At 46.2% G+C, this 479302-nt stretch overlaps 4 protein-coding genes and 1 non-coding gene across 11 annotated transcripts; 1 reads left to right on the forward strand and 4 right to left on the reverse strand.

Annotated features, from left to right (window-relative positions):
* Window positions 1-1966: 1966 nt before the first annotated feature.
* On the reverse strand, window positions 1967-395131 carry KSR2 (kinase suppressor of ras 2). 2 transcript variants are annotated; one of them, XM_064481173.1, is made up of 24 exons: window positions 394799-395131; window positions 377421-377598; window positions 374493-374606; window positions 371244-371435; window positions 367715-368590; window positions 288022-288162; window positions 283771-283921; window positions 220858-221371; window positions 149429-149613; window positions 92457-92526; window positions 89294-89377; window positions 74430-74497; window positions 71424-71542; window positions 61626-61794; window positions 55020-55061; window positions 54320-54392; window positions 51068-51116; window positions 48886-49253; window positions 18484-18580; window positions 17341-17474; window positions 15662-15793; window positions 10409-10538; window positions 9072-9205; window positions 1967-5483 (listed from the first exon to the last, which is right to left on the reverse strand). In XM_064481173.1, exons 5-24 carry the CDS (start codon window positions 367892-367894, stop codon window positions 5477-5479), a joined length of 2847 nt encoding a protein of 948 aa, XP_064337243.1. In that variant the 5' UTR covers window positions 367895-368590; window positions 371244-371435; window positions 374493-374606; window positions 377421-377598; window positions 394799-395131; the 3' UTR covers window positions 1967-5476. The 2 variants fall into 2 exon arrangements, with proteins under 2 accessions (XP_064337243.1, XP_064337244.1); XM_064481174.1 differs by lacking the exons at window positions 371244-371435; window positions 374493-374606; window positions 377421-377598; window positions 394799-395131 and having other exon boundaries at window positions 367715-368764.
* A 61-nt stretch (window positions 395132-395192) lies between these two features.
* On the forward strand, window positions 395193-404889 carry RFC5 (replication factor C subunit 5). 2 transcript variants are annotated; one of them, XM_010998663.3, is made up of 11 exons: window positions 395193-395383; window positions 395855-395919; window positions 396187-396323; window positions 397442-397521; window positions 398206-398279; window positions 399491-399650; window positions 400391-400472; window positions 401604-401733; window positions 402324-402401; window positions 403444-403498; window positions 404562-404889. In XM_010998663.3, exons 1-11 carry the CDS (start codon window positions 395319-395321, stop codon window positions 404656-404658), a joined length of 1023 nt encoding a protein of 340 aa, XP_010996965.1. In that variant the 5' UTR covers window positions 395193-395318; the 3' UTR covers window positions 404659-404889. The 2 variants fall into 2 exon arrangements, with proteins under 2 accessions (XP_010996965.1, XP_031298690.1); XM_031442830.2 differs by lacking the exon at window positions 395193-395383 and adding an exon at window positions 395525-395743.
* Window positions 397382-424084, reverse strand: WSB2 (WD repeat and SOCS box containing 2). 2 transcript variants are annotated; one of them, XM_064481175.1, is made up of 10 exons: window positions 423980-424084; window positions 417782-417950; window positions 412991-413235; window positions 412720-412851; window positions 410284-410384; window positions 408947-409119; window positions 408096-408206; window positions 407880-407987; window positions 407123-407281; window positions 397382-397610 (listed from the first exon to the last, which is right to left on the reverse strand). In XM_064481175.1, exons 1-10 carry the CDS (start codon window positions 423990-423992, stop codon window positions 397589-397591), a joined length of 1233 nt encoding a protein of 410 aa, XP_064337245.1. In that variant the 5' UTR covers window positions 423993-424084; the 3' UTR covers window positions 397382-397588. The 2 variants fall into 2 exon arrangements, with proteins under 2 accessions (XP_064337245.1, XP_031298687.1); XM_031442827.2 differs by lacking the exon at window positions 423980-424084 and having other exon boundaries at window positions 417782-418332.
* Window positions 424085-426080: 1996 nt separating this feature from the next.
* On the reverse strand, window positions 426081-460846 carry VSIG10 (V-set and immunoglobulin domain containing 10). Of its 4 annotated transcripts, XM_031442822.2 has the most exons (10): window positions 460356-460834; window positions 459913-460017; window positions 453958-454239; window positions 443611-443913; window positions 441617-441877; window positions 433845-434138; window positions 431613-431723; window positions 431297-431312; window positions 429641-429852; window positions 426081-428886 (listed from the first exon to the last, which is right to left on the reverse strand). In XM_031442822.2, the coding sequence occupies exons 1-10, from the start codon at window positions 460498-460500 to the stop codon at window positions 428831-428833; spliced, it is 1785 nt and encodes a 594-aa protein (XP_031298682.2). In that variant the 5' UTR covers window positions 460501-460834; the 3' UTR covers window positions 426081-428830. The 4 variants fall into 4 exon arrangements, 3 of the variants coding, with proteins under 3 accessions (XP_031298682.2, XP_031298685.2, XP_064337246.1); XR_010378580.1 differs by lacking the exon at window positions 431297-431312 and having other exon boundaries at window positions 460356-460838; XM_031442825.2 differs by lacking the exon at window positions 429641-429852 and having other exon boundaries at window positions 426081-426642; window positions 460356-460846.
* Window positions 460847-466430: 5584 nt separating this feature from the next.
* TRNAL-AAG (transfer RNA leucine (anticodon AAG)) lies at window positions 466431-466503 on the reverse strand. The gene has a single exon. It is a non-coding gene; the product is annotated as a tRNA-Leu (tRNA).
* Between the last annotated feature and the right edge of the window lie 12799 nt (window positions 466504-479302).

The following is a 479302-nucleotide window of genomic DNA, read 5'->3' on the forward strand; positions in this document are numbered from 1 at the left end:
GCCGTGACATGCCGTCGGGAGATCCAGGAAGAACACAAACTCTCAGGACCCTAGGTTCCCACATTCCAGGTCCAGGCTGACACCTGCTGCCTTTTGTACCCCTCAGAGGTCAGGATTATTCCCTTACAGGGGTGTGCAGGGGAGGGCTGGGATGGCGGGCTAAGGTGAGGCTGGGGGCCAGTGAGCGTGTCCACATGGGCCTGCTCATGGCTCCCTCACTCCACAGCAAACGCACAGCTCACCAAGATCTGTTCCTTTGCCACTGACGGAGAATAAAAATAAAAGCAAGCATCATGCCACGAGCCCCTTCAGACGGGGCTGAAGCACATTCCACACCACAGGTGGGCTGTCCACCCTCACCCAGGGAGATGAAATCTGAGACTGCTGGACCCCAGTGATGGAGGTGCCGGTCAGGGGGCAGGTCTGAGTAAAGTGACCCTCGTGGCCCAGACGTGCTGGGGAATCTACCTCTCAGGGGGTCTGCCATGGAGGAACCAAGGTGACCAGCCAAGGGACGAGACAAAGCTCCTCAGGATTTTAGGGGTTGAATTGTGCCCCCTACTTCCAAAGACATGTTGAAGTCCTAACCTCCAGTGCCTCAGAATGTGACCTTATTTGGAAACAGGGTCACTGCAGAGGTAACTGGTTAAGATACAGTTGAACTTGAGCAGAAGGGACACCTAATTCCACGGAACTGGTGTCTTTATAAGCAAATGGCCATATGAAGACAGAGCCAAGGAGAAGGCTGAGTGATGATGGAGGCAGAGATTGGACAGAGGTGGCCACAAGCCAAGAAAGGCCAAGGATGGCCAGAAAACCACCGGAAGTTCAGAGGTGGCCAGGAAGAACTCCGTCATGGGTTTCAGCGGGACGGTGGCCCTGCTGACATCTCGATTCTAGACTTCAGAACTGTGAGAGCATCGACCCCTATTGTTTGTGGCACTTTGTGACGGCCGCCCTAGAGGACTTGTACAGACAGGGATGGGGGCCTTGAGCTGACTGCTGGCATATCTGATATAAGCCCTCAGGGGATGGGTCAGCGAAGCAAAGGCTGACAAGCGACGAGGACAGGAAGAGCAGGTCTAGGGACTCAAGGCTGATAACAAGCATGGGAAAGAAAGCCAGGGATGGGACTCTTGCCCTGAAAGCCCCTAAAATCAGGGCCCTAGAATTCTCAACAGTCCTTGCTATGGGGCTGAACTGTGCTGCCCACTGCCCGCCCACACAGTTCATATGTGGAAGCCTTAACCTCCAATGTGCCAGTATTTGGAGACAGGGCCTTTAAAGAGCTAATTAAGGTTAAATTAGGTTATAAGAACAGGGCCCTAATGCAACATAACTAGTGTGCTTGTAAGAGAGACACACACCAGGGATGTGGGGGCCCAGAGTCAAGGTCATGTGAAGACATGGTAAGAAGTTGGCTGCCTACAAGCCCAGGAGAGGGGGCCTCAGAAGGAACCAACCTTGCCGACACCTTGGTCTTGGACTTCCAGGCTCCAGAGCTGTGAGAAAACACATTTCTGTGGCTGAAGTCCCCTGCACTGTGGTATTTCGCTGAGGCAGCCCGAGCAGACGAGACGGAAGCAGGGAGCCCTCCCAACCTCCGCAGCGCGCACGCCAAGTGGTCCTGATGTCTGCCCACACCGCTCCCAGGACGGGGGGCTCCCTACCTCACGAGGCAGCCCACTGCAGCTCAGGGTGAGCTCTTAGAAAGCTCTTCCCCTCCTGGAACACGTTCCTGGCCCCTGTACCTCCCACCCCTGGTTCCTGCCTCCTCTGGGAGCCATGTGTAAACTGGTTTTTCCTTCCTTCGACGGTCCCCTAGATCAGAGGTTGGCAAGCTTTCTGTCAAAGCCAGACTGTAAACACCTTCGTGTTTCAGGGTCATCCTGTCTCTGTTACAGGCAGTCATCTCTGTCACAGTACAAATGTGTGGTCCATATGTAAAGGAGTGGGGGCGGCTGAGTCCCAATAAAATTTGTTTATTGACATTGATATTTGAATTTCATAGAGTTTTCATGTATCATGAAATCTTCTGCTTTTTTCCCCAGTGAAAGACTAAAAAACCATTTGGTGGGCTGGATACAGCCCACGGAGGCATAATTTGCCAACTGTAAAGTCTAGATTTTTAAACATAGAAGGGGCCTAAGTGTTTACCACTTCCTGTTCCTCAGATGATCAGTCACAGGCAGGGACAAGAACCGTAGGAAGGGAGGAGTGGGGGTGGGATGTGTGTATGCGGGGTGGGTGGTGGACGGGGGACAGAACAGGGCTTCCCAGATACTGGAGTCTAGTCTCCAGAGACCAATCCAGAATTTCTATTGACAAAGAACCCAAGGTAGAAATAAACGAGGAGGAAGAGGGCTTCACAGCAAGACAAGAGGTTTCTCTCTGACCAGCAAAAGGAAAATCAGGACAAAACAGGATTAAGTGGTGACTCTGAGTTTCCAGCTTCGCTCTGGGGACGGTGACATGTAGGAATGCTCCCTTACAAGGCCAAGGGAGGGGGTCCTCCTGCCAGGAGACCCCTGTTTTATGAAAGACCTGTAGGCAGGGAGAATTGGGTGGAATTCAGTGTGCAAATCCACATGCCCTTCAAAGAAGACAAGGTCAAGGCTTCCTGGTGGAATCTCCACCCTGCGGACTGGTCCACTTGGGAAGCCTAGGTATGGGAGGGTTTGCCGAAAGCAAGGCAGAGACACAAAGGACTCGCTGTTGGATGCCGGGCGCCCGCATGCAGCTGCGATCAGGCACATGTGCACACACGATCTGTGCTGTGTGGATTCTACAGAACGAGTCCCAGGTGGGCCTGGCGATTCCCATGCAAATACACACACCACCTTTTTTTCCCCACTTGCAACAAGTTAATGAACATGACCTCATTCCCAGACTTCAGTGAACAGGATGGAGGTCAGCAGTGGAAAGCGAGGGTTTGGCTCTTCCTGGATTGAAACGTCTGCAAATGAAAGCTGGCTTCTAAACAGTTCTGGGGGGTGGAGCCGGAGGAGGGTGCGAGGGAGGGGCTGGGCTGGTGAGCGCGGAGACGGAGGAAGGCAAGGAAGGCCGGAGCAAAGTGACCACGTGGGCGGAGGGAGAAGGCAAGCGCAAGGGATGTGGGACCCAGGGATGGACCCAAGGAGCCCCGTTCTGAAAAGCAGAGAAACTCCAAGGGCGCAGGCAAAGCGGAGGTTTCTCCCTGGCTCCCTCAGGCCCCGTTCTTAACCTCAAGTTGGTGCTTGTGAACAAATGGAAAAATCAGCCTGTGGAGACGCGGCTGGGCTTTGCCAAAGGCTCTGAGTGGCCATGTTAGTTAATTCTGGAAACGACAGAAGCCCGGGGTAGTAGGCTGCAGTCCTGGGTGGCATTTCAGCTTCAGGGAGCTGCCCTTGGCTGCTCCTTCCCCCGCACTGAGGTCCATGACAGACTGGGGTCCGTGGACCCGAGAAGTCCGTTGGACTCCAGAGAGGCAAGACCCTCCAGAGGCCCAAGCCTGGGCCTGGGGCTGGTCTGCTGGGTGACCTGCCTGGATAGGGAGCCAGCCGCGGACAAGAGCTGCCTGCAGCAACATCAGAGCAGCTGGGGCTCCCGCCAACCTGTGCAAATGCCTCCAGGATGCACAACGATGGGCTGAGAGCCACAGTTACAGGCACCAAGGGAAGAGGAATGTTTAGGAAAGGCCTATGCGAGGGCCTGGAGTCCCTGGTCCCCAGCAGGTGGGAGCATGGGGAAGGTATTCAGGGAGGCCCTCTGGGGGACACAGGGATCCCCCGTGGCCAGGGTCTTGGGAAGCATGCCCGGTCTCATCATTTTTCCCAATCCGGAAGCAGGCTTGGCCCCCAGAGTGTGACCCAGTCTGGGGCCCACGTAAAGCAGGGGAGATCCCCGTATCTCGGGTTGGATGGTGAGTCTGAGCCCAGGTAGGGTTTTTAAAGTCTAAGGTCCCCTCTCTGGGAGCAAGATATTGAGATAAGATAGTGGCCGGAAGAAACCGAGCTGGGCAGTGCCCAGGAAGTGCAGCAGGACTGGGGGCTGGCCCTGGGCATCCTGCCCGAAGCCCAGCTATCCTGCTTGTGCCCTGCTGGGGGACAGATTTCCCTCTGATGCTAGGTCAGGTGAAGGGGGTCCAGGGTCTTGGAGATGTAAGACATTCTCTTAAACAGTAAGGAACATAAAGACTGAGGCTCCCGCCATCACTCTGCACCGACTTGCTCCCAGAGACCTTGACGTGGAACACTTGACCCCAGTGTGGTCAGAAAAAGCAGCTGGCCCCGGTGGGGAGGGATGGAAGGCAGGGGCACTGAGCGTGTTCAGACGTCAAAGGGGGAAGCCACTCTGGGACTCAGCACTGGCTGGAGCCGAGAATGCAGAACCCCAACAAACGGCCTCCCACCTCGCCTACCCAGTAGGACTTTTTAAGGATGCAGCAGCGGGGGCAGGGGATCATTTGCAAACAGGATGCTGTGCACACGCCATGTAACCCAACACACACAGAACCTAATGACCCGTATCTGTCACTGTGGTGGACAAACTTAGCTGGTGTAAGTGCCAGAGCAGAGGGAGGGAAAAAGAATGTCCTAGAACTTCCCCCTCCCAGAGCCCCAGTTCTCAAGGCTCAGACTTCGGGGGGTGTCATGGACGAAGGTGAGCTGCAAGGAGCCCCCAGAAGTCATCTTGGCCATCACTGTGCTTTCCAAATGGCTGGGGGGAGGCTGGGCAGCAAAGCAGGTAGGGACGAGGCTGTCACAGAACAGGAGAAGCGGCGGAGACGGCAAAGCGTACCCTGGAGAGACCCAGGATGCAAGAGACATGCACTTTGGAGCAACACACAAAGTGCCCAGACCTTGATAGGCATGGGCTGGGGCCTCTGAGATCAGATGTTTACAAAGGGACAGCTGAGTGCCCCGCCCAGATCCCGGGCCCATAACCTCCACCATGTGGGCGCCTGGCTCTGTATCCCTGTCCCATCTTCCCAGAGAGCGTAGCTGGAACCCACCACACAGACACCGAAACAGCTGAGGGCACTCAGCTCCAGGGCTGGGGCAGCCTGACTCCTACTTGTCAAGGGGAATTGAGAGCAGATGGTGTCGCGCACGTAGACACACACGGACACACAGACCGTTCCGGCGAGCCCGCCCGCGTGGGCCTCCTGCCCTGGTCTCGCAGCCCAGGGGCTCCGCATCCAGCCCGTGTTCTCTTCTCTGCACCGTCCCCCTGGGCCTCACTGATCAATGCCGCATCTCCCTGGCCGGTCCTGTGAAGTCCTAGCTCGGGGATCCCCCACCCTGCCCGAGCAAACGGGCACGGGCCTGGGCTGCGGGGAAGCCGCCGGGCTCAGTCGTGCAGTGCTCCCAGGCCGGCCGGGGTCGGTACCCGCTGATGGTGAGCCTCTGGCCTCCTGAGCTGGCAGAGGGCAGAGCAGGGGAGGAGAGGTGGCGTGGGAGCTGAGGCAGCTAAGTGCTGTCCCCTTGTCCAGCGGTCACAGCCTGGAGTGGGGAAAGAAGGGAGAGAGTGGCAAGAGGTCACATGGATGAGACAGTGCCATCTTTGTGAATCAGCGCCCTCTCGGAAGGCAGGAGGCTTGAGATGAACTGCTCCTGTCCTCCGCAAGAAAAGGCAGAGGTCCTACTACGTGTCAGACTCCGTGCCAAGTGACGCACATACCTGATCTCATTATACCCTTTATACAGATGAGAAAACTGAGGCTCAGAGAGGGTAAGTGCTTTGCCCAGTGGTGCACAGCCAGGAAGCAGCAGGCTCTTCTCACTGGCGTATGTAGCCTCTGGACTAGGGGTGGTCACCAGGTGTGGCTGGGTTGAGGCCATGTGTTGCTGGAACACCAGCCCACATACCATGTGGAGTTGCTGAGAATGTTTGGTGAGGGATGGAGATTCAGGAAAAGGAGGTGAGACCAGACCCACACCAGACACTCCAGTTATGAGTAGAGGCTTTGCTGACTACCGTTGAGCCAGCGGTCAGGGGCAGAAGTTTGTGTCCACTCTCCCAGGACGATTTTGGATACAGACCCAGAAGGTGCACAGGTAATCTGTGCCTAGAAGGTGGCAGAGTGGAAGGGTCAGGATCATGGATTTAGGGTCCAGACCAACCTGGGTTCCAATACTGCTTCTTACTAGCTGTGTGACCTGTGAATAGGCACCTAACCTCTCTGTGCCTTGGTTTTCTCATAAGTAAAACAGAGACAGTACCTCCTTGAGGGGCACCAGACTACCTCCTAGGAGGCTCTGAGGATTCAGTGAGATAATTCAGACAGAATGCTTGATATAACACCTATCACACATGCGTTTAATAAGTGGTACCCAGATGATGGCGATCTTGGTGGTGGTTGCCATGGTGATCTCGACCAGCGCTGTGCAACACATATACAATGCAACACAACAGAATTGGAAGCAGGGACTCAAACGGACGCTTACGCACCAATGTTCACAACAGCATTATTCACAATAGCCAAAAGGTACAAACAGACCAAATGACGTTCTAATATACGCCACAATGTGGATGAACCTTGAAAACACCATGCTGAGTAAAAGAAACCAGACAAAAGGACAATATTGTATTCCACTTGTACGCAATATCCAGAGCAGGCAAATTCATGGAGAATGTAAATGAGAGTTTAGGGGTTAGGGGGAGGCAGGATGAGGGAATGATTGTTTAAGGGTTAGAGTTTCTGTTCGGAGCGAAATAGTGGTGATGGGTGTACAACACTGCAAATGAAACTGATACCGCTGAACTGTACACCTAAAATGGCAAATTTTGTTTCATATATATATATATATATATATACACACACACATATATATATATTTTCTACCACAATTTAAAAAATAATATAATATACCCAAACCCACTGGGTTGAATATTTTAACTGGGAGAAATACATGCTATGTGAACCATATCGCAACAAAACTGTTTTTTTTTTTTTAAGAAATAACTGTGCAGGTCACATAATTGTAAATTTTCTAGTCTTATTTTAAAAAGTAAAAAAAGGGTGAAATTAATCTTAATAGCATATTTTACTTAACCCATTATATCTCAAACATTACAATTTCAACACGTGACCAATTCTGCGTATGTCATGTAACAAACTACATTCTTTACTTTCTCCTACGTCTTCAAAATTTGGGGTCGGTTTTACCCTCAGAGCACACTCCATCAAAACTCACCCCATTCTGAGTGTTCAATAGCCACATGTAGTGAGTGGCTGTTATTGGACAGCACAGGTCCAAAGGGTGGTCCGCGGACCAGTAGCTTCAACATCACCTTGGAGTTTGTTGGAAATGCAAGATCTTGGGCCCCACCCCGGACATACAGAATGAGAATCTGCATTTTAACAAAGTCCCAGGTGATACGAGTGCAAACTAAATTTTGAGATGCCCTGCTCTGGAACACAGGCTTGCCCTGGTCATGCCTCCAGCTCACCATGTACTAAACTATGCTGGGTTTCTAGAAACACCAGCTCCTCTGATGTGAGCCACTGGGGACACAACCTGGAGACCCCAGAGGTGAGTTCTGAGTTAGCTGCTCATCTCCTTGGAACACGCCAGCTGCAGCTGAGACCTCTTGGTCGATACCCTCTGCAGATTACAAAGCCCTAGACAGGACCCAGATCCTGGGCCCACTTTAACCAAGCCCTCCCCTAATCCACTGCTAACCCCGGTGGTTTCTGGAAGAACCACACCATGAGAGTGACCATCTCAAAGCTGGATAAGCATGACCGAGAAATCTACAGGGGCTGATGTTGTGGGGAAAGCTAACTCTGAACTAGGGAATTCGAGCCTGACCTGTGTTCTTGGCTTTGTTACCAACACCCTGTGTGGATATCGGTGAGTTGCAGAATGTCCCTGGGCCACAGTTTCTCCATGTGTAAAAGGAGGTTGGATAAATCTGGAATGGCCAGGGAAGGCCACAGTGATTCTAAATAGCTGCTATTGAGGACTGAGTAATGGCAAATGTGCAGAATAGATTAGTCATGCCTGCCACGGGTACAGGAATAGGGCACAGACACCACACACATTCATCATCCATGAAATAGGTACTTCCTAGGACTTTTCTACTTGGACGATGACTTCTGCTTCTTCAAGGCTTTAATTTGTTATGTTCTTTCATACTTCTTTTCCCCGAAGTAGGGGTCATAATGTGGAAGAGAAAGCTTCCAGCTCCAGGCAATAAACTGAGGGTCCAAAGTGACAAAGTGGGAAGAGAGGGAGTTGGGAGTTGCCTTTGATCTCTGGAGCCCAAACCCAGCCCAGCTGCTCCACAAAGGAAAAGCCCTCCAGTGTGTGTGGGAATGTGTGTGCTTCACTGAATGTTCCTATGTATGCATGCACGTGTGTGTGCACGCCTGGCTGTGTCTGTGTGAGTGTGCACAACTATGTGTGTTTGGATCAACTGTCAGTGCAGCAGGGAGCGGGGACCCCTCAAGGAGCCTCACCTGGGCCTCTCCTGCTCTCGTCGTCTGGAGAGACCAGCCACCGAGGCTGCGACCCAGAGAGACACCACATGTATCATCTCAGACTAAGCTACTGATCCCAGCCAGAAACAAGGGGAAGCGGCCTCCTAATGAGGAAGCCAGAGAGACACTATAGGCAAGAAGAAGCTGAGAACCTTCCCTCCCCTTGTCTTCACACAACAGAGAATGCTGGAAGCCAAGAGCGGCCGTGATGGGGATAGGCTGCTGGTACAAGGGGGCGATTTTCTGAAAGCCAGGCCTCATGGAGGGGAATGTTGAATAGCTGACACATGGAGCTCAGTGGGTTCAGGGTAGTGCCTTGTCATGTGATGCTCAGACTCACTGGGGCATCAACCTTCATCGGGAAGAGATAGGCAATGAGGTAGCCATGGCATCCACAGGGACCAAGGCCTTGCATGGCAGCTTCTAGAACCCAAATCCCAGAGGACAATGCCCTGAACAGAAACCCAGTGGGGAAGGGTGGGGGCTGGGGGAGGGAGGTGGGTACATGGAAAGTAGATGGTTGGTGGAGGAGGCGGGGAGTAAAAAGGTGACAAAGGCCAGCGGGCAACGGCAGTGGGGAGAGATGCTAAGGGGGGACACCTACTCTGCAGATTTCCAGAAATGTCCAGGGTGAGACAGGCGGCGGTTTCGCTTTGGCAGTTTCTCCAGCATGTCCATGAGCTTGGTGAAGGTCGGTCTCTCTTCTTGTTCAAAAGCCCAGCAGAAGAGAAGAATGTCCTAAAAGAAAGCAATATGTGGTGATTTAACAGAAATAGTAACTGCTTGACTACTCCTTGGCACCTCGTTGGATCTGTCTGTTTGTCTACCTATTTGTTCCACTTTCAGATGCCTCCATCATCCATCCATCCACCCATCCATCTATCCATTTACCCCTCTATCCATCCACCTATCCATCTAGCTATCCATCCATCACTCAGGCATCCATTTATCCATCTCAGTTCATGTGTTCATCCTTCATCTGTCATCCATCCATGCATCAGCCACTTATCCATCCACCCTTTCCCTTTCTACTTTCTGAACCTATGTAGCAAACTAGGTAAGTCCTATTCTAGAAGGTCTGGGATACACTGAAATCAATTATGCTCCCCAAGGAGTTTCTTGGCATTCTCCTCAAAAGAGAGGGAGAAAAGGGAATCCTGAGGCCACTATCCACATCCCAATACTATAAGCACCCCTCCAGAGTGGAAAATTACTCGTAATGGTCTCACCTGAGAGAGGAAGCGGAAAGACAGGTAATCCTAAAAAACACACCAGGCAATTATTCCTTCCCTGATTCTTCTCTCTTCTGATCAAAAGAGGATGCTTCCTGATGTGTTTTAGAGGATGAGTATTAATTTATACTAGGGTTTCTCTGTTTCTGTATATCTTGTTCTGAGTTGGAGAATGCCTTAATTTTATTTGAATCTACATAAAAATTTTAAGGCGTTAATTCTGGTGGTATTTTAAAGTATGTCTTTAAAAAATAGCAGAGAAAGAGGGATTCACTGGTACTATTAGACTCAGCAATTCATTGCTAGGAAAAACCTAGCCAAGTGTTACTGCAACCTGGTGGTAGGAAGCCGAATTGCGGGGCATAGTTCAAAAGCTTTGTCTTCTAAGCTCTAAACCGTTATTTGACAAGGCGGTGGGGATGCTTTCTCATCACCCTCTGGGAAAGGGCTTATAATTTTTTTTGTTTGTTTGGGGGCAGTAATTAGGTTTGCTTGTTTACTTATTTATAATTTACTTTAATTTTTTAAACAGAAGTACTGGGGATTAAATCCAGGAACTCAGGCATGCTAATAAGCATGGCACTCTACCCCTGAGCTATACCCTCCCCCCCAGGGTTTGCAAGCTTACAAAACAGGAAGAAGAAGGCCCAGAACTGCATCTGCTTCTCCCCTTGTCCCCTAGACCTGCCACTATTAGCCTGGGACTTACCGAGATTTCTTTTCCCATGCCGATCTGGCTGAGGTTGGGTTTCATGCCTGTGCCCATTTGCCAGATTATTGCCTCTGCTGGTTGGGTCTTGAAAGGCCACTCCCTGGCATGGAGCTCATACCAGATTGTCCTGTTGGCAGACATTGTTACAGGGGTGTTGGTGTGATATGTCACTTGGAACTCTGCATCCCCTCACCAACACAGGGGAGCCTAACCACTCTGGCTCCCTAGTTTTTTCCTTATAAGGCTGGTGTTTTGCTACCTAAGATGTACTTAAAGCTTTCTTGATGTCTTAGAAGCCGTGCTTATCCCAGGATATCTTCTCCAGGGCCTGAATTAAAATGAATCAAAAGCTAGAACCTGACCCATTTAATATAATGTGGCTAGGATCTCTGAGCCCATGTTTGTCATTTTAGGAGACTACTTAAGGGGAAAATTAGAGATACAAACAAAAATGTATTTACAAGCACCTCCTGCACACCGTTATATAGAACACTGGAAAAAAAGTAGCAGTCACAAGTTTCGTAACCAGAATTCATCACATAGATTATGGTAAATCCATAAAATGAAATGCAACACTGTATTGTTATTAAAACATTGCAAAGAAATTATGCTGACATAAAAGTGCTCAATATATAATTTTAAGTGGAAAAAGTAGATCACAAACCGTGTATGAGATATGCTACACTTTTAAAAACCATTACGGAGGTACAGACAAGAGACTAAGGAGCAAACAGCAAAATGTTAACAACAGCTAGCTCTCGGTGATAGGCTAGGATAGAATTGTTTCTATTATGTTTGTGTGTAAATACGAACCTTCCTGTGAAACAGTGGAAAGCGGGGGAAAAAAAAGATCTAAGAGTCAGACTGCCTTGGGTTCAAGTCCCGATTCTATTCTATGCTAGTACTATGTCACTGGGTAGGCTGCTTCCCTTCCGAGTCCAGATTTCTTACCTGCCAAATGAGAATGATGATAAAATCGCAGGGGAAGAATGTTTATCTGGGAGGCTGAATGCCAGCATCACTCGATGCCGGAATTATTCCAGAGGGACTGACTGTGTTATCGTCTGTTTCATAAATCACGACATTGTCATGACTGAAGAAAGGATCGCTGTGGTGAACAATGCGCAGGGACGGACGGGGAGATGGGCCGGGCAGTGCTCAAGTGCTGTGGGAGGTGTGGGCAGCAGTGGGGACCGTGGCCAGTGCCATGGGGGTGTTCACAGGGTGCTGGGGTGTCACTGAGCTGTACCTAGGGGATAGGTCTCAGCTCACTGAGAAGATGCCCCAATTCAGGGAATATCTGAAACAATCCTAGGAAACAATCTTTCCTCCAATTCAATTTATGTAAATTTGCCTTAAAGAACACAAAACACTCAGTTATCCTTTTTACTGATAGGAGAACTGTATCGAATCAGTTATTTCTGGGGTTCCACCTCTCACTTAGCATCTTCTCTCCTCTGCCAACCTCATCCCTCTGGGAAGAGGAGGGCTGGTGATGCTCAGGTGCTGGGATGATTGCAGTTCTCATCATAAACAGTAACACCTCTCGAGTTTTTAGTCTGTGCCCAACACTAGGCTAAGCCCTTAGCATTTATTATGATTATGGGTGTGTGTGTGTGTGTGTGTGTGTGTGTGTGTGTGTGTGTGTGTGTGTGTGTTTGTGTGTTTGTGTGTGTGTGTAGTATGCCTTTTTATTCTGATGCTTTATTCTGGGGCCTTGCTGACCCTGGAGGGACTAGCCAATTCCTAGAGATAGTAAAGGACTGACCTGTAAGTGTGCTTTTCATAGGCAAACGAACCAATCCAAAGTACTCCACATCCCCTGCCCCTCATCAGGCTCTCACACTCAGGGCCAACATTCCCCTGCCCTACTCAGAATGGCGTCAATGCCCCAGACCCCACTGAAATTAGTTAAACTAACCAATCCCAATCCAGCTTCTCCTGCCTCGCCCATTCCTTCCTGAGGAAACCACAATAAAGGCTCTTGCCCACCATTTCTTCCTGCACCCCCTGTCTCCTGATGGACCCTGCCTCTTCCCTGTGTTGGCCCGCATGGTATGATGTGTCTCTTCCTTTTGGGAACTGTGAATGACAAACCATCTTTCCAGTGGCAGTTGTCTCCTGATCTAGTGGCCTCGTCACACCTGAATAATAATAACACCTACATTTTAAAGCAAGGCGTGCTATTATCATCCCCACTTTACAGATGAGGAAACTGAGGCTCGGGAAGGTTACGTATCTTATCCAGGGTAACGCGGCAAAATAAGAAGTTCAGCCAGAGTTGAATTCATTTGACAGCAGAACCACAGCACTGGCCATTACGCTGTATTTGGAAACTTACACTCCATCCTATTTAAGAGTCCTCTGTCATTGGGACACTGAACTATTTGGGAAGGCAACCCTCTGGTTGATGGTTGGGGCCTGGTGAAGGAGGCACAGACAGAGTCCAGGTACCGCTCATGTGGAAAGGGGAAGGGAGCCTATCAGGAGCTTGGCTCTGTGCTGGGTGCCTTATGGCATTTTCTCATTTAATCCTTAGAACACCTTAGGATAAAGGGACTTTATTATCTTGGCCTTATGGCTGAGGGAAGTAGGGTTTGGAGTGGTGAAATGACTCTCAAGCCCCTGGGGGCTCTGTCAACATGAAAATCTCCAACACTGGAGTCAGGATGTCCTAAGTCTGACTCCCAGCTCCACCTCTAATTACCAGAAGGCAAGACACGGAGCCACTCGGAACCTCAGTTTCCTCATCTGTCAACTGGGAACAATGGTACGTGCTTCAAAGGGTGCACCTGAAGATTCCACGAGACAGCACCCAGAACAAGCTTAACTCGGTGCTCAATACACTTTTAAAGTCCCTGTCTGTTCTAAGTCCTGCCCGAGCATGATGTTCCCAAGCAACAAGATGCATCTAATTGGCAGGAAACCAAGAGCACCAGGTCCCTCGGAATTCAGCAGTGTCAGGAATAAAAACCTCATTAAAACTTCCTTTGAAACCTAACTTTTAAGAGAAATTCGCTTGAAGGGAAAAAAAAATTGCCAAAGATTAAAACTCCGGTGGAAAATCAATTACTCACTTTGGTACATTTTGTTAATTACGCTCTTTTTTCTCTTGCTAAATTGATACTAAAATATACCAACTTAATTATTGCAATTTGGTTTCAGATAACAATGTCTAACTAGATAAAGATTTGGGCATAAACCCATTGGGGCAAGTGACAGCCTCTAGAGGGGTCCAAGTGACAGATGGCAGAATCCTGATGTGCCAGCAAACACCGCCCCCCACCTCCCATCCCAGATTTATAGAGAGGACGCAGTGGGGGTACTTTTCCATGGAAGACGGTCTCCGTAACATCTCTTGGCGGTGCTAAATCTAATTGCACACATCTGCCGACCTCCAACTTTCCCAATGGGCTTTCCCAGTGTTATCTCTGCCGGTCCTTGCAACCACGCCACGGAAAGGTAAGGCGAGGATTAGCATGGCCATGTCAGGGACAAGAGCACAGAAGCCTTTGTAATGCACCTTCTCAGAGCACCCTGATGTGCATCGTAGGGTCTCTCCCTCCTCTGCACTTTCAAAGACATCTCATTCTTTCCCATGGCTTCAGTTACTACCTCTTTGCTGACAAGTCCCAAACTCTTCTTTCTCATATTTAAGATGGCTAGATTCAGCTGTCTTCTGGTTGCTTCTGTGGGCTATCTCCACGGTACCGCCAACTCACTGTGCCCAAGTCTGCTCTCTTTGCCTTCCTGGTGTGCCCCAAACCCTGCCCTGCCTCCAGGGTCTCTATTTTGGTGAATGATACCACTCTCCACCCAGTTGCTTAAGGGCAGTGCTGGCACCACCCACACTGAAACCAATCAATCAAGCCCTATCATGTCTACCCCCAAAACGCTTCTTTGTATGTCCAGTCCCAGCTTTCACACCCACTGGCACTGATTCAATGGAGAACCTCAGCATCTCCCTCTGGTCTGGTCACCCAGCCTCAATCTCGTCTTCCTTTCTGTTTTTGACATGGTAGAGTGATTGACTGACAAAAATGTGATTATGTCACTCTCCTGCTTAATAACCATCAATGGCTCCCTAGTGCCCTGAAGATGAAGACTTCTTAACTTAGCCTCTAAGTCCCTGCAGAGTGCCTGCTTTGCTCTCTAGTCTCTCATCTCACCACCCCAGCCTCATTTTGTCCTGATTCTCCATCCAACAGCTCCTTTCCTCCTCACTCCTCACCTGTTCCTTCACTGTGGGCAACTTGGCACTCCTCACACATTCCTCCGCTGTGGGCACCTTGTTCTCTTTCACCCTTGTTCCCTTTCATGTGTTCCTTCTATCTGGAATACTTCACCTTACCCTCACCCGGACTACTTATATTCAATCTTTAATGTAGGCTTAGGAGTCACCTCCTCCAGGAAGCCCTCTCTGATCTCCCAGGCTGGATTTAGTTCTTCCTTTCTTCCCAGAGTCCTGTGTTTATCCTCAGCAAAGCATTTATCACAGTACTTTGTAAAAACTGTTTCCTTGTCTGTCTTCCACTAGACAAGATACAATAGGGACCTATGGGAGTTTTAAACAGTATGTCCACAAATTCTTTGATATTCTTTCTGGTTAAAAGTAGAGCTTAATTCCCCTCCCCTTGATTTAGTGACTTGCTTCTAATAAATAGAATACAGTGGTAGCGATGCTATATAATTTCTGGGAGTAGGTCACAAAGGCAACGCGGCTTCTGGCCGCCAGGTTGTGAGGTCACTCAAGCAGCCTGTGGAAAGACCTGTGTGCTGAGGATCTCAGGCCCCCTGCCAACAGCCATGTGGGTGGCCCATCTTGGAAATGGATCCTCAGCCTGTCAAACCTTCAGATGAGACTGCAGCCCAGGCCAACACCTTGACTATAACCTCCTGTGAGACCCTGAGCCAGCTCAGAACCACTCAGCTAGGCCACTCCCAAATTCCTGGCCACAGAAACTTGAGATAATAAATGTCATTTTAAGCCACTAAGTTTTTGGATAATTTGTTAAGAGCAGGCACCCAGTAAATGGCTACTGCTTGCAAGAATGAATGAATGAATGAATGGGTAGGTAACTTATCAGGGTCTTTCTACTACAACTCACTCAGATCCCCTCAGTCTCACCCAGAAATCGAGCTACCTTTGCCCCTACAGACCACCTGTCTCTTCCAAAAGCACTGAAGAGACCCTAGGGAAGCACCCCTCTTCCTGGTGGGGGCTCTCGAAGGCCATGGTGGGTTACATACCCAAGTGCAAAGACGTCTGAGTGTTTGGAGAAGGGGAGCTTGTCCTCCTCCGTGTCGGGAGACAACTGGCGGATGATCTCTGGGGCCAGGTGGCACAGCCAGCCGTTCTGGATACGCAGCTTGTCATCGCGCCTGGAGAAGCAGAGCACAGGGTGAGCCCCGTTTCACAGCCCAGGGAGGACCAGTCCCCAGCGCTGACCCCAAGTCCCTGGACCATCTCTGCTGGCTTTCTTGTGTTCCTCCATCTGGCACTGCCTGATCTTGTACTTGAGGCCAAAACCCAGTGGGCGGTGCAGGAAAGGGTGGTCTGGAGAGAGACACTCAACATCCAGACCGTCATCAGGTCCCTTCGCCTCTGAAGTGGCCACGTTCTCCACCTTTATTCAACAAATACAGTGGATTCTCATCACCCGCGGTGCTCATGTTCTATAAAGCCTCCACAAACACTGACTTAGTGACTACTGAGTTATTGCTCTTGGGGGAAATATTTACACACACATGCATGCATGTATGTATCTCGCATAAAATATAATCTTGAATCCTAAAAACAACTTATCCTATTCTATTTTATTTTACATAAGAGAAACCAAGGCTCAGAAGTATGAAGTGACTTGCTCCGAGACTGCCCCACTACCAGGGGGCAGAATTGTAAAACCCATCCAACTGGCCCCAGAGCTGGAGCTTCTGGCCCTGCACTCCCCTGGACCACCCCCTCCCATCCCCATCCGCATCCCTATCCCCATCCCCTTGTCCTCGCTGAGTGAGATCGGAAACTGAAGTAAGATGAGAGAAACCGGGTCAGGCAGGGGCTGCCTTTCTGGAGAGGTACCCCATTCGTTATAAGAGGCATGATTAGAGAAAACAGGCTAGTTTATGGTGTGTGTGTGTGTGTGTGTGTGTGTGTGTATGCGTGCACACACTCCAAATTAAAAGTCACAAAGGGGAGACCGTCTGAATCCTGGGTTGTTTATCTGGGATCAAGCTGTTTTTCACATGGTCAACTGGAGGCACCTTGCTCTAGGGTGAGCAGTGGCCGAGAAGTAATTAGTTAACAGTGGTTAATGGCCCTCCTGGGTGACACTGCGGAGGCGTATGCAAATTAATCCTAATTACAACAACTCCACGGCCTTCGTGGTCTTTGATGTGCTCCAGGCGCTGTGCCTGGATGCTCAGTGGGTGTTGTTCTATTGTCTCCTAGCAAGGACTCTCCGGGAAAGGCACCATCAGGCCCGTTGTCTTTCTGGCAGGAAACTGAAGGCACAGTTAATAAGGGGCAGAGCCAAGTTGGGGCCCCGGGTGTGTCTGACTTTAAATCCCTTGCTTTGAACTATAATCCTGCTGTACTAAAATGAATGAACTCATAAGAAAGCTCTGAGGAAGGGCCCTTGGGTGATCCTGACTTCCAGGTGAGTGCTTGGAGTAAGGAGAGAGCCCTCCAGCGAAAGTCAAGGGCCAGGTGTTACAGGGTTTAAGGATGCTCTGTGCCCACGCCAAGGCGCCATTTCCAAGACAGGCCCCACGGGCATCAGCAATGCATCACGGGCAGAGCAGCCTGGCTGCTCAGCTAAGCGACCTCAGACCCAACACAGAGTCTAGGTCACTAAAGCCATTTGGGTGACTTCCCATCCCCTGATCACCATCTGTCAGGAACCCCTCTGGGCCCCTCCACCGCCTCTCACCTGCCAGCCTGCAGCACCCCAGAAATGCTGAAGAGCCCGAAGTCCGTGATCACTACCTTGCCGTTGTCATAGAAGACGTTTTTCGACTTGAGGTCCTTGTGCAGGATTCCCTTGGCGTGGAGGTAGCCCATGCCCTGCAAGAAGCAAGGACACGGCGACTTGTCAGAGAAAACCCGCGTGCTAGCTGCCGCCCTGGCCATGGGTCCACGGGGCCATGCCTTGCCTTTCCACTGAGACCACACGGAACAGCTGCAGAGCCGGGACCCGCACGCATGCGGGTGGGGTGGAGAAGGCATGGAGAGTGGGAACAGGCAGAGTCCCCAAGACACAAATCTGCCCCAACCCTCAGACCTCAGCAAAGCCATCTCCACCTAAGCTCTTCTGCTTCCTGAGGAAGAAACCAGGAAGACCTCCCCAGAGGGAAAAGCGTGGGGACAAACCGAAAAGAGGTCCCCAGGGAAAGGAATCCCATCAACCATCTTCCCTGACTTCCTCTTTGCAAAGTAACTCCTCTGCAGAAAACTTGTTCCCTAGTTTGACCTAACCCACGGCACTGCCGAAAATCACCATGTTCCTCAAGAGAAGTATCATGATGTGATAACCAAGAACATGGACAAGGGCTATTGCAGGTCAAGCTCGAGGGTGAATGCCTGGATTGCTTTTTTCCTGCCTGAACGAGCAGTCACATTTTTCTTTCTTTTTGCAGCTGTCTTGACACGTCCAACGGGAAGTAAAAACCTGAATACGACTGACAAATGAGGCACACACCAGAAAACCCAGGATGCTCCCGTTTGTTTTAACCCCAAACAACACCCAACAATTTGATGTATCCCCAGCGGCTGTGGAGACAGGTGCCTTATACTCAGGGAATTCAAGCATTTGTGGGGTGAGGGGTTCTCACAATGAGAAGTTCCCCTGGTCCCTGCACACGCCTGCTTATCATGACGATGGGGCACCAGACGGGAACCAGACACACTGGAAGACCATCCCTGATGGTTTCATCTTGGCAAAATTCTTACATACACACGGCCTGGTATTTTTCAGGTCGAGTCTAATTTGTCTGAAGCCCAGACTGCTGGTTTGAAGTCAGACCCTGAGGCTTGGGAGGGGGCTGGGTCTTTCGGAGGTTCAGGGGGGAGGTACCTTCACAATTTCTTGGGCAATCTGCCTCGTTTTGTTGACATCCAAGACGATCTTGGCATCCCTCACCACGGAATAGAGTGTCCGTCCCTTACAGAGGCTGGAAAGCAAAGGGACAAAGTGAGTTGTTGGCAGTTGTTGAGACGAGGGCCACCCACAACAGCTATTAAAAGTGACACACAAAAGAGCGGACATGTGTGGATATGCCTGAGAGATAATAAACCTGGCTCTGGACCTCAGCTCTGGTTCTGGGATGCAGGTTCGGGAGCAAGTTCTCTGGGGTTCTTCAGGATCTTTTACCCACTCCCCCGGCATCCAAGGACACCTGCAGGGTCCAGCCAAGTCCAGAAGCAGGGGTGCCTCGTTCCATCTATCCTAGGGTCTCACAGACAGAAATCTGCACGTAAGGCCAGCAACTTCTGGGGTCCTCAGACACCACTCAGACAGCACTCCGCCGGTGCCTCTGCCCAGCTGCTCCCCCTCGCCGGGAGACACGGGTGTGTGGGGACAGTGATGGAAGACCAGCAAGGCGTAGCTGATGTGTGCTAAGGACCACCAGTGAATGATGCAGTCACACCTTCAGACAGGGATGTGTAAACACCAACAGTACCTCCCCACACCAGATGCCTGTCTAGATAGAGGGTTTTGCAAACTATTTCCAGCCTCACTGAGTTCATTTCAAGGACCAGTGTTTCAAGATGAATGACAAGATGAGAAAGGACATGATACAGTGACAGTAACACCTTCTCACTTAATTGCCGGCATGTTCATCCGTCCTTTTCTTCCCCAGTGAGCCCGATCCCCGGCACACACAGACCAGACCCTCAATGAACAGTCACCGAATGGACGAATGAATGAGCGTGCCCAGCCCTTAGCACCATGCCTGGCTCACGGCGCCTAATGTTGGCTGGAAGACGAAGGAATGACATCAGGAAAGTTTGTTTTCCATCTATGTCAAAATAATTGGTTGAATGTTTCTTTTAATCTGTAACTTGATTGCTAAAATGGTCTAAGCGTTGCATTCAGTCCTATGGTAGTTACTGAACCCTTGTTGTGGGCTGGAATTAGCTGAGATCGTGTGGTTGTAGCCAGAACTCGGGTATCAGAGGGACCTGATGGAATCCCAGCTCCGCTCTCTACTTACTGTGTGTCTTTGGGTGGGTTACTTAACCTCTCTGGGCCTCATCTATCAAAGGGAACTAATGACACCTACCCAACAGAGTTAGTATGAGGACTGAGTGGGAGAAGGAGCTGGTGGGGAGTGTAGCTCAGTGGTTAAAAGAACAGGGGGCTAGAGTCAGACTCTAGACTGGTTGTCAGTCAGTGGCTGTGTGGCCCTGGGCAGGGGAGTTTACCTCTCAGAGCCTCAGTTTCATTATCTGTAAACCTTCCAAGGTTTTGCAGGAGAATCACAGGAAATCAGGTGTGTAAAGGTGGAGGCAAATCTCTGTGTAAGTAGTCATGAAATTCTGGCTGTTATGAGAGGGGGTAAACGACCAATCAAACGGTGAACACACCTGTGTGCAAACATATATAAACTATATATTTACACCCACATCACATCTGTCTGTCCATCTATTATCTATCCATCAATCCACCCACCATGCTACCTATAATCACCCATGAACTTGGACTAAGATTCATTTCTTCACCTGCTCAGGGAGGCTGAGTCACCTGTCCCAGGTTGCCCAGTAAGTCAGCGGCGGGGGTGGGGGGCAGCCATGGTGACTCAAGGCTGTCCCGCCTTGCTGTCTCGGGCAGTGCCAGTGCGTTTGCTGTGGCTGCTGGAGGCGAGATGGGGGGCTGGGGAGCGGGCTGTGCAGCCAATTAGACCATAGTGACATTCAAATATTCAGGATGAAGGAGACCGTGGGTGGATTCCCTCCCACGGCTACTCTGTGCTTGAACAGCCACCTACACTCATTACGGGCCAGAGCCCAGAAGATCCTTCCCCACTGCAGACGGCAGAGCAGGCTCCAAGCCTCCCAGACTCTCAGGGTAACTGCATAGAAGTCACAGCCCCCAAAAGTCCATCCCTGTCTCCTTTCCGCGCTCACCTCCTCCTTTTCATCAGCAGCTGCTAAATCTGGAGCCGGTGGATAAACACACACTGACTAGTGGGCTATCAATTGGCACGACCACTACTTGGCCCCTCTATTAGAGTGAAATACACAAATAACCCATGACCAGCAATTCCTCCCCTAAGTTCATATCCAGTGGGCATGCATATGCATATTCACCTACAGACATGTACCAGAATGTACCAGAATATTCTAGAATGTTAACAGCAACTTATTCTTAATAGCCCCAAACCTGGAACCAACCCAAATGTTCATCAACAGAAAACTGCATAAATTATGATATAACTGTATAACAGGATACATTCATACCAGATTGTTAATAAGCAAACTATTGCTAACCTCAAGAAACATGAAATTCATAAACAACATGTTGAGCAAAAGAAGCCACACAGGCACTGAATGACTCCATTTGCATCAAGTGCAAAAGCAGACAAAACTGGTCCATGTGCGAGAAGTCAGCGCAGTAGTGACCCTTGGGTGGCGGTCGGGAGGCTGGAGAGGTCCCGAGGGGAGCTGGGGGCAGGTGATGTTCTGTGCTTTGATTTACGTGCTGGTTATACGGATGTGCGTTTAGTGGAAATTCATCAGGCTGTGCTCTTAGGATCTGAACACTTTGGCAGGCGTGTTATCCTTCCAAAAATTTAGGAAAAAAACGACGAGGAAAGGATGAACAATTAACATATGGAGTTGAAATTTAAAATCTAAACCAATACTTTTACCACAGGTCTCCATTTCTAAATGGTTCTCACAGTCCTGAGGGGCAGTGTCTGCAGGGGAGTGAGGGACTCCAGGCCTGGCTGTGCCCACCCAGGTGTTTATTGGAGCCTGAGTTCAAGGGCAGGTACAGGGCACGGGCTGAGCGAGCTCTGAGCAGGAGCAGGCATTAGGCAGGTGTCCAGGGTGGCCGAGGCTCGGAGAGTCCAGGCAAGTCAGTCCACGTATCCACGGCAACTGGCCTGAGCTTGGGATTTCTGTGGCTAACACCTGTGCCCTAGAGGCTGCTTGTGGCTGGGCGGGGGGGGGGGGGGGGGGGCAGGGAAGGGAGGAGCGGATGGAGGCTTACTGAGCATGCGCGGGACCTGCCTCCCCTCCAGGCATCCTCCCAGCATCCCCACAGGGTCCATGTTCTCACCCACCTCTAGCAGGTGAAGATACGGAGACCCAGAGGGGCAGAGGCCTGCTTGTGGACGCGTGGCCACAGGGCAGCCTGCTCCTGATCTTTCCCATCTTCCCGTCCACGGTGTGGAGGCCCAGTTATTGGACATGACGTTCAGGCCATGAAAGAGACATGCAGCCGAGTAAACCCAAATCCCGACTCTCCCATTTACTGCTTGTTGGGCGACCTCGGGAAGTGACTTCAACCCCAATTTCCTCATCTGTAAAATGCGGACAGTCGTAACAATACCAGCAAACACGCACGAAGCCCCTTCTACTTGCTGGGCACCACCCTACGCACCAGAGCCCTGTGAGGTGGGTACCCTCGCAGTATTTCATTGATTCCAAGATGTGCATTTCCTCGGATTGTAACATCTCTGCAATTAGAACGTGTTTTGCTTTCGTTGACAGGTCAGTTACTGCATTTCTTTGTAGTACAGGAAAGAAAGGGTGCCTATTCCAACCAATGGCATCTTAGATTTAATGGAATACAGGATCATTTTATAGATGAGGAAACTGAGGCTCAGAGAAGTTAAGCAGATTTGAATCCAGGCAGGCTAGCTCCAGAGTTTATACCCTCATCTTTTGTTTCTTAACTTTCTCAGACTCCAGCATGTCACAGGTCCTCAGTAGATGGGAGCTGTAATATCACTGCTAACATCACTTGTGGCAATGAAGATTAATGAGGGCCGCTGGCCTCAGTAGCAGAGTCAGTCTGGAGTCAAGAGAAGGTGTTTTAGTGGCTTAAGGATATATTTAAGGCACTAGGTAGGTGTCCAAGGTAGCTTCTGGGGCAGTAGGCACACGTGCTTGAGTTCACACACACACACATGCCTCTCGGTATTTCTCTCTGCAACAAAGATCATGTTTTTCCAAAAAGAGGAGCAAGGACTGAGGATTTCCCATCTTCTCTGCAGGCCACCTCCTCTCCCACCCTGGCCCCAGGCAGCTCATATAAGGCTGTTTTGGACCCCACATCCCAGGTGATACAGATGGCACTGTGCCCTGGGCCAAGATGGCAGGGCAACTGGGAGACTTCTGTTGTAAGCCGGCCTAAAAGAGGCTTATCAGAAACAATCATACAAAATCATCTAGGTTTCTCTCCAAGGACCTCCATCCGAAGTGGCTCATTCTGTCAAAACAGTGGCTGGGAAAGAAATCTGGATGCCCATGGGAGCCGCTTCCTTCCTCTCCTCCAAACTCCTCACCATCAAGACCAGGGGCGCGGGCAGGTGTCAACGGTGGGGAGTGGGGGCTGGGGGCGACCTCCTCCAAAGACCGACAAACCGGCTCCCAGCCCAGCTCTGCCCTCTCTGAGCCCCACACGGCCTCGGGGACTCCCTCTGCTTCATTTCTGTCTGCATCTGTAACTCTGCTGTGGTCAGTTCACTAACGGTCCCCCGAGACGTCCACACCCGAAGCCTCAGACACAGCGGCTGTTTACACGGCAAAGAGGACTCTGCAGCTGCGATGAAATTAAGGCTCTTGAGGTGGGGAGGTTATTCCGGATTATCTGGCTGGGCCCCACGTGTTATCACGGGCACTCCCTCAGAAAAGGGAGGCAAGAGTCCCAGGAAGGAGGCAAGTGACCAGGGAGGCAGACGAGAGGCAGACAGAAGAGGAGGCTGCGTGACGGGGTGTGAGGTGAGGACTGGACCAGCCTCCGCTGGCCTTGAAGACAGAGGGAGGGGCCGCGAGCCAAGGAGTGCAGGCAGCTCCCAGAAGCTGGAAAAGGCAAGGGACGGATTCTCCCCTAGAGGCCCCAGAGTGGAAGGCAGCTCTGCCTTTGCCTTGACTGTAGCCCTGTGAGGCCATTTTGGACTTCTGACCTCCAGAGCTATAAGACAAATTTTTGTTGTTCCAAGCCACTGAGTTTGTGGTAATTTGTTACAACACCAATCCGAAACTAATCCAGCCGGGTGGTAAGTACTGTCACAGAGCGGGGCCTGAGGGTGAGACGGGACCACAGAAGGACAGTGCCTGGCCCAGCGTCTGGCCAGAATGCGGACTCCTTGAACAGTGGCTCATATCATGGCTAATAACATGATTGCTAATGCATTGCCAATAATAATGCTCTCCTGTGTAGATGACCACACCGCCCCTCACGGCCGCTCCAGCTTCCCCAACTCACTCTCAATAGCACTCAGAGTGGCTGCTTCAAAATCACTCCCCAGCTACCCTTCAAGGTCACTCCCCAGTGCTATGGTTCCCCACTGCCCTCTGGTTGGAGACCCAAAGGCCCTGTACAGTCTGGTCCCCCTAGACTGCTCCACTCCTTCGCCCATGGAGCTCCAGCCTCACCAACTGACCTCAGGGCCTTTGCTCATGCTGTTTTCTCAGGCTGCAACACTCTCCCTATCTGTCTCAAAAGCCTCCCCAGCTCAGGCCGTTCTCCCCGTCAGTCCCTGCAGCACTGTGCCCTCCATCTGTGCAGCCCTTGCTGCGGCTGTACGTGTGTCAGCTGGAGTCTGATTACGGGCTGTCTCTCCCTCCAGACTGTACTCACCAGGAGGGCAGGGTCTAATCTAGGGGGCCACTACTGTACTCCCCATGCACAGAAGGTTCTGAAGGCATGAACGGATGCAATGCTATGGCGGCCTCACATGGCCAGGGCTCCTCTGCCAGGAGTCCAGGGAGCAAGGCTCCTACCAGAGCATCACATCCAATAAAGCAGAAAAACTCCTCAGGGGTCCGTGTCTTCACCTTCCTTGGCTTATTTGCTCGCGGGCTCTTTCGGGTGCTCTACCGGGCTCTTTCGGGCGCTCTTCCAGGCTCTAGTGGAGGGTAACCACTGGCCCATTTGGGAAGGAGCGGGTGTTGGGCCCTCGGGCAGGCGTGGTTTCACGTATGAATGTCCCTAGACAGGAAACATGTGGTCCCCTCTGCCACACCTGCTCTGCTTCCTGCTTTAGCACCAACTGCCTGGACCACACAGGTGTGTAAGCTCCTGGGCAGTGGTGGACAAACTCGAGTGTGCATCAGAATCCCCAGCAAGGGCTTGTTAAAACCAAGACGGCTGGCCCCACCCCAAGGGACTCCAATTCTGGGAACCTGGGGTGAGGGCCTGATACTGCTTCTCTGCCAAGTTCCTAGGTGATGCTGACTCTGGTGGTCTGGGGACCCCATTTTGAAGAGCCACTGTTCAAGCCGATCTTATTTGACTGAGACCCAGAGATCATTAAGTTCACAATCACAGTCCATTTAGTGAGCGCCACGGGGCCTGGTAGTGTCCTAGGTGTGGGAGATACAGTATGCAAGACAGACCCGGTCCTTACCCTCATGGGGCGCACTGGCTAGGGGAGAAGTCAGGTGATACACAAGGAAGCGAGCAAACTGATGAGACATGCAGAGGGGCCCAAGTGCTATGAAGAGAGCAAACAGATTTGTTGGACAAAGCATGTTGGGCCTGGGGGTCTCCTTAGCTAGGATGCTCAGGGCAAGTCCCTCTGGGGAGGTGGTGTTCGTGCTTAGAGAAAATGAAGAAAGAAGCCAACCTTGTGAAAATCTGAGGGAAGAGAGTTCCAGGCTGAGGGACCAGCCAGTGCAAAGGCCCTGAGGCAGGACCCACGCGGCATGCTTGAGTAACACAGGCAAGGCCATGAGGCTGGGCTCTAGGAAGCATCTCCCAGTGCCCGCCCTCCTCAATGGCTGATCCTTCAAATAAAAGAAACAGCCGGGTGGAAACAGTCCTCAGCTCTGCCTGATGTGAGCTCCCAAAGCAGCTGGTTTCCAAGTCAGCTGTTATTTTAAAAACCTTTAATTCTGTCAGAAGGAATTTACGACCCCTCGGCTGTTCCTCCTCCTCCTCGCTTATGCTTACTTCTCAGCATTCCCAACCTGGCAAAACTCAAAACCCACTTAACTGCCCTCTGCTTTTTCCCCCTCCCTTGAGCAAATAAATCACACGCCAAGTGACAAGTTGCTCGCTCCATCAAATTCCAGCCGCAGGCAATCTCTAACTTCCGACTCATTCGTGAATCTAACACCGAGGATATTAAACCATGGGGCTCTGGGGTTTTATAATAAGAAATGCCAGGTTAGCTTCCTATAAAAATGGGAAATGCCAGAAAACAAGTGAGAAATGCCAGCTGTTTGCCACCTGCTTAACCCGATGTGAGCCCGGGAAATGAAGAGTTATAGAGTTCCATTAAATAAGGGGTTGGCTGGGGAAGGCTTGCGTCCTGGCCAGACAAGAAAGATGACAGTGGCCCTCCAGGCACCGGAACATGCAAAGCAGGAGCTAGCTGCACTCGCTGGAAAGCAGGGCTTCGGGGTTTTAGGTTGTTTTGTTAGTGTGTGTGTGTGTGTGTGTGTGTGTGTGTGTGTGTATGTGTGTGTGAATGCACCACCCCTTCCAGCCTTTGCTGTCCTCCAAAGCTGGGAGAAGTGGGAGGAAGGGAAAAGGGAGCTCACACTCTGGGTCTCACTGGATTCTTCTGTCCGATTTTGCTAAGTCCAGAGGCCAAGGGTTGGCTCTGGGCCCTTCAAGGACTGAGATGGGGGTTTTGCCCCTTTTAGAGGGTGCTCCCATCCCTGACTGTGATCCTCTGCTTCTGGGTGTCTGGTGACATTCTGCCCTCCTTGCTCTGTGCTTTGTAAGGAAGGGAGGGCTCCCAGGGCACAGACAGCCAGCCCGGTTCCTCGGCCTCTCATCACGTGGTGTGGTCCAGCCACCAACAAGACCTGCTCTTCCTAGCCTGTCCAAAAACATCCCGGGACATGCTTGTCCCTAACTCTACAGCATCTTTTCTCAGGACCTCCCAAGGGTCAGCCTGCAACTCACCGAATCTCCCACACACTGCCCATCCTTCCAGAACCACCTTAAGTTTTTTGCCAGATCAGCCAATCATCTTCTTTATCACTTGCTAATAGTTTTCCTTATATGCCCTGCCTTTGAAAAATAGGTGTATTTTCAAAAGAAACTTTTATCATTACTTTCTGTCGTTACCAGAGGGAACGCCAGAATCTCTAGCCCCAAATAAATGTAAAAATACATACGATGAAATAAATCCACTAAAAACCAAAATGAAATTCTTGCTTGGCATGGTGGCCTGCCAAATCATCTGAGCCTAAGGCCTTCTCTCTCTCTCTCTCTTTTTTAAAATTCAGCAAGTAAGGGTTAGGAGGGTGTTAAATCCAGCACTGAAAAAAGACCTTCTCCTTAATGTCACAGAAGGATGGAGACAGAACTAAGAGGAAAATCATGATCCCACGATGTGATTCAGCATTATCTGGGGCTAGTGGTACCTCTCCCACCTTCTGGGAAATCTGGACTCATTTAATCTCCTGGCCTGCACACCCTCCGCTTCTACTAACCATGTGTGAACAGAGACTTTAGGCCAGGTGTGTGCAGTGACAAGACAAAAAGGGCCACTTCCCCAGTAATGGAGCTGACATTCTCGCGGGGGAGACAATAAGCAAACAGAATAATTGCAGGTTATGATGAGGGCAGTGGAGAAATGCTCATGGGGTCAGATGGACAGGAAGAGGATGGAGGTCAGCAACTGAGGGGTGCCGACAGGGACCCCCTTCCCAACACATCATGCTGTTTCAGGGCAAAGACTCTGTATTGATTTCTGGCACCATCTACCCAAATGTCCCTTATTTAATCTCTCCAAGAAGGGCAGGCATCACCTTGTTTGGATGGACGATGACCATCTCCTAAAGGCCTCTCAGGAGCCCAGGACAGAGTCAGAGGTTTCCAGGCATCATCTCATTCCATGCTTCTAATAACTCTCTAAAGTGGGTGTGGTTATACTCATTGTGCAGATGAGGAAACCGAGGCAATGAGTCAGCCTGGATAGAAGCATGCCCTTCAGAATCAGTCACCTGGGGGAAAGTTCTGTCCCTTCCTAGCTGTGTGGTCTTGGACAAGTTGCCTGGAATCTTTGGAACTTGCTGTGCTTGGTGAACTGCGAGGTGGGGCGATTCGGGGAAGGGGGTTGGTTATACGTGTAAGTATGTGAGTGATCTCTGTGTGCGGGTCAGTACCTCCTACTCAGGGCTGCCTGGAGTTGATGGAGTTTACGGAGTTCTCCCAAGGTGCCGAACTGAGAATCTGTGGTGCCAGCCTTCCCAGGAGGGGAGGGTCTATGTTACAGATGCAGAAATTCACGTGCAGAAAGGTTAAGTAACCCACCCAGGGTCCCACAGTCAGTAGCCAACAGGGTCAGGATTTGAGACCAGTTCTTGAATCTTCTTCCCAGGATTTCCTAAGATCCCTTGGGAAAGGATGGTTTAGCAAAGCAGGAACTGGCCGAGCCCAACTCAGAGGGCCTGGCTTATGGAAACCCTTGTTTGTCCACTGAGCTCAGTAGGGACCACCCCCCTTCCCTCCCCAGCCCTAGGTTTCTCCTTCTATTCTGTCAGTTCAGGGCCAGCCCATGTCTGGCCTCACTGTCCAGTTCCTGCTGGTTTGGGAATTCCCGGCTGCCACTCAGAGACAGGCAGGGTGAAGAGGGCTGGACCATCAGAGAGGGTTCATAGAACTCCTTGGTGAGGAGGCCCAGTGGGCAGCACAGAGTGGCCCAGGGCGGGTACTCGAGAGATGCTTCTAGAAGGCGTGAATGTATGGACGAAGGAAGGCGCTTCCTCCCACCTTCCTTCTCCCCATCGTTCTGGGGAGCTGGGAGAGCTGTGCTCAGGGTAAGGCAGGTCTTCCCCTACTGGCTCAGCGCACGGAACAGGCCATGAGCCAAACCAGACTGACCGCGCAGTGACCCTTCCACCCTCCTCCCTGCACCAGGTTCCAGGAGCACAAAAAGCCCCGACTGACCCCAGGTCCTTTCATCCGGGGCTGGGCATCAAAACACATCAGTTCTTACTGCTCCCTGACCAGAACCACATTTTTTTTTTTTTAAAGCTGAACAGTCAACTGAATTACCGTTTTTTAAATGTATACATACGCCTCCTAATTTATATGCATTAAAATCCACAGAGAGGATGTGAGCCCGGCTAGTTCCAGGTCGCGGGATTAGAAGCAGCTTTGCAAAAATGTTTTCCTCGCTGCTTATCTCTCTTTCCTAATTTTTCTCCAGTAAACACGTATTACTTCTGTCAAATGAGAAAGAAAGGGCAAAACGGCACCTTCGAGTCAGACTGAAATGAAACCAGACATATGCTTATTCTATAGACAGTTTGGAAAATATTGAAAGGGAGACAAACTGAAATGAGAAAGTGGAGTCGGAACCGAATTCATCCTCTGAGTAGCCCCAGGAAGCACTTAAACTTTTTTTTTTTCTTGCTCCTTCTGTCTTTGGCGCAGGGTTTAGCCTGTTCAGGGCGCACAGCCAGAGGCGGGTCCTTACCAGAAAGTCCTAATGGAAAGCTCCCCACCTGAAAAAACTCAGTACCTAATGAGGAAGACAGGGATGATGATTTGATATTTTAAAAGGACTAGGGGGCTAGTAAGAGAAAGGCAGAGACATGAGTGGTGTGTGTACCTCTGGAAACGGTGCTGTCCCTTCTGCCTACGGGGACTGGGGCCTCAGCGGGTGAAGGGAGAAGGCAGGTGGGGTGGGGAGGGGGGTGGGGAGAGGAGGGGAAGGGGAGCTGGGGGAAGGGGAGATGGAAGAGGGAAGGAGGGGGAGAAGGCGGGGTGGGGAAGGGGAAGAGAGGGTGGAGGGGAGGCAGGATTCTACCTTCCTAGTGGATGCTGGGAACATACCCGAGCCTAGAACCGACCTGTCCATGGTGTAAGAGGACATGCATAGACATTTCTAGAATTTAGGTTGCAGACTAGTGTCAGAGCTCACTGGAAGAGATGGGGAAATCAAACCACAGAAGAGGGATAGAATTTCCCAAGGTCATGCTTCAACTGGCCCAGCCTGGCTCGAACCCAGACCTGTCTGAGGTTAAATTTTGTGTTCACAGCCACAGAGGCACGCTGCCTCCTAAGAATAAAGAGAGCCATTCACGGAAGCTTCCATGAGCATTCTGCTAAAGGTTTTGCGCAAGTGATCTTCTTTAGTTGTACTCAACCTCAATCTGTTCGGGGGCGGGGGGTCGGTCCCATTTTGCAGATGGGGAAACTGAGACTCAGACAGGCAGGGTCATCTGCTATGCTCATGCAGCCAAGGTCCACGAAGCAGAACTGGCTTTCTACCCTCGGCAGATCTAACACCAGCGTGCTGTTCTCAACCACTAGGCTACACGGCCTCTTTGGGACATGGAAACAACAGAGGCTGAGGGACGAGGAAACCAGTGTTTTCCCGGCTCCCAAAACAAGCCTTATACCCGTCTCCCCCTCACCAGATCCCCAAGGGGGAACTTTTCATCTTCCCACTTTTCTGATAAGAAAGCAAGAGCTTGAGGGAATGGATGACTTTCCCAGAATCCTTCTCGGCCAGGACGTGGAGGCAGATCTGGGTCCCGTTTGCCCAAAGCTCCTGGCCTTTCCACTGCCCCTCCCTTCCTGGAGAAGGCCTCTGGCGCTGGGCCACCCCAGCACACATACCCAACTAGCCCACTGTCTACACTGCTCTAGGTCAGGGGTGTGCAGGGAATTTGGAAGAGTGTAGACACGCAGGCCTACCAGAGCCAGGCTCTTAAGACAGGGGTTGCACATGATGGCTTGTAGCTCAAACCCAGCACACTGCCGGTTTTCATATAGCCCGCGGGCTAAGACTTGTTTTAACACCTTCAAACAGAAGTTTAAAAAAATTTAGAAGAGGAATATTTTGTGACCTGTGAAAATTACATGAAATTCAAATTTCTGTGAAAATGTCTTACTGGCACAGAGCCACACCCTTTGTTTCCATACTTTCATGCCAAAGGGAAGAGGTGAGTGTTTGGGATAGAAATCCAATGAGACAGCCGAAAACATTTCCTGTCGGCTTGGAAAACGTTGGCTTTTGTTCTAAGAAACTAGGATGGGTCAATAGAAATTGGGCTGTGAGAACCAGGCATCTGACCAATCTGAACCATTCTCCTCTGCACTGAGAACCAGATGTGGTCAAGGCCAAGTGGATTTTCCATTCATTCACCCCCTTATTTATTCATTCATTCATTCATTCAACCATTCATCCATCCATGCCTTGAGCCAACACTCCCAGCTAGGTGCGGGGCTCTCGAGTCTGCTAGGCCAGGCAGACACACAGGAGTGGGTGTCTGTGAGTGTCACAGGTACGGGACATGGCTCTCTGCTTGGGATTCAGCTGGGCTGATGAAGGAGCAGGAAAGAACTGGGGCCAGTGAAAATGCAGGCCAGGAACTTATCTACGAGCCTAAGTTAAACAGAGATGGGATGGCTGCCCGCTGTTACCCCAGACAGAACGGAGGCTCCAGTCAAGGACCCGCCCAAGTCCTCCCCGCCGTGACTCCAACACAGAAGCAAGTGCCAAGTCCATGTCATACAATTTACGTGTTTCTAAGTCCCCTGCCTCTTTCTCTCTGCCACTCCCTGCTTGAGTCCCCATAACCACACCCTACCAGAGTCTTCACAGGCAGCCCCTGGGCACGAAATTAGCTGGACAAATGTTCATCCAAGTGAGGCAAATCCCAAATTGCTTTAGAATGCCTTCCTTACAGACCACTGGCTTGGACAGGGCCACCAGGGGGACATTATCTGATCTTCTGCCACCACACAAAGGGTCACTGTAGCTAAGGACATGCCTGTGCATTTACACGCCTGTGCATACACATGCCTGTGCACATACACACGCCTGTGCACATACATGTCTGTGCATGTACACATGCATTCTTGTTTCTAAGAGTTCAAGTGTCGCTCTCTGTATGCATGTGATTATGTGCACATGAACACGTGTATATACACGTGAGTGAATTTGTGTGCGTGTACTAGTACGTGTGTGCATACCTATGTATGTGCACACATGCGTATGTGTGTGCGGGCATCACTGCATTTATGGGCGCATCTCTGTCTACCTATGGGTATGTTTTGTGTGGCTGGAGTCAGGGAGAGTCATGCCAACTGCAGAACTGGCCACAGCCTCTCTCACCCCTCAAAAAGCACCCATGTCTTCATTTTCCCTGGCCTTTGAAATGTTCCAATGGAAACACTGATTCTTTGTCTAACAATGGGAGATCGCCAGCGGGTGAGGATGGACAGGGAGTGCGGTAGGTAGTGACTGTTAATGGGTACAGAGTTTCTTTTTGCGGGGATAAGATGTTCTAAAATGATGTAGTAACTTTCAATGGACTATAATCTATAAAAGTATTGAATCACCATGTTGTACACCTGAAACTAATATAATAAGGCAAATCAGCTCTATTTCAATAAAAAATTAGATTTGGTGATAGCTGCACAGTTTTGTAAATATACTAAAAACCATTGAACTGTATGGATACTTTGAGTCAATTTTGTGATATTATATATATACATATATATAATACATAGATGCATATATGCATATATCTCAAAACAGTTGTTTAAAAAAGCTAAAAACTGAAAGTTCACAAAAACCCCCACTCATTTCTTCCCATTGCATTTACAGAGGAGCCTTGGTCTGGGAAACATGGGGATAAAAATCCTGATTTCTCAGCCTGGTCCACTAGGTAAGGAATTTCCCAGTTTCTATAACCCATGCCTCTGCTGGGCTGACAGCAAGGAACACTGCATCCTTTGCACTTGAAGCTTTGAGATAAAGTTAGAACCCTGGGGGGGTTTAAGGCAGGCTGGATGGGCAGAGTTCCTGGGGTGAACACTGGGAGGCAAATGAACTTGAACTACGATTTCATTACCCCAAGCAAAATGTACAAGAATCTGGAGATAGGGCAGTGTGCGGGGGGAGGTGGGGGAATCGCTCCTTTTCAGAAGTAGGAAAAGAGAGTGGTGAGGAGAGAACTCACTGGGGAGGCAGTAGCTCCCAGCAGTTAAGAGCTCAGAGTTTGGAGCTGGACAGCACTGGGTTTCGATCCAGTCCCTGTACTCTTACATGATGAGCCTCTGGGCAAGTTGCTGAAAACGAATGCAGGCGGACAAGCCAGAATCCACCCCACAGCTCTGCGGGGACTGAGGTAGAACACTCTTGCGTGGAAGAGACACCACGTGTTCACCACGTTCTGTTTCCTATTGCTCCCTCCCGGGCCCACGGAGACCACGCATCCCAGTCTCTTTGCAGCCATGCGGCACTGTGTGACTGGGTCTGGCCAACGGCAAGAGAGCCCTGGCACTTCCTGGTGTGGGTACTGAGAAGCCCACTGCTGAACCCACAGCCTCTTTTCTTCTCTGCCATGGTGATGACAGGGTAGAGCCACAAGACTGGAGTATCCTGGGTCCCCGAGTAACTAACTGCCCCACCTGTAGCAAACTCAAGTGAGTGAGAAACTCTGAGTAAGCCGAAGAGATTTTAGGGCTGTTTGTTGCTATGGCAGAAGCATGTCCCATCCTGACTACAGTACCTGGTTAATACGTAATTGGCAGGAGGGACAGGTTTGGGGGTACGGGGTTTTCCCAGAAGGTAGGACAGGTGCCACTAGCTCCAAGTACCACTGCATCACTTAGCGATGTGAGTGAAGGCATGAGAAAATGGAGAGAGACACAATAGCAAAATAAAAATAAGATACTCTGGCTAGGACCAGGCTACTACAGCAACCATCACCAGGGAGACCGGTCTCTGGTCTTCCTCGGCACCGAAGAAGCATGGCTCTTTTCTGCGTGGCCCATAAGACACCTCCATTTATTCGTAACCGGGCAGCACCGTGGTTTTAAAGAAGCGGCGGCAAATGGGAATCTATGCTTGGTGAGATTCAATTTCATGTTTTTGTTAATAGCTTCCTCCTGCTTCCTACAGATAGAAAGTAAGTCATCCCCAGGGATGTGACCTCCCCTCTCAATCATTCAAAAAAAACAGAAAACAAATGTCCAGAGAGATTAAAAACACAAGTTCCGTGCCCCAGAAGGTTGTCACGTGACGATGCTGCATCTTCATGGGGAAAGACGAACACTCCAGGTAATCCTATTACGACTATTTCCATTAGTCACCAAGCCTCACCTTGGTAATCTGTTTCAATTCAAAGTCCTGTCATTCCCCAAAACCCAATTTAGAAGGTGGAGGAACAAAATGTAAGTTTGTGCCAGCTTCTCGGAGATGGGCGAAAATCATCACCCAAGTTCATTTGGGGTTCTTTTTTGCTCTTAAGCTCTTGACTCCAGGGCACCAAGTGTTAACCCAGGTAATCTTGCCCTCCCAGGCCTCCTTAACTCCCGTAGGCACTCTAGTTTCTATGCACAAAGCTTCAAGAGAGAGATTATTTTGAGATTAAGTGGAGATTTCTGGAGCTGCAAGGCAGGAGCCATTAAAGCCAGTGGTTCGTCGGTTGCCAGCAGCTCCTTCTGCCTTCAGACACTGCATGTGCCGAGGCCCTTACTCTGGTCGGGTTTCTTGAGTGGGTTAAATCTACCCCCCCTGTGCTCTTGTTTGAACTGCTGATTTGCTTAGCAAACACTTTCTCTATAAATAATGAATAAGTAAACTCTAGCCTGCCACTGATAAATGATTCTGAGTTGGGAGTTAATGGGGTGTAACACAGGCAGCGAACAGCCCCACGGCTTTTGGTCTGCGGGCCCCTTCTCCACCACCAACCTTTGGAAAACATGCTAAGCTACCTCGGAGCCTACAAAACGGATGCCTTTCTTCCCCATCCCCCACGGCCCAAGTCTGCCCTCTGACCACCCTCTCCTCCTCCATTTCCCAGCAAGGTCTCAGCTTCCATGCCCATCAGCACAGAGTTCCACAAAAATCAGAACCAAAGGGAAGGAAGCATAGAGGCAAAGATGACTCTGAGTCTTTTAGTCTTGCTGCCTGGCTTTTCATTTTGGGTGCTTTGTTTTCTTTTCATACCTGGGAATATGGCCCACTGTTCATTTCCACAGATGTGCAGTCTGCTGAAATCCCCACCCATGGATGCTTCTGCAGACTTGTATGCCCAGTGCTACCAGCATGATGCTGACCACAGCCTCCGCACTCTACCCTGCCACCTTGCACTGCTTCAAGAACTGGCTTTAAGTATGACACACTGATTCCATCACATCATTGAAGCCCCAAATACTCATTCCTAAGCAAACCGCAGTGCCTCATGGAGAACTGGCTCTCAACACCTATTTGCTGAACGGCCTGATGGCTAGATCCTTGGATGAGTGGGTGAATGGGTGCATGAATGGATGAGGGGAGGGTGGATGGATGGGTGGGTAGTTGAGAAGGCAGATGTTGGATGGATGAATGTATGGGAAAGGCAGGTGGGTGGGTGGACGTGGGATGGGTGGAAGGATGGGTGGACAAGTCTATGAAGGGGGAGGGGGTACAAGACGGATGGACAAATTGATGAGAAGTTGGATAGATGGATGGATGAGTGGTCATCCACTTTTAAGGGTTCAGCTGAGGCCAACCAGGCCCAGACAAGGAAATAAATGATCCAACGAAGGATGAAGTAGGTAACGTTACAAACATTTCACCAACAAGGAAACTGATTGCTAGAAAAGTTAAAAGCCTGTCTAAGGTCACAGCAGAAGAACTTCTTCAATTCTTGGCCCCTTCCTCCTTCCAGGCTCTTCCCTGGTCATATTCAGCCCCTGATGGAAAGCCCATTGCTCTGCATGCCATGTCAACAGCCCCGGTTTGTCGTCTCCAAGCGCTGCATCTGCGAGGGAAGATCAACCCCAGGGATGTGAAGGCAGGAAAGGAAGACAGAGAGCAGGGAGGCCAGAGGGTGCAGAGTTCCTGCGGACGGAAGGGCTACAAGGCCAGCTGAGCCTGAGGCACAGGGGCTCGTTGACAAGATGCTGCAGTGCGGCATATCCAGTGTTGAGAAACTGTCAAAGGCAGCTCTCGTGGCTCAGAAAGAGATCCGATTCCAGGGACCGAGATGCTATGACAGTCCTCAACGGTCTACAACCGCTTCCAAAAGTCCGCTGAGAATCCTTGATCTGCGCCTCCAAGTCCCGACGGGCTGTCCTAATAACCGCCTTGGAGGGACCGGCCTCAGCTGGGGAATCGCTGAAGACGTCTGTGACCCCTTCCCTGCATTTGAAGATACTCGATCTGTTCTCTGCTAGGCACCCCCTCGGGGTCTTTTGAACACCTAGAAGAAATGGAATCCTCTTTTGAAGAGGAATCAGAGACAAACCTTTTGATTACAGGCAAGAGCAACTTCTCAGCCACAAGGCTCCGTTTCCATCAAAGACAGAAGATGACAAGAGGGCTCAGGAGAGGCGACCCTGCGGCTCGTCAGTCAGCCACAGCCCGAGGATGGTCACTGCCCCCGAGACCCAGGGGCTGGAGCCCCAAGAAGCAGGGACTGAGGTGGCCCTGCAATCTCTTTCTCAGTGGGTGTCCCCTCTCCTGCCCTCCCCACCCTACCAGGTCTTCCCTCCTCTTTCCTGCCAGTGACACTTGAAGGCCAGACGGGAACAGAACAATGCAGCCCTGGGGCAGAGGGGACTTCTGGGCACTCAGACGTACAAGAGAATGGAAAAAGTCCACACGAAGTACAGTTTCTCTTTAAAGCAACCCCCTCCTTGGATTTCTGAAGTTCACCCCAAATCCACAGGCACCTATGGTGTATGCGGGACCCTGCTTGGGGACAGGGCTGCCGATGGTCAGTCTCTGCCTGTCCTCCCTGCCTCTCTTGCTCTCCCCTTCTGCCAGAACGAACTCTTATTTCACATTTGAAGATGTATGCTCCCAATGCATATATTAATATACCTATTGATTTCCCTCTTGCCAGTCATTATCAAGATTTATTTATCCCTCCGGCTCCCCATTGATTGGGGACAGCAGTATTCCCAGCGGTCAATCCATTCTGATATACTCCATGACAAAGAGTCAATATCTATTTATTATTTGATTTATGGGCTTAATTATCTTAAACATGATGAGGCAGGGACAAAGCAGACGTTGAGCAGTGCCCAAGCAACTGCAGTTGGGTTGGAAAGGCATCAAACCCAAGCCCAAGGCTGGCAGGTTCCCAGAGCAGCAAAAATCCACTGACCTGACACTTCCTACTCCCCACCCCCACCCACTGGTGCTACCCTGGAGTCTGCCACTTGGAGAGGGAGGGCAAGGGACACATACCAGGGCCAACTCAACAAGTCACAAGCCGGGCAAGTCTGGTGGCTTGGACAATGAATCTGATCAGGAGGCAGGTCAACGTCTCCCCTCTGCAGGGGAGAGGACCCTGCAGGGGAGGGTTCAAAGAGGTCCACAGGGCATCAAGAAGGGGGATGGACGTAGGCATATCTGGGAGGGGAAAGAGGACAAGAAGATGGTTTAAGACAAATCTAGGTCTGAATCAGACAGCCTTGGGTTCAAGTCCTGCCTCTTCCTAGCCTTTATAACCTTGGGCACATTGCTTCAGCTGTAAACAGGAGAGTTTTGAATGGTGCTGACTTTGGAGGGTTGTTCAGATGATTCGAAGACAGAAAAACCAGAACATGCAGGCAGGTCGATCAGACTGTGTGAAAACCAGCATTTTAAGTACATTTCACCCCCTTCCACGAAGCTACCCCGAGCTCCTGAATGTCTGTTTAACCACCGCCGGCCGGCAACGCAGAAGAAACAGTCCCTCTGGTTCTGGGAACACATGCTAAGGAGCTAATGTTGCTGTTGCCACATTCGCCTTCAAAACATGGGAGTGCGGCTGGCTATTTTTAACTTGGGTAAATAGAAAAAGCTGTTGAAGATGCCTTCGCTTCCAAAGGACTGCCAGCTCCCAGTTGGTCCCTTAGGGAGTCCAGCCAAATATCTTTTAGGACCCAGGGCATTAAAACCTGCAGAGGTGCCCACTGACTTCAGAGTAGGACCAACACTAACTGCCCACACCATTCTTAAAGCGGGGAATGTATCAGCAATCCTGTGGCACGCTCTCCTCAGAAAAGAGATTGCCCTAAAGCACTCTTTCTAAAGGCCAACTGGACAATGTCACTTCTTTGGTTACGACTCTGGGTGGCTTCCCCAGCCTTTAGGAGAAAAGGTCAAACCCCTTAGTGTTGCTCTCAAGGTCATTTAAGATGGTCTCCAGCTTAGCATCGCTTGTTATTCTGCATGCATATGGATCCTGTATTCCAGCTCGTGACTCTTGTACCCCACCCCAACCCTGGTCTTGCTGCCTCCTGCCCTTTGCACGTGCCAGTCCCTCTATTGGCAATATCAATACCTTCTTGTCCATCTAGCCAATTGGTTGGCTAAGGGATGGCTCTGGGTCCCCACAGCCTGCCCCCCATGATTCTATGGCAGGGATTATGACATTGTTTGAGGGGCAGAGGCCATGCCCTCCTTCCTGCATTCCCAGCATCAGGGCCAGGACCTTACACATGCCGCATGTATGAGGCAAACACCCCCAAACCCTTTAGCCTCCTTGTTGTATTTTTATAACCTACATTACCCCATTGGTATCTTTCTTTTCATCACCGCTAATTCTCCCACATCCTATAGCCACCCCCGACTGGTTTGTACTATATTTTACTTCTGTCCCACTCATTCCTCGGTGATTCTAAGTAAATAGTACCATTCACTGTTGGCTGCTACACTTGCCTAGAGGAGCAGGCTGTGATCATGCGTGTGAAAGTATTTTTAGAACCTGTTATTCGTTCATGCAACAAGTATTTAAGAAGGACCTAATATTTTAGGGGCTGGGGATACAGAGGTGAGTCATATAGCTGAGGTCCTGCGTTCCTGGGGCTTATGTCCTAAGGCGGGGGATGGGCTGTAAGGAAAAGAGGCAAGGAGCTAGCAAACCAAAATATTATCTTAAGGTGACAAGTACCCTAGGAGAATAAAGCACAATGATGTAATAGGAGGGACCAGGGTGGGGGGAAGCGGGGCCGCGGGAGATGCTTTGAATTGGCTTCATGACTCCACTCACTTCTGATTGCTTCTGCCCTGCCTGCTCCCTCTCGGTCCCCTGTGCGGGGTGACCCTTCCTGACCAGTGCTGGAGGTGCTCTGGGCTCTGCCCTCGGCCGACCCTCCTCTCTCCCCTGGATGACCTCAGTTTCCATGCAAGCCCCTGGCATCAATCACCACTTCTCTGTGGGTGACTCCAGCCCCAACCTTTCATCTGAGCTTGAGACTCAGTATATCCAGCCCCTCCCTACTCGACATCTCCTCTTGGGTGGCTCGAAACTTACAGAGGTTAAGCCGCTTGGCCAACGTACCATCCTGAAGCAGAGCCAGGTCACAAGCGCAAGCAGTCAAATCCCAGCCACCACCTCATAGTGCTTGATACTGTAATAAACACAAAACACCTTTTCTTTGTAGTGCTGAGGCTTTGGCACCTGCGAGAAAATATACTCCTCCTCCCAATTGCTGGTATCACTTTCATTGCTGAAATGATGATAATAATATCATCATTATTACTATAGCAACCAGGGGATACAAGGTATCGAGCACCTCCAGTTACAGGAGACGTGAACCTTTTCATGCAAGATCTCTAATCCTTATCCCTACTTTGCAAGAGAGAGCAATGTTACCCTCACTTTACAGATGAGGAGACTGAGGCAAACAGGAGTGAAGATATTTGCAATAGACTCAAGTCCAAAACAGGTGTTGTTCATGCATATACTGTGCAGTGAAAACAGCCAGCCATGAACAGAGTCTACCGTCAAAAGCAGCCAGAGATCTCCCCACAAATGTGGGGCTGCTCATTCTTCATCAAAACTCACGTCATTTTCTTTCTGGGGATACAGTTAGCCATTTCTCAGCCTCCCGTGCAGTCAGGTGTAGCTAAGGGACTGTGTCAGTCCACAGCACAGGAGAGGAATGATGTGTCATTTCTAGACATGGCTCACGGAAACCTCCCCTGTGACCCTCCAGGTGCTTCCTCTACCCCAGCTGGAAGCAGAGGACTCCGAGCCCTAGGGACAGCTCCAAAAGATGGGTTTGGGTGAGGATCCCTTCACACATGGAGAACAGCCACCTACCATCCAGAAACACCCATCTTGGTCGATTACATGAGCAAGAAATAGACTTCTCCTGTGTTAAGCCAGTAAATGTTTTTTTTTAGGCTTATTTGTTACAGCAGCTACCATTACACTGACAAATACAAACTGTGAGTTTGCATGTATACTCAGAAAACTGCCTGGAAGGATATACAACAAAATGTTAACGTGACTCTCTCCGGCTGGAGACATTCTGGATGAATTTCATTTTCTTCTTTTTGCTGATCTGTGTTTTCAGCAACAAACGAGTTATCACTTGCATAAAAGGACACAAAAGTTATTTAAGTGATGCCAGATTCGAGGTAAGTGGGGGCCAGTGGCATCCTCTTCACTCATGCCAGTCCCTCAGCTGATCATATGATCGCTTACCAACAGGCATGTGTGATGTACATGAGATGATGCTAATAATAATAATAATATATAATAATGATGATGCGGTACATTTATAGCGCTTCCTTCACAAAAGTCCCGGGGCGTTTTACATTCCAGCACAATTAAAGACAGCCACAGACAAAAAACCTTTTCAGCTGTGCTTTATAAAGGGAAAGCAATTCAGCTTTTTGAACATAAAAGGAAGCCAATTCCACTAGATGACGAGGGGGGGTGGAATCTTCATGTGCTCAGGCCCCTCAACTCTTGTATGTTATATTTAGGACAATCAAACTGGCCTGAAGAAAAAACAAAAATCAGAAAGCCCAGAAGTACAGAGTTACAGAAAAAGTAAGTCCAGATCTCATCCAGGCACTGAGTTACTGTCTTAGCAGAAGGCAGGGCCCTCCGTTTGTCAAACAGCAGCTTAGCGCTATTGCATTTGAAAGCATGAAAAACAGGAACTGATGTGGGGTTGGAAATAAATAACCTATTAAATAGCTCCCATATTTACCAGATTTAAAATGCTGTGCAAATGAGGCCCCGTGGGATTTCATTACGCTCTCATCCCTGGGAGATGGACGAGGGCTGGATGCCGTGTGCACGCGGGCAATACAGTCAAGATGACACGGCTGCAGCATTGCAGCTGGACTCCAGGCACCCAGCGAGGGGACTGATGACACACGTTAAATGAGAAATTTAAAAATCTTCCCAAGAGCAGCAGGGAAATCCTGCCCTTCTTTCTTTTTCCTGGGGCGCACAAGGCCCTCTCTCACGACCAGATGTCTATGTAATGCCTTTAATGTCCCGCTCCCTCCTATTCCCGTCCCTGAGAAAGCATCTTGGTGAAGTTCACCGTGTTCCCAAGTGCAGAGGAAGCACTCAGCATCCTTCCTGAAGCTCCACGCAGGGAGCAATGCCAGGCTGACAGCTGGGCGGACCCCTCAGCGGTCCGATCTCCTATGCTTGGTTGATGCCACCACTGCTCTCAACACTGGACACAGCTGAGTGTCAAAGGAGGAAGCAAGTTTCCAGGCCACCAGGAAACTTTCAGAGTGGTGGGAGCAGCTCCTGTTTAAAAGTCTCTCACTGGTTCCCCACTGCAGTAGGAGAAACTCTGTACTTTTGAGACCCTGCGGCTCCTTCCCCACCACCTGCCATCACTCACACCGGCTTCCTTCTGGTCCTCATATGCGCCCACCTCATTCCCGCCTTGAAAGTGTGTCCCCCTAAAACCGGGCTCCTCTGCTGAGTTGATGATGACCCTCTCCATCCCAAAGTCCATTCCTTGTCCTGCACCTGCTCCCCCCTCAAGGAGTATCAAAGAACAGGGGGCACTGTAACCGAGCAGAGCCCTACGGGACCTTCCTGGGACAGATTCCCCCCACCTCCCCTGCCTGCCTCGTTTATAGAAAAACTTTGGCCTCGGAGGCCAAGTTCCAAAGAAGAAATTTAATCAGAGAAGTCAGAAAATGCAGAAACAAAGGGGAACAGTCAAGCAAGACCAAATAACAGTTTAGCCATTAAACAAAGTCAAGGACCTTTAGTTCCTCCTCAAGGGCTGTAGATAATATTCTGAGCCATATCCTTGAGCTATTTCAAGATACTGACACTCCCACCAGGTGGAAGAAGTTAACTGTAGGCCGCGCACAAGCACACAGACCCCAGACTGGTTTGGAACCAGAGGGTTGATGAGGTTGACTCCGGATTACCTCACCACCAACCAATCAGAAGAATGTCCATGAGTTGTTATGTACCCCGCAACCCCCCTCCCTCACCATGTCTTTAAAACCTTTTCCTAAAAGCCATCAGGGAGTCTGGCCCATAGCTCTTGCTTGGTATCCTGCAATAAATGCTGCACTTTCCTTTACTACAACCCGGTGTCAGTACATTGGCTTTGCTGGGCCTGGGAGAGCGAACTCAAGTTTGGCTTGGTAACAACCTCAGGGCCTTTGCACCTGTTGTGCCCTGGTCTAGACTGCTTTTTCTCTGCCTCTTTGTATGGCTGTCTCCTCATCATTAGATCTTAGCTCAAACGTCAAATCCCTTAAGACACATCTTGTGAGCCCCTCCTCGAAGTAGCACTCCTGTCGCTCTGACCTGTCCCAACTCCCCCGTTTGTGGCCTTCACAGCACTTAACGCAATGCTTTAATTATCTTAATTGTCTGTTTAACTTGTTATTGTCTGTCTCTTCTGTTGGCACGTAAAGTCCTTATATAAAACTGTAGGAACTGTGTTCTGAGCACCTAGCCGGGTCCAACAAATGACCGTGGCAAGCACGTTAGTGAACTCATGTTACCACTGAAGCTAAGAGATGGCTCTTGGGCCCCTGCTCGTTCTCACACTGGAACATTCCAGGCCCTCGCTCATTTTGGACTCAGCCGCTCACCTCTCAGTGCTGCCGGGCAGAATCGCTGGGCAAGGTGGCAAAGAGGTTTCCAAGGAGTGCAGGAAGCTTTGGGCAGAAGAAAAGCCCCCGTGCTCAGCACAGGAAGCAGAAAGAGGTTTCTTTAAAGCAGTGGGTCTGAACTTAAACGCGCGTCAGAATCTCCTGCAGGGGCTTTTTCAGACAGAGAGATGGGCCCACCCCCAAGCCTCTGAGTGGCGGGGAGGGGAGAAGAATTTGAATTTCTAACATGCTCCCAGGTGATCCTAGTCAGGGGTCCACACTAGGAAGCATGGATCTAAGAAACTTGGGGATTCTAGAAAGATATTTAGGGGGGAAGGGCTTCTAGGCTATCCAAACTTTGTAAGTTGCTAATATTAATGAAATGGGTCTTCTGCAGTGTGTGTGTGTGTGTGTGTGTGTGTGTGTGTGTGTGTGTGACCCCCCCCCCAGGAACTTACAGGGTATTTCAGAAATACAAAAACAGAATCAAAGCTACAAAAAAATGAAACTCAGTTTAACAAGAAAGTGGTTCTCAAACTGTGGATGCACCAAATCCTCTGGAACTTAATTTTAAAAAGTCAGAGGCCTTGGCTGTTTGGAGTGACACAGGGTCTGGGCCCTGTAGTGTTACCAAGCGGAGCCCCAGCTGATTCAGATATGATCAAAGGTGGAGACCTTCTCTGAGAGGCCATTGCTCACGAGCTCAGCCCATCCCCGTCGACCTGGCCGAGGCAGCCGTACGTGGCAAAGAAGGAACATGCTGGACTGATATTCAGATGTACATTTGCTCAGTTCCAGGTTCTGCGAGTTATTTGTTCTGTGACCTGGGCAAGGGTTGCCCTGGCCTCTCCAACCTCACTTTCCCCACCTATAAAATGGGCACCGTGATTAACAGGAGACCATCACTGCGCCCGGCCTGAAGCAAAGCACTTGCTGAGATTGGTGGAATTTGTTGCTTTTTTTTTTTTGGTTTATTTTGGGGGCTCTGCATTTATCAACATTAAGGGATTTATCCCTTTCAACCAGCCTCCTTCAGCTGCAGGAAAAGGAAGCATGTGACGGAACCACAGTCGCTGCCCGCCCAGAGCTAAGGAGGGCATCGGAAGGTTGTGATAAACGTTTCTGGGAAGCATGAGGCAGCTTCCCCCTCCCTAGGTTCACCCTTGGCAGCAAGAAGGGTGGAGCTGCGCTTCCTCTCTGCTGGTGCAGACCCTCCTCTGCTGTCAAAACAGCCAGCGCGGTAGGGCAGCGGTCTTCACAACACAGCGTTTCCTGGTCCCTCCCGGGGGGCAGTGGGATGGGCTGGAGGAGAGGATGCCGGTGCCCGCGGAAATCATCGGCTCTTTGATCACACTGGGACGTTAGGACAGATAAACAGACATTTCCTCGAACTGCTGCTGCCTCCAAATACTCTCCCTGGACCCCACTCTTCATTTTGGAAGTTCCCCAATTTTTGCCCTCAAAGCGCTGCCCTGCCTGCTACGCTGACCATAAAATCCTTACCTCTCACAGGCTTTAAGGTCCTATAATAACCTAGGGTTTCAGAGCGCCAAGCCGCCACCCCCAATGGCTGCCTGACAGAATCACTTGGGGAGGTTTTGCACCGAGGTATGAGCCCCGCCTAGATGAATTAAATTAGAGACTGGAGGGCAATGGTTCTCAACTGGGGTGGCTTTGCACCCACGGGACATTGGCAATATCTGAGGACTTACTGGTTATCACAACTACAAACTTGGTACTTCTGCTATCCAGCGGGTAGGGGGCAGGGATGCTGCCCAGAACGGCCCCTGTAAATGAATTATCCAGCCCCAAATGTCATGGTGCCGAGGCTGAGAGACCAGGGTAGGCATCGGTATTGTTTTAAAAGCCGCCCCCTCCCCAGTCTCCTCTTTACTGTTTAAAGAGCCCCTTCCCTCCCCAGTCCGGCTCCTGCCAGCTTCTTTATCCTCATCTTCTTCCCTCTTGCCCTCACCCACCATGCTCTGTTACCACAGTCTTCTTTCTGGTCCTCAAACACTCCCTGCTCATTCCTATCCCCCGGCCTTTGCATTTGCCGTTCCTGCTGCTGGGTGTGCCCTGCCCCCCATGTCTGCACAGCTGGCTCCCAGCATTCAGGTAGGTCCTGCCCAAATGGACTGCTTCAGAGAGGCTGCCTGGGCCCCTGAAATCACCCCAACACCCAGGTTCCTCTGTAGCACATCTCTCCAGTTTGTTCCTGTCAGTTCACTGGGACCTACTCAAATTTCTGCCTTATTGCTAGTTTGTCTCCCCCAGTAAAATGACAGCACTCTGTGAACAGGGTCCCTGTCTGTCTTGCTCACCGTCATCCCCAAACATCCAGCAAAATGCCTGGTGCTTGATAAGTGTTTACTAAACATCTGTTGGATGGATGGATGGATGTATGGATGAATGGACGGATGGATGGACGGATGGACAAGCACTGAAGGAGGATAGGGTTTTCAAGCTGTCAGAGGATGAGGTGTATTGATGATGGAGACGTGTGCTCCCGTCCTGGCCCCGCTTTCCTCTCCTGGTCTCAGCTTCCACATCTGTAGTATGGCCAGGATGGGTGAAATGGGTTCACACTTCCCTAATGAAGACCTCTGGGAGTCATCAATTTCAGGGCTTTGCTTTGTCTTTGTCTCCATGGCACCAAGCTCAGGCAGGCTGCCCCACACTCCTGTCACCAGATAAACAACACATTCTGTCCCACTGGGGTCCCAATACTGTGTAATTCTGTCTGGTCTGTTTTCCTTGGAAAACTTCCCTGTTTCCGTTTCCCCTCGCACTGGCTGGACACATCTGGCACCAATGCTGGGCACGACACCGTACGCCCTGGTGACATTCTCCAGGGCAAGGTTCCCACATATTAGTTGGATTCAAATGGGCTGGGAAGCTTGGTTAAAAAGGCTTCATCTACAAACAGACTGGACTCGCCAGATCGAAGATGATGCAGTAGGCTTAAAATGGCCCCTAAAGATACCCAGCTCTGAACTGCTGGAAACTGTGACTGTTGTTTTATACAGTAAAAGGGACTCTGCAGATGGGATTAAACATTTTGAAATGGGAGATTATCTTGGGTTAGTGAGGTGGGTCCCACATGCCATCACAAGAGTCTATAAGAGAGAGATGTGACCAGTGATGAGGGAAGTAAGATGCCACACTGCTGGCTTTTGAAGATTGGAGGAAGGCGCCACGAGCCAAGGAGTGCAAGGAAGGCAACTCAAGAAGCTGGGAAAGCAAGGACACATCCTCCTCTAAAGCCTCCAGAAAGGAAAGCAGCCCTCACTTGATTTTAGCCTGGTGAGACCCACTCCGGACTTCTGACCTCCAGAACCATAAGAGAATGAACATGTGGCGTTTTATGTCACCAAGTTTGTGGCAATTTGTCACGACAACCCTAGGAAATGAACACAGGTAGCACCCGGGAACCTGCATTTTCACGACCCTCCTCCCTTTGGTGGCTCTGATGCAGGAGGTCCTGGTGGACCATATTCTGGGAAGCACTGCTCCAGAGCTGTTCCATGCTGCTTCCCAAATGGCCCATTCTCAGAGAACCAAAGAATTTTGTTAGACTTAGAAGGACTCTGCAACCAACACTTGCTTCCACCTACTCATTTTACAGATGGGGAAGATGAGGGATAAGAAACTTGGCGGCAAGGTCAAGAGATGCTTTCATTCAACTCTATCTGTAATTGGCTTTCAAATTCCATCTGGAGTTTTAAAAATGAGCAATTGTGTGGACTGTTGATAGCTCTGCAATAATCTCATAATGACCCAATCGTGAAACGATTTAGCAATCCTGCTGCTAATTGCATTTGTGGATCTAGCAATTGGGTAACTAGTTGGTTATTACTCATTTCCCAAGAGCCATACACATCGCATTACAAGCAAGCTAATCTTAGAACTACTTGTTAACTTTGATGATAATTACTAAGTAATTGGCTAGAACACGCCATTGTGAATTTAACCAGAATATGCCAGGTAATTATCTGGTCTTATGTTCCCTGTAAAATAAATCCAGGGTCCAGAAACTGTTCCAGTTGGTTGGCGATCATCCAACCATCAACCTCTGCCAGACAATTGCACGAATGCGAGTGATTAATCAAATTACTCAAATATTTGGTTTCAAACTGAATGTTCAGATAAGAAACCTGGGTGGCCGACAAGTGGACGGTGCTGAACGGAAGAGAGGAGGGCACTGAGCCCTTCCCTAAGATAAATATATAATGACACAATAATATGGAATAAATGCCACCTCTTTGGGGCCTCATCTGGCTTCTTCACACAAAATACCAAAACACTTCAGAGACCAATTACACGTCCCAAAGCTGCAGTCTTTATCACGGTGCCAGGAAAAGGCTGCGCTATTTGTGAAATCTGCAGGCAGTCACGGTGTTTGGGGAGGGGGACTCAGAATTCTGTATATAACAGAAAAGGGGGCCGCCAACGCAGCTGGCTTGCAGGAGGAGTGACACATTTTCATAATGACCACTCTTTTTTCAAGGATGGCTGCTAACAGAATCCATCCATTTCCAATTAGCCAGCCCTTGGGAAAGAGGGGAGGGAGGCTTGGGTAAGTGGGTTCCACGGATACCCCTGAAAAAGTCAGAAGGCCGGGGGCAGAGGTCCTTAGAAGAGCCAGGCAAAGGACAGGAGATGATGATTTTCAAGTGCCAAACTTGAGGATTTGAAAAAGAGGGCTTAGCAGGCCAGAAGATGAGGAGCTGACCAGAGAGAAAGTTGCGGTAACAGACTGGTGAGGGCAGCAGGGAGAAAGCCAGTGGTGGGGCAAAAAGCATATTCCAACCAGATGTGTGCACCCCAAGTAAAGGGCTGTTGACAGCCTGCTAATATAGATGATACATACTAGAAAGGGGGGAGAAAAGGGAGCCGAGGGTCTTGCTCACAGTGGCAAAAACGGTCACAGACTGTCCCTCTTCCTGCACCCATGTCCTTGCAACATGGCATTGAGAATCCTCCCATCCAGAGGTAGTCTGTTCTCCACACCTTGGATGGAGGTTGGCCACATGACTTGCTTTGGACATCAGCCAATGCAACACAGAGATGGGAAAGCCACATGTCCATCAGGGCTTGACCTCTTGCTGTCTGGCTGCATTTGGAACCTCGAGACCACCATGGGGAGGATCCCAAGCTAGCCTGCTGAGGGATGAGAGGTCACGTGGAGAAGAACTGAGGCACCCCCGCTGACAGTCTGCCAACCAGCAGACATGTAAATGAGGGCATTCAAGACTGACCAGCCCTCAGTATGCCCTTCCAGTGGGCCACTGACACATCCAAGAGCCCAGCTACTGAGCCTGGCTCAGCCCAGAAGAACTGTTTGCAGACTAGAGAGAAACTGAAGTTTTGGCGGTAGTTTGTTACTCAGCAAAAGCTTACTGATACAATCACCAAATCGGAACAGCTCAGTCCTTGATTATGATCTGGGTTGATGATTTGAGATCCATTTCTGGTCCTGTGTAGAATTGAGAACCACCATTTTTACCCTCATTTAAGGAGGACTGAAGGGCCATCCCTAGATCTCCAGTCCTTTGCAAGCACTTACCATTTGACACATGGGTTCCAGTCAACCCCCCAACTGCATAAGCAATGGTGACGGACAGTAACACACCTTCTACCAATCACCAAGGTCTTCTAAATGGACTCAAGGAGGCTTTGTATGGATCTCGAGGGAACAGATCAAAGACACATCAGCTCTTCCTTAAACCCTCAGCCCCCACTACAGCCCTTGGCAAGATACGAGGCTTATATATTTGGAAGCTTACTGCTTGAGTTGAGAATAGGAATAAGAAGGCTCTTAACTGATCCTTGGCATCACAGGCCACACAAGAACGCTGCTGCTGTGGCCAGTCCCAGCACAACAGGGGAGCAGAGGCCAGAGTTTAAAAACACACCAAAGGATTGTTCCAGAACTGTTCAGCTGAAACCAAAGCTGTTTTTTTTTTCTTCTTCAATGTCCAGATCACTGGGCGAGGTCAGAGAGAGCCAATCCAAGAAAGTTCCTACCATCTGACATTTTCTTAATATCAGTTCTCTATTAACCACCCCTTTTGTGGGGCTATAGACCATGGATCCTGGAGATTTAAAACAACAATGGTAGAGCTCTGCAAACACGCCCTTCTGTTTTCACGAAAGCCAGAATAACTTAATAGAATGTTAGACCAGGGGTCAACAAAGTAGAGTCTGGAGGCCAAACCCAGCCTACCGCCTCACTGAGTTAATAAAGTTTTAGTGGCAAACAGCCACACACGTACAACCTGTTTGAGGCTGCTTTCAGGCAGACCTGAGCAGCTGCTACAGAAATTGTACAACCTGCCAAGCTGAAAATACCACTGGGCCCTTTACAGAAAGTTTCCTGACCCCCTGATTTAGTCTAATCCATTCAATTCACATTTGGGGAAAGTGAGTCTTGGAGACACTGCTCCGCAAATATGGGGCACGGGGGAAGCGGAGCTCTGGGAACGAGTCTGCGGGCGGGGAGCGCAGGAGGCACTGACCTGGTGATGATGGCCAGGTGGGGCGGGCTCATGCAGGCGCCCATGAAGAGCACCACGTTCTCGTGGCGCGTCTGCCGGTAGGCCATCACCTCCCGCTTGAAGGCCTTGAGCTGGTCCTCGTTGTCCCGCTCGATGTCGATCAGCCGGATGGCCACCTCGCCGTGCCAGCGGCCGTGGTACACCTGCCCGAAGCGGCCCTTCCCAATGAGCTCGCCGATCTCCAGCTGCTCGAAGGGGATGTCCCACTCCTGAAGGAAGATGCTGGTCTGGCTGGCCTTGCGCGGGAAGCTCCGGGCCGAGAGGAGGGACAGGTTCATCTCCTCAAAGTCATCCTCCGACTCCTCGGCCTCATCGTGGCCCTCTTCATTCTGTGGCCGGAGGGGGAGAGTGGTCAGTTCCGGCCACCGCCCCAGCTTCCCACCAGGCCCCACTGGGGCCCCCTGTGCGTGCGTAGGTCCGGGCACCGCTCTGTGTGCGTTCTCGCCTGGCGCACACGTGTCTCTGTTTGCCCAGGCAGCTCTTGTCTTGTGCCACCACGAAGGCGCTGAAACGGAGATGGTGATAACCCACCTCTCCTGTGCTAGGGCGGAAACAGGCTCAGCGAGGTGAAATGCTTCGGGGACCACCTGTTTCCGTTTCCTGGGACTTTGCAGGCTCGGGCACTGAAACTCCCACGGCAAATGGGGATGCTTGGTCAGCCTGGGAAAGGCCGAGCTCTGGGTCAGGCAGCCAGGCTGAGCTAGGACTGAGATTCAGGTCTCTGACTCCTGACAGCCGAGGCCCCCCATTCTACCACGACATTTTGATCTGCCTGATTACGTACGCGGGAGGAAGAAAGACGGCAGGCTGCAACGCGGGTACGTCGTACACCTGCATATAGCATGCGACAACCCTCAGCCTGGAAGGCCTTTGTTTTCCTGAGGAATTTGGAATTGATGAGACAGAAACTGGGAGATGGCAGAGCTACTTCGTGCAGGCCAGAGGCCTGGGATTCCTGTGCAGCTGGGAGGGCAGGAGATACACGAGTGAGAGGTGGACAGAGTGGGCTTCACAGTCAGAACAGATAAGCTGGAATCTGGCCGCTGTGTGACCTTGGGCAAGTCACTTCACTTCTCTGAGCCTTCCTTTCCTCATTGTAAAGGGGAGCTAATGACATCGGCCCCTGGGGGCCGTGGGAGGTTTTCAATGAGGTGAAGATCAGTTGACCACTGTGATAGCTGAGAAAATGCAGATTCCTAGGCCCCACCCAGATTTTCTGAATCAGAATATCAGCCAGCCAGGGCCAGGGCCAGGGCCAGGGCCAGGAGTCTGCATTTTTGTCCCACATGCCACATGACTTGGATACACTTATACATGACCACCACAATAGTTAGACACTTTAGGTCTAACTGCCTTCCCAGCATGGTGTCTGGGGGTCCCTGTAACCATGGGTTCTTTTGCTGGAATGGGGGAGTAGCAGGTACCTGAGCCGGGGCATTTTCAGGGCCTGACAGGACAGCCCGAGAAAGGGGCCCCTTGGCTGGGGGCAGGTCTCTCTGACCCCCAAACCTGAGCAAGCAAGCAGTCCCCAGTGGCACACTCAGGAGAAATGCCGCTGGAAACATGGCTTCTTTTGGGATCGTTTTCCAACTACCGCCATAGTTCCAGAGAAGGCCATGATATTCTGTGGAAACCCTGACTCCATCCCTTTCAGTTAAGGACATCCCAGCAGAGCCGAGGCGTCAGGGCTCTGGTTCTCACCCCGAACACCTCGTTACTTCATTTATTCCCCCAGAGGCTCTGGCAGGTGGGAAGAAGCCACAGAACTTTCTTGACACCCCGCCATGCCCAGTGTCCCTCAGTCCCCCCGTCTCTGCCTCCCACGCATTATTTGAAAGGCAGCGGGGCACATCCCCCTTGGTACTCACACCGCCCTGAGCTGAATTTTCAACTAAGAATGCAAATCACTGGCCAGCTTCCGCACAACCAGCTTTTCCGTGATGCACACCGCGTAATGGTCCATTAGGCTCGGTGCTGGGAGGGGCCCCCCGCTCGTTAGTTGCCCTGAAGTTACAACATCCATCAAACGGGGCCCCTGCTCCCCCAGCCTGCCCCAAGCCCTCTGCGTCATCAGGCATCCATTGGCTTTGCCAGGTGGGCAGCCCCCCTGGAACAAGTTGCTTCATTGCTCTCCAGTTCTCACCTCTGAGGTTGGCTCCACTTCAATTTGAAGTAATGGATTTCCTTCCAAGCTTTAAAGAAAGAAAAACAGAGGTGACCCTCAGGGGAAAAGAGGGGTCTGTGTACTGAGTGGATCTCTGTCTGAAATGTCTTAAATGAGAAGTTCTCACCATCAAGCTTTCCCTCCACCCCAGTTTCACTTCAACGCTTGTGTCTAAAATAATCCACAACCTCGCCACCCAGGAGCAGTGTACAAGGACATTGTTTTAAGTAGATTTTCTGGTCTGTTCAGGGCTCATTTTTCTTTGTTGCTTTGGTTTCCACTAATCTAGCAGCTTCCTTATAAATTGGCCTACATTCCATGGGTGGCAGGATCCGCAAAGTTCTAGGTGTTCCCTAGGACAGAATGAGTCAGTTCTCTACTGTTCTGACTCTTTTCAAAGGATCCTAGTGTTCGTGTGTTTGCTTGCTCATTCATTCATTCATTCATTCACTCATTTGATTAGAATTAGGTGCCGGGGGCAGTGCCAGGCCCTTAGAGGGATACAGAGTTGAAATTGATGGGGCTCCTGACTTTAAGGAATATTTATACCACTGCTGTTGTGCAGAGAGGCTACAAGTGACAAGGGTGGAAGGTTAGACACGAACTGAACAAGTGGAGGGTGATGGAAATTCCCAGGAGAGAGGGTACTAGACGTCTTTGAATGTTCACAGTGTTTCAAGTTGAACTTTGCCAATCACATTCGATGGAGATGTGTGGGATGAGAATGAGGAGGGGAAAGCGAGGCTGTATTGGGCTGGAAGACACAGGGGTGTGTATGTGTGTATCTCGTGCATTCATGAGCTCATGAGGTGCAGTTGTGTTCTGAGTATGAGAAAGGTCTGGGTCTGGGAGCTGCGGGCACAGTGGGAGTGCTGAGTATCTATCGAGCCCTGTGTGGGTCTTACAGGATGCACCCTGTGCAGGGGTTGTGTGCATGTGAGTTGGGTGTACATGTTAGGGATGTTGGGGCATGCCACAGTTGACAGTGTCATTGGGTTTTGTACTGGGGATGTCTGAGAGTGCTGGAGCACATGGTATATGATGGAAATGTGTGGCACGATGTGTGTTAAAGGATTTTGTGGGGAGTGGGTTTTTAGAGTAGAGGACGTGCATGTGTTTACAGAGCGAACTAGAACTGGTGGGAGGAAGGGATCTCAGTGGTTACCATGTCCCCTTTCTAGTTCCCCAGGGGAATCTTAGCAGATTCTCCCACCCACCTCCTCACTTGGAGAGGAAGGGGCACGGTTCCCCTACCCTGACCCTCAGACCTCACCCAGGAAGCTGCTGACCCTGCAGACAGAGGCAATCCAATTGCTGGAGGGACTCCTGGTGAGAGGGAGTCTGAAAGACTGTAAGAACTCAAAGAAGGAGAAAGAAGGAGCATTTGCCATCATATTAAGCAATAATTCATAGCACAGCTTGGGAAGGCAGACGCCACACCATCACAGCTGATCCGCCGGGAACTGGATGCCCTGGGGGAGATTCGGGTGGAATAATGCAGCTGGAATCCCTTCTCATGCCCAACAAAATGGACTGCCCTCCTCCGCTCACATCAAGGCGCGATTACAGCAGCCGGGGCTATTAAATTATTTCCCTTCTGCAAAGAGTCAGTTCCCATCACTCCACGCACATTTAAGCAGATCGTGGGCATTTATTGACTCCGTTTTTCGCGGGCACTCCCTGACTCTCAGTTAATAACCTGGAGTTCATCTTGCACAAATTGTGGAATTGGTTTATGTGCAGCAGAGAAACGATCTGGAGCCAGATGTCAGCACAATGTCCCCCCGGCAAATTGCTACTCCTTTGATTTCAGAGATGTACCATTTGGGTCTTTAACAAAGTCTATGACACATGGGTCAGAAAGGACGGAGCAGCTAGGGGAGCCAGAAGAAAAACCACGTAGGCAAAAATGTGAGTTAGGAAACCTGTGAAATCACAATTCGGTCGCTAGCATGCCCCAGACTTGGGTCACAACCAAAGAGGTTACGTTACGGAAGGTGATCTCACTTTGGCTGGACAAGCAATAGACCACCTAGAAAGAGGGTCTGTGTCCTAAGGATGCTAAAGACGCCATACACACAAAGATGTTCGTGGCAGCACTGTTTACAGCAGTGAAATATGGGAAGAGAGATTACCCAGCAGTAGGGAAATGGTTAAGGAAATTATTCCACATTGACATGATATTTTACAGCCATAAAAGATAATATGTATGGGGGGAGGGTATAGCTTTGTGGTACAGTGTGTGTTTAGCATGCACGAGGTCCTGGGTTCAACCCCTAGCACCTCCATTAAATAGATAAATACATACATATACCTAATTAACCGCCCCCCAAAAAAAGAATTCTAAAGAAACCAGAACAAAATAGAACCATTAAAAAAAATAATGCGTATGAAGAATAACACGAAAAATCTGATGTTATAGCATTAAAGAATAACGAAGCAGGGTGGAAACTGCAAAGATCGTGGATCACAAATATATACCATATGAATAGAAAGAACACACATCTAAGAGTGGTGTGATTATAAGAGATGATTTTTCCTTCCTTTTTAATTTTTTTAATTCTTTACAGAATAGCCCAAATTTCCCCAGATCAGCTTATTGTATATTTATAATGGTATAAACCAGGGGCCGGCAAACTTGCTCTGGAAAGGGCCAGATAGCAGCTACTTTAGACTTTGCGGGCCAGTCTCTGCTGTAACTACTCATCTCTGCTGTTGTAATTTGAAAGCCGCCGTAGACGGCATGTTGGGAACATGGGCACTGCTGTGTTCCAATAAACTTTATTTATAAAAACACGCAGCAGGTAGGATTTGTCCCATAGACTGTAAGGTGCTGATTCCTGGCATAAACCCAAATTATACTTTTTAAAGGGGGGAGAATGATACAGAATAAATGCCTTTTCATTAACCTCTAGCTCTTGTCTGGGAAAAGCTGTCTTTCTCATCACAGGAGGGTCTGGTGGTCTCAGGGAAATGGTCCAGCGCCTGGAAATCACACTTGACCGGCCGGGCCAGGGACACAAGGCAGAACTGACTGGTGGGGGCCGGCCCTGCCCCTCTCTCGGCCTGGGCTGTCACCCTCTCCCTCTCTTTGCCTGAGTTATTCCCTGTGTCTCTATGGCCCCCTCATACTTCTCCCACCCCATCAATTCCAGGAAGAGGAAGACGGAAGACCGGGATTCTGAGCAAACTGGAGGGCCAGGGCAGGGGAAAGGGCTCTGTTCCACTCACACTGGATTCGAGGTCACTGGATGCAGGATGACCTGGGGTGCCCGGGTCGGTGTCTCTGGCACTGGAACCACATCTGAGAGCCAAAGATCAGACAGTCAGAACGTGGGGTGCACAACCATCCTCCAAAGCCCAGCTCCTGGGAGACGCTGGCAGCTAGTAACTTCTCCCCAGATCGTGCGTCCCTGGGGCTGCTCAGTGCCCTCTCCCTTCCACAACCACTTGAACTTCACCTGCGTAGAGGCACCAGTGGGGTAGAGGACATCCTGAACAAGATTCCCCACTGTCACAAGGGGGCAGCCGGAACCCCCAAGCCCCTGGCCTGAAGCATCCACTGAGCATCATCTCTGGATCATCCTCACTCCTGGGTTCCCTTTGGGATGACGAGGCCACTGGGCTTCACGTCTCCTACTGCCCGACTCAAGCCCCTTGGACCATCTCTCTCCTGCTGTGTGGCTGTGGACCGTTCCTCCCCTATGTCCATCCTTCCACTGCAGACCACCCACTCGGGCCTTTCCACTGTGCTTTGGGGCCTTGTTGGTGTCACCGTGCCCTTGGACCGCCCCCCTTTCTTTCTCCTTTTCCACAGCCAGTCACTAGCCTGTGGCCTGGTGATTCCATCCCAGCCCATTTGAGCCTGTCCACCCCAACAACAGTCGCCTCCATCCACTCCAGCAGCCCCTGCACCGCACACGGAACTCACCTGGAAAAATGAACTGCTGCCTGTATTTGTAGTAGTGGGACGCTTGCGAGAGAAAGAAAAGACCACAGTGAGTGCCGCCCCGGAGCTGGCCCTTCAGCCACCCTGTGGGTCCTCTGCCCACCCGTGACAGTTTCCAGGTTCTGCAGACACCCTGAATCCCAAGAGACTGAGAACATGTCTAAAGAAACCAGGACTCTAAGCATCCAAGCCAACCCTCCCATCGACACCCCTGAAAACAGAGCTCCCCAACTTAGAGAGTCATGCTGAGCACAAGCTCATCTTTGTTAATTGCATAAGGACACACATGTAGAGAAAAAGTCTCTAAAGCCATAATCTAACACACTAATCTTCTCTCTTCTGGCAGTGATCACAGTGGCTTTAAAATAAATCCTTTATGACCACAATGAGATCTCACCTCACACCTGCTAGGATGATGATTAACAAAAAGACAAGAAATAACGAGTGTTGGTAAAGATGTAAAGAAAAGGGAACCTAGCACACTGTTGGTGGGAAGATAAACTGGTGCCGCCACTGTGGAAAACAGTATGGCGGTTTCTCAAAAAATTAAAATTAGAACGACCATGTGATCCAGCATTTCCACGTCTGGGAATATATCTGAAGGAAATGAAATCACTATCCCAAAGAGATATCTGCTCCCCTGTGTTCACTGCAGCATTATTCACAATAGCCAAGACATGGAAACAACTTAAGTGCCCGTCAACAGCTAAATGGATAAAGAAGATGTTACACACACACACACACACATGGAATACTATTCAGTCATAATAAAGGATGAAATCTTGCCATCTGTGACAACATGGATGAACCCAGAGGAAGCTAAGTGAAATAAGTCAGAGAGAGAAAGACAAATGATATGATCTCACTTTTATGCAGAATCTAAAAATAAATCAAACTCATAGAAATAGAGATCAGATTTGTGAGTGCCAGGAGTAGGGGATGGGGATAGGAGAATTGGGCGAGGGTGGTCAAAAGGTACAAACTTCTACTTGTAAGACAAAGAAGTCCTGGGGACGTCATGGGCAGTACGGTGACTCTAGTTAACAATATTGTATTGTAAATTTGAAAGTTGCTGAAGACAGTAGATCTTAAAAGTTCTCATGACGAAGAAAAAAGTTTCTAACTATGTGAGGTGATGGGTGTGAACTAAACTTACTGTGGTGATCATTTTGCAGTGTACACACATTTAAAATCATTACATCGTACACAAGGGTATACGTACGTCAACTCTATCTCAATAAAAGTGAAAAGAGTCCTCTATGTGTTTCCTGTGGTTTTCAAATTTTCTGCATCAAGCATTGTTTTTGTTTTCTTGTTGCTGCTGTGAACAAATTACCGTTAACTGGCTGGCTTCAAACAATACCAAGGCATCCTCTTAGCATGCTGGACTCAGAGTTCTGTCTGAAAACAGCAGAAGGGTCTCAGGCAGGGCTGAGCTCTTTCGGAGGCTCCGAAGGACAAACTGTCCTTTGTCTTTTGCAGCGGTAGCACCTGCCTGCTTCTTGGCTCCCAGCCCCACCACCCCAATCTCTGCTCCAGTCCTGACACAGCCTTCTACTGTCTTTGACCTTCTTGCCTCCCCTTTAGAAGGAGCCTCGTGACTCCACTCAGAGTCCACCCAGATCATCCAGGGCGATCTTTCCACCTTAAGAGCCTTAATTTAGGAACAGCTGCAACGTTCCTTTTGCCACATAAAGTAACATCTTCACAGAACCCGGGATTAGAACGGGATTAGATCCTCTTTAGGGGACCACTATTCTGCCTACCACAAGCATGAATTCATTTCAATATTTAGGGGGAAAATTATATACAAGAAATCTCCTTAACTTCACTGCTGCTTCTCCTACAATTCATTTTATTTCCAGTCTGCTCACTGGAGGCCTGTTGTTCTGGGCATCTGCTTAGGTTTCCAACTCCAGCAGAATGGGGGGCCCTGGAGCAGGGGGTCCAAGGGGTGTCAGGGGTGGGGAGCCGGTCACACAATGCGTTATATCCTCAAATAAAGGCAGTGAGCAGGGATGGGGTCAGACGTGAGTCTGAGTTGGGGAATACACTTCCGGAAACAATTTTATTTGTTTGGGGACGAGCGACAGCTGGGCGCTGGCTCAACAGGAATTAGCACAGGGGTTCCAAGCCCGGAGTCTAGAAGCTGGGCCCGTCGGGGTGAATCCCTGCTCTTCCTTTGATTGCCTGTAAAAGCTTGGGCAACTCTCCCAGTTTCCAGATGTGTAGAATGGGGCTAACGATCATCTCCCCTTCAGAGGGCTGAGCTCATCAGTACATGAGATAAGAGCGCACAATAGGCGCGGCACCAGGATTAGCTGCGATCAATAGGCCAGTATCTCTCTAAACGCCCTTAACTAACAGACAAGAATGCTTTCTAATTAAGAGACAATCGGATAGTTTCAGAGAGCGAAGTCAATAGCTGCTTCCGAGGTTGGAACTGATTTATAAACTGATTTATAAACAGGATCCCAAGCACCTGGCTTGGTGCCTTGCACCCAGCGGAGGAGCCGCCTGTGTTTTTTGAATTACTCAACTCTCTTTTAGCACAGCAACCCCCAGTATCTTGGATCGCTGGAATCCAAATGGGTGCATTTTTGATTCTGGTAAACGAGGTGCCGGGGATGGGAAGCAACTCATTCAAGGTTACAGAGCAAAGCTTGAAGAGAAATCCACCCTCCACGAGGTCAGGGACCTTTCTTCCATTCGATAACATAGGTTTTTTTCATTGCATGCAGACATTTTGTTTGTCAACAAGGGGCTACAATTAAAAAAGAAAAACTCCCAGGGATTCTCAAGAGGCTTAGCTGATCTCTTCCCTCCCAGACTGGGACTGGGGATTCAGTGTCTGCAGAAGAGGTTAGCTGGCAGTTAAATGTTCTTTTAAGGAGCAGGGGCTGGGTGATGGAGAGTCAGCGTTGCTCTGAGGAGGGACAGGTGTCAGGCAATGGGACACCCAGCAAACGCCTCCACACGCAGAGCCAGTCCTCGCCTGGACCCCTCCGTGTGCCTGAGAACAGCTCGTTCCTGACGGCTGAAAAGGGGAGAGTCTCTGCCAGAGGAGGAGGGAAAGTATGCTGTGAGCCCTGCCTGTTCTTCTGGCTGATAACGGACACCAGTGAGAAGCAGGTCCAAGGAGCAGCGAATGAACCCAAGTATCCACTCTGAAGCCCCCATTCCCTCCCTGTGGGCTCCCCAGACAGCAGCCTGAGTGGTCATCTGCAAGGAAGGATCTAGAAGGAAGGAAGAAAGATCAAATCATCCCCTGCCTAAATCCTTCAATTGCCTCCCACTGTGTCTTAAATAAAATCTAAATTCCTGCCACGCCTTGCAAGGCCCGGCTAGGCCTCCCCAGTACGGGCTTGAGTCTTGCTTGGTGCCTTGTTTATAGACACTTGAGCCATTGGGGCATTTTTCTCTCCAGCTCTTTCCCGTAGCAGGGCCTTTGCACATGCCCTCCTCTCTGTGTCCGGACAACTCTCCCCTGTCTTCAGAACTCAGCTGCCTTCGACCCTTCAGAATAATCTTGTTCTCTTCTTGAATTTGTTCCCAGCACTGTTCTGTCTCTTCATCGCCCTTATCACAGCTTCTAATTCTGTTTTCTTCTGTGTTTCCTTGGTTAACTTGAGAACAGAGACTGTGACAGGCAGAATAATGCCTTTCCCTCCCACTCCCATCCCCACGATGTCCACCTCCTGATCCCTGGAATCTGCGATTATTCTAGATTCTCTGGGTGAGCCTTAAATATAATCACAAGCGTCCTCATGAGAGGGGGCAGGAGGCTCAGTGTCACAGAGAGAATCAGAGAAGGAGATGTGACAACAGAAGCAGGAGTTGGAGTGACCTGGGGCCACGAGCAGAGGAATGCAGGTGGCCACCAGAAGCTGGGAAAAGGCAAGGAGGTGGAGTCTTCCCGAGGGCCTCCGGAAGAAACCAGCTCTGCAGACACTTTGATTCTGAGCTCAGCGAAACTGGTTTTGGACACCTGACCTCCATAACTGTAAGATAATAGATTTAAGACACTGAGCTTGTGGCAATTTGTTACAGCAGCAACAGCAAACTTATACAGGCCATGCCTGGCTTGTGCACTGCCCCACACCTCAGGCCTCGTACAGGACCTGGCATGTAGCAGATGCTCAGTGAATATCCATTATGGAAATGAAGGGATGAATGTAGTCTGAGGGCCAGAAGACAGTGTAAAGAGAAAAAAAAAAAAAAACCTCATACAGCTCTGGGCACAGCATGAGCCTCAAGTTGCTCATTCACTCACTCGTTCATTCATTCATTCAACAAACATTTCATTAGTGCCTTCAGCAGTAGGCACTGTGCTGGGCTTTGGGTGGAGACGGGTGAATGAAACAGACATGTTGCCAAGTTTCATGGAGCTGACACTCTGGTGGAAGAGATGGACACAAAACATGGCACTAGGGGGCTCCAAAGAAAGAAGGAGTTTGAACACTAGTCCTTCACAGAGCCCCTTTATGTATCTTGCCACAGCAAATGTCACACAAGCTTGGATGTTAGACCCATTTTACAGGTGAGAAACTGAGACCCAAACCGAGTCAGTGCCACACTCAAGGCTTCAGAGGTAGGAAGGGGCAAATCTGGGTTCCAAACCCAGGTCTGTCTGTCCATGTAGCCCTCTTGACTCCACCCTACACTGTGCCATGGCCAACATGGTGCCAGGATTCAGAGGGGAATGGTGGGGAAGAAAGAGGTCCACCCAGCCGGCAGAGCACAATCACAAATCCCACCATGCCTGTGCCGGCCACACGTGGGCTTCTAACAGAAAACTCTCCCTTCGCGTGTCCTGAGGATAATGAGTGAGCCAAGGGACTGTTAACCCCACAGCTTCTTTTGCAAAATAATGTTCTAGATCAAAATGCTGCAAACAATTTCAGGAGAACAGCCTGGAAGTGGGTGTCTTAGGTAGGGGGTGAAACAGCTCTAGGAAAGCACCCAGGCTCCTCCCCCATAGAACTGGGGGGTCATGGGCTGTCAAAGGGCCTTTTCTCCATTCACCCTCTTCCAGAGAAGTGGAAATGGATTATGCTGGAGGTGGTGGTGGGAGCCCCCAGTTTATGAAAAAGCCAGGCAATTTTTCCCTAATTGACTCCGGGGCAGTTAGCTGAGGTGATTCCAGCTGGTGACTCACAGTACGGTCCTTGTCGGCTGCCAGGTGAGTGGCCCGCACACCACAGGTATGAAGCTGCCTTAGGCTTGAGCTTCACCAAAAAATCCCAATAATGCAAGACTTCAAAACCCACTCTATCCCTTTGGACACAGCCCAGATCTAGCCAGTGTGGGCAGGGGACACGATCAGCTTGTCTTTAGTGGGTGGTTGCACCTGGGTGTTGCCCAGGTGTGAGGTTGGGTCTTCATTCATTTCCTAGACCTTCACTCATGGCGGGTTAGGTTTGGAGGTGTGACCTGTGGCTGAGGACCTGGGATTTTTCTTCCACTATGTGAAGCTCACTGGCTCTGGAGGAAATCAGCCCCTAGACCAGCACTGCCCAGTGGGACTTTCTGTGACGGTGGGAAAGGTTCTTCACCATCCAATGTGCTATCCAATATGGCGGCCACTAGCCCCATGTGGTTAGTGAGCGGTTGTAACGGGGCTAGTGTGGCTGAGGAATTACAATTTTAATTATATTTAATTTTAATTCATTTAAATTCAAACAGCTGCATGTGGCTAGTGGGTACCATACTGAACAACACAGATCTAGACTTTGGTCCCAACCAGCCAAGCCAGACCTCATCCCACCAGCCTCTATCTCGACGTCAGCTACAGTGCTGCAAACATGGCGGTGCTGGAACCATCCTTGGGGCCCTAGAACAGGAAGTGGGCTGTGCTGAGCCCCAGAAGGGACGGGAAGGGGTGGTCTGGCTTGCCTGAGAACAGGGAAAGATCTCTTTCTTAAGTCCAAGAAGCCAAAACATCTGATGATGTTTCTCCACCATCTCACAGCCCAGCACCTAGTCTCAGGTCAGCGGCCGAGTGCCCTGGAATTCGTGGGCTGAAGGCCGTTTGGGGTCCTGTCGTCCATCTACATCCTTTCAGAGGTGAGAACACTGAAGTCAGAGGTCACCCGGCAGGGACCTGAGAGAGCTGGATATTGAAGCCAGGACTCCAGCCCACTCCTTCAGAGCCCACTCCCGACGTCTGGGTTGTAAGACTCCAAAGGCAGCCCTGCTCAGGTATGTGGTCCCTGAGATCCCTGGCACCTGATTCTGTTGCCAATTTAAACTTATTTAGCGCATAAAACAATGGTCAGCCCAGAGCAGATGGCTCCCCCTGTGACTCAGACTTCGGGGGAGACCCTGGGTGGCTGCTCACCAAAAGATGGAGTCTCTCAGTCCCTTTAGCTCTCTGAGCCTCAACTTCCTCATCTGTAAAATGGAGCCGATCATACTTACCTATGGCTAGTCTAATGATCAAATAAGATACTATGTAGCAATTGTCCTGCATTTGGTAAGACTCAACCCATATGCCTCCAACCCATTGCCTTTAAGCATGGACCGGCCCGGACATGGCTCTGCCACGGACCCAGTCCCCATCCTGCGACTTCCCAAACGTGGAGGTACCTGGCAGGTTGAAATTCTTCTGCTGCCTTGTGCACTGCGGAGAAGGGTGTAGGGGAGAAGGCGGCGTGGCGCTGGGAGGGAGTGGGGGTGCTGGCGAGGAGGGCGTGGACGACGTCGTGGACGAGGGGTTGCTGCTAGAGTCTGGCTGGTAAGGAACAGGGATGTGGTCCTGCAGAAAGAAAACAGGGCAGGGGGCAAGGGGGCAGGCAGGGAAGCAGAGACAGCAATGAGGGTGAGCAGCACAGGAAGGGACCCCACCCCGGCATCCTCCACGCCTCTTCCACTTTCCTCAACCACCAGATCCTTCCAAAGTCCCACCCACTTCTCATCCCCACCGGGTTGCGTGCAGCTGTGGAAGGAACAGTTTCTGGAATCAAATTCCTGTCCAGGTCCAATGCCTGGACCGCAGCCTGAAAGGTTACCACATAATGAAAGCCACGGAGATGACAGCCACACTGGCTGATTTGGGAAAGTCCCATGCAGAGGTGCCCAGAGTGCTCTTCCCATCCTAACACTTCTCCTCCTGAGTGTTTATTAAAGAATCAGCAGCCTGACAGCTCAAGAGAGAGCGTGAGAGCAAGCCTTCAGAATCTTCCCTCGCATCTCAGTTGGAACCAGCACTGCCTCTCCTGGCCCTTGGAACTGCTCTAAAGCAGAGATGAAGACAGAATCTTTGCATCCTCTGAACGGCGCTGGTCAGGGTGCGGTCAGCAGCCGAACAGTGGGTTGAATAGTGTCCCCTAGAGGACACGTCCACTCAGAACCTCAGAACGTGACTTTGTTTGAAAAAAGGTCTTTGTGGGTGTAATTCAGGTGAAGATTTTGAGATGAGATCATCCTGGATTGGAGGATGGGGGCTAAATCCAATATCAAATGTCCTTATAAGAACCAGAAAAGGAGAGACACACAGAGGGGAAAAGGCCATGTGAAGACCGAGGCAGAGGCTGGACGGATGCTTCCACAAGCCAAGAAACGTCAAGGATTGCCGGAGCCACCAGAGGTCAAGAGAGAGGCAGGGAATGGATTCTCCCTCCGAGCCTCCAGAAGCAACCAACCTGCTGACACCTTGATTTCAGACTTCTGGACTCCAGACTGCGAGAGAATAATTGTTGTCTGAACCTCCCCGTTTGTGGTAATCTGTTACAGCAGCCCCAGGAAACTAACACGAGCAGAATCCCGAGTGAGGCAAATGCAGATTCAGAATCCCATGGCCACTTCTTCCCTATGCGCCCAGAACACAGTACTTAACCTCTCCATTCCTCAATTTTGCCCCCTGTAAAATGGGAATAATACTAGCAAGTCTCAACATCCTAAAAAAGCACCCTCAACACCCTTCCTGCCTCTCAAAGCCATCAGAGCTGAGAGTTCTCGGGGACACCTTCATCTGTTCACTCATAGGATAGTGATCATTTGGTCCCCAAATTACTCAGCAGTCCATCCGTCAGCTCAGCTCCAGGTGCCCAAGGATGGTTTTGTTGCGATCTGGTTATTTGTCAACAGGTGCGTTTATCTGCCAAACTCCAGAGTTGATGTAGCAAACATCAATCAGCATAGGAAGCCCAACGGACATGTCCCCTCCTAGAGTCCAGTCCACTCCCACTTGGTCACACTGCCTCCACGTCAGTGACTTCGCCTCTGTGAGCCTCAGTCTCTCCTCATCCTTCACGTGAGCTAAGAGCACCCACCTTGTGGATCCGTTGTGAAGTTTAAATGTATACGTACCTACACCCTGAGCACTGGGCTGAGGCACTTTGTTATTAACAAATGGGAGTGATGACATTAATGACAGTATTTCTTTTTGCAAGTAAGCTTTTTTATCTGAGATAACTGCAGATCTGCCGGCAGGTGTAAGGAATCATGGCAGTCTCATGCATCGGCCAGACTCAGTTTTCTCCAATGATAACATTTTGCAAAACTAGGGTACAATGTCATGACCCAGACATTAAATTGATACAGGTGAGACCCAGAACATGTCCATCACCACAAGTATCCCTCCTGTTGCCCTCTTTTAACCACACCCGCTTCCTCCCCTCTGCTCACCCCTCTCCCTCCCACCTTAACCCTGGCACCACTTATCTATTCTCCAGTGCTGTATTTCTGTCATTTAAAGAATATTATATAAATTGAATCATACAGTACGTAACCTTTTTGGATTGGCTTTTTTTTTCCCACTCAGAATAGTTCTCGGGAGATTCATCCAAGTTGTGGCGTGCACCAATGGTTGGCTCCTTTTTCATTGCTCAGTCGTATTTCATGGTATGGACATACCACAGTTCATTTAACCAATCATCCATTGACGGACAAGTAAGTTGTTACCCTGTGTGGCTCTTGTGAATCAAACTCCTACCAACATTCATGTACAGGTTTTGAGAGAACATAAATTTTTATTTCTCTGGGAATGAATATTTCTAGGTAATACGGTATTAATTTTTAAATTAAATACAAAAACTGTTCTCTGGAGGGGCTGTACCATCTTGCACCAGCGATGTGTAAGTGATAGATTTTCTCTGCATCCTCACCAGTGTCTGGTGGTGTTCCTATTTTTTTATTTTAGCCATTCGGATAGGACCATAGTGGTTCTCACTGCAGTTTTAATTTGTATTCTCCTAACAGCTAATGATGTTGAACATCTTTTCAGGTGCTTGTTTTTCCATCTGCATACCAGTCTTTGGTCTTAATTACTGTAACAATATAAGCCTTGCCATCGGGTAATTCTGCCCACTTTCTTCTTTTTCAAAATTGTTTTTACCTCTTCTAGTTCCTCTGCCTTTTCATATAACTTTTAAAATTCTCCTGTTCTTATCTACAAAAAAGTCTTGCTGGGATGTTGATAGGAATTGGATACCAATTTTGAGGAGACTTAGCATCTTAACTATGTTGAGCCTCCCAATCCATGAATATAGTATGTGTATCAGTTCTCTAATCAGAAAAATAGGAACAGAGGTTTATGTCTTTTGTCCAGTTGGAGAAGTTTTTGACCATTATTTCCCTGAGAGCTTTTTCAGCCTGCTGTCTTTCTCATCTCCTTCCAGGACTCTGATGACACCAGTGCTATATCTTTTATTCTAGTTCCAAGGGTCCCTGAGGTTCTACTCCTATTTTATTTTAGTCCATTTTCTTTCTGTTACTCAGACTGTAATTGCCCCTCCTCTGAGAAGTCCCCCTGACCTCCTGCTCCAGCCGGTAAGCACATTGCACTGGGACTAGCCCTGCACACAGCCTGAGCTTCTGCTGTTACTTCAACACAATCACATCTCAGCTCACGTGCCTCTAGGTTAGGAGCTCCCCAGTCTCAACACTCAGCAATGTGCCAGGCACAGTGTGGTCCCTGGTTAAATGTGCCCTTGATGAAGGAAAAAGCAAAGAAATGAAGGGAGGGAGGGCTGGAGGGATGGAGAGATGGAGGGAGGAAAAGGCTTATCTCCTCCCAGTAGCCTGTGTCTTATTCATCTTGGAATCTGCAGAATTTAGAAACAAAAACATAAGAGCTGGCTGATAAATGTTATATGAATCAATGAATGGAAAGGCAGGAGGGATGGAAGGAGAGATGAAGTGGGGAAAGAGGAACTGTCTTAATGGAGATAATGGTTATTTCTACTTCCTTAAAGGCAGAGATTCAGTCTTTCTCATCTCTGTAGCTCAGGGCTGATGTGAATGAATAGAATCAGCAAAAGAGAAAGTTGCATATGGCGCCCACATTCCCTGGCAGAACTGCAACAGGAGGGGAAATTCCTTCCTCGAGTCAGACCCAGATCTGTGTCCCAATGAGACCGGCAGCTGGAGGCTGTTTTCCATCAGAGGGAAAGTCAAACTCTACCAGATCATGCGGGGAAGGGCTAATGGCAAAACTCCTCTTTCTGAGTGCAGCTAAGGCGTGGAAACATCCTTCAGAGACCACCCAGTCCCACCCCTTCATTCTGCAGATGGGGACACTGAGACTCAGAGGTGCGGTGTGACTTGCTGGAGTCACACAGAGAGTTAGTGGCCCAGGTCCCAATCTCCAGCCCAGAAGCAGAAACACAGGGTTGAGCCAAGTAGTAAGAAATGCACATCAGACTCTAAGAATCAAACAGAAGCATGTTCAACTCCCAAGTTCCCCCTTCACCCAGTGGTGCACTGTCTTGGACATAACAGTGATAGTAACTCTCTCTCCCAGGGAATCTTCCTAAGGAAACTGTCCCCCACCCCAACCCAATCGACTTTGGTGAATGGACAGTCCTAAACAGCCATACTTGTCTTGTGACTGCCAATGCCCATGCCCAACTCAGGACCACAGGTCAGGACATAATGGCAGCTGGTCAGTGACCTATGATATGGAATAAAAAGGTGAGCTGGACCGAGAGGAAGAATACTGGAAGGCAGCACAAGGGTAGAGAGGAGATGAGGTTCAAGAGAACAGAGGAGCCACAGGAGGCCAGAGAACAAACCAGCTGAAGTTACAAGGAGTGGGAACGACACGGCAGCAGAAGTGATGACGGAGAGAAAAAAGGAGAGGAGAGGGTGAGGAAACCAGTCAGCAGTAATGGATCAGAGTGGACCCACAGAGAGGAGACAAGCCACGTGAAGTCATGATGGAGGATGAGAACAGTGACCCGCGATCTCGCTGCAGGTCCAAGGAGCTGGCCTGAGCATGAGACAGTCCTCCACGTCTACTTTCCTAAGACCTGGCTCCTGAGCCGTGATTTCCCTTTCTCTCATTGCCCCATGCCCATCCTTCCAGCAGACAGCTCCTTTTGCTGAGTTAGCCTAGGTGGGTCTCTGTTCCTTGCAACCAACTAAAAAGGGCAGCCAGCCTGCAGCCACTTCAAATAGTCTCACTGCAGCAGGCAGATCTTCGGCCTCGGACAGCACTGCAAAAGGGACTTTGGACGCTTTGATGTGGAAACGCAGGAGTTGTAGACTGGTCCCCGAAGGAGCCAGCTGCTGCTGCTGCTGCTGCTTCTCCAACCTCTTCATCCTCCTCCGTCTCTTCCATCCTTCCATCCTCCTTGTCCACCTCCATCTCCTCCATCCTCCTTGTCCTCCTCCATCTCCTCCATCCTCCCATCCTCCTTGTCCACCTCCATCTCCTCCATCCTCCTTGTCCTCCTCCATCTCCTCCATCCTCCTCCATCCTCCTTGTCCTCCTCCATCCTCCTTGTCCTCCTCCATCTCCTCCATCCTCCTTGTCCACCTCCATCTCCTCCATCCTCCTTGTCCTCCTCCATCTCCTCCATCCTCCTTGTCCTCCTCCATCTCCTCCATCCTCCTTGTCCTCCTCCATCTCCTCCATCCTCCTTGTCCACCTCCATCTCCTCCATCCTCCTTGTCCTCCTCCATCTCCTCCATCCTCCTTGTCCACCTCCATCTCCTCCATCCTCCTTGTCCTCCTCCATCTCCTCCATCCTCCTTGTCCACCTCCATCTCCTCCATCCTCCTCCATCCTCCTTGTCCTCCTCCATCTCCTCCATCCTCCTCCATCCTCCTTGTCCTCCTCCATCTCCTCCATCCTCCTTGTCCTCCTCCATCTCCTCCATCCTCCTTGTCCTCCTCCATCTCCTCCATCCTCCTTGTCCACCTCCATCTCCTCCATCCTCCTTGTCCTCCTCCATCTCCTCCATCCTCCTTGTCCTCCTCCATCTCCTCCATCCTCCTTGTCCTCCTCCATCTCCTCCATCCTCCTTGTCCACCTCCATCTCCTCCATCCTCCTTGTCCTCCTCCATCTCCTCCATCCTCCTTGTCCTCCTCCATCTCCTCCATCCTCCTTGTCCTCCTCCATCTCCGCCATCCTCCTTGTCCTCCTCCATCTCCTCCATCCTCCTTGTCCACCTCCATCTCCTCCATCCTCCTTGTCCTCCTCCATCTCCTCCATCCTCCTTGTCCACCTCCATCTCCTCCATCCTCCTTGTCCTCCTCCATCTCCTCCATCCTCCTTGTCCACCTCCATCTCCTCCATCCTCCTCCATCCTCCTTGTCCTCCTCCATCTCCTCCATCCTCCTTGTCCTCCTCCATCTCCTCCATCCTCCTTGTCCTCCTCCATCTCCTCCATCCTCCTTGTCCTCCTCCATCTCCTCCATCCTCCTTGTCCACCTCCATCTCCTCCATCCTCCTTGTCCTCCTCCATCTCCTCCATCCTCCTTGTCCTCCTCCATCTCCTCCATCCTCCTTGTCCACCTCCATCTCCTCCATCCTCCTCCATCCTCCTTGTCCTCCTCCATCTCCTCCATCCTCCTCCATCCTCCTTGTCCTCCTCCATCTCCTCCATCCTCCTTGTCCTCCTCCATCTCCTCCATCCTCCTTGTCCACCTCCATCTCCTCCATCCTCCTTGTCCTCCTCCATCTCCTCCATCCTCCTTGTCCACCTCCATCTCCTCCATCCTCCTTGTCCTCCTCCATCTCCTCCATCCTCCTTGTCCACCTCCATCTCCTCCATCCTCCTCCATCCTCCTTGTCCTCCTCCATCTCCTCCATCCTCCTTGTCCTCCTCCATCTCCTCCATCCTCCTTGTCCTCCTCCATCTCCTCCATCCTCCTTGTCCTCCTTCTCCTCCATCCTTCCATACTCCTTGTTTTCCTCCTCTTCCTTCTTCTTTCTTCCATTCCTCCCTCCTTCCTTTTCATCCTCATTTCTCTTCTTTCTTCCTCCTATTCTTTCTCTCATCCTCTTCCTCTTTCTCCCCTTCTTCCTCCTCCTCCTCCATCCCCTTTCTTCCTCCTCTTCTTCCTCCTTCTGGTCCTCTTCCTCCTCCTCATCGTCTATCTTCCTCATCACCAAGCTCTTCCATGCCCTGCGCATCCAGTGCTGGACTCAACCCTTTACACATATCACTGAACCGAGTCCTCTCTACAATCCCAATAACGTCTACGATAAAACGCCCATTTTACAGAGGGGAAAACAAAAGTAGAGGGTGGAAGAAACTGAATTTCAAGCCTGGGCCTCTGACTCCAAAGTGCACACTCAGGCCATTATGATGAGTGACTAAGCCGGGCTTTTGTGAACCTGGATTAACTGAGCTAGACGAGAGAGGAGACAGACAGCAATGAAAAGGAAATCTCCAGACCAAATTGGCTCAGAAATCTATTGCACTAACCACATCATCACCTGACAAAAAGAATCTGCGTGAAGCCAGTGAGAAGAGAAAGAGGGGTAAAAAATAACCCAGCTCTGTGATAGGTCCGGTCCACCTTCATGTCAGAGCCACTTTCTAAATAGACGTTAATTTATTTCTCTTAACAAATCCTCCTGCTGGCAGACAAGCAGGACAATGTCACTGTCACGGGTCTATCTGACCCAGGTTTCTGTCCCATCTGACACTGAGGCTCACTGCGTCTGTAAAGCCAGAGAAAAAGGTCTCGAGATGGCTCTGAGCCACTCAACCACCAAGAGGTCACAGAGAAAAGGATGGTTATGGTTGCGCCCAGCTACTTCCCAGGGGCCTCACCGTTCGAGCCCTGTGAGCCCCCCAACCCCAGATGCAGGGCTCCCCTCCCTTAGAGACCTGCATTTTTTACAGGCGACAAAGGAAAAGTGGACCCAGCCAGACTCTATGATTGGAAGCCCAAGATGTAAGCTGATATTAAGAGCTAAAATTTCCTGGACACTTAACCACGTGCCAGCAACCCCTCCACGTGCTTTTATGCTGACGATTTCATTTCATCCCCGCAACAACTCTCTGCCCTCTTCACCCACCAGGGGACATTTTAAAACGTAGCCACAGATCCCTTAGACTCTTCCCATCGACAGGTGGGCTCACGCCTCCTCCCCCTAAGTCTGAGTAGGCGTGTGACTGCTTCCAGCAGAACTGACACCATCAACCCCTGGCCAGTGACAAGCCAAGGCAACGCACGGGCTTTTACATGGCTGGGTGACAAAAGCCATTGCAGCTTCCACCTCACGTGCTAGAACAACTGCTCTTCAAGCCCCGAGGTCCCAGGCAAGACGCCCGACTACCCTGAAGCAACCACGCTGTGAGGAAGCCTCGGCCACCGGGCAAGACCACACGTGTTACGCCCAGCCTTGGACTCATCCCAGCCCAGGCACCAGGGATGTGAATGAAGGAGCCTTTAGCTCAGGGGTTGGCAAACTTTTTTTTTTTTTTTAAATGGCTGGAGAGTAAATACTTTCGGTTTTGTGAGTCAAGTAGTCTCTGTTGTAACTAGTCAACTCTTGCCTCATAGCATGAAAGCAGCCATAGACAGTACGGGTGTGGCTTGTTCCAGTGCAATTTTACTCACAAAGACAGGTGGTGGGCTGGACTGAGCCTGTAAGCCCTAGTTTGCCAGTCTTTGTTCTAGGTGATTCCAGCCCCCAGCTGTGTGAGTTTCCCCAGCTGAGTCTCTGGACGTCGTGGAGCAGAGACAAACCATCCCTTCTGTACCCCTTTCCCAACTCCTGACCCGTGGACCCCACAAGCTTAATTAAAGGTTGTTGTGTCCATCACCAAGTTTGAGGTGGTTTGTTTGTACAGCCGTGGGTAACTGGAACACACCCATTTTACATGCAGGAAAGCTGAGGCTCGAAGAGATTAAAGTACTTGCCCAGAGTCTCACAGCTAGTAAGTGGAGGAAGCCAAGACTGGCTGCCAGGACTGCCTGCCTTCAGAGGCCAAGTCGTATCAAGTCCTAAGATGATGCCACAAGCAGCCAGATGGTGAATGACGGAGATCCAGTAGTAAAAGCAGTGGGTGTCTTCATGAGACAGAAAGAGCATATGGGCTATGGTGGAGGGGCACGGAAAGGGAGGTCGGAGATGGAGGGAGGGACTGAATTGCGCCTGGCCTTGCCGGCTGCAGTGAGGAGTTGGATTTGTTTCCTCAGTGCAATCAAAAGCCACCGGATAGTTTTTAAGCAGAGGGAGGTGCAGTTCGAATTACATTCATTAAGAATCACGCTGGCTGCTGTGTGGAGAATGGACTGAGGAGGCGGCCACGCCTTCACCAGCCCGCTGCAGAGAAGGGAGATTATGTCTTGCCAGTGAGCGCCCACACCGCCGTCATGATGCCCTTCTGGGCCCCGAACACAGCTGCTGACTTCCCATGTGCCCGGGTTGATCCACACTTCATCCACCTTCCACACGAAGCCATGAAGACATTGTAGGGCTTGACAAGTCACCTGTTGGCATCTGTAACCTTTGCCTGTTCCCGTGAGGCTGGAAGTGTCCCTGAGATAGCTTTGGTGCAGTCTGACCCACAGACCAAACAAAAGACATGGAAGTCACGCTGGAAATTTCCAGGCCACGCTGGAAAGAAAGATGCACAGGGTGGCCCACTGCTGACCGCCATCTGAGGGCCAGCCAGAAGCCAACCAGACTGGCTACGGCTCAGAGCTCGGCACCCCAACACATACCCATCTACCTAGCCTCCAGCAGAAGCTCAGAAATAGACTCCTACCCCTTGGTGGTTGGATTCAGCAGACGTGTCAGAACGCCCAGAACCATGTGCGGAGCCAATCCCGGCAGGTGATGAAACAGCACACAGAGCAAAGAGGGCGGAGTCTGGACCACCAAGGACCCTCTCAGGCTCCCCTCCTAGCTCTACCGTGCCCCGTCAACACATTCATTCTCATTTCCAGGTGCCCACTCTCTAAATTAGACAGATTTCTGGTGCACTCACTCTTCACTGATAGCTGGATGCCCCCAAGCTTTTCCAGCCACAAACCGCACAGAATGAGGAGCGCCCAGGTGGGCTGGGAATTAAGGGCAAAGCCCCAGGATCAATCTGCCGAGTCCTGTTAGAGCCTTCCTCCCTCCCGCCCCTTGTCTGGCAGCTCCAGCCTGCCCCGGCCCAGCAGAAGCACCACCCCCTCCCCTCCAATCTCACCTTGTTGATTTTGTTGGTTTTGGGGAGTGTCTGACTGATGTGCAGGTCCGAATACCGGGGTGGCTTTCGTAGAGGGTTGTTGATGTCACACGGGACGGACTCTGTCCGGACTAACCTTGCTGGATCCGTAGGGGTAAAAACAGCGATTTGGGAGTTTAAGTACCACGTTCGCTACACACTGTGAGGCCAGGAAAGCAGAGCTCTGACCCCACCTCAGAGGGCCACCCTCAAGGCTGGAAGGGAATTCTCTAAAAATGAATGTCATTGTGTCACAACAGTGAGACACTGCTCCCGCTAACCAGGGTTGTCTGTGGTTTCTAAAATGTTTATATTGTCAATATATAACTTTTGACAAGTAAAAATTATAATAATGAAACTGAAGCTATTAGAGTCCCTCCCCGACCCTATGCCATAATTGTTGCATGTTGGCATTCATTGCAGAACTGAACATCCTTTGAAAGACAAGAGGTTCCTGATTTCTCCGGGGCTGTCAATCGGGGCTGTCAATCAGTGGACAGGCTCGTTGAGGCCACCTGTCCCTGCTCCCACCTAAGCTTGTCTTAGGATCATCTTTCATTCCTTGTGAGATTTCTCAGGCCCCAGCAGTCTGAAGCACGTCAAAACACATCTGTCCTGAACAAGGCCACTGTGGAGCCTTGAAGGAAGGTCTCAGCTCCCCCAGCCTCCCCTCTGCCCCACCCCTAAAGGCACACGAAAAGCAGGACATGCAGGGGATGCTAAATAAATGTGTCCTGACCCAAACCACATCACCCAAGCCTCTCTCCCTGTTACCCTTCTGTTATTTCTACTATTTACAGGGACCAGAGCGAGGGGCAAAGTCAGAAGCTCACATTTGATGCCAGATAATGTCATTTGTTCACTGTTTTTTCTTGTGGGTGTGGGGTGGGGACGTTGGTTAGCCTGGGCTGCCATCACCATGGAAACCAACTATATTTTCGCCTTCCTACCAAGGAGTTGGGGAGCAAGAAGCTGGTGGACTTCTGGAAAGTTCTGTTTGCTTCGCATAAACAGCACCTGCCGCCTTTGAGTGAACGGGTGTGGCCATGAAGGCGGGTGGGAGGGAGCCCTTCTCCAGATGCCAGCCTCTGAGAGCGGGTCGCCTCCCAGCAGGCTGGTTCTGGTCTCCACGTGGGAGTCGGGCTCCAGGAGCGCCCACTACGGAGGGGAATCTGGTGGGTGGCAATTTCCCCAGTGAAGCTGACCCAGGACCAGGGCTCAGGAGCGGTGAGAATTCAGGTTGAAAACAGCCTCGTGGCGTGTATACGGCTGTCCCAGGAACAGATGGTTCTTAATTAAGAATGTGAGGTGAGAGGGGGCAAGAAAGGGGCTGAAGACTTTTCCTTCTCTTGCAATTTCCTCTCCTGCTGGAGGAAAGCAGTGCAAAGATCATCAAAAACCCACGGCCCATCGGCTTCGGAACACACGCCAGCACTTTCGGCAGCAATCTGCCTCAGCCTTTAGGTTTCCCTTGGGTTCGCTGGAGAACAGGGCAGACTCCCCTGAGCCTACACTGACCCGTGCCCAGGAGAGCTGGGAGGGCTGCAGGAGGAGGATGAGGACTGGGGCAAGCTGTGTTCCCCAAAGTTGGCTCTAAGCTTCCATCCAACCTATCAATGGGTGGGGAGGTGGGTCGTGGGTGGCCGGGAGGGGGCCAGCAAGAATTTAAAAATTTTTAATCAGTTGCTAACATTTTAAAATAAGTATAAGGCACATAAAACTATTTGGACTTTCTTTTCGAAACAGGAAAAATGCCACATCGCAGGGTCACGTGGCTGGAGCAGCCACCCTTTCTGGATGGTACCTGGGCTCTCCTGCCACTTTGCGTGGCCCCCTGCAGCCAGCTTCTCTCATTTAGGGTGCTTGCTTGGCCCTGGCAGGCATCTGGGTTTGCATCCAGGGCAGTGCTCCTCGACTTTAAAGCACAGGCAAATCGCCTGCAGGTGTCATTTAAAACAGATTTTGATTCAGCAGAACTGGAGTGGGGCCAAAGGTGGTGCGTTTCTAACAGGCTCCCAGGTGATTCCCGTGTTCCTGCTGGTCCATGGACCACAGGCAGAATAGCAAGGGTCTGGACCAGCGATGTCCGGAGTGTTCTATGTCTGCACTGTCCAACATGGTAGCCACACATGGCTACTGAGCTCCTGAAACATGGTTGCTGTGATGGAGTAATTACATTTTTAAAATTTTTTATTTCGTTGCAATTAATCTAAATTTAAATAGACATGGCTGGTAGCTACTGAACTGAACAGCAGAGGCCTAGAGAGTCCGCAGTGGATGAACTGCAGCGTGGATCGTGGGGTCTGGGAATAATTACCCACAGGACAAGAATCAGGGGAACCATTTTGAAAGCTGGACTGCAAGTCTTCCCAAGGAAGTGCCTCCTATTGAGTCCTTGATGGGCAGAGAAGGGCCTTTCCTTCCCATGAAATTGGTCTTGCTCTTGCACAGTGGAAGGCTGGTAGTGTCTCTCCCAGAGGTACCTCCCTGCCTTGACAGGTTGGCCCAGATACTCCCTGGGCCCCAGGAGATGGAACACAGATGGCCCAAACCAACAGGCCCAAGCAAGACCCTCCCCGTGCCCACTTCCGCAGGGCCAACTGACTGAGTCTGAAAAGCACATAATGGAAAAACAATCAGCCTGCACTCTGTTTAAGTAGGAAGGAAAAGGAATGCGGCTGGGGGAAAGAGAGAAGAGTAAAAATTAGGAGAGAGGACAAGAATGAGAGAAAAAGACTTAGTTAAGGAAGGGGAGATGAATCTGGAGGCTAAAGTATCAGAGAGACCAGCGCGGGGGCAAGGAATGGGGAGAACAGGAATTGGAGGTGGATTAAGGAGACAGATTTCAGGAAGAAGAGAGTCAGACGGAAAGAAATGAGACAGGCAGGCATCATGGATCATGGGGTATCCAGAATTGACCATCTCAGATAGCCTGCAGGGGCCCCCACCCAACCCCTACCCCAAGGGCAGTAAGTGTTAAATACTTACCTCCTCGGTGGATGATCAGGAGATGACAGGGTGGGGCTTCTTTGGTGCATTTGTTGTGGCACTTTAACCTGAGAGAGAGAGAGAAGGTAGGATGTTTGTATGGATGGATAAATGGATAGACAAATGGATCGGGGTGGATGGAAGGTTGTTGGGTAGATAGATGGATGGATGGATGGGTAAATGGATGGACAAATGGATAGGTGGGTAGATGAATGATGGTTGGGTAGACAGATGCGTGGATGGATGGATGGATGGGTAAATGGATGGAAAAATGGATAGATGGGTGGATGGATGATGGTTGGGTAGACAGATGTGTGGATGGATAGATGGATGAATGGATGGGTGGGTGGATGGGATACTCCAGTGGTTGAGAGAGCTCTGGGTGCTGTGGATAGCAAGATGTGAGGTGACATTGGGCAGCTACTGCAAAGGCATATCCTTGGCATCTAGGAAATGAATTCTGGAGAGAGTTTGCTACCATCTCATTCTCACAGGCTCACAGGTCAGTTGTGGTTAGTCCAAGAGCGGTAGCAACTGTTTCACCAACAGTGCCCACTTGGACTTCACACTTTGAAAGACATTTTCCCCCATCCATCTGTATTTATCATCATCATCCAATACTAATAATCATCTACTGTCTACTTGAAGACTCATTTCCCAACCATTGTACTGAACATTTTATGTAAGCTATGTCACTGGATGTTTATAACAACCTTACAAAATAGGTATTAGATTCTTCCCATTTTACAGATGGAAAAACTGAGATTAACTGACTTGTCCTGGCAGAAATCCTGGGTCAGTGATACCAGAGGTAGACTCATTTTTCTTAAAGGCTCAAGCTATAGGAGACAGCCAGCCAACCATTCCAATTAGGAAGAGACTGGTAACAGGTATTAGGTTTCAAAGGTACTAAGTTTTAGAGTTTAGAGTAAAAGTGTCTTCCTTTGAGACAAGTCCAAGACATCACCTGGCTCTTCCCTATACCGTTGCCAGACTTTGAAGGGTACCATCACCTGGCTTGGTCCTTTTCTTTTGGCATTTTACATCCACAGGGTGGATAAGCACTGTGGCAGATACTATCAGTGCTCCACCCACATCCTTTTGGATTCCCTTACAGTTTTGTGTGCACCAGATTATCTTCCAACAGCCAACATCTTTGGCAGAAGGCCACCCTCAGCCAGCTTACGTGTTTAATATCAAAATACTCTACACAGAGAGGTGGGAATTTTGGATTTGCCCTCCACCCTCTTCCCTTCTAGGGGTTTCACAGTTCTCTTTAACAGCATGGTGTGGAAGCCCACACAAGGACTTGACATTGACTCAATTATTCTAGCTCAGTGATTCTCAAAGTGGAGTCTCCAGGCCAGCAGAATCAGCACCACGTGGGAACTTTTCAGAAACGCAACTTTCAGGGCCCCATCCCAGATCTAACGAATCAGAGACTCTGGAGCTGAGATGAAGTCATCTGTTTATCGAGCCCTCCAGGTGAGGTCTGATAGGTAGGTGCGGAGGTAAGAGAACCACTAGTCTAGCTGATTGTTTTGGAATGTCTGTGCACATTTTCCCAATATTTTATGGCCCTGCGAGGGCCCTGAATTCCTCTCTGATATGGAGATGTTAGACCTGGGGCTACTGGGGGTGCAGAGGGGAAGCCAGGAGGGACGTGGGCAGCATGAAAGAATCACATAGTGGGAGCGTCAGTTCGTCTCCAATTCTCCTTCGCTCCGATTGCATCAGGGGCTTCCTGTGCTAACAAGCAATTACATCTCTTGACCACATGCTAACCCCAGCCCCAGGTTTGGACAGGCAACAGTATTCATGGGGAACTGAATAAATTCATTATTTCCATTTGAAGGTCTATTTTTTTTTCTGCTCGCCTGATATTCATGGCAAGCGAAGCTGATTTTCTATCCATGATTATAAGATATGTTTTCATCCTTAAACCAATTCATTTGAGTAAAAAAGGACACAAATGGTAAATAGATAAATGCAGGGCTGCTTCATAAATAAGACAAAATCATGACAGGGTGCTAAGTGGATGGCTGAGTTAGGCTGGAAAGAGTTGGCTGAGAGAGACAGTGTGAGAACTTCAAAAAGAGGCGGCAGCTCTTGGCACCCGAAGTCTAAGAGGGTTGAAAACGTCAGGAGGTACGATTGGTCATGAACATTGTAAAGACTGTATGACTCTGAAAGAAACAAGAGCTAAGATTTACGCATGCACCAGGCAATGGTCTCAGGGCTTTCCATCACTTATTTAACACTCATAACAACCCTAACAAGTAGGAACTTTTGTTACCCCCATTTTACAGAGTGAGAAACTGAGGCTCAACAAATTTGAATAACCTGCCCAAGGTCAAATAACTAGTAGTAGGTCCCGAGTCCAGCTCTAACTATGCCAGATTCTTCTTGCTTTACATCCTGGGGGTGGGGATGAGTCAGGGGAAGGCTCCTGGGGTCTGTAAGTGGCTGAGTCAAAATGTCTTTTTTTTTTTTTTTTTTTGAGCCTAAGATGTCACCTTGCTCTCCCTCTACAGAAGTCTGAATTCACAAGGTAATGGAAATCCCACGTTACTGTACCCAGCTTCGTCTTTTCTTTTCTGAGGCCCCCAGATTCTCAAATCTATAGGGAAGGTCCCAGCCCCCGTGGAGATAACTAGCGTTATATCAAAACTCTGATGGGATGCTCTGCTGTGCGTGAAATCAGCCTTTAATTCATTCCACAAACACTTAACTGGGCCTGCTGGGCCCGCAATGGTCAGGCTAGATGAAGACCCGAGGTTTATAGGGAGGGTTAAAAAACACGAAAACAAACATCGGATATTGCAGGTGTGATAAGATGGTGGAAAAAAATAATACAGGGAAACAGGATGGAGAGTGATGGGAGGGGGAGGGGAAAGGCTTGGGGGTAAGATCGAGACTGGTGGGTCCTGGGGTCAGAGGTTGAAGGTCAATGAGGCTGAAGTGAAGAGAACCAGAGTGCAGTGAAGGCACGAGGAAGGGGAGGTGGGTGGGGCCCCAGCACGTCTGTATTTGATTTACAAACACCGGAGGCCTTGGACGACTGTAACACGGTCGGACTGATGTTTGGGAAGCCCTGAGCTGGGGAGACTGCTGATGCCTAATGACAGCTGAACCAAGAAGTTTCTGCACTCTTTCCTGTTTGAAATTGCTCAACTCCACCCGGAAGCTTCCAGAAAGAGATTCTTCCTTTCTGCCGCCCCCACCTTGTCAAACGAGCCCAGCTGGACGGCTGATGAGCAGATGTGAAGCAGCGGCTTCCTCTCGTGGGCAGCTCCACGAGCAGAGGGCGAGCAACTTAACATAAGCTGTGGACCACGTCCGAACCAGGACCAGGCAGACGAGACCGCCAGTGACCTCGGCCCGTTTCCTGCCTGCCCCTGGCATTTTCCCCTCTGTGTCCCAGTGGCTCGTCTCTCCCACTAACGAAGCAGCCCTCCTCCACCTTTGGCCGAAGCGTGGGAGACGGAACGTCCATCCTTCCGGCCAGGGCAGCGCTGGGACTGGGAGCAGCGCCACTGCTGGTGCAGGAGACCCAAGAGAACGCTCGCTGATGCCCAGACACTTCAACCTTGCACAGAGGTTCACGTGTCAAGGGCGAGAGCCCTCCCATCCAGGACCTGCTGATCGAGTTAGCAGGATCAGCTCAGTGCTGAAACTGCACAGACCCTGGATGGGTGGGGATACAGGGCTCGAGGTCAGACTTTTGCACGATGCAGACATGATGCCCCACTTATGAAGAATCATTTTTCCAGCGGGGAGCACGCACGATTCCACCCAAATTAGACTTCTCCTTTTCACTGCCCATGAAAGAAAAGACCTACTGGCATGCAATTTATCGGTAGACCAGGGCTAAAACACACCTGAGGGCTCACAGGGGATGCCAGGCGAACCTCAGACAGCTTGGAAATTTGGAAAGGATTTATTTAAAACTCTCATTGAAAAGAGTTCATTTTTTTCAACTTCAAAGGCTAATAGGATAAGCCTCAGTTATCAAGAAAAGTTGCTTATGCGGGGTATCTCATTTTCCCAAGGAGCTGCTGGCCAAATGAGACATCCTCTCCGTTTGAAAATTCAATATGAGAATTTATCTTGAGGGCAGGATCTGGATCTTCCTCATCTTTCAGCCACCTTTCCTACCCCGCTTTCAGTGCCTGGCGTGGTGGCTGGTGCGTCACACATGCTGAGATATTGGAGAGATGGAGGGAGAGAGGAAGAGAGAAGGAAAAAGGAAGGGCCAGCAGAAGGGAATGCTACTGGTGTGAGGGTATTAATAGTCTCCATCGAAGCGGGGGGAGGGTACAGCTCAGTGGAAGAGCATGTACTTAGCATGCACGAGGTCTTGGGTTCAATCCCCAGTACCTCCATTAAAAAAAAGTCTCCAACAGATGTTTTAAAAATGATTTCTATTTCTTATAAATGGCATCCTCACATTTTATGAAATGCAAAAATGTCCCTCTCTGCATTCCCTTCTTCCTTCTGCCTGCCTTCCTCCCGACGTAGGGGTGGGAGACGGGGATCTGACCAGAAGCAAACTGGACTTGCCTGGATCTAGCCCGGGAACTGTGGGGGCACAAACACCCCCTTTTATAAGCCGCCCTACTGTCCCCTCAGTGGATTTGTCACAGCCCTCAGCAGCCCCGTGGAGCGAACACAAGCACCGAGACTGGCTGGGATCAGAACGCTAATCTTCCTGGAGGAGGGACCATCCAGACTCTTGCTGGTGGAGACAGTCACGACCATTTCAAATGGTCCATTGGGTGATTCTAACCGACTTAGGGAAAGCTTGGTCCAGGCAGCCCAAATCCCTGCTCCTTGCTCTCACCCCACTTCATAATCCACCTGAGAAGGCTCAGCCTTTCCTTACTGAGTGCAAATGGGACATTTTCAAAACCTGGCCCCTAACATCCAATTGAGGAGATGTAAAGCAAACACCAGTGTGGGACCAAGCACTCTTACCTAACCCTGAACAACTCTGAACAAGAATCTGTTACACCCATTTTAAAGTTGAGAAGACTGAGCAGCTCAATCACACAGTTAGTAAGTGGCAGAGTCAGGATAACCATTCATTCATGCCTGCAAAAAACATCGCTGCCTTCCTCCTCTGTCAGGTGCTGTGCGAGGCACTGGGGGTGTACAATAAAACAGGGCAAGAATTGTTTCTTTAATCATCTGTCTTACAATCATCTACCAAGGAGTTCACTGTCCAGATGGGGGTGTAACCCATCTCTTGTCCTTTCAAACATGAACATCTTTCCACTCATCTCATTGCCTCAAAACTGCCTCCTAGAAACGATCCCATCTGGATTAGAACCAGGTTCTCAGAGCCTTGAGTTGGCAAGAACCACTTTCCCTCTAGAGGCTCCTTTTGAGATCCATTCCATCAGCTAGTATTGACTAAGTACTCGCTCTGTGCCAAGCACTGTGCTCACCCTGGACGTATAAACAGTGCACAAACCAGTCACAGCCCTACCTTCAAATAGTTTGAAGTCTGGTCGGAGAGGCAGGCAGGTAAAGAGACAGACACAACACAGTATGTTATACGGAATGATCGGGACGGGCAGGGGATGGCACTTTGGATCTGAGGGGAGTCAAGGAGGGCTTCCTGGAGGAGGTGATACCTGAGCTGAGCCCAGAAGAGAAACGGGAGCTGGCAGAGGTGTGCAAGAAAGATTCAGGACAAAGCAATAGGGTGCATGAGTGGGCACATGTCCTGCTGTGGGGGTTGATGGCACAATGAAGCTGGAGCTCTGGGCATAAGGAAGGAAGTGATGAGAAGGACGGAAGGAGAGGTAAACAAGGATGGCGCAGGGTCTCACCATGAGAATGGATTTTATCTTGACAGCGGGGGGAGCCAATGAAGGGTTTCAAACAGGGAGGTGAAGGCTGGATAGCATTTTGGAAAGACCCCTTCTCCTGGCCCCCGGCAGCAGATATTTACAACCACAGGTCAGCAAAGTTCCCCTCCTGCTTCTCCTTCCCACCCTCTGTCTCTGCTCACCTCTCCCCGCATCACTGCATTAAGTGCCCCCTAAGGCTTCTTGCAAAATCGCTAAACAGAATCATTACCCTCTTTGCAGTGGGTTTGTTTCACTGACTACCTCAACCAAGCAGTGCTGTCTGATTTTGGTTCCCCTGTGGTCTCTCATTTGAGCCCATGCTTCTAGAACCATCTCCATATGCTCTCAGTGCAGGATCTCAAACACCCCTTCTCTCACTGCTGACAGCTCAGTGGGGTTGAGCTCTCTGGGCTCCAACTGAGTTAGAAAGAAAAAGGCAACAGCAGAAATGAGCCAGGGAGGTGGGGAGTGTTAACATATAAATCAGACAGAACGTTCCAGCAACATAATGAAAAATAATCAGGAAAACCCCAGAACTGTTCTCTCTGAAGAGGATACTGTAAGGAAGCTGCAGATTGATTATCCATTGGAGATGACTTCCCCGACCCCGCTCAATTCCCTGAGAAAGGAGAGCATGACCACAGAGTCCTCTTGGCTCCCAGCACCTGGGGGTGTTCTCAGAACACAGAGACCATCTGACATCTTTCAATTCGAGAAGGGATGATGGGAGAGGGAAGCAGGTAGGGGAAGAAAAGACTGATGTCTCCGGTCCAGGATCTGGGTGAGATCAGATTCTCATCTTCTGTTCTGCCCATCTGATTCAGGGAGAAGTAGGGGCAGCCACTACGGGGGGCTGTCCTTTGCCCACGTAACGTGGTTAAGCCTCTGGGCTCTTGAATCGGAGGGATCAGTGGGTTTGAGGCATGGATCCACCAACAGTGAGACTTTGGGCCAACTATTTATTCCTGAGGGTCTCTGTTTTCTCATCTATAAAATGGGGATAACCATAGACCCCACCTTCCCTGGTTGTTGTGAGAATTAAATGAGATCACGCATGTAAAGTACTCAGTAAAATGTCTGGCACCCTCAGTAAGCCCTCAATACACGCTGTCATCATCACCATCCTCCTCCTCACCTCTAATCCCCACCTCAGCCACCAGTAGAATTATCATCATGCCTCACATACAATTGTAATTGGGCCCAAAGTTTTGCTTATAATAGGTAAAAATGCACAGAAGGGACCATTAATTCCCGCGATGATTATTGCAAACGCTGAAGTGTTTCTATTAACGGAAAAGTAAGTTCAGGCTTCAAGCTGGTGATCTCCAAAATGCACGCTCATAATTATATCCTGCCAATATCCTGCCTGTTGTACACATTCCTGAAGCTTCCAGGAACTTCGCAGCAGCTGCAACACCAGCTCATCATTTCCCCAGTTTTTCAAGAGCTGGGGAAATGAGTGTGCCCAGTGGCTCAAACCAACCACGGCTAACTTCATGCTTTTATCTCCTCGTCATCCGTGGCTGGAGCCATGTTGCAAAAACCGGAAAATTTCAGATAAGACATTGTATTTTGATGCAAGGATACAGGCTAGGGGGACGTACAGGGCAAGAAGGGAACCAAAGAGTACATGGAATCCAAGTGAAAAGATCCAATAACAGAGCAAAACCAGATAAAGAAGTGCGTGGAAATGAGCAAAGTGACTGGTTCCGTGAAAAGAATTATGTGTAACACGTCCAGCCAGGCTCCCGCGGGCAGGAGGGGAGGGGACCTGTGCACAGTGCATTAAAACACCAGAATACATTGGAAACTTTCTGCTGGTTTCCAAACATCACTCCTCACCTTTCCAGGGAAATGATTACAGGTCTCACGCCTACAGCAGTGGGCAGTGACCTTAATTGGAGCCTGTGAAAGTTTCTACTAGCATAGACCTGCCTCGACCAACCTCGGTCACCCAGGGCATGGGACTTCAGTGCTCAACCCAGGAAAGTCCCAGGCAAGTTGATAAGTCGGATCACTCTATTGACCATTTGAGGAATGGCACTCTAATACTGGCATCTACAACTGAATGATGGGTACACAGCCCCACTGGTTGGGAGTGAGGGATTTATTAAATAAAACAGCGGTTCTCCTCCAAGGGCAATTTTGCCCCCACCCTCCCCAGGGATGTTGGGCAATGTCTGGAGACATTTTTAACTGTCACAACTGAGAGTGGAGTTGGCGAGGGGTGGGGAGGAGGTGGCTACTGGCATCTAGTGAGTGGAGGCAATGCTTCTAAACAGCCTCACCCTCAAAAAAACTAAGCCATATCATCCTATATCATATGATCCTATGACTTACCATATGATCCAGCAATCCCACTCCTGGGCACGTATCTGGAGGGAACTCAAACTGGAAAAGATACATGCACCCCAATGTTCATAGCAGCACTATATACAATAGCCAAGACACAGAAACAACCTAAATGTCCATCGACAGATGACTAGATAAAGAAGTTGTGGTGTATATATATACAATGGAATACTACTCAGCCATAGAAAAGAATAAAATAATGCCATTTGCAGCAACATAGATGGATCTGGAGATCATCATTCTAAGTGAAATAAGCAAGAAAGGGAAAGAAAAAAGAAGACACTAATGAACTTATCTACAAAACAGAAACAGACTCGCAGACATAGTAAACAAACTTATGGTTACCAGGGAGAAAGCAGGTGGGAAGGGATAAAGTGGGAGTTTGAGATGTGCAAATACTAACTACTATATATAAAATAGATAAAAAATAAATTTCTTCTGGATAGCACAGGGAACTATATTCAATATCTTGTGATAACCTATAATGAAAAAGAATATGAAAACAAATATATGTATGTGTATGTATGACTGAAACATTATTGTGTACACCAGAAATTGACACATTGTAACTGACTATACTTCAATTAAAAATAAATAAATAGATAAACATCCTTCAACACGCAGGATGGCTCCCACCACCGAGAATTATCTAGCTTAAAATGTCAATAGCGCCAAGGTTGAGAACCCCTGATAGAAGCCCTTTAACAGATCTTCCAAGAAGCTGGGTGGTTCCGAAAATCCCCAAAGAAAAACGGAGAATAGGAACTACAGAAAAGTAGGAAATGGGCTTACTCTTCCAGAACTTCGACCTTGCTTAAACCCATGGAGGTGATGTGGCGAGTATTTTTTTTCTTTTCATATTTCATATATTTTAACAGAGAATCCACTCCTGCAATGAAATAAACGCTGAACAACTTATTGAAAGGTTCTGATTTGAAGGAATTCCCAAGTCAAGACTGTGATTAGGGCACTCACATGTCTTCTCACATTGAAGGAACATATTAGCTTCCTGTGACATCAGAGAGGCTTAGTAACTTTACCAGAGTCACACAGCTAGGAAGCGGCAAAGCCAGGACCTGCCCCCTCTAACTCCAGAGTTTGGATCTTGTAGTTGCTTTGCTGTCTTAAGTTCAGTTCCCTAGAAGCAGATTCTGAGATGGGTCTACTTGCAAGTGATTTGTAAAAGGGAGTTTTCCAGAATATTCCTCAGCCAGATCGGAAATGGCAGAGGAGCTAAGCAAGGACATGGTTCCAGGAGACTCTAGTCTCAGCCTGATCCCGCAGAGGACTCTGGAGTGTGAACTGCACTGTAGAGTCCGTCTGCCTTGAGACAAGGAGCTGGCCTTTCGCACGCCTGTACGGGTTAGCCCCTGGCTCTGAGCCACCTGCGGTTGGGGGCTAACTCCCAGGCACCTCTGGGTGAGAAGCTGCCATCAGTCACCCAAGGGCAAGCCTCCGGAGAAGGTCTCAGGTACAAGCTGTTAGCACAGCACCCCAAAACGAGGTCATTGGGACGTGAGCAGGACACCAAGACACACATGGGCTAGCTAGGGCTGTGCCACTAATTTGATCATCCTGTCTTCAATGCAGAGGAGTGAGTACTCCGTGGTCCGAGAGGAAAGTAAGTCAAACATCTGCAAAGTGTTCTCATATCCATACCCTTCCCACCTCAGGCCCTAAGAGCAGGCGGCTCTGGGAACATCAGAAGTCCTGGCTTCTGCTCCCCGCTCTTCCACCCAGAGGAAGGGCCATCCCATCACCACATTCTCCTCCCCCAGGGCCTTGTCCTCACAAGTGAGCCGCTCCAGCGTGAGGGGAGCTCTGGAGTCCAAGACTGCCTTCCCCGGCATGCGGCTGGATGGGCAGTGAGCGGAGCCCCACACGGGCCTGGGGCCCCGGGACGCAGCAGCATGAGTCACGGCAGCAGGACCGGTACTGCGGCTGCAAAGCCGGACCGATCTCCTCTCCTCTCCGGTCCCTGACTGCAAAGTGTGCTCAAACTCCTTTAAGTCCTGACCCAAGCTTTTGCTCATGCTGTTTCCTCAGCCCAGAACACTCACACTCCCTGCAAAAATGCAAAAACTGCAGGCAGGGTGGAGGGATTTCCAAGGAACCAGACCTCAGCTCGGCAGAAAAATGTGGAAGGACCCCGAGAAGGAGGAAGGATGCAGATAAGGCAGGACTGAGGCCCGGGAAATCCATCAGCATCTTAGTTTTGCAAAAGCAAACTTCAGCCAGCTGAGTCCACAGTTATCAGACAATATGTGGATTGTGCTGACGATCCAGCCACTTAGAACTAAACTCCATTCCGTGCTCATGAACTTATTAGATGAAGACGCCTCATTTTAGATAACTGCAAATTGCTTTCTGAGCATAATTTCCTATTAGTTCATTAATCTCTCTATTCAGAATGCCGACAAGACAGCTGATGATAATTCCGGAGGAAGTGGGCACTGAACCAAAGCAGGAGGGAAAGGGGCTAGACATTCAGAAGTATCCTGGCTCACTGGGTGGAGGGTACCCCAAAATTAATTCAGTCAGTGACAGCATGAGCTCTCATTTATTAAGCTCTTATAATGGGCCAGGTACTAGGCTAAGCATGTTCCCTTATTTAATCTCAGTTGTTTTTTTTTTTAAAACAATCTAGTAAGGTGAATATTATTTTCTTCTTTCCATAGAGGAAGAAAGTGAGGCTCAGAAATAATGAAAGTGTTAGTGGCACAGTCAGGATTTAAATATGTGTGTGTGTGTGTGTATGTGTGAGAACTGCAGCCTGGGTTCCTAATCACACCTTATCTTTTTGACTCAGCACATAAATATTTACTGGATGAATTTACTGGAGGGACGAGGATGAAAAAGATTCACGTCTACGGAGTGAGGTCAAGGGATGTAACAGCAGAAGAGCCTGAAAAGTAATCAGCAAAGATGGACCAACTTTCAAAAGAAAAAAAACAAAAAAACTCACACGCTGCAATGTCAGGCTGGAAAAAAAAGATTTTGTCGAACTGCTGCTTTTATGTAGAGCAGTGGTTCTCACACTGTGGTCCCAGGACCAGCGGCAATCAGCATCACCTGGGAACTTGTGAGAGATGCACATTCTGGGGCTCCACCTGAGACGTGCTGAATTGGAGACTCCGGCCAGAGGGGGCGGGGGTTCAGGAATCTCGTGTTTTAATACACCTTCCAGGGGATTCTGATACACACTCACATTTGAGACCCATAATCTAGAAAAATAAAATCAGCTCTGCAAGGGAATTTGGAGCTGTTAAGAGTAGTGTTTCTCAAACTGAATGTGCACAAGAATCACCAGGACCATCTTAACTTGCAGATTCTGCTGCAGCAGGTCTGGGGTGGAGCTGAGAGTCTGCCTCTCTGACCGGCTCCCACGTGACGCTGATGCTGCCGGTCCAGGGACCACACATTGAGTACCATGGGTCAAAGCCAACCTCTGTCACCCAGGGAGTTTCTGTCAGTAACAGAACCAGAACTGCTCTAGGCTAAGAAAAAAAAAAAAGAAACAAAGAAAAGGAAAAAGAATCATTGCCTTTGCGACAGATTCAAACCCAAGCCTCTGGAAAGGACCTGCAGCACACACTACTTTTTCCCCCCCAAGTTCTCACTCAGATATAAGACATTTCCTGAGCCCTTTAATGAAAATTACAGCCCCTTCCCTGGCCCTATCTCCCTCCTCCGTTTCATTCTTCAACTTAGTACTTAAGCACCATCTGAACAGATGACCTATTTCAGTGATTTACTCGGTTTACTGTCTGTCCCCCCCCATCTCCATCCCCCACCAGCATGTAAGTTCCATAAGGGCAGGGATTCCATCTGTTTCACTCAGTGTGATTTCCCCTGTGTCTAGAACAGTGCCTGGCGCTTTGGACGTGCTCAACAAATGTGAGTCGAGTAAATGAACAAACAGTTCTGCCCATTTTTTCTAAGAAGCTCCCCCTCCATCCTCGGTGCTGCCTCTCTGAAACTTCACCTGTTCCTGCTTTTATGCGCGCACTGCAGTCTTACTGAAATTCATTTCCCTCCAGGTGTGTCTTCCCCTAAACTCCTTGACAGTGGGGTCTGTGTGTTACCTTTTCCTGTCTTTCATCTGACCCTTCCCTCCAAAATTTTGCCCATCTTTGAAAACACATATAAACAGTCATCCGTCCTCACTGTAACTAATGCGAAACCCGCAGAATTTCATTCATGGAAGAGTAAGGTCAAACTTCAGCTGCTGGTATCGGTAATGCACACTCATAGTCTGCCTCTTAGAATTCCAGGAGCCATTTTTGCACAAGGTGGAGAGGGGAGAAACGTTCTTTGAGAAAACGTTGCCATCTGGGGCAGGGACATTTCACCGACTCCTTCCAGCAGCCCCTGTGCGGGGCGCTAACATCACGCCCACTTTGCAGGTCAGGAAACTGAGCCCAGGGATGACGGGTCCCTTGCTCAAGCTCACACAGGCAGTTCAGCAATGGAGCTGGGACTCCAACTCAGTTCTGGCTGCTCTCAAAACCTGTTTCTTGCAGCCACCTCTCCCCTCCAGGTCCCTGTCCCTCCCCCAGCCCTTGGCAGGGTCTGAGGCCTTGCTCATGACTTCCAGAACAGAGAGCAGGAATGAAGGCTACCTCTGACTTCTGCCTTGAGCGCTGAAAATTAAAACGGCTCAGGAAGTGTTCAGCCTCACTGACTCCTGGCTGCATCCCTGTCACCTAATTACCTGACTTCAAAGCCTCCGCTTGGCAGGTGTGAGGATGTGAGAGCCGCCATTTCCCCTCAGAACACGGGGTGACTGCACACCAGTGAGGCAGGCCCCCGGAGCAGCTGGGTAACGGGGATATGAGACAGAACTTGAAGTTGGACCCGAGGGCCCGGCTTGGTGCGTCTCAAAGTCAGAAAGACCAGGGGCTGCCATCCTGAGGACTCACCTCAGAGCCTGGGTCTATAAAGGACCAAGGTGGGGACGTGAGCTCCAAACACTCATGCTCGGTAATCACTGCCCAGCTCCCATCTTGTGCCATGAAGCTTAAGGCTCCTCAGGGGCTGGATCTAATTAATCCTCCCCACGACTCCAGGAGGGAAGGGCTCCCAGCCTTGCCTTACTACTGAGACATCTAGGCTGCAGGGAGAGTAAGAACGTGCCCCTACCGGTCCCCTCCTCCATCACGGGGCAGGCAAGTGGGGAGGCCTGGAGGAGCCCAAATGAGAGCTCCCAGCCTGGGCTGGACAAGGAAGAGTAAGGCTAGACGGGAAAGAAGGGCTCCTCCAATTTTTCTAACTAAGTGGCTTTTATAAAGCAATCAGACGTGCACTCATTCATAACCCCAAGATACAGCTGAATGCTATTGACTATTTTACAGTAATTGGGCCAAAGAGGGCATTTAATACAAGTTTACGGAAGGAAAGAGGATGGCTAGACAGAAAGGCATTTATGACCTTTGACAGAAGACAGAACTCTAAGCCTGGCACCGGGCTGTGTCCTTTAGTGCTGATTTTCTCAAGGCTCACCACCACGTTGGGCAGGAATGATAGTTATTCCTTTTGTGCAGATGATAAGACGAGCAACAGACATGTGAGGGGACTCGCCAGAGGTCACCGGGCTAGAAGTGGCAGGACCAGGATGTACGTGCATCTCAGTTTGACTCTGGGGCCCAGGCTGGGCATCAGGGTTTCCCTGCATCCCTCTCTGTTGCCATTTGTGACCTGGGTCCACAACCTGGGTGGATGTCAGGGGAAGGCGGGGACTTGTCTGGTCTAGTCTTCTCACTGCCTTCAAGACCGACATGATGCCACAGAAAGGACAGGAGTTAGGGGGCCAGAGTCTAAGTCCTGACTGCCACTTCCTAGCTATGTGACCTCAGGCAGGTGACTTATCCTTGTTGGGACTCAGCTTTCATATCTGTAAAATGGAAAGAATCAGAACACATTCCTCCACCCCCCAGAGAAGCACCACAAGAAGAAAAAATAAAGGAGAAAAGGCCTTTGCAAACTCTAACTCAGGGATCAGTCAAAGCCAGCTGCAGCACATTTTTTGTAAAAAAAAAAATTTTTTTTTTAAAGATTTTATTGGAATAAATAAATTCTGTCATGCTCGTTTATTTATATATTGTCTATGGCTGCTTTTGAGCCACATAGCAGGGTTGAGTGGTTGTAACAGAGACCCCACGGCCCTGTAAAGCCTAAAATACTTACTATCTGGTCAGCTAGAGAAAAAGCTTGCCAACCCCGATTTCAGATGCTGTGAAAATGCCAGTTCCTTCTGTGCCTCCACAGACAGCATTATACATTTCCAGCATCACCCATCAGCACTGGTTCTTCTTCACAACTGTCCTCCTCAACCCCTTACCCAAGGGTAGAGGTTCATTTAAGACCTATTTCTGGAAAATACATGTATATATATATATACATATACACACACACACACACACACATATATATACACATATATAACTGAATCACTACGCTGTACACCAGAAATTAACCCAACATTGTAAACCGACTATACTTCAATTAAAAAAAAAAAGACCTATTTCTGAAAAATAGAGCAAGCCACTCTCCGGAGGGTCAAGAAACCGAAGTCCCATAAACTATTTCAGAGCCCGGGATGGCTCCTGCTGACACCAGGCACCATGAAAAGGTGCCTCCAGGAATAGCACTTACTTGCAGTTTTTACACTTGAGGCCGAAAAGCATCCCCTTCCCACAGACTGTGCACGTCTGAGACATCCAGTACTTCGTGGAAAACCTGTGGGAAAGAGACAGAAAGTGTTCAAGGCCAAGGTGATGGTGACTGACCTATCTCTAGAAGGATGACCACATGAACCCTGGCTTCCAGCCCCGCTTCTTCCAAGATAGGTGACTTAGTTGAATTGCTTATACCAATGGAGCCTCAGTCTCCTTATCTGTAAAGTGGGGATAAAAACAGCATCGACCTCATAGGTTGTTCAGAGGATTAAACAAGGTCATCCATATCAAGGGCTTCATGCAGCACCTGGCACACAAGAAGAACTCACTGAATTGGCTTGTGGCTGTATTATTACCCAAACATTCACAACAGTCATTCAGTCATTCAGCAAACACTGCCTGGTGGCCTACTGCACCAGGTTCACTTCTAGGACAGAGAAATGGATGGGGCTGGAACTATCCTCGGAGAACCACGAAGCAAGATACACCTCCCCCCCAGAGTCTGTTCCCCATCACTGCTAGTTACACCACCTGGAGAGCTTCAAGAGGGTGTGCCCCCCAAAAAGTGGAGACCCCAAACTTTAGCAGGAGAAAAGAAGTCCCTAAAATGAAAGCCCTTTTCAGATCATCAGCTCATCTTCCTCCCCAGCCACCACCACTTGCTGCAAACATAAGGCAGTTTAGAGGTTTCTGATATACAGCTAGAAACCAGCGGGAACAGAGATACATTAGATTAACTTCTGGGCCCCCTGCTGCTGCCAGGGTGCTGTCTTCCCCAGGAGATATCCGGCAGCAGCAGGGCTGGACCCAAGAAAAGTATGGAAGGTTGCCAGGTCACAGTTAATTTTCATTTTCAATTTTTGTCACCTTCAGCAGGAGTTGTATCTAATCTCCACTGCCTCACAGTGTCAAAGTGAAAATTGGAAGTGATTATGTAACTCGGTGCTTGAGAATTTTGAGGGCAAGTCTGTATCCCTCTGCTGTACCATCTTGCCTGATTTGGGTCAGTCACTCTCCAAACAGAATGAGCCGCAGCCCAAAGCCTCCATATCTAAGCAAATAGCAATATTCTGAACAGAGATTTCTTGGGGCCAAGAAAATTCCCTTCCCAGTTTTAGACTAGGGGTTGGTTAAGCCCCTTTCTGTCCCTTCAGCAGGGCCAGTGAGTTTGGCAGGACCTATTCTGCAGGATTTGGCAGCTCTAGGGAACGGCGAATGGGCTCACGTTCCACCCACCGGCCAGCAGTGTGGGAACTAAGCAGGCAGCACCAGTGGCAGGTGGGAGTTCCCTCTCTTTTCCGGCCCTCCCCCATCCTCAGGATCAGCAATCCCTCTTCCTAAGCTGTGGTTAAGGTGGCTCTGAGGACAGCGGATGGTATTGAGATTTTCATTTCATTTTTTCACCAGGGCTGGGGATGTATCCAGGTCTCTCCCTCCTGGCATGGAGCCCAGGGAGAAACACAAGGTGAGACTGGAGAGTAACAGGGCATCCCAAGTGCCAGCTCCTGGAAAATGTTCCCGATGCTAAAGATCATTAGATCGTTTTCCTCCTCTGGGCATCAGCATTTGAATCTGAGGTACCACCAGGTCTAACGTTAGGGTACTTGAGTCTGCTGGTGGGGCTGAGCCAGGGTTGTGGCCAATTCAGGGATGGAGCTGAGCCAGGGGTGTGGCCAATCCAAGGGTGGAGGTGAACCAGGGGTGTGGCCAACCCAGGGGTGGAGCTGAGCCAGGGTTGTGGCCAATCCAGGGGTGGATCTGAGCCAGGGGTGTGGCCAATCCAGGGGTGGAGCTGAGCCAGGGGTGTGGCCTATCCAGGGGTGGAGCTAGCCAAGGGTGTGGCCTATCCAGGGGTGGAGCTAACCAGGGCGCAGTGTGTAAGCAAATAAAAAAAAAGGCCCTTCTTTTTGATGCCTTTTGCTGTTTCTCACCGCCTGACCACTGATGAGTCTATCGCGTATTTCTCATGGCTTCCTCCACCGTTTTTTCATTTGTGTCTTAACAACTATCCTGTCAACAGAAATCTGTTGACGAGAGGCCATTCCGGGAGAGTGTGCCCATTCCTGCCTCACCCCGGGTTATGGTGACGTGTCTGCCCCTAGTTTGGCCCCACCGTTATAGCCCTGATCCTCCGGTGCTGTCATGGTCTGTTAACCATCTGTCCCTCCATTAGACCACGAGCTCCCCAAGGGTGAAAGTCTTAGGACGTGCTCAGTGCTGCAGCCCTGGTACAGATAACTCTATAAATACTAGTGGAAAGAAACCATGAATGAGTGAACTCTCAGCTGGTCACAGGGACCTCAGTGCAAAGAAAGCTCTCAGCAGCAGTGTCAAAAGATCATAAAGTACTGGGCTTAATTGGCTTGTACAGCCATCACTTAACCATCCAGGGCCTCAGTTTCCCTATCTGTCAAATGGATGTGACCACACTTGTGCTACCTACCCCACTGAGTGTGTGAACAGATTGCGAGGCTAATGAGATAAAATATGGAAAGTTAAATTTGGAAAGTTAATTTCTTATAAGGGCTGACTTAGTAGACAGAAATCTCCCTCCTGAAAAGGGCAGGGATACCCCTGGAGAGGTTGCCCCGTGCACCCAACAGGGCTGGAGCCCTGGGCTGACCAGAAGGTGAGCATCTGAGTTCAGCCTGCAATCTTGTGTCTTCTGGGGGGGGGGGGAGACCCAAAATTAGAACAAGCATTGGTCTTAATATTGATACCATTTATTGAGTGGTTATTATGTGCCAAGCCCTTTGCTTAGCACGTTAATATATTATTTCATTTAATCCTCACAACCACCCTAGGAGTAGGCAGAATTATCTGATGAGAAAATGGAGCCTCAGGGAGGTTAAGTAACTTCCTCAAGGTTGCAAAGCTTTACTAGCTGGGATTGGAATACAAGTCAGTCTGACTCCAAAGCCCTGGCTTTTAACCGCTATGTGTTATTTTATAAGAGCCAGGTTAATAAGAAGCAGACATCGCAGTCCCCTGCCACATTGAGGTTCAGCCTGGCAGAGGAGAAAAGAGCCTGGTGATGGAGGAGCTGGGGCAACCCAGCCCATACCCACCCTGAGGCCAGAGTCCCCCAGCCCTCACCGTGCTGGGAGGTGGGCCCCAGTGCACACAGAAATCCAGCCTACCTGTGCTTGATGGAATTGCCAAGGTCTCTGCGAGGGATCTGCGGGGACCATCGCGGTACTGACAGTGTGTCTGCAGGGAGAGAAGAGGAGAAGACCTCGTTAGGCAGAGAATCAGAGGCGGGGCTGGGCTCCCACCACGCCGAGGAAGGAAGAGGGAGGTTCGCCAGCCTCAGGAAGGACACTGGCTGTCATCATTTGTTAAACCAAAGCCAACTGGAACACTGGTTTAGCTTGTGTTACCTCAGCTTATGCAAGGTCTCTTGGGTGGGGCTTCCAGGCAGTGCCTTGAAGGAAACCAGTTGTGGGGAGAATAAAATTGAGCATGGCTTCCATTTACCGAGTGCTTACTGTGTGCCAGGCATGGGCTATGTGACTCACATGTCTTTGCTCGCTACAGCCTAAGACAACTCTAGGGTTAGGGGTTGTAAGCATCCCAGCCTGACAGATGAGGAAACTGAGGCTTGGAGAGAAGTCATTTGCTCAAGGTCACATACCTGATAAGACTGCACAGCAGCTGCAAATCCAGGCTTAAGGGACTTATAAATGTGCCTGCAAAGTTTGAACTCTGTAGATTCCAAATGCTGGTCATTCAAGTACCACTTCCCTAATTTTTGTCGTGCCCCTGTACAACCCATGAAATTAATTCCTTAATATTTTAATTTGACTTATTTTGGTTTACTTGTTTAAATACATTTATTTTCAAAGCAAACTCTATATGGAAAACCATTACCACTTTCTGTATATTATAAGTAACTATTTAAAATATTCTAACCATGTACCATGTAAACTCATGCTAGAATAAGTGGATAGGTTGATGAATGGATGGATGAGTGGATGGATGAATGGATAGATGGATGGGTAGATGGATTGGTAGGTGGGTGGATGGGTGGGTGAGTGAATGGATGGATGGATGAATGGATGGATGGCTAGATGAACGTTTGCATAGGTGGGTGGATGGACAGAAGAGTCAGTAGATGGACAGATGGGGAGGTGGGTGGATGGATTGGTAGGTGGGTGGGTGGATGGATGGATGAATGTTTGGATAGTTGGGTGGCTAGATGGTTGGATAGGTGGGTGAATGGACAAATGGACTGCCAGATGGACAGGTGGGTAGGTGGGTGGCTGGATTATTACGTGGGTGGATGGATGTATGGGTGGATAGATAGATGGACAGATAAGTTGATGGATGAATGAGAATGAGGAAGGAAAAATAAATCACACAGACATCAGACTGGGTACTTGTTCCCATCTGGTCTTTTCTTTTATGCCTTAGGCTACATCCTAGTGGCCTACACAATCACTCCACCACTGACTGAGTTCCAGGATTCCTTCCACAGCCTCTGGGCACCAGCCCCCACCTTCGCCCCACTGCCTGGTTGCCTGCATTCACCCTCCTCGCAGACCTGGCAGGCCCCAGAGAGGTGTGAAACAACAGCAGAAATGGACTAGAGCTGCCCGTGAAACCTTCACCAGCTGGGGGAGAGAAGAAGGAAGTGGCTGACCCACACGCCAGCTCTCATTTCTCAGGCCAGATGGATGGAGCCAGCTCCCTGCTTTCAGAGCTGCAAATGCACGCCTCATCTTTCACAGCAATTGTGATGGCGTGGCACACTCATCGTGGAGCTGGGCATGTCTGAACCGATCAGGGAGCATTTAACCCCAAACCATTCACTCCTCTCTCCGGTCCAATAACACTGTCGACAGCCATCTGAAAGCTGTTTCCAGAAACCCCAATTCTGCCCTTATAAAGCTGGGATTATTTCTGGGAGAACTAATGATTTCCCCAACCCCAAAGGATAGAGAAAACTCAAGAGGGAGACAGCATGACATATCAATCAGAATCATAGCCAGTGGAATTTCCTGTAGGTTAACTAAAAACTGTCATCAACTCCAAGCCCATTTTATTACTTGTTTCGGCTTCTGAGAGAAACAAAAAAGACAAGAAAGAAAAACAATTTAAAAAGAGAGAGAAAGAGAGCATTTTTTCCCCATTCCTATCTCCTTTGGGGACTGAAGTCTGATTTGTGAGGAAGAATGTTACCTGTTGACTCCTTAAAATGCTCTCTCCAGCGCCAGGGATGTGTAGAGGTGGAATGGTTGTGCTAGAGAGGAAGGGTTAGCACAGATACACAGCCTCCTTATGGGGAATCTCCAAAACTAGGTGTGCCAAATAGGTTTCATCTCTTGGGACATTAGTAGTGGCTGTCTAGAAAGGTGTGTTGAGAAGGAATCTGATGCTCAATATGAAAGAGCACTGAGATCGATTAGTAATGTCTGCCACGGGTGGAGAATAAGATAGTACCAACAAGTCTGCATGTATTTGCCACTCCTACAAGGACAGGGACCACACCTTAATCTTTGCATCACTGCCTCATAGCATTGCAAGCAGCTGGGATGAAATAAGAATGTAATACATGTTTGCTGAATCCAAGATTATTATAATAGGAACAGTGAATTTATTGATCACTCAGTATGTGTTAGGCATTATTCTGTGCAGTTTATACCTGGAAGCTACACCTCTACGTAGTTGGTGTTCTCATTCCCAATGCACAAAGGAAGACACAGGGGCTCAGAGAGGTGCAGTGACTTGCTAAATGTCACACAGCCAGACACCACTAGAACCTCAAGGAGTAACTCTGTAATTGTTCACAAGTCTTCCCAAAGCATCGACATCAGCATTTTCAATCTGGGGTGCTTTTGCACCAGGGAACATTTGGCCATATTTGGAGATATTGCCAAGTAACTGGGGAGGGGGTGGGAGAGGTTCCTGTCATCTAAAGTGTAGAGACTAGAGAGGCTGCTCAAAATCCTACAATGCACAGGACAGACCCCCACATCGAAGTGCCAACCAGACTCAAACGTTAATAGCGCCAATGCTGAGAAACCCTGATCTAGATGTTTTTCACTTCTCCGGCTATCTCCCCATCCCCACCGCCCGCAAAACAAACAAACAAACAAACAAACAAACAAAAACCAAGATGGTACTTCTGAAGCTCAACTTGGCAGAGAATAAATCCTCTTTAATTATAAGCACATTTCACTGTTAGATTCATACCCTAGTTATTCTGTTATTCTCAATTACAGCACCTTCTCAAAAAAGTAGATGTAATTAAGTTTAGTCGTTTGGTTTCATTTCCCAGTATCTGGTTGAAAGGGTGAATTTCTGTCAATTACATTCAGCGGCTGTGGCATCATTAGTCTCAAGCAATAATAACCTCCACACAGCTTCGTCCGTGGGTGTGCAGATTTGAACTCTGAGATCCTGCCTTCACTTTCTTCATTTGGATTTCATTAAACTTGCCAATGCAAGCCTTAAAGCAAAGGAAAACTGTTGAAAAGGAAAAAAATCTATGAAAATTCAGACCTTATCATAACAGAGAAGGCAAACAGCATTTACAGCAATTAAACTAATACAGAAACTTCTGTTTAACAATCAAAGCACCTATTAAGATGTCTCCACAGCTGAACAAAAGCTTCTTTCCTACTCTAATTTTCTGACAGCAAGCCATGCAGACACCGAGGCAGAACTGTAACCATCCCTGGTATCTCTGTCCCAGGGCAGAATAATAGATATTTCTTCCCAGATACTTTCATTTGCAGTGCATGGAAAGGGAAAGGGTTGGAGCGAAGGAAGGCTTTTCCCTCCCTCCACTAGATTCCACTGTTGATGCCGTCTCAAAAGTGCCTCTGCATAGAAGGGGAGAAACCAGGAGGCTTGGTCTTTGAAATCACCTTGGTAGCCAGATGGACAAACCGAAGCCATGATAGAAGAAACCAACTTTAATGAAGTATCGCATTAGGTAGAGTTTTAAAATGAAAAACCCAGGCTCTTACCTGGTGAATTTGAACTTAGTTTAACAGAGGAGTCAGGCATGGGAAAAATACTTAAAAACACTGAACAGAGACATCACATGAAAATAGGTAATGATAAAGCAAAGGAAAAGGAGGAAAGAAATAAGAATAATGATAATAAGAAAATGAGAAATAAGAAAAATAATAGATATGCTTTGTGTGGAGTGTTACCACGTGCTGGCACTATTGCCAAGTAAGCTGTTTACATATCTCATGCGACCCAAATACTGCATATATATATGCATGTGATGCATTAGCTGTTATCATCAGTGCCACTTCACCACCAAGGAAATTAAGAGGTTATTAGCCCAAGGTCACACAGCAAGTAAAGGCCAGGTCTAGGTTTTTATAAAAAATTCAGATCACATAGCTGGGACTCAGTAAACAATAGCCAATTTTATCCCCATTTCACAGACAGGAATACTGAGACTTATAAGCAATAAGCAAATAAGTGACTGAGTTGGAATTTGAACCATAGACAGGAACAAACTGGATGCTTCTAGCTCAGACTGCCCCCCAGACACACGGAGTTCAACCCACCCCTCCTCTACTGTCCATGCCTCCTACCTCCCCCTGGGAAAAGCAAAAGAAATAATGAGCACTGGCCTTTTTAAACTCAGAAAAGGGTTGCAGAGACTTGGAAAGTGATGTCATAGTAAGTTGTTTATTCCTTCCATCATTCATGCAGTGACTCAAAAATTTTGTTGAAGATGCTTATCCTCCACCCCCAAAGACGGCCACTTCCTTAATCCTGGGACCCATAAGTCAAGTATGCTGCCTAACAGGAAAAAGGAGAGTTTGCAGGTGTGATTAAGTTAAGGCTCTTGAGATGGGAGGTTACTCTGGGTTATCCTGGTGGGCCTGATATAATCGTAAGTACAAGAAGGAGGCAGGAGGGTCAGAGTCAGAAGATGTGATGGCTGCTGGCTCTGGGAATGGAAAGGAGCCAAATGCCAATGAGTGCGGTGACCTCGGGAACCAGAAAAGGCAAAAGAACAGGTTCTCTGCTAGAGCCTCCAGAAGGAAGGAGCCCTGTGGACACCTTAACTTTAGTCTTGAGACTGATTTGGACTCCTGACCTCCAGAACTGTAAGATAATACATTTATGTTCTTGTAAGCCACTGAGTTTTGGTAATTTGTTAACAGCAGCCACAGGAAACTGATACAGCGTGCCAGGTCCAGAACCGGGGGTGGGTATGGTGGAAACAGTGTAGTCAGGTTTTCTGGGCTTAGAGTCTACAGGGAAGGTCAGACTGTGATGCGTTGCATGAAGGAAATAAAAGAGCACTTTGGGGGTTTGTGTTAAGGTGATGGAAACCCTCAAGTACATTAGAACAGAGGCAGGATGCTATGCAGGGTCTTACACATTGAGGAGCTCCCTCTGGCGGCGGAGTGGAGAATAGCCCACTAGACTGTGACAAAACCAGGAGCGCCCCACCCCCACCCCACCCCCTCATCCGCTAACTCCCCACCCGTGCTGCGGTCCAAAGCATCAGCCCTGAGCCTTACAAGGCTATTCATCTCCCAGGCCAGGCCTTTCCCACTTGAGCTGTCCTATCATGATCCCACCTGAAGCCCCCAATAAAAAATCCGTACCCCAGAGTAATCAGACCACTGCCTGGCACGGGAGCAACGCCGCCTTATTTACGGTAAGGATCCCAAGTCGAGCTACACCTCTTGGCGCCATTTCTTCATTTAATCCAAACAACACTACCAGGTTGTATCCCTAATTTAGAGATTAAGTCCTATAGCTGGTATTTGGTGGACTTTAGAGTTGAACCCAATTGCTTATATAACTAAAGCCTTGCTGTTCAACCGCGATGTCATCCCGCCTTCCTATACTATGTCTCCTTCTGAGACAAGCGTAAAAATTATTGTTGAATCATGCGGTCCTAGAGTTGGAAAGGATCACAAGAAACTGGCTGTTGCAGTCTCTGAGTCTCTAAAGTCTCTCCGATAGGGAGAGGAGCTCTTCCATCCTTACACGTTTCCATGGAGACAGAGACCGCTGAGCACATAATACTATCAATAATAACAGCTAACATTTATTGAGTATCTACTATACGGCAGGGCTCAGATTAAGTGCTTTAGACGTATTGTATTATTTAATGTCCTAACTCCATTTGAGGCGGGAGAGCCAGGGTTCATGCCAGGACAGTCATACCTCAGAGCTTAACCTCAGAGACGCCACAAATAATATGGAAAGTCCAAGCTGCCCTTTAACTTCCTGCCTGGGGACACAATAGACGGACTGAGAACTTAACGATGGTGCTGCATTCAAATCGAGTAGCAAATTCTTTGGGCTCCGAGATCCCTGAAACTAATAAAGCTTAGAGCGTTACACTTTTCTTTTGGGGCCATAGGCCAGTCACCAGCTAAAATCCCACTGATTCATCCAAGGTGCCAATTGATCCTTGACTAAAGCTGTTCACGACATTATTCACATAGTGGGGCATGACTCTGTTTGCTTTAATATCCAGTTCAAATACATCAGATCTAAAAGTGTTTTAATCATGTGTTATCTCTAAAGGTTATAGCTTCATGGTGCTTCACGGCCAAATGGAGTTTCTTTGTGTGGATGGATGTCATAAGACCACTTCAACCCACTTCTCAAGATCCAAATTTCATCCTCTGGGGGCCATGAGCACTCTGGAGGCGTCGGGGAGACAACTTAGCACTGGTGAGCGTGTGGATGAGAGCGAGAGTCTGGGTGGCCATGTCACGCGGGGAAGGAAGAAGGCAGAAGAGACAGGCAGTGTTAAATAGATGCTGGAGTGAGCAAAGGTTGTGCTTCTTAATCCTGATGGAAGAGACCCTTCAGAGGAGATTCTTAGGGGTCCCCATGGCACTGAGGCAAAACTAAGGGCAACGGTGACGCCACCTGCCTAGAAACAGGAGGAGTGCAGGAATGGCGGTATTAGGCTCAAACCTGGGGTTTAAACTAGCTACAAGGCCTTGAGCGTAGACCTCCTTTGGAGACAGAGCAGCACACTTCATTTCTGAATGGGAAGGGCCTCCAGGCCTTCGATGTGCCCAGCGGAGCGTGGGACCTCAAAGTGAGTAGACCTTCAAAGTGCTCAAACATGAGCCCTGCCACTTACAACCTATGAGACCCTGGGCACTGTCACCTGAGTCTCAGTTTTGCCTCCCGTAAAAAGGGGGTCGCACTATCTCCCTCACAGAATTGTTAGGAGGATGAAGTGGGGTAATGTAATTGGACCAGGGCTCAGCCGAGTGCCGGACATATGGTTGTTATTCTTGTTTTTGTCACTGTCATCATCACTCTGCTTCTAGAATTAACACACCAGTCAGAACAGGACAAAGCTCCCCCAGGGACTATGATTTAGAGCGGGGGCTGGCAAACTATGACCCTCAGGCCAAATCTGGCCCATCACCTGCTTTTGTAAACAAAGTGTGATTGGTGTGTGGCCACGCCCACTCATTTCCATATCGCCTGTGACTGCTTCTGCACTATACAGAGCTGAGTGACTGTGACAGTGACAACATGGCCTCAAAAGCCAAACGTAATTATTACCTGGCGCTTGACAGAAAAAGTGTGTCAACCCCTGATTAAATGCTATGTAACTCATTTCCTTGGCTGATTAGTGGAGACATTTTTTTCTCTTTCTTTTCTTTTTTCCTGTTTTATTGAGGTATAACTGACACATAAAATTGTAAGATATTGAAAGTATACAACGTGATGGTTTGATATTTATTTATATTGTGACAGATTTTTTTTTTTTCCTTTGAAGCCAGAAGACTCTGGTTGTAGATACCCACTTCTGCCACTTGGGCGGTGGGAATTCTTGGACAAATGGCCTGCATTCTCCAAGCCAAAGTGCGCACGGCCACGTGGTGTCACCCTTCTGCTCACCTAATCCTGACACCCCGTGGGGCATGTTGTTTCAATTCTTCTGGCTTATTTTGCAGAGCAGAAGAACCAGGCAGAGCAGGACCAGTAAGCGGTCCAGCCAAGATTCTAACTTATCCCAGGCTCATCCCAGTCTCACCCGAAGCCTGTTTTCTTTCCAGCCCTCGCTGTCTCCTGGTAGAATAATCCGTAGTGAGGCAATGTCTCTGATGACATGCCCCTGCTGAAATCCAGGTCAGCTGGTGAAGACAGAGGGAAAGGAAACTTAACTCTCTCCTCTCATTGCTCCTGTCTGGGCTAATTAATACGATTATCCAGTTGTCACTTTATCAAAGCAGAGAGAAGACCTTGAGGATGTGTAAGTTACAGCTGGAGAGGAGGTGAAGCTGGTCATGGCCTGGGGAATAGATACAGTGCTCTCCTGGGTACAGCTCCAGGGAGAAGCCTACCTGGGTAGGACAGGTGAGTAGTGAGGGCACTGAGCAAATGGTCACACAGAGAGGGCTGATACACGGGGCAGCAAATTGCAGAGGATGTGAAGGAAGACATCCTGGTGAGTTACAATCAATCAAAGTTCTGCCCCATCACCTGTGCCTCCTGGCCCAAGAAGGGGAAGCCAGGCTGGAAGTACCTTCAGGATCTAGTGGGAAAACTAGAATGTATTTCTTCGAACACCCTCTTCAGAATCATTCTCCCCTTTTTCAAAGACCATCGCCACCTCACGCGCCTGAGTCCCAGCAGGTAACTGCCGAGCTGGGATCCCCTGAACTGCCCATAAGTCACAGGTGTGGACAGGGATAACATCACGCCCTGCCCCAGGGAGAAGCGTCAAGCATGGAGTCATCGCCTGTGATTTATTTCAGCCCCCTCAGATGGCCTCAATTGAATTTCATTGCTGGTAAAGAAAGAGAAGACGGCTGAGGCATTTAATTACATTTTATAATGTGCTCACTGTTGAATTTATTAAAGTGTATCAGGGATGTTTAACCTCGTAACCAAACAGTGGGACGCCTGGGTGCCACAAGAGTAATTATCTTCCTTGTGGGGATGACAGATGGAGAATCCAAGATGTTAATAGTAGGTCGGGTATGTGTGCAGGTGGGGTGGGGACAGCGGGGTCTGATGGGGGGTAGAGAAAAGTGAGGGGATGGGCCTTTAATTCCAGGAGACACCACCCCACGGACTGGAGCAGAGAGCAGCATTAATTATCAATCTTCCCTCGATTCTAAAACCGAGACGTACTAGGAAACCCATCTTCCTTCCTTCTCCCTGTATCTCTACCCCAAACCTTCCCCTCGAATTTCCCCTTGATATAATTTTACTGCTATGGTCTGGAAAGAGAAGGCGGAATCATCTTCTTGAAATGTCAAAATCAGTTTATGTAATAGGATGATAAAATTAAAATACAAATTAAAAAAAGGACTAAAACATTACCTAGAAATCCAGAAGAATCTCTCATTAGGATAATGGGTCCATGTTGGTTTATCTGGGAAGCACTCAGGAAATAAATGATCAATAAGGAAATATGTGTGGTGTTTCTGGAGTTGGAGAGGAGGTGGGGGGGGTGGATCCCTTAAAATATAATCCTGAGGGCTGACTTAGTATATTCAAAATCATTGTCTCCAGGACTTCTGTTAGAGCATCAGATCTACTCAAGTGACCAAGAAAAGTCAGATGAGGAGAAAAAATATGCCGATCCCAGGCCAAAGAGGAAGAAATGCCTGGTGCATCTGAGAAAGCAGAAAGACAGCACTGAGGGCCAGTCCTAGGCTGAAGACTGCCAATGGCCACACTGCTGTCCCTGGCCCTCCCTGAGTCACATTTACACCATGGAGCTGCTGTTTTGTACCTCCCACCTCCAAAGATACTGTTCTCTCTGTCTAGAACATTCTTCTGCACCCCCTGTCCCCAGCTTCTCTTAGCTTGACTCATTCGAACTCTTCCTCCAGGAAGCCCTCCCTGAATGCACAGAGGTGGACACCCCTGTCATGCTCCTCCCGTGGCATCCACTTGCCTCACTGCATGAGAGCCTCTGCTCACGCATCTGATCTCCCCACCACCCACTTGACTGTGAGCCCCTGGACAGCAGGAGGTGCCAATTACTCATCTTTTTTGTGTGTGTTCAATATCTCATGGAGAGTTTAGCTTAGAGCTGAGAGGTAAAGAGTTTTCCAGCTAACTCCAGCAAAAATAAGCCAGCAGACCAGCCCTTCAAATGGAGGCTTCACTTCTCCATGGCTTTGCAGGCTCTGGATCAGTGAGGGGTCCCAGGAAGCCAGGTGCCCCACTCTCTCCTGGCCACCCACCTATACCTCCAGCCTCAGCTCTCAGGCTCTGACCTGTGGGGCTGGGACCTCATCTGGGGCCAAATGAAACCCATCTGCTCAAAACCAGAGCCCACCACTTCCTTGCCCAAACATCTCCCCACGTGCCTGTCTGTCTGGGGCCCCACAGTTTCACCAGCCACTGAAGTCAGGACCCCTGGAACATTCTCGACACCCCCTAACGCTTGCCTGTAATGGGTCCCATTGACAGAGTCCCTCCCGAGGGCAGACTTGCAATGTATGTCAATGTGCACATGCAGGCCTCTTAGCTTTCTTGTCAGGGAGGTCTAGAAGGATCCCATTTTATAGATGAAGAAACTGAGGCTCTGAGAGCTTAAAGCAGAGAAGCAAAAGGATCAAAAGAATGGGGTTTGGAGTCCTGGTTCTGCCCCCTAACTGGGCAAGTTACTTAACTTCTCTGAGCTGCAGCAGAGTAATTATGACAAAAGCTAACATGAACTAGGCACTGCCCAAGTCAGTTGGTCCCTAATCGTCAGCACACAGGAATCATCTGAGGCCTGTGCCCCTCCCCTGAATTGTGATTTAATTCAGGGGTCAGCAAACTACAGTCCATGGGCCGACTCTGGCCCATACCTTGTTTTGTAAATAAAGTTTTATTGGCACATCAACATGTCCACTGTCTACAGCTGCTTTTGCATTCTAAGGGCCAAGCTCAGTAGCCTCGATGGAGACCTGATAGCCCACAAATCCTAAGACATTTACTGTCTGGCTCTTTAATAAAAAGTTTGCTGATCCTTGATTTAAAGATGCTGAAGTATGGCTTGGCTTTGAAAATTTCAAAAGGTCTTCAGGTAATACTAATGCACAGACAAGTTTAGGGGTCACTGGCCTAAGTGTTTCACCTGCATTAGCTCATTGATTCTTTACAACAACGTGTTTATTTCATTCCCTCCTGTATCCTCCACAGCTCACACAGGGATGGGCACCAAGTTGCATTTCCGCAAATATTTATGGATGAATGATTGAATAAATGAGTTTACAAACAGTCCACCCTGCGAGGTAGGCACTAATGATCCCATATTGCAAATGGAAAAACTGAGGCTCAGAGGTCGCCTTATGAAATACGTCCTGCTGGGATTTTAACCTGGATCTGGACTACACAGCCCCATTTGTGAACACCAGGGTTTCTCTCCAGATGTTCAGAAAGGAGGAGAGACCAGTAGCAGAGTTGGTGAAGGGGGTCTTCTTGTGAACTCTCCCTGGGAGAGAAGCCCTAAGCGTGAAGACGGGCAGCCCAGAAACCCGGAGAAGCTCGGGGGGCCCGGCTAGCAATGCAAAGCCATCTGAGACCACATAGATACAGGACCTGTCTCCTTGACCTGAAGGAAAATGCTAATTGGAAGAGGCTGGCTTACTGCACCAGGCTCAGCCTTAAATGAGGACAAAACAAGAGTTGACAGACAGAGGCCCCGCGCTGCCATCACCGCAAACGTCCCTGTGAAGGGAGAAAAACAGCCAGCCCTGTGCTCCATCAATTTCAATTGTAAATGATCTCACATTGAAACAGACCAACAGAAATGGCTGTATCCTTGACAGGCGTGGGGCTGGGGCGGGGGTGGTGTGGGACACGCAGACCACAGGCTGGGATCTGCAAGCTGGGCTTGACATCGGGACCCAGAAGTGGGCAACAAACGCATTTGTGGATTGTATGTTCCATGATCCAGGCAGCCCAGGGGGCCCCCACCCCGTCTTTTGCACAGGAGGCAGAGGGACAAGATGGAATTAATTACAGATGCAGACCTGAGTCCCGATCCTGATTCTACCCTTGTGATGCTTGCGTCCTCTGCTGTTTGGACCTCTTCCCCCAAAGAGGGAGTGATAAAACACATCATGCAGAGTTCCCCTAAGGAATCAGGTACTGGAAGAGGAAGCAGGTGCCTGGTACGTCGTAGGTGTGCCATCAAAGGGGGCTTTCCCCTTGAGGAACCCAGGTGCTTGTCTGTAGTCTTCCTCAGTGGTCCTTCTCCCTGGCCTGAGAAGACAAAACCAGGGAGGAGGCTCTTTGGGGAAAGAGGCCACGACTCTATGGAGAAGCAGCGGTGAGTTATGGAGCGAGCAGAACTGTCTAGGTCCCTCTGGCCATTCATCCCCTCCTATCATCCTGTGCTCAGAGCATGTCCACAGCCCTTGCTTGCCTGGGTGTGATGGATGGGTCTTAAGTTGCTCGCACACTACATCATCAATTACTTACATATTTATTGCCTTGAACTGGGTTTATGGATCTTAAATCAGAGCCGTTCAGAGTTGCCTGAGCTGAGATTCTTCCCCAATGGAAATATGGCGCTTTTCAATTACACGGCCACCCTGTAGTCAATGTTCGGCAGAAGTTAATTGTCCGTAGAACCAAGGGCTGCTGAGAAGTTCCCCGCACAGAGTCATTCCATGCAATTTACTGTCTGAGCGGTCTCAGTGGGGACAGACCAGGAGAGCTCGCAGTGAGAGACCCCAGTCCGACTTTAAGAAACCCAAGGCACCAGGCATCCTTGGGTTTGAACTTCAGGCAATAGATTTCCTCCCCCTCTCAGTTCCCTGAGGTTCAACGTGATGTCCAGAGAGATGTCACACTGTCTGAGGTTTGCAGACGTGGGTGGAGACAGTCTTGTGACGGGGCATATTCCAAGGTCAAGATGGGGCGTCCATATTCCAAAGCATCTCTAAGTGGGGCTGAGGTGATGGAGATGTGTCAGGTCCTCATCGTGATATGGCAGCCCTGAAGGTGAGGCCATGAAGACAGGGGACTTCTGCTGCACCAGGGCCACAGTTTATCAGCGAGAAGTGTTGTCAGTATGGGGGGGGTACAGAGAACCCCCGCCCCAAGAACTTGGAGGTAAGGAAGTTGACCTTCCAAGAGTGAAACTAGCCCAGCCTCTAATGGATCAGAGGACAGAGGAACAACATTAACCTACAGCTGTGGTTCTCAGATATCTGGAGACATTTGCATGGGGGGTGGGGGTGGTCACACGCGGGGGAGGGGCGCTACTGGCATCTAGTGGGTGGAAACCAGGGATGCTGTTAGCATCCTAGAAAGCAGAGGTCAGCTCTCAGCATAAAGAATTATCCGGCTCCAAATGGCAATCGTTTTATACTTGGGAATTGCTGTCCAAAGAGTCAGGAAGGGACTCAGATCCAAAGCCTGAAGCGATCAGATTAAATATTGCACAGACTGGAAAGAGGAGCTTAGCCAACCATAAAAAGAGATGTTGGCCTGACCCTTCCAGCCCACCCAGGGGACGGGGGCCTTCAGCACTGGAGCCTATTCCTCCTTCTAGTTGGAGCAACCTGGTCTTCCATCGGGAAACAACCCTTCTGGCATCTCAGTACTAGAGGTTCGGAGCAGCTGGACCTCCCAGTTCTGGGGCAGCGGGGTTGGACCCCGGCACGGAGAGTCCAAGTCATTCCAACTCCTTGGCCACTGTGATTGGTTCAGCGGCAGGCATATGACCAAAGATGGGCCAAGCAGAGTCCACAAAACACCCTCCCCTCCCCTTTTTAAGATACCCTCTGTTCCCTGGCGTAGCTAAGCTGGTGGGCTGCACACCTGAGTGCCCAGGGGCCACCTGAGCATACCTGTGGGAAGGACCTGCCTGGAAAGGAAACCAACACACTAGAAAAGCAGAGAGGAGAGATGCAGAGAAACCGGGGGTAGATACAACATTTATTCCCCTGGAGCTTCTCTATTAAATCCACATTTTTTAAACATTTAAAGCAATTTGAGTTATCACTTATAGGCAGAAGAATGTTGACCTTATACAAGGTCACAGAGACAGACCTTACAGCAGACTTCTGACATCTCCAGTGCCTTATAGCTACTCCCCTCCCAAACATGAGATGGTCAACCATTGTGAAGGTGTGGTACCCAGCATTCCCGGACCTCGTACTAGGCACTAATGCTAAACACTTTATAAGTGTTATCTCCTTTAATCTGCAAAACAGTCCTGTGACAGCTTCATTATTATTATCTCCAAATCATAGAGAAGGAAAGTATAATTCAGAGAGGTTGAATAACTTGCTTGAGGTCACACAGCTAGCAAGCGGTGGGCCAGGATCAACCCATGGGCAACTTGCCTGTACTCTCAGCTACCCTGCCCAGGGATAGCAGGTTGCCCCAGCCTGAGGCCTTCAAACGTTCCATGTAGCAAACTATCCTACTCTGTATTCCACATTCACCGGGAACGCTCCCGATGGAAATGTAGCTTTCAGGACGGGTGGACTGCAGAGAGGAAATGGGCTAATCACATGGCCCTTGAGAAATGCAATACCTGTGATAGTGATTTCTCACTGTACATGAAGAGACAGACATTCCGGCTTTATACATCAGTCTCAAAAGTCTGGTTAATGTGAATCTGACTCTAAGAGCATCTGTTTCTGAACTGGAGAAAGCAAGACTCAGGTATCTGGATTCTGATGAACTCTCTTCTGCGGTGGTTCTCAAACTTGGGCCTTCACAGCAGAATTATTTATAACACCCCAAAAATGAAGACGATCCAGATGTCCATCAAAGTGATGATGAGATAAACAAAACGTGGTCTATCCAAACATTAGAATATTATTTAGCCATAAAAGAAATGAAGTACTTATTCCTGTTACAACATAGGTGAGTCTTGAAAATTTGCTAAGTAAAAGAAGCCAGACACAAAAGACCACATATTGTAGGATTCCATTTATATGAAATGTCCAGAATAGGTAAACCCAGAGAGACAGAAAGTGGATTAATGTTTGCCAGGGGCTTGAGGGAGGCATAATAGGGAGTAAGAGCTAGCAGGTGTGGGATTTCTTTTTGGGGTGATGGAAACGTTCTGAAATTAGACAGCAGTCATGGTTGCACAACTTTGTGAATATCCTAAAAAACCACTGAATTGTTTTAAAGGGTAAACTTTAAAGCAGGTGAATTATAGAGCAATAAAGCTGTTATTTTTTTTTTTTAAAAAAACTTGAGCCTGCATCCAAATCACCGGGAGAGCTTGTTAAAACGCAGAGGATTGGGTTCTGCTGCCAGGGAATGTATTTCTGTTAAAGCTGGAGCAGGACCTGAGCAACTGCATTTCTAACAGGTTCCCAGGTGATGTGAGGCGCTGGTCCAGGTGCCTCACTCTGAGAACCCCCGGGTGCGTGTATGACACTCCCCATCTGCTGTAAGGCTTAGGAGCAGCTCTGAGGAACAGCAGTACCCAGACATCACCCTGTGACCAAACCGAGTGCGAGGGCCTTTTCGCTATTGGCTCTCCTACAAAGGAGTTCATTTATACGGTTGCCAAGGACCTTAGTCACTGTGTGTTATGGACAGAATGTTTATATCCCCCTAAAATTCACACATGGGAATCCTAATCCTCAATATGACAGTATTTGGAGGTGGGGGCCTTTGGGAGGTGATTGAATCACGAGGGTGGAGCCTTCATGAATGGGATTTGGGTCCTTATTAAAAAGAGACCCCAGGAAGTTCCCTTGTCCCTTCTACCTTGTGAGGACACAGCCAGAAGACGGGCATCTGTGAATCAGAAAGCCAGTCTCCCCAGATGCCGAAGCTGCCTGGCACTTTGATCTTGGACTTCCTAGCCTCCAGAACTGTGACCATGAAATGTTTGGCTGTTTAAGCCACCCAGTCTGTGGCATTTTTGTTACAGCAGCCCACATGGGCTAAGACATCGTGGTCGGTGAGAAACAGTCTCCCAAAGACATCGCTGTCTGGATGCCCGGAACCTATGAATGCGACTTTGTATGGCAAAAGGGACTTTGCAGATGGGATTAAATTAAGGATCTTGAGCTGGGGAGGTCATCCTGGATTATTCGGGTGGGCTCCACATGTCATCGCAAGGATCGTTATTAAAGGGAATCAAGAAAGTCACAGGATGGTGATGTGACCTTGCCAGGAGGAGCTGGGGGAGAAATGGTGATGGAATGTAGGCTGTGCAAGCCAAGGAATGAGGACAGTCTCTAGCAGGTGGATCTCCCCTGGAGCCTCTAGATGGAATTGGCCCTGCAGACACCTTGATTTTAGCCCCATAAGACTCTTTTTTTGGACTTCTGATCTCCAGAGCTGGAAGAGAATGGTTATGTGGTTTTAAGCCAGTACATTTACGACAATTTGTTACAGCAGCAACAGGAAGCTGATACAGCCATATGCCTCCCAACTCTTCTTTCAGAGAAGGAGTATACACGGGAATTTATTCAGTTCCTACTCCATGTGTGGCATTTTAGATCCAGGAGCCTCACAGCAACCGGAAAGATCAGGAAAACATCCCATTTTACAGAAGAGAGGACTGCAGATCAGAGACGTTCAGTCATTTACCAACACAGCTAGTAAGCCCAGGAGGGGGCATTTCTTGCTACTTCCTTTATTGAGTTTCCCACAGAGGGAAAACAATCTGTTTATTTACCTGGCAGCCTGAAGCAAGAGGGGTGGCATATTAGTGCCTGTGAGTAAGTCAACATTCCCCGAAAGTCAAAATCAAGGAAATCCTACCCCAGCTCTTCCTGGAATCAAACAACGTAAACTACCAAGCCCACAAGAGCAGGTACCATCCAGGAAAATCCAAGGTGCGCTCTCACCTCGAAGAATCATTGAGCAATGTTTTGATCCCTTGGCCTTCCAGACTGACACTCGGCCCTGACGTGGAGTGTTAGCTATTTGCAGTCTGACACAACTTCAGACGGGACCGAGATGCTGGGGTGACGGAGAACATGGGCTCTGAGACCAGAAAGGCATCTCTGCCGTGTAGTGAGACCTGGGCCAGCAGCTGCTTCTCCTGGCCTTTTATAAAACGAACTTGCCCTAAGTCAGTGGTTTTCAAACTCCGTGCATAAAGAATCATCTGGACGCCTTGGTGAAATACTGCTTTCTGGGCCCCAGAGTTGCTGATTCACCAAGTCTGGGGTGGGGACCACAAATGTGAGACTCTAACAAGTTTCAGGTGACGCTGATGCTGCCGTTCTGTCAAGAAGCCGTGATCCAGAGCATCCTTTTCAAAGTGCAATCCCAAAACTTAACAGTGGCATCAGCACGCTTGATATTTGCAGCAATAATTCCTTGTAGGGGAGGCTGTCCTGTGCATCTTAGGATTAGCTGCCGGCAGCAACCTGTTCCCCAGCCATGACACCTAAAAATGTCTCCAAACATTGTCCAGTGTCCCAGGGGAGTAGGTGGGGAGAAGGCAACATTGCCCCTGGTTGAGAATTGCTGTTCTGAGTCAAAGATGCCAAGAATGGACAGGAAGAAGGGAACTACTGAGTGGGATACCCAAACATCTTGGAGCACTTGACTATTTATCAAGTGTGTGGGTTGAATGATGAGCGTGGGGGCTGGGACAGGTTGCCCAAACCTGCGACTCTGGCGGGAATCATGAGGTCAGTCACGTAGCTGCATTGTCTTCTCAAAGTTTCCCCAAGTTCTCAGAGAAGCCACCTCTCCCAGGTGCAGTGACTTAGCCCCATCACTGAGGACAGAATGGTGATTGAGAGTAATCATGGGGGAGTGCTTCTGAGCCCAAGAACGCACTCAGGGCCAAAGCTCAAAGATGGTCTGATTGCAGATACCAAAGAGGAAAATTAATTCACAAAGTGGCCCCAGGTTCCCAATTCTCAAGCTCAGCACACCAAACCCTAAGGTGCAATTTTCTCAGGTTTTGCAAAAGCCACGTGATTGACAGCCGGTAAGGAAAGGAAAAGGGACCAAGCCCAGGGCTGATGGATGGGTGTGGATGTAATCAGACGCATTTTCAGAGCCCCTTTGCCCCAACACCTGCCCCCATTCTCCACGGAGGTTGGCTCTGAACGCGCTCCTGGACCACACCTCTCTGCCTCCTCTCCCCGGCGCCACTATTCTTGCAGAAAGGAACACAACCTAATGATGGATTCGCTCAATGTGATCATTCTCGCTTATGCACAAAACAAAGGCAAGATTGATGAACTCCAAGGAAGCACATTCACCAGCCTGATCTACGCTTTTCACCTTGGAGCAGGCAGCCAGCCTCGGAGCGCGAGTCAGCATCTCAGCATTTGTCAATAGGACCCTGACTCTCTGAAGGCTGGAAGGGTTTTCATGGGTGAATGCTTAGCGTGAGCTCAGGGTTTTCGGAGCCTCACTCAAAGCCTCCAGGTGATTCTTTTTGCATCTGCTAGCTTCTTTCATCCCAAGATATCACCCTTGAGTGGAGGCAGGCAAAAGACTCTATGCATGTAAGGAAGAAATGAGATTAAAGGCATGGGGGTTACAGGGAGGGGCTCCTCCTGTGCGCTGGAAAGAGCAAGGTCCTGCTTCCTGAGTTCCCATCTCAGCTTTGCTGCTGGCCGAGCCCTCTAGCCTCTCTGAGACTGTTTACTTACTTAACCTGCAATATGAGAATTTAAACAGCAACCCTGTAAGGTGACCATCGGATTCAATGAGGCTCTGGAGTCATGCTGCCTGGGTTGGCACCCTGGCTCCGTCAGCTGTAAAACTTCGGGAAAGTTCCTGCTTAATCTCTTTGTGCCTCACTGGTTCCTCAGAGGATTGATCCAGCACTTAGAACAGTGCACAGCACTTAGAAGGTGCTTAATTCGTATTTGTTACTGAATGAATATCCCCTGCTTACTTCTACTCAGCCTCGGAGAGCTTCCAATAAGGCAAGAATAGTCTGTGCTTCTTTACTTAGAATCAAAGATCGTGGGGGTGCCTGATGGGCTGGGTTTCATAGGGTCCCCCCAAAATTCATGTCTGCCTGGAACCTCAGAATGGGACCTTATTTGGAAAACGGGTCTTTGCAAATGTAATGTAATCATTAAGATGAGGTCATAATGAGTTAGCGTGGGTCCTAATCTGATGGTTTATAAGAAGAGGGGAAAATGGACACAGAGACACAGAGGAAGGAGGAAGTGAGGTCACACACAGGGAGAAGGCCACGTGAAAGCAGAGGCAGAGAATGGAGTGATGTGTCCACAAGCCAAGGATTGCTGGCAACCATCAAAAGCCAGGCAGAGGCAAGGAAAGATCCTCCCCTAGAGACTGGAGGGACCACAGTGCTGCCGAGGCCTTGATTTCAGACTTCCAGCTCTAGAACTAGGAGAGGATAAAGGCCTACTGTTTAAGTCACCCAGTTTATGGGATTGTGAGAACAGCCCTAGGAAACTAACAAACTGACTATCAGGGGAAGCCTGGCTGTATGTCCCTTTGTCTCCAGACACAAGGACAATGGCTGCTCCAATCTCGTAAGAACTGAGATGCTCATTTCCACCTGACTTCCATCACCCGGTCGACAAAGACCTAGAGCAGAGGTTAGCAAACGTTTCCAGTAAAGTACCAGATAGGAAATATCTGAGAATTTTCAACCATACAGTTTTTGGCACAGCTACTTGACTCTGCCGTCGTAACTCAAAAGCAGCCACAGACAATATATAAACAAACAGACACGACTGTTTTCCAATAAAACTGTATTTACGGACACTAAAATTAATTTCACATAATGTTCATGAGTCATTAAATATTATTCTTCTTTTGATTTGTTTCACTTATTTAGAAATGGAAAAGCACATTCTTAGCTTGCGGGCAGCAACCAAAACAGGCAGGGGGCCAGGCTTTTTTTTTTTTTTTTAAAATAAAGTGAAATTCACATCACATAAAATTAACTATTTTAAGGTGTAGCATTCAGTGGAATTCACTGTATTCACAGTGTTGTGCAAACATCACCTCTGTCTAGTTCCAAACCATGTTCCTAATCCCCAAAGGAAGATTGTTAAGTAGCCACTCCCTGTCTTCTGCCCCCTGCAGCCCCCGGCAACTACCAATCTGCTTTCTGTCTCTATGGATTTGCCCATGCTGGACATTTCGTATAAATGGAATCTTACAGTATGTGGCCTTTGGTGACTGGCTTCTTTCACTCAGTATCATGTTTTCAAGTTCATCCACATTGCAGCATGCATCAGTGCCTTGTTGTTTTTTATGGCTGAATCATATTCTGTCGTATGGCTAGACCACGTTTTGTTTATCCATCTTTCCACTGATGGACATCTGGGTGGTTTCCACCTTTTGACTATCATGAATCGTGTTTCTATGAACATCTGTGTACAAGCACTTACTTGAAAACCTGTTTTCAATTCTTTGGGGTATGTATCTGGGCGTAGGATTACTGGGTTGTATGGTAACTCTATATTTAACTATTTGAGGAACTGCCAAACTGTCTTCCACAGTGGCTGCACCGTTTGGCTTTCAATGGAGATCTGGAGAAAGGAGATGAAATCTCAATGTCTACGAGTTAGATAAATGAAACAGATAAGCTGGAAAAATGACCTCTTAGTTTATCCAGAGTTTTCCTAAATTTCATAGAGACACAGATACAGGAAATTGTTCATGAACAATAATCCAATTATATATAGTTCAAAACAACAGTGTGCATGTCGTGCGAGGTGGTGGCTGGCATCCTACCTCATTGCTGGAGAGACGACGGGAGGGGTGGGGACTGTGGTGAGCTGGAGACCATGTCCTGATTTAAAGTAGCGGCCAGCACCACTCAGCTCTGGTCCTTCGTGGCCAACCAGGAATGGGGGTCCAAGAGTGCTGCATTTTCTGGTTTTTCCAGATTTTTATATGAAATTTCCCAATTTTAAAATGTTGACAATTAATTCAGAGGGAAAAAATAATTTGCATGGGCCAGGCAAAACATATTTGCTCTCCCCATTCAAGATGTCTGATCTCTTGTGTTTGCTTCCAGTATTGTTGGTGGCTTCTTCTAAAGAGGGAGACAAATGGATTCACCGAGATCTCAGTGGATCTGGGGCTCTGAGAGGAATCATGTGTTCTGAGGTTCTCCCAAGAGTTTGCTGACCGACCTGTAGGTGCGCCCTGACTTTGGGTTACTGTCACTGTGACAAACTTGTTAATCTGGGTTTTAAGGACCCTCTTTCCAAGCCAACAAGGCTCCAACATCCAACAAAGTTCCTCCAGTGTTGCTGACAAGCAACCCAAAATTCTCACCCTTTACTTGGTCGGGGGTGGGGAGGAGTGGTCCAAGGAACTAAATTACAATGAGCTTATTCTATGCCTCAGATGGAATCCAGAAATAAGCAAAAGAAACCAAAGAAAGAAACAATGAGGCCAGGGTGAAGAAGGTTCCTCCATAAAAGGAAAATGGCAGTGATTCGGGAGATCAGCCCCGAAGCCTTGCCTGCTGGTAAGAACGCAGACCTGGGAATCAGAATGAGTTTTAAGGGATGCTCTGCTAACTAACCAGGGTCAGTCACTTCACCTCTCTGTGCCTCAGTTTCTTCATCCATTAAATGGAGACCATGGTAAGCATTTCTCCCGCGTCTCTGACTTTCAAGTTCAAGGTGTTTGGGGTCATAAGATATAATTCAGCTTGTCCCCATACTTATTACATATAGCACACTAACCCTGATAGATGTGCCATAAAAAGCCAAGCCAAGGATTCTACGATCATTAAGATTTGAAGAGTCACAATGGACATTGCCATTTTGAAAAGTCCTGTAGTAAAAGAGACCTTGTTTAACTCAATATAACCTAGATTTTCCAAGCTTGGTTGACCTTGAAGTCTTTACCCACCCCCACCCATCCCCCCCAACCATAACACCTATTAACGGTCCACACAACTAGTATTCAAAAAACACACCACGGACACCCAGGATGATCACCCCTTGCTTCTGGCTGGTCCACTGAGGGGCGATGGAGCTGAACCCCAAGAGGCCAAGAGCCAAGGGCTAGCCTACAGCCCTCTGAAGCTTCTAAACAACTTGCCACTTGCCCCGTGCTGGCTTCAGTCTCCCACCCCTAGGTCCTGGCTCCCTCTCCATCTGTGACCTTTACTCCAAAAGGAGAGGAAGGGTCACAGAGGCTCCCCCTAAGGAAGGGTGGGACAGGAGAAGTGCCCCAACTCTACCCATTAACCAGAGTGACATCAAGAGCTCAGCAAGGTAGCAGGTTACAAGATTAACGTTCAAAAATCAGTTGCATTTCTTTACACTAATGATGAATCAACAGAAAAAGAAAGTAAAGGAACAATCCCCTTTAAAATAGCACCCAAAGTAATAAAATACCTAGGAACAAATCTAACCAAGGAGGTGAAAGACTTATACACAGAAAACTATAAACCATTGATGAAGAAAATTAAAGAAGGCTTTAAAAAATGGAAAGATATCCCATGCTCCTGGATTGGAAGAATCAATATTGTTAAAATGGTCACACTGCCCAAGGCAATCTACAGATTTAATGCAATCCCTATCAAATTACACAGAACTAGAACAAATCATAATAAAATTTATATGGACCCACAAAAGACCTAGAATTGCCACAGCATTACGAAGAAAAAGAAGGAGGCTGGAGGAATAACTCTCCCAGACTTCAGACAATACTATAGAGCTACAGTCATCAAGACAGCATGGTACTGGTACAAAAACAGACATATGGACCAATGGAACAGAATAGAGAGCCCAGACATGAACCTACAAACTTTTGGTCAACTCATCTTCGACAAAGGAGGCAAGAATATACGATGGAATAAAGACAGTCTCTTCAGCAAATGGTGTTGGGAAATCTGGACAGCAGCATGTAAATCAATGAAGCTAGAACACTCCCTTACACCATATACAAAAATAAACTCAAAATGGATCAAAGGCTTAAAAATAAGACAAGATACAATAAACCTCCTAGAAGAAAATATAGGCAAAACATTATTTCACATACATCTCAGAAATGTTCTCCTAGGGCAGTCTACCCAAGCAATAGAAATAACAGCAAGAATAAACAAATGGGACCTAATTAAACTTACAAGCTTCTGCACAGCAAAGGAAACCATAAGTAAAACAAAACGACAACCTACGGAATGGGAGAAAATTTTTGCAAACGATGAAACCGACAAAGGCTTGATCTCCAGAATATATAAGCAGGCCATACAACTTAATAAGAAAAAAACAAACAACCCAATCCAAAAATGGGCAGAAGACCTAAACAAGCAATTCTCCAAGGAAGAAATACAAATGATCAATAGGCACATGAAAAAATGCTCAGTATCACTAATTATCAGAGAAATGCAAATCAAAACTACAATGAGGTATCACCTCACAGCAGTCAGAATGGCCATCATTCAAAAGTCCACAAATGACAAATGCTGGGGAGGCTTTTGGAGAAAAGGGAGAAAAGGGAACCATCCTGCACTGCTGGTGGGAATGCAGGTTGGTGCAGCCACTGTGGAAAACCGTATGGAGATTCCTCAAAAGACTAGGAATAGACTTACCGTATGACCCAGGAATCCCGCTCCTGGGCATATATTCAGAAGGAACCCTACTTCAAAATGACACCTGCACCCCAGTGTTCATAGCAGCACTATTTACAATAGCCAAAACATGGAAACAGCCTAAATGTCCATGGACAGATGACTGGATAAAGAAGAAGTGGTATATTTATACAATGTAATTACTATTCAGCCACAAAAACCGACAACATAACACCATTTTGCAGCAACATGGATGTCCCTGGAGAATGTCATTCTAAGTGAAGTAAGCCAGAAAGAGAAAGAAAAATACCATATGAGATCACTCATATGAGGAATCTAAAAAAAAAAAGAAAAAAAGAAAGAACCTAAATACAAAACAGAAACAGACTCATAGACATAGAATACAAACTTGTGGTTGCCAGGGGGGCAGGGGGTGGGAAGGGACAGACTGGGAGTTCAAAATTTGTAGATACTGACAGGCATATGTAGAATAGATAAACAAGATTATACTGTATAGCACAGGGAAATATATACAAGATCTTGTGGTAGCTCACGGTAAAGAATGCAACAGTGAATATACGTATGTTCACATATAACTGAAAAATTGTGCTCTACACTGGAATTTGACACAACATTGTAAAATGACTATAACTCAATAAAAAATGTTTAAAAAAACAGATGAATGGAAAAAAAAAGAGCTCAAATAAAGGAAAAGAAACTAAAAAATATACATGTATGTGTGTGTATAACTGAATCGCTTTGCTATACACCGAAACTAACATTATAAATCGACTACACTTCAATAAAAAATAAGAAAAAAAAAGAGCCCCAGTCTTGACTCAGTCACTTCCTAGTAACTCGCACTTTGAGCATTTGAAGTGCAAGTTGCCTCTCTCTGTTCCTCTTTCCCAGCTGTAAATCAGTAACATCTAAGACCCAGGGTAGCAGGCTTGGCTCACGTAAGATGCTGTGATGAGACAAAGCACACAAAGCATTCAGGACAGAGCCCAGCACAGAGGAGGCCTGAGCAGATAAAAGGTAAACAAATGTGAAAGTTTAAATAAAGCGTCAACGCTTTGGTATCCAAGCAAAACACACTCTGCTGTGGACTCCATGTGTGGAAATCCTAGCCTGCAATGTGATGGCATTAGGGGGCGGGTCTTTGGGAGGGGATTTGGCCATAAGGGTGGAGCCCTTGGGAATGGGATTAGTGCCCTTAGAAAAGACACCCCTGTCTCTCTGCTGTCCACCATGTGAGGACACAATGAGAAGACAAACCTCTGCAAACCAGGAAGTGGGTTCTCACCAGACATCAGATCTGTCAGCACCTTGGTCTTGGACTTCCCAGTCTCCCAGAGAGAAAAACGTTCTGTTCTTTAAGCCACCCGGTCTATGGGACTTTTGTTACAGCAGCCCAAACTGACCAAGACAGTCTTCTTGCTGATTCCTGCTGACTTTCCCGGTGCTTGTCTCCCTCCCTCCTTCTGCCAGTGAGCACTTGCTGAATGCTCTCTGCTGTTCACACACACCCTGGGCTTGGCTCTGGGAGTACGGAAACAGGGACAAGAGAAAGTCTCCTTCCTTAAGGAACAAACAGTTCCCTCCAGGCATGTTCCTAAATGATTAGAAAACAAGGAAGAAAATGAATGGTGTATAGAGAGGCTGGCATGAATAAACCCAAGAGCAGGGACACAGGAAGGCAGAGTCCCTGACCTGGGAGGGAGGGGGCCCTGAAAGCTGCTCTCTGCCCACGCGGCCTCCCTGCCTGCCCCCTAGACTTCTGCCCACCCTGGAATCCACGGGCAGCTCTGTACGTGATGGGACCCTGTGCAGCCAGGCCCGTGCCCGAGCGACACCTGCAGGCTGACTGGCCCTTTCTCTCTGTGCTCAGTGGCCGTGATCTTCGCAAGAACAACGGATGGGTCTGGTTCATCTCAGCCTCCCTGACGCTGGTCCAGACCCCGTGTGGTTACTGCTGAAGATCGAGCTGCATTTTACTAAGGTAGGGTGAGGCTGGTTTGCACACAGAGGAAATCTGTAATGACAATGACTGAAGTGTGTTCACTGTACTAACAGCATGACTGCCTTCGGTCTTCCCAAGGACTGTGGGGAGGGAGGTGCGCAGGTGCCCCTTTTGCAGACAGGGAAGCTGGGCTCAGAGTGATGCATGGCTGGTCGGCGGCAAAGCCAGCACTGAGCTCAGGGTGGGCAGCCTCAGGAGGCTGAAAAGGGCCAGGTCTGCAGCACCCTGGAGGGATCGGTGCTCCGTCCTGGTGTGCGGATCTGGGAACCCTGGGAGCCACTTGCCTCTCCCAGCCCCTAGCCTCTCCTGCAGGAGGGAGGTCTCCAAAGGGGGATCAGGCAAATCTCAGAGCTCTGGGCTCATGCTCTCCCCACCCACGTTGCAGACCTCCCCAGAAAGGAAACTTCAGAGGAACGATGAGCAGGTTTGATGGGCAGGGGGTGACGGTGTCAGGCGTTCAGCTGACGGGAGATTAACCCGGGGCTTCTGTAGATCTGAGGCCAACAGACAGGTATGACAGGAGGGTTAAGGGTTTCTGACATCACCGGGGACCTTCGGGAGAGAGAGAGGCAGAGTCTGGGCACAGTCACTGTCATGTGAGGCTGGGTTGTCCCCGAGTCACACTGAAGTGTGAGTGCGGGCTCTTTAGCAGGGACGCCCGGCCCACAGGGCCACTCATGGGGCCAGCTTGACTCTGCAAGGGGAGTGCTCCCCACCCAGGGAATATTATCTAAACTCTCTGAGCCTCAGTTTCTTCATCTGTACAATGGAGCTGGGAATAGTGCCTGCCTCCTGGGCTTGTTATATGACAAACTACCCATCAAGTGCCTAAGGATGTCTAAGGCTCACTAGGGTTTTACTATGAGCTCACCTGGCCCACAAGCTCCTCAAAGACATGGCTGTGTCCTTACGTGGCACATAGGAAAAGAATCAGGCATGTAGTAGCTGCTCAATTAACAAAAATGTTATCTGCCAAATGACGGACTGAACCAAGGAACAAAACCTTGAATCATTTAATCTTCACCCCTGATTCAGATTTATAAGGCTTTGCTTTTACTCTTAAAACAAAGAGATCTCAGCTCAGAGAGTAAAGAAACTTGCTCAAGAATACAGAGCAGCTGTGACCTGATCCCAGAAGTCTGGGGCAACAATATCAAAGCCGCCACTCTGTTCGACACAAGAACAGTGCTGGGGGGCCCCCAGTTCTTATGGGGGCCCACGAAAATGTTTTCATTTTCATTTCTTTTTAAACTAGAGGGAAAAAAATGAATGTATGGATAGGGAGTCTGTAACAATCAGTCCAGCAGGGGCTAGAGTTGTCTTGATGACAATGCAGTCACAAAATAGGATTTTTAAGTTTTTTCATGGACTCTGTGGGGACACGCCCACAGGAAGCAGAATGGAGTTACTCTCAGAGGCTAATTGATGGAGCTACGTGCTGTGAGGCCCGAGATGGACACAGGTGGGGAGTGACAGCTCAGACTGCACGGGGAACTCTGGGAGGCCACCCTCAGCCAGGGAGCCTCCTTCCCACCTCTGCCAACAGGAAGCAGTGCTTTTCCCGAACCTTCCTCCTTTACACACTCCCCATTCCTCCCTGTGGCCCGGTCCATCCTCACCTTTATCTCCACTTCTCTCCTTGGTCCCAACCTCAGACGGACACATCCAGGCTTGGGGAAGAGGCGTGTTACTTTGGAGCCAGGTGGCTTGTTGATTTCATACCCTGGGTCCAGAAGGGGCCACCCCCTGTGTTCAAATCCCAGCTCTGCCACTCTGTGAGTGAGCGATCTCCAACCAGTGACTTCATCCCTCTTGGCCTCAAGTTCCTGATCTTTAAAATGGGGATAAGCCCCTTCCACAAAGTTAACGTGGGGGTGAGCAAGATAACAATCCATGTACGGTCCCCAGCATATCATAAACGTTCAGTAAGTAACATCCATTGCCTCCAGCTGTTAGAATCTCTAAGCAGTAGATTTCGACTAAATCCAGAGGTCAGCCAACTGGCTTGAGGGCCAAATCCAGCCCTCCATCTATTTCTGTGTGGCTCCAATCAAAGAATGATCTTTACATTTTTAAGGGATTTAACAAGAACTCTTCAAGAACATTTTGTGACATACGAAAATTAGATGAAATCCAAATTTCGGTGTCCACAAAGTTTCACTGGGACACAATCGTACCAATACACTTCTGTACATCTGTGGCTGCTTCTGCACTACGGGGACAGAGCTGTGGAGCTGTGACAGAGACCGTGTGGCAGTGTTTCCCTACTTCAGCACTGCTGACATCCGGGGCTGGATAAATCTTTGCGGTGCGGGCTGTGCTGTGCACTGTAGGAGGTGGAGCAGCGTCCCTGGGCCCCACCCACGACATGCCCATGGCACTCCGTCCCCAGCGGTGACAATCCAAGTGTCTCCAGACACTGGGAATGGAAAATCACCCCCAGCTGAAAACTACCACCACATGGCCCACAAAACCTAAAATATTTACTCTCGGGTCCTTTATGGGAAAAGTTTGCCAGATCGGGAGCTAAACCCAACTTCCTTGTTGCACAAATGAAGAAACAGTCATGGGGAGGGGGTGGTAGGACCGGCCCAGACTCACCCGGCTAGATCACGGCAGAGCGAGGCCTGCTTGAATGGTTTTCTTAGTTTTGTATTTTTCCGGAGTGTTCTATCTGTTATGTTATTACCCAGCCTCCTGGGTAGGAAGATTTTTAGCTTTTAGGGAGTATAAACCAGTACAATTTTCACAGCGTAATTTGGCAACATAATTCAATTGCTTTATAAATATGCACCCTCCGTGACACAGAAATTATTCTTAAAAAAAGCCACCGAGGGAAATGCTCACGGTTGCATGCAAAGCTCGGGAGCTCTGCAGATTGTTTAGAAGTTGTAGAATTATTTAGAATGTCTACAAATTAGAAAACAACTCAAATGTCAAACAGTAAGGGAATGGGTAAATAAAACACAGGACATAAGACACTGCGGCCACTGAAGTTGATTCCAATTAGAGAAAATATACACAGATATTCCAAACTATAGGAGGGACGAGAAAAACACTGGAGAAAAATACGTTTCACAACATAAATAATAATCCTCTCTAAGGAGTAAGATTATTTCTGCAACAGACCATTATTAGTATTGTGTAAAAATCAAGTTGGCATTGCTGATTTTAATACTTAAATGAACCTCAAATCATCACTCCTCCCTCCCCTCCTCTTACCCTCAGCACCACCTGTGGGCTTGGATTTGTGAAATGAAGTTTGTGAGAAACAGGAATCCTCGAGTGATGGGGCGGGTGGTGGTGGAGGGTAGGTCTCAAGGGGATCTTGGGCAACTCTCACCTGGTTCAGATTTACAAAACAAAGCTTAGAAAGTCCCACAGGGCGTGGCGAGACCAAGGTCAACATGTGCTCACTTTTGAAGTTTCCAAACTAGTCAAATCAAAGTGTGCATCTGAGCGTGATAGAAATTTGTCCAAACTTGGAAAGACACACACACACACACACACACACACACACACACACATACACACACACACACACACGTATTCATTGCAGACAACCTGCTATCAGTGCACAAGGTGAGAAGTGGCTGGGTCGTGGCAAAGGTAGGCACCGATAAAGCTTATGTTCATGGGGGGGAGGCAGGGAAGGCAAGGGGACACCTGGGTGGCTCAGGAGCCATGATTTGGCCAAAAAAAACCAGGTCCCAAGCAGAAATGATGGCTGCACCCAGTGCTCAAGGAGCAACATGGAGCCCTTTCTAATAAACCCACTTCAGAAACCCACGGCCTGCTGCAGAACCACAGAGAACCCTAACTAGTGACGATTCACAGTCACATTTGTATCCAGCCTTCAAAAGGAAGGAAAGTCAGACACACATACAACCTAGATGAACCCTGAAGACAAAATGCTCAGTCACAAAAGACCAAATCTTGGATAATCCCACTGGTACGAGGTACTTAGAGTCATCAAATCATAGCGACAGAAAGGAGGTTGGTGGTTTCCAGGGAGTGGGCAGGAGTGAAGTGGGGAGCTAGTACTTAACAGGCACAGAGTTTCTGTTTGAGAAGATGAAAAAGTTCTGGAGATGGGTGTGGTAATGGTTGCACAACAAAGCAAATGTACATATGTATTTTTTAAAGAAAGCAGTGGGGTAGCTGTAGGAGGCCACTGGATTTTATTTTGGGGGGGCGGTGGTTATTAGGTTTACTGGGGATTGAACCCAGGGCCTCATGCATGCTAAGCACAAGCTCTACCACTGGCTACACCCACCACCTGCAAATGTATTTAATGCCACAAAACTCTACACTTAAAAATGGTTAAAATGGTAAATTTTATGTTATGTGTATTTTACCACAATTTTTTAAAAAATGAAAAAAAAAGTCACCTTTGTGTTTGTCTTTGGAAAGAATGATGCAATTTAGAAGGAATTATAATTCTGCAATTCCAAAGAGTGTCCTTTCTCTAGGGTCACTCAGGACAATATTTAAACGCTTTTGCACTCCCTGGAAAAAGCATCCAGGAGCTTGCTGGAAAATAGGGAATTCAACTTGTTCCAAGACATATGAATGGGAAATTCACAGAAGAAAACCCAACGACCAAGACATCTATAAAAGAAATGTTTAATCTCACTAGTAATTAAGTAATCATAGATTAAAACAAAACCATTTTTCACCTATCAAGTTGGAAACCTCGATGAAGACCGCTAACATCCGGGGTTGGTGGAAATACAGGAGACGGCACACGCCCTCCTAGTGGGACGGCAAATCAGTGTGACCTTATCGGAAAGCAATTTCTTGAAATCTACCAAAAATTCCACAGGCATATAACCTTTGATCGAACACTTCTACTTCTAGTAATATATCTTATAGAAATACAAGATATATTTTATAGAAATATCTTATAGAAATCGGCCTCCCCAGACTCTTCCAGCCTCACTGCCTCCAACATCTTCAGCTGCCACCCTGCAGACTGAGTCCACGGCGCCCATGCTGTTTAGCCACTTGAGGCTGATCAACAACACACCCAGAGCCTCTGGAGCCTCCTGCACTGGACTCAGACGAAACACCACCCCACGAGGCGTGGAACCTGGTCTCTGAGCAGCTGCCAAGTGGGAGGGTTAATGCACCACGGGGTGGACCACGCCCACTGGGAGACAGCCCGCGAGAAGCAGCTGGGCAGATCCTTTTCCTCTCCCTCCCTCCCCTGAGTGGTCTGTTCTTGTGGGAAAGTTTCTCTGCCCCGCCTGTCCTGGGACATCTCATGTGGAAGAGCAGACGCACCTGCTGAATGATGGCTGAGCCTCTTCGGGGCTCTCAGTGGACCAGTGGCTAGGATGGCATTGCTTCTCCTTCTTCCCTTCTTCCTCACTCTCAGTGTCCTGGGACTGCACCTCCCAAATAAAGCCTTAGCACTTAATCCTTTGCTTCAGACTCTATTCCAGAGCAGGTTAAAACAACTAATGTTATGGTCAGAGATCTGCATACAGTTTAACTGTTCAGTAAAATACAGGAGCAAATATAACAAAATGACAGTTCAACAAAATATGGGAGCAAATATAACAAAACAGAAATAGACTCACAGAGAACAATCCAGTGGTTAAAATGGGGAGAGGGGCAGGGAAGGGGCTGAAGAGGCACAAACCACTGGATATAGAATAAATAAAATAAATAAGCTACAGGGATGTAATGTACAGCTCAGGGAATATGCCCCATAATTTATAATAACTTTAAATGGAATGTAACCTATAAAAATACTGAATCAGTATGTTGTACACCTGAAACCAACGTATCATTGTAAATTAACTATGTTTCAATTTTTAAAAAGGAAGCAAATAAATATATTATAGTGTTTGCAGTGCAAAGTACAAAATACTCTAGGTTATTAATGTCATAAACATATATGTACTAAAATGAAGAGATGCCCTTGATATATGTGCAAATATACAAGGTATAGAATAACATATTTAATAAGTATTTTAAACAGAACACTACTATATGTATAGAAAGAAAATTATATGTATAGAAATAAAATTATTTGTATAGAAAGAAAGAAGGATACACTCGGACTGGTTTAAGTGCACACATTCTCGTGGCGGGCTTTGACCTTTTTACGTGATGTACTTGTTTACTGTTTGAGTTTGTTGCAATAGCCTAAATTACTTTTTGTAATTAAAGTGAATAAATTGTAGAAATCTGGAGAAAACTTGCTCTAAGCATAAGACACAGAAGAAAGGACACAAATGGATAACTGAGAATTAACTGGACTTGTTCAGGCTGGATTAAAAACATGCCCTGAAACCCTCCGGAGCACATCTCCCTGGGTGGGCTGCTCAGAACTCCAGTTCATCATCTGATAAAATGTGAATTTAATATTGCTATTAGGAGTAAATGATAGATCCCGATGAAAAAGGAACCTAACAGAAGATAAAAGGGAAGGCAGTTGACAACTCCATGTGGAGAAAGGTCTCTTAGTATGTTCCCGTCGTATTTTTGTGCATTCAACTGTGGGAACTTGGGGAGAGGAAAATGAATCAACACTACAGGGCTGGCTTTTAATTTACACCCGTGAAGTAATTTTGATGGTCGTTCCTAAGTGTTTAACTAATGTTTATTCTGGAAATGTCACCACTGCCTCTGAAATTTACTTTGATATTCTCTGAGAGTTCTCTCTCTATTAATATGTGAGTGTGGAAACACTAGTTCTCTGTTTCCTGTCCTGACATCTTTTTTTGGTGTGCTAAGACTTGGCCTGAACTTATTAATAGGGGTTGAGATAAAATTTATCTTAAAAGAAAATCTACTTGGTTCTCTTCTCCTCTCACTCTGATATACCTACTGGGCGTGCCCTTGGCCTCTGGGGTGTTCTCCACTCGAGCCTACCTGCTGTGGGAGGAAGAATCTTGGGGTAACAGCAGAGGTGGCCACCCACTCTCTCTTCTCCAGGAAAGACACCCCCAGAATGCTGAGAAACCATATTCCCTTCTCTCCAGTTACCCTCACCTGCTCTGGCATCGTATTCCATTCTGGTCTAGAAGAACTTGCTGTGCTTTAAAGATCTTGGAGCAGCTGGTTAAATCCCCCAATGACCCAAGGCCTTGAGGAAAAGTAATTAATATCTTCCAGCCAATGTTAAAGACTTCACTGTTCCCTTCTGCTGTCCTTCCCCCTCCCCTGGGACCTTCCCATCCCCAAGTCTTCAGTCTTCAGTAAAACATCAGCTTACAACTATGTCTACCTTGGAACAGAGCAGACTGGAGAGATCAGTGTGATGATGTGGAGAAGTGTTGACTAACTCCTGTGAAACTAAGGCCACTGTGTCATGAGGCCACTCAAGGAGCACTATAGAAAGATTTACACAGAGAGGAACCGAGGCTTCCTGCCAAAAGCCAGCACCAACTTGCCAGCCATGAGTGCACCATCTGCTGTAGTCTGAATCGGTCCCCCACCAGATTCCTACATGGAGATCCTAACCAGCAAAGATGACGGTATTAACAGGTGGGGACTTTGGGAGGTGCTTAAGCACGAGGGTGGAGCCCTCAGGAATGGGGTAAGTGCCTTACAAGAATACATACTGTATGAATCCATTTATATAAAATGCTAGAAAATGTAAAATAATGTACGGTGACAGACAAGTGGTTGACGGGATGGGGGGATGGAGGGGTTAACTGCAAAGGGATAGGAGAGAATTTCGGGGGGTGATGAAAATATTCTGTATCTTCACTATGGTGGTGGTTACACACATGTATACACTTGTCCAAATCCATCCAATAGCAAATTTCAATTGGTGCTACTTATACCTCAACGGTGTTGGTTTTTCAAAAAACAAAAAACACCTGAATTAGACCTCAACCAGTTGGGGAGGCAGTTCCTAGTTTTGACAAATCCTAAAACATAGGAATTAAGAAAATAAATCATAATAAAATAAAAGATAAAAAAGCCCATGTTTGATAACACAAATAACTCCTCTGGGTCTGTCTTTTTCTTCTGGCTTTAAGTCATGTGGTTTTGCCTCCTACTATGTCTAGTAATTCTGTTTTACAGAATTCCTGAAGCTGGGTATGAAAATTGAGATAATTTTAGTTTCTGTATGATGTTATTTTTCTCCAGAAAGGATTACGATTTTGCTTTTGGCAGGCGGTTAAGCGAGGGGCAAATCATATTAATCCAGTCAAAATTGAGCAGATTCGAAGCTCAGTTTTATTTTTATAAGTTCTGGCCTGTTTCTTTACTTTACTCCTACAGTGTAGCCCATTAGGTCCCTACAAGATACACTGCTATTTACGAGGGTCCCCTTCTGTTTGTCTAGAGTTCCAATTTTTGTTTCTCAGTCCCACGGAAATTTTCTCAGATTCTCAGTCTCTCGGCCGCCATTGTGGAATTAGCCAGTACCTTGAGCGGAAAGGCAGCATTGCACTTTGGATTCTTCTCTGTGCCTCGTTTCTCTCTGGGATCCTCACTACCTGAGCACCTTACCAATGCCTTTAAACACATTTTAAAAAAATATCTTGCCCAGAATTTCTAGTCACTCTTAGCAGGAGGGTTGGTCCACAAAAGAACAGTTCACCATGGCTGGAAGCAGGAATTTTTTAGGGAGACCCTAAATCCAAGGCCAACCCGTATCCTTTAAGAAACTTACAATGTTCGGTTTTCATCAATTACTACAATGATGTCTGTTAGACTGTCAGGCTACCAAGCTGGTGCAAGTGGTCCCCCCAGCAACATTTTTTCTGTGTGCAGCTGGCCTCAGAGAACAGTCAACCCCCAAGTTTGAAAATGCTAAGGTAACGCACAAGTACGTCATGTCAAAATGTCCTAAGTGATCCCACTCCATCACCTGACTTGAGCCTCCCAATCGGTACTTTTCTTTAAACAGCTTTATTGAGGCATAATTTACAAATTGTAAAATTTGCTCAATTTAGGTGTACAGTTCAGTGACTGTTAGTAAATATACAGAGTTGTGATCACCGTTGCAACCCAACTTTAGACCGTTTCCATCACCTGGGAGACACCTTGTGTCCATCTGCAGTCACTCCCCGCTCCCGATCCCAGCCCCAGGCAACCACTATTCTACTCTCTGTCTCTCTCTGTTTGCCTTTTCTGGACATTTCATACAAATGAAATTGTACGGTGTGTGGTCTTTTACGTTTGTCTCCTTTCATTTATCACAGGTGATCTTTAATGAAGATATTATTTTCACTTTACAAATGAGAAAATTGAGGGTCAGAGAGGTTAAGAGACTTGCCCAAAGCTGATCCGCTGGTTAATGACAAGGGTGCTGGGATTTGAACCCCTGCCTGGGAGCTCTTCCCCTCCACGAAACTGCCACCGTCATATATGCAAGCTGCCTGAGAGCCAGAGCTAGTCCTAATGGTCCCTAGATCCTGAGTGATGAGCAGTGTCTGGCCCATTATGGGTGCACAGGAATTATGTGTTGAACTGAAGTCAATTTATCCCATCTAGTTCCCGCTCCGTCCTTATTCACTATTTCCAAGTACTGTCTTCAGTGGCTTCATATTGTCTGCCATTGGTTGATATTTACCTAAGGGTCTCACTTTCGTGTTACAGTTGACCAAAGGCAAACAAAGGAAAGAAAAGTGAAGACATTAAGGAAGTATGCCCAGCACAGACAGTTTGTGGATGAACTACTATGGAAGCTCATGCACTTCAGGGCTCCTGATAAACAGATACCTGTGCTCTTACAGAGATAAGCTAGGTCTGCTCCGGGTTCCATGATGGAATGGACACCAAAGGCCAGAAGGTGGGCCCATTCTCTGCCTACATGGCTTAGGATGCTGGTATCAGGTCTGGGCACCTCTCTGTGGTCCATGACCAATAACCAAGGTATGGGTATAGCATTCCTCTTTTTTCCCAGGCTCTTTCATTCCTAGTTCTCACGACTTAGACTTATCAGCAAGTTCTGGGAGAGCAGGGGGAGAAAAAGATTCAGTCTAGTCATATCCCACAGTCCCTACCTCAATATTCAAAACAAAAGCTAAATATGTAGTAAGCCCCCATCTGTAACCCCCTGCAGTAAGATTAGAAGGATATATAACCAAAGTCCCTACTTCCAAGAAATTTTATTACTGAAGTGGAAGGCAGTAAAGAGGTTAAGGGCACGGGCTGTGGAGTCAAGATTCCGGGTTTGTGTCACCACTGCATCACTTACTAGCTTCATGCACTTAGGCAGATTTTTTAACCTCTCTGTGCCTCACTCTCCTCATCTGTAAAATGGGGATAATGGCAGTATCTACCTCAGTGGGTTCTTACAAGGACTTACATTATAACAGTGTGTAAAGGGGTTGGCATGGAGCAAGAATTCAGTTATTGCAGGAACACTCACATACATGTAAATAACACATTGCGTGTAAATAACAGAGAAATGTACTATGGTTATGTAAGATAAGATAATGTCATTGGAAGAAGCTGAGGGAAGGGTACATGGGAACTCGATACTATTTTTGCATCTTTTCATGAGTCTAATATTATTTCAAAATGAAAAAAAAAAACTTTGAAAAATTCCAAAGCCAAATGTAAAAATAATCATCATAACAGAGACCTCCTCCCCACCAGCCATCCTCTACCACCATCCATACCTCCATGCTTTAGCCTCCACAATACGAATTTGCAAAGGGAGACAGATGAAGGGGCCAGAAACATTCCATGGACATCTTGGGGGGTGCATTTGAACACTATCCTATTAATTTAAGGAGCCAAGGGATGATCTCATTCAGCACTTGAAAATTACATTAACTCTTGGCTGCAAAAGCAAGATGGTGCCAGTTGCAAAACTCAAGCCCATCTTGACGGAAGAGTTTGAGACCATCTCCATTAATGACTCCCTATGCAACCACAGGCATGCCACCCTGCTTCTTCTCATTTTTGATTTTTAAAAAAGGGGAGAGGATGGAAAAAGTCCCCGATCCTCTGAGAACCCAGGATTTGCGATGTGATTCGCTCAGGATTGAAACATCATTTCCTGCATCTGATTTTACATGTGTAATTCAAGAGCTCCGAGAGTCGACACTATCGAGACTCACAATTAGCCTTCACAGACTGCACGCAAAACATCTGCAAAGCAAAAGATTCTCTTGCAGAGCGCCTCTTTGGTAAGACAACAAAACTTATTTTATTCCACTGGCATCTCCTTCTCAATGAGCCTATTTGTGCAATTTGAGTGTTGTGCAATTTAGTTATCAGGACTCTTTTTCCCCTGTCCCTGGAAGACAAGGTCAAACAGGATTAAACACATGTCAATACCTTTCCCTGCCTTAAACAAAGGCAACACTATGACTCACTCACATTGACTGAAAAAGGGTCTCTTACATTGGCAGAAAACTTCCAGGTCCATTATACTTAAAAAAAAACCCAAAAAACAAAAAACAAAACTTTAATTAAATACAATTTCCAGTACCATGAATTGTTTAGGAATGTTTTTTACTCCACTTTTAGGAATAAGAGGAAATTGTTCCCCAAACCCAGTTCAAGCTGATATCCACTCAATAAATATTTATTGAACCTCTCCAGACATGATGCAGAAGGCCAAGAATATGACACAAGCCATGATCACTGCCCTCCTGGAACACATAGTCAGGTCTGGGAAAAAGGCAAGTAGCCAGGCAATGACAATGCACTAAGGCAGGCAAGTGTCTGACAGAGGAAGTTTAAGCCAGTGGTTCAAAGCACAGTTTTTAAGAAACAGGGCTGACATCAAAACCAGACTCTGCCAACTGCTAGTGTGGACTCTGGGGAAGTTACTACCTAACCTCTTTGTGGCTCATTTTCCTTTTCTTTAAACGTCATAATGCAAATTTGATAATGTAGCCTGGTGCCTGGCACATGGTACATGCCCCATGGACCCTTGGGAATGAGTAGTCAGATAAAACATGATACCTAACATGTGTACATTTTTATGCCCTTCTTTATTCCAGAAAAGATCTAAAGCTATTTACAGTCATACATTATAGAAGGAAAAAAAAGTTCTTTGAGCTAATAAAAAATGTTGAGCAAGAAGGAAATGAGAGTACGTAAAGCCTAGGAGAACAGACATAACCCCTAAACTGACAATTGGGGAAAGCTGGCCAACGATTTGATTTTGAGCTTCCTGGTAGCCAGAGCAAAGAGGAAAACACAGTCATCTGATTCAGTCATTATATAAAAAATGAAGCAAAAGTGTGTGAGAATCATAACTCTTCCTGTTCCTGACAGCAGAAATAGGTCCTCCACAGGACACTGGTTATATAGCAACGAACATCTTCAACAAAACCCTCTTGGGACTCTCCTAAAGTGTTTCAATTAGTGATGAGGAAATATAAGAACCAAAACGTAGGTCTGTGATAATTCTGTGGGAAGTCAAAATGATGTCATCTTGGCATCATCACAGAGACTTATTTGGCACACACCCTCCATAAACCTGCTCCCCCCTCAGTCAACTCTCTGCAAAATAAGAAACATCAGCCAGGCCTTTACCAAGTTGACCGTCTTCAGCTTCACCGAGTGTGCTACCATCTGCTTTATTGTTCAGCCCTCGGGGTTCACACAAGTGGGTCACAGGATTGCTCATGGGCAGGGCAAGGAGATCCCTCTCCAGTGGTTTTGGGTTCCTCCCAGCACACAGAGGAAGAAGCAAAGAAAACCTTGAAGTCCTAAGGAAGTCATGCTGTACATGCCTAATGCACTCCTATGAGTAATGTCTCTCAGTATTCCCTAATCTACTGCAGCCTGAGGGCTGACACATATTGTGGGTGCCTGACTGTGTTCCAGGCTGCTAAAATAGCATGTGCAAAGGCCCTGGCGTAGGACAGAATATGGTGGTATGAGGGACTGAAAGAAACCAGTACGGCTGGAAGAGGGAGAGTGGAGATGAGGCAAAGAGAAAGAGAGGGCAGGAGAGACAGAGAAAGAGAGAGAGAGAGAGTGTGTGTGTATGTGTGTGTATGTATATAAGGGGGAGGAGTAGGTGGGTTAGGGGAAGAACCAAGCAAAATGAAGCTAGAGAGGGAGAGGCCAGAGCACACGGCCTGGTGGCCACACTGAGTTTTGTCTTTGACCTAAGAGCAATGGGGAGTCGTGGAAAGGTTGCAAGCAGGAGTGACTGATCAGACTTGCCTTCTGCCCAGATCCCCTTGGCTGCAGCAGGGTAATGAACTGGAAGAAGGCAAAGGGAGAGGAGGAGTTAGGAGGCTGGGGCTGTGGTCATGATGGCTTTGACCCAGCAGTGGAAATGTGAATGCAGGGAAGTAATTCGAGAACTAATTAGGAAGTAACAACAGGTAGGAATGAGGGACATAAGGTTTTGTGGGAGTTGTGGTCACTGAATGGGTGAAGGAGAGAGGTACTGATGGGCAGAGCAGATGGGTGTTAATGACGGCTGGAGAAAGTAGGGGTCAGGACTGTGTCTTCTGCAAAAGGCAGGAACCCTGAAGAGAAAGGATAATGGTTAAAGAATCCAAAACAGTATACGTATATAGATACAGACATATCTGAATCACTTTGCTGTACACCTGAAACATTGTAAATCAACTATACTTCAATAAAAATAAATTAATTAATAAAATAAAATCTTTTTTAAAAAAAGGACAATGGTACTATTTCTGGTTGGAAGCGATTCACCAAAGACCTGAGGATTTGCAACTCAGCTCAACGAGCTCCCTGTAAAGTAAAAATGCTCCCCAGGCTGACAAGAGACAGCAGAACGAGGCTCTGAATATCAGTCTGTCCAAAAAAATGAATGAATGGCGGAGACTGGCTGCCAGGGAGCTGCTGTTTAAAAGTCACAAGTCCGGATGATGGCCTGATCTCCTATAACTATTTCTGTGTTTGAAAAATACTTCTGATCAAAAGACAACTTTGGGATTCTTCTTTGTGATTATTATCAATCTAGGTCTTTCCTTCTCCATCAGGGAAACAAAAAATCTTGACTTTTATCTACATTTTTCACGCCTACTTATTTTTCTTCATCTATATTCTAGCATGCTAAATATTATGATGATAAATCTAGATAATCTTTCCTCCATTCCTCCTCGAAGCATACTAAGTGTTAATTAACACCCAGAATCCAAGTGAAACCTCAGTGTTTTCTGCAAACTCACAAATTAGATGCATCAAGTTTCTCGGGGGTAGAATGGGGATAATTATCATTATTTATCAAATGAGATAATACACAAAAAAGCACTTGTAAGCCAAAAAGCATTATACAAAAATGTGAGCTGTTATCATTCGTTAAACAAAATTCCAAAGTTGGGGGAAAAAAAACCCATTACAGCCCTCATAAAAAATGTATTTATTCTGATGGACGGAGAAAGCCAGGGTGTATAAGATGGAGCTTTAAAAGCCCCTCCCAAAGCTCAGATTCCCTGGAGAGTCTGAAAGCCCAGGAGTCCACCAGGCATTCCTCAGCCACCAAACTTCCCCGGGCCAACCACGAAGGCAGACAGTCACCAGGCCGATTAAAAGGAGAAATTTTACCTCAAGGAGAAAGTGGCTTAAAGGGAGATGCCCCAGGATGTAAAATCTTACAGGAACTATCTCTCCTCCAGGCTACCATTCAAATACACCATCATGGAGGAATCTCCATCTAAAGTCTTACTCCCATTGCCCCGTGAACTGGCCACAGGGAAGTTAGAAATTCAGAGCTGAGTCCCCTCAGATCAGCCACGACCAGCACAAGGGCCCCCAGAAATGATCTGCCTGCCCTGAGGAATCTGGAATCAACTCAGGCTACCTCCAGGTAGATGGCATTTTTCTCTGTAAGGAGAATGTCAGTGTTGAGATCCATCATATCCACCTTCCTGGAAAATTTTAGTCGGGCCCAGAAGCAGACCCTCTGGCCATCCCAAAGTGGAGGAATATGAGGGCAGTGAGATCAAGTTCATCTGATGGAGGTGAGAGTGGCCCACGGAATGACCCCGGACACCGGGGCTGTGGGTTATCAAGGAGGCGATGCCACACAGGAGTCAGGGATGCGGTTGCCCCAGCAAATCAGAGGTGCCACCTGCACTCAGAGACCTGCAGCCGGTAGAGGGTTAACCCAGGGCCAGTCTCCTGGGGCGGAGGCCCTCTGGAGAAGCCAGAACCTGCTGCTAAAACTCAGGGGCGGAAGGAAGCAGGCCTCCTGCCCCCTCTGTGATGGGGAGGGCTTTCTTTCACTGGCCCCCCACAGCCAAGCTTTTCTGCGGTTACCAACATGACCGAAAATAAGAGAACATACTCAGAAAGAGGCAGAGAGGGGAAGCAATATACACCGTAAACCACGAAGGGAGGGTAGATGATTATGAAGAGATTAAAGCTGAGAGCAAACGAAAAGATTTTTAGATGAATAGCCTGAATGTTTCAAATGAGTTCGAATGCCAATACGCAGAAGACGGGAGGAGTTTTTGCCTTACCCAGTGAGAGAAAAGAAAGGAGATTTAAAATAAAAATGACTGCCTGTCCACAAAGCAGACATTTAAAAGACAGAAAGCAAAAAGAGACCAAAGATTAAGATAAATGGTGCAAACCCAAGAGATGATAAATCAAAAATGAAAAAGTGATGGGTTTAAGGATTAGAGGTGGTGTTAGTAACAGAAAAGGCCAAAACTTTATTTTTAAGAAATGAGAGGAATCTGTTTTAGCCAACTTATTGCTTTGGAATACTTTTTGATTTACAGCAAAGTTACAAACGCAGGACAGAGAGTTCCCATACACCTTTCACGCAGCTTTTTACATAGACACGAGACATCTGTCAAAACTGAGAAACCGATGTGGATACATTGCTATTAAGTAAACACCAGACTTTATCTGGATTTCACTAGTTTTCCCCCAGTGTCCTTTTTCTGCTCTGAGATACCATAGTGCGTTTAAGAGAGAATATTTTTAAAAGGAAATGAAAGCAAAGTTTCAAAAATTATCCAGGTACATATGAAAAAGGAAAAAAGGAGGGATAGGAACAAGTGACAACCAGTGGAACAGAATAAAAAGTACAGGATCAGTCCTGAGTGACTGTCGACACCTGACCAATGACAAGTTGGCATGGCAGATTAGGGCAAGGAAAAAAGCCTGTTTGACAAATGGCGCAGGGGAACTGGCCATCCACTAGGGAAAGCGGAATTAACAAAAAGGAGCCTGCCTTATACCATACACCGCGAAGAATTACTCATCCCCAAGTGTCAACAGGGCTGAGGTCGAGAGGCTCTGATCTCGTAGAGTTGAATGCTTCAAAGTGAAAAATAGGGGGAAAAAAATCCAAATGTCCATCAACAGAGGAATGTGTGCATTAACTGTGGCCTGTTCATACAATGGAACATTACCATATTTCATGGACTTTTAAGATGCCATTGAGTGTAAAGTCGTTAATCTATGAAACGCTAAGACAGAGGCTGCCAATTATCTATGACGCAGTGCTTTCTTACACTTGAAATTTTAAATTTAGTGTTATTTTTAAATCTTCTAGATTTATCGAGGCATATTTTATTATATATCATGCTGTTCTGCTCTTACGACTTTCTGCAAGGACTGTATGTATAGATAGTTTATTGTTTCAAGGCCAAGTTACAGTGTAACATTTTTGAAGACCTTTCCAACTCCAATTAAATTCAACTCATGTAAGAGCCACAGAGCCCAAAGCCTCAAAAGTGACACCATTATAGGCATTTTTCATTACAGGTTATTACAAGATATTAACATAGTTCCCTATGCTAGACAGTAGGACCTTGCTCGACTGTTTTATATATAGTAGTTTGTATCTGCTAATCCCACACTCCTAATTTATCCCTCCCCCACCCCCCTTCCCCTTTGGTGTTAACCATGTTTGTTTTCTACGTCTGTAAGTCTGTTTTCTGTTTTGTAAATAAGTTCATGTGTATAACTTTTTAGATCCCACATGTAAGAAAGCGGGTTGACCACAGTATTCAAAGGGGCTTCCGACGAAGCTTTTTTGGCTGGGAAAATGGCTTAATCCAAATTGCTTATTCCCATAGTGTTGCAGGCAGTATAGACCTCCTGTGTGCCCGAGGAGGGTGGGTGGCAACAGCTGTGTCTAATTGGCTCCCACCCCCTCCTCTGCCAAGAGCCCCCATGGGCTGCAGGTCCGGATTCTCTTCCGTGGCAAACGGTCGTCCAGGGAGCCAGCAGGGCCTCCTGGGAAGCAGCACTAACTCTTTATGGTCACTAGGAGGCCATCTGCGAGGTGCTCACTCCAACGCACTGATTGATGAGCAATTTCACAGCTGAGAAGATCTCATGTCATTTTCCCGAAAAGCACCCAGTTCACTCCCAGACTGATTGTACAGTCACCGGGAGACTGACTCATGAGCATGGCACTCACGTACATCAGGGCTGAGGACATACCCCTTACAGACACTTGTTAGTGTCCTAGGGCTGCCCCAACAAAGTACCCCAAACTGGGCGGCTTAAAACAGCAGATATGTATCCTCTCACAGTTTTGAAAGCCAGAAACTTGAAATCAAAGTTGTTGGCAGGACCATGTTCCCTCTGCAACTAAACGGAATCCTTCTTGCGTCTTCCAGCTCCCGGTGGTGGCCACTCACCTTTGCTGCTGCTTGGTTTGAAGCTGAATTCCTCCAATCTCTGCCTCCATGGCCATGCGGCATCATCCCCTTGTATGTTTCCATCTCGGGGTCCAAATTTCCCTCTTCTTGGAAGGATTCCAGTCCTACTGGATTAAGGGCCCACCCTACCCCAGTATGACCTCATCTTAACTTGACTAATGACATTTGCAATGACCCCATTTCCAAGTAAGGGCATATTCTGAGGTGCTGGGTGGGGCTAGGACTTCAGCATATCTTTGAGGGGAACTCCCTTCAACTCAGACCCATGTGTCAGATAGCCCAAGTGCCACTGGAGGGAAGTGTAGAAACAGCACAGGTGAGTCAGTGCCTGAGCCTGAGGCTTAAAAGCTTCTGTCAGCACTGAGATTAAACCCCACGTACTCAGCTAAAATCCTAGATCTGGCTCCTGCTTGCTTTTCCAGTCTCACCTCTTATTCTCTCTCTGCATCATGCACAGACCCCTGTGTTCCTGAAACCTGTCTAACTCCTTCAGCACAGACTGTTCCTTCTGCCTTAAATGCACATCCATCCCATTCATCACCTGGCTAGCCCTACGGAGCCTTGAAGGCTCAGCATAAACAGCCCTTGCTCATGGAAGCCCTCCTCGGTTCCCCGGCTGGATTAGGCATCCCTGATCCACCCCCATCCCCATCATCACTCCTCTGTATTCACTCGCATTGCATCCTGGACATCCACGTTGCAGCTCTCACCCGCACCATCACTGGCTCTTTATATCTGTCTCCCCCAGCAGTCTGGATGTTCTGTGAAGATGGAGATCTTGACTGACTATATGTCCTCGTACCCCTGGTACCCACATAGAGAGGATGCACTCTGAAATGTTTGGTTGGATGGACTGATGGAGGAATGACTCTTGAAGAGATCAACTCAAACGTTACATTGTCAGAAAAGCCATAGTTCCTGGGTATTTTCAAAGCTCCCTCCGAGATGCCACAGCCAGTCTTGTAGCGTAAGAAAAAGTGGAAAAGCGCTCTGGACGTCAAGGTAAACCGAATCCAGACCCCAAGTCCTTCCTCCCTCTCGGTGACCCTGAGAAAGTCACATATCCTCCCTGGACCAGGTTCTCTTTGTTTTCAAAGTGAGAAAATCAGGGTTGTTACATGAAGGCCACACCCCCTGACACCTACCAGGTACTCAGTCCCTTCTGGGGTTGAGGGGGATGGGAGGGTCCTTTTAATTCATCAGTGACAGGTTGGCCTTGGGATGGCTGGACCCAATTAGGAATCAGGAGTTTGGGGAAATACTCTCCCTCCTAGGGCCTCGGGTTTCCCATTGGTCACATTTAAAGAAATTTCTAGGGGGAGGGTGTATAGCCCAGCATGCGCAAGGTCCTGGGTTCAACCCCCAGCACCTCACCAAAAGAAACGAACAGATAAACCTAATTACCTCCCCACTAAAAAATTAAAATAAAGAAATTTCTAGGATAGCAGTTCCCAATTTAGATTCAAAAAAGTGTCTCGGGGGCCCCACTGTGGACACCCAGGGGATGGGACACAAGGCCCCCTGCTGTACATAACCAAGAACAACTCCACTTGCATTCGTATACTGGGTGGTCATACAAGCTTCTTTTCAAAGAAGGGGTTTTATTGCTCAGTAATATTAATAATCAACCTTTAAAACACTGATCTAGAGAAAGGATTCCTGACTTGAATTTTATGGATCAGAAAATTTAATAAATAGGAGACTTATAAACAGAAGTTAGCAAAGTCTGTTTCTAAGTAAGGACACTACAGAAAAAAACCAATCACCATCTACAATTATCCATCATTTCACTTTAAAAGGACATTTAACACCAACAAGGTTTGAAGGATATTAGTTCAAACTAACAGACTGTTTATTTATTAAGTTCCCTAACATACTTCATGGAAACACAGTATGTCTCTTGTCCTTTTTTTTTTTTTTTTTTTTCAATCTGGCTGGCAGCTGGTTAAAAACAGCACCAGGTCCCAACCTTGGTCTCTGGGTCATCATTCCAAGGGAGCTTGATCAATACCCAGATTCTGGGCCCCACCACAGAGAATGAGGGCAGGAAAGAGATCCTGAAGCAGCTGACCCGTTAGAGCCAGCACTGGGGAACCACCAGGGTCTCCTCTTGCTTAAATCTTAGGTGTAGGGTCAACAATTTGATTCTGACACTTCTGCACAGCTCCTCACTCCATAAGTCCTTCATAAGCACTGAATGAATGAATGACCCGAGTAGGGAACAGCAGATATTTTAGGCCCTCTGGACAGCTGTCGAAGTCTCCTCGTTAGCCTGGTCCCCATCACCTGATCTGTCTGTCATCTGCCCCAGGAAACACCGTCCTGTCTGTATTTCACACCTGTCTGCCCACCCATTTCCTCCACCTCCGCAAATGTGCATTCAGAGGCCTGTGCTGATGCCTCGGTGCAAAAAGGCAGCAAGGGGACCAGATACTCTGACAGTGATCAGTAAGCAGTCAGTAAGCAGGAACAGCCCCGGTGAATCATGGCCCCAGCAGGGCCCCGACACCTGTAAATCACAGGGATCACACCGCAGTCCCAAACCTGTCTTTATCAAACTCTATTTCCAGGGCTTGAGAGAAAAGAAAGTTCACAGCACCTACCCTACTGTCGTAGGTGTTCAGAAAATCCTAAAAGAGCACACCTCCACCTGCCCAGGACAGCTGAATACGCTGGCCACTCCAGCTGGATTCGTGGTTCTTGACCTTGGCTGCATGCTGCAATCAGCCGGGGAGCCTTAAAAAGTGCTGATGCCTGGGCCCCACCCTCCAGTGGCTCTGATGTCACTGGACTAGGGTGCAGGCTGGGGATCAGAATTTTAAAATCCCCCAGGTGATCAGGATATATAACCAAGGTCGGAACCACCAGGCTGAAGCAGTTCCTTATTTCACGGCCAGCTGAAAGCTCATGGTGAAGGGGGTAAAAAGAGATTTCTGACATCATCTCAAAGTGGGAATCTCAAGTGAGCAGAAAGGGAAACAGGACTCATCGAATAGGGTCACGCTCCTCTCCTGAATTACCAATCATTCATGTTTCCCCCTGGCTTCTCAGGGAGGAGAGAAACAAGTGAGAGCATGAACCACAGGCACCCAACCCACAGACCAGTGGATTTTTCTAGGGGCAGCTGTTGCTCTTGCTGCTCAGCATCCCTGTTCTGGGAGCGACATCACCCGGATGCTTCTTGGAGATCTAGTCTCCTAATCGCAACCCTATTGGTTCAGTGGGGTTGATGCACTTAGATCTATAAAGATGGAAGCCTGAAGCAGCCAAGGGCCACCATGTAGGGAGAGCCTAACTGAGAAGGAAACCCATAAGGCGGAAAGCAGGATTGGGAGATGGGAGAGGAAAAAGAACATGTCCTGATGACACTGAGCTCCTGGTTGCAGCCATTCCTGAAGCCCTAGTTTGTATCTTGATTTTTTTTTTCAGGGCCTGAGCTATCAACATTCTTTTTATTAGCTGGAGCTGGTATGTTCTGGGTCTCTGTTCCCTGCATCAGAAAAAGCCCTGTCAAATGCAGTCGTGGAGGTCTCTCAGGCAGGTGCCCCCTCTTTCAACAATAACCCCTACTCCTCTGTCCAGGTTCTGTGGGATTTCCAGAAGGACAAGAAACTGGGTAAGTAGTAAGGACTGCTTCCTCTCTCTAGACCCTGGATCCCTCACACCCCATAATCTCGGAATTAAGTTTACACGTGAGCCGAGGCCAGATTGTCTCTGGTGCAAACCTTGACTTCACAGTCTGCCTCCCACCTGTTGCCCCTGGAAACAGAATCCCAGACTGCTTGGAAGGGGTTGTGAAGGGGCCATCACCTCAGTATAGATGAGCTGGGCTGTGGGCGTGGTGGCCCCTAACAGAGGAAACAGGGCCTTGGATAAAGTCTTCGGTTTTTCATGAGGACCAGCTGTGAAGTGGCCTCATTAAATAAGGTGGGTGGAGAAACCTCCCCCCAAAACCACACTGCTTTCGCTCTTCTTGCAATTCCAAATCCAGCAAAGGAAACAATGACATCTCATGGAACCTGTGTGTATGCATGTGTATAATATATATAGCATATATATAACATTATACTATATATGTGTTATACAGAACATAAACATGTGTTAGTAACATTATATAAATAATAACTGCTGACTTAACGCCTGCTCACCATGTGCCTGGCACTGCGCTAGCCATTTATACCAGCTCTCTCATTTAATCTTGCAACCACCCCTACGAGGGAAGCCCGACTATTCTAACTTTGCAGATGCAAAGAAACTGCGACTCAGACCTCACTTAGCTGAGGCCTCACAGCTGGTAGAGGGCAGACCTGGGATCCAAAACCAGGTCTTGTTTGGCTCTGAAGTCTGAGCCAAATTTGGCCCCCACCGCCGGTTTTGTAAATAAAGCTTTATTGGAACACAGCCTGCCCCTTTGGTTCCATGAGGCTGCATTCATGCTACTACAGAAGAGCTAGTCGTTGACACTGTTGACCTTCAAAGCTGAAAATATGTGCTCCCTGGACCTTCAGAGAAAAAGTAGCTGACCCCTGGCCTAAATATTCACGTAGCATTTTATAGCTCATAACAGCTCACCCATCTCATTGGCGAGTTTGATCCTGACTCCAGATCTGCCAGGTCAAGGAGACTCATGTCATCATCAGTCCCATTTTATAGATGGGAAAATAGAGAGGGGAGGTGGTCCTGCTGCCTGGGGCCAGGCTGAGGCTCAGCCCCTGTGCTTTCTGCTGCATCCTGCCCAGCCAGGCCCCTGTTTGGGTGACTAACAGGATGAGTGGCTCCGGAAGAGAGCCGCTGTGGGGGTCCAGAGTGGCAGCCCTGAGGCTTTGATGCAAGCCAGGAAATGCTGAGGCCAAAGGCAACAAGGAAGGTTAGGGAAAACAGAAAATAATGACCCTGGCTGGAAGCAGGCTGGGCTGTGCCAATGAGCATCTAAGGAATTAAGATCCCAGGTCTTTCATGGGATCAGCAACAGGGTTCACTGGAGGAGGCACGCCAGCCCCTGCCCCAGACGGATGGTTGTGCCATCTGCCCCTCCCTTCCTCCCGCTCCTCAGTACTCGGTACCAAATCCCCAAGAGAGGGCGCTCTGGTTTCCCGAGGGAGGGTTAGTCCTCCCTCCAGCCCCCATCCCACCATCTCCAGATCATCTCTATCAAGGAACTCTGCACAGAGTGGCTGGCAGAGTTGGGAGGCTGGGAAGATGGGTAACTGGAGACAGGAGGGGGAGGAGAGAGAGAAAGAGATGGTGAGAGGCAGAGAGAGGGACAGAGATGGGGACAGAGGTGAGAGAGGATGAGACCAAGAGACAGACAGAAGGGGACACAGAGAGAGAAAAGAGGAGGGCGACAGTGTTCCAGGGGGAAACCAAAAGAAAAAGAGGCTGGAAAAACAAAGGTCACAGTCTACATCCTGTGAGCCAAATCTGGCCCTCCACCTGTTTTTGCAAATAAAGTTTTACTGGGACACCACGCCAACTATTTGTTCCAGGATGGTCTATGACTGCTTTGTGCTACAACAGCAAAGTCGAATAGTCACGATGGAGACCACGCGGCCTGCAAAACTGGAAATATTTAATATCCGGTCCTTCACAGACAAAGCTTGCTGATTTCTGATTTAGAAGGTTAACTCAACAAGAGTTGGAGAAGGGGCTTCTTGGAGAGGAAGGACGAAAAATCACACCTAAATAAGACAGAGACTTGCCTAACAGAGTGGATGTGCAAGATGGGGACACCAGAGGTGAATCTGTTTCATTGGGGAGGGAAGCAACTTTGATGAACACAACCCATCCTGTCCCAACCTATCATCTCATGGAAATGAGGTCCCACCAAGTTATGTGCAGAGGGTACCTGCCACTTGGAGTCTGAAGGGGCTATGGTTTTCCATTCTTGGCTCTGATGCACTGTATAACCTCTAACCATGGATTTCTCCTCTTGGAATATCAGTTTTCTCATCCACAGAATGGGTATGCAGGAGCATGGATAAGGAATATGAATGTCTGGTGTGCACTGTGCAGTTCTACAGCAGCGTTACTTGTTACTTTTTTTTCTTGTTGCTAGGAAATTAGTTGAAATCCGAGAATTCCTCACAGAGGGGTTAGAGGGGCGGTTAGTGGGACAAAGGTACAATCAGACACAGGTCTTGATGACAGGAACAGGATGCCCACGCCGAAAGTATGTACCTGACTGAGGATCAGGACTCACTCCAAGGAGCACAAATGACAGCCCCCTCTCCCCTAGCTCCTAGCACCAATCACTTACCAACCAATTTTGCTGCCACAATTCCTGGTGGGAGCAATCGTAACAAAAGGTCTAAGGTTGATCACTGCACACTGGGTCCAAACGGTTTGTGCTAAGGCAGGAATTGCAAAATATGCAGGCAGACCAGAGAAGAGGGAGTTGATAAAAACCTGGTAGTGGCCTCGCATAAAACATACATACCCACATGCAGGCAACTCACATGCACACACACATACACACATCACCAGCCCTCCACAGACACAAAACATCTCTCCTTTAAAACGAAGGTACAGTTTCCTTCCCCTGGAACACTTCCAGGAGCACTTTTGGAAGCTACAGTTTTGCAGCCACCTTGGCGTAACACGAAAGAAACATTAGCTGAGCATCGGGAGACCAGGTTCCAACCCCAGCTCTGGAACCCTGGGCAAGTCCCTTCCACTCTCTGGCCTCGGTTTCTCCATCTGTAAAATGAGGACTTGGACTAAGAGGTTTTGGAGGCATCTACCACTTCCAACCTCCGTGATTCTAGAACAGAGGTTAAAAACTGGGAGCCCCAAGACCAAATATGATCCACAAACCTGTGGAGTTATTTAAACTGGTTCACGCAGCATTGAGAGATTTTTTTCCTATCGGGTGCTTCCATTTTAAAATTGGGAGATTTCTCATAAAAGTCACGGTCTCTGACTTCCTTTGAAAAGGCTAAAGATCTGGCAGCCCTGGGCCCACAAAGAGGGGCCGCACCGAGTGAAACCCAACACCACTTACGCGGAAGTCCCACCCAAACTGCCTGGCCTGAGTCTAACCACGTGGAAACATTACAAAAACCCAGACGGAGGGACATTCTGTAAAGCAGCTGGTCTTCACTCTTCAAAGATGTCAAAGCCACAGATGACAGGAAAAAAAAAATGCTATAAAGGATACTATTAGGACAAACTGCTGAAGTTGGAAGATGTTCAGATGAATCTTGATTCGACATCAAGTTTACTGAGTCTGGTAACTCTTCGTGGTTATGTCAGCGAGAATGCAGTCTAGTCTCAAATGGTCCCCCAGCAGGAGAGAGAGACAGACACAGAGATGGGGTGGAGGGCAGAGCCGGGGGGATTGAAGAGAGAAAGCAAATGCAAAGAATATTAAAAACTAGTCATTCTGAGTTAAGGGGGTACTGGAATCCTTTGTATTGTCTTTCCAACTTTTCTGTAAGTTTCCCAAAAAAAGCTTAAAAAAAAAAAGACAAGTAACTGAGTGATTCTCAAGCGTTCATGTGCACAATCCCCTGGAGGGCTGGTGAAAATACAGAATCCTGGACTCTCTCCAGAGCTGCTGATTCAGTGGGTCTGGAAGAAGGAAAGCAAGAATTTGCATTTTTTGTTGTTTTTTTGGGGGGGAGGGGGTTAGGTTTATTTATTTATTTAATGGAGGTACTGGGGATTGAACCCAGGACCTCACGCATGCTAAGCACACACTCTGCCATGGAGCTCTACCCTCCCCTCTGAGAATTTGCATTTCTAACAAGCTCTCTGGTCCAAGACAGGCTCCAAGAAGCCCTGGTACAACATAGTTTAAATTGTGGAAGTGACCACAAGAAGCAGATACAGAAAGAGGTTTTAAACAGCAGGACTGGGAGAGCGGTGGTGAAAAACTCATGTTTTCATTATGAACCCTTCTGTATCATTTTATTTGTTTCTAGGAGTACAAACTTGAACGCCCATGAAGTACCTACACCAGCACCTGCCTGGCAAGGAGCAGATGCTCAGAGTGGGTTAGGGACCCGCCAGGACCTCAGTTTCTGAAATACAGCAACGATGCTAGGACACATGGGACATGGTCTGCTGGGCTGGGGGGAGTAGCTCATCTTTGGGGAGCAAAGTCCTTCGGGTCACTCCATGCTTTCCCCTTGGAATTGCCCCCACTGAGTCAAGTGAGACCCCAACTTCTAGAAACCTCTTCTGATTCCGAGACGAGAACGTGGTTCAGAGGCAGCCAATTTTCGTCAAGACATGCCCCTCCTCCCCCTCTTCCAGAGGGGTAATGAACCTTGGCCTCAAGCCTCATTAAACCCCATTATATAATCACCCCCATCCTGAGTCTCTTTATAACGCTTCCAGTGGCTGGTTCCTTGGCTTCATCCGTCTTTATTTCTACCCGCTGCTGCCTCCCTCAACACATCAGGCTTCTGACTCAGCCTCAAGGCACACGAGGCCAGGTCCTCAACGGAGGGTCAGCTACCTGTCGCTGAGTCTCCAGGACAAAGAACAGGAGCTGCTTGGAGAAGAGCTGAGAACGGGCACGGGGAGATGGGGCAAGGTGGGGGCAGGCATCTGTCAAACACCTGGTGAAGGACAGTATTTCCTAAGACCTGGGCTTCGTAAAAACTCCAGCTGGTCTGGAGGGAACTCTAATTCGAAAAGATACATGCACCCCAATACTCACAGCAACACTGTTTACAATATCCAGGACATGGAAACAACCCAAATGTCCATCAACAGAGGACTGGATAAAGAAGATGTGGTATCTATATAAACAGACTACTACTCAGCCATAAAAAAGAATAAAATAAAGCCATGTGCAGCAACATGGATGGACCGGGAGATCATCATTCTAAGTGAAGTAAGTCAGAAAGACAAAAATAGCATATGATATTGCTCCTATGTGGAATCTAAAAAAAAGGACATTGCAAATGAACTTATTTACAAAACAGAAACAGACTCACAGACATAGAAAGCAAACTCATGGTTACCAGAGGGGAAAAGGGGTGGGGAGGGATAAATTGAGAGTTGGGGATTTGCAGATACTAACTACTATATATAAAATAGATAAACAGCAAGTTCACACTGTACAGCACAGGGAACTATGTTCAGAATCTTGTAGTAACCTATAATGAAAATGAAAAAGACTATGACAAGTAATATAGGTATGTATACGTATGACTGAAGCATTATGCTGTGCACCAGAAATTGTCACAACATTGTAAACTGACTATACTTCAACTAAAAAAAAAAAAAACTCTGAAATTAAAGAAAATTACCACTTACAATTGCTCAAAGAAATATATATGAATCTAACAAAACATGTAAAACAAATTTATACTTCTTAAATAAAATTTTAATTTATAATTTTTAAATAAAAAATTCTTTAATTTTAAATAAAATAATTTAAAAAAAATTTTAAAAATCTAGTCTTTAAAAAAAAAAAAGGAAAAAACTCCAGCTGGTGCCACTAGGACCAAGATGAGGATATTCAGGAAGCATGTCACTTGTTTGCTTTGGTAGCTGCTGCCCTGAAACATTCAACCCCCACAGGCAGCTAATAAACACCCAGAAAACCGCAGGTGGTCAAAGTACCCTGTCATTCCTCATCTCTGCCAAAGATGTCCAGGATGACACCTCTGGCTCCTTTCTGCAGCTGCCTGGCCCCTGCAGGGATGGCTACCACCTGGGACAGTGGATTCCCTGAATATCAACCCCAGAATCCGGCAGGGTAATTGTTAGCCAGCGTGAATGCTGATCACTGAGCGAGCCCAGCAGTCTGGTGAACGAGAGGCATCTTTGTAGCAAGGCAGTCCCCCCACAAGACAATCCCCTCAACTAGGCAAGAGTGCCAGAGAGAAACCTCGAACACGTTAAGCCCCCCCCGCTTGCTGAGCAAGCAAGTTTCAATGAAGACGGCGTTGCCCTCCCCAACCCAGCATTGTAGATCCCGAATGAGTGCAAACTCCACCTCCTTCCTGACCTTGTGACCTTGGGCCAGCTACTTAAATCTCTTAGCCCCTGTTTCTCCATCTGTAAAATGGGGGTAATAACAGTACCTACCTGATGGAGGATTGTGAAGCTTAAACAAAATAACAGAAGTAAATTGCTTTGCCAGAACTGACGCAGCCCGGGACATTGTCGACACACGATAAATGCCCATTGCTACTGCTATCACCATCTTCATCATCATGACAAGCGATTCCATAACATAATGAACAGCAACGGCCCCTCAAGCTCGAAGACCCAGTGCTCTGAGCGCTGACCCCCATGCTAGGAAATCTACATGATTTCCTCGTTTTTGTCCTCACTACATCTTTGCCGGATAGAAACAGACCCACGGGGGTCCGGTGACTTGCCCAATGATGTGTCAGCCACCACTTAGTCGCTATAAACCCGAAATCACTTCCGCCAGCCGGTAATGAATGATGATGGATAATTACTCCTCCCAGGTAGGTGGTGTTTTTTTCATTCTGAAGAAGACTTTAGGATCACAGAGGCCACCTGAGCTAAGTCAGCTGGGATGAGAGATGCCCTCCAAGGAGCCACAGGCACACACCTTATTGGATCAAAAATGGTCCATGGGTGGAGGGCATCCCAACTGACACCACAGGGACAACACGGCTCACATGAACGCAGCGTGGGCTCAACACAGCGAGGACCAGGAGGCGAGCCCAGGGTTCTCTGCTTCTCTGGGAAGCAGGCTCACGCCTGAGTCAGCACCTTCCACTCTGAGCAGCAGAGTCTGATACCTTGTGTACTGTCCACGGCTAACCTTAAAGACAGATTCCTCATAAGCCAGAGCTCCGTCTGCTTCCTCCCCACCGCTAATCACCCCCAGACCAGGGAATTCGGGTGATTTGCCCAAGTCCTTCTTGAAGCCCATCTGAGGTGGTGAGGAACCCTGAGAGTCCAAGTCTTGGCCACTGTGCAGCCAGAATCTGCCTCACGCTGTCCCCAGGCATTATTACCATCAGGGGTAACAAGAGGCGGAATCACCACGCTTCACACACCGAAGCCACGGACAGAGCTGACAGTGATGAACGGGCAGACAGACTCAGCCTGGCAGGGACAGCCTCAGAGGCTTCCTCGGCGGGGTCATGGGAGGAAAGCTGGCCTAGGGGTCCAGAGGCAGGAAGTTCTCTTCTGAAACTCAGCATGGCATGAGGACTGGACAGTTAGAAGCAAGGGGGGACCTGGCGCTGGCAGCAGTGTTCTCCCAACAGCCCCGGCCCAGAGTCTCCAAAATCGGCATTCTGAGTCAAAAGATTTGCCTAGGAAAAGCCTCTTGGCATACACACTGAGTAAGCCTGAGAGTTTCTAAGCTCTGGAATGAAACTTCAGGGAGTCTCTTATTGTACAGCTGGGGAAACGGAGACCCAGTTAGAGAAGGAAAGACGAGATGCACATTGGAGTTGCATCTGGATTCAAAACCTGCCCCGTGGGCAAGATCACTTGCCTTTCTGAGCCTCAGTTTCCTTATCTGTAACATGGGGATAATCATGTCGGCCTCAAAGGTTGAGGTGAGCCTTAACTGTGACAATGCTACTGACACGCCTGGTAGGGACAAGTCGCACAGGCAAACGGTGACATCACTGAGATGCCAGCAGAGAGCTTCTCATTTCCCGATCTGGAGTCAGTTCCACCAGGCTGCCTGTTTCCCGTATTTGTTAGGATCAACAAACACGGAACTGGACCATAGGGTTCAAGCTACCGTTTGGGTTACACGCTTGTTCTCCCGGGAGAATCAATGCTATCTTTTTCCTTCCCTGGAGATCAGGGTGGCCTCTTTGCATTACAAGGACCAGGACGGTCCAGAGAGGCAGCTGTGCTTCTAGGGCCCCTTAGTGTCGACCCTGATGTGAATTAAGTACTTCGCTCCTGCCAACCGGCAAGCAGGGAAGGCTCTCCTCTCAGATGGAGACGGGGGCAGGCATGAAAAGTGCGGAGCCATGATGAATCCTTGCAAAACTCTCTGGCAGAAGCAGGGGTGGAAATGTGCAAATTTGTGTTTTTTTTCAAGCAAACTGGAGATGTGTCTACTCTGGCCAGAATGAAGTGCAGAGCCATGGTCAAACCCTCAGAGGTGGCCATGGTAACATTCACTCATAGGATGGAGATGCTCAAAGACAGATGGCTACCAGCGGCTGCTGCCCAGTGTCACGCCAAGGTAAATTCCAAGCACTCTTAGGGCCATGAGGGAGTTATGGGAAAGGGAAGGGGAACTGAGAGGCTGTTAGGCACAGCTTCAAAATTAATCATGGAGCCAGAGGATGGAAATACTACCAGGATAAGGAGCTGATAAACATCAGAACAACAGCTACCATTAATTAAGCACTTACTGTGTGCCAAGCACTGGGCAGACACCTTGACTCGCATGAGTCTACCTAATCCTCACACCCATCTGTGACGTGAAGCTCTCGTTATCCCATTTTACAGATAAGGAAACTGAGGCTCAGAGAGGCTCTGAACTTGCTTGAGGTTAGCACACAGCTCAAGAGTCACAGAGCTGGGATGGGAACCCAGGTGTCTCCCTCCAGGGCCACGACACCCTGCCCCACCCTGCTGCTATTACACGCTGGCTATGTCATCACCCCTCTTCCTCATCCAGGCTCACCACGCAGCCCTCTGACTGCCACACTGGCCCACCCACCATCACAGAGCGTTTCTGGTCTCTCTGACAGTGATTTCTCTTGACAAATTGATAAATTGGCCTTCTGGTGTTGACGTGTGTCATGGGGGCTATTTTAGCTTGCTTGATCTCTGCGTGCTGAGATAAGCCAGGCTCTGGAACATCTCCTAACTGACGTCCACGGGGTACCAGATCCTCCACTGATTCCTGCAGTGGGTGCATGAGACACATTTGCGGACTGTAAGCTGAGTTCATGGTTCTGCCCCAGGCCGACCAGCCAGCTGGGCGAAGACAGAGCTTCTGAACCCAACAGTCCGGACACTGGACATTTGTGTTGGACGTTCCATGTGCAATTTTCCAGGGGAAAGAATGAACAGATTTCATCCAGTTCTTAAAAGGTCCATGCCCCCCCCCCAAAAAGCTGAAAACCCCTTATATAAAGTTAAAGGATAGAACCTCATGTTTAGAGAAAGGCATCTTGCTTGCTCTTTGAGGAGTCTCATCAAGTCAAATCACGCATGATAGTTAAGCTTGTACACTCTGGAGTTAGAAAGAATCAGTTCAAATCCTGACTCAGCTTCTCAATAGTGGTGTGATTTTCAGCAAGGTCTTTGATGTCCGTGGGCCTCAGTTTCCTCATCTATACAATGGGAATAATACATCTGTACAAGTGACTGTTGCAAGAACTAATGGAGATCACGCATATGGGTGATTAGCACATAATGGTGCTCGGGAGACATCACTTATTCATCAGAGCAGCAGCACGTGGACACCGTCTGGCTGTATTAAAGGCAAGGGGTTATTTCCCACACATTCTAGTATCCCCTCCTCTTTGAGGTCCCGGTCAATAAAAGTTCTTGTCTTGGCTGGCGGGCTGCTTGGGCTTTTTTCAGGGGCTCCCCTCTGACCACATCTGTGATTGATCAGCAAAACGAGCCTCCGGGCAGAGAAGATTAAATGCGTTCTGAAGACCTCAGCCCTTGATCACCAGAAAGTTCCCTTTCCCCTCCCAGCGGTAACCACTTTGCCTGCTGCAGAATTCATGGGAGCAGGATGTAAGCTACCCCACGCCACGCTCGGCCCAGTCTGAACCCCAATACATCTTTGAGATGTAAAGGTTATACGCGTTGACCCGCGTGAGGGAGAGAATGACAAAATTTAATCATAGATGCCCTACGCACAGCGGCCAGGAAGAATCCTGTGACCGGGCAGCTGAGAAGCAGAGGAGAGGAAAGGCAGACGTTTCCTTTAATGCCCTGCCCGCTTGCTTCCCGCTGTCACCCCTACACACCTGCAGGCAAAAGAGGAGGCACCCGGGACCAATGACAACAGCCAGTCGGCCTCCCAGTGACGCCCCCTTCTCCTCGAAACCATCCCAGGGGGCGCGAGCGGCGCGGGTGGGAGGCGGCGGGTGAGGCGTGTGCGTCTCGCGCATTTTCACGAAAAGGAAAAGAAGAGGGCGTGCACCCGGCGCAGAGGACAGCGGGCGCAGCAGCCCGCTTGCCGACTCGGATTCGGTGACTTACTTGCGGAGAAGTTGGCCTCGGTGTGGACGGGAGGGGTGGAGGGCAGGAAGGGCGCGTGTCCCACGAAGAAGGAGCGCAGGGAGCGCTCGGACAGCAGCGGGGAGCGCTGCTGGGAGGGGATGTTCTCACAGCTGCCCACGCTGCTGTGGATCTTGAGGTTCAAGGGCTTGCTTTTCTTCTTGGCTCTGAAAGCGAGACAGAAAAAGAGGAGAGGGCAATGTATCCCTACGCACACAAAGTGAGAGCAGGGGGACCCAATCTCCTCAACGTGGCGCCCAATACCCCCACCCCCGCCTCCATCTGGCCCTGCCTCTCTCCCTGGCTCCTTCCCACTGGGCTCCAAACACATTTTCTGTGCGGCTTCTCACCTTCAACTCTTAGCTTATGCTTCCACATCACCTGGAAGACCCTCCCGTTCTTTGCCTGGTCAATCCCCATCTGTCTTGTATAACTCTGACTCTGGCGTTCCCTCCTCCAGGAAGCCTTCCCTGATACTCCCTCTTCCCTTCTAGCGTGGGTTGGGTGTTCCTCCGCCATTACCCTAAAATAAAGTCATATATCTATATCTATATCTGTATCTATATCTATATCTGTGGCTGCACGTCCTTATTTTCCCCAAATTTGTTCTTTTAAATTTTGTCTCCCACAGGGACTGAGTCTTTGATAGCAATGACTCATATTGTTCATTTCTCTGTCTTTGGCAACTAGCACAGAGCCTGGCACACAGCAGGTGCTCATTAGACTCACTACATGATCAGTCTGGATTAAGACTGGCACTAATCACACTGCGTTCTAATTCACCGTCTTCCACACCTGACTGTGAGCAACTTAAGGGTAGGAATCTGTGGTTTTTGTCTTTGGAGCTCTCAGCCCTTAGCTCAGCACCAGCCAAATAGAATATACTTCTAGAACTGGTTTTGAAACATTTCTCCCCTTCCCAAGGAGTTTAGGTGATTGGTTTAGGAGAGTTTGGTTTAAAAATCCATCCAAAATTAACCTCAGGACTCTCCTTACCCTCTTCCCCCAATGCCCCATTCAGTTCTGGGCGTGAGTTGGGCGCCCTCTTGTGGCCAAAGCGAACCGGCCTCGCAAATTTTCACCGGTTCGGGATGGAGCGCCCAGGAAGGTGTGTTCATTTAAGACTAGAAGCCTCCCACACAAGCAGCCTAAAAGTCAGCCTCTCCAGCAGGCCTGCCGCTCCTTGGCTTTAAGGAGTTCGAGCATGCCTGCGGAGTCGCCCCCTCGCTGGCAGTCCTGCTCATTATCTCCCCAGGGGTCTGCAGCAAGGCCCGGGAAGTTGCCAACTGTTACAGCAGCACACGATGGCTGGCTCACCCTCCCCGTGGCTGGAGAAGGGAGGGGGGCAGGGGTGGCATTTCATTCCACGTGAGCGTCCAGTGGTGGAGATGCAAAGAAGCGACTGCACCGAGGGAATGTAAGGTAGGAGTTAAACTCACAGGCTTTAGGGTTGGGGAGACGGGAGCTCGAGTCCTGACTGTTGTGTCAGGAAAGTGAGCACACCTCTTCGTGCCTCAGTTTCCTCAGCCTGGACAACGGGGAAAATCACAGCACCCGTTTAAGAAGGACGCTGTGACAATTCTATGAGATCAGGTGCTTGGCATGGGATCCAGCTCAGAATGAGGGTTCAGGTGACCTGTTACTAACGTCCCTATGACCAGGTTAAACTGGGTAACTGTATAGCACGGAATTAACCTTGAAGGAGCCAAAAATTGAAGCTATGCCATGCTTTCCACCTGAAACCGCTAGCAGCATCCTCAACCCACCACTACCTTTGGCAAATGAAGAGGATGCAGAACCCTCTGGCGATAGATACCACGATTATCTCCAAAACAAGATGGGAGCCTTGAGGCACCAGCCACTAAGTGTGAGGCCAGATCCCTCATACAAGGAGAGCCAAGTCTAATCCAGCACAAGTGTAACAGTAGCTTGATGCTGCAGAGCATCAAGTTCCCTTCACTTATGGCCACCGATGGAGCAGAGAAGGGGTGTGTATAAATGTTAGTTGGACAGATGAGCGGATAAGGATGGATGGATGGATGAATAAAAAGATGGATGGGTGGATGGATGGGGGAAAGGGGAAAAAGTGGAAGGATGGAATGAATGAAGGGCAGAAAGGATGAGAAGATGGAAGGATGGGTAAGAGGAAAGAGGAGGTGGGAGGATGGGTGGAAGAAAGATTGGATGGATGGATGGAAGGGTGAAAAGGTTGAAGGATGGAAGGATGATGGATGGATGGATGTAATGAAGGAGGAGAGGAGGGCAGGATGGAAAGATGGATAGAAGGAAGGCAGGAAGAGAGACTAGGAGGAAGAGAAAGTGGGTGGATGAATGGCTATTTGATCAGAGAAGGTGGAAGGAAATCCTTTATCTCTTCCCACCCACCAAGGAAGTCTTTATGGACAGGATGTAGGATTCACTTTTACCATCTGCCCTCATTACCCAGACACGCTCGGAGGGGAAAACAGACACAAATGACTGTGTCTGATGACTGTGACTCTGTACTAAAATGTAGTGGATATTTTGCAGTATATCCCGCAGATGCAATTAAAAAGAACATCCTCTCCATGATCTTTGCAAGACATATTAGGTCTCTATTACATAAATGTCTTTTCTGGAAATGGGGCCGATTCTGGGGAAAACAGCAAAATGAGGTGGCATGAAGCACTGGCTGGGGCAGCTCCATCCCCTGAAGCTGTGTCAGCCCTGGATGGACGTGCTGCTTTCTGGATGGACAGGCAAGCCAGGGCTCGCGGACATGGTGGGCTGGACCACAATCTGTGCCTAGGAAAATGTGCTTGTTTACAGGAAAGAACCATTCCAGTCTTCCCACCTTCCTGATGCCTAATTTACATAGAATAGGACCCTGAGAATTCTTACCTCTTTCATTACTTTACATCTCCAGCCCCACAGTTCTGGTCCAAGCCATCTTCTCCCTCTTAATCGAACTCCCAATCCCACTTATTTTTCCTTTTGCTTCACTTTTTTTTTTGTATTGGGGTAAGATTCACATAATATAAAGAAGTAACCATTTTAAAGTGAACAACTCAGTAGCATTAAGAAGCCACAATGCTGTGCAAACACTACCTCTATCTAATTCCAAAATATTTTCCTCCTCACAAAACGAAACCCTGCACCCATGAAGCAGTTACTCTCCATTCCCCTTCCCTCCAGCCCCTGGCCACGACTGATACGTTTTCTATCTCTAAGGATTTGCTTGTTCCTGGTATTTCATATAAATGGAATGAATCATGTAACATGTAAACTTTTGTGTCTGACTTCTTTCACTTAGCATGTTTTTGAGGTTCATCCACAGTGTAGCATGTATCAAAAATCATTCCTTTTAATTGCTTAATAATACCAGCCCACTTTTGTTTCTTTATAATGTATTTTCCACCCAGCAGCCAAAAGTTTAAAGATTGTACATTGTATCATATCATTCCCCTGCTTAAAAACCTTCAAAGGTTTTCTATTGTTCTCCCTTTCTGTGGCTTACAAAAGTTTCAGAGGACCATCAACATACTCTCTCTACCTTCTCCTTGGACCATCACCTTGTCACTCTCTGACTCTGGTCTTCTCTCTCGTCATTGACCACACCAAGTTCTTATCTGCCTCAGGGCCTTTGCACATGCTGTTCCCACTGCCTGGGACACTATTCCCCATCCTGCCTGTTAGTGAAGACTTACTCACTTCGGCATCACTTCCTTAGAGACGCTGTCCTCAACCCTCAGAACCAGTCAGCTCTCCAGGCTACATACGCTCCCAGCACTGTCTGCTTTTTCTCAAGATTCCCCATGTGAATTCTGCATTTACTTTGTGGTTCCTGAATGTCTGTTTCCCCCAGGGCCTCATCACATACAAGGGAAGTGCCTGTATGTTCAGCACCTGACACAAAGCAGGCACCCCTCAGTGGCAGAGCCAAGATCAGAAGTCCATGTGCCCCAGTTCAGGCTGGGACAATCTGACCTCCTCCATCTGGGGGGAGGTCTAAAGGATTGTGACCCAGTTTTGATCTGTGAGTCAGAAGGACTGTCTGTCAGCATCTTCCCAGTTAATTCTCACCTATGGGCTCCTTGAGGGCAGGTACGCACCTTACCTCTTTGGCCAGCCCCTGGCCACCTCTGCCGAGCCCTGCAGACAGCTCTGCACTCAGAATGCACTTCACCCGTGCGCATCTGCTAGCCTGCCTCTCAGAGCCTTCCTCACAGAGGCTGCCAAGGGACGTCCCAAACTGGTAAGTAGTCTTTGCACCATCTCCTCTTCCAAAAGTTTGCTGGATTTTGAGTTAAGCCAACTCACTGGCTCACGTGGCCCCTCAGCCTCCTCGAGTGTGGGGCTATGTCCCCTTGAACTTGAAAGCTTTCACCAGCCAAATTCCTCAGCGTCTCATTAATGGGGCCTGGGGCATCTGGCCCTGCCGACTGGGAGGAAATGACAGGGCTGGGGACAGACAGGCTCCTCGCAGGCGCAGCAGGAGGACAGATACAACATACACTCTGATATACCCCTTCTGGCTAAGACAGTAGCCATCTCCCCAAACAGGGAAGAGTGGTTACTGGTCTAACCCCTCTCAGATCAGGCCACTTAAATCCTCTGCAGTTGGCCTGATCTGATTACCCAAGTGGAGACCTCCAGGGAAGAGCCTTTCCAAAACCAAAGAATAACACCAGTTCTTGGGTGAGAAGAGGTGTGGGTGAGGGGAGTAAGGATTCCCCTCGGCCAGCTGCTCAGAGCCTGTGGAAGGGGTGGGGTTGGAAAAGCGAGGGGCTGTTTACTGAGAATCCACTCTGCTCCTTGGCCACAGGCAACGACCCTCATTTCTGGCTCAAGCATGCCCCGAGTGTGGCAAGAATCACCAGGGGCCCTGGCCAAAAAAAAAAAAAAAAAAAAAAAGGTGCACCGATGAGTCGGTGGAACAGCATAGGATGCATTTTTCCCCAGGTGTGGAGGAATAGGCAGTGTGCTTAGATGAGACACACTTGCATTTTTGTAACTTAACAGTTAATATTTGAAATACTGACTTTGCACATCAAATCCATAATTTTGTGCTGTTATTTCCCAGTAGACAGTCTTATGCAAAATATACTGGGAACAAGAAAAAGAGGAGGAAGAGGAAGAAAAAGAAGAAGAAAGAGAAAAAAGAAGAAGGAGGAGGCAAGGAAGAAGAAAGGAGAAGGAAAAGAGACGCTGGTTGAAAAAAAAATGTAAAGTAAATTCGAGAGTACAGGTCCCACCAGAATGGCTAAAAAAGAGGTGACAGCACCAAGTGTTGGCAAGGACAGAGAGCAACCAGGATTCTCGTAAAATTCTGGTGAGATCGTGAACTGGCTCAACCATTAAAACCACTTACAGGATCTAAAGAAACTGAACACACGCTCTGACCCAACAGTTTCACCCCAGGGTATTAGGTGCTCAACCAGAACGCATGCCCTTGTCCACAGAATGACCTGCGTGAGAATGTTCATTTCAATGTCATGCATATGGGCAAACGTGGGGAATAATCTCAATGTCCATCAATAATAGGATGGATAAATGCATCGTCATAGACTCATACATTTGACTACTGCATGACAATGAAGATAAGTAATATGGCTGAGTTTCAAAGACACTTGGGCAAAAAAAAAAAAAAGCCAGCCACAAAGAGTGTTTACTGTATGCGTCCATCAGAGTCCATTTACATGAAGTTCAAAAACAGACAAAATGAATCCATGGTGAAAAAGGCCAGAAGAGTGATTTTCTTTGGGGAGATTACTGACTGGAAGGGAACCCAAGAATCCTTCTAGGGGTTGGACACATCCTCTGTCTTGATTGGGTGGTTGGTGGTCACCTGGGTGTACTGATAAATACAAATTCATCAAACAATAATTGTGCAATTTACTTCTGACTGAAAGTGATGCCTTACAAAATTTTTCTTTTAATAGTAAAAAAGACAAACAACCCAGTTAAAAAGTGGGCAATGAACTTGAAGCAACATTTCTCCAAAGATATACAAATGGCCAACAAGCCATTTGAACATGAGAAGATTTTCAGCATTACTACTCATTAGGGAAATGCAGATCAAAACCACAGTGAGATGCCACTTCCACCCACTATGATGGCCGTCATGAAGAAATGAGAAAATAATAAGTGTTGGTGAGAATGTGGAGAAATTGGTACCCTTGTCCACGGCTGGTGGGAATGCAAAATGGTGCAGCCACTGTGGAAAACAGTTTGATGGCTCCCCACCAAGTTAAACATGGAAGTACTATATGACCCAGCAATTCTGCTCCTAGATATATGCCTAAAAGAACTGAGAACAAGCATTCAAACAAAAACTGTATACAGTGTTTGTAGCAGCGTTATTCACAACAGTCAAAAGGTGGAAAAAACCCAAATGTCCATCAGCAAATGAATGGATAAACAAATCATGGTCTCTCCAAACAATGGAATACCATTCAGTATTATGAAGTACTGATTGATACTATAGTTGTAGATGAACCTCAAGAACATTAGCTAAGTGAGAAAAACCACATATTTCGATTCCATTTATATGAAGTATCTGGAATAAGCAAATCTAGAGAGACAGGAAGCAGGTTAGTGGTTGCTCAGGGCTGGGGGCAGGAGAGGGGATGGGAAATGACTGTTGAATGGATCTGGGGTTTGGTTTCCATTCGAGGTGATGGAAAATTCTAGAACTGGATAGAAGTGACAGTTGCACAAGATGATGAATATACTGAACGCCATCGAATTGTACATTTTAAAGTGGTAAATTTTATGTGTACTGCACTACAATTAGAAAAAAATTCATGGCCATAAAAAATAATATTGATACAGGAAGTATATTTCTCCCCCTGTCTGGCTGTGTGACCTTCACCTAGTCACTTGACCTTTCTGAGCCTCAATGTCCTCACCTGTAAAAATGCCTAGTAAGGCATCTCTCTCATGAGGTTGTATGAAGATCTAATGAAATAGTGCATTCAGAGTGTCTGTCACCTGAGCTAGGTAGCTTTTTTTGCATTTGTCCCTCACCAAGAAATTTCTTTTCCTCTAGACAGAGACTGAGGCTCCTTATGGGCAAAGTCCTTCCCATGCATAAGCAGGTCAGGATTCAAAACCAAGAGAAGGTGGATAAGTATCCACTAAGAGGATCAAAGATTTCCTCTTTACCCGGGACATCTTGCCTTGGGAGAAGCACAGGAGGGTCTGAGGACCACACTGACCCATCACTGGAGTGATGACACCAGACTAGGGAGGCGTGAGCCTTCCTGGAAGAAGGGGCAGCTACGTCAGGATTCTCAAAGGCACCCAGGACAAAGGCTCGGCGGGGAATGCTTGTTCAGGGCACCCCTTCCCCCTCCACTGTGTTCTTCCGAGGACCCCTGGAGGGTCTCATCGTCAATGCCTGTTATTTCCTAAGGGACTCCTTGGCACCACACACAATAATTTTATCGCTAAAAGGAACACCCACTGCTTCTGACAGGGTAGTCACTGGGGCATGGACTTGGGACTGGTCACTTGATGAAATTCTTATTCTCGAGGTGTACCGATCGACTCACGTGCTCTCTGTCTCCTCCAACTAGAACAGGAGCCCCATCTCAGTCTGGTTCCCCAGTGTTGTCTCCAGGATCTAGGAACACACTGGACACAGAGCGTCCTCCAAAATTATACATTGGATGAACGCACGAGTGAATACCGTCACCAAGCCTCCGAGGCCGTTTCACTTTACAGATGAAGAAACTCAGTGCAGAGAGCACCAGGATTCAAACTCAGTTTGTCCCAATCCAGAGCCCAGGCCCCCACAACTACATGTGACACCAGCCCAGGGGGTTTTCCCCAAAGCTCTGGATCCTGGACCCAGACTTCTTCATGGACTGGAAGTTAGGATTCCAGGGTTCTCTGAGTGAGTCCCACACGGCTGCCTTCTCCCCTCGACCACACAGAGATCCGGACTGGGGAAGAGATTCTTGCAAGAACCAAAGCAGAGTTTCCCCAAAGGATAAAACAGAACTGCTGAGGAACCAGATAAGGGATGCTGCCTGCGTCTGCCCCATCACAGGATCTGGCTTGGGAGGAACACAGCTCCCAGGTCACTGGATCTGGCCTGTGGGGAATGTGGCTCTTGCAGAGTGATCCAAGTTATCTCCAAGGGACCCCTGTAGTGTGAAGGTCAGTTTTCCGTGGATGAGGACAGCAGACAGTACACTAATGCGCTCAGCAAGGACTGAAAGTCAAACAGCCTAGGATTAAGGTCCTACTCCCCTTCTGCCAGCTGTGTGGTCTCAGGCAATTCACTTCCCCATTCTGAGCCTTTCTCCTCGTTTCTCAAAGAGAACTATCACCAAGCTGCGGAAACGATCACATGAGATAAAAGGGATCTGTAAGAGGGGAGGCCTGGCACCATCCTCTTGGTATGAATCCGAGCTGCGCCAGTAAATTTCCTACTTCGTGAAGGCACGTGACCTTGACTCTGTTTTCCCTGTCTCCTCTCACCTGGAACCTGGTCTCGCTCAGCTTCTCCATGCCTTCACTCTCTTACAGCCCTATCGGTCTTCTCTCCTCACGGCCTTAAAGGCTCGGTCAAGGATGAGCAGCTCTGAGCCCTCCAACCATCCAACCCTAGGTTGTGGTCAGCAGCACAGTATGTGTGGTACCCCAAGCAGCCACTATGGTCCAGACACCAGCCCTTCACACACGTGCACTCCTGCAGTCCTCACAACCGTCCTGTGGGGAGGGGCTACGGTTCTACTTGGGGAAACCCAAGTTCACAGACAGGATGAAGCACTTGGTTGCAAATTCGACACTCTTAAGTGCGATGCACTGTTAGGCACCACGGGGCAGCTGTATCACGCGCGCACCAGCGCAGATAAACTCCGGCCAGAAAGCAGGGCTGTGGGTGTCTCACCCAAGGGCGGCAGGAATCACAAATGCGAGTGTGACCCGCCCGCCAGAAACTGTCTTTCACTGGAAAGAGGTCATCCAAGGTGTCTGGTACCCTATCTGGGTGCACAAGTCTAAGAAACCCTGGGGTGTGCCTGGGACATTGTTCTTTTATTCTCTGGGAAGTTGCCTGCTGGTTTGAACTGGGCAGAGCCAGCCAGATTCTCCCAGTTCAGGGGTTGACAGACAAATGGGCCAACCTTGGGCCAAATCCAAAGCTCAATTTGTTCTTGTAAATAAAGTCTTATTGGAACCCAGCCACGGCCGCTCACAACACACTGTGCTTGACAAGGGCAGCATTAGCTGCAGCACAGAGGAGAAAATATTTACTATCTTGCCCTTTACTGGAAAAGTTTGCCAATCCCTCTTTTAGACTCCCTGTCCACAGAGGTTCATCATGAAAAAGGATCCTGAAGAGACCAGAGCCAGCCTGGGATTTATTTTCCCTCAAGTGACAGCTTCTCTCTTGACCTTCTTCATCTAAATCACAAACACCCTGCCTTCCCAGTCCCTCCTCTCCCTGGAGCCCAGCCGCACTGGCCTGAGTCACCCAGGGTCAGGCATCCGCAACATCCCTGAGTGGTAAGTACAAAGCCCTCCGCCTAAACCCATGTTGTTCATACAGTAGCCGGAGCCACATGTAAAATATAAATTCAGTCGAGATAAAATTTTAAAATTCTGTTCTTCAGTCTCAACTGCCACAATTTCAATACTGGAAACTCATGGGCAGCTAGTGGTTACCACATTGGATAGAGAAGATGGAAAACATTTCCATCATCACTGGAACTTCTCTCCAACATCACTGCTCTAAACTCAATCCTGTTTCCGGCATTCCAGGGTGAGGTGATCATGGTTCTGCTATCAGAGCATCTGCTCCATCCCATCTCTCTCTCCTGTCTGATTTTCACCCTCCCTCTCCCCACAGTAAAATTAACTTTGCTTCGCAAAAGACTGGAAACAGCTAAAATATACATCACAGGGGACTTGTCCACTAAATTATGGCAATTCCACTTAATGGAGCTGGGTAGGTGTTGGGATATTGAGAACAGCAACATTTATTAAGTGAAGGAAGGGATAGGCAAAAACAATGCATTTGTGTCTTTAAAAGAGATATACAAGGGGTAGGGTGTCGCTCAGTGGTAGAGTGCACACTTACAATGCACAAGGTCCAGGGTTCGATCCCCAGTACCTCCGTCAAAATAAATAAAACTAATTACTTCCCCTCCAAAAACAAAAATAAAATAAAAGATATACACTGATGAAAAACATGAATCCAATAAATATTCCTAGGACAACGAGGTGCTTGGACTCTAGCAATGAAGGAAGCAGAGAAGCGCCGTGCTCTCCCTGGGCTGGTATCCCGGTGGGGGATAAAGACAGACAGACGAAACGATAAGGAAATACTGGAGAATTAAAACCTGGGTGATGTAGTGACTGGGTGGTAGGGCCTCTCTGGGGACACTGCATTTAGGCTGAGACCTGCATGTCAGGGAGAAGCCAGACTGGCCAAGATCTGGAGGGAGAGGGAAGCAGGCAGTGAGGGACGGTCAAGGCCAGGGCAGGTCACGTCTCAGTGAGGGAGGAGAGAAGAGGCAGCCACTGTAAGGAGGGGACTTTCATGGTGAAAGCAATGGGAGCCTGCTGGAGAGTCTAAGGAGGAAGACAATGAAGTATGGTTCTGCTCTTAAGAGGTCACTCTGCCCAGCGTGTAGAGAGTTGACTGCGGTGGGAGGAAGAATGGAATGGAGGGATCCAGAGAGGAGGCTGTTGGAGGCATCCAGACAAGAGATGGTGGTGGCTTGGACCAAAGTCCCGGTCATGGAGGTGGAGGGACAGGAGCTATTTGGGACACAGCTCTTCCGAGACTTGCTGGCCAATTCAATGTGATGGGAGATGCTTCCTAAACCGGGGTGTCATATAGATTCCCAGTCTCAGATGGATACACTCACATCTGGAAGGCTACCCAGGAGGCAGCCGGCAGGCTGGGGAGGGGGCTGTGGATTTCCGGAGTAGGTGCTTTGTTAGCTTTAGACTTTTCTTTGCCATTTGAACTTAGTGACAGAAGGAAATTTTTTTTTGAATAATAAAAGATAATGTTTAAATGGTACACAGCACTTTTCGCTTGAATTTCTCCTCTTTGTCTTGTTAAGATGAAAAAAAACTCTAGAAAATAGAGGTACTGGCATGGAATGATGTGCTCAATTGTTATTAAGGTTTCAATGATGTTTCATCATTTTTTTTCAAGTTTTAAATTGAAGATCAAATTTCAGATGGATTTTGTTTCCCAAATGGCTGTTATCAGTCAGCTGGTAACTGGTATCTCAGATTTTGTTGACAGATATTAAAGTATGGTTGTTTACAGATTCCTAGAAATTAAACATATATATTTTTATTTATATAATATTGTATTTGTATATAATATTAATTATATGTAATATATAAATTGTATTATGGTATATATTTGTATATGACATATAATTAAACATACATGTTTATACTTTTATATTTTATATATTTATATGATATATCATTAAACATTTGTTTAACGATAAAAACTTTGTTTTTATACATCTTATGATATATAATTAAACATATATGTATACTTCTATATTTTATATATTATATAATTAAACATGCATATTATATGTAAATATATGTGTTATATATGAACATGTATATCAATATGTACTTGAAAAACATATAAGATGTCTTATGAACAGATACATTGTTTTTTAAGGTTAAACTTTGCTGAGTAACCGATGAACTCTTCAATATCCAACAGACTTTCTACCAAGACTTGATCTGCGGAAAGAGCAAACTGTCCTCATACACACATTCCCCTGCCATCCACTAAGACACGCTTCAGATCCAGGGTGTACAAGAGGCGAAAAAGAAACAGGAGAGGAAAAAAGGAGATGTTCTAGTGCAGAGGTCGGCCAAGTTTTCCCGTAAACAGCCACAGGGTAAATATCTTTGGCTTTGCAATCCCTAAGCTCTCTGTCACAGTTAATCATCTCTGCCGTCACAGCACAAGATCAGCCATCGGCAATGTGTGAATGAATGGCAGGACCGTGTTCCAATCAAACTAGCCACAAAAATAGACAGTGGGCTGAATTTGGGCTGCAGCTTGCCAGGCCCTGTCCTGGAAGGGTCTGGACTTACCTGAAAGTAGAAAAATTGAACCAAACCAACCCTTTGGTTTATTTCACCCCGGAATCCCACTTCCCATCGCCTGGCTCACCCCCCCACCCCAGAGCCTTCCGCCCCTGCCACCTGGACTTTACTTAGTGACTTTCCCTTTCCCATCCTGACGCGCCCCTTCCAGGGTAGCACTTAGATGTTTCTTCAAGCTCCGGCCACAACTGTGGAATACACATCTGTTTCTCTAGTTACCTGTTGGGTGTGGGTCTCTCCCACCCGTCTGGGAGTGCCAGGAGGGCAGGGATCGTGTGTGACTTGTTCCTTGTGGATCCCCAGGGCCCAGAGCAGGGCCTGGCATATAGCAAGAGCTCAGTTAATGAAATGAATGCATGACGGTCCCAGTATGCCCCCTGCACCATCTCCTGAATGCTCAGGGGTTCCTCCTGGAAGTGAGTCGGTTGGGGGTGGATGGAACACCCTCAGGTGCATCCACATTGCCTCAATACCATGGGGAGTGGCTGGTACCCACTCTGTATATTTATTTCTAATAGAAGGTGTTTGCTGCATAGAGTGGTTGTGGGCGTGGTTAACCTGCAGGGAAGGTAAGTGCCTGTATCAGCCCACCGGGCGGCAAGGGTGGGGGTGAATTCCAGTACTCATGAGACTGCTGATGTCGGCACTAAGACTGGTCTGGTCGAGATGCCAGACAATCAGATGCTGTGTTCCAGACACATTATCCCATCTGGGGTCAGCCCAGCGATGACCCCCGTTTTGCAGTGAATGTAACTGGGGTTCTCAACAATTAATGTACCCAGGTCACAACTCAATAAAGGCCCAGGGTGTGATCACAGATTTAACGGACTTGAAAGCCAATTCCAAATCGCTCAATCAGTTCCACTGTGAGTTGATCGCACCGTTTTACAGAGGTGCCTGTGCAGACCTGGGGTTGTCTAGGGTGTTGACTTCAGGGTTGGCCTGGGATGCAAACTGGTCATCTCGCCAGAAGGCTGGTCTCAGCCGGTACTTGACCTGGACGCACAGATAACACGGCCTGCCCCACAGAATAATTCAGAAGCTCATGGCTCCCTCTCTGGGTGAACCCCACTGTACAGCCCGACCCAGCCTCCTGCCTTCCATCTGATCTCATCCAGACAGCCAACCTCAATTCTGCCTTCCAGGCCTGATCTGCGTCGGCGTCCAGGCCCACTGATTTGCCTGCATCTCTGTGATTAGGAACTAATCTTATATTTTTGTTCCCCAACCCATAAATCAGTTACAGACCAAATATTTACACAGGCCATCATTTCCGACTGCACCAAGGCTCATGACAGCCCTCATTATTAAAAAGAATGACTGATTTTGGGCAGAGAGTTCACGGGCATGTGGCTGGATGTTTTCTTTTAGGTTTCCTTCCCCCTCCCCTTGCCTGAAGAAAAGACAATTTCCAAGATAAATTGGTACAGAGGTCTGCTCCTGCCGTCTCCCTGGGGCCCGTGAGATGTGGGCCGGCTTCTGTCAGCCCAATAAGTGATGGTCAGTATCGGCTTCTCCTTTTCTTGTCTTCCCCCAGGGCAGGGAACCATTTAACTAAACATCCCCTAAAATCAGAAACCCTAAAGGAGACAGAGAGGGGAGGGGTGGTGAAAGGGGAACTCCACAGCATCACTGTGCCCAGCTGTGACACCCACCCTGCTGGGGGTGGTGTGGCCTGTCCAGGGTGTCCCTGAGGCGATTGTACCACTGGGTGGGGGAGCAGGAGGCTGAGTCCCTGACCTGGCTCTGCCATTACTTAGCAAGTCGCTGTGGACTTTGAGGCTGGTTTCCCTTCCTGTCAAAGCAGAGATTTGCTAAATGATCTCTGTCCCTTTTTGCTCCAGGTATCTTGGCTCTAATTGTGACAGCTTCTGTTCATGAAGCCCTTACTATGAGCCTGGCCTTGTGCCAAGCCTTTTATAGGCATTAGCTCATTTCAGTCTTTAAGATGGGGACTGTCATCTCCAGATGAAGAAACAGAGGGTCAGAGAGGCTAAGCAACTTACCCAAGGTCACACAGCATATAACAGGCAGAGGCAAGATTTGAAATGAGTTCTGTCTGAGCCCAGTGCTCTCAGTTCTGAAATATACTGCAGCCTCGCTAAGACCTGAATTTGCTTGGGGCAGAGAAGCATGCTGTCTTGTCGATTCTTAACACCCTGATATCTCCCTATGAAAGCACCTGAGGTCTGCACCCTAAGTAAAGGCAGAATTGACAATTGTCTGCCAGGTGGGTGGGCTGTGAGCCAGCAAAGAGCCTCCTCTCTGCAAAGTGGGAGGTCAGCAGGAAATGTTTCTTCAGGGAAACTGTGACAATTTGGCCATCTATGAAACACTTTCAAAGCAGCTTCCTCTACCCTGGGAAAAATTAACTGAGAGTGCGTCTTTACAGACATGCCTAAAAAGGCACATATTTCCCCCTGGCAGTTCTCTGAGATCCACGAAATGCATCCATCACAGCCTGGGAGACAGACAGCATCTGCCAGCTTTTGAGGGCTTGGGAAGGAAGCAGACAGTGCCGGGGCGGGCTGGCTACTCCAGGCCAGCCGCTTAACCTCAGCGTGCTCTCAGCTTCTCCACTTGGAAAATGAGGGCTTGGAGGAGATCATCCTTAAAAGCTCATCCATCCTCACCGTGATGATTCTGTAACGCTGCCCCCTCTTCCCGAGACTTACAGTGTGACCTTGGGCAGGTCAGAATCTGTGAGGCTTCAAAGCTTATTTATACAATGGGATAACCTCCCCAGACCCTCTGTCTGCCCCTTGCTTCTGTGGGGGCAAATGAGTCAGCCTGAGCACAGCACTGAAATCTCGGCTGCGATGATCCCAGCGGAGTGGAATTTCCAATAAGTCAGTCGTGACAGTCCTACGGTGACTCCAAGAAAAAAGTCTGAAACTCTCTTTCCATGGGAGTTTGAATATTGTTGCCTGAAATCAGTGTTCTGTCTTGTTTTGTTTTTCAAACCAAGGCCTTCCATCCACTTTTAACTTTTGCAACCAACAGTGACTTGTCAAGATACAAAATGTGTTCACTGGGGTTCAAGTAACACGGTGGGGGCCCCAGGGGATTATAGCTTAACATGTTCGTCCACGTATTTCTTCCTGCTCGGAACTCAGGTATTTAAACATCGTAGCCACTGACCTGCAGGGCTGCTCTGCAGTGGACATTTGATGATGACTGTCTGCACTCACCACGGTCCCGACCCTTTGCGGGAATTCTTCCTCCTCTGTGCAAAACCTTGCTAAGGGTGTCAGCCAGATGCTGCCCTCCCCAAGTCACCAGGTACCAAACCAGACCCACTGGAATCTCTCTGGGGAACATCAATCTTGAGTGGCATGACATATAATGGGAGAAAAAACGTTGAAGCTTGGTTTATCTACTGGTAGCTCCCCCCCTCCAAAACCTTTCAAGTCATTCCTGCTCCTTAGAACCCCCAAGACACCCTGGATCCTGCTCCTTTCTGGGCTTTCCAGTGGATCCCAGGAGTTATCCTGGAATCTCCCATGGAGGTTCATTCTCTGCATAAGCCAGCTAGAGATGGCATCTGTTTGCAACCCAAGCCCCCTCATGCATCCTTGAGACCACTAAAGCTGAATTTCTTTTTCAAGAAAGCCCCCAGCTCCATTTTACACTATGTCAGACTAAGGACTCTTGACTTCAACGTCTCTCGAATCCTTAGGGGTGGGGCCCAGACATCTGCATTTTTAACAAGCTTTCCAATACACTTCCACGCTCCCCTGCCTGGTAATTCTACCTTAATGACAGTGTCCTGTACTGTTACTGGCAGGTCTGGTACAGGCTGATGCTGTGAAACAAACTCCCACCCGCATTGCTAGCATCTGCCCAGGCTCCCCAAGAACCAGACTTTAAGGCTTGAGAGTCCAGGCCAGACTAGGGCTGGAACATGCCAGAAGAAGAAAGGAAACCTATCACCAAAAGACACTCTTTGGGACAGCCGCAGGGACACAACTGCATAAGTCACAAAGTCTCTTTCTGCTGCCAGCATTGAAGGCTCAGGCTCCACCAGCCTCCCCATCAGACAAGCCCACAGTCTTTTAGTGGGTCCCCACGGAAGTAGGTACAGAGAGCAAAGTAAAAGATGTCACAGTAAGAGAGCAATTTAATAAAATAAAACACATCCACGCTTTGGAATACTATGCAGTCATTAAAAAGAATGAGGTAGCTTTGTAGCCAGGATGAACACACTTTTCCCGTAAAGGGCAAGATAGTAAATATTAAAGACTTTTCAGGCCATGAGGTCTTCATTGCAAGTGCTTAACTCTGCCCATGAGGCACAAAAGCCATCCTGGGCAGCACATAAACAAACACATGTGTCCCAATAAAACTTTATTTACAAAAACAAGCAGGGAGCTGGAGTTGGCCCAGGGACCATGGTTTGCCAACTCCTGTTCTCCACGAGCAGATGTGGAAAACTCTAAGACATGCTGATTTGTGAAGGAAACTAACTGCTAAACAACATGTGATCTCCCCTGGACAAATGTAAATATATATAACATGAATATGTATAGGTATATTTGCATAACATTGGAATATATTTACTATATGATCTTATGATGTATTTAAGGTCACAGAAGAAAGGCAGTGGGAGGAAGGGAGCTGGAGGAACTTCCACGTTTGACTATGTGTGTGATGCTTTTACAGTGAACATGCTTACCACAAGTGTGTTGTGTGTGTGATTTGGAAGGAGGAAGGGAATGAAGGAAAGAAGGGAGTTGGGTGAGAGGAAGAGAGGGAGGGGAGAATAAATGGAGAGAAGATAGGAAAAGAGATTTTTTAAAAGGAGGAAGGAGGGAGAGAAGGAAGAACAGAAAGGAGACTGTGTTCCAATAAAACTTTATTTACAAAACCAGGCAGTGGCCTGATTTGGTCCACGGACTGTGCTTTCTGACCCCTGTTTTGGAATACCAACTCCATGAGGACGAGGTCATGGCAGTTTTGCTCACCACTACATCCCTAGTGTCTAGAGCAGACCCTGGCACACAGGAGCTCAAGAAGTAGTCGCTGGAAGAATGAATAAAACCTAGCCTCTTTCTATTTACCTAGAAAACTAACAAGTCAACTATTACCCTAAGCCCTTGACACGAGCAGATACAAAGGGAATTCAGCTGTGTGTTACTTACTCATTTAAATATCTTGAACTAATTGCTACCAGCATACAGGTTAATTAAATGGCAGTGACCTTTGAAAAAAAACAAAATCAGTTCTCATTCTCCCATTTCCACATCAAAGGGGTCTCGCTCGGTGGCACTTGGCTGCCTTAGAGAACCAGAAACAGGACCGAGGTTTTTGCTCAGCACCTAGAGACTTGTTCTCCAGCTCCCGCCAGGCACAAAAGCTGGTCTGTGGTCAGGCAGGTCCCCGGATCTGCAGGCAGATGTTTCCATCTCCAAGGAAACCGCATCTCTAAATGCCAGTGTTTTCCAAACACAGGCAAACAGATTCTGATTTGGAGGAAAATCTGCAAACCTCCTCTAGAAAATTAGGAACAGTGCTTCGGCGGGGGGACTAACATGGGGTGATGATGCCACAAAAGTGACTTTCGAAAGAATCGGGCTGTATTTTTGAGGGGATGGGAGGACAGATGGGAAGCAGTGTGAGTGGATTTTGAAAGTAGAAACAAAATTGCTGCACTTTTGTACACTTTGTTCTGTGGTACCTTGGACTCAAGGGCAACTGACGTCTCGACTGGCGGATTGGGGGAGCAATGTCAAATACAATCTTTAAGTCTTTGGGAAACGACACAACCTGGAGTCTTACTGCTACAAAGAAAGATGGAAGTGGTGGACACTGGTCACTGGCCCTCAGCTGATGCCACGGGCACCCAGGGAAATTAAAGAAGCTCCCTTCTTCCTTCTGAATATGCAAACTTGCTTGCCCTTTGGGCTCTGCTGCCTTCAGTGCGACGTCAGCATCAAGATGAATTATGTGATGCTGAATTATGTATCAGAGAGGTTTGGCCGATTGACAGACACAGAAGGCTGCCCACCAAAGGCCACACTGGGTGCAAACAGAGCCATCACATCAAGATGTTCCCAGAGGCCCCCTCCTGCCCCCTGTTTACCTTGGTACAGAATCCCTAAGCTGGATGGCTGCCTCCATCACTATCAACAGTGTCCATCCCCGCTCTCCTGTGGATGCGAAAGCATCCAGGAAGACAGTATATGCCGTGAGCCAAGCTGTGCGCTGCAAATTAAATCAGGGAGCAGGAATAAAAATTAAGCTAATAAAAAAGTTACTGTCTCTTGGGGACCTCCCCACGCTGGGCACTGGGATTAACATGTCCCCTGTGTTATCTCCAATCTTTAGCGCCCACGTGTATGGGAGCATGTCCCCATTGTACAGATGAGGAAACTGAGGCACAGCGAGTGGAAGCCGCTTGCCCAAAGGCCCACAGACGTGGCACTCCACCCAGACCCAGCTGGCTACAAGTCTGTGTTCCTTCACCTCTGCAAGGTATTGCTGCTACAGTTAGGCTGGTGAGGGCTCAAGAGAAGGCGAGATGATGAATGTGGCTCCAAAGAGAGTACAGAACAAAAAGACAAACTGCTCAGTTATAAAATGGACAAATGACTTGTATACGTATCTCTCCAAAGATCTACAAATGACGGCCAACAAAATACACAAAGGATGCTCACCATCCCTAGCCATTAGCCAAATGCAAATTAAAACCACAGTGAGAGGCCACTTCACACCCCCTAGGGTGGCTAAATATTTTTTAAAAGGAAAATAACAAATGTTGACGAGGATGGGGCTGTGAAACCCTCTGACGTGGCTGGTGGGAGGGTAAAATGGCGCAGCTGTCAGGGAAAAGTTTGGTGGTTCCTCGAAAAGTTAAACATAACATTACTCCAAGACCCCAGCAACTCTACTCCTAGACATGTATCTAAAAGAATTAAAAACAGGCACTCAGACAAATACATGTATGAGCATGTGCACAGCAGCATTATTAAAAAAGTGAAAACAAACCAAATGTCCATCCAAGGATGGATGGATAAACAAACCATGGTATAATCTGTGCAATGGAATATTATTCAGCCATGAAAAGGAATGGAGACTTACAATGTGGATGAACCTGGAAAACATTATGTTAAGTAAAAGAAGACAGACAGCAATGGTCACACGGTGTATGATTCCACTTACATGAAATGTCCAGAATAGGTAAATCCACAGAGACAGAGAGGATTCATGGTGGCCAGGGGCTGCCAGGAGGGGGAATGCGGAGTGACTGCTTCATGGGTATGAGGTTTCCTTTCAAGGGTGATGAGAATGTTTAGGAACTAGACAGAGGTGGTGGTTGCACAACATGGTGAAGGTACCAAATGCCACTGAATCCTTCCCTTCATAATGGTTGATTTTATGGAGCTCTGAATCTCAATGTTGCCAAAGTGATTTTCTTACAGTTTTTTTAAAACATTTTTTTTTAAGTGAGGAATCCAAAGAAATGGGGAGACAGGGTGATTGCAAAGGTAGCATGGAAGTCAGGAGACCTGGAGGACCTGGAGATCTTTGTCACCAACTGGCTTCATGAAGGGTCACATCTGTTAGTCTCTCTGTTTCCTTGCCTGTTGGATAACACGGTCGCACAAAAGGCCCTTTGAGATCCCCACCTCAACAAGCACTGGCTGACGGTCCACTACATGCAGGAAGTGGGAATTTAATAGCAGGCTGGAGGTCTGCTTGTAAAACCCTCCAAATTCAGTGGGAAAGACAGAAACATTTAACTGCTCCAGAAGTGGTGGGTGGGGCGGTAGGGGTAGAAAGGGTTCGGTCCAACTCTAGAAGTCATGGAAAATTTTATGGAAGATGAAGGATCTGGGCTGGATCCAATATTAACAATATTAGTAACTCACATTTATAAAGCGTGTCCAATGGGCCAGCACTGTACCGTTTTTTATGCATTTTTCAAAATTGAATCTTCATAATAAATCCATGAAGCTGAGACTGGTATTCACCCTATGTGCTAGATGCTGTGAGGTGCCACCCAGATCTGCCTTCAGGAAGGACCTGTTGCCCCCACTGCCCTTCAGGGATTGCCTCACCCAAGGTCACACCTCCCGGGGGCAGCTGGCATCCAGTGAGCGATCAAGGCAGGATATAAAGGTCTGGCCATTGCAGGCCAACTTTGGTTGGCCATTTCAGCCCCCAAACTCCAGTGCGGTCATTAGGCTGTGGCTGTCACTGGTCCTCCATCAAGACTCGACCTCCCTCCTCCGTCTGATCCCACATGTGTCTGCTCCCTTCCCTGGGGGTGGATCCCCACGGCACTCCACAATAAACACCCACCATGCTGAACTCCATCTCAGAGCCTGCTTCCCCCGGGAAACCCAGCCCTCCACCCTGTTTCAGAACAGAGGAGGCAGCTAAGACTCAGAGAGGTTATTTCACTTGCCTGAAGTCACACAGCTGGGAAATGGGAAAGCAGGGATTTGAATTTGGGTTGATGAAGCCCCTAAGCTCCTGTTTTATCTAGTCTTTGCGATCACCTCCCGGGGCAAATAGAAGCCGAGGAAGGCATCAGGGAGAAGAGCTTGACAGGTTCCAAGCCCCACAGATCCAGCAAAGGAAGACGGGCCTGGAGGCGTGTGATGCGGGCAGTTGCAGAGGTGACTGAGCTGATTCTGATTAAGCCAAAGGGCAGAGTGGGACGTGGTGGTCCCCCGGACACGGAAAGAACCTTTCCCCTGAGAAAGGGCCACAGGCAAGCAAGCACGAGGATCACGTGGCTTCTGCCGAACTGCACTCAGTCCCTAATAGTTCAGGAAACAGAGACACCATTGACTGTTTGTCAGCCTGCACACTGAGGGGCTCTCTCAGCAACGGAGACCAGCTCAGCTGCGTGATGAAGTCCTGAGAACAACCGCGGGCCCTGGGCCTCGGGCAGACGGGAGAGAACGTGACGTCACCCACCTGCCTCTTGTTTGACTTTGAGGGAAAGCATGTGCCACACAAATGAGATAGTTAGTGCAGTGGGATTCCAAACAGTAGGGAGCGGAAGATGAAAAAGGTGGAGAAGGGACGGGGGAGAAATGAACATGTCACCAGATGCAGGAGGCAGCCAGATGCCGGCCCCAGCGTCCCAGGTCTCCACATCCTCATCTCTACAATGGGGGCGGAAATGGCGCCTCCCCCCAGGGCTGTCGCGAGGATTAAATGAGGTGATGTGTGTGAGAACCGAGCCTGTGCCTGACACTTCAAGGATGGGAGCTGAAAGTTTCACTTTTTCCTAACTCTCATATGCCCATCACCAGTCCTTGGAACCCCTGTTACACTGCAAACAGATTATTTCCAAGGAATAACATTTAATAAGCCCTTCCTATCTGCCAGGCACTGTCCTGAGAACTCACTGTGTGCTCTTAATTCATTTATTTCTTCCAAACACCCCTAGAGGCAGGCACCTTACTGTTGCCCCACCTTTACAGAGAAGGAAGCCAAGGCAGTACCCAGTCTTATATCCACTCTCTGAAACACAGGGCAGAATGTGAGGAGGCGCCTGCCCTCAAGATGCTGATAACCTAGTTGGGGAGCCAAGACGGACTCCCACAAGAAGTTGTACAGAAAAAAAAAATAATAAAAATCAAGAGGAATACACAGTGTGATCTAAATGTCAGGTGCGTGTTGACCTTGCTTAATCAAAAAAGATTACGGGAGATGCGGATGGGGTAAGAACCAACCTCAAATGAACCAGCTATGGACAATGAATGACTCCCAGTCCATGCTGTATGGAAGCCCAGAGGATGGGGCTGACTTTCTAGAACATTCCAGAACTGGAGGAAGAAGTTCATTTTCCAAAAATGAGATTTCCTCTTCCCCTTCATCTCTGCTTAGATGAGTGACTGAAGATGAGTGGCTACTTCTAAAGACCTCTGCATCTCCAAGCCTGGGTCTTGAGAAGCAACCAACACGATAGACAGTAGGTGTCTCCGTGAATTCCCAGGCCAGGTATAAACAGGTGGTTGATAAATCCTGGGTGGACAAATGCCTTTCATCCATAACAGTGATACTCCCAGAGTGCCCTTCTCTTGCAAGACTATGCTAGATGCTTTGTACGTGCAGTCTCATGGAACCTTCTGACCATAGACAGCAGGTCCTCCTATCACCCCGCTGATTAGCTGGGACACCTGACACTTCGAAGGGGGGCATCATTTATTCATATTGTCTGTCCTGTGAGCAGTAAACTCAGGCTTCAAGGAGACCCTCTCTGACTTCCATGCCCTCGGGCTAAACCACTCTGCTCTTACCTCTCCAGTAAATTACTTTCCTTCAATTCCATATTCCTTGGTCTACGCTGGCTGAAGGGTCATCACTCAGCCCTTGAACTTTGTCTAAGGGAAGCAGTGAAACGGTTAGCCGAAGGACCTACAAATGCATTGAGGATATGCAGAAATTGGAACCCCAGTGTGTTGCTGGTGAGAATAGAAAATGGTATTGCTGTTGTGGAAAACCACACGGCAGTTCGTCAAAAAAGTAAAAAGAATGACCATGTGACTTCTAGGTACATATCCCAAAATTCCACTTCTAGGCATATACCACCCCTCAAAAAAATAGAAAGCAAGGTCTCAAGCAGAACTTTGTTTACCCATGCTCATAGCAGCATTATTCACAATAGCCAAAAGGTAGAAGCAACCCAAGTGATCATCAGCAAATGAATGGATAAACAAAATGTGGTCTATCCATACAACAGAATATTATTCAGCCTTTAAAAAGGAAGGAAATGTTGGCGCGTGCTACAACGTGAATGAACGTTGAAGGCATTCAGTGAAATAAGCCAGTCACAAAGGGACAAATATTGTATGATTCCACTTGTTTGAGGTACTTAGAGTAGTCAAAGTCATAGACACCAAGTAGAATAGTGGTTTCCAGGGGCTGGGAGGCAGGGCGGAGAATGGGGAGTTGGCATTAAATGAAGACAGGGTTTCAGTTTGGGGACATGGAAAAGTTCTGGAGATGGATGCTAGGAGTGATGGCTGCAGAATAATGTTCAGTTAATGCCACTGAACTGTGCACCTAAAAATGCTTAAATGTGCTGTTACATATATTTTATCACAATTTTTAAAATGTGTCAGCAAGTGGATACCCCACCCTTTGATGATGCCTGGGCAGGAGGGTCCTGTTGGGGAAGAAAGAGAGAGGCTTGTAGAAGAAACTGCTTCTCTTTAAGAAGACCACAAGGAGGGCTGCTGAGCCTTGCCCAGAGCCTGGGTGCCGCTTCCTGGGGAAAGGAATCGAGCTCGCAGGAGGGAACAGCTCACAGCACCCAGGTGAGAGCAGCCATCGGCCAGCTCAGTCTGGGTCGCTTCTGCCTTCTCCACCGCGGTCACACATCTTCTCTAGCTGCGTGCCCTCCACCTGCTCAGCGCCAACTTAATTAGACATTCAGGGCTCCCCAAGTACCAAAAGCAAATGCCAAGTTTATGACCACTGGCAAAGGAGCCATAAAACCCTGACCCACTCAAGTACATCAGATTGCCACCTGCCACCCGGGGGAGGCTGCTGGGCCCTGCCTGGCTTTCTTTGTAGTCCCTCTCCACCCATAACCAACACATTATCTAGGTCGTAAGAAAACCAGTGGACAGTGAACCCCAAATGAGAGCAGATTTCTCAGAAGCACACCTTGTACAAACTTTCAGAAGCAATCATGGCAACGACTGTCCTAAAATAAACTGAACTGTCCTTACTTTCTGCAGTAGATGGTAAGAAAAATGGAGAAGTGGAGTCAGACAAACTTGAAATTTGCTCCCCTGCACCTTGAATTTCTCCTCTGTAAGAAAGGGTGACCCACATCCTAGCATTGCTGGAGGTAGTATCATGAACTCATGTGGAATGTGGGCTCAGGGGTTGGAACGCGATTCAGAACCCGAGTCTGCAGCTGACGGGCTGTGCCATTACAGCGAGGCTCTCTCTTGTCAAGGGACTGCGTTGGGTTACACAGTAACAGTCCCTAAAGGACCCCTCTCGCTCTAATCCTCCCTAAGACGAGACAGTGTGTCAGCTGATGAGCGATTCCAGAAGTCCCAGGACATCCATGACCTCCGCTTGCCAAGCCCAGTCGACGACAAGAAAATACCTAAGAAACCAGACCTTTCAGAAGTCTCCCTAATAGAGCCTCAGCCTCCACACCTGTTAAATGGGACTAACAGGAGTGCCTGCCTCTCTGGGCTGCCGGGAGGGTTTCCTGAGATGGCACATGTCAAGCTGGACTCCTCGTGGGTACACACAGAAAGGGACACAACTTACGCACTAGGGTGAACAGATGAGGGGGCTCCAGTGGCCCCAGGCTCCCAGGGGATGGAGCTGACCTATGCTTGGATGCACCTTTAACCATCCTGCAGGGCACTGGTTGGAAAGCTCCACTGAAAAACAGTAGCACAGAAAACAAACAAAGATGCTTTTCTTCTGCCATGATGGAGGGGTCCATGCAAGCTCCTTCTCCTCGGAGGCCCGTAGGCTTGAGCTCTTTATTTTTAAGTTCAACTTGGTTTTATTGTCAAGTAAGCCCACATAGCTTTAAAATGTTAAAAAAAAAAAAAAAAACAGCATCAAAAGGTACATAATGAAAAATAAAGTCCCCGCTCTGGAGGATTTCTGGGGAGCTGGTAATGTTCAGACTGTTAACCTGGGTGCTGGTCACCCAGTGAGATTATTTGATGAAAATTCACAGTATCCTTACCAGCGTGTTTTTCTCTATATGTATGTTAGACTTCAATAAATACTTTTTAAATCCCCCTGTTATGAGTGGAATCGGGCTCCCCCATCAAAATATGTTTGATTTCCTAACGCCCAGTGACTCGGATTGTGACAGTATTTGGAAATAGTATTGCTGTAAATGTAATTAATTAAATTTAGATGAGGTCATGCCAGAGTAGGGTGGGTCTCTGATCCAATATGACTGGTGTCCTCATGAGAAAGGGAAGTTTGGGCACAGACTCACACAGACAAATGAAGAGGAAGAGGGAGAAGGCCATGTGAAGATGCAGGCAGAGATTGAGTGATGCTTCTACCAGCCAAAGATGGCCCCCAAACCACCAGAAGCCAGAGGAGAGGCCGGAACAGACTTCCTTTAGAAGGAGCCAACTCTGCCAGTACTTTGATTTTGGACTTTCAAACTCCCGATCTGCGAGCTGATGAACTTCCGTCATTTACATCACCCTGTTTATAGTCCTTTGCTGCTAGGGAACAAGTACATCTCCTCTGTCTCTCTAATTCTCAGTCAAGTTCCCAAGAAGTCCCCACTGTTAAGGGCTTCTGCTGTGTCCTCCCAGAGAATTTGTTTTAATCACTGTATCTGTCAACCTTTCCTAGCTCTGTCTACAGCTCTGCCGTGGGTGGTCACGCACGCCTGGAGTCAGAGTTCCAGGTCCATTTCAGAGTGGAGCCTGCTGGGATCTTTGGGGCGCTAGCCCACAGCTAAAAGCAGCCCCTCCAGCCCTTCCCTCCATCCAAGATCACAATCACCTTCAACATGGAAGAGCAAAAAGGATGCCCCAGGCAGCTCCCAAATATTAGCTCTCTAGAACACACACAGCCCGGATAACAAGTTCCTCAAAGAGATCTTTCGTGACCACTCCCCCCTCTAAAACCTTCAGCGGTCTCCCATGCCGTGTTCTGTTTCCTTGCCCACCTTGTTTTTCTCCTTGTTTCCTCCCAGCACCACCTGACATTTTATTACCTCTTGTTTATGGATCTCCTGCCTGTCTCCTGACTGGGGCCATCAAGTCTTCCTGGCTGCCTCAGGGCCTTTGCACACTCTGTTTCCTTAGCCTGAAATATTCTTTCTACAGAAATCCACACAGCTTGTTCCATCATTTCATTCAGTTTCTGTGCTCAAGTACACCCTCATTAGTAAGGCCATCCCACCCACCACACCTAAAGTGGCAGCCCCCTCCCCCACGCCCTCTACCCTCTTCCCTTGGTGCCTACCTCCTCTACGGCAGTAATCATCACCTGACATTGTGCAGATTTATTGGTTTAGGCATCTGTTGTCTCTCTCTCCCACCAAGCCACATGAGCACAGTGCCTTTGGATGTTCTGTTCAGCACCTAAGACAGTGCCTGGCATGTGCTAGGCATTCAATACTTGCCTATGAACAAATCCATGTTACAGCTGGTAGGTAAAATGTCAGTGATTATTACTACCCTTTGACTGAGTATTGCTAATCCATTATCTCATTTCATTCTCCCAACGGTCCGATCAAGAAGGTATTATTATTCCCCCATTTTACAGATGGGGTATAGAGTGGCTAAGTGACTCACCCAAGGCCAGATGGCAGGGTGGTGGGGGCAGAGTTTGACTGTGGGAGGTCAGATCCCAGAGCCCAGGGGCTGGACCATCTTCCACTCTCCCTCCACTCACCTCCCCAGCCATGATCTGAACTAGCATGGCTGCAGAGTGAGATCTTTAATGAAATGCAAATTAAATGCAGCCAACAGAAAGCACCAAATTGCCTTTCTTATTTATTCTTCCTGCACAGGACTGGCCCAGCTGTTATAAAAAAAAATAAAATAATAATAAGTCGCTGAAAAATAATGATGCTACATGGAGCTATATGGAGATGTATAAAGCCTGCCCGTGCTTTAATTGGCTTCCTGCCACTGCGTGTACTTAACTAGGTGAGGACGCTATTAACTGCCCCGAAGAAAACATTTATTCACAAGCCAGATAGTGAGGGCAACTGTCAGTGCAAGAGCAAATGTCGGCATCGCTCAGAGGAGGGAGAAGGGCTCATTCAAACTGCTGAGGAGTCCCCTGAAAAGCTTTCCGCACAGCTCTCAACGTCGGTGCCACCCCGCAGGGCAGCACTGAACCAATGATTCTAGCAGATAAAAAGGAACTTCCCGTTTATTTCCAATCCCTTCCTCACATCCCCCCTCCACCACTCCAGAACAAGCCCCCAGCATCTCTCTCCAGGTGACTGAGGGAAAAAACCTAACTGTACCTGATGCCCCCCAGTCCTCTCTCTGCACTACAGAAAACATTTTTTTTATTGTAATTGATTTAATTGTGTTAGTTTCTGTCATGTTGGTTTCTGGTATACACCATAGTGATTCAGTTATACATATATATTCAGTTTTATGTATATAATATATACTCTGTTTCATTATAGGTTATTATAAGATAATGAATATAATTCCCTATGTTATATAGTAGGACCTTGTTGTTTATCTATTTTGTAGACAGTAGTTTGTATCTGCTAATCCCAAACTCCTAATTTATCCCTCCCTCCAGAGAAAATTTTTTCAAGGTTTAAAGCTGGTCATGCCACACCTTTGCTTAAAACCTTTCAGTGGCTTCCCAAGGCTCATAAAATAAATATCAAATTCTTTACCGTCACCTCCATAGTGGGTTGAATGGTTCCCCACCTCCATCCCAAAAGATATATCCACTGGGACTTATGAATGTTGCCTTATTTGGGGCAGGGGAGAGGTCCTTATAGATGTAATTAAGTTAAGGATCTTGAGATGAACTATTCCTGAATTACCCAGCTGGGCCCTAAATCAAGTGACAAGTGTCCTTATAAGAGAAAGGTGGAGGGAGACTTCACAGGGAAGAGAAGACACAGAGGGAGGACGGCCATGTGAAGATGGAGGTGGAGATGGGAGGGATGTGGCCACAAGCCAAGGAACATCTGAAGCCACCAGAAGCTAGGAGACGCAAGAAAGGATCCTCCCCTAGAGCCTTTGGAGGGTCACAGCCCTGCTGACACTTTGCTCAGACTTCTGGCCTCTAGCACTATGAGAAAATACATTTCTATCGTTTTAAGCCACACAGTTTGGGGTAAATCATTATGGCAGCCCCAGGACACGAATACAGCCCCATGGGATTGGCCCCTCACACTCAGTCTATCTCTTCCCCTGCACTGTCCTTCTTCAGTCACTCAAATGCAATACGCTTTCTTGCCCACCCCAGGGCCTTTGCACATGCTGTTGCTGCTGTCTGCCCCCAGTTAACTCCTTTTACACCTTCAGAGAGCAAGTCAATAGTAGCTCCCCTCAGGAAAGCTTTTTCTGATGTCACTGGCCAAGCATGATTTCCCCATTACAGACCCTCCCATCACCAAGCACCTCTCTTTGGTAGGCCATGTCAATTACCATTGTAAAGGTGGGAGATTCAACTCTGTCTCATCAGAACTGGTCCACAAGGTGGAGTATCATGTCTGTCTTCTCTATCCCCAGAACTATGCCCACAATGCCTAACATATAATAGATCCCCAAATATCTGATTGAATGTTGAAGGGTAGAGTAATTTAGAGAATCTCAAAAACAGGTTCCATAGCCAGACATCAAGTAGACCCATCAAATTAGAAAGGAAGCGGGTAGGCAGAAGGCCTTAGGGGTAAGCAGGGAATTTAGCCTGACTTGTTTTCCCAAAGCCACATCAAAGTTTTCAGAAACAACTCCCAGAGTCTACGGATGGTGTCAGATCAGGACTTCTTGTCTTCCAGACTCCCCAGTGTAGGCAGAACTAATTTCCTCATTAAGAATCATTTTTATCCATGCCTCCACCAAACTGGAATATTCCCAAAGACCAAGGCAAAGGCTCCGATCATTTGCAAAAAGAGAGAAATTCAGTGAAACCGTGAGAGCTGGTGACCGGCACACTATGGCCCTTTTAAAGCTCCTCTCTGGCTAATGGGATGTTTAGCTTGGAGTGATATCTTCCAGGGTGACTTTATTACACGTTCGGAGCCATTTTTCTCTATTCGCAGCTGGGCAATTGACTGGAGGGGAAGCCAGCCAGCTCCCCGCAGCGGGGATGATGTGGAGGAAAAGTGAGGGAGGACAGTTTTCCAGCAACAGACTCATTTCTTTCTCATTTTCTCTGAACTCAAACTCATCAACCCTTTCTGAAAAGCCAATCCAGACCAAAGGGGACAAGAGGAAGGCCAGGAGGGAGTCAGGGTCACAGAGGGAGAGGTCAATGGCTCTGGAGCCAGGTCTGGGTTCAAATCACAAACTCTGGATCTGCCATGTGCCTAATCTTGGGCACATGATTTAACTCTTTTTAGTCTCGTTTCACTGGGAGAGCAGGATTTCATTTGTTTATTCAACAAATACTTAAGGGGTACCAACAATGTGCTAGGCAGGCCCAGGAGGGCTGGGACTGGGGTGAGGTGAGTGATACCCAGGACACAGATTTCTCAGGCACTGGTCCCAGTCCCAAGAGTGGGCACCTCCTTAAAAGATGCTCCCTGCATCCCCATCTGCCTCACGCTGGCTCTGTTGCTAGAGGCTGGGATCCACCAACGAACATCACCGTTCCACTGTCATGAAGTCTAAGAGCTGAAGGGGAGAAAACTTGTCTACACGTCATGACACAGATCCCTTTGGCCACAACAAGAAAAAAAACAGCAAAGAAATTGCACCCCGAAGCTCTTAAAAGGCAATTCCATCTCCCGCTGAAAAACCACTCGTGTGTCCCAGGCTAGGCTGAATTTATCAAACACACACAGCTACCCAGCAATCTTCCCAGAGAGGAGGATTAGAGGCCAAAGGAAATGAACGCAAACAGACCCCAGAAATATCAGTCTCTTCTGGACCTGCTCTGCCGGGGCATCCCTCCTCCCAATCTGAACTCAGCGCATTCCAACCGCATCGGGGTCTGGACTGTGAGCACTGAAATTACCCCCACTCCATGCAGCGCAAATAAAACAGAGTGGAATCAGCTAGTCTCTTTACTTTGCAAAGAAACTGTGGAGAAAAAGGGCAAAGCAGTACATGCCTACAACTGGGATGCATGAACATAAACAGAGGGCATTTGGGCAATTTCTGGATAAAAGCTGAGTCTCATCTGGATAAAAGCGTTATTTGATCTGTGCACTACTCCCTGTAGGGTTCCAATAGAAGACCTATAATCTTCAGGATTATCTGAATTCAAGGAGGACAGTTCCTGTTCATGGATGGAAGAAATTCGTATCCATGCCTTTGCAGTGAATGGTTCCTGAGCTGCAGGTGCCCCTGAAAGATCTTTCAGATCCATCAGTCATTATCAGTGAGGGAAATGTGGCTTTCCCCTCTAGGACCATATCCCACGCACTGCCGTCTCCAGCCACATGGGCAGGTGGAAAATAATGTTTCCAGCGTGGAAGGGGAAAACTGGTGAAGCCCGAAGAATCCAACTGCCGCTGATCTCGGAGCTTATTTCTGCATCCTTTCAATAACTGAGCAACGAAGCCAACGTGCACAACCCAGACGGCCGAGGAGAGACAGAATCCCTAAAGACCACTGAGTCGGGCCCCCTGGAAGGTGGAGAAGCAAGAGTGTCAAAGAATATGGGCTCCCAAATCAGCTGCCTGGATCCATATCCCAGCCCTACTCTTTACATCTGAAGGATGGGAGTGATAATGCCCTCTGTCTCGTGAGACCATTGTACAGATCCCATGAGATGATGCATCGTAAGCTCTCGGTGCCCCTAAATCACCACCCACATCAGCTATCACATGAGCACGGCAGATACTCTGACCACCTGTATTCCTTTCCCTGGGCTGTTGTCGTTAACTGCCGCTCACTGGGTGACTTAAAACAACAGACATTCATTTTCTGGAGGCTGGAAGTCTGAAGTCAAGGCGTTGGCAGGGTCACGCTCCCTCTGAAGGTGCTGGGGAAGAATCCGTCCTCACTTCTTCCAGCTCCTGATGGTTCCTAGTAATCCTCTGCATTCCTTGGCTTGTAACTGCTCACTCCAGTTTCTGCCTCTGTCTTCAAATGGCCTTCTCCTCTGTCACTCTGTCTCTGAGTGTCCCACTCCTCTTCTTATAAGGACACCAGTCATTCAATTTAGGCTCACCCTAATCACATCTCCACTTGATTCCGTCTGCAAAGACTTTTCTTCCAAATGAGGTCGCAGTCTGTGGTTCTAGATGGACATGATTTTGGGGGGAAAACATTATTCCACCCACTCGCCACTCATGCTTTTCCTAATCCTGAAAACCACCAGGAAGAAGCCCCTAGCACCCCCGTCTAGCAGACATCTTTCAAGATACCCACACAGCCCACATTCTCCCTCGGTGAAGAATGCCGCCACCTACAGCCATGATTGCAATACCTCGACCCGCCCCGTTGGCAACAGGTGATTGGATGAGAGAGGGCTCCTGATCTAGGATGGGCCAATCAGATTTTTTCCTGGGATACTGGAGTTGGACCTAGTGCATCTAGCTGGCTAGCTGCAGTATGAGGACATGTGAACTCGGGGTTGAGGCTGCCACTCTGAGTGCACAGAGAACAGGGGAGGCTGACCTGCAAAGGCACAGGGGTTATAGAGAGGGCAGAGAGGCAGCAGCCACCTGGGTTCCCGACCTTCTTTCCAATTGGGTTCCAGGCTGTACTTAGTCCCTGAATCCAACTCTAGCCCTCAGATACCCCGAGGCACCCTTATCATTCCAACAATGTGTGTGTGCGCAAGGGAGAACGTTCTTGAGATGGAGGAACTTCTGCTCCTCGCATCCTATGGAGCCTTGATTGAGACAGACACTGTCTAAGCCATTACTCTCTTTGGGTCAAGAATTCTTTATCTCCAACCAAAGTCTTTATAACTCAGATCCATTTCACTTGTGCTGGCCTCTACAGTGTAAGTCACTGCATGAGATCTGCTGTGTTGAACACACACACACACACACACACACACACACACACACACAAAACCCCTTTCCAAATCCATAGACATGAACTGGACCAGCTTCCTCTTCTGGGCCCGGGCTTTACGGTGTCAGATCTTCTCACTGTCTACAGCTCTCCACCCCCAAGATCAAATTGCGGCCCTCTGGCCAAGTCCCGCCCACCACCCGTTTTTGTAAATAAAGTTTTATTGGAACACAGCCCTGTCTACTCACTGACATATCATCTGTGACTGCCTTCACATGGTGAGTGCGGAGTTAGTTCCAACAGAGGCAGTACGCCCCACAAAGCCTAAAATCCTTCCTTCCTGGCCCCTGACAGAGCAAGTGTGCTGACCCAGCACACCACACTCAAGACATGATGGAAAAGGATCGTGAGCTGAGATGGTTTTAATTCAAAGCCACTAACTCTACGTGTGAAGAGTAGGGCCAGGTCAGAAGAGCTCCTGTGTCTGGCCTTTCATGCAGTCACTTGTCCCACAAACATTTCTTAAGGGCTTAGTCCGAGCCACACCCTGGGCTCGATGACTGTGAACTAGACCAGTGAGGCCTCCAAGGGGCTTAGAGTTCATTCCGTAAAGGATGACCTCATGGCAAACATGGAAAGTGACAGAGGGGCAGTGCTGGGCGCTCTGAGAGTGGATCAGAGGTGTGTAGCCCAGTGCAGGGAGCCTGGGAAGTTCCCTGAGGAAGCTAAGACCACACAGGGGAGCAGGGACTGGTCAGGCAAGGGACATTCCCAGGATGGGAGACATGTGGTGTTTCTCAACCTGCACTGAGAAGTATCAGCTTTGTCTGTTCCTCCAACATCCTCCCAATAACACAATAGGGGCCACTATTAAGAGTCTGGAATCAGGGACACAGGACACAGGACAATGTGGTTCATGGACACCCTTTTCCAGCTTCTCTATGCACAGTAGCAGGTCCCCTGATGGGGTCCCAGGAGACACCGAGCAGAGATACCTAACCCAGCCTTATCCTGCTAACTTCAGGGCCCACAGCCCCGGCATCAAGGTTGGCCTCGGCTGGACAGCAAACAGCCATGTATGCCTTTTGCTGCCACGTGACAGTTTCCATCTGCTTCATGACCGTCATTACCCAGAAACCACACTTGCAGCTAAGTGCTCTCAGTCTTAATTGGTTCCTGACAGACTGGCCCATGCAAAGCACTTAGAACCCACCAGGCAAGGTCGGGGCGGGGACGTGGCCCTCCTCTTTGGGAATTCTTGCTGCAAAATGTGGGAAGCCAGTGAAGTAGGAGGGCCCCATCTCTGGAATCCACTGATTGGGAATTTATTCCCAGCACCTCCATCCACTGCCCTGACCTAAGCCTCAATATACTCATCTGTAAAATGGGGCTGCTGACACCTGCCCCACAGAGCTGTTGGAAGATGGTGAGGTGGTGATGGGGAAAGCCAAAATTCACCGAATGCCTGCTGTGCAAAGACCACCAAGCTGAGTGTTCTGAATGCATCCACTGGTTACAACTTCTAGTCCTGTAAACCACCTACAGTGATCAACTCCATTTCACAGATAGGGAAACTGAGGCCCAAAGAGGTGAAATCACTTGCCTAAGCCACCTGTCCCCAGCCACATTCCCTTAATGGATACGCATTCAGAAAATGTGGCCTCTTCTCTCCAAGTATTAGCCATTCTGCTTGGAAAATAGATTTTAAAGTGGCCCAGTCACATATACAGAGACACAAAAAGCAGACTGATGGCTGCCCAGAGCTGAGGTAGAAGCAGGAATTAACTGCAAACAGACATAAGAAACCTTTTTGGTGTGATGGATGTGATCTAAAACTAGGGTATGGTGAAGACTGTAAATTTACCAAATTTACCAAAATGCATTAGTTGTATTTAAAGTGGATTAATTTTAAGGTATGTCTATTAAACAAATGAACAAATATGATGATGTTTCCCCCAAAATGGCCTGCTCAACATAATGGTTATACATATGAAATGTACACTATCATAAACAGGAGGATCAAAAAGACATAGAAACATATGTCTACACAAAAACTTGTACATAAATACTCCTAACAGCATTATTCATAAGAGCCAAAAAGTAAAAACAACTGAAATGTTCATCAACTGAAGAATGGATGAACAGAACAGGATCTATCCATCCAATGGAATATTATTCAGCCATAAAAAGGAATAAAGTAGTGACATATATTACAGCATGGATGAACCTTGAAAATCTTATGCTAAGTAAAAGAAACCAGACACAAAAGGCCACATCGTGAATGATTCCATTAATATGAAACAAGCAGAATAGGGCAAATCGACAGACACAGAAATAGATTAGTGGTCATCAGGGGCTCTGGTGGGAGGACTGAGGAATGACTGCTAATGGGCAGACTTTCTTTTTAGAGTGACCCAAAAATGTCCTAAAATTAGAAGCTAATAATGGTTGCACAACCCTGTGATGACACTAAACACCACTGAATTGTATACTTTAAATGGGTGAATTGTATGGTATGAGAATGAAGCTGTTAAAAATTTAAATTCAATTCAAATAAATACGGAGGTTGGTTGTAGTTTTGGACAGCCAGGGTTCAAAGTTGAGCTATACCACCTTCTAGCTGTGTGACCCTGGGCTAGTGCCTTGGCCTCTCTGAGCCTTGGTTTTGTCATATATAAAAATAGGGGTATGAATAACCCCAATACTATTGCATAGGGGGTGTGCAGGAAATAGATGAGGTTACTGCATGGAGAGCACTTAGCATCGTGAGCCTAGCACACACTGTGCCGGAGAGAAATACAGGAGCATGTGGGAAGGTGAGGACAGCAAAGACTCACAGCAGAGAGACAGCAGCACGGCCTGGGGGAGTCACAGAAGGCTTCCTGGAGGAGGTGACACCTGAGCTGAGTGTTAAAGAGTAAATGGGAGTTAGCCAGGGAACACAGACAAGGAAGCGCATGAAGAAAGGAACAAGTAAAGAAACAATACACATGGTTGGGGGGTCGCTGGGGTGGAAGGATGGGAGACACAGATGGGCCACCCCCAAACTCTCAGCTGAGAGCAGCCAAATGAGATCATTCATCCAGCTGACATTTACTGAGTCTCTGCTAAGTGCCAGACACTAGACTGGGGACACGTCGGTGAAGATGATAGCTTCCCATGGGAATCACAGTTTAACTCAGGGTCTCTCAGCCTTGGCATGGTTGATGTTTGGGGTCAGATAATTCTTTGCTGCAAGGGGCTGTCCTGTAAATTGTAGGATATTGAGCACCTTCAAGAGGCCGGTAGCACCCAAGCTGACTCCAGGCATTTCCCAAAGTCCCCTGAGGAGCAGGACAACCCAGTCTGAAACCTCCTGGCTTAGGGGAGAGACAGATACTAAATGCACTTGACCATAGACCCACCCCTAGTTCTTATTTTAAGAAAGAAGGTCACAGAGTGAGTTTGCTCTCAGCTCTCAAGGGGGTGGATCTGGATAGGACCTTTGGCATTTGAGATGTATTTGAAATATTGTCTGTCAGGCAGTTGGAATATTGAATCTGAGCCCCAAATCCAAGGAGAGAAACGACTGAATAAAACATAGGGAGACCCGACAGGTAATGATGCCATTTGAATATGGCCTCTTGCTCCCAACCATCAAACCATCGCTTCTGTTTTGTTTAAAAAAAAAAAAAAAATGACCAACAGAAGAATTGGCAGGTGACATCGAAAGCCTTGAGGGCATCTGGATTTCATTATCTGCCTCTCATCTTTTATTTAACAAGGAAATGGGAAAGTTTCTAAGCATTTGGGAGAATGGAAATAATGCAACATTCAAATGCATTATGGAAGAAAAGTACATATTAGGGCTGGGCAGAAGGCTGGGCCCTGGGGTGAACTATGGGGGAGCCAGGGGATGTTTACACCTCCCCACACCCCAGGTGATCTTGGACGCTGGGACAGAAGGAACCTGCTACTGGAACACAGTGTAGACAGAAGCAAGTGTTTTGTGGGGTTTAAAAGCTTTGGAGTCCTGCGTTCAAATTCGAGTCTGCCCCTGCAGGCTGTGGGAGTGGGGCTTTGGGGGGTGTCCCATAACCTTTGGGGGGGTTTCCAGTTTCTTCATCTACACCCTGAGAATAACCAGGATTAGTAAGAATTAAAGAATAGCATAAGTTATTAAGAATCAGAATAAGTAAGAATTAGAGGAGCTATACAAAGCTTGTAACTTAGGGTCTAATACATATTATGGCTGAATAAATGGTAAGTACCCTCATGCTGGTGATTTTAAGCAAATGCAAGCTCTGTCCCCTGCCTACCTCCCGAGCACCACGTCGTGTCTTCTCACTCATCATAAGGCTTTATCCATGCCAAACTTCCTTCCAGGAACACACAGTAAGTGTCCCTGCCTCAAGACCTTTGCCCCGTTCCCTGTGTAGAACGGTCCTCGCTCCACACTCCAGTGGGTTAATGTCTACATTTTCTTTAAAGCTTGTCTTGAATGTCACTTAATCGGAGACGCTTTCTCCAGCTGGCCCGTGTTAAGTCAGATCCTCCTGGTCTCCTCCCTTGCTGTGACCTTTACTTTTCCTCCCATCCCTTAGCACAATTTTATACTTTGTCTAATTCTTTGTGCAATCATCTCTTTAAAAGACTGCTGCTGCCTCTGAGTTCTAAGAGGACAGGGATATTGGGCGGTTGACAAGCTTCTCATCAAATACATAAAATCATTTCAAAGTGTACCAGGGCTGTGAAAGAAACACACTAGATGCTGAGACTGAGGTGATAGGGTGGTCAGGAAGGTCTCTCTGAGCAGCTGGAGATGAGATCAGAAGGATCAGAATGAGTCGGCCATACAAAGAGTGAAGGTGGAGATGGGGAAGGTGTTCCAGAGAGAGACAGGATATGTGCAAAGGCCCTGAGGCAGGAACTCAGGAACAGCAGTGTGGCTGGGACCTCAGAGAATGGCTAGGAGGAGAGCATTCATGGCTGGGAGGCACTGACATATGGCCAATGGAGATGGAGGTCAGAATGGCCGCACCAAGGATGGACGGAGTCAAGATAGATTTTGGGGGTGGAATTGACAAGCCTTGCCAATTACTACTGTGTTGAAAAGAGAAGTCTGGGATATAGGAAGATCTACAGATCATAAAGATCAGAAACTCCAGGGACTTTGGCGAGAACTCTTGCCTTGATTTTACCTGGTAGGATCTTCCTGAAATTCTCTACGGTTCTATTTGTCACCACCTTAAGCTTTTGCAGAGATGGCCTGTGGCTGTCTCCCATAAAACACAAACCAGTGGGCAATCCTGTGCTTAGGAGGAAGGTCTGAGGACACCCTGGTGGTCAAGTGTGTGCTACGAGGAGCTGGCTCAGTGGTGTGGGGACTGGGGAGACACCTTACCCACACTCTGTCCCTGTTCCTCCCGTGATCTTCCAGTATGGGGGAGGTAGAGCTGAACTCAGCACCCATCTCCACCTTCATGCGATGGGCCTACGTGTGAGGCCACGCAGGGTCGGAGGCACCCAAGATCCAGGTGTGAATCACCCACATCAACCCTCCCAGCCCAGGAAGGGGCTGCCAGTGGGCTCATGGACATCTCATCCCTGGGTCGGCAGTGACCAGGTCTCTCCATCTTTGTCCTCTTCAGCAAGAGGTGGCAGGTGAGGTAGGAGCCCAGGGAACACCAGCCTCCCTTATTTTCCCAGCAGCAAAAGAACTCATCTCCATTCACAAGGTGTTCTTAAGATTCCTCTCCAGGAGACAGGCCCTCGATCTTGGGGTGTGACGACAGCTCTTCCCAAGAAAGGATAAAGTCTGGGGACAGAGTCTCAGAGGGGCTGGGGAAGCGGGAAAGGGAGAAGAGCCATGAGGACCACATCCAGGAACAGGCCAGGGGGATCCATAGCGGAGACCCTCAGAAATGTCACTGACCAGATGGGCTCTCTTCCTGGCCCAGTAACATGAACACTTTCGGCGGCTGCTGCCTGGGCCTCACTCTTTCCACCTGTAAAATGGGGCAATGAGCTTCATCTCTGCTTCCTAGAGTACTTAGAGGAGCAAATGATAAAGATACCATGAAAGGGCTTAACACAGCACCTGGCACGTGGGAAGGAATTCTGCCTCCACGCTGCCTCTGGACTCAAGATTGAAATATCAGCTTCAGAATGTCCAGCCTGCTGGCCTGCCCTGCAGATTTTGGACTTTCCAGCCCCCCATAATCACGTAAGTCAATTCCTCAAAATCTAGATAGACAGGTAGATAGATAGATAGATAGATAGATAGATAGATAGATAGATAGATAGATGGCATAGCTATTGATACAGATGATACAGAGATATAGATAAAGATGTATTAATATAGGGACATAGGTGATATTGATACATAGATGATATAGATAAAGATGATATAGATGATATAGACATAGGTGATACTGACATAAATATAGATATTGATATAGATATAGATTATACTGATATAGATATACTGATACTTAGATGATATAGATATAGATGATTTAGATACAGATGATATAGACATAAGTGGTACTGATATAGGTGATATTGACATAGATATACATGTTACTGATATACATGATATAGATATTGATATAGTTATAGATGACAGAGATCAAGATATATACGCACATCCTGTTGGTTTTGTTTCTCTGGAGAATTCTGACTAATACAGCTTTTAGCATGTTAGCAATTATTCCCCCAAAGGGTAAGCAGCAAAGGGTTAAAGGCAGTTACGTGAGGACTACATTGGGGCAAAGGGAATAGGGGACTTTCCTTGTTTTACTCTGAGTACTCGTGTATAATTTCTTTGTTACACCAGCACAGCTCACCTTTAGCATTTAAAACGGGAAAGTGCGGGACGGGAAGGGACAGTCAGAGGAAGGGATGAGAGGACATGGCGGGACGAAGAAAGGGAAGCCGGTCCAGCCTCCACAATCATATCCTTGTCCTCTCTTCCCTCCCATTTTCTATAAACCCTGATGAGCAAGTACCAGTGAAAGGGCTTCTAGAGTGACAGGTGAAATGGGGCTGCTCCCCAGGGGATGAGGCAAAAACGCAAATTACTACCGGAGACTGGCTCAATATCAACAACTTCGGGCTCCCTGGATGCCAGCAACCCACTGCTTCGAAGTCAGAATTAAATGAGTTCGGCATAGCATTCCTTGTGATGTTTGGGGAGGGCAAATTATTCCCCAATATTTTACTTTATCCTTTTCTCATTCATCTAAGAGGCTAGAATGAAGAAGAGGAATTTTCTTTCCTGATTTGGGGGCAGGATCGGGGGAAGCAGCAGCTTTTCGTTATCAAAGCCAGGCTCGTTAAATATTCATTCGAATGCCTGTCACCGGTTCCAAGAGGATGATCGGATTTAAGGTTCGAATCTCACTGATCTATTATTCTTTTTGGAGCCGCAGGTGGAACTCTTTTATGCAGTTGCAAATTATAAAACCACGCCACTCTTTGAAAGGAACTTTAAGTAATCAAATGCAACTTTTTCTTCACCCCGACACGCGCCCTCCTCTGCTGGATCTCATGAATAAAGGCAAGAGAAGGAACAGGGGAAAACCTGGAAGGTAAATCTGCACCCATTTGCCCCTGTGGATCTGCTAAGGGGGGAAAGATTCTCAGAGTCTGGGGAGAAGGGAGAGCAAAGGAGGCAAAGGAGAGACAGGCAGCAGGGAGAGAAAGAAATCAACAGACACAGAGAATCTATCTCTCGCCTGGCACTTCACTGACATCATGGCATTGCATCTTTACAACAACCTTTGAAGCAGGAATTATGCTCCAAGAGGTTAAGTGACATGTCAAGGGTCACACAGCCAGCAGAGTTCACCCCAGGGATTTGAATCCAGTTGATCTGAACTCTAAGCCCCGTCCCCTATAGCATCTGCCTCTCAACTCACAGAGGCATCATCTAGTGGCTCCTTCTACAACAGTGCTTCTCAATCAGGGACGATTTTGCCCTCCAGGGGACATCGGGCAATGTCAGGAGACATCTGTGGCTGTCACAACTTGGGGAGGGGGTACTACTGGCATCTAAGGGAGTAGAGGCCAGGGAAGCTCTTAACCCTCCAGGGTCCAGAAAAGCCCCTTACCACAAAGAATTATCTAGCCCCAAATGTCTGCAGTGTCAAAGCTGAGAAACTCAGCACTATGTGGAGGGTGTTCGCAATCACCGCCCCCGCCCCAGCCACAATACACAGCCTCTGGCTCTCACTCTGGGAATCTAGAAATTCTACCCAAAGCTCTTATATTTTTGCCCAAAGCCCAGGACAAACTCATGTGATAGTAAGCAGGTATTTGGGGAATTCTTGCCTCTCTGCATTGCCCCTGGATACATAAATTCTCATCTAAATTCACGCTCACGCTCACAATTTCACGGTGGCAAGAGAGGCAAACTTTCTCATTAAGGGGCACAGTCTAAGTTTGTCTCCACTGAGAGCAGTAAGAATCTGCGCTCCCTTGAAATGAAGCGCGACCATAATTAACGTTAATGAAACCCCTAAGTCAGCGCACATGCTCGCACCCCAGGATGACTGCTGCAGCGTCTGTGAGCTATGGACCACTCCATCCCACCCCGACCCCCCTGCCACGCAAATAAAATGCAACATGCAGGCAGAGCAGAGAGAGAATTCCATTTCCCATTTCAGCAGACTGGGAACATGGGAGGTCCACAGGAGCTCTGGACACAGAGCTCAGAGAAGGATTTGGGGAACACAGAAAAGAAAATTCACCTCTGTTGACTGTAAACTAACGCTTGTCACTGAGGCAGGTACAGGACATCCTCCTCTCACTTAATCCCCACAACAATTGTTTGAAGAAGTTAATTTTATAAACTATTTTTTAAATTCAATTTTTAAAAATTTTTATCTTTTTTTATTTTTAGGAGGGGAGGTAATTAGGTTTAATTTTAGGGTTATTTATTTATTTTTTAATGGAGATACTGGGGATTGAATCCAGGACCTCATGCATGCTAAGCAGGCACTCAACCACTGAGCTATACCCTCCCCTCAAAGTTAATATTATCGTTGTCCCCATTTTATAAATCAGAGATCATCGAACTTTTTCTGTAAAGGGCAAGATAGTAAATATTTTAGGCTTTGTTGACTGTAGGATCTCTGTTGCAACTCTTCAACTCTGCCATTTTGGCACAAAAGCAAATATAGACAACACATGTCCATCCATTTATCTATCTATCCATCCAATCATCCATCCATCCACTATTCATTAATCTATCCATCCATCTATCTATCCATGCAACAAATAGTCATTGACAGTCTACCATATATAAGACCCTTTGGATATCAAGACAAATGAGTTTCCTCCCCCAGTCCTTCTCCAGGTAGCTCCAGCCACACTGGTCTTCAGAAAGTTCCTGGAACATACAAGCGCTTTCCCTTCTCAGGGCCTTTGAATATTGTTCAGGGACTTTGCTCTCTCCACCTACAAGAGCCTCCTCCATCCTGGCCAACAGCTCTTTGTATGGCCACTCCTCTGATTCTTCTGATCTCAACTTCTGCTACACAGAGAGGCCTTTCTGACCACCCTATCATTCTCGATCTCAGCACCCTGCGTGTTTCTTTCATAGCATTTGGGACACTTTGAGATGATTATATTTATCACACTGTAAATCGATTTTGTGTTAGCTTCCCCTATTAGCAGATAAATTCCATGGAGGTAGGGATCAAGTTTTTCTCATCTGCCATTATAGTCTCAGCATCTGGCACATAACAGACACTCAACAAATAGTTATGGAACTGAATTAGTAAATTTAAACCTGGAAAAGTTGATTCCAAAGTATGGCTTCCACTGGTTACAGCAAATACAATCTAGGCTGTGCCATCCAATATGGCGGCCACTGGCCACATGTGGCCTGTGAGCAACTAAAACATGGACAGTCGGAGTTGAGATGAGCTACAAGTATCCAATATACATCAGATTCTGGAGACTTCATACAGAAAAAAATAATGCAAAATACCTCAAGTTTCTAAACTGATTCTATGTTGAAATGGTGTTTTGGATTAACTGAGTGAAATAAAATAAATTATTTAAATCAATTTCATCTGTTTGTTGGCTTTGGGGGTTTTTTTTGGTTTTGGTTTGTTTGTTTGTTTTTTCCTTTTTTTTTTAATGTGCCTACTAAAGATTTTTAAATTACATATGTGGTTTGTATTATATGTCTATTAAGTAGCACTGGTTTAGAACCTCCCCAATTCTATTCCCAGACTTCTTACTAATTAGCTCTTTGATGTTGGTCCAGTCAATCACCCTCAACAGGTCTTGGTTTCTTTATGCAACAAATGAATATAAGAATGTCTGACCTCCCAACCACATGGGTTGTGGTGTAGCTCAAATGAGATAATGGATATGAAAGTGCCTGGGGAAAAAAATCTATACAAATGCAAGCTCTTCTCTAATAAGATTTTCTGATTCTGTTTCTAAATCCCCAAGTGTGTTTTTTTTTTTTTTTTCTCCCTCACTGGCTCCTAACTGTGTCCTAACTTCCTCCATCTTTTCCAAATTCTGATCTTCATGGTCTAACTTCTGGAGTCAATATTGGTTCTTTCTCCCAAGTGACACAGCCCCTTCCTGTCCAGCTCTAGGGACAGAATTTCAGAAGCTGAAGAATTTGGCAAGAGAAGCCCATTGTCAGACTCCTTAAGTTCACCAAAGTCGATGTGTGATCCACTTTCCCAAACCACTTTGGGTAATCTTTCAAGTAATGAGGGAATCAAGGAAAATTTGATTATTCAGACAACCTTCTCTTGTACTATAACTGCACATTGATAACTGTACCTTTGAGAGACCTCTGTATAATTTAGGCTAACCCGGGGCCAAGATTTCATTTTTTAAATATAGATAACATTGTAGGTTTAGTCTACCTACCATCCATTTCCTCTGATTCCCACAAATGCGCAATCATTTCTCTGTTGAGGGCCCATTCTTTCCCTGGTCTTCACCCACCTAATCTATGCAGGGCAGACAGGTGTATGTCTACCTGTCTCAATCAGCTTATTCCATCCCCCTGGACACAGTGATAGTTTCAGGGATGGGCACAAGACCCAAGTTGATCTAGTGGGGGCCAATCCCAGGACTTTTGTGGGAACACTCCAGAAAGAAGAGTTGATCTACCCATTGGGGTTGTAAGTCTACAACTACTTGAGACATGGAGCTGGGGGAAGCAGACCACCATGAGAAAGCAAAGCTATCACGGAGAAAGAATCAAGACAGACAGAGTCCCTTCAACATTGTTTAGTCACCTAGATACAACTATACCTGAAGCCAGAATCTCTCTGAACTTTGCAGTGCCAAAAGCCAACAAACGTATTTTGTGGGAGAAGCCAGTTTAACTTGAGATTTAATCACCTGCAACCAAAAGAATCTTGTCTAATGCAAAAGGAGATCAAATACAGTGTATTTTTGAAAGAAATTACTTTTGTGACTTACAATTAATGTAGTAACTCCATCGAGGTTAACAGAGTTATCCAGAGGTGTAGCTAAGGCTCTTTTATGACTAGAATATAAGTTAACCACAAACAGCCTCTTCTAAAGTCACTGAGAAAACACAGAGGTTCATGAGAAGGGCACTTTTACTGAGACCATTTTACTAACCTGATTGTTCACTGTCCATGGAAGGCAAAGATACTGCTCAGCAAAACTAAACTTCAGACAAGTCATTCCAATTGGAATAATTCAGAATTGGATTAATGGACCTTTAAATTAATATGGCCTTCAGAGTTTTATATACATTACTTGAGAGAAACCTCTTGTTGGAAAGTTACCGGAAACCTCCACCTTTACCCTGAAATCCTGGCTCCTGGGTCACCTTCTCGGCCAGCTCACAAGGTTGCTGAGTGGATGACTCATGGGCAGATGGGGAAACTGAGGGCCAAACATGCCCAGACAGAATTAAATGTATGGACCTCAGATGTCCAGCTCTGCCCTCCAAGCCAGGATCCCTGTCATGAAGATTAAGAAGGTGACAACTGTCAAAGGCCTGAAGATGGTTAAAACAAAACAAAACAACCCACCCAAACACCTAAGACTACTTCTAGCCTCTTCTGCATGGGCTTGTGTACATATGGCAACAGCAGCCCCCGCACAGCACAGCCTCTCATCTGTGTGCTGGTCTTCCCTGTGTCCCCTCTGCCATATTTAACTTGAACATGGAGACACTGACAAGGTCCAAGGTGATGGCATAGAATTACCACCTCCCTGAAAGACAGGACTTCCAACCTTTCAGCCAACCACCCTGCAATGGACCCTGCAGGCCTTCTATTTTGGTGGACTTCGAGGAACACATTTATTAAATGAGTCTGTAAGATTTTAAATTTAGTGTGCAAAGCAGTGACCTATAGTGTAACATCTGGATAGCAGACAAATTTTATCTGGTTCATACGAGGCTTAAGTTTGGAGTTGCTGGCAACATTTTTTTTCTAATAGAGAAATTTCACATTAAAAATTCCATACTTCTGGCTTCTCTTGATAAATTTAAACAATCCAGGGTCTGCATTCTATGCAGCAATAGTCAGCTGAGTGCAGGCGGGGCAAGGGTGCTCCAGTTTGCCCCACTCCCCACCATGCCCTATTGAGATCCCTGAGTCTGAAGCAGTATGTCAGTTGCCATTTGTCCTCTTACCCTAGGCCCTTTTGGTCCATCTGCATTTCCTACCTGGCCCGATTAGACACTGGAGTTCACAAAGCTCTGCAAAATGCACATTCACTGCACAGTGAATTGTTTTGGTAAAATCCAAGCAAGCAAGGAAGTGGAAGATGAGGATGCTTATAAGGTCCCTTCAAACTCAGAGAATACCAGACCTGGAAGAGCTTTCTGAGGCCACTGCTCAGGGCAGGGGAGAAGATGGGGCAGGTGCTTCTCAAACCTTGAATAGGTCTTTCCATGTGAAAGAAGCTCCCCCAGCATCCCACTTGGGGCCCCTCTCCACCAACAATCATTCCTTTAGCAGAAAAAGGGTGACTCAGTAAGTCCAGGTTTGGGGGAGGAACTGGGCCCGTGGAGCTTCTCCCCTTCCTCATCCTTCTTCAGATTTGGAGTTGGTAAAGGTGGTATTTTGATCCCCACCTGCATTTTAGTCGTGTTTCTCAACTGATTCAGAGCTCAGGCAGGGAGTTGAGGGAGGAGAGCTGGTGATTAAGTGCTCCAAAGACCTCAACAGTCATCAAGACTGACAGTTCTTCTCATCTGAGGGGTTCATTACCCCTTTTGAAAATCTGATGAAAGCTACACACCTGTTAACACCACGCTTCTGCTCACAGACCCTGAAGCCCACTCACAGACTTCAGATTGTTTTTGATCCCTGATTGGTTTTCATCCCCAAAGAGAAGTTATTCAAAGTGAGACGAGGCAGAGGAGAGAGGGATAAAAGCCCTGGCATCCTGATTGGCAGCCCCCTCACTTGGCATTCAGATGCGTGTGCTCGTCCAACACACCCCACGTGCCTGGATGCCAGGCGCTCACCGGGCACCCAGCGATGAGCTCCGCCATGCATCCTAACAAAGGACTCGAACATCATCAGTCCACTTATTACACAAGTAGACGTCCAAGCACACAACACGCTAAATGCTATGATAGGAAAGAACGGGCACCATTCTTGACAAGGGAGTCTGACATATTTGCAGGTGGTGGGGTGAGGAGAGATTTCTCAAAGGAAATGACATTTGAGCCCAGACCTGAGATCTAAGGGATAAAGAGAAATTAATCAAAGAGGGGGAAAGGAACACAGAGAAGAGGCATCCAGACAGAGAGAAGAGGGTGGGCAAAGTCCCTGCGGCAGCCGGGAAGGGAGAATGGAATGAGCTGAAACTGGAAAGAAAAGACACGGGTAAGTAGTAGATATATCAACTCGACACCCTTTTAAGGTCCCATTCAGCCATCAGACCCGCAATTCGTGTGGGGAGGGGGGCTAATTTAAGCTCTGACAGAGAGTTAAGAGGTTCATAAGTTCAACCCCATTTCCCCCTTCTGGAAAAATTTCTCCAAAGGAAAGAAATCATAAAAAGCAAGGAGTTACATGCACCCAGATGCTTGCTATCTGTAACATCAAAGCTCTGGAAATAATGGAAATCTCCAACTAAAAGAGGAGTCACTAAAGAAGCAGGAGCATCAACACAAAGTGATATTATCTAAAACTGGAAATTCTAGCTGAGGCAGAAACATCGGGGCACGCTTATGAGAAATGAACAGCTATATTTGAGTATCGATGTGAAACAGGGGGTAGGACATTTCCATACCTGTAGGCAAGCCTAGAGGATTATACGGTCAGAATGATAGTACTAATCATAACAGTGTAATAGGATATCAAGTGGGATTTCTCCTATCACCCCGGAATTATGGTTAAGGCCCAAAGCTAAAAATAAAAGACATAAATAACTCCACTTTCTCAAGAGAACTGCCCATGAGCCAAAGTTGGGACCAGACTCCTTCCCACAAGGGTAAACAAGAGTCAGCCCCATACCCCAGTGATCACTGCCACCTCCTCCTCAGTCTACAGAAGAAGAGGGAGATGGAGTGGGTTTTGATCTTTGACGTTGTGAGGATATAAAATTCACAAAGTGAGTGCATTCCTGTTCCCGGGAAGGGCCTGCAAGAAAGGGAAACTGGCAACTCATTTCCTGGGTAGATACCCACTGAGATACAGATCCTGCAGCCATACTCTAATGCCACCATCCAAGCAGAGAAGGATGGGATGGTTCTTGGAAGACATTAACATGGTACCTGCAAGATGGAAGATGTACTGTCTAGACCAGCAATGTTCAAAAGAACTTTCTGTGATAATAGAAACATTCTATATCTGTGCTCTCCAATATGGCATCCACCAACCAAATATGGAATATTGAGCACTTGAAATGGCATTGGTGTAACTGAAGATTGGAAAGTTTCGTTTCCTTTCATTTTAATTAATTTTAATTTTAAAAATTGCCACCTGTGGTTAGAGACTAGCATATCGGACAGTACAGGTCTAGAAATTTCTATAGAAGGGAGGTCACTAGATACATGAATAGCCTGGGGGGACACTGAAGCGATGAGCCTGGGGAGGACACGGGGAAACTTTCTACACCATCCCAGATCTCTGTCCCCTCAGAGAGTGTGAGAAGGGACCCCAGTACTCCTGGAGCTCCGGGGGAAGGAGCATGGAGGTTAGTGGATAGATGGTATCTATCCATGTCTTGGTGGCCACCAGAAAAGGGGCTAAGGGTGGTGCCACTGGTGGGGCCAATGGGATCCTCTGAGGAGGGTGGTTCTCAGTGACAGAGGAGGCTGCCAGGATGAAGCTGAAGGCAGGTCAGAGAAAACTGTGCATTGCTGCTTACTTCCAGGTATAGTTTAAAAGATACACATTAAATCCTGTCCCCCCAAAATGTTTTATTTTAAAGAGTAAATTGAGTGGTTATATGGAAACCACTCACAGCAGAAGAATCAGACCAAACCAGAGCCTCACCAAGGAAGCCAAGCCTGGTTTAAGTTTTACCAGCCAAAAGTGAATGAATCTGCCCAAGTCGTCATTAAGGATAGAAAAGGAGACATTCTATATATCTTAGTTAGAGGAAAAATAAACTGCTTCCTTCTTCTTTATACTTCAGTGAGTTTAGATTGTTCAATGAACCCATTACAACAGCATCCAAGCACTACATGCTTCCATAAGTGATGTAAATCTCACAATAACCTTATAAGGCAGCTCTAATCATCCCCGTTTTATGACGGAAGAAACTGAGGCTCAGAAAGTTTCAGTGAATCGCCCATGATACTACAGTTAAGCGGCAGAGCTGGAATTTGAACCCAGGTTTTCTTACCCCAACATTTTCTTTAACTTTGTTAGGTCATCTTTTGGACAATATGATAATAATTTTTTTAAACAAAAAAAAGCTCAAAAGAAAAAAAGAAAGCATATAAAACTGATAAAATTCAAAAAAGATCTGTACCTGTATCAGTAGTAATGTACCAATGCCAATTTCCTGGTTTCAACAATGCTTTATGGTTACTTAAGATACTATCAGTGGGGGAAGCTGGGTGAAGGGTACACAAAAGCTTCTGCACTACAACTTCTTGGGAGTCCTAAACCATTTTATAACAAAAAAAGTTAAATTTTTTTTAAAGTTAAGATGGGTTTTTTTAAGTTGTGCAAAATGATATCTATTGTATATTTCTTCACATAAAAGTACTAGTCTATGCTTTAAGAAAGGAAATCATTTAAAGATACCATAAAAACCCTAAATTTGTATTATGTAATAGTTTAGATTCAAGCTGTCTTTAAAGCTAGCTCTTATTATTCATCTCAATTTACTCTTTAAAATAAAACATTTTGGGGGGACAGGATTTAATGTGTATCTTTTAAACTATACCTGGAAGTAAGCAGCAATGCCCCTCGGATACTGAGGAATCAGTACAGGTTCTGATCAATCATTTGCATATGCAAAAACAGGACTTCTGCTAAATTGGGGTGCAAAGAGCTCTATAATCTTCCCACGTAGTCCTGAAGGGTCGTGAGATTTTAGGTGGCTTCGCTGCTGTTGCTACACCACAAGCATCATCTCTCTGGATCATTAGCAAAAAACAGTCTTGCCCCCGCCTCCTCCCTCTGTGCATTTCTGGGCTGCTGGATGCGCCATGATCCACATCAAACAGGCAGGGGGTCTGCGATGCCAGGATAAAACTAGCAGCATCAGCCCAGATGCATTAGAACATGCCAAGAATAAACAGGGGAATCAACAGAGACAAGAAACATTTTCGATCCCTTGTAGGGACGGCTGTTTGTGAATGTTCAGCCCTGGCTTGATGAGTCACTCATTAGGAGAGGAACATGACCTTTTTCTATTGATTCCAGGAAGACGGGTGGGGGGAGGGAGCGGGCTTCAAGAAGTCAATAGAGTCAGAAACAAGGGAAGGAATAAGTTCTGGCCAATCTGTTTAGGTAGGACGTTCTTGGGACAAGGGAGAACTAAGGGGTTGAGTGAAAAACAGAAAAGCTGGTGCACAAGAGCAAGGATGCCATGTGCAGTCATCTAAAGCTTGTTACTCCTGGATAAGTCAGTTTTCATACACACACACACACACACAGAGAGAGAGAGGAGATGAAAAGAGAGATACAGACGGCAAAGAGGCATGAAAGAAGAAGAAATTAGCTTGGTTTTTTTTTTTCCTCCCAACTGCCCTCATCCCAAGCCCAGTGAAAGAGGGGAAGTTAAGAAAGGAAAAAAACAGAAGAGATGGATGAGCAAAGAGGCCAAGGAGACAACAGTAATCAAGACAGTGTGGGACTGGCATAAGCCTAGAACAGAATAGGGAATCTTGAAATAGACCCACTTACACATGGCCCATCTATAGGCAACAAAGATGCAGGGTAATTCAATGCAGAATGGGCGGTCTTTTCAACAAATAGCACTAGAACAACTGGATAGTCGAGCCCTGACCCTTACCTCACACCATATGCAAAAATTAATGTGAGATGGATAATAAACCTGTCACAAAAGCTAAAACTGTAAAGCTTCTAAAAGAAAACAGGAGAGTATCTTGGTGACTTTGGGATTTGCAAAGATTTCTTAGGATTATAAAAAGCACAAAGCATAAAAGGAAAAATGCGGTAAATTGGACTCCATTAAAATTCAAAACTTCGGCTCTTTGGAAGCGATAAGGGAAGTCACAGACTGAGAGAAAATATCCGCAGTACATAGTCTGAAAGAAGACCTACAACACAGTAACAAGATAAACAGCTCAATGAAAAATAGACGAAAGACTTGAACAGATAAATCACATAAAGAGAGAGGAAGTGACTAGGAAACATTCAACATCTAAGGATTTCCCTAAAGTCTTTAGGGAAATGCAAATCAACTAATTAATTAGCGCAAATTAAAACACAACAAGATACCACTTCATACCTATTAGAAAGGATAAAATTAGAAATCTCACAATATCAAGTGGTGACAAGGATGGAGAACAGAGGAATAGGGTTTCTCAGTCTTGGTACTACTGACACTTTGGGCTGGATAATTCCTTCCTGGGGGGAGGCGGGTGACGGTAGGGGCTGTCCCATGCATTACAGGAGGTTTATCCGCATCCTTGGTCTCTACCCAAGTACTAGATGCTAGCAGCAGTCTCCTCCCAAGATGTGACAACCCAAAATATCTCCAGACATTGCCAAATGTCCTCTGGGGGGCAAAATCGCCCCACATTGAGGACCACTGACGCAGAGCTGCTGCCTTCCCGTACATTGCTGGTGGGCTGTAAAATGTACGGCCACTCTGGAAAACAGTCTGGCAGTTTCTTATAAAGTTAACCATATATATATATTGCGATCCAGGAATTCGACTCATAGGTATTCACCCATGAGAAGTAAAAGCATATGCTGACCCAAAAAATGCATGAGATGTTCACAGCAGATTTATTCTCAATAATCCCAAACTAGAAACACCCTAAATGTCTCTCAATGTGAGTTGAGTGTAGTGGGCTGAACTGCATCCTCAAAAGGATATGCTGAAGTCCCGAGCCCCCGGACCTGTGAATGTGACCTTACTTAGAAATAGGATCTTTGCAGATGTAACCAGGTGAAGACAAGGTCACGCTGAGTGGCCCTAGATCTAATGCCTGGTGTCCTCACAAGAAGAAGAAAGGATACACAGAGAGAAGCAGGCCGTGTGTAAGCAGAGGAACGATGCAGCCACAAGCCAAGAGATGCCAAGGATTACCAGAAGCCTTCAGAAGCTGGAAGAGGCAAGGAACGAGTCTTCTCTAAGGTCCTTCAGAGGGTAGTAAGGCCCAGTTGCCACCTTCATTTGGACATCTAGCCTCCAGAACTGTGAGATAATAAATTTCTGTTGTCTTAAGCCCCCAAGTTCGCGCTACTTTGTTATGACAGCCCCTAGGAAACCAATACAGTGTGAATGGATCAATAAATTGGGGTGTAGTCACACAATGAAATATTACTAAAATATAATAACTACATAATACAAAAGAACACACTACAGATACACAACGTAGATCAATCTCAAAAGCATCATATTGGGTGAAAAAAGCCAGACACAAAAGAGTATATGTATAATGCATGACTCCATTTATATGGAGTTTTATGTGAGCTCAGCCAGGTGATAAAAATCAGAATGGTGGCTGCCTTCAAGGTAAGGGAAAATAATTGCAGAGGGGGGCACAGGGAACCTTCCAGAGTGGATGAGAAACACTCTATCTTGACTAGGGAAGTGGGCACCTGGGGATACACATTTATCAAAACCCACTGAACTTAAAATCGATGTTTTATGTTATATGTAAATTAATACTCAATTTTTAAAACTGGAAATAAGGAGGCTAAAGAGAAGAGAAAATTGGGAAGCATACGACCTTTTCACCACGGTAAGGGGCAGAGAAGGAAAAGAGAGGAAGAAGACAAGAGGCCAACCGTGAACACACCAGCAACTCTGCCCCCACCTCCAGCAAGTTTTGTCATTCTGTTACACCTGTGCTCGCCACGGTTAAATAAACTCACAAATTCTTCGCTGGAGGCCAACTTTGCAGAGCCATTCACAGCAAATTGGCCCAGGCAGACACCCCAGCTGCTGTCCATTATAACCTGGAATGGAACATTAACTTCTGAGAGGCCCCTCTGGCTCCCAGAGAGCCCCTAGCCTCCCCACACTTCGGGAATATTCTTGAAAACCTAAATGGACAACTGAGAAAAACTCGGAACTCAGTGCCTGGTGAGCAACCTTGAGGTCCCCCAGCATCATCAGACACTCGGAGCGTGGCTAACGGCCGTGCAGCCCTCACCGCCCAGACAGCCCAGGGCTCTCTGTGTGAGGGATGCTGGGGACTTGGCCCAAGTAAGCTGCAGACACTTAAGGGCTCAGGTCGGAAGTCGTGCCTGAGGCCAAGGTCTTCCGTGCTGCCCCACCCACAGCCCAGCCAGGCCAGAGGGCGAAAGCAAATGCCGGGGGCGCCAAAATCGTTAACTTCCGTCCAGAGCTCAGGTGCTGAGACGGCTTCCTCGCTGGGCTCTTTAATGCTAAGTGATGGTAAGACACGCACGCAGGGAGGGAACTGGGGATCAGGAAATGCTGGGTTCCTTTTGTGAAAGGCAGCTAGCAGCATCCTAACGTTAGGTTGTAAACTCCACACGAATTATATTCTTTGTTTATGAAAAGGTTCCCTGCTGGAGACTTCATTTTCTGCAGCGTTGATACTTGACAAAACACTACGGGGCACACCGGTGGGTTTGGCCCATAGCTGCCCGAGGAGGACGATGATGCTGCTTGCCCCTGCCTGGACCAGGTGAGAGAGCATCACTCCCATGCAGGTGGACTGCAGAAGCTCTAGGGAAGGGTCCCCACGGATTCACACTCAGGACTGTGCTTGCTATGTGGGTTGCCTGAATATTAGGGTATTAATAACATTCAGAATCTGAATCCCACGCAAGGACAACTCCAAGAGATTTGACAAAAAGAACAGTAAAGATGACTTCCTCCAGCACCAGCCAGGTGCTTCCACATCACGCCGGCAGGACCAGGGCTGGACACGGAGGGGACCTCACTCACCTCCATTCCTGCCTTGAAGGGGCAAACTGGACAAGGACCCTCTTTACACAGCTCCTTTCACATTCACTCTGTAATGGGGAGAACATCAGACTGAGAGTAGGGAGGGGTGGCTTCCAATGCTGGGAGAGCCAGGAAAAACATCCATCCATCCATCCACTCATTCAGTCATTCAACAAACACTCCTTGAGCCTTTAACTCTGTACCCAGGGCTCTGTTAAACAAAGAAGTAAAAGAGATGAATGAGACAGGGTCCCTACATTCAAAAGACTCACAGTCCAGGGTCTGGAAAAGAATAGAGACTTAAAACCTGCAGAAGGAAAAGTGACAGGCCTGGCTATGGCAACCCTAAAGGCAGCCTAGCGGATGAACGGTCATGAATTCAGCCTCTGGGCCAGATGTGTATCGTACTTGCCGCTTCAGCTAAGGATGGGAACCTGGAAGCATTCTCTGAAGGAGCCAGATAGCAAATATTTTAGGCTCTGGTCACGACCACTCAACTCTGCCATCACAGTATGAAAGGGTGTGATGTGCTCCAGTAAAACTTTATTTACATAAACAGACAGTGGGCTGGATTTGGCCCTGAGGCAGTAGTCTGCCAATCCCTGCTGGAGCAGATGCTGCCCTCGGTGAGTTTTATAATCTCCCGATACCTCGGTTGCCTTCAGTGCAAAAGACTGTTGATAATAATACCTCCTTCACAGGTGGTAGAAGCTGACACTATGTGTAGAGCACTTAGCACAGTGCCCATGACGTGGTCAAGGATGCGATAAACGTTCGCTTACTATGTTTCTATTACTATGTTTAGCTGGACAACGGTATGAAAGCAGAAGTATCCAGGCAGAGGCAGAAAGGAGTGGAGGGTCAGTGTGGTGTGAGGGAAGCCACAGCCACCGCTGCCTGTTTGAGCCTCTCTAAACCTACCTGCTAGAACAAGGGCAAAGGCCACCCAACACCCCCACAGGGCTGAGCTGCTGTCCAAAGTGCTCTCTGAAGACTGGAAACCCCTCAGGTCCTCACACCCAGACTTTCTATGAAACAAAGGAAGTCAGAGAATGAATTGTACCTTCTCTGGGCAAAGAACATAATGGTTAGATGTTCCTCCTCATCGTCACTGAACACAAAATGTTTTAAGTCTTAGCATCTTGGAAAGTGAAATCAAAGCCGGTGCCAACCTCAGGTCCCAAGACAACCCGGCAGCACCTCAGACACATCCCACCCCGACGTGGTGGTTAAAACCCAGGCTGGTGAGGGGACATCCACACACCTGCGCCCGATTCAGTGGACAGACACCGAAAGGCCATCCCTCTAATGTACCAAGCATGATCCTGAAACACGACCAGGGCTGGAAGGAAGGGCTCGGTGACTGCTTCCTGAAGTCACTGAGCACCACTCCAGAAAATGAACCTCGCCCGCTCTTGTAGCTTCCAGGAGACCAGCCGTGGTGGAACGGGGCCCAGATGGGAGCCTAGAGAGTTGTTCATATTTTCATTCTTCCTCTATTAATTCCAGTTAATAAATACCTCCAGCCTGGGAGGAGCAGGAGGAGGGAGTGGAGAGCTCACAGCTAGTGACCAGAGAGCCCCCGGCCATATTCCTGTTAAATTACTGAGTCCCAACAGGGCCCATCAGGGGCTGGAGGCCAGGAGGCCATCAGAGGTGATGCCCTCGGGGACGTGGGCAGCACCAGAAGTGGGGTCGGCGGCTCCCTCCTCTGCCATCAGCCGCCAGGAGTAGATGACTCAGCCGCCCATTGACTTCTGCTCAGCCCGCGTCACCAGAGCCACACTCCCCTGAACTCTGGAAGGCGTACCGCACGCCGGAAAGAAATAATTAATGGAAAACAGGAAGCTAAGGGCTCAGAGCAATTGGACTGAGGCCTTGAGGCCTCAAGGCCAAAACGCACCTTGGCTAAAATGATTCATGACAGATCACTGCCTTCAGGAGAAACTCCAAACTCCCCAACAGCTCCTTCTTATCCTCCCTTTTCACCCTGCACCACACTACACATGCAGGTTAAAGTCTGGCCGCACCAACTATTTTCAGCTACCCAACCAGCCCTGGCTTCCAGGCCTTTCTACCTGCCCCTTTCTCTTCACCTGACCAACTCTTACTCACTCTACAGGTCTTCTCTTAGGTCAAGAGCTGAAAACTACAGCCCCAAGGCCAAATCCGGCCAGCCACTTGTTTTTGTAAATAAAGTTTTATTGGCACACAGCCACGCCCATTCATTTGCATACCGTCTAGGGCTGCTCTCACAACCCCAGAGCTGAGGGGGCACCAGAGAGACCACTGGGCTGCGGAGGCTGATGCTTTTACTACCTGAGCCCATCCTTACAGGAAAAGTTTTCCAACTCCTGCTTGAGATGACAGTTCCTCCCGGAAGCTGTCCCTGGCTCCCTTGAATGTTTTAGGTGCTCCTCACCTGGGCTCCCTCAGCCCTAGTCTTACTTCCTTTACTCAAGACCTTTCCCCACTAAGTTACAATGTAAGTTTCTAGCCTGTCTCCTCTCAATCCTGAGCTCCTTGAAAGAAAGGCTGGGTTGGTTTTTTGTTTTTTGTTTTTTGTTTATTTTTGTTTTTTGCTACTCTGCTTCCCAGGCTTCTCGCCCAGACCCTGCAAATCACAAGTGCTGAAAAATAAGTTTTTCAGAATGAAAGAATGACCAAATGGGTGAGTGTTTCAGGCACGGCTGGAGAGCCCGATAAAAACCACTAAATAGAGATTACAAATTCAGGCTGTTGGTGATTTGGTTGGGACCCTGCACAGCAGCATTATGTCCCTGGAATGAACAGAGAGAATAGGGATGGTCCAATCATTAGCCCATCTGACGAACAAAGAACCCCAAAATATCTCCTGGGGGATTGTTCCCAGAGCAAACACAAGGGGAAAAGAGAGGAAAGTATGGTACAGTGCTGTTTTAGGGTGTTAACTTTTCTCGTTCTTGTCTGCTCAACTGTAAGCTCCTGGAAAGTAGGAGTCACTTGCTCACCAGGGAATCCTTGTAGGACTTGGCACCATGTAGGCAAAAATGCATGACACATAAATGAATAAATGAATCAATCAATCATCAAATCCTTCCATCCATTATACAGTAGTACAGTGTGTCAGATGGGGCCTGATTTTACTCTGGGGTGGACCCAGGACTGGCCCCTGAGCACAGGGAACACAGAGGGAATACAGAAGTAGCTTATAAGGACAGTCATAACTGATTTGTGGCTACCTCACCGTCCGCATGCTGAGGCCACACACTTGGCTTTGAATGGCTTCTTCATCATGGCCTCCAATTTCTGGCTGTATTTCTGGGGTCTCAGCTGTACCCAGCTTTGTTCCTGACTTTTGCCTTGGCTTCCAAAGGCCTCACTTACTGCCTGCCTCAGTGTGACCATTCCACCCCACGCTGATACCACCCCAGCTTCCTGGCCCCCATTATCTTAAATCAAAGTGCTGGGCAGCTGGCCTCTATGACTCAAGTTGCCATCCAGGAGCCAAACACAGCAGAGAAATTGGCCCAGGGAGGATTTTTTCTGTCTCCTCATTCATCACACTAAAAGGTTTGTTTCAAATTCTATCAAATAGGTCAGATAGCAAGATAGAGAACAGTGCCTCCTCTTTGTTTTTTCCAGAAATGGTACCACCCTCTTGAGTAATAGATTTGGGGCATTTAATTTGGCAACCAAGTGACATTCCCATCCCAAAAGGCTGGCGCCTGCCAGTGGCAAAGCAAAGAGAGGGAGGGGAGAAGCAAAAACTCAACATGATTACTGCAAAGAAAGATAAAGAGGATCTATAAATTCTACTCAACAAATGAGGTCCCTCAGGAAACCCTGCAGTTTCCTGTACACAAGGCAGGCTTTTGTTCCCAGCCATCGCAATCCTGAGTCTAACTCTAATGCTTTTCCAGACTTTAGACGGACATATTTCAGGTATGACTATTTTTAATTGATAGAACCTGGCCCATTCCAGCCAGATGATAATGACAAGGATAAAGAAAAGATTCAAAAGGCAGTAATACCAGCTCAATGCAAATGCTCTCCCAGCAAGCTTGACTTCAGCTGCTGTATCTGGGGGCCCTCTTGGGCAATTCCTCTAGGAGAATCCTCAGCCTTGCCATCCATCTAACAGGAAGTACCGAGGTTGCCTTATCACTTTCCCTCTCTGGCTCTGAACACTTCCCTGATGGTTAAGGGCAAAAGGCAAACCAGGTGGCAGCACCAGCCTTATAAGAAATTTGATTTGAAGGCCTCCAGAAAGACCCACCCTGGGACCAAAATGTCTCCCCCATCACCAATCTCAGTGCTTGAGTCTTCTCTTGATCCTTGGAAATACTGCAATCTTAGGGAGCTCCTCCTTTCCCCATTAAAATAACAAATACTCCTGGCCCAGTGATTCTATTTCAAAGGATGTATCATAGAGAAACCCTTACATGTATGCACAAGGAAACAAGTACAAGAATTTTCACCGCAACACTGGTTGCAATAGTAAAGGCTTAGAAGAAACCTAGATGTCCATCAACAGGGGAATCAGTAAATATGTAACTATGGTAGCCTTGTACCATGGAATAGTATACAGCAGTTGAAGGCAAATAACAAGAAGCCATGTGACTGAGTGAAGATAGATCTCAAAAACATGGTGAGTGAAGAAAAGCAAGAAACAATGATATACACATATTTATATACCTTACGTAAAAGGTTTAAGTACACAAAATAATACATACATACACACAGGAAGGAGACACTCTGAAATGAATTTGTGGCTGTCTCTGGGAGGAGGTGGCAGGTATGGGGTTCAGTTTTCACAAGGACCTTCAATTTCATCTGTCAATTTTTTTGTTATTGTTATTGTTGGGGGAAAAATGGCAAAGCCAATAGGGCAAAATGTTAATGTATGTTCATTCCAAGTAGTGGCAACCTAAGTGTCCATTATATCATTGCATTTTTCTAAATACTTTTTAATTTCTCCAAAAGTGACAACAACCCTTGGGGGATAACCCTTGAAGACTGTATTATAGTGAGTTAGGAGTCTAGGCACCAGGAAAGAAGTTAAGTGCATGCCTTTGTGACAGCCAGCTGTGTCTGGCAGAGCCTGCTTGCCCGCTGCTGCTGGAAAAAGATCAGGAAGTCCGAGGGTCAAGAGCTAGCATATCATAATAACACGGCGATGGCATTAATAATAAGAACTAACGTGGACTCTGCACGCAGCGTGGTGCTCAGCTCTTTACACACAGTGTCATATGCATAAAAGGAGAAACACCTGCCTTCAGATAGAGATTCCACATCTTCCTGTGCCAGAAAATGAGGCAACACCCAAAGAAAGGTAAGAATATGTCTAAAGGATGCAGGAGCCAGTTTGAAGGGCCTCCCACTGGTCAAATCTGAGTGCCAAGAGCATCACTTAAATTCTGTGCCCTCTCCCACGCTGCCCAGAGGATCAAAGTAAATCATTATATCACGTAAAGGATTATAACCGACTGAATAAGAATTCATGAGACCACATTGATATAAGTAAAGGAGAGGGGGAAAGCTCTTCCAGTGTAGAAGAAATGATGGAATTGGAAAGTGACTGTTTGGAAATCATCATAATCGTAATAACTGATTCAGGCAAGAATCATCAATGAATGCTAAACCGAGTGGTAAAATTTTGAGGAGTAACAAAATATTTACATAGTTTCTAAGTATCTCCCCACGAGACACTTATTCATTTTAATAGGCAAAATAATAACTTTATAATCTGGCAGACACCACCTTCACCAAATGATCACAATTAGCATCACAAAGAATGGGTCAAATCAACATGCGTTTCCTGCTGTGATGCACTGAGAGTTCCGCGTGGCTTCTGTGGCATCCCTGCTAAAACTGGATAACCTGAATCTAATCATAAGGAAACATTATACAAACCCAAACGGAGCAACGGTCTACAAGATAAAGCATATCACAGGGGTTCGTCCAGTCAAAGGAATCTAAGGGGTCGTGATAACTGGATTCACCGCCTACTCTGGATTTTTCTTTTGCTACTAAGAGCAGTATGAAGACAACTGAACTCTGGATAGAGTCTGAGACTTTTCTTGGTGTTAATTTTCTGACTTGGGAATTGCCCTGTAATTATTTAAGAGAATGTACTTGGCTTTAGGAAATACATGCTGAAGAAGGTAGGATTAAGGGGGTATTTTGTTAGCAACTTATTTTTAAACGGTTCAGAAAGAAATATGGATGGGTGGATGGATGAATGGATGGATGGATGAATGGATGGATGGATGGATGTTAGGTAAGCAGGTGGATGGATGGATAGGTGGGTGGATGGATGAATGGATGGATGAATGGGTGGATGGATGGGTGGATGGAAAAGCAGATGGATGGATGGATAGATAAAAAGGGAAAGCAAGTGTGATAAAATAATAATGTTTGGGAACCTGGGTGAAGGGAATTAGGAAGGAATTCTCTGTGCTATTCTTGCAACTTTTCTACGAGCCTGAAATAATTTCAAAAACATTTTTTTAAAGAGACGTTAAAGGACCTTTAAAGAGACTTTGTCCTCCCAAGGATCTGAAGGCTCAACCAACCCTGTCAACCCTTAAAATTTGAACAGGAGTAGAAGGCAGCTCATCAGTAAGAGTCTCTCTTCTCTGAACAAAAGCCATCCTCCCTGCAAGAGCAGCTGTGTCGTGAAGAAATCTACATATCACAGATAACTGCGCCTAAAGCTGCCATCGGGATGTGGATGTAAACATCCCTACCTCCCTTCTGCAAAGTGTGGTTAGCCTGGCGAGTGCTCTCCTGGGGCCATAACATTTATTTGGTCACCTGCGTGACCTATGGAAGGGGACTGATCACCAAGCTGCACCACTCTCTGCCAGGAGCATCTGAATCTCCAGCTTCTCCAGGTCAAGGTCAAGGGCCTGTCTCTCCCATAGAATACAATGAGCCAATCACCACGTGTCCAAGAAGATTAAACCCACACACATCCGAACCACAAAGTCTTTAGTACGCTGCTCAGGCTCCCGGCAGAGCTGCCGATTACTCCTCATGTCTGGTGAGGAAGCAAGAACGCTCCATCTTCACTCGCCAGGACTTGGGTCACCCTGCATCCATCTCTGTAAGGGGCCATGGCAGGATCTATCTTCAGATCCCATTCCACTTCCATCTTGATGTGCTTCCAGGGGAGGAAAGGGAAGGCCAGAGATGAGAATAACCAGATGGCAAATGGAAAGAAGCAAGGGGCTCCTTTCCTGCCTCCACATTGCCCACGTTGCTCGTACCAGCACACGGTGACGTGTGTGGGTGTATTCCATGCGTGCGCACGTGACAGCTTGCTCCCTGCATTAAACCTTCACCAGTAACTCTGTAACTACTATAACTATAACTTCTATCACTGTCTCCATTCTGCAGAGAAGGAAGCCAACACTCAGACAAGTGAAGTCATTTTTCCAGGGAAACGTGGCCAGTAGGCAGCATGGCTGGGATGTGAATCCAAGTCTGCATGGCTCTGTGGCCTGCACCCCTCATCTTGAGGTTATACTGCTTTTCTGTCACTGATGGCCACACGGGCTCTAAAGTGGCAAGGATCCCAGATGCATGATGGTGTGCTTTTAATTCTGGCGGGGGGGGGTGGGGCAGGGGGATGATGAGCAGAAGATGCTCTGCTGCCTGGCTGCTTTCATCCCAGCCTCTAGGAGACAAACCAAGATGGTGACATGGGAAGGGCCAAGGGCATTGCTTAAACCCTCTGCCTGCTTCGATTTATTACCACCATTCCCACCGGTAGGATTCTGATTGTCCCAAGCCAGCAAGCAAGCCCATGTGGCCCCTGCTGCATCTGATTCCTACAATGTTTGGTCTCTGTCCCAACTGCTTGGCACAAGCCACATCCAGCATGGCCCAGTGGAAAGAGCTCTGTGTCAGGCTGGGTTCCCACAAAGCTGCATGACACTGGTCAACCTCTCTGAACCTCAGTTTTCTCATCTGCAAAATGGGGATAAAGATGACTACCTGTCCCATTTACTATGAGAATCAGTTAGCCAGCACAGGTGCAGTGCCAGGTCCACCAGCTATGTATTCAATAACTGTTGGTTCCCTACCTTCTTGAACTTACAGTGATATTTTTCCCATGTATCCATGTGTTCTGGGTACCAAGACCCATTACATCTGTAACTGGGCTGCAGACAGTAGGCTGGTAGACTTCGAAGACTTCATCAGTCACACGATATGTCCCACCCATGGAAGGAAAGGAAGTTAATGCCCCGGTTAAAACCTAATGGGAACTTCTCCCTGGTTCCAGCCTAGAGCTCGGCTTAGGGAAGGTCCGAGATCTAGCAGAAAGGCTTCTGACTCGGCTTGCAGGAAGGGAAGGAACAGAGGAAAGCAATCCAGGGCTATGCGGCCACTCACAGCCGCCCTGTGGGGAAGCACTCAGACACCGCCTGCAGCTGAAGGCAACAAATCTGGAAGTTTTTTTCTCTGCTTCCAAATCTATTTTTATGTTTGATCTGCTTTCCATTATTAAGATTGTACCTTAACAATAAGCCTGTCTTCTCAAACTAGAACTGAAGCTCTTTAAAAGCACTGGGATGGGGGGTATCCTATCAGATCCTCTGATCTCTGCCCTGCAGTATTATTAATGGATTATTCCCCTGCAGGAAACCTACAAGTAACCAAGATTATTATCATGGATTCTGAATAACCACCAGGAAGGGTAATTTTGTAAATAGTGACAGTGAGTAGCATTTATTTAGCCCCTGCTATGTGTCAGGGGCTGTTCTCAGCACTTGGCATATATTAAGCCTTCCAACAACACTATGAACTAGGTGCCAATATGAGCCCCATTATACAGATGAGACAATCAGGGCTCAGAGAGGGTAATCAACTTGCCCAGGGTTACACAGCCAGGAAGTGGTGAAGTCAGAACGCACACCCAGGCCGCCCAATTCCAGAACCTATGGCCCTACCCACTGCACCCCCGAATGTCACCATGGACTGTGGGTTAGAAGGAACCCTCATTCTGGTGCTTAACTAGTCTAAATGAATTTGGATGAGGCATCTTCTCTCTTAAAGCCAATTTCCTTACCTATAAAATGGGATATCTGAGGATTAAATAAAACACAAGCAGTATAATACCATAAATGAAAGTCATGATTTGTATTATTATAACATCTGATTGGCAAACCTTGTAATTTAGGAAAAAAGTGTCCACATGGCCATGTGTAGAGCGTCATGAGATTATATTAATGATTACCCTTGTTCCTTTCTTAGTTTGGGTTGCCCCCAAATCAGGCCCCGAGGTAGGTTTGGGGGTGTAAGTAGGATACTTGGGAGGTGGCCCCAGGAAGCACGATGAAGTGGAGAGGTGAGGCAGGGGAGGAAGGAAAGCCCACAGAGGATGTGCTTTGGAGGGTCTGTACCGCCACAGGCAACTGGGGTTCAGCCACCCGCCAAGGCAGTGGATAGAACACACATCAGGATGGCCCCACTGAGGACATACTTATGCATGAACTCTTGTCCCTCATTGGGTGAAGCTTGCTTCTGGGGGCACGAACTCCCTAGCATTTCCAGCCTTCCCTGCATTCAAGCAAAACATGCTCCACTGGCCCAAAAAAGGCCCCAAGGCAGAGACACAGGTGCTGGAGGGAGGACGCTGGTGTGCACGGGACCTGTCCATCCAAGCTGCGAGGAACATCCAGCGTGGGCCCAGGGGGTATGGGTGGGGCCTCACCTGCCCCGAGAAGTGGGCAGACACAGACTCCGCTCAGTGGAAGCAACAGTTCCTACATGACTGGCTTCCTGTCACAAGGCGAGGGAGCAGCAAAGTTGGGACTCAACTTGGCTCCTTCTAAACCTGGGAGCTATCCAGACAGAGTTGTCACAGAGCCTCCTGGGAACCTCTCAACTCCTTAAAAAGAAATAACAAGAGACAGAGGCAGGCGCTGGGTAAACAAAATGACTACACAGAATCAGAACAAATCTCGCCGGAATGATGTTTCCAGTTACTCCTTGTAAATAATGAGGCACCTCAAACAAAATGTCTGTTCCCCAATTGGGCGCACAGCTCATCACCATAAGTCACAATCAAATAAGCACCGTGTCCAGCTAATCTTTCATTGTGGAACTTCAGAGAGGCTATGTCAGTAGGAACGTGGCAATGGGTGGCTCATCGGTGGTGCTTTTATAAGCCTCTGAGGCAGATACAAGGAGGCGGTCCCGCTGTTTGGAAAAGCCAAACTTTTTTTTTGCTGAATTTATTTTAAATGAATCTCACTGGAGTCATCACAGGACTGAAAGATTCAGCAGCTTGAGGGAAAGGGAGAGATCTCAACCAGAGTAAGAGTCTATTCTTGCTCCAGACCCAGGGAAGAGGGCCTGGACTCCAAGGATAAAGGGCACTAGGTCACGGCCGAAATGGGAAGAGGCAGCTGTGACCAGAACCTTCTCGTGCAAAGTCATGACAGCACTTAACCAAAAAAACTGAGAAGCATAAGTTTTACCAGAAACAATTAAAAATTATGTTATATATAATATCCATATTATGTATGATTACATAAATTACAGAAGACTTTGTCAAAGATCTCAAAATTCCAAACAGGAAACTCAGAGTGAACTGGAGGCAAGTCCACGTTACAGGATTTTTAAAAAGAAGCTGTGGGTGGAGGGTGAACTCGACCTTTTCATCTTCTGCAAACGGGAATTTGACCTTGGGCTGACTTTCTAGCTCTGATCCTCTGAGCATTGCTAAAGGGGAAAAGTCGACTGTGTTAATAGACCACGTTGCTTGTGGTTGAATTGCCTCCGGCGGGTAGAGTGCAGGTGGACTGGGAGCTCTTGGTATGAACTTGAAATACCAGATGAGGAATCCACAGCCTTGGGGATCCTTGCATAGCATGACTTTTACCTGGGCGTGTCCCTTGCAGGGTCCCTGAGAGCGACACCGAAGGAGTTGTTACAGGAGCTCTTTGTCACCTAGGCCAGGATGGTACCCACACCTGCTTACTGTGGCTGCCATCGCCTGGTACCTGAACTGCCACCTGGGGATGAAGGCGAGGAAGAGCAGCCCCGGGGGAGCCACGGAAGAGACCCTGGATGCTGCCCTACATCCTCCTATGTCAATCGGATGCCAAGTGTGGTCAATATTCATCTTGTGCGACTGAATGCTTAGTTAGACGTGAAGGAGCCCTGCGCCTGAGCCCAGCAGAAGCCGTCCTCTTTGACTGAACATGCCATGATATACAAACTAACACTCCACTCTTGCTCTTATAAAGTATATTAGAGTTCGTCATAGTCACTAGCACAACGATCTATCTGTAGGTGTGTGTCAGTGACTCTGAGTGCTTGCACATAAGTAGTTTTCTAAAATAAGTGAAAAGAGCCCCCCTTGAAATCTTATTTACATAATGACTCCATAGAGGAGAGTCTGTTCTCATACAAGCTACTAATGACAGAGATCTCAGGTAAAGAAACGTGAGTTCACCGGAACTGAGCGTTACCTTGAGGACTGAGTGTGGGTTTCATCCAGCCCGCAACCTTGGCTCCTGGGTCAGCGGAGGGTTTTCACACTCTGCCCCAGAAGGGCAGGGGTGAAATGTTCAGACGTAAATGATACAGAGGTCTGAAAGCAGAGACATGAACAAAGGGATGTTGTAGATGAGCTTTGGGGGAAACAGAAGAATTTCTAAAAGGGATAAAGTGTGAGAAGGGCATAAACGGGATACTTATGCTGTCACATTGGAAAAAAAGCCATACAGTGTGGTTCCAATTATGAAGAAGGGGAAGTAGATAACGTTAGATCCGCAAACAGACACAACATACGTACGCAAGGACTCCTACCAAAGTATTAGGAGCAGACCTAGCTGTCCTCTAAGGCAAGGGGATGGGGACTTTGATCTCGTATCGCTCACATTTTATATTGCTTTTTATTTTCAAAATAAAGCTGTATCTGGGAATTATTTCTGTAATTAAAACAAAATTATAATTGAAAATTAACTTTAAAAAGAATTTGCAAGAAAAAGGGGGGGGAGTATTTATAATAGAATTCCTTTTTTTAACTGAGCTACACCTTTGCATTTAAAGTGGGGTTCACTCTACAGAAACCCAATCTACGCTTTCAGATACTCTGACAAGTGACAGCAAGTCATCTCTGTGACGGGCGGACAAACGGGGGAATCTAAAGACATACAACGCATTGCACACACAAGAATTGTTAGGTTTTTCTTTTTTCCAACACTGTGGCCGCGGAATCCCTGGACTGAAGGCCAAGATGACAGAATCCCTGAGATAGCTCCCTCTTCATTTTTCAAATGGCTGACCATCAGGAATCAGTACCAGCTTCCCTGCATAAGTGTGGTCACAAAGCCAGAGGGAGAAGAAAGATGTGTCAGAACACTGGGGAGACTCGATAACCCCCAGTGTTTATGCCTAACTCTAGAGGATGACACCACAGATTTATGTCAGTGTTTCTCAACCTTTTTTCAGTGACCCCTTAAAGAATCTTTTTAGACGTTTTTTCCCCAATCATCATCCCCAACTCCCAATGAAATCTTAATACCACAGATACCCTGGGCATCTATTTATGTATATGGCTCAATGGGATGCCCAAACTATTATACCAAGATTTTTTTTTCACCTCTCTCCCCTAAAAACCATTTTGTGCCCCATTGGGGGTGATTTCAGCGCCATGAGAATGCATGTTGTGTGTGTGTGTGTGTGTGTGTGTGTGTGTGTGTGTGTGTGTATAAAACAAAAGGACCAGCATATACTTTCCTCTTTCTTTATCACGTTTCCTGTGCTGTCTCAATTTCCACAATAATCAAAAAAATTGTTTCTTTCTCCCTCTGTGTGTGTATGTATGGGGGGCAGTGGTCAGTAACACCACAGGAGTAAAATCACATTCATAAGCTCAGATGCAAAAAACAAACAAACAAACAAAAGGAAAAGAAGAAAGTGAAAAGGACTCTGAGAATGAATACAAAACAGGATATATGGTCTTGGCTGAGACCAATCACAACAGTTCTGCTCTATCCTCAACACACCTGGACTGCAAGGCTCCCAATGATGGGAGACACACTATAGCTCATATATTCGTGTTTTCTTGCCATGCATTTTCTATGAATGCTCATGGGTTACCACTGGGACAGATCTGAAACCCAAATAGACCATCTGCTAAACGCCACTGTGAGTCTGTCCAAGAGTGCCAAGGGTAAATGGTTTCAAATATAGCCTTCCTCTAACCCGAGACCTACCAGGGGGTTGGTGCTTGAAAACTCACAGGAATCGATGGTTTTGAAAGATTCAGTTCTCCTCAGAAAGATCCGTGACTTCTGAAACTCCACTTCATCCCATTAAGAGGAAGTAAAGCAGGCTGAAAACTGCCAAGTTGGCAACAAAGAACCACCCCCAGCCAGGCTCCAAGGGAGAGGAGCAAAGGAAACAGACATGCAACAGACAACAGAAACCAGTGCCTTTGGCTACATTCCACAGGATAAAAAGCAGGCTTCTCAAGCCTTCTCATCTGCTTCTGGATGAGGTTTATTCCCAAATCAAAGCTGTCCAGAGTGGGAAGGACTCCCAGAGTAAGGAAAAAAGCTATACACAGTTGATCCTTGAACAACATGGATTTGAACTGCGTAGGTCCACTTATACATGGATTTTTTTCAATAAGTCATGCTACAGTACAACACAATCTGTGGTTGGAACTGTGGATATGCAGTGCCAACTATGGGACTTGAGCATACATGGATTTTGGTACCCTCAATGGATTCTAGAACCAATCCCCTGCGGATACCAAGGGACAACTGTCTACCTGACATGAGTTTCACAAAACAATACTAATATTTAGCCTGGCTACATGCAATGCATTCCAATATAATCTAGTCTAGGAGAGTCTATTTCGTATTTTTAATGCTGGTCACATTCCATAAAATAAGCCCTTTAAGAAAAAGGAACCCTCGTACACTGTGGTTGGGAACGTAAATTGGTGCCAGTCACTGTGGAAAACAGTATGGAGGTTTCTCAGAAAACTAAAAATACAACTAATATAGGACCCAGTAATTCCACTCCTGGGTATATACCAAAAAAAAACCCAAAAACACTAATTCAAAAAGATACAAGCACCCCAATGTTCATAGCAGCATTATTTACCTCCAAGATATGGAAGCAACCTAAGTGTCCATCAACAGATGAATGGATAAAGAAGATGTGGTGTGTATATATATATATATATATATATATATACACACACACACACATATATATACACATATTTAATAATTATTATTTATTATATATATAATTTATTATATATAATGGAATACTACTCAGCCATAAAAAAGAATAAAATTTTGCCATTTGCAGCAACACGGATGGACTTGGATGGCATTATGCTAAGTGAAATAAGTCAGAGAAAAACAAATACTGTATGATATCACTTATATGTGGAATCTAAAAAAATACAACAAATTGGTGAACATAACAAAAAAGAAGCAGACTCACAGACGTAGAGAACAAACTAGTGGTTACCACTGAGGAGAGGGAAGTGGGAAGGGGCAATATAGGGGAGGAGAGAAGAGGTATAAACTATTAGATGTAGAATAAGCTACAAGAATACATTGTACAACACAGGGACTATAGCCAATATTTTATAATAACTATAAATGGACTATAACCTTTAAAAATTGTGAAGCATTATATTATACACCTGTAACTTATATGATATTGTGCAGCAGCTATACTTCAATTTTTTAAAAAAGACCAAAAAAAAGTTCCTTGACACTGGTCTTGGAGATGATTTTTTGGATATGACACCAAAAGCACAAGAAAAGAAAATCAAAGTAAATAAATGGGAATCTATTACACTAAAAAGCTTCTGCACATCAAAAGAAATAATCACAAAATGAAAAGGCAACCTACAGAAATGGGAGAAAATATTTGCAAACCATATGTCTGATAAGGGGTTAATATCCAAAATTCATAAGGAAGTCTTACAACTCAATAACAACAACGACAATAAAAATCCAATTAAAAAATGGGCAAAAGACCTGAATAGACATTTTTCCAAAGAATATTTACAAATTTACAAATGGCCAACATGTATATGAAAAGGTGTTCAATGTCACTAATCATCAGGGAAATACAAATCAAAACCACAATGAGTTATCACCTCACACCTGTCAGAATGGCTACCATGAAAAAGGCAAGAGATAAGTGCTGGTGAGGACGTGGAGAAAAGGGGAGCCTTGGGCACTACTGATGAGAATGTAAATTGGTGCAGTCACTATTGAAAACAGGACAGAGGTTCTTCAGAAACTTCAAAATAGAACTACCATAGGATCCAGCAATTCCACTGCTGGGTATATATGCGAAGAAGATAGGTATTTACACCCCCCCCATGCTCATTGCAGTATTATTCACAATAGCCAAGATACAGAAGCAACCTAAACGTACATTGATGGATGAATGGATACAGAAAATATGGCATATATATATATGGAAGATTATTCAATCATAAAAAAGAAAGAAATCCTACCATTTGCAACAACATGGATGGGCCTTGACAGCATTATGCTGAGGGCAATAAGTCAGACAGAGAAAGACAAATACTAAATGGTCTCACTTATATGTGGACATCAAATTCATAGAAACAAAGAGTAGAATGGTGGTTGCCAGGGACAGGGGGTGGGAGAAATGGGAAGATCTTGGTCAAAGGGTACAGACTTCCAGTTGTAAGAATAGGTTCTGGGAACTCTAATGTACAACATGTTGACTGTTTAACAATACTGTATTGTTAGTACTTGAAAGTTGCTAAGAGGGTAAATCTTAGAAGTTCTCATGACCCACACAAAAGAACAGTAATTATATGAGGTGATGGATGTGCTAACTAACCTATTGTGGTAATCATTTCACAATACACATGTGTACTAAGCCATTACGTTGTACACCTTGAACTTACACAGTGTTACTGTCAATTACATCCCAATAACGCAGGGGAAAAAAACCAAACAGGCTAAGGGCAGCCTCTCTCACTTTGCCCCTACCTTGTAGGTTAAAAGATTATGTGTCTGTAGAGCCAGGCTCTGCCTTCCGGTCAAATTCCACCACACTCAGCCCAGCGAGGGGCAAGGGAGATGCATAGTCTGGGGAAGGGCCAGCAGACCCCAAACACCACCTTCCACCTTCCACTCCAGCAACCTGCATTCCTAGGCTTCCTGTGACCCTCCCCATGCACTTGTCCTGAGGTCTCAGCAACCCACCAGTCTCTCTGGCTCTCACAAAACCATAAAAACCACGTGCAACTCCGATCAGAAAAGTACCCATCCTCTGCTTAAGTCTCTGATGTCCCAAACATGTGTGGTGAAGTGGTCTGTGTTTCCAATCTAGATTTCATACCAACACTTAAGTGATCTTCATAAAATCAGATCTGATTATGTCTTTCACTTACATCATTTTTTAAGGCCTTTTCCGTGCTTTAGAAGGGAGAACCACTGTCTACACCGCAGCTTCTGCCGGGGCAAACCACAGCCTGTGGGCCAAATCCAGCCAGGTACCTGCTCTGATAAACAAAATTGTATGGAACCATCACCACGCCCACTTATTCAGCTATTGTCTGTGACTATTTTTGCTACAACGGCAGAGATGCAGTGGACCACCTGGCCCCACAAAGCCTGAAACATTTACTATCTGGCCCTTTACAGAAAAAGTGAGCCAACACCCGGCTTTTCTGCCTAACTCTTTTTTTTTTTTTTTTTTTTTTGGTCGTTGTTGTAAAATATATGTAACATAGAGATTACCATTTTAAACATATTTAAGTGTACAGTTCAGTGGCATTAAGTACATTCACATTGCTGTGCAACCATGACCACCATTCATCTCGAGAACTTGTCCACTTTCCAAACTGACTCTCAGGAAACATAATCTCTGCATTCCCCCTCCTCCAGCCCCTGGCAACCTCTATTCTATTTTCCGTCTCTGAATTTGCCTGTTCCAGGCACCTCACATATGTGGAATCACACCCTAGTTGTCTAATTGCATTAGCATAATAACACTTCCAAGGTTCACCCATGTTGAGGCACGTATCAGAATTCCATTCCTTTCTATGGCTAAATAGTATTTCATTGTATGGATAGACCATGTTTAGTTTATCCCTTTATCTGCTGATGAACACTTGGGTTGTTTCCACCTTTTGGCTGTTATGCATAGTGCTGCTTTCTGCCTCTTTTTTAAAAAATCTGATTTTATATATATAGAGAGAGAGAGAGAGAAAGAGAGAGTTTTATTTATTTAATTTAGTATTTTTCCCCTTAACAGAGGCACTGGGGATTGAACCTGGGACCTTGTGCATGCCAAAGCATGCACTCTACCACTAAGCTATACCCTCTACCCAACTCCTATCTAACTCTTGGGTCTTCCTGCATCACATGCCAGCTCCTTTAGTCTTAGAGACCTTCGGTAAATTCCCCAAATGTGTCACGCTCCCCTCCACCTCTCAGCTGGAACACCCCACCCCCTTCCACCATCTTAATCCCTACTTAGTCTTCAGTCCAAACAACTCTTCTGGAAGCCATCCCTGACCAGGCCCTCCCTGGTCCCCCCTCCACTCACCTCCCTGCCAACGCAAATTCAGTCGGGCCCATCTGGTTAGAAGCTCTGAGAGCATCCTGCACTTTCTCCTGAGAGCCTGTAACACTGTTTGTAATTACTGGACACAAGGTTATAACACCTACATGTGATTATTTGATTAATATCGGTCCTCACGAGGCCAAGGGCTGTGTCTCTTTTCCCTTTCCATTATACCCTCAGCAACTAGCCCAGAGCCCAGAACACATTGCATTTCAGCAACTCTAAGATGCACATATTTTCACCTTTATCTCCAATGCACCTTACAGTCAATGTCTTAGACTCACTGGCATATGCTAATGAGAGCTCATGAAACACCAGCTAAATCATTGAAATGGAAACGCACTGACATGTTCCCCACTTTTCCCTGACAGCATAGCTCCCAGAATGGGGATCCAGGCCTCTCACACACAACAGTCCCCAAAGCTAGACTCTTCACCGTATCTCCCAGTAAGATTATCCATAATCATTTTATCATCTATGCCTTAACTGCAATTTTGTTAAATGTAAATATTTAAAACATGCTACCCATTTTTGTGACCCTGTTTAGCCTTTCTTCCATTTTTAATACACTGAGACCCTCAAAAGCCTGCAAGGGACCCAGGCCACAGTCAGCCTCTGAGGGGCCCTGCACAGAGTCTCCCCGTTTCTCTCATTAGCTGGCAGGTAGCCACAGATACCATGTCACCCTCTGCTGGCAGCAGGACTCATCCCCCTCAGACCACAGCCAGACACACACCACGTCCACTTTCATGATTTTCTCCCCTGGGTGCCTGTGGCCCCACCATAAACTTCTGTATGACCCTTTTGCTATGATAGTGCTTTTCTCCTCTCTCAGAGCCCCTTCCACCCCGAGCAGACCCGGACACGCGTCTTAGGCATAAACACGGAGCGAGTCCCCCGCACAGGGTCGCTCTAGCGCTGCACCGTCCAGCACACCAGTCACTCGACACACACAGCCCTTCCACTCTTACAGTGTGGCCAGTACAAACTGAGATGAGCTATAGATGTAAAACACACTCCAGGCTTCAAAGACTTCGCGCGGAGAAAAGAATGCGAAATATTTCCGCAATATTCTTCTCTGATTCTATGCTGAAGTGCTGTTTTGATACATTGGGTTAAATAACACATATGAGAAAAATCAGTATCACTTGTTTCTTTTGCCTCTTCTTAACGCACCTACTAGAAAACGTAAGGTCACATGAGCAGCTCGCATCCTACTTCCAGGCTGCACTAAGGTGCACTCTGAAGGGCCCGGCAAATTTTTCCTGTAAAGGGGCCAGACGGTAAATATTGCAGCTTTGCCGGCCATACTCAACTCTGCTATCAAAGCAGGAAAGCACCCACAGCCAAAACAGAAAGGAATAAACCTGGATGTATTGCAATAAATTCAGATTTGGCTCCAGGGCTACCAGACTTAACGAGTATTAATAGTATAAATAAACAGGTCATTTCTTGAAAATTCCATTCTATCCATTTTCCGGGCTAGCCATGAAGGAAAATCCACCCTTTATGCAACTAGAGGAAGGAAAGACAAGTTGACCTGAGCCTTCCCTGGCTGAGAAGCTCAGTCGCCCCAGGGCACCCACCAAATGCACTCACTTGGGCGTATGGGCCTCGTCTACGCGGTGACCCAGCTGGAATTCGTGGGACTTGCTCCGATGCAGGGCGGTGAAACCCGGGATCAAGTGGATCAGCTTCCGGGAGGAGGGCGGCGGGGTCCCCGGGGGCTTCAGCTTGTTCTTCCTCCTCATGGGCGGCGTGCCCGGCGGGGTCACGGTGGTGACGATGTTGGGGGTGCGCGGCGGGGTGCGGACGGCGTGCCGCTGCCGGGGCGACGGGGGCAGGGAACGGTGGCCCGACTCCAGGGGCGGGGGCGGGCACAGGCCCGGGTAGGCGTCCACGGTGAGCCTGTCCACGTGGGTGTACACGGGGGCCCCGGGGCTGGGGCTGGCGTGACAATAGTGCTGGACGCACTTGGACTGGACCCTGGGGCTCTGGGAGAGGTGGGTGCGGATCCAGGGCGTCGGCTCCGGGGGGCACACGGGATTGTTCTCCTTCCCCGTCTCCGTGGTGGGCCACTGGATGGTCCAGTCTTGTTTGGAAAGGTTGCCTCCTGAGTTGGAACAAAGTAGCAGAGAGACAACAGATTAAGCCATGCGAAGGTCAGGTGAATCACACTGTTAGCACATTACAGTATATGCACATTACACTGTATACGTGGTACACCTGTGCTGGTTACAGAGTATGCACAATTCGCTGCATGCATATTTACATAAATTGTGCATGATATGATTGCGCACGTTTACATAAATTATGCAGGATATGTTGTATGCATATTTACATAAATTCAGCCACACCCGCTTGGTCCCTCCAAGAAGAACGAAATCCCTTCCTTGACCCTCTCACCATGACCCCAGTTCAACAGCCTCACCCTCTGCTGTTCCAGGGTTGGGGAGCCCACAACTCAAATGTCTAGCAAAGCAAAGAGGCTAATTCTTGTCTTTTGAGCATCCAAGGATCCTAGTTTCGGCAGTTTCAAGGTGATTTAAAGAATTTCCAAAGATAAACTTTCAATTACATTGTAATTTTAATACCGAACCCCCACGTGAGGTACATGAATTTCTCAGAAGTCAGGTTCACCCTGAGGTCACTCCCTGACCTCTTATTCAGTCACTGCACACTTCTTCTGGATCTACCATTGCTGTGTGCTTGATCGTGCATTCATTCAACAAACACTTTCTGAATGTGCTAGGTGCTGTGCTTGGAAAAGTCACAACAGACCACACACAGGCCAGAACCAAAGGTCCTCTGGACTTACGTTCTGCTGAAGGTAGACAAAATAGACATGAGAGACAAGAACGCATACTTGTGAAAGGATTTCAGATAGTTCTTGGTGTGAGGAGGGAAACAAACAAAATGATCTGATAGGAAGAATATTGGAAACGGTGAATGGTTAAACTGTGGTACATACAGAACACTACGCAGCCACAAAAAGGACTGAATTAGTGATGGATTAGTAATAAAGATATTACATTATTGTTGACTACATTCCCCATGCTGTAACTCGACGTATCATGGTGGTCATTCTGTAATGTGTAAAAATGTTGCATCACTATGTGGTGCACTGGGAACTAACATAGTGTTGTAGGTCAATTATACTTCAAAAGACAGAGAAACCTACAGAAAAAGAGATCAGATTTGTCACTACCAGCGGCAAGGGGTGGAGAGGAGGGGAAGGGGATAAAGGCAGTCAAAAAGGACAAACTTCCAGTACTAAGAGAAATAAATACTAGGGATGTCATATATAACATGATTGATATAATTAACGCCGCCATTTGTTATGTACGAAAGTCCTTAAGAGAGTAAATCCTAAGAGTTCTCGCCACCAGGAAAAAAAAACATGTTTTTTCTTTTTCTTTTCTTTTGTACCTATTTGAGATGATGGATATTCACTAAACCTACTAAAACAATCATTTCATGATGTATGTAGGTCCAATCATTATGCAGTATACCTTAATGTATGCAGTGCTATATATGAATAAAATTATGTCTCAATAAAACTGGAAGATAGATAGATAAAATTTAACTAGCAAAAAAAAAAAAAAAAACACAAACTGATTTCTCCAAGATCACTGGGGCTGCTGCTTGGACAAGGAAAACCCAGTTAAGAGGTAACACAGGGCTCCCATCGAGAGATGATGCTGGCTTCCACTTGGGTGGTAGTGGCAGCAAAGATGGAGAAACGTCAACAGGTGTCAGCGGAGGAACACGTGGCGGGAACTTACAGAAGGCGATCGAGTGGGCCCTCCCATCACCAGCAAGGAAGGAGATTTGGGGCAGAAATATATTCCAACTTGTGGCTGACTAGCAATAACAATAATTACTACTATAAGGACCATAACAAGAGCTAACTTATAGAGCATTTGACACTTGACAAAGTGCTTTCATGAACACTGACTCACTGCCCCCTTTTTAATTAAAACAACTCATTTTGTTATTACATATTCATTATAGAAAAATTAGGAAATTCAGATAAGGAAAAAGGCAGCGTTGCCCTACCACCCAGCCATCATCCCTATTACGAACGCTTGGCTGTGGAGCCTGCCAGATGGTTTGCTGTGCATTTTTTTTTTTTTTACAGAAATGCCATAAGATCTTATTTAATGATTTGTCATCTGCTTTCTTCATTTGGGACTGTTCCAAATCTTACTTAATTTTCATAAATCTGTGTGCAAAAGGCCATTTTGAGCTCCACTTTGTAGATAAGGAAATGGACATGCAAAGATGTTCCCAAGGTTACAACAGAGATAGGAACTGGCAGCCAGGATTCTAACCCAGGATCTCGGCCAGGGCATCTGAAACAGAGTGGTGCCTACATTTACCAAAGACCCTGGACCATCAATCAGCCAAGTGGGGATAGGAGCTGGAGCAAGGGGCTATTGCTGGCAACAGTCTCCCTTTTCCCTCCTCCCAGACTTTGCCAGAGTATTCTACCAAAATCACCATCACTCTGGTGTCTAGTCTCAAATATTTACACATACACATTAGCCCCATGACTAAGAGAGTCAGCTCTGGAGTCAGATGACTTGGCCCTAATTCTGGCTCTGGGCTGTGTGACCTTGGGCACGCAAGCAAACCTCTCTGAGTCTTGGCTTTATCAGCAGGGAAAGGGGGCAATAATAGGACCTGCCCCAGGGGAATATTATGAGGCTCAAATGCAATAACACACGTGATGTGCTGAGCACAGCACCTGGCACACAGAAGCCGCAGCACCAAGGTGACGCGTCACTACCTCCCGTTCAAAGACTGTGCGCTTGTGCAGAGAGCCGTCCACGCACCGGATGCTTCATCACCCTGTGGAAAAGGGGCGGAGGGGCAGGTATAGAAGGAAGGATGCCGACAGAGGGAACAGCAGGGTCAGGGGCCGGGAGATGGCAGAACATGGCAAGTTTGGAGAACTGCAGGCAGTTTGGTATGGCTGGAGATACTCTGAGGAAGGAAGAAATCCAAGCGAAGGCTGGGAAGAAGGGCAAAGAAGGATCGTGCAGGGATTTGCTCTCCTAAGTGGAAGGGGATCATGATTGATCTCCTGCAGCTCCTGGAAACCTGAGGCCACCAAGGGCTCAAGGCCATCAAACCCAGTAATGGGTGAGGCAGAAACTCTGGTCCACCACATCATGCAGCTGTACATTCAAGGCTTGGACCCCAGCCCCACGGTCATGCCCAGGGAGGGGCTGGCACTCCTCCAACCACAAATGATGATGGCGTGGAGGCCAAGTTCCTGCCTGGCTATAGTGTTATATCCACAAGGCCAGGGACCTAAATCCCTGCTCATGCCAAGCGAAGGGCTGGCTCTCCCAGGGAGCCAATGCTGAGAAGTGGGTTGAGGCTGGAGGCCAAGGTTCTTCCCACTACATGGCTGTTATATCCCAACCTCTGTTCATACCAGGGGAGAGGGTGGTGCTTTCCTGATCCTGTGGCTTAAAAACCACATAGCCCACTATGTTGCCATCGAATCCTGCTGGAGCTTCATGTGCTGGCCCAGAGTGAATGCACCAGCCACTCCTCCTGTCCCTTTGTGGCTAAAGCTGTCCCAGAGGCCCTGGTGCACAGGCTGTGTGAACATCTGTTCTTGCTCAGTGGGACCCAGTGTGCATGGAGGCACGATCAGATGAGTGTGGTGGCGAGATGTATCCGGCCACTATGGACAAAGGACTGGACCGGTCAAGAGGGGCCGCAGGACCCCAGCCTGAGGCTGCTGAAAGCATCTGGATGGGAGATGATGAGGCCCAGGATTAGTATTGAGGCAGCCGAGATGGAGACAGGTGGGTTGACTTGGCATAAGGGGAGGAGAAAAAACAGCTACCATGTACTGAGACATTACTATGTCCCTGACGCTGTTGCTCCAAGGCATTTGTGTTAAATTAGATAGCCACACAACAATCCTACAAAGTAGACAAAAATTATTCTCCTTTATAGACCAGGAAACTGAGGCATAGAGACGTTTAAATGACTCACTCAATGCCATACACCCAGGAAGGACAGCCAGGGCTCGGGTCTGTACCCTTCAGCATGACACTAAGCTGACGTCCCGGTTTCCAGCCTGAGTCCCATGGTGGCTGGTGGTGCCCATCAGAGCAATGGAAAACACAGAAGGAAATGGAGCACATAGAAGAGCGGGCAGCAAGTTCAAGGTCAAGTTCACCGGACAAGTCTGAGGTTCCTACAGGACATCCTGGTGAAGATAGCCAGGATGCAGCAGAATTTCACCTCCTCTTCTGGCTCCCTGGAAATTCTGGGAGCACCTGCTCAAGAAGTTATTTTTCTATCCTGACAGAGTTGGTCGGGAGATTCTAAAACTGCCCAAGTCTATCCAAGAGCGTCAGGCTCATCTGAGAATTTTTTTTTTAAGAAAGAAGACATGATATGATTTAATCAGGTTCACCTTTTTGTCTCCTCTCCCATCTGACCTTTGAATCTCCAGAGCAGACAGCCCATGGCCCTGAATTATAGGTCAGGGAGGGGAGGTAATGAGCTCATCACCCACTGCCTGACTCCCTCTGAAGGAGGAGACAAACCTCCGCATTTGGAAGACTTGCTTTCTGAACTGAAAAAAAAAAACAAAACAAGAATTAATTCTAAGTAAACATGAAGCAAGGAAGCAGGAGTTTTTATATGCGCAGAGCACCCTGGACTTTGCAACATGAACTTGCCCATGCCTTTCCCGAGACTCAGTTTCTTCATCTGTAAAATGGGGATAACATTAGAGCTTTCCCCTAGGATCGTTCTGAGGATTAAATAAGACCATACAAGTAGAGCATTTAGCACAAACTCTTGACACACAGCTAATGCTGCATCCATGTTAATGAAAATGAGAGTAAACCCACCTATTTTATGTGATGCTGGTGAGGATTAAATGAAATAGGTAAGAAAATAAAGTGCCTTGCCTTTGATGCCTATATCTCTGATCTTGCCAGCTGCCATCCCCTACAGAAAGCAAATCCATGGTATCAAAAGCCACTGAGTCCTTATAGTGGTTGAATTGTATCCCCCCAAAAAAGTTGCAGTCCTAACCCAGAGTGCTTGTGAACATGATCTCATCTGCAAATAGTGTCTTTGCAGATATAATCAAATTAAAATGAAGTAACACAGTAGGCATGTGAAAAAACGCTGAATATCGCTAATTATCAGAGAAATGCAAATCAAAACTACAATGAGGTATCACCTCACACCAGTCAGAATGGCCATCATTCAAAAGTCCATGAACAATAAATGCTGGAGAGGGTGTGGAGAAAAGGGAACCCTCCTGCACTGTTGGTGGGAATGCAGTTTGGTGCAGTCATCATGGAAAACAGTACAGAGATTCCTCAAAAGACTGAAAATAGACTTACCATATGATCCAGCAATCCCACTCTTGGGCATATATCCAGAGGAAACCTTAATTCAAAAAGACACATGCACCCCAATATTCATAGCAGCATTTTTACAATAGCCAAGACATGGAAACAACCTAAATGTCCATGGACAGATGACTGGATAAAGAAGTTGTGGTATATTTCTGTTTGGAATACTACTCAGCCATTAAAAAATAATAAGATAATGCCATTTGCAGCAACATGGATGGACCTAGAGATCGTCATTCTAAGTGAAGTCAGCCAGAATGAGAAAAAAAAATACCATATGATATCACTTATATGTCAAATCTTAAAAAAAAAAAAAAAAAGACAAATGAACTTATTTACAAAACAGAAACAGACTCAGAGACATAGAAAACAAACTTACGGTTACTGGAGTGGGAAAAGGGGTGAGAAGAGATAAATTGGGAGTTCAAGATTTGCAGATACTAACTAATATATATAAAATAGATAAACAATAAGTTTACACTGTATAGCCCAGGGAACCATATTCAATATCTTGTAGTAACTTATGGTGAAAAAGAATATGAGAACAAATGTATGTGTGTTCCTATGTGACTGAAGTATTGTGCTGTACACCAGAAATTGACACAACACTATAAACTGACTGTACTTTGATAAAAATATATTTTAAAAATGAGGTCAACCTGGATTAGAGCACACCCTAAATTCAATGACTGGTGACCTTAAGAAGAAGAGAGGACACACCGAGGCGGAGGCCACGTGCAGATGGAGGCAGTTCGCAGTGATGCAGCATGAGGAATGCCAGCAACACTAGAAGTTGGGGGAGAGGCATGGAACAGACTCTCTCCGAGAGCTTCTGAGCAAGCATGGCCCTGCCGACACTTTGATTTTAGACTTCAAGCCCCCGAGAACAGTGAGAAGATACATTTCTGCTGTTTTAAGCCATCTAGTTTGCAGTGGCTTTGTCACAGCGGTCCAAGGAGACTAACAGAGCCTTCAATTGAGAGGCAGCAACATTCACTGAATACAGACAGAGGAGTTATGATATAAAAGTTAGCATTTGGGAGGCCCTGCCAGACCCCATTAGGGGATTCACATTCATCTTACCCGCCCTGTAAGGCAGGTGCTATTGATCTGTTTTATGAATGAGTCTGGATGAGTGACAGGACGGGGCTAAAGTCCCAGAGTCGGTAACATTCACCTTCACTCTTCCCCTGTACCCTGTGGCGTCTGGAGCTGAGCTGGGATCCACTGCCCCCGGAGCCTACAGTTTGTCTGTGACACACGTGCGCGCACGTGCCCCTCCATGGGATTCAAGGATGCACTGAGCTGCCCCCAGGGATCGTGGTCCTAAGGTTGTGTCAAAGTCTGAGAGATGAAAAGCGAGGAGGAAAAGCTTCACCCCCTCCTCCGTCAAATTCTCTTCTCCTTCACTCTTACATTTAAAAATCAGAAGTTTGAGGGTGAAGAAGCAAAAAGTCTCCGTTCATTATCCAAATTGTCAGCTGCTCAGCTGACAGAGATGCAACGTCTCTCTGCCAAAGCTTCAGAAGAGCTTCACTGGTCTCTCTCTTTTGATCCTCTTTTTAATAAAGTCTGAGGGAAAAGCGTAATTTTTCATTTTAAATAGGGAAGGTGTGGCACCAGGGTGCTGCGGGGGTTATTCATCGTAGCTTTGCTATCTTGTCATCCGTTTCTGGAAATCATTTTCTTTCCAGTCTCGAAAGGGGCGGGGAGAAGGGAATAGGTTTTAAGAAATGAAAGGTCTCAGGATTGATTAAAGACATTTTCGAGGTGTGGGGATTTTTTTTTTTTTTTTGACATTCTCTGATAACGGACCGAGGGAAATAAAAGCCATTCGCAAGGGAGAAAGTGATTTCAAAAAGTCTAGGCAAGTGTCTAACGTCTTTGTCCCTTCTCATTAAAACTGTACAAACAGGCAAAAGTGTGGCTTAGACTGTGTCTGAATTTCAGAGCCAGCATCAGAATGCATGTGTGCGTTAGCTCTTCAGGGGCAGAACGGGCAACGAGTCTACTATCCCAGAATCACCCCCTGCTTGTAACTTCGGTGCATATTTCACAACGCTTGTTAGTTTAATCCTCACAACTTTCTGGCAAGAAACAGAACTTTCAGAAACTGGTTGAATATATTAGACTGAAGTCATTAATGGAACAAAAAAAAAAAAGGTTGTACTTTAGTCTTTTTAACTTTGTGGCAAGAAGCAGAACTCTCAGACGTTGGTTGAAAATATTTTTCACCAGAGTCCTTGGTAAAGCAAAAAAAAAAAAAATAGTAACAATAACAATTATTATGAACATTAATAATAGTTACAATTTATTGAGCACTTACTATGTGCCAGACAGTATTGTAAGTATTTTTTATGCATCATTACACATTATCCTCATGAGACCCTCTGAAGAAAATTCTGCTGTGGTCCCCATGTTACAGTGGAGGAAATGGAGGATTATCTGAGAAACTGAGTTGCCCAAGGACACACAGCTAATAAGTGGTACAGAGGGGTTTCCAATGCAGGTCTGTACCTCTCACGATCTCGGTTTTTCTAGAAGCCTCCCGATGCCCTCAGGAAGTGAGAGACCCAGCCAGGAAGCCCTTGAAAGTCTGAACTATTTCACACAGACTTTCTGGATCAGCACAGGGGGCAATGCTGTCTGACCCTCTGAAAGTCAAAGATGATAGATACGCAGTAAAGCCACAATCCTTGAAAGAGTGAAACCTGAAATCCAGGACGAATTTTCAAGTTCCTGGTCTGTAGTACTTGCAAAAAGAAGCAAATAAGGACAAACGAAAAACACACCGTTGCCAAAACAATTCAACATTGGCAAGAATCTTAAACTCAGACCATATTAATGAGCTTGGCATCCGGCCAATCTGTGGGTCCCGCCAGGCACTGTCTCTGCCCCAGGAAGTCCCCAAGCAGGACCAAACAAATTCACTGACCCCAGTCTGGGCAGGTCATCTGGGAGACGGGCCAGGGCAGGGAGCTTGGGCTCTGACCCAGTAATGCTTCCCAGGTCCTGCTCCGTAAGGCTTTTGCAATTTCATTACCCACCAGGAGATCAAGCCAGATTAACCTTTGGTCACTAACTTCAAGGTAGCTTCTCTGTTCTAACAAAGCTCTTTTTAAAAAAAAAAAAAAAATTTTTTATTGAGGTGAAATTCACATCAACCATTTTGAAGTGCAGAATTCAGCAGCATTTAGTACATTTACAATGTTGTCTCCATCAATTCCAAAAAATTTTCATCACCCTCCCACAAAAAATCCCACACATTTAAATAGTCACTCCCCACGTCACCCCCTTCTCCCAGCCTCTGGCGACCACTAATCTGGTTTCTGTCTCTATGGATTTTCATATTCTGGGTGTTTCACATAAATGGAATCATATCATAGGTGATCTTGCATGACTGGCTACTTTCACTCTGCATAATGTTTTCAAGGGTTCATCCATGTTGTAGCATCCATCAGAATCTCATTCCTTTTGATGGTTAAGTAACATTCCATCATACGGATACACCACATTTTGTTTATCAGCTGATGGACATGAGGGTTGTTTCTGCTTTGTGGCTGTTGTGAGCAGCACATGCTATGAAAATTTTCATACTTCTTTGAACAACTATTTGCAACCCTTTGGGGTATGTACCTAAGAGTGGAATTCCTGGGTCGTTTAACCTTCTGAGAAACTGCCAAACTGTTTTCCACAGTGGCTGCACCATTTGACATCCCCACCAGCAACTTACGAGGGTCTGATTTCTCCCAATCTTAGCCAACTCTTGTTATTTCTGTTTCAATAGTTATTGTCGTTGTTATAGCCATCCTGATGAGTGTTTCTTCTTTTTAACATTTTTTTTATTTTGGGGGGGGCAGTAATTAGGTTTACTTATGTATTTATTTTTAGAGGAGGTACTGGGGATTGAACCTAAGACCTTGTGTATACTAAGCATGCGCTCTACCACTTAAGCTATATCCTCCCCACCCTGGTGAGTGTTTAACAAAGCACCTTTAATAATCGCCGTAGCTAATGTTCATTCAGTGTCTCCTGTGGACCACGCACCTTGCACCCCTACCCCTCATCCTCATGCCTTATTTCGTCTAATTCTCATGACAACCCTGTGGGGCTGGTGAAGAAATTAAGGCTTTGGAAAATTAAAACACTTGCCCAAGACCAAGATCCAAGCCCTGGTAGTCTGACCACAGATCATCTTCCCTTGGCAGCTATACAAAACAGGACACATCTGAATTTGTCCTCACAGCCATGCAGAGGACATGCAGCCCCACTTTTCAGATGGAGAAACTGAGCCTCACAGAGGAATTGGGACTTTCCATAGGTCCACCCATACAGAAAATTCCACATCCATCCAGCTCCAAATCCCATGTTCTTTTCCCTCCACTGTATCTTCTCTTACAGTAGTTGGTGTTTCCATTGTTAAGCACAGTTAACATGGTGACTGAGATGCATCCAACCTCCTGAATGAAGAGCACAACAGCCACCATCTGCTGGACATTTTAAACTGAAAAAAAGCCCTTCCTGGTTCATAACCATAGTTGGAATCTACACGGGGAATATTGCAATAAAACACTGCCCCGAGGATCCCAGTGGTTAGGATGTTTGGCAGAGCAGCAAGCCCTGGAAGTATGCACTGGTTCTGACACCGTGCACTGCAGTCTCCCTGGAGCCGTGGTTCTGAACCCCGGTGACCATCAGCATCACACTGCAGCCCTGACCAGCTTCACGTGAATGCTGAGCAGAGTGGACAGCACAGTGCACTGGACATCAGGATTCCTGGGTTCCACACAGCCCTCCCCATCGCGTCCCCCAGTGCTGGGTACCAATGTTCATCACGTCCATCCTATGACTCTCTCTCTCCTCCTCCTCCTGTTTCATTTTCCTTGCAACTCTTACCACTCAGTGGAATTATTTTCTTCTACAGTTGGTTCTCATTATTCACCATCATCATGTTCTATGAAGTCACCGCAAACACTAAATTAGCCAATATTAAATCACCGCTCCTAGTGGAAATTCAAGGTTAGGTTCCTATGAGCCTCTGGTCATATTTTCATCAACTGATCCATACATAATCCTGTTTTATGTCTATTTCTGTTTAAAGGCAGAGCTTAATTAGTTATGTAATATCTGTATTGCTGACTGATTAACATTCAACCCCTGGCCAACAGGAAGGAAGCTTACTGAACACACGTATTTTCTCCATAAGGCACATCACAGCCTGCCTGTGCTCAGGAACACTAGACAGCACTTGAGTGCTAATGCACAGGGGTCATTTTAAACAGAGAAATCACCCCCCGAAAAAAGCACCAAAAATGTGGAAAAGTGACACTAAATTTAAGACCAAAAAAAAAAGGGGGGGGCATTGACCTCAGCTGAGAATGTGAACATCAGGTGACTCGAATTTTTTCTCCCCTCCACATTTGCAAGTATTGGCTTGAGGGTTACAAATAAATTTTAAGGAGTAGGTGAATCCACAGAGATGAATACAAAATCCATGAAGAATGAGGATCGACTGCATTTATCCGTGTATTTGTTTATCATCTGTTTTCCCTGCCGAAATGCAAGCTCTGAGAAGGCAGGGGCCTGGGCTAACTTTCTCAGCACTGCATCACCCAGTGCCTCGCACGGTGTCTGGCAGCAAATAAATACAGAGGTTCTCCCCCAACGCATATGTGTGCAAATCATCCCACAGCACACCTACGACTTACACCGTGCTATTTGTCAATCACATCTCAAAAAAGCTGGGGGAAATGTTTAAATAAATATAGATTTTCTTGTTTCAGTGCATAGATTATATGTTGCTTCAATAATATTTATGGAATGAACCGATTCTTGAACACTCATAAATTCTAACCGCCATGATTGGTAATATTATTTGTACCACCCAGCCTGAATTCAGGCGAGACGTGAGGGAGATGCCTTGTCACAGCCCAGGGCTGCCCAAAAAGAGAAAGGATAAAGTCTTGAGAAATAAAGATCTGATGACCAAGGGAAATGAGTAGGAAGATGACCTTATCTTGATCTTGCCCTGCCCCCAGGCTCTACATCTGCTGAGAAATAGCTGTGATTCTGCCCCCCACGCCTGGCTCCAGCCCCCTGCAGAAGGATGGGCTGCCCCATGGGCCTCTGAGGGAGGAGGAGGAAGGGAGAAGCTGGCATGGGGCTCAGATCAGCCCCCAGGGATACAGCAGGAGAGCGTCCACACAGGGAGAAGCCACATCACCAAAGGATGCTCCCTGAGACTCTTCTAATTCCAGAACTCTCTGTTGCTCCATTACTCTGCCTCCCTTTGAGTGACAGGTGGTATATTAGTTTTATAACTTCTTGTGTTGGCAAATTCAAGACAGTGGAAGGTGGCATTAGATGACCTCAGGTGCAGCAAGGCACCTTATTTTTATCCCCAGACAACTGACTCGGGCGGCAGGTTTTCTTAATCTCTCTGCCTTTTCCCTCGTTGTGCGGATTCAGTGGGACCGGCATCTGCCCTGATTTCTTCCCCAGTTTCCCTCTGCAGGGAAATTGCTTGTGAAAGCTTCAGAGCCTGGTGCGGGCAGGCTGTCAATCTGTTCAGGTTACCCTTGACTTGGAGGCAAAGAGAAATGTGGATGCTTCCAGGAAAAAGATGTTGGTTAAATTTTTATTATTCTTTCACCCCTGTTAACCAAGGCAGACATCTCCACGGGCACCAGGGGGCTTGTCACAGAACAGCAGGACTCAACTGAGTTTGAATCCCAGCTCTACTCCTTACTGCTGTGTGACCTGGAGTCAAATGCTTAACCTCTCTGAAGGGGTAGTTTGTGTATCTCAAAAGGGAGTAATAAAAGCACCCACTCCTTAGGGTTGTTTTGAGAATTCATGAAAATCAAGCACCTTGCAAACAATCCACCTGCCGTCACTGTTAGGATTGTTGTTGTTGTTGCTGTTTTTAGTTAGTTGTAATTCTGTTTCTTTCCCCAGGCAGCTGCGTACAAGCATCATTTTTATTAGACATCCACTACCTTCAAGACACCTGGATCCACAAAACTAGTGACTTCTCCATCCACATAGAATTTATTCCCTACGTATCAGATTAGGAGGACTTAGCATGAAAAAAAGTTAAAAAGATTATTAATAATTTTACATTAACTACATGTTGAAATGGTAATTCTTTTAGAAATACTGGGTTACATAAAATATATTGTAAAATTTAATGTTATTCTTTAAAACGTTAAACATAGAGTTACCATATGATCCAGGAATTCCACTCCTAGGTATTTACCTAAAATAATCGAAAGCAGGGACTCAAACAATCCTTGGACACTGATGTTCAGAGCCACACCATTCACAATAACCAAATGGTAGATACAACTCAAGTGTCCATCAGCAGATGAATGGATAAACAAAATGTGGTCTATCCACACAATGGAATATTACTCAACCATAAAAACAGATGAAATTTTGATATATGCTACAGCATGGATGAACCTTGAAAACTTTACAGTACATGAAATAATCCATTCATGAAAGGACAAATACCATTATGTTTTCATTTATAAGAGGCCTGTAGAGTAGTCAACTTTATACAGAAAGTAGAATAGTGGTTGACAGGAGCCAAAGTTGCTTAATTGTTACAGTTTCCATTTGGGATGATGAAAAAAAAAGTTCTAGGGAGGGACAGTGGTGATGATGATTAGACACCACTGTGAATGTCCTTACTGCCACTGAAATGTACATGTGAAATGGTTACAAGGGGAAATTCTATGTTATGTATACTTTACCAGAACAAAAAATTAATGTCACCTATTTCTTTTTATGCTTTTTAATCTGACAACGGGAACATATTAAATTACATACATGGCTCGAATTACTGTCCCCTCATACCTATAAGGTCCAGCATAGATTTAGAAGAGGAGGCGGGTATTAAACACCAAATCTCACTTTGATTATTTAGTTAGAACAGAGGGAGCTGAGGGTTGGGAAGCAGCTTCCTTGAGGACTAACCTTTGAGCTGGAGTCTGGAGGATAAGAAGTGGTCAATTCGGCAAAGAAAGTGGGGCAAGTGCCCAGACCAGGACCAGCATGTCCAAGGATGGGGCCCATGGGAGGAGATTCAAGGAGCCAGTGGAACCAGAGTAGAGGTGATGGGAGTCCAGGGGGAACTGAGGCAGGGGAGGCAGGCAGGGGCCCACAGGGCAAGGTGGGAAGCTGAGGATTTATCCAGAGGATGGTGCCATCTGTGGTTTCCTGGCACCGACGACCGCCCCTGAAGAAGCAAGTCCACTGCATCTGAGCCATGGACCTGTCCGTATCTGCAATTAGATTATGAACTCCTGAAGGACAGCGCCATGTCCTGGCACTTTCCATCTCCTCACACCGTCTCAGCCCCTGACATAAATATTTGCTGGCTTGATCTGAAGGAGGCCAACCCAGGCGGGTCTGTCCCCTTAGCAGCTAACCTTTCCTGGCACCCAGCCTGCCAGGAGAGCCCAAATGTCACACTGATGATGCTTTCAAAGGGTATCTCCAAAAGGAGGTGCTGCCGAACCCAGGGATAAAAAAGAAATGCAAAATTTAAAAATATGCCTCTAGGTCTAGACAATAATTAAACCTTTCAAATTGATAGAGATCATGGACTGAGATGGAACGAAGCCCGTCTAGATCTTAGCAACGTGGACGCTCCCGGTTGCCATGGTTCCGTCCCTTGGTTACTAACCTGACGCTGCTTCTAGATGAGGCGCGGAGTCTGAGCTGCTCCGTTGCTCACTTATCCCGCAAAGAGTTATCGAGCACCTGTGAGATGCTGGAAGCCTCGGTCAGCTTCCTGCCAGCTTTATCTGGACCGTAACTCCTCTCACATCTGGAATAACTCCTCGTACGTGGCGGTAGGAACTTCTGGATATCGATTTAGCAGGGGTTAATAAAGACACTAACATTTTTTAAAAGGACCTGCTGTGTGCCAGGCACTGTGCTAGACATTTTGCCTGTATCATCTCTGTTTAATCCTCACAGGTGGACACAATTATTCACAAGGTACAGGTGAGATTGCGGTGGGGGGTGGAGTGGGGTGGGTCTAACTTTTACTTGTTCTAAGCTATATTGCTAGGGAAAAATTTGAATCCAGAGCTCCTCTTTATTCCTCTTATGGTGGAGGATGGTAAGGAAGAAGGGGAAAGTTCAACTAAGAAAGAAAAAGAGAGAGAGAGAAAGAAGAAAGAAAGGGAGGGAGGAAGAGAGAAAGACAGAAAGAGAGAAGGAAGGAAGGAAGGAAGGAAGGAAGGAAGGAAGGAAGGAAGGAAGGAAGGATGGAAGGAAGGAAGGAAGGAAGGAAAGAAAGAGAGAAAGAGAGAAAGAGAGAAAGAGAGAAAGAGAGAAAGAAAGAAAGAAAGAAAGAAAGAAAGAAAGAAAGAAAGAAAGGAAGGAAGGAAGGAAGGAAGGAAGGAAGGAAGGAAAGGAAAGGAAAGGGAAAGAAAGGAAGGAAAGGAAAGGAAAGGAAAGGAAAGGAAAGGAAAGGAAAGGAAAGGAAAGGAAAGGAAAAGAAAAAAGAAAACTGGGAAAGGGCAGAGAAGGGGAACAGGACACTCAGCCCCCTGGGGGCATCCTTAGGGCAGTGTCAGCAGCTAGGGGCAGATAAGGGATAACAGCCAAAAATGCTAAAGTATTTCTGAAAGAGAAACAATGGGACAAAGTGAAATCCACTGCAGTTAAGGATAAAATGGTTTCACGAAAGACTGAACTCAACAAATATTTACTGAGCCCGACTGTATGCCAGTCACTGAGCTGAGCAATGTCCAGCGTACAAGGACAAATAACACCAGTGGCAATGATCGCAGTCCCCCTTCACTGAGCGTTCACGGTGCACCAGGCACTATCCTAAACATTTACATTACCGAATCCAATCCTTACAATGGTCCTACAAGGTAGATACCAACATTTCCCCCACTTTATAGATGAAGGACAAGGAGGCCTCTGACCCCAAGGGTGCCCTGGTGGAGTAGGGGAGATAAGGTGTGCAGGTGAGCATCTTCAGTGCCATGAGATGCCTTAGGCAAGACACCAGGTAGTATGAGAATGGCAGTCAGGTGAGGGCTTCACCTCTCTGAGCCTCTGTTTCCTCATCTATAAAATGGGGGCAGTATTACCTACCTCATAGGACTGTTTTGAGGGGCTAATGAGTTAACATTTATAAAATACCCATGGTTCTGGGTCTGGCCATGAAGGAGAGGGCCCATCTTAGGAGCACGGCTTAACAGCCCCAAACTCTGGAGAAAATGCAAAGGACGACCATCTGAGGATTCCAACAAGTAAATAATAGCAGGTGAACGGGGAGGAAAGTAAAAATGTGCAGAATGACCAATATGGTGAGTTTCCTTCATCTCCCAGTTTTGCCTTGAAAGTGGGCAGAATCCAGTAACTATGCAATGGACCCGAAAAATAAACATCCCAGAGGAGACCATCTTTCTAGCCAAAGGATGGAGACACGGGGCCCTGTGAGCAGAAGACTAGGGGAGAATCCTCTTTTTTCTGTTTTTCCTCTCCCAGTCTTGCCCCAGGTCATCCCAGATATAAAACTGCACTCATATGACACGGAAACAACACAGGCACCTAGGACCCCAAGAGAAAATCCATCCCTTTGGCTAGAGGAACTGGGAATAGGAGCCAATGTGATGTAAATAACATAAGAGAGAACCTATGAGGTTTTCTCTCTCTCTTTTCTCACCACTCGACCCCCAAGGCTAGGATCTGTGCACCAGGGCAGAAGGCTAAAACTCTGACAGAATCCCATCTTTTAGCCAGAAGAACTGGAAAAAGAAGCCCTTGGGAGCCAGAGGATGTGGAAGATATCCCCAAGAGGAAAGAGCAGGAGAAGAGGCTTCCTAATTCTGTGTATGAAACACTGCACATGCTCAGAACCAACCCAAAGGTGCACTGCAAAAACTTTGAGAAAAGATCTGCTGTTGGACCACCATCCACAGAAAGCAAGACAAAACTGACCGCTTGGACCCATCCAGATGGATCAGCTAAGAAGAAATCAAAACAAAAACAAACACAATAATCAATATTCTCCAAAGGAGACTCAGAATCTCACAACAATATTTCGAATGTCCAGGAGATACTCCAAAACCATTTCAATGCTTACTGATGACCCATGATATAGGACAACTATAATATAAAGGAGAGTGGACACTCAGACCAGAGTAGACCCTTAAGAAATGATAACATGGACTTGCTGCAGTATACTCTGATACAAGCCAAGGGAATGGCTTATGGATTGCTCTTCTGCAGGGAGAGACTTGTTCCAACCATCCATGAGATTTCCAGATCTCCCCCAGCATCAACCATAATGCCTCCAACTTTATATACTAAGCACAATATGAAAATCTAGTCCCTGCACTCTGGGTTCTTATCATCTAAGGCTGATTATAATGATACAAACAATCAGGTAGAATTAAGAAACCAAACAAACAATGGGTTGTAATTATATACATCAGCTCAAACACCAGGCATCCTTCCCTGACCTCCTCATCTGGGTTGGTCCCCACCCCTCGTTACTCCCCATCACTGCCTTGCCACTTTGCACGCGTTTAAAATGCATATTTATGTGTTCTTTTCATTTCATCGTCGCTCTTCTCCCTACAGAGCATGCAGATCAAATTGGTCTTGCTCAGCCTTGGCTCTGTAGCATCTCGTGGATGCCTGGCACAGAGCGGGCGCCCAAAGATGTTTGGGCAAATGAATAAATGGACAAATGAGAGAAATCAGTCAATGGGTTTAGTCAAGGTGAAGTGCAGATACAGTTGAGGAACAGAAGGGTGAGGAACCTATGTGATTAGGCATCAGGAGATTTCAGAGGAGCAAAACTACTCGGCTTCCCCAAAACAGACTAACGAGAAAGACTGTGGTCTCCCTGGATCTTTATTAATAGGCTGGACCACTGTCTGCCTCAGATGGATGGAATGATGATAAACTACTACAGAAGACTCTTGAAATACCTGTCTGCCCAGTGATAAATGTTTGCTCTTTGTAATCACCTCTACGAAAGAAGCCATTTTAAAGAAGCAATATCCCAGTATTTCACTAACTACTGAAGTCAGACCCTATCTATGGGTTGAGAACTGGGAAAGAGAAGACTTGGGAAGAGATGGTGGATGGACAGCTATGTTTCTGCTGCAGTCAGGTGGAAGAGGAATTAGATTTGTCCTAGATGGTTCCAGGGGTCAGGGCTCAAATCAATAGGCGTAAATTAAAGAAAAGCAGATTTTGCTTGGTATAAGTCAAACTACTAGCTTATACTAAGCTAACAGCTAGCAACAGCCAAGGAAGGGAGGGAGGGAGAGAGGGAGGGAGGAAGGAAGAGAGGGGGGGAGAGAGAGAGAGAGAGAGAAAGAAAGAAAGAAAGAAAGAAAGAAAGAATTGGGTGACCTCATAAGGTCAGCAACTCCCTGTATCTAGAAGCTTTGGGGAAAAGGCTGAATAATCAGAAATTCACAGATGGGATTGTCCACGTGATGGGGATTTGGACTAGATCTGTGTTTCCCAAACTGTGTCCCAAGGAATATGAGTCCTAAAAGTAAATTTGAGAAAGACTGCATGCTACACCCCTCCACTGGAGAGTCACAAAGAAGATCAGCAGGTTAAAGGCTCTGACAAGTCCTGCAGAGTAGGACCTGAGCTCTATGAAACTCAGCATTTCTCAAACTTCTGGAATCCAAATTACCTAACTTCTACCCGACATGGGTGAAACTAGGACATTTCAAATTACCTGGACTAGAAGAGAACTCTGATCTTCTTAATGTAAACATTCTGATTCTCTCCCCGTTAAAGGGAACGAAGTATCAGTGGCTAGATGCTCTGGGCCAGTGGATCTCAACCTGAGCATGCCTCTGGGTTCCTCGGGGGTTTGTTAAAACACTGATTGTGGGGGCCGCCCCCAAGGTTTTGATGACTTGGATCTCCGGTACAGTCAGATATTTGCATTTCTGACAAGTGCCCAGGTGGTGCTGATGCTGTGGAGGCAGGGAATCTCACTTTGAAAACCATTTGCCTAGACTTGGAGATTTGTGTTTCAAGCAACCTGGAGTCAGAGCGCTCCATACATCTCGCTGTGAGTTAATCTCTAAGCCTTTCTAATTCTGACTTTTCCTTCTCATTCCACAAATGGGAGATGGAGAGGGGAGAGAAAGAGGAATCTGATCCTGAATGATGGAGGTACAGTCCGCAAAGCCCTCCCCTGCTAGTCGTTGTGACAAGAGAAAACCCAGGTGGCATTGTTAGAGGAGGCTGATTACAACCAGCCCCGCTCAGACCTCTCGGGTTCTAATTCAATCACACACTTACTTTTTCCCCAGACCTCGTCTAGATGCTTTAGCCCACAGTGTCTTATTTATCCACTATGGCATCCTTGCCAGGCAACTACCAGTATTCCCTTTTTACTGATGGCCAGACTGAGGCTCAGAGAGGTGAAGTGGCTTGGCCAAGGTCACACAGCAGAAAATGACAGAGCTGGGGCTGTGAACCCAGACCCTTTGAGCCCAGGTTTGGAGCTCTTTCTGCTCCATGACTCTTCTTGCCACCTGCCGTTCCCTCTTCTTCCCCATCCTCCAATCCCTATCTTTATATCAGGAATAGATTCCACAGGGAAGCCCCTCCCTTCCTCTGATTCCTCCTGTAAGCAATTCCATCCAGTCCTACAAAGAGCTACTACGTGTCAGGTACCTGGAGACGCAGCAGTGAACAAGGCAGAGGAGGTGCCCACCCTTGCTGGCATCAGAGCAAAGTCACAGAGACAGACCACTGCCATAAAGTGTGCACCCCCTGTCCACATGCTGACACCAGGCCTGCCTGGCAGCTCAGTGTTTCTGGGAGGATTCTTAGCTGAATCTCAGAGAGGAAGTTGAGTCAGCTGGAGGAAAACATGCTGTTCAAAGCAGAGCCCTGAGTCAACCCCTCCAGTGTCACCCCTGGACTTCCATCACTCTCCACGACACATCAACTCCACGTGCAGGACCACCATCCACTCTGACGCATCTCCTTCCCTCTCACCCCACAGCAAAACCTTCCCACGCCACCGCTCTACACACCCCATATCTCTGAGCTCTCTCCACCATCACTGCCTCTGCCCGGTCCGAGGCACCATCATCTCACACCTGGACAGCTGCAGCAGCCTCCTGGTTGGTCTCCTTGCCTCCCTTCCAGCTCCTCTACAACCCATTCTCCAACAACAACTGATCTTTACAATCAGCTTCCCTACTGTAAAAGTCAGTGGCTCCCTATTACTCTTAGAATCCAAATTCCTTCCTGCTTCCTACAAGGCTCTCCCTAATCAGAGAACAGCCCATGACTCTCACCTCTCCCTCTGACCCTGCCCTCACACCTCCTGCCACTCTGGCCTTCCTCCTTCCCTTCAAACACACCAACTCACCTCAGGGCCTTTGCACTTGCTCTTCCCTATTTGGAAATCTCTTCCCCTGGACCCTCCAAGAGCTGGCTCCTTGTCATACAGGTCATTTCATTAGCTTGCACGTCACCTTCTTGGAGAGGCCTCCCCTCTCCCCTGAGTCACTCCCTGTTAGATCAAAATGGTATTTTCTTCACAGCCCTGAGTCATTGCCTATTTGCTGGTTTATTCATTTACCATCCATCTCCCCCAACGGAATGCAAGTTCTATACAAGCAGGAACTTCTGTTTATCTTGTTTACTGCTTTCCCACCTCAAACTGAGCACTGGCACATAATAAGCCCCCAAGTATTTACTGAGTGGGTGAGTGAGTGAGTGAGTGGCCAAAACACCCTACACCACTCAGTGTGAGTGGAACACAGAGACTGTGGAAACGAGGCTGAACAGTTTCCAGCCGAGGAATGACACGATCAGAGGTACGTTCTAGAAAGATCCCTCTGGCTGTCGGTGGAAGGGGGCAGGAGGTGAGATCATTTTGGAGACTGACATGGAAATCCAGCAGAGAGACTAGGATGGCCGGGTTGCAGGGGTTGTAGGAAAGAGTGACATCTGTCAACTCAGGGGACATTGGACAGGATGAGTGACTGACAAGAAGTGGAAGAGGCTGAGAAAGGAGGCCTCCAAGATCAAGACCCCATCACAGTCCATCCCACCACTGCCCAGATATGCAAATTGTGCAGCGACAGATGTCAACATCCGGTCTCCCTAACTAAACTGTTCTCTGTCTATTTAAGAACCAGAAACGGCCTTTCGGTCTCTCTGTCTCCAGACTTCTCTCCACCCCCAAAAGATAACTTGCACGGCTCAGTGTCTACCATTAAGTGACCATTTTATGAACACATGGAGCTTATAAAAGGGAAAGGACTGGCATTCTCTCAGTAAGACGCAAGGAGCCTAAGATGCTCCAGACAGAGCTGGTTTCACTTGGTGCAACACTCCGACAACTCGCTCAACTTCTGGACCCCGGTATCTGCACCTGCTCAACAGTGATCACGGGACCCCCGCCGACTGCAGGAGATCCTGGCACGGAGTCGACAGGACCCCATGGGTAGAGGGCTCAGCGCTGTGCCTGCCACAGAGCAGGCCCTCAACCCAGGGAGCTATTATTAGGAATCCCGGCCACTTAAATGGATCCAGCAGCCTCTCCCGGCCCCTCAGCTCCTGGCCCGCCGGCTTCGTCACTGTGTCTGACTCCCTCTGCCCCTTCTCCATGTCTTGACTGCTGGTTGGCCGCTGTTTCTCCAGAGCTGGGCTATGTCATAATGCGACTGATGCACCCAATCACAAAAATAACCAGTTATTTTGATGTTGGATGCATCATCCCTAAAAATAACCGGGTGTCTTGGAAGTGAAGGCACAACAGTAAACACTGGGTTGCATCAGGAACACGCACACTCAATCAGCACACACACACACACACACAATAGTCACTTTAAATGGGATTTGCAGATACTAACTACTGTATATAAAATGATCAACAACAAGGTCCTACTGTATAGCACAGGGAACTATATTCAATATCTTGTAATAACCTGTAATAAAAAAGAATATATATATATGACTGAATGAATCACTATGCTGTACACCAGAAACTAATGCAACAGTTGTAAATCAACAATACTTCAATTAAAAAAAAAATTTTAATGGGATGGGAAAACACGCCAACTTTAACCAAGGGGGAACACGCCCTCTCCTCCTTTATCACTCTCACTGCGAGTTGATGATGGTGACATTTTTTATTAGAGGACCTTTGTCAAGAGGAAGCCAGGATAGGGAACAGGATGAGGCAGCCTAACTCCAGTATCAGAGGACACTGCCGGGAACAGGTTTCCTGGAGCTACAGGACAGTCACCATCTTTTGGCTTGAGCAACCTCCCTGGACCTCATTTACCACAGGAGCGTCCCTTCTTCTGAGCTGGTGCCAAGTTTCCCTCCTTGAGCAGAGAAATGGCCCCCAGTCACCTCATCCCAACTTGCAACACAAAGGGACACTGACTCATCTTTTTTCAGCTGCTGGAAATGCGTCCCTTGCCATTCAAAGTGCCCGGGGAAACTGGAATGGGGAAGAAATGTGCTCTTAACTGTTGGGACCACTTGCTTCTCCCTTGTACGTTTTAGGGGCTTTGGGCACAAGGTTTTTAAAACCTCTAGACTTTTCAGAAAAGAGAGAGAGCCCAACTTGCCAGTGGTGCCATCTTTCCAGGGACATCACCTTTGCCTCCTTGGGACACTTACTCTGGAAAACAATACTACCTTTTCACATGGAGCTCAGTATGCCAGCTGCAATAGGCTAGAAACCCAGGGAAGCACAAGGTTTGGGTTATCAGTACATGGAGACGTTCTGGAAGCAATCCAGAACCTTCCCAGATGTCCCTGGTGCCCAGGGAACATTTGCCACCAAGATGAGGGAAAGAGGTTACCCCAGCTTGCTGGCAGGAGGACGTGGGGCAAGGATGAGGGGGGTGGGGTCCGAAGCCCACATCTGTGTCCAAGCTCTGCCCCTTACAGTGTAGGCATTTGTAAGCAAGGGATGTATGAGCCTCAGTTTACCTGTCTGTCAACTGGGAAGAACAATACCTTCCCAGTAAGGTGGCGGTTGAGGACCAAATGAGAAAAATGCAAGGAAATCACTCAGCACCAGGACTTCTGATCCTCATAGTCATCACTTTGGGTGAAACACGGAAGGGATGTAAACTGCCCTGTAGATGTCTAGACCCACGTTACATTCCTGACAGGGCCCAGTGGCAGTTTTATACCCAAAAGAACACTGTTGCATTGGGCAAAGAGTATGGCTTTCAGAATCAAACAGACTGAGGTTCAAATCCCAGCCCTGTCGCTTACCAGGAACATGTCCTTAATTGTCCCAAGCCTTGGTTTCCTCAGCTGTAAAACGCAGTCAATCATGCTGACTTCCTAAGGTAAACAGAGTTTCTCATCCCGGAACCAGGCACATGGTAAGGGCTCACGAGACCAGAGTTCCCTCTGCTTCCCCGTAACAAAGTGGCTTAAGGAAGATGAGAAACACTGTGACTCAACTTGACCCCCGCCTCCCCATCCTGCAGAGGCTGGGAACACAATGGTGAGCAGAACCAAGGCAGCCCCTGCTCTCCCAGAGCCGACTGCAGACAGTGACATCTCTGCAGAAGATCATCACACAAAGACTGGATTACTCTTCCACAAAAAGTGAAACAGAGAATTACCACATGACTTGGCCATCTCACGCCTAGGAATATACCCCCAGAACGGAAAACAGGTGCTCAAACAACTCTTTGTATACAAATGTTCTCAGCTGGGCTATTCGCAGTAGCCCAGAGGTCAAAACAGCCCAGATGAATGGACAAACAAAACACCCTCTAGCCACACAATGGAATATTACTCAGCCATAAAAAGGAGCGAAGCACTGCTGTGTGCTACAACATGGATGAACCTTGAAAACACAATGCTGAGTGAAAGAAGCCAGACACAAAAGGAAAATATTGAATGATTCCATTTATATGAAATATCCAGAATCGGCAACTCTATCGAGACAGAAAGCACAGGCAGTTGCCAGGGGCTTTGGGGAGGAAGAAATGAGTAGTGAGTGCCTAATGGATATGGGGTTTTATTTGGGGTGATGGGAATGTTTTGGAACTGGATAGCGGGGATGATTGCACAACATTGTGAATGCACTTAATGCCACTGAATTGCTTGCTCTAAAATGATTCATTCAATGATGTGTAAATTTCACCTTAATAAAAAGGAGACGGCTGAATTACAAATCATAGGAGTAAGTGTTTTGAAGCACCAGGTGCTATAGGCAGGCGGCACTGGGGCAGGACGGCATTGTTCATTGTGGCATTACTCACAACAGCCCAAATGTGGAAACAACCCAAACTCCTATCAATGGCTGAAGGGGTAAACAGAATGTGGTATCCACACAATGGAACAACCATTCAGCCGTAAAAAGGAATGAAGTACCACCACTTCCCGGGAAACATTACTCGATGTGAAAAAAGCCAGACCCAAAAGGACAAATGTATGATTACACTTATATGAGGTAACCTAGCAAAGGCAAATGTGTAGAGTCAGAAAGCAGGAGAGCTGATCAGCCAGGGGGTGGGAGAGAAAGGGGAATAAGGAATGACTGCTTAGTGGACAGAGTTTCTGTTTGGGGTGATGAAAATGTTTTGGAAATAGATGGTGATAGTTGTACATCATTGTGAATGTCATCAATGCCACTGAATTGTACACTTAAAAATGGTTAAATGGTAATTTTACATTATGCCTATTTTGCCACAATAAATTTTTTTAAAAAGTCATAGGTGATGCGAAGTCATTGGCTTTATTCTTCCTCAGAGCAAAATTCAGAGGACTGGCATCAGAAGTCAAGAAGATCAGTGTTTGCAGCTCAGTTGCAGTCACCTCCGAGCTGTGTGACCTTGGACAAGACACTTGACATCTCTGAGCCTGTTTTCTAATCTCTAATAGTACCCAGTGCTCAGGGTTGCTGTGAATAGGGATGCAAACCACAATGCCTAACCTGAACGTTGAATAAATAGTGATGAATGTTAAGAACTGGGGTGTCTAAGAGGCACCAAAACTCTTCTTCACCTCCCCGAGCTGTACCCTGTTGACAGTAAAGACAGGCACCCGGAGTAGAGGCAGGTAATCTGCCTCCGGGACTGACTCCTGGGACCTAAGAGACGTGGCCAGCTGTGCACCTGCAGGATGACAACCAGGATGATGATTCAATGATGATGGCTCTACCTGGAGACTTAGGAGAAACATCCAGAGGACATGCTCTGAGCCTGGGTACAAACTGGCATCAGCCTTTCTAAAGAGCCTCAGGAATTCTCATGCTCCCCATGGCCTTGGTCGGGGGAGGGGGCCTACAGCTCACCTCTGGGCAGAGTTAGGAATTAAAAGGGAAGGCAGCAGCTGCAGTGGCCCACTGGACACTACTTCAGGTGCTCGCAGGAACTAGGAACCAGGGTTGCTGTCATGGAGGCACCTACTGAGCCCTCACCATGTGCCCGGCCCCAGGGAGCAGGAGCTCTGAGGATGGAGTTCCTGCTGCTGCCTCCTCATCTGCTACCCTGATGCCCAAAGCATAAAACTCCCTGGATGCTCGTCCCCTGGGGGGGCCAAGCCCTCCCTGGCCACTTAGTTGGAGAAAAGCAGATTCCAACTGGATGGAGAAGGGTGTGGAAAGGGCCAGGGGATTAGAAAGTGCTTGCGGCTGAGTAAAGGCCATCAGGCAGTGGGTCTGGGATTCCTGAGTGGCCCTGGGGCTGCAGAATTTTACATGATCCGAGTTTCTCACCATGGAAACTTATCTCCAAGAAAAGAGTGACTGAGATGTTAATATAAGGGGTGTGCGATATGCCTGCAAAAGGGGTATTGAGCAGAGCCACTTCCTAGCCATGTAACGTCAGACAAGTGTATTAGTTTCTAAATGCCGCTGTAACAAATGACCACAAACCTAGCCGCTCAATGCAACACACATTTATTATCTTAGAGTACTGGATGTCCCCAGTCCAAAACAGGTCTTACTGGACTCAAATCAAGGTGTCAGCAGAGGGGATTCCCTAGAAGGAAATCTGTTTCCTCGCCTTTTCCAGCTTCTCCAGGCCCCCCACATTCCTCAGCTCCTGGCCCCTTCCTCCATCTTCAAAGACAGCTGTGTAGCATCTGCAAATCCCTCTTTCTGACTCTGAGCCTCCTGCCTTCCTCTTTCTCTTGTAAGAACTCTTTGTGATTATACTGGACCCACTGAATAGTCCAGAATAATCTCCTCATCTCAAGATCCTTCCTCATATCTGCAGAGTCCCTTTTGCCATGTAAGGTGACATATTCACAGGTTCCAGGGATTAGGACAAGAACATCTTTGGGGAGGTCCATTATTCTACCTACCGTACAAGCAAGCCCCTTCTCCTCTCTGAGCCTCAGTTTTCCCACCTGCAAAATGGAGCTGATGACGATCATGATGGTAATAAAAAAACAGCACCAATATCCTGGGTTTGTGTGAGGATGCCAACAGGAGGACAATGAGCTCTTAGCACCGCACCTGGGACAGAGCAGGTGGGGGGGGGTTAGTTGGGGCCCAGGCTCTCCCCTTTCCTACTCCCACTCTTCGCCAGAGACCCCCAGGAGGCCTGCTGAGTCTTTGGAGTCAGGGTTTGCCAAACTCCTTGTCCAAGGCTGAGGCTCAGGAGAAACTTAATTCGACTGCCAGCCCCAACTCTGACAAGAGGGTATCACTCTTCACATAAAAGTGAAAAATGGCTCTTTACGCCCCCCGACTGGGAACTGATGGGATTTTTCAGGCAAACTTCGTTACAGCGTCTCGGTGCCACTGGACTGATCATTGCATTCTGAACCAGAATTGATAAATGGGCCGTGCATCGTCATTACTGGATGTTTGCCTGATCGATTTGATGAATATTAATTCACAGAAAAAAACATTTCCATTCCCGAAGCAGTTCCGGGCAAAATGATGCCTTTCCCCCTCCCCCTCCCCACCAGCAAGCACCAAAACAATGTACACAGTTAAATAACAACAAGCCCTTGTCAGAGTGATTTATTGGGCATGAAAACAAAGAGAGAGAAGGACTTCAGCCTCTCCTCCATCAAACAACACCTGGGGGAAGGAACACTGCGTTCCTTTCCGGAGCCGGGAGCACACAGCCCAGAGGTGGAGTCTGCAGCCCATCGGGCCACTGGAAGAGCAAATTTAGGCAACAGATATCACCCTCCCGCCAAGGTACCAGGGTGTCTGCCGTCTACCCCCGACCCCACTCACCGAAGCTTATAGGAAAGTGTTAACGTTCACTGAGCACTAGCTGTGATGCGGGCAGAGCTCTGGACATGTGTTAATCCTTACCGCCTAGCTAAGAGATTGTCCCCATTTTACAGATGAGCACACTGGGGCTCAGAGAGTTACACGTGTCCAAGGTCACCTGCTAGAAAGGGGTGGAGCTGGGGCTGGAACCCAAGTCTGACTCCCAAAGACAGTACTCTTCCCATCCCACCAGGGGTCAGCAGACTGCAGCCAAGGTCCGGCTACTTATTCTTGTAAATTTGACTTTACTGGAACATGGCCACCATCGTTTACAGATTGTTTATGGCTGATTTCACCCAAAAATGGCAGAGTTGTGTAGTTGCAACAGAGACCATCTAAAGGTCTAAAATAGTTACTGTCTGGCCCTTTAAGAAAAAGTTTGCAGTCTCCTGGTCCTATACCCTTTGCCAGCAAGGTCATGGTCCACTAGGAGACCCTACACCATGTGCTCAGTGAATAGTAGCCAAAATGACCATTATCATTATTATTACTGTTGTTTTATTACAGTTATTATTACCCTGCTTTTACCGTCTTTACCTCCTTGGGAAAGACAAATCTTGCCAACCAACCCATCAAAGAACCAGCCTTCAAGAGAATGTGTTGTGTTTCCTGCAGTAAATAATGAGATCCTTCAACAAATTTAATAATAGTTTACGTTTTTCGACGTTTCTAGGATCTTAATGAGAATTTAAATTGCAAACTGCATCATTCGACAGGCTCTTCTGAAGATGGAAGCTGCTCTCCTCCCATCACGGAACAATTCCAGGGACATCCAAAGGCACACAGTGTACAAAGGTCAGGATTACCTACCAAGACAGGCCGTACACGAGGATAATCAAAGTAGGGGTGTCTTCAGACATCTTGCCTTGCCAGCCACGGCCAACCGAGCATCCTCAGAAGCCGTGGAAGACTCCTGAACTCTAAGTTGGGGACCAACCATCCGGGTTTGCCAAGGACTGGAGGTGGGGTTTCCAGGAACAGGGGACTTTTCAGTGCTAAAACCAGGAAAGTCCCCAGCAAACCAGGATGAGTTAGTCATCCTTGCCCCCACAAGATATTTGATATTCAGCCCATCAGGAGCAAATGGGAGGCCCTGCTGAAGTCAACTGCAGATTTCTTCCTTCAGGGGACCGACTCATTAAAGCCCCCACACACCTTGTTATGGACCAGCTCGGCTGGGCTGAATTTGGACTCTGAATACTACCTGGGCCATCTTTGCACCGTCGTGGGCCAAGACGCCCAGTCCTGGCCCTCCCCTGTCACTTCCCTGGAGCAGAGAGCACAGACTCCCAGCCCTGCCACCTGCCGGTCATTACAAGCGTGGACAAGTTCCTTCCTGCCTCTCAGCTTCAGAGTCCTCGTCAAAACAGAGCCCATCAAAACACTTGCTTCACAGAACTGGTCTCAGGGCTAAAATGACCAGAGGATATAAAACAGAGCATAATAGTCAGTAACTATCTTGTGTTATATGCTTAAAAAGAAAAAAAAAATGTCCGTGAACCTGCATTTTCACCACGTTGATTTATTTGCATCTTAGACCCTGGCAAAGCGTCATCTCTGGACCACCAGCTTCAGCATCACCCAGGAGCTGGACAGAAATGCAGGTCCTCACACCCATCCCAGCCCCGCTGAACCCAAATCTTCACTGTAACACATCTCCAGATGATGTGTGAGGAGCCCTGTTTTAAACGTCTGGCATTTGCTGATAGTTAAGACTCAGGAGGGATGCGGGTATAAAGAAAGAACACAGGGTGGGAGAGCGGGGTTCAGGAGACACTCGCTCCAGCGCTGGCTTTGCTGTTCACATGCTACAGATCCCAGTCCCCACTTCTGGCTGCCCAGACCCCACGCAGGACCAATTAATCAGCTCCTGGGGGGTGGAGCCCAGGCAGCCAGAATTTTAAAAGCTCCCCAGGTGAATCCACCTGCAGCCTGGGGTGAGACTTCCTGTTCCAATCCAGACCAGATCCCCAAACTCCTCTATGGTCTGTTTCCACCTCTCTAAGGTGACAGAGTCGGACTAAGGACTTTCTTTCCTAATTGAGGTGAAATTCACACAGGATAAAATTAACCGTTTTAATGTGTACACTTCAGTGGTATTTACAGCCACAATGTTGTGCGACCATCACCTCTAAGTCCAAACATTTCTATCACACCCAGAGGAGATCCTGTACGCATTAAGCAGTCACTCTTCACTTCCTCCTGCCCCAGCCCCTGGTGCCACCCATCTGCTCTCTGGCTTCACAGTTTTATCTGCCCTGGGTATTTCATAGAAATAGAATCATGCAATATGCGGCCTTTTGTGCCTGGCTTTTTTCAAGGTACATCCGTGTTGTGGCAGGAATCAGAGCTTCCTTCTTTTAAAGCACAATAAGACTCGTGTTCTATGAATCGAAACTCCAGTTAATTCCTGTGTAGACTAAAGACATTGGCTGAGCCTCCAGAACAGGCCTCTCACCTCCCAAGGTGGCCTGTCCCCCCACACCTGTCACCCGCCTTCCCCTGGCACCCCTTCCCCTGTCAGGATCCATTTACTGAGGGACGCAGGCAAAGAGGTCATGTCTCGCGATCCTGTTCAACTCAGGTCCCCTTAGACTCAGCCAAGCAGCCGTAACACTTCCTTTTCATGGTGGGGAATTGGCAGTGCCAGAGGGAAGCCGCGAGGCCACGATGAAACCCGACAGGGAGAGGGTCTGATTAGCGAGCGAGACAGCATCACTCTCACCTGACACCCTGCTCCAGAAACAAAGCCAAGAGAAAATGAAGCAGACGCGTCCTGGGTCTCTAGGGAAATCTGTGGCCGCACTGTGTTTTAGGAACCTACCTCCAAATTCCACCTGACCACCAGGGTGCCCCCCAGCACCAGCTGAAAACCATGGAGGGAAGGCTTGAGGTTGGCACATAAATAAGAGAGAGAGAGGTAATGTACATGAGAAAACCACCATCACTTTAGAGCATCCCCTGAACTGGACTCCACCAAACATTACTGCTCCACAGCGGGTTACTGGGTGTTATGGGAGAGACCAGATGCTCTAATACGTTTGAGTATCACTGAATATCAGCTCCCTATTTTGAAGATTCTCCAAGCAAGTTCACAAATCAAAGGCTCTGAGAAGGCCTGCAAGAAAGGAAACTGTGCTCATTTTATTTAATGCATCTGACCAAGGAAATATTTCTCTGTACATGCAGACCCTCACCTATAAATGCATCTTAGCAGTCCCTATGCACGTTCGATTCTTTGTTCAACAAATGTTAACTGAGAACCTACTATGTGCCAGGCACAATTTGAGGGACTGAGGATGTGGAGGCAGAAGAGTTATGATCCCTGCACACAAAGAACTTCCATTCTAGTAGGTGGAGACAGACAATAAGTAAGGAAATAAATAAACAAAAATATAATAGCATCTGAAATAAACCACACATGAAATCTACTCTTTCGGTGCCTTAATGATCTCTTCATTCAGACCTTTCCCGGCCCCTCCATTCGGGGGTGCCCTCTTCCTCTTTGAGCTCCTGCCACCTTTATGGTCTGCCCTCTCCAGGAGGTAATTAATTGTACTTGTCTACGCCAGCTCCCGGATAATTATGTTGGAACTTTCACAATCTCCTGGGTTGTTAACATTCCTGTTTTGCATCTTGGTTTCTCAGCCACATTGTAAACTCCGTTGGGAAAGGAAAGAATCTCTATGTTTTCCCCCATCTTGATCCCCGTTGTGTGAAGCCCAAAGAAGGCATTCCAGGAGAACCCTGGGTGGATTTCAATGAGTCCATATTACATATACGGTGCTCTCCGAGGGCCCTATGGGTCTATCTAAGCAGGACCAGGAAGGTGGGGTCCAGCAAGCCTTCCAGACGACCTTGACGCACACACAGGTTTGAGAACCTCTTGCCTAGAGTCTCCACCACTGCCTCTTAGAGCCTGCGATAAACTCCCAGCTCCAACCTCTATTAGCTGTGTGACCATGGGCAAGTGATTTACTCTCTCTAAACCTCAGTTTTCTCATCTCTAAAATGGGAATAAGAGTAACTATCTCAGAGAGTTGGTGTGAGAGTTAAGTGAGATTTCCATCAAAAGAGGCTTAACCCAAGGCCTAACCGCTGCTAGAGCTCACTGGCCTATGTTCCTAAGACAACAGGGTGTGTCTGTCTAATTGCATCTCAAACTGAGGCCCATGCTCACCCCTCCAACCTCAATGATGAACTCCTTGCTGGGACTCCAGCAAACCCAGCTCATCTCCGCCCTGGCTGGCTGAACACACGAAGCTCCTCCCTTTCCTCCTGGGCCCACAGCCGCACAACATATCTCAGCCTCCTTCGCAGTTAGAATTCTGGCCAATGGAATGTGGCTGGAAGCAAGGTAGATCATAAAGAGAAAGGAGGTCCAGGAAAGCCACCTGCTCGATCTTCCACTCCCTCCCTGCCGTCCATGGTCGGGTGCCAGTACCCAGGACAACCCTAGTTAGCCCCATGTTGAAGACAGTGGAGCCAGGGTCCTGGGTCCCTGAATGAACAGAGCCCCCACCTCACCTCCCATTGAAAACATCCATTTTGGACTTAACTGAGTTAGAAGTCGACCTCTACTATATTTAGCTGCCGATGCTTTGAATTTTACCTTCTACAATAACCATCACTGCCTTAACTGATACGTCACCTTAGGGGTTTATACTTGCTCCTTCTTTTCCCTGGAAATTTTGCTGAGACCACTACTCCTTAAGGATGGACCACCAGTGAGTTTCTGGCCAATGGAACCTAACACACAAATCTGGTTTTTTTAGATCAAATAACAAAGACACCACAAATTTCACGAGCTAGCACTCCATTAATCCTGACTCTGTGGTATCTCTGTCAAACCCCAGTTTAATATTAAATAAATCCTCTCTGGATTTTAAAGGTGATAACCTGACTGGCAATTAAACCATCCCATCCTAGCCTTCATCTTAACACCTCCAGCTAATATGCAGAAGAAATGACAGACAGCTACTGCAACAGGGAGATGGTTAAGCCATGTTTAACCATCCTAGACCTTCAGCTAGGCTTTGGTTTTTGTTCGTTTTGTTTTGTTTGGGGGCAGGGGGATGATTTTTCGTTGCTTTTAGAAAACAGGAAAGATAAATGGAAAAAAAAGAGTAAAGTTAATGAGCTTATCACAACAAAGCTAAAAATAAATTAATAAGTGAGAATGATGTTGTGAAACAAAATAAAATTAAATGCGAATTTAAAATGTGCTACGATGTTCTTACAAAAGTATCAAACTCGATAAATCGATGAGTCTTCACGCAAATCACCAAAGAAAGGAACTTTCTCCTGCTCTCTGACCAATGTCAGGTCTCAGCTCAAACCCTCTCAGCGACAGGTACTTCAGGAGTCCTTGACTTTGTGGAGGATGGGCCTGGCAAATGGAAAGTTCTTCCTTTCATGAGCCCAAATCTGGTTAGGGTGCCTTCCGCCTTCCTGGCCTTACGCTGCCACTACACCCACACAGCACAGCCCCCTCTGCCCCATGACAGCCCTGCTTGTATGTGACACGCGGCTGGGACTGTGGCCCTCCCAGCTTCGGCTTTTAGGATGCATAACTTTAATGCTTTCAATCATTCTGCAAGGGAAGCAACTTGGGGGGAGGGTTAACTCAGCACAGGGCTTCTCCAGCTGGGGTCCCCAGACCAAGTGGCATCAGTAACACCTGGAAACCTGTTAACACTGCACATTCCTGGGCCCCACCCCAGACCTACAGAGTCAGAAACTCTGGGAGTGGAGCCCAGCAATTTGGGTTTGTATAAAGCCCTCTGGGGGATTCTGTTGCACAATTAGATTTGAAACGTACTGCTTCACCTTAAGACTGACCTTGGCAAGTTACCTTGACCTCTCTCTGCCTCAGTTTCCCCTCTCTAAAATGGGCATATGAGAAGTATCTACATCACAGGGAGGCTGTGAGGAATCAGTGAGATAAGGCTGTCATAGGGCTAACACGCTGCCTGGCACCTGGTAAGGACACGAAAAGGTGGTTCTAGTTACTGGTGTCACCACTACCTATTGGCTAAGGTTTGGTAGCTACAAAGAGGGTCAGTCCTCAAGTGAGTTGAGGTCTTCTTAGATTTGCCTGCTCAGAAAGGGAGGTGTTTGGAGACTCTGCAGGGAGCCAGAGCATCTCCTGGGCAACATTTGGAAGTTCACAGCTCTGCCCAGAGCTTGGGAAAGGGCATGGTGATGCTGGCCTCCCTCTTCAACATAAAAGTCCCTGCTAGGGATCAGCCTCATGAGTTTGGGTTCTGGGAGCAGAGTTCTGTTTGTAACACATTGGGTTAAAGTCCCCAGTGCAAAATGTTTCTTGTCCATTTTCACAAACTACATACCTTGGAGAGCTCTTAGAGCTGCCCCAACCAACAGGCTAGCCACCAGCCATGTGGGGTTATTAAGCTCTTGAAATGTGGCTAGTTTTATTGAGATGGGCTCTAAGAGAAAAATATACACCAGGTTTCGAAGACTTAGCACAAAATAAAAGAATGTAACATGTCTCAATATTTTTTTTACCTTGGTGATACATTGCAATAATTGTATCTTAGATACACAGGATTAAATAAATCACATTACAATTAATTACTTATCTATAAATTCAGTGCAATCCCTATCAAAATTCCAAAGTCATTTTTACAGATATAGAAAAACAATCCTAAAATTTGTATGGAACCACAACAGAGCCAAAGCAATTGTAAGAATGAACAAAGCTGGAAACATGCTTACTGATTTCAAACTATATTCCAAAGCTACAGTACTCAAAACAGTTTGATGCTGGCATAAAAGCAGATACGTACATAGATCACTGGAACAGAATGGAGAGCCCAGAAATAGACCCACACATTGTCAATTTATATTTGACAATAGAGCCAAGAACACTCAGTGGGGAAAGCAGAATCTCTTCAATACGTGGTATTGGGAAAACTGGTTATTCACATGCAAAAGAATGAAATTGGACACCTCTCTTACACACACACAATAATTAACTCTAAATGGATTAGACTTAAATTTAAGGCCTGAAACCATAAAACTCCTAGAAGAAAACATAGGGAAAAAGTTCCCTGATGTTGGTCTTGGCAATGATTTTTTTGGATATGACACTAAAAGCACAAGAAACAAAAGTAAAAATAAACAAACGGGACTACATCAAAGTAAAATGATTCTACACAGCAAAAGAAGCCATCAACAAAATAAAAAGGAATATACGGACTGGGAGAAAATATGCAAACCGTATCTGCAAACCATATGCAAACCATAAATCTGATGAGGAGTTAATATCCAAAATATATAAGGAACTCATACAATTCAATATGTGTATACACACACACAATGGAATATTATTCAGCCATAAAAAGGAAGGAAATCCTGCCATTTGCCATAACATGGAAGGACCTTGAGGGCATTGTTAAGTGAAATAAGTTAGAGGAAAAACTAATACTGTGTGATCTCACTTATTTAATCTATAAACACAGAACTCATAGAAAAAGAGAATATAATAATGGTTGCCAGGGGTTTGGGGGTGGGGGAAACAAGGAGATAATAATTAAAGGGTACAAACTCTCAGTTATAAGATGAATAAGTTTCAAGGATCCAATGTACAGTGTGGTGACTATAGTTAATATGGTATCCTTAAAAGCTGGTATGAGAATAGAGCTATATTATTTCAGCATCACAACAACAATGACAAAAAGGTAATTAAGTGAGGTGAAGGATGTATTTACTAACCTTATGGTGATAATCACTGATTTCCATACATGGTATCAAATCATTGCATCATATGTCTTAAACTTACATAAAGTCATATGTCAATTATATGTCAGTAAAGCTGTGGAAAAAAATTAATGTTACCTGTTTCTTTTTTCTTTTTTAATGTGACTACTAGAAAATTTAAAACTGCATTTGTGGCATATTGTGAGGATTCTGAAGCATCCACAGGGCAAGGCTATGTGTAGGAGTTCTGCTGAGGACCCCAGCTGAGCTTTCAGCCAATAGCTTCATCAACATCCAGGCATTTGAGTGTGGGTCAGCTTTTAGATGATTCCAGCCCCCAGTCATCCTGGAGCAGACACAAGCCATCCCCACCGTATCCTGTCCCAGTTCCTGACCCTAGGAATCCATGCGCATAATAAAATTGTTGCTGTTTAACATCACTAAGTTTGGGATGGTTTGTTACGCAGCAGTAGTAACTGTAACAAGTGTCTGTGAGGTGGTTTCGTCTTTTCTTGATCATCATGGAACTATTGGAAGGTCATGAGGGTTGAAGGGGAGAGTCTTGGACCATAGCTGGTGTAATTCTTCATTCTGTTTATTAGTTTATGCCTCTGCCTCCTCTAGCAACCCATGTATTCCTTAAAGGTAAGGTCTGTGTCACAGTCATCCTTGTATCTCAATCTCCAGCACAGAAACTGGCCCAGTGGAACCGATGCCTTCACCAGGTGTTCACCAGGGGCCAGGGATGGAGCTGAGGGCTCTCAATGTGCAATTTTAGGTCATTCACACAACCACCCTGCAACACAGGAGCAACCACCCACTCTGCAGACAAGGCAACACGGTTACAGAAGAAAAGTGAGTTTGCCTGTGGTTCATTAGCCGGTAAGGGCAGAGTAGAAATCCCAACCCAGGGCTGCTCAGGTGGATTCTGTAGCCTACATCCCGAACCATCACACACGCAGCACAAAGACGCTGCCAGACAGACAAATGGCCAGATGAATACGCCTCTGTCTGGAATGGCTGGGCCCATGGGGGAGGATACCCTTTTGACAAATGTCTCCAGGAGTCCCAGAACTCAGCTTTCAACCAAGTTCAACTCCTATTCATGAAAGTTTTAACAATCCATTTAAAGACTGTCAGAACCTCTCCGTGACAGTCTCTCTTCCTCTGAAAGAGAAAGTTTGCTGACAAAGAAATCCCTGAAGACCTCCTGTCTGTTCACATCTGAATTTCTAAACCATTCTAGCAAAACTTCATTAGACTCCGAGTGTGGCAGGAGAGACAATGATCTGATCTCTCCCTCCCTCCAGCACCCTCCCCACATCCCCAGCTAGAAACGGCACAGGAAATCAGACAGCTCTAATTAATGACTCAATAATTAGGAACGAGGGGGAAAGGTTGGCACGATGCTCATTCCAGATCATGGATACGCATTTCAGCCTGGAAAGAGTTACCGACCCACGGCAGGCTCACGGCTCTGTAAAGAAAGGGCACCCCCTTCCGGGATCCCAGGATCTGCGCGCTGGGTCCCATTAATGGTCCATTCCCCTGTGCCTCATATTTCAGCACCGACAATGGTGCTCCCCACAAGATCTGGGTTGTACCCCACGGCTGTGACAATGGACAGAGAAGGACTTCTCTCCCAGTAGAGCCTAGGGTCTCACCCACCCAACCTCCTTTCCTCAAGTTGCTCCTCTAAAGAGGAGGTGGAACAGAACAAGGATTAAGGGTGACCTCTGGAGTCACACTGCTGGGGCCAAGTTAAAACCAAACCTTTAATATCTTCCCCTGGAAAACAGGAGCCATACAGAGGTCCTACAGTGCTTGGTGGCTTCAACCACTGACTCTGAGGGTTCAAGCCTGGCTGGGTGGCCTGGGGAAAATTGCTTCACCTCTCTCTGCCTCAACTTCTTCATCTGTAAAGTGGGAGTGGTAACAAGACTGACCTCATCAGGTTGCTATGAGGACTGAGTTAAGATGCATAATAAACCAGACACAACAGAGCCTTCACATCGCATGTGCTGTGAAGGGCTGGCGCTTATGAGTGAGCTGATGTTGTCACAGGGAGTTCACCAGGAAGGGCTCCGCACAGGAAGAGAAGCATTTGATAGATGTTCATGGGAGCTACTATCTTATCATGGTTATCGTGGCTTCTTAGCCAGCCTTTGGTCCTGCTGGAAATTTCCTGTGACTGGAGGTGGGGGAAATGAACGCAGTCACTGGCTGCGTGATTCGGCAAGTAATGTCCCCAGAGACAGAGCGCTCAGTGTTCTCCGGGCACAGGACGCGAGGATAACAACAATGACAAAAAGCAGGGGCGGGGATGGGGAGGTCTGAAAGTCCTCGTGCCCAGTGAGAAACAGCTGAAGGAACTGAAAATGTTTGGTCCAGAGAGGAGAAGACTAAAAAGATAGCCTGAGGTGCTGTGCCCAATAAGCAAAAGCACATTAAATGTCCCTTTCTACAGAGGTCCTCCCTGACCGCAGCATCCCACCCCCCAAAAAGGTCAGCTCCCCATTATGCGCTCTCCCAGCTCCCTGTGCCCACCTCCTTCCTGAGGGTCTCTCACCCTGAGGCTCAATCAGTGTTTACATAATTAGCTGTTGAATGTCTACCTCCCCCACCTAATCAGGAGCCCTGTGAGATCAAGGACTGGGTTTGTCCCACACTCCACGTGGTCAGAATATTTAGCATCAGGCCCCAGGGAAGTGAATGAATGGGGAAAGAAGCCGTGGTCAGGAAGGAACGAAGGAAGGCGTCCTGAGATGCTCTGAGGGCGGAATTAAAACCAGAGAGTGTAAGCCATGCCAGGAAGCCAGTCTGAGATCTGCCAAGGGCAGAACATGCAGAACAAGCCAGCCGTAAAAGGAGGCTGACTTTTGTGGGGAGTGAGCTCCCTGTCACTGAAGGCATTCAAGGCAGGCCGATGCCTACACCAGGCAGGGGTTTAAGTTGCGTTCTTTCATTTGGTAAACACCTACTGTGGCATTTTCTACATGCAGGGCACGTCCTGTGTGATGTCCCAGGACCACAAGGGGATCTGAAGCTGCTGAGAGCATCCTAGACACGTGAGGGCATCTCAAAGTACAAGGTAAACAAAGCCATTTAAGGACGGTTCAGGGGCGACGGGTATGTTCACTGTCTTGATTCATGACGTTGGTCTCCCGACTGTATACACATCAAAACTCATCAAATTGTATACTGGAATCTGTACAATTTATTAGATGTTAATTATACCTCTGTGAAGCTGTTAAAAATATAAGCCATCTTTAAAAGAAATGGAATGAGAGTCGATGATACAAAGACTGGGTGACACAAAGATACTCAGGACACCAGTGTTAATAATAACAAAAACAAAATACACCATAACCGAAGATCAGTGGTTACACAGATTCACCATATCCACAGGAAGAACTAGGATGTTGCTACCAGATGTGATATTTTCAAAAGCTAATTAATAACATGGCCCTGAAGAAAACTGAGTGAAGGAAAATGGTATAAAACAACCTGTACAATTTGATACTGTCTCAATTTTGTTAAAAATGCATAGGAAAAAAAGCCTGGGAATTATCAAAATTAAAATGTAATCTTGTGTTACATGGGCAAGTTTGAAAGAATTTTTAAAACCTGAAAGGACTCACCATAAAATGTGAATATGAGAAAGATTACGGGTGATTTGGGTTTCCTTTTTTATTCTCCTCTTTATTTTCCAGAATTTGGGGGAAATAAAAGTGATTTTAGCATCAGAGAGAGAAATAAATATTACTTTAGAACAATGAATAAAAGGGTACGTAAGGTGTTCTCCCCCACCAGGTCTGTGGGGAGGGAGAATCAGAGGTGCGTTAATGTCGAGGTGACCTTGGCCCTCCTTCTAACCTCCAGACGAAGGTTTGGGGGTGCTGAGGTTGCGGAAGGGGGTGGGGGATGCGCTGCCCAACGCAGATGCCGATTGGATTAGGGCCTGGTTCTGTTTCGCTGTAAGTAGATTACGCTTTTCTTGAACTTGCTCCAGTGGGTCCCGGAAATTCAGCCCAGGACAGTCCTGTGGTTCATTTTCAGAGCTCACTGGAATATGTTTAAGCATGTAATAAATACATTTAAACCTAATCGGATAAATCACTAAATCAGATCGTTATCGTGCAATTTGAAAACCAGACTCTGGCTCCAGATCCCAGGGGGAAGGAGGAATAGGAAGAAATAGGAAGACTCCAGGCATCGGCAAGGTCACATTCTTACCCAAGACCCTCCGACACCAGAGGCAAGGACGTGCACTCCCCCCTCAACCCAGATGTTCATCAGCCGCAGACTGACTTCAAATTCGCCACAACACTTGGTAGCGGAGTACGTGTGAACGAGACACCTAGGCGCCCCTGCAGCATAGGCCCTTTCAGGGAACACCAGTGCGTGAGTTCCAGGTGCAGCTCATCTGGTCTACCTCCCTCCTCAAAGCAAAAGACCTTTCAAGTGTTTAGCCAAGACCATCAGAAAAGCCAGCATCATCCTTTTTCAAGCCTATAGATATGTTACGGAGATTCTGTTGTGTCAAAGCCTTAAAGAGTTTAGGTTAAAAGGCAAGAACTCGAGAATCTCCTAGGTCAAGGTCCCAATCCAGCTCTGCCATGAGCTCTGTGAGACCTTAGACAAGTGACTTAACCTCTCTGTGTCTCAGTCTCGTCATCCGTAAAATGAGGATAGTAATAGCACCTAACGCATCGTGCTGTTGGGAGGATTAAATGGGATAATGCATATAAAGCACTTAGCACGATGCCTGGCAGAGTAACTAATCTATGTTAAACACAATTATTGTCTGAATTACTTTTGCAGAACTTCCTACTTGGCGCATTTTTTATGTGCACATACAGTTTTAAGCAGGGGAGCCCCAGGATTTGATTTGGGATTATAAGAGACGAATGTGACTCCAAGTAGAGAAGGCCCTGGACGGGAGCAAGTATGAAAGCACAGAAACCAGACAGAAGGCTGCTCCCGTCATCCCAGCAAAAGACTAAGGTAGTCGTGGTGAGAGGTGGGCATATTTGAGACACATTTTGGAGGAAGAATTAACACGACCTGGGGACATACAGCAGGTGAGGAGTGAGGGTAGGGCTGACATCAGGATGACTCCCAGGTTTCCAGCTTAAACAACTAGAGAGATGGTGCTGCCGCTTACTAAGAAGAAGAAAAAAATTACTGGAAGGGTAATTTGGGAGGAAGATGAGGAAATGTAGTTTTAGGCATGTGGGAGCCAGAAAGGTAGGAGTTAACCAGGAGAGTGTGCCTTCTTGGAAGACAAGAGAAGAGAATGTTTATGAAAGGAAGAAGTGGCCAGTGGTTGTATCTGCTGCTGAGAGATTAAGTAAGAGAAGAAAGGTGTGTCTGACATATAGCAGGTTGTCAGCTAATATTTGTTTGATGCATCAATGGATGGGTGGATGGATGGATGGATGGATAAGTACATGGGTGCATGGACGGATGTGCACGTGGATAATTGATGGGTACACAGGTGGGTGAATGAGAACATGGATGGGTGCATGGATGGATAGGTGCACAGATGACTGGATGGGTGCATGGATGTGTGGCTGGGTGCAGGATGGGTATGAACATGGATGACAGATGCGTACACAGATAGATAAATAAATACATGGGTTTATGCAGGGATGCATGGATGTGCATGGATGGGTACATGGATGCATGGATGGATGGGTACCTTAATGGGGGCTTGGATGTAGTGGCTCCAGCCACAGAGAACGTTGGTTGGTTAGTTCCTTAAGCAGGAACCACTTTCCTTTGTCATGCAGCCATTCGCTCTGTCTAGAGGACTCTTTCTGCTAATTCCTCTCCCCTTCACATTCTTCAGATCTTGGTTCAAATGCTCCTCAGAGAGACCTTCTCTGACTCTTCTAACTAACGTGGTTCTCTCACCACTCTCTTCACAGCGTTTATCAGATTCTCAAATCATCTCATTTCTTTGTTTAATGGTCGAGTACCTGTCTCCCTCATTAAATGGTTCTGTCCTCTCCAAGGGCAGGGCCTTGCTCATCATTTCTAAATCTCTAGCACTCAGTAGAGTGTCTGGTGCATAAAAGGGACTTGGTGACTCTAAAATAGATGGCTGGGCGGGTAAATGGGATAGGTCAGTAGACGGACAGATGTGTGGGTGGTTGGAAGACAAGTGGGTATATGGAAGATGGATTAGTGGACGAAAAGGTAGGTAGGTGGATGAACAGATGGGTGGGTGAGTGGGTGGGGGATGGATGGATAGATAGGTGGATGGGTTGGTGGCTGGGTGGATGTATGAGTTAGTGGGTAAGTAGGTGGGTGAATGGATGAGTAGATGGATAGCTGGATGGATGGATGGGTGGATGGACACGTGGATAGATGGATGGATGGGTGGATGTATGGATGGAGAGATGGGTGGGGCAACAGATTGAAGGATGGAAAGGGAAGAGGGTGAAAGAGAGAGAAGGAGGAAAAAACTGGATAAATGAGTGAATGAATGCACTCTTTTGATGCACACTCAAGATTAACTGATGCCTTGATCAAGTCTTGCTCTGCCTCTGCTCAGACAATGGCTGCCAAAGCCCAGAGTGGTCGCAGAGAAGACATCCAACCCTCCCAGGTGCTTAAGGGACTTAAATTCCCTCTTTGCAAATGCCACGGCAATTCTGCTGTGCAGCCTCAGCGGGGGCTGCGGCAGCATCCTGTCCCTGGGGGTTGCCGCTGGCTTGCTCCTGTTTTACTGTCTTAGATAAGCAAGGCAGGGTCAGGCTACCGGGCACTGGGGAGGAGGAAAAAGGGAGATTTTTTTAGGACAAGGAGAAAAAAAACCACTGTAATCAGTAAACAAACAACAAAAAGTCACTCTTAAAATACACTGCTTCTTAGGGAGGGGGTCAGGCCCCCCACTCTCAAAATATTCATAAGATGACAAGCAGGAGACACATGAAGTCTGAAGGGCAACCTCTATGCAGCGCTGCCTGGCATGAGCAGAGACAGGTGTTAGCATTTGGCAAGATCTTCTTTTAAAATACACACAGAGACACACATACACATACAGAACTGATTCAAGTATTAGGGCTCCCGTGTTCTTACACTTTTTGCTTAAAACACCTGTGGAAAGTAGCTCTCTCCTTTACAGATCTGTTCTCCGGAGCCCTGAACTATACTTCTGACTTCAAAAAGCCATTACAAAGGCTAGAGAGAGGAGCAGGAAAGAGAATCAAGTCTGCCTTTTGAAAGGGAAAAAAGGAGAAGGTTCATCGCGGTTCCCAAAAGTCTGAGGAAGAAAGACTGGACTTGAATAATCTTCAGAAACGCTGAACCAAAAGCAGCCCACCCCCCAGCACCCCTGGGCTCTCCTCTCCAGGTGCCTCTCTAGGCTGGACCTCTGCCTGGCAGACACGTTCTGCCCACGATGATCTCACCTACGTAGGGATGGGGCCGTGGTTACCATCCTGGGCACCGGAGTCTCTCAACCCAGCTCCAACACTTACAAATTGTGACCCTTTGACAGTGGCTTAACTGTAAGCCTCAGATTTCTCTTCTGTTACAGGAGGATAATAATAGTAATTACCAGGTAAGGTCATTGTGAGGGATAAATTAACCAATCCACGCAAAGTGCCTGGCACAGAGCAAACAGCCCACCAATGTTGGCAGGTATAATTACCATTGCTATTGACTATTCTTCTATTTAATATTTTCAAAGCACTTCATATATGTCGGCGCCTTATAACTCATTAAATCTCATAAGCACCCTGTGAGGTAGTTGTAGTACTCTCCTCATTTTGTAGAAGAGGTGACAGAGGCCCAGAGAGGTTAAGTAACTTGCACAAGGTCACACAGCTAGGAGGTGGCAGTGCTGATTCTCCAGCCTCAGCTGACTGATTCCAAGGTCTGTGCTCTTAGCACCTACATGATGCTGAAGTATGACTCTTCTGCAGTTCGGTTTTATGAACCCCCGCCTGAGTCAGTATGTCTCATTACCTTTCCAGCCTCCTGGCAAGATCAGATGCCACACGTTGATCCACACTGTTCCCATTTCACAGAGTCTAACACTGAGGAGAGGAGCAGCTCCGGGCTGTTAACTCTAGGAGCCACCATCAAAGGCCGTGAGGCCGGGACTGTGTGCTTCTTGCCCACTCTTAGGTCCCCAGAGCCTAGCACGTGCCTAACACAGAGGAAGCCCTCAGCAGGTACCATGCTCCTTTCAATCAGCATTCGCCAAAGCCTGCTTCACAAGATACTGTCTCAGCATACACTCAGTGGAAACAGGGAGCCATGGCCAAGTTTGGGTCAAGTCCTGATGCTATAATTAAAATCACAGTACACAGCAACTTACTGAACACACCAAGGAGCCCGACAGGAAAGAAACCTGTTTCACTGTTTTTTTTTTTTTAAGTAAAACCCCTCAACATCCTCTAGAAAATGCAATCCTGGAGAGTTATTTCATTACTAAACCATCTTATTGATGCTTCCTGTTCCAGGCACTTGCTTTCTATTGTAGCTCATTCAATTATCACAATAATCCTAAGAAGTTAAGTATTATAATTACCCTGTTTCACAGATGACGAAGTATAGGCTTCTAAGCCCATTTAACAAAGCAAATGTCCAAACCCTAGACCTGTCCCTGTGGCCAGGGTGTCCCAAGTTACAAGGGCAGCCAGTGGTCAAGGTCAGCTGGTCTCAATCTTGCCGACCCTGAGACTTCTCAGCCCTGATGTCAGGCCCTCAAAGGGAATCCAGTATCCAGACCACATGGCTGTCCCTCTGGGACTTGCCCAGACACTCTGTGGAAGCTACAAGACTGCAGATCCTTCTCCTCTGGCCAGACTCCTAACGGCCATCTGTACTCCACCAAGAAACCGAAAATGTATCTTCAAGAATTCTAGTGCTAACATTCTCACTGGCCTCAAAAGGAGAAGAGTAAATTCCAAAAGGATGAAATAGTTCAGAAGGGAGACACTTGAGACATTTGAGATGGGTACAAAAACAGAAATCCAACCTGGATGCAGATCAGCCAGCTCCGAAGCTTCCTGCAGATGGGGTGACCTTGAGGTTAACCTTATGAGCCCCATCAACCACACACCACCCCTAAGCTGTGGCTTAGAGATAATCACGAGAGAATTAGACACAGAAGTCACCATTCCTGTCCTCAGAGTGCCCCCACATAGCCTCTGTCTTACTAATCTCATCTTTTTCCCTCGTCAACCAAACCACCCTCCAAACTGACTTCCAACTCTCATAGCTGGTCATGTTTTATCACAACCACATGCCTCACTACAGGCTGTTCCCACGCCCGGGAGGTCACGGGCCCCCAGTCGTTTGGTAACTTTCCATTTTTATACCCATCTCAAATGTCTCCTCCTCTGTGAAAGTTTTCCTAGCTTTTTCCCGCACTCAGCCTCCCCAGACACCACCTGTTTCCTCCTTCATGTCACCACTGCATCAGACACAACCCTCTGTTTACACCTTACTGCGTCACAATAACTCCTTAAAGATAAGAAACACCCCTTGTTCCTAACAGCTTGGCACCAAAAGTGTTTCCTGAATGCTTGATGAACGACTAAATGAATGAGCTTCTTTGTTCAAAAGCATTCACAGCAGAAACAAATGAAAAACCATAGAGGACCACAGTCAAGGGCTTAGAACAGAGATTGGCAAATTTTTTCTGTGAAGGATGAGACAGTAAAATATTTCGACTTGGGAGCCATACGTCCTCTACGCTGACGACTCAGCTCTGCCGTTGTAATGCCAAAGCAGCCGCAGGCAGCATGTAAATAAATAGGTGGAGCCGTGGTCTAATAAAATTTTATTTTAAAAAGCAGGCAGCTGGCCAGATTTGGCCTGTGGGCCATAGTTTGCCAACCCCTGGGTTAGATTATTTAATACATCTCAAAACGGAACAAAGGAGATAGGGGAAGACTTGCTAAGCATAAGCCTATTTTCCCCCCAAAGACGGCTGGCCAGGCTAGAATAGAGAAGGAAAGACGTAAGGAGGGAGGGAGAGATGGGGGAGGGAGGAAGGAAGGAAGACAGGGGTGCAGAGGGTGGGTATGCCATCTCCCAGAGCCTGAATAGTTTCTGGATGATTAAAAAGATTTTCTCAGAACTCTCTTAGACCCTGAGGCAGACACGGGAAGAACAAGGTCTATGTAAGCTACAAGTTAATGACAGATTCCTCTAAAGAGACAGATACGACTTCAGCCACAAACTTAAGATAACAGAGGATGTGGTGCTGTTTGGATTTTATTACCGTCTTTACTGTTATGGTTCCTAATACTGTCATTTCTATTGACAAATTCTGCCCTAACAGACATCTTGGGAAAGAAAGAAAACAGAAGAGAAAATTAGCTCAAGGGGGGAAAAAAAAAGGAAAGAAAAACCAAACTCAAAGGAAATTTAATTAAATAAATAGATTTTCTTGACTGTAAAAGAAAAGAGATGTGACATGCCCCCGAATCCAGCTTCCTCCCACGTCCCTGTCTCCCGGGGAACTGGCGGAGCATGAAAAACCCAAAGACGTCCCCCAGAGCAAGAACCTCCCTGATACTATTACCAGTACACCCCGGCCACGTTAAATCATGTCCGCTCGGGCAGAACTGGTTTCACTTTGCCTTTTGCCCTTTGCATTTGAAAAGAGAGTCTGGGTTATTTCTCAGCGCTCTTTACTTCCGTCCTACTTTGGGGCCGAAGATCTCTCGCCAGCAGCATCGACCATTTCTTTCCTTAGGTGAGAAGTTTCATGCAAGCATCACTCTGGCAGAAACCTCCAGTCCCACCCGTCTCGATAGAGGCGGAGAAGGAAGAGCCCAGGCCCCCACTTCTCTGCCTCTCTGAGACCCGGACCGTGATGATTTGGTAGCTGAACTTCCTTCTTCATCTATAAATCGGGGTCATGAATCTCAGCCACTTAATTCTCACTGAAGACAGGGTGGAAAAATGGAGTGGCACCGAATGAGAAAATAATCCTTGTAGGACTCCTGGAAGCATTAAATGAGATCAGACAGGTCGAGAAAGAAACCTAGTAGGAGCAATGATTATTGGCCAACAGCAGGAACAGCAAGGGACCAGTTATCCGGCCCCGTGGGAACGCCATGCCAGGCTCTGCGCTTTGCATGTTTCATCTCATTTAGTCCTCACAACAAGCCGAGAAGGAGGGACAACTATCATCTTAATTTCCAGGCCAGGAAATGATGGCTCCGAGACGAAATGGCTCCCCCAAGGCCCCAAAGCTGGTACCTCTCCCGAAGTACCAGGAGCAGGGAGGTATCTGGTAAAGGCCGGTTAAAGCTGAATGCGAATGTGAACTATATGCTAAAACGTTGTTTTCTCTTGCCTGTCACAACCTCGCTAACCAGGCTCTGCTTTCCAGGATGGGCCATCAAAGATATTTGAATGTTTCTCTATAATACTTACATCGTGTCCACATGCATATGTTTCGGGAGCAAAATGGAGCTCCAGGGAGTTTATTTCAGGAGAGATTCCATTTTTTCTTTGATAATAGCCCCAGAGAAAGCTGGCACCCCAGACCCAGCCATCTTCGATCAAAGTTGCAGCCTCTCCCACTGTAGGCACCTGACAGCTTGCAAAGCCCTTTTTGGATGTCACCTTGTTTGACTCTTGCCAACACCTGGGCAGGTTTGGAGAACAAGAATTTCAATTCTCTTTTTAAAGAAAGTGAGGCTCGAGGGATGGGACTTCCTTTGGTGACCCAGGAAGTCGTCCAGGGGGATTCAGGGAAGGTCTTGGGTCCCAATTCAAGGAAGGTCTCTGCTCTGAGCTGTTTTTCCACGGTGGGGAAATTTGTCCCCAGCCCACGTCTCTGAGGAGTCTGGCGGGTCAGAGAGAGAGTAGCAGACGGTGGCTGTAGAATCGAGGGACGTCCTGTGGTCCAAGAGGCCATCACCCCAGCGCGGCAACACAGATGCAGAGCAGACGCCCAGCTGACCTCTGTCCCTGCTCACCCGGATCTCTGCACCACCCCCCAGCTGCTCCCCTGGACTGTGTCCCTGCCTGCTCCTCCCCACCTTCTCCAGCTCGCTAACCATCATTTGCTCCCAGGCTCCCACGGCCCCTTCAACTCCGTGGCCTCATCCCCTCCGTGCAGCTGGGAACGCTGACGCCCAGAGTAGACTGACTTCCCAAGGTCACGAGCAGGTAAGTTGCAGGAGCCCAGAATTTGAAACCAGAACCATGTGACAGCAAAGGGAAAATGCCTGTTTTGTGGAAAAGTTCCCCCCCCTACTTCCTTCCTTCCCCACCGCCCAGGTGGAGCCACCCTAAACGTCCAGCATGTTCCTGGGATCACATCCAGCTCCTGGCCCTGAGAAACAGAGCCCTTCAGACCCCCAAACTGGGCCATGTCAGTTGAAATATGAACTCAGCCCACTAGGGAGCAGACCCCTGTGATTCCCCCTCCCAGATCTTCCCTTTACCTGATTTTCATTTAAAGAAACTTTCCCAAGAAGCAGCCAGTCTCACCTGCCCCCGGGAAACCACTGCTGGAGCCAGACCACCAGTAACAACAGGGCTCAGGTAGCACCCGCCATTTACCAACTGAGCACATACTGTGGGTCCGGGCTGAGCTGCAAGATGCTACCTGCATCACGTCACTGCATCCTCAGCCCCGCCCTTTAGGGAAGATGCAGGTGCTATTACTCTGTCCCTATTAAAAAGGTTCAGAGAAGTCAGGCCAACCTTCCTGAAATCACACAGCAGGACTCCGCTCAGGCTCCAGGCCTTGTCCCCACCCCCTCCTGGTGTCACCTCACCTCTCCCTCCCCCGCACCTACTGCCTCCTCCAGGCCCAGCCCACGGGCAACCCGATCAGTGGTTCCCAGGGCATCAGACCTCCCACCAGCATTACCTGGGCCAACCCAGTGGGTTCTTGTTCATCAAAATTCACCTCGAACCAGACCTGACCGAGTCCAGGTGACTTCTGGGTTCTCAATAAATGTCACTCCCTTCCTGTCTCTCCCCAGAGCCTCAAGGCAGGGTATAGAGCAGTGGTTACATGCCAAACTCCTAAGGGAAATGCTGGCTTCATGACTTCCTATGCTGTGCAGCCTTGGCTAAATTCATCCACCTCTCTGAACTCTATCTCCTTCCATTTTATAAGGGACAGAGCAGCCCCGACCTTACCTAGCTGTTATAAGGATAACAGGTGGCTGTCACAGAAAGTCCTTGTACATCGTGTGTCCAGCACATCATCACCACAGAGCGATAGCTTGTACATAGTGGGGAACAGTCAACACCTGTGCAGAGAGGCACCCATGGCTGGCGAGGGAGGGGGATTTTAAATCCCTACTGTCCACATTCATTGGCACCAGAATATTTGGAAAAATCCACTGGACACCAAGCAATTTCTTCATTTAAAAAACCTCCAATCTCCTCTGTCCCAACCTTTACTGGCCCAACCCTGATGCCATAATTCCCCTTTGCCAAAATCCCACTGTCTCGTCATAGAATTGGCATCACCCGGGAACCTGAAAGATCTGGTGGCATAAAACCCCCAGGCAGGGCGTTAGGAGGAATTTAACTTAAAGTCGCCTTTCGCCTTCTGGTCATTGGTACGAGGACCAAAGGAAAGTAGACGTAGCTGGGTACGGTCCTGGCGTTTTCCCCTACGTACACCCTCCTCCGTTTCAAAAAAAAGAAAAAGGTTTACTTTTCCTAGAATATCTACAGGACTGACCCTGGCATTGAAAGTCTGCAGGCAGCTTTTATAACACAAAATGGTCCAGAAAGATATTGCAAAGAAAAACAGAGCAAAAGATATTGCAAAAATTTTTTTTTTTTTTTTTTTTTTTTTTTTTAGCTAGGATGATTTGAAAGAGAAAAATTGAAAGAGAAGATTTGAGATTGGGCAATAAAATAACTGACCCAGGAAGCAAATGAAGTCTGCCATCCTCGGGACTCAGCGTGGCTGCTCCTTCCCCTAGAAAGTTCCCCTGAACCCGCTCAGGCCGCGTTCGGCCCCTCCCCTGGGCTCTCCCAGCCCTGGAGCTTCCCCGACTGACTGTGAAGGGTAATGACAGCCAAGATAATCAGACTGACTCGTGCAGCCAGCACCTCCCACCGCGTTCGGGCTGAGAGTAAATAATGGGAAGGAGCAGCCCCCAGAAAGAGCATCAGGCAGAAGGGACGAGGGCAAAGGTGGGAATGAACTTCTCAGATTCAAAGAATCCCCGAAAGGTGTCACTGGGTTGATGGGGGGGGGGGCAGCAATGCCATCACCATCATCACAACTGGAAGCCGCGGTGTGGACCGCGCCACTGTCTGTGAGGCTGGGGACGTCAGCTCAGTGGTCTGGCATGAAGGTCAAACCTGAGACACAGAATCACGGGGGAAGGGTTTATTGCCCATCCTTCCTGTCCCCCAGCATTTTACAGACCAGGACGCCAGGCTCGGGGATAGTTCAGGCTCCCACACCCAGAGAACTCAGGGCATCAAGAGCTGTTTACCTGCCAAAGCGACAGAAGTTTTAACTAGGTCCCTGGGGAGACAGGGAAAGATAATCGTGTGTGTGAGCGTGAGCGTGTGCGTGTGCGTGTGTGTTGGTGGGAGGGCAGTACATCAAGGCTCCTAGCTTTCATCTGGTTCCTGGAAATTTGACTAAAGCCCCCTGGGAAAACCATGCTCTGGGCATGATAAGCCGGAGTCCAACTCAATTATGATCTCCTGTGCTTTCACAGACCCCCAGTCTTCACAAAGTCTCCTGGCTTTCATCTGGCCTCAGGATACCCGTTGTCACCATTATCATCATCATCACCATCATCTGAGCAAGAGCATCACCAGCCGGCGAAGCCTGAAGCATCTCAGAGAAGTCAGGCAGTGGTTCCCCACCGGGCACACCTGTCGATGCCTGGAGGCATCTGTGATTTCACCACAGAGGCGGGGGTTGGGGGGTGGATGTGCACGGGACAGCCCCCACCACAAAGAGTGATCCACTCAGCCCCGAAGTGTCAACAGTGCCAAGGCTGAGAAACCCTGAGCCAGGCCTTTACAGGCTGTCATTGGGGAACCCCAGAAAAACTCTTGTTTGGAGTGTGAGATCTGGTGACCCTGACACCCAATGGGATTACCAGACAATGATCATGGTTCTTAAGCACAGCACCCCGAAGTCCTGGCATGACCCTCCACTGCCCATACCCATCCTTTGCCAGCTCTGGGGCCCTGGGACTGTTCAGCTCCTGGGGAGTCTACCTTTGGGAAGCAGGCTGGAGGCAGAACAGGAGCAGAGGGAGAAATGCTGGCTCAGCCCATTCATTTGGTTCATATGGTTTCCAGTTCACTCCAGCCAAGAGGACCAAAGTGAGGTCCTGCTCAGGTGGGGGAGGCAGCCCCAGACAGAGGAGAAAACATACATCACCTCACCCATTCCTCATGAAAACATTAAACGGTGAGGTATTTTCATGCCTGTTTCAAAGACAAAGACCCTGATGGCCCAGTGGCCCAGCCAGGACTCACATGCCAGGCTCAGAACTCACACACCCTCCCGACTGCTCTACAAAGTGACTGAACTGGCTAGAAGAAAAACCCAGGAGCTCAGTCCCTTGCCAACTGTAGCCTCTGTGTTTTTAATCTCTTCACCCCAGTGTAGGACATGTGGCAAAGGCTAAAACATTGATTTCAATCAAAGCATGCCTTTATGTCCAGAAAGAACTCTAATTGTAAAAGATACATGCACCACAATGTTCATAGCAGCACTACTTACAATGGCCAAGACATGGAAACAACCAAAATGCCCACTGACAGATGACTGGATAAAGAACTTTTGGTATATTTATACAATGGAATACTACTCAACCATGAAAAAGAATAAAATAATGCCTTGTGCGGCAACATGGGTGGACCCAAAGATCATCATACTAAGTGAAGTAAGCCAGAAAGAGAAAGAAAAATACCATATGATATCACTTATATGTGGAATCTAAAAAAAAAGACACAAATGAACTTATTTACAAAACAGAAATAGACTCACAGACATAGAAAACAAACTTACGGTTACCAGGATGGGAAGGAGGTGGGAAAGGATAGATTGGGAGTTCGAGATTTGCAGGCACTAACTACCATATATAAAATAAATAAACAAGTTTAATACTGTATAGCACAGAGAACTATATTCAATATCTTGTAGTAGCCTATGGCGAAAAAGAATATGAAAAGGAACATATGTATGTATATGTATGACTGAAACATCATGCTGTACACCAGAAATGGACACAAAATGGTAAACTGATTATACTTCAATAAATAAATAAATAAAGGCAAATAAAAATACAAAATTTTTACAAACATGAAAAAAAAAAGCTTGCCCTGTTGGATCTGTTGACAGTTATCCTATGAACAGCCTCCAGGAGGACTCCCGCTCAGCTGGCGTTACCCCACATCTGGCCCCATGCTCTTTCCAGATGTCTTCCAAAGGAATGAAGCCACTGCCTCTGCGGAGATCCCTTTGCATCTCCACTGGTGTTTATTCTGAGGCTGCATTTCAAGGTTCCTCCCTTGTAGATCATTTTCTTCTCTTAATTGGATTTGCAGTGTGGCAGGGAGACGGGGGCAAGGGCTTCAGTGATGTGAGTGCTGCAGGAAGGTTAGTGACAGCAAGACCTCCCCCTCCCCCCTGCCCCCCCCCCCCGGGCGGCTGAGCACACTGGAGGCAGGCTGGACCCAGGAGGCTGCTCGCATGCTGTGCAACTCACACAAGGCCAGCCAGGGAAAGAGACCACCGTTTCTCAGCCTATCCAGGTGCTCTGTCTAAAACACAGAATTGAGCCCTCACTTGTTCCCTGCCTGACATGAGTCAAGCTTTTCTCCTCTCAGGGACTCAGCTTTTCCCTATCTGAAAGCTAAGATGAGTAGACCGAGGTTCCTTCCAGTTCGCACCTTGATGTAGATCTTTCTTCCCTGGCACTGGAGCAAGTTCTTCGGTGTCTCAACTAAAGGAAGCTTATCAGGCAGCGCCCCCTGGTGGCCGTCAAGAATCATCACAAAGTGGCCCCCGCCGGATAGTATCTCAGGCAATAAATACGGAGAGGAAAAAGCATCGAAGTGTTTGCAGCCTACCAGCTATCTGACCCCAACTCTTTCAAGCAAGAAGCCTAGGGTTTGAAGCAAAAACACAGCCCTGCCACTCAGTTCCTCTGCCTTCCATGACAGCGAAGGCAGAATATCTTCAGAAGCTAGAGCTTGAAAAACAATCTGTCAGCCCAGTCACCGAGGGCGTCCTCATCCCGATATCCGATTACAAGGCTTGTCCGCCTCATTTCTCCTCCACAAAGTACCAGACGGAGAAGGGAAAAACAAAAGCGCTAAAGAAAGAAGATGATCAGATGATGCAGCTAAACTGAGCTCTGTTCCCAAGGACAGGGCTGCCGCGCGGGATGGGAAGCATCTATACAGGTCTGGGTCTCGGGGTGAGGGTGGGGGGGCACTTCGGGTTTCCTTTTCTAGGTGTCGAGTGAAGGCGGTCAGGAGATCTGGAGTGTGAGGCACCTCCACATTCAAAATCCTATCAGGATGGTGCAACACATTTGCCCAAAAAGAACCACAGACCCCCCCCAAATAAGAGTGACCCTCTGGGGACCATGATCTAGACAGCACTTGACAGATGATGAGATGTGATCCCCAGCTCCCAAAGACAGACAAGAAAAGTCAGCACATAGGATACTGTGCAATGAAAGCATATGTTTTAAGTGAGATGGGTATGGGTTTGAGAGCAGGCTCTACCCTGTACCAGCTGTGTGACCCTGAGCAGGTTACTTAACCTCTCTGGGTGTGTCCATCCTTCCTGCCCTTTCTTCCTTCCCCTGCACATTCAGCAAAATACATGCTGGATAAAGGGCAGCTCCACGGAATGCTGTACCACCGTGCAAACAGTGGTTCATCCTCGTCAGAGAGTTCTCCACCATCAATGTCCCGCAGCCTCATCATGCTTATTTCCCTCCTCCCAAAGGAAGTTCTTCTTGACATCAGACTGATATCTCTCCAGCTTTAGAGCTTATGTATATTTGTTTTAGCTAACTATATTTCTGGCTCAGTCTTCGACAACAAGGGCTAGCAAAGTTTTTCTGTAAAAAGTCAGATAGTAAATATTTTAGGCTTTCTGGGTCATGGGGTCTCCACTCCACTGCTGCTGTGTGAAAACAGCCACAGACCATGCAATATGTTGTCAACAAAAAATTAATCCATCTAAGAAAGAAATGTAAAATGTTATTCAAGCCAAGTTGAGGATTATAACCCAGGAATGGCATCTCAGAAAGCTCCGAGAACTGCTCCACCTGTCAGAAGCCAGGGCAGTTAAAGTTTTTTGAAACAGAGGGCTGTACATTAAATGACATATTATTGACAGTCTACACAATCCAGATCTAAGCGCCATCGGGACTGCTTACGAGATCAAGAAGGAATGTTGTCTTTAAGGAGCTGTCTTGTTGATGCTAGGAGATTGTTGTTTTTATGCTGAGCAGGTACTTCTGTTGATGGGGAAGGTTGGTTAATGCACAACGCAAGATACATGATGCACAGTGCGGGCAGAGAGGAGGCCAAAGAGCAGAGAAAATTTTTCTATGTTTAAATTTTTCTTATCTTGCCATAAAATGTGGATTGTATTTCACAATGTAAACAAAGTGGTGTGCTGGTATTCCAATCACACTTTATTTTCAAAAGCAGGCAGTGGGCTGAATTTGGCCGGTGGGCTATACTTTGCCGACCCCTGATTTAGAGAGAATTCTCTCTCCAGGTCTGTTATCTTTGCCACACAAGCCCATCAGATACAGACAGAAACTGTCTTTCTCCCACTTCTCTTTCCCAGGGCAAATCTAGAAAGGCTACAACCTTCCCTTCCAAGGGCATCACTTCTTGATTAAATTATGACTGTCCATTTATTCGTTAATTCCTTCAGTGATACTTTTGCTACAGTGCTAAGTACTTTATAAGAAACAAACCCCAAAAAAGATCCTGTGGTCAGCCCAAACTGAAGCCCTGATGCCCTGCAATTCACTGCACGTGACCTTGGGCCACCAGGTTTACCTCCCTGAACCTTAGTTCTCTTATCTGGAAACTAGGGACTACAATAGTCCCTATCTCACGGGCAAGTTCTGAAGATTAAATGAAGTTACTCTTAAAATCAGCTTAGAACAGTACCTGCTACAGAGTATCCTTGTAATCATTTATTTTTGTTATTTTTGTTATTTTTATGATGGCTCCTGCTATCCGGGAATTTCTAATCTGATATGGGAGATCTATATATCAAAACAACTACAAGCGAACTGCAGGATGAATAACACAAGATTGGAGCAGGGGCAATCCAGGCAGTGGTGACCTCTAAGTCGTGTCTTGGGGTATCACCAAGAATTGTCTAAGCCACAGGAAATTTTTCTTCAGGAAGATGCAGCAGGAAGTTTGCCCTTTTGAGCAGGTGCAAAGAGGGGGTTTAATCAAAGAGGAAATCATTGAAATAACAGAAGGGGTACAGAAAACAGTAAATAAACTGGGTTCGAGGAGGATTTTTCTCCCTTCAAATTTTTTTTCATTTAAATTACACAACCGATAAACTAGTCCATACTGTATAGCACAAGGAGCTACACTCAGTATCTTGTAGTAACCTAGAATGAAAATTAAAAAGAATATGAAAAGGAATATGTGTATGTATATGCATGACTGAAACATTATGCTGTACACCAGAAACTGACACAACGTTGTAAACTATACTTCAACCAAAAAAATAAATAACTCTGAAATTTAAAAAAATTACACAAACGCTTGTTCCTTGCTCAGGAAGATAGGACATGCAGATAAGCAAAAGAGAAATAAAAATCACCCTATGCTAAATATCCAAGTGTATTTCCTTCCAGACTTTTTTTTCCCCTAGGGATCTATTTTTAAGATAGTAAGTAACATGAAAATTGTGGTCAAAACAATGCCTTTTTTTTTTGCCTTTCCCTAAACAATAGCTTGATCAAGGGACTTCTGACCTTCCCAGCCACACCCAGCTGAGCACAGTGCCCCACTCTCCAGCTCTGGGGATTCCACCTAAAGGAGAAATTTGGCCACGGCCATCCTTCCCCCAGGACACACAGGAGAAGGGCTCTGCCCCAACCATCCAGGCTGGTTCCCTTTATCAGGGCAGGTTGAAGACCTTTCTCTGAACCTCCAGTTTCTCCTTTTGACTGTTTACTTCTCCAGCTCCTCCTACAGTTGTATAAAATCTATACTCCTTTAATAAACTCTTTTATCCATTACATTCATAGTGGTTCTGCTCCCTGACTGTCCTCTCACTGATACAGTTACCAGCAGAAGCAATACTGTACCTGTTCCAGGACTAGCTTCTCAGGCTACCAGCAGCCTCACTTCCCCCTCTTGGAATGCTCACTCCTGTTGTAAGAAGCCCAAGCCACATACATGTGGGTGCCCCCTGAACAGCCCAGGTTGAACTTCCATCTAACAACCAGTGTCAGCTGCCATCCAGGCACGTGAACCATCTTGAATGTTCCAGCCCAGTCAAGCCCATAACACACGCAGCCGAAGAACCACCCAGCTGAACCCAGCCAAACCAAGGAATCATGAGAGATTATAATGCGGGTGTTGCTTTAAGCCACTAAATTGTGGAGTAGATGGTTACGTAGCAGTGGGTCACCAGAACACGCCCTATGGTTCCTCCACGTGTGTCTTTTTCTGCTTTTCAAAAGTGCTCTAGCGATCTGAGGACCCATTTCTTCTGCTCAAAATGTCCTTCCTCCAGTCTTCTCACATCTGGTATCTTCTTGTCATTGAAGTCTTAGCTTAAATGTCACCTCCCCAGAGGGGTCCATTGCCATGGTCAGTTCAATGTGTCAACTTGGCTAAACCATAATCCCCAGTTATTCAGTCAAACATTAATTTATATACCTGCCATGAAGGTTTTTGTAGATGTGATTGAAGTCCATAACCAGTTGGGATTATCCTCAACAATTTGGATGGGCCTGAGTAAATCCCTTGGAGCACATTAAGAGCAGAACTAAGGCTTCCCTAAAGAAAAAGAAATTCTGCCCACGGACAGCAACTTCAGTTCATGCTCAACAATTCCAGCCAGCCCTTCCTGATGGCCTGCCCCACAGATTTCAGACCTGTCCCGCCGGTCACCACAATCCCATAAGCCAAATCCTTGCAATGAATCTCTTAATATGTTTATTCTACTGGTTCTGCTTCTCTGGTGGAGCCCTAACTGACTACCCTCTGTGGCCACCCCGTCAAAGCTGGTCACCAAGTTACTATCGTGTCATTCTATCTTAATTCTCTGAGAAAAACAAGCAGTCACCATTTGTTATTTCTCTTATTTATTGTTCCTCTCAATATATTTGAGAGCAGCACCGTCCAACAGACTTCTCTGTGATGATGGAAATGCCCTAACTGTGCTGTTCCAGTAGGGTAGCCACTAGACACAGGGGGCTGTGGATCGCTCGAAGTGTGGCCAACACAACGGGAAAAGTACAATTTTAATTATGTTTCATTCTAATGACTACGCGTTTAATTCACCACATGAGTCTAGGGTCTGCCGTGCTGGGCAGCTCAGATCTAGAACACCAGGTCCGTGGGAGCTGGCTGACCCTGCCCACCCCTGCGCCCCTCGTCCCTACAGTGACTGAAACAAAGGAAGTTCAATCAGTACTGATAGAGTGAATGAATGAGCCGTGTACGCCTAAGTGCGATTGCCTTAGGTTTCTGTCACCTGCAATTGACAGTCCTAACACGGGGCCACACTGTGGAAGGGGTTCCTGAGAACCCACAGAACAGGACGGTTGGAGAACGAATGAGGACATCGGAGCTGGAACACATCACACACTGCGAGCTGTGGGAGGGGCGGCTCTCCCTCCGCCCCCGGGCCCAGCCCTCCCAGAGCCAGAAGCTACAGGAACAATGGAGCAATCAGGACCGCTCTTACTCTTTGTTCTAGTGGGAGGAAGGCTATAGTGGAAGGCGTGGTTCTGGTGGGCTTCACTCAACGCCCAAACTGCGAAGAAGCCGGAGAGCATCTGAGGCTGTCCTATTTTGGGGCCACTTTGCATCCTGTTTTCCTCCTGGCTGCCAGTTCCCCCACCCCCGCCCCCACCAACCCCAGACCCTCAGGAGGAGGAGCTGGAGGGGGCGCAACAAAGCAAGCTCCTGGGGTCCTTCTGCCAAAGGCACCCCGGCCTCCTCTTGCCCCTCTGGCATCTCACTCTGAGCCACCCACCTGCCCTGCAGCCAGAATGTGTGTTTGAAAACTGGACAAGCGATCTGGGCATTAGCTGCTCAAAATCCTGCCACGCAAGCTCCGTGCCTTGGTCCACTGTGGGGGCTGGCCCTGCACACACATGCACCCCTGGTCTAACACAAGCTCCCGCCACCCCGCCCAGCATTACCTGTGGCGCAGCCACAGCGGCCTCGCCGTACCTGGGGTGCTCACGCCCCCCTGTGGAAGCAGTGTGCTTCCATGTGCTCCTGGCACCCCGAGTCATTAGGAGAACTCCTCCTTCTACTTTCGGTCTCAGCTCCTCCCTGAAGCCCCAAGAAAGTCCTCAGACGGTGGAACCCAGCACAGTGCCAGATGCGCAGTGAGCACTTGATGCACATGGTGGGGGGCGAGGGTGTGAGAGGGAGGGAAGCAGGGAGCGAGGGAGGGAAGCCAAGACTTCCATTATCTTGAACCTGGGTTTTTTCCTTGGGAAAGTGAAGATACAAATGGCCACACATTATTAGGCTGAAAATAATCAAAAAGCTCAGAAACAGAGAAGGGAGAAAGAGGAAACATCAAGAAAGAGAAAGAAAGCCATAGTTAACAGCAGTCTGATATCTGAGCCGGGCACCCTCCAGGCTCTCCTCTGATAAGGCAGCTGTGACCCAGGAGAGGAAAGCTCAGGAAGGGAGCCTGCGTCTTCATACCTGAGGTCTCCAGTCCTGGGCAGGATGGGGCAAGGAGTGGGGAGGGGGACTGGCAAGAGCACACTTTTCCAGAAGCCAAATCAATTTCACCCTAGGACAACCTCAGATGGGGTTGGAAGTGGTGCCATGGAAAAATTGCTTAGGGCTCTGCGTTTATTCTTTTTGGCCAGGGAAAGGTGGGCCACCACTAGAGAACAATCAAGCCAGACATAGAGTGGGAAACAGGTTCTAAAGATGCAGCAATGTTGAGGGAGACCATGGTTCAGAGGAAAGGGAAATCAAAGAGAAATAAATAATTAGTAAAATTAGAAAACTGAAGCCCAAGGGCCCTTTGGAGGGAAAAAAAAAGAGGAGGATGGAGAACAGTGAGTTGGAGGCAGAGAAAGTCTAGAGGGTCTGGTGATGGTGATAATGGTGATGAGGATGGTGATGGTGGTGATGGAGATGATGGAGATGGTTGATGGTGATAATGGTGATGATGATGGAGATGATGGCGGTTTTGGTGATGACGGTGATGGTGATAGTGCTGATGATGATGGTGATGGTGGTGATGGAGATGATGGAGATGGTTGATGGTGATAGTGGTGATAATGATGGAGATAATGGGGTGATGGTGATGGTGGTGATGGAGATGGCAGTGATGGTGATGATGGTGGTGATGGTGGATGGTGATAGTGGTGATGGAGATGGTGGTGGCGCTGATGGTGGGGGCAACTGGAGTAGGAATGGTGATGATGGTGACTGTAGGATGGGGGGATAGTACTTCTGCTGCTGATGATGATAATTTCAACAAAACTGGTAACAAGAGTTACTATGCACTAATCCAGGTCAGGACTGTGCTTTGCCTGCATCATCTCATCTAATCCACCCCACAACCAGCAGGGTGGAAATGACCATCAGCCCCAACCTACTGCTTAGGAAACTAAGCTCAGAATCACGAGACACATAGCTCAAAACCACACAGCTGACAGGCAGCAGACCCAGAACTGCAGCCTGGGTTTGTCTGGTGCCAGATTCCATGCTCTGAGCAGACGATGGAGGACTGAGAAGGCGAAAGCGAAAAGGAAAACAGTGAAGAGAATGGAGGCCTGACCGCTCTTCCTAATAGGACAACCTGTCCCCCATTCCCAGAGGACACGGACGACCCCCTTCACCTGCTCAAATTTTTATTTCCTCCACAGCCCTTATTCGAACACACTATAATGTAAGTGCTTATTATGATTATAATTTATTGCCTGTCTCCCGACTAGAATGCAAACTCCATGAGGACAGACATCTAGGCATGCATGTTCAGAGATCAGAACAGTGTCTGGCATACTGTGGGCGTTTGATACATCTTGTTAAATAAGTGAATGAGTGTTTCTTGGTTTCAGGCCACCGCTCATATGATAAGGAAAGGTTAAGATATCCTGGCTTCGGAGTCCCTTGAGTTTGTCAAAAGGAATGATGAGTATTCTTTGGTTTCTGGCTAAGGCTTATCAAGAAGCTGTGAGGAAAGAGGAAAGGGTTAAGCTTTCCTGCCTTTGGGGTCCCTTGGGCACTGGGAATAAAGACGTCCCCAAAACCCAAGGAGAAAACTACAGTTAGAGTTAACAACTCTAAAATCAAGCTGCCCCTATCCTCCACGAAAGAGAGAGACATCAACAGAGGCGACAGCCATTCTTGGCCAGACATAAACGTCCTTGTCTCCACATGCTTGGTTCCCATACGAGCTTCTCAATACAACTTGTATCCCTTCAGTACTTAACAAACACGCCTTTAGTCCCCACAACACACCTGAGTTTTAAATATCTGATGTCGTCCCTGTCGGAGACCCCAGCTTTCCGGCTGACAGCTGGGGCGACCAAGATGGATATGGTGTGATCGTCAAGCAACAAGAGTCTGGTGGGAAAGACACTAGTTTTTTCCCCTAATTCGAGGTAATATTTTTGGTGAAGATAAAGGGCAGGAAATGACCATAACTATCCAGCTCCCAAGATAGTTTGAAGCTTCAAGGAACCAATGATAATGTTGGAGTGAAGAGAATTTGAAGCAAGGCTCGGTTGAGATGGCTCACTGCTTCCCTCTGGTGGACATCAGTGGCAAGCACATCAGGCAGCCTTCCCGAACGACCTTCAACAAACACACCTGAGCCAGGTGCTGGGAGTAGAGGGGTGAAGAGTGGGACACCACGCCTGCCTCAGGGAGGTCACAGTCAGACAAGGGAGGGAGACAAGGAAACGGACAATCACTGCAAGCCATGGTCAGTCAGTGGTAGAACCAACCATTCATTCATTTAACAAAGTGCAGAGATTTGGAGGCAGGAGTTGGACCCGAGGATGAGCAGGGATTCACCAGGAGGAGAAAGGGGAAGGGAATTCTAAGCAGAGGGGTGGGGACCAAGATGCAAAAACCATGGCTGATCTAGGAAGCCCTAAGTAAATAGATTTATTGGATATTTAGGGCTTGTGGGGCGGGAGGTGGGGGGCGGCGGTGATCAGCGGGGTTCCATAGGGAGTCAAAGCCCGAGGTACTTTGCAAGCCATGAGAAAGACTATGTACGTTAAGCTGCTGGTGAGTTTTCACAGGATCCATGACCGGGAAGATGTATTGACTCAGAAATATTTACTGAGGCTCTCTCATGGGCTAGATGTGGAGCTGGGCAAAAAATGGTGAATAAAAATGGGTATGATCCCTGCCCTCTTGAAGCTTTGTCTAGTCAGGGAGAGAGACATCCATTTAAAAAAAAATCACTCCCTAAAAAAGGTTTAAATTAAAATGAAAATGTAAAAAGTGGCACCACTACACGGAGGAAGGGCAGACAGACATATGGTATTAAGGAGACTCGGAGCTGAGTGGACAGTCTTTACTGAGCTGAGGCTCTCTCCGTGCTGACCTCAGCGCTGAGTGCTATAGGAACTTGGACACAAGGCAGCCCTTGGCCACTGCTTTCAAGATCTCGGTGGCTCTAAGGGTGGCATCAGAGGGAAGACACTGTTGAAGGAATCTCAGGGGCCTGGGAAGGGGTGGAAGATCAATTAGATCAGGGTTTTTTGCAAACCATGGCTCACAGCCCAAAAGTGAGGGGTGACCTGAGGGGGGTGGGTCATTGCCAGCATCTGGTAAAGGACATAGAATAAAATGGAAAAGAAGGTGTGAAATATCAGGAAGAACGAGTGTTGTTTCATGAAACTCCTTTCAGCTGCCTATGTGAATGCGCACACACGTGTGCGTGTGCGTGCACGCATGTGTACAGCGTTGCGAAATAGATCACATTTGTCACTAGGCGGCTTGATCAAATAAGTTTGCAAAACACCAAATTAGAGACCCTCTCAAGGTCTCAGCCAGCCCAGGGTGTCACAGAGGGTGACGGCTCAGCCCACGGACGGGGGACACAAACATCTGGGGTCCGGCTCATTTATAAGGACCTTTCCAAACTCAGCAGCACAGCTCTGCAGAGAAGGCAGGAACTCTGAAAGGCGATTAAAAACCTCACCTCAAGTGCTCATCATGCACTGCAAGGGCCGGGGTGGGGTCGAGGAGGGGGAGAGGCATCAGTTAGTACAAACTTTTTGGAAAGTGCTACAGTACCGTTCACCAGAAGTCTTAAAATACAGAAATGTAAACCCTTCGCTGTGGGAAATCCACTCCTACGAATTCGCACTACAGGGATCACCATGGACGTACCCAAGGTTAACACTCAAAGCTGTTCCCTGCAGCAGTGCTTATAATAGGAAACAAGTGGATACAACCTAAATTTCTAGAAGTAGGAGACTGGGGGAATCCATGGTGGCAGTATTCAGGCATTGAAAACGAGGAGGAAATACATTTATTGACAAAGGATACAGTGTTATCACTGTCATTCAGTGCAATTTTTGAGAGAGAAAACTTCCAGCTGCTTCTCACCATAGGTAGAGAGAAGTCATCTTGAAGCAGGTTTTTATTTGTTTTGAGTGATTGAGAGGACCTTCTTGACTATGCAAATAATAGATGAGTCAGGAGCATTTGCTAGCAAGAATAACATGACCTTTACAGCAAGTCAACCGGGGGTAATTCTGCACCCTCTCTGAGGACATTTAGAAATATCTGGAGACATTTTGTTTGTCATGACCGGGACTGGGGGGTTGGGACGTTCACTGGTATCTACTGGGCAGAAGCAGGAATGCTATCAAACATCCTTTAATGACAGAACAACCCCCGACGCGGGGTCCCTTTTGATGATGATTTTAGCCATCATTAGAATCTGCTAGCAAGAAAGAATATAAAAGCGGACTCTAGGCCAATGCCCTGTTTCAAATATGTTCTCTTTTGTACACTTCTGTGTCCCCAGTCCTACGGGTACATATGGTCACTCCATCAATACTTGTTGAACATTCCACGCAGAATTCCTCTAGGGCGTCTATGGAGAAACAGCCACCTGACTGAGCCCGACTAGCGTTCCACAGTGCCACCTTGTGGTGGGAACTGAAACAACCGTTCAGGTGGACCAATAACGCTTTCTCTTGCCTGGTGTTTGCAGAGCTGATCTCTTAGGACTGAAAAGGCCCCAGAAATCGCGGGAAAATTATGGGGCTCGGGGGAAGCAGGAAGCCTCGATCAGGATGATGTTTGGTGTCCGGCTAATCAAGGCAAACAGGGGTTTGAGCAATTAATGGGAAATATCAAAGAAAGATGACAATATATTCGTACTCCAAAATGATAAAACAGGCCAGAGGGTATTTTGTTAGGTGAAAAAAGTAGTTTTCAAAATACTAAGTATGGATAATCCTCATTTTATTGTTTATTGTTTAAGGAAATTATATACATACCCATTTGTCAAGAAGAATTATTCTAAAACTTACACCAAATTGATAACAGTAGAGGGTGGGGCTTGGGGTAGTTATTTTATTTTTGTTCATCTATTTTCTAAGTTATTTCACAATGAATGTATATCATTTATGTTAAAAACCAAAAGTTAGATGCTGAGCCAAAATACAAAGGCACAATGTCTAAGGTAAAAAGACTCTTTCACACACACCCAACATTTCCATATCTGGACCCTAATCATGCAGAACCAAACGCCCTACAACCTCAGGTCGCCCTCGGGCAAGAGTGCCCAGGAGCTGCCCTGACCACTTCTGGCTCCGGACCCAGGCCCCTCTTTCCTCCGCTCGTCAGAGGCGTGTACCGCACAGGAACCCGGAGCAAGGGCGGCAGGCGCTGGGGACCAGTCTCCATCCACTTGCGCACCCGACATGTGGACATGTCGAGCCTACTCACCCGACATGTGGACGTTCCGGAGGCAGGAGAGGGAGGCATTGAGGCGGGCACACTCCTCTCGGTTGGCCCCGTATTTTTCCACGGTCTCACACACCTGCTCATCCGTCATCTCCAAGAGATCCTCCAGACTCAGCTGGCCGGGGGTGATTTCCTAGCAGAGGGAGGAGAGGACGGTAAACCGACCGCTAGCGCCCGAAGGGGAGGCTTCCGTGCTGCCCTCTAGTGGTGCCTAGCGGAACACCCGGCTCTGTGTGGATGGTGGCTTGACATAATGGTTGGGTCTCTTGACTCTGGGGTCAGACAGGTCTGGGTTTGAATGTCAGCTTTGCCACTCATTAGCTAGGTGACCCCGAGAAAACTACGTAACCTCTCTGAGCCTCACTTTACTCACCAGGAAAATGGGAATCTTAAGCGCACATACTTTGTAAGGTAGCACGGATGCCTAGCACACAGTCTGTAAACGGTGGTAGCTAACTAATTGCCCGTCTGATTCCCCATGCAGCTTCTGAACGCCTCATGGGCCGGGCTTCAAGTTACTCTTCTTGGAGGGCCCTCCGTGAGTCCTGCCTGGCTTGCACTGCAGTGACTTGTCCCAGATCGAGGGTGAACTCAGAACAGAGCAAACTGGACAGCCCGTGTCTCCTGATGGCTGTTCTCCATTCCCTGCTTCTCCCTTTCCCAGCCACACTTTTTGGGGTTCAAACTGGGGAGTCAGGGACCCTAAAGGGAAAGGGGCGGGAACCCTGTATAAGTGGCTCAGTGCTGTAAGTGAAACTGGATTTGTGTCTGAGCTCTCAGGGGGCACGACTTTGCAATCTAAGACAAATCTAGCACGGAATGGGCAAAGAGATCTTTGAAGAGATGGGCTGGGAACAGAAAAGGTAGGATTCCCAGCTATGAATGTGTTGGTCAGGTATGTCGTCACCACCGCCAGCAACCACCCCTCTTCCCCAAAACAGTGTGTCCCTATATACATAATATGGATACACCTTAAAATGTGTCATACTTCTATATTATGAATCTACAAAAAAGATCCTTCACTTTATAGCACTTAATAGTATCTAATGGTTTTACATTTATTATGATTATGACCGCGGCTTAAATAAAATTTTTAGATCTCTAAGGATAGAGATTCCAAGGCAATATTGTGGAATACTTCTGTCCTCTTGTGGCCATATCTGAGTATTACAACAAAATCCAACACCATCCCGTTCAGCCCTTAAAAAAAAGATGCAGGGGGAAAGCTAAAACCCAATCAGTGCCTTTCCAGCTCGCTAAGTCAGAGGGCAGAGAGAGAACGATAATGAGTCACTTGGAGGCTTCCTCAAACACGGATACGTTGCAGGGAAGCCCCACTTTAAGAAAGATAGACCAGGATCCGAAAGTACAAAATGACATTTAGAAGGGATGAGTCACAACAGAAAATAATTCTCCTCTTTGCTGCAGGATTCTCTTGTGCATTTTAATCCTATAATTTACACCCTCCCACCAAAAATAATCTACATTGAACTTCATCATCATATACACACTCACACACACAAAAATCACAAAAGGAATAATGACAGAAAAAAATGGAAAAGCTTGGCCCCAAAGAGGAGATGTACTCTGATTGATTTAATTATTATAATAATAGTAAGTGAAAGGGATGGAGCAGTGTTTTAAGTGCTCTTCTTGGATTTTCTCTTAAGGTCACAAAGACCACATAAAGCAGGTACTTTGACCAACATCATCAGTCTGTAACTGTAACCGAGCAGGACCCTACGGGGACTTCCCGGGACAGACCCCTCCCTATACCCTCTGCTTTAGCTTCTCTCTGAAGTACCCAGATAATAGTATCTTTTGTATATTTCCTGAGTTTTTCAGATGTGAAATGCAGTGGTGGATGGGGGTGGGATGAGGGAACGTGGTGGTCCTTTGTCCCCAGCTGTTAGATGTGGTGGCTTCAGGCAAGATCACACTGAAAAGCCACCACCAAATGGAAGCAATTAATTACCTGATGATCATAAGCACGTGGCCACCAGACTTTCTGGCACCTAAGGATTGATCACCGTCAACCAATCAGAGAATGGTGCACAGCTGATCACAGACCCTGGGATGCCCCTTTAAAAATGCTCAGCTGAAACCGTTCAGGGAGTTCGAGGTTTTGGGGGCACAAGCTATTCATTGTCTTTGCTTGGTCCAGCAATAAAACTTTCTCTGCTCTAAACTCCAGCATTTCGGTATTTTTTGGCCTCACTGTGGGTCGGGCACACGAACTTGTGTTCAGTATCACAATTAGGGCACTGAAATTCAGAGAGGTAAGACCACTGCCCAAGGTCACACAGTAAGTTTGAATCCAGGCTGTCTCACTTGGGAGCTTTCTCCACACTTCTGGTTCCTCCACAGAAGGGGGACCTCTGGTGGACAAACGAGTGAGCTGCAGACAGGGAGCTGAAACCGCAGCTTCATCCACACGTTGGATTTTCCATAGACTATGGTAAAAGAAAGGGCTTGGGCCCCTGCGGTCCAGGTAATCGTAAATGAGCAAAGCTGCTAACTAGAGGGAGCCTGTGGGATCCAAAGAGGCAGCAGAATTTGGTTCATTGACACCAGACAGGAATTCACTTCTATGTGGTTAGCAATTTCGATTTTTCAAGAGAAGCCGAAGATTTGGAGTTTTTAATGCGCACTCTTTCAACTTTTAAGTACCTGCTCAAAAACTTTTTTTTTTTTTTTAACATTATATCGCCCAGACAGAAAACGTCTGTGCATCAGATACAGCCGAGGGCCACCGGTTTTCAACCACTGGCCTGGAAGATTTGTCTCTGTTTCATTTGCCTCACTTGATAAATAAATGGTCTCGAAGGCCTCTGAAAAGTGTATGGAGCCATACAAATTAAATGTACTGTCTGTATTTATATGGAACCTTTTACTTTAAGGCTATTCACGCCAAATCGCCATCCTGGGAATGGTATTAAGGAACGGTAAGCATACACCATCTGCTGCGCATGTGCGAAATGCGGTGGTGGATGGGGGTGGGATCAGCGAACGTAGCAGTCCTTTGCCCCCAGCTCAGGGCTGTTAGATGTGGTGGGTTCAGGCAAGATCACACTGGGGACAAGGTCTAAAAAAGACAAAAGGTGGAAGAGAATCTTCAAGGAGGAAGCAGGGAGCGCCTTGAGAAAGTGGCACTTGGTCCTGCGGGCAAGGGGGGAAGCCAACCCCTCTTACCCAGATCAGGGAGGCCCCAGCAAAAGGAAAACGAGGAGAAAGCACAGTGCTCCCCACCGTATGCTCTGGAGTCCATCCGAACTGGGTTTTCCTGCGAGCCCCGCCCACTCCCTAGCAGGGCAAGTCGCTCCTTCCCTGAGCCTCGGTCATAAGTCAAAAGGTCGTTGTCAGGGTCTGAACAGCTGAGATCTTGCTTGTAAAGCCCTTGTGACAATGCCTGACACCAAGGATTCAACAAACGTGAGCTGAGTTTATTCTGAAAGGTTCCACTCAGTCACTGATAACAGTGGGGACCCAAGACCCCAGAGGGTAAGGAAACTTCACCATCCTTGAGAACTTAAGGATGTGGTCCATTCCTGGAGGACGGACACAAGGCAACAGGGGTTCTGGTTTCTCTCTGTCACTGGAAAAGCTGTCACTTCCAAAGTTGTCAGCAACAGCAGCACCGATAACAATAATCACTAACTTGGCATTTGCTGGGTGCTATTAGGTTCCAGACTATGGGCTGAGCATTTATATAGATCATCTCATTTTATCATGCCAGCTACTTAAGAAGAGGAGACGATCATTATCCCCATTGAACAGATGAGAAAACTGATGTCCTACGACTGTGGGGCCCAATATGGTGGTGACTGGCCACATTAATTAACATTAAATACAATTAATAATTCAGTTCTTCAGGCTCACACACTAACCCCAATTCAAGTGCTCAACAGCTCCCCGTGGCTGGTGGCTCCTCCATCAAACAGGGCAGGTACGAAATATTTCCTTCACAGCAGAACCTTCTGAGGGACAGCACTGATCTAAGAGGTAGTGATTTGGCCCAAGTGGCTGAGTTCCTCAGTGGTGGAGCTAAAAGGGGTTCTACCTGACTCTAGAACCATACTCCTAATGACCCCATTCAGACAGCATCTGAGATGCTCCATGCCTTCATCCAACACATATTAAGTTCTACTATGTGCTAGGCACAGACCAAAACCCTCGGCCCAAGGGGCTGGCTGCTGCCGGTAAGGGATGGGGGCAGGAGTGGCCTCCGGTCACCTCCAGGACTTCCTTCCGCACGTCCACGATCCGGAACCAGTGCCGGAGCTGGGGGAAGCCGTCCAGCTCGGCGTTGCGTTCCTGCAGGGCCACCTTCTTTTTGCAGGACAGCTGCCGGCTGAAGTACTTCACCAGCTTGCTCTGCGGAGACACAGATGAGAACAGAGGACACATTTCAGGGGCACTGTCACAGGGACAAGAGGCAAGTTATCTCCCCAGTGCCCCCTCCCCACCCCAACTCCATCCAACTCCATATTTTAAAGACCGGTTCAACTGCTGTGAGACCCAGTTTCCACTCATGTTCCCAACCGTGTTGGTGAAGGTGGGCTAACAGGCAGGTTCTGGTGTTTTGCTGGGAAGGGAGGGAGGTGTGCGTTGTTCCAGTTTAGTTGAGGGGAGGGCGCGATGCTTGGGCTGTATCCATCCACATCTCCACCGCACATATCCTTTGACCTTAACAGTTGCACTTCTAGGAATGCATCTTACAGATACCCTATCCTGTGCAAAATGACTGTGTAAAAGGATATTTCCTACACTTCTGTTTGCAAACGCAAAAGACTGCAAGCACCCTGAGGGGCCATCAGTAGGAACCTCGTCATAAATGCGGATACACACACACAGGGGAACTGTGTGCAGCTGTAAAATAAAACGAGGACGCATGCTATGTGCTAATACAGAACAGTCTCCAAGATACGCTGATAAATAAAAATAAATACTCTCTCGTTCACGTGGGAACTGTTTACATGTATGTCTCTGTAAATGCAGACACACTCTGGAAGGGTCCCTAATCTTCTAGGGAAGGGAAGAGGGAGGGTGGGGAACAGAGGTGAGAGGACCATTTTATTTAAACCCTTTTGTGCTATTTGAATCTCAAGTCACATGCAAGTATGCACAAATTAACAAATACTTTTAAAATCAGATGGACCTGAATCAATGATTCTAGAGGGATGCCATGACATGAGAAAGGGAAGATTTTTTGGTTTTTTTTTTTTTTTTTTTACTGCCCATTATGTAAAAACTAACAACATTAACCAAAGAAAGGCAATGTGTGTGCATGAGCAGAGACAAAAGTGTGGAAGACACACCTAAGCCTTGCTAACTTGGGACGGGGAGGTTCTAGAGATGGAGTGAGGTAAAAAAAAAAAAAAGGCTTTTTTTATATTGTTTTGCTTTGTTTCAATAGTTACCCACAGTATATTATCATCTTTGTAATTTAAAATCGATTTAATGAAGATAATGAAACAAAAATAAAATCCTTAGTTACATAATGTCTTTGATATTTCAAAGCACCTGTTAACCAATATTTATCAAGAAGAAATGGTAGAGAGCATACTTAGCATGCATGAGGTCCTGGGTTCAATCTCCAGTACCTCCATTAAAAAAATAATAATAATAAAAAATAAATAAATAGACTTAATGACCTCCCCCACACACAAAAAAAATTAAAAACAAAAGGAGACAGTCCTGGAATTCTAGGACCACAGAGTTGGGAGTAGGGGATGATGGCAGTGCACTCAGAGGACAGTCCTCTGGAGTTGTCAGGGGACTGTCGTATAAGCCAGGAGCTGCCCGGTCGTCCCTGCTGCCATCTGGGAGAGCCTGCCTGAGACTGAATCCCATTGGAGGAAATCAGGAAACTGGTTTTTAAGTGAACATTAATTTTATTCACCTCACTAATAAAAAGAAAGTTGCATTTCTTGATAAGCCTGTTCCATTGCAATTAACAGCACAATCATCATGTTAAGCTAATCTACCTAGAACTCTTTTGACTTGGAATCTCAATTTCGAGTTTCAGAATAGAAAATGTCAAAAAGAATATGATATGGTTTTTCTTTAATTTATTTCTGAATGGATAGGGTCTGACCTACTGAAATTTCAGATCTGGGCCCTCAGCTGAGATATCTATTGAATGCTCATGTCTGTCTTTTGTTTTATGACTTGTTTTAACTGTTTTCTTGATATAGGTATGGAAAATCACACAAAAGAAATAAATATACTTTGACACATCCCCATCATTCTTTGAGCAGAAAGAAAAGAGAATGAAGAAAAATGAATAAAGCCTAAGAGACTGGTGGGAAATCACCAAGTGTACCAACATATGCATAATCGGAGTCCCAGCAGAGAGGAGATAAAGCAACAGACAGAAACAGTATTTGAAAAAATAATGGCAGAAAACTCCCATAATCTGGTGAAAGGTGTGAGTCTGCACATCCAGAAGTTCAACAAAACCCAAATATAAATATATAAACTCAAGAAGATCCACATTAAGACATATTATAATCAAATTGTTGAAAACCAAAGACAAAGGGTCTAAAATGTAATATTATCCAGTGATAAAAAGAATGAAATCCTACCATTTGTGACAATATGGAGGGACCTTGAAGGGATGATGCGAAGTGAAATAAGTCAGACAGAGAAAGACAAATACTGCATGATATCACTTATATGTGGAATCTAAAAAACAAAACAAATGAAAAAACATAAAACAGAAACAGAGCTGTAGATACAAAGAACAAACTGGGGTTGATGGAGTGGAGCGGTGTTGGGGGATGAGTGAAATGGGTGATGGAGATTAACTGGTATGAACTTCCAGTGACAAAACAAACGAATCTCAGGGTGAAATGTACAGTATGGGGAATATAGTCATTAATAATGTAGTATCTTTGTGACAGTACCAGCGTGACAGATGGTAACTTTCTGTTCATCAGACTCGATAATTCCAATCGAATCATCTTCAAGTTCTGCTGATTTCCTTCCTTGCTTCATCAAATGCACAACTGAAAGTCTCTAGTGAATTTTCCATTTCAGTTACTGTACTTTTCAACTCCAAAATTCCATTTGAGTTCCTTTTTATGATTTCTATCCCTTTATTGAATAGTCTTTATCTCATGTGTGTTATTCTGGTCTCCTTTACTTCTTTTTCCATGATATTCTTCAGCACGTCCAACGTATTTAAGACATTTAATTTAGGATACTTTCCTATTAATTCCGACTTCTGGGCTTTCTCAGATGTGGAAAATCTTCTGTTAATTTGTTTTCTGACTATGAATGAGCCATGCTTTCTGGTTTTTTGGATGCCTTGTAATTGCTTGTTGAAAATTGGATGCTTTGAATAGTATAATGTGGTAACTTTCAAAATAAAATTCTCCTTTCTCCCCCAAATTTGTTACTTTTTGTTGTGGATTATAGTCATTTATCTGTCTAGTGACTTTTCAATACAATTTTTGTAAAGATTGTAATTTTATTCATTTGTGTTCACTGAAGTCCATGTTCCCTCGGCTTGGTGGTCATCTGCTAATCTGTCAGAGTTTCCTTAAAAGTTTGAACTGAACTGAACGACTCCACCAAAACACCGGATTTAATTGACAATTACAGAACATTTGATCCAGCAACGGGTGATCGCAGGCATACATCAGAGATACTGTGGGGCCAGTTCTAGGCCCCTGGGAGATTAGAAGTTTCCCAGTAGGTCCCCACTGATGGTTCCTGTGGAAGTGGTTCTGGAATATGAATAGGTTGTACCTGTGTGGCGGCTCAGGATGAGGAGGCCGGGGGTGGCGTCGTGGCTGTGAAGGGCAGGGCCTGGCCAGGATGCTGGACTCCAGACAGAAGTCTGGGAACCATGTCTGCTGCTGGGCTGAAACTCTGGAACAAACGGCAGCGAAACCTCAGCCCTCCGAGTCCTGAGAGCTCTAAGAAATGGCCGTTGGAAGATTCTGTGTCTGGGCTGATTTTCTGCACGTTTTTCCCCCTGAACCATCATCTGGACTCATCCGCCCACCCGGCCAGCATGCCTGGCAGGTTGCCTGGTGCCGGCCTCGCTCCCAGGGGCACCGAGGTTGATTCTGGACTGCCTGGGTCCCCCATACACCTGCGATCTGAGCGGGAACTCGGGGCTGCCTGCTTGGTCAGAGGCAGCTCACCTGCACACAGTTTGTAGAGGGTGAGTCAGGGCCCCCAGGGATGAAGGAATCCAGGCTGCAGTAGAGGGAGCTGTCACGTGCTGGGGGCTCGAGGGGACCAGCTCACTAGAGACTGGGGGCTCTGGGCCCCAGGACCTGGACTGCAGTCCTGCCGGCTTCGATCCAGAGTTTATTCCAGCCGTTTCCCTTCCCACCGTTGTATCACACTTCTCAGCGAGAAAAACAGTCCTCCATGGATTCACTGATTGGCTCCACCTGCTGGATTCGGCTGATTGGCCAGCGCCACCAGGCCACTGCCCTGCCTGGGTGCTGCTCTCGTGAACCCCAATCCCTGCCGGGGGCCTTCTCACCCCAGCTCTGCTGCCCGCCTTTTTTGTTTTTGTCTTGTTTTCTTTTCCCCAGATCTTGACGTTTGCCAGTGGATTCTCAAATCCTATACCCTGTCACCACCCCCATCTCTGCTCTGGCTTCACACACTGAGAAGTGGACGAGAATGAGACTGATTTAATCTCGGTGTCCAGTGTCCAAATGATCATTTCACCAGCCACGTGTGAACATCTGCACACTCAGAATATGGCTAGTGCCACTAGGGAATGGAATTTTAAATTTAATTTACTTTATATCATTTTTTTCTTCCAGTTTTATTGAGATGCAATTGACAAACAGCACTATGTACTTTTGTGTGTGTGCTGGGGGTAGGCAATTAGGTTTTATTTATTTTTAATCGAGGTACTGGGGGATGAACCTAGGACCTCATACATGCTAAGCACACACTCTACCACTGAGCTATATCCTCCCCACTTAAATTGAAATTTGAAAACAGAAGCCATGAACGGTATTTTTCTGTTAAACATAACTTTGTTTTGACAGAACTACATGTTACTTCAACCTTAAAATTTTAGTGTCCGAACTGAGATGTGCTGTAAGTGCAAAGTACACAACGGATTTCAAAAACTTAGTAGGAAAAAAAATAACATAAAATATTTCATTAATATTTTTACACGGATTACATGGTTAAATGATAATATTTTGGATACACTGGGTTAGATAAAATGTTATTACAATTAATTTCATCTTCTTGATTAATTAATTTTCTAGTGGCTACTAGAAAATTTTAAACTATACGTTCGGCTCACACCTGTCACTCTCACTATATTTCTAGTGGACAGTGCTCCTCTAGGGTTTTATCCTAAAGAAATAATTAAGGATATTCATGAAGTTTTGCTCCAAGTGGGTAATAGCCATGAAAGATTGGAAACAATCCAACTCTTCAACAATAGGGGCTGATATGAATAAATTACAATGTATTCATATATGGCCTACCATTAAAATAATGTATAAAATATGTATAATATTTGTAATGTATAAATAATGCATAAAAAGATTTATAAAACTACACGTGGACAGATGATTACAAAAAACCTCGGGAGGGTGTATAACAAAATGTTAGCAGTAGGAAGACTACAGGTGACCTATTTTTTCCCTGTTTGCTCCTCTGTAGCAATGTTAGAAGATACAATGTGTATGTATTACCTGCTTATCAATGGAAAAAAATGTTTGGATAGGCTTTGCAGTATGTTTTTTTTTTTTTACACTGATGCTCTCCAGTGTCAGTGAGAATGTCAGTGGCCACTGAGGATGCCACCAGAGGGCACTCACTGGATTTGGAATATCAGCATTTTAATACCCATGCACTTTGATTCAGGAACCTCACTTCTAGGAATCAGCCCTACAGATACACTTATGAGGGGGAGGGAGTAGAGCTCAGTGGTAGAGCACGTGCTTAGCATGCACAAGGTCCTGGGTTCACTCCCCAATGCCTCCGTATGTATAAATTAAACAAATAAATAAACACACAAATATAATTACGGCCCCCCCCCCAATTTTTTAAGTAAAAAAATACTTATACATGTATGTACATGGGGTAAAAGACTGGCTGGTTATTGCAACAAAGTTTGTCATTTTAAACCAATGGAAACAATTTTTTAAAGGTAAATGAATAGAAAGGCCAAATATGAATGAGTTATAGCACACTCATAGAATGGAATACTGAACAAACTCTCAAAACTAAGCTAGACTGATACACAGTGATGTGGGAAAATCTCCAAGATGCTCATCTTCAGCAAAAAGATGGAAAAAGCAAATGCAAAGACACTGTGTTATTATGATTGCCTTTGTACTCTGACAAACTACGTGCATTAATGATGTTTGTAAACAGAGGAACTAGCAGAATACAATGCCCTATAATAGTAAAGACAGGCACCACAGAGGAGAGAGACACTCACTTTTGACTGTACATATATACTCTTTAACTTTTTATGAGAACATACTGCTTTCATTTTTCAACATTTAGAAGAATTTTAAAACCTTTAAGACTAGTTTGGGTATCCCGTCCACACCTGGCATACACATAGCCTTTGGGCTGCTCATTCACTCAGAGAATATTTCCTAAGTGCCAGCTGTCTGCCCATGAGCCAGGTGCTGTGCTACACTCTGGGAATCCAGAAAAGAAAACAATCGACCAAAAGTTTACCTTCTTTCTTTTATTTCCGGTGCAGAGACCCAAAGCCAACAAGGTATTTCCAAAGACTGAGATATGCAACATACATCCATCAGCTGTCACTCTTAATTCTAGCGAGTTTCAAGACAAAAGATATCTTCCCAGGATGATAACTTCCCTCATCATGCGGAGGGGGAAAAGCACCCGTGTAACTGAAGGCAAAGGGGATCTCTCCAATGCTGAGACAAAGCCACTTCTTACCAGTACTGAGTATGTCTAGAACTCTTGCTTCGTCGGCACTGATTTAAGCTGAGGACCCATTAGTCATTGAGAAAGTAGAAAAGCATCACATAAAGCCAGAGAAAAAGAACTCAGCTCTAACTCTTTATTTTGCCTTGGTTTTTTTTGTTTGTTTGCTTATTTGTTTTCCCAGTGCTGATGTGTTGGAATAGGAGGCAGTACCAGGGAGCCCAAGGCTCCAGCCCCCACTCAGCAGCGGAGCAGACCTCAAGGGAACCTCAAAATTGCTCTAAACCTCAATTTTCTCACCTGGAAAATGAGGCTTAAATTGTACTGCTTCATAGAATCATGGTGAAGGTTAGAAGAGATTATTCCTGCAAAATGGTCCCAAAGAATCACTCAGAATACCAGAGCGGTAGTACTGATTTTGTGTTACATGAATTTACAAGTATCTTCCATAATTAGCTTGGGGTCAGGGGTATGCCCCAAATACACTGATTACCAGTGTCAGGAAAAGTATTTCTACTAAATCAAAATCAGTTTTAAAATAAATAAATATTCCTTAAAGATCAAATGTATCGCTCCTGCCATTCAGTACCTGGTCTTTGTCTAGTTTTTCAATATTCTGTGACACTGAATGCTGTTTTTTTAAGGTATGAGATGATGGAGATATTTCTCCAAAGTTTAAAAATTAAAGATTACAGCTATACTGCGAGAGAATGTACTAAAAGTACTAACTGTAACTAAAAGTAAAAGTTGGATTTTAAAAAGTGTGCCTTCCTAATTAATTACTTAAATCCTAATTTTGAAATTAATAGGATCTGAATCCATTCAACTTAACAGAAATTGCGTGAATGGAGCACATGCTTATCTCTTTAGCAATATCTATGAATTTGGGCTTTTTGCTAACTTCCTCAGTCTTTTCTTCTGAATAAATAAGGTTTTACTCTTTATTACTTCATAATAAACTGTGCTGTGTTTCCAACATGGCAAAAGAAATAAGGATCTTTTCTCTATAAATAAATAATAACAATGCGGTATCAACCTCTGAAAGGCATGAAGGAATCAGTGTCAAGTGGAAACCAGTGACATCATGTTTCAGCATCACAGAAAACTGAAAAGCTACACTAAGACCAGACACTAACAGCAGGAATGATGGAACCATGTCACTGCTCAAACAGCCATTCCCAAGTGTGGGTCCACTGATAACCTGCGGGGGTACCCAGGCACGGCTTAAACAACACTGGGTCACATGTGAGCACTTCCTTTCCCGTCCCTGCTGCCATCTAACTTATATATCAAGGAGACAGTCTCAGTTCAGTGATACTATGTCGTTAACTCCTAAATACTGGCTAATCTCCCTTCGTAACATAGAGCAGGGCATGCACTCACAGCCCTAGGCAGGTAACATATTTAGAAACTTAATGACACTTGTGTTTTCATTGTGTTTATTTTCTTGACTGCCTTCCATTTATGGCAAGTGATATTCGTTTTTCATTGTAAAAGTTGTACAAAGACTTACTTTTAAATACATGTATGTTTTTAGGAAATTGAGCTTGTTGGATAGCAAAATACACAGATACGTCAAAGAGTATGGCAGTGGTACAGACTGATGATTTGGGGCAACATCGTCCTATAGAATAATGTTCAAACTCCTTAGACTATTATTCAGGGCTCAACTTGACTCTGTTTCTCCTTCCTTACCTCTTTCATTCCCATGCAGTTCCCTGAACACACCACCTCGATGTCACCTCTCTGCATTTTCTCAGGCTCCTCCTACCCAGAAGCCCTGTTCCATATCCACCTGTGGTAGATTGTAAAGATGACCTGAATCCTTTACCCCTCCTGCTTCCATACCTTTCATGATCTGACTTTGCAGTTAACTCATTAAAGAGGTAGAGTTTAAACCAGCACCTCAGTTGATGTGACTTGCCTCAGCCAATAGAAAGAGGCCTCTTGTGTTTCTACTTGCGACTTCTCTTGGATCTGCATGAGAATGTGCACAGGGTAGTCAGCTCATCAGCTGAAGGATGAGAAACTACACAAAGTCAAGTCTTCACAGACATCTCAGCAAAAGCCAACCTAGCTCAGCCAATGGTGAATTCTTGCCTGGGGTTGGCTATGAGTGAGCCCAGTCAAGATCAGAAGAGCCACTAATCCTCTGCAGATCGATAAAATTTATGTGGTATGCAGCTAAGGTTTTGTGACTGTTTGTTATGCAGCATTAGGGGGACCCATGGCTCACTGATACACCAACCCATCAACATATGGAACTCTAATTTTCTCTCCAAAGCCCATCTCAGATGTTAGCTTCCTCAGCAAGTCTTAAGTAATTCTTCCTTGGCATTTGGTTTGTACATACACTATTATAAAATGTATTACAGTTTTTCCTGCATTATAATTGGTTAGTAATGAAGACACCAGGTATCTTAGAGGATTAAGCAGTCCTTTTCAGGCTAGGACAAGTAAGTAAAAGAAGCATAATAAAAATAAAACTACCCTTATTGAGTACTTCCATGTGCTGTCACATGCATCATATCAGTATATCCTCACATCCCCAGGAACGAGATGCTGTTACGATCTACATTTTACAGATGAAGAAATGAGACCCAGAGAAATTGAGCCAGTTGCTCACAATCAGACAACTTAAGTGGAGAGCTAAGATTCAAACCCAAGTCTGGTTCCAAAGCCCCAATAGTTCAGAAAGGATATCTTTATTTTAATTCACTTTTTTTAATAAACACATCCACAAACCGGAACCTTTTAGACAAAGTCAAAGTTCCCCGTGACCACGCCCTCTACTGCCGACCTCCTCCGCCCTGGAGAGAACAGGGGTAACTATCCAGACTCACTTGATGCCCCCCTGTCCAGATCTTCTGCATACTTTCACACATATGTACGTACATGTGGAAACTCTGCAGTGTGGTTTTATGGGTAGAGTTGGGTTTCTTCCCCTGCATAAATTGTATCATACTTTTTTGGCTCGGTAGTAAGCCCCAAGGGTATCTCCCATTCGTTCATACTTATCTACCTCTTTCTTTTTTATCTTCTGCATGAGGGATTCCTTTGACACCAGGGTCAAAAGCCCATGATGCGAGCGGTCCTGGGAGGTCTGCTGGGGGCATCTTTGTCGGCTACCATAAAGCGTTTTCAGGAATAGGAGCCATGATTGCAGCCACCATTCACTGAGCCCTCATAGTGCTCCCGGAGCCATAAGATGAGCACTTTGACTGCATTTGTTCATTTTTAATCCCCTCAACAGTGCTAGCTGTGAGGCTGGGGTTCTAAGCCTATTCTGTAAACCAGAAAACTGAGGCATCAAAAATGGTAAATCACTTGCCTGGATCCACAAAGCTAGTTAAGCCAGGGAGCCAGGGTATGATCCCAGAACTCCCTCTCTTTACCAGGATGCTGCAGTCTGATTTGTCCACGGATCCTTCCCACTAAGCAGGAAATCCATACTTTGGGGTTTGACCCCTCAAGGGCAGAGAGACGTCTCACCCATCTAGGTATTGTGGGAGAAGGGCGTTTCTGGATTCCAGGTCTGAGGCTTGGGTAAGTCACGTCAGCTCCCTGAGCCTCTACTCTCTCATCTGTTAAATGGGCATCTCTCACCTTTGCTCGCAGGCCTGCTGAGGCATTGCATGAGATGATGTCTGTGCAGAAGACAGGCAGAACCCGCCTCCCACACACAAACACCGTGTCCTGACTACTCGTAGAGGGAATGTGTGGATTCTGGGAAGGTGTTTCTAGGGTCACCCAGAGACTGGTCCTACACCTGCCCAGAAGCCAGAATCAAGGGGCGTCCCCAGTCTGATGCATTAGCATGGGGGAGAGAGATAGGTGTGGGAAGCAGATGGAGTGGGGAAGACGGGTGGGGATGGGGCCACAGGTCCAGGGCCTCCCCCTGAGTCACAGAGGAACACGAATCAGCCTGCAGGACAAGAGCCTGGCTAGTCTGAGCAGGGACAAACCCAGAAAGCGCCCAGAGTGTGAGGTCGTACTGGGCAGAGACAGAGCAGCACTACCCAAACGGGGACCCCGGGAATCAGCAGCCCTTTCCCCAGGTCCCCAGGACTGGCTAGCAGTGCAGACTCATCACGGCCATCAGCCAGCCCGGGCTCTCTCTGAGCCCAATGCTGTGATAAGCACTTTTCATGAATTATCTATTTAATCTGCACAGCGACACTGAGACACGGGTCCAGTGACTGTCCCACTTCACAACCAAGAACACCGCGGCCCAGAAAGGTTAAATAACTTGCCCAAGGTCATCGAGCTACTGAGTGAGTGGATCAAGATTTGAACCCAAGTCTCACAAACTCTTATTTATTGACACACAGAGAATGTTCTGACCTACTGGCAAGTGAAACAACACTTGAACAGTTTAATCCCACTTTCTGAACATAAAATGTATGTACACACACACACACACACACACCCCTAGAAGGAAATGCTCCAAAATGTTAGCAGCTGCATCTCTGGGTTATTACAAGTGAGATTTACTTGCTCATTTTTGTGCATGTGTATCCTGCAATTTTTTTGATAAGCTTGAATTACCTGTGTGATAATTACAAACATTATGAAAATCAGACACTTGCCAACAATTAAAGATGTAGGTCATTCATAATGTTAGCCATTAAATAAATTTTAAATATTATATAATATATAAATAAATATAAATCATGTATTTATTTATATATAATGTATATAAATTATACACACACACATATCCCCATTTTACAGATAAAGAAACTGAGGGCCATAGAGCTTAACCAGCTCTCCTAAGGTACTAGATCATTTACAAGTTAGTTCAGTCTTTCCCTAATTTCCTGGCCATAAGAATCACCCAGAGGTGTTTGTTAAAAATCAAATGGCGGGGGAGGGGAACAGCTCAGTGGTAGATTGTTTACTTAGCATGCACAAGGTCCTAGGTTCAATCTCAAGTATTTCCATTAAAAATAAATAAACAAACCTAATTACCCCACCCGACCCCAAAAATCAGACTTCCAGATCCATGCCCTAGAAATTCTGATCCAGGGAATCTGGAGAAGGCCCAGGAATCCATAGAAAAACAGCACCCCAATGTTCTGAGTGGCAGGCAAGCATAAGAAACATTCATCCACTGTCCAAATTACATCATGAAAGCAGTCTGCTTCTCAGACAAGCTTAAGCATCCAGATACTTAGGCAAAAAAAAAAAAAACCGGGACAGAGAACCAGTTCTCAAAGCCAGGGTGCAGCACCCCCGCCAGCAGCGCCCTTTAAGAGCTGTGGGGTCGTGTGGAGAGCAGGCCTTTGCAGAGCAGCTCAGCGGGAAGTCCTCATCTGGGGCCCCGGGGAATCCACAGAGCAGGCCATACCCATCCAGGCCTGAAGGGGCTCCCAGTGGGGCTGACAAGATAGCCCTGCAGACACAGATCACGAGGCAAAGGACACGAGTCAGAACAGAGGGCAGCCAGAGTTCAGTCCAGGCACCAAGGATGTAGAACTCTTGAGAACAGCCTCTTGGAACAAGCAGTGTTCCAAGATCACAGGATGAAAATGAGGGCGGTTCTGTGTTTATGCTAAGGGAAGTAAGACCTCTCCTTCGTTCATTTTAAAGTTTTTTTTAGGTGTTTTCTAAATACAAAGAGCTGGGGGGAGGGGGAAGTGAGAGAGGGGATACAAAATCAATGACACCCTCTCCCTGCCCTGAGGCAGGGCTATTCAGGTGCCTTGAAGACACGGAAGTCAAGCCCCCTTCCTTTAAGTACAGAAACATTCAAGCACTTTAATGGCTACTTGACAGGATCATTTTACATCTGCTGAACCTGACGGTTTCAGAGCGAGGTTTATGTTTTGTTTGGGTTTGGGGGGCCATTTCATCTTTCTAGTAAATCACTTTTTACCATATTTTACAAAAGTATTGGCTACAAAGTACCAGGAAAGACAAAACTGATCCTTCCCCACACAAGGTGTGAGAGGCACTGACCTCCACTTGGGGAATTTCTCAGGGACTGACCTTAAACCCCCTACATCACTAAATCATTTTCCAAAATGGCTCTAAAGATACTGCCTTATAAGAGCATCTGACAATGCTGACGTGGGTGTGAGGTTGTTATTAACATTCCACAGATGGGGAAACAGAGGCTCAGAGACTCTGGAATTGTGCCCAAGCTCACACTGAAGCAGGAGGGTCAGGATTTGAACTCAGGATCTGATCCCCAGTCCCATGCCCTCTTCACAATAGCACTCTGCTGAAGTGGAGGGTCCAAACCACCTAGAGGTCAAGGTCGAGAAACACAATTAGAAAAGGGCCTTGGTATGTCCTCACCCTGCCAGACGTCCTAATTTATTTTTAGGTCACCCTCAGTTCAAGTCCGTGCAGAGCTGAACTCAAAAAAAGTCCAAAGAAATTCCATCTTTAAGTGAAGAAACACAGGGCTCCTGGAAATAGCACATCTAAGCTGAGCCCACCATTGGCTTCCTGGCTGTCCTGTACAAAGTAAGTTCCCCTGGGCCTGGATCAGAAGGATCCCTGGAATTGGAGAACAAGAACCCAGAGATGTAGTTCTCCATCTGCACACCAGGGGGCAGCCCGGCACTTCCCACGGCAGATGGAAAATTTTTTTCAGACCCTCCTGGATCTGAGCATCTTCAGTGCCTTATTACTGTACTCTGTATTAGCACCATGGTAAATTTAGCAGCCTAAACAACAACAACAACAACAACAACAACAACAACAACAACAACAACAACAACAACAACAACAACAACAACAACAACAACAAAAACGTTTAAAGTCAAGACAGGTGACAGAGCTATAAATAATCATGTCTGAAATCTCTAATGTAGAAACGGGAAACTTTTCACTCAGTTATCTAAACCAAGATAAACCCAGAGACCCAAGGGCAAGTCCATGGGGTTTGGTTTGCTGGAGTCCAAAACCTTCACCACCTTGGTCCTTTTAAAAAAAAAATGAAGCAGAGTCCGTGGAAGCTGGAAAGGAGTACAATACAGATTGTGGATCTATGTGACCCTTCACAAATCATCTTTGGTGTAAACCTCCCGGCAATGCCCATTTTACACATAAGGAAACTGAGGCTCAGGAATGAAATAGATGGCCTTCAAATCACACAGATGAAAAGGCAGGCTCCAGAGCCCTCGGCGCCCCTCAGGGCTGCCTGTCAGCAAGCACTCCATATTGCTGCTGTCTCTTTAGCAGGAACCGGCTAGTAGCAGAGAGCTCAAACCCTGAATCCACAGGGTCCAGTCTTCCCACTCCCCCGAGTTCTTTGCCTCCGGCTTTAGGCATAAAAGCCACTTTCCTATCCTTCAGGTGTCATCCCTTCCCAGTCATCCCCCAATGTCATCATCACAACACCCTGTTTTTTAACTCGCGAGCACGCATCTGTATCCCACAAATTATCTTGTTTACTGGTTTCCATGGTTACGGCCCCTGCCCCCCTCATCTCACACACCCATCAGAATGTCAGCTCAAAAGAGCACGGGCTTTGCCAGTCTCTCCCCCATCTCATCCCCCGCCCCGCCAGTGTTCAGATCAGTGCCTGGCATACAAGATTTTTTTCTTGGTCGCTCGATAAACCAACACCATTGTGGGGGCGGAGGGTCTGGCCTCGGCCCAGAAATCCCAACTCCTTTTCCAGCGGGCACCGCACGTTCAGAACCGGGCCCTGGCGCTGCGGCCCAGGCTCTCGGGTTCTCAGAGGCGGCGGGCGGGGGTTAGGAAACCGCCCGCGGCCCGACGCCTTCCCGCGGTTGCCAGGACGACCATTGTCATAACATCCCCGGCGCTCGGCGGGGCCGGCTGACAGCTGAGAGAATTATTTGACTCGCTAATGTCTCAAGTAACCGGACGATTTGCATCCGCAGGCAAATTGGCTGCTGAGGCTGGAGGCCAGGGAGACGCGCCCTTCCTCCTCTCCCCACCCCATCCCAGTTAGAACAGGCTCCCTCGGGCCGAAGCCGCCCCGACCCACCCGTCCTGTGCCGGCCCCCAGGGTTTCTAAACTGCGGCCGGTTCCCTCTGCCCAGAACTGCCCAGTGCTTTGGGTTAAAGCCCTCGGTGCTCCTGGTGGCTTTTCCTTTTGTTTGCATTCTTACTGCTAATGAATATTAGCAATAGTAGTGGAAAAAAAAAGACTTCATATATTTAATGAGCACATACTTAGATGCCAGTCCCACTAGTAACTGCCTCACATCATAATTATAATTTTGATATTTTTGCCTTAGCAATACATTGGTCTATAATATATTCATAGTATATCTGTATATTATAACATATACAGTGTATTATATGTTAATATATTGTTATTTATTATTGTGTATTATATGTACTATATAGGGTGTATATATGTGTATTATATATAATCGCATATATTATATATTCATTGATATAGATAGAAATTCATAGGTATATAATACAGAAGATAATTTTAAGCATAACAATATTTACATTATACAGCACATATTATGTGTTTATAATAATAAAACTGACATTTGCTGATACTTTTTGTATGCCAGCCCTGTGCCTACTGCTTTAGTTATGTTAAGAACGATCATATTATCAATAAAACATTACACAAAAATACATTCATAACCATAATCATGATAAGTTTTATTGAATACTTACCACATGTCAGGCACTGCGTTAAGTACTTCGTTACTGTTATCTGATTGTCAAATGCACCCTAACGGCCAAGAAGTTGGTTATTCCCATTTTGAAGATGAGAAAATGGAGGCAGAGTGACAATGTAACTTGCCTAAGGTCACATGGATAATGGGCAGAGGCTGAGGTTGCCCCTGAACTTGTCCCTTTCTTTGTTTCCACACCACACTTTAAAGCTGTCAACCTTGACCTCTCTTAGGGGAGCTTGTTAGGAATACGCAGGCTGAACCCTGGCTTCCCCCAACCCACACATGCAGAATCAAATACCCCTGGGGCCAGGGGGCTTCTCTTCTTATTTCTTTTAAACAAGGTCCCCAGATAGTTCTGATGGAGCCTCCCCCCGCAAGAAAAAGTCCAGAACCACTGCCTTTGGGTTCTTTATCAGTCATTACCAATGCAGTGCCAATTAGGTGATCTGATTAAACGAGTAAGTCTTGAGGGGCTGAAATTCCAGAGAGGGCAGAGTGATGTATGTGGGACCAGTCATCCTGAAAATGAGAGGAAGCAGGGGGAAGAATAAGGCTGCAGGTCCCCTCAGGCAAACTTGTGTCACATCTGGAACCCCTCTCAACCTTTCTGGAACAAGGCCAGCCTCCAGAAGAGTAAGAGTAACAAATAATACTCTTTTGTCCAGGGCTGGCTTTAGGGGGGCAAAGCCAGTCAGTCTAAGTGACCTCCCACTGCCCGTCCCCCTGCCTCTCCCTTAATCATTCCCCAGGGACAGAGCTGTGCAGAGAACTAGAAGCTTGCAGGGTGGGGACCCACCCTTCACACCTGCACTTTGAAACATGAGACCTCCAGGCAAGTGACAAAGATGGATGAAATTGTTTAAAAAAAAAAAAAAAGCCAGTGGGTGGGCACTAGAGGAGGCATGGCTGGGCAGAAAGGGCAGGAGTTCTGGGCAGCCATGCCTATAGTCCCTGGGCAGCGGGGGGTGGGGTGGGGACAGAGATAGACTCAAACAGTAGCCAAAAACATCTGTGGAAGGTCTGCCCTAGGTCACAAGTTGCCTTATTCTCCATTGCCTGAATGAGGGGGAAAGCAGAACAAAGATTCCAGGCATAAGGCAAGACCAGATGAAGCAAGGAAAAAACATGAAACCCCACGCACTGAAAGCACGTCTCGTTTGGGCAACTACTTTCCCCTGACTGCAGAAGCCTATTTCATCTAGAGCTGCATTTTCCAATACATCAGGCGCTCAGCACATGTGGCTATGTCCTGGTAAATTCAAATTAACTAAAATTACATAAATAATCAACACAGTGACTAAACAAGATTAGGGTAGCCTTTGGGCACTGTGGACAAAAATCCAGATAGCATTCTTACTGGTCATTATGTGACCACAGGCGATCGGAGAATTCAACCCCCCAAAAATGTCATCAGAACTTAAGCTTAAGCAGCATTATTTACAACTGCCAAGATGTGGAAGCAACCGAAGTGTCTGTCAACACATGAATGGATAAAAAAGATGTGGTATATATGTGATGTATGTGGGACCAATCATATATATATATACACACACATACACAGTAGAATACTATTCAGCCATAAAAAGGATGAAATTTTGCCATTTGCAGCAACATGATGGACTTGGAGGGCATTATGCTAACTGAAGTAAGTCAGACAGAGAAAGACCAATACTGTATGTCACTTATAGGTGAAATCAAAAAAATACAACAAACTAGTGAATATAACAAAAAAGAAGCAGTCTCACAGATAAAGAGGACAAACTAGTGGTTCTCAGTGGGGACAGGGAAGTGGGGAGGAGCAAAATGGGGGTAGGGGATTAAGAAGTATAATTAGGTACAAAATAAACTACAAAGATACACCGTACAACACGGGGAATATAGCAAATACTTTATAATAACTATAAATGGAGTGTACCCTTTAAAATTGTGTATCACTATATTGCACACCTGTAACTAATAATTTTTAAAATAAATTTTGTAATATTAAACTTCAATTGTACTTCAATTTAAAAAAAAAAAAAACCTTTAAGCTTAGAATTGTATGAGATAAACTAGTTTCCTGAATGAGTTAGTATCTTTGAGTTCTGGGAAAATCTAGGATGAATTATAGACATACTTAAGATAATTAAACCCATAATAATAATATTTGAATTAAAGAGTCTGTGCCTTTGGAGTATTTATTTTACACTTTCTTCATGTTCTCTCTAATGTGAGCAATTAGAGGAAGGCTTCACCTTTCTAACTCTAATTTGAAATGTATAATTGAATAACTGATTTAGACATACATTTTAAGTTGAAATTGTATTCAATTTGTCTACCATATTAGGAAGTGGCTTAAGGCCCAGCATATTTAGAAGTTTTAGTTTTGACTTCTCCATATGCTATGTATGTAGTTGGGAAGGCTTATCGGTTTACCAAATACTTTAAAATAATCCTTCATATCAAATTTATAAGTATAGTTAAAATTGTTTGAAGATGTTTAATTCACTGAGGTTGTCAATGGGAGCAAATATTACATAAAGTCCTCTTATATGTGATGGCTAAAATTTGTTAAGACTTACATAAATTGAATAATACTGCATGTAAGCTGAATTTAAAGCATATGGAGAAAAAGGGTATTGAATTTTTTTCTTTGCTTTAATAATTAACTTCTAAAACCAAAAAATAATTGCATAGAAGTGAAAATTCAGTTCTTCAGTTACACTAATCACATTTCAAGGGGCCAATACACGATATGGCCGGCGGCGGTGGTGCTGGACAACACAGATGTACAGTATGTCTGTCATTCTTACAGTGTTTCCTCTAAAATGCATGCCCAATTTTTAGCATGTCTCTTTGGAGGCAAACACCTCAAAGCCCTTTTCCCCTAAATAGACAATACAACTCTAAGATGTTCGTGATTGTCCCAGTGGAAAATGCAAACTCCTAAAGGAGACACGGTACAGCTCCAGAGCAGACCTGGGATGGGAGAGGAGAGACCAGTGCAGGGAATGCTGGCTGTGACATGTCCCCCAGAATGAGGAAAATCCATTTAAATCTGCAGGAGGAGGCAGAAAAGCTATAAACGCACCCTCTAACCCCTCTCCATCTTATTTTGCAATGGGTTTTTACCAAATTCTTGATACGACTATCACTCTGACCCTCGCTCAGTACTGAGCAGCTTTTTTGAATGGGAAATCCGGGCATGGTTTAATTGATTTCTGATTTTTCCCCCCATTTGGTAAATTTCACATGCAAGCTAAAGGATTCTGACCCAAAAATAAACTTGGAGATTTTCAAGTGAGCCAGAAAATGGTCCAGCTAAGATGAAGCAGACGACGTCACCGTGCCCTTTGAGTGCTAGGGTGAAGAAAGATGGCAATTGAAGTCAGGGGCCAGCACTCAATTCTCTGCTTTGCAATTAAGAAGCTATGAGGCACCAGGCAAGCCCATAACCTTCACAGACTTGTTCATCTTTCCATTAGATGAAAGATTAAAAAATATTCTCCAGAGTGACCCCAAGTTCAAAAAATGTCAGTGTTATTCTTAGGAGTGATACCGATGAAGGAAAAGCAAAAGCTTCCTACTGTCTCACACTAGTCTCGGCTTTGCTGGGCAAGGAAGACCATTTTTGTGTCTCCTTGTGCTGCACCTGGGACCTTGGCAATGGGGTCAGTGTTCAGAAGAGAACGCCAGCCAGGCAGGGAGGTCTCGGGGTTGAGGCGTGAGGCTCCCGGTCTTGTATGCAAGCAAGCAAAGCCTCAAGCAGGGAGACTTCGGCACACGTAGCTATCATGGAAGTGAAATCAGAGAGCAAAAGAAAGAGTTCCAGGCTGGGAGCTGTTCAGGTGACCAGGCTCTCATCTGGCTCTCTCCCGAACAAGCTGGTAGAACCTCATTTAGGGCAGCACTACCCGAAATAACTTTCTGTGATGACATCAGTGTCCTGTATCTGCAGCGCCCAAGATGGTAGCCACTAGTCACGTGTGGCTATTGAGTACTTGAAATGTGGCTACTGCATGTGACCGAGGAGCTGAATTCAAAGTTTTTATGTAATACTGATTAGTTTTCAAAGGCCACATGCAACCAGTGGCTACCATCTTGGACAGAGCAGATGTAACTCTTCCTCCATGGTGTTCCTTTCGTCTCCCCATTTTCCTTTCCTGCAGCAAAAAGCCATACCTGCTCCTCCCTGCTTTTCAGGTATGTTTAGGGGTTGGACAAAGGGATTACTATGGAGGGTTGGGAGTTTGCTGAGAGAGAGTCCCTTCAGAGGCGTGAGGTTGTATTGCCCAGCTGAGCTCTGGGCAGTTTCCCACTCAGATCTAGCTATGGCCATGGACGAAGGTCCAAGGTCCTGAGACTGTCACCCAAGACCTTCCTTTCCTGTGGCCTAAACTCTCTCCATTTCTCCTCTAAGAATGCATTCATTAGATTTCCAGTTCACTCTGAGTGCCATCCAAATGCCTTACCCTGGCCAGCAGGGCTCTGCCCACTTCTCCCCCATCATGAACCCCACAACTCTTTATTCCAAGTCCATAAGAAAGTTCTTCCACTTCTCAAATGAGCCAAGCTCACTACTACCCCAGGGCCTTTGCATATGCTGGCCCTGTCAGCAGGAGCCCTCGCCACACACAATCTGGCCAGCTCCTTCTCATCCTGCAGAGCCCCACTCACATGTCATGTCCATTCGAACAAGACAGATAAGACCTTGCTCTGTTATTCTCTCCTGTATCACCATGTTCTTCTTCTTCATAGCACTTATCATAACTTCCAATCATATCACAATCCCCCCGTGTCTCTTGCTTAACGTCTTTCTTCCCCTGTCTGGGCACTGGTCTCTTTTGTCCTCCTCGGTGTCTTTAACACCCAGCAGAGTGCCTGATGCACAGTAAGTGCTTCACATTTGCTTGATGAGGAAGTGAGTGAATGAATGATCCCTTATACTTTCTTCCTCTGCCCCTTTGCCTTCACCAAGGGGTTCTCAAAGTGGAGTCCCCAGACCTGGGCCTTCAACATCAGCTGGGAACTTGTTAGTTATGCAGACTCTCCGGTCCCACCCCAGACCCACTGAATGGAACTCTGGGGATGACAGAGCAATGTGTTTTTCACAAGGTGATTCTGAGGCCTGTTCAAGTTCAAAAGCTGCTAATGTAGGCCCTTTTGTGCTTCTGAAACGACCTCTCTATGCTTTGACCTCCTGTTCATTCTTCAGGTTCTAGCTCAAATGCCCACTCTCCCTGGAAGCCTTCTTCCTTCCCTGCCCAGAGGATAATCTGCCATCCTCAACTCCAAAACCACAACGTTTATGCTTGACAGCTAGAATGTATTCCCTCGTGTCAGAGTTGTTTCCACTCACGTCTTAATTCACCCACCAGATTTCAAGTATCTTAAGGGCAGGGGGCCTTGCCTTTGTCACTTTTGCATTATCCCAACAACGAACCCAGTGATAGCCCCCTGGGAAGCAACTAAAACCTTACAGTGCGTTCATGAATGCATCAGGGATGCACACAAATGACCAAAGGAAAGGCTTTCTCCACGCACAAAACCCTCAGCTGTCCCACAGTTCCTGGGTTCAGAGTCCCAGCCTGAACGCTGATTACATCTTTTGTTTTGTTTGTTCTGGTGTGTTCTAGGGTGTGGAGGGGGCTTGGTATACAAACACAACAGACTGGCAACTCCAACCATCTGCTGCTAACCTAGAGATGTGGTTGTTGACAATACGGTAAAGTAGAAAAGCTATTCTTCCCCAAGAGGAAGAGAGAAGAGAGGTTCTTTGATCACATGATCCTCTTTCACATGGGGTCTTACAGCCATCTCAGCAACAGCAGTCTCCCTTCTTCAGCCCTTTATGCATATTCTCTCCAATTCTTACTACAAACCTACGAGGTTGGCCTCATTGTCCCCATTTTACAAATGAGGAAAACAGGACATCAGTTGACTGGTCTGGCACAAGTCTAGCTGGGCAGTGGCAGAGCTGACCCCAGGGGTTGTCTGGCCCCAAAGCTGCAGTCTTTCCACAGGCCATGGCAGCCAGCTGAGTTGGTACGAGGCAGAACCAGAGGCCAAGGCTGTGGTTAAGTCCAGAAGGGTTAGTGACTCTATGCATCTGAGCCCAATTAATCTCTCTCAAGGTCATGAGAACAGAGAGAGCAGGACAATGAATGGCTTAGGGCCCCTCCCCCAGGACCACAGTCCTATCCAGAGCCCCTCTAAGGGAATGTTGGGGTGTCCTGGGCACATTTACAGAGGACATGCATTTCCCTGAAAAGCCAGGGGCAGCTCCAGGCCTCAGCAAGGAAACACCATGGCAGCTCTAAAAGACCAGACAACCTCAAGAGGAAAGCACCTTGCAGGTCCCAACAAAGCTCCACTCTCAAGGAGCTCTGAGGGTACTGAAGTGGACAGGTACATGCACAGCTCCTGCAAATGAGTGCAGGGGGCAGTGGATACTAGAACAGAGAGATGAATTCTGGAGGGGCAATCTGAGAAAACTCCCTGGAGAAGGTGGCATCCAAGGCATGCCTTGACAGACACCCATAATTTCCTGTGTTCCAATTCGCCATTCAACTGTCCCTACACACAAAAACACACCCACACCAGCTTCCCCTTGAGCAGAGGGGAGTCACTTGTGGATGGGGGACTGAACTGTATGAATCCTGAGGTTCCTTTCAACCTTGGAATCCTATGATTGCAGAGATCTGGAACCTAACCATCTTCTATTCATCTGCCATCCATCCACCCAACCAACCACCGGCCATCCATCTATTCACTCACCCACCCATTAATCCATCCACTCAGCCACCTATGCAAGCATCCATTCATTCATCCGTCTAACCATCCATTTGTCATATAAACATTTCACTCATGGTAACTGTCTAGTACTATATAATGAAAACACAGAGAAGCCAGGATTGACTCCCATCTGGAAAGCCAATGACATCTCATTGGGCAAATCAGGATTTGTGGAGCTATTACCTCCATGTAATATAAATTCTTATTACTAGCTTAACAATAGTTAATTTAAACCAATCCCATAGTAGAATAATACACTGTTTTAAAACGTGTTTCATATAGTGCCTGCCACACAGTAGACAATGAAGAAATAGTCGGTTTCCTGCAAGTGCCAACCACTGTGCTAAGCCTTGAGATACAATGGTGAACAAGGCAGACTTGATCCCTGCCCTTGTGGAACTTCTATTTTTGTGGGAAAGAGAAATAACAAGTAAGCAATAAATAAGATAACCATGGATTATGTTAAGTGTTATGGTGTGACAAAGAGCTGAGAGCATGTAAGAAGAAAGGATGGCTTGTTAGCCAGACCAGCCAAAGGAAGTCTTCCTACAGAAGGGGTCAGGTGGAGCCAAGCACAGCATGTGCAAAGGCCCTGAGGAGGGAAAGCACCTGGTGTGTTTCAGGAACTGAGAACGGATTTATTACAGGCAAAGGAAAGAGATGGAGGGGATGAAGTCAAAGATGCAGGCAAGGCTTAGAGCATGTGGGTCTTATAATTATGGCAAGGAGTAAGTCTTTATGCCTATGCAGTGGGAGCTGTTGCAGAAGTTTTTTAAACAAGGAGTGACATTACCTGATAAAATGAGTTAACAATCTCATTTGCCCCATAAAGCAACTTTGTGAGAGATGGGTCTGGCCAATAGCATTACATCCATTTTACAGATGGGGAAACGGAGACACCTGGTGATTTAGGGCCTCCTCCATCTGTCTGGATCTGGACTCTGATTCACCCCAGCTGGCCATTTGGGCTCCTCTGTCTTTCAATAGCGAAGCCCTTTCTACAGATTACGATGCCGCATAATCCCCAATCCCAGAGTGAATGATACAAGCAAAAGAGAGGAAGAAAGAGGACACGAGACTGAGGATGAGGAGAAATCTGTCTCCGTCGAGGCCTCAGCACAATGATCCTCCATGCACACGGACTTGAGCTGAGATGGACATTTTCAGCTCAGTATCGGAGGAGGCAATATCCCCAACTATTGCTAGAACTAAAGGTGGTCTTCTCAAAGGGAAATTTCTGAAAACCTATTACTTGTAGTGGTGGAAAGCAAAAACAAAAACAAAAACCAAGGCCTTCCCAGAAGCTTGGTGGTCAGCCAGCTCATCATGTTCAGTATCCACCCAAAGCTGATATTCAGGAGAGATGTTGCCAAAAATGCTGCTTTGAGACTGAGGAAACATACAATCTCATATTTCTGGGGGATGTGCAAGTAGTTATATATTTATGAAAAGCAATCTGGCAGGGGTTATTAAAAATTCAAATTATCCTTTGACCTTTGCAGCTGTTGTATAGTGAGCGAGCGGAAAAGAGAAAGGCAGACGCAAAATACTGCCCTGAATAGACCTCCGCAAAACCCAATGCGGGAAATGAGGGAGTAGGATGCGCCAGACTTATCTGTCTCCATCGTCTCCCCCATCCGCCCCGGTCCTTCTCTTTACGTGAAGCTTCACCGGCAACAAATGGGGGAAGAGGCAGCCACAGCATCTGCCGGGTAGAAAAAGCACACATAACTAATGCTTTTCTGTCTTCTTTCCCGATGTTCAAGAGGCAGTGCCAGAGGATGCCCCCACCGGGAGGAGGGAGAACAGAGTCTCGCTGGGTGTCCTTGACACATCACTTCATCTACCCAGGCCTCGGATTCCACTGCGATGGGCACAGTCACAACAGGCCTGTTGGATGCAGATGGCAAAGCCCAGGCTCGGAGAAGCAAAATGACTGCCCCGGGTTACACAGCTACGAGGTGGCGCAGCTGGACGGAGAATCCAGATCTTTCCAATGAAGGTTGTAGGAGTCATTCCTACTCCTATTTACTGAGCACTTACTACACTCTGCATACGCATCTCATTTGATCAGCACCACAAACCTATAAAGTAGGTATTACTATTAATCACTCTTTACAGATAAGGAAACTGACACAGAGAGAGGTTAGTCAGTTTGCCCAAGATCACACAGCCAGGGAAGGTGGAGCCTGAAAATGAACGCAAAGGGTCTAGCGCCAAGCCCAGGCACCTAACCACCATACAACCCTGCCAGGGTTCTCTCTGGGGGAAAAGTGTGTGCACACTCACGTGTGTGTGCAATACGTACATTGTCTATATAACTTACATGTAATCATACAGGTGTACACACACATATAATATACATACATATATATATATATATATATATATATATATATATATATATATATAAAACACAATTACATAGACATCTATGTGTCTATGTAATTGTTAAGTATATCCCTTTTCTGTCTTTGCTGTGTGCATTTTATCTCATAAGCATCTATGACCTGGATTATTAAAAACACAGGGTCATCCCGTGGGAAAGAGAAAGAATATCTTGTCTTCTTTTTTAATCAAGGTCCTAAGAAGAGGTGGGGGGAGGGGACGGTAGAGATGCCCATGATATTTACATGCAGGCCCATCTTGGTCAAAATCCACACACACAGGCCTCCATGGAACCACATAGAGTAAGAGGGCATATAACCAATTCCTAGAACCTAGCCTATTCTTGGGATGCTCTGTCTTAGGGAACTAAAAACCCTATTAAACCTGGCTTCGATAGAGGAAACTTTTACAAAGCAAGAAATCCAGAGGGCAGTGCTCCCAGGGTTGGTTCATTCAGTGGCTCATTGGCACTATCACGACCCACACGTGAGGATGGCTCCTAGTGGGCACAAAAATGGCTGCAGCAGTTCCACGCAGGTGATGACAAAGCGGCAGCATTCTCTCCAAAGCTCTCTTTCCATGAGTGAGACAACACTTTTTCTGGGAGCCCTCCTCCATGAGACCTCCCCTGAATCCCATTGGTCAGAATGGGAGGCCACATGGTCAGGATGAGCCAATCATTGCAAGGAGAATGTCATTGGCTTAGACCAGTCATGAGTGATCCACCGAAGGGTGGTACTACTCAAATAAGGACAAACAAAAGCAGATTAGAATTCAGGAAGCAGGGAGGAAGATGGGTGGCTTCGGATAGGCAAACAGGAGTGTTTGCCACACACAGCATGTGCCTTGAGAAATGCTGAACGCTTGGGACTGTATTGCCAGCAAGTGCAGCCTCTTTTCCAGCCCCAGATAACTTCAGGTTTAAACTCCTGTTGAGGACAACCATACAGCCACCAGCATTTTTTAGTTTTCATTCAGATGTTTGACCTTTGGTTTTTTCCCCCAGGGTACTACTCCCAAACTTTCCACTGGAGTTCAGATTCAATCCTGGATGAGGCTTCTGGGAAAACTCAGAGGGTCAATGCTACAAATAAAAGCTTCCACCATATCCAAAGTACATTCTCTAAAAGGGCAAATAGTGTATGATTACACTTACACAAGGTACCTAGGATAGTCCAATTCACAGAGGCAGGAAGTAGAGTAGAGGTTTGTGGGGGAGGCATGGGGGGGTGTTACGCACTGAATGCTTGTGTCTCCCCAAAATTCGTATGTCGAAGCCCTAATCCCCAGTGTGATGGTATTTGGAGTTGGGAACTTTGGGAGGCAATAAGGTTTCAGATGAAGTCACAAGAGTGGGGCCCCCATGATGGGAGGAGCTGACTTAGAAGCCAGAGCACTCTGTCCACCGTGTGAGGATACAGCAAGCAGGCAACTGTCTGCAAGCCAGGTTGAAAGCCCTCACCAGAACCGGACCACGCAGGCACCCTGATCTTGGACTTTCAGATAAAATCAATGTTGTTTAAGCCACACGTTCTGTGGTTTTTTGTTACGGCAGCACTGGATGACAGGGACTTACTGTTTCATGAATACAGAGTTTCAGTTTGGGATGATGAAAAAGTTCTGGGGACAGATCATGGTGATGGTTACACAATATGCAAATCCACTTAATACTGAACTGTACACTTGAAATGGTAAGTCTTACGCTATACATATTTTACAACAATATGAAAATTTGTGCTTCCAGAAAAGCCCCAGCTATTATAGTGTCCATTTTATTCTATTTTATTTTATGGTGTAGGGGGAAGTAATTAGGTTTATTTATTTATTTGCTTGTTTATTTTTTTAACAGAGGTACTGGGGATTGAATTCAGGACCTCCTGCATGCTAAGCACAGGCTCTACCACTGAGCTATACCCTCCCCTCTGATACAGTGTCCATTTTATATGCAGAAACCAAAGGTGTTTAGAACCAGGGTCACCCAATTCCATAGCACCACATGGAGACGATGTCTCAGACTCAGATCCCTCTTCATACCCAGGTCATGGGCAGAAGGAAAATCCAAGTGCAGAAACAGTTCACCAGCAAAGGAAGGCAGGTCTCTTCTGGTTATTACTAGCAGGGCGAGGCAGCGGGGTGTGGAGGGCACCAGCTGCGTGGCTCTCACGGGAGAGGGACCCAAGGCGAAGTGGGGGGACGTCATGCCGTGCATCTGGGCAGATAGCTCTGCGCTCACGACGGCCTAAAACTTTCCACCAAAATCCCCACATGCAGCCACTCAGCTCTTGCGGGAGAATTAACGCGGGTCCCCGGGGACGAGATTTTCCATGTTTAGCTTCAACCCAAAGGAAAATTTTGTTAGAAAGTTTAAAGGGTGTGATTATTTTTAAATAAGACATCAGGCCACAATGTCAGCACACCCACAAGAGTTAAAAAAAGGCTTGCATCTTGTCTCTCTTTTTTTTTTCCCTAATACAATTCAAATGACTAAACCACAGAAGAAAGTAAAGCAAGTTAATGCTTAATTAACAGCCTACCATGGTTCCAGGAACTTGCTTTATTCTAAGCTAGTGGTTCTGAAGTAGGGGCGATTTTGGCTCCCAGGAGACATGTGGCAAAGTCTGGAGACATTTTTGATTGTCACAACTTGCAGGGGACAGGTGGCTACTGGCATCTGGTGGGTAGAGGCCAGGGTTGCTGCTCAGCGTCCTACAGTGCACAGGATGGCCCCCCACTTTCCTCCCATCACCGCCCCCCCAACAAAGAATTATCCAGCCCCAAATATCAGCAGTGCTGAGGCTGAGAAACCCTCTCCTAGGCCAATGGTTCTCGACCTTGAGCTGCATCGGAATTCCCTACAGGGCTTGTTAAAACGTGGACTGCTGGACAACACCCTCAGAGCTGTGGTTCAGTGGGTCTGGGGAGATGCCCAACTTTGCGTCCATCCAGGTGATGCTGACGTTGCTGGTCCAGGGACTACGGTGTGAGAAGCACTGTCTTGGGTCATCCTCACAACAGTCTTGAGGCATCAACACTGTTCTTCCTATCTTATAGGTATGAGAACTAAGGCTCTAAAGGGGATGAGGGTTGCCCAAAGTCACTCAAGCTATTAAGTGACAGAATCAGTAATCAGACCCAGATCCATACAAGCTCCAGCCTCCATGGGTTCCCAAGTGCTCAGCCAAGTGTCCTGGGAGCCCAAGATGGTACCTCGTGCATGCGTTTTCTCCAACCACCATCGTCCTCTATCAATAGAGCTTCTAAGTTTCAGACTAAGGAGACCAAGTTCAGAATTCCAAAATTGTGTGTTCCTGAAAACACTGCTTATACATCTAGTATTTTCAAATAAGATCACTATTTAAAGGTCCTCACTGTGTTAAAGCCTTTCACAGGTCATAGAAACTTTTTATAGAAGAAATATTTTATCCATGATTTCATGCCCAATTGACTTTATGTGGGGACCGCTCCCCCATGCTTCACTCAGATTCATTTCATTGCATTTAAAGGTGTTTATATATCCATAAACCACAGGGGTTTTTTTTCTTCCCACTTGGATCCACCATGGGACATTTTTCTGCCAAATCTTGCATCACACTTGAATGGTGTAATGGAAATAATGTTGGACTGGGAGCCAGGAGACTTGGGTTCCAGCAGATGGGAAAAGGAAGTCTCAAAGTGGAATATTGCAACAGCCCATCTTCTACCTCCAAGGGCTACCAGATTCCCTCGTTGACAAGGAATTACCACTGGGTCACCTTACGACATGGTTAAGCACTGTCATCCCTCTAAATCACTCAAAGATCACAGGAGAAGTGTGTAGGGGGAGGGGAAAAAGTAAGCGAGGTTCCTAAATTCTTAGGCCTCTAGTTCCAATCACTAGAGCTCACTTGTTTTATTAGAAACGTCTTATTCCATCTAAAATGATTTTTGTTTTCAGAATTGGCTGGGGGACAGGGAAATGGAGAATTGCTAATCCGTAAGTATAAAGTTCCAGTTACACAAGATGAGTAAGTTCTAGAGATCTGCTACACAACACTGTGACTGTAGATACTGAACAGTGCTGTGCTGTGCATTTAAAAATCTATTAAGAGGGTGTATCTCATGCTAACCATTCTTACCACAATAAAACTTTTCCATATTTTTTTAAAAAGACAGTTGACGGAGAATGTCATTGTAAGTGAAATAAGCCAGAAAGAGAAAGAAAAATACCCTATGAGATCGCTCATATGTGGAATCTAAAAAAAAACAAAAAAAAAAACCATAAATACAAAATAGAAACAGACTCATAGACAGAATACAAACTTGTGGTTGCCAAGGGGGAGGGGGGTGGGAAGGGATAGCACTGGGAGTTCAAAATTTGTAGATACTGACAGGCATACGTAGAACAGATAAAGAAGATTATACGGTATAGCACAGGGAAATATATACAAGATCTTGTGGTAGCTCACAGTGAAAAAAATGTGACAATCAATATATGTATGTTCATGTATAACTGAAAAATTGCGCTCTACACTGGAATTTGACACAACATTGTAAAATGACTATAACTCAATAAAAAAAATGTTTTTAAAAAAGTATGTGAAAAAAAAAGACAGTTGAGAGTCAAATTTTTAAAAAGCAGTTATCTGTCCCTTTAAACATCTGTTTTAACCTACATTCTCATTTTTTGTCCTATTTAAAATTAGAGAATAAAGTAAAAGCTACCCCCCCACACCAAATTGACATATCTTTTTTGGTTTTTCTTTCTCATTCTCCTTCATGCCTCCCAGACTGAGACCTCTCACAACACACTATTTCCACTTCTTTGATTTCTGCCTTTTAGAAATCTTCTCATTTCCAGCCTTTCCAGATTCCATAGAACAGACCAATTTCAGACATTTCCAAGTACTTTTTTCCCATACTGGCTTCTGGTGAAAGATACACCTTCCTTTACACCCAGGGTCAGCAAACTATTGCCCACAGGCCAAATCCGGCCCTCAGCCTGGTTTTGTAAATAAAGTTTTATTGACACACAGACTCACCCATTCATTTACGTATCATCTGCGACTGTTTTTGTGTTACAACTGCAGAGTTGAGTAGTTGCAACAGGGACTGCATGACCTGGAAAGTTTAAAATAATTTCCATCTGGCTCTTTATAGAAAAGTTTGCAGTCCCCTGCTTTATGTACAGAAAAACAAAACAAAACAAAACAAAAACATCCATTTCACGAGAAGTTGCTCATAAAGTGAATTTTTGTGACTAGTACTACATCCCTACTCCAGATACAGGACTTGGCTGTCTTGTCCCCTCCCCTACAACCAATATAACAGGGTGCACATAGCTGAATTCAATAATTATTTACTGAATCAAATGAAAGAATTGCTAATGAAATTAAGGGGAAAATGGAATGAGAGTCTATGTAAACTAAAAAAAAACTTTTTAAGGACACTATGAACTCATCTACAAAACAGAAACAGACACACAGACATAGTAAACAATCTTATGGTTACTGGGGAAGGGGGGTGAGAGGGGATAAATTTGGGAGTTTGAGATTTGCAGATATTAGCCACTATATATAAAAATAGATTTTTTAAAAAAGTTTCTTTTGTATAGTGCTGGGAACTAAGTTCAATATCCTGTAATAACCTTTAATGGAAAAAAATATGAAAACAAATATACGTGTGTATATGCACGACTGGGACATTGTGCTGCACACCAGAGACTGACACATTGTAATTACTTGTACTTTCATAAAAAAATTAAAAAGTAAAACAAATAAATTAGAACTAAGAAGGATTTGAGTTTAGATGCCACAGTGAATTGTAAAGTTTCACTTGTCATTTTAAAATGTTTAAAAAATAAATTTCTCATTACTAATGCTTAGGCATTATGAAAAAAAATTTTTAACTAAGAAAAAAAATTTTTTTTAATTAAAAAGCCTTTTCAGAAAAAGTGACCAAGTCTCCAGTAAATTAGTGACTAAGGCTCAGTTTTCCCATCTGTACATGGGAACCAACACTTTCCATCCTTTGTACTTTGCAGGGTTGGTTGAGGCTTGTGAACTTGAACATGTCACACAGCCTAGGAGGCAGCAGCACAGTGCTGCACAGAAAGCATCTCTGGGCACAAAGATCTGGGTCCAAACCAAGCCTTGCCACCCACACCAACTGTGTGATGTGGGTCAACGTCACTCTCTCTCTGCACCTTGTATCTACATCCGTAAATTGAGGATTCTATCACCTACTTCAAACGGATTGTTGTTAAGAATCAGGTGTGATAAAATGAGTTCAGACAGAGCAAGTAAGAGTAACTGGAACATAGTAGGTGCTTAATATCTGCAGGACTGGGAGAAAGGAGAAGAGTGAGGTGTAAAATTCAGGAAGACATCAAAAACTCAAGAGGGACTGTATTTTAGTGCAATATTTTTTAAAAAATCAAAATTAATACCAAAAAAATCCACAAAGAACAGAAGTTCACAATTTCAAATAAAGAGAGGATCTGACAGTGCCAGGATGAGGGTAAAGTGAGTGAAGTGAGTCATGCTAACTCTGGATCACAGGCTGTCTTTATATAAAATGTAATGGCTTGTTTATCAAGAACTTTTTGCATCGGGGGAAAGGTATAGCTCAGTGGTAGAGTGCATGCTTAGCATGCCCAAGGTCCTGGGTTCAATTCCCAGTACCTCCATTTAAAAAAAATACACACACACACACGTAGAATTACTTCACCCCCCAAAAAAAAGATACTAAAAAAGTTTAATTTTGCATAAATTTTGATTTTTTAATATTGCACTAAAATATTAAACATCTTGATTACTGACTTTTTTTCACCCTTGCCCCTTAAACTTTGTGCCCAAGGGGAGAGCCTTGCTTACCTCACCCTACTCCCAGCCCTGGGTATGGGCCAACCAAGTATCTACTGATATGCACAAGAAAGTTCTCCCAGCTCCAAGGTTCTCAATCTTGGCTATACACAAGACTTAATCAGAGAAATTAAAAACACAATAATAATAAAACCAATGCCTGCATCCAGTCCCCAAACCAATTCATCAGAATTAGCAAGAGGTGGGGGTGGTGTGGGCATTTGGTATTTTTCGAAAACGTCTCCAGATCACTTCACACACACTGGGATGTCTATCAACAAAAAGACAGCTCAGTGTTGCTGAGGATGTGGTGAAACTGGAACTCTCAGACCCTGCTGGTGGGAATGTCAAACGGTGCATGCAGCCACTGTGGAAAAGTTCGGTGGTTCCTCAAAAGCTAAACATAGAGTTACCGCGTGACCCAGAGATGCCACTAGTAGGTAAACAGCAAGAAAAGTGAAGACATATCTTCATACAAGAATCTGCACACGAATGTCCACAGCAGCACTGTTCACAATGGTCCAAATGTGGAAACAACCCAAACGTCCATCAGCTGAGGAGTGGATGAACAAAATGCGGTCTATCTGCACAGTGGAATATTACTTGGTTATAAAAAGGAATGCAGTACTGATTCATGCTAGCACACAAATGACCCTTGAAAACATGCTGAGTGAAAGAAGCCAGATACAAGAAAGACCACGTACAGTAGGATTCCATTTATCTGAAATGTCCAGAAGGGGCAAGTCTACAAAGACAGAAAGTAGATTAGTGGTCGCCCGAGGCTGGGGGTGGGGAGAGTGGGGAGTGACCGCTAATAGATACAGGGATTCTTTTGGGGGTGATGGAAAGGTTCTGGAATTGGATGGTGGCGATGTTTGCACAGCCTTGTAAGTATGCTAAAAGCAACTGAACTGTACACTCTAGAGGGGGGGATTTTATGATATGTGAATTACCTCTCAATTTTCTTTTTTAAAAAAAGGCCCCCACATGATTCTAGCACACAGCCAGGTCTCTTCTTTTTATAAAATGGGTGTGGTGGTAGTCACCCCATCTCAGCAAGGTCAAGGCTCTGATAGTGATCAGACTGGGGGAGTCACACAGGGCAGGTGTTGTGCCACTTCCTCTGCTAACCAGGAGGTGTTGGAGGGGAGCAGTTTCTTCTCCTTTGCCCTGTTCCTCTTTGCCCAAGTCAACAGGGACTGGTCCTCAGTTTCGGGGGGACAGTACCCACATTTTCATTATCAGGAGTTATTGCCTCATTGGCACCCATCTCCCAAACTGTGGCAGATGCCAGTTTTAAGCCACATTATGCACAGCAGAAATGATCTGGAGGGGAAAAAAAAAAAAAACACAGCATAGGTGCCAAGGAAATACACGCAAACTAAGAATAGCTTTGGCGCTCAGCACGCCGCGCAGAAAGGTGAGAAGGTTGCTTTCCCTGACCCAGCAAGGCTGACATCTTAGCTTCTTTTAAGAGAAAAAGCAAGCACTCCAGTCCGCCCAGCAGCCTCCATTATCAGGAGGCATGACAGGTTCACTAGGAAACCACACCAGCTCTGCCGTGTCCAAAAATACAATCAAAGCTGAGCTGGCATCTCCTGTGATTCCCAAGCGAAAGGCCGCATTCTGGCTTCTTTCTGTCTTCGTGCTTGTCCCCATTACCTGGCTGAACAGACATGCCTTTGAGGTAGCAACGGCCTTTAGAAGGGAGGAAAATTCTTCCCCCCGGTGGAAATCCCCTTTGGTACAAAAATAAGCACTGGGTTGGTAATTTTCCTCTTTTTTTTTTTTCTTTCTGAATGTGAGCTAGATGACTTGGGTGCTAGCTGTTTGCAGGGCAAAGAAATCTGGTGACGCCGGATCATTAACGCAGCAGAAACCACCAAGCAGGTGCCCTACAAACACAATGGGCTCAAGTCCCCAAATTGTGGGGAATATTGTTTTATTTTGAAGTCTTCTATGAAAACACCCCCACAGAAGTTTCACTTGGCTTGAGAATATGTCCACCCACACAAAAGGGTTGGCAATTTATTGTGCACACCGTGTGTGTGTGTGTGTACGGACACGCACACTCATGCACAGTCACATGTCACACTCCACTCAGTGACTTAGCATCTCTCCCAGGTGGCTTCCCGTGGGCTCCTGCCTTCTGCAAATCAGCCTCCTGCAAACTAGTTCTCTGTCTGGAGACTCAAATGCACTTCAGAAGGGTGATGGGACTGTGAACACAGACACTGATGGTCAAACTCCCCCTCTCAACAACTGTCTTCTTAGAACAGAGCCAAATGCAATCATACTTCAAAAGTCCTCCAGTTTGAGAAGAGGTTAGTGAAGCTTTTCTTTTTCCACTTTCTATAAGAAAACAGGAGGATATGTTTACAGGGCTCTTTTGTCTCCCGGGGTTGTTTTTGTTCGGGAGGAGTAAGGACTATCCTAACGTAAATTCCTGCTTGGAGGCAGGATCACATGAGCCTGGCTCTTTCTTCTGTGCAAACTGTTGTTGAAAGTCCCTCCCTTTCATAAAACCAACATCTTGTAAGCACAGCTTATCTCCAAAGTTATATAAACTTGATTGGTATATCATGGATACTTAGCATGTGATAAAAACATAAAAATCTCTACTTATCCACAGGTCACACTTTTAGCAACTTCCACCCTTCCTCCTCTTCGAGATACAACCAAAAAGTAAACTGCAGACTAAGTCCTACGAGAAGTTAAACAGTTTTCACAAAGCCCATGCACTAATATCTAAGTGTTTTCTCCAAGGAGGCTTTGGTAGGCAGAAATTGTAAGATGGCCCCATGAGCTATTATGTTCTTGTATGATGCTTGTCCTTGAGTGTGGGCAGAATACATGACTTGCTTTCCAACCAACAGATTATGGCAAAAGTGATGGGATGTCATTCCCATAATGAGGACTCATTATATAAAACTCCCATCTTAGTGGATTAGTGGGGAATGAGATTTCCCTGCTGACCTTGAAGAAGCAAAGAGCTATGTTGTAAGCTGCCTGCAGAGATAGCCATATGGTCTGGGAACCAGGGGTAGCTTCTGGGACACAAGGGTGGCCTCCAGGCAATAGTCAGCAAGAAGCCAAGACCTTCAGTCATACAGCTGCCAGGAAATAAATTCTGCCAACATGAATGAACTTAGAGGCAGATTCTTCTCCAGTCAAGCCTTCAGATGAGAACGCAGCCCAGCAAACACCCTGAGTGCAGCTCTGTGTGACTCTTGGGCACAGAACCCAGCTAAGCCACATCTGGATGTATGGCCCATGGAAACTGTGAGATAATAAATGTGTATGTTTTAAGCTGCTAAAATTGTGATCATTTGTATGCAGCAATAAAAAACTAATACCTAACTACCTATGTAAGCAGCCCCTTGGCCCTAAAGCCTAGTTTTACTTTAAACTCTAACCTTTATACTACTTAAACTTCTGGACATTTAGGCTTCTGCACATTTCCCAAGGCTTTTGTTCTGCTTTGCTTAACATGTTGGTTTTCTCCTTAGACTAAGGGAGGGGAAGGAATGTAGAAACTGAGGAGGAGCAATCAAGAAACAACAGTGCAGCAGTCAAGCAGGATCCTGATTCCTCTTCAAGAGGTACACACAACAATACCCTTGAGTTGTTCTGTAGGAACTAAAGCCCCCACCCCAGTAACTTCAGGCTGAGCACAAGAGTCCTGGAGCCCCACCCTGTTTTTACCACCAACCAATCAGAAAAAAGTCTGCACACAGTGGAAGATAACAAAGCCTGCGACCCCCTCCCCAAATGATTAACTGTGAGTAACTTTCCCTTACTCCCTTTAAAAACTTTCACAGTTCAGCCAAATCTCTCGAGTTGGTTTTTGGACATGAGTCTACCCAGGTTCTCCCCAGGTTGCTGGCTTCTTGAATAAAGCAACCTTTCCTTTCCAACCAACACTTGTCTCTCGAGTACTGGCTTTCAAGTATGAGCCGCCAAAATCAGAGGTTTATGAACTCTTACCCCATATTCAATATAGAGGCTTATTAACTCTAACTCAGTGCATAAATTCAGGTGTATATTTTTCCAAAACACAGCTAATAAGAAACGTAATACTACAGAGACATACCCATCAGGAACAGACACTAAATGAAAGAGACTTTTGACAGCAGCCAAAGGTGCTATGGTCAGTCTTTAGCACACAGTGGGTCATCAAAGGACACTTCAAGGATGCATCAAGAGAAAGGAGAGAAAAACAGGAAAACAGACATAAAATTCAAAATAATAATAAGCACCATGTACTGAAAATCTACTGTGTGTCAGGCACCGTGACAGGGACTTTGTATGTTTCATTTTCACACAAGGTTATTATTAACTGGGCTTTTGAGATGTTACAGGCAGGCAAACCCAACTTACAACTTGTAACCCACTATTTTTTTTCCTGTCATAAGAACATCAGCATTATAGCCAAAACCTGTATTTAAGAATGCACCCAACAAATTTGACACAACATTGTAAAATGACTATAACTCAATTAAAAACAAAGTTAAAAAAAAAAAAAAGAATGCACCCAACATTGGTAAGGTATTGAGTAAACTGGCATTAGACCAGACTACCAACCGTGACAAACAAATGTGATGGGTCAACACATAAGGTGGACAAGCTCTGGATTGTACAGACGCTTGATCAGACACAATCCACACACCTCCCAACCAATTGTGATTTTTGGCAAAGGCATTTTTTTTCTCTCTTCAAAATGCTTATAACAGCATGGCCAGACATCAAATCATTAAGACAAAAAGATGGTTTCATCTTTCCCAGCCTGTTGACATAACAAATAAAAAACCTGTTGACATAATAAATTCAGAAGCATCACGGACTCTTCTCTGAAAGTCAGCTTATCATTGGTGAAGAGAATTTCATTGCAACAAATGCTCAAGAATGAAACAGCATGCAAGGGGGGGTGGTCACTGAAGTTGAAGGACCAGGGCTAGGTGAGGCATTCGTATTGGGTGCAAGATTCAAGGGGTGCCAAAAAACCCAGGAACATAAAAAGCAAACAATAAAATGTAAATAAAACGTATGATAAATAGGTAATGTAATAATAAATGCATACAGAAATATAAATAAAATATATAATATTTTAAGGCAATACTTTTTAAAAAAATCAATAGAAAAAACAATTAGAGATGAACAAAATATTAAAATATTTTTAAAAGACAGGCTGTGGTTGATGGTTCATTTTAAGACCCAGAGTTATAGTGCTGTCAGAACTGTCATTTCCAATAAGCCCCAGACCCACAAGGTCATCATGTCCCCTACTGGGCAGGTTTATGAGGGTTGACAATGACAAGTAGAGAGACTGGACAACACAGGCTTTACATACAGTCATGTATTTTGATTGTAGAGCTTTAACTTTCCCACTCAGCTCAGAATTCGGGAAGATCTTTTGATAAGGACACAGAAGGGAGCACGTTTTCCCCCTCCCCTCAGGCCCCAGTGTGGCTCTGCTTGGCGCTGTCAAAACTGCCTTTCCGCAGCCAGTATTCAGCAGTCCAAGCCTTTCTTCCTTGTGTACACTGAACAGCCAAACATAATGAGCATAATTTTGAACTCAGTTTGAAAAATTGAAAATTCTGGATACAACAAAGTTTGTCTATGCTTGCTAAAGGTGAATACCAGGAAAGGAAAAGGGAATCTCCAGTACAAATGTCAAACTTCTCTTTTAAGGAATTTCTGCTAAGCCAGACCCCATGGAAAAATTCCTCCATGGGCTCCAAAGGTTTTATTTATGGATTCAGGTCAAACATACACTGAACAATGCAGAGAGGTCAACAACAGTCTTGGGAGTCAGATTGCTTAGATTAAAACCTGAGTCTACCATCTATGAGCTGTGTGACCTCAGGTAAGTTCCTTAACCTCTCTGAGCTGAAAGATGAAGGACAATCATTGTCTCTACCCTATAACGTTGTTGTGAGGATTCAATCAGTTGGTACATGTAAAGCACTTAGAACAGAGCCTGGCACAGAGCAAGCCTCCAGCAAATGTAAGTCATGTTAATACAGGCAAGAGTTTGGTTTCCAATAATTAACATGCATTTATTAAAATATTTCCTTTTGATTTTCTTTCCAATCACATTTGTCACCAGTTTCAATAGAAATTACGGAAGAAAGTATACAATTTATAAAGCACATTTAAAAATAAGAGTTTGACTTATCTTTTATGATTATTAGAGTCATAAATCAGGACTGGCCAACAGTTGACTCTGGATTATATAGCTAAGGAGTAGAGAAGGGTGGATTTATATCCAACAGAACAGTGGTGAACAGTGTAAGACCACAGAGTTGCCAAATGTAGCAAATAAAAATAGATGATGCCCAGCTAAATTTGAATTTCAGATAAATGAATAGAGTTTCAGTATAAGTATGTCCCAAATATTGCATGAGACATACTTATACTAAAAAATGACTCACTGTTCATCTGAAATTCAGATTTAATTGTGTATCCTGTATTTTACTTGGCAACCCAACCTAGGGGCAAATGGCTCTAATATTCCAGCCTAAAGCCTACAACATCACTGCAGGAGACATAATTCATATCACTAATGATGACCAGGACAATAACCAAAGGTTACATGTCACTTAGTCTTTTCTATTTAAGGAAGTAAAAATATTGTTTGGAATATTTACATGAAAAAACACACCTTTCAAATGGCTTGTCAAAAATGGTTCACATTCTAGCTCCTAAAGGAGCAGGTGACATGTGAACACATGTCACAGAAAATTGCTTACAAGGATTAGAACAACGTTGTTACGTAAAGGGAGAGTGTGATCAGGATCATCACACCCCTTATGCAGGCCCTGGAGGGTCCATGTCACAGGATGCCAGCCTCACAGGGGAACTCCTCCAGTTTGAGGAGATGCTTCCAGTATATTCAGCATCTAAACTCACTGAACGAGATTGAAATTCTATGGACGGGCACTATTTACAATAGCCAAGACATGGAAACAATCTAAATGTCCATCGACAGATGACTGGATAAAGAAGTTGTGGTATGTTTATACAATGGAATACTACTCAGCCATAAAAAAGAATAAAAATAATGCCATTTGCAGCAACATGGGTGGACCTGGAGGTTGCCATTCTAAGTGAAGTCAGTCAGAAAGAGAAAGAAAAATACCATATGATATCACTCATATGTGAAATCTAAAAAAGAAAATAAAGACACAAATAAACTTATTTACAAAACAGAAAGAGACTCATGAATAGAAAACAAACTTATGGTTACCAGGGGAGAAAGTGGGTGGGAAGAGATAAATTGGGAGCTCCAGATTTGCAGATACTGACTACTATATATAAAATAAACAAATTTCTTCTGTATCGCACAGGGAACTAATATTCAATATCTTGTAGTAACCTATAATGAAAAAGAATATGAAAACGAACCCATGTATGTATACGCATGACTGAAACATTATGCTGTACACCAGAAATTGACACAACATTGTAAACTGACTATACTTCAATTTAAAAAAAATAAAATAAAATGCATACTCCCCACCCCCAAAAAGAAATTCTATGGATGGTGTCACAAGGAGTGACCAGTATATATATAGTTCCCTTAGTTCTCAGCTAACTATATGGAGACGAAAATTACAGAAGAATTCAAAAGTCCAGCCTATACCACTCATATTAACATTTTCCCTATCAACACTGCGTTTAAATTCAGACCATCTTTAAGAAACAGAAAAACAGATTCTGGTTAAGGGCATCATAACCCCCTTCCTCTCCTAGCACATTGGGCTTCTGTATATTGGGCATTTACCAAGTGCCAGCACTCTGCTAAGCATTTTGCACACATTTCTCACTTAATCCTCCCCACCACTCTGTGAGGGGGGAAATATTCCCATTTTTAATTAAAAAAATTTTTTTTAATTTAGTGACCTTTTTTTTTTAAAAAAACATAGGTACCAGGGGTTGAACCCAGGACCTTGTGCATGCTAAGCAAGCACTCTACCATTGAGCTATACCCACCTCCTGCCCAGGAAATACTCCTGTTTTATGGATGAGAAAACAGTTGCTTAAGGATGTTCAAAAGGTTTAGCCAAGGTTACAGAGCTGGTACACGGCAGATCCTGAACTCAAACCCAACTATGTTTAACCCCAGAGATGATGCTCTCAGTCCCCATGTCAGTTTCCCAAACTTGTCACCTGTAGACCACCTTTCTGACCTTTGCCACAGCCACTGCTGCTTATTTCGGATCAGCAATTGTTACTTCTTTAAAATTTGTACTCAAGTTAATGAACACCTACTATCACTACTCATGTTAGCCTTGTCCTACATCACAGTATCTGGGAGGCCATACTTTTGATATGCTAGTTAAGTATTTTTAATACAAATACAATTAAACATGGAACTATTAAAATGCAAAATGGTTTGCCCACATGGCACACCTCAGCCTCGAATCATCGTGTGTATGCACCATGGGTGATCTATTCCCCACAGTCTGGGATGCTTGAAACTCCAGAAGTGGCAAAACCAGTGAAGGGAGGCAGGTGTCCAGAGGAGGAAAGAGAAAAGGCTAATGAAACGTGCAGGCTACACACCACAGCCACAAAATACCAGCAATGAAAAAGCATGCGGCACCAAGAATATATTCTCTTCCCAGGAAGGACAGCACCACGTAGCAGAAAAACATTCCCCTGAGAGGCAGGTGACAAGGGCTGGGATCACAGCTCTGCCTGATGCTTGGGGACTAGACACTGAGCTGCAATAAGAGAAAAAGAATAAATAAAACAACCACAAAATGGGAATCATACATCCTTTTTTTTCTGAAGCGATCTGGACTGAATTACACCACCGTTCCCTTTTTCTGATCTGATTCCATGATTTAAAAAGGGGAAAGATAGTATGCTACAATTAGTAATAAAAATGATAATCGGGTGATCATGATAATAGTTAACATTCATTCATTCATTCCTTCCACAAATATTTGTTGAGTACCTACTATGTGCAGGCAGGGTTCTAGGGGCTGGAGACAGACGGATGAAATACATTAAAAATATCACTGGTCTTCACAAAGCTTCTGCTCTACAGAGGTAAGCCTGATGTGTTGACAATTCTCGAATTGACTCCTTACAACTGTGGTTCTCAAAGTTTAGTGCACATCGAATCCCCTGGAGGGCTTATTAAAACAGATCTCTGAGACCCACTTTCAGAGTTGCTGACTCGGTAGGTCCTGGGATGGGATCTGAAGCTCTGTGTTTCCAACAGATGTCGAGGTGATGCTAATTCACGCCACTGGTCAGGGCTCCAACCTGGGAACCACTGCCTTTCAACAATTCTATGAGATAGGTACTTTTATTTTCCTCCTTGGACAGATGGGGAAACTGAGGCTCCGAGAGGTGAAATGACTTGCTCAAATCAACACGGTAAGTAAGGGGCAACACCAAGCTTCACACCTGGTTCTTTCTGAATACAGCATCCATGAGCTTTGCCACTGTGATCAACTGTCTTTGTTTGGGATGGGGAGTCCTGGCGTGCTGATTCAGCAGGGACGGAACAGGCGCACTTTCTTTTCGCCAGAAGGTACAAAACTCAAAGAAATGAGTCCTCCATCCTGTAAGCCTGGATGCGCCAGGTCTGGGAGCTCCAGATGACACTCGCCAGGCATCTCAGGTGAAACCTGGTCTCCAGGTGAAGGCACAACAGCTGCACCCTTCTCCTGACACCCTCCGCTAACTAATCTGCAGGGCTGGATTGACGTCAGCCACAATGGAAACTGCTCTCCTGCCCTGACCTGTTTAGAGATTAAGAGAGCACAGAACAGAGAGAGGGAGGGGGAGAGGGAGATGGAGTGGGGAGAGAGCGAGACAGAGAGAACATCAGAAAAAGTGGACGGAAAAATCTGCAAACCAACCAACCACCTGTAAGAGCACAAGGTCAAAGTAAGTTAACCTCTCACTGTTTAGTCATGAAATGCAAATGAAGAGAAATTAATGTGCAAGGTTCCAGAAATATCTGGAGGGGGGATTGCAGCCATCTCTTTATTTTTTTAATTTTTTCCTTTTTCCTTCCTGTAAAGCTATATAATACTGGCTTCATAATAATCCTTTCACTGCCCCTCTTTGGGAGCTGCCAACTTACTGAAAAGGTATTCAATATAATCACACTGCTTGTCTTCAAGAGAGAAAAGAATCTAGTGGAAGCTTCTAGTGAGCGCTGGAAGATACTGGACGTTTCAGGTTGGGTAAAAGTAAAGTGATAATTAGTTTCCAAGAAAGAAGAATGTAATGAGAAAAAGAAATATTTGGGGTGGGTATTTGCAGGACAGAGTGGCTGACAGCAATCAGTTTACAGGGTGGCATCAATAGGTTCCATTTGTATCTCGTGTTGAAATGAAAACAATTCCTATATGGGAAGGCAAAGCACAGGCTATATTTAAATAAACTTGTCAGATATCCATTTACGTACATTGCCAAATACACATCCGGAAAAAATAACTACAAAACTCATTCACTTTGGCTTTGTTTATGCTTTCTTGCAGGACTAATTCTTTACTGAGCTTGGCTTTCTTCTGGATTACATCTTAGAATGCTCTGGCATGTTTACTGAGTGAGGCTGCCTTGGGAGAAAAACAAGGCTTCTGAAATCTGAACAAATGTGGTAATGCACACCTACCTTCACCTTTAAGAGACTTCGTCAAGGAGAAATATTCCTAAGCAACCAGCCTTAGACAGAGAACAGAAAACAGAAGCATAATTCAGGGAAGCTGCCCTTTCTACTACCTGAAGTATGTCTATAGTTTAGCTCCTTAAGTATCTCCAGGACACAAAGATCATAACGATAAGACACAGTCTTTGGGATCTAAGTCCACAGAGGTCAGCGGTCAAAGAGACCTTGGTGTTACACAGCATCTCTGAGGTCAAAGAAACTTCAATGTGCTGTGACTCTCACAGGAATGGGGGCACGTGGCATGCGAAGTCATGTGCTATACTGCAAATAAACATTCTAACCCAATACAGAAAAAAGTTACGTACTTTGTATAAGCCCCACTTGAGTTTCCAAAGCAAGTCACAGAATATTTTTTTGGACTGTTAAGGAAATGAGGTAGTTGGGCAAAGAAATGTCCCTTTCAATTCCAGTATTTAATTCACTGCAGCCTATAACTAACAGAGAATATTGAATCCAAAAGTGAGCCTCAGAGGACCTCTCATTCAATTCAATTTTGTAGGTGAGGGGAAAGACACAGAGGGGTGGCATGAACAGGCAAAGCCAAGAAGCCTGTTAATTCCAGCATTAAGACTCAAAGTTGATTCTTCCTTCCAAGGCCAATATGCATGGCCTCACACAGGTTTTCAAACTGGGTTCCATGGAACCCTCAGGGTTCCAGCCTGGTGTCTAATAGACAAGAGTCCAATAACCCCAACTGCTTCAACCCAGTAGCTTGACTTTAACCTACGTTTTTATATTGGAGTCTTCAGTCAGATTTCACTTGGGAAAAAAAGGGCCTCCGCAGCCTAAACAAAACCTGGGCACGACTACACTATCCCCGTTGTTGACTCCTATAAAACAAGTTGGCCAGTTCCCTCCCTACCAGGTCTCCGTTGCCTGGCATTGTTTACTGAAAGGATGGTGATAAAGTGGGAGACAATACTTCTCTGCATCTTCAGCTGTGTCTTCCACTGCCCCCCACCCCAGCTCCTATGTCCTTCAACTGCCTTTACCCTCCAAACAATTATCTAAGATACAATTTACCAAAGCGTGGTACATGTACGCCTATTAATAACGGGATACTTCAGCAGGTGCATGCACATGGTGCTAAATAACCCTGAACCACGTGGTATGAAACTGACTCTCTTTCTCCAACTCTTTTTCAACTACGTCAGGATTATACCAAGAAAGTCTCAGCTTAGTGCTATCCTATCCTTAACAACTCCCCAGCGCTTGCCAATCTCCTTCTTCTAACCAAAAAAGAGCCTCTATTTCCTCATTTGTAGTAAGAATACTTGCTTCATAGGATGGTGTGAGGTTCAAATTAGACACTGCGTGAAAAGCATCCTGTTCAGTGCCTGGCATAGAAAAGAGCCAACGTTGGCTAATGGGACCTTACTTTGTGCCTGTTCCTGGGTAAGGCTCGGGAAAGCAGGGCTGACTAGAGCCCCGCCCTCAAAGGGCATGTCCCCAGCCATGGCAATATTTTCATTATGAATCAGCTGAAACATTCTGTGCATAAAAATTCCTTCCCCTGCTATCCCAGTACTTGAGCATGTCTCTATGCAAGGACTTCCTATCATACGTTAAGTGTTTCTCTTTACAATTCCAGGTCCTCATGAGACAGCTCCTTGAGGGCAGGCACCATATCTCTTCCAGTTTCTTCCAATTCACTTGCTGAATAAATTATAGTGTTGACTGGACAAATACCTCCATCCATGATGATGACAAATTCTCAGTCCCTACAGGGGTAAGTTAGCAAACACGAGTTGAAATTCAAACACGCCAGCATATTGCTTGGCAAGAAGGCAGGGCTTACGATTCTTAGACCAAGAGGGCCACGTGGCCTGAGCTTCGAATCCGGAAAGGACCTCAAATTCAAACATCTGATGCTGTCTTAAAAGGCTGTGAATCTCACTATAGCTTGAGTGTTAAACATGTTGATTTCCTAAGTGAACACATTTAAAACATATCACAACTTGCATAATTCTGTTTGAGTCTTTCCTTATTTTTCTTCATTTCCAATATATTGGGAAAGAATGAAAGTGCCCTAGAGTTCTCAACTGCTGGGACAGGTTGCAGTAAACAAGAGTCTCGGATATTCAATGCCATTTTATACTAAAGATGAAAATTAAGTTCTCCCAAGACCAAATTAAACAGCCAAGTTGAGAGGGAAAAGCTATTTTGCTAGTACTTAGCTTTGGATCTGTAACCCTGAGTAATGCTTTATCTTAACTTCCTTGTTAAAAGTAGAGATTATTCTTATTCAAATGACAGTAGGTTATATTCTTCCGGGAAACAAAAAATACACCTGTGACCTTAAGACCATTTGGAACCCTGGAAACTTAGAGCAAAGCCTTGTCAGTGAAGGAGAACCCTGTTATCACGTCGGCCCACATGGAAAACGGCAGATCTGTTTGTCCAAAGGGACGTAAAGTTGTCTGAGAGTTTTGAAGTGACAGAGAAATGGTCAGGCAAGAATATAAGTTTAAGCAAGAAAAGCAAGATACAGAGCATTACATGAAGATGACCTCATTATGTAAAAAGGGGGAAATACTTTAAATGTTTTGGTGCATGATTTTGGGCAGTACGATTATGGAGCTGTTTTGTAGTTTTTAACACTTTTACATACTGTCCACGTGTTCAATAAAGAGCTAGATTTTAAAATATAAAGTAGAGGGGAAACACACATGAAAAGGAAGAGTGATTTGAGCTTAACACTGCAAAGGACAGAGGTTTCTCTGGTCTCGGTTCCTCGGATGCTGTATTTCAGGGAAGTGCGTACCTGTAAAGAGAGTGAAATGCCAGCTGGGGAGGCTTACCTACTTAAAAAAAATTCATTGGCAGTCAGTCCCCTAGGGGCAGACACTGTTTCCAGCAGTTCAGAAAACAGTTTGCTCCAAATTAACCTTTTGATGAGAATCTCCAGCAGGCCCAGAGGTGAGAGGCCCCACCCCGCGCAGGGGAGCCAGAACGGAGATGGGGGAACGGTAACTTCTTTGACTAGGAGGTGAATGGCTTTTCTTGTCCCCTCCCTGAGTTGGTCTCAGAAGCACAGGGCTCGATCCCCAGGTGGCCCAAAAAGAGAAACATCCCGGGATTTGGACAATGTGTTTCTACACCAAGATGTGGGGACCTGGTTTCTCTCGGCTATGAGGTGCTCACGTGTCAGTGGGGCTTTGAAAGTCGCCCCAAGGAAGTTGTCACCACTGCCCAGGGCCTTTCTGCAACCCCTCCACTTCCAGGCCTCTCCTTCCTTAAACCTGTCCCATACTACGGTGGTGAAGTGTCCTCTCTAAAATTCATGTTCCCCTGAAACCTTAGAATGTGACCTTATTTGGAAATAGAGTCCTTGCAGATGTAATTAAGGTAAGAATTAAGAGGAGAGCATACTAAATTAGGGTGGGCCCTGAATCCAATGAGAGTGCCCTTATTAGAGACAGAAATAGGACACAGGGAGAGACACAGGGGAGAAGGCATGTGAAGATGGAGGCAGAGGCTGGCGAGATGCTGTCATGAGCCAAGGGCCACCTGGAGCCACCGGAAGCTGCAAGAGGCAGGGACGGATCCCCTCTAAAGCCTTCAGAGGGAGCATGGCCCTGCTGATGATTTGATGCTCCTGGTCTCCTGAACTTGGGAAGAATACATTTCTCACACTCAGTTTATGGAATTTTGGCTACGGCAGCCCCATGAAACGAATACAGCTACCTCCCCGACGCTCTCTGCACCCTGGCCTCGGGACGCCGGCTCCTCCGCCTCACCCTCGGCCGTGATTGTTCTTCTCTGTTCCTCTCTTCCCTCCAAATGGGGCAAGTGGCTTCAAAATGGTCCTAAGGGGGTCCTGCCACTTACTGGCTGTGTGTCACTGGATATAAGTTACACCAAATTCTTGGTGCATCACATTCCCCATCTGAAAACTGGGAATAATAACGTGCTGGGTGTCTCCTGTTGTCAGAAGGATCAAAGAAGCAATGCGTGCGAAGCACTCAGCACAGCACCTACCACTAGGGACACTCACCCGATCTCATCTGTCATCATTGGGAATGCCTGACCCCGCTGTTTGCACCTCTTCAGCTGGCCCTCTCTCCTCAGTCGATCTGCACTGCCTTGGATCAAAGTGGAGCTTAGAGAATAATGAAGGAGTCTGGGGTTCCTGGAACTAGGCTGAAAAATGAGCAATTGCTAAAAATCAAAAATTCCCCAAATGGTACCGCTTTACAGTTTGCCAACTGCTTCCACTTCGCAATTTGTTCGAGCCTCGTGGTAACTTCGCAAAGTAGAAGTTATCAGCCCCACGGTACAGGTGAAGAAACAAAGCTCAGGGAGCTGAAGTCAGATGGCTGTGTTCTGAGCCTTTACAAGATCTCTGATTTCTGTCCGTCTCTGGGCCCGAGTCTGTCTCAGTGCCTAGCGATGGTGAGGGCTAGACGATACTTGCGTGAAAATGATGAGTGGTGAATTTTCACACGCATAAGCCAAACCCAGTGGGACGGTAGGGATCTGAAAGTGTGGGGATGGGGGTCAACAGAGCATCTCAGAGAGATGAGGCCAATAAAGGACACATTCTGGTACCTGGGATTTCAGTCCCGTAGTGAAGGTCTGTGACACCAGATGTCAGTGGGGTACAAGGTCACCCGCTCAGAGCCACCATTGTACCAGCAACAGTCTGTGTCTGCAGTGACTTTTTTTCCTACCCCAAAATCAAGATTCATGATCTGACAAGCCACAATACACTCAGGAAGATTCCGGGGGAGAGAACTTTCAGCCAAGACGACCATGAACTCACCATTTTAACAGATAACTCAACTGCATACTCATACGTGCCAGACAGCGGGGAAACAGATGTGGCCTCTGCTGTCAGGCTGATCACAGACTAAACTTATCCTGACAAATCCAGGGAAAACTGTCATATCTGTGTATTTCCCATGGATCCTGACAAGTTTAGAAGCTTTGGCTTGAGATATGCCCTAAAAAAATGTTCTTCTTTTTTCAAGACCTGATTCAAATAGCTTCTCCACCTGGAAGCCGCTTTCAGACTTGAGGAAGATTTAAAATCTCTCGCCTGCACACTCAGAACACCTTCCCACCATCTCCCCCACACCCAGAATTACTAAAACCTTCTCTACTGTTAAACAGACTTTGAGGAGACAGCCAACTTAACACTTTGCCAACTGCAAGAAGAGCAAATGATTCCATTTCCATGTCCCACTTTTTTCCCAGTCCAACGCATTCTGACATCGTCCACATTACTGGTCCTCAAACTAGGATACACGAAACCTTGAGGACCTTCAGATGAATTCTTGGGCGTCTACAAATTCCATGTGAGAATTTTTAAATTTTGAGTTTTCACTTCAAAGCTCATTTTTAAATGGCACACCACATATATACCTGCTGGATCAACTGGATGCCCACCGTGTGAACCAGTCCTGCCTGGCAATTTTAGCGCTTGTAATTTATGAGCCCTTGTGCCAAGATGTTCTGCTTTAATTATCCCAGGCCAAAGAGAATAGGACTAAGGCGGATTTAATACAGAGATAACTGGTTCCCCCTCTCCAAAGGCCAAATCCTACCCTTCTTCCTTCCTTCCTCAAAGGACAGGAGAACTCAGCCACCAAAGGCACACACACACACACCTGAGGCTCACCAAAGACAAAACTCCTACACAAGAGTGGGTGGACCCCCATGTAAGTTTCCAATGAACAACCAGTGACTTTCAGTAAAGTATCTTTTGCCCCACTGATGTTATTCATTGGAACGTACTGGGTTTGCAAAACAATTTGCATTTAATTTTTGCAAATTTGTGTTGTCTTCATCAAACACCTGTAAGCATAAGACACTTAAACCTAGGTTTGTGCAGGGGGCCTCCATATGGACCCTACTGACATTTTGGGGTTGGACAATTCTTTGTTGTGAGGCCCCTCCTGTGCATTACAGAGGTCAGCATCCTGGCTTCTCTAGTGGTGCTAGTGGTACCCCAACCTCCCCAAAGTCATTACAACCAAAAACATCTTCAGATTTTGCCAAATGATCTCTGGAAAAGGGGGCAAAACCAGCCCTAGTTAAGAACTAGTCTAGTATTGGCAGAGATTTAAGTTAACATTAAAATAAAATAATTAAGTCTATACAACAAATCTAAAAGTCTTTTTCCTTTATAAAAGAAATATTCCGGCGGGAGAGGGTATAGCTCAAGTGGTAGAGCACACGCTTAGCAGGCAGGAGGTCCTGGGTTCAATCCCCAATACCTCCTCTAAAAATAAATAAACCTAATTACCTACCCCCTACCCTACCAAAATAAAAATAATTAAATAATACAATAATAAAGAAATATTCCTTGAGTTCGAGAAACCCCAACTGACAGAGTAACTGCACCCCTGGATGGATGGATGGATTTGTGGATATATTGGAATGTAATCAATACTCTGAATCCTTACTATATCTGGCCTCTCTGGGCTTTGTTCCCTCCTCAGCACCAGAGGATGAAAACGGACAACTCACAGGTCAGTTCCAGCCCATAAAAGTGTCCTTTTAACTGTGCACCAGTTACCAATTTTTGAAAATTAGGAGAAAACAAGAAAATCCTGAATTTCTGGCTTCTCTTAAGAAACAAACAGAAGATCCAGCAATTCTGAGTCCACATTCCCATATGGAAGCCCCAGCTGGAACACGGCGATGGCGTCTCCACTTTCCAGTTCGCCCTATCTCCTCCCCCGCTCCCCACCTATTATTTCACATCCAGTCAGTGGCAACTCCATTAGGAATGGCTTTCTGATTGATAGAGGAGGCTGACAGTTGACCTGAGATGCCCTGAACTAGGCTGTCGTTACTTGACCTGTATGTTTATTTCAGGGGAAACTGCCTCATTCATCACGGTGGCCTCTTTGGCACCTCTAAGCATTTGAGTTTGCAAACCTAAGTGCTACGTGGTGCTTTGTGCAGCATCATAACACACCTCTGATCATGCCATCTTCCTGCTCATGAACTTTCACTGGCCCCCACTGCCCACCAAACTAAGTATTCAAAGCTCTTGCTGATGTAAGGCCTCAGTCTCAATGGTCAACTTTCACACCCTCTACTACAAACTCTGTACTGCCTTGCTCTGTCACTTGCTCACTCTCCCTATTACTTCTCCCCAATCATCTCCTAACCACTTTTTTTTTTTTGGCGGGGGGAGGTAATTAGGTTTATTTATATATTTACTTTTTAAGTGGCGGTACTGGGGATTGAACCCAGGACCTTAAGCATGCTAAGCATGCATTCTACCACTGAGCTATACCCTCCCCCTTCCTAACTACCTTTTAGGACACACTGTAAATACTGTCTCCTATAAACCTGAAACAAGGCATGATCTTGTCCGCGCTTTGAACAACTCTTGTGTTTTATCCCTAACTTGTTGGTGAACAAGTCCCAGAGCCCCAAGGAATAAGCAGGCGCATCGTCAGCTTTAAACACAATGTGGCAGAAGGTAAATCCTCAAGTAGGCGTGTGCTAGACCGTTTGGTGCAGTAATGACTGCAATAACAACACAGTCAAAAGTACCCTGGGTGATTTTTAATGGTAAAATGGTTAAACAGGGGAGGGTATAGCTCAAGTGGCAGAGCACATGCTTAGCAGACACAAGATCCTGGGTTCAATCCCCAGTAGCTCCTCTAAAAATAAATAAGCAAACCTAATTACCTCCCTATAAAAAAACAAAAAAAATTTTAATGTTAAAAAAATGTTAAAATAAACTATGGAACATCCATACTCTGGTTTGTCACTAGCACTGCTCACTAATTCCAAGTTTGTCACAAAAGACTATACTTCTCCACATCCTTTAAGGTAAGGCATGGCCATGTGACCTGCTCCAGCCAGTGAAACACAAGCAGAAGGGACATGTGTCACATGGATACGGTGCCTTTGAGAACCAGTGCTGCAGTCTCTATAACCCCCTTTTCTGCCTTGCAGATGGTGACACTGAAGTCTCCATCAGCCTATGTTCATGAGCGACTCTGATTTAACAAAGATCCCTGCTGGCCCGCACTGAACATGCTGCATGAAATAAAGATACACTTTCGTTGTGTCAAGCTACTGAAATATGAGGGTTATTTGTCACTGCAACATTTCCTAGTCTGCGCTGGCTGGTACACATTCCACAGACTAAGATACAGTGCTCTAAAAGATGAGACTAACAACCAAACAAAATATGCACCTTAACAACAAAGCCCCAAAATATACGAACTAAAAACTCACAGAATTGAAGGGAGAAATAAATAATTTAATAATGGTTGGAAACTTTAATACCCCACCTTCAACAAATGATAGAAAAACTAGACAGAGTCAGCAAAAACAGAGAAGACTGAAAAAGAAGGAACTATTTCATATTATTAAGTGAAAACAATTACAGAATGCTATGTATAGGAAAGGTATAAAATATATATTTATATACAAATAAAACAACGATAATTGTTTCCTACAAGTGCATATATGTGTACGTAAATACAAAGAAAATAGTCTAGAAGGATACGCAAAAAACTGATCAAACCAGTTAGCTCTGGGGAGTACAGAACAGGCCCCAGAATTGCAGGGGTGCTTAAGGGCATTTTAGTGTTATCTGCAATACTCTAATTTTTTAATGAGTCATGCACTATGTGAATAATTTTTAATGACTTAAATAAAAGAAAAATAAAGTAGATCCTATGATGGTGGCTTTGACCTGGAATAAAGGAAGAATAAGAAACCATCGCCTAGATTAAAATAAGACAGTTGAATAATAGTAATATATTGCTTCCATTTATTGAGCATTTACTATATGCCAGGCACTAAACCAGCCACTTTGGCTGCATTAACTTGAAACGAAACGTCACAACAGTCCCATGGGAGAGGTATAGTTAAGGTTTCTGATTTTTAAATACAGACACGGTGACTTGGGGAAGTGAAAGTCCTTTCCTAAGAAGACACTCTGTAATGCAGTCTCTTAACTTCTATAAGTAAACAAAGAGCTCGGGGTGGAGATGGCAGGTTCCCAGGGTGCTGCCCACACCACACAACAGGGTCGGGGGGAGGGAGGATCTGAGGACAGAGTCGCAGAGCTTCTGAAGTGGGGGCCCGCCTGGCTTAATGGGTTTGTAGCCCACAGATGGCAAACTCCTTGGGGGCAAACATAAAACTGGGGGAGGACTGTGGACTCACTGTATGTGGAAGCACAAAACCCTCCTCATTCTAAACTACAGCTACCTAGGTACTGTTCTTACCCCCATACTGGTGTCTGGTTTATCTCTGAGAGGCAGTGCAGTGCAGTGGTCCAGCTCAGAGACCTGGTGCCCAGGTGTGAATCCGAGTGGCTATTTACTCACTGTGTGACTCTGACTCCTTATTCAGCCTCCTGGGCCTCAGTTTCCTCATCTGTAAAATGAGGGTACTAATAAAACTTATCTCAAATGGTTATTATAATGATTACATGAGCCAATATGTATAAAATCCTCAGAAAAGTGTGGGGCACATTAAATAATATGTAAGTCCTGGCTGATGCTGTTAATTCTTTCTTTCCTTCTCTCTTTTTAGAGGAGATACTGGGGATTGAATCCAGGACCTTGTGCATGCTAAGCATGTGCTCTATCACTTGAGCTATACCCTCCCCAAAGATGCTATAACTTTTAATTTCACAAATGTCCACTGGGGTGTCTAGCATATAATACATGTTCAGTAAGTGTTAAGTAAGTTGAACAAGGCTGTCTGTGAGGCCACATAGTGAGACCTCATCACAACGAGGCTTTTAGAGACACTTCTAACCGAGGTAGTTAACGCATAGGCTGCAAAGTCAGGCTGACCTCGACTCTGCCACTAACAGGCTGTGTGACTCTGGGTAGGTTGCTTCACCTCTCTGAGCCTTAACTTCCTCACCTGCAAAATAGATGTTGATACTCTCCCCTCAGAAGTGCTGTAAGAACGAAATGCAATCAATACAAAGCTCTTAGCTCCACGCCTAGCACATAATAAATATTAATGCTCATTAAATAACAGTAATCACTATCAGCAACTAAGTCGTTGCTCTGGGCTCACTTAATCCTACTCCTTTTCCATCACAAATAATGTTATAATGGCATCCACAAGAAAATGCATTACTAGTAGAGTGGTTTGAACGTTTCAAAATAACAGGAAATAATCGGTAAACAGTAGATGCTCTTCTTAACATATATAAATGCAAATCCCTAAAGAGTTTAGCAAAGATATGTTTGTGTGACAGCTATTTATGGAGGCTGCATGCTTTTATTTGCCTAGAATTTGATACACTAAATGTAAACAAAGTATGATGAAGACTCAAATAGAAGCAGTCCCCAGACAGAAGCCAGGACTCCTTCCCGAGCTCTCTGGAAGCTCAGCTCCTCTGCAGGCATGATGATCCGGTATATTTAGGCTGCTAATCACACCCAGAAATGTTCCCACCTATCTGAAGACAGGGCAAACCCAGCAAGTCTCAAATTAGCAACATCTAACAAAATCTCATCAGCCAATCTAATGCAAATGCTTTAACTTTTTCTCAGAGAAATTCTGTGTGAAATTCTCCCTAACAAGCTAAAATTCACGGCTCAGGATCACCTACCAGGACAATGTAACGAGCCGCCTGGTCACAGTCTGCGTAGCTGAAACACATACCTATCTGTCAAGTTGGGGCAAATGAAAGTACAGTTCATACATATTAGTAGACTTCCCTATTTAAAGAAAATCTGGGTAGACCACATGGTAGCGTGCCCAACAGCCACAAATGAAGCACTAAATTTTACATGAGAATGACTTCCTGTAAGATCTTTCTGAAGACCCAGAACCAATAAAGTTGATAGATTTTGATGACTAATGTGCCAGACCAGTGCCTTATTGATAAAGAACTACTATTTCAGAAGAATGGAAACACATCTAAACCAAATTAAACACAAATATTTAGAGCTACACAATCCAAAGTAGAAAATACCCATTCTTACTTAGGAATTCATTTATCCACCATTATTAAGCTTCTACCATGTCCAAGACCTCTACAAACATGGTCTCTCCCCTCATGGGGCTTACAACTTAGTAGAGAATGAAGGAGAAAGAAAATAAAGATGGGCAAATAAAATACAATCCGTCCTCATTATTCACGAATTTCCTGCTGCAGATTTGTCTGCTCCCTAAAATGTATTTGTAAACCCAGAATCAGTACTCACAGCTATTCACAGTTGTTTGGGAACATACCCAGAGCAGTGAAAGGTCTGAGTTGCTCACTGCACATCACCAGTTGAGGCTGAACAAAGTGACACTCTGGATCTATTTAGAGCAACTTACTTGTGCTTTTTTTTTTTAAGACTTCACTTTTTTAAGTGACTCCCAAGCATAGTGCTGAAGTGTTGCCTAGAGAAGCAAAGAACTTAGCTGGAATGGAACTAAACAAGGGAGTTTTACATTAGATTATTAGGGTCTATAGTATATATAGCATTCTATCTTCTGGGTAAGAAAGGGAGTAATATTAATATATTTGTCATATGTACACATATGTATGTATATATATACATATATGTGTATTGCACATATACATATATATTTGCTTTTTTAGGTTTTTTTTTAAAATAAAGGTACTGGGAGTTGAACCCAGGACCTTGTGTATGTTAAGCATGCGCTCTACCATTGAGCTATTTCCCTCCCCCTATATTTGCTTTTTTAATGGAGGTTAAAACTAAGATAAAAATTTAAAAACAGTCAAATGAATCTATCTGTATACCAAGTTGGTGACATAACTATACAGAGAAAAAAACTTATGTGACCTTAAGAGACAGTGCTTCAACTATATATATCTAGTATGATACATTTGAATGACAAAAAGTACTCAAAAAAAAATCTTAATTACATTCTCAGTATTTTTTTTCCAATTTTTTTCATTTTACATTTTTTATAAGTAATAGTCATTTTACAATGTTGTGTCAAATTCCAGTGTAGAGCACAATTTTTCAGTTATACATGAACATATATATAATCATTATCACATTTTTTTTTTCACTATGAGCTACCACAAGATCTTGTATATATTCCCTTGTGCTGTACAGTATAATCCTGTTTATCTATTCTGCATTTTAAAATCCCAGTCTGTCCCTTCCCACCCCCCACCCCCTTGGCAACCACAAGTTTGTATTTTATGTCTATGAGTCTGTTTCTGTTTTGTATTTCTGTTGGGGTTTTTTTGTTGTTTTTTTTTTTTAGATTCCTCATATGAGTGATCTCATGTAGTATTTTTCTTTCTCCTTCTGGTTTACTTCACTTAGAAACATTCTCAGTATTTTTATTTAACAGTAGCAGTATAAATATCATTATTTTGAAAAAAATATATATATATATAAAATTAATATTAAGGTCAATGTAGTTAGAAACCAAGATTCTTAGGTTAAGAGAAATGAGATACAAACATAAAATCAAAGGTTAAGTAAAATCATATAATCTTAGATTTAAGTTATGAACTCATTTTTCTCTCTAAAAAAATACGTATCTTCTAGCTCTGTCTACTGAATGATAAGCCTGTAGCATTAAGTGCCCCAAGTGCCCAAATGTGGCTTCTAAATACCATTTTCTCTCAAAGGAATTAGGGCTTCTTTGAGAAATGACTAATCTCAGGTCTGGGGAACAAAATAATTCTGGGACAACATGTGCCAGAAGGCACGGAAGTCATTCAAGATAAGTGAGACTATGTCAAAAGAACTTGGGAGGCAACTTAAACTGGCTTTGACTGGTCAAAAATGGGGCAGTTCGAGCTTCAAAAAGAGTAATGGCTGCAATGGACTGTAACACATCAAGTAATTTTTTTTAAAATCCATGAATTCAAAATAATATTCTTAAAAATTACTGGCCATCTTTGAATGTGGCTAGGGTACTAACTATACATTGGAAAACTGGTAAGTAAAGGGAAAGAATCTCATTCATCCTGCCTTTCCATGTAAACTTGATTTCAGAGGGAGATAAGCAGAAGTTATTTATAAAATACTTCTAGCTTAAAATGCAGAAGGAATGACAGAATTAGGGAAGCATGATTCTGCAACCCCCTAAAGGAATAAAGGATCTAGGTACGGTCATCAGTGGATGCTGAATGCTGGTCATTAGGCAAAAGACTGTTAGGAAACAGGAGTAGATCAGATTGACAGCATCTGATCCTGTTCCATCCATGTTCACGTCACTAAAAGTATGGTCTCCAGATGTTGTCTGCTTTCTGGTGTGATCATTACAAAATACTCTGCATCACCTATGAAGATATTCTTGCAAAAGAAAAATAAGTAAGACTGAACCTAATCAAACATCTGAAGATGTAGCTATCATTTGACTGGAAACATGGGGACAGGGAGACAAGCTAAGCATGCAAACTCTCCAGGACAAATGACTCAGTTCCAGCCACAATGTGGAGCATGAAAAAAAGGGAGCAGGAACTATAACGATTAGGAAGTTAAGAGACATATAAGCCATATGCAATATAAGATACTCGTATGCATCCTGATTCAAAGAAATCAACTGCAAAAAGACATTTTAAAAATATCGGGAGAAATCTGAACATGGACTGTGTATTCAATTATATTAGGAAATTAAATTAGCTTTTTATTTTGTGAGCTGTGGTAACAGCTTTGAGATTATATTATCTTAAAAAGCTTAACCTGTTCGAGATGCATATTCAAGTATTTACAGATAAAAGTCTATAATTTGGGGGGAGGGGTTTAACCCAGAGTACCTTCATTTAAACAAACAAACCTAATTACCTCCCCCTACCAAAAAAAAAAGTCTCCAATTTTTGGGATTTGCTTTAAAATACTCCAACACACACACACACACACACCACATACATACAAACACACACACACACACACACAGAGGGACAGAGACAAAAGAAAAATACTTACCAAAATGTAGATTACTGCTTAATCTGTTAAATTTTTCCATTAAAAAAGACTTTAAAAATAGTCTCCCATTTATCTTAGTTCTTAAAGGAAAAGAGAGTTAATGCTGACAATTTTTTTTAACAGCGGTACCAGGGATTGAACCCAGGACCTCACGCATGCTAAGCACGTGCTCTACCACTGAGCGATTACCCTCCTCAATGCTGACAGTTTTTAACACATGGTGGTCTTTTACATAATAATAATTATAATAATAATGACAATAGCAGTAGCTATTAATATTATTACTTCCTGCATGGCTGATACAAGGCTAGGCATTTTCCATATATTATCCTGTTAAACCCTGACCCTGAGAGGTAGGTCCTATTGTTATTCGAATTTTACAGAAGATAAAACTGAGACACAGAGCTGTTCAAAGACCCACAGCTAACAAACAGCAAATCCGAGATTCTTAAGTGTGTGCTTATCTGACATGGGACACTGCCCAGTGGAGCCTTTTCAGAAAGACTAATGGCTGCCGACTGATCTTTCTCATGTAGATCTGGAATTAAACAACAGAGGAAAGAGAAGAAACACCAACTCTCCCCTCATCTGAGCCGTGGTTTCCTTCTTAGGGAACCAGGCAAAGCCTCACCAGCCCATCCTGTTTTCTGCTACAAAAACAGAAGTCCTGATAACTTGTTGACAGGGATGCTATGAGCACTGAACATCCTGTGCAAAGCACCCCCAAGGATGACGAAGGCCCCGTAATTCCTGATTAGCATCTCTCAATTAGGAATCTGGAAGCGGCTGCTTTGGAAGTGAATTGTAAGTTTGATTTGCATTTGTCAGGGCTGATTTAGACAGAGGAAAGTGGTTGGTCTCTCCTGGGAGGGACTCTCCTGGTGCCGTTTCCAAGAGCTCCTTCTGGCACAGTGGAAGTTTCCCTGAACATCCCTTCCCTTGTCATGCATTCATACCCACCCAGAGGAGAAAAATCACTCAGCAGCCATGGATGGCAAAAGCCACAAACAGCCCTGCCCTTGGCAGAGATAACCCAATGACCTTCGCCACCTGCCCTCTCCGTGCAACACAGAGGCATAATTACCCTCTAAGTGTGCCCTTTGTAGACTACCTTGGGCAGACATCCTGGGAGGCAGCACAGCTTGGCCTGCAGGACAGTAGGACCTGAGGCCCTCAAATCCTGCCTCTGCCAAAGCCCAGCTGTGTGTCCTCGGGAAAGTTACCTGATCTCTCAGTTTTTTCATGTGTCAAATATAACAGCACCTACCTCCCAGGGCTGTGTGGGTGAAAATGGAATAACATATAGAAGCGCTTTACCCAGCCTCTGGCCCACTGTCAGCATCCAATAACAACACTGCTCATAATAATGATTTTATCATTGTTACATTATAAAGATAAAAAAAAAGGACCCAGGAACCCTCCTTCCCTGTTGGTGGGAATGTAGTTTGGTGCAGCCATTATGGAAAACAGTACGGAGATTCCTCAAAAAACTAAAAATAGACTTTTCATATGATCCAGCAATCCCACTCCTGGGCATACATCCAGAGGGAATTCTGATTCAAAAAGACACATGCACCCCAATGTTCATAGCAGCACTATTTACAACAGCCAAGACATGGAAAGAACCTAAATGTCCATTGACAGATGACTGGATAAAGAAGTTGTGGTATATTTATACAATGGAATACTACTCAGCCATGAAAATGAATAAAATAATGCCATTTGCAACAATATGAATAGACCTGGAGATTGTCATTCTAAGTGAAGTAAGCCAGAAAGAGAAGGAAAAATACCATACATCATTCATATGTGGAATCTTAAGAAAAAAAGATACAAATTAACTTATTTACAAAACAGAAACAGACTCAGACATAGAAAACAAACTTACGGTTATCAGGGAGGAAATGAGGAGGGAAGGGATAAACTGGGGTTCAAGATATGTAGATACTAACTACTATATATAAAACAAATATACAAGTTTCTTCCGTATAGCACACGGAATAATATTCAAAATCTTGGAGTAAGCTATAATGAAAAAAGAATATGAAAACAAATATATGTATGTGTATGTATGACTGAAACATTATGCTGCACACCAGAAATTGATATGTTGTAACTGACTATACTTCAATTAAATCATTAAATAATTAATTAATGGAAAATTTTTTTAAAAAGGACACAGACTTTCCCAGACACCAAACACTGGTACATGAAAGCAAGGTACTCAGTACACACCAGCATGAAATTAGTGCCTGGAAAAGTCATTCTTCCCTTCCTTTTCCTATTTGTTTTTTTACGCTGTAGTAAAATATATATAACAAAATATACCATTTTAGCCATTTTTAAATGTATGGTTTAGCACATCCATATTGTTGTGCAGCAATCACTACCATCCATCTCCAGACTCTTTTCATCTTCCCAAACTGAAACTCTGTACCCATTAAACAGTAACTCCCTAACTCCCCCTGTCCCAGCCACAGGCAACCACAATTCTACATTCAGCCAGATTTGAGTTTGACCACGCCAGGTATCTCAGACAAGTGGAAAAGCACAGTATTAATCCTTTTGTGTCTGGCTAATTTCACTTAGCATAATGTTTTCAAGGGTCATCCATGTTGTAGCAGGTATCAGTACTTCATCGCATTTCATGGCTAAATCATATTCCATTGTATGGATATATGACATTCTGTTGATCCATTTATCCACCGATAGACACTTGGGTTCTTCCTACCTCTTGGCCATTGTGAATAAAGCTGCTATGAATATTCATGCAGAAATATCTGTTTGAGTCCCTGTCTTTCGATCCTGTTAGGTATACCTAGAAGTGGAATTGCTGGATCCTACGGTATTTCTATGTTTAACTTTTTAAGAAACCTCTTTATTTTTAAGGGTAAACAATACTTCTTGAATATTTACAAACCAGGCATTTGAATAATTTTTCCCACTTAATCCTCAAAGCAATTACCATGGGGTAGGCATTGGTATCCTGATTTTATGGATGAAAAAATGGAGCTTTAGACTAGACAATTTGTCCAAAACACAAAACTTAGCAAGGGGCAAATGCTGGGATTTGAAGTCAGATCTCGAAGACTCCAAAGCCCAGTATTTACCAGCAGGTCATGTTGTCATCCCTGAGAAAAGAAGGAAAGCATGTGTCTTTCTCGTTAAGGACACAGATGGTCTCTGCAGTCGATGGAAGGAACCAAATAAATGAAGAAACCTATCAAGTGTGACTTCAGACAAGTCCATTCACATCTCTGCATCTCAATTTCTTCATGTGTAAATGGAGTTAATACTCCTAGGAATACACCCAAAAGGACAGACAGCAAAGACTCAGATATTTGTACATGAATATTCTTAACAGCACTACCCACAAAAGCCAAGAGGTAGGAACAACCCCTTAGTGTCTATAATAGATAAACAAAATGGAATGTTATTCACACATAAAAAAGGAATAGGGTGATGATACACACTACAACATGGAACGACCTTGAAAACAGTACTCTAAGTGAAAGATGCCAGACACAAAAGGACAGACATTGTATGATTCCAGTTATATGAGGTCCCTAGACTGTGCAAATTCATAGAGACAGAAAGTAAAATAGGGGTTACCAGGGGCTGGAAGAGCGGGGAGGGGGGAATTTCTGTTTAGTGGTTACAGAGTTATTGTTGGGAATAATGAAAAGGTTTTGGGCATAGACAGGGGTGACGATTACACCACATCCCTCGCTGAATTTTACACTTACAAATGGTTAGAAGTGATAAATATTGTATATATTTCACCAAAAGAAAAAATTTGAATAGAATTAATAATACTGGGGTTGTTCTGAGGATGAAACTGGTGCTTGTCAAACTTCAGTGTGCATTCAGGTCACCTAATTGCATTCAAATGCATTTTAGTGAGTCTGAGCCAGGGCCTGAGACTCCACATTTCTAACCAGCTCCCCAGGGCACTGAGGCCACCTGTCCATCAGCCACATTTTGGATAGCCTCGTACCTGAAGCTCAGGTGAGTGCCTAAGATTCAGTACGCACCAGGTAAATGCCAGCCACGGTTACAAGATCAACACTGAAGTCAACAGAGACTTTTCAAACAATTGTCTTTCATTGGTAAAATGCTGATTTCAAGAAGAAAGCAGCACGCTCTAATCTGCCTCGGAAATTTCACAACCCCCGAGCACGCTCCTTTCACACTAGCTACAAGAGTCTTGCAGAGCAGGGACTTCAGCGACTCTGAGAGTCTCCCACGGTCATGGAAAAAACATTTCTCTCATAACCGGGTATGGATAAAAAACACCGAGCTTGGAAACATTTCCATTTTAAATGACCCCAAGCAAAAAGAAGCATGTATGACACACAGAGTGTGCCTCAGGCAAGCTGTGTCCAGACCCTGGTCTTGGGCAGCCCTCAAACACTTCTGATGACCCAGGAGTTCATTTTGTGCCCTGCCCTGGCCTTTGCCCAGGGTCTGCAGGTGAGGAATGGATAGAAATAGTTAGAAACAGAAGCTGCAGAAAATGACTCAAAACAGGGGCACATCTCCATGGCTTGGATTCAAGTCATTCTCCTATGTCCATCCCCCTTGCCAAACAGGGCATGCCTGCTTGGGTTTGGGGCAAAATCTAGGGCTAAGACTGCCAAAATCATGCCCACCAAGCCTAGGAACCACCACCCAAATCACTGTTCGTTCTCCCTCCCTATTTCTCCCGCTCTCCCCCCAGTTTGGAGCTGAAAGCTGCCAGTATGTGTCAAGCGCAAGACAGCATCTTGTTATTCTGCTTCTAGGGTTTGACTGGGTAAGCATGAAGCCCAAACCACAGGACGGTTCAACCCCAAATTTTCCAAACAGAGCTGAGAAGTTAATTTGAAAAATCAAACACAAATTATTCTGGACCAGCCAGATTAATTTCTAGAGATTTGCCATAACTGCAGCAGCTAACACTTACAGAGCTCTTGTCACGTGCCAGACACTTAGCTAAGCACTTTAAGCATATTATCTAATCCTCGTAACAATGGTATGAGGTAAGTACTGTCATGTTCCTAGTTGAACAGATGGGGAAACTGACACATGGAGAAGATTAAGCCCAAGTTGATGGCTCATAACTGGAAGAGCCAACACCGTTACCCAAAACTTAAACCTATGTTAAAACAAGAATTTCAAAATGTGGTATTATAGGATTCACTCACACACACACACAGAGTCAAATTCAAGAATTCAAGCTTAGACATAAACCCATAGTCCAAAGAGAGAACAGAAAGTTCACTCCTGTCCATTCTGAAAACACTAGCGATGTCTACAGTTTGGATAATGTTCCCGGTCCTCGCATGAAGTGGCTGTCAGGAGATTGTCATGGGTGGTCAGTAATAATGATGTTTCCCTTGTCATGATCACCTAGCACTGCCAGATTTAGCAAATAAAAATATATCCAGTTAAATATGAATGTCAGATTAACAAAAAAATAATTTTTTAGTGTAAATATGTCCTGTGCAATATTTGGGCATACTTACCCTGGAAAAGTATTCATTGTCTATCTGAAATTCAAGTTTAACTGAACCTATGTTTTATCTGGCAATCCCATGATCAGCAAATATAAAGCATTCTTTAACCAGAAGCAATACAGCCAAGGCCTTGGCTTGTGAGTCCAGTTTCTCAAGTACTTTAAAAAGTGTCTTTCCTTTGATCCTCCCAGTTTCCTCTGTGGCTCAGTAGTTATGCAACTTGCCCAAATCAGAGAGCGACAAGAGGATGGCGGAGCTGGGACCCCGGCACTGTGTTTCAGCTCTCCACCCACTTGCTGTCCCAGTGGAGACACACAGCTGTGAAGGGGAGGCCAGACAGGAGAACACACTGCAAGCAAAGGCTTCTTGGTCCCAGAGTAGACTCAAGGAGTAAGGCTATTAGGTAAATCCACTGAGTTTGTGAATGCTGAGTTAAAAGATTTCTGAAACATCCTACTATGAACATCTCAACATCCCCAGGGTATGATTTACTGTTTCAGTCCTTATACCCTCCTTAGAATCTCCTGCATTGGTTGGAATCTGGATGAACAGTTGGGACGACAGAAATCTAGTGTTTCCTCCAGCCAAGCTTATCATTTTTCGGTTGGAACACCCCAGCTTTCCTTTGGAGAACCTCCCTGCTTGGTCCATGAGGCTTGAGGGGAGATGATTTTTTACCCTGGCCCCAGAATTGACCTGTCAGAATGCTGTGCCCTCCTGTAGAGAGAAGCAGAGAAATGAACCAAGCCTAAAAAGGATGCCCCAGACATTTGTTGTAACTCCTGGGAAGTAACGATGCTCTTCCTCCATCGTAGCTAGGGTGATAGAAAGACTGGATGAAAGCAACACAGAAAGAAAGCAGAGCTGAGAGATGGAGAGGTCCTTGCTCGTGTTCTTTAAGTACCTGGATCCAGTCATGCTGAAGCTAGTATAACCCATAAACTTCTCAGTAATGTAAGCCAAAGAATTCCCTCTTTTTGCATAAGCAATTTGATGTATGTTTCTGTCATTTGTGACCAAAAGAGTTCAGATTAAAAAACAGTAATTAATAAACCAGTTAACATCATCATTCTTTATATCAATTTTCAGGCAAAGTCAAAAATATCTGGTAATCCTGTTTGCTGTCATTTCTAAATGTTTCCAAAATCCAACCACAACTCACCAGTCTGGTGTAAGCCACCGTTGTCTCTCACCTGCGATAGTCTTCTAATTCATCTACCTGCTTCTCCTACAGTCTATTAGGGAGAAGAAGGTTATTAAAACTCAAGTCAGATCATGTTACTTCTCTGTTCAAAACCCTCCAACGCACCTCATTTCACTTAGTAAAACTCTTGACACTGGTCTAGAGATCCTACTGATCTGGTTCCACTCTGCTGCTCTGACCTGATCCTCAACACTCCATTGCCATCACACAAGGCTCCTGGTTGTTCCTTCAAGGCCTCAGGGCCTTTGCACAAGCTGCTGCCTCACTTTAATTGCTCTTCCGCCTGCCCCAGATAGCTTCATTGATCACTCCCTCACTTTCTTTATGTCTTTGTTCAAATGTCACCTTTTCCATGAAGCCTGCCTTACTTTCTTTTTTCATAATCCTTACCACTTTCTATCATACTTTCAGCTTCCTTGTTCTTTATGTTTATTTATTGTCTGTCTCCACCGACTAGAATGTGAGCTACCCAGCAGCAGGGCTCTTTGCCTGTGTTACTCCTGGATGTATCCTCAGCACCTGGAACACTGCATGGCACATTGTAGGGGCTCAATGCTGCGAAATTGTGAGTTGGGATGACACAGACCCAGGAGGAAGGAAACAGGTCTGAAAAATAGGAGGGTCAGAAAGACCAGACAAAACTCGAGCTCAGGGGAAAGTCCAGAGACTCTTCCTCCATCAGACCCCAGGTTCAAGGCGGCATCTGGGCTCAGCCCACCCTCTGCGGTCCTGGTTCTACCTTTGCAAAGACCCTAGGTCCCATCTTAGCAGACAACTAAGGGCGCCTGGCGGTGAGGAAACGTGATTATACACGTAGGACTGCATAGTAGGGGAAGCGCCCTCCTCTTAATCTGAGTTAATTTAGGACTGCTCTCATTATCTTTAATCTGATCAAACAAGGACCAGCTTCTCAGACCTGGAGCTGTTGCTGATGAATTTTTCATAACTCTGTAGAGACATTTGTTCCACTGCTGTTAATAATAAACCACAAAGCATAGGACTGAAAATGTATTTCCATTTCACCACCTTTCTCTCCAGGCTTCACTTTCCCTCCCCCCAGCCCACCCTTCTCAAGGTCTTGCCCATCTATCATTATTATTATTATTATTATTATTATTAATTATTATTATATGGCTTGTGTTTGTTAAGGTGTTAAAGAACCTCCTCCACCTTAGGGGACCAATAAATTCATGTCACGCTTTCAAATCCTATTTGAGGAGTGGTGATCATAAGTTAGAGAGTTTTATTCAATTTGGCAAATGAGACTGTCTCATTTTTCTATAATGAGGAGATGAGGCAGGAAGAAGATGCAAAGGAATCCAGTTCAGAGAAAGAAAAAAGTTCTGTTCCATCACCTTGCCTTCAAAAGGGCCTGAGGCACTCTCTACACCAACCATGTTGGGCTTTGTTTGATCCATCAAAAGCTTCAGCCGTCTCCTACCTCTAGACTTTTGCACATACTGTTCCTCTGCCGGGAACAGTCTTTCCTCAATTCTAGTTAACCCCATTGTCCTTCAGGTCTTAGCTTTAACATCACACCACTAGATCGATGAGTCAATATATTCCACGTCCCGGTATCTAGAACAGTGCCTTATACACTACACATATTTACGCATCCTAAGCCCCACATGGGCAAGACTTGGTTCCAGTCACCTTTGTATGTCTCATGCATTTAACACAAAGTGGAATGAATGAATGGATGAGTGAAGGAGTGAATAACTTTTGAAGTTAATCAAACAGGCTCCCTTTCAGAGTAGACATTGGAAATGGCTGAAGGTTTATCCCAACACCAAAGCTCTGAGTCTTCCCTTTGAGTTTCCTCTCAGACACTGTGCCCAGAGCACTGTCATGATCATCTTCAAATGGCCACACAGCTTGTTCTTCAAGAGTGGACTTGCCTATTTATGTTTCAAATGGAGGAACGTCATCAGGAAACAGTCAAGCCAAGTCAAGACGGTAGCCTTCCATCTTGAAGGCCACCATTCGGCATCAAGGAAAAAGAAAGAGATTCGTTTTCTTGTAAAATGACTGTGAAGACAATTTTCAAGAACCGGCAGAGCCGGGGCAAGGCAGATGCCTTCCACTATGTCTGCTTTGAGAAGTACATCTCTCTTTTGTGTATAAATATTTTGACTTGTTGTTATCTGACTAAGGAACTACTGGTGTGATAATAGGAATCTCGTTGCTGAACACAAAGTACTTGTATTTAACAGAAATATGTATTTGAAATATTTGGGGAGGAAATGCTCTGACAGTTTAGGAATTGCTTCAAAACAACCCAGGGAGGATGGAGGTGGGGGAGATGACTGGCCATAATTTGACAGTTGCTGAAATTCTGTGATGAGTACATAAGGGTCCATTATGCTATTCTCCCTACTTTCGCATAGGTTTGAAGTGTATGTGTGTCTGTATGTGTGTAAGATTGTTTGGACTGAGTCACATCTCTTACTTTGCCCTCATTGGAGACTGAGAATACCACCCAATAAGCAAAGATCATAAAATCAACAAGTAAGTGGTTCTTCTCCAGACTAAACAATACAACCTCAATTTAGGTGAGGTTCTTGATCAGATAATAATAAGCCAATGTCTGCTTTTACTTGTAGTCTTGGTTTCTGGGTTCTGCTGGAAAATGGAAGTCCCTGACAAAATGAGACTTACATCCAATCCACTGGCGAAGCTGACATCAGTGGATGTGGCATATGTTCTCTAGTTCACCGTGGCCCTTATGTCTCCTCCCAAGTATCCAGCCTCTACCCTGTTTTTCTTCTGTGGGTTTCCTGCCTGGTCCCAGAAAACAACTGACTGTGTGATCCCTGGAAATCAGACACTGTAACGTTCACATCCCTTTTTGATGTCATTTCAGAAAAATTTCATCTGAAATTAGGCTTCCTTGTCATTGACATGATTCTAACTCTGTATTTATTACAACTGAAAGTATGTATTTTTAAAAGCCAAGCCTGCCTCGAGTTTCTTAGCTCAATAAAAGTTGATTCACAGATTTAGTAACGTGACTTCACAATTTTCTTATTAAGTCACAGATTTATTGGGACCATTAACCTCTCACAGTTGTCATTCCTGAAGACGCAAAGCCACAAACGACTCTTGTAAACTCTGAGAAGGTTATTAATGGGTATACTCTTTCTAAAGGACCATTTGGCCATAAATGAGAAAAAGCCTTATAAGCATGCACTAATTCTACTTCTAGGTACATTTCTTAAGGGAACAAATAAGAATGCTTTACAAAATTTCATTTCAAAAGGAGTTACTAAGGCTGTTTTTATGAGAGCGAAAAAAAAAAAAAAACAGAAATAATCTAACTCAACCAAAGTGGGTTGTTTAATTCAATTATGGTATATCTTTATGCTGGAGTGTTACCAGCCATTTCAAATGCTATAAAAAATGGTTCTGGCAGGGAAAGACATCTATGTCTTAAGTCAACTTTCAAGAGGAAAAGAGGAGACTACAAAATAAATAAAATGTAGTTGTCCTTAAAAGTCATATGAAAGTACATGTGTGCATGCAGAAAAGCCTAGAAGACTCTGTAACAAGATGTTAACAATGTTGATCTGTGGGTGGTCGGATTATATGTGTGTTCATTTTTCTTTTTGATCAAATGCATATTCTCTTTTTCTATAGTGAATATGCTTTGCTTTAATGGCTATAAATGTCTTTTAAATGACTGTTTTATGTAATGAGTTCCATTTCTGAAGTCAGTGCAAACGATTCACGACCTGGCATATGTAACCTGAATAGCCAACCAAGCACCTGCAAGAGCTCCAGGGAAATGTCACACCGACCACTACGAACAACCACAAAGGTACAGAAGGAACTTCCAACTTTAGAGTTCCGAACTGCACACCAGCCTGAACCTGGGGATGTTTCTTTAGTTTTTAGTAGAAGCAACAAAACTGTTTCCTCTCAAAATGCCCCCATCCTCTTAGCCAAGTGAATGTTCACAGTAGCACTATTCACAATCTCCACAAGGTGCAAACAACTCAAATGTCCCCGGATGGATGGATAAATGAAACAGGGATAGGTGTGCAATGGAATATTATTCAGCCACAAAAAGGAAAGAAGTCCTGACACCTGCCACAATGTGGATGGACCTTGAAGACATTATGTTAAGTGAAAAAAGCCACACATAAAAGGCCACATACTGTATGATTTCATCTACATGAAATATCCAGAGTAAGAAAAACCACAGCAACAAAAAATAGATTAATGGTTGCCCAGGGATGGAGGGCAAGGAAATTGAGATTGACTGCTAACAGGTACAAGGTTTAGGTTTCCTGGTTTTGTTTTGGTGGGTTTTTTTTTTTTTTTGCATGTGTGGTGATGAAAGTGTTCTAAAATTAGACAAAGAACATGGTCGCACAACATTGAGTATATATTAAAAACCATTCAATGTATATAAAAGAGTTTAAGCAGTGAATTTAATGTTATGTGACTTTTACCTCAATTTTTAAAAACCTAAAAAAAGAAAAGCTGGGGTGGCTATATTAATATCAGAGAAAATAGTTTTTGGAGTAAGAAAAATTACCAGGGATAAATAGTAACTTTACACAATGATAAAGGGTGAAGTCACCAAGAAAACAACCATCCCAAATGCATATACACTCCACAAAACAGCTCAAAATACACGAAAGAAAAAACTGAGAGAACTACAAGGAGAAATGGACAAATCCACAATTATAATAGGAGATATCAACACTCCTCTCTGTGTAATCAATGAAACTTGAGAGAAAATCAACAAGGATACAGAAGACTTAATACCATCAACCAACTGGATCTAACTGGCATTTATACAACACTGCACTCATCACCAGCAGGATTCACATTCTTTTCAAGTGCACCTGTTACATTCACCAAGAGAGAATATAGTCTAAGTCATAAAATAAACCTTAAACATTTTTAAAGAATTAAAATCACGTAAAATGTGTTCACTGACCATAACTGAATTAAACTAGAAGTCAATAACAGAAAGATAACAAGAAAATATCCACAATACTTACAGATTAAACAGTACACTTTTAAAGAATATATGCATCAAAAAGGAATCCTGAAAAGAAAATTTTAAGTACTGCAAACTAAAGGGAAGTGAAAATATAACATATCCAAATTTGTAGGATGCAATTAAAGTGGTCCTTCAAGGGAAATGTAGAGGAAAAAATACTTATATTAGAAAAGGAGAAATCTAAGCATCCATGCAAGAAAATAGAAAAAAGAGGAGCAAAATAAACCCAGAGCAAGCTGGAGAAGGGAAATAATAAGAACAACAACAAGGTCCTGCTGTAGAGCACAGGTAACTAAGTTCAATGCCTTGTAATAGCCTATAATGAAAAAGAATACAAAAAGGAATATATTTATGTATAACTGAATCATTATCCTGTACACCAGAAACTAATACAACACTGTAAGTCAACTATACTTCAATAAAAAAAGAACAAATATCAGTAAAATTGAAAGCAGAAAAACAATAGAGAAAATAAATGAAGCTAAAAATTGGTTCTTTGAAAATGTGACTAAAATTGATAGGGCTCTAGCCAGACTAACAAAACATAAAAGAGAAAAAGTATACATCACCAACATTAAGAATAAAAGAGAGGACATCACTACAGATCCCACAGACACTAAAAGGATAAAAAGGGAATATTATGAGCAATCCTCCACAGGTAAATTCAACAATTTCGATAAAATGTACCAATTCCTTGAAAGCCACAAGCTACCAAAAGTCACCCAAGAATAAATTAAAGAAACTGAACTTGTAGTTTAAAACCTTCCACAAGAAATAGCATAAATAAATAAAATAAACAAATCTCCGGTCCAGATAGATTCACTGGCGAATTCTAGCTGCATTTAATGCACTTAAAGATGAAATAACACCAATTCTGTACAATCTCTTTCAGAAAACAAAAGTGGAGGAAACAGTTTCCCAACTCATTTTATGGGGCTACTATTACCCTGTTACTGAAACTAAACAAAGATGGTACAAAAAAAAAAAAAGAAAAGAAAAGAAAGCACAGACAATATCCCTCATGACACAGAGACAAAAATCCTCGAACAAAATACTAATGAATCAAATCCAGCAACATATTAAAAGAATAGAATAGCACCATATTAAAAGAACAATATGCTTTTGGGGGTCAATCGCAAAGCACTGTTTCTCTCAGAGAAGCATAAAAATATAAAAAGTGACACCAAACCTTGCCCTGCCTCCCACCTAATAAAAACAAAGTCCCTGGATGCCCCACTTGATGGGCTGTTTTTTCACGCCCGTCTACTCGCCTCACTGCCACCCAACCCTGCCCAAGCGCCATCCCAGTGCCTTTGTGGATGGGCACAAACAGACACATCCATGTCTACTGCTGGTTGGTGTGATACTCTCTCTGGGTAGGAGTGGTCCACAGCCCAAGGGAAATTCATCATCACCAGCGAGCCCAGAATCCGGAATGCTGTAAAAATGGAACTCACACTGGACAAAGCAGGGAGACGGTGACTGCAAAAGTTGGGCTGGAGACTTGTCAGGAATCTGTGGACGGGACTATCTCTTGTCGCTACCTGGTAGATTCCAGATCTAGATGCAAATTCTTCTTGAGACTATTTTCCCAGTCAAAGGAATGACTGGCCTTATTCTCCTTCTCCTCCAGATAAACCAAAGGACAGAAGTCATCAAAGAACAGATCCAAGTCAACAGAAGGAGGGTAATTCTCACCTTTGTAACTCACCCAAATCAAAAGGGTGACTTGTGAAAGGACTTGAATAGACACTTCTCCAAAGAGGACATACAAATGGCCAATCAGCACGTGAAAAGATGCCTAACATCATTAGTCATTAGGGAAATGTGAATCAAAACCACAATGAGATAACATTTCATACCCACTAGGATGGCTATTTAAAAAAAAAAAACAGAAAATAGTAGGCATTGCCAAGGATGTAGAGAAATTGGAACCCTTGTGCATTGCTGGTGGAACTATACAATGGTGCAGCCACTGTGAAAAACAGAATAATGGTCTCTCAAAAAATTAAACGTAGAATTACTGTATGACCCAGCAATTCCACTCCTAGATTTATATCCCCAAAGAATTCAAAGCAGGGAATCAAACAGACACTTGTACAATGATGTTCATAGAAGCATTATTCACAATAGCCAAAAGATGAAAACAACTCAAGTGTCTATCCAAACATACAATGGAATATTATTCAGCCATAAAAATATCTGCTACAACATGGATGAACCTTAGAAACATGCTATGTGAAAGAAGCCAGACACAAAAGGCACAGAGTGTATGGCTTGACTTACATGAGATGCCTAAATAGTCAAATTCACAGAGACAGAAAACAGAATAGAGATTACTGTGTGGCTGGGGGCAGAGGGAGTTACTGTTTAATGGGTACAGAATTTCTATTTGAGGATGGTGCAGAAGTTCTGCAGATAAATGGTGATCATGGTTACACAACACTGTGAATGTATTTAATGCCACTGAATTGTACACTTACAAACAGTTGAAATGATTAATTTCAGGTTATATATATTTTACCACAACAAAAAGTGAATTTTTAAAAGGTTGCCTTGTGAAGTAGTGCGCGCCCCAAGTCACCAAGCCAAAGCTGAACGCTGGGCAGGAGGTGGTCCTCCACAACCTCTCAGGGGTCTCTGACCTTGGGAGAATACAATTCTCAAACACCTGGATATCACAGATTCTGACTTTTCTCTTTACCACACAAGCGTAAGACAAGTTTGGGAGTTGTAAGGCCAACCCATAACTGGCATTTTGTTATCCAACTTACAGTTATGATGAGCACACGGTTTACAAGACCAAAGCCTGCCAGGCACTGATGGGAAGTGAGTCATCTGTGAGCGAACTCAAAGATGCAGACCTGGGATCAGAATCCTGTTCACTTATGTCACCTGCAGCCCAGCAGGTGTGCCATTATCCCACAGAAGGCTTCTTGCAGGCCCATTAACACTGACTCGATAAATGAACTGGCACCTCCCCAGAAGGCTAAAAGACCCTATCCACCACTCAGGGCTGAAACACCCTAACCTCCCCATGACATTCTGCAGAGCATACGATCTCGTGGAAACCACCACAGCTAATGATTATTAAGCATTCGCTACATGCTGGGCACTTTGCTCAGCTTTTTAATGCATGATTCCATTTAATCACCATAACAATCCCGGGTAAAATTGTCCCAACTTCTAAGCAAGGAAACTGAGGCTTAGAAAGGGGAGCTCATTTGCCCAAGGCTACTCAGCTAATAAATCCTGAACTCAGACTGGAATCCAAACCTGTCTTACTGCAGAGCCCAAGCCCTCCCTACTTGGCTACACTGCTCTGAGCACCCACCCATATTTGCAGGGACTCAATTATGTTGCTATTTCTGAGTTTTCATCTCACTTTTCTCTTGATCCAGGGAAATCAAAGGCATCTATCTTTGGAATGCATCCATGTTTTAATCAATGGCTGCCTAGTAACTCCAGGGGGCCCAGGCTTTCAGTCTTTATCAAGAACAAGATTTCCATTATGGCAAAACACAGAAATCTCCTCAATGCTCAAAAGCAGTGCTGACCAGTGGAAATGTACAGTGAACAGCCTGTGTCATTTAAAATGTTCTAAAAGCCTCAGGAGGAAAATAAGATACAGGTGACACTAATTTTAACATAGTTTCTTTAACCCAGTACATCTAAAACAGTATCATTTCAACATGTTGTCAATATAAAAAAAAATCAATGAGATATTTTGCGTTCTGTTCTTCACACTAAGAGTTCGGGATCTGGTGTGTATTTTACACTAATAGCACATTTCAATTAGAATTCACCACATTTCAACTGGTCAGCAGCCAATGCGGCAAGTGGCTGGCACCCTGGACCTCACAGATTTGAAATATCTCCCTCTCTTCTTCTCATCCTTCCTTGTCTCTGTGGATGCCCAATTTTGGCTCCAACAGCTCTCTATTTCTCTTAGTCACTGTCATCTGGAATGGTCACCAGTGAGAGCATCTGGGTGACAGAGTGTTCCATCATTACGGTTCTCATGAACCCTAAAGCTTCACCTCTGACCACATCGCCTTTATCAGCTCCGCTTCCTCCTTCGTCTGCACTGGCTCTCATCTTTGCTTTCTTTTCTTCCAGGCTATGCCACCTTTGGGGAATTCACGGAGGAGCTGTAAACCTCTTCCCGTATCTGTGGCTGCCTGAATTTGCCGTCTGGGTCAGATCAGTGGCTCTAAACCTCAGTCAACCGGCTTGTAAAACAGGAACAACTACAGTCACAGTCACTTCCCAGTGGAGAGACGTTCCAAGGGTCACAGAAACCCTGCCAGAGACACTCATTCTACACTCTGGCTTTTATTTCCCACTTTTGCCCCTTTTCCCTTCCCCGACTCCTCAGCTTCTCCATCCTCCCTCCCAGCTGCCATGTCCCCCTCGTCTTCCCCAGCTTCTCAACACCTTCCAATGCCCAGCTCCAGAGGAGCAAGGAGGAAGGCCAGGTCCCACCAGGTGGAGCCCGGTGGGTGGGAGCCCAGAAAACAACTCACCCTCTGGGAGAGGAGGAAGACTCCCCAGTTTTCTTCCCCTGGGAGGAAAGATAGCCAGCTCCCTAGTAGAATGCACCCCAAAAACCCAGAGAGGGGACTGAACCCTCCAGAAATAACTTTTGCCACTGACTCTGAAATTTGAGACCACACCCCACCCACGATGCTCTCTCTGTGGGAACAAGACAGAGGAGGCGACTAGGTCTTCACAGGCTGGCCTCACTGTACGGAAAACCAAGTTCCCCTCTTGTCTCTGCAGGTTCCCAGCTCCTTCCCAACTAGAAACAGGAAAGATGAGATTCTGGCCTGAGACCACTGCCTCCTTAACCCCCAGCTCTCGGTCATCAGAACACAGGCCACCGAAAACTAAAACAAAATATAAATCCAGACTGAGGCTGTGGAAAAACAGACCCTTTCCCACACTGCTGGTGAAAGCTAATTTGGCAAAATCTATCAAAAGTCCTGAAACTTTTCATATCCTTAGATCCAGCAATTCCACTTCCAGGAATTGAAAACAAGGATTATTGCGAGCCATAAGGATGTCTACTACGGTGTTATTTATAATAATGGAAAATGACAAACAGATGCATCTGACAATTAAATTAAATAAGTTAAATAAATTATGGTCTATCCACATAACACTATGCATCATTACAAATAATATTGAATAAGATGAAAAGATGTTCCTGACAGGGAGGAAGGTAATAACTCAGTGGTGGAGTGTGTGCTTAGCACACACGAGGTCCTGGGTTCAATCCCCAGAACCTCCATCAATTAAAAAAAAAAAAAAAGATGTCCTGACATAATTAAGTGACCTTCGTATCTCCAGCCTTCCACACGTCTCCAGGCTCACATACCCAACTGTCTACTTCAAAAATGTAAACATCGAAACAGGACCTAGTTGTCAGGCCCAATCTGTCCCACCCCTGGTCTCCACACTTCAAATACAGGTACCACCATTCACTAAGTTCTTAGGCCAAACACCTAAGAGTAATCCTCAGGTCTTCATTTTCTTTCCCTCCCCACATCCGATTCATGAGCACCTCCCATGCACTTGACCTTCTGAATCCAGCCACTCACTCCACCTCTCCAACCATCACTCTAGTCAAAGGCATAGTCATTCCAGGCTTTGACTCCCACATTGACCTCCCGAACTGTCTCCCTGCTCCCATTCTTACCCACCACAGTCTACGTTCCCTGCAGCAATCACCTAAAGGATCTTTTAAATAAATCAGCCACCCACCCCGTTCACAATTAGAACAACATCCAAGTATCTTAGCCATGGCCTCTCTGACCAGGGACCCGTGTCTGTCTCCCACTCAGTCCCTCATCCCTTCCCTACCCACTCTGCTCCAGCCACAGGGTTTTCCTCACTGTTTCAGTAACAGGTGGAACAGATTCCTACCCAAGAACTTTGTGTCTGCTGTTCCCTCTGCCTGGACCATCCTCCAGATATTTCATGGCTTGCTCCCTCAGGTCAGTAAAATCTCCTCAAAGGGGCCTTGGCTGATCATCCCATGGCCCTCCCTCTCTCTCCCATGCTCTTTTGGTTTTATGGGGGGTTTATGCACAGCCGTGGTACACCGCTGCGCCAGACTGTTCAATGGCCCCCAGTGAACCACATCTGCTGGAATCCACCCTCTTGGATGCTAACTCCCACATGGACTATGGGCTCATGCACGTAATTTGCTCTGGTCAGTGGGACATTAGCAAAAGCTAAGGAAACAGAGGCTTAGGAGGGGCTATGAACTGGAGCCCACCTTCTTGGAACATTGCTGCTGCCGCCATGGGAGAAATGTGAGCTGTCCTGCTGGAGAGGCCATGCAGAAGAGCACTGAGGTGCCCCTGCCAACTGCTAGCCAATTACCAGCCATATGAGTAAGGCCATCTTGGACCATCCAGCCTCAGTAGAGTTGCCAGATGACCACAGCCACATGAGTAGCCCCGGCAAGATCAGCAGAACTGGCCAGCTGAGGCCAGCTTTAATTGCAGACTTATGAACAAATATATGATGGTTGTTTTAAGCCACTGAGTTTGGGGGCGGCTAGTTCTACAGCAAGAGATAACTGTTAACAATAGCTTATCATTAGCTGTGGCAGAGGCTTCCAGCTATTCAGCCACCTGGGCCCACTGCCCCATCTCACTGGCAGTGCTGTGACGAAATTCCAGCCGATGGAACACAGCAGATGAGGGTAACTTCGGGGAGGAGGCGTCAAAGAGGTTTGGTCTTTCTGGAAGCAAACAAGGACAATGTCGCAGAATGGAAGGGGCCTGGAGCATGAGACAAAGGCCCACCAACAAGATCATTCATCTGGGACTGTCTTGCGAGCAAGAAAAAGATTTCTACTATACGGGAGCCATCACACTTCGGGAATCTGTTTGTTATAGCCTCACCTAGTTAATACATAACCAAGATTCTTATCCACCTGTTTATCGTCTGTCTGCTCCCACCCTCGCTCTTGCCCTCTTGGAACCCTGGGGCCGTGTAAGAAGCCCAGGCTATCCCACTGGAGAGAAAGGCTCGGCTGTCTCAGCTGCCAGCCTGTCTGCCAGTCAATGCAGCCACATGGGTGAGCCCAGGCCAGATCAGCAGAAGAATAGCCCAGCCAATCCCAACCCCCAGAATCATGGCAAATAATAAGTTACCATCTCAAGTCCAAAGTTTCCCAAACATAATTAAGCCTAGGTGTGGTTTGTTACCCCATAATCAATCATTGAGATGGCACATCTAAAGAACAAATCACTGACGTGCGCAGGCCATGATGCCCTTGCTGTAGAAGGAGATTCTTTACTTATCCCCCTGCCCCAACCCCATCCCTGATACCTCCCTCCCCTTGTAATTTAACCAAAACAGAACCCAACTCTGTGCCACCTGCACTTGGCCAGTGCCCACCTTGGCTAGTGTCACTTCCTCACCTTTCAGATGGTCTCTGTGCCTCCAGGTTCTTTCCCATCCCATCCACTCTACAGACCAGCAAACTGCAGCCCACGGGCCAAATCTGACCCACCACCTGTTTTTGTAAGGCCCAAAACCTAAGAATACTTTTTACATTTTTCAATGTCAAAAAAAAATTAGAAGGAAAATAATATTTCGTGACATGTGAAAATTACATTGAATTCAAATTTCAGGGTCCATAAATGAAGTTGCATTAGAAAACGTTTATTTATGGATTGTCCGTGGCTGCTGGATGCTACAACAGCCGGGCGGAGCAGCTGTGATGGAAACCACATGGCCCATGAAGCCTAAACTATTTACTATCTGTCCCTTTACAGAAAAAGTTTGCTGGCCCCTGCTGCAGGATGCCATCAGACTAACCTTTAAACATCATTTTTTATTTTTTAAAAATTTTTTGTTGCAGTTTATTTTTTAATTAATGTTTTAATCAGTTTGGGGGCAGTAATTAGGTTTATTTATTTATTTTTAATGGAGATACTGGGGATTGAACCCAGGGCTTTGTGCTTGCTAAGCATGCCCTCTACCACTGAGCTACATACTTCTCCACTTAAACATCTTTTTTTATTGTATTCACTCCACAACCTTTGAAGATTTCTATCTCCTCCCTCAAAGGGATGCAGCTTTGTCGGTCTGACTTCCTGGTCCTTAGTTAGACCCCAGCAGTTTGTAACCTAAATTTGCATTCTATAACACGCTGTCAGGTTCTCTCCCTTCTGGGCCAATTGGTCTGTAAGCTGCCCTGAGAATCTGGTTTGTTGTTCTTGACCAGAGCTCTGTTTACCTGCTGCAATCTCCACCCTCCCCATCCTTCACTCCCCTCAGGGCCCCCAGCTCCCCAACCAAGAATGCTTTCCTAACTGCTTTGCCATATATTTCCCTGGGTATATTCTATGGAACATCAAGCCCAAGAGATTTTTCCTCTGGAAAAAGGAAACATTGCAGATGCTACCCTCTCTTGGAGTCACAATGTACATATATGGCATATTAAAGGCTCTGAGAAGTCCTACAGTCAAGATGCCTATTTCTTTTCCTTAACTCAACCCTTCCCAAGTGGGTTAACCATGGAATTTATTCCGTCTACAGAATACTTGTTGACCATCAGCATCTAGTACAGTGCCTGGATTTCAGCACTTGTTGAAAGAATGAATACTGCTAACACCCCACAGAACTAGAGTTCCACAGAACAGACTTTAGGAAACATTGCTCAAGCTCCTCCTTCTCTGCCTCCAGTCTGAGCTGTTCCCTTCCATGGCACCCTCTCCACACCGTGTGATGCTAATCGTCCCCATCAAAGAGCTATCATTTATTCAGCACCTGCAGGCTCTGTGCTACCCACAGTGCCAGACCCTTAAAAATGTCATCTCTTTTCATCCTCACAATCCCCTCTGAGGTAGGTCACGTTCTTCTTTCATTGCCCTTCTGCCAAAAATGAAACCATGGGTCAGGTTTGAATCATGAGGCTAAGATAAAGTAGAAAAGCCAGACTGTAAAACTACATTGGTCTAACTCCACAGCTCATGACCTTTCGTCTCTGTCAAAGTACCTCCTGATAACATACTGCAGCCCACATTGCTGGCTGTCCACCCAGTATCCCTTCATGCCTTCTTCCATGCCAGCAGAACCCTGATTTTGTATGCAGGGGCAACAGGTCAAACCAGACAAAGGATCATGACCATCTAAACCAATCACAATGGTGTTCCCACACCCACCTCGCCCGGCAGCTTGGACGAGCCATCTGACCCAGTTCTGACCAAGAAAACATAATGAAACATCATCTGGAGGGTAGGGAGGAGGAAGTGTCCTGGGGAAACCAAACAATATTCACCCTTTATTCCTCCCCACTCACCTGGTCCTCCTCCTCCCTGCCTTGAACCCGGGTGGAATGGCTAGAGCTTCAGGAGCCATTTTGCAACCATTAGGAAGAGGCCATGAGAGCAGCCCTGATATTATTACCTTGCTGAGCCAACTCAAGCAGCTACATACCTCCGGACGTCTTGCTACTTGAGAAAAAGAAATTATTTGCTTAACCACAGCTGGTTGGATTTTCTATTTCATGCAGCTGAACACATTCCTAATGGGCCCACATGCCGTCTCCCATATTACTTGCTATTTGGACTTTCTCATCATTTCACGTATACTAAGCTATTAGCCTTGTCTCTCTAACCATGAAGTGCGTTTCTTGGAGGCTAGGTCCATGTCATACATTTTTGTTTCTACAGGGGTATGGGCATGTTACTAAATTCTGCTTATGATCAAGGTTTTCAGGAATGGTCTGTTCAATTGACTACTTTCCTCACTGCTTGTGAGCAGAGAGTTGTCACCATCAAATCGCTGAAATATGGCATCCATCTCCTATTAGATTAGCCCTTCTCAGAGTGTCAGTATGAAAACATGCATCAGGGACATCTGGACTGTTTACTAAACACAGATTCCTAAACCCCCTCCAATCTCACCTGAATTAGCATCTCTGGGGTTAGAGGCTGAAAATATGCATCTTTAGTAAGCTCCTCCAGGTGATTTTGATACACAAAATTTGACAAATTTCTGGGATTAAAAAAAAAAAACAACTGTGGCTCCAAAGCCTGCGTGAGGTTTGGCAGGACATGGTTGGACCCCAAGGGACCAGCCCCTCTTTAGTGGCCCCACCCTAGCCCTAGAGACGGGGGGAGGGGAGCCTAAGTTGGCGTAATTGCTCCAGACCCTTCCCCAGGCAATATGGATACAGTGGTCCACAAGCCCCATCTAATAGATGCATTCCCAACAACTGTCACCTCCCACCGTACCAATGCCTCCATCCACCAGTTTCAAAAGAAAACCACTATGCAGCAAAGTAGCAATGGAACCAGTGGCCCACTGCGGCAATCACCGTGGTCCAGGGAGCTCCCAGAGGATGAAGCATGGTGGAAAGAGGAAACGAAAACTGAAGAAATTCACATAGTAATACACAAAGTAGCATTTGGGGTTCCTGACTTAGAGGAACAGAAGAGGCCTCCAGTGGCCCTTTGGGGTTATTTATTTATTTTCAGCATGCAATTCTGACCAGAATCTTCTCTGGGGCACGGCTCAGACAGAGACGGAAAGCTGGGCCAGAGCATCCCACACTTTTTCTTCCATCAGCAGAGTCCGAGCCTAGACTGCTCTCCAAAGCTCCGAGAAAGAAAAGACCTGTGCCTCCCAACAGAATTCCCACTCCTCTGCTACCCCTTGATGCTTATTTCATTTCTGAAGATCATTTTCCCAGATGACAGGGGCACACAGATGCATTCTAGGGGAGCAAATAGCATATTCAACACACTCACATTAACTCCACTTTCAAACTGATGACCTTCCTGCCTGCTGACATCCAGTCAAACTGAAAACCACGGAGAAAAAAAGGAAAACCTGAACGTGAATCAGAGAGAGGCGCTCCTTCAGACTAGAACAGGGCACAAGGGCTAAAAGATTCCGAAGGGACTGATGAGTCCAGGCCTTGGGAACACATGGGCTGGAAACTGAGTGGCCCCCCCAGCACCGCACATGCCCGCTCCAGCCCAGGGAGAATCACTTTTCTCTGCTCACAGCCCCACGGCCACCACCCTGAGTGAATGCCAGCTGATGGGAGTTCCCAAATTTAATCAAGCCATGTGTACAACCAGTTTGAGGGAGGGATGTGAGTCGAACCTTTCAGATGTTTCAAGCAACGTGGATGCCCAATGATTACGTGGATGCCAGGCATTTTCTAAGCTCCTGAAACCCTTCCTCCTTTGACCAGATGGCCTTCGGAAGAAATAATTTCTGCCATCTTCCTTCAGAGTAACTTTGCATCCATCCCACCCCCCCACTCAATACACATACAAAATTGCTTCAAACTCCCCCTCAAGTTCTGTTGGAGAGCATGTTACAACACGCCAAAGATAACTCCTCCTCCCGACCCCTTTTTTTCCACAGTCCCACCAAGATTCCAGAGTATTTTCCCACACCACCTGTGTGTGCTTCTCTACGCTTTTTTTTTTCTTTTACATGTTTTAGGCCTGCAACAGCTCCCTGCATCAAATTGATTTGATTGGAAATGGGTAGCTCAATGAGGAATTTTTTTTCTATGTATCTTGCCTCCTGAAATGTGTATCACTGAAAACAAACAAACAAACAAACCAAATCCAAGGAGCAAAAGCGGTACTGGGAAGGAGGCCAAGAGAAGATCTTGGTCTATATTTATAGGCAGCTCCGTTCTGCCAGCAAAAACCACCTTTTGACCACCTGCAGAATGCGCAAGGTCACGTGGCTTCTCTGCAGCGCCTTAATGTCTTACCCAGCACACAAGCCCCCGTGGCATATAAACAAATCCACAAGCAGAAAAAAGAGAAAACTCACTCCTCAGAGAGGAAGCAAATGATAACAGCCGCAAGAATAATAATAATACAGAATAACAATTACTACTACTACTACACCACCCAGCCAAGCGCAGACCACGGCAGTACAGTAGAGACATCCAGTGCAGGCTGTGCAAGATAAATCACAGAAGACCACATCTTGCCCACCTGGCTACCCGCCCACTCCCCTCACCGCGCCCACCCCCAACAAACAGAATCAAGGGAAAGGGGATGGTGGGGGAGAAAGGGGAGGGAAGGAAGGATTGCTTTTTTTCCATAGGCAACACCTACCTCCAGCGTCCGGATTTCTTTTTGTGTGAGGTCGTTGGAGGTAGCACATTTGGTCCTAAGCCCTTCCAGGTTGGAGATGCTCAGGTCTATCATGTTTTGGACCAACTCGCACTGCTGTAAGGCTTTTTGCAAACTCAGAGGTTGCTGCTCCTCGCTTTTCGTCATGTTTTCCTCATCCATCGCTTGCTCTGCAAGCCCCCTTCCCCTCCTCCTCCTCCCAGAGAGAAAAAAGGGGGGTGTCGGGGGAGTGGAGGTAGTCTGCCCCCTACGCCTCTCCAACCACTGCGACTTCTCAACAATGTCTCATGAAGAAGAAACCCAACATCTCACACAGGGCTGAGGGGGTGGGGGTGGGAGGAGGGGACAAGAGCCAAAATTTATTATTTTATTTTGGGGTATCAAGCAGACTCCATTAGAACGTCTCCTCTCTCTGAGTCTCTGATCCCTGAAAAGGAGAGATGCTGTTTCTCAGAAGCAAGCCAGGTGATGTGATGCTGTCTGTACACTTAGGGAGGAGGAGGAGGAAAAAGAGGAGGAAGAGGGGGAGGGAGAGGAGGAGGAGAAGGAAAATAGCGCTCACTCTTTACACACCGGCTCCGTGAAGGACAAAATTATATATTTTTGGCTGGCTGGCTTTTATGTCAAAAAAAATCTGGTTTGCCCCCCTCCCAGTTGCAGTGACACGGCATTGTCCACCGTTTGGGGTGCTTTAGCGCGTTCTCAAGATGCTGTCTGCATTGCTCCCGCGGCTGCGGCGGCGACTGCGGCTGGCTGCTGTCTCGTCCTCGCGCTGCTGCTGCTGCTGCTGCCGCCGCCGGGCTCCGGGGGTGACGGCTGCTGCATTCGCTCCTGCCTCGCTCCACACCGACATCTTGCCTGTCAATCAAAGGGGGAGGGGGGAGCGGGGGAGCGCCGGCGAGGGATGGAGAGCGAGCGAGGGACCTGCCGGGGAGCGGGTTGGTGGAGAGGCGCCGTGCGCGCATCCGCCCCCGCCGGGCCCCGGCCCCGGCGCGCCAGGGACCCGCCGGAGGAGGCGGAGGAGGAGCGCGCAGGCTCGCGCACCTGGCCGGGGAAAGGGACGGCTCCGGGCGGGGGCAGGGGGTGCGGGGGGCGGGATTTCTAGGGGATGCGGAGCTCGCGTGGCAAAGTGAAATTACTACCGGGCGTGCGTGCGAGCGAGCGATCGGCGGGCGGGGCGCGGGGGAAGCGCGCGCGGCGGGCCGAGGCTGCTCCGGGGGACGGTGGAGACGGCAGGGAGGGTGCTAGGGCGCGGAGGCTGGGCGACGGGGCGGGGAGAGGGATTTGGTGGCAGGGTGGGGGTGTGAGCCACTACTACCGCACCGCTCTCGCGAGACGAGGCCGGAACGCAGCTCAGCAGGTGCGCTCGAGCTGGGAGCAGGTGTGCGCCCAACTTTAAACCCCGTGGTGCGTGCTAGAGAAACGTCACCGTGAACTCGGGCACGTCCTCTCTCTGGCTTTCTGGCTGGATTTGTGTGTGTGTGTTTGTGTGTGTGCTCGCGCGCGCCTCTCTTTTTGTTTGTCCTCTCGATACGGGGTGGGGGGGAGCAGGGGGATAAAACAAACCCAAGGATCTCCCGTGAGCTGTACGAAGCTGCCTCCCAGAACTGATCCCTGGCCTGCAATTACCCTAACGGGTGGCTTCCCATTTGGAGAGTGAAAGGGGCTTTGCCTTAATCTGATTGTTACCGTGTCCTGTATGTCCTGCATGATCTGATCCCAGGCTGCCTAACTTATCTTGTATCAGCAAACTGTGGTCCCAGAGTTAAGATTGGATTTTGCGTTTTTAAATGGTTGGGTAAAAAAAAATCAAAAGAATATTTTGTGATGTGAAAATTAAAAGAAATTCTAATTTCAGTGCCCACAAATAAAGTTCTATTGGAACACTGCCACCCATTTATTTATTGTGTGTGTGTACCTTTGCCTTATAACAGCAGAATTTAGTTGCAACAGACATTGTAGGATTTAAAACATCTAAAATATTTACCCTCTGTCCCTTCACAGAAAAGTTTGCTAACCCCTGGTTAAACAGCCAGCCACAGTCTGCCTCAAAGTTCTTTGAAATCTATGTCCCCTCTGCCTAGATCACATTTCCCCCTCATCCTCTCCTAGTTGGTTCCTTGTCACTTAGTGCCAATTCAAATGTCATCTCACAGAGATTTCATCTCCCTGACCATCTTAACTAATAGGACTCCCAACACACATTGCCCAAAGGATGTATTTAGGATAATTAACAAAAAGGCACCTTTTTCTCTAGGTAAACAGAGCTCCATTCCAGTGACTGGGCTGATGGGCCAGAGCAGACTCAGAACTCACGGTACAATATGTGTTCCTTAAAGGAAGCCATTTAAGAAATAGAATGACAACTGGTGATGGGAAACTTTTCTTAGACTGTGGGCCATGGGGTTTTATGGCTCATAAAGAGCTGAATCAGCATTTTCAAAATCTCTCTGGGTTGATGAGGTGCTCAAGTGAGTTCTCTATGCTCTCAATCTCTTTTGAACTATGAAGTTTATGGACTCCAATCCTCTGGTAAAATTCTCTTTTCAGAGCTGTACACCCACTCCGGCCTCTGGAACAAGCCCGGGCTTGGAGCACCTCTCACCCTCAGGTCTCTGCAGGCGGAGGTGGTGGGTGGGGAGCTGAGTCTGCAGCAAGGGACACAGGACACACTGAGGTATGGGGGAGGAAAGGAGGCGAGGCCTGAGGGGAAAAAATTCTCTTTTCATCTGTCTTCTCTGTCATCTGCTTTGTTTTTCTTAAACATATTAATCTTGATTATCGTAAAGCCCCTTTCTAATTCCAATGCCTTGGTCACCTGCAGGGTCTGTTTCTATTGATTTTTTTCTTTGTTTTCAGTGATTTGGTCCTGTCCTTTGGCAGGCCTTGTAATTGTTGTTGACTGTTGTCTGTGCATGAAGAAAATATCTAGAGTCATCAGGTGATGTTCTCTGGAAAGGGTTTACCCTTTCTCTGCAAAACAGATGGCATGACTGACCACCTTAATCCAATCAGAGGCTGAGCTGGATGGAGGCTGGGCTGCAGTTCTGATAAAACACCATTTCACTTTAGCCCTCACCTCTAATGCCTTGCCTTTCAGGATTTCCAACTGAGAAGTTTAGGTGTTCACCAAGGCCCCTCCACCCTGGTACTGAGCTCTAATCCTTGTCCCCATAACATGGCAAGACTGCTGAAAACTCTGCTCTGCTTTTCAGGAACTTTTTGCTTAGCTTCTTACCCTCTTGACCTGCACTGTTTCAGAATTTGCCAAATGTATTAAGGGGGTAAACTGCCATCTATTGAGCTCACTTTTCTGTCCTCCACACCTTCTCCCTGGGATATTAACCTTTTAAATCCCCAGTATCGTTTCTCCAACCCTATGAGACTGCCAAAAGTTCTGTGGTTTCTCTGTCCTGCAGAAGCAGCTCCCTGCCTAGGAAAAGTCTAGATTCCATGTGCCCAAATTTGCAAATGCTCCCAGGAAAAAAGTGGCTGCAGAATGTTAGCTCACCTCAGTACAGTTCCTCTCTCTCCAGAATCTTGGCCCCTTTTGTCCTCGTGGCTTCAGCAGCAGTGTGAATGCTTTTAAGCAAACGGTGATGATGATGGTGATGGTGATGGTTTGATCTGGCTTTTCTAGTTGTTTTCAGAGGAGATGGAAGTTTAAATAATGAAAGCAGCCAGAGGTCATCAAATGGCAGGGCTGTAAGCAGCACACAGTACATTCAGTTTTCTCCCAATTGATTGCTTTAGTGGATACTTGTTATGCTTTGCATCCACCCAAACTCCTTTGATTATTACCCTTCCTATGTTGGAAAATGCCCCATATTATGAGTCCTACCTCCCCATAAGAGAAACCAAAGCACTTTCCCAGAACCTTTCTTTCAACCAGGCTTCATGTGATCTAGGCTCTGTCATGGAGCACATCACATGAGATTTCTACTGGGAACTGAGCAACAGAGGAAGACTCTATGTGATAGTGTGCATGGCAGTCAATGCACCTGTGTAAGCTTCGCCGTAACTCATTAGATCCCACAGCTTCTAGTTTCAACTAGAAGAACAGTCCCAAATTCAGATATCAGAGGTCCAGTCTAGTCCAACCAAAACTTCATTCTCACATGCAGTTTAACACTTCTCCCCCGCCCCTCCTGGTCTGACCTACAGATGGCTCAGGAATCTGCAGTGGAGACTGGGGCTGGTGCATCCTTTCCCTCCGTCTCTCCAGCTCCCCTTGCTGGAGTACAGGACCAGAGGAGCCAGTGCGAAAGGGATCCTCAGATGGAACAGGGGCAGTTCTCGCCTGAGTGTCAGATCCATCCCCCTGCCCGGGTGTCCTGGTGGGACTCTTCGTGCTGCCTCTTTGACATGGGGTGCACTGGGGGATCTTCTGAGACCTCCGTGGGGAGCACATGGGGACTCAGAACATGTGCTGGGTGACCTCTCACACACCCCTTTTCCATTCATGCCCTGGGAAGTACCCTACATTCTTTCTGGAGGGCCCTTTGTCTGGCAGGCTGCCCTCTCCAGTGAGTTTTTCAGAATGACTCAAGTCTAAGCATATACGCTCTGGCCCAGGGGAGACAGGATGCACCTTTGCCTCTCTCCTCACTCCGGGCAGCCTTCAGCCCACAGCGAGATGCCAGCCACTCCCTCTTGGTGTTTCCAGTCTCCTGAGTGATTCTTCTTTGAACTCTCCCCTCTTGGCTTGGGGGTTGGGAGGGGAGAAGAAAACCCCTAAAAAGACCTGTCAGAGAAACCTTCTCTGGATAAAATCTTTACCTTGTCTTATATCAGCTGGAGGCTGATGGTTACTGATGGTCAGAGGACCAGTCTGGCCACCTCTGAACAGAAGGAGGTAGAGTCGTTACCCACTGCCCTCACCTTCGATGCTTTAGCTGTGGTGCTGGGTCAACAGGAAAAGTCTCATTCCACACCCTGTTGTATTAGTGATGAGCTGCCCCCAGTATTTTCTAAGTCGCGTTTGAATAGGGACACAAATTGGGAAATGGCAGATTCAAAGGTAGAGGGGTGGTCGATGACCCCGGGACCAAAAAAAAAAAAACCAACCACTGCCATGTCCTTAAAGGGGCTCAACAGACAGTTTTCCCAGGGCATGGCTTTTTTTCTTTTTTTTCCCTTTTTCCTACTGACTTCTTCAAGGGGGTTGGAAATCTCAGAACACCAGCTCCCGGTTCACAAGCAAATCTTCCGTAGCTGGGAGAGGATTATTATTGCTCTGTTCTAGCTCACTGATCCCCAAAACACAAATGGCTTTTAAAAAAAAAAATACCTCTGATGAGTGAAGGCAGAAAGTTCTTGTCTTTAACCTTGTGAATTGTCTCCAACATCAGAAAACTGGACTTGTTCTAGAATTCTTCTCCTTTTGGCCTTTTGCCTCTTTGTCTCTTAATTTTCCAGTGTGAGCAAAACAACCAGATCACTCTCCTGATGGCGAGATAATTTGAGCTCATGGTAATGGACAATTTAGTCCAGTGATTTATGCTGGCCTTACAAATTAAGCACTCAACGATGCACTGTGGATTCTCAGACACAGCACCCTCAGGATGGAAAAGGATGCATAGTGTGGCGCTCTCCAGATACTGAGAGACGCACAGCCAAGGAGTATTAAAAACTGCAGTGGCACCGTCAACCACGCTCGCTTATTACTTTTTACACCATCTTGTCTCTGAGGTTCTGCATTAGCCCAAATGGTGTCTTTGTGTGAATCAGAAAAAGGCACCTGCTCTGCAAGGGTACCCACAACTTGTGGGGCAGAGCCCGGTCAGGATTTCAGACTTGCCCCCCAACAATCTGGGCACCCTGTGAAGGAAATCGTATGTAAAGGATAGCATCCATCCGAGGCGGCCCTGATCAAGCTCCCGATTCTTTTGCTTTGTTTTTATTAGTGTGAAATATACATAAACTTTATCACTCGTGACGCTGAGTACATTCACAATACTGTGCAACCATCACCACTATTCTGTATGTTTTCATCACCCCAAAAGGAAATCCCATACACACTTAGCGGTCACTCCCCAGTCCCCTCTTCTCCAGCCTCCAGCAACCACGGATCTGCTGTCTGTTTCTATGGATTTACCTATTCTGGATATTCCACATAAGTGGAATCATACAATATGTGGCCTTTTATGTCTGGCTTCTTTCCCTTTTCAGGATCCTTTCAAGGTTCATCACGTTGTAACACGTGTCAGGACTTCATCATTTTGACGGCTGCATAGTATTCCATTGTGTGGATATACTACTTTTCATTGATACATTCATTTGTTGGTGATATCTGGGTTTTTTCCCACCTTTTGGCTATTGTGAATAGTGCTTCTATGAACATCTGTGTACAAGTTTTTGTTCGAATACCTGTTTTCTATTCTTTGGGTATATAGCCAGGAGTGGAGTCACCACATATGCTAATTCTATGTTTAAATTTTTGAGAAGCTGTCACTGTTCTCCATAGTGGTTGCACCATTTTATACTCCCATCAGCAATGTGTAAGGGCTCTAACTTTTCCACATCCTCCCCTCCTGCCTCTCCTTGCATCAATATTATTTCAGTACTGAAAAAAAAAATGGCAATAGTATATTTAGGAAAGTACTGACATTCATTTCTTGAGTGTCTGCAATGTACTGGGACAATGCTACCTGCATGGGATTTAAACATGAATAAAAGACAGTGTATTCTTCAGTTTTCTTTTAGTTGCAAGGGACAAAAACCCAACACAAACCCGTTTAGACAAAAAAAAGTGACTCACATAATGAGGAAGTTGGAGGATGGAATCTCACTCTGGCCCAGTGCCATCCTTTTCTCTCCCCATCTCTCAGCTCTGCCTTCTTCTGTGTTGGCTTCATTTTTAGGTGGCTCTTCCCTAGGATGTGACAAAGATGGGCAAGGAGAGCTTATCAACTCTGTGAGAAATAGAATCCCTTTCTGCTTAGTTCCAACAAAGTTCTAGCTCATTCCAACTTAGTTCCAACTAAGGTAAGTTGCAGGCTTGATTGTGCTCTAGCCTGGTTTAGGTCACCTACTCCTGAGCCAGTCACACTGGCCAAGGGGATGGAATGTGCAGAGAGCCAGGCCTGGGATGGGGGCTACCCTGGAGCCTGGGAAGTGGCATCAACTCTACCCAAACCATGAGGTATGAGATTAGGGGAGGGCTGGTCCCCTCAAGGGAAAAGGGGATGCTGTTATCAGAAGAAGAGAGGGCAGATGTCAGTCAGACAAGAGCATCAGCAATAGTCCACCCTCCTCAAGGAAGTCCTGGTCTAATGGGGGAGACCCAGGCAAACAGATCCTGTAATTGTGATACACTCTGGGAATAAAGGAGAGGGGTCCTTCAGACCCGCGCAAGGGGAAGGGAGGGGCTCTGGGGAGGCTCTGTTGGGGAGGTGATTCTGACACCGAGACTAAAGGAGGAACGGGAATCCTCCCACACACAGAGGCACTGGCTTGTGCCACAGCACAGCCCTGAAGTCGTGGGTGACTACAGACAACTGCGAGGAACACTTGTCACTGTGGTTGTTAAAGTCACAATTGAAATACTAAAACCATTCGACCTTGCCTGGAGAAGGCTGATGCTGGTGAGTGATACGTGGTGCTGTCAGCCCTTCCCTGCTGATTAGCTTAATCCACCTCTATATGGTGACCAACCACCCTGGTTTCCTGGGGTCTGAGAGGGTTCCTGGGATGCGGGGCCTTCAGTGCTAAAACCGTGACAGTCCGAAGCAAACTGGGACAACTCGGTCACTCTATAGTTAGGCTCCCAATTCATGAACACCCATCATGTGCTCAGAGGTGGGATAAGGGAGTGTGTGCTGTTATGTAAGAACCATCCCAGCATCAAAACAAAACATGCACACAAATGTTCACAGCAGCACTAGTCACCACAACTAAAAGGTGGAAACAACCCAACCAGCCACCATCTAACGAGTGGCGCTTCCATACGAGGGAGTTGTATGGCCATCATAGGGAGTGAAGCACTGACCATGCTACAACCTGGGCGAACCTGACACTGTTTCGCTGACAAGAGGTCACAGTTGTGTGATTCCACTCATATGGCATATCCAGAATAGGCAAATCCAGAGAGATAAAAAGATTAGTGGTTGCCAGGGGCAACCCCCATCTCTCCCCAGGGGAGGGGAGAATGGAGAGTGAGGGCTTAACAGGTATGGGCTTTCGGTTTGGGGGGTCATGAAAAAATTCTAGAACTAGACAGAGGTGACGGCTGTGCAACACCATGAACGTACTTAATGCCGCTGAATTATATGCTCTAAAGTGATTAAAATGGTAAATTTTAGGTGAAGTGTATTTTACTGCAATAAAAAAGTAGAAGCATCCCCAAAAGGTACTTAAACTAAGTGAACTAAAAGACAGCCCAGGGGGCCACATCTGGCCTGCAGATGAGTATCATTTGGCTTTAGGGAGTTTTAAAAGAATCTGAATTTGTGGCAAACACTTCTAAAAGGGAATGTTTCTCATGAAAAATTCTGATGACCAATTTGTTTGGAAAAATCCCAAACCCTGGCCCCACTTAAGCTGCAGCTGCCCCTGGTGCCAACATCAGGAGGAGGGCAGAGTGGCTACTCTGCTCTGGGGCTGAGGCTTCCCAGTCCCCTCCAGTCCCCTTTCCCCCAAACTTCAGCTGGAGTCCTTCCCCCATCCGCTGTCCATGCCTGGCCCCTACAGGCATGAAAGCATAGAATTTCCAACCCTTGCACAAAGCAATTAAAAGAGAAGCAGATAATAAAGTATGGCGATCAGGCAAATTAGAGGGTGACTTCCATTTTCATCCCTTTGTAAGTTGTCAGTGCATTACCATTTCCCCCAAAATGCTATATGACTTTTGAAAAGGTAAGGAAACTTCCCCTTAAAGCAGTGAATCAGAACCTTAGCTGCACACGGGAATCACCTGGGAAACTTTTTAAATTATTGAGGCCTGGCTCCTACCCCGACCCCCGCCCAGAGATTCTGATTTCTTTGGTCTGGGGTGCAACCCTGGCATTGGGATTTTTTTTAAAAAGCTCCCCAGGTAATTCTAATATGCAGCCAAAGTTGAGAACTACCACTCTACAGCTTCCTTGTAGAGAATTGTCCTTTTTTGTCCTCAGATGTCACAGATTAGACTACACACAAGTTGAAGATCTTTCTAGTTTTTACTAACGTGTCTTTTGTTGTTCTCAGTATCTACCCCTACAGACGCATGCCATCTTCAGCTGCTCCACAGTCACCTTGACAGCTACAAGAAATAGATGAGTAAATCATATACATATATTTTTTCTCTTTTTTTGGAGGGGGGGTCTACTGCTTCATTATCAAAACAACATCTGAAGCACCTCGTAAAATCTAAAAGTTAACCCCATATTTGTTTCCTTGGTGTGGAGGGCTCCAGTCTACAGCGTGCTTGGTCTCAGGAAGCCAGCTGATCCGGGACGCACGCTGTTTCCCCGGGCTGGAGTCAGAATGGTTTGTCATGTGCATTGTCCGAAGTGGTCACTCCCTTGCAAAGTGCAACTGTGACGCGATTACTGACATCCTGGCCATGCGTTTTCCACGTGCCCGGGCTTGGAAGCTCTCTTCCACCAGAGCAATTCAACGGCACAAAAAAGCAGCTGCTGGCAGGAAAAACAAAACCTGTTCCGCAGCCTGCACATATTGGAGGCATGCTGCCTACCCTGGTACCCACCTCTGCCGCAGGTGGCGGTGCCTGGGGCGGAGATGGAGCCCATGGCTGCCTCCAGCTCCCACGGGGGGTCAGCCGTCTGGTGGGCAAAGGCAGACTGACGCCTCCTTGTCACACCCACCACTGCTGTCTGCCTCTCTGCGAGCCCCCAGTTGGCTCTGCTTCCAGCGCCCATCTGTGACTTGGGGGAGAAAAAAAGAAATGCATGTGGTGAGTGAACAAGATTGCCCACGTCATCCTTGATGAGCCTCCAGTCACCCAAAATGTGATCGCCTTCTGATGGGGACAGACCCAGAGTTAACTGAGCCTCGTTTTGTACCCAAGTCTGAAAAATGGAACTGAAGATCCTTCAAGTCTCTGCAGCGATTTTTGGACTTTCTTTTTCTTTGAAGAAATAGGGGAGAAAATTAGAAATGTTGAGCAGGACAGATCATAGGTTTTCCCGTCTTGTGCATTTTGTGCACAGAATCAGATAAATCAGTACCAGTTTAGTTTTCTTGGCAAACAGAGAACACTTTTTTTTCATCATGGGCAGTGCAAATGTTGGCTTTTAGTTTTGGGGTTTTTTTAATTGACATATAGTCGATTTACAATGTTGTGTTAATTTCTAGTATACAGCATAGTGATTCAGTTATATGCATATATATTCCTTTTCATATTCTTTTTCATTATAAGCTATTACAAGGTGTTGAATATAGTTCCCTGTGCTATGTAGTAAGACCCTGTTGTTTATCTATTGTATATATAGTAGTTAGTATCCACAAATCCAGAACTTCCAATTTATCCCTCCCACCCCTTCTCCCCCTTGGTAACTGTAAGTTTTTTTTTCTATGTCTGTGAGTCTGTCTCTGTTTTGTAAATAAGTTCATTTTTTTATCCTTTTTTTTTTTTAAGGTTCCACATATAAGTGATATCATATGGTATTTTTCTTTCTCTTTCTGGCTTACTTCACTTAGTATGACAATCACTAGGCCCATCCATGTTGCTGCAAATGGCAAGATTTTATTCTTTTCATGACTGAGTAGTATTCCATTGTTTATGGCTCTTAGTTTTTAAGGACAGACCTATTCCCCAGTTTCCACTGAGCTAGAAAGTTAGTCATCCTCAATCCTGGCACATTCACCTAGTCATGGATTCATTTATTTATTAAATCCAAATATCAAATTATTTCTGATTATGAATAAAGAGTGTGATTTCCTGATAGGATGATAAGAAGCTGTAGAATTAAAGGGGGTGATGATCCTTCATCTTCACAGTAGAGCCAGAGTGCAGGAGAGGAAGCAGACGACCCCAGGTAAAACAGCGGCTCTGAGCCAGGTGGCCAGGCTGAATCCCAGCTCTGCCACCTCCTGGCCCTGGGATCTTACATGGGATTTCACCTCTGTTTCTGGGCTTCCTCACCTGTAATATAAGAGTAATAATAGGATCTGCCTCCTGGTGGCGCTGAGGATTAAATGACTCAACAAGCGTAAAGCGCTTAGAACATGGCCTGAACATCAGCTGCAAGTTCTGCTGCCCCTGGAAACACGAGAGGAGCACAAAGGCAAGAGCACTTCTGTGGCAAGGCGGGTTTCCAGACATGCAGCACTGTCACCAAGCCATTAACTCTGCCCTGGGTTGAAACGGGAAGATCCAGCCTAGAATTTCTGTGGGTGCCCTATGCTGACCAGTTACATCAGAACCACCTGGGATGCTCATCAAAAACTGCAGAGTCCCAGATCCCACCTGGGACTTACTGAGGCTCCCTGGGGTTAAAGGCCTGGGGATCTGCATCTTCACAAGCATCCCACGGGGCCGGGATGTACCCTAAAGCTAGAAAAGTATGAACAGAGTTAACAAATAACAACACTTGTGGAGCACAGATACTACTCTCACGGATCCAGTAGTGTTTTGAAAACGTCATTTGAGTATTATCTTTATGCACAATTTTTGCCCAATTATTCTACAGTCTGACACAGCGTATGCTTCTAAATTTCTCTCAAGTGACTCACTGTTTTTACAAAAGTAAATTTATTTTAAAAGGGAAATTTATTTCATTTGAGTGAATGAAAAATAGGTATCCTGCCGTAATTAGATGATAATGGTAAAAGTAAATATAATTTTTAAAAATAATGTTACTAAATTCCACCTCAACACTGCTACCTGCTGAAAATCTAAATCTGCAGCAGCATCTTTGTCTTTAAAAAAGAAAGTCAGCAAGGGTTAGGAAGAGGTGCTACAGACTCTCTAGCACAACAGTGTGAACACACTCAATGCCACTGAAGTGTGCACTTACAGTAAAAATGGTAAAATTTATGTTAAGTATATTTACCTCAATTTAAAAAAAGAGAATGCAGTGCTAAGGCAAAAAAGGTGTCATTTTTGAATAGAACTTTGATGCCCTGAGGACATTTTTCTTTTTACTTCATGTTCAAGACTACATGTAACAGGAAGACAGAGGATACTGCAAATCTGGTCTCAAAATAAGCAGAATGTTACTGAGTTTATCTTTTTTTCATTCTGTATCTCCTACTGATCTTCATTCCCATAGAAATATTAACTAACAGAAAACTGCTAAAAGTTATTAAACAATTAATAATTAAACAATTAGACATTGTGATATGCATGCCTTTCACAAATTGTACAGGTCATGAAGATTCATGAGATAATATGTATAAAGTGGCTAGCACATTTCCTCAGTTGTTCTTATCATCATCTCACTTAATTCTCAAATAATTCCCATGACTTAGGTATTACTGATATCCTCATTCTATAGGCAAGAAGAAGCAAGTCTCAGAGAAGTTAAGTGATCTATCCAAGGTCACACAGCACATGGCAGAGCTGAGGCCAAAAAGCGATTGTCAGACTCCAAGTGCCTGACTGCCATGCTGAGGACACTTTGCCAGGTCTTCAATTTTGTAAGAAGATTCTAACTGTTCCCAAAAGTGCACCAAAGCAAGTTTTAACTAATTTTTTCGATTTCAAAATGTCATTTACTTACTTATTACTGTTATCAAATATATTATAGTACATAGGCCTTCTTCAAAGTATTAAATGATTTACTCAAAATAATATAATTGAGAAGCACTTAATTTAAAAGACCCCGCCATCCTACCCTCTCCATCTCACCTTTCATGTCCTATTCCTTAGAGGCAAACCACCCTCAGCCCTTTGGTCTTTTCCCCTGGTACTTACCACCATCCTTCTAAGTAAGAAGCTTACACAGAAGTTTTTTGATTTACCAATTTTAGAATGTTTATTGGCTCATTTCTCCCACACTAACACCACACCCTTCTAAACCTCCTATCTCCCCGGCATCATTGCACAGCAATTTGGGAGTGGAAAATGTTTATGTTTGTGTCACGACCACATAAATATTGTTTCCTCCTAAACCAAGTGGATGCACTAGGACTATGCCTCCTTTCTTACACAGCCCTTTACTTTTCCTAGAGTTAATAATTGACTCGGTTTTTTATGTCTCCGGTTTCCTAAGTATTGTTTCTAAGTACTTCTTCAAGTGCTCTGACATCTCTGCCATGGGCCTACCAACAAAATGTTCTCTACATTCAAAGATTCAGTTTTATGTTTTTTTCTGGAGACCTCTCAGAATCTGTGTTTTTCTTGTTCCAGGCTGGACAAGTTGCTCTCTGAGGCTGCTGAACAGTTGTCATTTTGAATCATCTCTTTGCCACTGTCCTTGGAATTCCCTTTACCTCTTGCCCATTTTAAATCTCCTCTTCCCTGCCCGGACTCTTACATTTCTCTTTCTCATTTTCTTCTCTCCTTTTGTTGGAACACATTCCCAAAAGCTTACTCAAAAAGAGGGTAAATGAGAGGTAAATTTTTAAAGTCTCTACATGCCAGAAAATATCTTTGTTCTAATGTCACTGTTCAAGGATAGTTTGGCTGGTTAAAGATCCTAGATTGGAAAGCTGGTGACGGCTCTCCCCTCAGGTGTAACATGTCTTTGTCTAACACAAACCTACTTTATTCCTTAATGTAGTTTTATTGATGTTTCCGGAAAAAGCAAAGGCAAAGGTAGGGAAATTCGTCTGCCATGTTTAACTGGAAGTCCCCCCAACAACGTTTTGTCTCCCCAAATTTGTTGAGAGCTCTCATCCACTGTTGTCTCACCTCCCATTCTCTTTGCCCTTGTGAGTTAGTGTTTTCATTCCTTTAATGTCTTTTAGCTAGGTTTTTAGAGGAAGAGGAATTAAATGTGTCTCCCAGTGTGCTATTTTTAATTGGAGATTCCACGATGGTTTATTAAACAAAATGCAAATATCTTGAATTAAATTTCATTAAGAGGGTATTCTAAAAATTTCACAAATAGGACTTAAATTGTGGACACCTCGAGTTCTGCCAAACTAGGTTGGGGAAACACTGTTCTGTACTCTTTTTTCTCTGTAAAAGTAAGATCTCTCTTCTCTTCATTTTACACAGAAATTAAGTTCTCCACAATCTCTCCTTTGGTTAATTAGTATTGTCCAAGGCCAAAAGGTGGGATTAAGCCTCCCAGTCCTCCTTGAAACACACTTTTTGGGTACCTACTCTGCCCTGCTCACCTCATTTCATATAATAAAACGTCCATGTGTATGAATAGATAGTGAGCCCGCCAAAGGATGAATTTTTCTGCCCTCTTTTCTCTTTGTCTGAGGAGAGAAGACCACTTTTATATCTCCTGAGGTTTCTATTCCTTAGCTCAATTTATACCTTTCTTTGCCTTTTCTGCTTTCTGAAGACTTCCCACAATTCTTGGCTGTGGCCCCCAGCCAGCAATCACATCATTCATTCCAACCTCTGCTTCCATTGTCACGTCTTTCTCGGACCCTTCTGCCTCCCTCTTTCACTTATAAGGACTTCTGTGATTACACTGGGTCCACTGGGATAATCTAGGATAATCTCCACATCTCAGCATCTTTAAGTTAATCACGTCTGCGACGTCTCTTTTGCCATGTGAGGTAACATATTCACAGGGTCCGGGGATTAAGAAGTGGACATCTTTAGGGGGCCATTATTCTGCCTACCCAAGAGACGGATATTCTAGAGTAGCTGGTAAGATTGGCACCAACCAGATACACTGAACTTGACCCCTACCTTTGTCTAAAATAACACCTTATGTATGGAGAGCATATTATGTCCCAAGTACTGTGCTAAGTGCCTGACATGAATATCTCATTTATTTCTCGCAACAGTTCTCTGAAGTAGGCACTATTTTTATAATCCTTATTTTGCAGATGAGGAACTTAAGGCCCCAAAACGTTAAGCTATTTGCCTTTGGGCAAACAGCGGCTAAGTGGAAGGGTCCTCATTCAAACCCTGGTCTGCCTGACTCCGAAGCTGGCGCCCTTGACCATGTCTCTCTAATCCTCCTTTGCTTGCTGCTCATTTAGGTCCTTAGGCTGTGAAATACAACCACCTCTCCCACCCTACACGCCAGCTCAGGCTCAGTAAATATTTGTTGAATTTAACTCCCCAAAAAGGCATCTCTTGACGGTTTCCTCAGCACCTTCAGGGCATCCCTAATTCCCATGTTCTCCTTCTAGCATCCAGTTTTATTGGCCATTTACATGGCGTGCACTGAAGAACTTCAAAGACGAACAGAGCATGTGGTTTACTTCCAGAGCCTCACTTGCCAGTGAGCGGGTTATGACTATGACCTTGGAGTAACTTTTAAGTTTTTCTCTCTTTTCATCTCTGTAGACAATTGGCAGTTAATTTGCAAAAAGGAAGTATCTTTGTTCTCCCCTAACTATCCACAACAGAAACCAGCAGAACCAGAAGGGGAGGCTGGTAGCTCTTTCAGAGTATTTTTCATATTAATACATACTTTTACTATGCACGCACGCGCACACACACCTTACACGGGCAATTTTAGCTTCTGTTTCCTTTTTTTTTTTAATGGGAGTGTGTTCGACGTCTTATTCCTGTGCTTGTTTTTCCATTTAGGAATGCGCAGTGGATGTATTTCCACGCTTACTTCCTCTTAACCGTTTCATTCCCCTACTGATGCTCATCAAAATTGTTTCAAGTGTTTTCCCCGCAAGACTTGCAGGATAGGAACTTCATTTTGCAGCTCAAGTCCTGGTTATGATGACCTTGAGGAATGATGGGTCTACCTTTTACCAAACCATCTGGCACCTGGTCCCCAGAATGATTTTTCCAAAGCATAAGTTTGATGAGCTCTCCTCCCCCAAATTCCCCCAATGCCCTGCAGGATAAATCCAAATCCCAACTGCTGGCCTAGTGTACAAAATTTTCAGAATCTGGCCCCTAGTCCAGAATCAACCTTGATGGTCTGCACACACATTTCATGGCCCCACTGGCTTTCTCCATTCTGCTTTAGTGGTCTTCTTGCAGACTCTCAAATGCACCAGGCTGTCTGGAATCCAGACCTTCCCATGTGCTCTCTTTTCTACCAGAACAGCTTCCTCTACTCCCTCAAGACCAAGGTAAATTCTATTCCTTCTTTAGTCTCTGTTGAAACATTGCTTCCTTAGGGTCCTCCTTGGCTCCTCCCAGCCTGGATCTCCCTTTACTTTCCTTCACCCTGAGGACATGCATCATGCTAGTAATGAATCCTCAGTGTCTGTTTTACTGGCCATACTCTCTCACCCACTGGAGGGTCTGTCTCCTTTCCTTGCTGTACCCCCAGGGCACAGCGCACAGATGGTGGCCCACTGCAGGGGTCAATAAATGTTTGCTGAATGTGTGATGATGAATGACTCATGGGGAAATTTTACTGCTTCTAGTTAACACACCAATGCGTAGGCACAGTCTCATGTTGAATGTTTGGTTCCACTGACGGTGGTGAAAAAGAGAAAGATCTCTTACCAAAATACAGGCATCCTACTTTCTTTTTCAGAAGTACCTTATCTATTTTAAGAGTCGTTCTTTTCTTGTGGTTTTTATTAATTTATTTACAGCTTTAATCACTGTAATCCAGTTTATTTTAACTGAGTCTTTAAAAATACAATTATCTGAGGCAATTGGGAGCTGATCTTATTGTCTGTTGTTTTTCTTGTCTCTTGCTCATGGTGGATTGTTTCCTTGTGTGTTTTGTAATTTCAAATCAGCACATCTTTATTTGTGGAAGTCCTGTGCATCTAGACTGAAGATTTGTCCTTCCAGAGCTTGTGTTTAGCTGATTTCTTGGCTTGGGGACTCCTCATAGTATAAATTAGAACACCAAATCTATGTGAGTACAGTCTTATTGTGCCAAATTCAGAAGGGACATTTCTTGCCCACCCAGGGCCCAGAAAAAGACAGAAAAACATCTTAGTTATCGCCCTATGCTGACCGGGCAGATTTTTCTAGATCCCCTCACACCTTTCCATAAGGATGGAGCTCTTTGACAATCCTTGTTTGTGTGGAGGCCATAGTTCCAATTCTCCCAAAGCTTTGTCCTCTGTCTTTTGAGATGTTTCCAACTCAAGCCCCTCCCTGCTACGAGCATCCTTACGACCCTGGATTTCACACCCTCTTTTTCTGACTCCAGAGAATTATCCCTGTTTTCTGCTTTTAAAAGGGTGTTTGTTATATTTTATCCAGTATTTCTAGATGACTGTCAAACGTGGACAAGTTTTTAGATTATCTAGTCCAGAATATTGCCAAAAATGGAAACCCAGTGGACTAGTTTTTAGATCTTCCCCTCACTGTGTGCGTGAGTCTATTTTTTTTTTTTGTCACTTTGTTCTCCTCTTATTTTCTGTGTATTTACCACTTCTCTGCTGTTCTCTCACATTTACAACCAGTTACGTCACAGAACAAAATGCCTTATGCTAATAATTTCTCACATATAAACTATCCCTTTTTCCCCCTTAGTATTTGGCTCTTATTCCTGGTCCTTTTTCAGCTCCTTTCCTAACTATCTTTTTTTGTAATTTCCTAGTGAACAAGCACCAAATACAGTTAGCATTTGATCTGTATGTCACCTGCTAATGTAAATGCTCTTCTCTTAATACAAATCTATCCCAGTCTTACAGATAAAAAAAAAATCTTGAGGTCGACAAAACTGCTGGCAGTGTTTCCATACACACCACTGCCAAAAGGCTGGCAAACTTGGTGACGCTAAGGTACCGATATGTAAGTATATTGTGCTCTTTACACAGGTACTTACAGCCTGGAATGCGGTAGCAGAGGGTCCAGTTTATAATGCTGTTGACCCTTACTCATAGCTTACCAGGAATTTCTCATTTCTGATTCTAACATCAAGTAAGAATCAGATCAGTATTGAAGTGACTACTTCTGTCATTGCTATGGTCAAGGTTACATATTAGCTAACTTACAAATAAATCCCTCTCCATGACAGAAACATTAGGAACTGAAACAGTTTATAAGCACAGTCACAAAGCTTTTTCAAAAGGACTTTTTAAAAATTCTCATAGTTACGTCAGCTTTGGTTAGTGAATATTCTATCTGGCTTTTGTTCTCAACCTCCAAAACGGTTTTAAGAGTTGGTAAATCCCAATTTTGAGGATTTAGAGAATGCTCACTGTACAGTTACCTATGCTGCATAACAGGCCACACCTAAACGTAATGGCTTAAAATAACAATCTTTTATTTTGTTCCTGATTCTGCGGGGCAGGAGCACCATCTAGCAGGACTCAGACAGTTCATCTGTATCCCACGTGGTGTCGGCTGGGGTGGCTTTGTGTGGGGCTGGAGGACCAAGATGGCCTCACTCACAGGGCTGGCACTTCAGCTGGAAAGGCCTGAAGGACCGGGGACTGCACAGCTGGGCCTCTTTCCTCGTGGGGTCGGCCGGACTCCCTCATGTGTCTGGGGCTTTTGAGCCATCAGCTGGGTTCCTGGAGTCCCCTCCCTTGGCTTCTTTCTCCAGCAGGATAGCCTGGACTTCTTGACATGACAGAGATGGTGTTCCGCTCTGGTTAAAGGGGAAACTTCCAGGCCTCAGCTTAGAAGTCTCAGAACAATATCTCAGAACAATATTTCCACCACATTCCACCACTTTCTACTGATCAAAGCAAGTCAAAGGCCAGCCTTCAAGGAGGGAGGAAATAGACTCCACCTCTTGGGAGAAGAGGCTTGCAGCCAGAGGGGTGGGGAGGAAGTACTGGCGGCTGTCTTTGCAGGCAGTCCACCTGAAGATGCTTTACCCAAATAAATAAATAGCACCCATTCGGTTTATAAAATTGCTACAAATCAGTGGGGAAGTTTACTAACTACAGTTTAGGCTAATTTTATAACTGGTATTAGGATAGTTTATAACACTTAGATGAAAGATGTCCAGGAGTTTTCCTAATAAATATACTTTGTGCCGTGTTTGAATGTCACTGTTATTACTCAGCACTTACAATTTCAAGTGAGAAGGCGTAATCTCACTTGATTAACATTAAAGCTTAGGCCAAATTCACCTCGTCCGTAGGGTCTGGGGGATTACCTTTAGTTCATTACCTCTGTGTGTGTGTCTCCTCCCTGGTGGACACTTAGGAGTACGGGGAGACGTGAATAAATTGTCTTGTTTTCTTGTTCTGATAATACCATATTGCAGGCTTGGAATAACTTTCTAATCCCACTAATTGCTTTTAAAGAAATAACATGATTTGGATTTTGCAAATTTTATCACATCAAGTTCTGCACAATTGGGTACACCAAGATCTTACCATTGAAACCCTCCCTGGTGGTAAGCAGATGGATAATCTTGAAATGTGTACGTATGGAATTAAGTTTCGTGACTATCCAAATACGCCAACCACTTCCACGGCATTTGGAATTATGCAATGAAAAACATTTCCACTGATGCCCTTTTATGTGTTAATTTGGCAAAACTTATTCTCAATTATAATTTCAAATCACCTGAGCAACAGAAGAAAATCAGAAGTTGTAGCAAAACCAAGAACTTATTTGAATTTCATATTAAGAAAACATTTTTAATTAATTAATTGGCACAAGTTGAAGATAACCCACATTTAACAAGCCAATTCTGGTTGACACCTGCCAAAATATGACATATTAAATATGTTCTTTTTATCCAATACCCCTTAAATTGTGGGAAAAAAATTAAAGCAGAGGATACAAAATAATTTATTCCCATGAGACTCAGGAAACTTTAATTAGATATCCCCTTAAAGAAAGCAATTTGCTTTTGTTAAAATTTTTAAAAATCTATACTTTAAATGAACTTTAAATTTCAAGACTTTTTCAAGACACAATTGTCTAATCCTCATATTAATGGGCATGCCACATATTTTAATTTCCTGTACATTTACCAAGTCTCTTCAATTTAAAACAAGATTTAGTTCTAAGGTGCCTCCCCTTTCAAAAACACTTTCTCTTTAAGTCGAGAGAATTTTTTAAAATACATGTTGACCATCTATATCTTTGAAACACTTTAAAATATCTTCATGTTTAAAAATTCTCCTCCAGACTGATTTGGGGCAGCCTTGGCTCTTTCATTTTTCAGAACTACTCTCTTGATTTACTTTTCTGCATTGCACTGAGTTACAATATAGATTTTTAAAAATCACATCACCATTGAACTTGGGCCAAATGCTTTGAAAGAGTGAGTTTAGGGGGACTGGGGGGACGGGGTGAATTGTCTATAAATAGTTCTCCGTGTAGCATCCCCTGTATAATAAAGTATTATGTAACTCTGCCCTACAACGTAAATAGATGGTAATTTGCACTTTCCCATTAACTGTTCATCCTCGAATCAAATCCGTGGTCTTTTGCCAATATTAAGGTCTATTCCTCATTTCCTTACATCCCCCAGGGTCCCTACTATGATGGGAGTGGGTGGTAAACAGTCCCCTGGTTCTGTACACAGTTTGTACAGCAGACACACACCCAGCTGCTTTTATGCCTCTGCATTTCCAGTCTCACAGACCCAAAGGCAGTGTGGTCCACGGCTGGCCCGATGGCAAACACAGCCAGAACAATGCAACTACACTTCCATCACCTCCTTATTAACATCCTTTTCTCCTTTTAAATCATGATGGCCCTGGAGATTCTAGCCCAAGGCCATTACGCTGGACTCCAAGTAAGGACACTCAGGAAAGATTCCAGAAGAAGAAATATTTTTAAAATTTTACCAGCCTGGAGGGCCTATTATTAGGGTGACAGAATAATATGATTGAGAATTAACTGTACTTATTTTCTGCTGTAGACTCATTACAAAAGACTAAGGGGAATTTTTTTTTTCCCAAGCAATTAAGTCTTCGAGTCCTGGGGTGCTGGGCCTTGCTCAGAGGAGCCTGGATGCCTAGACGCTCTGCGACTTGGAGATGAATTATCAAAATGCCAGGGCCTCAGAGGGAAAGAGGCGGGAGTGTTATGTGGGGAAGGGGTGACCCAGATCCCTGAAGATCCACACTAGGGGTGCAGAACAGGGATGGGGGGCAGACTGGTAGGAGAGATGCTATCCAGGGCTTGTCAACGGAAATGCACACACACATTGCCTGGAGAACTTGTGAAAATGGAATGATGATTCAGGAGGTCTGGGGACTCCACATTTCTAACAGGATCCCAGCAGTGCCAATACTATGGGTCCTGGGAACTCACTTTGAGCAGTAGAGGTTAAGGAGAAGTAGGCGGAAGGACTTCAAAGGAGGGACACAGGGAAGTCAAAACGTCATACTCGGTGGCACTGGAGCAATGACAAAAGTTCTGGGTGGCTGAGTTGTACCCTGAGGGAAAGGATACTATTATCAACAGAGCTGTCCATCTTCAAAGGGATCATTCCAGTCTGTACAGAGCATCTGTTTCAACAGACTAACACTGAAGACTAAAGACTAAAAGAACTGAGACTAACAGCTCTTCCCCAATTTTCTGGCCTATTTCCCCACAACCTCTTAGACTTCTTGAATGACCCTAGGGAAGGAAAGGAACCCAGCTCTCAACCCCCAGTAGATTGAATTTCCAAACGACCTTGGCTTGTGGAAGGAGCAGTGGAGGACCTTGAGCTAGCTATATTTAATGTACAGGAAGTTTTGAGCACAAGTGTCATGGAGCAAATTCATATGAGTTACCCTTTCAGTCTCACACTTAAAGAATCAAATTCAGGAATCTATAAATATCCATTACTTTAGTTATCCAATCAACAAATGTTTAGGGGGTGCTGAATGAATTTCCCTAAGTTCTGCTGTGGGGGCAGTTTTGGAAGTATGGCAAGAGAAATGAGTTGTAGGGGACAAGGACCCCAAAAGATCTGAGGACTTAAATTCCTTATCAGTCAGTGATCTTGCCGTGGTCATCAAAGAGAGCCCTTCCCCTTACACACACTCTTCCAATTGCCCTTGGAGATTTTTCCCTCCTTCAAGTCCTTGCTCTTCATTTAAATATGATCTCACCAGTATAAACGTGTTCAGGAGAAAGACCCAGTTTGATTTTCTTCTGCCAGCCTCTTCCAAAGATAGCCTCGTATCCCATTCTCTCATAAGAACAAGTCTTAAAAATAAACTAAGGCAGTAAGTGCTGTGTCCAAAGCCAAGTGTGCTCCAAAGCTGAAAATAATAAACTTCAGGGTTCCCTTTCTCTAATCCAATTTTAAGAGCAAATGCCTTTTGTTGTTAATTTTGTTTGCAACCTCCAATCCTGCCATCTCCAGGACCTGATGTTTTATTAAAGCATTTCCAAATCTGGTTCTGATTACATAAGAAAAGTTTGTTCCTGTGCTCATCAATGTCACATTTTGCACGGAGATACTAGCTTGATTTGTCTTAATCCTCCAGAAGGTCTAAAATCTAGGCAGAGGGGAAGAAGGAATTACTAGATCTTTTGCCTGATCACCTGTCCTTAAGAAATCAAAAGTCACAAAATGCTCCTACAGTGTTTTTGGTTGGCTAGCAGATATTGTTTTGTTTGTTTGTTTGTTTGTTTGTTTTAATTGTCAATGTTTAACATACAAGAATTTCACATAAAAATCCAAATTTCTGATTTTCTCTCAAAAAATCAGATCTGGCAACATTTGGCTGCTGTCCCTCACGGCTGAGCACTGGTGTCATGGACACCTGTGACCCTTTTGGCTGCCAGCATCTGAACCTCTCTCCTGTATTCAGGGATGTCCCCAGTTCACAAGCCTTGGTGGGAGGCAGATGTCATTTCTCACTACTCAAGCTATAGACCCCGTCCTCATGAGCATGCGACCCAGGTCTGGCCAGTTAGGCATGTTTCCCCTGCCTTTTCATGGGGCAGTAGCTTTAGGAAGACTCCAGTACAGGAGAGAGCAAGTATATTCTTTCTGACAGTAGAAATGGTGAGAGCAAAGTCCAGTTTCTAGGAGGAGGGGATAGCTCAGTGGTAGAGGGCATGCCTAGCATGCACGAGGTTCTGGGTTCAATCCCCAGTACCTCCATTGAAATAAATAATAAATAAGCCTAATTACCTCCCTCCCAAAAATATAAATTAAAAAAAATTTTTTTTAATTCAGTTTCTAGGGACAGTAGCATCCAAAGGTCGGCAGTAGAAACCGTTTCCTTACTGGCTTGGTTCTGTGGAGTAATTTTGACCCTGGTTTCGGTTCCACGGCCTGTCTTTGTTCCACTTCCCACGGCCTGTCTTTGTTCCACTTTCCAAGCCGAGTTCTCCAGCATTCTTTCTTACCAATTGTGAGCTATCCAGTATTTCACTGCTGCAATCCTTTTCTGCTTAAATCTCTCATCTACAAACTGCCCAATTGAGGCAGGGCACAGAGTCCACCCAATCCTCTTCCTTTATATTAACTTCAGGCAACTTGTAAGACATGTGAGCTTGGAACTCAGGTCTTCTTGGAACTCTCAAGTGATAGAATTTTGTCACTGGGAGAAAAACTAAAGATTACCTAGTGCAAAGATTGGCAAAGTAATGAGAAAAGTTTCCCAGAGGCACCTCCTCTCTGACCATTTCCTTTCATATCTCATTGGGCAGGACTAGGTCACATGTTCACCCTTAATTTAAGGCAATCGGGAGACTAGGGTCACTGTGGTTGGCTTAGCCTAGGGCAGTAGTTCAACTTTGGTTGAATACTAGAATCAACTGACCAGCTTTTTAAAACACCAATACTGGGTCACACCCCCAGGCCAAATTTAATTGGCGTGATTGGACTTCTGACAGTGAAATTTTAAAAAATCTCTGGTGCTTTTGAATTGCCAAAGCAATACAGAAGAAAAAGAACAAAGCTGGAGGACTAACCCTCCCAGACTTCAGACAACACTACAGAGCTACAGTAATCAAAATAGCATGGTATGGTGGCATAAAAACAGACAAATGGATTAATGGAATAGAATAGAGAGCCCAGAAATAAACCCACAGATCTACAATCAATTAATCTTTGACAAAGAAGGCAAGAATATACCATTGAGAAAAGACAGTCTCTTCTGCAAGTCGTGTTGGGAAAACTGGATAGCAGCATGTAAAATGAAGTTAGAACAGTCCTTCACACCAAGCACAAAAGTAAACTCAAAATGGCTTAAAAACTTAAATATAAGACAAGACATGATAAACTTCCTAGAAGAAAACATAGGCAAAACATTCTTTGACATAAATCTTAGCAATGTTCTCCTAGGGGCAGTCCACCCAGGCAATAGAAATAAAAGCAAAAATTAACAAATGGGACCTAATTAAACTTATAAGCTTTTTTTAAAATCTCTATTTTATTTATTTCCTCCCTGATTTTTATTATTTCCTTTCTTCTGACTAAACTTATAAGCTCTTGCACAGCAAAGGAAACCATAAGCAAAACAAAACGACAACCTACAGAATGGGAGAAAATATTTGTAAATGATGCGACTGACAAAGGTTTAATTTCCAGAATATATAAACAGTTCATACAACTTAAAACAAAAAAACAAAAACCCAATCCAAAAATGGGCAGAAGATCTAAACAAGCAATTCTCCAACCAGTCAGAATGGCCATCATTAAAAAGTCAATGAACAATAAATGCTGGAGAGGGTGTAGAGAAAAGGGAACCCACCTGCAGGTAGGAATGTAGTTTGGTGCAGCCATTATGGAAAACAGTATGGAGATTTCTCAAAAGACTAAATAGACTTACCATATGATCCAGCAATTCCACTGCTGAGTATATATCCAAAGGGAACTCTAATTCAAAAAGATACATGCACCCCAATGTTCACAGCAGCACTATTTACAATAGCCAAGACATGGAAGCAACCTAAATGTCCATCAACAGATGACTGGATAAAGAAGCTGTGGTATATTCATACAATGGAATACTACTGAGCCATAAAAAATAATAAAATAATGCCATTCGCAACAACACAGATGGACCTACAGAATGTCAAGTAAGTCAACAAGAGAAAGAAAAATACCATATGATATCACTCATATGCGGAATCTAAACAAATTTTAAAACGAGGGCACTAATGAACACATTTACAAAACAGAAACAGACTTGCAGACATAGTAAACAATCTTATGGTTACTGGGGGAAAAGAGGCAGGAAGGGATAAATTTGAGAGTTTGAGATTTGCAAATGTTAGCCATTGAATATAAAAATACATTAAAAAAAAACAAATTTCTTCTGTCTAGCACAAGGAACTATATTCAATCTCTTATAACAACCTTTAATGAAAAAGCATATGAAAATGAATATAAGTATGTATACGCATGACTGGGACATTGTGCTGTACAATGTATAGATGCATTGGAATTAACTATATTTCAATAAAAAAAATTCTCCGTTGCTTTTAATATCATCCGTCTCTCTAGTCCAGCTCCTGACCCTTGCCCATTTTACAAATGCCAATACTGAGGTCCAAAGAAATATTAAGCTGCCCAAAGGACTATATCTTCAATTAATGTCAAATACAGACACAAGCAAAGCCATAAACATGTGAATGACACTTACTAGGACAACTCTGTTTTTCCAGAATATGCACGGGGTGCATTCTTTCTCTTAGAAAGTGAAGTCCTGGAAGCTCAAGGGCTGAGAAGCAGGAGAGTGTAGGGTGGTGGTTACCAAACTTGAGTGCATGAGAATCCCCTGGAGGGCTTGTTACAACACAGAGGGCTGGGGCCACCTTCAGTTTCAGATTCAGTGGGTTTGGAGGTGGGGGGGAAGAATAATCAGCGTCTCTAACAAGTTCTCAGGGGCTCCTGCTGGTCCAGCCACTGCACTAGCCACTGGCGCAGTGACTCTAAGAGCTCGGCTATAGAATCACACTGTCTTGGTGAGATTCTGCTCTGCCCCTCACACCAAGTGAGGACATGGGCAAGCTGCATAATACATCTGTGAAATGGGGCCGACAGTCGAAGCCTGGGCTTACGGCAACAGCTGAGTATTCACTTAGAATGTAAAACACTTACAACAGGGTCTGGCCCATAGTGACTGTCTAATGAATATTAGCTATTATCATTCATTCATTCTTCAACAAAGAATTATAAACTGAGTACTTCCTTTGAGACAGGCACTGGTCCAGGCACCAGGAGTATAGTGGTGAGGAAATCAAAGCCTTGCCTCTCAGAGAGCTTACCATCCGCGCGGGAGGCACACAACAGATGCCCTCATAAGTATATACACTACAATGTCACACAGAACTATGCATTCCAAGTAAACTGAACAGTAGGTGCACACAGAGTTTTATGAGAAGTTGGTCCAGTCTTGTTCACACCTTTTAGCTCAGGGAGGTGGTGGTGTCATGTTTGTAATGCAAAAGCCCCTTAGCAGCATGGCTCTTACCATGGCAGTTGAATAAAGCCCAGGGTATGGCTTTTCTAGTCCAGGCCTTCAGAGAAATAGATGGTATAAATATATATACATACAGCTGGACTAGGAGAGAAGTAACCTGCCCAAAGTTATATGGAAAAAGTGGTACCTAGAGATCTACCCAACACGTGTTAGGAGAAAGCAAAGAGTAGGGGACTGTCACTTCACATGCCACATCTGACTCCCTTCTTCTGGCTCCCCAGGCAGGGAGGGACCAGGGTAAAGCCATAACTCTCATTGTATATTTCCCCACTCTCCCTCTACTCTGTTCCTAAAACAGGCGACAGTGATGTAATAAGTTGCAAGGAGCAGCTACTTGCAAATCAGATTCCAGGCCAGCCTCATCTCCTCCCAGTATTATCGTTCTTCTCAACATGTTAAAAAACAAAAAACAAAACAAAAAAAGCTTTATGGATGTAATGCATACTCATTGTTGGGAAATACAGACCAGCAAAATATAAGAAAACAAAAGTGGTCCACAATCCCCTCACCTCAGACAAAAAGACTAACATTTTTATATCGAGTCCCCTCAGTATCTTGAGATCAAAGGGAGCCTGTCCTCTATGCTTACTGACTAGCCCGTTCCAGTCACACATGTTAATCCAGTTATTTATTTACTTATCCAGTCTGGAGTTGTTTCTGGAGGTCGGTTCTGTACATTTTGTTGGGTGAGGGGCATGAATTCGGGAGAGGGACTGGAGTTTTGTTTGGAGTTGTTTTTTCATTTGAAGTACTCACCTTCCAGCTTTGGGGCCAAAAAGTATTTCGAGCTTTTATTCATATGGAACTGGCCATGTCATTTGGAGGTGTCTTTCCTCCGAATTTTTTAGCGTTGGCACCTTTCTGTTCCTTTGAACGGTACGTGTTTGAACTTTGGTGACTGGAATCGGCTTCGGCCGCGAGTCTTTAGCGTGTAATGATGACTAGCAGCGGCAAGGGGTGGCCTTGCCTCTCCTGCTCCACCTCTTCCCGGGCTCAGGACGCTCCTCCGCGCCTGAGAGGAGCGAGAATGGCGGAATCCGAGCGAGGCTGGAAGCCGGCGACTCCCGGTAACCAGGCAACAGGGACCTCAGCAATGGAGGAGGGGGCGGGACCGAGGGAGGAAGTCGGAAGCTAAAGGCTGAATCTCGCGAGACTTGCTTTTGCGCGCGAACTCCAAGTCCGAGGGTCCCGGGGTCAGGTCTCGCGGCTGGTCGCGGTGCAGCCCCCTGGGAGAAGCGACAGCCCCAGCGGACCCGGACACCTTCATCACCCCGTCATGGAGACGTCAGCGCACAAGCAGCAGCAGCAGCCCGAGGCAGCCAAGATCAGGAACCTGCCCTGGTAGGAGGAGGCGCGGCTGCGGGGAAGGGAGTGGGCCGCCCGCGGGGGCGGGGGCCCAGGTGGACAAGTGGCCGGTCCCCAGCCCGACCTCGCCCCGCCTCTCCCGGACCTGCGGCCGGGGCGGAGCCACAGAAGTTCGCCTCGACACTCCTCAACTCCCCAGCCCCGTTCCATTCTATTTAGAGCTTTTGCCAGCTTCCCCATTCCCACTGTGCACTGTGGGATGTTTGACAACATCCCTGGTGCCGAGCCACAAGATGCCACTAGCACCCTCCACCCAGTTGTGACAATGGAAAATGTCTCCAGATAATGTCAAGAATTCCTTGGAGGACAGAATTGCCCCTGGTTGAGAACCACTGGGTAAAGGGCTTTGTATCTCTTCCTGTTTTAGTTAGGACGTGAAAGGTTTCTTTTGCACATAACAAAATATCCTTGCATTTATGTATGTTGTAATCCATGCTGAATTTTCAGGGTTGAAAAATACCGTCCACAGACACTGGATGATCTCATTTCTCATCAGGACATCTTGAGCACCAGTAAGTATCCATGTGTCAATTGCTGTTATCCTAGTTGAACAACCTGTGTTAATGTCTTAGGACTGTTGTCTCTGTTGAATAACAACTTTGAAGATAAGCTTTATGGGATGTGGCTTTAATAGTTGAGTCCTACAGCTTTTTCATTCCTGCATCTGCCTCTTGATTTGAACATAGGGTTGAAATGCCTTCAGCCCAACTCAAGGGCCCACAGTGAATGAGGTGACTTTCAGAGACTGATGGCGTCTCTCTTTTTCCCCCAACGTTCAGTTCAGAAGTTTATCAGTGAGGACCGCCTGCCACACCTGCTTCTCTATGGTCCTCCTGGGACAGGAAAGACATCCACCATCCTAGCCTGTGCTAAACAGCTGTACAAAGATAAGGAATTCGGCTCCATGGTCTTGGAGGTAAATGGGAGGGTTATTCTTACTCTCAAAGGACTCCAGTCTCCTGCTTTTAGTTCTGCTACTTTCGTTTTACTTTGCAAGTTAGCTGCCCTGCTGGTTGTTGGTGGCTGGGAAAGAAGCTGGCATAAAATATTTTAATTCACTGTTTTCTGTAATTGACATTTTGGCTTGGATTGGTGTTAGCTACAGGACTGCGGTAGGGCTAGGTTATCTTTTCTGCCATTGCCAACTTTCACCCAACACTCAGTGGTCTCTTGGTTGCTGACTCTCTCTATGGGCCCCTTTCTCCATGTTTCTCCACTCAGAAGGCTGAGCTGTTGATTACAGCCTCCTTTGCCCTCTGGCTTCTGGTTAGGTTTGGCCAGGAGGGGCCCTGGCAGGAGATGGGGAAAGGAGAATGATGCCTGCTCCTGCCCTGGGGGTCAGCACAGTCTGACAGCATCCTCACTACAGGGCGCACCACTCTCCCACCCAACCTTTAAGACTTGGGGGTGGTAATGGGCCCCAGTAGCCCCTGAGGTATTGCATAGCCCTTGTGGTTTCCCCACACCCCACCAGCACTTTTGAAAATATCTCTTCATTTAATTCTCTTCCAATTACTGCATTTGAGTGTGCCATCTGTTTACCGCTGGGACTTGACTGATGCACTTAGATTATGAAATTCTACGTATTGTCCATTGTAAGGAAAAAAATGCTTATTTTTTTGTTATAGATCTTAGAATCTTGCTGCCACCAGTATTCTTACTTCAGTGTACTAAAAACTAGGTAACTTCCGGGTTGCTCTGGGATGTGGTAGCTAAAATTAGCATCATTCTGCTCGTGCCAGAGGTACTGTTCACTGTGACCAGACCAATTAATTATTCCTCCAGAGTGTGTCCGTGATTGTCCTCAGAAAGGGGAGGAAAGACAATCATATGCCTTTCAAAATATAATGTAATGATCTAGTGAGTTGTGAGTTTTAAATATAACAGTGATCTTGTTTTTAATGATTCTCTCTTGTCTGTCCTAAGACCTAGAAACCTAGCTTGCTGAGCAGGACTGATGAAAAGATACATTAATTCATAGACAGCACACCAGCAGGTTTTCTGTTTATTCTGGCTTCTCTCTTTCACATTTAGCTGAATGCTTCAGATGACCGAGGGATAGACATCGTTCGGGGGCCAATCCTGAGCTTTGCTAGCACGAGGACAATATTTAAGTAAGAATTCTTTGCATAATTTCTCTCCCTAAAGATTCTGATCAGTGAGATGATAGAGTTTAATCTTTTAAATCTTCTCCTTTGCCAGTCTGTAAAGGTTAAAAAAAAAAAAAGACTTGGTCAAAAGCAGCCATGAAAAAGAGATAAAGTACAGGAATATTATCTAAAAAATAGATAATATTACCTAGTGAGAAATATTATCTAAATCTGTATTAGCAGGTTCTCTGGGGAAGCATTAATTTTTTTTATTGGTTAACTGAGGACTGACTGCATCCTAAGACTGGATGAACTAGTTTGAATTTAAACAAAAATGATTTGAAATCAGGATGCATTACTAGGATGAGGATGGTGGTGAAAAAAGAAAAAGAAAAAGACAGGTTTAAGTGAAGTTGGTGGGGAAAAGCAGCACTAAAATAATAGGTTGCTGTGCAGAAGAAAGATGAAGGCTCCAGAGGACACAGTGTAACAGAAATACAGAAATTAGACCTCCCTTCCCTTTAGGACATGAAGGAGTGATGAGGCATTTGCTCTGTGTGACCACAGACATCTGCTTTGGTCAGAATTCTAGAAGAAATGAACTTTATGACAAAGGGCCTGATGGCACAAATGTGAAGGTGTAGGTTTGGGCCTGGAAGTTGAAGTGAGATTGAAGAAACCTTTCAGTGGTACCATTTGTTTTCCTAGGAAAGGCTTCAAACTAGTGATCTTGGATGAAGCTGATGCCATGACTCAGGACGCCCAGAATGCCTTGCGGAGAGGTGAGGAGCGCTGCCGTGTCTGGTGTGTTCGCTGAGGAGTGTTTGGAAGGAGAATTAGGACTTTGGATGTGAGATCTGACATGGCTTGTTTTCTGTTTTCGTTCACCTTCTGGGCCCAGGGAACCTCTGTATACCTTTCACGGTGTATCCTACCTGACGATCTAGACCAAGACCTCTGTGTTGGGGGTTTCCCCTTTCAGTAGCTTAAAGACATAAGCCCTTTGGGGACTGTCAGGTATGACCAGACACTGGTGTTTCATCCTCCTTTTCCACTGGGTTCAATTTCCAGGTTGGGAATTTGTCCTGTTTGATGGGAGGATATGGGAAGTCTTTCATTCCTAAACCACTAGGTAGACCTTTCTGCTGTTGGTACCCTTCGATACAAAATAGCCAGGAAAATAATACTGGAAATTTAGTTGCACTCAGAAAGCTGACATTACTTTCCTGCTTGCCAAGTGAGTGCTTCGGCAGGGAAGGGAGCGTATCCTGTGATTTGTTGGTTTCGCGGGGCCTGTGCAGTTAGTTTTCAAGGACATTGTTTATCTCTCTCATTAAGACTGTGCTGTAAACAGCAAGGAGGGGAGAACAATCTTTAGTTCTGGGGAGGAGTGGATTGCAGCCCATGTGTAAGAGGAGGAGGACAGTTAGAGTATCTTCTGGTCCGAGAGGCTTTGGCAGCCTCTCTTCAGCCTCTTGTTCCGTAAGAGTGACTGTCAGTCTGGGCAGATCCCAGTGTGAGAACATTGGTACCTTCAGAATGAAACTGGTGTCATCAGCATCTCTAATGCTCTTGAGAATGAACACTCTGAGGATTTGAGACAAGGTCCACTGGGAAGTCTGCAAACGCCACCCCCCGCCCACTAGAAGGCGGAGCACCATCAGTGTGCCAAGTAAAACTTTATGCAAAAGGGCAGGAATACTGGGTTTCAGATCTTAATGGAATGGAATGGCAGGAGTGCCAGAATCCACGGCGAATCATGAAAAAGGAAATGTTTTATACAGTCCTGTGGAGGTGGCATGTTTGTCAGCTTTGGAAAGAGCTGTTTGCAGTCCTGACCCTCCAGGGAACACCCTCTCTTATTACAGTAGCATCCGCACTTGTTTGTATTCTTGTTTCCTGTGCCCTTCACGTGACTATGGAAAAGTTCAGGGTTTCTGGATCCTTTGAAGAATCAGAATGAATGTGAGGTGGTTTTCTTTTCCCTTGCCAGTGATTGAGAAATTCACTGAAAATACCAGATTCTGCCTCATCTGTAACTATCTGTCAAAGATCATCCCCGCCTTGCAGTCCCGGTGTACAAGGTTCCGATTCGGTCCCCTGACTCCCGAACTCATGGTTCCCCGCCTGGAACATGTCGTAGGAGAAGAAAAGTGAGTATACTGAGCAGCAGGGAAAAGGGAGGGCCTCGGGGACAGAGTGTGTAGTGTAAGGCGACTGGCTGGTTTACATCTAAAGGTGATACAACGTTTGTGAACAACTTAGGGGGAAGCCTTGCACAGGGTACGCCTCACCCTTGGTTCGCCGCCTGGGTACCTCAGACATCCTTCACGGAAGTCATTTGGTTCTTCTCCTGATTCCATCCTCCTCCCCTGGAAGCTGTCCCAATTTCCTCCTACTCTTCTTTTGTCATTGGGAACTGTGTGCTGCCAAGTCCCTTCTGCTAAGACGCCTCTAGCCTTTTTTGACTAGAAGGGAAAGTACTGAGACATCACCTTCTGTGCAATCAGGTGCCAAGCAAGTAGCCAGCCTGAGCTGCTGCTTATTTGAAAGGAGGTACTTTGCTCTTCGGCTGCAGATCTCGGCTAGTGCTCTGTCCTCTCCAGAGAACATAATTCAAAGCCAGTTGCTCAGTGTAGCAATGGTTGGTCCTAAATAAGGGTCTTTCTAGACTTTGAGTAGGCTGTGACTACTAATGTGAGGCCCACATCCCCCGCCCCCAAAAGCCAGAGTGAATTCTGGATCCTGTAGATCGGGAGAGTGTTGTTAACTCTCTCCTTCCCTTTTTTTCTCTCATTGTTTCAAAGCCTTAATCATCCCAGGCCATCTTGTTCCGCTGGTGAACGCTTGTGCTCTCAGGGGCCTCTAACCCCTTCTGCCTCTTTCCTTTCAGAGTTGATATAAGTGAAGATGGGATGAAAGCACTGGTGACTCTTTCCAGTGGAGATATGCGAAGGGCTCTGAACATTTTGCAGGTACGGGACTACCTCAAGCAAATCTTGAGTTGTTGATTCAGAACAGTTGTTCAAGAAAGACATGCAGGCAACTGCATGACCGATCTGTTAGTTCAGAAATCTAAAGCTGGTAAGACCTTGATCTCGTAAGATGTCAAAGTGTACCCCCACCTTTGTGTTTCGATTAATTGAAAGAATGATGTGTTACAAACAAGGGAAAGATAGGGACGGATTCTGCAGCAGTAACTTAGCCGACAAGCAGCAGCATCCTCTGATGAGGCCAGCTCTTACCAATGTAACAAATACCAGGTTCGACCCTCCTACACTGTTGGTAGGAATTTGGTGCTGCCGCTATGGAAAACAGTATAGAGGTTCCTTAAAAAACTAAAAACAAAGTTACCATATGATCCAGCAATCCCACTCATGGGCATATATCTGGAGAAAACTCTAATTTAAAAAGATACATGCACCCCAGTGTTCACAGCAGCACTATTGACAATAGCCAAGACATGGAAGCAACCTGCATGTCCACTGACTAGATAAAGATGTGGTATATATACACAGTGGAATACTACTCAGCCATGAAAATGAATAATGCCATTTGCAACATGATGGACCTAGAGAATACCATACTAAGTAAGTCAGACAAATATCATATGACATCACTTATATGTAGAATCTAAAGTATGATACAAAGGAACTTACTTACAAAACAGAAACAGACTCACAGACATAGAAAACAAACATGGATACCAAAGGGCGGGGGGAGGGATAAATTAGGAGTTTGGGATTAGCCAGATACACCCTACTATATATAAGATAGATGAACAAGTTCCTACAGTATAGCACAGGGAAAGATACTGCATATTCAGTATCTTGTAATAACCTATAGGAAGGGTGGAAGAATATCTGAAAAAGATCATGCATATAAATGTGAATCACTTTGCTGTATACCTGAAACTAACATAACATTGTAAATCAACTATACTTCAATAAAAGACATGTTATCCGCCCCCCAAAAAACTCAAAAACACAGACGGAGTTCAAGCCGTCCTGTTGCCCACCCGCCTTGCTGCCTCAGCAGTGTTCCCCTGACCTGCCCACTGTGCGGTGGCCGCAGCAGCCTGGTGACTACCCCCTCTGTCTGCACAGAGCACCAGCATGGCCTTTGGGAAGGTGACAGAGGAGACCGTCTACACCTGCACAGGGCACCCGCTTAAGTCGGATGTCGCCAGCATTCTGGACTGGATGTTGAATCAGGACTTCACCACGGCCTACAGGAGTATCCTTTCTCTTGTCCTGCAGATGGTTAAGTGCCTGGGGCCAAGAACGTGGCCCCTGGAGCTCAGGCTGCAGCCAGCACCTGCACCCTCCTGGCAAAAGACAACTGGCTGCACGTGACTCCTGTCAGCTTGTCGTGGGAGCAAGCTGCCTGGGTGGGGTGGGTACTTGTCTTTAATGCCTTGGAGGTCTTTCTGAAGGGCCCTGACCTGGGTATGGCTTGACACCACTTCACCCACAGATGGGAGAGAAGCAGTTAGAGCCTGGAAGGAAGGTGCAGTCATTTTTAGGCAGTCAGTGGTACTCTTGTCTCGCTATGAAATTAAGATCTAGTTATAGTGATGTAAAGCCTTTTGGGGAATTCATTTGATTCTGTTCTCTCTTGGTTCTCAGAAGGCCCTCACTGGAGATGAAAACGTGAGAAAAATAATTGGGGTCCAACACGTACAGATTCAGATTGAAAGAAACAGCTACATTGGGGTGAAAAGCCCTACTTTTTTCAAAAGGCATTCACCAGGGTTTGGATTCAAAATTCTGTGTGGTGTGTTTGTTCTGGAACTTGTTCCATTTGCCTTAACTGCTCCCCTCTAGATATTATGGAGTTGAAAACTCTGAAGGGCTTGGCATTACACGATATCCTGACAGAGATACATTTGTTTGTGCACAGAGGTAACTCACACCACTCCCTAGGTCAGAAGCTGTGCAGGAGGCAGCACGTGCTGGGGTCCAGGGTGGTCGGAGAGGGACCCTTAGGTTCACTTTGGAAGCAAAGAAATGAGAATGAAGAGGTATAAACCTGAGCCCTCATCCCTAGTTTTATTTTGCTATTTAAAACCTAGTTCCAAAAACACTTTTGCCCTGTAGAATGCTGGAAAAAAGGAATTCCTGATGGCTAACTTATTTCCTCCAGGGGTTTGTACTTTACAGCAATAAGTAGTATATTTTAATTCATATTTCTAAGAGGTTCTTTTCCCCAAAAGCAGAGCTGGAGAAGGAATATGTACCTTCACGTAAACCAGAGCAGTCTCAACTAAACCACCTTAAGTTCCACACTTGGTCGTATCTTCTGTACAGAAAATTGGTTCTCAAGCTTGGCAGCACACACGAATCACCCCAGACCAGTTCAGCTGGCCCTTTGGGGAAGAACCAGACAGGAGTTCTCCAAGTGACCTGTGGCTCAGCCTGTAGGAGCAGCTCTTCCCCCCATGACTGCCACCTGCAGACGGTCGGGCCCATGAATGTTGGTTCCGCTGCTGCCTTTACAGGCCTCTCCCTGTGGCCGGCCGGCGTGTTAAATTCTGCCCAAGAAAAGGGTTGGCTTGAGCCCAGCTCTGCACTTTGTAGACGTTGAGCATGAATTGACTTTTAAAAATCAGTTATTTGTTTTTAAAATTGGAACAAGTGACAACTTTGAAGTTACCAGAGCCGCCCAGTTACTAAAAGGGCAGTGTTGATGGCTCTGCCATCTTCCTATGGTCACTGTGGAATATGCTTGGGGGGGGGCACCCTATGAAGACACAAAATGGCGTGGGTAAAAACTGTGAAAACCCATACACTTCTCACTTCCTTAGAGGTGTGCTATCTTGAGATCAGTGAGCTCAAAAGAAGTTTTAGTATCATCTAAGTTGAAACTCATACATGTCTTCTGTGATTTTTTTTTCAGTAGTAGGTAGTTACAGACCCCACTCGCTTGCTTTTGTTTTTTCCCCAGTTGACTTTCCATCTTCAGTTCGAATACATTTATTGACCAAAATGGCAGACATTGAGTAAGTATTTATTTCCCAATTTTAATTCTTTTCCTGTGTTGTGAGTCTTTTGTTTCTACTTGCTTGCTTTCAACTGTTGTGTCCAAATCATTTATACAGTATATGTAGTACAGTCTCGTTTTTGGTGGGATTATCAGACAGTCTGGGAAGGGGTGTGAGCTGCTGATGTAGGGTTCAGATGGATCAACACGAGCACAGGGACAGCTCAGCTGCGTGTTTGAGGCGAGGGCCTCTCCTCAGGCCCCAAAGGCGTGGCGCCCCTTGGGTCTAGACATGCTCTGGTTACTTGGGAGGCCTGCTTCAGCTCAGACATCTAGGTCCTTTGGGACGACCAGCTATCCAGCTGTTATTAAGGCATTTTGGCATACAAAGCATATTGCGGGGAAAGTAAACATAAACCCAGTTTTCCACTTTGCCTGGTTCAGTAAACACAGTTATGAGCCCCCAGTGAAGCCGGCAGCTGTCATTTCAGTAGACAAAAGCGCTGGGTTCCAAACAGACGTCCACAGAAGCCAGCTCTAATCTGCCATCAGTGGCTTTCACACGTGCCAGTTAGGTCACCACTTCCCGTCACGCTGGGAGTAGCGTGGCTGTGCTTTCAGCGGCTGGACACTTAAAGGGGGCAAGGTCAGAGGTCAGACACCGCTGTCCTCTTCACTGACTAGACCACAGAACCACCCATACGCCAGCCACACTTGCAGGATTAAGAGGAAGGAAATCTTACAGTTCCTCTCAGTGCATTTTGTGGGTCAAGAAATAGTCCTTAATCACATAAATTCTGCATATCCACATAGAGCTCAAACAAAGGTAAGTTCCGAACACTACTACTGGTAGCAATTTTTTTTTAATTTAATTTTTCCTCCCGAACTGGAATCAAATTTATAAATGAATCTTTGAGGCAGTGAAGAAAATGTTAGGGGAAACACACAAGACTGCTGTTTGGGATAAATTTTTATTACCTCCTTCCTGTCCTCCTGCAGCCGAATTGCAGTTTGCTATTGTTCTCTTGTCAAAATGCAGCTGTGGTGGTATTTTCTCTTACCTTTCGTTTGATTTCTTTCAGGTACAGACTTTCTGTAGGCACCAATGAGAAGATTCAGCTGAGTTCCCTCATTGCCGCTTTTCAAGTCACCAGAGACCTGATTGTCACAGAGGCCTAGGTGCTGAGGACGATTTCACTGCCAGTCCTCAGGCCCAGCAGTGACTGGAGAGCAGGGGACTCCGTTACAGATGAACTGCTGCCTGGGCTGGGGGACAAAGCACCCCCAACCCCCCACCCCCGTTGTGGAAAATTGTTCCAGGCATGGTTGGCAGACATTTAAAAAGTACCATGTTTGTGGCTGTTTGGAGCGGGATGTACAAAATAATTTTAATGTACAGCTCTTACTGCACTGCTTGTTTGTGTTTTATAAGGGGGGGGGGGGGTGGGGGGAGCAAAACCCTGTTTCAGCCTGAAGGCTTTTACCCTTGAATTGCTTGGACGATGGGAAATTGACCTGCCCCATTTGGAACATCAGGCTTTCAGATCTAATATGGTCCAGGTGTCCTCCAACTCAAGGTAAACAGAACAGCTCCAGAATTAACTTTGTGAATCTAATCTGTGGCACCGTCTCTACATAGGGGTTAATGGGTTTCTGGTCCACACTATTATACTTATAAAATGGACTCAATTTCCTTACTTTAAAAATTGGTCTTTTTATTTCTCCTTTTGAAGTAGGAGAGGTGCTAGCAAGTTCCTAACTGGTGGTGACAGTAGAGGAGACTTTCATTTTAAATGATGCTGTTGGGGTCACTGGTTGTCCAACACGGACCTGTTGCACCCAGGGCACATGAGATTAAGCCTGACTGCAAACCTGCAACTGGTGAAAGGATTAGGACTCGTGTACGACTGTAGCAGTGTATAAACCATCGAGCATCTGTGCTGCATTTGTGATAGCGTTCTTCACAGTAAAGGTAAAGCCGCTTCCCTGCTGTGTTACAAGGGACTCTCTGCTTAGTTACACAGACGATGACCTGTTTAACTTGCATTTACATGGAAAAGCCTCCTCCATCTCTGGTATCACAGAACCAACTTTCTTTGGAGGCAGTCCTTTATAAAGATACCCAGATCTTGTACTATCAAAAGGGAGAAGCTGGTTATGCCCTGCACTCACGTAGAACTCGCTGCCAAAGGACAACAGCAAAGTTTGGAGCTAATGGCCAAGGGGGGCCTCACGGCAGCTGCCCAGGGCTCCAAGGCTGTGCTGTACGTGGTAGTTCTGGCATTTCAAACAACAAATTAAAATTGGGCCCAATCCATTCCCTAGCTGTCTCGTACTCACTTGTTCTAAAAGGTGGGGTTTTTTTTTTCTTAATGGAAAAAATGAAATGACGAGCCAAAAGCTTTTAACTTTTTTTCCTTCAATGAAAGCCTCTCATCTTGAAATGTTTTTCTTCAGCAACAAAGGCAGCAGAGGAGAGACTCCCCTATTTTTTCAACATACTTTATGACGGTACACAGGCCTCCATAAAGCACCTAGCAAGAAAGCCAAAGGATGAGATAACTGCATTTCTTTTAAAATAATTTAAAATATATTAAATTTTCCAAAGGCAGGTTTTGTTTGAATGAGGTGTCTTGATTAGGTAACTATGCCACTGAGGGAGAACAGTACTTTGAAGGAGCTCGTTTTGTAGAGGGTAGAGTTGACACTGGCTGATTAGTCCAATGAGGTGAAGCAGTGAAGTCAGATCTCGTACATAAGAAAATCAGCTGAAGTGACGACACCATTCTTTTCACAAGTAAGAAGAGACATGTTCACGACTATTGGGATTTAAGTACTGTGGTTTTTAGAGACCAGCAAGAAAAACACAGTTGTACCTTAACATCTGTTGAGAAAAATACAAATAAATATGCTAACGAATGGGAAACGACTGACAACTCAGTAGCCATCTGAACGGTCATGCAGTTCAGGAATACGTCCTGTGTAATCTGACATGCCAGTCTGGCACCTCCCGCACATGCACACCATTGTTTAAAAAAAGAAAAAAGCCAATTCTAGTGTCTGTATCAGGAGCACAGCCTCTGATTCACCTGCACATCAGTGAAGCTACGTAATACCTCACACCAGACGGCTCCACGAACACCATCCTGCTGGTCAGAGGGGAGCCAGAGGAAGGAAGGTGCTTGCCAACATCAAAGCCACTCTGACCCAGCAGGAGAAAACTCTCAACAGTGCCTCCTCTGCCTCTGAAACAATGACGGACACGAGGCAGAGGCAACACCCCGTCCAGGGAGTTGGCACTTGTCCGCCACTACAGAGAGGCTCTCCGGGTCCAGGTGCTCCTATCAGCAAAACAACACGAGTAACCGCACTTGAAATCAAAACAACTAGAAAGGGTCCAGCATTGCTGTCTGTCAGCGGACTGAGGACTTAAGGTCCCCATCATCTATGACTGACTCTCACATGTCATGGAGAAGAGACTCATGGTGAGTCTGCTGGAATCTGGTTTTGCTACATTCTATTCACAATCCCAAAGCGAAATTCTATTTCAATCCAAGACCAGATGTTTGGCCCATTATTCCAGCTACTCCTTTGTCAGGAGATTTATCCTGCTACAAAGAAAAGACTACAGAGAACTGCTTACAAAGTCCTGTACGTGAGGAACTCTTTCATTTTCTTGGGGATCGGCAGTGCTAGCACTTGGTACGTTGTCAGGAAACTTCGCAGGGCTTTCCGGCATAAGTGCTTCAGTGATGAGAGGACCCTAGGAGCTGTCCAGAACTGGACGTGGCCATCCCTTGTCCTGAAATGAAACGGAAGCCAGTGTTAAGACAGACCTTGGAAACGTATGTTTTCACTGCAATAGATATTGTTTCTACTCTGACCTGCACAAGCAGGAGACTCCGGAGAGTGAAATGCAACCTGGACCTTGGAAACAGAGCAAAGGCTGTGCTGTGGAATGATGAAGGCTGCTGAGAGGATTAGGGGTGCTTTGATTTCAAAGTGCTCTCTCTGTCAGCACACCCCCTTATACATCATACTATGGGCTGAACATGACAGGGACGAGTGCCACCTACTGAACCACAGATGTTCCCTGTAAGGTAGTCTCTGCTCTAAGTGGTTTCCCGTATAAATTCTGCATCATCATAATATATGCTTCCTGGCAGACTTGGCCAATTAGGTAGCATGAAGTGTAGATCTTTAATTACATTTAGGTTAAATATTAAGAGTAAATAATAACCTGTATCAGCAGAATAGAATATTAGAGCTTTATGTAATCTCAGATTTCCTTAAAGGCTTTCTCATAGGCAAGAAAATTCTAGATGCTTTCTTTCCTTAAAAAGCTACATGGTATACTCAGCAGAAATCGCCACCCATCTGTTCAGCTCACAGATACATACCCTGTGGCAATAACTCCACCATGTGGAAAAAATGTGCAGCAAAGACCATTGGTCATAGGAGCAAACGCAATCGGAGTTTTCACTTCGAGGGCCCAGATCCTGAGGAGCCTGGAGGAGAAGGTACGAGTGCACGTTAGCAGACCTGGGGCCAGACCCCACAGGTAACCTGCAATTACAGTTGCTCTGAGGCTGCACAAAGAGGCCTCTCTTCATTACCTGTCATCCGCCACTGTGGCGAGGTACAAGCCTTCGGGAGAGAAGCACACAGATCTCAGGGAGCTAATGTGGACGTCAGTGTCATCCATGGCGGGGCTGAGCTGGGTGTGGCTGAGGAGAAAGAAACAAGACTGCAGGCAGGCCTGGAGTGAGGGCCACCCTCCACCCGCCACCTTCCTCCCTAGGCAGGAGGCCGAACTGCCACGGCCACGGTAAGGTTCCAGACACATCCTGTAGCCCACAAGTTAAACCTTGGGATTTGTAGCCTGGTAAAGAAGACTGGACAGAAGCGCATTTCATGCAGCTCCAAGTGTCTTGTGACGGGGGCTGAAGGGTTACTAACGCTCCCTGTGCTGATTTCCTTATGCAAAGTAGGTCAGCCCTCACTTTAATGCCACAGTACAAACTGAAAGTCTTTTTTAGGCTAAGATACATGATAATTATAGGACTACCTATTATTTGCTTCAGAAAACAACAGAGACAAAGGGGGAAAGGAGACCAAGTTGGTGAGAACACGAAAATTCACTTTGGAAATAACAGTTTCGATAAGAGGATCATTCTGAACTTGTTACTACAGTTATTAGTAAACGGAAAGAAAGAGTCACTGTGAGGTTTCATAACGCTGAATCCAAAGCAGTACAGACAGCCTCCCATACCAGGAGCCTTGAAGGCATTCCGTCTAATCTGAGAACTTATCTGACAACGAGACACTGCTGCACACCACTGCCTTAGAATAAACGTGAATACACCATGTCCTTTCACCCAGGTTGTCCCCTCCCACATCCTGGGCCGAGACAGGTTTCTCAGCGGTCGCCCCACCAGGAAGTCGTGAGCAGGGCAGCAGTCCTTACTAGAGTGACCTCAGCCTCTCGCCAGTGTAGGGGTCCCACATGATCACACTGGTGTCGTAAGAAGCCGTGACAAGCAAGGCCGAGTCGGGGGAGAAGTCACAAGAGACGACGCTGCTTTGGTGGCCCTCTAGCTTCCGGATTAATGTGTAGGACCGCATGCTCCATAGGAAGACCTGTGGAAAGGAACAGGTGCCTGGTCAGGGGCAGAAACAACGTGCTCGGGACGTGAACAGTGAGTGGAAGACACGCTGCGCCTCTCCAGGCCCCACGGCCGGGGGACGCCAAGTTCTCCACTCCCCTTTTCTGTGTCTTCTTCCAGAACGTATCACATAGGTTTCGGTAAGTTAACAGGTCTGGATTCTTGAGGCACCCAACTAATGGGCATGCTCAAAGTGCTGGCTTTAGGGGAGAAGAAACCAATGACCCCGGCAGGCGGCCTGCCCGCGTGTGTCAGCAGAGGCTTCGGGGCCCTCTCAGCCAGCAGGGCAATCCGTGCTGAAGACCTCAGCCAAGGGCTACCTCTGCCTTTCACTTAAGAGCCAAAAATAGGGGCCAGAAGTGAACCCCAGGGCAACCAACAAAGCCATTTTACACCCCTCTTTTGTTCACAGGAGCAGAGAAATCCGCCCCACAACTGTAGGTCTGACCCAGCTCATTACTTTACACCTTTCTGAGAATCATTAAAAGAAGGATTTTATTTTCTTTCCTTTAAGAAAACTCTTACTTTCACATAGTTGCAAACCTCAAATCAATGATTAACTACTTGGGCTGTACCAAATAGTGAACTCTTAACTTTACCAAGTCAGTCACAGCAAACAACAGCTCGACACAGATAAAAAGCTCAAACAAACTGCTCCCAATGGTAGCTGGGTTTCTAATACTTCTCTTATAATAGACAGTATTTCAGGACGAAGTTCAACAAGTAACTGTGCATTCTATAACTTGAAATGAAAATTCTAATTAGGTGGACTCAAATTAGACAGTTCAAAGGAAACCTGGATCTACATGTGGATTGCAACTTTTAAAATCTGAGACTCCAAGGGGAAAAAAATTTTAAAAGCACCACTTTCCCATTCTATGAAGGCAAACAGTTCTCCGACAATGGGAGCGATCTACTTTCAAACACCTCCTCTTATGGGGCTCATGTCAAAGTGCAAGTGAAAAGGGAGGCATGCAGTGGGGCCCGGGCCAGCAGCGGGCCTTCCGTTGGAGTGAGCTGCAGATGGGCTCTGAGGACGCTGGCTCATTTACCCTCTGACACACAAGGCCGTTTCAGACTTCCCTGTCTTGCTGAACTAAGGCAACAGGGCAAACGGCACCCCATGGTTCGGACTCACCGACTTCTCTCCAGCCGCAGAACACAGCATGCTGCAGTCTGGCGAGATGGAGCAGCAGTAAACCCACTGCAGGTGGCCCGATAACACCTGGATCTGTTTACCTGGCAGAGAAACGAAGCAAATGGTGAACCAACTCTCAAAACCACAAAGCAGGAAGACTGAAGAACTGGTGGGAGTGGCCTCCACCCACCCACTCTATCCACTGGTTCTCTATCAGCTGAGCCCAAAGGCCCACTTTTTTAATGCAGAGAAAGAAATATAACAGGATTTGTCTTTTAAACACCTGGAACCTGTTAACAGGATATTCTAATGCCCAAGGGAAATCATCACCCATAGCTTCACCAAGATCCACAAGGTCAGCAGGATAAAGGCTGTCCACAGATCAGGATTGCCAAATCCCTCCGATTGCACAGAACATTCTCTTCAGGTCCCCCAACCACCTCAATTACTCTGGAGCACCTTCCAAATTTGGGAGGGTGTTAATCTTTAATTCTCTGTCGTTTACTCTCTGTAGTGGTTTCCCGAGTCACAAGGATCCCACCCTCACCCTCCTCCCACCTCACCAGGATGTCGGGATGAGCAGTGGTGCGGAGTAATTAGGGCCACATGCTCTGGAGGCAGGCAAACTCGGGTTTGAACCCTGGATCCACTGTTCACTCTGCACATAACCCTGGGTCACTCACGTAATCTCTCCAGGTCTCCAGTTTTGGATAAAACTAAATGCCCATCACAGAGAAACAGACGACTAAAGGGTAGTAGTCCACCGTTAATTCAGATGAACCACATGGAGTACTATCTAATAAAAAAGCAATATGATTCCATTTTTCTTTAAACAATGATTCCAAAAGTCATAAATGTGAAAGTATGAGTGTCTGAATAGCATTATACACGTACAGAGAGAAATACGGAAGCCTCTTAGCACGGGCTACAAGACTGCAGGGGGATTACGGAGGAATGGAACGGAGGGGAGGATGAGAAAGTTCAGGGGGAGAAGCCGAAACAAAAGGGGGAAGAACACACACAGTCATACAGACGCATTTATGAATTTACGTGTATGTGTCGGTCTATATAAATAATATGTATTTATTTTTATATATAAAAATACATATTTTTGCCCCCCTCCCCGGGTAGTTGTAAGTGAGTAAATTAAGGCAGGGTGTGTGGGCAGGGCCTGGGACCCAAGAACATGTACTCACTTCCCTCCTCTCCTTGAAAAGCCCTAACATCGGCCAGTCCACCCTGCACAGTCCCCTTCAGCTAGTCCTCCCTTCCCAACAGCCATGCGATTTTCAAAACTTCAAGGACCTGCCTCAGGTGGTGGCAAGTGGCCTCTGGACAATCATCACAAACGGTGCTGCCTTGGAGAAGCCTTCCCAGCCAGCAGGCCTGCCTTCCACTGTGACCACAAGTTCCACGGCAATGGGCAGAAGCTACGCAGAGTTCTCTGGGGGACTAGGCGCCTTCAGAGGAGGACACCACAGGCATCTGTCTCCTTAGCTGTCTGACAAGCTATCAGGCTCATTTCTAAGAGGACACAGACAGGTCCCCTCTCACAGCTGTGAGAGCTGGAACAGTCACGGCTTGGACTCTGCATTCCCAGGGACGAGTGTGCCCGTCACGAACTGTCCACATCGCCATTTCCTCCTTCCACCTCTTCTGCACCTGCGTCCCTGCCCACCTGAGGGAGAAGTGGCCTGGTAACAAATTCCCCTTCCCTGTGTCACCTTTCCTGCTAAGGATCAACACAAGAGACATGTGGAATTCTTTATCAGGCCACTCCGGGATACAGTCCTGCTTAAAATGCATGAAAGCTGACACACCCCATCCCCCACCCCGGCCTGAGAGAATTCTTCTATACGTAGATTCTACTTTACAAAGAAACTTTATTTCTAACAGGAAGTACTCAACATAGCCGACTTATTCTAGATCAGCAGTTCTCAACCCCAGAGAGACTTTGGCCTCGATGTGGACACTGGGGGACTTCTGGAGACATCTGTCATTGTCACAACTGGAGAGGGTGCTACAGGCATCTAATGGGTAGGAGGCCAGGGATGCTGCTCAACATCCTAGAAGCACAGGATGGCACATAACAGAGCTACCCAGCCCAAAAGGTCACAGCCGAGAAAGCCTATTCTACATCAAGTATTTTCAGAAGGGCTGAAAACTGGGTCTTGATGGCCAGAAACACGTTTTATATACAAAGCATAGATATGTTATTCAGAACAGGAACAGACATACAGTATATGTTTGGTATGAAAATCTCCTGGGTGGTGAGGGGAGGGTTACTAGGAAAAAAATGTCTAAAAAGTCTCCACAGGAGGCAGTAATAGAAGAAAGGTTGAGAAACACTGTTGTACAAAAAGGACATTGATCAAGTAGAGAGAGGGGCAAATACAGTATTTTTGGAATTGCCGAGTTGTTCCATGACCTCCATACCATGTTTATTCAGGTCCCAGATGCGAAGAGTCTTATCCCGAGACGCAGAGACCAAAATCAAATTGCCACTGGGCGTGAAGCTCAGATCTCTCACGACGTCTTGGTGGCCGGAGAGGTTCAGGAGCAGGAGCCCTGGCGTGGGAGAGGAGCACACAGTCAGTGGGAGAGGTGGCACCACCAGCCAGTTACGGCCACAACCCTCGGCCAACTGGGGGCTATCAGAAGGTGCACACAAGCCCCCGGGGCCTGGTCCCAGCCAGGAATGACCTACCTGTCTGTACCTCCCAAATCTTGATCTGCCCATCATTGAGCCCTGTAGCAAGGATCAGGCAGGAGACGTCCGGCACCTGGGGATGGCGGCGCGCCCAGAGCTTCCTGCCGGGTGGAGAAGGCCACGGGCTGAAGGCCAGACCCCAGACAATCTGCCCACAATCCAGCGTCTTCTCCTTTGGGCTCCCTCGCCCCTTTGTATCATTTTTGCTGCTTCGGCTTTTGGCTTCAAATGCTTTAGGGATGCTGGGGAAAGCAGAGAGTTCTTAATGAGTTTGAAACTGCCATCAAGTCAACCAACTCTTCATTCTGGGGTATCTAAGCTTTTAAAGTCCTAGAAACAAACTGGCCTTCAGTGAATTCTAGTATGACTTTTGTTTTTATTTCTTTTCAGAATTCACATAACAGAGACTTCACTGGCCGTGGCTCATCCCACTGGTGACAGCCCTGCAGTGGGGTGACCTGCCTTGTGGGATAACTAGATCACAGATGCTCCTGAGAACCAGTCACGTCTCAGAAAGCTCTCCTGGGTTTTGCTGCATGGAAGGAAAGATGTTCCCAGGAGAAAGAAAGCATGCGGTAGGTCTGGAAGGAACTAGGACAGAGCTTAGAGCCTGAACATCCATCTGCTGCTCTCCTGCCTGATGACCCCCCCCCTTATCGCCAGCTCAGAAAGCCCCTAATGAGCAGGACAATAAACCCCTTTCCGGCCACCAGTTTGCTTGGTTCACACCGATTTCCACCTTCACTCACTTTGTTCCAATCAATGAACGAGGCTCTTTCATTTACTTCTCTGATGGTACATCCAGCCCAGGAACCAACCAGCAGAGCAGTCAAGGGGAGAACTCAGAGCTGTTCAGGGGCATGCTGACCTGAAAGATCCTGCAGCCCGACCCTTTCCTCCGACATTCTACTTACGCAGAACCACAGGCCCAGACAAGCTAAATGAGACCCAGTCCCTAAGAAACGGGGCCCTGCCCACCGCTCTGCCTCTCAGACAACCTCTCAAAGGCACGAGCAATTAAACAGCCCTGGAGTTCGGCCAGCCAACTCGAAGTTTCCTGTCTGCGTTACACTTTATCAGTGCAAGTATTTGGTCCCATTTTTCTACATGGGACTCTGACCACACTCTGGGGTTTATCAAACTGGGGGAAATGGTGATGATAAAGCTGGAATTCATTTCCATGAAAAACCCTACAGTCAATGCAGATGTAGTTGAACTTCTTTATGTATGACATTCGCTCCCGAAAGGTTGTAAGTAAATCACATTTTTGTCAACTGTGTGGTTGGAATACATTTAAGAATTTTAACCAAGCTCACCTATAGAACTAGAAGGGAGACACTGAGGCTAATGGAGGCTCCTTGAGCTCTAAAACCCTCTTAGTCTAAACCAGAGGTTGGCGAAGCGTGCCCAGCCGTTTTGCAAGGAGGTCTCACCGGAGCCCCTCGCTCACCTGGGGCATCGCCCCCAGGGCTGCTTCCACAACTCAGCGGCAGCGCTGACGAGGCCCGACAGAGACACACGGCCCGCAAAGCCCAAAATATTTACTATCTGGGCCCTTACAGAAAGTTTCCCGACACCAAGTCGAAATGGCCAAACGTGACTTGAAAATTTGTCATTGTGACAAAATAGCTGAATGTGACGGTGTCTTTTCGATGAGGCCCGGGCAGCGCGCACACGGCCCGGCCTCCCCCCCACCCCCGCGCCGGGAAGGCCTGCCGCCCGAGCCCGCATCCGCCCTCATCCGGAAGCAGCAGTGAAGGCGCCTGCGGGGCGAGCTCTGCGGGCCAGCCTGGGACCTTCCCAGTTACGTTTTATTCTTTATAAAATCCTAATTTCTGTATTTGAAATAAAGGATACAACTATAGCTACTTCATTCCAAAGGAATTATGGCAAACTTACATATTAATTCATTTTAATATCATAAAGTTAATTCCTCTAGGAAGGGATGCTAAAATTTCCACATTAGGGGTAGACTTAACTTTCCTGGGGTCACAAAATTGGGGCAGAACTGGAACTAGCACTCGAGTCCTGGGTGTCCTGGCCTTATGTTCAGCAGATGCCGTGGCTTTAGACTTTGCCAATGAACTCAAGGGGTGAGTTACACGGGAGGTGGGAGGTGGGCACGTGGGAAGGGGCGGCTCGGGGCAAGGGAGAGTCGTTAGGGAGACTTCACTGAAATGCAAGTTTCTCAGAATTTTTGAGGTTTTTTTTATGTTTGTTTTGAAATTTTTCTTTCTAAAAGTAGTACATTTATTTGGTTAATATCAATTATTTGCTCAATATCAAAAGCATTGTATTTTTTTTAATATGTAACAATTCTAACAAGAATATAAAGGCCCCAGATTTCCCCTTTTAGAGGACTTATAAAATAACAATTATTTTAAATTATAAACAGAGAAACATGGGGAAAATTTGAAAATGAGAAAATTATAAAAATTACCCAGACCCTACCACCACTCTGACCACAGTAAACACTGCACTATAAATTTTTAATTTTGTGTACATTCGTTTTTAAAAAACAAATTTGGGGTCATATTGCACATATAGTTTTATGGCTTGTTTTTCTCAAAAAGCCTTGTAATGTAAGCATTTTCTCAAGTTATTATTCTTCAAAATATGTGGTTTTCCCTAAAACAATTAACTTCTTATTTAACAATAACATCTTGCATTATATTAAACAATACATACACAAAAAGGGTTAATGCTTAAATTCCCATTTTCTTCAGTTAATATAGGAAACATTTTTATGTACAGTTATATATATATATTTGAAAGTGAGAGTGATATTCAGGGAAATAACAGATTTTCCATTTTATGATTTTTAAAAAACCTTTTTCTGACTAGACATCTCCATCAGACTTAAGACTGGATATGAAGTTGCGTCCCTGGTATTTAGACTGAGGATCAATAAATAATGAATGATCTTGGCATTATTATTAAACTGAGCACAGAAGAAACTAAAAATTATGGTTAAAAACAAAAAACACACAATCTTTGATGGCTGCAAAACTATCACTACCATGTTAACACCACAATTTCCTTAACCACTCTCTCATCACCAGATTTTAAACTATTTCTGATTTTCAACTAATATATGATTACTTTCATGTTGAAAATCAGTGTATGTAAATGGATGACCTTATTTCTGAGATCCCTAACTGCAGGAAGAATAGTCTTAAGGTCCGTGACACCTACTGCCAAACAGCCTTCCTTCCAGAAAGTGCACGAATTTATTCTCCTCAACCCAGCAGTGTGCAGAGCACCCATCTCTGCAAACTCTCAACAGCGTTACCTATCATCGAAAAGTTTCAGACTGAACTTATAAAAAACTGAAATCTAACACGCGCCTTACAAGTAATGCTTAAAGCAAAGCAAATGAGACCCTCAAGGGCAGGGGTCATGTTTGATTTATTTCAGGATTCTCGGCCCCTGCCTCTGGGTCAGGCAAGTAAGACTTGCAACAAATTTTGGCTAAATAAATAAATACAGACGTAGAGTTGCCCTGGGACAAATGAAAAAAATTAGACCCTGGGCCATCTGACTGGGAGCTCAAAGCATTCAGACACTAGGACTTGTCCAGTCCAAAGAAAGAAAAGCTGGTTAATATCAGAAACTAAACTTGGCAGGTAATAAAAAGACAATTACCCAATTTTAAAATGGGCCAAGGATCTGAATAGACATTTCTCCAGAGAAGATATGCAAAGGGCCAAAAAGCACATGAAAAGGTGCTCGATATCAGCAGCCATCAAGGAAATGCAAATCAAACCCACATGAGATGTCATTTCATACCCACTAGGGTGGGCTATGCTATGACCAAAAAGACAGACAACAAGTGTTGGTGAGGATGTGGAAAATTTGGAAATCTCCAGCATTGCTGGTGGGATTGTAAAATGGTGCAGCCACTTTGGAAAACAGTCGGACAGTCTCTCCAACAGTTAAACGTATACGAAAACATATCCACACAAAAACTCGTATCTGAATTTTCACAGCAGCATTATTTGTAACATCCGAAAAGTGGAAACAACCTAAATGTTCACCAGCTGATAAACTTATAAACAAAATGAGGTTATCTCCATAAAATGGAGTATTACTTGGCAATAAAGGAAACGAAGTTGTGCTACAACGTGGAACTGTGAAAACAGTATCCTAAGTGAAAGAAGCCAGTCAAAAGACTACGCAGTGCGAGGGGGAGGGTATAGCACAGAGGTCCTGGGTTCAATCCCCAGTACTTCCATTAATAAATACATAAATAAATAAATCTAATTTCCCCGCCCGCTCCCCTCCCAAAACAGACTACATAGTATATGACATGGTTTTTCTGAAATGTCCAGAACAGGCAAATCTATGAAGACAGGAAGTAGATCAGTGGCAGCTCGGGGCTGGGGCGCAGAGGGGGATTGGAGGGTGACGGCTAAGGGGTGTAGGTTTCTTTCTGAGGTGACGACAGTGTTTCACGGTGATGGACACACACTCTGAATATACTACTGAATATATACTGAATATACATCACTGAACTGTACCCTTTAAAAGAGCAAATGGTATGATATGTAAATTTTATCTCAAAAAAGCAGTTAAAAAAAAACAACCTGGGGCTAATGTAATCTCGATAGAATTTTCACATGTACAGAATGTGGAACTCTGGAAACCCCACTGATCAGTTCCTGAACTGTTCTGCCACCTTCCCTCTCCTGCTCACAGGCAGGGAGACCCAAAAGGGTAAGAAGTAATCTGGGAAAGCGCTGGTCTTCCCCCCGATCACCTCATCCCTCGGAGTGTGAAAGAACTTACAACTGCTCCTCCAGAGGCCAGGGGATCAGCTTGACAATGCAGTGTCCTTGAGACCAGGCGAACCAGGAACCATCCGGGGAGAAGGCAACACTCCAGGTTTCACAGCTCGACTTCCAATCAAACTGGTGGGGGCGCCCGGGCTTGAGTTCGGCCAGCAGCAGTGGTTCCTCTGGGACAGGAGACAGCATGCTTCAAGTAAGCGCCCTCACTTCCCAGGAAAGGGGAGAGCCAGGCTCTGACCACCTTGCTGACTCAGACACAGGAAAGCCACCGTCTCCCCACTGCAAAGAGGGACGCTATGGATTCCGGGAGGGAGTTGTCATTTAAATGACCTGGGGCAATAACAGTAGCCACAGGCCACATTCCAGTGGGGTTACTCAGTTCTGGCACTCCTGACTGCTGGTCAACCATGACTCAGAGTAACCTTTGTGAGGGTGACCTGGTGGATGGAGGCCTCATTTTCCTACAAATACCTGAAGAGGAAGCGAGGACACAGACCAGGCAAGAATCACGCTAGACGGTGCAGACTAGCAGGTCTTCAAAGAGAACCTGCCACTGGGAAGCTGGGCAAAGGAGGAAGGTCTGAGAGTCACAGGCTCCCAGTCACTCACCAGCATCCGCCCCATCAGCAGGACTGACACGTTTAGCGCTTGCCCTGCTTCCTGTCGCTCAGACGTCCTGATCTGTCTCCCACGTCCATCTCCTCTCTGTTCTGGCTTAAACCTTCAACCCATCTTGCCCAGATCTTTTACAAGGCTCTCCTGATACGCTTTTCCTGCCCCCAGGGACGCCACTAAAACTGAAACACACATCACATCATGGTAGTTCTTTCAAAGATGTTCCATGGCTCCCACCTGCCTACACAATCAAGGCAGCTGAGCGCCGGCCTCCCACCCCACACCACCGGCCCCAGCCCCTTTTCCCTTACGGCTCTCTGCCTGTCACATGCTGGCCACACATCGCGCCCCAAGCAACTCATTCGCGTTCACACCTGACCTATTTTCTGCTTATGAGAATCCCACCAAGATTAGCGACTGAGAAGTGAACCCAGATCGCACACTATCTAAGCGGAAACAAGTCCCACCCTGCTTACTTCATTCTCTTCTGTAGTAAACAACTTCCCTCTGTTCTGTCTACCCCTCAAACTAGAATTTAGGCATCCTTCTTCAGACGCCAGGACAATTTAACCCTTGTGCTCTTGGGGCCTAGCACGGTGGCCTGCGAAGGGCAGGGGCTGGGCTGGCTGGTGCTTCCTCCTGGACCTGGAAGGCAGTCCTAAGGTCAAGTCTCTACTCTGAAGGGAGATTCTCAATGGCTGACAAAGCTTCTAAGCTGAAGGCCTTCAGAACTGATTTGCTGACCACTATGATTATGACACACACTAATATAAAAACTGGCTTCCCTCCTGAAGGAGGTCACTGCCTGATGAGTATGTTCTACTTTAGCAGTTCTGAGACTGACCCTCTTAAAGCTACTCCCAGATAGGTACTAATTTAAATAGCTATTTCGTGTATTTTAGGACATATCTTTGTAAGTCTTCTTACAGTTTGACCTTGTTGAAATCAGGCTGTGTCAAGTGGTGACTTTTCATAGTTTAAAAGGCAGTATTTTTTCAGTGATACAGAATGGCGATATGACCCATGATACCCCGATTCAGTGAAACAGATGGTAAAGATGCAGATATGTATATAATATTTATATGTGTCTGTATGGAATGTTTGGGAAAATACATGAGGTTTTAGGAAATCAGTGTATTGCTGAGAACTGTATTTAAATAGAACTGTACTGTAATAAATCATACCAAGCTTTTGTGGCTCTGCTATTCAAAGAAAATTTAAGGAAGTTTCCTTTGTAAAGAGAATATTCATTCCCTGAGTTTCTATGTGTAAATTTAGGTTTTAATATATCAGGTCTGTCTAAACGGCATTTCTACGGGCCCAGGTAATTCCTCCTAGAAAATGTGTATGTGTTGGCACATGCGATCCTTTTATTTAAACAATTACTTGTCCATACGTGCACACTCCTCTGGATATGAACAACTGTATGCTAAGAAGTTACTTTATATTTTAAATCCAAAACAGGTCTCTCAATGTTATTCAGCAATCATGTGGTATTTTCTTTATTCTCATTATTTCTAGGTATTTTCCTAAGGTGATAAAGCCCCACTTTGTTAATGCCTCCTTCATGTAGTCCAGTGGCTCTCAACTGGGGGCAATTTTGCCCCCTGGGGATATGTGACATTTTGGTTGTAATAACTAGGGGCGGTGCTACTGGTAACTAATGGGTGGAGGCCACAGATGCTGTTAAACATCCTGCAGCACACAGGACAACCCTGGACAATGAAAACTCAAAATGTCAACAGTGCTGAGGTTGAGAAACTAGATGTAGTCAAATATTAAGTGACACTGACTGATCTGGAGGTACATTTTCATCACTTGCCCTGGGTGAAAATTTCTTTGTTCCATCCTGATGATACTCACATTTAGTTCACTTCCCCCACAGCAAGCACATTATCCATCCTTTGATACCATGGAGGCTCTACACAATATGTAAAGGGGTCACCCTTGCTTTCTCTTTTCTTTACCTCCCAAACCAAATCCATTAACAAGTTCTATTGAGTCAGCTTCCAAAAGACTCGGCAGACCTAACTTCCTTCCATCTCATGGCTGCTACTTGAACCCATGCAACCTTGTCCCATCAACATCACCTTATCTAATCTACGCAGCGTCACCTCTCACTAAGCAGCCTTTCAACCGCTCTCCCAGCTTCCTCTTTGGCCCCCATCACCCATTCTCCTCACCTCTCAAAGCGATCGGTTTCAACAGAATAAAATCCCCACCCTGCTCTTGAAGTCCTGCACACTGGCCTTCTCTCATCCCTTGACTGGGCTCAATTAGTTATGACCACAGGGCCTTTGCACCAGCTACTTTCCTGGACTGGAATGCATGCCTGACTGCCTGCCTGCCTGCCTGCCTGGCACCTTCTCTTCATTCAGGTCTCAGCTCAAATGACAACTCCTTAGAGAGCCAAGTCGATGTTCTTCCTAACTCCTCACTTTATTTTCTTTATAGCACAATCATGATTATTAACCATCTCTCCCCTTCAACTAGGACATCAACTCCACAGAGCAGGGACCTTGTACATTTATCCCCAGTGCCTAGCACAGTCCCCTGCAGAGAGCAGGCAATCAGTAAATATTTGTGGAACAAATACACATGGTATCCCTTTTTAAATATAAATGAAATGAAGCCCTTTTAACTATTATGGTGACTTTGCCAAACATTTCACATGAAATGCTTCTTAAACATAAGCCATACCCAGATTTCACACTCTATTTCTGTGATTTGGGGATTTAATCTCTTGGTATTTCAGGCTCAGGAATCCAAGAACTAAAAGAAGAAAAAACCCAAGGAACTAAAGAAATTCTGAAAGGGAGTCTGGGCCTAAACTAAGCTTGCCTGCTGGAAAAGAAAGCCATAATTAGTGCAGAACTTTAAAAAACAAAAATAAAAAACAAGAAAGGATCCTGCTTCATCTGGGATTGTACCTGCCCTGGACTTTCTTGGAGAAAAGTTCTATGTATCAGAGTTTTCTTTATTTAAATACTTTATTTATTTATCATATTATTTATTTTAGTTTGGCAGGGGGTAGGGGAAGTTATCAAGTTTATTATTTGAGGAGGTTCTGGGGACTGAACCCAGGACTTCATGCACGCTAAGCACACACTCTATCACTTGAGCTAGACCCTCCCCCAGAGTTTTCTAATTAAACTTTGGGATGTGTTTGGAAAATCAGGCCGAGTGGAAAGATACATTTACTCTGGGCCTCTCCTCTGAAAGGAGACTAACCTTAACATAGGGATGGAAGCTATGAATGACCCTCACTGGCAGGAAGCCTGGTGATTTGTCCTGCCCCAGGATCTTTACATCAGATGTTCCATTAGCCTAGAAAACTGCCTGGCTGGCCCCAGATCTTCTCCTGGCTGCTGTGTATCACCTTTCAGGCCTCAGTGCTGATGTCACCTCCTCAGAGACCTATCCGGCCTCACCATCCAAAGTGGCCCAGTCACTTTCCTTTCACTCCGCTGTCTTTTCTTTATAGCCAGCACTCACCCACCTTTTCTTGATTGCTTACTTGTTCCTTTTATGTGACTGGTGTCTCTCCCCAACTCCAAACAGTTCACTGCTATTGGGCTGAGCTGTCCAATATAGGAACCACGAGCCACACGTGGTTACTAACCTTCTGAAGTATGGCAAGTCCAAAGTAAGATGGGTTGTTTGGTACATACTATACTCTGTATTTCGAAGACTTTGTACCAAAAAAGAAAGAAAGAAAGAAAGAAAATCTAAAGATTTCCAGTAATTGTGATTGCATGTTGAAATGATAATATTTTAGATATGCTGGGTTGACAAAGATATAATTTTAGAATCCATTTCACCTGCTTCACTTTTTATAAATGAAGGTACTAAAACATTCTAGAACATTTCAAATTACACATGTGTCTCACATTATATTTCTATCAACCAGCAATGGCCTAAAGAGTGCCTGGCACATAGTAGATACTCAATAAATATCTGAATGAATAAATGCATTCTAATCACTGCTCTGAAGATTTCTGCTGTTGTCCATTGTAATCACATTACAATGGGCTGTTATTCAGGTTCAAAAGAATGTAAAACTCTGGCTTTCTTTTTTTTTTTTTTTAAACAGGAGCTTGGCAGCTCTCAACAGCTCTGCCCACACCCAGAAACACCATCGTCAATCATCAGAAAAAACCCAGAACTGGAAACAGATTCCTGCTAAAAAGGGAGGCTAGGTCCAGATCGATTTCAGATTTAACTAAAAGGAGTCAATGAAAATGACAGCGGAAGCTATAAAGAGATTCACATAAGATTTCAGGCAAACAGTAGGGGCCATTTAAAAAGAAAGAGTCTATGGATAACACACTCACTGAAAAGCCCTTAACTAGATGGGAAGGTGGAGAAAGCTACCTCTACATCTTTTACTGAATGCCTGACTCCAGCCAACAAAGAAATGTCATTTCCCAAATTAAAAAGTTACACTACCCCAGGGAATACCCTGATTTCAACCTGCCCATCTGCAGCCTCTGCTCCATCAAACAAGCCAGGGAAACACAAAATCACCCACAACCTGTATCCTCTAGACCAGGATGAAGCTTGAACTTCACTGAAAGAACACAAAGCGGTTCTGGAACAAATTCTGAGCCTTAGGCCTTGACCCCTTCTGAGAATTTCCCCTAAGGTAAACTGCCTTTAAGCATGGGAGTATATTCAAGAGCTGGGACTCCCAGAATAAATCACAAGTTCACTCCAAATTTCTACATTAGTGGGGCTCAGGGACAAAGCGGTTGGAAGGGAGAAGTCTGAAGGACTTGAGGTTGTGCTTTTGCATAACAAACACACCATTCCCACAAGACTGCCTGCTCATTGGGCTGACCCTCCAAGTATATCCAATAGTGTCTGCCTTGCACACCGTCTTCTGATGACAGCTGTTAACAAGGGTAGAGGCAACTACTTCACCCATCAGTGCACCTAAACTTGTCCTATACCTATGCCACCAGGGATCAGCATCGCAGCTGCTCTACAAATCAGTCTCTACTGGGAGAGGCTAGCAATACATATGTGTTTTAATAAGGACCCCAGACCCCATTTGTATGCACAGGCAAGTCTGGGAAGCTCCCAACTTCCCACGGAGGCAGGTACTATTATTAGCCCATGTTGCAGATACAAAACAGACTTGGCTTAAGTGGCTCATCCACGATCACACAGCTTCTAAAGGGGCAGAACGGACGTCCACCCAGACCTCGAGGGGGTCACCTGGCACCGGGGCACCCACCCCCTCAGGGCTTGGCGCCCCCCGCGTCCCACCGGGGCGTCGGGGTCGGGCCCCCCACTGTCTCGGGAGGGGAGAGGGGGTGGGAATCCTCGCCACGCAGAGGCCGGTCCCCCCCGGGTCCGGCCGGCGGCGGGAGGCTGGGTGGCGACTGCTGACAGCGAAAGTGAAACAAAGCTGGGCGCCGGGCACGCACCCCGCCGCCGGCCGACGCGGACGGCCCAGGCCAGGCCCCCCCTTCCCTTCCCCCTCCCCCTCCCCCTCGACGGCCGAGCCCGCGCCCCACCCCCGCGGAACGGGCCCGGCCCCGCGCGCGGGGAGGGCGCGCGCCGCGGCCCCACTCACCTCCGGCCTCCATGGAGGACGCGCGCGGCCCCGCGGCAGGCGGCGGGCGCCTCAGCCCCCCGGGCCGCCGGTCCTCATGCCGCCCCCGCCCCGGCCCCCGCCCCAGCCCCCGCCCCCGCCCCAGCCCCGCCGCCGCCGCCGCCGCCGCCGCCGCCGCCGCCGCCGCCGCGCCCGCCGCCGCCGCCCGGAGAGGCCATCAGCTGCTTCCCGTCACATGGCGGCGGGCGCGGGCGGGGACGCGCAGGGGGCGGGGCTGGGGGGACGCGAGAAAACCCGGCGGCCGGGCTGAGGGGAGGTGGGGGCGCGGGCGGGGACTGGGTGGGGGGCAGGTGGACGCGAGAGGGATCCGACCCGGGGCGGGGAGACCGGAGCTGAGGGGGAAATCACGGGTGTGCGGGCAGGAGGAAAAACTGGGGGGTGGGGGAAGCGGAGCTGAGGGGAAAATGGGGGAGGAGGGCAGGTGGACGCGGGCAGAATCAAAGGGGCGGGGAGGAGGGGAGCAGGGCTGGCAGAAAAAGCGGGAGGATGCGGGCAGAGAAGCCGGGGGCTTGCGGGATAGAGGGGAAAGGGGGGTGGGGGCGGGATAAACCCGGGGTGGGCAGCGTGCGGACAGAATATAACCCGAGCTGGGGGTGGGGGGCGGCGTGCTGACGGAAAAAATGGGGTGGGCGGGACTGCGGGAAACGAAGGGCGGCGAGGGGAATTAGAGAAGAAACGGGGGTGGAAGAGCGGGCTAGGAGACCTGGGGGGAGCAGGGTCTTAGGGGCAAGAGGAGGACGGGGTAGAAACCGGGATGGCGGGGTACAGGGCCAGGTTGTAACTGGGATGAAGGGAGGACATGTGGCTGAAAAGGGGGGTGCAGTGGGGCTGAGGCGAAAACGGAGGAAGGGGAGGAGGAAACTGGAAGAGAGGGGACAGAGTGAAAACAGGAGAGGGGTGGGAACCCGGTAAAAAACCGAGGGGAGAGCAAGTAGGACGGAGGATTTGAAGACACTAGGGATCAGAACTGGGGATACAAAAAGCGAAGACAGGAGAGAATTAGGGGGATAGTGGGGCCCGGAAACACTGGAAAGAGGGAAGTAATGAGGCTGGAGAATAAGACTGGGCGCCTGAGGAGGCCGGGAGCTCGGAGGGTAAATGGGAGACGAGGTAGAGGAATAAAAGTGGACGATAAGAGGAAGAAGTAAGCCGCCGGGCTTTTTTGTTTTTGTTTCTTAAATGGGAACCAGAAAAAGGAAAGCCCATCGGAAAATGGGGGAGTGAGAACGGACCATGCCGCGGTTAAAAAGGGGCTGTGAGAAAGGAGCAGCCAGCCAGAGAGAGGGGTCACAGGGAGTGGGTTCCAGAAATGGACAAGCTGGGTGAACATGGGTGACCCACGGGGCTTGAGGGACAGCAGGAAACAGAAGTGAAAACAGGCAGAGGGAAAATGAGGGGCTGGGGAAACAGTCTTGGATTAAACACACAACATGGAAATGGAGGGACTGGGTTAAAAAGAACCTGGGAAAAGGAGGCTAAGGTAGGAAGCCTGAGTTTGGTTAGAAAGGAGGTGAAGTGAAGCTGGGACAGCTTTGATTAGAGCTTAGGAAGCTTAGAGTGAAGTAAAGAAAGCGGGGAGAGAGGAACGACCCAAGAGAAAGGCCTAGAACAGGAATAGGGAATGGAATGGAGCCACTTCAAGTGGGAGGTGAGGGGAGACACTGTGGGGACTACAGTTAGCTGAGCCTGGTGAAGAACTCCAAAACCACCAACCACTACAGGGAACCGACAGCCGATAAAGATTGTCTTTGCAGACAGTCCATCAGTTCTGCTCCATGATGACTCCCACCCTAGCCCCTTAATGTAGGAAGCATGCAGTCTGACCAAAAAGAGGCATGTGTTTGAGGATATGCAGAGTGAAAAGAATGGAGAACAGGTTTCTGGGGCAGACTGGGGAGAGGGGGGTAATATCCAAAAGTCACAGAAATGAATAAAATGGCAAAGAGGACAATATTGTTATCAATACTAGGAAACCTAGTTTAAAAACAAATGTGGACGGCAAACCCATTTCCCCAAATCTTTTCAGTTTACTAATCCTATTTAAATAAAGATCACTAAAGCCTTTATTTAAAAATAGCTTTATTCCATAACCTTAAAAAAAATCCATATTATAACCTCAGAATGAATTTCTCCCAAACCCCCCTAAACATCAAATATTAAAATGCAAATAACGCAGAGAGGGATCTGTTTCTTTCTTTTTGCAGCAGTTCCTGGCCAGGACCACTGTGAGAAATACCGGTTGGCACTTACTGCATCATCATACATTGTACCCAGCAAGAATGATTTTCCAGGTTTCAGTGTCTGGGTTAGGGAAATCTTCTATCGTGGGTTTCCTTGCTGCAGTAGTAGGGTCAGTATGTGCTAGTGAGAATGTGAGCTGACATCCAAGCCACAGGATTATGGGAGCCCTTTCCCCAGTGTCCACCAGGTTTTGAGGAAAAGGAACGTCCGTTGTGATGGCCCTGAAGAGTTCATCTTCCTGGTTCTGATAAGCAGATCTCCTGGTCTCAGTTCACAATACATTCAGATAAGATGTTTTAAAAGCACAATATAACATGTTGGACTTTGCCACACAAAGCCTGTAACCCACTGTCAGCATGCTGGTGGATTTGGGGATGGATCACCTTAAAGAAAAGGGAAAAAAAGCCCTAATTCTTTAAAAATCCTTAAAAAAAGACCCCCAGTACCTGGCTCTTAGCTGACCCAACAATATTATCTGTGCACATAGGACTCAGATATAAGTGACAGCAGTCACAGCTCAGCTGGTCAAGGGTTTATAATGTTTGGCACCGAGGCCCTGAAAGCTTGCATTTGCTAGTGGAAAAATCCTGCCTCGAAGATTTCCTATCATCAGGTGTGCATGCAAGAGAAGAGGATGTTGCAGGAAGTGTCTCAGTGATCTTGCAAATCATTCTCTGCACTCCCAGCTAGAGACTTTGTCCCCTACAGTTCCTTTGCCTTTTCCTTTTTTATAATATGGTTGCCTCTACATAGTGGACTGTCAGATCTGGGAGTGGATACATCGAAGACTCTAAAAGAGAGATTAGCTCAGTGTTCAGTGACTTTTAAACACAACCTGTCTAAGTTTCCTGTTCTGAAATGACACTAACTCAGACTGGTTAGAGTGGTTAAGTATGTGAGGTTCCATGCAGCAAAAAACCCAGCCTAACAAGAGAACTGCAGCTCACAGCTATTCCTCGGGGGTGGACTGCATGGCTAGTTTCTGATCTCCCCAGTGTTCTGAGCAGGGGACAGGGATCCCTTCCAGTGACTTCCTCAGTGTAGTTCCTTCATCCAAGAAAATGGACGTCCCCCACTCACACCTGCAGGGTAGCCCCGCAGGTGACCGGCTCCTCATCTTGGGAATCCCAAGCCCTGTTATTGAAGGAGGGAAGTTCTCCTTTAAGCCCTAGGTCTTGCCGAGGCTTGCAGGATATGCAACATTAAAGAGTGCAAATTCAAATCAGATTTTCAAGTTTAGCACACAGATTTTACACCCTTATAAGGTCCCTGACATTTAAGAGATTAGTATGAAATCAGAAAGAAAAACAAATCTCTAAACTGTACAGGGATCTACTGGAAATATCAGCAGCTTAAACGCACATGTAATTTTCATTCCAAACTTAGCATCATTGAGCAGCGTATCCTCATAATGTCCTTAAGAAGTAGGAAGGAAGTTTTCCCATTCCCATTTCTGAGATGGAGAAATGGAGGCCAGGTGAACTGGTCTGCCTAAGGAGTACATATCACCAGATACTCCATTACAAAACGTTTCTCCTGCCTCTTCCAAAGCCACAGGAGAAAGGAAGGATGCGAAAGTCTGAAAGCTAATAGTGCACCACCTAAGAGGCTTTTCTGTAAATATGGAGCTCTGGAAAATGTGAGGTTCTAACAAAAGGCATTTCCTCTTATCGGCCCCTACCCCTTTTGGGAAGAATTTTATCTCCAGGGAGAGCAAAAATCCTCTGATCATGCCCTGGTCTGAAACCATTCTACAAAGAAGAGGGAAAGGCCAGGGCAGCGCTGGTAACTGAACGGCGGACACTTTTTCTTCCACTAGGTAAGACAAAGGCGAAGATGGCAACATCTACAAAGCACCCCGTAGGCACTTTCGCATCCTAAAGAACCTCAGTCCGCATCGTAACCCTGGAAGGCAGGTGTGATTTCACCTGTTTCACAGGTGAGGAAATTGAGGCCCGGGGAGAGGTAAAACTACACACCCAAGCCCATGAAACAGGTGCATAGGAGGATCCAGATGCAAGGCAGGTGTTTCCGACTCAAAACCTGAACAAAACTCCCTCCCTTTGATGAGCATCAGTAGCTGACACCTCCTCGCCCTTTCCAGAGAGCTGATGTTTGCTTGGCTCCTCAGCTCACCTGGGCAGGGGAAAAGGAAGTGTCCTTATCACTCCCACACTATTCCCTCGCACCCGGGGCAGGCTGCTTACAGACCTTTAATAGTGGCAAAGGGCACGGAGGCCAAGTGCCTCCCCGACTCCTGCTCTCTCCAACTCAGCATCAGTCAACCTGGAGGAAGCCAGGGGTCACAGCGACAGGGGCACCTCGGATACCACACACACTGCCCGTTCCCGAAGCTTTTCAACATCGCTGAGAAAACTGACAGCAAATCAAACCAACTTGGCGGGGAGGGGAGGAAGGAAAGAAGTGCGTGTTTTCTTTTTTTGCTGAGAGCCCTGAACCGTTTTAAGCCCTCAGGCAGGGGTGCAAGTCAAGTAAAGCCGAATACAAAACTCATCTTCAATGCAGCTTTCCAAGCTTTTAAGACAGGATGACAAAGAACAGTTGTCTTCTTCAGACTGGCCTGTCTTCTTCTTGAGGGCTGTCGCTCTGCTGCTCACTGCTGTCATCTGTGCAGGGGGGAAAAGCAGACCCGACTCTGAGTGATCTCAACAGAGGTGACTCTGTTTCCCCATCAGTCTTCAGTCACATTGACTTCTAGTCCTTTCCTGAGGACTAGAGGTGACGTGCATGGAGGAGCAGGTGGGGCAGGGTGTGTGTCCCAGCTTTTACCTCTTCTTTCGGCTCAAAGTCCTCTGGACCTGCTTGACATTCCGCCTCTACGTACTCTTGGCTCAGGCCATTCCCCACCCTGGACCACCCTCTCCTCTCTGGTTAGTCAAACTCAGCTGTCCTGAAAGATGGGCTTCGTAGCCCATTTCTTCCATGAAACGTCTCCTGACCAGCGCACCCCTCAAGACTCTCATCTTTCTCCTGAGGTCCTGTGATTTTTACACATTATCATTCATCAGGCAATTAATCAAATTCCTTCTTGCCACAGTGCCTCTACTGCCCCCTCAGAGAGTGGGTTAGACCTTCCTTCTGTTTTAATTCTCCCCTCTTGTTTTAGTCCCTTCACCCTAGTTGGTCTCATAAAGCTCCTCACCATCCATCTCTCTTTTCTGGTGCCTGACGATGCCAACCTTGTGCCTTTCCCAGAGCGGACCCTTGATAAACACTTGTCAATTTAATTGCTGTGCTCGTAGTTGATAGTAGATTCTCAGATTCTAGGTTAACCTCTTAACGATATTTCCCAGCCTTTAAAACACCAGATCCTTAGGGATTTCTTCCTGGGAAGCTCACCACGACCCACAAAGAGCTTACCCTGCAGGGCCTGGAGTCCACTGCCCACCGGGTCCACGTTCCCATTCACCAGGGCGGTCACTCTGTGAATGTGGCCGTACTTGGTTATCTCTTTTGGTGACTCCTCCCTCTCATCTGCTTCCTCCTCTTCCTCCTCTGCAGCATCCTCCTCTCCCTCCACCTCTTCCTCTTCCGAATCCACCAAAACCATGACATCACCCCCGTCTTGCCTCCTAATTTCCAAAAGGGGAGAAACGATCAAGAAGAGATTCTGTTTTCTCCAACTTCAGCCCTCGCTGAATAGGAAAACACTTGCTCCTTTGCAACCCCTTTGGTAACATGGAAAATTCTTCATGCGTTCAAGTTGGCTGAGTCATGAGGTGACAGTGGGATTGTAACCTCTCAGAGAGATGCTGCCACAGATCGGATAGATAACCATATCTGGTGCTGGGTGCCCCCCACCCTGCTGCTTCTCGGGCAGGTGACCTCATTGTCCCAAGCCCCTACCATTTCAGTCACCCTCACGGCACATACACAAATGCTCTGTTCCTTTCCTGAAATGCCCTTATTTCTATTCCATTTACTGAAATTTCTCCTCCTTCTCATTATTCAAGGAAGTTCTCTCCCTCCCCCAAAGCCTTGAACTATGACTGAATGTGGAGTCCACGGGCGGCAGTTTAGCCTTGACTGTTCTCTAGTTCATTGCTAGTTTGGCCAGCCCAGCTAGATTGTACATTTCACGGGCGGTCAGAGTCCGAGGAGCCCTGCATTCTCATTTAATCCTCACCATCCTCCTCTAAGAAACAGATGAGGAGACAAAGGCTCAGAGAGGGTCAGGGATTTTCCAGGAGCCACAGGCCTGAATGGCAGAGCTGCAATCTGAATCCAGGTCCACTGATTCCAAAGCCTTCTTCCACTATGCCCGCTGCTACCTCCTGTGAGAAATAAGCCTGGGGAATGTCAGTCTCATTCCAGAGTGGCCTCAGAAACAGGGCAGTAAAGATAACACGTTCCCATGAAAGATGGTCCCAGAACAGTAATAGCCCAGTTATAAATGAATAAGAGGAGCAAAGAGAAGAGTTCTTTGCTCCCACCCAGAATCTCCTTAGGGAGTAAAATATACAAGTTCCCTTTAGTTGCTTTGCCCCTACTGAGGTTTCTTTTGGGAGGGGCTTCTGAGCATGCTCAGACTAGTCTTCCAAAATATGCTGTAAGACTATGACTTACTCTTCCTGTTAGCTCTTTCTAGAAAATTATATTAAATAAATGCATGAGTGACGAGGCTCAATACATACACGCTGTCTTTATGCCTCAGTGACAAACCAGCAGGGCACCTCGCCCTGAGGTCTGGCATTGTAAAAAGAGCACAGACTTTGGAATCAGTCAGACCTGGGACTGAATGCAGGCACGGCCACTCGCTTCCTGGATGAGGATGCAGAAATTGCTTTGCTTCACTGAGCCTCCCTCTCCTTGTCTGGGAAACGGAGACGCCAGCACCACCCTGAAGCGTTCACAGAGGGGTCTACAGTAATGCCTAAGGAAGCCCCCAGCTCGGAGTCTGGCACGTGGTGGGTCCCCCGTGGTGGTGGTGATTATTGTTCTTGTGAAAGGAAACAAAATGTCAGTGAAGACAGATCATGGAAATAGGCTTTTGACTTGAGTCTAGGGAACACTCACCTGAAAGTGTTTCCTACTGAAAGGAGAAAGGAAAAAACGTTAATATCCAGTAACATCCACGTCAGCCTCACAAAAGTTTCTAATCGATCCAACATTTACAAAAGAATGGACAATAAGAAAACTGGCCGAGTCCGAGAGATGACAGGGTGTGCAGGAATGGTACTTACTGCTTCATTATGGCACATCTGGACTCAACTTGCAAGCCTATAGAATGGGACCTCGGGTGGGAACATAACGGGGGTCACATTCCCCTACCCACACCTTCTCAAGAAGCAGAGGGACTCACAAAGCCCTTACCGTTCCAGGAAGCCCTTACCTTTCCAGCAGAACACAGGGCTGTAATACAACATCAGCCCGGAAACGATGGCCAGTCCCAGCAGAAGGAGGCTCACGATGGTTCCTACAATTCCCCCGACGTTTAAAGGTTCTGCAAAGACAATTCACACCTTTGACTCATCCTACCTGATACTCCTGCACCTCAGAGGGCAACACGTCCCCTTCTCTGCCTGGATCCTACTCTTATCTTGGTTTCACGACCTTGGGCAAGGCATATGACCTCTCTGTAGGGCAAGATAAATATCAGACAGTTTGTGGGAATCAAATGAAGCATGTGATGCAAAAGAACATTGGAAAGTTAAAATCTCTGTGTCTTCCACACATCAAGACTGTTCACAAGGCTACAGCAATTAAGAGCATGAGTTATTGGTGCCGCAATAAAGTGATCAACAGAACAGAATAGATAATCTAAGAATAGGTCTGCACATAAAAGGAGACTTGATATATGTCAGATTAGTGAGTAAAAGTGGTGCTAGAACAAATGGTTATCCAAATTGGGGGTGGGGGAGGAAACGATCTCTACCTCGCACCATTCATAAAAATCAATTCTATGTGGACTACAGATTTAATTGTGAAAAGCAGATGTTAAACCTCTAAGAAGAAAATATAGGAGACTATCTTCATGACCGTAGGATAGATAAGGATTTCTTAAGACTCAAACATTGCTAATGATACAAGAAAAGATTCACAAAATCAACAACGTTAAAGTCAAAACGCCTGCATATCAAATGATACCATAAAGCGAGAAAGACAACCTGAAAGGAGCTATTTGTAACATGTGAAACTAATGAGGAATTAGCATGTGGAATTTCTAAAGAACTCCTACGTATCTATCAGAAAGGGGAAATGTCAAAAGACACAAATATCTACTTCACAAAAGAAATATAAATAGAAAATAAACATATGAAATAATGCTCAGCTTTCTTAGCAATCAGAGAAATTCCAATTAGAGCCACAGTGAGGTTCCATTTTACACCTACATGATGGGCAAAAATCACAAAGCCTGTGGGTGAAAATGTGGAACAACTCATCATATACTGCTGATGCAAATGGAAATTGGTATAACCACTTTGGAAAATAATATAGTGTTAGAAAGATAAAAATGCACATAACCTATAACCCTTCATGTCTACTCCTTGTACATATATGCTAGGGAAATATTTACCTGGTAACCCAGATGTATGTACACAAAGGGCTGGGTAAACGGTTTTCATAGCAACATTGTTCATCAAAACAAACAAACAAAAAAGCCAGAAGCAATACAAACGTGTCAGCAGGAAAATCAATAACTCAGTTGTGGAATAGTGACATAATGGAAAATCATACAGCAGGGAAGGGGTACAAAGTATAATTATGTACATCGAACGAACAAATCCTGGAAACAAAATGTGCAGTTAAAAAGGCAAGACACAAAAAGGCGAAATTTGTATGGTAACAACCATTTTTTAAAACCCTAAAACAAACACAAATAATGTATTATTTCAAAGTGTGTACATATGTAGCAAAAGTTTTCTTAAATAAAACATGACATTCAGGATGGTGGGTACCTTTTTCAGAAGGCCCAGGATGAGACTGGAAACCAGCGTGCAGGTAGGGTTGCCAGATAAAATTCAGCATGCCCAATTAAATTCGGATTTCAGATAAGCAATGAATAATTTTTTAGAATAAATTATGTCCCATGCAATCTTTGGGACATGTTTACATTAAAAAAATTATTCTTTGTTTTTCTGAAATGCAAATTTATGTGAGCATCCTGTTTGTTTAGCTTTGCTGTTGTTTTTTAAATCTGGCCACACTACTTACAGGTCACTTCGGGAATGCTGGCACTGTTCTGTATCTTAAGGGGGATGGTAGTTTCTTGGGTGTTCATTTTGCTATTATGTTTCATAACTTACATTTTACATATATGTAATTAAATATATTTTATACATGTATTATTTTAATATATATTTTGGTATTTATGTGTATTTCTAATATATATATTTTTTTCCTTTAGGATATAACAGATGTTAAATAATTTTTTAGCCCAATGTTAGAGACTTAGGACTGGACAATAATTTTCCCATCCGTCCTGTCAAGCCACAGGCAAGCACTATGCCTTCTCCCAGATGGCAGTGCCCCATGTGCAGGGAAGCACCAAGCTGCTCCCCGCTGGTGCCAGGTCCTCTGAAGCTCTCAACCCTCCTCCTCTGGGGCCACTTCCATCACTCACCTTTCACACTCAGCCAGATGTCCACCTCCCTCACCCCTACGGGGTTCCTAGCCCGGCAGACGTAGTAGCCCTCGTCCAGGTCCTGGGAGCAGTTGCGGATGGTGAGGGTGGAGCTCTGGCCACTCTGGGTGATGAGATAGTGGCCGTTGGGCTGGATGACTCCCTCGGGCCGTGTGAGGTTCCGCAGCCACAGGATCTTGGCCGAGGGGTAGGCTCCAGACACCTGGCAGGTGAGCGTTACGTTGCCCCCAACAAAACAAGTCTTCATGGGCTCAGAGAGCAGGGAGGGGCTCCCTGGTGATCAAAACAAGGTAAAGAAAGACAAATATTTAAGGAGATTCAAGCCAGCCTGAGAATTTCAAGAATATGATTTCTTTCTTAACAAAGCAACTCCAGGGATTTCTGTACCCTACCTGGTCTCATGTAATAATAAAAGCTAGTATCTATTGAGCACTTACTATGGGCTAGGCAGCATTCTATTTATTAGCTCAGTTAGTTCTCACAACAAACGTCGTTATCCCTGTTTTGCAGATGGGGAAACTGAGGCACAGAAAAGGTTAGGTAACTTGCTCAAAGTCACACAACTAAGTAAGTGAGTAGCTAGGATTTAGTCCTGGTTTGTCCAAGGCTGAGGGGGTTCCCAGGACTTGGGACTTTCAGTGACAAAACTGGTAAAGTCCCGGGCAAACCAGGAGGAGTTGGTTACTCTGTGTAAGAACGGAACCCAGGGAGTGGGGCTTTTGTGATCCATAGGCTTCCAGGTATAATAAGCACGCTGATCATATAAAACATGGGCACACAGCCTCACAAGGGTATTCCAGGGGATGAGCAGGCCTCTGTAATAGTTTCCTGTTGCTGCTGTAACAAATTACACAAACTTAGTGGCTTAAAACAACACACATTTATCCTTTTATAGTTCTATAGGTCAGAAGTCCGAAATAGTCTCACAGAACTAAAATCAAGGTGTTGGCAGAGCTGGTTCCTTCTGGAAGCTCTAGGGGAGAATCCATCTCCTTGTTTTTTCAGCTTCTAGACAAGAGCCACCTGCATTCCTTGGCTCATGGCCCCTCTCCTGCATTACTCCTCCCTCTTGCATCTGTCATCACATCTCACTACTGTGTCTAACTCTCCTGCCTCCCTCTTATAAGGACCCTTGGAATCACACTGAGCCCACCCAAATAATCCAGGACAGCTTCCCCATCTCAAAAGCCTTAACTTAATCACGTGTGCAAAGTCCCTTTACCATGTACAGTAACATATTCACAAGTTCTGGGGATTAGAACGTGGCCATCTTTGGGGGGCCAGTATTCTGTCTGCCATGGGTCTGACCTAGAAAACTCAGAATGTGGCATCTCTGTGGCTTTGGGGTCTGATTTAAGTGGGACACAGGGAGCTATAAGGTCTACCACAGTGATCTATTTGTATTTGCACAAGAAGCCTCTTCCCAAAATGCACACCCTCCCGGGAAGTGTACTGAGTTCATCTGGGGAAGATTTATTATATCCGTATTTTCAGCAGCTGAGGGGTACAGAGTGGCATGTTGGGTTCCTGCCCAGAAGAGTGAAAGTACACGCTTCCCCTTGGTAGTTGTTCCAAGAGAGAATCTAGGGTTTCACTGCTGGTGTCCAGGAAGAAGGAAGGGGGAAGGAGCAACGGAGTAGGGGTGGGGAACAGCCCAAAAGCCTCTCTAGGTCAGCCCAACAAAAGAGAATCCCCCAAGCCTAGGCTTGCTCAGGAAACTCACCTGCGAGCACCCTTTCTTGGATCAACTGTCAGATTCCCCCCTTGTTGCTAAATCGCCCCTTCCCCTCTTTGTGGTTAACCAGAATTTCCTCTGGGGGCACAAAGTTAGCAACAGTGACAAGCCTCATCAGTATGTTTGTATTTGGAGGCCCCAAACCAACCAAAGTTTGAGAAATGGCCTCCCTCATCCTTTATTAACAGCAAAACAATCCCCACAGCGTACCTCCCCACCCCCCGAACAAAGGTCATGTACTTTTGACAGACACGGCAATCACCCCTCAAGAAGCCGCATCACCATCCAGCTGGTGTGGCACCTATAAATTCAGAATTTCACTTAAGAGGATGCCACGTGCAAGGATAGGGTGGGTGATGCGGGGCCTCCCACAGATCTGCAGGGGATGGACAGCATGCTGGGGCTGGGGCCTTCACACACTGGCTCGCTAACACTGCAGCTTACCATAAGTTGAGCTGGTTTCTTCAGTTTAGGGGCCTACAAGCCACATAAAGAGAGATCTGGATGGCAGGGCAGGAATCCCCGAGAGCGTCACTTTTCATCAGGATGGGGGCAGCGCTGCTCTGCATCCCTGAGGTGGACGTGAGCAGTAGCCTTCAATGACTTACTAGCCCTTCCAAGTAGAATGATCCAGAGACTCCTCACCCCCAAGGTCTGCTACTCAAGGTACGGTCCTCGGACCTGCAGCATCAGCGCTTCCTGGGAGCTGGTGAGAAATGCAGTCTCAGGTCCACCCAGACGAAGAGAGTCAGAATCTGCATTTGAACCAGACCTGCAGGTGACCTGTATGCACATCCAGGCTCGAGTGTCTATGAGGGAGGCAGGGAGGACTGGACGGCGGCAGAGTCGAGAAGGGCCCTGGCTCTGTGCCTGCTTCCCTTCTCCTGGAATGGGGAAAACTTCCGATCAGCTCCCTTCTCCAGACATGTCCTAATCCTGAGCACGTATTTAGATTCAAATTACTAGTCAAGTCTCAGGGATCACAGGAATGATGACTGGGGCAAGACGTGCAAATAAAATGGAAGGGTGAGGGGAAAGTAACACCAGCTGCCTCTGCCAATTTCACCCTCCCTCAGCATCAGTCCGTCCTTTATCCACTTCCTGGGACTTGCTGTTTATAACACACTTCGGGCGTCCTCATTAGGTACCACTCTGAGTGTGGGCACCGCTTTCTAGCTGCATGAGTCTGGGCAAGTCAGCTGCCTCGGTCTCACCATCTATAAAATGGAGCGTCCTCCCAAATCCATGTCCACCTAGAACCCCAGAGTGTGATCTTATTTAGAAATGAGGTCTCTGCAGCTGTAACTAGTTAAGGATCTCGAGGTGAAATCATTCTGGATTGAGGGTGGGCCCTAAATCAAGAGGACAGAGCACAGGGAGACACACTCAGAGGAGGCCACGTGAGGATGGACGCAGAGACTGGAGGGATGCGGCCACAAGCCAAGGAACATACGGAGCCATCAGAAGCTGGAAGAGGCAAGGAAGGATTCTCCCACAGAGCCTTTGATGGGAGCACGGCCCTGCGGACACCTTGATTTCAAACTTCTAGCCTGCAGACCTGTGAGGGAATAAATGGCTGTTGTTTGAAGCCACCAAGTTGATGGTACTTTGTTATGGCAGCTCCAGGAAACTAATTCTGGGGGATAATATAAGCCCTCAGCTCACCAGTGATTGTGAGAACTGAACAAGATACTGTGTGCAAAACACCTGGCACTTACACATGGTCAGCACTCAATAACGTTAATGTCACTAATACAGTTGACCCTTGAACAACACAGGGGTTGGGCGGCCAACCTGCACACAATCTAAAATCTGCGACTCAGATATGGAGAACAAACTAGTGGTTACCAATGAGGGGGTGGGGGGAGCAATAAAGGGGTGAGGGGGTGGGGAAATGGAAGGTACAAATTATTGGGTGTAAGACAACTCAAGGATGTATTGTACAACACGGGGAATATAGCCAATATTTTGTAATAACTGTAAATGGAAAGTAACCTTTAAAAATTGTATAAAAATGCTGTTCCATTTTCTTCTAGTTATAAATAAATACAATGGAATCCAAAAAATAATACATACTACTATCTATGCCTCAAAGGCATTGATAAACGATCACCCGAGGACAGGAAGCTGAAACAGTCTGGAGAGAATCAGGACTCAAACCCTCGTTCTTCTGATTCCACATACTCTGATCTCTAATCAAATACCAACTTTTCCCCATACTTAGTTCATTGAAAGATGTGTAAAGTGAAAAATACAAGTAATGTATTTATTGGAAAAACTCCACACAGAAGTGGACCCATGCACCTCAAGCCTGTGCCGTTCAAGGGTCAGCTGTCCTGTGATATGTTTCCTGTTTCCCGTTTGTCTGACTTCACTCTCCGAGGAAGTTTAAGTCCTTTAAAGGCAAAGACTATTCCTCCACAGTACCTGGCATGATGCTGAGAACCCAATCCCTACACGGAAAGATTTGCTGGGTCATGTGTGGAAGGACATCCCGAGCGAGGCAGTGGGCCTACCTGGGTGGAAGCAGGGGCTCTGGGGTCGGACCAGCCTGGCCAAGCGCTGGCTCAGTCACTTACGAGCTGGCTGATCTGGGGTAAGTTAGTTCCCACACGGCAGCATCTGCAACTTACAACTCATCCTAATTTGCAGGCTTTTGTGAAGACTACAAATAAGTTAAAAATCAAGAAATAGGAAAAGGCCTTCTGAGCACAGAAACCTAAGAGAACAGGACTGACAGAGGCGACCCCTTCAAAATCAGAAACAACTCACCATTAGCAGAAATGCCACCAATGAGGTTTAGGGGCAAAATATGCCAGAATAATATCTGTAACACACATGACAGTTCTATGAAATTAACTGCCTCTTATGGAGTAAGAAGAAAAGCTGAACAACTCAACAGAAAAAATGGACACGATATGAACAGATAATTCACACAGAAGAAGACATATAAGAAGCCAATAAGTATGTGAAACTTATCAACCCCACCAGTGATCAAAGAAACCCAAATGAAAACAATTTGCCATGTCCTAACTAACAAACAAGAAAAGTCTAAAAAATTAATAATACTCGATCTCAGTGGAAAAATTGGGAAATGAGAACTCTCCCACAGTCCTTCTAGAGAGGGCGACTGCCAGTGGGTACAGGGTTTCTTTCTGGGGTGATGGAAATGTTCTGGATTAGACAGTGGTGATGGTAGTCTAACATTGTAAATATGCTAGAAAAAAAAACCCCACTGAATTATATACTTCAAAATAGCGAAGTTTATATTATATGAATTATATCTTTTAAAAATATTTTTCCAAAAAACAATTAGGTTGGATTTGGCCCATGGGACATAGTTTGCCAACCCCTGTCCTGGGGCAGAAAGCGAGTCTTGGTCCCTTATGCTGCCCGAGGCCAGGTACGGTACCTGACACAGAGGCAGGTGTGCTGAACGAGTGGGTGGGAAGGGTCAGCGTCGCCTGCCTGGGGAAACAAGCGCCTCGTGGAACAGCAGGCTGGAGGGGGAAGCTCTCCAGGGCCAACACAACCCGACAGGCTCTCGTCCTGGCTTACCCACGGTATTGGTTTCCTGGGGCTGCTGTAACAGGGTACCCCAAGCTGGGGGTGCTTAAAACAACAGAAGCTTATTCTCACAGTCCAGAAAGTCAGAAGTCCTAAGTCAAGGTGTCAGCTGGGTTGATTCCTCTGGAGGCTCTGAGGGAGAAACCATGCCATGCCTCCCTCTTAGCTTCTGGTGGTTGCCGACAACACTCGGGCTGCAGAAGAACCACTCGGAGCTCTGTCTCTGTCGTCATGTGGCATTTCCCCTACACACCTGGCTCCAAACTTGCCTCCTCTTACAAGGATACTAGTCATTGGATTAGCGCCACTCTGATCCAGTATGATCTCATCTTAATCACATCTGCAAAGACCCTTATTCCAAATACGGTCACATCACAGGTACTAGGGGTTAGGATTTGAATGCATCTTTCTGGGAGACACATGACACCAATTTAGCCTCATCAGTACTTCACACAAAATGCTCTGGCCATACTGACCGCCTCCCAGTTCCTCAAATGCCAAGTATGTTTCCACCTCAGGGCCTTGGTACTTGCTGCTCCCTCTACCAGGAATACTCAGCCCACACATCTTCACCTGGCCAGATCCTCCTCAAGGAGACCTCCCTGCCACCCTGGAAAGACTGGCCCTCTTCCTATAAGAGACTCTCTTTAAACAGTATGGAGGCTCCTTAAAAAATTAAAAATAGAGTTACCACTTGATTCAGCAATCCCACACCTGGGCATATATCCAGAGAAAACACCAATTCGAAAAGATACACGCACCCCAGTGTTCACAGCAGCACCATTTACAATAGCCAAGGAAGACAAAGAAGCAAACTAAATGCCCACTGACAGATGAATGGATAAAATTGCGACACATATATACATACAATGGAATACTATCAGCCATAATAAAGAATGAAATAACGCCACCTGCAGCAGCATAGGTGGACCTAAAGAATATCACACTAAGTGAAGTAAGTCAGACAAAGACAAATATCATATGATATCACTTATATGTGGAATCTAAAAACAATGACACAAATGAACTTGTTTACAAAACAGAAACAGACTCAGACGTAGAAAACAAACTTATGGTTACCAGGGGTGGGTTGGGGAGGGATAAATGAGGAGTTTGGGATTAGCAGATACAAACTACTACATATAAAATAGCACAACTAGGACATTGTGCTCTACACTAGAAATTGACACATTGTAACTGACTGTACTTCATTAAAAAATCTTTAAAAAAAAAAAGATATACAATGAGGTCCTACTGTGTAGCACAGGGAACTATATTCAATATCTTGTAATAACCTATAATGAAAAAGAATATGAAAAAGAATACATATATGTACAACTGAATCACTTTGCTGTATACCAGAAACTAACGCAACACTGTCAATCAACTATACTTCAATTAAAAAAAAATTGTAAATCAACTATACTTAAAAAAACAGTGCCAGTCACACTGCTTATATAGGAATACATACGCATTCTGAATTTCCGAAAAAAGGGAAGAGACGCTCCCTTACACACTCCATTTTATTCTCCTTATAATTATTATCACAATCTGAACCTATCTTATTTGTTTTGTACTTTCTGTCTTCCTCCAACTCCTACCCCACCCAGAAGAATTTAAGTTCTGAGAAAGAGGAATAGTCATGGTTTTAAAAATATGTCCAGAAATCTTCGACAATCCTCTCTTCGAAAAGTGGAGCCTAATTCTCTCAACTCCCCTTGAAAGTAGAGCCAGACTTTGTAACTCACACTTAATGAACAGAATGTGGGAGAAGGGATGCCACATACTCAGGATGTGGGTCCTGACGCCAGGTCATAAGGAGGGTAGCCTGGCTCACTCCCCTCTGCATCACTAGCTCTGGAGGGAACTGGCTGCCATGCTGCGAGGACACTCAAGCAGCCCCATGGAGAATCCCACATGGAAATGAAGCAACTTGCCAGGTGTGTGAGTGAGCACCTAGGAAGTGGATCGTTCAGATGATTTCAACCAAGTCTTACAGCTGAAACCCTTGGCATCATGGAACCGAGACAAACCATTCCCACTGTGCCCGGTAGGAATTCCTGGCCCAGAGACTTCGTGAGATAAAGACTGTTGTTTCAAGCCATTAAGTTTGCGGGTAATTTGTTACACAACAGGACACAACTAATAAATGAACCTTGTCTGTCCTATTCACGGCTCCGTCTTCAGTTCTCAGAAACCAGCACGTAGCATATGTTTAATTAGTATTTGTCAAGGGAAAACAGCTTGGACTAGAACCAAGAAGCTTGATTAAGCATATTTAAAGTTTGAAAGGAAAGAAACATAAAGCAAAAGAGGAGGGAGAAATGGAAGGCATTCAGTTCACTCCAACACCCTGGGATTTCTTTCCCAGACCTTCTTTTAAAGAGTTCTGCCAGAAGAGAGGAAGGTGGGTGGACCCCAACCCCAGGACAAAGCAAGCGAGACTCACTGATCTGTACCACACAGCTGGCTCCCGACTCCAGCCCCACTATGTGGCTCCCAACACACTTGAACTTCTTGCCATCCGACAGTTGGGACTGGTTCAGCATCTCCACTCCCAGCTTTGACGTCCCCACGACCACATCTCCTGGTTCTTCCGTCCATAGGAAGTCTGGGTCTGGGTATCCCCCAGCCCAGCGACAGGTGAGCTGCAGCATGAACAATCCTGGCGACATCTCTGCCCAGCACTGAGGGGCTGACGGAGGGGGCGCTGCAAAACACCAGAGGAAGTGGCCTTAATCACAGACTAAGATGAGCTGCTGCGCCGACCCTAAGGATTACAGAACCAGGGCATCAGAGAAACCTCAACCCCAGTTAGTGTACCTTGAAATACCATCTAGCACAAATTCGTGCCTGACAGAAGTCAGGTTTCCTCAGCTGGGTGTTAAATCTCTGAAGAGCTTTGCATTTCTCAGTAGCCACGTGTGGCTATTTAAATTTAAATTTTTTATTTAATTTAATTACAAATTTAGTTAGTTCCTCCATCGCACTACCCACACTTCAAATGCTTAGTAACCACATGCAGTAGGTGGCCACGGTATTAGACCACACAGAATAGAAAATTTCCATCATCATAGAAAGTTCTACTGGACAGAGCTGGTCCCTAGACAGAGTTACAGGGGAAGAGAGACTTCTTCATCCCCACACCTCAATATATATTTTCTTTTTGCTATGTGTATGTACTACTAAGAATGCACATAAAAACTTAAATTATAAACCTGTAAATTTAATGTAACCCATGTGTTAATAATTATATATTAAAATAATACATATTGTATGTATATTATAGTATATATCATGTATGTATATCATAATCTTTACATATTTTATATAATACACATAAATAGAAATTTGGGTCTTATATGGGTAACATGTGGCATCTACAAGAAAAATTATTGGAAATATACCAAAATGATGGTTAGATTATAAGACATTATTTTCTTCCTACTCATCTGTGTTTCCTACAACAAGCACGTATGACTTTACATACAATTAACATCACTGATGACAGAGAGCACTGAGACTTATAAAGCTCTCAATAACGCATGAAGCAAGTAACGTGTCATCACCTGCCCGCTAATTTGTCATTCTGATGCCCCCTTTCGTTAGCACGGGTTATGAGCGCAGTCTGCATTTCTACAGAGGTCTTCCGCCACTAAGTGTGTGTCTAGGTGCATTTGGTTACTGTTCCTTCCCCGTGAGCTACTGGCTCGTGAACTGTTGGTTCTCGACAGTGCTGAGGGCCTGAGTTCAGGGATGGAATGCCTGAGGGCAGGTGAATGGATAAACAAATTGTGGTAGATCTATACAATAGATATTCTTTGGCCATAAAAATGAAAGGAAGTACTGATGGATGAATCTTGAAAACGTGATGCTAAGTGAAAGAAGACAGACACAAGAGGTCAAATACTGTATAATTCCATTGATATGAAATGTCCAGAATAGGCAAACCCATAGAGATAGAACATAGATTGGTGGTTGCCAGGGGCTGGGGGGGGGGGCGTGTATGGGAGTGACTGCTTAAGGGATGTAGGGTTTCCATCTGGGGTGACAAAAATGTCTGGGGACTCGACAGAGCTGATGGTTGCACAAAACTGTGAAGATACTAAATGCCACTGAATTGCACATCTTAAAATGGTCAATGCTACGTTATATACTTTCACCTCAATCAGACCCAGAACTAGTTCCCCTCTGTGGCTCACAGGACTCTGTACCCACCCCCTCCCCAGTTAGCAGCACGCTTCCAGAAGAGGCAACTCCCTCTCTGACACACAGCCCCAGGTGTGTACATGTGTTGAGGGAGCTGCTGAAGCACTGTGCAGCTACCTGCAGAGTTAAAACCCGCACCTCCAACAGGGCTTTGTGGACAAAGGGGAGGCACCAACATGCTGTTCACGGAGGGCCAAGGTGAAGAAGTGGGGGAGGGGAGCGCTTCTTACGCACAGTAGACCAGGAGCTCGGTGGTCACCTTTCGATGTCTCCCGCTGAGCAGGTTTGTGGCCAGACAGGTGTAGTTCCCTTGCAGGTTTTGCGACATCAGTAACAATGTGAAGAGGCTGGCCGTCAGGTTGTTTCCAAAGGGCTCAGTGCGCGCACTGGGGGCCCGGAACCACCACTCGATCATGGGCGGAGGCCAGGAGTGGCTGCTGCAGCTGAAATCCACCTGGGAGCCCTTGGCCGCATAGAGGGTGCCATTGGGGAGCCTGCCAGAGCTGGAGATGTTGACCTCAACCTGATAGGGGCCGCCTGGGGACGACAGAGGGGATGGGGAGGGGTAAGTGTTACCTGGAGCTCCCCACCAGCTCTAAGACACACAAATGATCAGGAAACAGCCAATAAGGATGACAATGTCAAATACCTACTATGTGACGAATGCTGTGCTAAAAGGCACTCTCTCTTTTACTCTAGAGCAATTACAGGAGATTTACCAAGGGGGTCAATCTTTAGAGAAAAGAGAAAATGCAAATTGCTCCATTTCAGAAACACAGAGGAGTGGAAAGGATATCTGTGCATGAAAGAGTTAACACAGCAGACCTGGCTCTGCTTTCCTTAGACCTTCCTTCTCCTTCCTGCTTGCAAGGTTGGCCTTGGCTGGTGACTAGGAACTTAGATTTCAGGAGGGTTCCCACCATTCCCAGAACTGATAAGAGTGGGTTCGCTGGGCCTAAACTGTTTGTACAAACAGTGTGGTTTATACAGCACACCTGCTTTCCTTCCGAGAGCCTGGAATTTTGGTCCGTGCCAGGCAGAGGATGCCTAGGTGACCTGCCCCAAAGAAAACCTAGGGCGCCGAGTCCCTACTGAGCTTCCCTGGTGGACAATATTTCACACGTTGCCACACAACTTGTGGCAGGAGAAATTAAGCATGTCCCACGTGACTGCACTGGGAGAGGATTCTGGGAAGCTTGCTCCTGGTTTTCCTGTGAGTTCTAGAGAATCCGTGAACCTGGGGGTGGTCTTGGGGACCCCCCTCCACAACACACAATTTCACACTGAAAGACAAGAAACATTGTTTCCGGTCCCAATTTTGAAGTCCACTTACTAGCTGTGTGACTTTGGGCAAGGTATTCACCCTCTCTTAAGCCTCCATTTCCTCCGCTGTAAAGCAGGGGTGATGCTGGAGCCCACTTTATGGGGTGTGGTGACCATTAAATGACTTACTGTAGTTCAGCACTCAGAACAGGGCCTGGCATGTTGGAAGCACTTGATAAATGCTAGGCCTTATCTCGGTTCCCCTCACATCTTCGAATGCCCTCTCACTGTTGGTACATCATCTTTGATGGAAGGAAGATATCTATCATCTATTTATACTAAAGTCATTTAATGTCTTACCTCTCCCAGAGGCTTCCCTTAAGAACTTGGAAAGGGTAATGCTTGGCCAAAGGAATAAATCTATGACTGTAGAATTTTGAACAGAAATTTGCCAAAGGGATACATTAGTCGGAGGAGGAAAAGGCTTTCCCAGAGCCCTTCAACGGACAGCATCTACTTCACCTATTCTGAGGCTATTGTGTGACTATAGAGATTGTGGGTTTGTGAGGACAATATTCTTGACAATATGCTTGTCAAGTCAGGGCTCGCTCCTAATAGTTGCAGTGATTTGCTGGAACTATGTCACCTCTCACAGAGGGCCTGGGAAAAAATTATATTGTGGTTTGGGAGGTGTTCAAACATCCCATTCACTGTTGCTGGCTAGTTGTGTAGGTATGTGGACCAGCAGGTCCTAGGGAGTGCCTACCGCAGGTGAGCACCCAGTTAAGCACAGGTAAGTACCCAGGTAGCCAACACCCGGGCCAGCAAAGGTAATGTGTTAGATTGGACAGCCTGGATCTTCCAAACTGTGATCTGGAGGGCCACAGTGGCCTGTCATGGACAGTGGAGACCCCCCCTCCAAGAAACTGGTTGGGAGGGACTTTTAACCAGCACAACTCTCAGCATAAAATGGGGCTGGATACAGGGAATGGATGAGAATGCAGCAGGTGGAAGGATTAAAAAAAAAATGAAATGAGAAAAACTGAAGGGCCTTCTGAATCAAGGGTTCAAGTAAGTGTTCAAAGGTTACAGCTCATCTATTAGCCCTTGGGTTGAGTGTGCTTTCTTACTTAAAGCTGGCACCCTCTTCCTAAATCCCTGGGGTTCTTCCCCTACACCGACTACAATGAAGGAGGTACCCATTTCCACCCCTCCCACCGCTCTCTCCATCCCCTTGATATTCCTAAACGGAAACCACCAGCCCTTTTTGCTTTGCAGGGTGATGGAAGCAATCACTGAGAGACAGACAGATGGGAGAGGAATCAAAAATAAAGCAGCAAATAGATAAAAAATAGAGTGGTACGAAGGTTCGGCATCTCAGCAAGGCCTCGGTCATATCAGTCCCTGGCTGGATGCCTCAGCCCCGTGGTCACGAGGCTGTACTCTGAATTCAGACAGACCTGGGAGTAAACCCTACTGCTGCTTCTAGACGGACAACCCTGGGCAAGCGCCTGCCCCTCTTAGTCTCACTCTCCCGCCCTTCCTGTGAAAGGAAAAGAAAAGGAGTAACTTCCACCTCCAGGTTAGTGGAGGAGCCAATGAGAAAACATAAGCAGAATACTTAGCCTGGTGTTTGACATGTGGTCAATGCTCCATAAATGGTATCTGGTATTATCAGTAGCAAAACATGTTGATTGATTGTAGAACAGGCATCAGCCAACGACGGCCCAGTGTGTGTTTCTTAAGGCCCACAGGCTAAGCCGATCTTTACAGATGAACATTCGCAACCGATCTGATGGGAGAGAGCACTAACTCTGAACTTCAATTAAGTGAAATGGTATCCCCTCAAAAAAGAGTTCCTTTCTTCTCATTAGTAGGCCTACCAAAAAAAGTACTCAAGTTATTATTATATTTTGAATTTTGTCAACAAGAAATACATGGAAATTTGTTTTCTCTCTTGTTATATAAGTGCTTATATGATACCTCTGTTTTTACCTGTCGACCCACAAAGACTAAAATATTTACCGTCTGGCCTCTACAGAAAGGGTTTTGATTCCTGTTCTAGAACAATCCACCATTTCTGCTGCTTTCCTGTTCTCTGCAGTCATTCTTGACATTAGAACTCACTTCTTTGCTTCCCCACCGTAACTACAGGTCGGCCTGTCAAGGGTCTCAAAGAGCTCATTTCCATCTCAGGGACCCACAAAATGGGTTCGCATCTCCATGTTTTGGGTTCTTTGCCAAGAGGAAAAGTTATCTTCCTACAGTTATTTTTCATACCAGCATTTTTATTTGAAAATGACCTAAGAATGACCTGGCTAGTCTCTGCTCACCAGTGGGGGTGCCTGGTGTTCTATAGTGAGACAAGATCCTTGGGGAAACTTACAGACTGTTTTGATATCACTTTTGGAGATTGAACATAGGAGCAAATGTACCAATCCCATTGCCTCCCCAACTCCCTAGTGACTGCTGATCCCAAAGGCCAAAACCCAGAGGTCCTCATCCTCTCATAAGCATACCTCTCGCTTGAGATGAGCTCGGTAAGACTCAAATTAATCAATCTTTGGGCAAAGGTCACCCCATCTTCTGGCGGAGGCCAGCAATCTTCTTCACTGTGCCCGATGATACCCTCCCCTAGGACCTTACGATGTGAGAGGGCACAGTGTCCCCACTACCATTATACAGCAAGTACAAGACGGGCCAAATTCGTCAGGGTACACGGGGCTTTCCTGAGACTCCCTTTCCTGGAAGTCTGGAGTGGCGTCTACACCACTGGCTAGACAAGAACACTCCCATCCTCCAAACCCAACTGAATCTGAAGGGGCTCTTGGAGGTTGATACAAACCAGCGTCCTCATTGCCCACGGGCCAGCTGGCTCCAATGCTCCCTCGACACTTGCTTGGCCTGAGGAAAACAGACTCAGGGAGGGAGAGTCTGGCACCGTGTACCATGAAACCTGACTGGGCTCTTCATGGGCGAGATCGCTCAGGTCCCCTGTGCATAAGAGCTATCTCTTCAAAGAAGCACAGGGTCTACAGGAATGTGTTAAGGTCCGTGCTCCCACCCCAACCCCCTCAGCCTTTCTGCAGGTCAACACACAGCAGTTCCAACCTCATGCCCACCCGATGTGGAGGCAGGAGAGGATGGGTAAGTCAATGAAATAGAGCCGCAGCAATCCTGGACTGCTCTGGGACGAGGGCCTTCTGAGCCCTCAGAAGCACAGTCCCAATCCCGACGGCAAGACTCTTCAACTGCACCATTAAATTAACAAGTAACAGTGCAGAATCTTTGGTCCTGAGCTGGATAATAAAATCACACTGTTGAATCAACCCAGGCCTATAGAAAACCTTACTCCCTAGAAGGCAGAGGCACCAAATGCCCACAGATGGATAAGCACAGATCCAGCCAGTAAGGAGGGAGAAAGCTACCAGCCCGCATACAGCAGCTTCGTGTTTCTACAGCGTCTCTGTCCATTCACACGTTCAAGGTCACTTACAGTTCTTTGTCTGTTTTGGATACTAACCCCTTATCACATATATCGTTTGCAACTGTCTTCTCCCATTCGGTAGTTGGCCTTTATATTCTGTTGATGAGTTTCTTTCACTGTGCAAAAAAAGCTCTTTAGTTTGAAGTAGTCCCATTTGTTCATTTTTGCTTTTGTTTCCCTTGTTTGAGGAGATACATCCAAAAAATAAAAATAAAATTACTAAAGCTGATGTCAAAGAGCTTACTGCCAATGTTTTCTTCTAAAAGTTTTATGGTTTCAGGTCTTACACTTAAGTGTTTAATCAATACAATTCATACAACTCATTATCAAAAACCCAAACAACCTGATTATAAAATGGGCAGAGGAAATAAGTAGACATTTATCCAAAGAAGACATACAGATGGCCAACAGGAACATGAAAAGGTGCTCACCATCACTAATCATCAGAGAAATGCAAATCAAAACCACAATGAGATATCACCTCACACCTGTCAGAATAGCTATTACTAAATAGACAACAAATAACATTGGAAAGGATGTGGAGAAAAGGGAACACTTGTGCACTGATGGTGGGAATGTAAATTGGTGTAGCCACTATAGAAGACAGTACGGAGATGCCTCAAAAAATTAAAAATAGAACTGTCATACAATCCAGCAATTCTACTCCTGGGTATTTATCTGAAGAAAATGAGAACACTAATTAGAAAAGATACGTGCACCCCAGTGTTCACAGCAGCATTATTTACAATAGCTAAGATATGGAAGCAGCCTAAGTGCCCATCAATAGATGAATGGATAAAGAAAATGTGGCATATATATACAATGGAATACAACTCAGTCATAAAAAAGGATGAAATCTTGCCATTTGTGACAATATGGATGTACCTAGAGGGTATTATGCTAAGTGAAATAAGTCAGACAAAGACAAATACTGTATGATTTCACTTTTATGTGGAATCTAAAAAACAAGACACATGAACAAACATAACAAAACAGAAATAAACATAGATCCAGAGAACAAACTGGTAGTTAGTTGCCAGGGGGAGGAAGGGGGCAGACGAAGAAATGGGCGAAAGGAGGTTAAGAGGTACAAACTTTCAGTCACAAAATAAATGAGTCAGATATGAAATGTACAGTGTGGGGAATACAGTCAATAATTATGGAATGTCTCTGTGTAGTGACAGGTTATAACTAGACTTACTGTGGTCATCATTTCGAAATGTATAGTAATACCAAATCACTGTGATGTGTATCAGGAACTAACACAGTGTTGTCGGTCAGTTATACTTCAAAAACAAACACACAAACAAACTCATAAAAAAAGAGATCAGATCTGTGGTTACCAGAGGTGGGAGGAGGGAGAACTGGATGAAGGTATAAAGTTCTAGTTTTAAGATAAATAAATACTAGAGATGTAATGCACAACATGACAAATATAATGAACACGGCTGTATGCTATATATAAAAGTTAAGGGAGTGAATCTTAAGAGTTCTGGGAGGGATGAATTAGGAGTTTGGGATTACAGATACAAACTACTATATATAAAGGAGATAAACAACAGGGTCCTATTGTGTAGCACAGGGAACTATAGTCAATATCTTGCAATAAGCTTATAATGAAAAAGAATATATAAACATATCTATGTATAAATGAACCACTATGCTGTACACCTGAAACTAACACAACATTGTAAATCTATTGTACTTAAACAGCAACATCAACAAAAAAGAGTTCTCATCTCAGGGGAAAATTTGGGTTTTTTTTATTTAACTTTGTCTCTATGTGAATGAGGGATGCTCACTAAACTCACTGTGATCATCATTTCTCACTCCATGGAAGTCAAATCATGATGCTGTACACCTTACACTGATACAATGCTGTGTGCCAATTATATCTCAATAAAACTGGAAGAAAAAAAATGTTTTAAACAAACAAAAAAAACACCAAAGTAGCTTACAGATAACAACTTGTCACATCTCAGAATTCTTTTCCCTAACTTCCAAGGCCATGTTAGAATGTTTCCAAACTCTTCTCCTTAAGAGACTAAGTTATCAACCACCTCCGCAGAAAGACGGGAAACACAAGATCTGGGCACGCAGAGTCCTTGACCCACAGCAAGTCTTGTTCAAAAAGCCCAGAAGCACTGATGGCTGGGAACTGGAGATGCATTTTTCCCACAGGAATCCCCCCACCTGCTGAACCAGGTGATGGAGGTAACATGCGCCAAGGGCATACCACGTGCCCAAGTCTGTGTGAAGGCTGTGCGTGCCGACCTCCTGAACGTGTGCAGGGGATCTGTGCCTAGATTCCACCATGATATCACGGATGATAAAACTAAGGCTGCAGGAGTTACAGTGACTTCCCCAAAGTCACAAAGACAACGGCAGGACCTGTGTTTGAACCCAGGCAGCGGGGCCTCTGAGTGTATGCTCTCAGCCATGCAGCAACACCACTGCCCTCCCAGAAGTCCTGGTTGGGTCAAGCTTAGGCCATTTTCCCAAATCTTCTAGGCAGAAATGAGGGCTGAGCTCCAATCTGAGATGCCAAGGCCTCCCCTTCAGCCACTGTCTGAGGGGCAGGTAGGGGCTCCCTGGTGCCGGAAAGGGTCTAGTGTTGGCCTGGGATTCTCCTGGAATGGGAGCAAGGCCTGAGATTCCAGAGGGCTCTGGTGTATGTGAAACCAGAGGACAGCTGTGCTTTGGACTGAGAGTTTGTATCCTGCCCCCAGATTCATATGCTGAAGTCTTTCCCCAGTGTGATGGTACCTGGAGGTGGGGCCTTGGGTGATTAAGTCATGAGGGTCGAGCCCTCATGAATGAGATTAGGGCCCTCATAAGGAGAGACCCCACAGAGCTTGCTTCTTCTCTCTCTGTTCTCCACCAAGGAGAGAAGGCATCTGTCAACCAGAAAGCAGGCCCTCACTGAACACTGGATCTGCCGGCACCTTGATTTTGGACTTCCCAGCCTCCAGAACAGTGGGGAACAAATGTTTGTTGTTTAAACCAACCAGTCTGCTATTTTTGTTACAGCAACCCAAACTGACTAAGACAGCCTGTGTTCTGTTTTCACAAACAAGCCCTACACCAGTCGGGGACCCCCTGTGTTTCCAAACAAGTAAGTTTCCATAACACAAATCACAGCCCAGTAACTCAGGAAGCCCAAAGCGCCATTTGAGTTTAGTGATTTTTTTTTTTAAATATAAGTTCACTTTCATAAGAAGGTCTTGCATTTATCTACCTAAGGGCAATAATGAAATAAATCCATCCTCCAATAGACTTAGCCAATGATTAATAAGTCAGTGTCAGATAAAATCATCATAAACCAGAGAGAGCAACGTTAAAAAAAAAAGTTGTAATGCCATCTTACTCCTCTGTGGTCAAACAAAAACATTCGTTGACAACGTTGACATAAAGGAATTATTAATTACCGTTGGGCAGCTGGACTGAGGGAGGCTCCTACCCATGGGCTCAGGGGTGAGAATCAATCAGAACTGGACCAAACTGGGTGACATTTTTTTGATACACCCACATTCATTCCTGGCCATTCAGCAATTCATCCACGGCCTCTCCAGACACAAAAACATTGTATGCACAAATTCCATAAGCCTTGAGAGTTGGCGGAAACCTCAGAAACTATCCAAAAATCTGGACGTGTCCTGGAAGCCTCTCTTTCCTTCATTCTCCCCCTTCTGATCTGCCAGCAAGTCTTGCTGGTCTACATCCAAAATATTTTCAAACCTGCACATTTTCACCAAAGTCAGTGCTACTACCTTGATTCTGGCCACCAACATCTTGTACCTCCAACTGGCTCTCCTGATTTTTTTTTTACCAGTTTTTCTTGAGACCACACACATACATTCTCCATGTGTAATTCAAATGATACCACACCCCTGCTTGCTTCCAGCTCCAGGAGTTTCTCCTGCACCCAGAATAAAATCCCAATTTTTTACCAGGTGTTATTAGTGTTCGGGGGCTGCCTGAACAAAGTACCACAAACTAGATGGCTTAAAACAACAGAAATGGATTCTACCACTGTTCTGGAGGCCAGAAGTTTGAAGTCAAGGTGCCAGAAGGGCCATTCTCCCTCCAAAGGCTCTAGGAGAGAATCCTTCCCTGTCTCTTCCCGGCTTCTGGCGGTGGCGTCAATCTCTGGCGTCCCTTTGCTTGTAGCTACACTACTCCAATCTCCACCTTTGTCACTGTACGAGGTCCTCCCTGTGTCTGTGTCTTTGCATGCACTTTCCTCTTCTTACAAGGACCCCAGTCCATTTTAATTAGGGCCCACCCCAATGCCCTCATCTTAAGTTGATTATATCTGCCAAGACCCTACTTCCAAATAAGGTCACATTCACAGGTACCAGGGGTTAGGATTTCAACGTATCTTTTCAGGGGACATCGTGCAACCCACAACACCAGTCCTACCCAGCCCCACACGGTCTGGCCCTGCCCCACTATCTCACACGTCCTGCCCTCTCACACGGGGCTCCCCCCACACCAGCCTTCTCCTTATCCTCACATGTAGCATGTTCAACCATCCTGCACTAGTTCACTTTCTGCCTGGATCCCTCTCTCTTCTCTTTGAGTGACTGGCACCTATGTACCATTCAGCTTCAATGTCACTCCCTCCAAAAGCTGCTCTCTGACCCCTCCAATGGAAGGTCTTTCAGGAAATCACATCACCCCATCTCAGTTCTCTGCACAGCACATGTCACCTGCCTGATGAATCTGTTTATCTGCTTATTGTCTGTCTTCCCCCACTAAGATGTCAGCTCCACACAGGCAGGACCTTCTCTGTCCTGTTCACTCCTGTGGCCCAGTGCCTAGAACAGTGCCTGGCATCAGGCTCTCAAATAAGACATATTGACTAAAGGAGTGAGTAAGTTATTTTGTAGGTGAGGAAATCAGGGAGCTATAAAGTGATCAGATGCATATTTCTACTCAACTACACACCCTGGATACAGAATGTGGGGCCAGGGAGTAAATATTTTCGGCTCTGCAGGACATACAATCCATGTCATCACAGCCACTCAGCTCTGCTGCTGTAGCACTGAAGGCAGTCAGAGATAATATTTGAATGGATGAGTGTGGCTGTGTTCAAATAAAACCTTATTTATGATACTGAAATTTGAATTTCATATCATTTTCATATCACAAATATTCTTCTTCTGGTATTTTGCTCAACTGTTAAAAATGTAAAAAGAATTTGTTGCTTGCAGGCCATACAAAAATAGGCAATGGGCTAGAAATGGCCCACAGGCTATAACTGGCCAACCCTTGCTCTAAATTAATGTGTCTATATCAACAGACATGATAGACTGATCTAGGAAAGGCAGCAGTAATAGTAGCTCAAACCAAGCCCTGTACTTAGCACTACAGTGTAAGAGCATGTACCTGGTAAGGGATGCAACGTACTATCCCCCATCAACAAATAAGAAGAACTTCAGCTCAGAGAGGTTAAGCTACTTACTCAAGTGACCTAGGCTTAGGATAGGAGCTCAGCCAGTATGATTATGTTATACTCTGACTTTGTTGTATAATAAAATGAGCTTAAAAGCCAGGCTGATATTAACAAGATAAAAGTCATGGCTTACTACTATGCCGGGAGCCTTTTCCAGCACTTTATATAGATAAACTGGCGTCTATTCCTCACAGCAGTTCTGTGAGGCAAGACTTTTCTTTCATCCTCATTTTACAGATGAAGAAATAGAGATGAGAGAGGTCACTCAGCTTGCAAGTGGCAGAGCCCAGAATGAAACCCAGGCTGTTGACCCCAAAGCCCTCCTGGGTCCAAGGCCCTGAGTCCAGCCTCAGTCCCCTCCCACCACACTTACTGGCCACCTGCAGCCACACTCGGAACCACCGAGTCTCGTTCAGGACCTCCTGGCAGGTGTAGTTCCCCTCATCCTGCAGGCTCAGTGCATTGATGTGCAGGGAGCTGGCATTCACCAGAGAGAAGCGCGGCTCGGCTGGCGGGAGGCTGGAATTGGACGACAGGAGGAAGACAGGCTCCGAGTCATTCCGATACCAGGTCACTAGGCCCCTCGGTCCCGAGATGTTGCCACAGTGCAGCGTGATGTTCTCGTGAACTTCTCCGATGATGGCTGCCTCCAACCCTGTATGAGGAAAGGTCAGGCTGTGACTACCTTTCCTGATCTCTGAGCAACTTCCCTCTTTGCACAGTGCCTCTGCATTAAGTTTTTTTTTTAAATCCAGGCGTGTGTTTTTAAGATGCAGTAACACGCAGAGCCCCACCCTGCCAGGATCATTAGCCAGTACCTGCAGTAATGAACTTGTGGTGGTATGCAACTGCAAAGAGCCCGAGTAACCCCTCCCCTCACTGGCCATGCCCTGCATGATGTCACTCCCCAGAGCTCTCCCACTCTGACTCCGGCTTGGCCACGTGATTTGCCCTGGCGGATATAGTGTTAGCAAATGTGGTGTAAACAGAGGCTTAAAAAGCACTAATGTAACTGGGCTGGCTCACTGTCACCTTCTGCCACCATCCTGAGAAGGACATGCCTAAGTTTGGTCTATACCTACATGGTACAGACCCTAGTTGTCTCCATCCTCCTCCCAGCTGTGGCCATTCTGGATCAGCCTTCAGCCACTCAGTCAGTGCCCATACGTGTGAGTGAGCGCAGGCAAGATCAGTAGAGCCAACTGACCAACCACCCCAGGCCCTTGAGCAAAAAGCACTCATTGCCATTTTGTGAAGGTTTGTTACACAGCATTATCGTGGCAATAAATAACTTATACAGAACCCGACTGGTTTTATTTGCCTAGAAATCCAGAAGGGTGGGAGGAAAAGGCTTTGTCTTTGTTCCCTCTTCCCTGCTGCTCTCTGTGTCTCTCTCCACTTCAGGTCCAATGCAAGACCTCTCGGCAGCTCACAGTGGGGACACTGGGGCATGCTCTGTGTTAGGCACTAGGGAGCCACTGATGGGCAAAACAGAGGATCTGCAGGATCTCACAGTCTAGTGCAGAAAACAGACAATAAACTGGCACTTATAATGCAGTGTGATAAATTACATGATAGGGGCTCAGAGAAGGAGCCCCTGAGTCCAGCTGGGATTTTTGTCAGTGAAGCCTTCCTCCAGGATGCCACTCAGATCTGATGGACAAGAAGGAATTATTCAGGTAGAGATGAAGCTGGGGTTCCCAGGCAGAAGGAAAAGCCCAGATAAGTAGCAGCATTGTTAGAAATACAAATTACCAGGTCCCACCCCAGAACATCTAAATCAGAAACCAGGGGTAGGGGTAGGAGGTAGCACTCTGCATTTTAACAAGCCTTCCAGGTGATCCTGACACTCACTCAAAACTGACAAATGCTAAGGGCAATTGATTTGACATAAGACTGCCACCAGGTAACAAGAAGCAATGCAGAGAAGTGTTGCAATTTTCCAGCCCCTCCACAATCAGCACCCAGATATAAAGGGGCCACAGGCACAAGAACAATGGGCAGAACCTGTTAGGAGTCTTTTATTCACAATGTCACATTCAGTAGATGAGAAAAATGTGACGCAAAGCAGGGAAGTGGGCTGGCCCAAAGTCCTACAATGACAAGGTAGCAGCTGGGACTAGAATCTAGATTTCTCATTATCCTCCAAACAGTTTTTTCCCACCACACCAGAAGTTTTCAAAGTATGTGAATATATTGGCATTTTGTGAAAGATGATATTTCATTACCAAATAAACTGCTTTTAACAGTGGTATTGGAACAATTGGATATTCACATACAAAGGCATGAAGTTGGACCCCATTCCTCACACCAGATATAAAAATTAACTCAAAATGGACCATAGATCTACATGTAAGATCTACAACTATAAAATGCTTAGGAAAATAACAAAAGAATAAATCTTTGGGACTTTGAGTTAAGTAGCGTTTTCTTAGATGCACTAAAAACACAAGTAACAAAAGAAAAATGGATCAATTGGATTTCATAGAAATTAAAAACTTTTGCATTGCAAAGGACACCATCAAGAAAGTGAAAAGACAACCCACAGACTGGGAGAAAATATTTGCAAATCACATCTGAGAAGGGATTGGCATCCAGCATATATAAAGAACTCTCACAACTCAACAATAAGACAAAGAGTACAATTTAAAAACGAGCAAAGGATTTGAACACACATTTCTTCAAAAGATACACAAAGGAAAAATAAACACATGAAAAGATGCTCATCCCTAGTCACTAGGGAAATGCAAATCAAAACCACAATAAGATACCTGACACTTCACACCTGCTAGAATGACTAAAATCAAAGACAGTGACAAGTGTTGGCAAAGATGTGAAGAAACTGGAACCGTTTTACATTGTTGGTAGAATTTTTCAATGGTGCAGCTACATCGGAAAACAGTTTGGCATCTCCTCACAAGGGTAAAGTTACCATATGACTCAGCAATTCCACTCCTAGGTGTATACCCAAGAGAAAGAAAACCATATCTACACAAAAGCGTATATATGCAGGCTCACAGCAGCATTATTCATAATAGCCGAAAGGTGGAAACAGCCCAAATGCCCATCAACCAATGAATGGATACATAAAATGTGTTCTATCCATCCAATGGGAATATTATTTGGCCATAAAAAGGAATGAAGTACATGCTACAGCATGGATGAATCTTGAAAACACTGTGTGAAGTGAAAGAAGGCAATCATAAAAGACAACATATTGTGTGATTCCATTTATATGAAATGCTCAAATAGGCATATCTATGGAGACAGAAAAGTAGATTAGCAGTTGTCTAGGGGAAAGTGGCTCCTCTCGGGGCAGGGGCGGGGAGTGGGGAGTGACTGTTAATGCTTAAATAGAGGGCTTCTTTTTATGGTGATGAAAATATTCTGGAATTAATTAGTAGTGATAACTGCACAATCTTGTGAATATACTAAACACCACTGAATTGTACACTTTGAAAGAGTGAATTTTATGGTATATAAACATCTCAATCAGGTGGTTATATAAAAAAAATTAACAAACTGCTACCTGCCTCTGGAACTTCTTCCCTTTTACAAAAGAAAGAGTAACTGTTTTCTGTATTTGGCCTTCTGTCTGGTTAGAAGGCTCATCTGAAAGCTCAGAAGCCAGCCCGGAGCCACGGATGTCTCAACTCTCTCCTCATTTTGGCCACACCATTCTCAAGAGCCAGAGGAACATGAAAACAAAACAAACAAAAACAAAAACCAACAAAAACAACAACAACAAAAACAAAGAACCTAAGCCACTTGCTACAAGGCAGAGAATATCACCCGATGTTAGAGATTCCAAAACAGCAAGAAATGCCTTCAAATAATCACTTTAAAAAGCGAGTGAGATTTTTAAACAATTTGGCGTGGGTACGCAAGTTCTCAGGGCCAGTCCCACAAAGGAGGGCAGAACTGTAGAACTACAGATTCAGCAAGGGGTGTTTGTGACCTGCCCCTTCCCAGGCTCCTTGGCAAAAGAATAAAAAGACTTGGAAAAGCCCTGGTAAAACTTTAGTCTTGGAACTTGAGCTAACATCGTCTTCTCCTCCAAGGAGTAGAATGGCATAACCACAAAAGAAACCATTTTAAGGCATTTCACTTCTCCTCCTGGCTTTGCTCACTTCATTCTTTTTAACCACTGAAGCTGAAGGTGACCTTGGCGATCCTTCCATCCTGAGATGTGGCAGTCCTGAGGGCTGAGTTAAAGACGAGCCAGGCTGAATAGGGGCTCAGTGGAGAAGAATACAGGCATCAATTAGTGATGTCTAACATGGACAAGGAATGGGTAGCCCCTGAGGATGCACTAGGTCCTGACTTGATCATCTTAAACCCTCTCACTTTATAATTGAGAAAACTGAGGTTCAGAAAGCTTAAGTGACTTACTTAAGGTCCCACACAAGCCACGGGGAGAGCTGGGACTGCCATTCAGGTCTTCAGGGCTCCAGGTCACAGAAGTTTACTCTGGTCTCCCCAGAGGGTGAGACAGTAAGACATAGTAAGTTTGTGTTACTTGAAGCCATCCACAGGGTGTCCAGAGGGTCCCCTAAGGTCCTCCAACCTTAACTTCAGAACATGGACCAAAGGAGGGAGCAATATAAACAACCATTTCTCAATGCTGCACCCACATTATCATTTACAGAGCTGAGATTGTACCCAAACATTTATTTATTTTTTTTCCTAACAACTTTTCCCCAAGAATGACCTGAGGTTTACAATCTGAGGTGACAGTGAGGACATGAACATTGTCCGGAGTTAAGGGACAGGAGAAAGACAATTTTTACCCCCAAGACAACTCCCGAATTGAAAAAGAAAGAATAAAACTACATCAAGGAGGGAAGCCCCAGGTACTGTATGGAACAGTGAACTTGGCCTGGGCATCAAACTAACTGGGCATGGCAGTGGATGAAGCATCCCTGCGTGGTGAGCTGCAGCCAACCTAAAAGCCAGTTCATTCCACTATGATGATTTCAACCCAGGGTTGGGTTCCGATCATATTCACAGTGCAGTAAACACTGCAGACAGCTGGGGAGAGGGGAATACACAGTCACTTTTAACTTTCAGGGACGGCCAATTGGAGACTGTGTGTTAAGCTCCTCCCCCCAGCACAGTGACCACTAAGTCAAATGCCTGGAGGGGCCAGCAGGTAATATCCATGAGTGCAGTGAGCCAGGGGTAAGTACTACAACAGGGAGAGGGGGGAACAAGTTTGGAGTCACCTGCCCTAGACGAAAGTGGGTGACCACTGCTCAGTTCCTGAGCTGCCAGATCTTCAGATTTTTCCAGCTAAACTAGAAATCTAGCTTATAGGAAATTTTACTGTTCTTAAATAATTGTTAAAAACAAAACAAAATAAAAACTTGTGAGAGCCTAACAGGAACTTTTGGCACTTGCTGCTAGGAAGCTCGGGGTGGGGGGAGCAATTCCTCTAACAATCTACAAGAGATCAATCAGCTAGGTGTGCTGGGCTGGGTAACACAGAAAATAGGACTCTGCAAGAATCCTGGCAAACCACATCTCCTTTCCCTGCACTTGAGTCCTCTCTCTGCCTGTCACACTACCCTGTACACAAAGACAGGCTTTTACTGGTGAATTAAATTCAAAAATATTTTTTCAATCTTTTAAAAAATTCTGTATGTTTTTGTAAGCAATCCTCTATTCTTTATTGTTACAAGGTAGAGCACAGATGAAGCATTTAAGACTTTTTGCCAATCATGTCAGTAAGAGGTCATGTCAAGTGCAGGGGAAGCTTTCTGTAAGTCTGAAATTTTTTCAAAATAAAAATGTTGTTTTGTTTTGTTTTGTTTTAAGTGGAGAAAAGCACAACTGTGCACAAGTCCACACAGGTCGGCTAGCAGGAGTGTGTAGGGGAAATCCACAGGTTACAGGTGCAAAGCGAGCTCAACCTTGGGCTGAGGGAGGAGAGGGAAACAGAAGCCTGGAGTTTGAGAACCAGCGCAGCAACGTAAAACCGGAACGCGAATTTACACCCGACGCTTAAAAAAACAAAAAATAAAAATAAACACTTTCCTTCCTTTTCAATTTTCCCAACTTCAACGTCCCAGAGTTTCCCATCACCTCTCCGCAGGACCTTTGCAACCAAGAGGGTGGGGATGTCTTGTCCTCCATCAAGTGCCCGGGAAAATTCCTTCCTGCAAAAAGCCGAGCTGTGGGCAGAAAACTCAAGACCTTCCCGGGGCGACTTCGGGGCCGCGGCCACAACTGGATCCGGCGGAGTCGGAGAGAATTCGGTCCCTGCCTCTCCCCTCCCCACCGCTGCTGGGCAAAACTCGACTTTCCCCTCCAGACTGCGGCCCCTTACCTGCGGCGACCCAGCGGGCCAGGAGCGCCCCGAGGAAGACGAGGACCTGGGGTTCGGGCGCCCGGACGCCTGCGGCCATCTCGCCCCAGATGAGGGAAGGGACCCCTTGGGAAAAGCAGACTCCGGCTCAGCTGGGGGTGTGCCTCCCCCAGGACCCCGGCCGCTGGGGTACTAAGAGCTCCTCCCAGGCCCTCGGAACGACAGAGTAGCTCCACTTTCCGCAGCCCCCAGGAAGGATGCTTGGGGTGAGCCCGACGTCCGGGGCTGGCAGCTGCGCTGGGCTCCGAGCGCGATTCCCTCTCCCGAGCGCCCGGCCCGGGGTGGGAGGGCGCACCCGGGAGCACCCCGCCCCCTGCGCCCGCCACCCACTCCCGCTCGCTGAAAACAACAGGAGCCGGGCTCCCTCCCGCCTCCCATCCAGGCGGGAGCCCAACTTCCTCTACCTTGGCCGGGGAGGAGGGCTTTATGTAAAGGGCGCACTCCGGGGCGCGCCGAGTCGAGTCCAGGCCGGCCGGGGGAGGAGCACCGAGGCTGGTCCCTCCCCGAGCCCACTCCGCCCGGGACGGCAGCCGTCAGTCGCGGGGACATCTGGGCCGGGCAGAACCCTGCAGCTGCCACAGGACGGCACCCCTGCCCCGGCCCTCAGGCTGCTCCCTGCCGGGTGCTCCGGCTGCAGCACCCGGAGGAGCGTCGCGAGCTGGAGGGGCCCGCTGCCAAGCTGCAGCATTCAGGGTCCCCTCGGCTTAGCTGTTCTAGGGGTTCTCATTTGTTTCCCTGTGCTCCGGGCGGACGCCAGGTCCGCCATCGCTGCCTTTCTCTACCCTTTGCAGAAGGCAGGCAAGTCGAGATACAGCAGGAGAAAGATGATCCCTTAGACCTTCCAGCCCAGAGCAGCCACGAGACTCTGGTCGTCCGGTTCACTGGCTGAGCCCACACAGTAAGAGCGAGAGGGCCCAGGGGTCAGCGGAACTGCGTTTTTTCTTTATAGTTCCCCCACCCCCATCCAGTCTGATTCCCGGAGAGCTGCATTCCCGGGCTAAAATCCCCCTCTTCCTGCCACACCCCCATCCCATCCTTCTGTCCTAGGGAAAACATGGTTGTGATATTCTCAGGAAGAGCTGAGCCTTGAAACAGCCCTACCAGAAACTTCCTCTTAAAAAAAAACAAAAACAAAACTGTAATTAATATAGTGAAATATTAACTGTAAACTGTAGGCGGTGGACAGATGAATGTTCCCATCCTTTCGACGTTTCTACGTTTGAAATTTCCCCCCACACTTCATCATAAAATGTTGGGGGGAAAACAAAAAAACGCTATTGAGAAAAACATTCGGTCTGATGCCCAAAGTCTCGTGATTGAAATACCTCTTCCATGAGGAAATCCTCTTGAAACCAATTTTTTAAAAAAAGTTTGTCTTGCCAGATGAACTGAGCCATAAAGTTGCACAGTTCCTTTTTCTCATCTTTTGCTCAGTGATTTCAGCCAGCTCCTGACAGGTTTCCTCTTTCCCTTTTGTTTTTGTTTTTCATCTTTTACTTTGTGATGGAAAGTAAAGTCTGTCCTGGACACACCGAGTCCTGTATTCCCAGGGCCTGGCACCTCAGTTACCACCCAATATATACTTGTTAAATAAACAAATGAAAGTTCACTGGTTTTTGATATTGCAGCTCTTCAAGCTTTTCTGGCAAACACCTCACATCCTCTCCTGAAATTAACAAAATCAGTAAGTGGCAAGTTTTCAGCTAAGGGTCTGGAATTTTCTTTGACCCTGGTGGTGCCTCACAGGGGTACTTGCTCAGAGCAGGCCCTCCTAAGTATATTTGCTGAATCAAATGTCCGGTTCTTAAGCCCAGTTCTCCACTCCTAGAATGACCAACCTCTTACACGAAGTTTTACTACACTGATTGCGGCACCTCACATCTGCATGGCTGGGGTCTTTTTCTAAAGCCACTTTAGAAACTTAATCTCACTGGGCCCTCCCTACAACACTTGGACCTAAGGAATCAATCAATCCCATTTTACAAAAGAGAAACCTGCAGCCAAGAGGTTAAGCTTCAAGTCACAAAGCCGGTTGGTGGTAAAGCCAGGACTGGAACCCATGTCTGTCTGACTCCAATTCCTGCCAAACAAAGCTCCAATCTTGTCACTTCTACAAAGGCTCCCATGGTCTTGTTAACTTGAAAGAAAAATGCACAATGTAAAAGTTATGGGTTAAGTTTCATTCGGAGACCTTACTGAGAAACACAGCCACAGAGATACTCTCTCAATTAGCTCTGAGGAACCGCTCAAAGAGGTGAGGGAGGAGCCAGGATGTATATGAATTTTTTTGCTGGGAAAAACATGTATTCAAGCATCAAAAGATTACTGCTAGTCACGAAGTACAGACCTCTCAAGTTAATGATTTTAGTGTTTTTCTGTGAATGGGAGGATGCAAGAATCTGGGGTCATTTGAAATTTTTCCTTAGATATGCATCTGAACTATCAAGGGGCCTGTATATCCAAAGCACAGAATGTTTCTGTTTCTCTCCACCCTGAATTCCCCTGAGGGGGCACCACTGCAGTATTTTTTCCTCAGTCTGGATGCTTTGGGTATCACCAGGCCAGCAGACATGGGTGTCCTCTGAGAGGGTTCAAAGGAAGCCTCCAGGCCACTCAGTGTGGGACAGAGCTGACCCACCCTCTCTGGTTGGAGTTAAGGCTGTGGCTGATTCTGAGACAGGATATGCCTTTAGGAAAGGCCCTGCCCGAACATCTACTTGTGTTTCAGTGGAAAATGCCCTGCCTAGAATAGTGACCAGTGAGTTGGAGGTTCACGTGGAGTCTCTAGCAAAGTAAGGGTATTTCAAAGCCCCAGTTTCACTATCTGCACCTAATAGTCAGTATTCACCTCATGGGGCTACCCTGAAGATAAAGTGAGTTGACTTGTACAAAGGGATTCAAAAGCCTTTAAGGCATCGCTTTGGGGTCTGTCATTTGAGATGCACCCTGACAGAGCCTGTCAGGACTCCTAAATCCCACAATTAGATGTGAAACACGGGCTCAAACACTTCTTTGCTCAGGCTGCTACACATGGCTGTTTTTGTTTTGTTTTGTTCTGTTTTATTTCCACCTTCCATGAATTGAAAAAACTGACTCTGTGTTAACTACCTTATGTACATTCAACCATTGACTCCTCCCTGAAAGGTAGGCATTTTCATTCCCAATTGCCAGATGGCTCAGAGAGGCCAATTTACATTACACTTAAATGGGGGACTCTGGATTCGAACCCAGGGCTGAAGTGGTGTCATCTTGATCAGTCTTGGTGAGAGGGATGGGAATGGGGCTCCTGCCTGACACTGCAGCCAGTGCTCCTGCAGCCTGGGTCTCTGGAGCCATCAAGCCACCTATTATTTCTGCCCCACGACTCCTCATGTCATGTCCCCTCCCTAGAGGTAGTGCTGAAAGGTTTCTTAGCAACAACCTGCTTCTGTGTTCAACCTAGAGACATTCTCCTGGGGGCTCAGAAAGGGCGGGCCAGTTGAGAAGAGCTGGGGTAAAAGCCTGGCCCTTCAGGGCCAGCTCTGGACCCTTCACTTCAAGAAATACTAAGAGGTAGATGACAAAATCCTACCCATGCTTTCTTGGATGGGTCTCGGACCCACAGACTGGCACCCCAAAGACCAGGACAACAAAATCAACCTGGCTCCTTCTCTGGAGAATAAAGCCTACTAAACTTTCCCCAAACACTACCTTCTCCTACCTCCCCCGCTGCCTTCTGCCCAGAAGAAAAGAACTGAGGGGCAGATTCTGTAGCAAGAATGTTCCAAGTCAGGTGACGTTCCAAAAAGAAGCTGGCAGGATGAGATGGTACCATGGAAAAGAGAGAGTTGTAGAATCCATCTATTTTTGACCAAAGCCCGGCCTCTCCTATCTGGACTCAAGACTGAGAGGGTGAAGTTTGGTGTCTCCGAGTGACAAAGAGCCACGGGACTTGGAAGGTAGGTCCATCCCCAGAAGGTAAAATGCTGCTTACTGAGGGATCAAGAAAGTGACCATCCAGTCCTCTGAGAAATAGGCAGGGGGATGCTCACTCACCCTAAGGGATAAGAGCAGGCCAGGGGTGTGTTGGTAAATGTTCAACCGCAGACTCTAGGCTGGAGGCAGTGGGGCGTAATTGTAGTGTCTGCCAGTTTCCATGGTGTAAATGTTTCCACTGTTGCCAGTTATAAGCTGTCATTGTGAAGTTACTGACCCACAGGCACAGCCAGCTCTCCAGAGCCAGTACCACTGGAACAGCCCACTTTCCCCCATGAGACAACTCCAAGGTGGGAAACTTGAAAGGATTACCAAGGAGGAGACCTGCTAGGAGCCAGTTGTACCAAATGACTCACATAGAAAACACTTTTCCATCAGACTCCTGTTCTCAGAGCTCATGTTCACCCACTGAGAGCACATGCTGGCCAACATAAATGTTATCTCCCCAACTCCAAATTGGGACGTATGGATTGATAAGCACAAATGTATTGAATGTACGGGGATAGAGGAATTTACTTAGTAAACTAGGATCTCCTGAGAAACTTTGGATGAAGCATTTTCCTGAAACTGTCACACTTCTTTTTTTTTAGATAAGCATTTACTTTGTTCCTAATTGGAAACATAGCAACTCATTTTAGAATAATTAAAAAAACAAAAATAGAAGATAAAATACAACCATAACCCACCTAGAAGTAACCACAATCATCACTAGAAATTTCTAGTCCTTTCTGTTGAGTTCCAATGTGTGTTTTTTTGTTTGTTTTTATAAAGTTGTGATGACATTTTAACCAGAGTTTTCATTCCTGCTTTTTCCCTTAACTTTATATTAAAAGTATACATTTATGTTTCTGACAACTAACCAGTTGTTTTAACTGGAAAACTTATAAGATACTAATGGTCAAAGAAAAAAATCCGAATGTACCCGGCAGATACTGTGCTATGGGAAGCAGCCAATCAAAAAGAACAAACACTGTCTGGTACCACTTATTGAGAGGCACCGAATGCCGTCAAATTCCTAGAGATGGAAAGGAGAATGATGGTTGTCAGACAGGTTGAGGGAGAAACAGGGAGACGTTTAATCTGTCTGTCATTTTGATTTTGCAAGACACAGCATTCTGGAGATGGATGGTGATGATGGTGGCACAACGATGTGAATGTATTTAACACCACTGAACCATACACTTAAAAAAAGTTAAGATGTAGAGGGGAGGGTATAGCTCAGTGGTAGAGTGCACGCCTAGCACACACGAGGTCCTGGGTGCAATCCCCAGTACCTCCATCAAAAATAAATAAACAAACCTAATCTCCTCCCCCCTTAAACAAACCCACCCCCCCAAAAAGATTAAGATGGTAAATTTTATGTTATACGTATTTTACCACAATTTTTTTTATGCAGAAGAAAATGCAAAAGTGAAAAAACAATGATGGGGAAAATGATACATTTATGGGACAGAAACAGAGATGCTTCATTGGTGTTTGTAAATGAAAAAGTAAATCAAACAACAACAAAAAAATCCAAACCATTTTATAACAAAATTGTATCTTGAAAGTGAGCCATCTGCCTACCTCCCCCAGGCCCCAGTCCTCTTCCCCGGGGACAACCAAACTCTGAAGATGATAATCTTTGCTGGTTACCTACTATGCACCGTGGGAATATTATACACCCATTAACACTTGTGTTTTCAAAGTTTATGTAATGATAGAGGATCCATCTATTGTGATTACCCAGGTGTGTGAAGTGCAATGAGAGTTTTTTTCAACATGACTATTGACGTAGGGTTCACATACCGTAAATTCCCCCATTGAAAGCATACAATTCAGTGGTTTTTAGTATAGCCACAGAGTTGTCCAGCCATCACCACAATCAATTTTAGACTTTTTCACCCCTAAAAGAAACCCCTTACCTTTTAAAGCTATCACCCTCAACTCCCTGTACCCCCAGCCCCCAGCGCCGGCAACCATTAATCTACTCTCTGTCTCAATGGATTTGCCTATTGTGGGCATTTCATAGAAATCAAATCAAACAGTATACGTTGTGACTGGTTGCTTTCACTTAATATAATGATTTCAAGGTTCATCCATGTCATGGCAGGTATCAGTATCTCCTTTCTTTTCATGGTGGAATTATATTCCAGTGTATAGAGATACCTCATGGTGTTTATCCATTCATCACTTGATGGACGTTCAATAAATATTTAAGCCAGTAAGGGACTCAGAGAACTTGGGGCACTTCTTTTGTAGTTTCCTTTCCCTTAACCATCATTCCACTCATGTCTTCTGGAAAGTAATTGTTCTTACTTTCCTTGATGCCCTACTGTGAGCAGACTGGCATTTTATAAAAGCCTGCCTCTCTTTACTTAGATTGGGTTCTCTGTGTACCAAGGCACCTGCCTGGAATGCGGTCAAGTAGCATGTCTAGTTTGCTTGCTTTGTTTAAGATTTTCTCTTTTTTTTAAAGAGATTTTGGGGGAGAGGGGTAATTATGTTTGTTTGTTTGTTTTTAGAGGAGGCACTGGGGATTGAACCCAGGACCTGTGCACCTTAAGCACGCACTCTACCACTTGAGCTATACCCTCCCCCATCACGTAGAGTTTTATGCCCTTATTTTTCCTTTTTTCCAAAGATTCAGTCAAACTCCTTTGGCTGTGTAGCCAGGAATTCCTAACCTTTTGAGATCCCAGTATCTGATCATCGTTTGCTTCAATTCTTTCTCCCATCCCTGCAAAAGTCCACTCTCATTTCTCAAAGACAAGTGTGTTAAACTGACTTCCACTCTAAGACTTCTGCCTCCCCTGTCCTGGGGAACTTAGTCTCGCTGAACTGGCAGCGACATGGTAACTACCAGCATCCTGGCTTTTCCAGCTGATGGCTGACTTCTTGCGAGCTTTTGAGAAAGTTCTCTCATAACAGATACTATTTGCTCTTGCCAGGTGCACTTTTCATGGAATTTCTCCTCCTATCCTTAAAGCAAACTTTGGAAAGAGGTTCTAATCTTATCTGTGTTTCATAAAAGAGGAAGCTAAGGCTGAGAGAGATGAAATAACTTTGTAAACAAAGTCACAGCCTCAAGCCTATGTTTAGAGAATGAATCACTTCTGCTCTGGGCCTCACATTTACTGAGAGCAGTGAAAACTTGGATTGGGGGAAGGGAGGATTAAGAAACTTTCCATGAAAGCTCTGTACCTTCTTCCCAGGAAAATGTACATATTCACAACACTTTTAAAGCAATTTCAAGGAGTTAGGGGAAAAAGAAACAAACAATCCTGCAGGTCTACACTTGACTTGTCAACCTTGGTTGGCTGGGCTCAGGAGGCAGTGAAAAACCTCACTTATAAACTTGAATCACCAGGTGGCGCTCTGAGCCCTGAATGCATTCTGGGTTCTACCACCATCAAGGCCTTCTAAGAGATAGGAGTTGGTCCAAACTGCATGGAACTCGAAGAATTCCAGAGATTGTTGGTTCAAACAATAACCCTCACCGTCCAGAGGAGAAAGAGAGGCCCAGAGTTGCTAAGCAGCTTGCTCAAGGTCGCAGCTCGCTCAAGGTCACAGCTCATAGGCAAAGCCAGGACTCACCAATGTATTCAAGTTCTTGATATTTCTGAAATGCATCACATAGTTCCCTTACTCTGAACAGAGCACAGTGGACACGATGCAGTCTGTTCTCACGACGATTCCAGGAATGACCCTTCGTGTGTGTGAACATGGTGAACCTTGGCTGCTATGCTGTGCTGTGCTATCTGTGGGAACCAGAGGGACTTCCTTCCCACACAAAATGGCCCCAGACTGCTGTTTCTTTGTTAATTCCTCCTCTGGGCGAGGCCTTGAGCACAGGTTTTCGTCCCTCCACCTGTCAGGTTTGCTTATGTCTCAGTGCGTCCTTAGGAAATTTATCTTCCCCTCTCGGAGCCTCCGTTTCTGGGGGTTATTGAGTGGATTTCATGAGGCACGTGCCAGTCAGGTACCCAACAACCAGCAGATGCAGTAATCGGGAACTACGAATACAGACATGCTTCTTGCTTCTCTTAACTTGCTACTTTAATTTGCTGTTTTATCTCGTCTCTACTGTAGAATCCAGATACCAAACTTATTAGAACTCTGGGTAAAATAAGAATACAAGGGCACTAAATGAGAAAAGTACCTGTTCATTTATGGGCTCCGTGACATTTGCTTTGTGGCTTCGCGGTCCTGATCCTCAGCTGGGTTCTGGAGAGGCAGGGGTTCCAGGTGGGTGCCTTCACAGGATCCAGGGCGTCTGTGGAAACAGAAGGGAGATGGAAGATTAGATTCCTGGACAAGTAAGTTACTTTTAGGTTTAACTAGCCTAGACCCCTTCTTTCTTTCCAACACGTATTTCTGACCATTCTGTCGACTGAAAGAAGGAAACATAAGAGTGGTGAGTTTCAGTTTTATTCAGGGAACTTAGTGAGGACCATAGACCAGGAAACAGTCTCTCAGTAACTCTGAGGAACTGCTCCATAGATGGAGGGGGAGAGACCAGTGTGTTTATGATTTTTACTCAGGAATACGTGCTGTCAAGCACACATCTCAATAAAAGGTTACTGCTCGTCACATGGAACAGGTAACTCAGTTCATAATTTTAGTGCTTTTCTATGCACAGGAAGATGCAAGAATCTGGGTTCCTTAAGATTCTTCCTGAGATATAAACCCTAACTATCTAAGGGGCCTGTATTTCCAAAGCACAGAGTGCCCCATCCTCAGTTTCAACCTGAATTCCTTTCAGGGTGCACTGTCGGTCAGTCACTGTAGTGGCTAATGATTTAATCCCTGTAGAATCAGCTGGTGAGCAACATTCTTTGTTGTATGATTCCAATGTCAAATAGCAATGAAACGGTATTTTTACAAATGAGACTTCCAAAAGGCAAAACCCCAAGGAATGTGAAACCTCACTTTTCAGCGGCTTTGTTTACTGCCAAAGCTCTTTGAGAGAGGTACACCCTGCAGTCACTCACACATTCCAACCCTGCAGTCCATCCCCTCCTCTCTGTTCCCACACTCTTTACTGGATTTCTGACCTTTACTACAAGCCAGGCACCGTGCTGGATGCTGCAGTAACAGGCTACGAAGCAAACTGGGCTCTGCCCCCACGGAGCCCACACACATCCCCATAGCTCCAGCCACATCTGACAATGGCTCTCTCAACCAAGCCATGTTCTCTCTACATCCCCTTGCCCTCTGCCTATGTTCTTGTTCTTTCCATTGCCAGGAGGTGCCCTTTCCTCCCTCCTTCACCTGGCTAATTCCCAGCAATTCTTTGAGCTCCAGTGGTCACCTCTTCCAGGAAGTCTTCCTTGGTGTACACAGCAGGGACAGATGCCCTTCCCCTGTGGAAATTTATATCACAACCTTTGCCATTCTGAATTGTAAGGATCATTTTCCACGTCTGTTTTTCTGCTCCAGCCTGGAATCTCCTTGAAGGAACGGACAATGTTTCATTCATGTCTGTGTCCCCACAGTCTAGCACAGGGCTTGGCACCTGCTAGACGTTCAGTAAATGGTAAATGTACAAACAGAGTGCTGGCCCCAACAGAAGCGGATGGATGGCCACACTGAATGCAGCACTTGGGTGAGAATTTATTTTGGCAACTCTTGCTCACAAAGCTCTAGAATCTTGCAGATGGTCCTTGTTTGCCCAAAACTATTTTCTTGACAATCAGTTCAGTTTCTCCCTTTCCAGGGGACATCTGGCCTCCACAGGAGCTGCTTATCTTCCCTGCCTCAGGGTACAGCCTGTCTTTGGGGAACCATCTTTACTGGGCATCTTCACTTAAGTTTATATAAAGTCACAGGAAGTTTCACTGCCCTTGTCCTAAACATTTATCTCCTTAGTGACATTGCACTTTCTTATGTTCTCTGTTCCCAGGCCTGCATTCCAATCTTTTCTAACTGGCTGCTGGATAAGACCCTGGGTTCTCGTATCAAACACACTTGGATTTACATCTCTAGCCCACTGTTTCTAAGCTTCTTTCTGAGCCTCAGTTTCCTCTGCTGTAAAATAGGAATAACTATAGCCCCTACCTTAGGACATGTTGAGATGATTATATGAGAGAAACCATATAAGATGCTTAGCATGGAAGCTGGCAGAGAAGAAAGCTGAATAAATGTTATCATGTCATTTGGGATATGCAGAATATGTATCTTACTTTATAATTCATTATAATATTATCATTATATAAAAGATAATAAAAAGAAAAAATAAAATATAGTATTATAATTGTATAAATTATAATGTTGTAATTTATAATGTTTTACAATTAAAATTATAAAAATTACAATTTTCCCCCACATTTTACATATCAAATAGTCAATATCACCATACTAATGATTTGGCTTACTTTAGTTTCCTATCTTTTAAAACGCTTTTTGCTAGTCAGTTAAGAAGAAATATGTTAATTGTCTTAAAAGGAAAATTTGTAAAAATATAATTTAAAAAACTTCAGTCCACTTGTGGGAAGTAAAAGTCCTTGCAACAATTCTTAAATTCTCTATTTCTCCCTAAAGAAAACCAGTTACCTGTTGTCTGTCCTTGCTTATGTGCTTACATATGCATACATCATACACAACACATAAACGTACAGACTTTTCAAAAAAACATAGATGAGATCACACATCATGTATACACATATATTTGTTTTTTATTTTTATGTTTTAATTGAAGTACAACTGATTTACAGTGCTGTGTTAGTTTCTGGTGTACAGCAAAGTGATTTTCTCCTCACGGTTTATCCATATTGTAGCATGTGAAAGAATTTCCTTCATTTTTAAGGCTGAATAGTATTCCATTGTTAAGTATTTACCACAGTTTTTTTCCATGTATCCATCAGCAGACATTTGGGTTGCTTCCACCTTTTGGCCCTTGTGCATAATGCTGCTGTGAATACGGGTGTACAAATATTATATTAAGACTCTGCTTTTGGGAGGGTATATCTCAGTGGTAGAGTGTGCTTAGCATGCATGAGATCCTGGGTTCAATCCCCAGTACCTCCATTAAAAAAAATATATATATATATAAATAAACCTAATTACCTCCACCCCAAAAAACAAACAAAAGACTCTGCTTTCAATTTCTTTGGTTATATAGTCAGAAGTAGGACTACTGGATCCTGGGATAGTTCTGCTATTTTTAATTTTTTGTTATTTTCTGGGTTTTTTGCTTAGCCAGCCTAATGGGTGTGAGGTAATATCTCAATGTGGTTTTGATCTGCATTTCTCTAATGACTTGTGATGTTGAACATATTTTCATGGGCTTCATTTCTATTAGTTCTTTGAACATATTTAAAACAGCTGATTTAAGATCTTTGTTAGTAAGTCCAATATCTGGGCATCCTTAGAGGAGTTTCTATTGGTTGACTGGGCTTTTTTTCCCTGTGTATGAGCCATATTTTTTTGTTTCTTTGCATATTTCATAATTTTTTGTTGAAAACTGGACACTTTAATAATACACGACAACTTTGGAAATCAGATTCTCACCACTCCCGGGGTTTGTTGTTGTAGAAGCTGTTTGATGACTTCTCTGAACTAAGTCTATTAAGTCTACACTCTTTGTCATGTGTGGTCATGAAAGTCTGCTCAGTGGTCAGCTAATGCTCAGACAGGGATTTCCTTAACTTCCGGGAACCAGTGTGTCTCCCAGTCTCTGTTGAGGGGCTCTGTGTGTAAGTCAGGGCAAATCTTCAACACAGCAAATTTTCAGAGGCTCTTACTCCGCCATTTTTACCGATGTCACTGTTTTTCACTTAACATATTTTGGGGTCCTCTCTATGTCACTTCTTTTAAGTCCAGCGTATGCTTTTTAAAGACTGGCCGGTACTCCATAGTTACGATGACTTCAGAGCGTGGATTCATCATAATCCAGTTAATCCTCCACTCAATGGGCACTTAAGTTTTCTCTTTTTCATTATCACAAACAACAAAGCAATGAACACCCCAGGCTCCATAGCGATTTTCAGGCTTTGTGAACCTTGTGAGATTTCCTGGAGGAAAAATTCTCAGAAGAGGTATTACTGGGTAAGAAAGCAGGCATGTTTGGAATTTTGATGGATCCTGCCGAACTGTCTTCCAAAAAAGCTATACTGCTATCTACCTCTTCCAACATCTCCCCATCCTTGCCAGTGCTGGATATTTTAGATCTGTGGGATCCAAGTCCATATTTGGTAAAGACTACAGGTTCTAAGATGTCATAAAAGACCTTTTTCTCCAAATAGAGCTCCTCGTAAAGACAAGATTCCTTCCTTGACCCCTTCCTGGGTCAGTGGTCAAAGCTTCCATGGTCTTCTTCTCATAGAGGGTGCTGGCTCATGTCCAGCACTCTGCCTTGCTCAGGTTCAACCGCTCCCAGCCCCTGGGACCTAAGTCATGTCTGGTACCCACACGCATCACTGCAGCACAGCAGTTCTTGCTCTCACCATCCTGGATACACGTGCTCTCTTTACTTTTGGAAACTGAGAGTTTCCTTTTTCTTTCCAAGCTTGGCTATGTATTTAATTAAAATTTTTTTCTAGTATTTCTATGTGTTTGGAGCAGGATGGGGGTCTACATTAGCTCAGTGTGCCCATGTGGCTAATCTGATTCTAAACTGGAGTTTTTAATTTCTGAGGTATCTGAGTCTTCAAAGTAGGAAGACTTTTCTTTGCCTGTGTATAGAGAAGTGTTCCTTATGTTAATGAGATCTCATTGGCAGACTATTTCTGATTTTTTTCTTTTTTACTGTTCAGTGGAGTCACACTATCCTCATATATAACTTATGTGAATTTCACTCCATTCACTTAGAAAAGAGAGTGAGAGAGAAATTTAAGTTTACTTAAAAAGCAATTTACTTTTTAATTTTAAATTTACTGTAACATAAGTAGTTTGGGTGTGTTTGGTCTTACACATTGACACTGGATTCTAACTTGTACATAAGATACGGTGTACTGGTCTTCTCTGGTTCCCACGAGACCCCTTGATTATGATCTTACATCTCAACTTGCTGTATTAGGAAAAAAGATGTAGTATTTCATTGAGGTATCTTCCGTCTCTCTGACTCAGCCTCTCCTCGCACCACAAAAAGTGCAGATAAACCCCCACGTCCTTAACATCCTTGAGTTTAAAGCAACTAGTAACCCTGCCTGGGTTCATCTGCAAAACAGATCAACATAAAAAAAAAAACTATATATATATTTCCGTATCTGTGACATTTCCCCTTCTAGGACTTTGGCTCAACTACAGAAAAATGATCAGGCATCCTGTTGTTATCTAATCTCTTTGTTCACTTGCCTTGAACTTCTGGACAAATATTAATTACAGCAAAACTTTACTAATTCATGCAAGTTGAGGAAGTCAAAATAAGAGGTAGGTTAGTGTGTTTTAATAAATATACAGTTGACCCCTGAACAACGTGGAGGTTAGGGGCACCAACCCCTCCATGCAGTCGAAAATCTGCATGTAACTTTTAATTCCCCCAAAACTTAACTACTGATAGCTTACTGTTGATGGGAAGCCTTACTGATAACATAAACTGTCTATTAACAGATATGTTCTATGAGTTTACGATATACCTAACTTTTCCTTAATTTTTTCCATATTTTTAAGTTACGTAGTTCATCTGTGAGTTTTTTCAAATTGTCAGAGATCTCCAGGAAATTTTCCAATATACTTATTCAAAAGAATCCACATATAAGTGGACCTGTGCAGTTCAAAGCCATGCTGTTCAAGGGTCAACTGCTGTTTCTTAATTTCTGGAGCAAGCAGAAAGCTCTAATAAGCTCATAAAATTTTGATAAGTAGAGATGGAGTCTAATAAAGTGGCCGGCATCATAGGTAATTAGTATTAGCTGTGGACTCATGCAGGGCGCTACTGACATGGTGCTTACAAGTTGCTCTCTTGAGCTGGTTAACAGGATCTCTGTGAAGGCGTGCACACTTCTCCCTTGCTACTTGAAGAGGTCATGTGTTGCTTTTGCTTTCCTGCCTCTGTTTCTCTTCTTTCTGGCATCAGCACAATAATTTCCCTTTGGAAAACTGCCCCTCCCCAACCCTAAGCAAACCTGATGGGGATGGAGTTATGGAAGAAGATGAGGACCCAGGCTGGTCAAGGGGATAATGGGTGGATTAGGGCTGGGCACACAGCCAGCCAGTCTGAGAAGCAGTGCCTAAATTCTGCTGGAGGTGTTGAGCAATGGAACCTTTCTTTCTCCTGAGGTTGCTAACCTGAATGAGTGCAGGCCTGAAGCCCTTGGTGGCTAGCATAGGTCAGCTATTGCTGCATAACAAGTCACCACAAACCTTGCAGCTTTAAATACTATACACTTACCATCTCACAGTTTCCATGGACCAGGGGCCTGGGCAGCTGGGGTCTCATTGTCAGGAGCTCAGTCTAGCTGGGAGAGAGCACTGAACTGTCAGGTGTCCGAACAGCCAATTAAAGCAACAAGCTGAAAATGAAAGAGTTAAGCCTTTGATCACTTGCTGCAATGGTTTAAGTAAGAAGCTGAAACTCAAGAAAGCACCTATTCCCCCTGCTGCATTTCCCTGCCATGGACCAGGAGAAGAGGTCAGTGCAGGCGCTGGGGGCACCTCACTGTTGAGGGAACCCCAGACAAAAGGCTCCCCTGGGGCTTGGCGGGTGGGGATGGAGGGGACGAGGGAGGAGGGTTCAGAGTGGAAAAGTACTGGGTACAGAGTCAGAGTGGAGCAAGTGTCTGCAAGGTCGTGTCCCCCTCCACCCCCCAATAAGAAGGCCTTGGCAGAGGTGCCTGGAGAGGACATCTGCTCAGGACCTCAGATAAAGGGACCCAGGACAAAAGGAGCACAATATGCAGGAGGGCATGACTGGTCAGAGGGGCTGAGTCCTTGACTGCCATGACGCCCTTAGAGGCTGCATCGTGCTGGCCATGCACCAGGTCTGTGTGGGGAGGCCAGCTCTCCCCCGGGAGGCCTGCCAGGTGGAGCCTTTGAATTCTCTATGGTCAGGCCTGAGAAATCACACAGAGGTTTTTAACCAGGACATTGAGCCGGACATTTCATTCATCCAAACAACCCACTTTCAACCTCACTTGGTGGTTGTTGGCAGGATTCAGTTCCTTGTGGGACATTGGACTAAGGACCTCAAATCCTCACTGGCTGTTGGCCGGAGGCCACCCTCAGTTCCGTGTCATATGAGCCTTTCCACCTGGCAGCCGAGTTCGAGAAACTCTGCAAGCCAAGAAGGCAGTAGTGAGTGGGTGCCAGCAAGATGTAAGTCACAATCTTATGTAACCTAACCCATTAACACTGCCATATTTTATTGGTTAGAAGCAGGTTACTCTGGGGAATGGGGTTACACAAAGCTGTGAATACCAGGAGGTGGGGATCGCTGGGGCCATCTTAGAGGCTGCTGACCACAGTGGCTATCTGGCAACAGAAAGGGAGCGTCTACTTGAAATTGAAACCAGCCCATAAGCAAACAAAGTCGAGAAATAGGAGGGAGACGGATACTTATGGGCCCACTCAAGCCTGTGGATCCAGATACTTCTGAAGCCACTCACTCACTGACATCCCAGTACCCAAACTAATTACTTTTCTTCTTTGAAGATTCTCTTTGCATTTGGTTTTAGTCACTTGCCACTGAATGAATCCTGATTAACATAAAAATAATTGGGGCAGGTTCTTTGGGTTTCTAGGGACAGAGATGTGCTGGGGTCACCTTAAGAACAAGGCATTTGCTGAAAGGCTGCTGGTGGTCTGGCACTGACCTGGAGCCCTTTCATGGAGTGGGTCAGTTCTGGAGGTAGGAGGCTCTCTGTCTCTCCAGGTGCTCATTTTCTTCTGTGAATCTGCTGTTTTCCCACTGCCGATGGGCCATTTCTTCTCCATACTCTATTTCCTTTTACCCACACTCCCTGTTGCCTCCAGTTTCCAGCCTGCACAAGACTTTTAATGGCCCCCCTGCACCCCGTGTGCATTCTCTCCTTTCTGCACTAGCTCCTACCACTAACCCCTACCTACTGCTCCTTATACACCCGTGCAGATTCAAAGGGTGGAATCAGATTGGTGTAGGTCATCTTTATGATCCAGGCCATGTCACAGGTGGTTTGACCCGCATGTGGATCAGCTGTCAGGTGGGTCAGAGGGTGCGTTCATGAGGGCTTCCTAGGGGCTGTGGGCAGGCCAGGCATTCTGGGGTTTCTCTTGCCTAAGACACAAGGCAAGCCATTTTTCATGAAGACAGTGAAGATTCCAATTTGAACAATCACTAATCTGATGGCCCTAAGGTCTGAATGCACTGAGTTCCATCATGATTTGGGATATGTGGTTTCTATTTCTATCTCCTTTTTCATGAGCAGATCATCTGCATTGACTAATGACTTGCTCTGTTGCAAGTGAAGAACATCCAACTGAAATAGGCACAGGTCCAAAATGGAATTTGCTGGCCTTGGCATCTGAAAAGCCCAAGGGTAGATCCTGCTTCACGCTTGGCTCCACCCAGAGGTCAAATAGTGTCATTACCATCATGTGACGATGACTCTCTTCAGAGCTGCTTTCCTCTGTGTTGGCTCCATTCCCAGACAGTCTCTTTGGTCCCAGTGATAAGATGACCACCAACAGCTCCAGGCTGACATACTCTCTCCCCAGCAGCCTTGCTGGAAGAGAGATTCCTTCTCTCTATTGGTTCCAAACTAGGTCCTGGAACTGAGTCTCGTTGGCCTGGCTTGGTTCACCTGTGCATTCTTGGACCGGTGGCTAGGCTAGAGGAATGCACTGCTTTGACTGGCCAGCCTTGGGTCACATGACCATCCCTGGAGCCCTCGCCTGGCCCCCCCAAACCACACCAACCAAGAATCACAAAAGGGTGGTTCCCCAAAGGAAGAGTGGGGTGCTGTTAATTAAAAGAAAAATGGATGCTGGCAAAAGCAACACCAGTGTCTATACTGTTAGTCTGTCCATTTCTGTTTCCCAGTCTCTAAAAGCACGTGCTGTTTGCAGAGCAGTCCTGCGAACAACCTCTGAGCCTACAAACACACTTGTGGGTGATTTCTAGAATTCGCTTATTTTTTTAAATTAAAGTGAGAGTCATGCACTATATATAAATCATGGTTAATATAAAATGAACCATCTTAAGGTGAACAATGCGGTAGCATTTAGTACATTCACAGTGTTGTACAACCACTACCTCTGTCTAGTTCCAGAACATTTTCATCGCCTCAAAATAAAACCCCAGGAAGCAGTTGCTCCTTGTTCCCTACCCCTCCCAGTCCTGGCGAACACCAGTGTGCATTCTGTGTCTATGGATTTACCTACTCTGGATATTTCATATAAAAGGAATCATAAAATATTCGTCCTTTTGTGTCCTGTTTCTTTCACTTAGCACCATGCTTTCAAGGTTCATCTACGTTGTAGTGTGTATCAGATCTTCATTGCTATTTCGGGCTGAATAATATTCTACCTGTGAATACACTAGATTGTTGTGCAACCAGCCTTCAGAACTTTTTAATCTTGCAAAACTAAACAACAACTCCCCACTCGCTCCTCCCCACCCAGTCCCTGGCAACGCTATTCTATTTTCTGTCTCTATGAATTTGACTACTTTATATATATATATATCCTCATATAAGTGGAATCATACAGTATTTGTGCTTTTGTTCCTGGTTTATTTCACTTAGTATAATGACCTCAAGTTTCATTCATGTTATAGCCTGTGTCAGAATTTCCTTTATAAAGCTGAATAATATTCCATTGTATGGATAGACCACATTTTGTTTATCCATTTATCTGTCCGTGGACACTGGGTTGCTTCCATCTCTTGGCTATTGTGGATAGTACTGCCGTACACATGACTTGTAAGTACCTCTTCCAGACTCTGCTTTTAATTCTTTTGAGTATATACTCGGAAGTGGGATTGCTGAATCATATGATAGTTCTATTTTTAATTTTTTGAAGAACTAGAATTTGCTTGTTTTTAAAATTAATTTTCTGCCTAACTTTTTCTTAAAAATATTTTATGCAGAAGCTGTCAGGGAGAATGTAAAGGGTGGAATCCCAGAGACCAGCTGGAGGTCCATTTCCAGAACAAAATTTCAGTGCAGATCCTTGGCTAACAGCCAGAGCCTGGGCCCCTAAAGTTACAATTCCAAGTCACTGGCATGGCCTGGACAACAGTTTCTGAACTCATGTCGTGGTCACAGGTTGAAGATTTATCTTTGTCCAGGCCTCCCTTGTGAAACACTTTCTCTAGCAGAAGCACGAGAGAAAAACTGGAATGAAGCCATTCCACTGAATAACCACATCAGTGAATTTCCTGCCCTCACTCAACAAACAAAAACAGCCTGTGGTTTTTACTGGCTCATTCACTCGAGTCTACCCATAGCTGCCCTCAAAAGCTCCCCGCCTAAGACAGACACACACACACACACACACACACACACACACACACACACACAGACTAATTACAATCCAGAAAGGCAAGTATACATAGCAGATGTGTGTCAATATACGTAACACTGCTTCTCCTTTCTTTCTGCTTAAAGAGTGCTTTCCCCACCTCCTTTAGGACATCAACCGTGCTCTGAGTAGGCAGTAAATACTGAGCATTCGCTCTATGCTGGGAGCCCCCAAAGGCCCCCAGGGCTGAGTCTTTACCTGGGCTTTTAGGGCACTTCGTGGTTTCTGGATAAAAACGAGGCTTTCTGGAGGCCTTTTCAGGTGTGTGTGGCTCCTCCGCTGTCACTGGCAGAAGCTCCCTCCTGGGTGACCAGCCCCTGCCCAGACTTGGCAGGGACCTCTCACCACGGACCAGACAGGATCTCCTCTTAGCTGGATGTCAGCCTTTGGCAAATCCCTGAGGCCCTCTGTCCAATGAGGGGAATATATGATAATCAGTCTCAACACCTAACTATAAATACGCCATCAAATAATTGACGTGTCAAATAATGTGACGCCATCACATTCGGCAGTCATTTCAAAAAACAACTTTTTGAAATGTGTTTAATATCAGAAGATGTTCAAAATGGAATGTTAAGTGGGGGATAATGCAGAAGTATGTCTGTATTCTTAAGGGAATCCTATAGTCTACATAGACTTCAAAACATTAACTTTGTGGAGATGAGAAGAAACTTTTTTAAAATCTATTTTTATCTATAGTGGCTAACATTTGTAAATCTCAATATCTTGTAATAACCTTTAATGAAAAAGAATATGAAAACGAATATGCGTATGTATATGTGTGACGGGACATTGTGCTGTACACCAGAAATCGATACATTGTAACTGATGGTACTTCAATTAAAACAAACAAACAAAAAAAAAAATGAGAGCGTAAACCACGTATTAAAAAATGAGAGGGTAAACCTGTTGATCACTAGGTTCCTTTTCTGGCTTAAAAATCGATCAGTTACAGTGA

The sequence above is a fragment of the Camelus dromedarius genome, chromosome 31, assembly GCF_036321535.1.
Source record: "Camelus dromedarius isolate mCamDro1 chromosome 31, mCamDro1.pat, whole genome shotgun sequence".
NCBI classification, from domain to species: Eukaryota; Metazoa; Chordata; class Mammalia; order Artiodactyla; family Camelidae; genus Camelus; species Camelus dromedarius.

What these genes read in the sequence shown, in the direction of transcription:
- WSB2 (XM_031442827.2), bottom strand. Translation starts at nt 417,969, where the DNA reads ATGCTGTCTCCTGTCCCAGAGGAACCACTGCTGCTGGCCGAACTCAAG. An exon ending in GATTTGGGAGGTACAGACAG is followed by an intron (nt 412,852 to 412,990) that starts GTAGGTCATTCC and finishes CTCCCACGCCAG; the next exon opens with GGCTCCTGCTCCTGAACCTC. An exon ending in GGTGGAGTTATTGCCACAGG is followed by an intron (nt 407,282 to 407,879) that starts GTATGTATCTGT and finishes GTTTCATTTCAG; the next exon opens with GACAAGGGATGGCCACGTCC.
- VSIG10 (XM_031442822.2), bottom strand. Translation starts at nt 460,500, where the DNA reads ATGTCCCCGCGACTGACGGCTGCCGTCCCGGGCGGAGTGGGCTCGGGG. An exon ending in AGTGTGGCTGCAGGTGGCCA is followed by an intron (nt 443,914 to 453,957) that starts GTAAGTGTGGTG and finishes TGTCGTCCCCAG; the next exon opens with GCGGCCCCTATCAGGTTGAG. An exon ending in CAGCTGTGTGGTACAGATCA is followed by an intron (nt 434,139 to 441,616) that starts GTGAGTCTCGCT and finishes TTTGATCACCAG; the next exon opens with GGAGCCCCTCCCTGCTCTCT.
- RFC5 (XM_010998663.3), top strand. Translation starts at nt 395,319, where the DNA reads ATGGAGACGTCAGCGCACAAGCAGCAGCAGCAGCCCGAGGCAGCCAAG. An exon ending in TCAGGACATCTTGAGCACCA is followed by an intron (nt 395,920 to 396,186) that starts GTAAGTATCCAT and finishes CCCAACGTTCAG; the next exon opens with TTCAGAAGTTTATCAGTGAG. An exon ending in CATGTCGTAGGAGAAGAAAA is followed by an intron (nt 399,651 to 400,390) that starts GTGAGTATACTG and finishes CTTTCCTTTCAG; the next exon opens with AGTTGATATAAGTGAAGATG.
- KSR2 (XM_064481173.1), bottom strand. Translation starts at nt 367,894, where the DNA reads ATGGATGAGGAAAACATGACGAAAAGCGAGGAGCAGCAACCTCTGAGT. An exon ending in GACGAGGCCCATACGCCCAA is followed by an intron (nt 149,614 to 220,857) that starts GTGAGTGCATTT and finishes TCTCGCTTTCAG; the next exon opens with AGCCAAGAAGAAAAGCAAGC. An exon ending in CACCTGGCCATCATCACCAG is followed by an intron (nt 18,581 to 48,885) that starts GTCAGTGCCTCC and finishes TTTGCTTTCCAG; the next exon opens with CCTCTGTAAGGGACGGACAC.